This window comes from Orcinus orca, chromosome 2, assembly GCF_937001465.1.
Source record: "Orcinus orca chromosome 2, mOrcOrc1.1, whole genome shotgun sequence".
NCBI classification, from domain to species: domain Eukaryota; kingdom Metazoa; phylum Chordata; class Mammalia; order Artiodactyla; family Delphinidae; genus Orcinus; species Orcinus orca.
The window spans coordinates 179,193,984-179,677,542 of record NC_064560.1 but is presented as its reverse complement, the minus strand read 5'-3'; the positions used below and the strand labels follow the sequence as shown (position 1 = coordinate 179,677,542).

The 483,559-nt window shown below is 36.9% G+C and overlaps 2 protein-coding genes and 1 long non-coding RNA gene across 4 annotated transcripts; all 3 read left to right on the top strand.

Moving 5' to 3' along the window:
• The first annotated feature begins 20,261 nt into the window (after positions 1-20,261).
• Positions 20,262-473,425, top strand: CEP128 (centrosomal protein 128). Of its 2 annotated transcripts, XM_033416425.2 has the most exons (26): positions 20,262-20,546; positions 22,375-22,529; positions 40,544-40,705; positions 42,390-42,476; positions 71,625-71,751; positions 73,033-73,151; positions 76,117-76,208; positions 77,177-77,254; positions 79,963-80,035; positions 93,172-93,288; positions 125,323-125,409; positions 133,350-133,424; positions 135,013-135,145; positions 141,367-141,518; positions 167,311-167,661; positions 182,566-183,216; positions 187,167-187,331; positions 216,735-216,911; positions 221,666-221,725; positions 236,729-236,921; positions 394,701-394,750; positions 416,138-416,161; positions 447,121-447,198; positions 450,419-450,532; positions 462,872-462,980; positions 469,882-473,425. In XM_033416425.2, exons 3-26 carry the CDS (start codon positions 40,559-40,561, stop codon positions 470,007-470,009), a joined length of 3,387 nt encoding a protein of 1,128 aa, XP_033272316.1. In that variant the 5' UTR covers positions 20,262-20,546; positions 22,375-22,529; positions 40,544-40,558; the 3' UTR covers positions 470,010-473,425. The 2 variants fall into 2 exon arrangements, with proteins under 2 accessions (XP_033272316.1, XP_004262347.1); XM_004262299.3 differs by lacking the exon at positions 77,177-77,254 and having other exon boundaries at positions 469,882-473,424.
• LOC105747847 (coatomer subunit gamma-2-like) lies at positions 192,143-195,066 on the top strand. The gene has a single exon (XM_033409377.2). The coding sequence runs from the start codon at positions 192,241-192,243 to the stop codon at positions 194,917-194,919; it is 2,679 nt and encodes an 892-aa protein (XP_033265268.2). The 5' UTR covers positions 192,143-192,240; the 3' UTR covers positions 194,920-195,066.
• Positions 293,514-306,223, top strand: LOC125963441 (uncharacterized). The gene is made up of 4 exons (XR_007475429.1): positions 293,514-293,554; positions 299,473-299,538; positions 302,307-302,342; positions 304,592-306,223. It is a non-coding gene; the product is annotated as an uncharacterized LOC125963441 (long non-coding RNA).
• Positions 473,426-483,559: the final 10,134 nt, after the last annotated feature.

Here is a 483,559-nt window from a genome sequence, read left to right as displayed (position 1 = left end):
AGCCATATATCCCCCCAGAAGATGGGAAGAAGAAGAATACTTAAGGGGCACACTATTGTCTACTCATCATCCTTCACACAGTAGCCAAGAAGATAATTTAAAATAAATATCAGATTGTGCCAATTTCGCTCTCAAAAACTTTCAATTGCTTACTAATTCTTCTTGGGTAAAAGGAGCATATGGCATCATATAGCATCTTCTTACATGCTATATGGTTCCATTTATATGAACTTCTGGGACGGCGGGAGGAAGTTATGGTGAAGGAAATCAGAATAATGGTTAGGGGAGATTGACTGGAAAAGGACAGCAGAGAACTCATGGCAGTTATATTGAGAGAAATGTTCTACATCTTGATTAGACTGGACATAAGTGGTTGTATACATTTGCCAAAATCCATCAGACTGTGCACTTTAAATATGTGTATTTCAATTTTTTTAGTGGCTTTGTTCCTAATCCCCCCAAACTGGAAATCACCCAAATGTTCTTCCACTAAGTAATAGATAACAAAGAGTGATACATCCATACAATGGAATACTATTCCACAATAAAAAGAAGAAATAAAAAAAATTAAAGAAAATTAAGTATAAATTCTTTATAGTAACCAATGAAATCCTACTATGGGTGCCTGTAAACTTTTCCTGTGAAGAAATTTTCCTGTGAAGAACCTAGATGTTTTAGGCTTTGTGGGCCACATAGGATCTTTGTCACATCTTCTCCTCCTTCTTCTTTTTCATACAACCCTCTAAAAATGTAAAAGCCATTTTTAGCTTGTAGGCTGTACTGGAACAGGACTCGGGCAGGATTTGACCTAGAAGACAAGTTTGCTGATTCCTGTTTTTCAAGATCCGGCCCTTACCATCACTTTGCTGGACCTGGAAAGAGACAAGTTTATTATCACCTCTGGGCCTTTGCTATTGTTGAACTCTATGCCTGGAAAAATTTGTCCCCAGATCGTCACATCATTCAAGTTGTTGTTTAAATATCGTAAGTTTTTCTGGAAAAACCTTTCTCAAGTAACAATCCCCCCATCATATTACCTCACCAAAGCACTTATCTCTTGTTATTATTATTAATTAGTTTACTCATTTATTGCCTGTCTCTTGCTGCTCTCCCATCCCCATCAAAATATAAGCTCCATGAAAGCAGGAACCTTGCTTTTTTTTTTTTTGCCACTGTATCCCTAACACCAAGAACAGTGCCTAGCTCAGAGTTAGGAAATAATAAATGTTAAATGAATGAATAGGCAATGGCTATATTAGCTATCTGTTGCAGCATAATCAATAACCCCAAAATGTTAAATATTGGCTTAAAACAACATTTACTATCTCAGAGTTTCTGTGGTGCAATTTGGGAGAGGTCTAACTGGATGCTCTGGCTGAAGGTCTATCATGAGGTTGCAAACAAAATGACGGCTAGGGCTGCAGTTATCTGATAGCTTGGCTGCAATATCACGAAATTCACTTATTAGTTCTAGAAGCTGTTTCATAGATTCCGTCCAATTATCCACATAGATGAGTTGTATTGTCTGAGTATAGATCGTTTACTTCTCTTCCAATCTGAATGCTTCTCATTTCTTTTTCCTATTGGACTGCACAGGCTAGAAACTCCAGTACAATTTTGAGTAGAAAGATTAAGGGCAGTTATCATCTTGTTTCTAATCATATGGGGGAAATCATTCTTTCATCATGAAATATGATGTTAAGTATACAGTTTCCATAAATGCTTTTCATCAGATTGAGAAATTTTCCTTCTATTCTCCTTTTCTTAGAGTTTTTAATCAAGAATAGGTATTAGAGTTTTCCAAATGCTTTTTCTGCATCTGTTAAGATGAATCATCATTTTTCTTTTTTAGTCTGTTAATGTGGTGAATAAAAGTGATGGATTTTTGAATGTTAAACCCATTTTGCATCCCAGGGATAAACCCCACTTGATCATGACATATTAAGTTTTTAATTTATTTTATGATTAAATTTTCTAAAATTTGGTTATGGGTTTTGCATAGATGTTAACTGTCATTTTCTTTTTTGTAATGTTTTTGTTAAGTTTTTGTATAAGGCTAATTCTGCCATCATAGAATAAGTTAGAAAATATTCCCTCCTCTTCAAATTTGTGTAAGTTTGTGTAGAATCGATATTATTTCTTTCTTAGTTATGTGGTAGAATTCACCAGTGAAGCTATCCGGACATTTTTACTTGCTGGAAGGTTTTTAACTTCAAATTAAATTTCTAAAAATAGATGGTAGGGCTATTCAGTGTATCTAATTCTTCCTGAGACAGCTTTAACAGTTTGTGTTTTACTATGAATTTGTCCATTTTATTTAAATTTTTGAACTTATTGTCATAAATGTGTTCATAATATTCTCTTATCCTCTTCATATTTGTATAATCTGTTCTAATGTCAGCACTCTCATACCTGATACTGGTATTTGTGTCTTCACTCTTCCTTTCCTGATAAGTATGTCTAGAGGTTTATCAATTTTATAAATATTCTCAAAGAAGCAACTTTTTGTTTCATAGATTCTTTATTGTTTTTCTATGTTCTATTTCATTGATACCTGCTCAGATCTTTATTATCTCCTTTCTTTTGCATCTGTTGGGTTTAATTTGCCCTTCTTTTCTTAGTTTCTTATGGTGAAGGCTGAGGTCATTGATTTGAGACCTTTTTAAAAGATAATATTGTATAGTGCTATAGATTTTCCCTCTAAGTACTGCTTTAGAGACATCTCTTAGGTTTTGATATTTATTATCATTCAGCTGAAAATACTTTCTAATTTTCTTCTTTGATTTCTGGGTCATTTAGTAGTGTGTTATTTAGTTTCCAAATATTTGGGGATTTTTCACATATTGTTCTGTTATTGATTTCTAAATTTATTCCACTGTAGAGAGAGAACATAGTTTGTATGACTTGAGAACTTTTAAATTTAGTGAGACTCAGAATAAGGTCTATTTTGACAAATGTTCAGTGTGTTTTTGAAAAAAATGTGCATTCTGAATGTGTTCTACAAATGACAACAGATCAAGTTGTTGATAGTGTTGTTCAAGTCATCTATATTTTTGCTGATTTTTCTATCTACTTGTTATGTCAATTATTGAGACATGGGTCGTAAAATTTTTTTTACTATAATTGGGGATTTGTCTTTTTTTCCATTGTATTTCTATCAGTTTTTGATTCATATGTTTTGAAGTTCTACTATTAAATATACAACTATTTAGAACTCTTTTATTTTCTTGGTGAATTGATGCCTTTATCATTATTAAATGTACTTCTTTATCTCTTGTGATGTCCTTTTCTTTTTAATTGACGTTTTTATGTTATAGATAGAGACAATCCAACTTTCTTTTGATTAGTGTTACCATGCTAGTCTTTTTCTATACTTTTACTTCAACCTCTTTGCATCCTTATATTTGAAGTACCATTTCTTATAAATAGCAGATTGAAAGCAGGTTTTGCTTTCAATCTTTGCTTTTTATTTGGATTGTGTAGATCATTTACATTTGATGCCATTATTATTACTTTAAAAAAAATTTTTTTTTTTATTTTTTCTGGTATGCGGGCCTCTCACTGTTGTGGCCTCTCCCATTGTGGAGCATAGGCTCCGGACACGCAGGCCCAGCGGCCATGGCTCACGGGCCCAGCCGCTCCATGGCATGTGGGATCCTCCCGGACCGGGGCACGAACCCATGTCCCCAGCATCGGCAGGCGGACTCTCAACCACTGAGCCACCAGGGAAGCCCAAGATGCCATTATTGATATTAGGTTTCAGTCTGTAATCTTGCTCCTGGTTTTCTATTCATCCCATCTATTCTTTGATCCCTTTTCCTTTTCTTTTTTTAACCTGTTTGGATTAATTCAGGAGTTTTTATGATTCCATTTCATCTTCTTTGTTGACTCTTAGCTATAACTGTTTGGTTATTATAGTGCCTGCTTTAGGGTTTATAGTGATGTCTTTCAGTTATCAGAGTCTACCTGCAGCTGCTATTACACTGCTTTATGTATGGTTTAAGAACCCTATAACGGTGTTACTTCCATTTCTCCTTTCCCGGCCTTTATGCTTCTGTTGCCGTACATTTTACCTATGCATAAGCTATAAACTCTACAATACGTTCTTATTATCTTTGTTAAGATAACCAGTTATCTTTCAAAGAAATTTAAGTCATAAGAAAAGACTCATTTAGTTATCCTTTTTGGTCTTCGTTCCTGAATGTATGTAGAGCTGTATTTTCTCCCGTCACCTGGCTTTTGCTTGAAAGACTTTAACGTTTCTTGTAGTACAGATCTTCTGGTTATAAATTATGCCAGGTTTTGTGTGTCTGAAAAGTGCTAGTTTTGCCTTTATTTTTAAAGGGTATCATTGCTTAGTACAGAGTCATAGACTGACAGTTTTTTCTTTTCAGTACTTACAAAATATGGCTTCATTGTCTTGTTGCTTGCATCGTTTCCAAGGGCAAATCTTCTGTCATTTTTCTTTGTTCTTTTGCAGCATGTTTTTTTCTCCTACAGGACGCTTTTAAGACTTTTGTTATCACTGGTTAAGAGTCATTTTATCATGTGCCTTGATGTATTTTTCTTCATCTTTCTTATGCAGTATTTTGAGGGTCTTGGATTTGTGCATTTATGGTTTTCAAATTTTATAATTTGAAAAAATTTCAGGCTTTATTTCTTCATGTATGAATACTTTCTCTATCCCCTTATCTCTCTTTACTCCTTTGGAGATTCCAGTTATTACACTTACATTAGGCTGAATGAAGTTGTCCCACAAAGAGCTCATTGATGCTTTTTATATAAAAACTTTTCTTTTTTTCATTTAGACAGTTTCTTTTGCTATGTTTTCATATTCAGTATTCTTTTTTTCTTTTTCTGAAAGAGTTAATTTGCCACTAGTCTTACCAGTGTATTTTTCATCTCAGGTGAAGTTTTCATATCTAGAAGTTCTATTTGGGCTTTAATGTATTTTCCTTGTCTCTATGTAAATTTCTGAACATCTAAATCACAGTAACTATTTTGATATCTGAATTAGTTTCTCAGGGCTGCTGAAAAAAAAGAACCACAAACTTGGTGGCTTAAAACAGAAGAAATTAATTCACCCACAGTTCTGGAGGCTAGAAGTCCAAAATAAAGGTGTTGGCAGGGGTGTTCTCTCTCTGAAGGCTCTGGGGAAGGATCCTTCATTGCCTCTTCCAGCTTGTGATAGTTGCCAGCAATCCTTGACTTGCGTCACTTGGCTTGAATTACTCCAATTTCTCTTCTATCATCACAAGATGTTCTCTCTGTGTATCTCTGTGTCCATACTTCTCTTTTCCTATAAGGACACCAGACATTATATTAGGGTCCACCCTAATCCACTCTGACCTCAATTTAACTTGAATACCTGCAAAGACCCTATTTCCAAATAAGGTCACATTCACAGGTGCCAGGTGTTAGAACTTTAAGATATCTTTTTGGGGTGCATAATTCAACCCCCAACAATGTTTGATAATTCTAATATCTTTGTCAGCTCTGGGTAAGTTTAGATTGGTTGATTTTTCTTTTTTTTTTTCTTTTTTTTTAACATCTTTATTGGAGTATAATTACTTTACAATGGTGTGTTAGTTTCTGCTTTATAACAAAGTGAATCAGTTATACATATACACATGTTCCCATATCTCTTCCCTCTTGCGTCTCCCTCCCTCCCACCCTCCCTATCCCACCCCTCTAGGTGGTCACAAAGCAACAAGCTGATCTCCCTGTGCTATGCAGCAGCTTCCCACTACCTATCTATTTTACGTTTGGTAGTGTATATATGTCCATGCCACTCTCTCACTTTGTCACAGCTTACCCTTCCCCCTCCCCATATCCTCAACTCCATTATCTAGTAGGTCTGTGTCTTTATTCCAGTCTTACCCCTAGGTTCTTCATGACCTTTATGTTTTTTTCTTAGATTCCATATTGTGTGTTAGCATACGGTATTTGTTTTTCTCTTTCTGACTTACTTCACTCTATATGGCAGACTCTAGGTCCATCCACCTCACGACAAATATCTCAATTTCGTTTCTTTTTATGGCTGAGTAATATTCCATTGTATATATGTGCCACATCTTCTTTATCCATTCATCTGTTGATGGACACTTAGGTTGCTTCCATGTCCTGGCTATTGTAAATAGAGCTGCAATGAACATTTTGGTACATGACTCTTTTTGAATTATGGTTTTCTCAGGATACATGCCCAGTAGTGGGATTGCTAGGTCATATGGTAGTTCTAGTTGTAGTTTTTTAAGGAACTTCCATAATGTTCTCCATAGTGGCTGTATCAATTTACATTCACACCAACAGTGCAAGAGTGTTCCCCTTTCTCCACACCCTCTCCAGCATTCATTGTTTCTAGATTTTTTGATGATGGCCATTCTGACCGGTGTGAGATGATATCTCATTGTACTTTTGATTTGCATTTCTCTAATGATTAATGATGTTGAGCATTCTTTCATGTGTTTGTTGGCAATCTGTATATCTTCTTTGGAGAAATGTCTATTTAGGTTGTCTGCCCATTTTAGGATTGGGTTTTTTGTGTTTTTCATATTGAGGTGCATGAGCTGCTTGTAAATCTTGGAGACTAATCCTTTATCAGTTGCTTCATTTGCAAATATTTTCTCCGATACTGAGGGTTGTCTTTTGGTCTTGTTTATGGTTCCCTTTGCTGTGCAAGAGATTTTAACTTTCATTAGGTCCCATTTGTTTATTTTTGTTTTTACTTCCATTTCTCTAGGAGGTGGGTCAAAAAGGATCCTGCTGTGATTTATGTCATAGAGTGTTCTGCCTATGTTTTCCCCTACGAGTTTGATAGTGTCTAGCCTTACATTTAGGTCTTTAAGCCATTTTGAGTTTATTTTTGTGTATGGTGTTAGGGAGTGTTCTAATTTCATACTTTTACAGGTATCTGTCAAGTTTTCCCAGCATCACTTATTGAAGAGGCTGTCTTTTCTCCACTGTATATTCTTGCCTCCTTTATCAAAGATAAGGTGACCATATGTGCATGGGTTTATCTCTGGGCTTTCTATCCTGTTCCATTGATCTGTATTTCTGTTTTTGTGCCAGTACCATACTGTCTTGATGACTGTAGCTTTGTAGTATAGTCTGAAGTCAGGGAGCCTGATTCCTCCAGCTCTGTTTTTCTTTCTCAAGATTGCTTTGGCTATTCAGCATCTTTTGTGTTTCCATACAAATTGTGAATTATTTTGTCCTAGTTCTGTGAAAAATGCCAGTGGTAGTTTGATAGGGATTGCATTGAATCTGTAGATTGCTTTGGGTAGTAGAGTCATTTTCACAATGTTGATTCTTCCAATCCAAGAACATGGTATATCTCTCCATCTATTTGTATCATCTTTAATTTCTTTCATCAGTGTTTATAATTTTCTGCATACAGGTCTTTTGTCTCCTTAGGTAGGTTTATTCCTAGATATTTTATTATTTTTGTTGCAATGGTAAATGGGAGTGTTTTCTTAATTTCACTTTCAAATTTTTCATCATTAGTGTATAGGAATGCCAGAGATTTCTGTGCATTCATTTTGTATCCTGCTACTTTCCCAAATTCATTGATTAGCTCTAGTAGTTTTCTGGTAGCATCTTTAGGATTCTCTATGTATAGTATCATGTCATCTGCAAACAGTGACAGCTTTACTTCTTCTTTTCCAATTTGTATTCCTTTTATTTCTTTTTCTTCTCTGATTGCTTGGCTACAACTTCCAAAACTATGTTGAATAATAGTGGTGAGAGTGGGCAACCTTGTCTTGTTCCTGATCTTAGTGGAAATGGTTTTAGTTTTTCAGCACTGAGGACGATGTTGGCTGTGGGTTTGTCATATATGGCCATTATTATGGTGAGGAAAGTTCCCCCTATGCATACTTTCTGCAGGTTTGTTTTTTTTTTAACCATATATGGGTGTTGAATTTTGTCGAAAGCTTTCTCTGCATCTATTGAGATGATCATATGGTTTTTCTCCTTCAATTTGTTAATATGGTGTATCACGTTGATTGATTTGCATATATTGAAGAATCCTTGCATTTCTGGAGTAAACCCCACTTTATCATGGTGTATGATCCTTTTAATGTGCTGTTGGATTCTGTTTGCTAGTACTTTGTTGAGGATTTTTGCATCTATGTTCATCAGTGATATGGGCCTGTAGTTTTCTTTCTTTGTGACATCCTCGTCTGGTTTTGGTATCAGGGTGATGGTGGCCTCGTATAATGAGTTGGGGAGTGTTCCTCCCTCAGCTATATTTTTGAAGAATTTGAGAAGGATAGGTGTTAACTCTTCTCTAAATATTTGATAGAATTCTCCTGTGAAGCCATCTGGTTCTGGGCTTTTGTTTGTTGGAAGATTTTTAATCACAGTTTCAATTTCAGTGCTTGTGATTGGTCGGTTCATATTTTCTATTTCTTCCTGATTCAGTCTTGGCAGGTTGTGCATTTCTAAGAATTTGTCCATTTCTTCCAGGTTGTCCATTTTATTGGCATAGAGTTGCTTGTAGTAATCTCTCATGATCCTTTGTATTTCTGCAGTGTCAGTTGTTACTTCTCCTTTTTCATTTCTAATTCTATTGATTTGAGTCTTCTTCCTTTTTTTTTTGTTGAGTCTGGCTAATGGTTTATCAATTTTCTTTATCTTCTCAAAGAACCAGCTTTAGTTTTATTGATCTTTGCTATTGTTTCCTTCATTTCTTTTTCATTATTTCTGATCTGATATTTATAATTTATTTCCTTCTGCTAACTTTGGGTTTTTTTCTGTTCTTCTTTCTCAAATTGCTTTATGTTGTTTATTTGAGATGTTTCCTGTTTCTTAAGGTAAGATTGTATTGCTATAAACTCCCCTCTTAGGACTGCTTTTGCTGCATCCCATAGGTTTTGGGTCGTCGTGTCTCCATTGTCATGTGTTTCCAGGTATTTTTTGATTTCCTCTTTGATTTCTTCAGTGATCACTTCATTATTAAGTAGTGTATTGTTTAGCCTCCATGTGTTTGTATTTTTTACAGATCTTTGCCTGTAATTGATATCTAGTCTCAGAGCGTTGTGCTCGGAAAAGATACTTGATACGATTTCAATTTTCTTAAATTTACCAAGGCTTGATTTGTGCCCCAAGATATGATCTATCCTGGAGAATTTCCATGAGCACTTGAGAAGAAAGTATATTCTGTTGTTTTTGCATAGATTGTCCAATGAATATCAGTTAACTCCATTGTGTTTAATGTATCATTCAAAGCTTGTGTTTCTTTACCTTCATTTTGGATGATCTGTCCATTGGTGAAAGTGGGGTGTTAAAGTCCCCTACTATGATTGTGTTACTGTCGATTTCCCCTTTTATGGCTGTTAGTATTTGCCTTATGTATTGAGGTGCTCCTATGTTGGGTGCTAAATATTTACAATTGTTATATCTTCTTCTTGGATCAATCTCTTGATCATTATGTAGTGTCCTTCTTTGTCTCTTGTAATAGTCTTTATTTTAAGGACTATTTTGTCTGATATGAGAGTTGCTGCTCCAGCTTTCTTTTGATTTCCATTTGCATAGAATATCTTTTTCCATCCCCTCACTTTCAGTCTGTACGTGTCCCTATGTCTGAAGTGGGTCTCTTGTAGACAGCATATATATGGGTCTTGTTTTTTTATCCATTCAGCCAGTCTGTGTCTTTTGGTGGGAGCATTTAATCCATTTACATTTAAGGTAATTATCAATATGTATGTTCCTATTCCCATTTTCTTAATTGTTTTGGGTTTGTTATTGTAGGTCTTTTCCTTCTCTTGTGTTTCTTGCCTAGAGAAGTTCCTTTAGCATTTGTTGTAGAGCTGGTTTGGTGGTGCTGAACTCTCTCAGCTTTTGCTTGTCTGTAAAGGTTTTAATTTCTCCATCAAATCTGAATGAGATCCTTGCTGGGTAGAGTAACCTTGGTTGTAGGTTTTTCTCCTTCATGACTTTAAATATGTCCTGCCAGTCCCTTCTGGTTTGCAGAGTTTCTGCTGAAAGATCAGCTGTTAACCTTATGGGGATTCCCTTGTGTGTTATTTCTTGTTTTTCTCTTGCTGCTTTTAATATTTTTTCTTTGTATTTAATGTTTTTTTGTTTTTGTTTTTGTTTTGCAGTACGCAGCCCTCTCACTGTTGTGGCCTCTCCCATTGTGGAGCACAGGCTCTGGACATGTAAGCTCAGCAGCCATGGCTCATGGGCCCAGCCACTCCGTGGCATGTGGGATCTTCCCGGACCGGAGCATGAACCCGTGTCCCCTGCATTGGCAGGCGGACTCTCAACCACTGCGCCACCAGGGAAGCCCTGTATTTAATTTTTGATAGTTTGATTAAATTGTTTCTTGGCATGTTTGTCCTTGGATTTATCCTGTATGGGACTCTCTGTGCTTCCTGGACTTGTTAACTATTTCCTTTCCCATATTAGGGAAGTTTTCAACTATAATCACTTCAAATGCTTTCTCAGTCCCTTTCTTTTTCTCTTCTTCTTCTGGGACCCCTATAATTTGAATGTTGGTGCATTTAATGTTGTCCCAGAGGTCTCTGAGACTGTCCTCAGTTCTTTTCATTCTTTTTTCTTTATTCTGCTCTGCAGTAGCTATTTCCACTATTTTATCTTCCAGGTCAGTTATCCATTCTTCTCCCCCAGTTATTCTCCTACTGATCCCTTCTAGAGTATTTTTAATTTCATTTATTGTGTTGTTCATTGTTGCTTGTTTCCTCTTTTGTTCTTCTAGGTCCTTGTTAAATGTTTACTGCATTTTCTCTATTCTATTTCCAAGATTTTGGATCATCTTTACTATCATTATTCTGAATTCTTTTTCAGGTAGACTGCCTATTTCCTCTTCATTTGTTAGGTCTGGTGGGTTTTCACCTTGCTCTTTCATCTGCTGTGTGTTTCTCTGTTTTCTCATTTTGCTTATCTTACTGTGTTTGGGGTCTCCTTTTTGCAGGCTGCAGGTTCATAATTCTTGTTGTTTTTGGTGTCTGTCCCCAGTGGCTAAGGTTGGTTCAGTAGGTTGTGTAGGCTTCCTGGTGGAGGGGACTAGTGCCTGTGTTCTGGTGGATGAGGCTGGATCTTGCCTTTCTGGTGGGCATGTCCATGTCTGGTGGTGTGTTTTGGGGTGTCTGTGGCCTTATTATGATTTTAGGCAGCCTCTCTGCCAATGGGTGGGGCTGTGTTTCTGTCTTGCTAGTTGTATGGCATAGGGTGTCCAGCACTAGCTTGCTGGTCGTTGAGTGAAGCTGTGTCTTGGTGTTGAGATGGAGATCTCTGGGAGATTTTCGCCATTTGGTATTACGTGGAGATGGGAGGTCTCTTGTGGACCAGTGTCCTGAAGTTGTCTCTCGTACCTCAGAGGCGCATCACTGACTCCTGGCTGGAGCATCAAGAGCCTGTCCTCCACACAGCTTAGAATAAAAGGGAGAAAAAATAGAAAGAAAGAAAGAAAGAGGATAAAATAAAATAAAGTAAGATAAAATAAAATAATTAAAATAAAAAAATAATTATTAAGAAAAAATTTTTTTTAAAAAGTAAAAAACAAAACAACAACAAATCAGACGGACAGAACCCTAGGACAAATGGTGAAAGCAAATCTATACAGACAAAATCTCACACGGAAGCATACAAATACACACTCACAAAAAGAGGAAAAGGGGGAAAAGTAATGTATCTTGCTCTCAAAGTCCACCTCCTCAATTTGGGATGATTCTTTTTCTATTCATGGATTCCACAGGTGCAGGGTACATCAAGTTGATTATGGAGATTTAATCCGCTGCTCCTGAGGCTGCTGGGAGAGATTTCCCTTTCTCTTCTTTGTTTGCACAGCTCCCGGGGTTCAGCTCTGGATTTGGCTCTGCCTCTGTGTGTAGGTCGCCTGAGGGCGTCTGTTCTTCGTTCAGACAGGACGGGGTTAAAGGAGCCGCTGATTCGGGGGCTCTGGCTCACTCAGGCTGGGGGTGGGAGGGATACGGTTGCGGGGCGAGCTGCGGCGGCAGAGGCCAGCAGGACGTTGCACCAGCCTGAGGCGCGCCGTGCGTTCTCCCGGGGAAGTTGTCCCTGGATCCCAGGACCCTGACAGTGGTGGGCTGCACAGACTCCCGGGAGGGGAGGTGTGGATAGTGACCTGTGCTCACACACAGGCTTCTTGGTTGCGGCAGCAGCAGCCTTAGCATCCCATGCCTATTTCTCGGGTCTGCGCTGATAGCCGCGTCTCTCACCCGTCTCTGGAGCTCCTTTAAGCGGTGCTCTTAATCCCCTCTCCTTGAGCACCAGGAAACAAAGAGGCAAGAAAAAGTCTCTTGCCTCTTCAGCAGCTCCAAACTTTTCCCCAGACTCCCTCCCGGCTAGCCGTGGCGCACTAGCCCCCTTCAGGCTGTGTTCACGCAGCCAGCCCCCGTCCTCTCCCCGTGATCCGACCAGAGCCCAAGCCTCAGCTCCCAGCCCTGCCCGCTCCGGCGGGTGAGCCGACAAGCCTTGGGCTGGTGAGTGTTGCTTGGCACCGATCCTTTGTGCGGGAATCTTTCCGCTTTGCCCTCCACACCCCTGTGGCTGTGCTCTCCTCCGCGGCTCTGAAGCTTCCCCCCTCAGCCACCCGCAGTCTCCCCCCGCGAAGGGGCTTCTAGTGTGTGGAAACCTTTCCTCCTTCATAGCTCCCTCCCACTGATGCAGGTCCCATCCCTATTCTTTTGTCTCTGTTTATTCTTTTTTCTTTTGCCCTACCCAGGTACGTGGGGAGTTTCTTGCCTTTTGGGAGGTCTGAGGTCTTCTGCCAGCGTTCAGTGGGTGTTCTACAGGAGTAGTTCCACGTGTAGATGTATTTCTGATGTATCTGTGGGGAGGAAGGTGATCTCTGCATCTTACTCTTCCGCCATCTTCCTCAAGTCCGATTTTTCTTTTTTAAATGGGTTACAGTTTCATTCTTTTTCTCTTTTTTTTTTTATGGAAATGCATTTCTCTTATTTATTTATTTATTTTTTATTTTACTTTTGGCTGTGTTGGGTCTTCATTTCTGTGTGAGGGCTTTCTCCAGTTGTGGCAAGTGGGGGCCACTCTTCATCGCGGTGTGCAGGCCTCTCACTATTTTGGCCTCTCTTGTTGCGGAGCACAGGCTCCAGACGCATAGGCTCAGCAGCCATGGCTCACGGGCCTAGTTGCTCTGTGGCATGTGGGATCTTCCAAGACGATGGCTCGAACCCGTGTCCCCTGCATTAGCAGGCAGATTCTCAACCACTGCGCCGCCGGGGAAGCCCTTCATTCTTCCTTATATGCCTGATAACCTTATTTGGATGGCTGATGTAAACTTTAACCCCGTTGGTACTGAATTATTTGATTTCACATAAAGTTGAGATTTGTTGTCAGCTATGATTAAATTACTTGGAAACTTTGATATTTTGGGATCTTGCTTTCAAGGTTTGTTAGGTGGGACCAGAGTAGCATTTAATCTGTTGCTAATTATTCCCCAGCCTTGAGATAAGACTCTTCCGAGTACTCTACCTAATGCTCCATGAATTATGAGGAGTTTCAATCTGGCAGGCAGGAATAGTCACTATTCCTGGTCCTGTGAGTGACAGGCACTTTTCCCTCTACTCTTGTAAGGTGCTTCTGTCTCCAGCCTCAGTTTCTTCACATAAATATGATGACTCATACTCTGCTGAACACTTCATGGAGTTCTCTGGAGCTTTCTCTCTATGTGGTTCTCTCCACTCGTTTGTTCTGCAAACTCCAGCTACATTGGTCTTTCCCGACTTTCAGCTCTGTTTCTTCAATTCAGAGCATCTGCTGGGCTCTTCCTGAGTTCCTTCTCCTTGCACCATGCCCAGGAAATGTTCTCGAGGCAGTAAGTTGTGGCAATCATAAGACTTACCTTATTTGTTTCCTATCTCTCTGCCCTTCTTTGTCTGATGTCTACTGTCTTGAAAAGCATTGTTTCATATATTTTGCCTGTATTTTTGTTTGATTCAGGTGTAGGGTAAGTCTGGTCTCTCCTACTCCATATTTATTGGGAACAGAAATGGTACATTGAAATCTGTAACATTTTAATCAAGATTTAGACAGCATAAAATTGGCTTAGTGGTGCTCATAATGTAGGTGAAATTTCCTATGTCAACCAGTTTCAATTTAGTAAACTAGAACAAGCCCTCAGCGAATGGCTATGTTCTAATAGCCTGCTCAACAAATTCGTATGATAATAAAGCAATTTTCTTTCCTTAGCATAACTTTTAAACTGGGGCAAATAAACACACAGGATGAGAAGATGAATCCATTTAAATAAAGGGAAGTGTTTGCACTCAGATCCATTAAACACAAAAAAATCCTTTAAAATACAACAGATAAATGCAAATGGCTATAGAACATTATATTTTCCTTTATGTAGGACGACCATTAGCATGGTTCAAATATCAGAAAGTGGTACTTAGCAATGAATTACTCTATGTGTTTTGTCTTTTTTCAGAAGGTGCCTATTAGGGCTTCCCTGGTGGCACAGTGGTTGAGAGTCCACCTGCCGATGCACGGGACACAGGTTCGTGCCCCGGTCTGGGAAAATCCCACATGCCGCGGAGCGGCTGGGCCCATGAGCCATAGCTGCTGAGCCTGCGCATCCGGAGCCTGTGCTCCGCAGTGGGAGAGGCCACAACAGTGAGAGGCACGCGTACCGCAAAAAAAAAAAAAAAGGTGCCTATTAAAGTGGAACATAGGCTATATTATTTAGCTACAAAAATGTCTTACAATTTTGGTTTTGTACATTAATAGTTTTTCATTTTGATTTAAATGCATAAAAATTGCTGTTTTATATTTGTGATGTTCTTGGCAGTGACAAATACCTATAATTAGGAAGTGTATGGCTAGAAAGAATATTACAGGATCAACAGTGCTTCTACACAATGAATGGCTGAAGATGATTCTGGAGTAGTGGGCGATACCACTTTTGCAACATCTTATATTTTATTTCAACTCTTATTAGACTTGCAGTTATCTTGAAAATTGATGCATAAAGAGTCAATGACAGGGCTTCCCTGGTGGCACAGTGGTTAAGAATCCGCCTGCCAATGCAGGGTACACAGGTTTGAGCCCTGGTCTGGGAAGATTCCCACATGCACGGAGCAACTAAGCCCATGAGCCACAACTACTGAAGCCCGCATGCCTAGAGCCTGTGCTCCGCAGCAAGAGAAGCCACTGCAATGAGAAGCCCACGCACTGCAATGAAGAGTAGCCCCTGCTCACCGCAACTAGAGAAAGCCCGCACACAGTAACAAAGACCCAATGCAGCCAAAAATAAATAAATAAAAATAATAATATAGTAATAAAAAAGAGTCAATGACCATTTATGATCATCTCATGCTGGTGTAAAGAGAGTGGCTTTCACCACTGTCTTGGTTCAGAGAGAATTTTGAGTAGTTTCATTCAGTCCTAACAAATTAGGATGTTGAGGATTTCCTTTTTACTTTCCCAATAGCATCCCACTTTGGTGATCCATCTTCCTTCTTAGGGCTTATAATTGTCCTGTGGTATTATGAGGGAGCTTGACAATCTGTGATGGCTAGACAGAACCAAGCAAAGTCTAATGGTACAGATGGTCATTACTTGGACTGGAAAATCACTGGGCAAAATGCATGCTTTTTGAAGGGACATCCTCCCCTAATGACAATGGGCAGGACAACTAGGTTCAGGCTATGAATGGTACTTGCTTAAGTGGAGGCTGTGTGCTTTATGGACATGGGCTTTCCTCCAACACCATCAGGTCTGCCCCTCAACCCCCAACCTCCCATCCTAGGGCTCTCTTCTCTATTTCTTATGACAATTCCCGTCAGGAATAGCTTTTCTTTTGTGGGGACTTCTCTTGTTCATATTTGCTTCCAAATTCTTTGCTTATACCACAACTCCTTTCTGAAAGCAGGGCTGGCTTCATGGGTTTGTAATCTGTGTAATTGCACAGGGCCCTGCACTCAGAAAGACCTTGATCTTAGTTTAATGCTCTGCTGTTGCCATTTTGACATCCTTAATCAGTTTTGAACAGGGCCTCATGTTCTCATTTTGCACTGGGCCTCACAAATTATATAGCCAGATCCTCCTTATCTGAGGATCTTTAGGCTTAATGCTTAAGAGTTAGGAAGAAGCTACTCTTTTTCTTCTTTTTATTCTCTTTTGCCTCCTCTCCCTTTCTGCTTTCTGTGGTCACATCCCTTCTCTGAGCCATAAGCACAGCACAGCTTAGCTGGCTGAAATGGAGGTGGGTGGTTGAGGGACCCAAGGGGACAAGAAAATACTTGGGGAAAATTTGGTTAGTATTTCAAATATATTTTCTTGTCACATAGAAATAATCAGTTTTCTGCTGTTATTTCACAGTAGTATGAGTTTGCAAGATATGGGTAGAACAAACTTCTGTCCTTTCTACTTGAAATACCACTGCCTCTGTCTGCCACACAACAGCAGAGTTGGGCTGTGAGGTTCATGTCAATGCTTTCAGGCTAGCCTCATCCCACAACCTCTATATTGATTAGCCCATCTAGATGTTTAATATTTGGTGTGGTTCAAAAGGGTTTTTGATGAAGTTGCTCAGAAAAACTAGATGTGACATTAATACCTCAAATCTCACAGGCTGGACAGTTAGGCTTCACCAGTGTAATCTTAGTCAAGGCTCTTTGAATTTTAGTCAGTAGAACTTATCTTAAGCTTCAAAAGGGAAATCATCACAAGGCAACATGGTCTATTCTTCATTCTAAGTACCTAAAACAAAGCAATAAACAAGGTCCCAATGTTCATGGAACTAACATTTTAGGATATTGTAGTGTATATCAGTTAAACTGTATTGACTGCTTACTATGGGCTAGGCACTGGGCTAAATCCTTCACACACATTAATTAATTTTATCCTCAAAACAACCCTACACATTATATACTATTCTTAGCATCCACATTTTGCAGAGGAAGAATTGAAAGCACAGAGTGATTAAGTATGTGCTTGAGGTCACACAGTTGATAGGTATTATAGCTAAGATTTGAACCCGCGTGGTCTGGCTCCGAAATCTTTTCATTTAACCACCTCCAGCTGCCTCTAGTGTATCCTGGGTCACAAGTACAGGATATACAAGTGGGAATAACACTTTCAATAATACAAGTGGGATTGGAGCCAGGAACTTGGAAGTTGTCAGGAAGCAAGGCCCTCTTCTCTTAGGCTTATTTCCTCTGGGGCTGCACAGTTTACTCCTGCTGCTTTACCCATTTGTTTCTCTCTTTCTCTGTGGATTAGATTTTTGTTTCTTCTTGAACACAGTTGAAAATGGTCACCTCCCTACGACAACTTCAGCTTGTACCTATACATCAAGACTATTCACGTAATGAATTAAATGCTTGAGTCCCAGTTTTAAAGGATAAAGAGCATAATTGGCCCAAATTATTTCAAGTTATCTGTCCCTTGTCCAACCACCCACGGTCAGAGAGATAGGGGCTTTGTATAATATAAACAAAGCTTCAGGAGCCCAATGCTATGGGTAGGAGCATTCCCAGTAAAGGGGAAATGTGGGTGAGGTATGTAAAAAATATCCAGCACATCTAATTTTATCAAGGTATTGTATGGTGGGAGGATCACTGATGACACTAATCTTGAATAGGTACAATTTTGGGGAAATCATGTGTTATGCACTGAACTGTGCTCCCCCATCCCATATGTTGAAGCTCTAACCCTCAATGTTACAATATTTGAAGATAGGGCCTTTAAGGAGGTAATTAAGGTTTAATGAGGTCATAAGGGTGGGGCCCTAATCCAACGTGATGGTGTCTTTATAAGAAGAGAGACTCCAGGCAACTGCCCAAACAGGGAAAAGGCCACATGAGGACACACAGAGAGGAAAACCATCTCAGGCCAAGGAAAGAGGCCTCAGGAGGACCTGAACCTGCTGACGTCTTGATCTTGGATTTGCAGGTTCCAGAATTGTGAGAAATAAATTTCTATTGTTTAAGCCACCCATTCAGTGGTATTTTATTATGACAGTCCTAGCAAACCAAATACATCATGTAACCTCTCTGTGCCTCTATTAACATTGTTTGTGAAAAAAGGCTATGCACTGCGGGTGGTAATCCTTGTGGGTTTTTCCACCTCTAACTTCAGGTGATTCATCTTGACTATTGTTTTGGGGTTGGATAATGTGTGCCCACCATATCAGTTAAAAGCAATTAAGGTCATTTGGTAGTTACAGGCACATTTTGTGTAAAATCTTTTTTTTTAAACTGGCTTTATTATTTTATCTCTTTTGTTAAGAAGGAGAAAGAGTCTATGATCTGACTTCACTGTATTTTTTCTGGATATCATATCTGTGTATTGAGAGCACACCATATGACAGAAAGCTGCTGTAAATTTAATAATGTATTTTAAAATTTCTTCATCATAGTGAACTCAAATCTGATTCTCTATCCATCAGTCCCAGTTGTATACTCTGATTTTGCTTTTTTGTTGTTAATATCACTTTAAAAATGGGGTCCCCAGAATTTAATCCAATTTTCTAAATGTGGTTGAACCAAGGAAGAGAGGTTGTGGAAAAATCAGCTTTTATTAATTCATCCCAAGATTACATTAGCTTTTTTGGGTAGTCATTCTTCCTGCAGTTAATCAGATATCAATTCCTCAGGAAGTTTTTTTAAGTCTATCTATAGAAACCTATGTGGTACTGTCACCTGGGTTTGTAATAATTTGTTTAATAATCTATTTCCCTCACTTGACTCTAACATGAGGGCAGAGACTATGTTGTTTACCTCCTCATTTTTACTGCATCTTCAGTGTCTAATACAATGTCTGGATCATAGAAAGATTCAGCATACATTTGCTGAATTAAATGACTGATACATTTGTTTTCAAAAATCAAAATGTGAATAAATGGAGTAATTGTTATGCTTCCACATGCATATGGAGCAAGTTTAAGGCTGTTCTGAATCACCTTAATTTCAGTATCAGGTGGAGCACATTCTTGAACACAACTTTGAGCAAATAGCTTGAAGATAGATGCAAGTACATAGGTAGATCTTTAGAAGAATTATTTTATATTGAAGCTGAATATAAAATAAACTTTACCTCAGTGTTGTCCAGAGAAAATATTTGAATAATTCCAATATATATTATTTATGATTTTGTGTGCATGCATGCCCCGGTGGGAGTGGGGGAGAGAGAGAGAGACAGAAAGAGAAAGAGAAAAAGAGAGAGAGAGAGAGAGAGAGAGAGAGAGAGGGAGAAATATGAAGGAAGAGTGTGAAGTGAGGAAAGGCTGAGAAGAGAAATAACAATTTTAATAGGTTAAGATCCTGTAAACACAGGAGGGGCTTAGAATTTAGTGGAAGAGACCAACTGGGAAATGGATAATTATGGTACAGATTATTAGAATAAGGAAACTGCATAGTTTAAAAATGTGATCTGGCTCTTCTTGAGGTAGCCAGGAAAGCTGTCACAGATAAAGTGAAATTTGATTTTATCCTTGAGGAGGAAAGAATCAATGGTCTTTGTGGCAGAGCGGAAGGGAACAAAGCTCCAGCTGACTAATTTGACTTTTCTGTCTTCGTAGCTTTTCCAAAGTTCAATTTTTTATCGAGGTTTTTATCATCACCTTTTCATGACTGAAACCAGCTTCTCTGAGTGGAATATGTCTCTCTCATGTTCTAGAACGACTGAGGTAGCAGCAGCCATGAAGTGACAGTCTCATATACCTTGGGTTTGCCATTAATGAACTGTGTGGTTTTAGGCGAGTCATTTACTCTTTCCAGGCCTAAAAGGTTTAATTAGATAATCTTCCCTGTTCGCTTCCAGTTCCAAGAATTTGTGAGCCTTTAGAAAAAGACATTGGGATTGACATATATACACTAATATGTATAGAATAGATAACTGATAAGAACCAGCTGTATAAAAATAAATAAATAAAATTAAATTAAAAAAGAAAAAGAAATGAAAAAGACATTGGGTCCTCGTATTAAGGGGATTTTTACATTTCAGTGCTGGAAGTTACACTTCCCTGTTCCCCAAGGAGTAAAAGAAACATAGTTTGTGTTAGTATTGCAGCTACTTTGATTTTTTTGTTATTTTTTACAAAGTAAATATTTTAGACACTTCTGATTATGCTAGAGTCAGGGCTAAAGCAGCTCTCGGCTCATTATCTGGTGTTTGTCGCTTATAGGAGTTACTGGCCCTTTAAAAAATAAAGAACAGGGCAAGAGGGCGCGGCCGAGGGACTCAGGTGCCAGCTAATTCGGCTTCTTCCGGAAAAGTCACCCCAAGGCCAGTCGTATGGCATCCTGGGAAATGCAGTTTCTTTTGTGGCCGCACTCCCCTAGTAACTCCTTGCTTTTGAGCATGAGACGGACTACAACCCCCAGAGGACCAAGTGGTAGCAGCGGGGCACTGTACACTTGCCGCGGCTGGGCGGCTAGTTCAAGTTGCCATAGCTGCGAGTCTGGGGAGAGCAGAGTCGGTTGCGTCGCTGCGTCCAGTCAGTTACACCTTCTGGGTCACTGGTGGCCGCGGGAGCCGGGTGGGGCCTCGGCAATGATCCGGCATTAAGGACCTGGGGTCCTCTTCTGTCTCAGGTACGTGCGCCCCACCGTCCCCTCGCTCTTTCTTTACCACTTCCCTATCCTGTCATAGACGTTTTAGGTCCCGCTTCCCCTCGTCCCAGGGGTGGGGACGCCAAAGCCGCCCGGAGATCTGGGGTAAGGCCGTGGATGGGTGGTGTGTGTGCTAAAGTTGGGGGAGACGGCGTGCCTGGCACCCCGACGACCCCCTCCCTCGGCGTGGGTGTCCACAGTCAGGTCCTGGTCAAGTCATGCAGGGAGTTTGAACTTCGTTCTCTTTTTGAGAGCGGCTTGTCCTGCCACTAGGAGCTGTGAAGCTTGAGCTGTCAAGGAGTTTGGCCTCATTCTGGCGTGTACTTGCCTGGCCTGGGATATAGTTGGACGTTTTGTACATGTTTTAGAGTCACAAAAATTTGCTACCCTTGGGAACGCTGTATCAATGACTTGTCTTTCCTATGCCAACATGGGAGTTGCCCCAGTGTCAGCTGTTGAACAGCCCCGTATTTGAGTTATTTCGTAGAAACACCTGACATTGAATTCCAGCTGCATCCTTTGTCGGTTTGATGAAGCTCAGTCACCGCCGCGGACATCTTGTAAAACCGCTTTGTATCCTTGTGCCAAGTGTTACATAGAGTATCTATCTAACACAGGGCCTGGGCCATTGGGAGTGCTCAATATTAGTAATTTATTTTTATTAACTATACAGAATTGTGTTAATAGAAACATAGTGTGAGCCACACTGCAAGGTGAAATTTTCTAGTACTCACACACACTAAACAAGTAAAAAGGAGCTGGTGGAATTTCTTTAAGTAATTGGTTTGGTACAGTAGATCCAAAATGTTTTCATTTCCACCTGTAGTCAGTGTGAAACTTGAGATATTTTACATCCTAAAAAACTTTAAAAAAAGGTGCTAAGTATTGCATCTAGTTTACATTTATAGCACATTAGCCGCATATGGCTAGTGACTATTGTATTGGACAGCACAGATAGAAGATTAAAATTTTGGTAGTTTCATGTTGGCACAGAGAAATTTGGGGGTGTCTGTGACTCACAGAATGAAGGTAGTAGCTGCTTTGTTAAAAGAGTTAAGCATGCATCATACCTGTGTCCTCTCTGCCATTGCATGACCTCTGGGTCAACTTGAACTCTCTTGACTGTATGTTTTGATTAAGAAAATACCTTTTTTCTTGGAGTGGTTGATAGATGTATTCTCAGATATGTTTTTTCTGTGGACAACCAGCAGTTCTGTGGATAATTTTCAATGGATTCTTACTACTTTGAAAGGCGTCACAAAGAACTGAGAGTATTTCTGTACACAGCTCTTAAAACCAAAGGCATTTTACTTTTACTTATTTAATTGCAATACTAAGTGTAGGAAGAGCTGGGCAGTTTATAAAATATTTCCTTTAGGAGTGCTAGCATGTAGTTCATTTACTGGCTTGGAAATACAGTCAGGCCATTAAATTCAGAAGTAACATATTAATTTCGTTACCTGCCTTAGTTTACCCACTGAGAGACATGCTTAGGGATAGTATCTTTGGCTAGACTTGGGCTACAGTTCACACTGCGACATGCTCTAGCCTGCCCAAGGCATGACCAGGTATGGGCGGAAGTCACCAGTGAGGAGTATGCTGGCTGGGCACTTGGGTGTGAAGAATTCCTGTGACTTCAGTGGGTCTTTTGCATGATCCAAGGAACATTTTCTCTGTTCTCTGACTTGATGTGATATATTCTCTGCTGTGTACACAAACTGTACATAGGATGAGCTTATTTTTATCTTGAATTGTTTAAAAAAAATTAAGGTTGTGGGTGTGTTTTACTCCTTGTTTCATTTATCTGTAGGTGGTTTGGGGAAAGTGTAGGGGCAACCAAGATCATCCATTTGACTAGGCCTTTTGCCCTGAACCTCATGAAGAAATGATAGGAGGCATACTTACGTGCCTAAGAAGAGCACTGAGCTCAGAGGACAGCAACACAGAGTTTTGGGGGTGTGCTTTGTAAGTATGCTTCCTCCCTGAGTTTCTGAGATAACATATTTTTGCATATTTATAGTGGAAAAGAATATGGCAACAATAGGCTTGTAAGGAGCAAGAAACCCCTTTCTAACATGCAGTATCACAATTAAATAGGATGGTTGTACATGCAGTGTTACAAAAATTCAGGGGAACGAACTAGATACCTTAATAAAAGCAATAATAATGCACCTGCTTCTATTAGACAAGTATTTGAGAACCTATTTTGTCTCAGGCCCTGTATAGGTACCTTTTACATGTTGTATATAATACATTTATTATCCTTCTGTTTTTTTAGAAATGAGGCAATTGAGGCTCAGATAGGTTATTTGGTTTGCTTGGATTCTGCAGCCAAAAGAGTGGTCTTCATCCCCAGGTCTTCTGACTCTAAATCCCAGTCCTGCCCACTACACAGAGGCCACATTGTGGTCTCTGATTGCCCTCTAATAGGGTTTGATTTGCGGTTAGTATTTTTATATTGTGTACCATATAAGCCACGTTTCTTGTTATTCATCTCTTTAAATGTTCAAAGGCTTCTATTATCTTTCTTAGTTTTTTTTTCAAGATATCAATATAATGGTCTTTATGTTATTATTGAGGTAAGCGGTAACTGTATCTGTGATTTCTATAAGTGTATGTATGCAACATAAATTGTCATTGATAATCAAGAGGATAGTATTAACTCAGGTTTTGCATCATAGATTTAAAATTCGGGACACTTTAGCATTTTCACGTTTCATTTAGATAAAGGGCACTTAAACATGTAGGGAAGACCGATTGGGGTCTTGTAATAACACTTTGTATAAGATAAATGTGTAAAAGGTTCTTAGAATGAAAGAATATTAGAGCTGGAGGGGCCTGTTAGGATAATTTAGTCCAGAAATTTTCAACTGCAGTCTTAACACATTTGGGAGTAATATATAAATAACCTAGAGTAGATTCACTGTAATCCATGTAATAATGTCACTGGGTTGATTCTAATATGAAATGTTTCAATATATTCGTACTATTCTGTAGTGTTTTTCTTTCTTGTAATAATGTACATATAAAATTTTACCTTGTCTCTTTTAACTGCTACATAGTATCCCAAATGCCTAGATACATTTAATGTATCCCTTATCAGTGGATTTGTGGTTTTTTTTTTTTACTACTATAAATAATTCTGCCATGAAGCTCTTTTACCGACATCTACATCTAAGGGTATACATACATCTTATACATACATCTCCTTTTGTTTTTCTTAGGGATATAGTTATAGAAGTAGAATCTCTGGGTCAAAACATGTGCATATTACTTATTTTTACTTGCCAGATTGTTCTTTAGAAAAGCTATCCTAGTTAATATTCTTACAGCAAGGTGTGCCCTTGGTGGTGAGAACTTTTTTTCACAGGTACAAAACAGATAAAAAGGAATATCATTACTTTAATTTGCAATTCTTCAATTAGTGAAATAGAATATATTACATGTATTCTGTGAATTGCCTGTTTATCCTGTGGACCTTTTACTACTGGAATGTTCTTTTTTCTATTTTTTTAAAGAGATGATAAATTCTTTGGTTTTCATATAATCCAAATATTTTTCTGAGTTTTTACTTTAGTTCTTCAACCTTGTTTCTGGTGTCTTATTAATAATTATGAATGATCCTAAGAGGCTTATCAGGTCTTTATCAGATATTTAGCACCTCCCTGAAATTCATATAACCCTTGATATATATCTGTACAATAGTGGTACTTGGATTGTTTGGGAGATGGGAGTATTTGTGGTTACATGAATCCATTTAGCTGATGAACATTTAAAATCTACTTTATGAACAGTGTTTGCCATGAAACAGGTACTCATGAATGAATGAGCTCATAGATGAACGAATAGATGAATTAAGGCTAAGCCTGAACTAGGCTTTTAGTGAAGACAGACTTCTTGGAAGAAGTGAACTCTGATTATTTACAAAGAAAGAGGGACTTCCCTGGTGGCACAGTGGTTAAGAATCGGCCTGCCAATGCAGGGGACACAGGTTCGAGTCCTAGTCCGGGAAGATCCTGCATGCCGCAGAGCAACTAAGTCCGTGCGCCACAACTAGTGAGCCTGTGTTCTAGAGCCCGCGAGCCAAAACGACTGAGCCCGCGTGCCTAGAGCCCGTGCTCCACCACCGCAATGAGATGGCTGCGCACTGCAAGGAAGAGTAGCCCCCACTCGCCGCAACTAGAGAAAGCCCGCGTGCAGCAACAAAGACCCAATGCAGCTGAAAATAAATACATAAATTTATTTAAAAAAAGTTAAATTAAAAAAAGAAGAGATAATTTTATAGATTGTAGGAAGAAGGAAAAAGCTCGATGGCGGGAGAGTGAAGGCTTTAAAATGGCAAAAACGGGTTAGCTTATGAGTGGTAATTGGTACATTAAAACAGTACTGAGAATGGACACAGATAGTAAAGAGCCTAGGTAATTTGGAGTGTGTAGAGCTTTATAGTACCAATAAATAATAATTGAGGAATGTAGGTAGCTGCAAATAGCAATGAGAAAGTGATTTGCAATAATTCAAGCAGACCTAGGTTTGATTCAGTTATAAGTTTTAACACATTCAAATGAATTTGAAATGATTATCCTTGTTTACTCTAAAGACATATCAAGTATTCATATTTATACCGTTTTGCAGTTCAATCCATATTGTCTGAGGACTTAAGATAATTAATCTAGGCTATTTACTGCAAAAATTATTTCATCCAACAATTATTTAATTAGAATCACCAATTGCAAAGTCCTGTACTTTGAAATTTGTCTCTGGATTAATCAGACAGTGTAATAAGGAGAAGTTAATTGTAAATTCATTAAAAAATATTCCAGCTACACACCAGGCGCTATGGTTGGTGTTGAAATACAGCCATGAACAAAGTAAATGGAGTCTATGATGAGATTTAGAGACTAGAAGGGAGACAGACAAGTAAACAGCCAGTTAGCTATGTCTGGGCTGTGAGGAGTTGGTGTCCAAGGTGGGCTCTTGGCCCAGGGTTAAGGTGGGGGCAGTGAAGGAAGGCTTTCTAGAGGAAGTTTCCTCTGAACTGAGACTTGAAGGACAAGTAAGAGTTAGCCAAAGGAAAAGGAGTGAAAAGAATGTTCTAGGTGGTGAATCCAGCATAGGTATAATGGTGAGATGAGCATAACATATTTGAGAAATTGAAAAAGATTCTGTGGCAGGAATAATTACATACTATGGACATGTTTAATTATTTTCTTGCTATAAGTAGAGAACTATAAGTATGCAGACAGAGAAAAGATCACTTCTGGCTGGAGATGGAAGGCTTCGCTGAGATTGTATTATTTGACCTTTACCTGGAAAGATGGGTGGAATTTATATAGGTGGCAATGGTCGACAGCAGACGGCATTTCAGTCAGACCTAATGGCATTAGTGAGGGATGAAAGTGGTAGGAGAATAGCTGGTATAATAGCTAAATGTAGGCCTTATATTTTCTATGATTCTTTCGTTAAGAGAAGGGTGGCTTGATTAGGGTCTTGAATTCCTGATTCAAGAACCTAGACTCAATCACATGGGCAGTGGAGTGTCAGTGAAGGTTGGAATGGATAGAAAAAGACTCAGAGAAACCATTATAGTGGCTAGTAATGAGTTAAGAAAAGTCCTGAATTATGAATGGCGCTGGTGGTAATGAGAAGGGATACATACATGGTTAGGAATCTGGGCCTTGAAGAAAGGCTCACGACTCGGCTCTGCTATTGGAAGCTGTGTAACCTTGGGTACCTCACCTAGCTTCTTTAAGCCTCTTATCTACATATCATGATGACAATGGTACTTACTTTGTAGGCTTATTGTCATAGAGCAAGCTGTGATGTTAGAGCATTAGCTATTCAGCATTATTATTTCAACTTTTGTTTTTTGAAAGTTTTTAAAATTGAGGTTCTTAAGTGGAGTTTACATCCATGTACTTGCAGTAATTCAGTGTTTCAGTGTAACTGGTTTTATATGATATTGAGCTGTATTTTATTATAGTTGGATTCCTTTCTAATTCTATATCTTTAAAATTTTTATGTATACATTTAAAAATATTAAAGGAAACAGTTCATGGTACAAAATATGCCAATCACCTTTTAAAAAAAATTAGAAGTTTTTGTTATATCTTGGAAAGAATATATACATCATTCTTTTTACCCACTTTAAAAATTAAGAATAAAAAATACCAAACTCTTGAGTAATCATATTTCTAAGTACAGTAAAAAAGTGTTCCAGTTCATTATTATAGAAGAATTAAAGGGAGATCTAAAGATATAAAGTAAAAGAAGAGTGGGGGAAGAAAGAAATATGGGGTTTGAGAAAGAGTGGAGGAAAAATATTCATAATACTTTTTTTTTTAAGTTTAAGGCTTTAGGAGATGATTTCTGGAAAAAAAAAAGGGAATGCTTTTCGGCTTGAAAGAGGTTGTAAATATTCCTAATATGAGACAGGATTATTTAAAACTCATCTTAAAATAGCTGTAGAAAATTGGATGTATAGCAGATTTACATAGTATTAATACTTTATTATCTTATACTGTATTCATTATATAAACCTTTAGTTCTGAGTAAATGGGTACATATGGAATAGTTTGGCCTTAAATGCATTGGTTGTGTGTGTATAGTGGGGGGAATGGATCGTAAGAAATATGGTAGGGAAAGACAAAAGAACCCCCAGACATTTCAGTGATTGGACAATGTATTTGGAATTTACACAGTTCTTTTGCATCTAAGAATGCTGTGGAAAAGGCACTGGCTTAGAGACACAAGATCTAGGTTCCAGTTCTGTTACTGTAACTTTATCAAAGCAATCCTGGATAAGTATTTTACTTAAAACTTTGTTTTCCTTTAGCAACAAAAGTAAAGGGTTGTAATTATACCAACTTTATAGGATTCAGGTGGAGATCAAAAGAGAAAATGCTAATGAAAATTCTTTGTAAGCTATAAAGCAATATGCAAATTTAAGGTATAAATAGCAATAAGAAATATTTCCCTTTCTTAAAATTTTTAATGTTGTTTTGTTCACTAGGAAAGTCAAGAGGAGATTCTGTTTCTACTTGAAAAACTAATAGGAAGAAAACAAATAAGCTTTATAATACACTTAAGAAATAGTATGTTTCTTTTCTTTTTTTTTTTGCAGTATGCGGGCCTCTCACTGTTGTGGCCTCTCCCGTTGTGGAGCACAGGCTCCTGACGCGCAGGCTCAGTGGCCATGGCTCACGGGCCCAGCCGCTCAGCGGCATGTGGGATCTTCCCAGACCGGGGCACGAACCCGTGTCCCCTGCATCGGCAGGCGGACTCTCGACCACTGCACCACCAGGGAAGCCCGTATGTTTCTTCTGAAAACCTTAACGTTACAGGGAACAAATAAATAGCTCCAACTGATATTTATGATTACTTTCTCAAAAATTGGTGGCCTGTCACTTGTTATATCAATTGTTAATGCTTATTTTGTGCATCCTAGTATGAACCTGTCCTTTTTTGCTTCTACGGTTAGAAGAGGCTGAAACCAACCTGTTTTCTCAAGGAGAGCAGGCTCGAGAGGAAACGTCAGGAAATTAACCATCTTCTGAACCAAATCAAATGACTTACTAGTAACCTATATATATCAGTTGGCCTTTTCTGCATAATAAATAAAACCTTGCCGGTATACAACAGTACACTTTGTCTGCTTATCTTGGCTAGACTCATTTGTTTGAGCTCAGCTGTCTGGTCTGCTGATCAAAGCTGGAAGCCACTGGGGCAACCACGTTTCCCACACCTTCTGGTGGGATAGCGTGGGCATGTCCTCATGGTGATGGAAGAGTTGTGGGGGAGTAGGTTCCAGTGCGTAATCCCATTTCAAGCATCTGCTTGTGCCATGTCAGCGAAAATCCAATTGGCCAAAGTAGGTCAAATAGCTGAGCTCAGAGACAGGGGGTAACTCTACCTATGGTGGGAGGGCAGTGCATCTTGGGAGGGGTGAAGAATTGGAGCCAGATTATGCAAGGTACAACACTGTTCTGCATTTAATTTCTTCTATATACAATAGTGTGAAAACATTCTAAGTAGTTTGCTGAAAATCAAGTCCTTATGCTCAATGCTTGTATCTTGTTCTGGTTTTACAGTGTATAGGCATGGCTAATATCGAAGCTGTATTACTCAATATTTCCCTTCTGGTCTGTAGAGGAAAGCATTATCTTTCGAGCATTTAACCTTGATTATTCTTCACAGTTGAATTGCTCATTTTTAACTGGAGAATGAGGCTGATAAACTTCCTTTGTCTTGGTTCTTTATCCAAAATAGGGTTACAAACTCAACTGCTAATTGGGTAACACACTGCTGAAGCAGGCCCAGTGGGTACTGCAAAGGGCAAAGGGCAAGAGGAAGGTACATGACAAACTCCAGGGCAGCCACTATTTACGTCTGTGTTGCCATGGGAAAATTCATCCCCAGTGTTGCCAGATCTTTGGATTTTTCTAGAAAAACTGGAAATTAGATTTTTTATGTGAAGTCTCTTTGTTTTCAAATTAAGGTTTTAAGGTAACACAATGAGTGTTATTTAAAAATACATATTGGTTGGCTGGATTTGGTCTATAGTTCTCCACTTTTCATCCTCTGATTTAAACAGAATGGTGTTAGAAACTCGGGGATCCTAGCTCTGTCTTTGCCCAGGCTTATCTCTTGCCCAATCTGGAACAGTTTGGACAATTATTAGGGGTTGGCTGCACCCCTAGAGGGCTGCATTATTGTCTGCTGTTTCGGGAATAGTGTAGTTTTAATTTATTTTTTATCTGTCAGCAAATAGAGTACAATTCTAGGGCTTAACTACAAGTAAGAAATCCATCTTCTGTTTGTTAGCATCCATTTCTGCTTTTTTTTTTCTCTTGGGTTTTTGTTTATTGTTTTTTATCTTGACATGTTTTAATTTAATTTTTTAAACTGCCTCATTTATTTTAGAAGTATGTGTAGGTGTAAGAGTCTAAAATATCTGTGAGACAGGGAAAGAGTTGTTAAGTAACTTTATTTTCTTTTAAAACTGCACTAATTTTTAACAACTGGCAGATATATAATCAAGCAGCTACTAGTTTTATCTCCATGTCTGAGTAAACAGTCATTTTGTATGCCACATAGCCTTTTCCAGAAATGCCCCTGCCCCCTGCTTGATGGGTCCTGGTCCATGTGACTCTGCCCTCTTAACTCCAGCAAGGGGAGCAAAATGGAGCCCGGGGCCTGAGTCCTCCTGGCATCATCCATGGAGTAGAGGTATGTGTGTGTGGGAGAGATAGAGGGAGGGAGGGAGGGAGGAAGGAGGAGAGACGAAGAGAGGAAATGGATGGCAACAACAGGAATAAGTGGAACATACAATAAAAAATCAAATCTAGTGTATTTGGAATATTAGTATATGTATGTTAGTATACATATATACTTAATTCTGTAAATCAGAAGGTCTCAACTGGGAATGATTTTACTCACCCACCCCATTCCTGCCCCAGGGGCTATTTAGGAATATCCAGAGACAGTTTTAAAGCCATGCCCTGGTGGAAGGATGGGAGAGCTCTGCTTATTTGTCTCTTCTCTAGTTCCTCTGAGACAGATGGTTTTTAACTGAATCTCATTTCTTTGTCTCATCCATCTGTCAAACTTCTTCTCATCCTTCCAGATGGGTGGAAAGATCCTAACCTGACTCCCCTGGCATTTTGTCATGTTACTTAGTTCACCATATATAGAACTTTTACAAGTCTTTCTCTCCCATCATGGACTGTGACTTATTTACTTTCATCTTTCATTTTTGATGTAGTGACGATTCAGTAAATGACGAATGCATGAATCTTTTGTACCTCTTTGATTCTGTTCCTGTGGCTTATATTATCTCCTGGCTTAACTGAGAACTAGCTACTGGACTGGACAGTTTACTTGGATTTTTTTTTGTGAGGAGACTAGTAGTCCTCATTATGTTTAATTTTATTCCCCAACAAAAGATGATAAATTCAAATTGTAACATTACAATAAAACATTTAATTATTCAGGAGCAGGGCAAGACACATTATAATTAGCTCCCTCTTATGCGTCCTCGTATAGGTGGTAATAGATGCTGTTGAGTAGCCCAAGCAGTCTTAAGCTAAAGATTTGGCATGAGATCTCAACCACTCTGTCACCTTGGAAAATGTCCCCGCCACATGGAGCTGGCCTTGGGTTGTGGGCAGTTGATGACTTGACGTTTGGTGTTCTTGATTCACTCTCAGTCCAGCGGATCTCCTCTGAGTGCCAGGTGTGTTAGAGTTCTGGGCCTTGTGGTGTCAACAGTGAATACGTAGAGTAAATGCCTCCCCTCATAGAACTTACATGAGGACTGGAACAAAATCCTCACTTCTCTCAGCCTTGAAGCTCTCCATGTGCTGTCCCTAGCCTGCTTCTCAGACTTCATCCCATGCCACCTTACTCCTTGCTCTCTGTGCTCCTGCCTTTTGCTGTTTCTCAAACCTGCCAAACTCCTTCCTACTTCATGTGCTCTGCATTTGCTCTTCCGCCTGTCTAGAATTCGATTCCCCCCAGATGTCCGTGTGACTGGTTCCTTCTCATCATTAAGTTCTCTGATTATGAGACCCCTGTCCTGACCACTTTTCTCTAAAAAAGCTCTCCCAATCCCAGTTACTCTTAAATATTCTATTTTCAATTTTAGTTTTACTGGAGTATAGTTGATTTACAATGTTGTGTTAGTTTCCGGTGTACAGCAAAGTGAGCCAGTTATACGTATACATATATTCATTCTTTTTAAGATTCTCATATAGGTTATCACAGAATATTGAGTCAAGTTCCCTGTGCTATACAGTAGGTCCTTGTTGGTTATCTGTCTTATATATAGTTGTGTGTGTGTGTGTGTGTGTGTGTGTGTGTGTGTGTTCATCCCAAGCTCCTGACTTATCCCTCCCTGCCATGTTTCCCCTTTGGTAACCATAAGTTTGTTTTTGATATCTGTAAGTCTGTTTCTGTTTTGTAAATAAGGTCATTTGTATCTTTTTTAAAAAAATTTGATGCCACATATGAGTGATATCATATATTTGTCTTTCTCTGTCTGACTTACTTCACCTAGTATGATAATCTCTAGGTCCATCCACATTGCTGAAAATGGCATTATTTCATTCTTTTTTATGGCTGAGTAAAATTCCATTGTATATATGTACCACATCTTCTTTATCCATTCCTCTGGTGATGGACATTTCAGTTGCTTCCATGTCTTGGCTTTTGTAAATAGTGCTGCAGTGAACATTGGGATGCATGTATTCTTTTGGATTATGGTTTTCTTTGGATATGCCCAGAAATGGGATTGCTTGATCATAGGTAGTTCTATTTTTAGTTTTTTAAGGAACCTCCATACTGTTCTCCATAGCGGTTGTGCCAATTTACATTCCCACCAACAGTGCAAGAGGGTCCCCTTTTCTCCACATCGTCTCCAGCATTTGTTGTTTGTAGACTTTTTGATGATAGCCATCCTGACCTGTGTGAGGTGATACCTAATTGTCATTTTGATTTGCATTTCTCTGATAATTAGTGATGTTGAGCATCTTTTTTGTGTGCTTTTTGGCCCTCTGTATGTCTTCGTTGGAGAAATGTCTATTTAGATCTTCTGCCCATTTTTTAATTGGGTTGTTTGTTTTTTTGACATAGAGCTGCGTGAGCCGTTTGTATATTTTGGAGATTAACCCCTTGTTGGTCTCTTTGTTTGAAAATATTTTCTCCTATTCTGTGGGCTGTCTTTTCATTTTGTTTATGCTTTCTTTTGCTGTGTAGATGCTTTTAAGTTTAATTAGGCCCCATTTGTCTATTTTTGTTTTTATTTTCGTTACCCTAGGACAGCAGTCCCAACCTTTTTGGCACCAGGGACTGGTTTCATGGAAGACAATTTTTCTATGGACCAGGGCAGGGGGGATGGTTTCAGGATGATTCAAGCTCATTACATTAATTTGCACTTTATTTCTATTATTATTACATTGTAATATATAATGAAATAATTATACAACTCACCATAATGCAGAATCAGTGGGAGCCCTGAGCTTGTCTTCACTTGCCACTCACTGATAGGGTTTTGATATGAGTCTGCAAACAATTGATTTGTTATGGCCTCCATGCAGTCAAACCTCTCTGCTAACGATAATCTGTATTTGCAGCTGTTCCCCAGTGCTAGCATCACTGCCTCAGCTCCACCTCAGATCATCAGGCATTAGATTTTCATAAGGAGTGTGCAATCTAGATCCCACACATGCGCAGTTCACAGTAGGGTTCACGCTCCTATGAGAATCTAATGCTGCTGCTGATCTGACAGGAGGCGGAGCTCAGGCGGTAATGTGAGCGATGGGGAGTGGCCGTAAATACAGACGAAGCTTTGCTCACTCACCCAACGTTCACCTTCTGCTGTGTGGCCTGGTTCCTAACAGGCCATGGACTGTCTGGGGGTTGGGGACCCCTGCTCTAGGATGTCGATCAAAAAAGATATTGCTGCGATTTATGTCAAAGAGTGGTCTGCCTATGTTTTCCTCTAAGAGTTCTGTAGTGTCCAGCCTTACATTTAGGTCTTTGATCCATTTTGAGTTTATTTTTTTGTATGGTGTTAGAGAATGTTCTAATTTCATTCTTTTATGTGTAGCTGTCTAGTTTTCCCAGCACCACTTATTGAAGAGAATGTCTTTCCTCCATTGTATATTCTTGCCTCCTTGGTTGTAGATTAATTGACCATTGGTGTGTGAGTTTATTTCTGGACTTTCTGTCCTGTTCCATTGATTTGTATTTCTGTTTTTGTGCCGGTACCATACTGTTTTGATTACTGTAGCTTTATAGTATTGTCTGAAGCCAGGGAGTTGGATTCCTCCAGCTCCATTTTTCTTTCTCAGGATAGCTTTGGTTATTTGGGGTCTTTTGTGTCTCCATATAAATTAAAAAATTTTTTGTTCTAGTTCTGTGAAAAATGCCATTGGTAATTTGATAGGGATTGTATTGAATCTGTAGATTGCCTTGGGTAGTATAGTCATTTTGACAGTATTGATTCTTCCAATCTAAGTTTGATCTTATATGAATTTACCAAAAGGGTTTGAGGAGATTAAGTTACAGAGGAGGACTGACATAAAGAAGACAGATACAGGTGATAATTGTTTGTACATGGTAATTTCTGCTGGTTTGTTAACTTTTTCTCTTGAAGGATGAGGCAATCACACGTCCTACAGCCATTGAAACAGTGAGAAATGTATTAAAAATTTTGAACTTGGTTAGTGATTAGGCTTAAAATACACTCCCTAGCTCCCCTGACCTCCTTTAAATATCAGCATCATTACCTTGAATATGTTCTTTGAGGACAGCTGCCTTGGACAGGGACGTTTGAGGCACTTGGAGGCCGCAGAGGCAATCACCTCTTTAACATGCACTAGTCAGCCTTTGTGACACATCACCCCTGATGCTGGTTGCTTATCTTTTATGGAACAGCTTGCAAATCCTAATTGTTTTAAACTGGCTCTGAGGAAAAGAGGCTTGAGAATCAATAAATTACAGCTCTCATACATACAAATGTGCATCATTATAATGAAGACAATCTGATGGCTCTTTAGGTCAAATAAAAAAAGAGGTGGACTTGAAAGTTTGTAAAGACTCACTGCAAGTTCTCTTATTAAAGGGTTGAAATTACAGGGCTGAATTCAGTTTTCTTCTCTTGCAGTGTTCAGGTTTGCATATGGGCATTTGTTTTTGATGGATAGATCCTCAGTGGGAGAGAATTGATGAAGGGTTCATTACTTGCTCTGGTGGCCGTATGTCTTCGTTATAAGGTTCATTAAGGCAGAAACAACAATATTTTTGCCTTTAAATACTGATGTGTTGGGAGCAGCTAAATAAACTATTCTAAGAATTGTACCATCTGTTTTCAGACCCAGAGCTTTCTCTAAGTCTCTGGAGACTTTCACCCAAGGTCACCCATCTTAGTCCTCTCCAGAGTCTTGGAAGAAGCTCAGCATCTGAAAAGCAGACAATGTAAATAGTACTGCTTTCCCATCAATGGTAAATTTTGTTGTACCAGTAGGTGGTAGTAAGCTGCAGAGAGTATTTACTGCTTTTTCTCCAGTTAAAGGAAATGCCTTTCTCACATTTAACCAGGATTTAGGTGATTCAGTTTCTTTAAATTGTTCTTTAAGAGTTCTTTAATCATTCTTCAAATTTAGCAATTCTTTTCTTTTGTCAACAAACATCATGCTGAAATTTCTTGTGGTAATAAGAATGCATTTCTAATCCAACTGAACTTTTTTCTTTTAACTCTTTAAAAATAATGATGAAGATTTTTCTTGAGCATACTAGGTGTTTTTCTACTAGTCTTAATAATTCTTCTTTGGAATTCAAATTGTAGTAATGATTAAATATCATTCATGAACCACTTTAAATTTGTTTTCCAAAGCAGAATTTGATTGCATAAGCCATGCCAGTACACATTAATATATTTTCACATAGTCCTTCAATTTTTAAGTTCATTCCAGTATTTAGGATGTTTAAGAGAATCATTTTTTGAATCTAATGACTGTCGTTCAACAAAATTGCAAAGAAAGAATCATACATAATTAAAAAAAATCATTCTTTTAGCTCACAAACTCATGATAAATGGTTTCTTTGGCCAGCCAGTACTCTTCAGTATGAAACATTAGAGATTGGCATTGAAATCCTAATTCTTTAGCTCATTGATGAGAACTGGTGACATGACCCTACCTAGATTGATGTTAGGAGACTAGGAAGAATGGTCAGGTAAGTTGCCAGGAAGGAAAAGGAAACAGCTGCTAGGAAAAAGGGGGTTCTGAATGTATAGCTTTTATTTAAACACATTTTCCAGGTTGTCAACTTGTTATTAATCTGCTGTCTCTGAAGGGGATCTTTATATTGTTTTTCTTTCTTTTAACTATATATTTTTCTTTCTGATTATTCAATCATTGTAGAAAATTCAGGAAGGATAGGAATGTTTAAAAAATAGAAATCGACTGTAAACTCTACATGGTAAATACATATACTTTTATTTTCTTCCTCTTTTGTCATTGTCCTTTCCTGCTCCTCTAAATTGGTATATGGGTAATTTGCATTCACATACAGACATCATATAATGTTTATTACAAAATTGGGATTCATACTTTTATCCCTTGCATTGCTGTTTAATGTCTCCAGAAACAGGGTTTTAATGTCTGTGTACTGTTCTACTACCTGTATGTACTGTGTTTTAACCATTCTCTTATAATTTGAAATATAAGTTGTTTTTATTTTCCCTGTACTATCACTTCTCAGTAAATATCCTTATATATAAATTTCTGTATGTATTTCAGATGATTTTGTTAGGGGAAATTTTGGAAGTGTAGTTGGTAGGTTAAATGTACAAACTGCTGACATAACAGACAACTTATATCAACTTACACGTATCCAGTAGGAGAGGTTAGGAGTGTTCCTTCCCCTACAACCTGGCTAACATAGACATAATTATTTAAAGGAAAACAAGTTAATGGGCTAGAAAAGCATCTCACTGATAATTTATATTTCTTAGGTTTTAGATAGAACAGTTTTGCATGGCCATGCATATTTGTTTTTTTTATGTTACTGCTCAGTATGCTTTTATCAACATGGAATGAATCTAATACTTTGGGCACAATTTCACTGGGGGGAAGATTTTCAGAGGCCTGAAAATCTTATTTTCATTAATGCCACTGATATTAGGGTAAACAGTACTTTTTTAAAATTAATTTTTTACTTGTAGTATAAAATAGTACATTCTTAATGGTCAGTGAAGAGTGTATAATTGGCGCTTACTGTTTTGTGCTTCTCTTCTTAGTTATCTTAAGGAGCTCTTGGGAACTATCTTCATGGGCCAACTCTAGTGGCCAATCCTTTCTCATTTGTTTCTCTTTTCCTCCATCAACTCCATGTCTGGGGAGTGGAGGTGTTGGCTGACTGGCATCTTTTGGTAAGATTGGACCTCTGCCACCATATCTGCCTTCTGCTTTGTGACGTTTAGGGTCAGGTGCTCTCTCTGTTACCTATGAGAGACGTGTTTGACCTTTTGAATTGTCAGTAATAGTTTTAGAAAGTGCTAAGTTTTTATCAACAGTAAAATACTAATCTAATTTCTATTTTTTATTATAATCAGATTCTTTAATGTCTTTAAAGTCCTTCAACCCTTATGACACGTAATTGAAGTCCTTTCATATGCTATAAAAGTGAATGTTTCATAAGCTATTAAAAAAAACATGCAAAATTCTCAGATATATCTCACCTTAAAATCTTGATATTTCTACAGGAGTTCCATCAGATGCAGGAGTTTGAAAATCTTTTATTGCTCAAAGTAATTGAAATTAAAAGCTGAAGACTTTTGTGTGAAATAGTGAAATTCATTCTGGAAAGTGTGATTTTTTTCTTATTAAAAGTATGTAATCCTTAATAGGGGTGAGAGGTTTTTCTTTTTTAATGTGACAATTACAAATAATTTAGTTAATGCTGTTGTTAATTTTGTGTAATGCTGCTAAGATTTTCTGTTTTAAATTCATATATCCCATGTCTTTATTTGTTAATATTTATCAACTGATTATAATGTGTTTTCCATTAAGAAAGACTGCAAGGTACATATACCTGCGGTAAAAGTATAGAAGTGTGGTGTGGAAAGTTAAACACAAAATCATTCTGGTAGTTATCCCAGGGGAGGTGGGGCAGGAGTAGTACTGGGTGGAGGGTAGTGTGAGAGGGTACTAAGACTTTATTTATAGCGTTCTAAATATTTTATTAAAAATATTAGAAGCACACGTGTCAGAATGGGAAATAACAATATTAAGAATATATTCTTTAAAATAATAGGGAAATAAGGTGATAGAAATAGAATAAATAAGACAGAAATAGAAAAGAATAATAATAACATTCTAGGTAGTAGATACATGCATGCTTGTTATATTAGTCTCTACTATTTTATATTTTAAATATTTTCTCAAATTTTAAAAAATAACCATAAAATTTTCAGTTATCACTGTTTGTAGTCAAATTGAAACTCAGACTGTCTGCTCATTAGATGAGTCTGATACACCATTTATATCCATTGAAGTTGTGTGTAGATAACTGATTATTATTAAAAGTTTGGTACTCAAAAAAATCAGGTTGTCTCATAGATGGTTATCTTGTTTCCTGCTCTCACCAGTAGCCATTATAGTTAACATCTGGTTTCCAATGTTACCTTTTTATTCTGCGTGGTATCCTAACTCCAATTTAGTTTCCAGAATTTTGACTTATTAAAATGATATTCATTATACTTTTAGATACAAAACTTTGACAGATCCAGGCATAATTATTATTTTCCATTATACAAGAAGTAGAAGGAACAGGAAATAAAAACCCCTTTACTCTGAGGCCAATGATTTGATTTGTTTTTAAGGCTCTTTATTATATGCAGCATAGATATGTCACTTAGTTTTTTTCCTGGTGCCTAATACAGATTTCATATTGCTACTTGATTCCCAGCCTCCCTCATTTTGATATTTTTATGCTTAAATGAAATGAGAGGGGGTTGAAGAGGCTGTAGACAACGTGTGAACCATGGCCTGCTGCTGCCTGTAATGATTTTTACTAACTGTTAAGATTGTTCGTAAGTAGTGTTTAGGGGACAGCAGAGCAAAGTAGAATGAAAAGAATACTGAAGGTAGAGAAGCCTGGCTGAATCCTGGGTCTGCATCCTTGGTCTGCTACTTAAAATCATTATATGGTATTGGACTTGTTACTTAACAGCTCCCCCTCAGCATCCTCGATAGATTAGGGGTTAACTGCCCATTTTAATAAGTTATTATGAGAATTAAGTTGGATTGTGTGAGCATCTATATAGTACTTAGCGTTGTAGCAGGCTCTCAGAAAATGTTGATTTTTCCTGTTTTCACTAATGGAAAATGTTGGAAAGTACATTTACATAGAGCAAACGATTTTAGGTCATGTGGCATACATAGATTTATGGGTGTGCTCACATGAGTGCGCACAGGTGTGCAGACACACACACACACACACACACACACACACACACACACACACACACACCCGTGATTTCCTAAGTATAAAGGTGAACTTTACATTTAAGATTTCTTCTTAAGTTTATTCTTTCGGATTTAAACAGTTGTGATCCTCCAAAATCATAGCCAACAGTTGCTTCAGCCTGTTTCTTGTTCATGTTTTTTGACGTTAGAGAGCTACATCGTGGGCACTGTACCTTTGTACTTCTAGACAGGGGAAGGGGGCGAGAACCAGAGAAGAGAGGTGAGGAAGGAAGTTGAGAGACCTGGGCAGAGGAGAGGCTCGAGTGTGACAGGTGTTTGCTAGCCCTGTCTCAGCCAGTTTGAAGAAGTTGGATGTTCCGTTGACTCTTTTCCTGGTGCTACAAGGACAGACTGTATTTCACTTTGAAAAACCTAAACTCACAGCAAGCTTCCTTGCTTATCTTTTTATTTAGTTTTATTTTATTTAATATTTTAAAAACATGACTACTTTCATTAAATGCTCGAGAATCTATACATATTTAGCAAATTCCCTTTATCTTGGCTTTAGATGTATGGTCATGTACTTCCCAGATGCATTCAGAATAAAGATCTAAAAATTTCAGAATATTCTTGATTATTAAAGAGAGGTTTCATCATACTGTATTTCAAAGGCCAGAAAACTGGCCATATAGATTTTAGGAAGATTATAACAATTAATGTTAAAATAAAGATTATGTTAACCTTCTATTAAGCAGAAAATGAAATTATTGGAATACTCAAACTTTCACTTTTGATAATTGAATTTTCTCTGATGCTTCTTTGTTACAAATATATTTCATTTCTTCAATTTCTATAAAAGGTATTCTGAAACTTTTGAGATCGTCTTGCATGAAATAATTTTCTTTTGCATTAGATTGAAAATCGAGGTAAGGATGGGAGGAAAGCATATTTAGAGACTTTTCTACTGATGACATTATATTCAGGATGTTTGGCTTTCTGTTTTGGTGGAGATGTTGAAGATTCCATCTTCTCACACACTTGTTATTGTAGAGTTTGTACCTCTACTACTGCATTTGTTCAATTCTACTATATTTTAAATTAAGGTGTATGAGAGTGTTCACTGTACAGTGAATGGAATTCTTTTATTTTAGGTCATTCTCTGTGTGTTGTATTTTTGTTTAAAGATGCACATGTTCTCATAGCTTAGTAGAATGGACATCAGACTAGGGCTTCCCTGGCAGTGCAGTGGTTAAGAATCCACCTGCCTATGAAGGGGACGTGGGTTCGAGCCATGGTCGGGGAAGATCCTATATGCCGCGGAGCAACTAAGCCTGCACTCCACAACTACTGAGCCTGTGCTCTACAGCCCGTGAGCCACAACCACTGAGCCTGTGCACCACAGCTACTGAAGCCTGTGCACCTAGAGCCCATGCTCTGCAACAAGAGAAGCCACCGCAATGAGAAGCCTGCACACCGCAACAAAGAGTAGGTCCCGCTCGCTGCAACTAGAGAAAGCCTGTGTGCAGCAACAAAGACCCAATGCAGCCAAAAATATAAAATAAATAAATTAAAGAAAAAAGAATGGACATCAGACTAATATTGAGACCTGCAGGTTTTAGCCTTAGAGAATATCTGTGTTTTTTTTTCTTCTTCATTGTAGAGATACCAATCTATGTGTCTCATATACCTTACAGTGTTGTTGGTAGAGTTATGTGAGATACTGTATGTGAAAGAGCTTATAAAATTTAGGAGCATTGCACAAAACTAAGTGATTATTATTATTTGGAGTTGTAAATGTCTGAGGAATTGCTCATAAACCAGAAAAAACAAAGGAGGGAGAATTACATGTGGAAATGACTTGTGTTTTCAAGCTATGTGTTAGAAATTATGATGTGGCAAAGGGCTAATGTAATAAATACTTTAAAAGATCAAAAAGTAAATAGTTAAATTAATCTCTTATTTCTGTGCTCTTTACCATTTGATTGACCTTGACCTGGATTTATTTTTAAGGATTTTTGCACCTCAATGGCAGGATCCTCCAACGATTCAGACCACTTCCGCTCTCATGACCGATTGGGTCGATGGGCTGCCAGTTCAATACACAGGGAAACTCGAAATCGACCTACTGTGGATGTCACTGAGAAGGTCAACACTATAACAAGTACTTTACAGGTTAGTTTAGCAATGGTTGCATGTAATAGATTTTAACTAGGTTGAGCTAAGAAATGGTTTCAGTCGGTGTATTAGTTTTTTATGCCACAGTAACAAATTTGAACAAAACTAATGTCTAAAAAACCCAGAAATTTATTTTCTTACAGTTCTGTAGGTCAGAATCTGACCCTGGTTTCATTGGACTAAAAGCAGGATGTCAGTAGGGCTGTATTCCTTTTTGGAGGTCCTAGGGAAATATCTGTTCCTTTTCCAGCTTCTAGAGGCTGCCCACATTCCTTGTTTTGTAGCCCCTTCCTTCCTCTTCAAAGCCAGGAAGGGTGGGTTGAGTACTTCTTACATCATATCACTCTGACTACTCTTCTGCTTCCCTCTTCCACTTTTAAGGATGCTTGTGATTGAGTCCACCCAATAATCCAGGATAATCTCCTCATCTCAAGGTCCTTAACTTAATCATAGCTGCAAAATCGCTTTTGCCATATAAGGAAACGTATACATAGGTTCGAGGGATTAGGACTTGGACATCTTTGGGGGCATTATTCTGCCTAACACAGTCAGTAAAGATATATTTGAAATATATGATAGGTTGTGGAAATGTTTTGGGATAAGGCAGTATTTCCAAATAAAATACTGTGGGAGTGAAACCAATAGGAATTATTACCATAGTTTACCTTCTTGTGGACATTTGCCTTTAGAGAAGTTGTTCATATTTTGGGTAGGTAAATTATTCATGGATGAATGATACTGAGATGCCATTTTTATTTAGAGGCTAATTTTTGACAGTGTTTGGAAGTTTGAGTGGCAGCAGTTTACATTCCCTCCATAGGAAAGGGCTTTGGAAAAGAGGTGGAGGAAGGGCAAAAAGAAAACTCAGACTTTTTTTCCTACCCTTTAATCTCTTACTTCCATTTTGCCTGGATAAACATGGATTTTGGCTTTCAATTGCTTTGGGTTAGTATGCTTAGATAAGAAGAGGCTAATTTCTGGTGGAGAAACCATAATTTGATTTAAAACTCCGGAGCCTTTTTCTTTCTAAACTTATTTAAATTAACATAATATTGGATTCTTGCAGTACAAATTCTTGTACTTTCCCACTACTGAAACATATTAGTAAGTATATATTTTTGAAAGAAATGCCTCCATTTACCTCTCAGGTGAAACCTAGCATATTTAGGTGGAAACCATTTTTACTGTAATTACAAACAAATTTTATAGCTAAAAGTTAAAGGATACTTTGTTTTCTTTTCTCTTAATGGAGTCCTTGAGGTAAAGTAATAACTGAAATAACATTGATCCTAATGATTTGCTTGTCATGAACACAATCGACTAGATTTTTCTCAGGATTTCTCTTATATAAAGAGGGTCTGAATTAGTTGAGGTGCACAAATTGACGATGAGGATTCTTTTCCAATTTATGGTTTTGTTGCCAACTTATTATGGAACCTTGGATAAGGATTGAAATTTTGTGCTTCAGATTTCACACAAGTAAATTGCAGATGGATTTGAGTTTCTCTGTCAGTGCTGTTAATAAGATTTATTTGATATTTATGAAGTATATTACCCAACTTAATTATTATATAAATTGTACCTTTTGCAAATGGGTGACCTAGCTGTTTGATATGCCGCTAAGATTGATTGGGGAAAACATTGTTTGGAGCAATTAATAAAGTCCACTTTCTTTCTTTAGGACACTAGTCGGAACCTGCGGCAAGTTGACCAGATGCTTGGACAGTATCAAGAATATAGTAATGGACAGGCGGGGGCTATAGAACACGTAAGAATGTTTACATATGTTTGCATTTACTCTTACCCACCTTTTTGGAAATTTAGTTGTTGAGGAGTATGGATGTGAGATAAAGGACGTAACCACTGTGAATAGCTTTAGCTTTTCAACTGCTTTATTATTTTATAGTTTAAATTTAGCTTGTCAGATGGCTTGCCAGCTAGTCTATATAGATTAGATTCTCTTGAATTTGAAAGCTTTACTTTTTTTTTTTTGGCTGTGCCACATGGCTTGTGCGATTTTAGTTCCCTGACTAGGGATTGAACCCCGGGCCCTTGGCAGTGAGAGCATGGAGTCCTAACCACTGGACCACCAGGGAATTCCCTAAAATGAATTTTTTTTTTATTAATATTTTGCTAATTCTGTCTCTTATTTCCTTCTTTTGGAATTTGCTAACTCATCCTCTGTAAACTCTTAGAAAACCAAAGAAATTTATTCCTTCATGTTTCTAATTATGAGTATACACTCTAATAAGATTAGTATTACATGTGTGCTATAATGATAGTTTTATATATATCTGTGCTGTACTGAGTTGTCACATAAGCCCCAAGTTTAATTGATTATTTGTTATTTTCTTTTTACAAAGCAGAAGTATAGTCATCATTTGCTTTTAATCGTAAGCTAATTGCTTGAGCACAGGGAACATATTTTCTCTCATTAGGTTTTTTTACTACTTTCATTTAGAAAATAAACTTGGACTTTCTTGTATCTACCAAATTTTTATGATTTATGGTATATTTGCAGATGGGGCCATAGATTTTATATATTTGGGTAGCTCATGAAATGTTTTAGATTTAACTACCTTATTAATAATGGGAGTTAATTCTTTGCTCTTTAATTTATTAGTAAAAAAATAAAAACATTATTAACTAGTAGCAGAGAAAAACCTACTTTGTCAGGTTGAATATTAGACGAATTTCCCTTGAATTGAGCAATTGGGAAATAAAACTATGTATTAAGTGAAACTTCTGTACAGGTAAGCTTTTAAAACACAGAGTGTGTTCTCCTAGAATTGGTAGGCCTAGAATTGAATAATGCTGAGCTCTGGGGGAGTAGTTTTATACATGGGAAGTAGATAAGCTCAACAGGTATTTCTTTCCCATCTGAGTTGTAAGTACCTAGACTGGAAAGCCACTCATTTAAAATAGGACACAGGAAAATAAGATTCTTTCCTTTTACTTTAGGCTGTTCCTTGTCTGGTCTAGAGTCTTCCCCTTAGATTCCTCAAATTCTTGTTCTATTAAAGTAGTTGCCTCTCAATGATTTCTGCTCCCAGCATGCCAGAGGGGGATGTCACTCATTGCCTTATATTTACACTCCCTCGATAGAGCAATGATTTCCACCCTACCACCTGTAAGTAACCTGGGGGGGCACCTGCTGTAATCTATGGGAAGATGTGCAACTCAGAAAGAGTATTTCTCACAACAAGTGAATCTGATGGGCTGCTCAGTGAAAATTGCTTTCTTAGCATTAAAATACTTACTGTTACGAAATATAGCAGTAAAATGGGCATACCTAAAAATGAGTGTATGTAATGTGCCAACTATCATGTGATTTATCTGAATCTTTCTATTTGTATTCTTTAAGTCCTCTAAGTACATGATAGTATTATCCTCTATTTTAAAAATTTTAATTATTGTGTGTTCTGTTTAGGGAGGGACCCTGGAGAGTGATTTGTTTGTTTCTTTCTTTTGGAGACTGTGCTCCAGCTCATGCAAGTTCTCTTGATGTAGAACCTGCTATTTTTTTTCAACAGCCTGTAACAGGCTAATCCATTTTCAAATTATTGTTATTATAATTATTATTTTATTGAGGTATAGTTGATTTACAATGTGTTAGTTTCTGGTGTACAGCAAAGTGATTCAGTTATACACACATGCATATATATTTTAATATTCTTTTCCATTATGGTTTATTATAGGATATTGAATATAGTTCCCTGTGCTATAGAGTAGGACCTTGTTTATCTACTTTATATATAATAGCTTGTATCTGCTAATCTCAAATTCCTAATTTATCCCTCACCTACCCCCTTTCCCCTTTGGTAACCATAGTTTTCTATGTCTGTGAGTCTGTTTTGTAAATAAGTTCATTTGTATCATATTTTAGTTTCCACATATAAGTGATATCATATGATATTTGTCTTCCACTTTCTGACTTACTTCACTTAGTATTATAATCTCTAGGTTCATCCAATGTTGCTGCAAATGGCGTTATTTCATTTTTTATGGCTGAGTAGTATTCCATTGTATATATGTATATACCACATCTTCTTTATCCATTCATCTGTTGATGGACATTTAGGTTGCTTCCATGTCTTGGCTATTGTAAATACTGCTGCTGTGAACATTGGGGTGCATGCATCTTTTTGAATTAGAGTTTTTTCTGGATATGCCCAGGAGTGGGATTGCTGGATCTTATGGCAATTCTATTTTTAGTTTCTTAAGGAACATCCATACCTTTTTCCATAGTGCTGCACCAGTTTACTTTCCCACCAACAGTGTAGGAGTGTTCCTTTTTCTTCACACCCTCATTAGCATTTATTATTTGCAGACTTTTTAATGATGGCCATTCTGACTGGTGTGAGGTGATACTGCAGCTTTGATTTTCATCTCTCTAATAATTAGTGATGTTGAGCAACTTTTCATATGCCTATTGACCGTCTGTATGTCTTCTTTGGAGAAATGTCTATTTAGGTGTTCTGCCCATTTTTTGATTGGATAGTTTTTTTTGTTGTTGTTATTGAGTTGTATGAGCTGTTTGTTTATTTTGGAAATTAATCCTTCGTCGCATTGTTTGCAAATATTTTCTCCCATTCCGTAGGTTGTCTTTTCATTTTGTTTATGGTTTCCTTTGCTGTGGAAAAGCTTATAAATTTGATTAGGTCCCATTTGTTTCTTTTTGCTTTTATTTCTATTGCCATGGGAGACTGACCTAAGAAAACATTGCTACGATTTATGTTGGAGAATGTTTTGCCTACGTTCTCTTCTAGGAGTTTTATGGTGTCATGTCTTAAGTCTTTAAGCCATTTTGAGTTTATTTTTGTGTATGGTGTGAGGGAGTGTTCTAACTTCATTGATTTACATGCGACTTTCCAGCTTTCCCAACACCACTTGCTGAAGATACTGTCTTTTCTCCATCATGTATTCTTGCCTCCTTTGTTGTAGACTAATTGACCGTCGGTATGTGGGTTTATTTCTGAGCTCTCTATCCTGTTCCATTGATCTATATGTCTGTTTTTGTGCCAATACCATGCTGTTTGGATTACTGTAGCTTTTTGTAGTATTGTCTGAAGTTTGGGAGGGTTATGCCTCGACCTTTGTTCTTTTTCCTCAGGATACTTTGGCAATTCTGTGTCTTTTATGGTTCCATATAAATTTTAGGATTATTTGTTGTAGTTCTGTGAAAAATGTCATGGGTATTTTGATGGGGTTTGCATTAAATCTGTAGATTGCTTTGGGCTGTATTACCATTTTAACTATATTAATTCTTCCAATCTAAGAGCATGGGATATCTTTCCATTTCTTTGAGTCATCTTCAGTTTCTTTTATCAATGTTTTATAGTTCTCAGCATAAAAATCTTTCAAAACCTCTTTGGTCAGGTTTATTCCTAAGTACTTTTTCTTGTTTTTGGATGCAATTTTAAAAGGGATTGTTAGGGACTGTTTGTTTACATGCCTTTTCTGATATTTCATTGTGAGTGCAAAGAAATGCAACAGATTTCTGTATGCTAACCTTGTATCCTGCTACCTTGCTGAATTCGTTTATCAGTTCTAGTAGTTTTTGTGTTGAGTCTTTAGGGTTTTCTGTATATAGTATCATGTCATCTGCATATAATGACAATTTTACCTCTTCCCTTCCAATTTGGATACCTTTTATTTCTTTTTCTTGTCTGGCTGCTGTGGCTAGGACTTCCAATACTATGTTGAATAGGAGTGGTGAGAGGGCATCCTTGTCGTGTTCCAGATTTTAGTGGGAAGACTTTCAGCTCTTCACTGTTGAGTATTATGTTGGCTGTGGGTTTGTCATAAATAGCTTTCATTATTATGAGATATGTTCCCCCTATACCTACTTTGGTAAGAGTTTTTATCGTGAATGGATATTGAATTTTCGTTAATCCATTTTAATCAGTGTTCAACTGTTAAAAAAATTTCTCCATGTTAAATATCCATTGCCTAATTGAAATTAGCATTTCTCTTTTAAAATATAAGATATTTCCTAGGAAATGGGATCAGCCATTCTGCTCTAGGGAAGACAAGAACTTCTATTATTTTTATTTATTTATTTAAAAAAGTTTTGAATTTTATTTATTTTTTTATACAGCAGGTTCTTATTAGTCATCAATTTTATACACTCAGTGTATACATGTCAATCCCAATCGTCCAATTCATCACACCCCCACCCCCAAACCCCCACGGCTTTCCTCCCTTGGTGTCCATACGTTTGTCTCTACATCGGGGTCTCAATTTCTGCCCTGCAAACTGGTTCATCTGTACCATTTTTCTACGTTCCACATATATGCATTAATATACGATATTTGTTTTTCTCTTTCTGACTGACTTCACTCTGTATGACAGTCTCTAGATCCATACATGTCTCAACAAATGACCCAATTTCGTTCCTTTTTATGGCTGAGTAATATTCCATTGTATATATGTACCACAACTTCTTTATCCATTTGTCTGTCGATGGGCATTTAGGTTGCTTCCATGACCTGGCTATTGTAGGTAGTGCTTCTGTGAACACTGGGATACATGTGTCTTTTTGAATTGTGGTTTTCTCTGGGTATATGCCCAGTAGTGGGATTGCTGGATCATATGGTAATTCTATTTTAGTTTTTTAAGGAACCTCCATACTGTTCTCCATAGTGGCTGTATCAGTTTACATTCCCACCAACAGTGCAAGAGGGTTCCCTTTTCTCCACACCCTCTCCAGCATTTGTTGTTTGTAGATTTTCTGATGAAGCCCATTCTAACTGGTGTGAGGTGATACCTAATTGTCGTTTTGATTTGCATTTCTCTAATAATTAGTGATGTTGAGCAGCTTTTCATGTGCTTCTTGGCCATCTGTATGTCTTCTTTGGAGAACTGTCTATTTAGGTCTTCTGCCCATTTTTGGATTGGGTTGCTTGTTTTTTTTAATATTGAGCTGCACGAGCTGTTTATATATTTGGAGATTAATCCTTTGTTGATTCGTTTGCAAATACTTTCTCCCATTCTGAGGGTTGTCTTTTCGTCATGTTTATAGTTTCCTTTGCTGGGCAAAAGCTTTGAAGTTTCACTAGGTCCCATTTGTTTATTTTTGTTTTTATTTCCATTACTCTAGGAGGTGGATCAAAAAAGATCTTGCTGTGATTTATGTCAAAGAGTGCTCTTCCTCCGTTTTCCTCCAAGAGTTTTATAGTGTCCAGACTTACATTTAGGTCTCTAATCCATTTTGAGTTTATTTTTGTGTATGGTGTTAGGGAGTATTCTAATTTCATTCTTTTACATGTAGCTGTCCAGTTTTCCCAGCACCACTTGTTGAAGAGACTGTCTTTTCTCCATTGTATATCCTTGCCTCCTTTGTCATAGATTAGTTGACCATAGGTGCGTGGGTTTACCTCTGGGCTTTTTATCTTGTTCCATTGATCTATGTTTCTGTTTTTGTGCCAGTACCATATTGTCTTGATTACTGTAGCTTTGTAGTATAGTCTGAAGTCAGGGAGTCTGATTCCTTCAGCTCTGTTTTTTCCCTCAAGACTGCTTTGGCTATTCGGGGTCTTTTGTGTCTCCATACAAATTTTAAGATTTTTTGTTCTAGTTCCATAAAAAATGCCATTGGTAGTTTGATAGGGATTGCATTGAATCTGTAGATTGCTTTGGGTAGTATAGTCATTTTCACAATATTGATTCTTCCAATTCAAGAACATGGCATATCTCTCCATCTGTTGGTATCATCTTTAATTTCTTTCATCAGTGTCTTATAGTTTTCTGCATACAGGTCTTTTGTCTCCCTAGGAAGGTTTATTCCTAGGTATTTTATTCTTTTTGTTGCAGTGGTAAATGGGAGTGTTTTCTTAATTTCACTTTCAGATTTTTCATCATTAGTGTGTAGGAATGCAAGAGATTTCTGTGCATTAATTTTGTATCCTGCAACTTTACCAGATTCATTGATTAGCTGTAGTAGTTTTCTGGTGGCATCTTTAGGATTCTCTATGTATAGTATCATGTCATCTGTAAACAGTGACAGGTTTACTTCTTCTTTTCCAATTTGTATTCCTTTTATTTCTTTTTCTTCTCTGATTGCCATGGCTAGCACTTCCAAAACTATGTTGAATAATAGCGGTGAGAGTGGACATCCTTGTCGTGTTCCTGATCTTAGAGGGAATGCTTTCAGTTTTTCACCATTGAGAATGATGTTTGCTGTGGGTTTGTCGTATATGGCCTTTATTATGTTGAAGTAGGTTCCGTCTATGCCCACTTTCTGGAGAGTTTTTATCATAAATGGGTGTTGAATTTTGTCAAAAGCTTTTCCTGCATCTATTGAGATGATCATATGGTTTTTATTCTTCAGTTTGTTAATATGGTGTATCACATTGATTGATTTGCATATATTGAAGAATCCTTGCATCCCTGGGATAAATCCCACTTGCTCATGGTGTATGATCCTTTTAATATGTTGTTGGATTCTGTTTGCTAATATTTTTTTGAGGATTTTTGCATCTATATTCATGCGTGATATTGGTCTGTAATTTTCTTATTTTGTAGTATCTTTGTCTGGTTTTGGTATCAGGGTGATGGTGGCCTTGTGGAATGAGTTGGGGAGTTTTCCTCCCTCTGCTATATTTTGGAAGAGTTTGAGAAGGATAGGTGTTAGCTCTTCACTAAATGTTTGATAGAATTTGCCTGTGAAAGCCATCTGGTCCTGGGCTTTTGTTCATTGGAAGATTTTTAATCACAGTCTTAATTTCAGTGCTTCTGTTTGGTCTGTTTATATTTTCTGTTTCTTCTTGGTTCAGTCTCAGAAGGTTGTACTTTTCTAAGAATTTGTCCATTTCTTCTAGGTTGTCCATTTTATTGGCATAGAGTTGCTTGTAGTAATCGCTCATGATCCTTTGTGTTTCCGCAGTGTCAGTTGTTTCTTCTCCTTTTTCATTTCTAATTCTGTTGATTTGAGTCTTCTCCCTTTTTTTCTTGATGAGTCTGGCTAATGGCTTATCAATTTTGTTTACCTTCTGAAAGAACCAGCTTTTAGTTTTATTGATCTTTGCTATTGTTTCCTTCATTTCTTTTTCATTTATTTCTGATCTGATCTTTATGATTTCTTTCCTTTTGCTAACTTTGGGTTTTGTTTGTTCTTCTTTCTCTAGTTCTTTTAGGTGTAAGTTTAGATAGTTTATTTGAGATTTTTCTTGTTTCTTGAAGTAGGCTTGTATAGCTATAAACTTCCCTCTTAGAACTGCTTTTGCTGCATCCCATAGGTTTTGGATTGTCGTGTTTTCATTGTCATTTGTCTCTACGTATTTTTTGATTTCCTCTCTGATTTCTTCAGTGATCTCTTGGTTATTTAGTAACGTAGTGTTTAGCCTCCATGTGTTTGTGTTTTTTATGTTTTTTCCCGTGTAATTGATTTCTACTCTCATAGTGCTGTGGTCAGAAAAGATGCTTGATATGAGTTCAATTTTATTAAATTTATTGAAGCTTGATTTGTGACCCAAGATGTGATCTATCCTGGAGAATGTTCTGTGCGCACTTGAGAAGAAAGTGTAATCTGCTGTTTTTGAATGGAATGTCCTATAAATATCAGTTAAATCTATCTTGTCTGTTGTGTCATTTCAAGCTTCTGTTTCTTTATTTATTTTCCTTTTGGATGATCTGTCCATTGGTGTAAGTGAGGTGTTAAAGTCCCCCACTATTATTGTGTTACTGTCGATTTCCTCTTTTACAGCTGTTAGAAGTTGCCTTATATATTGAGGTGCTCCTATGTTGGGTGCATATATATTTATAATTGTTATATCTTCTTCTTGGATTGATCCCTTGATCATTATGTAGTGCCCTTCCTTGTCTCTTGTAACATTCTTTATCTTAAAGTCTATTTTATCTGATATGAGTATTCCTACTCCAGCTTTCTTTTGATTTCCATTTGCATGGAATATCTTTTTCCATCCCCTGTATGTGTCCCTAGATTTGAAGTGGGTCTCTTGTAGACAGCATATTTATGGGTCTTGTTTTTGTATCCATTCAGCAAGCCTGTGTCTTTTGGTTGGAGCATTTACTCCATTCATGTTTAAGGTAATCATCGATATGTAAGTTCTGTGACCATTTTCTTAATTGTTTTGGGTTTGTTTTTATAGGTCCTTTTCTTCTCTTGTGTTACCCACTTAGAGAAGTTCCTTTAACATTTGTTGTAGAGCTGGTTTGGTGGTGCTGAATTCTCTTAGCTTTTGCTTGCCTGTAAAGCTTTTGATTTCTCTATCGAATCTGAATGAGATCCTTGCTGGGTAGAGTAATCTTGGTTGTAGGTTCTTCCCTTTCATCACTTTAAGTATATCTTGCCACTCCCTTCTGGCTTGTAGAGTTTCTGCTGAGAAGTTAGCTGTTAACCTTATGGGAGTTCCCTTGTATGTTATTTGTTGTTTTTCCCTTGTTGCTTTCAATAATTTTTCTTTGTCTTTAATTTTTGCCAATTTGATTACTGTGTGTCTCGGCATGTTTCTCCTTGGGTTTATCCTGTATGGGACTCTCTGTGCTTCCTGGACTTGGGTGGCTATTTCCTTTCCCATGTTATGGAGGTTTTTGACTATAATCTCTGCAAATATTTTCTCTGGTCCTCTCTCTCTCTCCCCTCCTTCTGGGACCCCTATGATGCAAATGTTGTTGCGTTTAATGTTGTCCCAGAGGTCTCTTAGGCTGTCTTCATTTCTTTTCATTCTTTTTTCTTTATTCTGTTCTGCAGCAGTGAATTCCACCTTTCTATCTTCCAGGTCACTTATCTGTTCTTCTGCCTCAATTATTCTGCTATTGATTCCTTCTAGTATAGTTTTCATTTCAGTTATTGTGTTGTTCATCTCTGTTTGTTTGTTCTTTAATTTTTCTAGGTCTTTGTTAAACATTTTTTGCATCTTCTTGATCTTTGCCTCCATTCTTTTTCCGAAGTCCTGGATCATCTTCACTATCATTATTCTGAATTCTTTTTCTGTAAGGTTGCGTATCTCCACTTCATTTAGTTGTTTTTCTGGGGTTTTATCTTGTTCCTTCATCTGTTACGTAGCCCTCTTCGTTTTAATCTTGTCTATCTTTCTGTGAATGTGGTTTTTGTTCCACAGGCTGCAGGATTGTAGTTCTTCTTGCTTCTGCTGTCTGCTCTCTGCGGATGAGGGTATCTCAAGAACTTTTATTTTTAACTTAGATCTTATAAATGATACTAATGCTAAACCTCAGGAAATGGATACAAGTGATATACAGTTTACCTTTGAACAACATGGTATTTGGAGCTCTGGCCTTCCACACAGTTGAAAATTTGTGTATAACTTATAGTTGGCCCTTGGTATCTGAGGTTCCTGCCTCTCTGCAGTTCCTCTGTATCTGTGATTCTGTGTTCATGGATTCAACGAACCTTGGATCATGTAGTACTGTGGTATTTACTACTGAAAAAAATCCGCAGGTGAACAGTGCAGTTCAAACCCATGTTGTTCAAGGGTCAACTGTGTATGAACTTACATATTTATTTTATGGAGGTTCAGTTTTGTGAACATAATTCGCCAGTGAGTGAGGAGCTATGTAAATATTCAGTGCAATGCTTTCCTCCTGAGACGATCTGCCCTAACAAGAGAATTGTGAGAATTATTCCTGTTGGTTTTGTAAGGGTCAGGAGTCATGATGAGTCACTTTTTTGACTACCTTTTCTTGAAATGTACATAATTTCACTGTTGTTTTCTTGAATCTTTATTCCAACTCTAAATTTATTTATTTGCTTATAATATGTGAAGGCCTCTCTCTGTGAGGAGTTGAGCAGTGTTAGAGGGTCAGCAATGGGGTGTGTGGTGTTTCATAGAGAAGTAGCATCTACCTTTTCATATTCTCTTTGGGAATATCTTCATAAGCTTAGTTGACAGGTACCGTTTTGTTTTTTGTGTGATAACTCATTTAATTCTCTCAACAGTCCTATTAGGTAGATACTATTATTATCCTCATTTACAAGATAAAAATACTAAGGCACAGAATGGGTACTAGCTTGCCCACAGTCTCACAGTTAGTCAGTGACAGAGCCAAGGATAGGACATTATCCCAAAACCCAGCATCAGGATTCATTCACATCATTGAGTTGTGCTTGCTCACATTTTAATGATGATATGAATTTAATTTTTCTGAAAATTGGGATTTTGGATTCAAAGTTTGAAGGGTTATATAATTTACATTTATAAACTAGATTCTAGAGATTATCTTAACTGATTGAAAAACCAAAGCCCATTATCACACAAGTCATTAATGTTACAGCTGGTGCAATGTCCAGAATGAGAGTTAGATGGAATAAATACAGAAACAGAATGGGAAGAAATCCGATGCTGAGCTAGGATTGGCATTGAAGGCTTGCCAAATTTGGCTGTTCTAGCTGCCACTTAAGGCAGTGTGGTGGATTCTGCAGGTTGCCTACACCAGCACTGGTTTCCCCCTTCTTCCTAAGTAACAACCACTGATTTTTTTTTTTTTTTAACAAGCCTTTCTTGTAGCCAGCCCAACCAATCAGCCATATTAAGTTGGATAGTATGACTTAGGATCTTTGGTCTTAATGAACTTCATGACCTTAAGTAAGTGTCATCCTGCATTATTTCTCATGCTGTAAATTTCTTGGGAGGTCTGAGAACATTTGGTCCAAAGAGGACCTGTGGGGGTTGGTTTTATATGAAAGTTTACTGGGAATATTTGGAACATATACTCCTATGTTAAATAGTGCAACTGATTAGCTTAATGTTTAGAACATATCTAGAGCTGTGTGTTCCTATTCATGAGAGAACAGGTCTGTTTTTATGTTAATGCCATAAAAATGGAATGCCCTCAAGAAAGAATATTCAACATAAAAAGTTAATACCTTCTGCAGTGGAAATTTGGACTGCAGCTGATGAGGCTAAAGTAGTTAATATTTGGTATAAAAGAAAGATACAGTTCTTTTGATTCAAATCAGCAGATTCATTAAGTACATTTTTAAGGTAAAGAGTGGTTAAAATATAGTAAAATCAAATTAGAGCTTAGAGACTTGCATTAATAGGTAATTTTTCTTCTAATTAAGTACTCTGATTAAAATTTCCCTTTGGGAGTAATAGGACGTTACCATCTGGCGTATATGAACTTTGGAAGAATTTGAATGTTAAATAACGAAGTCCAGGTTTTTTCTTCTTTTCAATGGATTTCAGTTGTTAGATATACATAGTGACAGCCTAGAAGCTTAATGTTAATTGTTTGGAGCCAGGCACAAGCCACTTGTAATATCCCAGAGCTGAAGGTACCCATCCCTTTCTCTCTGGCTGAGTTCTGCTAATTGTCCTAAAGGTGAGAACTGTTCCATCTTTTAACAACTTCAGTGCTAAGTAGTGAGAATGTATGGGTAAGAAATTACAATGGAACAACTGAATTCTGTTAGGAACTTTTTTTGTAAGTATATTTCAGATCTTAGGAATTAGGTTCTTAGAGTCTTATGTTTAAAATTTTATTGCCAAGTTTCTCATGAAACTACTAGACAGGAGAATAATTTTTACAGAATTTTGCTTTGAGGCTAGTGGAAAAATGTAAACTTTGGAGTCAGACTTAAAATTGAATCCTGGAGAAGGCGGAAGATGGCGGAAGAGTAAGACGCGGAGATCACCTTCCTCCCCACAGATACACCAGAAATACATCTACACGTGGAACAACTCCTACAGAACACCTACGGAAGGCTGGCAGAAGACCTCAGACCTCCCAAAAGGCAAGAAACTCCCCACGTACCTGGGTAGGGCAAAAGAAAAAACAGAGACAAAAGAATAGGGACGGCACCTGCACCAGTGGGAGGGAGCTGTGAAGGAGGAAAAGTTTCCACACTCTAGGAAGCCCCTTCGCGGGCGGAGACTGCGGGAGGCGGAGGGGGGAGCTTCGAAGCCGCGGAGGAGTGCACAGCAACGGGTGCGGAGGGCAAAGCGGGGAGATTCCCGCACAGAGGATCGGTGCCGACCGGCACTCACCAGCCCGAGAGGCTTGTCTGCTCACCCGCCGGGGCGGGCGGGGCTGCGAGCTGAGGCCGGAGCGCAGGGAGAGGACTGGGGTTGGCGGCTTGAACATAGCCTGAAGGGGTTAGTGCACCACAGCTAGCCGGGAGGGAGTCCGGGGAAAAGCCTGCACCTGCAGAAGAGGCAGGAGAATTTTCCTTCCCTCTTTGTTTCCTGGGGCGTGAGGAGAGGGGTTTAAGAACGCTGCTTAAAGGAACTCCAGAGACGGGCGCGAGCCGCGGCTAAAAGCGCGAACCCCAGAGACGGGCGCGAGCCGCGGCTGAAAGCGCGGACCCCAGAGACGGGCGCGAGCCGCGGCTGAAAGCGCGGAATCCAGAGACGGGCGCGAGCCGCGGCTGAAAGCGCGGAATCCAGAGACGGGCGCGAGCCGCGGCTGAAAGCGCGGAATCCAGAGACGGGCGCGAGCCGCGGCTGAAAGCGCGGAATCCAGAGACGGGCGCGAGCCGCGGCTGAAAGCGCGGAATCCAGAGACGGGCGCGAGCCGCGGCTGAAAGCGTGGACCCCAGAGGCGGGCGGGAGACGTTAAGGCTGCTGCTGCCGCCACCGAGGGGCCTGTGTGCGAGCACAGGTCACTCTCCACACCCCTCTTCCGCGGAGCCTGTGCAGCCCGCCACTGCCGGGTTCCCGGGATCCAGGGACAACTTCCCCGGGAGAGCGCACAGCGCGCCTCAGGCTGGTGCAAAGTCACGCCGGCCTTTGCCACCGCAGGCCCGCCCCGCACTCTGTGCCCCTCCGTCCCCGCCGGCCTGAGTGCGCCAGAGCCCCCAATCAGCGGCTCTTTTAACCCCATCCTGTCTGAGCAAAAAACAGACGCCCTCCAGCGATCTACACGCAGTGGCAGGGCCAAATCCAAAGCTTAGCCCTGGGAGCTGTGAGAACAAAGAAGAGAAAGGGAAATCTCTCCCAGCAGCCTCAGAAGCAGCGGATTAAAGCTCCACAATCAACTTGATGTACCCTGCATCTGTGGAATACCTGAATAGACAACCAATCATCCCAAATTAAGGAAGTGGACTTTAGGAGCAAGATCTATGATTTTTTCCCCTTTCCTCTTTTTGTGAATGTGTATGTGTATGCTTCTATGTGAGAGCTTGTCTGTATAGTCTTGCTTCCACCATTTGTCCTAGGGTTCTATCCGTCCATGTTTTTTTTTAAATTTTTTTTTCTTAATAATTAATTTTAATAACCTTATTATACTTTACCTTCGTTCTTTCTTTCTTTCTTTCCGTCCTTCCTTCCCTCCTTTAGACAACGAATCATCCCAAATTGAGGAGGTGGTCTCTGACAGCAAGATTTAGGATTTTTCCCCATTTACCTCTTTTAGTGAGGGTGTATGTGTATGCTTCTGTGTAAGATTTTGTCTGTATAGCTTTGCTTCCAACATTTGTCCTAAGGTTCTATCCGTCCCTTTTTTTTTTTTTCTAAATAAGAATTTTTTAATTCAATAACTTTATTATACTTTATTTTATTTTTACTGTATCTTCTTTCTTTCTTTTTTCCTTCTTTCCCTCCTTCCTTCCTTCCTCCCTCCCTCCCTCCCTCCTTTCTTTCCTTCTTGCCTTCTTTCCTTCTTTGCTTCTTTCTTTCTTTCTTCCTTCCTTCCTACCCTCCTTTCCTTCTTTCTTTCCTCATACTTCTACTAATTCCCTCTACTTTTTCTCCCTTTTATCCTGAGCCTGTGGATGAAAAGCTTTTGGTGCTCCAGCCAGGAGGCAGGGCTCTGCCTCTGAGGTAGGACAGCCAACTTCAGGACACTGATCAACAAGAGACCTCCCAGCTCCACATAATATCAAACGGCGAAAATCTCCCAGAGACCTCCATCTTAACACCAGCACCCAGCTTCACTCAACGACCAGCAAGCCACAGTGCTGGAAAACCTATGCCAAACAACTAGCAAAACAGGAACACAACACCACCCATTAGCAGAGAGGCTGCCTAAAATCATAATAAGGCCACAGACACCCCCAAACACACCACCAGACGTGAACCTGCCCACTAGAGAGACAAGATCCAGCCTCATCCACCACAACACAGGCACTAGTCCCCTCCACCAGGAAGCCTACACAACCCACTGAACCAACCTTAGCCACTGGAGACAGACATCAAAAACAGGAGGAACTACAAACCTGCAGCCTGCAAAAAGGAGACCCCAAACACAGTAAGATAAGCAAAATGAGAAGACAGAAAAACACACAGCAGATAAAGGAGCAAGATAAAAATGCACCAGACCTAACAAATGAAGAGGAAATAGGCAGTCTACCTGAAAGAGAATTCAGAATAATGATAGTAAGGTTGATCCGAAATCTTGGAGATAGAATGGACAATAGATTGGACAAAATGCAAGAATCAGTTAACAAGGACCTAGAAGAACTAAAGATGAAACAAGCAACGATGAACAACACAATAAATGAAATTAAAAGTACTCTAGATGGGATCAATAGCAGAGTAACTGAGGCAGAAGAACGGATAAGTGACCTGGAAGATAAAATAGTGGAAATAACTACAGCAGAGCAGAATAAAGAAAAAAGAATGAAAAGAACTGAAGACAGTCTCAGAGACCTCTGGGACAACATTAAACGCACCAACATTCGAATTATAGGGGTTCCAGAAGAAGAAGAGAAAAAGAAAGGGACTGAGAAAATATTTGAAGAGATTATAGTTGAAAACTTCCCTAATATGGGAAAGGAAATAGTTAATCAAGTCCAGGAAGCACAGAGAGTCCCATACAGGATAAATACAAGGAGAAATACGCCAAGACACATATTAATCAAACTGTCAAAAATTAAATACAAAGAAAGCATATTAAAAGCAGCAAGGGAAAAACAACAAATAACACATAAGGGAATCCCCATAAGGTTAACAGCTGATCTCTCAGCAGAAACCCTACAAGCCAGAAGGGAGTGGCAGGACATACTGAAAGTGATGAAGGAGAAAAACCTGCAGCCAAGACTACTCTACCCAGCAAGGATCTCATTCAGATTTGATGGAGAAATTAAAACCTTTACAGACAAGCAAAAGCTGAGAGAGTTCAGCACCACCAAACCAGCTTTACAACAAATGCTAAAGGATCTTCTCTAGGCAAGAAACACAAAAGAAGGAAAAGACCTATAATAACGAACCCAAAACAATTTAGAAAATGGGAATAGGAACATACATATCGATAATTACCTTAAATGTAAATGGACTAAATGCTCCCACCAAAAGACACAGATTAGCTGAATGGATACAAAAACAAGACCCTTATATATGCTGTCTACAAGAGACCCACTTCAGACCTAGAGACACATACAGACTGAAAGTAAGGGGATGGAAAAAGATATTCCATGCAAATGGAAACCAAAAGAAAGCTGGAGTAGCAATTCTCATATCAGACAAAATAGACTTTAAAATAAGGACTATTAAAAGAGACAAAGAAGGACACTACATAATGATCAAGGGATCGATCCAAGAAGAAGATATAACAATTGTAAATATTTATGCACCCAACATAGGAGCACCTCAATACATAAGGCAAATACTAACAGCCATAAAAGGGGAAATCGACAGTAACACATTCATAGTAGGGGACTTAAACACCCCACTTTCACCCATGGACAGATCATCCAAAATGAAAATAAATAAGGAAACACAAGCTTTAAATGATACATTAAACAAGATGGACTTAATTGATATTTATAGGACACTCCATCCAAAAACAACAGAATACACATTTTTCTCAAGTGCTCATGGAACATTCTCCAGGATAGATCATATCTTAGGTCACAAATCAAGCCTTGGTAAATTTAAGAAAATTGAAATTGTATCAAGTATCTTTTCTGACCACAACGCCATGAGACTAGATATCAATTACAGGAAAAGATCTGTAAAAAATACAAACACATGGAGGCTAAACAATACACTACTTAATAATGAAGAGATCACTGAAGAAATCAAAGAGGAAATCAAAAAATACCTAGAAACAAATGACAATGGAGACACAACGACCCAAAACCTGTGGGATGCAGCAAAAGCAGTTCTAAGGGGGAAGTTTATAGCAATACAAGCCCACCTTAAGAAGCAGGAAACATCTCGAATAAACAACCTAACCTTGCACCTCAAGCAATTAGAGAAAGAAGAACAAAAAAACCCCAAAGCTAGCAGAAGGAAAGAAATCATAAAAATCAGATCAGAAATAAATGAAAAAGAAATGAAGGAAACAATAGCAAAGATCAATAAAACTAAAAGCTGGTTTTTTGAGAAGATAAACAAAATAGATAAACCACTAGCCAGACTCATCAAGAAAAAAAGGGAGAAGACTCAAATCAATAGAATTAGAAATGAAAAAGGAGAGGTAACAACTGACACTGCAGAGATAAAAGAGATCATGAGAGATTACTACAAGCAACTCTATGCCAATAAAATGGACAGTCTGGAAGAAATGGACAAATTCTTAGAAATGCACAACCTGCCAAGACTGAATCAGGAAGAAATAGAAAATATGAACAGACCAATCACAAGCACTGAAATTGAAACTGTGATTAAAAATCTTCCAACAAAGAAAAGCCCAGGACCAGATGGCTTCACAGGCGAATTCTATCAAACATTTAGAGAAGAGCTAACACCTATCCTTCTCAAACTCTTCCAAAATATAGCAGAGGGAGGACCACTCCCTAACTCCTTCTACGAGGCCACCATCACCTTGATACCAAAACCAGACAAGGATGTCACAAAGAAAGAAAACTACAGGCCAATATCACTGATGAACATAGATGCAAAAATCCTCAACAAAATACTAGCAAACAGAATCCAACAGCACATTAAAAGGATCATACACCATGATCAAGTGGGGTTTATTCCAGGAATGCAAGGATTCTTCAATATACGCAAATCTATCAATGTGATAAACCATATTAACAAATTGAAGGAGAAAAACCATATGATCATCTCAATAGATGCAGAGAAAGCTTTTGACAAAATTCAACACCCATTTATGATAAAATCCCTGCAGAAAGTAGGCATAGAGGGAACTTTCCTCAACATAATAAAGGCCATATATGACAAGCCCACAGCAAACATCATCCTCAATGGTGAAAAACTGAAAGCATTTCCACTAAGATCAGGAACAAGACAAGGTTGCCCACTCTCACCACTATTATTCAACATAGTTTTGGAAGTTTTAGCCACAGCAATCAGAGAAGAAAAGGAAATAAAAGGAATCCAAATTGGAAAAGAAGAAGTAAAGCTGTCACTGTTTGCAGATGACATGATCCTATACATAGAGAACCCTAAAGATGCTACCAGAAAACTACTAGAGCTAATCAATGAATTTGGTAAAGTGGCAGGATACAAAATTAATGCACAGAAATCTCTGGCATTCCTATATACTAATGATGAAAAATCTGAAAGTGAAATCAAGAAAACACTCCCATTTACCATTGCAACAAAAAGAATAAAATATCTAGGAATAAACCTACCTAAGGAGACAAAAGACCTGTATGCAGAAAATTATAAGAAACTGATGAAAGAAATTAAAGATGATATAAATAGATGGAGAGATATACCATGTTCTTGGATTGGAAGAATCAACATTGTGAAAATGACTCTACTACCCAAAGCAATCTATAGATTCAATGCAATCCCTATCAAACTACCACTGGCATTTTTCACAGAACTAGAACAAAAAATTTCACAATTTGTATGGAAACACAAAAGACCCCGAATAGCCAAAGCAATCTTGAGAACGAAAGAAGGAACTGGAGGAATCAGGCTCCCTGACTTCAGACTATACTACAAAGCTACAGTCATCAAGACGGTATGGTACTGGCACAAAAACAGAAAGATAGATCAATGGAACAGGATAGAAAGCCCAGAGATAAACCCATGCACATATGGACACCTTATCTTTGATAAAGGTGGCAGTAATGTACAATGGAGAAAGGACAGCCTCTTCAATAAGTGGTGCTGGGAAAACTGGACAGGTACATGTAAAAGTATGAGATTAGATCACTCCCTAACACCATACACAAAAATAAGCTCAAAATGGATTAAAGACCTAAATGTAAGGCCAGAAACTATCAAACTCTTAGAGGAAAACATAGGCAGAACACTCTATGACATAAATCAAAGCAAGATCCTTTCTGACCCACCTCCTAGAGTAATGGAAATAAAAACAAAAATAAACAAATGGGACCTAATGAAACTTCAAAGCTTTTGCACAGCAAAGGAAACCATAAACAAGACCAAAAGACAACCCTCAGAATGGGAGAAAATATTTGCAAATGAAGCAACCGACAAAGGATTAATCTCCAAAATTTACAAGCAGCTCATGCAGCTCAATAACAAGAAAACAAACAACCCAATCCAAAAATGGGCAGAAGACCTAAATAGACATTTCTCCAAAGAAGATATACAGACTGCCAACAAACACATGAAAGAATGCTCAACATCATTAATCATTAGAGAAATGCAAATCAAAACTACAATGAGATATCATCTCACACCAGTCAGAATGGCCATCATCAAAAAATCTAGAAACAATAAATGCTGGAGAGGGTGTGGAGAAAAGGGAACACTCTTGCACTGCTGGTGGGAATGTGAATTGGTTCAGCCACTATGGAGAACAGTATGGAGGTTCCTTAAAAAACTACAAATAGAACTACCATATGACCCAGCAATCCCACTACTGGGCATATACCCTGAGAAAACCAAAATTCTAAAAGAGTCATGTACCAAAATGTTCATTGCAGCTCTATTTACAATAGCCCAGAGATGGAAACAACCTAAGTGCCCGTCATCGGATGAATGGATAAAGAAGATGTGGCACATATATACAATGGAATATTACTCAGCCATAAAAAGAAACGAAATTGAGCTATTTGTGATGAGGTGGATAGACCTAGAGTCTGTCATACAGAGTGAAGTAAGTCAGAAAGAAAAAAACAAATACCGTATGCTAACACATATATATGGAATTTAAGAAAAAAATGTCATGAAGAACCTAGGGGTAAAGCAGGAATAAAGACGCAGACCTCTTAGAGAACGGACTTGAGGTTATGGGGAGGGGGAAGGGTGAGCTGTGACAGGGCGAGAGAGAGTCATGGGCATATACACACTAACAAAGGCAGTAAGGTAGATAGCTAGTGGGAAGCAGCCGCATGGCACAGGGATATTGGCTCGGTGCTTTGTGACAGCCTGGAGGGGTGGGATAGGGAGGGTGGGAGGGAGGGAGACGCAACAGGGAAGACATATGGGAACATATGTTTATGTATGACTGATTCACTTTGTTATAAAGCAGAAACTAACACACCATTGTAAAGCAATTATACCCCAATAAAGATGTTAAAAAAAAAAAAAAAAAAAAAAAATTGAATCCTGATTTTTTTCCACTAGAAACCATTTCAGTGATTTTGGGCAAGTTATTAAATCTTTCTGAACTTGAATTTAATCATCTGAAAAATGAACATAATTATATATGCCTTATTATAACTAACATTTATTGAAGTAGTCACGCTGTTTTAGACACTTGCTAAACATTTATGTTCTATTTACTTCTTTAATTCATCCAGTAATCCCTATCTTCAAGTATTTGCTATGTTCTTAATATAGATTAAGTACTTGGTACATTATAGGCACTGAGTATTCTTCCTTTCCTTTCCTTGAATTCACTGGGCCTAACTTCAGTTTCTTTTGTGTATTATTGTGACTATAAACAACATAATATGTTGTAACGTTCACAGTGATAGGTGTATCTGATTGTTTTGACTTCAAAGTATATGCCAAATTAGACAGCATACATAATGCTGCTTTTCCCCCCTTATGTTCATGATTATATTGTCTGTCCACCCAAAATACAATAATGTACTATTAAGAGCACATTCCATTTTCCATGCATGCTCATTTTTTTTTAAAAAAATTATTTATTTATTTGGCTGTACCGGGTCTTAGTTGAGGCATGCAGGATCTTTAGTTATGGCATGCTAACTCTTAGTTGCAGCATGTGGGATCTAGTTGCCTGACTAGGGATCGAACCCAGCCCCCCTGCATTGGGAGCTCAGAGTCTTAGCCACTGGGCCACCAGGGAAGCCCCCATGTATGCTCATTTAATAACATTCAGAATATTATATGGAAACACTTTAAAAAATTTTAAAAATCGTTAGAATATGTATGCTATGTGGGCTTTGAATATATGAGATCTCATTTAAAAATAAAATAGTCACATAAATAAATATGATGTATCATTTGAAAGGGAATTTCTAAATTTCAGAACTATTAGTATAGACTTATATTTCCATAAATCAGCCTATGGAGAGAGGTTAGGGATAGCAGTCAGAGCTAATGATCTTTCTGGTAAATAAAAAATAAGATAGCAGCAACCATTTAAAAAATACATTTCAGCAACAGATGGTGGGACCAGAAAAGTATGCAAACCATAAATTTGCACTCTAATTTTATAAAACTCCCCTCCTCCACCTCTTCTACCTCCTTTTTTGTCCTCCTCCTTCTCTTTGTTCTAGTTTTAATAGACTGTAAGGAACCAAAATAGAGCTGATAAAATTAACTCTACAACCAATCTATTTTGCAGTGTATTGCCAGATCAAGCTTGGCATTCTGTGGAGAAACAGGCAGTGAAGGGAAGTCAAGCAGAAAGCACTTAATCAATGTGCCTACGGTTGACGTTATTACCCAGGACAAACTTTTTAAAATGACCTCTTTTCTGCCTCTACTCTTGCCCTGGATTTTGCCAAGTTGACCCCTAAGATTTGTAAATCAAAGTACTTTAATTTTTTTTTTTGTTTCTAATGTCAACGTTATAGGTATATCTAAACTTACTACACAAACTGTCTCCATAGTCACCAGTGCTATATACATTGTGAATGTTTGCTAAATACTGAGTCTTTACTGTCAGGTGAAAACAAAACTAAATGGTTAGATGAAATATTCAGATGTTTCCAATTTCTGCTCAACTATGCAGCTAAGTGAATGCAGTTACCTATACTTTGCATGCATTTCTGTATAATCTGTGTTATGTTAGGGGATATGTTTTCTTAGTATGAAAATAAGGGATACTTTGGAGTAAGAAAGTATCTGGAGAAACTAAATAGGATCTCTAATGGTTTCCAGAATTTAAGCTGACTTTGAATTGCAGCATTTAGAATTTTTATCAAGGTTTTTTTTTTAAAGTTGTGTTTTTCATTTGTATGTAAGCTAATTATTTGAATATTTGGTAGCTACTACATTTATGTGTGAGTAATCACTGTTCCTACTTCATTTTTATTATGGTCTCTTTGTGGAAGTAATGGTAGATATCTTTTAAGAATTTCCTAGTGACTAGTTTTAGTGTGATATATTTTTCTCTTTCTCACAGTGAGCTTAGTCAAGGATGTGATTAGTTTTGTTGAGAATGTGAATACGTGAGATACACTGGTTATTAGTATCAGTAACTGTAAATTGACCAACGAAGTTTACCCATGTGGTTCTTTGCCTTTTTTCATCTCATCTTACTGAAGTCAAATTTTACTGAATATGATTTATTTCTTAGGCATTTTTGATAGTGTGTGTGAAGTTGGTGCCTAGTTTCTTAGTTGTTTACAGTTGCTTGTAACCTTACCTTCCCAGAAACTGGTCAAGAAGCTTGCTATTAATGAATTTTGGAAAGTCAATATTTTTTTACTTAAACAAACAAACTAGAGTTCTGGTCCCAGGCGAGGTGGAGTTTAGCATACTCTTCCACTGAATACAGCTATAAAACCTCTCCGAATGCTGAAAAGTAAAGACAGTTGGTCCTTGTTGCATGGTTTCGATGTGCATGAATTTCATTACCCCTATTTGGTCAAATAACACCAGTCCCCAAACAACACAATTCACATTTCAGCTAACACAACAGTATATTAACGATGAGTAACTGCAAAAAGGACAAACTTTACTGCTGGCTCTTCAGTCCACACATTATTGTATAAATAACAAATTGCTGCTTTTGAAGTCTTGCTGATGGGTTGCAGACAGTGAAAATTATAGTTGTGATACCTCCTTGCCTCCCAATGGTAAACCTGCATGCTATTTTACAAGAATAAATAATAATAATAATAATAATAAAGGAATTGGTCAAAAAGGTGAAAGTGTGGCAAGGAAATGAAAAGTGATAATGCTGGAATGAAATTTGAATTGTATTATGGAGGAGTTAGATGTGGGGTTAAAAAGAAATAGCTGATAGTGAGAATATTGATATTTTTGCTGTTTAAGAGCCTGTAGATATACAACTAGAAGAATTCAGTGTAGAACAAAAAATTTTGCAATTTGTATGGAAACACAAAAGACCCCGAATAGCCAAAGCAATCTTGAGAACGAAAGAAGGAACTGGAGGAATCAGGCTCCCAGACTTCAGACTATACTACAAAGCTACAGTTATCAAGACGGTATGGTACTGGCACAAAAACAGAAAGATAGATCAATGGAACAGGATAGAAAGCCCAGAGATAAACCCACGCACATATGGTCACCTTATCTTTGACAAAGGAGGCAGAAATGTACAGTGGAGAAAGGACAGCCTATTCAATAAGTGGTGCTGGGAAAACTGGACAGCTACATGTAAAAGTATGAGATTAGATCACTCCCTAACACCATACACAAAAATAAGCTCAAAATGGATTAAAGACCTAAATGTAAGGCCAGAAACTATCAAACTCTTAGAGGAAAACATAGGCAGAACACTCTATGACATAAATCACAGCAAGGTCCTTTTTGACCCACCTCCTAGAGAAATGGAAATAAAAACAAAAGTAAACAAATGGGACCTAATGAAACTTAAAAGCTTTTGCGCAGCAAAGGAAACCATAAAGAAGACCAAAAGACAACCCTCAGAATGGGAGAAAATATTTGCAAATGAAGCAACGGACAAAGGATTAATCTCCAAAATTTATAAGCAGCTCATGCAGCTTAATGACAAAAAAACAAACAACCCAATCCAAAAATGGGCAGAAGACCTAAATAGACATTTCTCCAAAGAAGATATACAGAGTGCCAACAAACACATGAAAGAATGCTCAACATCACTAAGCATTAGAGAAATGCAAATCAAAACTACAATGAGATATCATCTCACACCAGTCAGAATGGCCATCATCAAAAAATCTAGAAACAATAAATGCTGGAGAGGGTGTGGAGAAAAGGGAACCCTCTTACACTGTTGGTGGGAATGTAAATTGATACAGCCACTGTGGAGAACAGTATGGAGGTTCCTTAAAAAGCTACAAATAGAACTACCATATGACCCAGCAATCCCACTACTGGGCATATACCCTGAGAAAACCATAATTCAAAAAGAGTCATGTACCAAAATGTTCATTGCAGCTCTATTTACAATAGCCCAGAGATGGAAACAACCTAAGTGTCCAACATCAGATGAATGGATAAAGAAGATGTGGCACATATATACAATGGAATATTACTCAGCCATAAAAAGAGACGAAATTGAGCTATTTGTAATGAGGTGGATAGACCTAGAGTCTGTCATACAGAGTGAAGTAAGTCAGAAAGAGAGAGACAAATACCGTATGCTAACACATATATATGGAATTTAAAAAAAGAATGTCATGAAAAACCTAGGGGTGAAACAGGAATAAAGACACAGACTTACTAGAGAATGGACTTGAGGCTATGGGGAGGGGGAAGGGTAAACGGTGACAAAGCGATAAAGAGGCATGGACATATATACACTACCAAAAGTAAGGTAGTTAGCTAGTGGGAAGCAGCCGCATAGCACAGGGAGATCAGCTCGGTGCTTTGTGACCGCCTGGAGGGGTGGGATAGGGAGGGTGGGAGGGAGGGAGACGCAAGCGGGAAGAGATATGGGAATGTATGTGTATATATAACTGATTCATTTTGTTGTGAAGCTGAAACTAACATACCATTGTAAAGCAATTATACTCCAATAAAGATGTTAAAAAAAAAAAAAAAATTCAGTGAAGTCATTTTTAGGGAATGACATTCTTCTAAAGAGCTTCTCCAGATTAAAACATCCAATTTCTTCATTTACTTTTGCTCTTATATTCATTGTGTGTAGTCATCACAGTAAAAACTACCATTTACTCAACAAACTAATCTTCCCTAGGCATTGCTCTAATTATTTTACATACATTATCTTATTTCATCCTCAAAATAAAATATTAGGGTGTGAAGTATGTCAACAGGAACAGAAACAAAAGGAGTAGAACTGAGGAAAGTACTGCTAGGCTTTCCTCTGGTCCTTGTGAATCATGATGTTTTTAATTATCACACTTCTTATATGGAGGACCCATTGCTGCCTAGATGATCTCTTTTCATAGATTTGGTGTGCAGTATAGTCAGTTTTTCAGAGTTGTATGTATTTTTCGATTCTCTAAGCTTGACTTATATTTTGTCTCAAATCAGACTTTCAAATAGAGATGTAACAGGGTTTTCAGAGATCTCTATGAGGATTTTAAAATTTGCTATGTTAATGTTAATCTAAAAGCTTATACGTTTAAAATTTTTTTAATTTATTTACTAGTTTCCAAAATAATGAGTTATTTCCCTAACATTCTCTGCTGGTGACCAGTGACTATTTTTTTCTCCTTGAGTATCATTAACTCACAAATTTATTCATTTCAACTGCTTTATTCCATTGTAGTTAATATTTTTATCGATGCCCAAATTATTTCATCTTTGGCTATAGAGAGATTTCCCACTTGACTTCTGTGTTTAAAAGCATGTCTTAACAATTTGGATAAACTACCTTGCAAACAAGTATTGCCATTCAATTTCAGTGCCCAAGTTTTATTTTCATTCTTACTGGTACATTATAGTAATGCTTTGTTTGTTTTAGTCTAATGTCAAATGAACAGAGATAAAAGAATAGACGTAATATGTAAATGGTACATTTATATCAAGTTGAGGTGAAAATATGTCATAACATGTTCCATGATGCTGGTTTTGTGGTAGTTTATATAGGGGAAAGTGGGGGAAATGGAATCAGCACTTGGTATGTGGTGAGGTATTCATGATAAACTTTTAGAATCTGCACCATTGCAGTCAGTACCACAGTCTGTGTGGAACACTGATTTAGTTTCAGCAAAATAGCATTATCCATCATAGTATTATAAATTAATATTAAATTGAATTTTATTAGTGTTGTTTTGTTTTTATGTAATTTCGAGTTTGGTTTGCCTTTGCATCTAATTAGAAGTTATAATCCTAAAGAGTTTAAAACAAATTTTATCTTTTGGTTTTTGTATTTTAGGAGTTATCAAATTGGTTTTGTACATCATGAATAGATTTTGTGCCATGTCTGTTGTATTATTGCTACTTTAAGTGTAGGTTCTAATTTTATTACATGTTTAGTTTTGTATCTTAGGTGGAGGATCTGTTTTTGCCATGATGTTTGTAGGAGTGATTAAAAGAAATCTTCATCTCACTCATTTACCTTTTACAGTTCAGTTTTTTGGTCTTTATGTATTAGCCTGTTCATCTGTTCAATGGCTTATGATACATCTTTTGAGAGTTTTAAAATGAGGTTGCCAAACAGTTTGTCTAACTTTTTATCTTATTTCTGAAATGATCAATTTTCTAACATCTGTTATTCCTCCTAGATTTTGGGGGTAATGTATCATTTCTGTTGTTCTGCAATATTTTCCCATATGTTCCATGGTGAGTTTTTTGTTGTTGTTAGCAGTGATATTGTGTGTGTGCATGTGTGTATGAAAATTCCTCTTCTTAATCAGCTTTTAGTTACAGCTCAGGATTTGTTAGCAAATAAGCCCACATGAAAAGGATGCTGGCAAGTTCTGCTTCTGGCATTGGTAGATAAGATTATTTTGGATCAACTCTCCCATTCAGATCAACTGGAAAGGCAAAAAAATTGTAAAAAATAATATTATGAAACCATCAGAGAACTACCAAGGCAGTGAGGAATTTTATAGTCAAGATCTGGCAAAAATAGAAGTCCAGAAGGAAGAGTCCTACATTTGGGACTCTTTCTCTGTCAAGCAGTAGCTGATTTCAAAAGAGGTGGCTTAGAAGCAGATAAGATTAGAACTATCTGTAGACTCAAAGAGTCTAGAGAGACCAAAATTGGAGTTCAGGAACCCTCCAGCTTTTGATTGAGACCCCAAAGAGTGATAGCCTAGGAAAAATGGTGAATTGAAAATCAGAGCAGTGATAAATTGAAAATTGACCAGTGCTGATGGGGACAGAAGCCCAGCTTTGAATCATCTCAGTTCTAATGAATTAAGGTACATTGGGTTTCCTAGTGACCGTAGCCTGACTTCCTGATAGAAGCAAACCCAAGTCCCTTCTGAAGGAAGATGTCATCATCCAGAGCTTTAAATAGCTCCACAGTTTTCATATACAATGTCTATCACATGATAAAAAAAATACTCAGGCATAAGAAAATACAAGAGTTGACTGAAAACCAAGGGAAAAAACAGACAAGAGAAACAAGTAGGAGATTATAAAATAACTATGATTAACCTGTTCAAGAAATTAAAAGATTGAGGGCTTCCCTGGTGGCGCAGTGGTTGAGAGTCTGCCTGCCGATGCAGGGGATACGGGTTCGTGCCCCGGTCCGGGAAGATCCCACATGCCGTGGAGTGGCTGGGCCCGTGAGCCATGGCCGCTGAGCCTGCACGTCTGGAGCCTGTGCTCCGCAATGGGAGAGGCCACAACAGTGAGAGGCCCGCGTACAGCAAAAAAAAAAAAAAAGAAAATAAAAGATTGAGAATTTTGACAATTGAAAACTCTAAAAAAACCAAACAAAAAAGACAAAAAATGAAAATTACAGAAACTGAAAAATATAACTAAGATAAACAAACAAATAAATTAGAAAAAACCATCAACAGATGGATTAAGTAACAGCTTGTATACAGTTAAAGAGAGAATTAATAGATTGAGAGATAGATCAGCATAATATATCCAAAAAGAAGAATGGAGGCATGGATGAACAATACAGAAAAGAGCATAAATGACCCATGGGATTTGGTAGAAAAGATAAAACTTAAATCCAACTGGATTTCCAGGAGAGGAAAGAAAGAATGACGCAGAAAGAATGAAGAGATGTGGCTGAAAATTTACAACACATGAAAGAGATTAAGCTACAGATTCCATGATCTCTGTGGGTCAGAAATGGGATAACTACAAGTAAAGCTGTACATAGTCGTATCATTGTAAAACCATTGACACTCAAAGTCAAAGAGAAAATCTTAAAAAGAGCCAGAGCTGTAAGGGGCAAATTACCTTCAAAAAGAAGCAATGATTAGAAATGTCAGCTGACTTTACTTCCAAAAGGATAATCAACTTTACTTCAATTAAAAAAAAAAAAAACTATGAAAAAGGATACTGACATCAGGCTTAGCTTGAAAGATGCAAATAATAAACACAGGAAAAGTTAGTAGAGCTGGTTCTGTCACTAACTTATGTGATCTAAAGTCATTTTACCTTTCTAGTCCTTTTTTAATGTTACAGTTTGGATTTGAGCTTTTTAATTTTAACATTGTACAATTTTATTCTGACTCTTTGTCATAGATTACTGATATGCTATTTTGTGTTCACTGTGTAAGACCTCTTGACTACTTACATGTTAAACATAGTTTTTTATTTTACTTGTGTATAAATTACTCTCCAGGTAGACCTTAGTTCTCCCAGGCCTTATCTGTATGTTTCCTGGATTGATAGTCTAGGTCCTACAGCTGGTGAACACTCAGGCAGGATGGTATTGCACAAATGCCAGTTTAGAGAAGCAGGGAACAGAGGGTATGGAAATATTAGCTTTTTCTTTCTTTCTTTTTTTTTTCCAGAAATGAGAATGGTAATAGAGATAAATTGTTGAAATTCTAACTCTACTTCTTTTAATCCAGCCTATTTTAACCTTGGTTCTCCAGAACAGCTAAGTCCAAACAACCAAAGTGAAAAAGGATTTGCTCATTTGTGACTCATATTCCGTTTCAGCTGTGCTCTTCCTTCAGTTGAAGCTACTTTCTTTCTGCACAGTTCCCCAAGGAAACCAACTTATTTCCTCCATCAGTGGTGTTCTACCTTTTAATTCTGGCTGAATTTAGGAAGCCCTCTCTTTTCAATCAGTTGTTTTGTTTTGACATTCTCTTTAAAGAGTTACAGATGACTTGTTTTCTGGATCCATACATTATTTTTATTAATATTATTTTTTATTCATCCTTGGCTAAAATGTCTAGACCAGAAGTTTCTCAGCAATTCAGGGTATGTGAATTTTCCTAAGTTTTACTCTTTGTTCCTTTGGGTTTTTGTTGAATCCCCTTTTCAGGTCAATAGTTCTGTACAGCTCTGGATTATATTCTCAGTATTAAGCGTGATTTTATTTATTGTAGCCCTTTAGGTCTTAAAAGATGTTGTCTTATATTCCCTGCTGGCTAACTTCCTAATAACCTGAAGAGAGCATTTGGACAACTGTGATCCTAGTTTGTACTAACAGTCCAACATCTGACCACATGGTTTTCTGGGATTTGAAATCTTTGAATGAATGAAAGGTACTCTGCTACAGAATTGGGCAGTGCACTTTTTTTTCAAAGCAGAAGTCACTGTGACAGCTGTTCATTTTCCTGTTTATTATAGATCTGAGGTTTCTGAAGGAATGTTTAGAAGGAAGGCTTTCTCTTTTTCAGATGTGTTGGCCTTGTTATGTTTCTAAGCATGGGCACATCAATCTGATGGTAATAGAAAGATGGAATAGGTAGTGACAGATGCTATTTAAAACCAGATGTTAGAATTGGGTCTTAAAATATTTATGTTTACTATTTTTATATTTCTATTAATATAACTTAGTTCAAAATTTTCTCTGATATAAATTCTCTTTGGGAACCCAGATAGTTCATGAATAGCTTTAAAATCTCTAGGCTTATTTGTATCTGGAAGTTTTTTAAACTTCATTGTATCCTTTAATTTAGTTAAAAGAAAGCTTGGAGCATTCAATAGGCCAACTGCGGAGTCAACGGTTATTGAGAAACTCAGGAGGGAGAAGTATTTCTGTTACAAGTCTGAGTACAAGTGACCTCGATGGTGGCACTGTGACAGGTAAACTCTTCAGATGTTCTGAAAACCTCTTCTTTGTCTTAAAAATATTCCTGAAGTACATATTGGATACATGTAGTATTTAGACAAATATAACCCATACATAAAATCATACAAATAAGGTGTTAGAAGTATACTTTGAAGCATGTTCAATGGGACTTTGATATTCTGAGTCTGTTACTTTTTTCTTCTCAGGCTCTGTAGACCATGTAGAGCTTCACCTGACAGAACCTTATTTAATTGTCTGCCTCCAGTCAAAACACACACACAAATAGGATTTACTGTGTGGTGTACTTTCTGGATTAGAAATCTTGTCCTAGGTTCATAGTTTTTCAAAAGTCTCATTATGAAATATCCTGTGACACTTGTTAATAACAGGGGAATTTTATCCTTGGTGTGCAGCTCGATTTCAATGGCTACATAAAAGGTGATAACACTTAGTTTGCATATAATTATACTTTCCTACAGCACTGAGGTTCATGTTTGAATAGAAGAGACTTAGAAAAGTCTGCAGTGAAGAGAGGCGATTTAGACAGAGTGAACATTAGTAGCTTGTGTTGTTAATATCATTATTGGTCGTGATAATAATGATTAAAAATCACAATCAGCTATATTTCTTTATGTAGTTTAGTTTATACTGATTTTTTATTTATTTATTTACTTTTTTTGCGGTACGCGGGCCTCTCACTGTTGTGGCCTCCCCCGTTGCGGAGCACAGACTCCGTACGTGCAGGCTCAGTAGCCATGGCTCACGGGCCCAGCTGCTCCGTGGCATGTGGGATCCTCCCGGACCGGGGTGTGAACCCGTGTCCCCTGCATCGGCAGGCAGACTCTGAACCACTGCGCCACCAGGGAAGCCCTATACTGATTTTTAAACACCATTCAGATTTTAGATAATTTGTTATTTGAAAAATTCTGTTTTGTTAGTATTATTTTAGGGAGTCATAAAAGTTATTATTTTTTTTTAACAACTTACTATTTTTATGTAAGAGAAAATACTATATTGCTTCTTTGAAAAGTACAGCCAATTAGAATTTTTGATGTGTTCTAGTTCCAGGTTATTTCAATTGTTCATTTTATCTGCTTTAAGAGCAAGATAAGTGCCAATTTTGTGGAATTTTATGGCCACAGCAAGATATTTGTTTGTGATTGTCTGTGGGAAATAATCCAGGTTGAGGGCACATGTATATATCCATGTCTGCTGTGTATTTCCTGAGTAAAATTTTAGATTGTTTCTTCTCATGTGGTGTTTTTAATCCTTTCCCTTTTCTTTCTTCTGTAAAGACAGCCACCGTTTTCCACCTACCTCACCTCTGAAGGACTATGGGGATCAACAGGGTATTAAACGAAATAGGTCCAGAACTGGTGTCCGATTTGTTCGGGAGACTGATGACATGGGCCAGGTATTTTGTACCCATTCTGTAGTCTGGTTCCTTGCATTTCTATTTAAATCACTAACACTTGAATTTTATGGCTGTATTTTAACTAAGAGTTTGATCATCACTAATTTTGTAATGATTTTTTTTTTAAACCAAGTAAAGTATTTTATTTTCAATGTGTTGATCATCATCATACATTTATTTTGAATTTTGTTATGGAGGATTATATTTTGTAGAACATTTAAAAGTGAGTTTAGCTGGACATGTTTTGTTTCCTTGCTCAGATGGCTTGCTCTTTTCCAAGCTCTGCTAAGTCAGCTAGTTTCTATTTTTCTAAGTTTAGTTAGTATGAATAAGTTAGTCTTTGTGTGGTTAACCTATTGATTTTTCCATTAGTGTTTTTCTGATTTGCTGAATCACTGATGGAGCCACTTTGTATTAAGCAGGAATTCTAGGCTTTTTCTATGTATTCACTAAAGATTTTGAAGGTGTTAGTTCTATAGCTATATTTCTTTTTCTGCCTCTTTAAACTTCTATGCAAGAGCTGAAAAAAATTTTTTTTGTTATTGTGTTGGGTAGCTAAATTAATTAGATAAGGACTAGGAGATGTTGCTGACTTAGACATCTTTGTTTTGGTAGTTTTAAGATTGAGGACTCAGAGTTTGTTAGGATACTCATCTGTAGCTTTCCCTTATTATAACATAAGATAAAGAGATAACAGAACCAAGTGCATTAGAAGACGCCTTGTAGAAACTTTTCCTTGACAGTGTTATTTTTTGGTAGGTGCAACTTGCTAGTGTGGATTATGTGATAAAACCTAGAGCAGAGAACAATATCCTAATATTACTTACTCTTTCATTTTATTTATTTAGTGCCTTTGTCCTGGGACAGTGCTTGGGCTTGGAAACAGTGATGAGCAAAAACCTTGCCTTTTCACAGAGCTTACAGTTTAGAGGGGGAGCTAGATACTAATCAAAAAGTATGTAAATACACCCATAATTGTGAGCCGAGATGCTTGCTCTAACGGAAGGAAGCATAGGGCTATAGGAGTGTTTATAGAGGGACCTGCCGCAGTTAGGGAAGGCTTCCCAAAGAAAGGCTGATTGAGCTGAGATCCGAAAGTTGAGTAAGAGTCATTTGAGGTAGAACAAATACCTTGGCAGGAAGGAAGATAGCACCTATGAGTAATTTAAAGAAGGCCATGTGGCTAAAGAAGTGTGAAACCCTGAGACCATGCACAGCCACGTAAGAGGGTGACAGTTACTTCGAAAAGATCACTCTGGCTCTAGTGTAGAAAATAGAGTCAGTGTGGGTAAACCAATTAGAAGGATATTGCTGTGTTCTGGGTGTGAGCTGATGGCCACTTGGATTAGGATAAATGGAGTTGGAGAGAAAGTGGTAGATTTAAAAACTATTTGGTGGATAAAATGAAAGGTCTTGAAGATCAGATGACCATTTGGGGAGGGCGGGAATGAGTGAAAAGGTGGTGTCAAAGATGAGTCCTAGGACTCTGCTTTGCAAAACTGGAAAATCATCACAGCAAAACCTAAGTGAATGGTCTGTTGTTCATCTGCTGTATTACCTCCACTCCTTTCTTTTTAATTGTTCTTCCTTGTTTTAGTCCATTTCTTATGATGACCTTTAGCTCCATATGACTGTTTACTTTCTTAATGCCCCAGTGCAGCATTTGTGGTTTTGTTTACATATCTGTCTCCCATGACACTTGTTTCCCAGCACAGTTGCTGGCACTGGTTAGTTGCACAATGTGAATTTGTTGAAATGAATCAATTTTTTATTTCTGCAAGTCTGTATAACTTAGTTTTTTATTATAAATTATAGCCTACACATACATGTATAGCATACATATTTACCATTAAAAGTACAACAATATGAAAAATCCATGTAACTACCACCCAGACCAAGAAATAGAGGTTTATAATACACCCCAAACCTCTTTTACACTCCTCCTTTCCCCAAGGGCTATCAACTATTTTGACTTCTATGTTAATCATTCTCTTGATTTTTAAAAATATTTTTACTGCTTATATCTTGCTTAGTATTGCCTGTGTTAAACTTTATATAGATGGAATAATGCAGTGTAACTTTTTTTGTAACTTTCCTTTTCCATTTAATGTTTTGTTTTTGGAGTGTAGGTAGGTTTGATCATTTCATTTTCACTGCTGTGTGATACTCCGCTGGAGGAATATATTGCAGTTTATCTCCATTTCATTCTTAATGGACTTTGGTTTGTTTTTAGTGTTCTCATCATGAACAGTGCTGCTCCATACATTCTTTTTTTTTTCTTTTTTTTTTTTTTTTTTGCGGTACGCGGGCCTCTTACTGTTGTGGCCTCTCCCGTTGCGGAGCACAGGCTCCGGACGTGCAGGCTCAGCGGCCATGGCTCATGGGCCCAGCCGCTCTGCAGCATGTGGGATCTTCCCAGACCGGGGCACGAACCCGTGTCCCCTGCATCAGCAGGCGGACTCTCAACCACTGCGCCACCAGGGAAGCCCTGCTCCATACATTCTTGTTCATGGTTCCTCATGCATGTGGGCAAGGGTTTCTTGGCAGCATGGGTTGGCATGCTGAGGCATGTGGTCTAGTTCAATAAAGTTCCGTAACACAGCCATGCTCATTTGATTATGGCTACTTTTGTGCTATAATGGCAGAGTTGAGTAATTATGACACAGGCCATAGAACCTGAAAGCCTGAAATATATGCTGTTGTACTGTTTACAGAAAAAGTTTCCAGACCTCTTTTCAAGAGTATCTATAAAGAGTGAAATAGTGCACTATAGAGGATGTAATGGTCAATGTTATATATAGTTTTAAAAACTTTTCTTCGAGAGAAAAAATTTTATTAGGTCTTGATAACATTATAAAATATGGGTATTATTGCAAAGAGCAAGTTCTTATTCTTACCCTCAGTGAATCTTTATGGAAGAATTCAACAGAATCCTAAATGGATAACTTTGTTTTGCTTTTATTAGTTTCATGCTTTTCATCAGTCCCTCCGAGACCTCAGCAGTGAACAAGTTCGCCTTGGAGATGATTTCAACCGGGAACTTGCCAGAAGAAGCCGGTAAAAGCTGAATATGATTTTTGTTGAGGGGTGAATTATTAGAAGAATAAAATAGGTTCTATAATTGACATGTTTACATGAATTTCCAAAAAAAAGTGCTATGTTTTTATACTAGTATTTTAAAGTATATTCATAGAACAGTTCAAAACCCTTTGAATTTACAATGTATCATGACTCAGTGTTAGACAAATTAATTTCATATTTTTAAGAACATTTTATTTCATGCTGACATTATGGAGAGATATGTTGCAAGACCTTAGTAAAGAGGTAGATTTGCAAATACATTGGGGAGAGAGACCCATTGATCGACATTGGAGCAAATAGAAGCATAATGTGGAATTTGTCAGTGGACATGAGCCATTGTAGAATCTGACATTTTATCTTTCAGTTGAAATCTTCAAAAGCTAGTTGTTTATGTCTGCCCAGTTTTTGCAATTTTGTCAATTCTGGGTATTCCCTAAGAGGTATCACTTTATTTAAGATTTCTTCACTGTCTTCATTTTCATCATCAGTGGTGACAGGTGACTTTCATTTAGAGACCATATTTTTCAAGGAATAAACATTTATACCATCTCAAAAGTCATAATCTATATACAGCAATGATTAGAGAACAAAAAAGGTGAATTGAAATTCGTTCACTTGCTAGGTTCACTTGCTAACTCGTACTCGAGCTAATGAAATCATTCCACATGACAGTTTTGTGTTGCTATAGCAAAAAGAGTCAAAGCTGTAAATGTTAAATCTGAATATCAACTATAGTCTGCATAACTTATCTGCTTCTGTATGAGGAAGGCAGGAAATTTAGTAATAAGAATAAAAGACCTTGCTGTTACCATTATTACTACTACCACCAGTAAATATTATGGAACACTTATTTCATGTCAGGTAGAATTAGGTTTAATTCTCACGACAGTTCTAATGAAGTGGTAATTATTATTTTTCCCATTTTTTTTTTGTTGTGGAAACAGGGCACAGAGAGATGAAGTAACTCAGCTTGTTGGAGATCAAAGGAGGGATGTGGTGGAGTCAGAATTCAAATCTAGGCAGTAAGGCCCCAGAGTGTCTGCTCTTTACCACTTATAGTACACTGTGGTTCAAGATCATTTTCACATGTAGCTGATATGAATAAGGCATTTAAATTCCTGAATTTTAAACTATATTATTGAGCTGTGTTATTAATCTTTTAAATGGCAAGGGTTAGTTAATTTAATACTTAGGTATTTATTTCTGACAAGTTGATAAACTCAACAGAATGGCATTAATATTCTAATACAGTATGTTCTTGGAATGGCTTTATTATGTAGCTTTTCCACATTTGAAGGAAGGGTATAAATTAAGCATTAGGAACATGAGTTTCAGAAAGTAGTTGTCCTGTAGGAAGATACAGGGGAAGTTGCAGGGATGGTTTTGTTGACTAGTTTAAATGGTCATTTGGACATGCAGTGGTGGACTGGGAATCTTCTGATACATGGGCTGGTACCATCTGGTAATAGTTTGTGTGACCTAGGGGCATATGTAAGACAGAGAAATTTTATTAGAGCCAAAATAAGAGTCAGTTTTCTTCTGAATCTTGGTGGCTTAACTTTGTGAATGAGGAAGATTTAGGATCCAGTTCTGCTTTACTTAGACCACAATTCTTAATTCATGTTTATAAAAATTCTGGGTAGGAAGCTGTTAGGTTTAACTTCCTACATGATTCAGAAAGGTTGATACTCTCATTTACTTACTAATTTTTAATATTTTTCATGACATTTATTGCAAAAGGTACATAAATAATAAGAGTACACTTATTATTTATAATAATAAGTGTACTTATTATTGTAAGTAAACTTTTAGAAAGCAAACTTTTAGAAAGGATTATATAAAGTTAACTGAGAACTCACCTATTTTGGATGCCATATGAAAAATTGATTAGAGGAGGGTGAACTAGAAGACTGTTGCATTAGCATGAGAGATGATGGCTTGACCAGGATTATGGTAAGGGAGAGATGAACAGGGATGTTTCAAGTTTTTTTTTGAGAACAGAGAGCTAGGATTTGGCAATGGATTGGTTATGAGGGGTAAGAGAGAATAAACCAAGGATGACTCTCAGATTTCTGACTTGAGTAACTGAATAGATGGTAAATCCACTTCCTGAAATATGGAAGACTGGTGGGGGTAGGTGAGGCATAAAAATTAAGAGTTTGGCCTTGGATATGTTAGGTTTCAGATGCCAGTGAGACATCCAAGTGGGAATGTAAAATATGCAGCCAGATATTTACTCTGGAACTCAAAGGAGACATCTCCATTAGAGAGAGAAATTTAAGTGTGGTAAGCATATAGAAGTGGTATTTGGAGTTATGGAAATGGATGATATCTAGAGAGAAACTGTAGGGAGAACATCAAGGACAGAACTGAATGCCCAGGAGTTCCAATATTTAGAAGTCATATAAAAAGAGGAGCTGGCTTGAGAAGAAAGAGCTAGTGAGGTATGGGAAATCCAGCAGCACATGGAATCACAAAAGCCAAGAAAGAAGTACAAGTAAAGACTTTCTCAGAGATCTAAAGACTTAGAAAGTTGACCGTTTAAGGTAACTTCTTTCTGAGGAAATTACTAAGGGCATATGAGTAAAATAAAATGGCAACCAAGAAAAAGGAAGATATAGGTTATAAGAAATACTAAAACTAACCCGAGACTTCAGTGAAAGTAATTTCCAGCATGATAGCCATATAGCAGGCCCAGAAAGTAATCACTGAATTCGAGCAGGAAGTAAGTGTCCTTTGAGAAGGATGTAGTCAAGAAGAATGGAGTAGATTCTTAGTAGATGACTGAGTAATAAGTGGGAGAAAAACATCAATGATGTGATAATAAGGCCCGTGTAAGGCCAAAAGGTAACGGAAAACTCTAGAAAAAAAAAAAAGCACAGGAAAGTTAGTGATCCAACTAGGAATCTGACAAAAATATGAGCATGATAGAATGTAAGCAAAAAGCATTAATTCTCTATGATGGAGTAATTCATAATGGGTATAAATGTATTAAGTTACACAGGTAACCAATAGAAGAACTGAAAATAGTAATAAATTTATCTGAAATTGAAGAAGAGTGTGAGTTAAATATTTCAAAACAGAGTTGAAAATATCTCGAGTTGAAAATGATGGAGGTAGCCTGCAAAAGAATTGAGAACGTATTAGTTGAGCATGGTTGCCAGCGGGGGTTGGACCCAGATAAGTGTGAGAGAGAAATGGCTTTGCTTTTCTTTATACATTTTCCTGTATGATTTGATTATTTATCATGTGTGTTATTAATTTGATGGGAAAAAGGTAATGGGAGATAAATGAGTGAGGACAGAGTTTGTATAGCACACTCAGATGTAATTTGATTATGAATTCCTGGAGAGGATGTGAGATCAAGAGTTTTGTCCTCCTTACCTCTTTCATTCTTCTTAATTTAAAATGGGAGATATTTCAGTGTGTTTGTTTATTGAAGGTGATCTAGTATAGCATTTTTTCTCTAAGTGTAGTCCCCAGATTGTCAGTATCAGCATCACCTAGGAATTTGTAGGGATGTGCGTTCTTGGGCTCCATTGTGTATCTACTGATAGATACTGTGTTTGTAACAAATCCTCCAGGTGTTTCATAGGTTTGCTAACGTCTAAGAACCACTGCAGCAGAGTATTATGTAATAACATATTATGATGTTGTAAATTTCACGAATTATGTATATTTTCTCAAATAGCCAACTTAAAAAAATACTCTTTTTTTGTTATGTGCTTAGGTCCGATGCTGAAACAAAAAGGGCTTTGGAAGAACTGACTGAAAAACTTAATGAAACCCAAAAACAAGAAGTGGTGAGAACTCTTTATTTATAGAAAGTTTTATTTCATACACAGGTGGTAGAGTGATTGAGCTGGTTGTAGTCACAGTGAAGTTTACTAGATTTTAACTTTTTGGGTAGTATATGCCATTTTGTCTAAAAATATGTTCTTGCACCTTTTATAAAATATTCATGAATTTTAGGTATTTAAGTTTGAAATATTTATAGTGGTAGTATATTAGAGATAGAATTAATTTTTAGAGTTATGAATATTTAAAAGAGATTTAAAATTTTATTGACTCAGTGATATTGTGGTTTTTATTAAATGATATTTGAGAAATACAGAATTTTTTGGTAGTGACTCTGTAACACTCCCCATTAAGTATTTTCAGGTCATCTCACAGAAGTGTGTAATCAGCATTGCTGCAAAGAGCTCCTTGCTCTCTGTTTTTTGTTTGACGTGGTGTTGATTGAAAAAACCCCCTAATTCTCGAGTTTTATTATCTCAAACTCAGATTGTCGACACTCATTATTTATTTATTTATTTTTTGCGGTACGCGGGCCTCTCACTGTTGTGGCCTCTCCCGTTGCGGAGCAACAGGCTCCGGATGCTCAGGCTCAGCGGCCATGGCTCATGGGCGCAGCCGCTCCGCGGCATGTGGGATCTTCCCGGACCAGGGCACGAACCTGTGTCGCCTGCATCGGCAGGCGGACTCTCGACCACTGTGCCACCAGGGAAGCCCGACACTCATTATTAAGTGATTGCTTTTTATCAAATCACTATTCTTGATGGAATTAAAATAAAAATGAAGTACATACATTGTCCATTTCTTTGCACCATTAGGTTGTTTTTTTTCTTTTTTTAGGAGAAAAATATCATCAGAAATTGTCACTAAACTGTTGCAAACTTATCCACTTCAGGAGTAATTGTGTATTCATTCATTTACCACAAAAACGTTGTTTTTGTAAGGCAAGGGATAGTAGCAGAATTTTCTTAACTTGTTTTATTAAAATTGAGAGTTTCCTAGTAAAAGCAGATAATTTTTCTCCAGTTGTAATTTTTCTCCAGATGTTACTGTGTTTACAGTTTCTTACATGGATGTGCTGAATTTATTTTGGAGTTTGAATTTATTGGCCACATATGCTAAGATATGGATATGTTCTATTTTTAAAGAGATCAACTTATTTTCTCTTATTTTTAATTTAAAAAGTTTGGAGATACAATGTACTTATAGAAAAGTACATGTATTATTATATAGCCTGATGAATTATTACAAGGTGAGCACACCCATGAAACCACCACCCAGATCTAGAAATAGAACATTGCCAGTGCACAAGAAGCCTCCTTATTCCCCCTCCCAATCCCTAATTTCTCCTTTTCTGACCACTATTTTGACTTTTAAACCTATAGATTAATTTTGCCTGTTTTGAACTTTTTATATAAATGGAACCATGTAGGGCATTTTTTTTGCGTCTGACTTCTTTTGCTGATCACGATTGTGATATTTCTGGGTGATGTGTCATGTACTTGCAGTTTGTTCATTTTTTATTGCTCCTTAGTATTGCATCGTATGGATATACTGCAATATATTTTAACATTTTATGATAGGTGTTTGAATTATTTCAAATTGTGGGCTGTTACACATAATCTACTGCTACCAATCTTATTGTTTTAGTGCACGTGTTTGCATTTCTGTTGGTATGTAACATGGAGTGCAATTGTTAGGTGCCTTCCAATTTAGTAGATACTGATAAACAGGTGTCCAAAGTGGCTTCACTAATTTACACTCTTTAGCAGCATATGAGAAATTGTGTTGCTTTTCAAAGACTTGGTATTATTAGTCTTTCATTAGTAGCCATTATGTTCGGTGCTTACAGTATCTCAGCATGGTTTTATTGGCATTTTCATGATTACTAATGATGATGAGCATCTTTTCGTATGTTTGTCGGCTATTGGCTAGTTTCTTTTTTGAAATGCCAGTTTGCTTCTTTTGCCCACTTTTTTACTGGCTTGATTGTCTTTTTGTTATTGATTTGTGGGAGGTTTTTATATATTTAGTATACAAGCACTTTGTCAGTTATCCGTATTGCAAATATTGTCTCCTATTCTACAGCTGCTGCTTCTTATTTTTAAAACTCTCTTAATGGAACCTTTTGTTAAAATTTAATTTAGTTCATTTTCCATCTTTTCTTTTGTGGTTAGTGCTTTTTTGACCTATTTGAGAAATTGTTCCCTATCTTAAGATCATCAAAATATTCCCTTATATAATCTGCTAGAAGGATAGTGTTTTACCTTTCACATTAAGATCTAGTATGTACTTGGAATTGATATTTGTTTCTGGTGTGAAGTAGAGGTCATACATTTTATATGGATATCCAATTGATTCAGTTTCATTTACTACGCTTTCTCCACTACTTTACAGTTCTGTCTTGGTCATAAATCAGATGTTCATATGTGCGGGCATCTGTTACTGGACTCTTCGTTCAGTCATCTAGTTAATACATCTATCCCAGTGCTCATATCACACTGTCTTGATTACTGTTGCTTTCTGATAAGTTGTAATATGGTAGAGTAAGTCCTTTTACTTTGTTTTTCAAGCTTGTCTTGTTTGTTTTTTACTCTTTGCATTTCTGTTTACATTTTAGAATCAATATGAAATTGTTTAAAAGCCTGCTGCGATCTTGATTGGATTACATTGTTTCTGTAGGTCAACTTGGAGAGAATACAAATATTTACATATTGAGTTTTCCAATTATGAACATAGCAAATCCCTCCAATAATTTTTTATAGTTTTTTATCCAGATGTCTTATATTTAATACATTGCTTATAAGATTTATGCCTTGGAGTTGATATTTTTATGCTATTTTATAGAGTAACATTTAACATTTAAAAAATATAATTATCCTTGTTTTTCATTTGGAGGATCTACCCTATTACATTTAATGTAAATATTTAGTTTGTATAACTCTACCATCTTAACTATTTGCTTTCTATTGGTTCCACCTCTATTGTTTTTTAAATTTTTTCTTCCATCCTTTGGATTTATTAGTTTTCATTTTTCCATTTTTCATATTTATTATCTTGCTAATTGTACCTTATTTTTAAATTCTTTTTAATGTAGGGATTAAATGTAGGGATTAGAACATGCATCCTTGATTTATTAAATCTAGTATAAATTGGCACTTTTAGCTCTTCCTAGCAAGTACAAGGATCTAAGAAACTCTAACTCCATTAACCTCATTCTCCACTTTTCTTTTACTATCATGTATTTTAATTCTATGTTTAATCGAGCCACACAAGACATCACTATTATTATTTTATACAGTAATTGTTCATTTAGATTTACCCTTATATTTATTCTTCTTTGTTTTGCATTTCTTTGTATGTTCTTTATTCCTTTCTACATCCCTGAGATACCATGTATACCTTAGGAACATACTGTAAAATTTCCTTTAGAGTGAATCTGCATATACCTGATAGAGTTCCATTTAGAATTTTATTTAGAGTGGGTCTTTTGGTGACAGATCCTCTCTATGTTCATTTTTATAATTTTTTTTGAGGTACGCGGGCCTCTCACTGTTGTGGCCTCTCCCGTTGCGGAGCACAGGCTCCGGACGCACAGGCTCAGCGGCCATGGCTCATGGGCCCAGCCACTCCGCGGCATGTGGGATCTTCCCAGACTGGGGCACGAACCTGTGTCCCCTGCATCGGCAGGCAGACTCTCAACCACTGCGCCACCAGGGAAGCCCCATTTTTATAATTTTTAAAATTTGTTTCTCCATTCTTCATTTGGAATGTTTTCTTCTGACCTTTTGTTTAGTCCCTTTCTTCAGCTGAATCAAATCTATTAAAACCACCCACTGGTTTTTATTTTCAGTTATTACATATTTCGTTTCTAGAATTTTTATTTCTTTTCTTTTTACTTTGTAGTTCTAATCCTCAATCTGTGTATCTGTGTCTCATAACTCCATCATCTGGATCTTCTATAGGTCTGTTTCTATTATGTCTTATTTTCCTGGGATTTTGATCGCATTGTTTTTGCCTTCTGTTTACTTTTGATTGTCTAGTTATTTTTGATGACAGAAACTATTTCATTCTCTTCAAAGTAAACTTGCATAGATAGCTTGATAATTACTATGTATGAAAGGACATGTTTCCTTTTGGTTACAGATTAGATTAGGGGCCATAGCACTCATGAATTACCTTATCATTTATTGTTGAGATATTTCAGTGTTAAACTTTAGTGCCAGGTTTCAACTATTTCTGATTCATCCTTCCTGCTAGTGTATAGTCCTTCAGGATTCCAGCCCACAGGCTGGGTTGTGGGGATGGAGAAGTTTAACCTGGGAACCCCTTCCTGGGAAGGGCTCTCAACTTGTTTTTCCTCTTTAACCCTATGCATCTGTTGAAAATCTATTCAGCTTCTCAGTGTCTCTGCTGCCTTTTCTGAAATGGGCTGATATTTGAGAGAGAAAGGATAGGGTTTCTTTTTTCTCTTGCATCTTGGTCTCATATGTCTTTATCTCTTTAGCTTTCCAATGCCTTAAAACAGATATTTAAAGTATTATTTCTTGCTATTTAAGTTATTTTCAGTGGAAGGATTGGTCTGAATTATCTAGTCTGTCATTTTTAGAAGTGAAACTCCCTGAATCTTTTTATATCTATCAGATTCCATTACTATGTTTGTGATTCTTAATGCACTTGTATGAGGCTTCTGTTACTTGCTACATAGGTGTACAACTCGTGAGCATGCTTGTATCGAGAGCTTTGATCCAAACTCAGATATCTTCAATGTTCTGCTGAGATCCTTATAGATCTGACTAAGCCGTGGACATATCCAGTGGTCATGCTGGTTTTTGACATTGTTAGATAGATGGGATAGTTTGAGTTTGGGGAGTTTGAAATGCTAATTTGCATAATGCACATTACATTTTGTAAGTTTCACGTTTTGCCATTTTTACAAGAGAACCTGAGCTACTTCATTTATATTTCTTTCATATAGCAAGTAAAATTAGCAAGCACTGTCTATATAGTCTAGAGTGTTAATGTGGGTCTAAAATATAACCACTGAGTTCAGTCTTAGCAGCTGAATTCAAAGAAAGCCTGAGTTCTCTCATCATTACTGTGCATCAAGAATTATCCCATATCAGATAAAAGCTATGATTGCACAGCTCTTCCATAGATGTCATACCTCACTAGTGCTCAGTTCTTTGGTGTAATTCATTTATACAACTTGCTTGTTTACTCAACTGTCCAGTGGGCCCAGCTCATCAGGGCACATCTTTTTATGTTGTCAAAACCTGGAAAATCATACACACCTAACTGTGCACTTGGTTGAATTGTTCATCTGCTAGTTCCTCGCATCAAGTTGTGATGTTACACCTTGTTTTGTGCTTTCTGTAATTTGCTTTCAAAGTAGGGTTGTCTCATAACTGTACAGAGAGCATGTCAAACCTCACATTGGGTGTATGTAGTTCTGATTAAGAAACAATTGCCTAATGCAAAACTTAAAAATAATATTGTGGAATTTTAGAAGGTCTTCTGAAGGCTACATGGTGTTTACTTTCAATCTGTGCAAGGCTTAGTATAGATATTGTGACTCACTTATTCCAACTGAAGTCAACATTTACATTTTATAACTGTTTGACATATTGTGAATTCATGATAGCGTGTTGTCAGGGAAGATGCAGTTTTGTTGTTTGAGCATTAAACTTCTCAGAGGCTGCAGCTGTGTTCACCCCTCCAGGTTTAAGTTTAAAATAAAATTACCAAAGTGATGCACATTCACTGCGGCAAACTTTTAAATATTGTACAAATATATAAAGAAAAATGAATGACTGCTCCTATCTCCCACCAATTTCACTTTCTTTTGGTAACTCCTGTTAATCAGAATTATTGTGCATTATTCTGAGATTGCAGTTGTTTTTCATGCATTTTCTCAGTAACTAAAATACATCTTGAAAGTTTATAGAACACATTTTTCTTTGAGGGCCAAAAAGTATTCCTATCAAACACGTCAAGATTTAATTTGTTAATCCTTTGGGAATCATAATTTTGTTTGTTCTTTTTTCAAACTGCCCATTGGAAGGGAGATATTATTTATAGCATGATGCTATGGAAAATATTTTCTGTTAACAGTTGTGATAATAAACAATATTTTGTGCGCCTCATACCACAGGGGAAATTTTAGTCTATTAGTTGTCTAGGCTTTACCCGCTTGAGTGTGATATGAGTGCATATTAAGTTTGATTATTTATGGAAGAAAAAGACAATTTTTGTAGGAGGGTCACTATTTAAATTAAAAATGTAAACGTGGATCCAGCTACTTCTGGAAGAGTTGATCATAAATTGACTCTAAAAACTTTCTCAACACTGTGTTTAGTCAGATAGTTATTGCACAGATTACAACAGCAGGATAAGTAACAAATACTTACTGGAATGGATTTTTTTTTTTTTTTTTTTTTTGCGGTATGCGGGCGTCTCGCTGTTGTGGCCTCTCCCATTGCGGAGCACAGGCTCCGGACGCGCAGCCTCAGCGGCCGTGGCTCACGGGCCCAGCCGCTCCACGGCATGTGGGATCTTCCCAGACCGGGGCACGAACCCGTGTCCCCTGCATCGGCAGGCGGACTCTCAACCACTGCGCCACCAGGGAAGCCCTGGAATGTATTTTAAACCAGCAGATATTATTAAAGATCTGAGGAATCAACATATTGAAAAGCCAGAATACAATCCTATAAACAGAATGCTTTTGCTTTTGTTTCACCTCCTTTCATTAAATACTAACTTTAAAGGTATTCTAATTTTTATTCTGTTATTTTGCTATTTTAATTTATTTAATAAATATATTTATTTATTTTTGGCTGTGTTGGGTCTCCGTTGCTGCATGCAAGCTCTCTCCGGTTGCGGCGAGTGGGGACCACTCTTCCGCCACAGTGCATGGGCCTGTCGTTGCGGAGCACTGGCTCTAGGCATGCGGCTTCAGTAGTTGCAGCACGTGGGCTCAGTAGTTGTGGCTTGTGGGCTGCAGAGCTCAGGCCCAGGAGCTGCAGCATGTGGGCTCAGTATTTGTGGCTTGTGGGCTGCAGAGCTCAGGCCCGGGAGCTGTAGCGCATGGGCTTAGTTGCTCTGCGGCATGTAGTATCTTCCCGGGCCAGAGCTTGAACCCATGTCCCCTGCATTGGGAGACGGATTCTCAACCACTGCGCCACCAGGGAAGTCCCTATTTTGCTACTTTTATGAGTAAATTTAGAGATTCAGGACTTTTTGATATCTTAGTAGTAAATTTGATTGATTGGTACGTACTCTGATAAAAATGAATTTTTTAGTATTGGGTGATGTTGTTAATATTTTTCCCTTAGGTCTTACAAATAGAAAGTAAGTGTGAGGAGGCAATAATAAATGCAGTCCTTAAAATAATTTTTATTATTGGGAATTATCTTATCATTCAAAAGTTGCAAATATATGCTGTGTCCTTAGGTACAAAGTCCATGCCATTCTGTTTAGAACTGTTTTTACTTGCTCTTGCTTTGGTCTTCCCTGTCTCAGGAAAGGGCATCACAATCCATCCAGTGGTCACCTAGGATTCACTCCACATCTTTTTCTACATACCACACTTCCAATCCATTATCAAATCTTGTCCTTTTTATTTCTGAAATCTTGCTCAATTCCATCTGTATCTGCTTAATACTTCTGTTCAGTCACTTTTTTTGAGTTCACTGCAGTAGACTGCATTGAACTTGGTCTCTTACCTCCTACAATTGCCCATATCTGTGCTGACAGTTACCAAGTGATTTTTACTTTTTATTTTATTTTATTATTTTTCATTTTATTTTTTATGTTTTGGCTGCGCCACACAGACTTTGGGATTTTAGTTCCCTGACCAGGGATTGAACCTGGGCCCTCAGAAGTGAGAGCGCAGAGTCCTAACCACTGGCCTGCCAGGGAATTCCCCCAAGTGATTTTTAAAAATTGTCATCACAGTGAATTACTCCCATGCTTTTTAAAATCCTACCTGAGCTTTTTCTTTTTCAAATTCCTTAGCATAGCCTATACTGCCTGCATTATCTGGCTTTTTCTATGTTCCTTGAATTTGCCAAACTCATTCCTACCTTATGGTCTTTGCACTGGCTTCACTTTTATTTCCCCAATTTTTTGCATGGCTAGCTCCCTTTTGTCATTCAAGGCTCCTGTTGAATGTCACTACCCTGAGAGAGGCCTCTCCTGCTCTCCCTTTTTTGTTATTTAATTGTTAGCAGTTAGCCTAATAAACACACTGTTCTGTATATTGCCTTTTTCACTTAATGTATTTTTGAGATTTGAGATTGTTCCATATTAGCCTCTCATGAGCTTCCTAATTCCTTTTTTTTTTTTTAAATATTTAAAGCATTCTATTGAATGAATATCCCAAAATTTATTTAACCAGTCTTATATTGATGGACATTTCGGTGGTTTAAATCTTTTCTTTTATACACAGCACTGCAATTATTGATCTTGTACATGTACCATTTTTCACATGGGAAATTAAATTGGTAGAATAAATTTCTAGAAGTGGATTTACAAGGTTAAAGTCTATGAGCATTTGTAATTTGTTACATACTGCTCAATTTTATAATTAGTATTTTAAATGTCTTCTTTTTAATACTTTCATCTGAGAATTAGCATTTATCTTACTCTTTTCCAAAAAAGGATGAAAAGTGGCTTACCTTAAAATTATAATATGTGTGTTGAAGTTATGTTAGTTCTCATCGGCCCGTTGTATTGAGTTTCTTCTTTCCTTTAGTATCAGATCTGCATCTTCCTTCCCTTATTAGCCCTCTCCACACCCCTGGCAGTTTTATCTAGGAATGTGATTACTCAGGTAGAGATGACATGTCTCAGTTTTCCTGTGTGGCTAAGTCGTGACCATGTGACTAAGTGTCAGTAAAAGTGGTACATGCAAGTTCTGGGTTGTCTCCTTGTAACAAAGCCACTTGTCTGAGACTTTCTTTCTCCTTATGTGGGTTGAAATGGGGATGTAGCACTAACCCAGCTTAAACCAGGCAGGTGAGGATAACTACCTAGGGGTGGTGGAACAAGAGATGGAAGAAACCTGGACCTCTGAATGACCTTAGGGAGCAGAGTGGCCTGCCAACTTGTCCTGCTTTCTTCTGGGCTGTAAGATGAGAGAGCACGCATGTAATACTAATCTTATTTTAGCTGATGTATGTTTGATCTTTTTGAGAGAGCCTAGACTGTACCCTAACTGATACAGAATGTAATGTAGACATAGATGAGAAAGAATAGATAAAGAGAAAACTGGAGTTATAGAAATGTGTATTTTAGGTCTTTGGCTGTTGCTGACTTAGTTGGAGTTGGGTAAATCAGTGTATTAGCAGTAGGAAAAGGAAAGTACTTTGAGCATATTGATCTGTCTGGATGATTGGGTCGATAAAGATAATTTGGTGGCCTTACAGGCCACCAGATTATAATTCTACCACTGTTGAAATTCATAAAATACTTCCTGTGTTTATTCATTTTCAATCATGCTAGTTTGTGTATCTGTTTTATTTTTCCTCAGTACTGACTAGCTATAGTGCCTATTCATTTTATTATAGTTTTCTTCAGGCTTGACTGAAACAGAGCAGGATATGACTATTTTCCCATGTTCCAATGGTTGTATAAGGCAGTAGTTGTATTTGCTTAGCATTTTGCCTTCCACTAAGTGCTTCTCTTTGTCAGTTAAGATCAGTTTCAGCCGTAAATAACTGAAAACCCCAAATAATAGTGATTGGGAAAAAAAGACTAAGTTATTTCTCTCCTGTGGGAAAGTCTTAAGTAGAGAGTTCAGGGTTCCACATGGTGTGTACTGATCTACAGTATATAATAGTTTCAGGCTCTTCCTGTCATGCTCTTTTTGTTTTTCCTGCTGTTATGGTCTCAAATTTATGGTCGGAGATGGCAGCATCTGTGTATTAGGCAGCAAGACAGAGGAAGGAATGAGTATGAGAGCAAAAGGCGCCTATGCGCTATCCTTTATGGATAATTTCTTGAAGTTGTCACAACACTTATGCATGTATCCCATTTACCAAAATTTAAGTCACATGGCCAGCTAGCAGCTGAAGAGGCCAGAAAATGTATTGATTATATTTTGTAGCCACCTGTCTAGTTAAAATTCCTTTACCATGGAAGAAATGGGGAGCTGTAATAGTTTGAAATGGAGAACAAAATTCTATGAAATGGATAGACATTTTGTGGATGGAGTGGAGAATATATATATATTTTTCTTCATCAGACTCTTTATTTCTTGGGTGAGGATTTATTTGAAAACCAATTTAAAATTGCGTTAGTCATTTATGGCTGCATAACAAATCTCCCCAAACTCAGTGGCTTAAAACTTTTATTATTTCACAATTTCTGTGGGTTAGGAATGCAGACGTGGCTTAGCTGGGTTGTTTGGCTCTGGGTCTCTCACAGGCTGCAGTCATCTCAAGCCTTGACTAGAATGGATCTGCTTCCTCGCTCATTCAGTTCCTTGTAGGTTAATGGACTGAAGCATCAAGCATCATGACCTGTTGGTCAGAGGCCTCTTTTGTTTCTTTGACACATGGTTTCTCCAAAGAGCATCTCACAACATGGCAGCTTGCTTCATTAGAGCAAGCAAGTGAGAAGGCAAGAGAGAACATGCTAGCAGGATTGAAAGTTAGAATTTTTATAACCTAATCATGGAAGTAACATCTCATCACTGAGATGTTAATATTTAAAAATAAATATTAATTGTTATCCCATTATCAACAGGGAATTATTTTAATCAATTACAGAGAACTATGCCTTTGCTAAAAATGAGGATGTAGATTTGTTGTCATGGAAAGTTGTCTGTGATCTGTGGGAAAAAAAATATGGAAATATATATATATATATAAACTGAAAAAATCTATAAAATACTATGTATAACACCCAATATTTGTTTAAAAATTTAAATGAAATTGATATGTGTTTGACTGGTCATACACATATGCATAGAAAAATTTCTGGAAGTTTACAAGAAAGTACTTAGCATTATTTTTTTCGTGCTAGATGGTATTAGCAGATTTAAAAAATTTTTTATTCTATATTGGTTTGTTTATTTTTAATTGTTGTGAAATACATATAACCTAAAATTTACCATCTTATCCATTTTTAAGTGTTCAGTTTAGTAGTGTTATGTACCTTCATGTGGTTGTGCAACCAAATACAGAACTCTTTGAATCTTACAAAACTGAAACTACACCCATTAAACAACTACCTATTCCCCCTTCCCCCAGCCTCTGGCAACTACCATTCTATTTTCTGTTTCTATGGATATGACTATTCTACATACCTGATATAAGTGGAATGATACAGTATTTGTCTTTTTGTGATTGGCTTATCTCACTTAGCATAAGGCCTTCAAGATGCATTCATGTTGTAGCAAGTGTAAGGATGTCTTCCTTTTTAAGGCTCGATAATATTCCATTGTATGTATAAACCACATTTGGTTTATCCATTTATCTGTCAGTGGACACTTGAGTTGCTTCCGCATTTTGGCTATTGTGGATGATGCTGCTTTGAACATGGGTGTGCGCATATATCTCTTTGAGACCCTGATTTCAGTTCTTTTAGGCATATGCCTAGAAATGGAATTGCTGGATCATATGGTACCTTTGTTTTTATTTTTTAAGGAACTACCGCACTCTTCTCCATAGCGGCCGCCCACTTTTACAAACCACCACCAGTGCACCAGGGTTTCAGTTCCCCTGCAGCCTCCCCAGCACTTGTTTTCTGTTTTTTGTTAATAGCCATCCTAGTGTGCTTGAGGTGGTTCCCTGTTATTTATTTTTGATAAGTGTTGCTATTACTTTTTATATTGAGTGAACGATAAAGATATTTCCATTTTGTAAAAATGGAATGAAGTAACAACTTTTTATTTTTCAGTATTTATTTATAATGTTTTCTATAACAGCAGGTACTGCCTTTATTTCAGATGCAGTAATAAATTGTTGGGATATTAGGGTTGATTGTTAGGATAAATTAGAAGCTTGATGCTGAAGGCTATTTTGAAGTTTTAGTAATAAGGCACGGTGAATGTCATAGTAAACATCTTCATTGTTTTTCAGCACTCGAAGTTGGAAACCCAAGACTTACCAGTCTTAAATGTTAACTGCTAATTTTTTGATGGAATATTTTTGCTCAGCCTTTATTGACTAATTAAACTTATGTTTACCAGTGTCTTTTTAAAAAACAACCTGACTTGAGGTGTAATTTACCATAAAATTAATCTGCTTTAAGTGTAAAATTCAGTGATTTTTAGTGAAGTACTGGGTTGTGCAGCTATCACCATAATCCAGTTTAGAACATTCCTATTGCCCCAGTAAGATCCCTTGTGACCAGGACCTTTCTTGACTCTATAGAATTTATGGCAAAAGATTTCTTATAACAGGGCTGTATTTATTGCTTCTCTTCTATCTACTGTACCTCCTCTGTGAAATATACACAAATAGTCAAATAGTGTATATTTTATTTAGGGGACTGTATAGTGATGCTTCTGAAGTGTGTTTGCATTTGCACAGCTTTTAGCAAGGAAGATCTCGCATCAGAGAGAAAATTCTTTCATGTTTATTTTAGAGAGTCCCAATTAAACACTTTGCAGTTTGACTTTAGTTTTTGATCTTTTACAGCTGGTTTATTTTTAGCAGATCATAGTAGCAAAGATTGACAAGCCCTTTCAATTATTTGATACATATAAATATCAAAACCTTCCTAGGCAGGTCACGCTCATAGATAATTAAAATGAAAAAGAACTAAATAGATAGAACAGTTTATCATTAATAGAGTAATAAATGCAGTTGTAGGCAAAATTGGTATTTTTCTTCTAACTCACCAGAGGGCACTATTTTCTAGTTTATTACTTTTAACTCTGATCTTTTGACATATTATATTCTACTTTGGAAAATTTAAGTCCTTTATTGGGATCCAGATTTGGATCAATTGGAGACTAATGACTGTTTACTATTGCAACTTTCAATTTTTTTGTGACCTGTTTTATAATAGTGTCATTAAAAAAGGATTCTACAAATAAGCCAATCTTAAAATTGGCGTAAAATATCTCTTCAGTTTTAGTCTTTTTTTTGCCTAACAGTTCTGTAATCTCACTTTTCTCTTTATTCATGTTAAGGTTTCAGATCGGGTAGAGCGACGGCTTCAAGAAATACAAAGAGAGATGCGTACAGAAAGAGAGCTGGTGGAAAGACGGCAGGATCAACTGGGACTTATTTCTTTGCAGCTACAGGAGGTTTGTGAAAAATACCTTCTTGGAATGTAAATCTTGAGTTTTGGTGGTTATTTAGCTATTGTTAAAATCGTTATAATTCTTTAGTTGTTGCATGTGAAAGTATAGTTCAGTCTGTAGAAGTATAGCATATTGGTTATAGTTCATTGTGTGAAGACAAGCCTACCTGGTTCAAACCCAGAGTCTACGCCTTACTGGCTGTGTGACCTTGGGCAAGTTCCTTCACTTCTAGGCCCATTTCCTCTGTGGAAAATGGAAATAATAATAGTATTTACTTGATCACATTGGTGCAGGGGTAAATAAGTTAATGTGGGTAAAGCACTTAACGTAGTGTCTAGCATGTGCTGAATACATGTTAACTGGAAGTATAATTATTTGGATTAATTTTCTTTGGTGTGAACTAGACCAGGGGTAAACAAACTGGCCTATGGGCTGAATCTGTCCCATTGCCGATTTTTGTAAATAAAGTTTTATTGAAACGCAGCCACTCCCATTTATTTTCAGTTTGTCTGTGGGTGCTTTTGGGACACACCGTTGGCAGAGTTGAGATGTTGTGAAAAAGACCATATGGCCCACAAAGCTTAAAATTAGTATTGACTGGTCCTTTATAGAAAAAGTTTGCATATCCCTGGCCTAGACTATCATCAAACCAATTCAAAACGGAGGTTACTTACACTTTAGGTAACCTGTTTAATTTCGAAATTTTACACTTATGAAGAAGTTGAATAATTAGAACAAAGAATTTCTGTATATCCTTTACCTCGATTCCCCCAGTATTCATATTTTACCAGACTTGCTTTATTGTTTTATATATGTATCTCCATATATATGTATATCTAAAAATTTTTTTGAGCTAGTTGTTGACATGATGTAAATACTTTTAAATCTAAATAATACGGTGTGTACATTCTCTTCTGTAGTCACAGGAAATTAACATTGGGTCAATACTATGATTTAACCTATAGGTTTTTTAAAAATTTTTTATTTTACATCTTTATTGGAGTATAATTGCTTTACAATGTTGTGTTAGTTTCTGCTGTATAACAGGGTGAATCAACTATATGTATACATATATCTCCATATCCCCTCCCTCTTGAGTCTCCCCCCCCCACCCTCCCTATCCCACCCCTCTAGGTGGTCACAAAGCACAGAGCTGATCTCCCTGTGCTATATGGCTGATTCCCGTTAGCTATCTGTTTTACATTTGGTAGTGTATATATGTCAATGCAACTCTCTCACTTCATCCCATCTTACCCTTCCACCTCCCCATATCCTCAAGTCCATTCTGTACGTCTGTGTTTTTATTCCTGTCCTACTCCTAGGTTCATCAGAACCCTTCTTTTTCTTCTTTTTTTTAGTTTCCACATATATGTGTTAGCATATGGTATTTGTTTTTCTCTTTCTGACTTACTTCACTCTGTATGAGAGACTCTATGTCCATCCACCTCACTACAAATAACTCAATTTTGTTTCTTTTTATGGCTGAGTAATATTCCATTGTATATATGTGCCATATCTTTATTCATTCATCTGTTGATGGACATTTGGGTTGCTTCCATGTCCTGGCTATTGTAAATAGTGCTGCAGTAAACATTGTGGTACATGTCTCTTTTTGAATTATGGTTTTTTCAGGGTATATGCCCAGTAGTGGGATTGCTGGGTCACATGATAGTTCTATTTTAAGTTTTTTAAGGAACCTCCATACTACTCTCCATAGTGGCTGTATCAATTTACATTCCCACCAACAGTGCAAGAGGGTTTGCTTTCTTCCACACCCTCTCCAGGATTTACTGTTTGTAGATTTTTTGATGATGGCCATTCTTACTGTTGTGAGGTGATACCTCATTGTGGTTTTGGTGTGCATTTCTCTAATGATTAGTGATGTTGAACATCCTTTCATGTGTTTGTTGGCAATCTGTATATCTTCTTTGGAGAAATGTTAGTTTAGGTCTTCTGCCCATTTTTGGATTGGGTTGTTTGTTTTTTTGATCTTGAGCTGCATGAGCTGCTTGTAAATTTTGGAGAATAATCCTTTGTCAGTTGCTTTGTTTGCAAATGTTTCTCCCATTCTGAGGGTTGTCTTTTGGTCTTGTTTATGGTTTCCTTTGCTGTGCAGAAGCTTGTAAGTTTCACTAGGTCCCATTTGTTTATTTATTTATTTTTTTCCATTTGCCTAAGAGGTGGGTCAAAAAGGATCTTGCTGTGATTTATGTCATAGAGTGTTCTGCCTATGTTTTCCTCTACGAGTTTTATAATGTCTGGCCTTATATTTAGGTCTTTAATCCATTTTGAGCTTATTTTTGTGTGTGGTCTTAGGACGTGTTCTAATTTCATTCTTTTACATATAGCTGCCCAGTTTTCCCAGCACCACTTATTGAAGAGGCTGTCTTTTCTACATTGTATATTCTTGCCTCCTTTCAAAGATAAGGTGACCGTATGTGTGTTGGTTTATCTCTGGGCTTTCTATCCTGTTCCATTGATCTATCTTTCTGTTTTTGTGCCAGCACCATATTGTCTTGATTACTGTAGCTTTGTAGTATAGTCTGAAGTCTGGGAGCCTGATTCCTCCAGCTCCTTTTTTCTTTCTCAAGATTGCTTTGACTGTTTGGGGTCTTTTGTGTTTGCATACAAGTTGTGAAATTGTTTGTTCTAGTTCTGTGAAAAATGCCAGTGGTAGTTTGATAGGGATTGCATTGAATCTGTAGAGTGCTTTGGGTAGTATAGTCATTTTCACAATGTTGATTCTTCCAATCCAAGAACATGGTATATCTCTCCATCTGTTGTATCATCTTTAATTTCTTTCATCAGTGTCTTAAAGTTTTCTGCATACAGGTCTTTTGTCTCCTTAGGTAGGTTTATTCCTAGGTATTTTATTCTTCTTGTTGCAGTGGCAAATGGGAGTATTTCCTTAATTTCACTTTCAGATTTTTCATCATTAGTGTATAGGAATGCAAGAGATTTCTGTGCATTCATTTTGTATCCTGCTACTTTACCAGATTCATTGATTAGCTCTAGTAGTTTTCTGGTAGCATCTTTAGGATTCTCTATGTATAGTATCATGTCATCTGCAGTGACAGCTTTACTTCTTCTTTTCCCATTTGGATTCCTTTTATTTCTTTTTTCTTCTCTGACTGCTGTGGCTAAAACTTCTAAAACTATGCTGAATAATAGTGGTAAGCGTGAGCAACCATGTCTTGTTCCTGATATTAAAGGAAATGGTTTCAGTTTTTCACCATTGAGAACAATGTTGGCTGTGGGTTTGTTATATATGGCCTTTATTATGTTGAGGTAAGTTCCCTCTATGCCTACTTTCTGGAGCGTTTTTATCATAAATGGGTGTTGAATTTTGTCAAGCTTTTTCTGCATCTATTGAGATGATCATATGGTTTTTCTCCTTCGGTTTGTTAATATGGTTTATCACATTGATTGATTTGCCTATATTGAAGAATCCTTGCATTTTTGGATAAACCCTACTTGATCATGGTGTAGGATCCTTTTAACGTGCTGTTGTATTCTGTTAGCTAGTATTTTGTTGAGGATTTTTTCATCGATATTCATCAGTGATATTGGTCTGTAGTTTTCTTTTTTTGTGAGGTCTTTGTCTGATTTTGGTATCAGGGTGATGGTGGCCTCATAGAATGAGTTTGGGAGTGTTCCTCCCTCTGCTATATTCTGGAAGAGTTTGAGAAGGATGGGTGTTAGCTCTTCTCTAAATGTTTGATAGAATTCACCTGTGAAGCCATCTGGTCCTGGGCTTTTGTTTGTTGGAAGAGTTTTAATCACAGTTTCAATTTCAGTGCTTGATTGGTCTGTTTATATTTTCTCTTTCTTTGTGGTTCAGTCTCCGAAGCTTGTGCTTTTCTAAGAATTTGTCCATTTCTTCCAGGTTGTACATTTTATTGGCATAGAGTTGCTTGTAGTAATCTCTCATGATCCTTTGTATTTCTGCAGTGTCAGTTGTTTCTTCTCCTTTTTCATTTCTAATTCTGTTGATTTGAGTCCTCTCCCTTTTTTTCTTGATGAGTCTGGCTAATGGTTATCAATTTTGTTTATCTTCTCCAAAAACCAGCTTTTAGTTTTATTGATCTTTGCTATTGTTTCCTTCATTTCTTTTTCATTTATTTCTGATCTGATCTTTCTGATTTCTTTCCTGCTGCTAATTTTGGAGTTTTTTTGTTCTCTCTCTAATTGCTTTAGGTATAAGTTTAGGTTATTTGAGATTTTTCTTGTTTTTTGTTTGGTGGGTTTTTACCTTGCTCCTCCTTCTGCTATGTGTTTCTCTGTCTTCTCAGTTTGCTTAACTTAGTGTGTTTTGTGTCTCCTTTTCTCAGTCTACAGGTTCATAGTTCCCGTTGTTATTGGTGTCTGCCCCCAGTGGCTAAGGTTGGTTCAGGGGCTTGTGTAGGCTTCCTGGTGGAGGGGACTGGTGCCTGTGTTCTGTTGGGTTGGGCTCCATCTTGTCTTTCTGGTGGACGGGACCACATCCGGTGGTGTGTTTTGGGGTGTCTGTGAACTTGGTATGATTTTAGGCAGACTCTCTGCTAATGGGTGGGGTTGTGCTCCTATCTTGCTAGTTGTTTGGCATGGGGTGTCCAGCACTGGAGCTTGCTGGCTCTTGAGTAGAGCTGGGTCTTAGCATTGAGATGGAGATCTCTGGGAGAGCTCTTGCCGATTGATATTACATGGGGTCTGGAGGTCTCTCGTGGTCCAGTGTCCTTAACTTGGCTCTCCCACCTCAGAGGCTCAGGCCTGACAGCAGTTTGGAGCACCAAGACCCTGTCTACCACACGGCTCAGAAGAAGAGGGAGAAAAACAGAAAGAAAAAATAAAATAATTAAAAAAAATAAAATAATTAAAGTAAAATAATTATTAACATAAAAAATTAAGAAGTAAAGAAAGAAGAAGAGAGCAACGAAACCAATAAACAAATCCACCAATGATATCAAGTGCTAAAAACTATACTAAGACAAACATAAAAATCAGAAACAAGGCAGTCACAGACAGCAAACCCCAAGTCTACAGTTGCTCCCAAAGTCCACTGCCTCACTTTTGGGATGACTCGTTGTCTATTCATGTATTCCATAGATGCAGGGTACATCAAGTTGACTCTGGGGATTTAATCCACTGCTCCTGAGGCTTCACGGAGTAATTTCCCTTTCTCTTCTTTGTTTGCACAGCTCCTGGGGTTCAGCTTCGGTTTTGGCCTCACCTCTGTGTGTAGGTTGCCTAAGGGTGTCTGTTCCCTGCCCACACAGGAGGGGATTAAAGTAGCAGCTGATTAGGGGCCTCTGGCTCACTTAGGCCGGGAGGAGGGAGGGGTATGGAATGCGGGGTGAGCCTGTGGCGGCAGAGGCTGGCATGACGTTGCAGCAGCCTGGGGCATGCTGTGTGTTCTCCCAGGGAAGTTGTCCCTGGATCACGGAACCCTGGCAGTGGCAGGCTGCATACGCTCCAAGGAGGTGGGATGTGGTTAGTGACCTGTGCTCGCACACAGGGTTCGTGGTGGCTGCAGCAGCAGCGTTAGCGTTTCATGCCCATCTCTGGTGTCCGCACTGATAGCTGTGGCTCGTGCCTGTCTCCGAAGATTGTTTAGGCAGTGCTCTGAATCCCCTTTCCTCTCGCTCCCCGAAACGATGGTCTCTTGAGTCTTAGACAGTTCCAGACTTTTTCCTGGGCTCCCTCTCAGCTAGCTGTGGCACACTAGCCCCCTTCAGGCTGTGTTTATGCAGCCAACCCCAGTCCTCTCCTTGCCGTCTGACCTCTGAAGCCCGAGCCTCAGCTCCTAACCCCCACCCGCCCCGGCGGGTGAACAGACAAGCCTCGGGCTGGTGGGTGCTGGTTGGCACCGAACCTCTGTGCGGGAATCTCTCTGCTTTGCCCTTTGCTCCCCTGTTGCTGCGCTCTCCTCTGTGGCTCCAAAGCTTCCCCGCCCACCCCCTGTCTCTGCCAGTGAAGGGGCTTCCTCGTGTGTGGAAACCTTTCCTCCTTCACAGCTCCCTCCCACTGGTGCAGGTCCCATCCCTATTCTTTTGTCTCTGTTTTTCCTTTTGCCCTACCCAGGTATGTGGGGAGTTTCTTGCCTTTTGGGAAGTCTGAGGTCTTCTCCCAGTGTTCAGTAGGTGTTCTGTAGAAGTTGTTCCACATGTAGATGTACTTTTGATGTATTTTTGGGGAGGAAGGTGATCTCCATGTCTTACTCCTCCACCATCTTGAAGCACCCTCCAACCTATAGGTTTTATTCTAATTTTGCCACTTAAAGTTCTTTTCTGGTCCAAGATACAATACAGGATTACATATAGCATTTGACCATCATGTCTCTTTAGTCTCCTTTAATCTGGAACAGGTTTTCAGTTTTTCTTTGTCATTCATGACCTTGACAATTTTGCAGAGTACTAGCCAGTTATTTTGTAGAATGTCTTTTGTTTTAGGTTTGTTGATTTTTTTCCTCATGACTAGATTAGGTTATAGGCTTTTGGCAGGAAACCCAGAGAATTGTTGCGTTTTTCCCAGGATATCATATCAGGGGGCATGTAGTGTTGATTTGTCCCAATACTGGTAAAAACTGAACATTGGTTAAGGTGTTGCTTGCCAGGCTTCTCTACTGTGAAGTTACTATATTATGCCTTTTAAATTATTTGTCTTATGGGGAGGCTCTTTAAAACTTGAAAATTGCTTATTTCTCATCAAATTTTCACCTACAAATTTTAGCAGCTATTGATAATTCTTTTGTGAAACAGTTACTGCTATAGGTGATACTAAACAGTGATTTAAAAAATATTGTCATTCCTTTCACATTTATTAGTTGGATTCCTACTGTCAGGAAGGGCTTGTCTTTTTCTCCACTCATTCATTCATTCATTATTATTGGTATAGGTTTGTGAATTCTCATTATATTGTTTATGTTTTATAACTGTCCTAGAATACTTGTGATTCCTTTTAAATGTTTCTTAGATTTATAAAGTGTAAAAAATTAGAAACAGCAAGAAAACAAAAAGATTTAAAAACAAAATGAACGTTTTTTTCTTTTACAAAGTGGTTTTCTCTAAAAGTGATGTTCTACAGATGCACTTATGTGTGCTTGAAGATCATTAACCCTTTTAAATTGACAGATTAAAAATTTTTTTAAGTATTAGGAGACATGCCAGTTGAAAATTAGGAACAAAAATTGCAAACCTGAAATTATAATGTAAGCTGACAGAAAACAAAAGCAGATCTTTCTAAAATTCCATTTCACAAAAGGAAGCATACCCTTGTTAGTTGGTAATTACTTTGAAGAGGATACTTTGTTGAATAATTAGATACAGCATGTGGGTAGCCTTTTTTTTAAACCTTGATTTTTATACATTTGTTCTCAAAGCACATTGCATCTGGTGAGCATAAGAATAGTACTGAAATGACAATTGTTTTTTTTTGCGAGAGAGAATTAGAGAAGTTTTCCATGCTTATATTCTATTCTCTTTGCAGGATGCATAAAATTACAAAGAAAGAGGGAGAGGAAGATTGCTTCCCACCCCTATTCTTGAGAAACCAGAGCCTGAATATTTGCATTGTAATTGTCAATTTGACTAAAAGCTTGAGCAATGATTTGGAATTCCATCTCTGACAGTACAATAGAGGATCACTATTGATAAGAAATGTTTAATTTCATATTTTGTCACTTTAATATAAGTGGTGACCTGTATGCTTTTAATAGGTGGTTTTGGATTAAACAGTGCAATGGAAACTGGAAAGGATTAATTTAGCCTGATGCGTTTTCCTACTCACAAGTTAAGTGGTTTAGACTATTCTGGAAGGGTCACGTTTAAGGAGAGCAAATACTTTGCTTTCTTTTTGATATTAAAAAATACTTATGGCTATATCTATACTGTATGATAATAGTAATTTATATATTTTGTTTCTGGCTATGGTGAAAAATTGAATCTGTAGGTGAGTAAGTAGGCCTGGACTTTTAGCCACTATGTTCTCCTGCCTCCCTAAAATGTATAATTCAGTGTTAGTGAAAATTATGACATTCAAAAGTCATAATCTCTTAATTAGCAGTAATCATAAAAAATTCCAGAATGTTGGAGATTTCTAGGTATAATGTATTATAGGGTGTCAATCTGTGGTTTTGGCTAATAAAACTTGCTTCTTTTTAGTGATCTAATGAGGTTCTTAGGTCCTCGGAGCTTTATCTGTTCCCATTTAATGAAAATCACAGTACTAGTCATTGGAAATTGGCTGAGGGAAAGCCACTCTCCTTTTCTTGTTTAGAGTTTTTAAAGAATTGTTCACTCTTTTCTGTTCCTTTTTTTCTTCTCCTTCTTTTCTTTCTTCCTGGTCTAAGCAAAAGGGCTAAGCACATGCTCTGGAATCCACTTCCCTTGGTGAAGCTCAACTACTTATGTGCTACTGCTGGCACATGAATGTCAGATTTTCTTAACTTGGTGAGGGCCTTCCCTGGCCTTCAGAACTCATATATCACATTTTAAACAACAATTGTTTTCATTTCTCAGTAAAGGTCTCTTTAGAGAGATGAATGTTTTATTAGTTGTGCAATAATATTCTTTTCACATACCTTTTAAAAAATCTCTCTATATATTTTTAACTAAGGTGTAGTTGATTTACAATGTTCTGTTAGTTTCTGGTGTACAGCAAAGTGATTCAGTTATATATATATATATATATATATTTTTTTTTTTCAGATTATTTTCCATTATAGGTTATTGCAAGATATTGAATATAGTTCCCTGTGCTATACAGCAGGACTTTGTTGTTTATCTATTTTGTATATAGTACTGTGTATCTGTTAATTCGAAACTCCTAATTTATCCCTCCTCTGCCCCCTTTCCCCTTTGGTAACCATAAGTTTGTTTTCTATGTCTGTGAGTCTATTTCTGTTTTGTAAATTCATTTGTATCATTTTTCTTTTTTAGATTCCACATATAAGTGATATCAGGTGATATTTGTCTTTCTCAGACTTACTTCACTTAGTACGATAATCTTTAGTTCCATCCATTTTGCTGCAAATGGCATTATTTCATTCTTCTTTATGGTTGAGTAATATTCCATTGTATATATGTACCACATCTTCTTTATCCATTTCTCTATTGATGGACATTTAGGTTGCTTCCATGTCTTGTCTATTGTAAATAATGCTGCTTTGAACATTGGGGTGCATGTATCTTTTCAAATTAGAGTTTTTGTCTTTTCCAGATATATGGAAAGAGTGGCATTGCTGGACCATATGGTAATGCTACTTTTAGTTTTTTAAGGAACCTCCATACTGTTCTTCATAGTGGCGGTACCAATTTACATTCCCACCAACAATGTAGGAGTGTTCCCTTTTCTCCACATTCTATGCAGCATTTATTATTTGTAGACTTTTTGATGATGGCCATTCTGACTGGGATGAGGTGATACCTCATTGTAGTTTTTTTTTTTTTTTTTTGCGGTACGCGGGCCTCTCACTGTTGTGGCCTCTCCTGTTGCGGAGCACAGGCTCCGGACGCGCGGGCTCAGAGGCCATGGCTCACGGGCCCAGCTGCTCCGCGGCATGTGGGATCCTCCCAGACCAGGGCACGAACCTGTATCCCCTGCATCGGCAGGCAGACTCTCAACCACTGCGCCACCAGGGAGTCCCTCGTTGTAGTTTTGATTTGCATTTCTCTAATAATTAGTGTTGTTGAGCATCTTTTCATGTGTCTGTAGGTAATCTGTTTGTCTTCCTTGGAGAAATGTCTCTTTAGGGCTTCTGCCCAGTTTTTGATTGGGTTGTTTGTTTTTTGGATATTGAGCTGTATGAGCAGTTTGTATATTTTGGAAAATAATCCCCTTTCGGTCGCATCCTTTGCAAATATTTTCTCCCATTCCATAGGTCATATTTTTGTTTTGTTTATGGTTTCCTTTGTTGTGCAAAAGCTTTTAAGTTTAATTAGGTCCCATTAGTTTATTTTTGCTTTTATTTCCATTACTCTAGGAGGCAGATCCAAAAAAATATTGCTGTGATTTATGTGAGTGTACTGCCAAAGTTTTCCTCTAGGAATTTTAGAGTATCTGTTCCTATTGGGTTGACCAAACAGTTCCTTTGGTTTTTAAAGTAAAAATGAAAGACACATTTTTCATTTTCACCAAGAACTTTATTGAACAACGGATTCACCATTTTGTTCCACTACCTTCTGCCATTTTTTCATGCAGCTTCATAATTCCATCTTCCTAAAACATTTTATCTTTTTGAGCAAAGAACTGTTCCAGGTGTTTTTTACAGTCTTCCAGAAAATTGGCATTTTTTCCATTAAGAGAATTCTGTAAAGACCGAAATAAATGGCAGTCTGAAGGTGCAATGTCTGGTGAATATGGCAGATGAATCAGAACTTCCCAGCCAAGCTGTAACAGTTTTTGCCTGGTCATCAAAGAAACATGTTGTCTTGCGGTATCCTGATGGAAGATTATGCGTTTTCTGTTGACTAATTCCAGACGCTTTCGTCGAGTGCTGCTTTCAGTTGGTCTAATTGGGAGCAGTACTTTTTGGAATTAATCGTTTGGTTTTCCGGAAAAAGCTCATAATAGAGGACTCCCTTCCATTCCCACCATGTACACAACTTCACCTTCTTTGGATGAAGACCGGCCTTTGGTGTGGCTGGTGGTGGTTCATTTCACTTGCCCCACCATCTCTTCCGTTCCACATTGTTGTATAGTATCCACTTTTCATCGCCCATCACAATTTGTTTTAAAAACGGAACATTTTCGTTATGTTTAAGTAGAGAATCGCATGGGGAAATACGGTCAGGAAGGTTTTTTTTGCTTAGCTTATGTGGAACCCAAACATCAAAGCGATTAACATAACCAAGCTGGTGCAAATGATTTTCAACGCTTGATTTGGATATTTTGAATATGTGAGCTATCTCCCATGTGGTGTAACGTTGATTGTTCTCTATAAATGTCTCTATTTGATCGCTATCAACTTCAACTGGTCTACCCGACCCTGGAGCATTGACCAGTGAGAAATCTCCAGCACGAAACTTCGCAAACCTCTTTGGACATGTTCACTTAGTCACAGTGCCTTGTCCATACACTGTACAAATCTTTCTCTGTGTTTCGGTTGCATTTTTACCTTTCTTGAAATAATAAATCATAATAGGCCAAAAACATTGTTTTTTTTCTTCCATCTTCAATATTAAAATGGCTACACAAAAATTCACCAGTTTTGGTAAGTTTGTTTTAAAATGCACACTGATATGACAGCTGTCACAATACAGTCTAACAAAATTGTTTCGAATGAAGTTAAAGACAACTAAGTGCTACTGGAGCCATCTTACGGAAAAAAACAAATGCACTTTTTGGTCAACCCAATACATTTAGGTCTTTAATCCATTTTGAGTTTATTTTTGTGTATGGTGTTAGAGAATGTTCAAATTTCATTCTTTTACAGGTAGCTGTCCAATTTTCCCAGCACCACTCATATAGGTCTTTTAAATTTTGAATGGTTGTTCTCTGAACTTTTACTAATTGCATTCAAATATTAAGCCTGTAACCATCAGTCTTTCCTTGTTGAACCAGTGTGAAAACAATAAAGTGTTTGTTTAACATTAGGGTACATTTATCGTATTACAAATTCCTTTTGATCAGACACTTGATAGTAAGGTAACTTTGATTAGTTAAATTTAGCGGCATGAGGTAGGAACGGACATGAAAGAGGTATTTATTAGACTGTAAGCCCAAATCAGAACTCTTTTGCAGGTACAGAATTTACATAAATCTTAGATAACATTTCTAACTCTTGACTATGGCATCTTGGGAATTCCTGACTTGTTTTTCTTATTAGCTCTTTCTTATAAATTGAATGTTATTTGTTCAATTGAATTCCATAAAATGAAAAACATGAGATAAATGCTGGGTGTATATTTGTATATGTTTTTCAGAGCATTTTGTAGCATATTAAAACACTAGTTCCCTGATCTTCCCCCACCAAGAATATTCCATGCTTGCATATAACCTGAAGTGAATCAGGTTCCTTAAGGTTTAAAACTGTTTCATGGAGAATGGGGCAGGCAGGGCATGGAATCTTAATAGAAGATAGTGAAGTCTAAGTGAGGAATTCAGTGTAATGTGGGAGCTAGGCTCAGTGGTTTTCAGTCTGTGCTCTCATAGAAAACCAGATTATGTGAGTCTTGTCAATAAAATAAGGCCATATACAGAAAAATTAATTGATAGATTTATTTCCCCCAGTATTTTCCTTCATCTTTTGGCATCTATATCAATTGTGAAAAACCTAATGAACAAATAGCTATTCGTTCCTTCCCAGAAATGTCATTGTGGCTCCAGAGATGCTGACTGATATGGCTACTTCAACTAAGAAAAGCCTTGGGTACTGTTCATTAATGTATTTAGAGTGGACTCATTAAGGGAGAAGCTTCCACTGAAGCCAAGAATGTTTTCCTAATGTCCTCTTAATAGCTTTACCGTCTCCCTTGAGACTTCTGAGCCAGTTCAGAGGAGATCCTAGTCTGCTAAATGTTTTAACATGGCCTCCTTAACCCTTTCTCCCGCTCTTCCTTTAGAGACTCCCCTACTTGATTTGGAATTATGGAGGCCTTTCTGAGTCTGCTAGATTTTAGACTCCCTTCACTTACCTTTCCAAGGATGAATTGCAAAACATTTGTAGGTATGCCCCACATTTTCACATATTTACTTCATAGTATAAGCTTCCCTTTCCCGATTGATATTATTAGATACTTTTTTTTAAGTGCACATTAAATCACCCTCACATTGAACATACCAATAGCCTCCCTGGACGTTGAGAAAAAACAGTGGAATTTACAAGTAAAGGAGAGTTTAAAAGTAAAACACAAGTTCTGAGGAAAGCACAAGGAAAGCTCGGAGGAGGCGCCTCAGTTTTGCAGTTGTTGGGATATGAGCTGTAGAATTCAGTCCTTTGTCAGGCTTAGGTGACCAGGTGGAGTATAATAGGCAGAGAGTGACCCAGGCAGGGTGACACACAGGGCCCCAGACTAACAAGGGGCTGAAAGCACTGAATGTCACACCAGAAAAACCACATATGTACTACTCTGTAGGAGAACGTGCGTAGCAAGCAAGGGAAAATTCAAAAACTTATGCTCTAGTGTTCGTTCTTTAGGGGGTGAAACTGTGTGTGTAGAAGAAATTTGGGCCTTATTTTGAGTCACGATTTTTATTCTTTTAATGAACCTTAATCCCATTGACTATTTTTCTCCTTCTTCTGCAAAGATGGCTTTTTTTCTTTTCACTGTTCAGTTTCTGGTAATATATACTATGTGAGGTGAGGTTTTTAGTCTCAGATTATTACTGTTAATTACCATTTCTTGATGTATTGTTGTTTTTAATTGTACTTGTTTGGAGAATTTTTTATTTCTAGCATTTAACATAGTAGGCTCTTAATAAATATTTGTTGAATTCTTAAGTAGTGACCATACTGATGCATTGGTTTTTAAAATAAATTATCTATTTATTTATTTATATTTTTGGCTGCGTTGGGTCTTCGTTGCTGCGCACGGGCTTTCTCTAGTTGCAGCAAGCAGGGGCTACTCTTCGTCGCGGTGCATGGTCTTCTCATTGTGGTGGCTTTTCTTGCTGCGGAGCACGGGCTCTAGGTGTGTGGGCTTCAGTAGTTGTGGCGTGCGGGCTCAGTAGTTGTGGCTCACGGGCTCTAGAGCGCAGGCTCAGTAGTTGTGCCACACGGGCTTAGTTGCTCCGCAGCATGTGGGATCTTCCTGGACCAGGGCTCAAACCTGTGTCCCCTGCACTGGCAGGCGGATTGTTAACCACTATGCACCAGGGAAGACCCTGATGCATTGTTTTGATCCAATGTTTAACTAGTTTTGTTTCTCATATGGTTGTTTTCTTTTAACATTTTCATTTAGTATAAAAAGTATTTTTTACATTTAATTTAAATAAATGCATAACTAAATGTGTTCCTATCATAAATGCTTGTACAAACAGCCTCTTTTTTTAAATGCATCTTTATTTATTTATTTGCTTAGCTCATTTTTTCCCTGTTTCTTCCCCTCTGTTCTTTTCACCATCCATCACTACCCCTACTCCCTAAAATAAAAAGAACTAGTGTAAACAGCCTGGGATATCCCTTTATATTTTTCTTTGTGCTCTTAATTTTCCTGGACAGATACATATAAACTACTAATATATACACCTTTGTGTATATATATATATATATATATATATATATATATATATATATGTATATAGGGGCTTTTTTTGGTATGTTTTTATTTTAATAAAAACTGATGATATTGTATATACATTTCTGCATCTTGCTTTCTTCTCTCATCAATACTCTCTGGAAATTCCTCCAACTAGCTGATGTTGTTCCAACTTAATCTTTTATTACCATGGACAGATCTTTTATTATAATAGATGTTACCAGATTATTTTTCCAAATGGTTCTGACTCTCCACGTTTCTGTCAGCAAAATGGCTGAGAGTGGCCCTTTTCCCCACATTCGTACCGTTAATAGTGGTTATAATTCTTTTAATTTTTGCCAGGCTGATGAGGATTAAGTGTTAACTCATTTTTATGTTTATTTGCATTTCCTATTAGTGAATTTGAACATCTTTTTACAGATTTGCTGGCAGTTTTCATTTGTGCCTATACAGATGGCCTGTTTATAAATTTTGCTCATTTAAAAATACTGGATTATTTGAGTTTTCTTCCAGGAATTTAACTTTTTTAATGGCAGGAGGAAGGAGTCTTAAGTTATTTCTTATGTGACTGATGAGTTGCCTCAGCATCCTTTCTGAATAATTTCTTCTTTTCCCTCTGGTTTAAATGCCACTTCTGCTTTACAGTGTTGCATGATATCTGAGTTCTATGTGCTTTGATCTGTTTGTCTATCCCTGAACTGATAACATGTTGTCTCCATTATTAGAGCTTTCATTATAATTTGGTAAATGATAATGAAAGTCTCTTGTCATGTTCCATGAAAAATTCTGCGGGCATTTTGATTGTAATTGTATTAGATATGTAGATTAATTTGAAGAGAAGGTGTTTTCTAATGTTCTTCAATAATGTTTTGTAATTGTCTTATAACAATCTCGTACATCTTAGACTTATTCCTTGGTACCTTATGGTTTTTCTTTTTAATTGTTTGTGGGGGATATTTTCTTTTATTGCAACTCTGATTGGTTATTTGTAGTTTACAGGAGTGCAGTTGGTTTTGTATGTGGCTCTTTTATCCAGCATTTTTGCTTAATGATCTTATTAGCTCTTATAATTTGTTAGTAGCTTTACTGACATATTGTCTACTGTGTAGCTAATCATATCATTTGAAATTAACGGCAATTTAATTTCTTTCCTTATAATTCTTCTTTTGTTGTGGTTTTATTGCACTGGCTAGAAACTCAAATGCAATGTTGAATATAAGCAAAGATAGCAAGAATCCTTGTTTTACTCTGATATTTATAGAAATGCTTCTAAAGTGTTAACCTTATGGTTTGGTGTTTGCTCCTGGTTTTGAGTGCTATCCTTTATCAGATAGAGAATATTGCCTTCTATTTGTGGGTTGCCAAGAGAGGTTGATTTTTTAAAAAACGATGAATGGGTTGTGAAATTTATCAAATATTCTTGCTGCTGTCTTTCTCTTTAAATATTTAAATACATTTGACTCTATCAGTAGATTCTGAGCTCTCCTTGCATTCCTGAGAGCTTTATTTGGCCATAATGTATTATTTTTTTGTACATTGCTGAATTAATTTCCTTGTCTTTTCTTTAGTATGTTTATATTTATGTTTATGATTGAGATCAGTTGTATGTTCTTTGCATTACCTTTTTTGGTTTTGAAAGCAAGGTTACATTAATCTCATAAAATGAATTAGATAGATTCCTTCTTTTTCTCTTCCCTGGCTGTTTAAGAGAAGGATTGTTTATTTCTTGAATGTGTGTTAAAATTCACTCATGTAATCATTGGTACCTGTTGTCTTCTTGGTGGCTGAGAGTTTCAACTTCTTCAGTATTTTTTGGTTTATATCAATATAACCTTTTTATTTTTTAAGTCAGTTTGGTAATTATTCCTGATTTTTTTTTGTGTGTGTGTGGTATGCCGGCCTCTTACTGTTGTGGCCTCTTCTGTTGCGGAGCACAGGCTCCGGACGCGCAGGCTCAGCGGCCATGGCTCACGGGCCTAGCTGCTCCGCGGCACGTGGGATCTTCCCGGACCGGGATACGAAGCTGTGTCCCCTGCATCGGCAGGCGGACTCCTAACTACTGCGCCACGAGGGAAGCCCTCCTGATTTTATAAGTTATCCATTTTGTTGTGTTTTGATATTTAAAGAAGCATTCATAAGCCCTGCTATATTATTTTTTCAATCTTGTACTGAAGCTGTGTATCCTTTCTCTTTAATATTATTTATTTTTTTCTCTTTTTCTTTATTAGTCTTACTAGACATGATTATTTTATTAGTTTTCGTTTTGACTAGCTTTGTTTATTACTTCATCAACTTCTGCCTTTAATGCTATTGCTTTTTTTCTGATTTTTCATTTTTAGGATTGCTGTTTTATTTTTCAGACTTGCAAGTTAAATAATTGACTTGTCTGTTTTTTAAAATAAATGTTGTAAATTCATGAACAAATTACCCTGTGTTTTGAGATGCTATTATTTTATGATAGTTTATTTCTAAATTTCATAATTTCTATTATGGTTTCTTCCATAATTCAAGACTTAGGAGTGCCTTTTGGAATTTTCAAATATGTATGTATGCTTAATTTTTAACTTTTTACAATTTATCTTTAAATTCCTTTGAAATTTGTTGAAACTTCCCATTTGGCTTAGTACCATTGTTGGTTATTTGGTATTTTATGAGTAAAAAAATTAAACATTTTCTGGGTTTTTTTTTTTAATGTTTATGTGTGACGCTACAAATTTTTCTAAGAAATACATATTCCAGGCACAGTGATTTCCTCTTATTGTCTTATTCGACCATTTTTCTTCTGATTCTCAGTGTAACTTATCCTTTTTCATCCTTCAGGTTTAATTGCCACCTCTTCAGAGAAAACTTTCCTGCCCCCTTTTCTAAAATAGCCCCTTTCTGCCCCGTTGTTCCTTGTCATTGTCATGTTACTTTATTTTTTAATAGTACTTTACATCACCTATAGTTGTGATTTGTCTACTTATGTTATTGTGTGTCTTGTCATATAGCATAACTACTTAAGTTACTGTATTGAATAGTTCTTCCTCCACTGGCAGGAACTTCATCCATCATGCCTGTTTCTGGGGCTGCGGTATGGTGTTTATCACACCACAGACATTCTGTGAATAGTCACTGGAAAATGAAGGCTGCTTTCAAATGTAAATAACCACTTAGCTGCATATAATGTTCTTGGTAAAAAAAAAAAAAAGTTTTCTTTTGAAGGTTTGTATACATTTTTGTATTATTCTGTGGATCTTATTCTTGCAGAGCAGAAAGTGCAAATCAACAAATTTTAACTTCTTTGAAGTTTAATATGTAACAGTTTAAATGATTTAAACCAAATCCCACATTCTTCAAGAATTCAGACAATCACAATTAAGTTTTAAATATTTCAACTTTATAAAAACATTTTGTTATAGGTTACTGTTTTTTCAAATTATGTCAAAAATTTAGGACAGCTGGATTTCTGCTCTCTTTGTGTCTAGCAGATAAAGTTAGAAAAAGAATTAGAGCTGCACAGATACATGAAATCTAAAAGTAAGACCTCTTGAAATAATTATGGATTTCTGAAACCATGTTAATTCAGCTGTGTGGATGTAGATAAATGACACTTTATGGAATTTTCCCATTATGGGTCAATAGCTGGTGCTGATTGACTTGGGTTTGGGGACATTGCAAAAATGGACAGAAAAGACTTTTTAAGAGACTTTGCAGATACAGTTTTTTCTTTTGTAATTTTCAAGACGTGTGTAAGGAAAGTTCTTTTAAGGTTTTTCACATAATTTGCATTACATGTTTCAAATTTTGATGATAAAAATCATAGGATAAATACTTAGTATGAATGAATTAGTACATGTTTTTGACCACTAGTCGTCAGTATTGAACCATCAGTTGTGACCCTGCAGGCATTGTTTACTAAAGTTGCTAAACTTTGTTGAAAAATGATTATAATATATACACATACCTCATCTCCTAGGGCTCCCTGAAAATACACTTGGCCACAGATATTGCAACTTGAAAAATCTAATTATTTAACTATTGCTATTTGAAAACTTAAATTTGAAATGATGTTGCTTTCCACTGTTGAAAAATAAAATATGACGTATGGAGTATTACATATTAAGACATCTGTTATATTTAACACTAAAACTGTCATTTCTATGCCTTTTGGTCAGAGTTTCTTTGAGGCTTTCTATTCAGGGTTATAATTCCTTTCTTCCTCTCTCTCTCCCTCCTGCTGAGGAAAAATCTTTTTATGTGTAGTAAAACAAAGACTACAATTTGATATGAGAGTTTATTTCACTGGAGTCATATAGTCTTATGCCATTTTCCACATTTCATATTTCTAAGCTATACAGAAGTATACCAAAGATATGTTCTCTAAATTTTTATATTATATAGATCTAAAACACTTTTCCCTAGTTATCATTTTCTTCTCCTTAATAATCATTGCCTTTGCACCCTGTTGTCTACTCACCCCAGTTATATTTATTTTCCACTGATGTTCTAATGCTGTTTGTTCTTCGTCTGGCTAATCTTGTTTGTTTTTCTTTACTTGTTAGAAAAGCATTTTTTTTTAGCTCTGTCATGACTCATTGCATTTCTAGTGAATTTACATTTTTATTCAGTACCCTGGATCCTTTTTTCTTTCTTTCTTTCTTCCTTCCTTCCTCCCTCTCTCCCTCCCTCCCTTTCTTTCTTTCTTTTCTTCCTTCCTCCCTTCCTTCCTTCCTCTCTTCCTTCCTTCCTTTCTTCCTTCTTTTCTCTCATTTTTTATACTGCAGCTGTAGTTTTATTTATTTCTCAAGAAAAGAGAAACTGCTTAGGTTTTTCTAACATACCCTTGCCCATATTATGACCAGGTTAGAACAGTATTTGCAGCTGTAACCTTATTATGTAGTTTTTTGGTGGGCCTCATATGGCAGTGAGAAAAAGTTACGCCTTTTCATGTTTATTTTCTGAGGTTGAGAACCTGAAGTGCTGCTCACCAGTATCAGTCTTGGATGGGGATCAAGTCAGAGTGATTCTGTGATTCAGAGCCACAAAGCCTGGGCAGACTTGGTCTCTGGAGCTCCATTTCCTGATCCTTCCCCTCCTGACTTGTGAACTTGTATAGAAGTTGCTAAACCTTACCTCTTTGTGTGGTTCATCTTAATAAGTAGTTCATATGATTTATTTCTTTTTAAAAAGATGGCTACTTATCTTGATAGTAAAATAATTTTAGTTTTATATGAAAAATTTTTTGTGTTTCTTTTATGTCCTCGCCGTCTCTGTTTCTTCCGTTCTTCACATCCAGTTTATCATTAAATTCTGTCAGCTCTATCTTGAAAATATTTTAAATGATAACAACTCACTCCTTTTATCACTTCTACTCTCATTTATCATCCTGTGACTCTTGTCTCCTGCCTGGGCTAGTGGAGTAGCCTCCTTGCTTCCATTCTTACTTCCCTGCAGTCTTTTCCCCATAGAATCAGATAATGCCACTTCTTTCTTCAAAACCCTTCAGTGCTTTCTTTATCACATTCAGGATGAAATCTAAAATCTTCAGCCTAAAAGGCCCCTCTGAGGTGGTCCCTGCCTGCCATCTTACTCTGATTCTGTCATTCTTCCACTTGCCTACTCTAGGCCAACTACACTCGCCTGGCTTTTCCATGGACATGTCAGGCACCCTCCTGCTTCTGGACATTTGTACTTTCCATTCCCAGAGCCAGGGATTTTCAACTCTGAAAACAGTTGCATTGCTTATGCCCTCCTATCACTCAGAGCTCTACTTCAGAAAGGCCTTATTAGTTATTCTACATAATACACCCCTTCTTCACTCCTGAGCCCCTTACACTGCTGTATTTTTTTTCTTTATAACACTTCTCCTTACTTGTCATCTGTCAGCTATCTGTCCCCCTGAGCAGAATGCAGGCTTTATGAAGGAAGGCACTTAGTCTGTTTTGCTCATTGCTGTATCTCCAGCACCTAGAACAGTGCCTGGCATAGGTCTAGTAAGTGTTTCTTGAAGGAATGAATGTTATATGCTATGTTGTCAGAACTATTCATAGTGAAATATTCATTTGGCCAATACCCTCATGGACCTACCATATGCCAGGTGCTGTGCTGGGGACTAGGGATTTTAAAATACTTAAAATGATGTATTGCTCTTTAGGGCTCTCAGTTTAGTTGGGAAAATAGAAATGTTAACAGTCATTGTAATTCAATAAGTGTGTTATTTCAGCTTTGCATAGACTCTAGACTAGCCCGTACAGGAAATAGTTACCCCTTCTCTGCCCTTTGGAAAATTTGGGTGAAAGAGATTGTGCATTTTCAAATTATTTTAGGCAGTTCTTTTATGAATGTGATTCTACCCTGTGGCTTATTGCTACTTGATAAGCACTTTACCAATCTGTGGCTGAAATACTAATTTAAATTCTGACCCACTATACTTTTGATTCACAACATAGCTCTTTGTCTTATTTTATGCCATGCTAATTATTTTCTTCTCTCTTTTATGTTTGTTACCTGTGGATTATTTTTTTCTTTGCAAGGTTAGAGTAAATACTTTTTTTCTGTAAGGTTGTGAAAAGTCTGTTAATGTCAACATGCTGAAAGAAAGGAAGTAGATGGAAACAAATGACTGGATATTAGGGGATTTGTCTTTCACAGCTGGTTGAACACTATTTGGCACAGCTGGAAATGCGCAAGTCCCAGACATATCGTGTTCTTTAGTCTTCTTCCTTAGCCTTTTCCTTGATTCCCCCCCCTTGCCTCACATGCTCACCCACTTATTTAACATAAAGTCTATTTTATTAGGCTTTGATCATTTAGATGACAACAAAACACTTTATTCTTTGTGTGGAAAGTATTTTTTTCCCTGAACTTCTTACAGAAGTTGGAAGAGATCTTAGATGTTGTCTCTTTCAACCTTGTACTCATCCAGTACTTGAATTTCCATTCACAGTGCAAACTTCCTGCATGGTTTGTGGATATTAAGGACAAGTCTCCACAAGCCATGCTATCTTTTTCGTATTGGGAAATATTGAGAATAATAGCTAGCTGGATTAAAGAATGTTCCATTTTGATACTGGTTTTCAGGGGGTTACTGTTTAATATTGATAAAACAAAAGCTGAACATTTAGAAATGTATTCCACATCAGAGAAGAGGTAACATGTCAATTGTTAGCCTGCTGGTTAAGGCCTTTGGATTCCTTTGAAGGGTGCAGTTCTGTGAGAGGATGTGTGTATGTAAGTTGTCCTGAAATTCTTATAGTCTCATTTTTATATAATTAACACTCATGTCATGTCTTGTTAGGCTTTTTACTTTATAAAAAAAAATTACCTAAGGCTTTTAATCATTACATGCTTGTAATGTACTTTCTATCCTCTTTCACCTCCCCATTTCAACTTTCTCCAAAATTCTCCCATGTATACTAACTTACATTTTCTTATTATTCAAGTGTTTTCGAATAGTGTGCATTTTTCAGGGTGTCTTTCTGGGTTGATCACTTTGCTTATAGTTTCCTTGGTCCTACCCTCATTGAAGTTAGTCCTCATACAATTTTTTTTCTCTTTTTTTTTTTTCCTGCTTATTTGCTCTCGGTTCTCGAAGAGTTACTACTTATTCTATTAGGGCCATTATGGTCTCCGACTCATTTTTTGTTTCACCTGTTCTTTCAGCATATGCATAGGAGTTCTTATAAAGCATCTTGAATTCTCATTGGAAATAGTTGAGATTTACATTATAGATAAATACTCACATTGCTTCTGTGAGTTGCATTTAAATCTGACACATATTTTGTGTTCATACTACATATGATTAGATCTCAAAGTATTGTTTAATCACATTTCTTTTCCTATGTGTGCATATTTTTTCTTGCCAATATTGTCATTGTAAATTATAACAAATAAGGCTAGCATGAGTCTGTGTGAGTCCCTTTGTGTAGGGACTGTATGAAAATAGACATTTAATTTTGTTAATGCTATGATGATGATGAAAAATGTTTGTGCTCTTGTTGACTGAACAGCTGTCTGACAATAGACTGAGATTTTCTGAGTGCAGGACTTGTTTAATTTCTACTTTATGCTTTTCTTGAAGAGTGGAATGTTTCTATCTATGTTTTCAGCAAATTTATCCTAGACCATCTGTTTATAAAGCCCTATTTCCGTCATTATCAATTAATATTTATTGGGTAACTACTGAGTGCATAGTAATATTGTGCAAACAAAGATGACTTTGCTACAAATAGGCTTATTCATAGATTTGGTACTGTTTTATTTTGATTAGAAAAAAGCAAAAGAAACAACCCCCTCTCCCCCAAAATCCAAAGGCGTAAAATAATACCCTCTAACTCTGAACAATGAAAGATGTTGTATATTTACAGGACATTCTGCTCAAATACATATAAAACTTGAGAAATTCTAAATTAAATTTCCATAATTATCTATGATCTTCTGTTTGTCAACAATTCTAACTCCGTGGTCCTGCATTTAGAAAGTCAAATGAAGTATCATATTGCTCTGGGATTTCTAATAAAACTATGAGTCTCTTTTTTGAGAGGAAACTACTCAGATAAAAACAGACCCTCCACTAAGAGTGGTTGCTTTTTGATTTTGAAGGAAATCCTGGAAAGTGTACTTGTTGGGCTCACATTTAACTTTACTTGCAAGATTTTTATTAAGTAAAAGATTGCATAAAAATACAATCCATTCCAGTAAAAGCAATGGCATTTAGGAGAATAATACTCATTACCATTGTTGCTTTTGAATTAAAGAAGTCAAAGGACTTATATGTCTTTTCAGCATACCAACTTTGTAGGCAATAATTAAGGTTTTGTTTTGCAGATTGGCAAATTTAATAACGTTTGAAGAACGAAATCCTGACACTAGTCAATAGGGGTTTTACTTTTGCATTATTTTTATAGTCATGGTAATGGATTTTCGCTGATTCATCCATGGTCTCTGGCCTGCTTAGTCTTCCATGTGGCCTTTGGCTAAGGTTTAGGGTAAAGGCTATGGCCATGGAAGAGAGCAAAGGGAATTGGTTCTCGTGGTGATTGAACCCATGGCCTTGGCTGGCTTCATTGGCACAGGGTACCCTAACCAGTCACAGACTCCATAAATATGGACGTAGTGGAACCAGTGAATTTATTTATTTATCAGGGAAAATAGGTCAGTAATATGTGCTCATCTGTTCTACCACAATAATTACTATAAAGCTTTTTGGATTCCTGAAATAATGATCACCTTATCATAAGAAGAAGGAGAAAAAAAAAAAAAGAAAAAGACATCTAGGCCATTCTCAAAGAGAAGCTTTGAGTTTTATGTTTCAAAACCTCAGGTATCTTTAAAGAACATTATTTAGGATTACACTTACCATCAGAAGTAATACCAATGTACTTAACTACTGATAAATCTTACTTAACCACATGATACCTGATATTACTCTACTCTTTGCAAAACAAGGATGGTTGCAACTTGTGACTCTACTCACTATGTGCTTACCACTTCCATCTGGAAAATACACATAGTTCACCTGGCAGCAAGTCTTTAGAATCTCTCCCTTTGATATCCCCAAAATCTGTATGGTGTCATAATGGTGATGATCAATATTGGATTCTCTTCTGACTTCTGTCACGCAGTTCTACTTTCACTTATTAAAGTGTTTTAAAATCGTAGATGTTGGTATGGAATTTTTGTTCCTTGGTATTGCCTGAAAAATAAATTTCTTTGAATAATTTAAGTAACAATCATTTAGCTATTTCTGAGATATTGGTTCAGGGATTTAGAATATGAATGTATTGTTTTCTGCCTTGAAAAGAAACTTAATTTTTTGTTTTGTTTTGTTTTGGTTTTTGTTGGCACAGATGATCCCCAACTGGATGAACTTAAAGGCTAAAATTTTCCATGACTTTAGCTAGTTTTCATGTGGGAGGAATCTCTAACTTGATTTAGGAAAAAACAAAATTTAGAAATTCACAGAACTTGACAGAAATAAAATCTATGTTAATTTAAATGAGTAGTATTAGTTATGAGCAATAAAATCCTGCTGTATTATGTGTATATATTCCTTTTCAAAATGCGTATTTTTCTATTGATGTTTGGTTTTGGAGCTGTGATTTAGGTTTACAGAAGAGAATTTTGGAAATGGACACCAGATTTTTATATTAAAAAAAAATTCCAGTTAAGTCAGGTTCCAATTACAGTGTTTTATACATACTGAGTACTTAGTAATGTTTTTCCTTGATTTGAAATATAACATGTCCTTAAGGCTATTTAAGTTTTTAAAATACATAAACATAGACAACTTATAACTTCAGTTTATAGCTTATGTGGTCTAATTTGGATCAGAATATCACTATATTGTGAAGCTTAAAATATTTGCTGATTTTTATTTTGTACCTACATGAAGAATGATTGTAAACTAGATGACTGTGAAGTCATGAAAAGACATAGAGGAAGCTTAAAGGCATATTACTAAGTGAAAGGAGCTAATTTGAAAAGATCACATACTGTAGGATTTCGACTGCATGACATTCTGGAAAAAAAAAAATGGAGATAGTAAAAACATCATTGGTTACCAGGAGATGGGGTAGGAAGGGGAGAGGTGAATAGGTGGAGCACAGAGGATTTTTAGGACAGTGAAAATACTCTGTATGATCCTATAATGATGAATACATGTCATTACACATTTGACCAACCCATAGAATGTTCAACAGCAAGAGTGAACCCTGTGTAAACCATGGACTTTGGGTGATTATGATGCATCAATTTAGGTTCATCACTTGTAACAAAGGTGGAGGTTTTGTTGGAGGATGTTGATAGTGGGGGAGATTATGCATGTGTGTGGGCTGAGTGTATATGGGAACTGTCTGTACCTTCCTCTCAATTTTGCTGTGAACTTAAAACTGCTCTAAAAAAATAGTCTTTAAAAAAATAATATATATATATATGTATATACATATATATATTAAGAGCAACTATTTTATAATTCTCAGTAACATGACTGTTTCATTCTTTATTGTTACGGGAACAATATGACTTAAAAGTTTGTACCTTTAATATAATATTACAGACCTATTGTTCAATATGAGCACAGACTTGTTTTTCTATAGTCCTGTTGGTTTACCAGTGAATCATCTACATATTCTTGCCCTTGTGACCAAAGGCATGCAATTGTAGTGCTGCTGAGTGATTAGGATAAGACAGGATAGCTTATGTTCATAATTTTTTTTGTTTGTTTTGGAAATTTCAGTGGCCTGTGTGGGTGTTAACATGTGACCTTTATTTCATTCCAGTTCCATCATTCTTACCCAAGCTTGCTGGTCCATTTAAAGTAGACAAAGGGCCTTTAATTCCCTATTTGTTCTACATTTTTGAGTGTGTTATTTTTTAGAGCCTCTTGATAAACATGCCTGTTGTCAAAGTTGTGGCAGTTTTTATGGTCAGATGAGAGGTCTACAAACATTTTCTTTTTCTCCTTTCCCCTACTCTTTAAAAGGAAAGGCTGTATTTTTTTTATTATATTTGTGAGAATTCCAAATCATCTACCTCTAAAGAACTGCAGTAGTACAATACTCAATATGTTAGTCTTTTTAATGGAAATAGGCACACTTAAGGAAAAGAAGAAAAATTGTTGTTATTAGAAATTTAAATGTGCTCCAGGGACCCTCTATTAAGGTTCAGTGTTGTTGCTGTGATCTTAAATGTGTAAAAGACAATCTGAATCCGGGAGCAGGGCACATGATAGCTTTATAGCTGAACTGCTTTTAAGAAAAAAACAAGCTTTAAAGGGCAAAATAACATAGTAATAGAAATTCATTGGCATGTGATTTTTTTCCTCTTTTTATAGCTGCTTTTACTGGGTCAGTTTTAATATAATTCTAAATTGTTTGATCTAAGTCAAATGGAAAAGAAATCCAGTGCAGCCTTACACACTTAAAAAAGGTAGTAAATGAGTTAAAGTTTGTTATAAGATTTGAAGAAATGACTTGTAATTTTGATTTAGTTAATTTTAAAACTATTTCTCATTGACTGTTATCTGTGTTTCCGAAATTTAAAGTGCATTATATTTACTAGGTCTTAAGAGTTAGATTTTCTTTCTTTGTCTTTCATTTTAAACTAGATAATATAGAAAATGGGTTCAGTGTTCTGGGCTAGAATATTGCTTGTGTGTTGTTTACTGGTTTATGTTGTATAGGTAGGTTTAAAGTTAATAGGTGTGGGCTTCCCTGGTGGCACAGTGGTTGAGAGTCAGCCTGCCGAGGCAGGGGACACGGGTTTGTGCCCCGGTCCGGAAAGATCCCGCATGCCGCGGAGCAGCTGGGCCCATGAGCCGTGGCCGCTGAGCCTGCGCGTCCGGTGCCTGTGCTCCACAATGGCAGAGGCCACAGCAGTGAGAGGCCCGCGTACCGCAAAAAAAAAAAAAAAAGTTAATAGGTGTGTTATAGGTTGTTTAAAGTTTGACTTTTCTAAATGATAAGGTGGAAATATAGTAATTTGCTTTGGGTTGCTCCTCAGTACCTGACTTCTGTTCCTGTGCTGAAAACAATAGAATTTAAGTTCTCATTGCCTCAATTTTCCAAGACTTACATATCCTTAGAGTATTAGCTACAGTAGAGACATATATTATTTTGGAAAAGTGATATTATAAATAACTGGTCAGATGTACAAGGTGGAAAGTTCAGAGGAAAGGAAATTTTATCGCAAAATCTTAGATATCCAAGAGAATTAGAGGTTCTTTTATTCAACAGCTCATACGTGGAAATTCAAATTAAAAAAAAAATAGTTGACTTTCAGAAGAACTATGTTTTTATAGGGCATAATTCCATGTACTAGAAAACACAGTTTGATTAAAGTTCAGCTTGTTGATTTTTATTCCTTTCACATCAAGTAAAATTACTAATATTTATACTAATTATAAGAAATGAAGATTAAATATCTATTAGTATGAGAAAGAAAATAATTATTTCTCAACCGCCCTTTAAGGGGAATGGATCCTGGTAACAGGTCTTTTCTTTGTGTGGTGAGGAAAATGGGGTACTGGGCATGGTAATCAGTGTCGGCATTCAAAATTGAGAACTGGGGCTTCCCTGTGCCGTGGAGCGGCTGGGCCCGTGAGCCACGGCCGCTGAGCCTGCACATCCGGAGCCTGTGCTCCGTAATGGGAGAGGCCACAACAGCGAGAGGCCCGCGTACCGCCAAAAAAAAAAAAAAAAAAATTGAGAACTGGAATAGAGGCACACTGCTCGGCGTAAGTCGGGGAGGGAGATTTAGAAGCCTGTTGGGAAGGCCCAGAAGCTGCAAAGAAAATGAACAGTGAAGCTGAAGAAGATGTAGGGAAACAAGGGGGAAGGAGAATTCCTGGTTAGTGGAGTAGCCCAGGAGAGTTAGGATTATATAGAGACTTGATGAGTGTACTCCATCCACCGATACGGTCTTATGTAAATTCTGTATCACTCATTAATGTTTTTGGTGTAAGTAGGTTATCTGGAGGTGACTGCAAAGGGGTTCAGCGTTCTACTTAGTGGTGAGCACTGGGCTATGAGTTAACTTACTAGGAATCTGGGTTGCATTAGGCATAAGGTTTGATGGGGGAAAAGCTTGTAGGCCAAAAAAGTACTGATAATGTTATAGTTGGTCTGATTTTGAGCTAAAATTGGTGGGTAAAACTTTAAGGATACTTGCATAGCCTCAAATTATCTACCAAAATATTTGTTCATTACTTTAGTGATTTTAACATAGTTCTACATATTCTTTGATATTCTCCCTCTGGGAGGTAGAACTTAATTCTTCTCCCTTTGAGTGTGGGCTGGACTTAATGACTTGCTTCTAACAGAGTCTGGAAAGGAAAGAATACTAACTTTATGGCAGGAAGATTTGGCAGACACCACACTACCGTAATCAAGCTATCAAGGTTAACATCACTAGTCCTGAGTCATGTTGATATCACATACCCACCAGTGTGATGCATTGAGAACGGCTTACCTCTATGGTATTCTTTTCCCAAATTTCTGAGCTTTGTCTAATCATGAGAAGACATCAGAAAAACCCAAATTGAGGGACAGTCTACAAAATACCTGACTTGAAGATACCTGAAATATTTTCGAAAATGTTGAAATCATAAAAGCAAGGAAAGATTGAAAAACTTTCCCAGATTGGAGGAGACTAAAGAGACAAGCTGCTCTGAAGTATCTTGGAACAAAAAAGAACATTTGATAGTTGAGTAAAGTCTGTAGCTTTTGGTTTTGTAACAGTGTTAACATCTTAGTTTCAATAAACTTACCTTGGTTATGGAAGATGTTACTTTTAGGGGAAGCTAAGTGAAAAGTATATGGGAACTCTGAGCTGTCTTTACAACTGTTCTGTAAATCTGAATTATTTAAAAAATAAAAAAACTTAAACCTATTCAGAGTATTTTTTTCTAAGGAAAAGACTAAAATGATGACTTTGAAAACAGGAAAGGATTATTAACTCTTTGACTTAAACCCCCAAGTAAATATTTATTTTCCAACATCACTACACCGTAATAATTGTTTTTACAGAAAGAAAGGCAACTTGGTGCTTGAGAAAATATGGTGGTTAAGAAAGATGAGAGAAATCTGGAAAACTTTCATATATGTGATGAACAGAATTGGCCAATTGCAAAGTGAAGTTGTTATTTAGGAATTATAAAGGGATATTTATTCATCCATTCGATAACATATGTTTACCACCTAAAATGTGTCAAGTATTGTGTTAGAGTTAAAATATGATCATGACAGATGAGGTCCCTGGCCTTCTGAAGCTTACACCTTAGTGACACCAAATCTTTTATATTACTCTTTGGAAATGTAAACCTCTAGATAAACAACAATTATTTGTATGTCTATCTAAGTAAAAATAAGCATATAAATGAATTAAGCACATTTTAATAGACTTAATCAAAATAAAGTATGTAAACACTTGGGAAATGTTAATATGTCTTTCTTGTTTTTTTGATGTAAAATGTAATAGGATTTTTAAAATGTAAGTTTTGGAACTCATGAGAAAGGGACAGAAATGGATTAATTCCAGTTAGTAAAATGGAAAAATTTCTTCACTGGAGAATTTTTGGGGTTTAAATTCTTAGTAAGTTAAACTCCTAGAGTTGCAGCATGCAGTTAAGTCAAGTTTTAAAAGCTTAGCAGGTGATTCCTTCTGTTTCTCGTACCTCAGTAAGCAGAGGACACAGGTGGAAACAACTTGGAACATGAAGAGATGTACAGAATCACACTGGAAGGATCTTAGCAGCTACTGTTTGAAGGTTGCAGAGTCTTCCAAGGTAGATTTTGAATTTGGCTTTGGAAGTGAATGGCTCTTATATTTGGGACAAGCCCATCTTGTTTGAAGTTGCTTATGGCCTTAAGTGATGTCACCGGGTTTGGGTGAGCCTTCACTGCATACTCATTTGGAGTGGCTTCTGCCCAGGAGTTTGAATCCAGAATGGGAGGCTGACTATTTACAGTTTGATGAAACTTATCAACTGCATGAGGAAGTCTTCCTCATAATCTCCTCTCTGTGGAAAAACCCAGGCTGGTTTTTAGTTCAATGAAAAAATATTGACTGAATCCATGAACCTTGACAAAATAGTATTTTGTTTGTTTAAAAAACAGCAGCATGCTTTCTACAGTAACTTACTTCTAGACTAGCACTAGATTAAGTTTTAGAGAACCTGCAAATATATATTTGATATGAAAAATATACTTGGCAATAAAAGGTGTGTACATAACTGGAAAAAAAATATTGAAAAGATAACCAGTTAAGTTTAACTCATTAAAGAAAAACAGGTGATGGGGCTAGGTTGAATGATGATGTTGAGGAATAAGATAGTTCAAATATTGTAAAATGAATTGATGAAAAGTATAGCAACAATTCATATCTTTTTAAAACATATTTCTCCCTCCTTCCCTCTCCCTCTTCCTCTCCCTCTCTGTCACAGAAACACACACACACACATATTAGGTGGAGTTAGACCGAGGAAGCATGGAAAAAATGAAGATGCCAGCAGTAATTTTCAAGTTTCTAGGATAATTTCGTTCAGGAAAAATTTATAAACACATCCCACCAGCCAAAACTGAATAGATTATACATACTTAAGTAAATATTATTACAAATTCCACTTAGGCTACAGTAAAGAACAAATAATAAACATCAAAATCATTTGATAGCTACCTACCTGAAAAGCATTATGTTTTGTAATACTTTATCAATTGTTAACAATTTAGTAATCATAATAGTTGTCTTTTATTGTATATTTTAATGCTTTATAAGTATAAAATTATTTAGTCTTCATATCCACCGTATAAGCTTGATATTGTTTCAACGTGGAGAGGCAGTGCCATTCAATGGTTTAGAGGCACACAGCCTGAGTCTATGTCCTGACTCTGTCACGAGCTTGGTGAATGACCTTGGGCAAGTTATTCAACTCCTTGTAGCCCCAACTTCCCTCTTAATAAAATGGACTTAATGGGCTTCCCTGGTGGCGCAGTGGTTGAGAGTACACCTGCCGATGCAGGGGACACGGGTTCGTGCCCTGGTCTGGGAAGATCCCACATGCCGTGGAATGGCTAGGCCCGTGAGCCATGGCCACTGAGCCTGCGCGTCCGGAGCCTGTGCTCCGCAACGGGAGAGGCCACAACAGTGAGAGACCCGCGTACCGCAAAAAAAAAAAAAAAAAAAAAAAGGACTTAATAATAACTCATGGAACCATCATAAAGATTAAATGTATATATTCAATATATGTAATGTGTTTATTTAATATATGTAAGAAGAAGAAGAATGCCCGGACATAGTAAACACTATATTATTTATACTCAAATCAAAATTATTTTTATTTGATGGTGTCTCTCTGCGTTTTTACTCAATTGTTTTTTATTAGTGAGAGCAGGAGCCATGCAGAGGGAGCTGTAATCTCATGGGTAGGGGGGACATTGTTATTTTATATATGCATATATATGCACTTTGGAGATACATGCTGGATATGTGAGTTAATGAAATTGGAATATGATTGATTATACTAGCATCAAAACAGTTTTAACATGTTTTGCTGTTTGCCTAAAAATAGTTTTTCTATTGAGCATCATAGAACTTGTTGGAAAAGACTTCTGGAAATTTGGCTTTTCTCAACTTAGATGGCCTCTACACTTACACCTTTTTAAGTCTAAATGCTAAGTGTCGAATTTTTTTTTAAACAAATGGAATGTCTTTTAGATGTTATGAAAGATTGCTCTTAATATAAATTTTTTTCCTTAAGTTTAATTTTGTTTTAACATAGAAACAAACACTTATGTGGTTAACTTTTGAAATTTGTATTATCTTAAAGTTCCTTTTTTTCCAATTTATTAAAGAGAGAAAAATGTAGAAAAGAATGCTTTTCTTTGCTCTTTGTGAAAGTATGGTTGAAGAGCAAGTTATATGTTGTGATAAAATGTCATGTATGTGATAATGATGCAACAAGCATGTTTCTACCTTGATATTTTTTCAGAATTTGAAAAACTAGTGAACTGGTTTTAGGTATTATGTCAAAATTGTTGAGCTGATAATATAACTTTTAAATACTATTATTTCGGCAGGTAAAATTTGTTTGTTTCCAAGAAAACTGTTAGCTGTCTAAGCTCTCTAAATGTGTTACAAAATTCCTAAAGATGGGAAAAAGTGAAACTAAGTGGAACTTGATTAGGTAGATCGGGAAGTTGTTTATATTTGAGCCCCAATGAAGTGATCTTATGACTTCAGTGAATGAGCAGGTTGTAATTCCTGTGTATATTTTGTACAATTCATAATCATCTTCCTCAGCCTTTTCTTAATAGATCCTAGTAATATCTTTCAGTTTTATATGTATTTTGGAATAATACTGATTTTCCCATGTCTTTCTTTCTAGGCATTGAAGAAACAAGAAGCTAAAGCAGAGGAGAATGAGGGAGTAGTGAAAAATAAGCTAAGACAAAGTGAAACTGAAAAGAGTAAAGTAAGATTTTGAAAATTAACATTTTTTTTAAAGTTTTGAATTTCATTTAATTTATCTTTTTATACAGCAGGTTCGTATTGCTTATCTATTTAATACATATTGGTGTATATATGTCAATCCCAATCTCCCAATTCATCCCACCACAACCACCACCCCTGCCATTATCCCCTTGGTTTCCATACGTTTGTTCTCTACATCTGTGTCTCAATTTCTGCCCTGCAAACTGGTTCATCTGTACCATTTTTCTACGTTCCACATATATGCGTTAATATATGATATTTGTTTTTCTGACTTACTTCACTCTGTATGACAGTCTCTAGATCCACCCACGTCTCTACAAATGACCCAATTTTGTTCCTTTTTATGGATGAATAATATTCCATTGTATATATGTACCACATCTTCTTTATCCATTCGTCTGTCGATGGGCATTTAGGTTGCTTCCGTGACCTGGCAATCGTAAATAGTGCTGCAATGAACACTGTGGTGCATGTGTCTTTTTGAATTATGGTTTTCTCTGGGTATATGCCCAGTAGTGGAATTACTGGGTCATATGGTAATTCTATTTTTAGTTAATTTTAAGAAACCTCCATACTGTTCTCCATAGTGGCTGTATCAATTTACATTCCCACCAACAGTGCAAGAGGGTCCCCTTTTCTCCACACCCTCTCCAGCATTTGTTGTTTGTAGATTTTCTGATGATGCCCTTTCTAACTGGTGTGAGGTGATACCTCATTGTAGTTTTGATTTGCATTTCTCTAATAATTAGTGATGTTGAGCAGCTTTTCATGTGCTTCTTGGCTGTCTGTATGTCTTCTTTGGAGAACTGTCTATTTAGGTCTTCTGCCCATTTTTTGATTGGGTTGTTTGTTTTTTTAATATTGAGCTGCATGAGCTGTTTATATATTTTGGAGGTTAATCCTTTGTCCATTGCTTCATTTGCAAATATTTTCTCCCATTCTGAGGTTTGTCTTTTCACCTTGTTTGTAGTTTCCTTTGCTGTGCAAAAGCTTTTAAGTTTCATTAGGTCCCATTTGTTTATTTTTGTTTTTATTTCCATTACTCTAGGAAGTAGATCAAAAAAGATCTTGCTGTGATTTATGTCAGAGAGTGTTCTTCCTATGGTTTCCTCTAAGAGTTTTATAGTGTCCGGTCTTACATTTAGGTCTTTAATCCATTTTGAGTTTATTTTTGTGTATGGTGTTAGGGAATGTTCTAATTTCATTCTTTTACATGCAGCTGTCCAGTTTTCCCAGCACCACTTCTTGAAGAGACTGTCTTTTCTCCATTATGTATCCTTGCCTCCTTTGTCATAGATTAGTTGACCGTAGGTGTGTAGGTTTATCTCTGGGCTTTCTATCCTGTTCCACTGAACTATATTTCTGTTTTTCTGCCAGTACCATATTCTCTTGATTACTGTAGCTTGGTAGTATAGTGAAGTCAGGGAGTATGACTCCTCCAGCTCCATTTTTTTCCTTCAAGACTGCTTTGGCTATTCGGGATCTTTTGTGTCTCCAAACAAATTTTAAGATTTTTTGTTCTAGTTTTGTAAAAAATGCCACTGGTAAGTTGATAGGGATTGCATTGAAACTGTAGATTGCTTTGGGTAGTATAGTCATTTTCACAATATTGATTCTTCCAATCCAAGAACATGGTATATCTCTCCATCTGTTTGTGTCATCTTTGATTTATTTCATCAGTGTCTTATAGTTTTCTGAGTACAGGTCTTTTACCTCCTTTAGTAGGTTTATTCCTAGGTATTTTATTCTTTTTGTTGCAATGGTGAATGGGATTGTTTCCCTAATTTCTCTTTCTGATCTTTCCTTGTTAGTGTATAGGAATGCAAGAGATTTCTGTGCATTAATTTTGTATCCTGCAAGTTTACCAAATTCATTGGTTAGCTATAGTAGTTTTCTGGTGGCATCTTTAGTATTCTCTATGTATAGTATCATGTCATCTGCAAACAGTGACAGTTTTACTTCTTTTCCCATTTGGATTCCTTTTATTTCTTTTTCTTCTCTGGTTGCTGTGGTGGCCAGGACTTCCAAAACTATATTAAATAATAGTGGTGAGAGTGGACATCGTTATCTTTTTCCTGATCTTAGAGGAAGTGCTTTCAGTTTTTCACCATTGAAGATGATGTTTGCTATGGGTTTGTCATATATGGCATTTATTATGTTGAGGTAGGTTCCCTCTGTGCCCACCTTCTGGAGAGTTTTTATCATAAATGGGTGTTGAATTTTGTCAAAAGCTTTTTCTGAATCTATTGAGATGATCATATCATTTTTATTCTTCAATTTTTTAATATGGTGTATCACATTGATTGATTTGTGTATATTGAAGAATCCTTGCATCCCTGGGATAGATTCCACTTGATCATGGTGTATGATCTTTCAGTGTGTTTGTTAGTATTTTGTTGAGGATTTTTGCTTTGATGTTCATCAGTGATATTGGTCTGTAACTTTATTTTTTTGTAGTATCTTTGTCTGGTTTTGGTATTAGGGTGGTGGTGGCCTCATAGAATGAGTTTGGGAGCATTCCTTCCTCTGAAATTTTTTGGAAGAGTTTGAGAAGGATGGGTGTTAGCTCTTCTCTAAATGTTTCATGGAATTCACCTGTGAAATCATCTGGTCCTGCACTTTTGTTTGTTGGAAGATTTTTAATCACAGTTTCAATTTCATTACTTGTCATTGGTCTGTTCATATTTTCTATTTCTTCCTGGTTCAGTCTTGAAAGTTTATACCTTTCTAAGAATTTGTCCATTTCTTCCAGGTTGTCCATTTTTTGGCATAGAGTTGCTTGGAGTAGTCTCTTATGATGCTTTGTATTTCTGCAGTGTTTGTTGTAACTTCTCCTTGTTCATGTCTCATTTTACTGATTTGAGTCCTCTCCCTCTTTTTCTTGATGAGTCTGGCTAAAGGTTTATCAATATTGTTTATCTTCTAAAAAAACCAGGTTTTAGTTTTATTGATCTTTGCTATTGTTTTCTTTGTTTCTATTTCATTTATTTCTGCTGTGATCTTTATGATTTCTTTCCTTCTACTAACTTTGGGTTTTGTTTGTTCATCTTCCTCTAGTTCCTTTAGGTGTAAGGTTAGATTATTTATTTGAGATGTTTCTTGTGTCTTGAGGTAGGCTTGTATAGGTGTATACTTCCCTCTTAGAACTGCTTTTGCTGCATCCCATAGGTTTTGGATCGTCGTGTTTTCGTTGTAATTTGTCTCCGGTAGTTTTCGGTTTCCTCTTTGCTTTCTTCAGTGATCTCTTGGTTATTTAGTATCATACTGTTTAGCCTCCATGTGTGTGTGTTTTTTACTTTTTTCCCCCTGTAATTGATTTCTAATCTCATAGTGTTGTTCTAAAAGATGCTTGATATGATTTCAGTTTTCTTACATTTATTGAGGTTTGATTTGTGACCCAAGATGTGATCTGTTCTGGAGGATGTTCCATGTGCACTTGAGAAGAAAGTGTAATCTGCTGTTTTTGGATGGAATGTCCTATAATTATCAATTAAATTTATCAGGTCTACTGTGTCATTTAAAGCTTGTGTTTCCTTACGAATTTTCTGTCTGGGTGACCTGTCCATCGGTGTAAGTGAGGTGTTAAAGTCCTCCACTGTTATTGTGTTACTGTCGATTTCCTCTCTTAGAGCTGTTAGCAGTTGCCTTATGTATTGAGGTGCTCCTATGCTGGGTGCATATATATTTATAATTATTATATCTTCTACTTGGATTGATCCCTTGATCATTATGTAGTGTCCTTCCTTGTCTCTTGCTACATTCTTTATTTTAAAGTCTATTTTATCTGATATGGTTATTGCTACTCCAGCTTTCTTTTGATTTCCATTTGCATGGAATATCTTTTTCCGTCCCCTCACTTTCATTCTGTATGTGTCCCTAGGTCTGAAGTGGGTCTCCTGTAGACAGCATATATATGGGTCTTGTTTTTGTATCCTTTCAGTGAGCCTGTGTCTTTTGGTTGGAGCATTTAATCCATTCACGTTTAAGGTAATTATTGATATGTATGTTCCTATTACCATTTTCTTAATTGTTATGGGTTTCTTTTTGTAGGTCCTTTTCTTCTCTTGTTTTTCCCACTTAGAGAAGTTCCTTTAGTATGTGTTGTAGAGCTGGTTTGGTGGTGCTGAATTCTCTTAGCTTTTGCTTGTCTGTAAAGCTTTTGATTTCTCTGTTGAATCTGAATGAGATCCTTGCTGGGTAGAGTAATCTTGGTTGTAGGTTCTTCCCTTTCTTCACTGTAAATATATCATGCCACTCCCTTCTGGCTTGTAGAGTTTCTGCTGAGAAATCAGCTGTTAACTTTATGGGAGTTCCGTTGTATGTTGCCATTTTTCCCTTGTTGCTTTCAGTAATTTTTCTTTGTCTTTAATCTTTACCAATTTGATTACTATGTGTCTTGGCATGTTTCTTCTTGGATTTATCCTACCTGGGACTCTCTGTGCTCCCTGGACTTGGGTGGCTATTGCCTTTCCCATGTAAGGGAAGTGTTCGACCATAATCTCTTCAAATATTTTCTTGGGTCCTTTCTGTGTCTCTCCTCTCCTTCTGGGACCCCTATAATGTGAATGTTGTTGCATTTAATGTTGTCCCAGAGGTCTCTTAGGCTCTCTGCATTTCTTTTAATTCTTTTTCTTTATTCTGTTCCGTGGCAGTGAATTCTACCATTCTGTCTTCCAGGTCACTTATCCGTTCTTCTGCCTCAGTTATACTGCTATTGATTCCTTCTGTTGTAGTTTTCATTTCAGTTATTGTGCTGTTCATCCCTGTTTGATTGTTCTTTAATTCTTCTAGATCTTTGTTAAACATTTCTTGCATCTTCTTGATCTTTGCCTCCATTCTTTTTCTGAGGTCCTGGATCATCTTCACTATCATTATTCTGAATACTTTTTCTGGAAGGTTGCTTATCTCCACTTCATTTAGTTGTTTTTCTGGGGTTTTATCTTGTTCCTTCATCTGGTACAAAGTACTCTGCCTTTTCATCTTGTCTATCTTTCTGTAAATGTGGTTTTCCTTCCACAGGGTCAGAATTGTAGTTCTTCTTGCTTCTGCTGTCTCCCCTTTGAAAATTAACTTTTCAAGTGTAATGCTGTTTGGGGTCAGTGATATTCATTGAGTACCTTGGAAAGTGTCCCTGAGGTTTTTTGTTAGAGTGCAGTGAAGCCTTTACGTTTTGATGTGGAGTCACTTGGCTTGAGGGCTCTGCCACTCTCTGCTACTTGCTCTTGGAAACATACACAGGTAGTTCGCTACCTTGTCTCCTGGCCGCTCTCCTTTTCTAGAGGCGAATTAAACTTGACCATTCTTTGCTGGAGAACATTTAAAGAGGTTGACTTTACTGTAGGGTTGGGAAAGACCTGTTTTTTAAAGGTTGAATATTTTGTATCTATTCATTTTTGTTACAGAAGGTAGGAACAGTTACCAGCCTAGTTCCGAAAAATCCTCTATTCTCATTAAATATTAAGTATCTTTGATATGAATTCATGTCTGTGAGGCTATAGAGCGTAGCATTTTAGAGCTAGAAAGTAACTCAGAGGCCAAACAACTCTCTTCAGTTTGCAAATGAGTAGATTAAAGGCCAAGCCCAAGGTAATGAATGATAAAGTGAAATTTTGCTTCTGATATAATGTTCTTTACTCTGTATTGCCTTTTCTATTTACCCTTACCTTCTTTATTTTATTTCACCAACCTATGTAAGGTTGCATGATGCGTCCATGCTATCTTTACGGTGGTAAGCAAGGTACATCAGGTCATCACGTTTGCTCTTTGGGAGTTGTAGATGCTGATATTACCCAGGAAACATGACCAGTATGGACCCTGGTAGATTTTGAAACCATGTTGACTTCAGTGCGATTTCTTCCCTTTTTATTTATTTATAGAAACAAGAGAACAGGTCAGATAATATTTTGTGTGGATTCTCTGCTTCCACATGTACTTTATAGTTGATTTACAGTTGGCCCTTGAACAATGGGGGCTTAGGTGCCCTGACCCTCTGTGCAGTCAAAAATCCGAGTATAACATGTAGTCAGCTCTCCGTATTTGCAGTTTCTCTCTAGCCATGGTTTCACATATGTGAATTCAATCCTATAGTACTGTAGTATTTACGAGTGAAAAAAAATCCGTGTATAAGTGGACTTGTGCAGTTCAAACCCATGTTGTTCAAGGGTCAACTGTACTTTTAAAAATATGTGATAGTTACTTTATGAGCTGCTGCACACTTTTAAAAAACTTATATAACTGGATGAAAAAATTATTTTGAAATAATAATAAATTCATAGGTGTTGCAAAACAAAATGTACCATGGGCCAGTTATTCTTAGTGATAACATTTTCTATAATTGCCATCCAACATCAAAACCTGGAAATTGACACTGTTGCAATGCACAGAGCTTATGCAGATTTCACCAGCTTTATGTGTATACTCATTTGTGTGTTAAGTGTGTGTTTGTGTGTGTGTACTTCTATGCAGTTTTATCTCATGAGTCTCAATCTTATTGCCGCGATAGTCAAAATACAGAACTGTTCCATCACCACAGTGTTCCCTCATGCTACTCCTTAATAGTCACACCTTCCACATGTACAATTTCTGAAAGACTAATGTATAGATAGTAGTTTGTTCAAATGAAATGGTAATTTAGGATAACTGTTACAAATCTAAGCACTTAATAACATCTTAATATAAATTTGTGATTTCACAAAACAACCTTACCCTTACAAAGTGCAAACATGTCCAGCATATGTAAGCTGTGGATTTTTAACAAAAGTGTCCCATCTGTAAGGGAGGAAAAATAATTTTCCCTTTACCCTTCTAGGTTCTTTGGCTGGTATAATAATTAAATTGACATAAAACAGATTAACAGGAGAAAAACAAGTTTAATTTTGTATGTATGGGAGCCCCATAAAAATATGAGACTCAAAGACAGCCAGGCAGTTGAGGCTTATCTACCATCCTGAACGAAGGCAAGGAATAGGGGCTTGGGGCTTCAAAGGGGAGGAACACAGTTCACAGGAAGATGAGAAGAGTATATGTGTGGTAAACAAATGTTTGCCCTGCCGTGAAGAGGTCTTTCAGATATAGAAAGTTATCTTTGGTAACAGCTCTCTTTCTGGTACAGACCTCCTTTTTAAGTTTTTAAATGCAATTTAGGGGAAGGTAAAAAGCTTTTCCTGAATCTATTGGGTTTTGATTGCCATCAGCTCAGAATAATACTTGTGCCAAGAGGCATATTTTGGAGTGGCATATTCTTCCCCCCTTCACATCCTGTTATATTTTTCAGCTTGAGGTAAGCGAAGCACGTTGACTTTGTAGGGTATTTAGTCACCTAACTGGCACATTTTCTGTGGATGCTTATCTAATGGCAATATTATTAGGGAAATTTAAAATATCTTATTCTGATTAAAATTTTTAGAAATGTTAGGAATATTGGAAATATTAGGAATATAAGAATATTAAGAATATAAAAAATAACCAATTGGATGAAATACACTTTGAGTCATTGGGTCCCTGAAATTTTTATTCTAATTTTGTTCGTGTGATACTACATGTAGTAATTTAAAGAAAAAACTGCTTCAGAATTTACATTAAAATGATTTAGAACTGAAGGGATCTCAGATTATCTAATATAAAATCCTTAATTTAGAGGTGACAGGAGGCCTAAGGAAAAGAGATTTAAATGGGGGTCATAATTGAGATAGAACTGACTAGAGCCAAGACCTCCTGCAGTCTGGTCTGGTTCACTTTTTGTTATTTAATTACCATTATTTTAATGGGAGCATTGATATGTGTTTATAGCAAGATATTTTTCCTTTTATGTTAGCTGTAAAAATCTGAAAACTTTTTCACTTTTCTCCTCTTAAACTGAGCCTGTAATAGTTATTTTCTGCCCCATTGGACATTTTTCCTTATTCTTTGTTGAAACTCTAGCTTGAACAGGAATTGGAGCTATCTCGAAGGTTATTGAATCAGTCAGAAGGCAGCAGAGAAGCACTTTTGCATCAGGTAAGTCTATGCAAGCTATGATAATCTGTTTTAAATTAAATCAGGATTGAGTCTCTTTCCCTATTAAATGTCTTTGTGAAAGGGAAAAAAACCTTAGATCTAGAAGTATTTTTCCTTAAGGAATGTATATTAACACACATAAGCAAAAGATGAAATCCTTTCAGGAAGATTCAGAGAAAGCCAATGTAAAACACCAGCCCAGGTTCCCACTGTGACAGCATATCTTGCTGATTGCTTTTCCAGTTTAGGAATCATCTCTCTTAGCATAACCAGTGTAAAAGTGAGACTGGATGTGTAAGATAAAATTTTCCCAGGAGCTTAATTTTATTCAAGGAGACGTAGAGAGTGAAGGCGGAAGTAAAATACATAAAACAAACCTTGCATGTTCAAGTTACTTTGAATGCATCACTGTCTTATATTCGCATTTTCAAGCTGCTACCTGCCCTGCTTCCTTTTAACCAGAGATAAGGCTTAATTTTAAAGCATAACATTTTGCAGCCCATTAGCCAATAATAGGAGTTTGGTGCTTCTGATATCTAAAGTTCAGTAACTTGAAATAGCCATTTTATACACATTGGGTAAAGGCATGTGGGTTTCTAACTACCTTTCTGCCTGTGTTTAATATAAATTGCAATTGTAACTTCCTCTGTTTTGAGGTGTGGCTTACATAACTCACTACATAATATGCTAGGCAGGCAAAGTTGTCAGACATCTTAGACGTTCAGAAGGAGTATTACGTTTTGACAGTTAATCCTGAAGCATCTGAAACACCGTAGCTCCTGTTTTACAAAATGTTTAAAAATGTGTAATGGCTTTGTTTTGCAGCCAGTGGTCCAATGGAATTAATGTTGGCAGAGTTTAGAGTTTCGTTTTTGGAAGTTTATATTTGTATTCATTTCCTTCTGATTTTTTTTTTTGAACTCTGCCTTGTAATTTCTAATCTTATCTTTTGAAATAAGAGATTTATGTGTTAAAGTTGTCATTGTGACTTTACCTGAGTCTCTGCCACTGCTGACTTGTTTAAAGGTCATTGTGGACATGCTTGCTAGTCTCCAGATATACAAAGAAGAATAAAATGGTACCTTACCTCAAGGAGTTTATAGTTTATTCAACAGCTTTTATTGCTTATTTATTTTGAGCAGTACTTTGATATCACAGTGTGCTAAATTGTGATCATTTCATTTGACTTTACCAACCAATAGACTATGTTCACATGAAAGAGAATAAGTGAAAAATATAAAAATGTATAGTACTTAATTGGAGGTAGTTTGGGTTAATAACAGTAGAGTGGACTGAGGTGAAAATAGGGATTTTAAAAAAGTGTGGTCAAATTCTTTGTCACAGTAGACACAGAGAAGGGGAAAGAACATTCATTGTTTGTGGAAGGAATGGGAGGAATAAAGAAATGGAGCAAGAGACTGTTCCACTGTGCTTGGCATAACAAGGAGATTAACTTGGCTTCAACTTGTGCTTACAGTAGCCCATTGGAAGTAAATTTTTTTTCCCTAGAAAAATAATTTGTAAGTTCAGTTATTCTTTTCCTGCTTTTAAAACTGATAAAATTTCATTTTTGACTATGTGTATTTAGGTAGAAGAACTCCGTACACAACTCATGAAAGCAGAAGGTGATCAAAAAGGCTTAGTACATCAAGTATCTCAGATTTCCAAGCAACAGTCAAACTATCAGGACGAACAAGAAGTTGACTGGAGGTTTAGAAGAGGTATCATTCTGATTTGTAAATGTCTGGGGCTTTTTTGATCTTTCTTAAATATTTCCCATTTTCAGAATCGCTTTCCTTATGTTATATATTCTTTTCATCCTGTTTCTTGATCTACTACAAGGTTTTCCAAGTTAATCATAATTTAGCATCCAGTTTTTTTAAAACAGACTTAATTTTTTAATTTTATGTTTATAGCACTATTGAGCAGAAGGTACAGAGATTTCCCATGTACCCCTGCTCCCACATGTCACAGCTTCCCCCACCATCAACACCCCTCTCCACAGTGGTACACTTGTTATAACTGATGAACCCTACATTGACACATCATTGTCATCCGAAGTCTGTATTTTACATTAGGGTTCACTCTTGTTGTGTGCTCTACAGGATTGGACAAACATAATGACATGTATCCACCATTATAGTATCATAGAGTAGTTTCACTGTCTTAAAAATCCTCTGTTTTTCACTATTCATCCCTCTCTCCCCTAACTTCTGGCAAGTACTGATCTTTTTATTGTTTCCATAGTTTTGCCTTTCCCAGAACCTAGTATGGTTGGAATCATACAGTGTGTAGCCTTTTCAGATTGGCTTCTTTTACTTAGTAATATGCCTCTAAGTTTCCTCCATGTCTTTTCATGGCTTGGTAGCTCTTTTAAAAAAAATTTTTTGTAAAGCACTGCATAATATTTCATTGTTGGATGTACCACTGTTTATTTATCCGTTCACATACAGAAGTCCATCTTGGTTGCTTCCAAGTTTTGGCGATTATGAATACAACTGCTGTAAACTAAATGTCTGCGTCCAGATTTTTGTGTGGATGTAAGTTTTCATCTCTTTTGGATAAATACCAAAGAGTGTGATTGCTCGACTAGATGGCAAGAGTACGTTTAGTTTTGTAAGAATCTTCCAAACTGTCTTCCAGAATGGCTATATCATTTTTCCCTCTACCAGCAGTGAATGAGATTTCCCGTTGTTCTGTATCCTTGTCAACATTTGAAGTTGTCAGTGTTCTGGATTTTGGCCATTCAGATAGGTTTGTAGTGGCATATCATTGTTGTTTTAATTTGCATTTCCCTGATAACATGTGGTGTGGAGCACTATTCATATGCTTATTTGCCATATGTGTATTTTTTTTGGTGAGATATTCATTAAAGTCTTTGGCCCATTTCTTAGTATGGTTTTCTTATTGTTTTATTCTTATTTGTTTCTTGTTTGTTTTCTTATTGTTAATTTTAAGAGTCCTTTGTATATTTTGGATAGCAGTTCTTTATCAGATATGTCTTTGCAAATAATTTCTCATAGTCTGTGGCTTGTCTTTTCATTCTCTTGACAATGTCTTTCACAGAGCTGAAATTTTTAATGAAGTCCAGCTTGTCATTTCTTTCTGTGACTTTGATGTTGCATCTAAAAAGCCATCACCAAACCCCAAATCATTCTCTTATCTTCTAAGAGTTTTATAATTTTGCATTTTACATTAAATCTGTGATCTATTTTGAATTAATTTTTGTGAAAGGTTTAAGATCTGTGTCTAGATTCATTTTTTTGCATGCAGGCCTTCAGTTCTAGCACCATTTGTTGAAAAACTATCTTTTCTCCATTGTATTGCCTTTGCTCCTTTGGCAAAGATCAGTTGACTGTCTTTATGTGGGCCTACTTCTGGACTCTCTATTCTGTCCCATGTATCTACCTGACCATTTTTTTTCTTTTTTGCCAGTACCACACTGTTTTGTTGGATAGTGTCAGTCCTCTAATTCTTTTCTTCTCCTTCAATACTGCACTGGCTATTCTGGATTCTTTGCCATTCCATGTAACTTTAGAATCAGGTTGTCAAAATGCAAAAAATAACTTGCTGGGATTTTGATTGCGCTTGCATTGCTTCTATTGATGAAGTTGGGAAGAACTGACATTTTGACAATATTGAATCTTTCTGTCCATGAACATGGAATATCTCTCCATTTATTTTGTTAATCTTTGATTTCTTTCATCAGAGTTTGGTAGTTTTCATCATATATATTTTGTTAGATTTATACCTAAGTATTTAATTTTTTGTGGATGCTAATGTAAATGGTATTGTCTTTAATTTCAAATTTCACTTGTTTTTTGCTGATATTAGCATCCAATTTTAATGTCTTCTCTTCTTGATTTTTAAACCCATTTCTGTTGTCAGACCTGCTTATCTCATGAGTCTTTCTTTTAGAAAGAGACAGCAAGGCAGTAGTGGAATTTTTTTCAGATTCGTACACACACACACACATTTTTTTCCCCAATATATGCATACAATTAAGATTCTATCTTTTTGTTACTTGGAGATTGGTGGCAAAATTTACTCACATTGTAGAAGTGGTTATGAACAATATGACTGGCTTTTTCTTATGTTGATTAGGAAGACTTTGTGTTTGAAAACTCTTAGAATGCTTTTTCAGTGGAGGTATTGATTTAGGCTGTGGAATTTAATTACTCTGGATGTATTTCTTTTTGAAAGTTTGTGTTTAACAGAAATGGTGATACTGAAATTTTATAATGGTTTCTGGTAGACTATTTCAGACTATTTAAATATTAATGCTTCTTACTCAGATGCCTAAATTACTGTAGAAACTCTTGTAAGCATCTGATGTTACAAATTCCCCAGATTCCCTACACATAACTCAATATGTTGCCTAAGTTAGAATTTCCACATTGCCAGAAAATCTTCACTGGATGGCAAATTTTGACATACCTATCCTAATATATTTGCATGCCATTAAGTTCGCTTAAGTTTCATTTGATGTTGTAATTTAATCATATTTTAACATCAAATACTTTAAAATTTATTTTTAACAGTAAAATATAAGGTATTAGATTATTCATCAAAATTTCATAAAGATGCACATAAGAACTCTCATTTTGTTTGGAAAAAGATCCTGTGGTACATTTGTTATATGTTTTGTTGTCTCATAAAATCTAGTTATTTTTGGTGTCTTTGAGGACTAGAAGAATCTTTTTTTTAACTACTTCCCAGGTTAAAAAAAAAAACCTTAAAGTTCTCTTGTCATTGTGACAGTGGACTTCTTCACCTTCTTTTAACAATTCTAGAGTTTTCATCTTTATAGAATACTTGTATTATTTTAAAAAATTCTACATAAGAAATTACACTCATCACGCTCTGCTTGCTGTTTGTTCCTCTACCCACTGTGAAATGACTTCCACTTCTACTTCTAAAATTGACTTTGCTTAGTTTACTAGTGGTCTTCTCTGTCAAATTCAAAGGAATCTTTCCATTACTTGCCTTACTTGACTCCTGTTTGTTTCCTCTTAGAACTCTTCCACTGACTTCATTGTTCCTACTCTTTCCTGGTTCTTCTGTCTTAATTGCTTTCAGTCTTTGTATTTGAATCTTTTCCTTTTGTTTACAGTTTGCCTTTTAAATGCCTCTGTTGTCTAGAATCCTATTTATGGTTTTTCTCACTTAGTACCTCTCCCTAGGGGTTGTTATTTAATCTTATGCCTTAGCTATCACCTACAAACAATGATCCCTAAATCTGGCTCATCTCACTCTCCTAACCTTCAGCCCTCCAGATGGAGTTGTTCATTGGGCATCAATATATGCCTTTCCAGAATGCTCAGTCAGCCGATTTACAACTGAATTCATCCTTTCCTCAAAACCTGTTTTTATTTCCTATCTTAATTGATCGTATCATTCTTTATCCAGATAAGCCTAAAATACAAAGAATATCCAAACTTATTCCTTCTCACCTCCATCTAATTAGTCTCTACGTCCTGTCTATTTGTAGATCCTGATATCTCTTGAAGTTGCTTCTTTCTTATTCCCCCTAGCCCATTTTAGGCATGCTTCATCTCATCTCTGTTACCCTCTTAACTTGTCTTACTCTGTTGAATAGCTTGTCTGTGATCTGTCTTCTGTACTGCTACTAAAGAGACCCTTCTAAGACACAAACCTTTCATGTTATTCTCTTGATTAAAACCTCTCATTATAATTTATTGAGTTCTTACAGGGCATTATGCTACTCATTTTACACTGTCTCCTTTAGTTCTTACAACTATTCTATGAGGGGGGAATATTCTTACTTCCATTTTAATGACTTAAAAAAAAGACTAAAGAACAAAGAAATTGAGTGCCTTGCTTAAAGTTACATTTGTTGGAAGTAGCAGACCAAATCTTTTTTCTACCCAGACTTGAACTCTTAACTGCTATCCTGTACTGACCCATCATTGTTTGTAGCAAGAGTTCTTTAAAATGGAGCATATAACCCACTGGGTGTGGGAGGAGAGTGTTTGTAACACTATATTTTATACTTTATGTTTTAAGTATTTTAATTTTGATAAATGTTTCATTATATATGTATATATGTGTGTATATCTATATATTTATATATATCCACACATGTTTTATATCTATATTATGAAACATATCAAAGTATTATGTCATCACACCAAATACATATGTGTTTTATAAATATACATATATGTATGTGTTTATACACATATTCATATGTATTATCTCCATAATTTGTATAATATATTCATACTAATGTTAATTTGTATATGTATGTATACACTAATGTTATATATATCATGAAACATGTCTATGTCTATGTAGTTAGGTACTATAGAGAGATATATGCACACACATATGCATATATAAATTTATAAAATAAAAAATGTATTTATAAGATGAATGAATGTATATATTTGTCAAATGAATAAATACATTTACACATAAAAATATGCATATTTTCACGTTGAAGACCTAGCAGGGGTGGGCAGAGTATGGCCCATGGGCCAAATCCAGACCGCCCCCTGTTTTTGTAAAGAAACTTCATTGGACTAAAGCTCCTCCCATTCATTTATGCATTGTCCAGGTCACTTTTGCAATTTAATAACAGAGATAAGTAGTTGTGACAGAGACCATATAGCTAAAATATTTACTATCTGACCCTTTACAGAAAATGTTTGTTAACTCCTGGTCTGTAGGCTAATTTCTAAGCTCCCTGGCAATGCATAACTCCCTGCTGACTCTCCTGTTTCCCTCCCTCATACGTATTAGCTGTGTAGAACTCCTGTGTGTGCAGTTACCTGAATATGAAATCCAATATTGTTCCTCTATGCTTTATGCTGTTTCCTTTCCCTGAAATATCACCCCAACTTCATCTCCTTTGCTTGGTGAAATTTTGTATCTATTTTTTAGAACTACCATAGTAACCAGTTTTTCCTACCTCAGTTTCTCATTAAGATAGAATTAATCATTCTATCCTTTGGACTATTTTTGTATAATAACCATTTATTATACAGAAATTATACAGATATAGAGAACTGTTTGTCTAGTATCTATAAGTGCTCTTATCACACTATTAAAATACCTATGTATCTTTCATCCAAAATGTACAATTTTGACATTTTAATATTTCTGAAGTTAGCATGTGTCTTACACATGATCTATAAATTGGATTTGCTAGTGTCTCCTTCCTTCTTTCCTATTCTGGAAAGGAAGCTACTAGAAAAAGAGTAGTTTTAAATTGATAATATATGTTCCAATTTTTGACATCTTAAATTCATGGAAGTACTTTATTTTTATGTTTTCTTTCTATTCTTGGAGTGCAAGCTCATTGAGAAAAGGATTTTTGTGTTATTTATCTTTGAAAAAGATGGTGTTAACAGTGCCCTGTTCATCATATACCAAGTATTTCATGTTGGACTAAAAATAAATACTAAGTCAATTTATATTGTTCAGTGATACAATTGTAGGTAGTAGTCTCCAGAATTAATAGATTAGAGGTCATAACACAATCAGAATTTAGCAGCATCATTTGTTTACGTTGCAAGAAAAGTGGTTTTGTTGTGTGAACTTCAGTAACTTCAGTTAGGTGGAGAAGCTTAGTTGAAAATTCTTTCAGTATTTTTGTTTTAGAGTTTGGGGGTAATACAGGAATGTAAGTCAAATTAAAGAAAAAATGCATAGAATTTTCTTGAAATAAATTGTACTAGAAATTAGATAACACTTTAGTATCAAAATGTGATAATATTGGATGACACAGCAATGTGTATATTTTAGAAAACTGTGTGAGACTTGAAACACTAGAATGACAAATTCTGAGAAGTCTGTTGGGTGACAGTGACAATTAATAAGTGGATTGTATTAGGTAGAATATTAAAACATACCATTCGAAAGTACATTATCCTGTGAGTAACGATCAACCATCAAGCTTTACATTTTCTCTTTTAAGGGGTTGAGCGGGAAAAAGAGGATCTGGAGAAGCAGATGTCAGATTGGAGAGTGCAGCTGAACTTCAGTGCAATGGCATCTGAGTTAGAGGAAGTGAAGCGGTGCTTGGAGCGAAAAGACAAGGAGAGAGTACATTTGGCCGCACAAGTAGAGGTGACTTTGCTGTTTTTAAGCTGTATTCAAAGGACTTCAGTTCTGTTTCATAGAATTGCTTAATGAAATTTTAATATAAAGATTGTGATGTTTTATGAACTCTAGTTTGGATATAGATAAGGTAACGTTATATAGATGACCACTTTAATTACATACAAAAATTTCTATGAATTCATTTCTCTTCATTGGGACCTCAAAGTCAGGATACCTATCAAACTTGAAAATATTCTTGTTCCAGTAGCAATTGAGCCCATCCCTCAGACAGAGGGTCCTTTTTTCTTTGAAGGAACAGTTATTTGGGGGGTGAAACTGGCAGAAGGCACAGCAAAAAGTTATTACTGATATTTTTTCTTTGGAAACATAAAGGGTTTCAAATCTCCAGCTGTTTTCCATGAGGTAGAGTTGTGATGCCTCCATCAATTTAGAGTTGTGTAGTAGTCATGAATGATGTGGTAACCATGAGTGAAGTGTAACTAGGCAGCTACCGTTTCCAGGTTGCCTTTTATCTAGTACAGATAGCATAAGTATTAGAAAATATTAAAAACCAAAGGAGAGAACTTCATAAAAAGAAAATGGCTTAATTCCTATTTTAATTATGCAAATTAGATCAAGCATGGAGGACACGTTTGGAAATAGATATGTATCAGTCTTACTCTGTTCTTATTAGGGAAGTTGTGTTCTAATTGTAATAAGTTGCCACATTTGAAGAATTTCCTAAATAATAATGAAAGGTAGAAAATTGGTGTTAAAAGCATATAACTTTATATAATCCCAAGGAAATATTTAATGTTACTGCAGTCTGAGTTTCTCTTTCATCTTGTCTGTGCATCAATAGAAAATGTATTTTAATTAATTAATCAATTAATTAGTTAGCTTTAAGCTGATAGTTAAGTTTAAACACAGTCTAAAATCTCTACATTTTTTTATTCCCCCCCACCATGTTTTATGTTTTTGACGTTAAATTTTACATCTTTTTGTGTATCCTTAACTGTTTATTGTAGTTACAGTTGATTTTCTGACTTGTCTTTTAACCTTCCACTAGCTTTTTAAGTGGTTGATTCACTGCCTTTACTATATATTTTCCTTCACCAGTAAGGTTTTTTCCTTTCATATATTTTCCTACCTTTATAGGGCCTTTCCTTTTTCACCTAAAGAAGTTCCTTTAACATTTCTTGGAAGGCTGGTTTAGTGGTGTTAACCTCTTCTTAGTTTTTGCTTGTCTGGGAAACTCTTTCTCTCTCCTTCAATTCTGAGTAACTTTGCCACATGAGTATCCTTGGTTGTAGGTGTTTTTCCTCTCATCACTTTAAATAAAATATATCATGCCACTCCCTTCTGGCCTGCAATGTTTCTGCTGAGAAATCAGGTGATAGCTTTATGGGGCTTCCCTTGTATGTGACTTGATTTTTTTTTTTTTGCTGCCTTTAAAATTCTCTCTTTAACTTTTACTGTTTTAATTATGGTGTGTCTTGGTGTGGATCTCTTTGGGTTCATCTTGTTTGGGATTTTCTTTGCTTCCTAGACCTGGATGTCTGTTTCTTCCGGCAGGTTACATTTTCAGCCGTTATTTCATCAAATACATTTTCTACCCCTTTCTTTCTCCTCTCCTTCTGGCACCTCTATAATGTGAATGATACTATGCTTGATGTTATCTTAGAGGTCTCTTAAGCTCTCCTCATTTGTAAACATTCTCTTTTCTTTTTGCTGTTCTGACTTAGTGATTTCAGCTATTCTGTTTTCCAGGTTGCTTACGTATTCTTCTGCATCACCTCATCTGCAGTTGATCGCCTCTGGTGTATTTTTCATTTCAGTTATTGTATTCTTCACCTCAGATTCCTTCTTTTTTATATTTTCTAATTCTTTTTCGAAGTTCTAATTGTGTTCTTCCGTTCTTCTCCCAAGTTCAGTGAGCATTTTTATGATCATTGCTTTAAACTCTGTATCAGGTAAATTACTTAGCTTGATTTCATTAAAGTTTTGTGGTTTTTTTTCCTGGGGTTTTATTTTGTTCTTTTGTTTGGAACAGAGTCCTCAGTCTTCTCATTTTGCTTGACTTTCTGTGTTTGTCTCCATGAATTAAGAGAAACAGTTACCTCTCCATGTCTTGAAGATGTGTCCTTGTGGAGGAGTGTCTTTATATGGACTATGTATGTCCAGTGGCTTTTATGGAAGGGCTGGAGCCGAAGTGATCCTGGGCTTCTCCTGGGGTGTACTGGGGGCTGCTCCCTGGTGGTAGGGGTGCTGGAACTGGAGCCGTGTGGGCTGGGGCTTCGCCCAAGGCCCATAGAGGGCCACCACCTTGGCAAGGGAGCTGGAGCCAGAGGGGCTAGAGTTGGAGCCCAGCATGAACCAAGCTTCTCCAGGGGTGTGCCAGGGATTGCCGCCTTGGTGGGGGACTGGAGAGGGAGGATTATGTGGGCTGGGGGGGTCTGATTAGGCAGTCTTGGCAGGACAGCTAGGGTGTCAGGCACTTGTCACTCTGCTGCCTCTGTTCTGGGGCTTGGAGTAAGTTCGTGTTGCCAGTCTTTAAGAGCAAAGTCTCAGTTTTCTACAGCCCTCCAGCTCTCCTGGCTGTAAGCCCTGCTGGTTTTCAAAACCAGTTACGGGGGCTTGTCTTCCAGGTGCCAGTCTGCAGGGCTGGGGTACCCGAAGTTGGGACTGAACCCCTTGCTCCTTAAGGAGGACCTCTGAGTTTGTGACGTCTCCTTTCTCTTTTGGGTCACCTGCTGGGGGCTGACCTTCTGGGTTCTGACTAAATTACTTCTCTTCCCCTTGTACCTATCTTGGTGTGGTTTTCTTTCTTTATATCCTTAATTGTGGAAGAGCTACCCTGCTAGTCTTCAGGTCATTCTCAGAGATAGTTGTTCTATAAGTAGTTGTAGTTTTCGTGTGTCCTTGGGAGGAGGTGAGCTGAAGGTCTTACTCCACCATCTTGATCTTGCCTTCCTCTCTACATGTTTAATAAATTCTTACTAGAAATATTCTCAGAGCAGTTGTAATTGTAGGACTTTTAAAGGTTTTTTATGAGAATTATTTAGCCTTTTATTCTGCTGACAAATGTGGTAAAATATATGATTATTTTGTCAAAGTTAAATATTAAAAAAAAAAAACTATGCTAATGATGCCAGAGGTAGAAAAATCTCTTTACTCAGTTGTTTAAAACCACATGTTGGTCTGTCCTCCCTCCCTCCTTCCTCTTCTCCCTTCCTTCCCATTGTTTCTTTTTATTTACCATTTATGGAATAAATTGAAAAAACCTCAAGCATGTAGACATTTAAAAATTATTTATAATGGAATAATGCTCTCATTGAAAGAGGCTGGCTTTCCCTAAAGTCCTAAATTAATAGTTCTTTTACATTTTCACATGTGTTACCAGAAGAGTTGGAATTCTCTTGGGTTAGTTGGGATAGGTGGTATAGATTTGGATATGAAACACAATGGGAGAGAAAGATTGAACATTTACTCACATATGAAATAGTTAATGACCATCTATTACATGCCAGGCACTGTTCTAGTTACTGGTGACATAGCAATGAACAAAACCCCCTCAGATTTCCCTGTTCTATGAAGATGATATTCTAAAATTGACATAGAATGTTCTTTGAGTTTGTTGCAAGTATAATTGAAATTCCTTTTGGGGGATGAAATATTTTTTTCCTAATTTCCATTGAAAAGGATATCACAAAAAGACATTGTTCATCCTGGAAGAAATTATCATTTATCAGTTTTCCCTGATTTTTCTTATTTTTATCAGTAAAATAATTAATTAAATTTATATCAGTTGTTTTAGATTTAGTGACACTTCTGATTATGGCTTGTTTATTTTTTATACTTGTGGAGGCCCTTTAAATATCTTTATTCCTAAGTTATTCTCAAAGTGACATCTAGTATAGACTTTGTGAGAGATATATATAGGTCATGGATCACTCAATTTAATCTCTAACAGTGGAAAATTTATTGAAATTTAATTGAAAAACATTTAGCCTCTGCTTTACTTTTGGTGGTACGGAGTATTGCCTTATACATTCCATAAAAAATGGAAATTAATCTCCTTTAGTTGCTTTTTTAGAAATCAAATATAAGTAAGAAAAGACGCATAAATGAGATTATTGATCAGGCCCAAGAACATTTGAATAGTAACCTTTCTTGTGGTTTGTTTGATCATTAATGTCTTTCTCTTTAACCTTGACCTAACACCTCTCCTGCAGAACCTTATACAGTCTTGTAGACTCATTTGTTCTTTATCTTCCGTCCTCATTTCCATCTTTTGTTGTTCTAGTTGTTCAGTGTTTCCTTAGTGTCCTCTTTTTGTGGAAATTCTAAAGCTTTTCCTCCCTGAAGCCTTCTTGGATTGTATCCATTGCAAGTGATAATCCTTCTTTCTGAACCATCCTTTTGCCTATGTCACTGAGGATCTTATGGCACCCATCTCACACTGTCTTAAAGTAATCTGGGTATGTTTCTTTAAAATTTCAAAGCAGGTTGAAATAAGGGAGAAATGGGGCTGCAGAAGAAAGCGGTCCTGTCACCAAGACAAATCTGACCTTGATGTTCCTACCTTGGTAAAGATACCATTTTTCAATGTCTTGTCCTCTGGACAAGACATCTGGAAACTTGAGTTTTCTGTGTCCTAGAATTAATGTGACCCAGGATTAATAGTGACACTTGCAAGAGAACAGTATATAAAAGAGTGCCAGTTCATTGATGTACCCTGTGGGAATCCTACGTGGATATTTATACACTCTTCTCTTGTGCAGGGCACCAGTCTCCCAATTTTCTGTACCTACATTTTAGAAAGCTGAATTAGTAACCAAAAAGTTGTTGGTGAACACAGAATCAGAGAGTAATGATGTCTAAAGGACTGTTTGTTCATGGCTATGGTAAGGCTCCCCCACCCTCTACCTCTCTTTAATAGCATTCTTGTACCCAGAGATCCTGTTTACTTTAGCAGATTCTGTCTTTATTCCTGGAGTATGTTGAACTGATTTCTTCTGTCTTTCTAACAATCTCCTGTGCTTCCACTCTGATGCTTAACCTTCTGTTTACATTTTCTTTTGATATGTTGCTGTGCACAGATTTTGCTCTGGGCCATTTACCAGTATGCATTGATGTTATAATTCAAACTTGTGGCATTCTGGGAGCCACTTATGAATTAAAGACTTAGACCCTTTTCAAATCAGGAGTATGAGTATGGGGTAAGAACCAGGTCTTATCTCAATATCCTTTTACGCAACCCCTGCAAACAATGTCTCACCCATTTTAGGCACTCAGTTAATATTTGTTGACTGAAATAATATATTGTAGAAAAATTTTACGGTTAATTTTCAAAGCTAACACTTGTTGTCCAGTCATTCCTTAAAAGCACATTAATTTCTGGAAGAGTTGTCAGTATTCAAAGGGGGACCTTTGCTCTTTCTCACTAATTGCATTAGTTTTTGTTGATCCAGAATATATATTTTAAGCAGTTGTTCTACACTGGGGAAAAAACAATGAAAATAGCTTGTGAAAAACCCAAATGAAAGCTACATTTGAGTTTGCATAATTTACTTTTCAAATTCTATCTAAGACCTTAAATCTGTACGTGCATAAAAAATACTAAGTGCGGTTTTTCTCTCTTCTAAACTTGAGTTGAACCTCATTAACCTTGATAGGCTATTTGTATTCATAAGAATTCCAAGCATCCTTGATCAATGATTCCTCCTGATTTAATCTCAGCCTCCATGTTCCATCAACTTACTCTTCTTGGGGAAAAAAAAAAATTTGACTTTTAAATTCAATGAAGAACTTCAAAGAAAAAGCAAGGTGCTGTACATAATATAGAGTAAGTTTTGAAAGTGATAATTGAGTGACAACTGACATGATTATTCATTAACAGAAACTTGGGACTGTAATGCCAGCATTTCCTTTTAAGAAGAGGGAAGATTGTGGAAAATAAATGATAATCAATAATAACATTTTTATGATTAGTACAGTAGAAACAGAAGGAAGATTGTTCCTTTCATGCATGCTTTTAGGATAAACTGTTTTGATTTTTGCATTTTTTTATATAAAGCTGGCCACTTTCCTATGCAGTAATGCCCACTTCAATACTACTTTTAAACCCTTCTTAGAGACCTGCGGTCTTAGACATCTTAATAACCTTGTCTGTAATTTCCTATTGTACTTCTTTTTTTAAAATCTTAATAATTTCTTCCTTATCCAAGGGCATGTTATAAAATAAGGTATTACCTGAGCAATAAGTAATATTTAATATACAGGTTAGATTATAAAGAAAAATATTGGTAGCAAAACTTTATAGAGAAAGGCTCAAATTGTGGAACCTAGTAGAGATCAAGTCTGCCACTATTATTAACCAAATTAACTCTCACATTAGGACAATTGCTAAGACCGTAGATGCACTGTACTCCAAGTTCTTAAAAAAGATGATTATTGGCACAGATGCTGTACAAGTAAAAACTCTAAAACTAAGCAAACCTTTATACTTCCTGAAAGATTTAGCTTAATTCCAAGGTTTTTCATCTATATGGAAAAAATAGGAATTTTAGGAGTTGTGAAGAAAGGCCGTTTTTCTATTTTCTGTAACTGAGTTGCAACGAATATTTCCATAAAGCCAGAAAGTAGAAGTGGAATGAGCATTTTAATTTTGCTTTTAAACTATCACTAATATTTATTATAACTTATCATTTGAATGTGGTGAATAAAGAAATAATTTAGGAATAAAAATGTCCATTTTCAAGTTCTTTGTTTTCTGAAATCATGATGATTTCTGCATCGTTTTTTACATATAAATTGAATATGTAGGCCTTTGTGATTCTTTGTGTGTATATGATGTGTGTGTGCTTGTTCGTGTGTGTGCATGCATGCTTGAGGTGGTGGTGAGAGAGGGAGAAACTTACATTCCTCACAAAATAATGACGTATCAAAAACATATTAGCTATAGGTTTAATATTTAAAGCAATTATAAAGATAAAATATAGCCTTGGGGATAATGATTGAAGGACTTGCTTTAGAAAAATGGGTGATATGAAACAAATGAGGTAATGTTCTTGCCTCAGTAATTGATGGTTATTCATTTCTTGACTACCACAAATGCCATTAAAAGGGGGATAAGAAGACTTTATAATAATCCAGTTTTAACTGTTCTTGCATTATACCTGTAGTCCTAATCGTTACCTTATCATTAGAGTGATTTTAATTTGATAGCATATCATTTTAAGTGGAAAACTAAGTTGTTTTTTAGGTGTTTGTTTTCAGGCAACTTTCTACAAGTGGAAATGAGATTGTACTGAGCCTTAAACCACAAAAAAGTCAGCACGTTCATTATACTCTTGGAAATGTTCAAATAGTATGAATTATCTTTGTAAGAAAATTAAATTATTCATATGCACTGAGAAAATATTCTTTTAGTTTTTAATAAGTATCCATGGCTAACATAAAGGTTAATGTTAGCAAGTTTTTTCAAATCTATTAAATGCATTTAGTCTCTAGTACTTCACTGGGTGAAGTATGTGTTTATATTATGCAATCTTTTATTTTGGGGGAACCTGTAATGACAAAATGTTAGACTGTTTGCTCTTCCTTAAAGAAGATTATAAATTAGGCAAACTTTTGGCAATTCTGATTAAAGAACAGTACCTCCTACTAAGAAAAACTAGAAAAGCTGGGGAAGACATATATTTTAAAAAATCTGTTTGAAGTTATCAGAGAGTTATCTGGGGACAAGGACAAGAGGGATCAAGTATTCTGTTAAGGAGTGGAGTGCAAAGTGATGGACCTGACACTAAGCATCATTTTCCCTTGTAATGGGTTCTGAATCGCAAATTGAGCAGAGTTTACAACAGAGCTTAGGCCCATTGAAGAGGAAGAGCCCGGTGAACATCTTGCAGTTTCAGTTGGGATACCCAAAGGGCTAAACTTCAGGAGTCTGGGTGAACTGAAAATACACTAACAGTCACAAAGACTGTAACATAGCTTTGAATCTGCTTTGATTTTATCTGTCCTTATCCTTACTGCCCATTTACACAAAAGTACAGTTGACTCTTGAACAACATGAGTTTGAATTGCATGGGTCCACTTATATGCAGATATTTCTAAATAGTAAATATTTCAGTACTACATGATCTGTTGTTGGTTGAATCCATGGACGTGGAGGAACCATGGATACCGAGGGCCAACTATAAATTATACTTGAATTAAACCCCTGTGTTGTTCAAGGGTCAACTGTAAATCTTTTGGGGAAGAAGGTATGATCATCCTGAGCCCTGATATTGTTTCTATAATTTATCATACAATGTCTATCTAGCCTTTAATCAAAACGTAGCAGGCAGATCAGGAAACAAAACCACACTACTTTTTAGCAAGAGAAAAAAAAGCAAGAGATAGAAACCAGCAGATAGACTATTCAGATATAGGTGTTAACAGAAATCAACTTTAAACGATGGTTATTAATATGTTAAGAAATTAGGTTATAAGATATTTAATCCTAGCAGAGAATAGGACATTATGAAAAGAATCACTAGAAATCTGAGAATTGAAATATATAATAACTAAATTAAGAGCTGGATAGGTAGGTAGAGTTTAACGGAAGATTAGATACATTTTTTTTTCTTAATTCTGTAAAGAATTTTATTTTTTTTCTTAATTCTCTAAAGAATTTTATGAGGCCTCCATCCATATATATGCTTAGGATGTATAATATAGTATGTGGTTTGGTTTCTGGTTTTGTGTTCCGTTTTTTTCTATTTTCTAATTGGCAATGAGAAAAAAAACTTATGCAGTCATTTCATTCAATAAATTTTGATTAAGGACCTGTTGGGTCTGGTGCTAGGATCTGGGTGTACACAAATGAAATCAACATTGCCCTCAATAAAGGCACAATCACTGAACTTGCATTTAGCACTGAAGTGTCAATTCGCTAGAAAAACCAGGCCTCTTCAGTGTGGGTGGGCAGAATCACTGTGAGGCTTAAAATGGAGAACCAGGGGTATGGGCTTGGGGCCTTGAACCTTTGGAAGTGGGCATGGGGCTCCTCCATCTCTACTGCACCAAGATGGCTCCTACCCTCCAAGGACAGAACAATATATAATATTGTTTATATATTATTATCTTATATTATATATATTATATATATATAAAGGCAAAGAGTCATCAGAAGACAAAACAGCAGAAATATCTTCAAATAGAAATTGGTATTTGGTGATTGAAAATCTGAAACAATGGTTTCATAGTTTTACAGGTTTAGTGATTTCATTATTATGTCACACTCTTCATTTATATTTGTAGCCTTGGGTATGTGCACAGCCTCCATGACCACCAGGGAAGATTATTGTTTTAGCTGGACTCTCTTTGATTGTCTATTTCCCTGCTCCTCCCATTCAGCTCTGGCTAGGCTGACTTTGTTGTTATCTCACTTAGCTTTTATCCTCTCCACTAACTGCTAGATCATTTTTTTTTTTTTTTGACAGTGCCCTTTGGTATAAATTGCTCCACAATCTGATTCAGTTAAGGTTGGGCCTCTTTGCAAGGCTAGGGTGTTGCCAGTCTTTGGGGCATTCTCTGATCCCAAGAGAGCTCTCCTTAGCTATCCTTTACTTGATTCTCTCTATTAAACTTCTATCTGATCTGTTGTTTCACTTGTTCCTACTAGTGATATGGAAACCACCAGCCTCTTAACTGCTCACACCCAAGATCGCCATTGTTTTTGACATCATCCTTAGAAATGAATTTTCATATGCTCTGTTACAAATAACAGCAGAGCTGTTGAGCTTTCTGTTCATATGACCTCTCTCCTTCTCAGCAGAACCTCTGCATCCCTGCATTGGAGCTGAATTCAGGGACTATAATTTGTTTCCCTCTGGAGTGATACTCCAGCTCTTCAGGTGTGGTGTTGGGTAGGAATGGTAGTCTCTGATCTTCACAGTTTTCCCCTTCTGTTATGGATCCTTCACTGTATTGAGTGAACTTGGGCAGGGGCAATCTAGATGTACTATGCCTTTTGCCCTACAAGTGGGGGTTGGTTGGGGGAAAGGAGACTTGTCCTTTGGCTGTGCCTTCTTGGGATAGAGCTTCTGCAATTCTGATCTGGGGGCCTGCCCCTCTATGGGTGAATTTGTAGACCTAGACTGGGAGCTGGGCATAGGGGAAGCCCTGTCTTCTTGGGCTATACTTGCCTGGAGTGTTGCTTCATTCACACTGAGCTAAGGAAGCGTACATTGGAATAGATTGTGGCTGAGATGCCACAGCCTCTCATTATTCTTACCAAGATTTAATAGATTTTCTTAAATAAATGTTTCTTTATTTGCTCTACGCCCTTAGGACAATTTCCAGATGTTTTAAATGGTTTTGATTTTTTAAAATAATTTTTACCAGTTAACTGTTTTGCTAGGAATAGGGTCTGCTAACCTCCTTACATTGCCATTTGGGAAGTCTTCCTCCTTGGGAGAAATAGTGTACCAATTAGGAAAAAAATATCCACTCTGAGTCACAGAGAGACAAATGATGGAAAATATGGAAACATTTATAACAGATAGGTGGGACATAATGAAAAGTTCTGAAGTTCTAATGTATATATAATTGGAATCTTAAAAGCAGAAGAGACAGGCAGAAGCAATATTTGAAGAGAAAAGACATCAGTTCCCATAATTAAGAAGTCCTAAGAATCCCAAGCAGGACAGATACAATAAAAATCACAACTAGACATGTCATAGTAAAATTAGTAAAACCAAAGAGAAAGAGAAAACCTCAAATGCAGCTAGAGGGGAAAGAAGATGTATTATCATAAATGATCAAAATGGAAACTAGAAGAATAGGAAGATGTCTTCAAAGTACTGAAGTGAAATAATTGCCAATCTAGATCCATACCCAGTGAAAATATTCTTCAGAACTGAAGGTGAAGTAAAGATATTTCTAGACAGCAAGAACTGATGAATTCATTTTTAGCAGAACTGATACGGTCAAGGTAATTTTTTGAAGAGGAAAGAAGAAAAATGTAGCAGGGAATGAAGACCAATACGTGGGGTAAAAATTTGGGAAAAGTCTAAATGAATATTGACTTAAAACCAGTTGTAATAACACCTTATTTAAATTATTTAGAAAATTAAAATTACATCAATAATACTGCTTAATTTGGGAATTGTACATTAAGTTGAAGTGTTTTTAAAGTCCTTGGTTCTAAGATGAAGAAAGTTGTAAAATTACTAATCTAAATGTTAATAAGTCGAGGTTGCATATAGAAATCTCTAGGGTAACCCCTAAAAGAAGAGTAATGGATAAATAACTAATACGGGGGAAGAAAATGAAAGCATTCACAGCGTCCGGTAAACAAAGATTTCTTACTAGGACACCAAAAGCATGAATCATAAATGAAAAAATATATAAATTTGATTTTGACAGAGTTAAAGATTTCTGCTTTATGCTTGGTACCATTAGGAAAATGAAAAAAACAAGCTACATTGGGAGGAAGTATTTACAGTACATATATCCAAGTTAGGACTTGTGTCATCTTTATATATCATTTGTGTATATTTGGTTTATTCCAGTAGCGCCTGGTTGATTTAAATAAAGTTTGTAGAGTAACCAGCATAAGAGAAAAAAACCATTATTACCTCAACAGATAAAGCACTTATGAAAATTTAACATCCATTAGTTAGGGAAACTCTTAGTTAAAAGGAAGAGAGGGAAACTTCTTGATACTGCAGAGTACCTACTGAAAACCTATAGCAAACACCATGCTTAACAGTGAATTATTGGTTGTAAATGAGGCAAGCACTTCCCTCTTATTCAGCAACATACTGGGACTCCTGGTCCAGGCAATAACGAAAGGAAAGAGAAAGGTATCTCTTTGAAAAGGAATTAATTATGCTGTCTTTATTTCCAATTGATAGTTTAAAAATCCAACAGGCTATATAGATAAATTACTAACATTAAGAAGTGATATATTTCAGTTAAGACACAAAATCAAATGTCAAAATAAAATGAACTTTGACCAGAGCTTTAAAGCTAAACCAAAAACAAACAAAAGAACCCAGTGAATCATTTTCAGTCACATTGCTCCCACAAAACATATTGTCCTAAGTATTTATTTTTATTGAGAACAAAAATTTTTTTTCACTCTTAAGTAAAATTTATGCAATTTGTTTTAAACTTAGAAAAGAGAATGTACATGATCAACATTAGAAACAAAGGCTCTACCTGTAGATGTAAAGGATAAGAAAAATTAGAAAAAACATCGAGTGGTTGCTCTAGGTTAGCAGGGTCCAGTAGCCCTCCAGCAGTGATAGAGATGTTTTGTATCTGCACTGTCCACACAGGTTAGCCAGATGTACGTATTGAGCACTTGAACTGAGGTCAGTGTGACTGAATTTTTAATTTTACTGAACTTTAAATATCAGTGGAATTAACAGGTGGCAATGTGATTCGATGGTATGAAATTGGCTTAGGAGCCATATCTTGAATTCTCATTGGTATAGAAAACACACTGATTTTACTTTGATTGTCTGAATGTGGTCTGGCTGTGTGGGGGGAGGATCATATTCTTTGACTTTATTGAGGGGCTGATTATAGAAGCATTTCTCAAAGCCATCCCCTTCTATGTCTACCATAGTTAAAAAAGGGATTATTTTTATTTTTCCTTTTTTGTGGTAAAGTACACATAACGTAAAACTTAACTTCTTAACCATTTTTCAGTGAACCGCTCAGTGGTACAAAATACTTTCAGATTGCTGTGCAGCTATCACATCATCCATCCCCATCCCCACTGAAACTCTACACATATTAAAACAGTAACCCCCCATTCTCCCCTCCCCCCAGCATCTGGCAATTACCACTATACTTTCTGTCTATGATTTTGACTACTCTAAATATCAATACCTCATGTAAGTGGAGTCATATGGTATTTGTCTTTTTGTCATTGGCTATTTCACTTACCATAATATCCTCATATCCTCAAGGTTCATCCATGTTGTAGCATATTGCAGAATTTCCTCCCTTTTTAAGGTTGAGTAATATTCATTGTGTGTGTGTATATATATATATATATATATATATGTGTGTGTGTGTGTATATATATATATATATAGCTTATCCATGCATCAGTTGATGAATAGTTGGGTTGCTTCCACATTTTAGTTATTGTAATAACGCTGCTTTGAACATGGGTATCTAAACATCTCTTCAAGACCTGCTTCCAGTTCTTTGCGGTACATACCCAGAAGAGGAATTGCTGGATCATATGGTAATTCTGTGTTTAATCTTTTGAGGAAACACCATACTGTTTACTAGAGCCACTGTACCATTTTATTTTCCCATCAACAGTGCACAGACGTCCAATTTCTCCACCACTTGTTTTCTGTTTTCTGATTTGTTTGTTTTTTTTAAAGTAGTAGCCACCTGAATGGGTGTGAGGTGGTATCTCAAGGGATCATTAGTTTTGTTCAAAATACTTTACTTTACAAAAAGAAAATAGGCCTCTTTTATCTCATTTAGCTTTCCTTAGCTTCTCTTTTCTCCTCCTGTCTAAAATAGAAAAATTGATTTCTCCCAATTGCACAAGGTTATTGTATCATATAAGACAATGTGTCTGATCTGTTTCAAATAAATCGTAATGCTCTATAATGATGTAGAGCAATAGTATTGTGCTATGTTACACTTAGTTTCTCCTCTTCATGATATGTCATATAATTAGGAATAATATTTCTTTAGTTGAACTACATAATTTATCTTCATCCTCTAAGCTGCCACATCAACACTGGAAAGTCACAGGTGAACATCTTTCTCCGATACCTGCTTTGGGCTGTTGCATTTCATAGCAAGTGTGTAACCACAGGTTGTTCCACCTCCAACAAGGGTTGTCCCAAATACCAATCTGCTTAAAGCAGTTGCTTAGAACAGTTTTATCCTATCTGTATTCAAATTTTCTTTTCCCAGAGTGCCTACTTTAAACATCAGAGTTGCAGAGTTAAATTTATCAGTCTACAGAGTATGAGAAAAATTAAGAAAACGCAAATGTACTTTGAGATATGTGTGCCAGGGTCAGAATTCCCCTAGTGTGTTGCTGGGGCCTTAGATGATAATTATATGTCCCCCTGTGTTTTAAGTTAAACGCTCTGAAGAAATGTGTATTTAAAATGTTCCGTGTAGTGAACATCACTGCTAATGAAGCAGAAGTTAATATTTTATTTCTTCACAAAGAGATGAATGTATTTAATTAATTGAACATTACTTTGTGTACTTTGCTTAAGCTTAGTATCATGTTTCATTAAAAAGTACAAGGAAACTGTAATTGTATGAAGCAGATATGTTCTCATAGGACTTGTGGAGAAATAATTATTTTTAATCACTGAGAAAGACTGAGGAACCTATTATTTGGAAGTAATATCCTTTGTGTGTCTCTGCTTCATTGGGGGAAAAGAAAATGATAATAGTATATGTGGTCAAAATTAGTATGATAGAAAAGGCAGAAGGTTAATGTTTTTAAAGGAAGAATATTTGTGACATGGTTACCATAATGGCCCCTGATGTTTTATGTGGCTGATCCCTCACTCATTAAGGGTTTGAAGCAGTTTTTAAAGATTATTAATACGTGTTTTGCTTGAGTTAAAAATAATTGACTCATAGATTTTAACCAATCATGACTTAAAAAAAAAAGTTTTAAATAGTATGATCCCAATGAGTGGTGGCCTATTTTAACTGCATGTAGGTATATTTCAGTGCTACCACACTTGTTTTGATTGATTTGAGTTCTTTTATTAAAAGAGACTTGCCTTAGTTCTTTCTACTGTGGAAAATTGATTAGTTGTCCTCTCAGTATCTGTTCATAAAACACCTGAATTATGCTGAAATGAATGAGTTCATCAAGACATGTAAGAATATGTCAAGTTAATTTCCCAGTAGAGGTGATTGGGGCATGGCTTAATTGAGAATCTGAGAATTTCTGGTGAAATCCTATTAAATCTGTTAGTTCTTTTATTTACTCAGTAAAGGCAAAACTTTATAATATCAGTTAGGGTTTAGTATGGGAAATAGAACTGCTTTAGGTATTTTATACAATAGTTGTTTATAATGTTGGCAGATGTGGCCCTGCCTAGGCTTCCAAGAAAGGATGGATAGCACAAAGGGAGAGATTCACTACAGAACAGAATAAATTTTATCTTTTATGACCTTGCTGGCAAGAAGTAAAAAGCCAAATTAGCAAGTATATGGTCCCTGCCTCTCTTCCACATTCTAAATCTCTAAATTTCTCTGCATTGCATCTGATTTGCCCCTGGAACCTAGCTCTAGGGAGTGCTGAGCATTTGGTTTTGTAGCCTCCATGGAATAGGAGAGTATATTAGGAGGTGGGGCTAGAGGCTGACTACTATTGGGTCATACACAACAGTGCAGTAATCAGGTTTTTCTTTCTGTTGAGAAACATGACCTTGCCTTATCTTTTTCATAGCTTTTGAGCCTAACCTGGTGGTACTTAGCAAACACAGGTTGAATTCATGTTAGACCTAATATCACATTTACAAACACATATCCATGCATTAGTAATGTTATATTCAACCTGTAGTTTCTTTACAGTTTTTTTTTTTTTAAAGCTTCCTGTCCATTTTAGTTGAAACTAAATCATCTATGAATACAATTAACTGGTCACATGAAAACAAAAATGTTCCAACATGCTGGAAAAGAGTTTAATTTCAATAAAAACAAAAAATATAAAATTTTAATATTTTTTCCTGTTACTTGAGTTAATCATCTTCCTCACTGGGCTCTTTGCATCTCGTTTTGGATATAATGTTACTGTTTTCTTCAGTCAACATTTTCATCTTGTCCCTGCTTTAAGGAAGTCATATTTTGGGCTGGAATTAGTGAACAGATACATTGTTCACATAGTGTTAAAGATGATTAACTGAATTCTATTTCAAATGGTATTCTACTTGAGGCTTGTTATTTATTAGCTTTAATGTCACTGTTTTTTTTCCCTTGTAATGAACTGAGCTTTATGCTTTAAACATCATTTTTGTTTCAGTGTATCACTTTGGTACATTCAAACAGTTACTACTTTCATTCTATTGGGTTTCTAGGAACTGTATTGTAAAACAGATTATTCTATTGTGGTTTGTGTGTTTTTAAATGGTAAATATTATAATTAAGAGTTGTGTTTCCAACCAAGTGTTTTTAAACCAAAATATTTTATGCTTAAAATGAAGTTGTCATTGATGCCAAGATGTAAAAATTCTTAATCTCTATAATAATTAAAATTTTAAAATATTCTTTATTTTTGGTAAAATGAGTATAATACAAACACCACATAATTTTACAGTGCGTGCGTTTAGCACACTAAAAAGTGTGTATGTATAGGTACAACTATTGTATTTTTCATTAGCAAATAGAGTCTTTACACATGATTGTATTTCCATTTGGCTTGCCCCTATTTTGGTATTTTTTCCAAACATTACAGAATCAAATTATTTGAATTCTTACAGAAGGCTTTATTTGTGAATATTTGGGAAAGGTGTCTTATTGATCAGATTTTCTTGTTAACCTTTTTCCTCTTCCCCATACTCCTTTCAATCCCGTTTCCCCTACCAACACCAATGTTAAGGGCATGTCCATCTTGAAAGAAGGCATCAGAGGGAAACAGGGCAGGAGTGCTAGGCATGCTCTTGCCTTAGTGCTGTTGGTTGTTTGAGTTCTGGGATTGGCTGGCATGAGCATTCATTGTCTCTCTATCTCTGTTTCTGTCTCTCTCTTCCCCATCCTTCCCTTTCTTTCTCACTCTCTGTTTATTACTTTCAGCAGCAACTTTGAATTATCTTCTTTTTGTTCCCTTTGTCACTCCCTAATGTTGTTTGGGGCTCTTTTCTTTGGACAAATAATTATTGTTAGAAAACATTACATAATCAGATAAAGACATTGAAGAATAAAACATAAGTATATATTTGGTAGCATAAATGGGGAAGAGGCAAAATTTGAAATAGAGAAGAAAGAATTGCTCATATTTATCACATTTATTCAAAATAACTTACATGTCTGTTTCCCCAACTAGGCTGTATGGTTCTCCAGAGGAGTAGAACATAGAACCATACTGTCTTATTCAGCTTTGTGTCTTGGCAGCTTGGTTGTTGCTGAATGCAGTAAGTGTTTATTGGACTGAAGGGAAATATATCTGTATTTTCTTTAGGAAGACTGACAAGTGTCAGTAGTGTTTTTTTTTTTTCTTGTCTCTTAAATGCCACTGTTCCTTCTTGTCTGTTGTAAACCAGCTCCATCGAATTTGATTGCTGAAATTGAACTTAGATGAGAGAAGAATTGGTTCTCAAAGTCCTTTCCTGCTTTAAAAGGATGATCTTCAATGATTTTTAATGTTGCTATAATATTTTACTATCCTAATGTTAGGATAATGTCCTTTGGTGATTAATCTTTCTCAAGCACATGTCTGATCATGTTACACCCTTGCTTAAAAACTGTTGAAAGCTTAAACTGGATTTTGGCATCCCCGCAACCTGATTTCTCAACTCATCTTCCAGTCTTCTTTAGCCCTCTTGAGCTATTGCTCTTCATGGGCAGCCTCAGATGGCTCGCCCACTCTGCGGCTCTTGCGCATGCTATCATTGGTCATGGATGCTCATCTCCTTTCCATCAGTGACCCGGTCTTTTCTCTTCTTTACACTTTAGTTTGTCCATTGTGTCCTTACTTTGTCTCCTTCTTTATGAGGTCTTGCTGATCAGAATAGTTTCTCTTAAATTTACAAACTTAAATCCTGTTTCTAGGAGTTACCCTTGATATTGCTTCCCTCCTGCTTGGTCATATTTGCGCCAATCAGTATTTCTCTTACAGTACTTTTCTGGTTTTTTTTAACCCAAGTCACCCTTATCCTGTGGTTTTTCTCTCTGTTTCAGAAAAAGTTCTAGAAACTTCTATGCATCAGAGATTGTATAATTCCTATTCAGGATTTCCTTCTGTCTCAGGAAGGAGCATGGCAACTTATTTAATTATGAAGAAGGTTGGCTAGTATCCAAGTCAGTAATATACTGATGTGGGATCAATATTGGTTTGAATATTAGGGACCTGTGGCTGAAAACTATCTCCCTTATCTTGGATTGATCACTTTATCTTCTGCTGCCTTCCATTTCCTTATCTCTAAAATGTAGGCATTGGATTGCTTCTTTAATTCTAACATTGTTTCTAGTTAGTTATAATGAGCTATCATTGTTGAGTTCCTGAAATGTGCCAGTCACTCTTCTAGCTGTTTTATCTAAGTGATCTCATGTAGGTCATCATTCTTCTGTGGTGTAAATGTTACTGAGCCCATTTTATAAATTCACTTGTTACTTTGGTTCACAGATAGTAAGCAGTTCTTCTAAGGTCATAGACTGGCAGAGCAGGGATTTGAACTCAAGTCATGCTCTTTCTGTGGTATGCCACCGTCTCCCTATAGGTGTTACTTTTGAGTCTTTTTTTTTTTTTTTTGCAGTACGCGGGCCTCTCACTGTTGTGGCCTCTCCCGTTGCGGATCACAGGCTCCAGACGCGCAGGCTCAGTAGCCATGGCTCACGGGCCCAGCCGCTCCGCGGCATGTGGGATCTTCCCGGACCGGGGCACGAACCCATGTCCCCTGCATCGGCAGGCGGACTCTCAACCACTGCGCCACCAGGGAAGCCCACTTTTGAGTCTTTTAAGTCTAGCTGTTTTCTCATTACCATTACAAGTTTCCACATGAAGTACATAATACTGTATATGGAAATGTTTATTTAAAATAAATGCCATTCACTGTACCCTGGCTTATTTGGGGTAGGTTTTCACTTTTATTTTATTTTATTTTTTTAATACCTTTATTGGAGTATAATTGCCTTACAATGGTGTGTTAGTTTCTGCTTTATAACAAAGTGAATCAGCTATACATATATCCCCATATCTCTTCCTTCTTGTGTCTCCCTCCCTCCCACCCTCCCTATCCCACTCCTCTAGGTGGTCACAAAGCCCCGAGCTAATCTCCCTGTGCTATGCAGCAGCTTCCCACTAGCTAGCTGTTTTACATTTGGTAGTGTATATATGTCCATGCCACTCTCTCACTTTGTCCCAGCTTACCCTTCCCCCTCCCCGTATCCTCAAGTCTGTTCTCTAGTAGGTCTGCGTCTTTATTCCCATCCTGCCCCTAGGTTCTTCATGACCTTTTTTTTTTTTGGATTCCATATATATGTGTTAGTGTATGGTATTTGTTTTTCTCTTTCTGACTTCACTCTGTATTACAGACTCTAGGTCCATCCACCTCACTACAGATAACTCAATTTTGTTTCTTTTTATGGCTGAGTAATATTCCATTGTATATATGTGCCACATCTTCTTTCAGGTTTTTACTTTTAAATGTTCACTAAGGTGCCTAATCTTTTGTGTGTGTTGACTGTCAATTAAGAGTAGAGGAGAAATTGTATTTTGTTGTATTTTAGTTTCATCGTTGAACAAATAATCATTGTTGCCACTTACACCATAGTCTACTTTTTCTCCCTTAATTAATTCCTCATGGAAAATGTTTTAAATGTAGGCTTAGCAATTCTTCTTCATGAATATGAGAAATGGGAAGAAGGTGGGTGGAAAGATTTTTGTATGCTAGACAGAGCTGATTTCTTTATTCTGTATACTTGCTCCATTATTCTCCTACCTCATCCAATTTTTCCACTTTTGTAATTTCAACTTGATAAATATCCCTTGTAATCAAAATATGTAAAATTACGATCTTAGATGTGTGATCCGTTAATGCTAGAATTTATGGTGGGTCCTATCTACATTATTTTTTTAATAGAATATCTTTTTTTTTTCTATTTGTGTTTTAATGCCTTATTCATATGAGTAGGTCGTCTATAATTTTCTTAGAATTTGAGTACAACCACTGCAGCTATTAAAGAGGGAGCCAATGGCAGCCAAAGCCAACCAATTTTAAAGGGAGAGGGTTCTTTTCTATCAACTTCTAAATGCATTATTTATTTAGTTTATAAAACTATTATTTATAGTTAATTGTTTTTTAATTAAGAACTTATTTAGGGCGTTATTATCTTTTTTCCTTTCTGTTCTTTGGCCATTTTACTACTGGGAAGAGAAGAGTTAACTTAATAGGCCTGAGACAGATTTCCTCAGCCTCCTGAGGAAATTTCCTTAGCCTACCTGCTTGCAAGGTAGGCCCTTGTCTGGCATCTAGGAACTTGAGTGATAATCATTTCTCTACACTGATATGAAACCTTTCCTAAATGATAAGGGTAGCTCACTGTGACTGGACCTTTTGTACAAACAAAATGTGGTTTATGCTGAACACCTGCTTTCCTTCTGGGAGTCTGGAAATTTGGTACATACTAGGCAGACAGTACCTAAGTGACTAGCCCCTAATTAAAACTATGGGCACTGAGTGTCTGATGAGCTTCCCTGGTAGACAACACTTCACACGTGTTGTCAGAATTCACTGCTGGAAGAATTGAGCATGTCTTGTGTGTTTCCGCTGGGAAGGAGAAGACTCTTGGAAGCTTGCAGCTGGTTTCCACTGGTCTTCACTGTATGTCCTTTACCCTTTGCTGATTTTGCCTTGTATTTTTTCACTCTGATAAATCTTACCGTAAGTACAACTATATGCTTCAATATGCTTCTAGTTCTGTGAACCCATCTAGCTATCACCAAACCTGAGACCCTCAACACAACTACCCATTAATATATTTTCTCACCTGAAGAAGGAAAGAGAAAAGAAATCCATTCAAATGTATGGAGTTTTAGTAAGTTGGAGCTTTTATAAATCTTTTGGTAATGTACTGTGAAGGGAATCAGAACATGCCACCTGAAAATATGCCACTTTGGCATATTGAGTATTTTCAGCCAAGGGCACTTGAGAACCAGTAGATGCAGGAAGGGCTCTCTGACCTCCTGTTTCTACCTAAAAGCAGGTCAGTATTTCCCATGAGGAAGGTGCTCTCTCTGTACCAGGAAGAGAAGAACACTGTCATCATTGAAGACTGGGAGTTGATGCCAAAATGGATCTGTACAAACAAACCTAAAATAACCCTTATCTTTCATTCCCCCATATATTTCCTAGTCACTTTCCCACTATTAAATCCCTTTTCCTTTGTCTTGTCATCTCTCCATAAATTCTTTGTTAAAAAGGTATATAAGCGCTCAGTCCCAACCACTTCTTTGCATCTTCTTTTTTCTGTGAAGTCTCCTATGTATACATAAAAGTATTAAATAAAATTCATGTTCTTTTCTCCTGTTAATCTGTCTTATGTTAGTTTAATTCTCAGGCCCAGACACAGAAACTAAAAAGGTTCCCTTTAGGATCCTAAAGTTTTTTCCTCCCCTCCAACTGGAAGGAATTCTTGGTAAAAAGTGTGTTTCTGGATTGTTCTTATCTTTGATGGTTACTTACATAGTGAGAAATAAATAATGGGCTTAATTCAGTAATATGAAATTTAACCAGCTTTAGTAGCTGAGATAATTTCACACAATTTAAATATAAAAAGTTCTTCAGGGTAGAAGGTGCTTCCAGGAATGTATGACAGTAAAATCATCATAATGGAATAAATAAGAAAATTGCCTTCCATTTAACGTTTCATGTAGTACATAGGAGGATACTAATATTTACTATACGTGCCTACCTTGAAAGCATTTATCCATGCATTAATGATGTGTTTGTATGCTTCATGTGCTCTCTCTGTGTATATGTGTGTGATGTGTGTGTATGTATGTATGAGTGTGTGTGTTTATTGGAGGAATTGTTATGAGGGTTCTATAGCATAATCTTTTGATTTATGGGGGAGAAATGTTTATTACAATGAGATTATTCTGATTGGTTTTTTGAGGAAGATGGATTAAAGAGACTGTCAAAAGAGTGACTGAATAGGATCTTCCTATTATGTTGTTAAGCTCTGGGCTTGCATATATTAATCCTGTGCCTATTCTTGTGCTCTGTAATTACAGAAGGATAAATAATGCTGAACTTATTTTATTTCTGGATTCAAAAGAAATGCTGGAGAAATTCGAAGAATTTTGTGTACTCTTGGATCCATTAGAAATTTGAGACTGTCTAGCTGTAACCTCATTTATGTTTGTCAGCTTTTAAACATTTATCTCTTGTTGATTTTCTCTTTTCCTACAGCAGTTATTTCCAACTTTCTCACTGTATTTAAATACACAAATCCACCTCCATTTTTATCCTTCCTCAGCAGAGAGCCTTTACTGCTATTTTAAAAAGACTATTTTTTGTTAGGAGTTGGGCATCCAATAAATTCACTTTTTTGACGTGCTGAAATTAAGATGCCCGTGGGATTACCAAGTGTAGAAAGTCATTATGTAATTAGATATTTAAAGGTTTGGAGTTGAGAAGATCAGTCTGGCTCTGAATTAGGAATCACTTATATCTCTGTTTACCTATATACTTACCACCAAAGGCATTGTCTAGATGGAATGATGATTAATACTAGAACCCTATACAGTTATCTCTATTTAAAAGCCAAATATTTGAAGAGACCCAGGGAAGGAGACTATGAAAAAACAGGAAGAAAAAGGAGAACTAGTGAAGAGTATATTATGAAAGTCAGGGAAGAAGAGAGATTAGGAATGAGCAGAAGTAATTGGCAGTGCCACATTCAACGAGGATATTAGGAAAGATTTGTAGAGTCCATTGTATTTGGCTGTAGGTTATCTTTGGGGATCTTGATGAGAGTTATTTTAATTGTGTATCGGGACCGGTACCAGTGAATCGAGAGGTGAATTGGAAATAAGATTGTGGGGCATCAAGTGTGGATTGCTCCTTGCAGGAGTTTAACAGGAAGGGAAGAGTACAGGGTACTGGTTAGAAGATCATGTCAGATTGATAAAGGTTTTTTTTGTTTGTTTAGTTTTAAAAAAATTACTGTGTTTTTTAAGATGGGAGAAGTAGAGAAGAATGATCTAGTAGGGAAAGAGAGGTTCAGTACATGAAGGAGAGGACTTAACTGGTATAGTGAATCCCTTGATGGTTGTGGAAGGAAATAGCAAAGGTAGGCTAGTTTTTCTAAAAGATCCCTTTTCCTCAGAGCCTAGAGAGGAGGAGAGACTAACCATTGGTAAGATTCAGGATGGTACATATAGGAAATTTGGGGGGTGTCCTGCCTAATAGCCTCAATTTTATTTCTCACAGGGGAGCTATGTTATATCCTACAGTGAGTAAAAAGCTGTTAGGTTCAGAGATAGTACAGTGGACTGGGTGGAGGCCTGCAGAAGAATTTCTGGGCACTGAGGATGGCTTTCAGTGTCCCATCACATCGCCTGATACTCATGTGTGATTTTCCTTGGAGGACTGAGTAACCCGATATAGGAAATAGGAGATTTTTGTAGTTCCTCCAGAGTTGGTGGTTTTGCTGTTCAAGTTCAGTAGATGAGCAGTTTTTAAAGGGAGTTTGAGATGTGAGCAAGGGAGTGGCTAAAGTGAAATTAAGAAAATTAGGTTAAAGAGCCTGGAATTTAAAATCAGCAAAAGGAATATCAAGGGAATGGTCGTCCTCTTGACAATGAGGAACAGATGTATCAGAAGAAAAGGAGAAGAAAAGGGAACTGGGAAGATTGGTATATAAAGCCAGAGGCCTGAGGGGGAGATAATGGGGAGGGGTGGGGTTGGACATACCTTTTGCTTCAAAGGTGACAGTTCTGAAAAAAACCCTAGGATAAGACTATGGGAGTGGGTGACCTAAGAGGCATGGAGTTAGGGTCCTTTGGGAATCTGAAAGCTTAGTAAAGAGTTGAAAACATGGGCTCTGGAGTCAGAGTATCTGGGTCTGAATCCTGTGCTCTCACTTGTTAGGTATGTGAACTTGGGCAAGTTCCAAGTGTTCGTTACCTTTCAGTAAAACCAAGATAGTAAGAGTGCCTTACTTTAGTTTTGTGGTGGCATTGAATGAGGTAATTCATATAAAGCATTTGCACTATCCCTTGCACAACTTAACTGCTTAATAAACTTTAGTAGTAGTAGTAGTTGTTGTTGTTGTTATTATTGCCAGCTCCTTCTCATTTAGATCTCAGCTCATATGTCACCTCCTAAGAGAGACCCTCCCCAGCCACGCTGTAGATATAGACCCCTTCAAGTAGCTGTCCGTCATCACCTTGTACTATCCACTCTTGTAATTTAGCTGATAGTCTGAATATCTCCACAGTTAGATTATTATCTTCTTTGGTGTTGTAGCCAGATCTTATTAACCTTTCTGCAAATTATCTGCCTAACACATAGCAAGTGAAACCAGTCTCCCAAGTCTTTGTTGTGGGGAAAAAAATGGTGTCTCTCTGTTGATCTGGAAACCACTTGACTACTGCTTGTTAATAAAGCTGATTTCTGGCATAGTGGTAAGACTTTTAGATAAGGGCAAAGGGGTAAACCACCATCACTAGGGTTTTCTGATCTCATTTTAGAATTTTCCACACAAACAAGTGCACAGTTCTCAATTTACTATTTTGTTTGGGTGGATAAAGGAGTGACTCATCTCTTCCAGGCTGCACTGAATTTAGCAAACTGAGCAAATGCAAACCTCTTGTTTTCGAGGCATTATTTTTATGTTATTGCCATAATGTCACACCATGACTTTAATCATGAGAGAAATTTAACTTTATTTGAGCCACAGTTCAGGGATGATGAATCTGGAACTGAACATTCTGCTGTTAGAGTCATAGGAGGTTTTTAAATGTTTCCAGTCTCTGTAGGTGCTTCAGGACAGTGTAGATGATATTTATTGTTTGTCCAGCTTGCAGCGTCATCTTAGCCTTCTGAACCTAGTCTTACTTGGACACATGACATTTTCATGTCACCGTTGTAACCACAGGTATTTGGAAACTAAGGCTCAGGAGGGACAGCTTATGGGATACATTGGAAGCACTTGTATTTGAACTTGTCACTCCCTTCCAGAGTTTTACAAGAGTGGCTTAATGTTACTGATGATATTCATTCTTTATTTGTATAGAATGTTATATAATGTCCTCTCACTTTTGAAGTTAACAATCCATCTTTTCCCATTCTTCTCAGATTAAAAATATGTATGAATCATGATGATTAAGTGTAAGTTCCAAATGTATTATTGACCGCTTTTGGTTTGAGGAAGCTAGCTTTTAAGAGTTTAGGTTCTTAAAGAAAAAAAAAGAAAAAAAAAAGTTAGGTTCTTTTCTTGATTAGGTATGTATTCCACATAAATTTAAGTTTATTTAAAAATCTATCCTGCAGTGATTTATATAAGCTCGAGGTAAGTTCTTCAACTTACAACATTATGTTGATTTAGCTGGAAATAACCTATCTATAAATACTTTATTGAGAGTCTTTTAAATGGACTTTCACATACAGTGTTATCTATTACTGATGTTTCTATCATCAATGCTCATTTTTTGTTACAGAGTTTTATTTTATTATAACAAAATTTTAGGTGCTGCCAAAAAGTGAAGCATTACGTATGATTGCATATAATTGCTCTGATATCTGACAAATTTTAAAACATTGACGTTTCTTCAGTTGTACAAAACACTAGGTTCTTACTAAAGTAATGCACATTGTTTTTCTCATCAGCAAGACCTTCTATTTTAGTGACAGTCAATTGGAAAAAAAAATATTTTTCCTTTTTGGATAATGAAGTAGTCTAAAAAAGAAAATATTTTTATAAAAAATTATTCTCAACTAATGTGATCATAAAATACATGGAAAAAGATCATATTTTCTAGATTGATTGCTAATTTAGTGATGTTAGTGATTCTTGTTTGATGATATGTTATGCATCTAATTTTGACAAGAACGTGTTCCTGATATCTCACATGCTTTCTTCCTAGAATTTGACATGTGAATTGGAGAACAGGGAGAAACAGCAACTAGAGATGTTGGATGAACTGAAGGAGATCCAGAATCACTTTGAGACATGTGATGCCAGACATAAGTGCGCTGACCTCCAGATCTCAAAGCTGACTCAGCATGCTGAGGATGCAACCAAGCAGGCCGAGCAGTACCTCCTTGAGTTCCAGCAGTCGGAGGCCCTGAGACAGGTGGCAGAGGAGAAGAGAGAAGAGCTGAAGCTGAAAGCTCAGGAGTCCATTAGGCAGTGGAAGCTTAAGCATAAGAAGTTAGAGCGAGCGCTGGAGAAACAATCTGAAACTCTTGATCAACTGACAGACAAGAATAATCAGGTATAAAAGCCAAATTCCTGAGGACTGGTTTTTGCTGTGACCAACCATTCATTCATATGTCCTTTGAACAAACACTTGAATGCTATGCTGTGCATACAACCTATCAAGATGTTCTTGATAGAAGAGTCTTTATGTCTAGACTATTTCAAGGTAAAAGGTAACTTAGTTTTTAAAACCTTTTTAAAGCCTTTGTAATCTTTTAACATTCTGTGGCTTTTCAGAGTTTACGCTTAAAATAGATCCACTCTCCTCCTCTAGTATAGCTTTTAGTTCCCTAATTTGAAATTATTCTCTAATATCCAAATGGAAGAGAATCACAAAATCTTCCTTAATATCACATGCCTTTTCCCCCAATGCATTTATTTTAAAATCTCATTTATTTGTATATTTCAACTTAAGTATTGGTTAGAAAGAAGCGTTTAAAATGCAGCCGTTACTACTGGAGCATTTTCTGGCAGCCTCTATAAGTTAAGTGAGTGACATTGATAATCTTGCTGACGGTATTATCAGATCTCAAACCTCTTTAAGACTTTTGTGCCTCTTTGATAGCAACAAAAAGCATTTCATTGATCTGTGTATGCATTTCACATCATCTTTTCTCTTGTATAATCAGTTACTTTAAATGGATTTTATGCTCCTATGTTGATTCTCAACTGTATCTTTGCATTGAATTAAACCCAGATGTTTCTAAGGTAATAAGCAGGAAAGTCATGATTGATTTTTATCCATGTTTAGTCTTGGTTTATCACTTCTGCTTTGTCATTTGTCACTTGTCAAGAAATCTGAATGTTCCAGAAGAATAGTCATTTGGATAAGTCGACTTTCTTTCAAAAGAAAGCAAAATGTAGGGCAATTATATTTATAAAATCAATTGTCAGCACTTAAGAGTGACAGATGCTTATTTCATGACAGATGAGCTGTCATGGAAAAGATGCTTTCGTTTTTATGTATGAATTTCTTGGACATATAAAAGATGGAGGAAGTGATCCCTTTGCACTCATTGTGGAGTGCTTTTCACTTTAACCCATCTGACACTTACTGGATGACTAGTTGCCCCAAGGTAAAGCAGCTCTAAGCCTTTCAGGCTTGAATCTGAATTGATTTGATCCCAGGAAATTGCTCTACCTTGATTATTCTGTTGTCAGCCTGGTTTGGCAGCTGGTTCAATGAGCCTGGGTATAAGGGAGGTAGCTAGAGAGAAGAGTGGTTGGGGGGATTGATTGATTGAGAACCATCTGGGGATTTTACTTAATTAGAGGAAATTTAGAAGGGTCCATGCCATCAGACAGTATCCTAATCCATGGTACTGAGAGTTATCTAGATTGAGCTTTTCAGAATATTAAAAATTGTTAAACAGTCATTTCCCAGAATACTCTTGATATAATTATTTTTATCACTTAGCATTGCTAATGATAAGCAAAGAAGTAGCATTAAAGTGATTGCCACAGTTAGGGTAGTATTACAATTATCACAGCAGGCATTGTAATTTCCACTTTAAAAGCCTTAAAAATTAATGCAGCATGTCGCAGTTAGAGCAACAGTTAATCAAGAAAGAAAGGGTAACAGATATTTCACTGCAAATTCAAGTGTCCAGTAAGTCTGTGATGTGGAAATACATTGTAAATAACTTCGGAAAAAGTATATTTTTAATATCTTACTGAATAATGCCTCTAAAGAGTATTTAATTTTTAATAAAATCGCAGAGCCACTTTAGGGCAGTAGTAATACAGCCTACTCCTTTTTTGTTTTTTAGGACTAATTATTTTCCAAAAATGACTCCAGGGTATATTTGGAAGTGTATGTTAAAATAAAAATGATACTGGTTTACAAATAAAACACATTATAGTTTAAAGAATGAGTTAATTGTTTAATAAGTAGCCTTGTTGAGCCATTTTATATGCTCAGATAATGCAATTTTTGGATTTTCAAAATAGTTCTGTGCCTACTTCTGTTTTTCTTTTCCAGCTTAATTTATTTTCTGCTTTAAAATGTGCCACTTAAAAATTCATTAGAAGGCCAAAGGCTTTTATTCTCTTAAAAATTGCTCTTATTTATTTTTTTCTGCTCTTTACATTTTGGAATATTGGTAAGATTATAAGATATATATCATATCACAAAACTACGTCATTACTGAAGACTACATGTAATATCAAACAAATAGCATATCATTGCAGAAAAAACCCAGAAAGGTAAGGTTGTATACTTTCCTTAAGAGAAAACCAAATACCGTATGCTAACCCATATATATGGAATCTAAAAAAAAAAGCGTTCTGAAGAACCTAGGGGCAGAACAGGAATAAAGACACAGATGTGGAGAGTGGACTTGAGGACACGGAGAGGGGTAGGGGTGGGCTGGGACGAGGTGAGAGAGTGGCATGGACATATATACACTACCAAATATAGAATGGATGACTGGTGGGAAGCAGCTGCATAGCACAGGGGGATCAGCTCGGTGCTTTGTGACCACCTAGAGGGGTGGGATAGGGAGGGTGGGAGGGAGATGCAAGAGGGAGGAGATATAGGGATACGTGTATATGTATGGCTGATTCACTATGTTACACAGCAGAAGCTAACACACTGTTGTAGAGCAATTATACTCCAATAAAGATGTTGGGGGAAAAAAAAAGACAATGACATGGATGTTTATATCAGGGAATCATGATATTCTTTAGAGATATGTAGATGAACGTATATTGGAAGGTCTAAAATTCTATTGATATAAATAATCTAATCATAAATTGTGATACTTTTGCCTTTTTCTTTTACATCTTTATTAGAGTATAATTGCTTTACAATGGTGTGTTAGTTTCTGCTTTATAACAAAGTGAATCAGTTATACATACACATATGTTCCCATATCTCTTCCCTCTTGCATCTCCCTCCCTCCTACCCTCCCTATCCCAACCTTCCAGGCGGTCACAGAGCACCGAGCTGATCTCCCTGTGCTATGCGGCTGCTTCCCACTAGCTATCTACCTTACGTTTGTTAGTGTATATATGTCCATGCCTCTCTCTCGCTTTGTCACAGCTCACCCTTCCCCCTCCCCATATCCTCAAGTCCATTCTCCAGTAGGTCTGTGTCTTTTATTCCTGTCTTACCCTTAGGTTCTTCATGACACTTTTCTTTTTCTTAAATTCCATATATATATTAGCATATGGTATTTGTCTTTCTGTTTCTGACTTACTTCACTCTATATGACAGACTCTAAGTCTATCCACCTCATTACAAATAGCTCAATTTTGTTTCTCTTTATGGCTGAGTAATACTCCATTGTATATATGTGCCACATCTTCTTCATCCATTCATCTGATGATGGACACTTAGGTTGTTTCCATCTCTGGGCTATTGTAAATAGAGCTGCAGTGAACATTTTGGTACATAACTCTTTTTGAATTTTGGTTTTCTCAGGGTATATGCCCAGTAATGGGATTGCTGGGTCATATGGTAGTTCTATTTGTAGTTTTTTAAGGAACCTCCATACTGTTCTCCATAGTGGCTGTACCAATTCACATTCCCACCAGCAGAGCAAGAGTGTTCCCATTTCTCCACACCCTCTCCAGCATTTATTGTTTCTAGATTTTTTGATGATGGCCATTCTGACTGGTGTGAGATGATATCTCATTGTAGTTTTGATTTGCATTTCTCTAATGATTAATGATGTTGAGCATTCTTTCATGTGTTTGTTGGCAGTCTGTATATCTTCTTTGGAGAAATGTCTGTTTAGGTCTTCTGCACATTTTTGGATTGGGTTGTTTGTTTTTTTGTTATTGAGCTGCATGAGCTGCTTATAAATTCTGGAGATTAATCCTTTGTCAGTTGCTTCATTTGCAAATATTTTCTCCCATTCTGAGGGTTGTCTTTTGGTGTTGTTTACAGTTTCCTTTGCTGTGCAAAAGCTTTGAAGTTTAATTAGGTCCCATTTGTTTATTTTTGTTTTTATTTCCATTACTCTAGGAGGTGGGTCAAAAACGATCTAGCTGTGATTTATGTCATACAGTGTTCTGCCTATGTTTTCCTCTAAGAGTTTGATAGTTTCTGGCCTTACATTTAGGACTTTAATCCATTTTGATCTTATTTTTGGGTATGGTGTTAGGGAGTGATCTAACCTCATACTTTTACATGTACCTGTCCAGTTTTCCCAGCACCAGTTATTGAAGAGGCTGTCCTTTCTCCACTGTACATTCCTGCCTCCTTTATCAAAGACAAGGTGACCATATGTGCGTGGGATTATCTCTGGGCTTTCTATCCTGTTCCTTTTATCTACCTTTCTGTTTTTCTGCCAGTACCACACTGCCTTGATTACTGTAGCTTTGTAGTATAGTATGAAATTAGGGAGCCTGATTCCTCCAGCTCCGTTTTTCTTTCTCAAGATTGCTTTGGCTATTCGGGGTCTTTTGTGTTTCCATACAAATTGTGAAATTTTTTGTTCTAGTTCTGTGAAAAATGCCAGTGGTAGTTTGATAGGGATTGCATTGAATCTGTCGATTGCTTTGGGTAGTACAGTCATTTTCACAATGTTGATTCTTCCAATGCAAGAACATGGGATATCTCTCCATCTATTTGTATCATCTTTAATTTCTTTCATCAGTGTCTTATAGTTTTCTGCATACAGGTCTTTTGTCTCCCTAGGTAGGTTTATTCCTAGATATTTTATTCTTTTTGTTGCAATGGTAAATGGGAGTATTTTCTTTATTGCACTTTCAGATTTTTCATCATTAGTGTATAGGAATGCCAGAGATTTCTGTGCATTCATTTTGTATCCTGCTACTTTCCCAAATTCATTGATTAGCTCTAGTAGTTTTCTGGTAGCATCTTTAGGATTCTCTAGGTATAGTATCATGTCATCTGTAAACAGTGACAGCTTAACTTCTTTTCCGATTTGGATTCCTTTTATTTCCATTTCTTCTCTGATTGCTGTGGCTAACACTTCCAAAAGCGTGTTGAATAAGAGTGGTGAGAGTGGGCAACCTTGTCTTGTTCCTGATCTTAGTGGAAATGCTTTCAGTTTTTCACCGTTGAGGACGATGTTGGCTGTGGGTTTGTCATTATATGGCCTTTATTATGTTGAGGAAAGTTCCCTCTATGGCTACTTTCTGCAGGGTTTTTATCATAAATGGATGTTGAATTTTGTCGAAAGCTTTCTCTGCATCTATTGAGATGATCATATGGTTTTTCTCCTTCAGTTTGTTAATATGGTTTTTCACATTGTTTGATTTGCGTATATTGAAGAATCCTTGCATTCCTGGAATAAACCCCACTTGATCATGGTGTATGATCCGTTTAATGTGCTGTTGGATTCTGTTTGCTAGTGTTTTGTTGAGGATTTTTGCATCTATGTTCATCAGTGATTTTGGCCTTTAGTTTTCCTTCTTTGTGACATCCTTGTCTGGTTTTGGTATCAGGGTGATGGTGGCCTCGTAGAATGAGTTGGGGAGTGTTCCTCCCTCTGCTATATTTTGGAAGAGTTTGAGAAGGATAGGTGTTAGCTCTTCTCTAAATGTTTGATAGAATTTGCCTGTGAAGCCATCTGGTCCTGGGCTTTTGTTTGTTGGAATATTTTTAATCACAGTTTCAATTTCAGTGCTTGTGATTGGTCTGTTCATATTTTCTATTTCTTCCTGATTCAGTCTTGGCAGGTTGTGCATTTCTAAGAATTTGTCCATTTCTTCCAGGTTGTCCATTTTATTGGCATAGAGTTGCTTGTAGTAATCTCTCATGATCTTTTGTATGTCTGCAGTGTCAGTTGTTACTTCTCCTTTTTCATTTCTAATTCTATTGATTTGAGTCTTCTCCCTTTATTTCTTGATGAGTCTGGCTAATGGTTTATCAATTTTGTTTATCTTCTCAAAGAACCAGCTTTTAGTTTTATTGATCTTTACTATCCTTTCCTTCATTTCTTTTTCATTTATTTCTGATCTGATCTTCATGATTTCTTTCCTTCTGCTAACTTTGGGGTTTTTTGGTTCTTCTTTCTCTGCCTTAGGTGCAAGTTTAGGTTGTTTATTCGAGATGTTTCCTGTTTCTTAAGGTAGGATTGTATTGCTATAATCTTCCCTCTTAGAACTGCTTTTGCTGCATCCCTTAGGTTTTGGGTCGTCGTGTCTCCATTGTCAATTGCTTCTAGGTATTTTTTGATTTCCTGTTTGATTTCTTCAGTGATCTCTTCGTTATTAAGTAGTGTATTGTTTAGCCTCCATGTTTTTGTATTTTTTACAGATCTTTTCCTGTAATTGATACTTAGTCTCATAGTGTTGTGGTTGGAAAAGATACTTGATACAATTTCAATTTTCTTAAATTTACCAAGGCTTGATTTGTGACCCAGGATATGATCTATCCTCGAGAATGTTCTATGAGCGCTACAGAAAAATGTGTATTCTGTTGTTTTTGGATCGAATGTCCTATAAATATCAATTAAGTCCATCTTGTTTAATGTATCATTTAAAGCTTGTGTTTCCTTATTTATTTTCATTTTGGATGATCTGTCCATTGGTGAAAGTGGGGTGTTAAAGTCCCCTACTATGAATGTGTTACTGTCGATGTCCCCTTTTATGGCTGTTAGTATTTGCCTTATGTATTGAGGTGCTCCTATGTTGGGTGCATAAATATTTACAATTGTTATATCTTCTTCTTGGATCGATCCCTTGATCATTATGTAGTGTCCTTCTTTGTGTCTTCTAATAGTCTTTATTTTAAAGTCTATTTTGTCTGATATGAGTATTGCTACTCCAGCTTTCTTTTGGTTTCCATTCGCATGGAATATCTTTTTCCATCCCCTTACTTTCAGTCTGTATGTGTCTCTAGGTCTGAAGTGGGTCTTTTGTAGACAGCATATATATGGGTCTAGTTTTTGTATCCATTCAGCCAATCTTTGTCTTTTGGTGGGAGCATTTAGTCCATTTACATTTAAGGTAATTATTGATATGTATGTTCCTATTCCCATTTTCTTAATGGTTTTGGGTTCGTTATGGTAGGTCCTTTCCTTCTCTTGTGTTTCTTGCCTAGAGAAGTTCCTTTAGCATTTTTTGTAAAGCTGGTTTGGTGGTGCTGAACTCTCTCAGCTTTTGCTTGTCTGTAAAGGTTTTGATTTCTCCATCAAATCTGAATGAAATCCTTGCTGGGTAGAGTAATCTTGGTTGTAGGTTTTTCTCCTTCATCACTTTAAATATGTCCTGCCAGTTCCTTCTGGCTTGCAGAGTTTCTGCTGAAAGATCAGCTGTTAACCTTATTGGGATTCCCTTTTGTGTTATTTTTCCCTTGCTGCTTTTAATATGTTTTCTTTGTATTTAATTTTTGACAGTTTGATTAATACGTGTCTTGGCGTATTTCTACTTGGATTTATCCTATATGGGACTCTCTGTGCTTCCTGGACTTGATCAACTATTTCCTTTCCCATATTAGGGAAGTTTTCAACTATAATCTCTTCAAATATTTTCTCAGTCCCTTTCTTTTTCTCTTCTTCTTCTGGAACCCCTATAATTCGAATGTTTGTGCGTTTAATGTTGTCAGAGAGGTCTCTGAGACTGTCCTCAGTTCTTTTCATTCTTTTTTCTTTATTCTGCTCTGCAGTAGTTATTTCCACTATTTTATCTTCCAGATCACTTGTCCGTTCTTCTGCCTCAGTTATTCTGCTGTTGATCCCTTCTAGAGTATTTTTAATTTCATTTATTGTGTTGTTCATCATTGTTTGTTTCCTCTTTAGTTCTTCTAGGTCCTTGTTAAATGTTTCTTGCATTTTTTCTATTTCCAAGATTTTGGATCATCTTTACTATCATTCTGAATTCTTTTTCAGGTTGACTGCCTAGTTCCTCATCATTGTTAGGTCTGGTGGGTTTTTATCTTGCTCCTTCATGTGCTGTGTGTTATTCTGTCTTCTCATTTTGCTTATCTTACTGTGTTTGGGGTCTCCTTGTTGCAGGCTGCAGGTTCATAGTTCCCGTTGTTTTTGGTGTCTGTCCCCAGTGTCTAAGGTTGCTTCAGTAGTTTGTGTAGGCTTCCTGGTGGAGGGGACTAGTGCCTGTGTTCTGGTGGATGAGGCTGGATTTTGTCTTTCTGGGGGGCAGGTCCACGTCTGGTGGTGTGTTTCGGGGTGTCTGTGGACTTGTTATGATTTTAGTCAGCCTCTCTGCTAATGGGTGGGGTTGTGCTCCTGTGTTGCTTGTTGTTTGGCATAGGGTGTCCAGCACTGTATCTTGCTGGTTGTTGAGTGAAGCTTGGTGCTGGTGTTGAGATGGAGATCTCTGGGAGATTTTCGCCATTTGATATTATGTGGAGCTGGGAGGTCTCTTGTGGACCAGTGTCCTGAAGTTGTCTCTCCCACCTTAGAGGCACAGTATTGACTCCTGGCTGCAGCACCAAGAGCCTTTCATTCACATGGCTCAGAATAAAAGGGAGAAAATGTAGAAAGAAAGAATTAGTAGAAGTAGGAAGAAAGGAAGAAAGAAAGAAGGAAAGAAAGAAAGAAAGGAAGAAAGGAAGGATTGAGGGAAGGAGTGTGGAAGTAAGGAAGGAAAGAAAGAAAGAAGATAAAGTAAAATAAAATAAAGTAAGATAAAATATAATAAAGTTATAAAAATAAAAAATAATTATTAAAAAAAAAAAAGGACGGATAGAACCCTAGGACAAATAGTGGAAGCAAAGCTATACAGACAAAATCTCACACGGAAGCATACACATACACACAAAAAGAGGAAAAGGGGAAAAAATCATAAATCTTGCTCTCAAAGTCCACCTCCTCAATTTAGGATGATTCGTTGTCTATTCATGTATTCCACAGATACAGGATACATCAAGTTGATTGTGGAGCTTTAAGGCGCTGCTCCTGTGGCTGCTGGGAGAGATTTCCCTTTCTCTTCTTTGTTCTCACAGCTCCCAGGGGCTTAGTTTTGGACTTGGCCCCGCCTCTGCGTGTAGGTCGCCAGAGGGCGTGTGTTGTTCTCTCAGACAGGATGGGGTTAAAGGAGCCGCTGATTCGGGGGCTCTGGCTAACTCAGGCCGGGGAGTGCGGGGCGGTCCTGTGGTGGCAGAAGCCGGCGAGACGTTGCACCAGCCTGATGCGTGCCGTGCGGTCTCCCGGGGAAGTTGTTCCTGGATCCCGCGACCCTGGCAGTGGCGGGCTGCACAGGCTGCCTGGAAGCGAGGTGTGGATTGTGACCTGTGCTCGCACACAGGCTTCTTGGTGGCAGCAGCAGCCTTAGCGTCTCACGCCCGTGTCTGGGGTCCGCGCTTTTAGCCGTGGCTCGCACCCGTCTCTGGAGCTCCTTTTAGCAGCGCTCTTAATCCCCTCTCCTCGTGCACCAGGAAACAAAGAGCGAAGAAAAAGTCTCTTGCTTTTTAGGCAGGTCCAGACTTTTCCCCGGACTCCCTCCTGGCTAGCCGTGGTGCACTAACCCCCTGCAGGCTGTGTTCACGCCGCTAACCCCAGTCCTCTCCCTGCGCTCTGACCGAAGCCCGAGCCTCAGCTCCCAGCCTCGCCCACCCCGGCGGGTGAGCAGACTACCCTCTCGGGCTGGTGAGTGTGGGTCAGCACCGATCCTCTGTGCGGGAATCTCTCCGCTTTACCCTCCTCACCCCTGTTGCTGTGGTCAGAAGCTTTCCCCCTCCTCCTCCCGCAGTCTCCGCCCACGAAGGGGCTTCCTAGTGTGTGGAAACCTTTCCTCCTTCACAGCTCCCTCCCACTGGTGCGGGTCCTGTCACTATCCTTTTGTCTCTGTTTATTCTTTTTTCTTTTGCCCTACGCAGGTACGTGGGGGAGTTTCTTGCCTTTTGGGAGGTCTGAGGTCTTCTGCCAGCGTTCAGTAGGTGTTCTGTAGGAGCTGTTCCACGTGTAGATGTATTTCTGGTGTATCTGTGGGGAGGAAGGTGATCTCCGCGTCTTACTCTTCTGCCATCTTCCCCTCATTGCCTTTTTCTTTTAAAGTGCTTTTTGAAGTCATTGGTTTTTATATGTGCTTTGAAAATGATAAAGGAAAAAATCTGAACTTGGATTTTGATCATAATGTATACTTTTCTGAATGTTTCCAAATTCATGTTCTTTTTTATAACATGGGTAATGGGAATGATCCCTAGGTTTGGTTTGGTTTTGTCTTGTTTTTCTTGTTGAATTGGCAGAATAATTGGCTTGCCCATGTATTGAGCTTTTTGCTTGATAGTATTTGACTTCAAGAATCTTAAATTGCCGTCTTTTCCTTCTGTGTATTGCCTTCATGCTGAGGGAAATAAAAGAGCTATATGTAATATATACTGTCTTTTAATATTTGAATTTCTTAATGGTTGAAAAGTAAGAAGGATCAGTGCTAAAGTGCATACTTTTTTAATGTGTAATTGTTATACGCAATTTAAGAAAGGCTAGAGCACTGATATGTTAGTATAATCCAGTAGTCTTTCTGCATGTTTCCTCACATGCAGAAAAATAACCTTTTTTTCTTTAAAAATTTTTCCTGTCTACCTTTTAGTTAATTCAGAAAACTATATATACTGGGCAGTCAGGCCTTTGAGGAATTGGTTCCTGTTCCTATAATCTCCATGGTTTTAGGCCGTATCATTCTTTTGGCTTCACACCAGCCATTTTCAATCCTCGTCTTTTAATCTTCCCTTACAGCTCTTCTTCTATGGAAGCAGTGTTTGGTTAGAACATTCCCTTCCCATTGTTCCTGACTGCTACTCATTTCTCCATTTCGCCTCCACATTTCCCAAGGATTTTCACACCTGGCTTCCCCTCAGCCTGTCTCATTACATGTAATTCTTGCCAGTATCTTCGGTGATTTCCAAGTTCAAGTCAGCAACCCATTGAACTGTGTATCCTTATACTTCACTAATTTCCTCTTTTATAGTGACCTTCAAATCACTCAGCAGCTAATTTCAATGGCTAAGATTTGTCATCATCTGTAATTTCTCTGTGTTCAGATCTTTTGTTCTAACATTTCAGCCTCTGTCCACATTTCTTTTATTCCCTTTTCCTCTTTTAACTGTTACCATCTGCTTTGGATCTCTCCACATTCCTTTGGTTGACCAGCTGTTTCCTGGAATCGGTTTTTTCCTGTCAGACTGGACTTCGTGAAAAGCTACTCTGACGACATGTTCACCAGCATCTTCAATTACTTGCTTCCACCTCACACATTTTACTGATGTTCAATCTGGAATCAACCCAACTCTCTAGTTTTTCTGTTCCTGCTCTTGAGTGGTACTAGCAAAACTTACGTAGGATATCAATTGGCTCCTATAGTGGTCTTGGTTACCTCCCTGACTGCACCGCAATTCATTCCATTCCATTAAAAAATTAATGTAGGCCAGTTACTATGCATATAGCCCTCGTCTGATCAAGAACTATTCTTCTTCTGAAGAATGAACTATGAAGTCTGTTGGGGAGCTTCTGGTAAACATTTACTCATTCCTAAAAAAGATAACACTAGGAGGGAGATGTTCCTCTTCTCTGAACATTGTTATATTTGGCTGTGATGCCAGAAATGGCTGAAGCTATCTTGCTATGGTCCTGAGGATGAAGCCTCCCTCCAAGGGAGGGCACGACTGAGAGCAGTGCAGAGAGGCGGATCTAGAGCTTTGACATGCGGTGGAGCAGTTCTGCCTGGAATGATAATAAATTACCTTGTAGTTTAAGCCAGCTTGAACTGGAGTTCTCCCTTGCTCTCAGCAGAAGAAATTCAAGCTTATGTGAAACATCAGTTCTAGGAGTAAGGAGCTATAAGTTAAAGAACCTAAAATGTAGGATTGATTAAGTGGAGAAGTGGGGTCAGGACAGGGAGGATCGTACTTTTCTAAAGGAATAATTGGAAAACCTTGCCGTGCTGTTGATTGAACCATCAGAAGTCATATCTTGGGACCTTGATGCTGTGCTTCAGGGGGTGGTATTAAGTGACCAGTAGAAAAACTTCAGGATGTTGGTGTCTGTTGTGTACTTATTGCAGCCTTCAGAAAAGTCCTGGAAGGCAAAGACAAGTATAGGTTGAAACTGATCTGTCTAAAAGCAGAGAGCAAGATTTGGGGGCACTGGGAGACTGAAAATCTGCAATCTATAATCCGCATTTACTGAATCTGATAATTTGGAGTTGGAAAAGCCAAATTGTTTATCCATGCTGAAGTTAGTCCAAGCAAGAGAGAGAGGTAGGAAACTTAGCAGAAATTTAAATGAGGTAAAAAAAACAAGCCTGATTTTTCAGGCCCCTTTCAAGTTCTCCTATTTAAGTGCTTCTGGCCAGACAAAGGAGACCCAAGTCCATTGTTTTGAATTCCCTCAAGATAAAGGCTAGTCAACTGAGGGCCCCTGGGAATGTCCAGGATACTGAGGTGGCGGTTAAGACACTGACATTTTCAGACTCGAAGTCAATGTCTAGACAAAATGTTGGGCTATGGCTGCTAGCCAAGCATTAACCAAAAGAAAATAGACAGAACGTACTTAGCTTTTAGTATCTATATTGCCAAAGAAATTCTAAACTTGACCAACATAGTCGGATACTGTCCACCCAAAGGCTGTCACGTTGGTCATGAATTGATGTAATATTTGGAACACTGAAGCTGAGGGCGAAACATGGAGAGTTGTAGAGTATCAGAGCCTGAGCTTTGAAGGACTCTTCTTGAGACACCCCATCTCTGGTCTTCCCATCATGTGAGAAAAATAAATATCCTTGCTGTCTAAACCACCTTACGGTATTTTGAAATCAAAGACATTTTATGTGTTAGGACCATCTTGGAAGTATGATTTTTATCTTCAGGGCTACATGGAAGTCTCTTAACTCAGGGCCAGGGGCCTATGTTATCTGTTCCAAACATTAGTCACTATATTTATGCACCCTCCCCTCATTCTAAGGTCCCTCCCACATTACCCTTACAGCCAAGACTGGATTCTGTCAGTTTTTGTCTTCTTTTGTGTGATATGTAGAATGACCTCCCAAAGATGTGTCAGCCTAACTCCTGGAACCTGTGAATAAGATGAAAAATCACTCCCATGATTATGATATGTTACTTGGCAAGTTGATTTTAAGATAAGGAGATTATCTGGATGGACCTCATCTAATCACAGGAGTCCTTCAAAGCAGATAAATTATTCTGGCTGTTGGGAGAAAGGGAAGTCAGAGGGATTCAAAACATGATAAGGGTTCAGTGTGGTGTTACTGGCTGCAGAGACAGAGGAGTCCATGAGCCAAGGAGTGTGGGTGGCCTTCAGAAGCTCAGAAAAACCCCTGGCCCAAAGCTAGCAAGGAAACATGTCCTAGGTCCACAGAACTAAATTTTTCCAACACCATGAATGAACTTGCAAGTGGATTCTCCCCCCAAAGCCTCCAGCTAAAAGCCCAGGTTAGCTGACACCTTGCTTTTAGCATTAGGAGACCGGAGGCAGAATACCTTGTCAGGATTTACGACCTCTGGAAAACAATGAGATAATAAATGGGTGTTGTTTTAAGCCACGAAATTTGTTGGAATTTGTTACACTGCAATAGAAAAATAATACATCCACCCTTAGGCTTATCTATATTTCTAGCCATTTTTCCTGCGTTAAAATCTTTCTTCTAGAGTAAACTCTGTCATCTGTGTTCCAGACTCTTTTCAATCGAGGGACATTGCGTTATCAGTTATCCCCTCTCTTCACAGCTTTGATCACTATCTTGCATAAGTACCTCCCTGAGATCCTGGTTTCTCCTTGAACTTAAATCCCACCCCCACTTTTTGTTTCTCCCTTCCCACTAGTCTTCATCACAACCCTTTGATGTAGCTTTTATTACTATCTTTATAAAGATAAATAATTTCTTTAAGGCCATAGAACTGCTTATGACTGGACTGAGAATCAAATTCAGTTCTCCTGGTCAGAGCTCAACTGCTTAATCCCCTCCTTTTGTTATTTCTCATGATAGCTTCATGCTGATTCTCCCTGTTAAAATGAGAGGGATTTGAGGAAACTATTTTTTTTTTTGGAGTGATTGACTCATTACATTTTATCATGAATTGTTTCACACTGCAGTGTAAAATGTCAAGTATAAAAATGCCTTGAAACTGTTTGCATCTTAACTCATTATTTCTAATTCTAAAATGAATCTTAATTTTTTTTTTTTTCCGGGTTCAAGCCATGGTAGGCATCAGTAACCAGGTACAGAAATGGTCTTGGTGCCAGTGTTGGGGCGGGGGTGGGGGGGCAGTTTCAGCCTCCTCAGCTGCTGGCTTTTTCGTTTGCATTGATGGATGGTGAGGATTAGCAGGTTAGTTCTTGGCTGCCGTCCCTCAGTGTCAGCCCTAACCCCCTAAAAAAGCTGGCAGAGGGCGATGGCCTTCTGGTCCTTTGACTTTTCTTGTGAGTCCTTTCCCAGCCTCTCCTAATCTTAAACTCATTTCTACCTTCATGGGACTTGAAGACTCCCTGTTAACATACTGGTGTGTTTCTTGTCACTGTGGACATTATTTGATTAATAATGACTGATTGTACCAAAACCTTTCGTAGATTATATTTGTTCGCTTCCCTGTATTATCTTCCGAATCTGTTTTGTATCTGTTTTGAGGTTTCTCCTTTTAAAAAGTGTGCCATTGAAATGCAAATCATGTTACTTTAAGTAACACTGTATTATTTCAACCTCTGGTAAATTATAATTGGAGCCTTTTTTTCCCCCATTCTTTTGATCAATTTTATCTTACATTTAAATAATTATTTATGATCATGGATTGATATGTTTTGGTGATGAAAATCTGAAACATATATCTCAGTGTGGTACTACTTCAGAGCAATTGTACTTTTCTTCCTTTTTCTAGCCTAAAAAGTATTTTTCATTAAAAATCCAGAAAGAAGTACAAAATATTATTTTATGAATTTTTCTTCTCCTTGTGGCTTAAACCTTATTTTTGTTTTCTGGCAGTGTATATGGTGAATTTTACAGTAATTTTTGCTTTCTGTTCCTAACCCAATAGATTCTAAAAGAAAAGGATGAATTGAAAAGCCAGCTTTATGCAGCATTACAACAAATAGAGAATCTTCGAAAGGAATTGAATGATGTGCTAACCAGGCGCGCCCTTCAAGAGGAGGAGCTTCACTGTAAGGAGCAGAAACTAAGTGATGTTAAGTCTCATCAAGCTGACCTTGAACTAGAAGTCAGGGATTCCCTGGATACCATCCATAGGCTAGAAAGTGAATTGAAAACGCAGAGTAAGATTCAAAGCCAGATGAAAGCTGAGAAAGCGCACCTGGAGGAAGAAATTGCAGCGCTGAAGGAGAGCCAGGCCAAGGACCAAGCTCAGCTTCTTGAGATGCAAGAGGCCATCAAGGACTTGAGTGCCATCCGGGCAGATCTCGCCAATAAATTGGCGGAGGAACAGAGAGCCAGGAAAGAGATACTTAAGAACCTCTCTGACCTCAAGACACAGGCAAAATCCAAAGACGAAGAAACAGCTACAATCGTTACACAGTTAAAGCTGGAAAGAGATGTTCACCAGAGGGAGCTGGAAGATCTCACATTCTCATTGCAGAGTATGAAAACGAAACATGAACAGAATATCCAGGAGCTGATGAAGCACTTCAAGAAAGAAAAGAGTGAGGCCGAGAATCATATTAGGACACTGAAGGTACCCGCACTGAATTATCCTGATGATACTGGAGGAAATTTTCTGGTGGCTCATGAAGTTAATAAGGCGTAAACTTTTAGAGATCATTCTGTATTCCCAAGCACTGAAGGGAAGATAGAACTAACAATAAAGAGGCTTATTCATGCCTGTTCAGCCAGGTTGAAATGAGTTATAGCAGCCATCTGGAAGCACCTAGTTCAGAGCACTGAAGCCCTTTAAAAAGAACGTTTAGCTATTTTGGGAGTTCAGGAAAGGCAGAGGCGGCAGTAAGTCGTGGACCTGAAACGAGCCCTCATTCAACATTTATGATCTCCTAAAATATAAAAGGCAAAGACTTGTCAAGGCCATAGAAGCTATAACCATTGTCATTGGTATGGTAACTAAAGTGGATCAGCTTATGGGTTTTGTAAACCCAAGGCTTTTGAGATTTACCCCTTCTTTTCCAAATCAAAGTTGCCTGGGTAAATGCATAATTGAGATCTTACATTTGGGGAAATATTGTAAGATCTAATGGTATTAGCATTTATCACCATGCAGGGGAATCATTTCATAACATGATTGTCAGGAGTGTGATAAATCTATCCCTCCTTCCTGCTTTAGTTTTTCTCCATAGCACTCATCATCATATGATATAGATTCCATATTTTTAATTTTTTAATCTCCGTTTATTAGTATGAAAACACCATGAGGACTGGATTGTCTTTTCCCTCAATCTGTAGGAGGAAAAAGGCTGCCTAATCTTTCAAGGCCCAATTAATTTTTCACTTCTTTTATGGATTCACTGAAGATGGCATATATCTCAACTGAGGTTGGGATAAATCTTTCTATTCTCTGTGTTTCCGTAGCTCTTTTTTGGAACTGCTAGTACAGCACATTTAGGCTGCCTTATATTATGGTGTGTTTGTTGTGTGTTCCTACATCTCCAGAGGGGCAGGTAGCAGGTCTTAGCCATTTTTGTATCCTCTTATGGCGTCTAGCATGATGTTTGAGACATACAGAACATGTTCTGTGGATGTTGGGTTAAAATGTTTGAAAAGCTAGAAATCAAAGGATTTGCTGCTGACTTGCTTTGTGATCTGTCTGGTTTGGCTCTTTCCCTGTAATGTGGTAAAATTGCTTTCCTCATCCAAAGGAAGTGCTTTGTATTTGTGTATAGTGAGGTGACAATAAAGCTTTAAGAAATTACCTGTATATAAAGAAGACACTGTTTAGAACTATTCTGTAGATTCTCCAAAAACTTTAGATTTTTTTTTTTAATTCGGAAGCCTGAGATGCGGAGGGATATTATAGTTACTCTATAATGTGGTACAAAAGAAGCATACGAGCTTAACAGGAGAACCAGAGATCGTGAGAGCCCAGTACTCTTCTCTTAAACCGAATAAGTTACCCATAGGAACAGCCCCACCTCATGCTATTTTATGAATATAATTCTGTACTTTTGACTCATTTATATTAATTAACAGGAGTTGATAGCAATGGTTGTCATCAAAGATTTAACATACTGAGTTATGTATAAGAGGGCTTTAGATAAATAGCTCTGTAAATGTTACATTTCTTTGTCTTTCGGCTTCACCTTAATCTGTTACTTTTTCTGAGTCTAATAAGTGTGGTACATTACCCATATTTTTTTCTCTGCAGAAGTTATATTTTTCGCCATCTAGATCTACCCTTCTCATGCCTGTTATTTTTTTTGTTTTTTTTTTTGTTTTTTTTTGCGGTACCCGGGCCTCTCACTGCTGTGGCCTCTCCCGTTGCGGAGCACAGGCTCCGGACGCGCAGGCTCAGCGGCCATGGCTCATGGGCCCAGCCGCTCCAGGAGCCTCCCGGACCGGGGCACGAACCTGCGTCCCCTGCATTGGCAGGCGGACTCTCAACCACTGCGCTACCAGGGATGCCCTCATGCCTGTTTTTAAATTTAAATGTAAACTATTTTTATGAAATACTCTAGCTGGTATTAATATTTGAAGGATATTGGGTTATCACCTTATTATGATTTCAACAAAAATAATTTTGTAGGAGCCCTTATTGGAATCAGAAGACCAAGAGTGGAGTTCTGTATTTTTGCCATTTGCTGGCCATATGATCTTGGTCAAGTTACTTAACGTTTTTGTACTTCATCAGTAGAATGGAAACAGTAATGTCTTTCTCTATCACAGGGTTTTTTTGAGTGTTATATCACTTTGTAAACCCTAAAATGAAATGTAAATGTAATAATGAAACTACAACAAGAAGTAAGTTCTTAGTCAAACTTAGGCATTACTGTGCTTGTAACTGTTTTAAAAATAGGTTCTCCGGGGGCAAAGAGGGGAACCCTGATTTGTAGCATTTGCCAAGTTCAGCAGTATAAAACCACCCATTTGGCTGGTTTCAAGCTATCAAACAACATCACTGGAGGCAGAGTTGGGAAGAGATGAGCACAGTTGGTTCCTGAGTGTCTCTATGAGCTGGCCCAGACACCACTGGCCTTGGGGGAAAACTGTCTATACCTACACTTTTTATAAGACACAAAAAATGCTAAGTATTCTACTGAAACTTAAAATAATAATCGAACAATTTTCCTGATGAGAGACTTTATTTTGTAAGTTTATTTTTGGGTAGTGAATACAGGATTCCTCATTAAAAACATCAGTTCTTTTGTTAACTCAAAGTGGCATCAAGTCTTAGCTGAAATTTGTGGGGTGAATAAGGTATAGATTCTTGTCTGAAACTCACAAAACTTCTTCCTTTTGGGAAATTGCTTCCAGCGATTATGTTCCTATGTACTTGATTATATACATATAATAAACTTATACAAAGGAAAGAAACAAATATATTTTAGGCATTGAAACATGTAATTTAAACAGATTCTATGTGGGTGCTTACAGGCTGTCAGTAACTGGTAGGTGTAACTAGTTAACATTGCAAGTTGCACCCAGCTGGTTTTTAAAACCGTATGATATACGTACCTTTTAAAGGCAGTGAGGCAGAGCAGCTGAAAACATGGACAGTAGAGAGAATTCCTGCATTCAAATCCTGGCTCTGCTTTACTCACTACATACCCTTGGGCAAATGATTAGTGTTGTTCTGCTTCAATTTCAAAACAGGAGACAATAACAGTGTCTCCCTAGTCAGGTTGTGGTGAGGATGGAATGAGGGACAACTATACGAAAAGGTCTTAGAGCAGTGCCTGACATATAGTCAGTATTTACATTGTTGTTATTTTAAGTCTTTAACTTCACATGCCTGGCAAATCCTTATTGAATCCCATCCACAGATTATTCCTGTTGTTTTTTTTTTAAAGCTGATTCTGGTTATATTCCAAATAATAAACGAAAACGAGGTACTTTATTTCACTATTGGTACTGAAAATAATCACTGGTAAACTCTTTCATATTAAGTTATTTATAGTTTTTTGGCTACTCTGATCCATAATCTTTTTAGCCCCACAAGAGTGGTATTAATAATTACATTGTACAAAAAATACGCAAGCCTTTCACAAAAACGAGAGTGTAGCTTGAATAGGGATATTGTTAAGCTCCTTTTATAGATGAAGAGACTAATCAGGCAGTAATGTCCCATAGTATATCCTTATGGGGACATTTCTCTAATAACCCTTCCCCTCTCAGCAGTTAGTGTCCCTTCTTTGGGTTGCACGTACCTCTGCTTGCACCTTTATTAAGCACTTCTTGTTCATCGTTGTCAGAATTGACTGTTGTATCTGTCTCTTTTACGGTTCATGCCTGTTATCTTCAGCACCTAGTAGAGTACCTGTCACTTAATTGGTTGCTCAGTGAATGCTAAGGAGAGATTGACCACATGCAAAGAATGTTTCCTTTGCATGTATGTTTATGTGTGAACGCTTAGAGGTAGCAAAATCTCGAAGTGTTTGCCCACTGATATAATGTGGAATTTGTTTTGTGTACAGCTTGGCTGTGGCCAGTGGACTTTCTCTTTTCTCCTTTTTCTCTCAGGCAGAAAGCTTAGAAGATAAGAATATGGCTGAAGTCCAGCGTTCTCAGCTAGAGAAGTTGAAATCACAGTATGACAGGCTGACAGAGGAATTAACTCAGAATGAAAATGAGAACAAAAAACTGAAGCTAAAATACCAGTGTTTGAAGGACCAACTAGAAGAAAAGGTAAAAATGTGAATGAACTCTAATTTAAAAGACTTTTTTGAATTTCTTCTAGTGTTTCTCCTAGAACATAGTTTATGTACTACTGAATGCTAATTGTTAGGCTTTAGTAGCAATTTGTATTGGTGCCAGAAGACGTCATAGAAGTTTATTAGAATGCTGTGATTTTTATTCTTTCAACCAACTAGTTACCTTCTAATACTTTTGATTTTAAATTTCTTCTGGATCTTAAAATAGGTATTTAGCAAAGAAAGGAATTATGGTTTATTGAAGACCTACTTTATGGCAAGTATTTATGCCAGTTGATTTACATATGTGTACTCATTGAATTCTCACGACTGTTTGGGTTAGATTTTATTGATCCCTGTTAACCTATGAGGAAACTGAGGTTCAAAATACAATATATAATAGATGAGGTGGTCACTGTGCACTAGGCACTTTTAATGCTCATAGTCATGTTATGAAATCAATACTATTTTGCTCATTTTTGCAGTTAAAGAGACTGAAACTTAAGAAGGTTGGAAACCTTGGAATGTTCCCAGCAGGCTCACTGCTTTCCTATCAGTAGATGTGTAAAATTTGGGGGGTGTCTGCTATATACCAGACATTGGGTAGAATACTAGGGACTTCTAGAGTCACTACTTTTGTGGCCAAAAGTCAACTAAGAATAGAAGACAGAATACTTAAATTTGCATTCTATGTCTTTACCAACTTCCTAAAAGGATTTGCATTGGAGTGTGATAGAAGTCAAATAGAAAAAAAAAGACTATTAACATATGGATAATAGGATAAGGCAGGATAGACTGGGCCAGATGACTCCTGTTCTTGATAAGGGTTACTAACTAACATCTTTGTTGAAGGAAATATCACTGGGTGGGGTGTCATCAACCTCTAGAAGAAACATTCTTCATGCTTTGCTCATCTTTTCCTCTTTTTGTTGTTTCACTGTATTTTGTATATATTTTTTACCTTTCTAGTAATTGTTAAAATCAAGGAAATAAAATTTAAGTTAGTTTGGAGTTTATGATTAAATGTGCTTAAGTTGCTAAATTTAGGCCTACAATCTTGACAATTGTAATTTAGTTCTTATGTCATGCTTTGTTTTGACTAAGTCTAATGTTCACACATAATTAATGTATCTGTTGCCAGGGTGTAGTTGCTTTGAAGATAATACTAAATTTTCCAACTTTTCCATAATTAAAAGTTAGCCAGAAGATTGTATTAACATGTTTTGTGTTTAATGATTTGCATTTAAGAAAGAGTGGGGGAAATTTTATGTTGAAAGTTTACCTTGTTCTGCTTAAAATAAATGCTTCTCCGCTATCTGTGACGTTCCAGGTATGTATGCATTGTCATACATTCATATAAGTGGAACATTCACCTTAGAACAGAGTTTTAAAATTTAAGGATTGTACAGTAGTCCCCCCTTATTAGTGGTTTCCCTTTCCATTGTTTCAGTTACCTGCCATGGTAACTGAAATTACCAAATTTGGACCAGTTGCAGTCCAGAAAGATTAAATGGAAAATTCTAGAAATAATTCATAAGTTTTAAACTGTACTTTGTTCTGAGTAGCATAATGAAATCTTGAGCTGTCCCACTTTCTAACACCCATGATCCCCACCTATCTCAGTCCTCTGCTCCTAACATCCAACCATCCACATCATCATGGCTTGATGATCCAGGATCACCCAAAGCAGGTGATCCTCCTTCTGAGGTATCAGAAGGTCAGCAGTAGTTTAATGCTATGTCACAATGCCTACCTCATTCATTTCATCTCATCACATTTTATGTAGGCATTGTATCGTCTCTTATCATCACAAGAGGGGTGAATACAGTACAGTAAGATATTTTGAGAGAGAGAGACCACATTCACATAACTTTTATTACAGTATATTGTTACAGTTGTTCTATTTCATTATTAGTTATTGTTGGTAATCTCTTACTGTGCCTGATTTCTAAACTAAATTATCATAGGTATGTATGTATAATATGTATAGGGTTTGGTACTATCTTCAGTTTTAGGCATCCCCTGGGGGTCGTGGAACATATCCCTCGCAGATAATGGGGGACTACTGTATTCCTCTGCTATGTACTGACCATCTAGTATGTGGCAGGCATTGTGCTGGATGCTGGGGATGGGATATATCGATAGATAAGACACAGATCTGCAATTGAAAGCTTCTAGTGGGATCATTAAAAGCAAAATCGCCTTTCAGTTGTTAAAACTATATAGTCAATGATAATGGGTCCTAATGCAGAGAAAAGATGTCTATGACATCTAAAATGGTAAATAATCTTAAGGATACATAGACACACACACATATATAAATATACACAGCGTATATGCTTGCTTTTCTTTAATATTTTTTGTGTACATGATTGCTATGTAGTTTTGATTGATTTAGCGGTTTGTGTTGGCCTGTTTTTTTAGTATAGTTAGCTACAAATCGAAGTTTCACTGGGTTCAGTCATCTACAGATAGAGCCATTCTCTTCAGAAAGTAGTATAGAATTAGTGGCTATAGACAGAACTTTGAGTATAAATCATTTTCTAGCTGTGTGGCATTAGGCAAGTTGCTTAAAACTCAAAGCTTTGGGGCTTCCCTGGTGGCGCAGTGGTTGAGAGTCTGCCTGCCGATGCAGGGGACGCGGGTTTGTGCCCCGGTCCGGGAAGATCCCACATGCCGCAGAGCGGCTGGGCCCGTGAGCCATGGCCGCTGAGCCTGCGCGTCCGGAGCCTGTGCTCCGCAACAGGAGAGGCCACAACAGTGAGAGGCCCGCGTACCGCAAAAAAAAAAAAAAAAAAAAACTCAAAGCCTTGAGAGACAAGACAGCAGAAGCAAGAAGAACTACAGTCCTGTAGCCTGTGGAACAAAAACCACATTCACAGAAAGATAGACAAGATGAAAAGGCACAGAGCTATGTACCAGATGAGGAACAAGATAAAACCCCAGAAAAACAACTAAATGAAGTGGAGATAGGCAACATTCCAGAAAAAGAATTCAGAATAATGATAGTGAAGATGATCCAGGACCTCAGAGAAAGAATGGAGGCAAAGATCGAGAAGATGCAAGAAATGTTTAACAAAGATCTAGAAGAATTAAAGAGCAAACAAACAGAGATGAACAACACAATAACTGAAATGAAAACTACAATAGAAGGAATCACTAGCAGAATAAGAACTAGCAGAAGAACAGTCAAGTGACCTGGAAGACAGAATGGTGGAATTCACTGCTGTGGACCAGAATAAAGGAAAAAGCATGAAAAGAAATGAAGACAGCCTAAGAGACCTCTGGGACAACATTAAAAACAACAATATTCACATTATAGGGGTCCCAGAAGGAGAAGAGAGAGAGACAGGACCCGAGAAAATATTTGAAGAGATTATAGTCAAAAATTTCCCTAACATGGGAAAGGAAATAGCCACCCAGGGCCAGGAAGTGTAGAGTCCTATACAGGAAATACCCAAGGAGAAACACACCGAGACTCATAGTAATCAAATTGGCAAAATTAAAGACAAGAATTATTGAAAGCAGCAAGGGAAAAATGACAAATAACATACAAGGGAACTCCCATAAGGTTAACAGCTGATTTTTCAGCAGAAACTCTAGAAGCCAGAAGAGAGCGGCATGATATACTTAAAGTGATGAAAGGGAAGAACCTACAAGCAAGATTACCCGGCAAGGATCTCATTCAGATTCGATGGAGAAATCAAAAGCTTTAAAGACAAGCAAAAGCTAAGAGAATTCAGCACCACCAAACCAGCTCTACAACAAATGCTAAAGGAACTTCTCTAAGTGGGAAACACAAGAGAAGAAAAGGACCTACAAAAACAAGCCCAAAACAATTTTAAAAATGGTAATAGGAACATACATATTGATAATTACCTTAAATGTGAATGGATTAAATGCTCCAACCAAAAGACACAGTCTTGCTGAATGGATACAAAAGCAAGACCCATATATATGCTGTCTACAAGAGACCCACTTCAGACCTAGGGACACATTCAGACTGAAAGTGAGAGGATAGAGAAAGATACTCCATGCAAAGGGAAATCAAAAGAAAGCTGGAGCAGCAATACTCATATCAGATAAAATAGACTTTAAAATAAAGAATGTTACAAGAGACAGGGAAGGACACTACATAATGATCAAGGGATCAACCCAAGAAGAAGATATAACAATTATAAATATATATGCACCCAACATAGGAGCACCTCAATACATAAGGCAACTGCTAACAGCTCTGAAAGACGAAGTCGACAGTAACACAATAATAATGGGGGACTTTAACACCTTACTTATGCAAATGGACAGATCATCCAAACAGAAAATTAATAAGAAAACACAGGCTTTAAATGACACAATAGACCAGATAGATTTAATTGACATTTATAGGACATTCCATCCAAAAACCACAGATTACACTTTCTTCTCAAGTGCGCATGGAACATCCTCCAGGATAGATCACATCCTGGGTCACAAGTCAAACCTCAATAAATTTAAGAAAATTGAAATCATATCAAGCATCTTTTCTGACCACAATGCTATGAGATTAGAAATCAATTACAGGGAAAAAAACGTAAAAAGCACAAACACATGGAGGCTAAACAGTACATTACTAAATAACAAAGAGTTCACTGAAGAAATCTAAGAGGAAATCAGAAAATACCTATAGACAAATGACAATGAAAACACGATGATCCGGTCCCCTGGGGCTGAGAGCGGTCGGCGACGGCCGGGGAGGGCGGGCCTTCTCTCCGAGTGACGGGACCGCGGCCCAACCGGCGCCAGAGCACGGGGCCGACCTTCCTGCAGCTTCTTCCGCTTGCTGGCTGCGGCGCCTGGGACGGTGGCGGTGGGCTTGGGCGCTGGGAAGTCGTCCAAGATGATTAAAAAATTCGACAAGAAGGATGAGGAGTCTGTCTCCCCGGGGACCTCTGCTTTGTCCACTTCCGTGCGGGCAAGCCTGCTCCGTGGTACCTAGCTCGTTTAATACTCAAGCATCCAAAAGTAGTGGCTCCAATCCTTTTCGGCATCTGGAGAAGAGTGCTGTCTTACAGGAGGCTCGTATATTCAATGAAACGCCCATCAATCCAAGAAGATGTTTGCATATTCTTACAAAGATTCTTTACTTATTGAACCAGGGTGAACACTTTGGAACTACGGAAGCCACAGAAGCCTTCTTTGCAATGACTCGATTGTTTCAATCTAATGATCAAACATTGAGAAGAATGTGCTACCTTACTATCAAAGAAATGGCTACCATCTCTGAGGATGTCATAATTGTGACAAGCAGTCTGACTAAGGACATGACTGGAAAGGAAGATGTGTACCGAGGCCCAGCCATCAGGGCTCTCTGCAGAATCACTGATGGAACAATGTTGCAGGCCATTGAAAGATACATGAAACAGGCCATTGTGGATAAGGTCTCCAGTGTATCCAGTTCAGCATTGGTATCTTCCTTACACATGATGAAGATAAGCTATGATGTGGTTAAGCGCTGGGTCAATGAAGCCCAAGAAGCTGCTTCAAGTGATAATATTATGGTCCAGTACCATGCGTTGGGAGTTTTGTATCACCTTAAAAAGAGTGATCGCCTTGCTGTTTCTAAGATGTTGAATAAATTTACTAAATCTGGTCTCAAATCACAGTTTGCCTACTGCATGTTGATCCGAATTGCCAGTCGCTTACTAAAAGAAAATGAAGAGGGCCATGAAAGTCCAGTCTTCGATTTCATTGAGAGCTGCTTGCGAAATAAACATGAAATGGTTATTTATGAAGCTGCTTCAGCTATCATCCATCTTCCTAACTGTACTGCAAGGGAGTTGGCACCTGCTGTTTCAGTTCTTCAGCTTTTCTGTAGTTCTCCTAAGCCAGCTTTGAGATATGCAGCTGTGAGGACCTTGAACAAGGTGGCAATGAAGCACCCCTCTGCTGTTACTGCCTGCAATCTGGACTTAGAAAACTTGATCACAGACTCAAACAGAAGCATTGCTACACTGGCAATTACTACACTCCTCAAAACAGGAAGTGAGAGCAGTGTGGACAGGCTCATGAAGCAGATATCATCCTTTGTGTCTGAAATCTCAGATGAGTTCAAGGTGGTGGTTGTACAGGCAATTAGTGCTCTCTGTCAGAAATACCCTCGAAAGCACAGCGTCATGATGACTTTCCTCTCCAACATGCTCCGAGATGACGGAGGCTTTGAATATAAGCGAGCCATTGTGGACTGCATAATCAGCATTGTGGAAGAGAACCCTGACAGTAAAGAGGCAGGTCTAGCCCACCTTTGTGAATTCATCGAGGACTGTGAACACACTGTTCTGGCTACTAAGATTCTACATTTGTTGGGCAAAGAGGGCCCCAGAACGCCTGTCCCCTCCAAGTATATCCGCTTTATTTTTAATAGGGTGGTACTGGAGAATGAGGCTGTCAGAGCTGCTGCTGTGAGTGCTTTGGCTAAATTTGGGGCTCAGAATGAGAATCTTCTCCCAAGTATCCTAGTACTCTTACAAAGGTGTATGATGGATACTGATGATGAGGTACGGGATAGAGCTACCTTCTATCTGAATGTGCTGCAGCAGAGGCAGATGGCGCTGAATGCTACATATATCTTCAATGGTCTGACAGTCTCTGTACCAGGGATGGAGAAAGCCTTACACCAGTACACACTGGAGCCTTCAGAAAAGCCCTTTGATATAAAATCTATTCCTCTTGCTATGGCTGCTGTCTTTGAACAGAAAGCAGAAATCACACTGATGGCTACTAAGCCCGAGAAGTTGGCTCCTTCCAGGCAAGACATTTTCCAAGAACAACTGGCTGTCATTCCTGAGTTTATGAATCTAGGACCCTTGTTCAAGTCTTCTGAGCCTGTTCAACTTACAGAAGCAGAGACAGAATATTTTGTTCGTTGTATCAAGCACATGTTTACCAATCATATTGTGTTCCAGTTTGACTGTACCAATACTCTCAATGACCAGCTACTGGAGAAAGTGACAGTGCAGGTGGAACCATCAGATTCCTATGAAGTGCTGTGTTGTATCCCAGTCCCCAGCCTACCTTATAATCAACCAGGAATATGCTACACTCTTGTTCGTTTACCTGATGATGACTCTACAGCAGCTGCAGGTACCTTCAGCTGCACCATGAAATTCACTGTCCGGGACTGCGACCCTGACACGGGGGTTCCAGCTGAGGAGGGGTATGATGATGAGTACGTGCTAGAAGATCTTGAAGTGACTGTGTCTGACCACATTCAGAAGGTAATGAAGCCTAACTTTGCTGCTGCCTGGGAAGAGGTAGGCGACACCTTTGAGAAAGAGGAGACCTTCGCCCTCAGTTCTACCAAAACTCTTGAAGAAGCTGTCAACAACATCATCACATTTCTGGGCATGCAGCCATGTGAGAGGTCAGACAAAGTACCTGAGAACAAGAATTCCCATTCCCTCTATCTGGCAGGTGTATACAGAGGTGGCTATGATTTATTGGTGAGGTCCAGGCTGGCCTTAGCAGATGGGGTAACCATGCAGGTGACTGTCAGAAGCAAAGAGGGAACACCTGTAGATGTTATCTTGGCTTCTGTTGGATAAGTTTTTACTGGGTGAGATGAAGTTGATGTACCCTTCACTGTCAGTGGGCTTTCAGGCTATTGGCATGAATTTCCCAGAATCATACTTTCAAAAATGAATGACTTCAGAAAAGCAAATTAAATGTTTGGCCCTGAGCCAGCAGATCAAGCAGAAAAAAAAAAAAAAAAAAAAAACACGATGATCCAAAACCTACGGGATGCAGCAAAAGCAGTTCTAACAGGGAAGTTTATAGCTATACAAGCCTACCTCAAGAAACAATAAAAATCTCAGGTAAACAATCTAATGTTACACCTAAAGGAACTAGAGAATGAAGAACAAACGAAACCCAAAGTTAGCAGAAGGAAAGAAATCATAAAGATGATAGCAGAAATAAATGAATGAGAAACAAGGCAAACAATAGCAAAGATCAATTAAACTAAATGCTGGTTCTTTGAGAAGATAAAGAAAGTTGATAAACCATTAGCAAGACTCATCAAGAAAAAGAGGGAGAGGACTCAAATCAATAAAATTAGAAATGAAAAAGGAGAAGTTACAACAGACAGTGCAGAAATACAAAGCATACTAAGAGACTACTACCAGCAACTCTATGCCAATAAAATGGACAACCTGGAAGAAATGGACAAATTCTTAGAAAGGTATAACCTTCCCAGACTGAACCAGGAAGAAATAGAAACTCACAGGTGAATTCTATCAAACATTTAGAGAAGAGCTAACACCTATCCTTCTCAAACTCTTCCAAAAAATTTCAGAGGAAGGAACACCCCCAAACTCATTCTATGAGGCCACCATCAGCCTGATACCAGCACCAGACAAAGATACTACAAAAAAAGAAAATTACAGACCAATATCACTGATGAATATACATGCAAAAATCCTCAACAAAATACTAGCAAACAGAAGCCAGCAATACATGAAAAGGATCATACACCATGATCAAGTGGGATTTATCCCAGGGATGCAAGGATTCTCCAGTATATGCAAATCAAACAATGTGATACACCACATTAACAAATAGAAGAATAAAAACCATATGATCATCTCAATAGATTCAGAAAAAGCTTTTGAGAAAATTCAACACCCATTTATGATAAAAACCCTGCAGAAAGTAGGCATAGAGGGAACCTACCTCAACATAATAAAGGCCATATATGACAAACCCACAGCAAACATCATGCTCAGTGGTGAAAAACTAAAAGCATTTCCACTAAGATCAGGAACAAGACAAGGAAGTCCACTCTCGCCACTGTTATTCGACATAGTTTTGGAAGTCCTGACCATGGCAATCAGAGAAGAAAAAGAAATACAAATTGGAAAAGAAGAAGTAAAACTGTCACTGTTTGCAAATGACATGATACTATACATAGAGAATCCTAGAGATGCCACCAGAAAACTACTAGAGCTAATCAATGAACTTGATTAAGTTGCAGGATACAAAATCACTGCACAGAAATCTCTTGGATTCCTATACACTAATGATGAAAAATCTGAAGAGAAATTAAGGAAACACTCCCATTTACCACTGCAACAAAAAGAGTAAAATATCTAGGAATAAACCTACCTAGGGAGACGAAAGACCTGTATACAGAAAACTATAAGACACTGTTGAAAGAAATTAAAGATGATACCAACAGATGGAGAGATACTGCATGTTCTTGGATTGGAAGAATCAGCATTGTGAAAATGACTCTACTACCCAAAGCAATCTACAGATTCAATGCAATCCCTATCAAATTACCAATGGCATTTTTTACATAACTAGAGCAAAAAATCTTAAAATCTGTATGGAGACACAGAAGACCCCGAATAGCCAAAGCAATCTTGAGGGAAAAAAGCAGAGCTGGAGGAATCAGACTCCCTGACTTCACACTATACTACAAAGCTACAGTAATGAAGACAATATAGTACTGGCACAAAAACAGAAATATAGCTCAGTGGAACAGGATAGAAAGCCCAGAGATAAACCCATGCACCTATGGTCAACTAATCTATGACAAAGGAGGCAAGCATATACAATGGAGAAAAGAGTCTCTTCAATAAATGGTGCTGGGAAAACTGGACAGGTACATGTAAAAGAATGAAATTAGAACACTCCCTAACACCATACACAAAAATAAACTCAAAATGGATTCGAGACCTAAATGTAAGACCAGACACTATAAAACTCTTAGAGGATAACATAGGAAGAACACTCTTTGACATAAATCACAGCAAGATCTTTTTTGATCCACCTCCTAGAGTAATGGAAATAAAAACAAAAGTAAACAAATGGGACCTAATGAAACTTAAAAGCTTTTGCAAAGCAAAGGATACTACAAATAAGACGAAAAGACAACCGTCAGAATGGGAAAAACTATTTGCAAACGAATCAAGGGACAAAGGATTAATATCCAAAATATGTAAACAGCTCATGCAGCTCAATATTAAAAAAACAAACAACCCAATCAAAAAATGGGCAGAAGACCTAAATAGACATTTCTCCAAAGAAGACATACAGATGGCCAAGAAGCACATGTAAAGCTGCTCAATATCACTATTACGGAAATGCAAATCAAAATTACAATGACGTATCACCTCACTCCAGTTAGAATGGGCGCATCATAAAATCTACAAACAACAAATGCTGGAGAGGGTGTGGAGAAAAGGGAACCGTTTTGCACTGTTGGAATGTAAATTGGTACAGCCACTATGGAGAACAGTATGGAGGTTCCTTAAAAAACTAAAAATAGAATTACCGTATGACCCAGCAATTCCACTACTCAGCATATACCCTGAGAAAACCATAATTCCAAAAGACACATGTACCCCAATGTTCATTGCAACACTATTTACAATAGCCAGGTCATGGAAGCAACCTAAATGCCCATCGACAGGTGAATGGATAAAGAAGATGTGGTACATATATGCAATGGAATATTACTCAGCCATAAAAAGGAATGAAATTGGGTCATTTGTAGATATGTGGATCAATCTAAAGACCCTAGAAAAATGGTACAGATGAACCGGTTTGCAGGGCAGAAATAGAGACACGGTTGTAGACAACAAACGTATGGACACCAAGGGGGGAAAGCGGCAGTAGGGTGGTGGTGGTGCTGTGATGAATTGGGAGATTGGGATTGACATGTATACACTAATATGTATAAAATCGATATCTAATAAGAACCTGCTGTATAAAAAAATAAATAAAATTCAAAAAGCAAAACAAAACTCAAAGCCTCAGTTATATCATCCTTAAAACAGGTGTAATAATAAACTCTATTATTGAATTAAATGTGAAAATATATATAAAGTGCTTGGCTGAATTTCTGATACCTGATAAGGTATCGATTAGCAGCTGCCATTATTCTGTTATTGTTTTGTTACCAAATAGATGCCAATTAATGGTTCAGCCCAGCAATAAATCAGCAAGCATTGATTAACTACCCAATAATGTGTCAGGTATTAAGGGCCAGGGAACTGGGAGTAAGATTTACTGTGGAACTATGCTGATTGGAAGTTTGCAGCCCGACTGTGTTGAATCACTTGAGATGACGGTCCACAAAGAGGCAACGATGTGGGAAGAGCTGCCATTTCCATCAGCAAGTGATATTGCAGGCATGTTTGTTAAGCAAACCAAACAGGTGGGCAGGTTTGTAATTATGTTTGCTATTTGAAGACAGGAACCAAGTCTTGGTTGTTTTTTTAATCTCCAAGACGAGGCCGAGAGCCTGACACATGGTAGGTAATTTATTTTGCGATACGCGGGCCTCTCACTGTTGTGGCCTCTCCCGTTGTGGAGTACAGGCTCTGGACGGGCAGGCTTAGAGGCCATGGCTCACTGGCCTAGCTGCTCCGCGGCATGTGGGATCTTTCCGGACCGGGGCACGAACCCGTGTCCCCTGCATCGGCAGATGGACTCTGAACCACTGCACCACCAGGGAAGCCCATGGTAGGTAATTTATAAGTAAATTGTGGTTGAAGAGATAGGTGTGTATACACGCAAGTACGTACACATATGTTTACATGGAGATAAAAAATATCAATAACCTATGGATACGGATGTACATTCATTCTCCCTCTCTCTCCCCCCTCCCCCTCCCTCCCCCCCTTTGTCTCTCCCCCATTTCCCTTCCCTCTATGAGTGTGTATGTTTTTTTGTTTTTTATTTTTTAACATCTTTATTGGAGTATAATTGCTTTACAATGTTGTGTTAGTTTCTGCTTTACAACAAAATGAATCAGTTATATATATACATATGTTCCCATATCTCTTCCCTCCTGCGTCTCCCTCCCTCCCACCGTCCCTCTCCCACCCCTCCAGGTGGTCACAAAGCACCAAGCTGATCTCCCGGTGCAATGCGGCTGATTCCCACTAGCTATGTACCTTACGTTTGGTAGTGTATATATGTCCATGCCTCTCTCTCGCTTTGTCACAGTTTACCCTTCCCCCTCCCCATATCCTCAAGTCCATTCTCTAGTAGGTCTGTGTCTGTATTCCTGTTTTACCCCTAGGTTCTTCATGACATTTTTTTTTCTTAAATTCCATATATATGTGTTATCATATGGTATTTGTCTTTCTCTTTCTGACTTACTTCACTCTGTATGACAGACTCTAGGTCTATCCACCTCATTACAAATAGCTCAATTTCGTTTCTTTTTATGGCTGAGTAATATTCCATTGTATATATGTGCCACATCTTCTTTATCCATTCATCCGATGATGGACACTTGGGTTGTTTCCATCTCCAGGCTATTGTAAATAGAGCTGCAGTGAACATTTTGGTACATGACTCTTTTTGAATTATGGTTTTCTCAGGGTATATGCCCAGCAGTGGGATTGCTGGGTCATATGGTAGTTCTATTTGTAGTTTTTTAAGGGACCTCCATACTATTCTCCACAGTGGCTATATCAATTTACATTCCCACCAGCAGTGCAAGAGGGTTCCCTTTTCTCCACACCCTCTCCAGCATTTATTGTTTCTAGATTTTTTTTTTTTTTTTTGGTGGTACGTGGGACTCTCACTGCTGTGGCCTCTCCCGTTTTGGAGCACAGGCTCCGGATGCGCAGGCTCAGCGGCCATGGCTCACGGGCCCAGCTGCTCCGCGGCATGTGGGATCTTCCTGGACCGGGGCACAAACCTGTGTCCCCTGCATCGGCAGGCGGACTCTCAACCACTGCGCCACCAGGCAAGCCCTATTTCTAGATTTTTTGATGGTGGCCATTCTGACAGGTGTGAGATGATATCTCATTGTAGTTTTGATTTGCATTTCTCTAATGATTAGTGATGTTGAGCATTCTTTCATGTGTTTGTTGGCAGTCTGTATATCTTCTTTGGAGAAATGTCTATTTAGGTCTTCTGCCCATTTTTGGATTGGGTTACTTGTTTTCTTGTTATTAAGCTGCATGAGCTGCTTATAAATTTTAGAGATTAATCCTTTGTCAGTTGCTTCATTTGCAAATATTTTCTCCCATTCTGAGGGTTGTCTTTTGGTCTTGTTTATGGTTTCCTTTGCTGTGCAAAAGCTTTGAAGTTTCATTAGGTCCCATTTGTTTACTTTTGTTTTTATTTCCATTTCTTTAGGAGGTGGGTCAAAAAGGATCTTGCTGTGATTTATGTCATAGAGTGTCCTGCCTATGTTTCCCTCTAAGAGTTTGATAATTTCTGAGCTTACATTTAGGTCTTTAATCCATTTTGATCTTATTTTTGGGTATGGTGTTAGGGAGTGATATAATCTCATACTTTTACATGTACCTGTCTAGTTTTCCCAGAACCACTTATTGAAGAGGCTGTCCTTTCTCCACTGGACATTCCTGCCTCCTTTATCAAAGATAAGGTGACCATATGTGGGTGTGTTTATCTCTGGGCTTTCTATCCTGTTCCTTTTATCTACCTTTCTGTTTTTGTGCCAGTACCATACTGTCTTGATTACTGTAGCTTTGTAGTATAGTCTGAAGTCAGGGAGCCTGATTCCTGCAGGTCCGTTTTTCGTTATCAAGATTGCTTTTGCTATTCGGGGTCTTTTGTGTTTGCATACAAATTGTGAAATTTTTTGTTCTAGTTCTGTGAAAAATGCCAGTGGTAGTTTGATAGGGATTGCATTGAATCTATAGATTGCTTTGGGTAGTAGAGTCATTTTCACAAGTTGATTCTTCCAATGCAAGAACATGGTATATCTCTTCATCTGTTTGTATCATCTTTAATTTCTTTCATCAGTGTCTTATAATTTTCTGCATATAGGTGTTTTGTTACCTTAGGTAGGTTTATTCCTAGATATTTTATTCTTTTTGTTGCAATGGTAAATGGGAGTGTTTTCTTGATTTCACTGTCAGATTTTTCATCATTAGTATATAGGAATGCCAGAGATTTCTGTGCATTCATTTTGTATCCTGCTACTTTCCCAAATTCATTGATTAGCTCTAGTAGTTTTCTGGTAGCATCTTTAGGATTCTCTATGTATAGTATCATGTCATCTGCAAATAGTGACAGCTTTACTTCTTTTTTTCCGATTTGGATTCCTTTTATTTCCTTTTCCTCTCTGACTGCTGTGGCTAAAACTTCCAAAACTATGTTGAGTAAGAGTGGTGAGAGTGGGCAAACTTGTCTTGTTCCTGATCTTAGTGGATATGCTTTCAGTTTTTCACCATTGAGGATGATGTTGGCTGTGGATTTGTCATATATGGCTTTTATTATGTTGAGGAAAGTTCCCTCTATGCCTACTTTCTGCAGGGTTTTTATCATAAATGGATGTTGAATTTTGTCGAAAGCTTTCTCTGCATCTATTGAGATGATCGTATGGGTTTTCTCCTTCAATTTGTTAATATGGTGTATCATGTTGATTGACTTGCGTATATTGAAGAATCCTTGCATTCCTGGAATAAACCCCACTTGATCATGGTGTATGATCCGTTTAATGTGCTGTTGGATTCTGTTTGCTAGTATTTTGTTGAGGATTTTTGCATCTGTGTTCATCAGTGATATTGGCCTGTAGATTTCTTTCTTTGTGACATCCTCGTCTGGTTTTGGTATCAGGGTGATGGTGGCCTCGTAGAATGAGTTTGGGAGTGTTCCTCCCTCTGCTATATTTTGGAAGAGTTTGAGAAGGATAGGTGTTAGCTCTTCTCTAAATGTTTGATAGAATTTGCCTGTGAAGCCATCTGGTCCTGGGCTTTTGTTTGTTGGAATATTTTTAATCACAGTTTCAATTTCAGTGCTTGTGATTGCTCTGTTCATATTTTCTATTTCTTCCTGATTCAGTCTTGGCAGGTTTTGCATTTCTAAGAATTTGTCCATTTCTTCCAGGTTGTCCATTTTATTGGCATAGAGTTGCTTGTAATAATCTCTCATGATCTTTTGTATGTCTGCAGTGTCAGTTGTTACTTCTCCTTTTTCATTTCTAATTCTATTGATTTGAGTCTTCTCCCTTTTTTCCTTGATGAGTCTGGCTAACGGTTTATCAATTTTGTTTATCTTCTCAAAGAACCAGGTTTTAGTTTTATTGATCTCTGCTATCGTTTCCTTCACTTCTTTTTCATTTATTTCTGATCTGATTTTTATGATTAATTCCTTCTGCTAACTTTGGGGTTTTTTTGTTCTTATTTCTCTAATTGCTTTAGGTGCAAAGTTAGGTTGTTTATTCGAGATGTTTCCTGTTTCTTAAGGTAGGATAGTATTGCTATAAACTTCTCTCTTAGAACTGCTTTTGCTGCATCCTATAGATTTTGGGTCGTCGTGTCTCCATTGTCATTTATTTCTAGGTATTTTTTTTATTTCCTCTTTGATTTCTTCAGTAATCACTTCATTATTAAGTAGTGTATTGTTTAGCGTCCATGTGTTTGTATTTTTTACAGATCTTTTACTGTAGTTGATATCTATTCTCATAGCATTGTGGTCAGAAAAGAGACTTGATACAATTTCAATTTTCTTAAATTTACCAAGGCTTGATTTGTGACCCAAGATGTAATCTATCCTGGAGAATGTTCCATGAGCACTAGAGAAAAATGTGTATTCTGTTGTTTTTGGATGGAATGTCCTATAAATATCAATTAAGTCCATCGTGTTTAATGTATCATTTAAAGTTTAAGTTTCCTTATTTATTTTCATTTTGGATGATCTGTCCATTGGTGAAAGTGGGGTGTTAAAGTCCCCTACTGTGAATGTGTTACTATCGATTTCCCGTTTTATGGCTGTTAGTATTTGCCTTATGTATTGAGGTGCTCCTATGTTGGGTGCATAAATATTTACAATTGTTATATCTTCTTCTTGGATTGATCCCTTGATCATTATGTAGTGTCCTTCTTTGTCTCTTCTAATAGTCTTTATTTTAATGTCTATTTTGTCTGATATGAGAATTGCTACTCCAGCTTTCTTTTGGTTTCCATTTGCATGAAATATCTTTTTCCATCCCCTCACTTTCAGTCTCTATGTGTCTCTAGATCTGAAGTGGGTCTCTGGTAGACAGCAAAGATATGGGTCTTATTTTTGTATCCATTCAGCCAATCTGTGTCCTTTGGTGGGAGCATTTATTCCATTTACATTTAAGGTCATTATCAATATGTATGTTCCTATTACCATTTTCTTAATTGTTTTGGGTTCGTTATGGTAGGTCTTTCCCTTCTCTTGTATTTCTTGCCTAGAGAAGTTCCTTTAGCAGTTGTTGTAGAGCTGATTTCGTGGTGCTGAACTCTCTTAGCTTTTGCTTGTCTGTAAAGGTTTTAATTTCTCTGTCAAATCTGAATGAGATCCTTGCTGGGTAGAGTAATCTTTGTTGCAGATTTTTCTCCTTCATCACTTTAAATATGTCCTGCCAGTCCCTTCTGGCTTGCAGAGTTTCTGCTGAAAGATCAGCTGTTAACCTTCTGGGGATTCCCTTGTGTGTTGTTGTTTTTCCCTTGCTGCTTTTAATATGTTTTCTTTGTATTTAATTTTTGACAGTTTGATTAATATGCGTCTTGGCGTATTTCTCCTTGGATTTATCCTGTATGGGACTCTCTGTGCTTCCTGGACTTGGTTAACTATTTCCTTTCCCATAATAGGGAAGTTTTCAACTATAATCTCTTCAAATAGTTTCTCAGTCCCTTTCTTTTTCTCTTCTTCTTCTGGAACCCCTACATTTCAAATGTTGGTGCGTTTAATGTTGTCCCAGAGGTCTCTGAGACTGTCCTCAGTTCTTTTCATTCTTTTTTCTTTATTCTGCTCTGCAGTAGTTATTTCCACTATTTTATCTTCCAGATCACTTATCCATTCTTCTGCTTCAGTTATTCTGCTATTGATCCCATCTAGAGTATTTCTAATTTCATTTATTGTGTTGTTCATCATTGTTTGTTTCATCTTTAGTTCGTCTAGGTCCTTGTTAAATATTTCTTGCATTTTGTCTGTTCTATTTCCAAGATTTTGGATCATCTTTACTATCATTATTCTGAATTCCTTTCCAGGTAGACTGTGTATTTCCTCTTCATTTTTTAGTTCTGGTGGGTTTTTTATCTTGCTCCTTCATCTGCTGTGTGTTTTTCTGTCTTCTCATTTTGCTTATCTTACTGTGTTTGGTGTCTCCTTTTTCAGGCTGCAGGTTCGTAGTTCCCGTTGTTTTTGTTGTCTGTCCCCAGTGGCTAAGGGTGGTACAGTGGGTTGTGGAGGGGACTAGTGCCTGTGTTCTGGTGGAGGAGGCTGGATCTTTTCTTTCTGGTGGGCAGCTCCACGTCTGGTCGTGTGTTTTGGGGTGTCTGTGGACTTATGATTTTAGGCAGCCTCTCTGCTAATGGGTGGGGTTGTGTTCCTGTCTTGCTATTTGTTTGGCATAGGGTGTCCAGCACCGTAGCTTGCTGGTTGTTGAGCGAAGCTAGGTCTTGGTGTTGAGATGGAGATCTCTGGGAGATTTTCACAGTTTGATATTATGTGCAGCTGGTAGGTCTCTTTTAGACCAGTGTACTGAAGTTGGGTCTCCCACCTCAGAGGCACAGCACTAATCCTGGCTGCAGCACCAAGAGCCTTTCATCCACACGGCTCAGGAGAAAAGGGAGAAAAAGTAGAAAGAAAGAATTAGTAGAAGAAAGAAAGAAAGAAAGAAAGAAAAAGGAAGCAAGGAAGGAAGGAAGAAAGAAAGAAAGAAGGGAGGGAGAGAGGAAGGAAGGAAGGAGGAAAGGAAGGAAAAAAGAAAGAAAGAAGATAAAGTAAAATAAAATAGTAAGATAAAATATAATAAAGTTATTAAAATAAAAAATAATTATTAAGAGAAAAAATAAAAAAGAAAAAAAACGGACGGATAGAACCCTGGGACAAATGGTGGAAGCAGAGCTATACAGACAAAATCTCGCACAGAAGCATACACATACACACTCACAAAAAGAGGAAAAGGGGAAAAAATCATAAATCTTGCTCTCAAAGTCCACCTCCTTAATTTGGGATGATTCGTTGTCTATTCAGGTATTCCACAGATGCAGGGTACATCAAGTTGATTGTGGAGCTTTAATCTGCTGCTTCTGAGGCTGCTGAGAGAGATTTCCCTTTCTCTTCTTTGTTCGCACAGCTCCCAGGGGCTCAGCTTTGGATTTGGCCCCGCCTCTGTGTGTAGGTCACTGGAGGGCGTCTGTTCTTCACTCAGACAGGACGGAGTTAAAGGAGCTGCTGATTCGGGGGCTCTGGCTCACTCAGGCTTGGGGGAGGGAAGGGCATGGAGTGCGGGGTTTGCCTGAGGCAGCAGAGGCCGGCATGACATTGCACCAGCCTGAGGCGTGCCGTGGGTTCTCCCGGGGGAGTTGTCCCTGCATCACGGGACCCTGGCAGTGGCGGGCTGCACAGGCTCCCCGGAAGGGGGTTGTGGATAGTGACCTGTGCTCGCACATCGGCTTCTTGGTGGCGGCAGCCCGTCTCTGGGGTCCCGCTTTTAGCCGCGGCTCGCGCCCGTCTCTGGAGCTCCTTTAAGCAGCGCTCTTAATCCCCTCTTCTCGGGCACCAGGAGACAAAGAGGGAAGAAAAAGTCTCTTGCCTCTTAGGCAGGTCCAGCCTTTTCCCCAGACTCCCTCCTGGCCAGCCATAGTGCACTAATCACCTGCACTAATCACCCCAGCCCTCTCCCTGAGATCCGACCGAAGCCTGAGCCTCATATATCAGCCCCGCCCACCCGGGCAGGGGAGCAGACAAACCTCTCGGGCTGGTGAGTGCAGGTCGGCACCGATCCGATCCTCTGTGCGGGAATCTCTACGCTTTGCCCCCCGCACCCCTGTTGCTGTGCTCTCCTTCGCGGCCCTGAAGCTTTCCCCCTCCGCCACCCAGAGTCTCCGCCCACGAAGGGGCTTCCTAGTGTGTGGAAACTTTTCCTCCTTCACAGCTCCCTCCCACTGGTGCAGGTCCCGTCCCTATCCTTTTGTCTCTGTTTATTCTTTTTTCTTTTTCCCTGCCCAGGTACGTGGGGGGTTTCTTGCCTTTTGGGAGGTGTGAGGTCTTCTGCCAGCGTTCAGTAGGTGTTCTGTAGGAGTTATTCCACGTGTAGATGTATTTCTGGTGTATCTGTGGGGAGGAAGGTGATCTCCGCGTCTTACTCTTCCACCATCTTCCCAGAAGTCTGAGTGTGTATATTTGGCCGGATTGGGGGAAATAAAAACAAGAAAACAGGACAAAAATATGTTTTCAATGAAAAAAACCCCATGACTTATATCCCAAAGATTCCTACTATTTAAGCAATAGAGTGAACTTGATAAATAGGGCCTAATGGATTAAAGGATTTTCTAATCAAAAGGGTTTCTGTAAGAACCATTTCTGATCAGTGCATAGGTTATGTAGGCTCTCTGAGATGCTTAGCTAACTCAGTGAATACTTGTTTTTTTCCATAGTTATACTTGTTATTTTAGAAGACTTTCTTTCTCTTTTTTTTGCCTTTATTTTCTATTATTAGTTCTTTTGGGAAATGTGAAAGCTGCAGTGAAACAATTAGGAGACAAATTTTGAGACATCTAAGGCAGTTGCAGTTCACGGGAACCTAAGTGTTGAATTGATTAGGATTTGTAGAAATGTACTTTTGTTCCTTCTCATGAAATCCTTTATTGAAATCATTTGTGAAGTGACACCTAGCAACATATTTAAAGCTATGGCTATGTTGGCTGAAAACACTTAGGAAATAATTTTCTTATACAAAATGTGGATCTTTAAGAAATGGTAATTATAATTCACATTTGCAAGTGTAATTATGATGCCCATTTTTTACAGATGGTGGAAACTGAGGGCGAGGGTGTAGTATAGTGACTTGCCGAACATTGCATAGCTTATGGTGGAAAACAGGATATGAGCATAAATTCCTTGTATTTTTCCCTTTATTTACTGCCAGTAAAATGACTCACATTTGTGTCTTTTCAATGAAATTTTAGTGTTGAATTTAAATTTAGGGTTATTATATTCAACACATTACCATATCCTCTCTTATGTTTTTTAGCCTGACACAAATTTTGGAATAGAAGTCATCAATGATTTTGTTAGAAAAGTCTAATTAAAACCTGATATTTCCACATAAAAGATATCTGTGACTGGAAAAAATGAATCAGTGTTGTTGAAATTTGTGTTTTGTTTCTAATTTGACCATCTGTTTAGGATTGCTGTTTCTTTCTCATGATGTGGAAAAATATATATGATTGTCAGATGTCTCTTCTATAAAGTATTCACTACTTTGCAAAAACCACAGTTTCACATATTTTACTAAGATAGTAGCAGGCAGAATTCTCTCATTTCCATTTTTTTTCCAAGTACGAGAAAGAAATTGAAGCAAATGAGCTGTTGACTTCTAGCATTTACTTAATGGTTACACTTTACGCCATTTTTAGGCAGACTGTGCTCTTTCTTTGGTGCTTCGTCTATTTTAAATAGTGTGAGTAGAGTAAAGCTATAGCAAACTTAAACCAGATACGTTAAATAAACACTAAGATACTATGAGTAAGTTCCTGTCAGATTTCTCTCATTTAAAAACAACAACAATAAAAATAATAATAAAATTGTCAAATTGAAGGTAACATTATAAATTTTGCATTTGCCATTTATAAAGTGCTTTTAATTGAATTCCTGATAGTCATTAAAGCCACAGTAGTCCTTACTTTCACAGAGAATTGACAGAAACACCAGTGTTTACCATGTATGAATCACTCTGCCAGGTGTTAAGAAACAAGTTTAGAATGCAAAGATGGAGTGATTGTGCAGTGCCGGGGGAGCCCAGTTATACATACAGCTGCAGCGGAGGGAGGGTCAAGATATAAAGATGTATAGAAGGACATTTGGTCTACTTTCCAGACTGGAACACAGGCGTGGAGAAGCCATTTCCAAACTCTCCTCCACTGGCAGTGACCTCTTCACCAACTATTTACACTCACAGAGGTTGATTTTAAGTGAATTTAAGGAGTGAAGTCCAAGTTTGTGTCTTTATGACCCCTGATTTGGACTTGATTTCAAGGCATTTAATCTTTAGCTGAGTGGTTGATAACTATAAGGGCTTGAGAAGAAAGAAGTCCTTTTGGGCACTTGCCTTTAAAATCCTCTATTACTAGTTTGATTTCATTTCCTTGTGAAACTGTGAGTGATACCCATCCTGTGGGTGTAGGAGTTAGGCTAAATAATAGTACCTACAGTTGCTTGTGGTGTGTAAAGCCAAGGGGAAGAGGCCACATGAAAGATCTCTATTGCATCTGTGTCAGTGCTCTGCTGGATGTTGAGCAGACCTAGCTTGCATTGGTAGACCCTAAAAGGGAACATAAGATGAATGTCCTGGTTCGTTTACATTGTGTTTCTTTTATCACCATTTAAAGCACCAATTGACTCAGTCCATTTTATCATTTAATCTTGAACAAGCAATGTTCTTTCAGTTAATGCAAAACCAATAACTAGACGGTGCTTATTGTTTACACGAGTTATGTTATTTGGAGATCTGTTTTTAAACTTTTTTTCCCATATTATTTCATAAGAATAAATACATGCTTAAGCATCCTTTAAAGAAAAAAATAGAGGACAGGAAGAAATTCTGATGGTTTCCAAAGACACAGTAAGCTTATAAACATTTCTCTGGAAATGAATGATGCACTTTTTTTCTTTTGAAAATTAAACAATGTTCGTTCCAAATGCATAATTTGAAACTCTAGTTGTTTGTTTCCTTGTCTGTATTTTGTTTCAGAAATAGAAATGCATCAAAAGTGGCTGATTTTAAATAATGAATGTTATTTCTGTTTCCAGGCATTGACTTAAGAGGAATACATCATAATTACAAAATGGTCCTAAAAGTTAATGAATGCATAAAATACCCTTTAGAGGCATTTTTGTTTCCAACTGTGAATATTAATTTCTAGGAATGTATCCAATACATATCCTAACACCTTTTTGATTGTGCTGCCAGTGATCTTTGTATTGCTCAATATTCTCCTAGAAAAAGATACTAAAAAGCCTGAGGCAAGAATAATTTCCTTAAATGGGGTTAGAAGTTTAAATTTGAATTTCCATTTTTTGACTTCTGTTTTATGGATAACTTTCCTAAGCCTGCCTAAGACCAGGTTATAGATTGGAAAGTCTTCCACACTCAAGTTTTAACATGCATCAAATCATCTATCCTGTTTTCTAATTATGCCATTACTTTTTTCATTTAACTCTACTGTTTTACTAATGCTCTTAGTTCTTACTCTTATATACTATTAATCATAATTTCTTCCCTCCTTTGAAGGAAATAGTATAAAGTATATACTTAGAGAGGAGAAGGAAGTGTATATCTAACTCAAAAAATAGTAGCATTTTGATTTTAATCTTCTAGTAGGAATTACAATGTTCTTTTGCTTTCTAAATACATGTAAAGAACTCTCTTATTCTCTCACACATAGACCTCTACGTAACTCATCAGCAAATCTTATTACCTCTATCCTCAAAATTTATTCTGATTTACTTACCACTGACAGAGCCTTTACTTTTCTGACATAAGCTTACTTTGATGGTTATAATAACCTGCTACTTACAAGATGCTTGCCCTCAATGATTTGACTAATTAATGTATTACAAAAACAAACTTACTGAAACACAAGAAGTTATTGAGTTTAGAGATTCTGTTTTTTTTTTTTTTTCTTCTTCATTGTTGTGTAGTTAGGGACTATGCCTGGCACATAGAGAATACACTAAAAAAAAAAGAAACACTAATGGAATGAATGGAACATTAAAGGATATTTATGTTTCAGAAAGATTTATCGATTGACTGCTATGTGAGACACTATTAGATGCTGTGATTTTTTTCTCTTTTTTTAAATTTACTTTTTATTGAGCTAACATTGGTTTACAACATTATATAAATTTCATGTGTACAACTCTCTACTTTTATATACACTGCAGTGTGCTCACCACCAAAAAGTTAGTTTCCATCTGTTGCCATACAGTTGATTACCCTTTACCCATTTTACCCTCCCCACCAGTCTTCTCCCTCTGGTAACTATTACTTTGCTCCCTGTATCTATATGTTTGTTTTTGCTTGCTCACTTATTTTGTTTGTTTTTTATATTCCACATGTGAGTGAAATCATACGGTATTTGTCTTTTTCTGACTTGTTTCACTTAGCATAATACCTTCAAGTTCCATCTACGTTATTGCAAATGGCAAGATTTCATCTTTTTTTGTCTATGAGAAGTATTTCATTTTGTGTCTGTGCGCACACACACACACACCACATCTTCTTTATCATTTATCTGTTTATGGGCATGTAGGTTGTTTCCACATCATGGCTATTGTACATAATGCTACAACGAACATAAGGGTGCATGTATCTTTTCTAATTAGTGTTTTTGTTTTCTTCGGATGAATACCTAGAAGTGGGATAGTTGGATCATATGGTAGTTCTATTCTTAATTTTTTGAGGAACCTCTATACTGTTTTCCATAGTGGCTACACCAGTTTACATTTCCACCATCATTGCACGAGGGGTGCTGAGGTATTTAAATGAAGAGGAATAAGATCTTTGCCCTAGAGGAACTCACAGTCTGTTGAGGTGACAGACATAAAAGACACACAGAGTAGTAAGTGCTACAGCAGAAGCTCATACAAAGTGCCACAGGAACATAGAGAAGGAACACCTAGTATTCCTAAGAACTGAGGTTACCTGCCATTGCTATAATAATCACGTGAGTGATGAAGTAGGTGCATGTTATTGGACTTTCATAACAAGTAAAAAAATTCAGTTTATGACCTTCCCTTGTCCTCTTTATTCCAGAGTAGTGTTGGGTTCACAGAAGGCAAAGGATATACGGAGGTTGAATTCATGGGGACTCTTTCAAATTGATCTTAACTATTGATTTTAGAATTGTTGCTTTATTGTGGTTTTACAATATTTTTGTAAATATTGTGGTTTTAATTTTTTGATACCCATCTAAGTGTTTAATATATAGCCATAATTTTAAGAAATCCATACTCGTGTACGATCTTCTGTTTTTAAGAAATGTTTGAAAAAATAGTTACATCTGACAGCAATTAATGCATTATTTATTTATTTGTTGGCTGTTTTGTCAGACAGCTTGAACTGCAGTATAGTAATTTTCCAGATTAAACTCTTTTCACATTTCCTATAATATCCATAGTAGATCCTTCTCTTTTAGTCATGCTGCAGTTTCTGCCTTGGTTGGCATTTCATGTTGTATCTTAGCTTCCTTGCAGCTGAGTCAGCTCTGTTGGCAGAAGTAATGTGAGCCTTCTTTAGAGAGTCAGATAAATGGCTTCCAGACAGATCCAATTTTTGTTCAGGATAGTTTCATAATTTGCCTTGTAATGCTAGTATCCTGGATTTAAGGCTTAGGCATGATAGTTATCTTGAGTTATAGAAATATTCTTCCTCAAAACTTTTTAGGTGATGTGTGCAGGACTATAGTTTCAATAAGCCATGCTTCCAGTAACTTTGAATTACATTGCATTAGTTTTAACTTCAGCCCTTAACTTTGATTTCTCTCTTACTGTTTACTCTCTCTCTGTCTCTCCCACCCCCTGCTCATGTATTATAGATGGCCTTGGGGCTGAAATATTGCACACTTATTCAAGTTAGTTTTCAGTAAAGGAAAAACATTAGCTTTGTAAATTAATGATTTATTTAGTGGTGTGAGTGTGCTTTATTTGCTATAATGTTTCTCTTAAGGTGTGTGAAGAACTGTTTTCATTTTATGTAATAACCGTATTGGAAATAAAGTGGGTTTTCTGGAATACTTAAGACACTGAAGGAATCTCATAAGCTTTGGCCAAGGAGATAACATTTTGAACATGCTCTAGTTTTACTGAAGTTGTTCTATTTTCATTAAGATTGTGTCTCCTTGTAATCTTTATAGCCTTTGGGAGAGTGAATGTTCTAATTAGAGGAGCACTTCTTATCCTTTGAATTAAAGTTTCATTGATTAAGCTGTGTGTGTGTGTGTGTGTGTGTGTGTGTGTGTGCGTGCGTGTGTGTGTGTGTATGATGACATTGTAAGTAGTATGATTTTTGTTTCCTTTAGACACAAACGTCAACAATGTAAGCCTTTCCTGTCTTGAAGTGGAAGCTTCATGAAACCTCTGCTGTCTTGACTGTGGAACCGTACCTTGTTTAGTGTGGTATTAGGTATACTTTTGAACTGAAATCTAGAGCAGATTTTATGTGTACACAGGTACATCTCCAGTGTAGAGGATGCAGTAGCCCCTAAAGGTTTAGGATACTGTGCATGCTTGATGGGTTTTTTCCCCCTTTTTTGTGGTCTATTCTGAATTTGCCAGTATGTCATATATTTTCATTTGCAGTGATAAGGCTTATTCAGAAATAGTTTTGAGTTATTCTTTCTACTTTATGACTACGTTAGCCCCCATATAAGCTACTGTTTTGCCCAAAGACTTACTTTCAGCTTCAGGTTCAGAGGATTCACTGGTAAAATAACCACTCCACACTTTAATAAGCAAGAAATAAGGAAATTTATTATATTAGTAAGTTACAGTATGAGGACAACCAATATATGTATATAGAGAGGTACATGTACATGCGTCACCAAATTGGGGAAGCCCCTACATCCAGACCCGAGCAGCGCTTGGGAAATCCCTGGAACAGTGATCTGGAGTCCCAGCTGGAAGGTCCCGAGCAGTGCGTCCACCCCACGGCTGAGACTTCAGAGTACTGCTCAAAGGAGTCCTGCTCGTAACGCCAAGCCGCAGCTGATGATCACCAGCTTACGCGCAAATATGCAGCTCTGGCCATTATCAGAAATGCTTTGCTCTCTCTTCGTAAGTCTCGGAATGTCCGCTGAACTGGCCAGATTCCCAAGGCCCAGGAAGCTTCGTGACTTACTCCTTTCCTTATCTGTTGGTTTTCAGGCTTGCTAGCGCCATTTCTGCTGACCTACGTGGTCCAGCAGTTTGGCACGTAGCTCCCTTCAGGGTCTTTGTTTGGTCAAAGGCCTATTGTTGCCTCTGAAGCCTGAACAAGACTATTACCTTCCCTAACACCTACTGACAACTTTTTTGAGTTTTTCACATTGGCTTTCTAAACTTCAGTTTTAAGAACTCAACCTTTATAGCATTTCAGTAGAGAGCACTAGTAAGGGAGTTGGGACTCAGTTTACGGGTTATTGGCTCTTTGACTTCAGTCAAGTTGCTTTGTCTGAACTTTGGTTTCCTCATTTCATAAAATTAAGGGTTGGGTTTGTTTTCTAAGGTTCTTTCTCCAACTCAGTCATGGTCTAGGACTGATATCCCTTTTCTTGGATCATATAGACCGTCATAGTCAGCTTAGGCTATCCCCACCCCCCTACCCGCTGCAAAGAAACTCCTTATATTCCCAAGACCCAGGCATCTGTGTCCATTTACGCTGAAACATTGAAGTTGGACTATCTGTGTCTTCCATGTTTCTAAATAGTCTCTGAAATACCGCATCTTACTTCTGGTTCTCTTGAAATATGGTAGCTTTTTGTTAATGTTGCCGTAGAATTACTGCTCCCTCTGATTTCACTAGAAGACCAGGGAATAGCCATAATAGTGCCTAAATATTATCATCTGCTTTTATTAATCTATATGCCTCCAATGAGATGGTTGATTGAATTAATGTCAGCCAGTTTAACTTCCTCCCATAGAGTTAGCTGTGCTTGCTCCATTGGTAGAGCTATTTCTGAAACGTGAAAGTGGGAGAAACAGCTAATTCTTTGGGTGCCATAATTAGTGTTTAAATTGATATTCTCAAGCCAGAAATTTCAAGGAGAAATTTGTTGGCTCTGTGAGAGTAAAAGCCATATCTATCTCATTTACTCTATCCCTAGCATCCAGAAGAGTGTACTGCCATAGTAGGCCTTCCGTAAAAATTTGTAGAATGAGTGAAGAAATCAAATTACAGTTGCTTAGGTACAGAATGGAAGAGCTTATTTAACTCTTAGATTTAGGGTCTTGAAGGACATGCAGAAAGGATGGAGGACCAGTATGATGCAGTGTCTGAAACCGAGTTAAATAAAAGAACCTGGACCTTTGCCTGAAACATCAGAAGATTCAGTAGGGGTGGAGGATTCATTTATTTACTTTAATTTTTGAGTATAGCACTTAGACTAATGGAAGGATTTTGCAGCTTTGTCAATTACTCTTTTCCTTGAAACTTGAGTTGGTCGTGTAGGTAGGGGTTGGATGACGATCTGTCAGAAATGTCAAAGAAGGGGATCCTGAAAGAACAGATAGTTGAACCCACTGCTCTCTAAGGTTTATGTGAGTTTATAGCTCTGTGAGTTTCACTTCAAAGGGAGATTGGACATGATATGCTGTCTCACAGAGGATAGTGAAGTGGATAATGAAATTTTCAGTCTTTGTTAAAGTGATTTCAGCATTCTTAAGAACATCAAAATGTAGAAATAGTTTTGTCTTCTTTTTAATGAGGGAAGTAACAGAGAGCACAGAAAAGTGACAGTGGAAAAAGAAAGATGGCTGTGAGCGAAGAGAGAAAAGAAAGATCAGTTAGAACATCCTCGTGAATTGTGTGGATTTCGAATATGAACAGTTGTCCCCTAAGTATTTCAGCAACCCCTGATAGAGTGTTTTCTTTATTAATATTACATCAGCGAGAATACTGCAGGCCTATGTTTGTTTGGAGGCCTATGTTTGTATAGAGGAAACATAGCACACTTCAGTGGCCTTTGAGTATATAGATCTGCATGGTAGTTGATGAAATGATCTTTACAGTATTGAATTTGTCTGCAAAAAATGTTTAAATCACGTATTTAGCAAAGTGGAGGAGTTTAAAGATGACTATAAACATGTTTCGTGGTCTCCTGAAATTATCAGTTTATTAAGGCAGACAGGTGCAAGACCAAATAATTATCGTATAGCTTAGTACATTTTTAAAAAAACTACATGATACATAATATACTGTGGAAACATTCTGCATTGGGAGATCAGGAGAGAAAGGAGACTGGGTCTTGAAGGATAAACTTTGAAGGATAAGATGTATAGGTGGGTAGGTACGTAACAACAATACCTACATTCTGATCCATATGGCAGTTATGGTTCTCACTGTAAGCTAATGTAGTTAATTGAGTGGTATTCTAGTGTGTACATTTGTCTCTTTGAGCTTAATGCACTCTACTGCTGAAACATGACTCAACTTGGAGTACCAAAAAGAAAAGAAAATCCAGCTCCTAGGTTTACAAAGCTGAGCTCCAGATTGGGATGATGTACTCATGAAGGTAAATGCTGTCTCATGACTGCCAGTTCCATTTTGAAATAGTGCAATTTCAGAGTGAGTTGTTCAGATGAGATGTGGGCGGAGGAGACATATGTAGACCTACTTGAGAGCTGAAAGTAGTTAAAGTATGAGAGAGTGGAAAGGAGGGAGATGAGGCTGGAGAGAACAGCTGAAGACAGGTTGTGAAAGGACTCTGTTCTTTTGCACAGAGGGTGTTTCTTTCATTTTTTAAAGTAAGTTGAATTGCAAGGAAATATCATGTATGATTATTCTGCTCGAATGCCATTCCACTTTTCATGATTACTTTTCATTGAAAAATTCTTTGTTATTTTAAATTCAAGCTGGTTTGTTGGCCGTATCATCTTCCTGCTTGTGTTGTATTTACTAGGGTAGGTAAAGATGATTAGGCTACTATGTAATGACTGAAGGCATAACTAGCCAGCCATCATGACTTTTTGGTCCACTGTTTATACTTAGAATTCTAGTGATTCTGTTATTTTCCTCCAAGCCTTGTGTAATACCACTTGAATTTCTCTAATAAATTTTGAATTAAATTGTGTAATCATAATGATTGATAATTGTTTTGTCTAGGGGGGGCCCTAAGTCCTTGTAATCTCTTAAAGCAGCGGTCCCCAACCTTTTTTGGCACCAGGGACCGTTTTCGTGCAAGATGTGGGGCAGGGGGAATGGTTCTGGCGGTAATGTGAGCAAAGGGGAGCGGCACTTGAAGCTTTGCTCACTCTCCTGCTGCTCACCTCCTGCTGTGCGGCCCGGTTTCTAACAGGCCGCGGACTGGTAACCGCCTGGGGGTTGGGGACCCCTGTCTTAAAGGGTTCTTTAGAAACCGCTTTTCATTAAGTATATTTGCTTACTTGAAAAGTACCTCCATCTTCTATCAAATTTTCATGACTCAAAGCATTTATGCAGTGTAACTGCATTTGAAACCATAGACATTTTAAAAAACTGTTTTAATGAGGTAAAGGTAGTAGTAACACTTTTTTCTTCTCCTGAAATGAAGAAGCACTGTCTTATTTGACATTTTGCCTTTTCTAGTGTTTTACTAATATTTATTGAAAGCTGTTTTCTAATACGCTTCTTTGAGTTGGTTGTACAGATACTACATGTGTTTCTTGTCTCCACTTAATAATTAACTTCTGTTTTTATTTCTTATCAATGCCTTAGGAAAAACATATAAACAATGAAGAAGAGCACTCAAGGAGGATGGAAGAGGCCAGATTGCAGCTCAAGGATCAACTTCTTTGTCTGGAGACTGAACAGGAATCCATTCTTGGTGTGATAGGAAAGGAAATTGATGCAGCTTGTAAAACCTTCTCCAGGGACTCAATGGAGAAATTGAAAGTAATTATGAGTTCTCATTGTGCCTTTCAGTTAGTTTCCTAATATATAATTATAAGAAGATTTTAATGCATGGTTACATGGTAGTCACATTTTTATTCCAGAGAGTTTTATGAAACAAAATAATATCTTGCATTTTTTAGAATGAGCTATTTTATCTATTGTACATTCATGGTAAGAGATAGTATGCTGTTATTCCACTGAACTGCCTGTATCTCACTCTGTAAAAGAAAATGTCTTACAAGGGAAGCAGCAGTTCTGAATAAAACAAAATCCTTCGAGTGAAGAAGCCTGGATTTTGAATTTTTTATTATCACTGGTTATTTTTGTTGTTGTTAGTATATTACTGGCTAACATCTTTTGAGTACTAATTATATTACGGATACCGTGTAAGTAAGTACTGGTGTATGCATTCTCTCCCTTAATTGCTGAAACCACTCTATCCTTTAGGTACTCAGATTAAATCCATTTTAGAAAAGAGAAAACAAGGCTTGGAAGGGTTAAGTAACTTGCCCCTGGCCACGTATCTAGTCAAAAGCTAGAACTAGGACTTCAAACCTCGGGTGTCCAACTGTGGAGCTTAAACAAGTAACCACTGTGCTATTTGCCTTCCCTATTTAAAAAAATTACATTTACTTTCGTTTTCCTATCTTTAAAATGGCTTATTGCTACTCAATATGTAGTCCTAGTGAAATGATAAATAAAAACATGTTAATCATGGATGTTCTTAATTCCTTGAAGGTAAGCACCTCTTTTGACTCTAGGTTCTAGTACTGCTGTGTTACATACAAAGAGCATTGCAGTGCTTTAATATGGTATAACCAGAATACATTATAATTTAGCCCATCATTTACCCCGTATTTATTTCATCTGATGATATGACAGCACTCGAATTATGATATTATGCATAAAGGTTTTTTTAAACCTCTTCAGATGTTTCTTCTTATTATTTTGTCTTTCATCTTTTTTCTCATATAAAATATTCTTCCCTTGGACTTTCCTGGTGGCACAGTGGTTAAGAATCCGCCTGCCAGTGCAGGGAATGTGGGTTTGAGCCCTGGTTCGGGAAGATCCCACATGCCGCGGAGCAGCTAAGCCCGTGTGCCACAACTACTGAGCCTGTGCTCTAGAGCCTGCGAGACACAACTACTGAAGCCTGCGCTCCTAGAGCACGTGCTCTGCAATAAGAGAAGCCACCACAGTGAGAAGCCCATGCACCGCAACGAAGAGTAGCCCTGGCTCGCCGCAACTAGATAAAGCCCGCTCACAGCAATGAAGATCTAATGCAGCCAAAAATAAATAAATTAATTAATTAATAAAAAAAATACTCTTCCCTAAACTACTTTCCCCTCTTTCTTCCTGCTGTTCCTCTCTTCCTGCCCATCTTTTTTTTTTTTTTTCCTTAAGTAATGTTTTAAAGAAAATCAAGTGATAATTCTACACTTGTGCCTTAGGATTCAACTTTAAAAGAAATATTTCAGCTGGTAGAATTTGGTGGAGTTGATGGAATTTCTACAATATATATTTTTATATACATTTTTTAAAAAGCTCAGACGTCAATTTGAGAGGACTCTGAGCCAAGTATGAGAAGTAATTGGCTTTAGGGGAAAACCAACTTTCAGTCCTGTTATAATGCTGGTTTATTCTTTTCCCTGTCGAATGATGCTTTATTTAGGACTTGTCTTGTTTACATATATTTAAAGCCTTGAAATCCTAATTTTATCACAAAGATGCACAGATTAACAATGCAGTATTTATTCTGTATTTAAGAATTTGTGTCAGGATGGCTTGTTTTCAGTCAAGTAGTGATGTAAAAATGGAAACATTTGGATTGTGTTATAAGATATATAAACCTTGTTATGGCCAATTACAGGCTAAAACATAGTGTGCAGATAGCAGATGGCTTAAATATTTTATTTCTTTATGAGGTTCAAATTATCCTTCCAATATTCTGAAAAGTACCCTATTCTTTAATAGGCTTTCAAGAATGCAGTGACTGTGGTAATAGGTCTTTACACCTCTTCCCCTAGAGAAAGACTAATTCAATCTTAGTGATGGGTGGAAAGTAAATCTAAAAGAATGGAAATTCTATTAAGATTTTTTTTTAAGAATTCTTTTTTTTTCCATTGTGGATCTCTTTCCATTAATAACTTCTGTTGTTTCATTCCTATAAAATTGAAAAAAAAAAAAAAAGAGGAATACTCAAGAACATAACACTTGCTCTCACCTCACAGAAACCACCAAGGTGTTTGTTAAAATAAAATTGATTCTTTGCTTTATAGTTCAGAAATATAGGGGAGATCGGTGGTCCTTGTAAAATGTTTTCAAAATGGAATAATTCCAATTATTCCTGGTCATTTGTTCATTTTTGAAATATTGCTCATGAAATTTTCAGCCATTTTATATAGAAAGTGACTCTCTATGGAATGGATTGCATAATAGATATGCAGCAAATGAGTCTGAGAAAAGTCTTTGGGAATATTGGCATTATTTCTAATTATATTTTCTTTTTTCAGTGCCATATTTATTACTTATTCCACATTAGTAAGTGCATGCAGTGATTGAAAACCTATGGTTAGACACTTAATAAACCACCACTATTATGAAGCAATTAGAAAAGTGTCTGAATTAAAGATACAACATTTTCATTGACCAATCTTTGATAATTCCAGAGCTTTTCCCCTAACACTTGGTTTTAGCATTTATTTGTGGAGCATGAAGAGGATAGGCTTTGGACCAAGACAGATGTGGGTTCAGATTGTTAATATATGACCTTGGATGAGTTATGTAATCTCTATTCTCTCTAAGAATTCATGTCCCATTTATAAGTTGGGTTATTATAAAGATAAAGTAAAAATAGATATAGAAGGTGCACATCATAGTGTGAAGTATCTTGCACTTAGTAGATACTCAACTAATGATAGCTGTCCTTATTATGTAGAGCTTTTTTTGTAGTATACTCATATTACCATGTATATGGCTTCTGTTTCTCTAATCTTTTTATGACAAATGCCTGTTACAGTGCTCTTGTCATAATAGACTTTGAAGTGCATTTATTTATTTATTTATTTATTTATTTATTTATTTATTTATTTTTGCGGTACGTGGGTCTCTCACTGTTGTGGCCTCTCCCGTTGTGGAGCACAGGCTCTGGACGCGCAGGCTCAGCGGCCATGGCTCACGGGCCCAGCCGCTTGGCGGCATGTGGGATCTTCCCGGACCGGGGCACGAACCCGTATCTCCTGCATCGGCAGGCAGACTCTCAACCACTGTGCCACCAGGGAAGCCCTGAAGTGTATTTATTGATGCTTATATCTTGATATGCAGTTAGTAGTGATAATGGTGTTCTGTATGCCTGACTCTGTGCTAACACCCATTTTATTTAATTTATACCTTGGCCTGAGGAGGTAGTTTACTCACTTTACAGATGGTAACCTACAGCTTAGAGGAATTAAGTCACACCACTTATAAGTGATCAAGTGACTGTTCTTAAATACTAAACTATATATAAATTTGTAAAGCAAGTCACAAAATATGAACATTGTACTTATCTCAAATTATTTTGGACTTTAATCTTGAGCACTATACCTTAGATCACTGAAGACTTGAGACTATGACATAGATCAATGAAAAAGAATAATAAAAACATCATAATCAATGACAAATTGATGTTTACAAATATTCAACATGGTACAGAGGTAGAAGAGGAAGAAAACACTATGGACTAGAGTGATTAAGGGAAATCTCACTGAAAAGGCAAGCAAGACACAAGAGTTGAGTGAGATTTAGATAATGAGAAACATGGATGAGGGAAAGGTTGGATATAAGAATGTCACACTCTTGTATATGGCATGTGGTCAGCACTCATTATGCATTCATCATATGTCTAAATGAATTACCTAATGATATTCCTTAGGGGAATGATGTGCACACACATTAAGAAGTATAGAAGTATTTGAGAATAGGAATAGACATCTCTTGCAAAGGGATAGGATATTTTTAAGCAGAACATTTCTAGGAAAAAGTGATGCAAAAATATCATAGGTAGCACAGAGTTCAAAGAAGGTAGGCATTGAGAAAAACTTGTGTTTAAAATTAGGAAGTCATTGACAACCTTTGAGTGTAGTTTTATCAGTAATAAGGCAGAAACAGAGGACAAGGGATTTTATAAATGAGTTGGTGTGAAGGTAGAATTTTGTTACCATCATGAATTACAAAGCGATGTTGGTATGAAGTCATATTGATTAGGTTCTGTCAGTTCTGCACAACCATTAATGAGACAAAATGGCCCGCATAGTATAAAATTAAAGAAGGAAAAATGAGACAAAGAATTAGGTTTCTATGTAATTACATCTAACTCACTGTGAAATACATTACCTGGAACAAAACTGAGGAAAAGAAACAAACACAAATGAAATAAATTGGTTTAAATGAGGCTGCTTGCCATGCAGAACTCCATGGAATCAGACTCAGTGATTCAAGCAGTAATAGCACTTGAAAGGTGATTCATGTCTCTCTATGTGAGCTAAATATTTACTGTCAATACATACATACATGGATACATGTATACATGCTTACATAAATAGGCATGTTAAATAAATAATGGTTTGGAATTGGTTCCATACTTGGTATGAACTTTCTTCTTTTTAAACCCTTAACTTTAGACACTAAACTTTTGGGTGTAATGGTGAAGAATTTTCATTTATGTAAGTTCACCTCAGAGAAAAATCTAATAGACGATTTCCTCTTTTTTGTAGGTTTTTTCATCTGGTCCTGATATTAATTATGACCCACATCGCTGGTTAGCAGAAAGCAAGGTAATTAATCTTTGAATCCTAAAGTTTTCATAATGTTTATGACCTTCAAGTCATACTATTTGGGCTAGTCATATATTTTGACATATAACTGAGCATATGAAAGCATAATACTTCATTGCTGGGAAAGATATCATTGTAATGCATTCCAGAAACTTCCATGTTCTTTTAGTTTAACATTTAAAAATTAGCTTAAATATATAGGCATGGAATGAGAGAATAAATGACAGTAAGTAAAACTGTTGAAATAACAGAATTAGACTGTCGGAGAGACAAATTCCTCTGCCTTTTCCTTGGGATAGGCCTTGTCTCTGGAGGTGCACAAAGGTCAGGGCAGCTGTAACCAACCTTCATTTACACATATATACTTACACTCTGATTCTGGAGGGTTAGCTCAAAGCCTGCCAAATCTCTTTGTGACTCAAGCAAATCATTCATCTCTCTGGGTGTCTTGTTTTCTCATTTACAAAATGGGAGGGGTAAACTTTGTGTTCTGAAGATAACTTCACTGCTTCATGATTCTTTGGCATTATGATTTAAATTTAGTGGAAGGTAACCAAAAATAAATAAATTGAACAATTTGCTCATTTTAGCAAAAAAGATTCTTCTACACTGTGAGATAGTTATCAGCTATCTTCATAGATCAAATCAACTTAGAAATTCACTAATTTAAATATATAGAGAGTTATGACCATATAAGATGTTGATACCTGTTTATTCAATTATCAATACTTAAGCACTTGCATTCCTTTTTAGAATAGTTTTTTTCAGCTTTAAATTACTAAAATCTTCCATCCCATTTAAATTCTATAAGAAAACCAACTGTACTATAAACCTCACCAATTGTGGTCCAACTTAGGATTTTATTGCAAGAAAGAAACTTTACGTTTGTACAATATCCTTATTTAAAAATATGAGCAAAATGAGGTTTCTGAGAAGGTATGTGACTTTCTCAGTGCCATATAAAGAGTGGGAAAATGTATTACATGCCATGTCAGATTCACAATTAACATTCTTATTATTATGTGCATTACCATTTAAACTCTTTGTTCATTCAGCCAAGATTTGTTGATTGAGTACTGTTTTGTATACAGACATTGGGGATATTAAGTGTTAGCAAGCTGTGAAAGTTAATAGGGAAAATGTAGATGTAAACAAATTTTAGAAATCCATGAAGTGTTTTATATTGTTATAGAAATATGTAAACATTGACAAAGGAACACAGAAGAAGGAAGAACTATGGTGTTCATGTTGGGAGGATGGGAGGGTATGACACTGCCAGCATGTCAGAGAAGGCTTCTGCAAAAATACAATGTTTAAACTTAGTCATACACACAATATGTAGAAGTACTCTAATTGGCTAAGTATAACAGTGGCAAGAAGATGAATATTTGAGTCAACACAGATAAGGCCCTGAGATTTGTGAGTAAGGTACAGGTGGGAGGTGGTGCAAAAACAGAGTTCATTTTGAAAACCAGGTATTCATTAGAGAAGCCTCTTTAAAAAAAAATTCTTAATAAGAAACTAACAGTATTATGATTGAACATTGAAATTTACTCAGTCTTATAAAATTTTCTCTCCTACTTTAAATACAGTGATCCCGTGTATACCTAACCATTTTTGATAGAACCAAATGCAAACTTGTATTTATGCTACCTGTATAGTAAATTTAGAATAGACATGTTTTGCTGTCTCAGAATTTTTTAGATAGAAACTTCTTGTGCATTAATAAAGAATTTCTCTTTTTTTCCCAACTCCACAATTTTGACAACAGAGTAATGTACTTGGAATTTTCTTTCAAGTTAAAATCTTTATCATTTCTGAACAGAAAGCTTTCACTGCTGTTGTTCAATTAAATTATGAGAGCCAGAGATGACTCTTAATCATAGCTCTTTAATTTGGGAGCGAGTGAGCCGTTTTCCCTTATCATTTAATGGGATTGAACTTCTGATCAGACAAGTTTTAATACTGCATGAGGCAACTGTTCCTCTACAGTGTAAAAGGGTCATGATAAGCAATACTACGCTGACCAACTGACTAAGGAGGAATTGACTCTATTTACTAGAAAGATGGCTTAGGTTATTGATGGGCTACAATACTGTAATTCCTGTGAACTATGACTGGACAGCTCTATAAGTATTGAAGATAAGATCTGACATCAAAGGACAAAAACTATATGGAAAGTAGAATTGCTATTCAGCTAGTCCATGCTGACATCTTGCTCTATTAGAAGGACCTCTGATTGCATTTGGTAATTGTTTTCATAAATCTGCCAAATGAATTTCTTCTTTTAGTGTTAATTGTAGAAGAACTAAGGGACTGGGTGGGAATTGTGTCACTGTTGCTTGGTTGGCATTGGTGACATAACATAAACATGAAACCCAACTAAGAGTTGGACCAGGTTCATAGATAAAATGACCAATAAAGGGTAAGAAGAATACACTGCAGGGAGGAAGAGGGTTGAGGTGGTCGTTAAGTTATGCAAGGAGTTCCCATAGATAAAGGATTTGTGTTTATCATAAATCCTGACAAGGCATGCAGAGGCCAAATTTTATTCAGTTTAGCAGAGAATTTTCTAAGTAGCTACTATGCCCCAATTTTATATTACATGCTGTGGATATAACGAATGAATTAAAGAAATGATCCTTCCTCTTGAGGAACATGTTTTCTCTAGAAAAGTCGACAGTTATGTAGATAATTTCAACATTATATGTAAGAGCTGTAACAGAGGTATGTAAAAGCTGCCTTGGAGGCTGATGTCGCAGATAAATCTTGAAGCCAGCCAGGTAAAGAGGAAGGAACATACATACAGAGTAAACAATTGTAGGAATGGCCTGGAAGAGAAACAGCATGATAAATGCAAAAGAAACCCCAAGTGATTTGGCAGTACTACATACAGTATGGAAATGCGAGTCAGGGAATGTCAGGGATGAGGCTCCAGAAGGAGGGAGAGATTAGATCCATCAAGAAGAGCATTGTATGCCATTTTCAAAGGTTGGGTCAGCTCTGCATTTAGTGGGGAATCATGAAGGAGTTTTGAACAGGAGAGTGAAATGTTCGTATTCATAGTTTAGAAGCATCACTCTGATAGTGATGTGAAAGGTAGATTAGAGGTGGGAAGCCCAAAGGCAGGAACACCAGTTAAGAGGTCTTTGAGTGAGACCCAGGACTCTGGTTGAGGTAGGGTGAAAGTTTGAATTTAGGAAATTGTAGAGATTCAGAGGAAGGGACAGACTGAAGAAACATTTTGGTGACAATATGCAAGTGATGTTTAATGTTATGTCAGAGGCTGATGGAGAAGGAGGTGTCCAGGATTTTCCATTTAAACTAGAAGACTACAGTCAAAGGTTAGTATTGGAATAGACAGACATGCAGGGTCCTAGGTAGGCAAGCTAGCAGAAGTATTGGAAGAGTTTCCACCACAGGGATTGATATCCAGAAAGTTCCATCTGGACAGGAATGCCTAAAGAGAAGCAGGGACAAAGGCATAGAGCAGAGTTTAGCTTCAAATCATGGAGAGAAATGAGAAGTAGCTAAGACACTTGCAGTGAGAAAGTAGGCACAAATCATCAAATCTAGAGCCATCAGGCACTCACTTTCAGGATGGAACCACAATACTAGCAAGCGTCACTCTTGATCCCAGATCTTAACTTATCATTTTATGATAGTGAATAAAAAAGCTGATGTCAACTGCTCTTCAGCACAATTGCAGGAGGCTCAGTACTCTTTTGTTTAGAGAGCACATTTAATTCTGGGAGTCTGGTATTAATTATTCTCTTAAGATGCACAGAGGTGTATCTTAGGAGAATTTATATGCTTCTTTGGCTCTGAAGATCTTTTCCTTCTTGGCCTTTATCCCACTGTATTGAAACTCCCATTTACTCGTCTCCTCTTTCTTTAATCTGTAAGCGTTATGAGGGGAGACCTGTGTCTATCCTGTTCCTATTGCATCTTTAGTGCTTACCACAGGCTTGGCTAAATGCTCAATAAATATTTTTTTTAGAGAGTAATTAGCCTTGCTGCATTTTCCTACTCAGGTTACTTCCTCAGCTTAAATATCACCAATGAATAAATAACAAGCAGATTAGATTTCAGTAAATATGTCAGTTCTCAAATATTGGTTTTCTTTGATCAGTACTGTAAATTTTAAGATTATATAAATAAGAAATATACTTCCAAGTTATTTGAGGATTTTCCTATATTATCCTATTTGGTATCATCCCAAAGAGTCCCACTTTTTATAGTATCAATATAACGTGTTTCACGCGTTGACAAGCATTTGCTTTTCCCTACTGTTTTTGCATTATAACTGAAGCAGCATTAGAGATTGTAAAGTTTGACTTTCTCATTTTGTAGATGAGAAACGGGTCCTGGGAGTTTTGAGTTTTATCTAAGGACATAAAACTAGTTTCTGAGAAGGGTTTGGGAACCTGGATCTCTGAACTCTGTGCCATTGTTTTTTTCTACTGATTGTGTGACCTACACTTGAATATAAACCTTACATTTATATATTGTCTTTTTAGTGATGTGGATTTTTTAAAAACAGTTATTGTGTGAGAAGTATTAGACCTACTGTATTTAATTCTTGTTGAAGGATGCAAATGACCATCTAGTATTTTATCGTTCCAGTGTAGACATCAAAATGTGATACAAATACTCAGGTATCTTCATTCACGTGGTGGAAATATCCTTAGGTAGTATACAGGGAACACACTCAGCTTAATTGGAGGAAGCATTTTGTATTTTTTAATATGTACTATGATTATGGGTATATTTCTTCCAGATTATTTTGAAACCAAGCAGAAAAGTGGAGAAAGTATAATTGAAAGTTATATTCTGAGGTTGATTTAGATCTGAACTTTGCAGCTCTGGTTTAATTCTTGTTTTGGTGATCTAGCACATTTTAAAGAATCGCCATCCTCTTTATCTCTGGTTCTTACGTAAGCATTTTCTCTCAAAATTGTTTTTAGAGTTTTGGTGAAGGAAGCATAGGAGTTAAAAGCAGCAAAATTATGGTTCCTGATATTATTGCTAACTCTGTCAACTATAATCTTTTATTTGAATTTTCTGTTTTCCTTGGCTTTTAGCTTTGAGTCACTCCTTAGTGACTTTCGGTATATTATTCCAGTGAATCTCATTAGAGGATTCTTACAGATTAAAAAGATCATTTTGATTGTTTTACTAGATACTTCAAAATATTCCCACCTAGTTGCAAGCTGTCAACTAAGAAGGTAAAAAACTACCTTATTTAGAAATTCTTTCCCTATTTTGGCTTACTTAGCGATACTTGTTGATGTAGTTAAATGAGCCTATTATGTAATCTGTAAGATGCTCTTGTGAGTGGTTAATAGAATGGTGTTTGCACTGTGATTAATAGCCTTGTCAGCTAATTATTGTTTGGAATTGGTAAAGTTATTCCTATACTGTGTTCCAAGCTGTTTCTCCAAGATACTTAATGAATGATAGATAACGGGTGTTTCTCTAACAGACTCTGATTCTCTTAATTGATTATTGGTTGATTAAATTTCCATAAGTTAATTTGTTTCGTAGGATTAATAATATATTCTGATACTTATTCAATTCATATCAAGCATCTAACTATAACCTATTTTTAATTTTGTATGGCAGTGGAATAAAGGCTCAATAGGAATTAACTGGAGCCATAGGTCATACTGTATTAGTTTGCTAGGGCTGCCATAACAAAACTGGGTAGCTTAAACAACAGGTATTTATTTTCTCACAGCTCTGGAGCCTAGAAGTCAAAGATCACGTTGCCAGGGTTGGTTTCTGGTGAGACTTCTCCTTGCCTTGTAGACGGCCACCTCTCATGTGGGGGCTAGCGGTATGGTTGGAGAAGTTGAAGGTTAGGAGTCAGAGAGTGTCTCTTCTTCTTATAAGGACACTAGCCCTATAGGATTAGGGCCCTACCCTTATGGCCTCATTTAACGTTAATTACTTCCCTAAAGGCCCTGTGTCCAAATTCAGTCACACTGAGAGTTAGGGCTTTAACATATGATTTTGAGAGGGTTGTAATTCAGTCCATAACACAGATCAAACCTGATTAATGCTTTGTTGCAAATAATTTTTTGTTATTGTTTTGTTTTTATCAGAACCAGTAGGATTATTGTTATGACAAAACAGAATTGTTTTTTTATTATCATCTCTTAGCAACGGTAGTGAAAACGGGCCAAAGACTGGGATGGAATAAGGAAAGCATTATGAAAAAGAAATGTGAAGGTATTTTCTAAATTTGCCATTAAATCATTGGGAAAGAACAGATTAAACCAGATGATTGAAGCTGGTGATCCCCAGGGACTCATTTTGTTTGGACCACATGAGTTTAAAAAAATTGATTTGGTAATGAACATTTTAAAAAATTCAATTAAGTGTATTATTGCAACATGAAATTGTTTTCCTTTTGATATATCACAGGATCTGATAACACTAGGGTTTCATTCCGTTGTGGTAGAAAACAGAGTTAAGAAGAAGAACCATGGACATGACACCACATTAGATGTGGTGCCCTTCTTGCCCTTCTTTTTTGTGGTTGCATTTTTATATTCAAAATTGATAATGTTCAGGTCCTAAATGTGTTACTTTTGACTGTTCATTAAGCTTTCTTAGTATAGTTAACTATCGTTTGACATAATCACCATCATTTTCTGTTGACTCCCAATATGGAAGAAAAGTATTACTTGATGTTATCTTTAGGCTTGCACATTATTTTTTTTGAAGTCGATTGAAGAGAACTGGATTTATCTCTTGTATCCATGCGTGGTTCAAAATGGTAAATAGTAACATAGTAGCCTGAATTGAACTTTTCAAGAAAAACAAAAGAGAACATATTTTCTATGTACTTTTACAGATGTTTCCTATCTGGCACCTTTAGCATGTACATTTGATGTCTCTGATGTAAACCAATGAAATTAACTCCTATAATATTATCTAATAGGGACTTGGTCCTAGAACATGTTGGTCTTCCTGTAAATAAGAGGTTGAATAATCTGACTCCTTTTACTCTTTCCTCACAAGGATTTTTATGGTCAGCTGTGAACCTCATACCTTTTATCAATCCATATTTGATTTTTTTTAAGTGCATTCCTTCTGGTTAATCTGTTTCAGATTTCATCTTGCATGTATGTATTTCTTCTGTATGTCAAGGTTATTTCATTTACTTGTCTCCAACATATTAATACATCAATTTATATTCTAATACCTAGCCATCTGTGATAATATTAATTATCTGATTTTAGACTAATCCTGAGGGGATTAGCATCTGAAAGCTGCTGTTTAGGACCATGCCTACATGGCATAGAGTTATCAGGGCTTTTGTATGTACATCCTTTCAGCCCTTCCTCTTTGTGATTGTATTTTTTTATAATTCAAATTGATAGTGTTCAGGTCCTAAATGTGTTACTTTTGAATATTAATTAAACTTTCTTAATATATTAAAATAAAAGAACTTTGGATTTTTTCTGTTTTCAAGATACCATTCTCTTTTTCTATTTTATTACTTAGATGCAAGGTGCTATGTCTTTCCAAAAAAAATTAACAGCATCTAATTGTTCATTTAATTACATGTGTCAGGGCCTCATGATGTGCAAAACTAGCTGTAATGTGCGTGTGGGTGTGTGTGTGCATGCACGTATGTTGGTTGTTTTGGAAACTCCCTAGGAGATTTTAATCGAAGAATATTATTATAAAATTCTTGAAAAATGTGTTGAGGGTTTATTATATTAAATTCTTTAACATACAAGAATAAAGATGTGTGTATGTTTGAGGTGCCAAATAAACAGCAAAAAGACTTTGTTGAAAATATATCTTTTCCAGAAACTATACATCTAACCTTTCCCTTATTTCCGTGCATCATACCAATAATAATATGATAGTCACCGGAGCTTTTCATTTTATTTATTTTTCTTGAGGAGCTGGCAAAGATTGATGAGGTTAATAGAAGGTGTGGTCTACAGATTCAGATTGTAGTTTTAATATAGAAGCAGTGATAGCATAGGCTTTTCCTTATTTTTCCTAGTTAATATCAATTAATAAATTAATGACTTAAGTAGTAATGTTTTAGAATCATTTTCCAACTGACCCGTATCAAACTTACTGAATAATTGTCTAGAATAATTTTTATTATTTAGTGCATTGAATACATTCTCATTTTGGAGATTGTAACTAACTGTACACACACACATATAGCCATACAATCTTAGTTAAAGAATTTTTTTAAAAAATGTAAATTGTAACAGCAATAACCTAAAATGTGAGGGGGAAGAGAAGTAAAAGTGTAAAGTTTATGCATTCTATTGAAGTTAAGTTGTTATCAGTTTAAAATAGGGTGATACACATTTAAGATATTTTATGTACGCCTCATGGTAACCACAAGGGGAAATCCTATAATAATTACATAAAACAACATGATAAAGAAGTCAAAGCCTACTGATAGCAGAAGACAACAAAACACACACAAAAAAGACAGCAGGATAAGAATCAAAAAGAACAAGGAACCTACAAAACATCCAGGAAACAATTAACAAAGTGACAATAGTAAGCCCTTACCTATCAATAATTACTGTAAATGTAAATGGATTAAATTCTCTAATTAAAAGACATAGAATAGCCAAATGTATAGGAAAAAACAAGATCCAGAAATATGCTGCCTATTAAAGACTTACTTTAGCCTTAAAGGTACACATAGATTGAAAGTGAAGTGATGGAAAAAGACATTTCAGGCAAATGGTAACCCAACCCCCCCCCCCAAAAAAAAGAGAAAACGAAAAAAGCAAGGGTAGCTCTAGTTATATCAGACAAAATAGACTGTAAACAAAAAATGATAAAAAGAGACAAAGAAGGTCATTATAATGGAATCAATACAAGAAGAGAGAACAATTGTAGATATGTGCCCAATGTTGGAGCACCTAAATATTTAAAGGAAAAACTAACATAGCTAAATGGAGAAATAAACAGTAACAAATATAGCAATATTGAGAATAAAATTTCGATATTTACACTCATCTTTTGTAGGTATAAAGGCATAATCACCATAAACAGTTTGGTGTTCATGCTTTCAGTCCTATTTTGATCTAGTGGGCTGAGCTGCAGTTATTTTTGACAAAAATGTATATTTTTAGATATACCTGTCCCTTCCTTTTGAGTGTTTGACATTGAGGATATCCACCTTGTTGTAGTATTTTCTTCCTTTGGGGTTCTATCACCCCAGACTCTTGTATTTTCCTCCCGACTTTCTATCTACATCTCCATTTTATTTTGAAATTCTCTTGTGTTTATCTCTTCTAAACCCTCTTCTATTTTCTCTGTAGATATTCTTTATGAGCTATTTTATCTCTTCCTATGCCGTTAACTTCCTTTAGGCTGTTGATTCTTTAGTTTGTATCTCTTGGCCATATCTCTTGAGCTTTAAGAGCTATATATATATAATTAGATATCCAATTAGTCATCTATGCTTCTGTATCTTTTGTTCCTAACAACTTCTATATGTTTCATCCTAATGTTAACTTCTTAACCCCTAAATCATTGCTTCTTCTAGGTTTCCTGTTTCAGTTTAAGCTAAAAATTGGCCATCAATACTGATTCCTTTCTCTTCCTTACCCCCCTCACATTTAAGTCCAAATACGTACATTTTGGCTCAACCCTTACCATTTTCACTTGTTTGGAATATTGTAACAGCCTCCTGACTTCCAGCCTCCGATACTTGCTCCACTCTACATAGAGAGTATGCTTTCTAAAGAGCAGTCCAGTTCACATCCTTGTCTCTCATATTGTGGTTAGATGGGGATGATGGTATATCCCTCACCCTCACCGTGTTTTCTTCCTAAATGCATTAGTGGAATGTTATAGTAGAAAGTGCTCCTTTAATCTGGCAGAATTGACCATGTTTTCTGTGCTATGGAAGTTTTTTTCTCTTTTTCTATTTGCAATAGTATTTCAAGGTGGATATTGGGAAATGAAGCAGACTTAATTAAATTTCTGTAGTCATAATTGGAAGTTCACATCCTAATTTAAGTTGAGGACTTCCTGTATTTATCTAGTGACATATAGACAAGACAGAGGCCTAAAAATTGTATAGCAAGTACTAAAGCCAGGTCAGCGAGATCTCGTCTCTGCAGGGAGGTTTAATTTTAGCTTTGTTGATCTATCCCCTTTTACTTTCCCCTTCCTTCCTTCCTTCCTCCCTCCCTCCCTTCCTCCCTCCCTCCCTTCCTTCCTCCCTTCCTCCCTCCCTCCCTCCCTCTCTTTCTTTTGTTACATAACAGCTAAGTTGAGATATAATTCATGTACCATACATTTGACCTATTTAGAGTTACCATTCAGTAGTTTTTAGTATATTCACAGAGATGTGCAGCCATCACTACATGAATTTTAGGACATTTTTATCACCCCAAAAAGACAATCTGGACTATTAGCCATCACATCCTTATCTGCCCATCCCACCCTCCCTGTAGCACTAGTCAACAGGTAATCTGCTTTTATCTCTATAGATTTGTCTGTTCTGGACATTTCCTATGAGTGGAATCATAAAATATGCAATCCTTTATGATTGACTTCTTTCATTTAGCAGAATATTATCAAGGTTCATCTGTGTTGTAGTATGTATCGTTACTTTACTTCTTCTTGCTAAATAACTGTCCATTGTATGGACATACCACATTCATTTACCAGTTGATGTTCATTTCTATTATTTTTATTTCTTGCCTGTCATGAATACTGCTGCTATGAACATTTGAGTACAAGTTTTTTGTGTGAATGTGTGTTTTCATTTCTCATAGGTACATACCTAGGAGAGAATTGCTGAGTTATATGGTAATTATGTTTAAGCTTTTGAAGAAAGTCCAGATTGTTTTTCCAAGCTGACTACACCATTGTACATTCCTATTGTCAGTATATGAGAATTTTAATTTCTCTGTATATACACTAACAGTTGTTATCATCTGGGTTTTTTTTGATTATAGCTATCCTGCTGGATGTGAAATGGAATTCTATTGTGGTTTTGATTTGCATTTCCCGGATGGCTAGTGATGTTGAGCATCTTTTCATGTGGTTATTGGCCATTCATATATCTTCTTTGGAGAAATGTCTATTTTGATCTTTTGCTCAATTTGTTATCTTTTAATTTATTATTAGAGTTCTTTACATATCCTAGATACAAGTCCTTTCTCAGATATGTGATCTATAAGTATTCTCTCCTGTTTAGTGAGTTGTCTTTTCACTTTGTTACTTGTGACCATTGAAGCATAATATTTTACATTTTGATTAAGTTCAGCTTATCAGCTTTTTTCTTTGGTTGCTTGTGCTTTTGGTGTAATGTCTAAGAAATGATTGCCAAACCAGAGTCACAAAGACTTTTCCGTGTTTTCTTCTAGGAGTCTTATATTTTTATTTATTTATTTTTAAATTTTTATTTAGTTATTTATTTTATTTTATTTTGTAGCCATATTTTTAGCAATTACATTTAGGTCTTTGATCCATTTTGAGTTAATTTTTTTATGTGGTATGAGGTATGGGTTCAACTCTGTTCTTTTAGATGTGGTCTTTGATCCATTTTGAGTTAATTTTTTTATGTGGTATGAGGTATGGGTTCAACTCTATTCTTTTACATGTGGTCTTTGATCCATTTTGAGTTAATTTTTTTATGTGGTATGAGGTATGGGTTCAACTCTATTCTTTTACATGTGACTATTCAGTTGTCCCAGCACCACTGGTTGAATAGACTATTCTTTCCTCATCAGATTGTTTTGGCACTCTTGTTGAAAGTCAGTTGACTGTATATGTATAGTTTTATTTTTGGACTCTCAATTCTATTTCATTGATCTATATGTCTATCCTATGCCAGTACCACACTGTTTTGATTACAGTAGCTCTGTAGTAAGCTTTGAAATGGGTAAGAGTGAGTCCTCCAACTTTGTTCTTATTTTTCAACACTTTATTTGGCTATTCTGGGTCCCTTGAATGTCCATATGAAATTTAGGATCAACTTGTCAATTTCTCCAAAAAGCCAGCTGGGATTTTGATTGGAATTGCATTGAATCTGTAGGATGTTTGGGGAGTATTTTTGTCTAAACTATATTAAGTCTTCTGATCTTTGTACATGGGATATGGTCCCATTTATTTAGGTATTTAAAAGTTTTTTTCAACAGTGTTTTGTAGAGTTATTTTTCTTTCAGATATTTTCAGAGTGTGTTTTGAAGTTCTTTTTAAAGGTGTATTATTAAGTATATTATCCTTTTGATGCTATTGTACATACAGTTGACTTTTAACTTTATTTTTGGATTGATCATTCAAGTATATAGAGATACAATTGATTTATGTATATTGACCTCATATACTACAACATTGCTGAACTATTTTATTCTAATATGTTTTTAGTGAAATCATTAGGATTTTCTTATACAGGGGCATGTTATCTGCAAAAAAGATGCAAATATGTTTACTTCTTTTTTTTTTAATGTGGATATATTTTGTTACATTTTCTTGCAAAATTGCCCTGCCATGACCTCCTAATACAGTGTTGAATAGAAGTGGTGAGAGCAGATATTCTTTTCTTGTTTCTGATCTTAGGGAGAAAGCATTGTCTTTTTCCATTAAGTATGATAGTAGTTGTGGGGTTTTTATAAATGTCTTTTATCAGGTTGAGAAGGTTCCCTTCTATTCCTAGCTTGTTGAATGTCTCCATCGTGAATGGGTGTTGAATTTCATCATATGATTTCTCTGCACCTTTTGATATGATCATGTGGCTTTATGTCCCTAATTCTTACTAATGTGGCATATTACATTAATTAATTTTCAGATATTAGTGCAGCCTTGCATTCTTGGGATAAATCCCACTTGATTATGCTGTAAAAACCTTTTTATATGTTTCTGGATTCTGGTTGCTAGTATTTTGTTGAAGATTTTTAAAAATATCTATTCATAAGTTATATTCATAACTGAAGCCTTATAAACAATCTGGGGAAATTACAGTTGAGACTTCAGTGTTCTTAGCTTGCTTTGTCTGCAGTAGAGTGACCACCCTATTAGTGGAGAGTTGGTGGAGGTGGGAGTTCCCAGTATTTCTGTTGCAGTTACCAAGAATTTAGCTTGTGCAAATCAGAACTGTGAAGATGAAAACTCCTAGTGGTCTGCCCTTCCTGTGAAATACCTACTATTATGATGTTTCTGCTCACAACATATTTGACTCCAGAAGTTTGAGTTTTCCACATCAAGTAATTTTTCAATTTTTTGCATTCACCAACTGGGTGCCCTACAACCTAATTACAGCTCTGACACTAACTACCCAGAGTTAGTGCAGATCCTGCTGTTTAAGGTCTCAGTCCCACAAGACTCCCCCTCCCCCACCTTCAGATGCCAGTCACAGGTATTGAGTCCCTAGGTTGCCTACACTTCTATCTGAGCTGGCTTCAAATTGGGGTTCCCATAGTTCATTAATTTGCTGTAATGGCTCACAGATTTCAGGGAAATATTTGACTTACTATTATTACTTTATTATAAAGGATGCATATGAACAGCCATATGAAGAGGTATATAGGGCAAGGTCCCAAAGGGTCCTTAGTACTGAACTTCTGTCTCTGGAATTTTGGGTGCATCACTCTTTTGGCATGTGGATGTATTCACCAACCTGGAAGCTCATCGTATCTCATTGTTCAGGAGTCTTTATAGAGTTTAATCTTCAGTCCTCCCCTGCCTGTCCCCCACCCCGCTTCTTAGAGGTTGATGAGTAGGATTGTAAGTTTCAACTCTCTAATGATCAGCCCCTTACGGAGGCTATCTGGGGGCCCCACCCTAAGCCACCTCATTAACATAAGCTCTGGTCTGATCAAAAGTGCTTTGTTATTAATAAATCATGCCTTTATAAGCATGATTTCCATTTTTCTTCACCCAACATATTATACATTTGTTACCTTACAATATAAGTGTATAATTTATGCATAATTTGACTAATGACAGTATTTTGTTCTATGTCACCATCTGTTAGACCTTCTGACCAAAGGAACTGCCTTGTTTTTCATTTCTGGGGATGTTTGAAAGCTGATGTATGTGGGGAGACCCCGGTCTAAGGGCCATATCCCAGTTCTGCTTCATCATAGGCTAATTCTATCACAGCTACTTTTAATATACTGGGGCATGTCCTAAGAACCTTCTAGACTTCTAGAGGCCTAGAACATTCTTGCTTATGGATTCATGCTATTCAGGGAAATTGTCCCTTTGCTTAATCTCATTTTCCCTTCTAGTTCATGACTTCCCCTATTTTGCTTCTTTGAGGTGAAGACTGTTTAGATTATTTAAAATCAACTAGAAATTGGATGATAGTCTCACTTGGGAAGGTCCTAAGACCCGACTGAAATTCTGTTCTATTGAAGGTGGAAGAAAGATTTCTTTTCTCATCCCTGTTTTAAATATCTAAGTATTAGAGTTGGTGAGGTTAGAGTCCATGGAAAAGAGAGTTGCTTTGATTGAATTTCCTAGTTTTAAATGTGGACAAATGCAGACTTTATCTGCCTCATGCCATACAGAATCTCTCTCTCTACCTGATTAGCTGGACCCTTGGGGATATGCATTTTTAGAAACAAAACTAGGAATTTTATCTTATTTTTTAATCTCTAAAATTCCCTTCATAACCAGTTTCTAGGTCTATTATGGGGTGTTTTGGATCTTCAAATGCTTGTACCAGACTGCTTTATATATCAAATTAGGGGGTTAATTGTATTACACCTGGAAGTTTAGGAGGCCAAACTTTTCTGTAGTACTGCCTTTCCAAAGATGATAGAGTATACCAAATATTTTATAAAAATCCAAGGAAATCATTTCTGCACCAACTTTTAACTGATATAAACCATTATGCAAATTAAAACATTATGGGTCTTTTAAAATTTTGCTTAAATTTGTTAGTTATTGTCTAAATTCAGATTATCATGACTTTCTCATGTTTTGGAATGCTACTGTTTTCTAGATTTTTTAAAAAATTAGATATAACTGTCATATTTTTAGACTAAACTTCAATGGCTCTGTGAGGAACTGAGAGAGAGAGAAAACAGAGAGAAAAGTCTACGGCACCAGCTGATGTTGTGCAGACAACAACTCGGGAACATGACTGAAAACAAGGAGGCTGAGCTTCAGTGTCTCTTTGAACAGATAGAAAGACAGGAGCAGCTTCTGGAAGAAATACATCGGGAGAAGAGAGGTGTGTTAACTGCTCTTACTCTTTTATTTTTCTTTGTTTATATTTGTGGAATCTTATGTTTGGGGAAAAAATTCTGTTTCTCTTGGCTCTGGTTTGAACTACAGAATTTCCAAATTCGTCTCCTTTCCTTGTCTCTTGTCTCCTTATCTTCATTTCTGGGTCTAGAAGAGAAAACTGTTTCTCCTTGAGAATTTCTCCTTCAGCTACTGTATCCCTCCTGTGTACATAGATAGCATTTGTGTCTGTTGTCCATTTGCAAGTGCTAATTTGCTAAGACATGCTTGTTCTTCCCTGGTAAAATGCCAAAATTTATATTTTACTTCAGTAAAATACCCATTAATTCATTCAACAGATATTTACTTTGTGTCTCTTTTGTCTTTGGTACTATTATAGGTGCTAAGGATATTATCAGTAAATGAGAAAAAAAATCCTACTCTTCCTTTTTTTTTTTGGCTGCGTTGGGTGGCCTTCGTTGCTGCGTGTGGGCTTTCTCCAGTTGCGGCAAGCGGGGGCTACTCTTCGTTGTGGTGCGTGGGCTTCTCATTGCGGGGGCTTCTATTATTGCGGAGCATGGGCTCTAGGCGTGCAGGCTTCAGTTGTAGCACGTGGGCCCTAGACCACGTGGGCTTCAGTAGTTGTGGTGCACGCACTTCAGTAGTTGTGGTGTGTGGACTCAGTAGCTGTGGCTCGCAGGCTCTAGAGCACAGGCTCAGTAGTTGTGACTCACGGGGTTAGTTGCTCCATGGCATGTGGGATATTCCTGGACCAGGGGTTGAACCTGTGTCCCCTGCATTGGCAGGCAGATTCTTAACCACTGCACCACCAGGAAAGTCCCAAAAATCCTACTCTCATTTACCTTACATTATATTGAGTGGGGTGACAAAATAAATGTGATAAGTAAGTAAATTATGTAATATATGAGGTTATAAGCACGTTGTTGAAAGCAGTAGAGTAAGGGAAGGAGAGTTTGGGAGAGCACGGCACAGGGTTTAATATGTAGGCAATACTTAACTTTAAAAGTTAGACAAGAGTCATGGAAAATTACCTTTCTGTTTGGTTCTACTAGGGATGGATATAATGGGAAGAAGAAAAATAGCATCAGGTATAGGAATCCTATGTGTATCTTATGTTGTGTTGGCCTTAGGCTTTTTTTTAATATATAAATTTATTTATTTATGTATTTATTTTGGCTGTGTTGGGTCTTCATTGCTGCACGCAGGCTTTCTCTAGTTGTGGTGAGCAGGGGCTACTCATTGTTGTGGTGCATGGGCTTCTCATTGTGGTGGCTTCTTTTGTTGTGGCCACAGGCTTTAGGGCGTGCAGGCTTCAGTAGTTGCAGCATGTGGGCTCAGTAGTTGTGGCTTGTGGGCTCTAGAGCACAGGTTCAGTAGCTGTGGCTCACAGATTTTGTTGCTCCGCAGCATGTGGGATCTTCCCGGATCAGGGATTGAACTTGTGTCCCCTGCGTTGGCAGGTGGATTCTTAACCACTGTGCCACCAGGGAGGTCCAAGGCTTTTTCTCTTGCTGAACTTTATTAAGAACCAGAAAGAGGAGTCATATAGTGTCCCACTAAGAAAAACTAAACATTAACATATGATAATTCTTTTTAAAATAATTTTTTGTTTTTTATTTTAGTGATCAGGATTATTATCTCTATACATACCATTTAAAAATTGTTTATTACTGCTTGCAGTGATTCTCAAATTTTGGTATCAGAATCACTTTACATTCTTAAAATTTTTCAGAACTCAAAGATCTTTTATTAATGTACATTGTGTATATCAATATCTATCATATTAAAAATTAAAACTGGGTATTTGAAAATATTTATACCTTTAAAATAATAATTATAAATCCATTCATACTAACATAAAAATCAATGAAATTTAACTGTTTTTCAATACAAAAAAATTAAAGAGTGACTTTGTTTTTTGAACGTTTGGAAATCTCTTTAATTGCTGTCTTAAAAGAAGATGGCTGCATTTTCAGTTTTGCTTCTTCATCTAATCTGTTGTTATATTACCTGTCATGTAATGCCTGAAGAAACTGCATTTTACATTCATGAGAAATTGAATGTGGAAAAGACAAGTAACATTTTAGTATTATAATTAAGGGGTCTTGGATGGTGCCCAAACACCCTTTGAGAATTGCTGGTCTAGTGCAATTGAAAGATGTAAATTGTGCCAATAGTAAAAGTTAGGGATGCCCTTTAATTTTTTTTTTAAAGACAGTACAGTAGAATCTGTTATGGAACTTATAGATAAAACACTATATGATCTCTATACATGTTATATGTCATAGCCTATCCACTAATTAACACTAGATTACAACCCCATTTTTCTTTTAGTAAATATTTATCAGTATTGGCACTGTGTAAGTCATTTCTTTGCATAAGGAATATGCAGTAGTCTATTATAAAATCATAAAACTGTCATTGGGGAGAAATGCAAAAGAACCGCATATCTGTGCATTTAGATAATTATATCAAATGCCCAGCTTTTTCATAAAAGCTTCAGAAGGTGAGGTATAAAGTTTGTAATCTCTCAAAGTGATTGCCTTTATTTCTACTTTTTTAATTTAATAAAAATTTATTGCTCGTCTTGTTATCTATAGAGCACTTGAATTCCTTTATACATCTTAGAATCAGCTCGTCAATCTTAGAAAAGAACCTACTGGTGTTTTGATAGGGTTATGTTAAATGTATAGATTAATTTGAGAATGGATATCTTAATATTGATGATATTTTCCAATCTATGAACATGGTGTATCTATCCATTAATTTAGGTTGTCTTTAACTTTTCTCATGATGTTTTGTAATTTTCAGCAAACAGGTCTTGCACATCCTTTTTAGATTTATTCCTATTTTTTAAGTTTATGATGTTATATAAAATAACTTTAAAATTTGAATTTCCAACATTCTTTTCTAGTAGGTATAAATACAATTGATTTTTTTGTATATTAAACTTGTATTTTGTAACCTTAAGCTCATTTATTAGTTGTAGTAGCTTTTAGTAGTTGTTGTTGTTTATTCCTTGCACTTAGAGTTTTCCTTGTACATGATCATGTCCTCTGCAAATAAGGACAGTTTTGCTTTCTTCTTTCTTTTCTTTTTCCCTTGTCTTAATCAACTGGTTGGAACCTTCAGTACATATTAAACTAACCTTGTTTTCCTGGGATAAATTCCAATTTGTCAAAACGTATTTCTCCTTTTACATATGGCTGGATTTGACTTAGTGATAGTTTGTTAAGAATTTTTGCATCTATGTGGGTGAGGTATTGGTTTATAACTTCTTTTCTTGTAATGTCTTTATCAGATTTGAATGTTAGTATAACAGTGACTCTTAACATGAGTTGTGTTTCCCTTTTATTTTTGGGAAACATTTGTGTAAAGTTTGTATTATTTCTTTGTAAATGTAGCATAAAATTCATCAATGAAATCTTCTGTGCCTGTAGTTTTTGTTTTGGGAAGGTTTTTAATTTTAAACCTGAATTCTTTAATAGATGTATGGTTTTTCAGAATTTCTACTTCTTCTTGAGTCAGTTTTGTTACTGTGTGCCTTTTAAGATATTTTTCCATTTTATTGCAGTTGTCAAATTTATTGGCTTAAAGCTTTTTGTAATATCCCCTTTTTAATTCTTTTAGTTTCTGTAAGATCTGTGCTGATGTCTCTTATTATATTCCTGATATTGGTAATTTGTTTTTTCTTTTTTTCTTTATTAAGTCTTGCTGAGGGTTTTATTACTATTTTTAAGGAAACAGGCTTCAAATTTAAATTTTTTTCTGTTGTTTGTCTTTTTACTGTTTTATTGATCTCTGTTGTTATTTTTATTTCCTTTCTTTTACTTCCTTTTTGTAGCATTTGTTATTCTCCTGGATTCCCAAGTTGAAAATTTATTTTAATACTTCTCTTTCCTAATATAGTCATTTAAAGTTATAAATTTCCATCTTAGCAATACTTCAAATGCATTCCACAAATTCTGGTATTTTGTCTTTTTATTATCACTTAGTCTGAATTAGAAAATATTTCCCTTGTGATTTCTTCTCTGACCTATGGGTTTTTTTTGAAGTGTACTACTTAATTTCCAGTTATGTAGTTTTCTAGATATTTTATCATCAGTTTCTAAATTTAGTACCCTTGCAGTCATAAAACATACTCTTGATTCAATGATTTTGATCCTTTTCTGAGACTTGTTTTATGGCCCCAAATGTGGTCTATCTTAGTAAATTTTCCATGTGCACTTGAAAATGTTATGTTCTGAATTTATTGTGAAATGTTCTGTAAAAATCACTTATGCTAAATTGTTTCACACTGTTCTATGTCCCTGGTGATTCCTATATCCCTACTGATATTGTTAATTTCTTTTTTTGAAATTGTTTATTTCTATCAGTAACTGATAGAGGATTTTTAAAATATCCAGCTATTACTTTGTGTGTGTGATTTTTTTTTTCTCCAAATATTTTGAAACTCAGTTATTAGATCCCATCTTAGTATTGATTGTGGAAATGCATCTGGTTAGGAGCCTGTTGTAAGTCTCAGTAAAAGCAAAAGAGGGACTGACAGAGGACATTAGTAGTGGCAACAAATGCAAAAGATTTTGTGGAGGAATTAGTGCAGGATTGACTAGTGTAGGTGAATGAGAGAGAAGACTCACAGGATACTCTAAGGTCTTAGTGGTTTTGCCATTGGGAGAAATAGCAAAGTTGGGAAGGAGGAGCTGATTTGGTGGGAGAACAAGAGGGATCCTGTTTTTATCTATTCCTTAAAATCATAAAAAAAGGTCTCAGGAAGACCCAAACTTCCGTGACAGAGAGATGATATGGTAATTTCTTGCCTTATGGGTATAAGATGTATTATGTGTAAGATGTTTTAGGTGCTACCTGGTGATTCAGAAATAATGAGAACTTAATATGGGTAATGAAGACCAAGCAAAGGCTGTTGTAGTTGCCTACTTACAAATGTATCTATTAGGAAGTAGGATGAAATAAATATGTTATTAGAAATATAAGCACCATGTTCCTGGTGAAAAGGGGAGTACTGATTACTTCTGTTAAGGCCCATATGGGGAGGTTTTTTGTAGGACATGTCTTTTGACTTACATGTTGAAAAATGCAGCAGGATTTCTATAAGAAAGAGGAGGAGGAAAACTTCTCTCCAGGGGTTATCAGCATAGTGATCTCTTCTTGCATATTTCATCATTTGTTTACAATGGTATACATAGAAGAGGTGGAGGACAGCCAAACTGATGATTAAATTTAGATATTTCTGAAGTATCAAAGTTAATTGTTGTAGAAATTTATATTTGATTCCCTTCACTATCTTACGAAATTGTCTGTTAGGTAGAACAATGTTAACCTATTTATAAGTGAAACATGACAGAGAAACTTCCTATTCATTGGAATAACCATTCTCTGCACTAATATTCTTAGTTTGATTTAGTGTCATATTAACTGATATGTGCCAGGTTAACCTAGGCCCATGTACAAGGAGTTTCTATCAGTGAGTGCTGCCAGATTTGTAGATCTGAGTTGTTTTATGTTTCCTGGGCTATTTTAGGCCTGTAGGTTGGAGCTGGAGTGTTCCAGAAGGAGAGGAAACCTATTGAGAAGTTAATGTCTTAGACCTCTTAGAAGTTTAGTAGTTATTGACTTAGAATTTCTTTTTCTTTTTTTTTTTTAATTGGAAAATAGTTGTTTTACAGTGTTGTGTTAGTTTCTACTGTACAGCGAAGTGGAGTTCCCTGTGCTATACAGCGGGTTCTCATTATTTATCTTTGACTTAGAAATTCTTCATTGTTATGAAACAATATTTGACGATCATGCAACTTATGTAAATGTTAGTCATTGTCTAGTCTAATAACAAGGAAAACCAATTTTTTCTATTGCCTATTGGAGTATAATTAAAAATTCTAAATTAAAGGATAATCTCTAAGTGTCATGTAATTTATTTGGATTCTGGTTATTTTAGCACTTTATTTTACATTTCACCGGTTTGTTCGGAAGTTTAGTGATCTTGATCATTAGAGATAATGAAAGATTATTTTAATTGATTGAGGAAATTATTTGAACTCATTAAACTATTTTGTTTAATGTGAAATTATGTCTTCCCTCATGTATTTTCAGGCTTTCTTCATAATTATTTTCAAAAACCAATTGAAAAACAGTGGGTTTTTTAAAAATTATGTCCACTATTTGAGTCAAATCAGAATTTCATTTTAATCTTAATCTGTGTTTTTGCTTATATATGTTTCATTACAATAATTTTACTTCTCATGTGTTCAGTGTTATGATTTAAATCTAGCCAGGCCAGAGGTCAACAGGGATTGAAATTAAACTCAATTGGCTAAATGTTCCTAGGACCAGCATTGAATAAATTAATGATATGCCTGGAGCTCCTGATAACCAGATCTATGCAGGTGTCAACTTTGAATTATATAATCAACATTCACATTGTTAGTGAATAAATTGACAATAGAAAGTGATGGCTAATTATTCTTTAGTTAGGTATAAATATCTCCACCCACCTGCCCATGTGGGTAATGAGCCTGATGCTTGTACTACTTCTATTGGCTAAACTTAATTTTGGAGACAAACATTTTCAATATTTTAAGTAATATAGTCCGTTAGCAACAGTGAAGTATTGATTGAATGGAGAGTTCAGATATTTAAAGTTTACATTTTCCTTTCCTAAATTATTGGATGTATTTCTGTATTCTGGAAAATCCAGAAATGTTAAATATACTATGCAAATGAATTCTTAGATTTTCTTCTTTGATCCTTTTATAGATTATTTGTATTATTTTCTGCTGTTTCATACGACAGCAAAGCTGGTCTACTTAAATTTGAATCATGAGCATATTCAGGGAGAAAAATAAGATAAAGTTGCATGTGCTAAAATGATTTGATGTGAGTTTTTAGATTAGTAATTAGCTTTTATTAAATTCAAAGCATATCTTTGCTGTGTTTGAGCTCTTTTAAGCTAACGCTTCTTTTCTATTTTTGTTTTGTATATATTCGTTATTGATTGTAGTAGGCAGAATAATACCAGCTCACCTCCCCCAAAGATGTCTACATCCTAATCCCCAGAACCTTTTAATATGTTACATTATATTCCAAAAGAGATTTTGTAGCTATATTCAAATAAGGGTTTAGAGGAGATGAAATTGTCCTGGATTATCTATTTAGGCCTACTGTAATCATAAGCATTCTTAGAAGTGAAAGAGGAAGCAGAAAAGGGAGTCAGATGATTCGATGTGAGAAAGACTCAATTTACCATTCATTGATGGCCTTGAAGATAGAGGAAGTTGACCAAAGCCAAGGAATGTGGCTGGTCTCTAAGAAGCTAGAAAAGTTAAGGAAATTGATTCTTCTCTGGAACCTCTAGAAAGGAATGCAACCTTGCTGACACCACGATTTTAGCCCAGTGAGACCTGTACAGGACTTCTAATGTACAGAATTGTAACATCATAAATTTGCATTGTTCTAATGCAGAAAGTCTGTGGTAATTTGTTACAGTGTACATGCAAACTAATACACCAATAAAATCATGAAGTTAGAAATTTGTAGTAGTTTCTCTGTCTCTTGGTTCTCAGTTCTGTTTATGTCAAGTAATTCTCCAGCCTGCTTGAACCTCTTTGGGTACATGTGCCCATCTTTGGACATTTGTCAGAAAGTTAAGAATATATGTATATTACTTTCAGTCTACTAAAACTAACTTTGAAATGCACTGAGACAGTTCTCAAAATGTGTGAAATGTGGTACTTTCAAAATGAATATAATTTCATTATATTCACCCGTATAACGTTTATTGCTGTGTGCCTGATACTGTTTAAGTGCTTTAAGCAATTCATTATTTCAGTTATTCCCAAATAGGTACCATCATCCAGCTTTCAAAAAAAATAAAACAATCCGGGTTATTTTTCTTGGAAGAAATACTACAAAGTAACTAGATACACATTATGACTTTTTTTTTGCGATACACGGGCCTCTCACTGCTGTGGCCTCTCCCGTTGTGGAGCACACGGGCCCAGCCGCTCCGCGGCATGTGGGATCCCCCCGGACCGGGGCACGAACCCGTGTCGTCTGCATCGGCAGGCGGACTCTCAACCACTGCGCCATCAGGGAAGCCCCACATTATGACTTTTATGGTCCCTTAGGCATTTTTGCCTTCATGGGTCCCTTCAAAGAAAATTAGATTTTTGACTACATGGGTATGAAGATGAATATAATCCAGGCTAGATTTATTATTATATATTCATTATTATATTTGTTTTTCTTCTGGCTTTATAATCAGTTAAGATGAAAACATTTTCATTGGCTGTAGACGCTGTGCCTACTGTGCTTAGTGGAAAAGTATAGGCTGGATGTAAGAGTATAGGCTATGCTCTGAGGTCCTCTGGGGGCTCTAGCTGTGCAGTAGGTGGTGAGGGAGACACTGATAATGGGTTTCCTTAGGAAGTTACATATGGGGAACCTGAGTCTGAGTAGGCATGAGCTAGGCAAGGGATGACGGCAAAGTTGTCCTAGCAGAGGGAACCACGTGTGTGAAGGGCTGAAGTGGGAAGGAGCTTGGCTGGAACATAATGAGATAAGGAAATTAAAGTGCAGACACAAAGATTGTGGTTGACCTAATGTTATATACCTACTAGATTAAAAAAAATTATTTGTCCCTACAGTGAACTCAATTTTCAGATGACTGGTACACATTTGGTAGATATTAAGCTTCAATTTGTGGTTGCATTCTTGACTAAGTATTTGAAATTTGATTATTCTTTATTGTTGATGGAGCTGGGATCCATAATGCTTTAGATAACAGATGTGGTGGCTGAGAATAAACATGTGTGCCATGAAATTTAAAATGGAAATATTTTAAAATAGTGGATGGCAACATATTGTATATAAAGCTTATATTGCTTTATAGCTATGAAATTTTAATTTGAAACTCCAAGGAAAATTTTCTTAATTTATTAATTTGAAAGCTTTCCTGAGAGCATTTAAAACCTACCCTTACACTTATGATTTGAAAGAAAGATTGCTTTCTTCTACTTCCTTGTCTCCTACAACTAGTGACTTTACCAAGATTTTTTTGGTGGTTTCTCACCTATATACTTCTCCCTCTGCATTTAGACTACTGTCTTATTTAGCTCCTTATTCCTTCATATCTTCTAAGGTTGCTGAAGCTTCTTATTTGCAAGGTCCTCCTGACTTCTAGTTGCTGTCTTCTACTTGATTGGTCTTTACCTCTGAGCCTGCCAGAGCCCCCAAGACAGATGACTTTCCCAAGCAGGCACACTCCTATGGGTGTGTTCAAGTTCACACCATTCCCTGGGCCCCAGATATCCTCCATCTATTTCTCTGCTATTGAATAAAGCATTTGGTAAACTGACATCTTTTAGGAATAACCTTGAATATGCTTAGATTACTACAAAAACGGGAAATCATTTTAAAACTGTGATTTTGTAATTTTTATAATGAATTACTTGGCAACACACCCCATAATTGATCTCCATCCAGTAGTGCTTCATTGGAGAAAACACACCATGTGCACACACACCACTGCTGTTCTAATCAGTTCTGCCAGATGCATCTTCATTAAACACAGCTTAGAGCCCATGACTGCTCGGCTCAGATACCTTCTGTGGCTTTCTCCCTGCTAAATAATTAATGTTCAAACTCTTACAGGTGCCCCATCATTTTTTCCCTCTCTTTCCTTGTTATCACCCTTGCTAGGAACATTTTTCCTTTTACTACCCTATTTCTGTTAAAACTTTTGGATATTGCATGACATTTGCCATTTACTGCCCTTTCCTCTGATTATCTGCATATATGTCTCTTTATATTTTTAATCTCTTGTTTTTAGACCCTTGTTTTCCCATTGCATCCGGCATCATGTTTTATATTGAAACAGGAAATAAACATACTTACTGAATGTTTGGGTAAGTGGGCAGGTGGACGGATGGATGGATAGATCAATAGATAAATGGATAGCACAGATTTAGCATCCTTCTTCTTTATCCCATTTATTATGGTGTCTTCATCAGAAGCTATATCCCCTTATCATATCTACTCTTAGACACTTAGGTCTGTTCTACCAATCAAAAAGAAAACAAACATCAGTGTTGATTTATTCTTATTTCTGCTTCTTCAAGACACGGGAATAAACATGAAGTAATAGACAACTTGGAATTATCCACCAAACTACTCTGATGATGTCCTGTATTAACTAAGCTGTTTTCAATGTATCTTTTGAAACTAGGATAATTGGCAATAAGAGAAGCTTTCCGCTATTTATCTTTCCAGAGTCAAGTCCTTCAAGTTCTCCCTAATTTGGAAAGACTTTGATACACACATTCTCTTTCCTAGTTTAGATGAATAGTTCATCACATCAACCATGAGAGATTACAGACTTGCTTTATTTCCTATTGAAACTATTCACTTTGTTCTCTAGTATTTAAAATTCATTTCTTAATCATGTCACACTTTGAAAAGATTCCTCACCACAGTCCCCTACAGGTGATGTTTGATCTCTATGTTCAACTGTTCAGCCTCATTGTCTTTGAGATAGCCTTAGGCGAATGAAGGAAGCTAGCATTTCTTGAGGGCTTGCTAATATTCAGGATTTTATATGTTGTTTATATGTTTTATATGTCTTATTTCATATTTAAAACAACCATGAGAGGTTATTAATCGCATTTTACGTCGGGCAGCTGAGTCTGGGAAGCAGTGGGGGTAGATTGTTTCTCACAAGATGGGACAGTGAATTACAGATGGGAGAGGACTTTGTGAAACTCAGGGTTGTGTTCCTACTATCATATCACATGTCAATATGAATCAGCACTCCACAATCAACTTCAGTGGGCCTTGCAAACTGGAAACAACCTGTTCTTCCTCACTTTTGGGGGATCTAGTTCCTGAAGTTGTAAAGATATCAAGTTTTTATTAAGAATGTTAGAAAGAAAATCGCTCTGTCGAAATATCTTTTTTGGCTACCATAACAACTAAACCACTAAAAATGCTTTTCTAGAAAAAAATGGTCAGTTTTGCTGTTTGGACATTAACTCCCTAGTTGTGATAGCTCTAATATTCCCAGAATTTTCTTTCACGTCATTTTAGCATGTGGTAGTCTATAATTTCTTGGCTAGGAATAGCAAGCCTCAGGCCCGTTTAATGAAGTTAATTCTATTATGGAGTAGATCCTTTCTCTCCCATAAATAGGGAACTAAGTTCAAACCATCTACTTTTTTGGTCATGAGAAGTTTGGCTCTCTTCAAAGGTTTCAGAGTTCACTGGGTTCAGGACAGGTGTGTATCCAATTTATAATTCACAGTTTCTTCCTTCTTTCCTCCCTTAACATGGTCGTATCTCCCCCCTAGAACCTCAGCCGAGTCTGGCAGTGTCATCAACAGTTGCCCTCAGGTTAACGTCCCTCTACCTTCTTCGGTTCTGACTGTAGTGACTCAACACACCTTAACACAGAGTACTTTCATCTTGAGAAGAGGGATGTAAACTGCAGCTGAAGGATTTAGCTAAGATGTAAAGATATTTTGAAACTCTGAGGTTACTAGAAACTAAAATGTCTATGGCAGTTGGAAGGAGCTTTTTCTTCAAAGATCTTCAGAAGGGGAGACATCTATGTAGTATGATTTAGCAGCAGTGAAATGCTAATGATTATGAACAAGTAGAGGAGTTAGTTTTCTTATTCTTTCTTTAACTGAAATTGTGAACTCTCATTTAAACAAGGAACTGACCTTGCTTTCCAGGCACTTTGTGGCGATGGCTGTTTAATGTGAACATTTCACAGAGATATATTTCTAGGTAACATGATCTCTTGTTCTTCCATATCAGTGAGGCCTCCGATGGGTTTAGCTTAATATTTGTATCTTTGTTCATGGTGAGGTTAAAATGATTTTTAGGGCAGCACAGGCAAGAGAAAATGGCGGCTGTGTGTAATACATCTTCAGAGATACTCTCTAAACACACAAATTCTCATAATATTTCACTAAATATGCTTATCATAATGGTGTTCATTAAGGGAGGAGAGGAAAGGCAAATGCAATTTCAATGAAATAACAAGTTTTCAAGCAAACATTCTTCATGTACAAGTTCTTCTCAAAAAATAAACTGTTAAAAGAGGAAAATATAGCTAATTGATGTGTGTTTACATTCCACTTGGAAATCAGTGTAAAAACACAGGCCTACTCTATTCACACTGTTCTGCAATATTGATATCTGCCTATATGTTTATACTAATTTTCTACTTAAATCTAAAAATTATCACTTTTTTTTGCTCTTCTCTCAATCCAGGCAGAGAAATAATCTGTCAGTTATTAAAAGATAATAAAAAAAGCTTTGATTTAAATACATTAGGAATACGAATTAAGAATTTGAGGGAATTCCCTTTAGGTCCAGTGGTTAGGACTCTGCGCTTCCACTGCAGGGGGCACAGGTTCGATCCCTAGTCGGGGAACTAAAATCCTGCATGCTGTGCGGTGTGCCAAAAAAAAAAAGAGAGAGAATTTGAAATATCTTTCTGCTCTTTGGATTTGAATTCGATACTATACAGTTGCCATAGAAATGTGTACCTGTACATCTTTTCCTCTTCTTTTGAAATCTGTGGAGCAAATATTTAAAATATACTTTCTGGCAGACAGGTGCTTTAGGGTTTGCTTTCTCTGACATCTGGAATGAGCTGGGATGAATGTCTGTACTTCCTCCTGAGGCTTCTGCTTGCAAACATTTTTTATTGATTGATTATTTTTTAAAGGTTACTGTGAATTGATCTTCATTCCACGTTAAACTAAAGTACCTTACTGTTTAACTTCTTTACAATCACCCCTCCCCAGGTCAAATTGTAACCTTGTTTTTGTGTAAGTCTTGGTGTAAGGCTGGCGTTAGACAAGACATAAGTGTTGTTTGGCCTCCAATGTACGTCTCCATGTAAACCACTCTGAACTTTTTTACAATGATTTTGTATTGGTCTTTCAATTTCCACGCTTCCATAACCATGACCAGGTGACTAAGCATCTCATTACTTTTCCACAGCTCTAGCTCCATCTAAATTTCTAGTTTATTTTTCATTTGAAATTTTTTTTACAGTCTTTCTTTAGTTCAGTTTTTCTCCATGAGCACCTTGAAATGTCTCCCTCCTTTTACATTTCTGGTTCTCAAATATTTTATTCACCTTTCAGCATCTCAGTCCTAAAGTCCATTTTGTAAGAAATTGGTTTGTAGGAATTAACTATGTTCACATTCAGCCCCTTCTCCTTGAAATATCCATCTATTCTTTTTTTTAATTTAATTTTTTATTAAAGTTTTTTTTGAAAGAAATATCCATTTATTCTTTGTTTTTAAACATCTTTATTAGAGTATAATTGCTTTACAATGTTGTGTTTAGCTTCTGCTGTGTAACAACATGAATCAGCTATACATATACATATATCCCCATATCCCCTCCCTCTTGCATCTCCCTCCCACCCTCCCTGTCCCAGCCCTTTAAGTGGGCACATAGCACCAAGCTGATCTCCCTGTGCCATGTGGATGCTTTCCACTAGCTATCTATTTTACTTTGATAGTGTATATATGTCAGTTCCACTCGCTCACTTCGTCCTAGCTTACCCTTCCCTCTCCCCATGTCCTCAAGTCCATCTCTACGTCTGCGTCTTTATTCCTGTCCTGCCCCTAGGTTCTTCAGAACCATTTTTTTTTTTTTTAGATTCCATATATGTGTGTTAGCATACGATATGTGTTTTTCTCTTTCTGACTTAACTTCACTCTGTATGACAGACTGTAGGTCCATCCACCTCACTACAAATAACTTAATTTCGTTTCTTTTCATGGCTGAGTAATATTCCATTGTGTATATGTGCCACATCTTCTTGATCCATTCATCTGTTGTTGGACATTTAGGTTGTTTCCATGTCCTGGCTATTGTAAATAGTGCTGCAATGAATATTGTTGTACACGACTCTTCTTGAATTATGGTGTTCTAAGGGTATATGCCCAGTAGTGGGATTGCTGGGTCGTGTGGTAGTTCTATTTTCCGTTTTATAAGGAACCTCCATACTGTTTGCCATAGTGGCTGTGTCAATTTACATTCTCACCAGCAGTGCAAGAGGGTTCCCTTTTCTCCACACCCTGTCCAGCATTTATTTATTTTTAACATCTTTATTGGGGTATAATTGCTTTAGAATGGTGTGTTAGTTTCTGCTCTATAAAAAAGTGAATCAGTTATACATATACATATGTTCCCATATCTCTTCTCTCTTGCGTCTCCCTCCCTCCCACCCTCCCTATCCCACCCCTTCAGGCAGTCACAAAGCACCGAGCTGATCTCCCTGTGCTATGCAGCTGCTTCCCACTAGCTATCTACCTTACGTTTGTTAGTGTATGTATGTCCATGCCTCTCTCTCGCTTTGTCACAGCTCACCCTTCCCCCCGCCATATCCTCAAGTCTGTTCTCCAGTAGGTCTGTGTCTTTATTCCTGTCTTACCCCTAGGTTCTTCATGACATTTTTTTTTCTTAAATTCCATATATATGTGTTAGCATATGGTATTTGTCTTTCTGTTTCTGACTTACTTCACTCTGTATGACAGACTGTAGGTCTATCCACCTCATTACAAATAGCTCAATTTCGTTTCTTTTTATGGCTGAGTAATACTCCATCGTATATATGTGCCACATCTTCTTTATCCATTCATCCGATGATGGGCACTTAGGTTGTTTCCATCTCCGGGCTATTGTAAATAGAGCTGCAGTGAACATTTTGGTACATGACTCTTTTTGAATTTTGGTTTTCTCATGGTATATGCCCAGTAGTGGGATTGCTGGGTCATATGGTAGTTCTATTTGTAGTTTTTTAAGGAACCTCCATACTGTTCTCCATAGTGGCTGAACCAATTCACATTCCCACCAGCAGTGCAAGAGTGTTCCCTTTTCTCCACACCCTCTCCAGCATTTATTGTTTCTACATTTTTTGATGTTGGCCATTCTGACTGGTGTGAGATGATATCTCATTGTAGTTTTGATTTGCATTTCTCTAATGATTAATGATGTTGAGCGATCTTTCATGTGTTTGTTGGCAGTCTGTATATCTTCTTTGGAGAAATGTCTGTTTAGGTCTTCTGCCCATTTTTGGATTGGGTTGTTTTTTTTTTTTTTTATTGAGCTGCATGAGCTGCTTGTAAATTTTGGAAATTAATCCTTTGTCAGTTGCTTCATTTGCAAATATTTTCTCCCATACTGAGGGTTGTCTTTCGGTCTTGTTTATGGTTTCCTTTGCTGTGCAAAAGCTTTGAAGTTTCATTAGGTCCCATTTGTTTATTTTTGTTTTTATTTCCATTTCTCTAGGAGGTGGGTCAAAAACGATCTAGCTGTGATTTATGTCATAGAGTGTTCTGCCTATGTTTTCCTCTAAGAGTTTGATAGTTTCTGGTCTTACATTTAGGACTTTAATCCATTTTGAGCTTATTTTTGTGTATGGTGTTAGGGAGTGATCTAATCTCATACTTTTACATGTACCTGTCCAGTTTTCCCAGCACCAGTTATTGAAGAGGCTGTCCTTTCTCCACTGTGCATTCCTGCCTCCTTTATCAAAGACAAGGTGACCATATGTGCGTGGGATTATCTCTGGTCTTTCTATCCTGTTCCATTGATCTATGTTTCTCTTTTTGTGCCAGTAACATACTATCTTGATTACTGTAGCTTTGTAGTATAGTCTGAAATCAGGGAGCCTGATTCCTCCAGCTCCATTTTTCGTTCTCAAGATTGCCTTGGTTATTCAGGGGCTTTTGTGTTTCCATACGAATTGTGAAATTTTTTGTTGTAGTTCTGTGAAAACTGCCATTGGTAGTTTGATAGGGATTGCATTGAATCTATAGATTGCTTTGGGTAGTATAGTCATTTTCACAATGTTGATTCTTCCAATCCAAGAACATGGTATATGTCTCCATCTGTTTGTATCATCTTTAATTTTTTCATCAGTGTCTTATAGTTTTCTACATACAGGTCTTTTGTCTGCTTAGGTAGGTTTATTCCTAGCTATTTTATTCTTTTTGTTGCAGTGGTAAATGGAAGTGTTTCCTTAATTTCTTTTTCAGATTTCATCAGTAGTGTATCGGAATGCAAGAGGTTTCTGTGCATTAATTTTGTATCCTGCTACTCTACCAAATTCATTGATTAGCTCTAGTAGTTTTCTGATAGCACCTTTAGGATTCTCTATGTATAGTATCATGTCATCTGCAAACAGTGACAGTTTTACTTCTTCTTTTCCGATTTGGATTCCTTTTATTTCCTTCTGTTCTCTGATTGCTGTGCCTAAAACTTCCAAAACTATGTTGAATAATAGTGGTGAGAGTGGGCAACCTTGTCTTGTTCCTGATCTTAGTGGAAATGGTTTCAGTCTTTCACCATTGAGAATGAAGCTGGCTGTGGGTTTGTCATATATGGCCTTTATTATTTTGAGGTAAATTCCTCTCTGTCTTTCTGGAGGATTCTTATCATAAATGGGTGTTGAATTTTGTTGAAAGCTTTTTCTGCATCTATTGAGATGATCATATGGTTTTTCTCCTTCAATTTGTTAATATGGTGTATCACATTGGTTGACTTGCATATATTGAAGAATTCTTGCATTCCTGGGGCAAACCCCACTTGATCATGGTGTATGATCCTTTTAATGTGCTGTTGGATTCTGTTTGCTAGTATTTTGTTGAGAATATTTGCATTTATGTTCATCAGTGATATTGGCCTGTCGTTTTCTTTCTTTGTGACATCTTTGTCTGGTTTTGGTATCAGAGCGATGGTGGCCTTTTAGAATGAGTGTGGGAGTGTTCCTCCCTCTGCTATATTTTGGAGGAGTTTGAGAAGGATAGGTGTTAGTTGTTCTCTAAATGTTTGATAGAATTTGCCTGTGAAGCCATCTGGTCCTGAGCTTTTGTTTGTTGGAAGATTTTTAATCACAGTCTCAATTTCAGTGCTTGTGATTGGTCTGTTTTTATTTTCTATTTCTTCCTGGTTCACTCTCAGAAGGGTGTGCTTTTCTAAGAACTTGTCCATTTCTTCCAAGTTGTCCATTTTATTGGCATATAGCTGCTTGTAGTAATCTCTCTTGATCCTTTGTATTTCTGTAGTGTCAGTTGTTACTTCTTTTTCATTTCTAATTCTGTTGATTTGAGTCTTCTCCCTTTTTTTCTTGATGAGTCTGGCTAATGGTTTATCAATTTTGTTTATCTTCTCAAAGAACCAGCTTTTAGTTTTATTGGTCTTTGCCATCATTTCCTTCATTTCTTTTTCATTTATTTGTGACCTGATCTTTCTGATGCCTTTCGTTCTGCTAACTTTGGAGATTTTTTTTCTTCTTTCTCTAATTGCTTCTGGTGTAATATTAGGTTGTTTTATTTTAGATGTTTCTTGTTTCTTGAGGTATGATTGTATTGCTATAAACTTCCCTCTTAGAACTGCTTTTGCCACACCCTGTAGCTGTGGGTTGTCATGTTTTCATTGTCATTTTTTTCTAGGTATTTTTTGATTTCCATTTTGATTTCTTCAGTGATCTCTTGGTTATTTAATAGTGTATTGTTTAGCCTCCATGTCTTTGTATTTTATGCAGTTTTTTTCCTGTAATTGGTATCTAGTCTCACAGTATTGTGGTCAGAAAAGATACTTGATACGATTTCATTTTTCTTTAATTTCCGAAGGCTTGATTTGTGACCCAAGATGTGATCTATTTTGGAGAACAATGTGCACTTGAGAAGAAGGTGTGTCATTCCACTTCTGGGCAGAATGACCTAGAAATATCAATAAAGTCCATCTAATCTATTGTGTCATTTAAAGTTTGTGTTTCCTTTTTTATTTTCTGTCTGGATGATCTTTCTGTTCATGTAAGTGTGGTGTTATAAAGGCCCCACTAGAATTGTGTTACTGTCAATTTCTCATTTTATGGCTGTTAGCATTTGCCTTATGTATTGAGGTGCTCTTGTGTTGGGTGCATAAATACTTATAATTGTTGTTTTCTTCTTGGATTGATCCCTTGATCATTATTTAGTGTCCTTCCTTGTCTCTTGTAACAGCCTTTATTTTAAAGTCTATTTTATCTGATATGAGTATTGCTACTCCAGCGTTCTTGTGATTTCCATTTGCATGGCATACCTTTTTCCATCCCCTCACTTTCTGTCTGTATGTGTCCCTAGGTCTGAAGTAGGTGTCTTGTAGACAGCATATATATGGGTCTTGTTTTTGTATCCATTCAGCCAGTGTATGTCTTTTCCTTGAAGCATTTAATGCATTTATATTCAAGGTGATTATTGATATGTATGTTCCTATTACCATTTTCTCAATTGATTTGGGATTGTTTTTGTGGGTCTTTTGCTTCCCTTGTGTTTCCTGCTTAGAGAAGTTCCTTTAGCATTTGTTGTAAAGCTGGTTTGGTGGTACTGAATTCTCTTAGCTTTTGCTTGTCTGTAAAACTTTTGATTTCTCCATCAAGTCTGAATGAGATCCTTGCTGGGTAGAGTAATCTTGGTTGTAGGCTATTCCCCTTCATCACTTTAAATATGTCCTGCCACTCCTCTGTGGCTTGCAGAGTTTCTGCCGACAGATCAGCTGTTAACGTTATGGGGATTCCCTTGTATGTTGTTTTTCCCTTGCTGCTTTTAATATTTTTCTTTTAATTTATTTTTTGATAGTTTGATTAATATGTGTCTTGGCACGTTTCTCCTTGGATTTACCCTGTATGAACTCTCTGCGCTTCATGGACTTGATTGACTATTTCCTTTCCCATATTAGGGAAGTTTCCAACTATAATCTCTTCAAATATTTTCTCAGCCCTTTTATTTTTCTCTTCTTCTGGGACCCCTATAATTCGAATGTTGGTGCATTTAATGTTGTCCCAGAAGTCTCTGAGACTGACCTCAATTCTTTTCATTCTTTTTTCTTTATTCTGCTCTGCGGTAGTTATTTCTACTATCTTATCTTCCAGGTCACTTATCCATTCTTCTGCCTTAGTTATTCTGCTATTGATTCCTTCTAGAAAATTTTTAATTTCATTAATTGTGTTGTTCATCGTTGTTTGTTTGCTCTTTAGTTCTTCTAGGTCCTTGTTCAACGTTTCTTGTATTTGCTCCATTCTATCTCCAAGATTTTGGATCATCTTTACTGTCATTACTCTGAATTCTTTTTCAGGTAGACTGCCTATTTCCTTTTCATTTGTTTGGTCTGGTGGGTTTTTACCTTGCTCCTTCATCTGCTGTGTGTTTCTCTTTCTTCTCATTTTGCTTAACTTACTGTTTTTGGGGTCTCCTTTTCTCAGGCTGCAGGGTTGTAGTTCCCTTTGTTTTTGGTGTCTGCCCCCAAGTGAGTAAGGTTGGTTCAGGGGCTTGTGTAGGCTTCCTGGTGGAGGGGAGTGGTGCCTGTGTTCTGGTGGATGAGGCTGGATCTTGTCTTTCTGGTGGACAGGACCATGTCTGGTGGTGTGTTTTGGCATATCTATGAACTTATTATGATTTTAGTCAGCCTCTCTGCTTATGGGTGGGGTTGTGTTCCTATCTTGCTAGTTGTTTGGCATGGAGTGTCCAGCAGTAGAGCTTGCTGGTCATTGAGTGGAGCTGGGTCTTAGCGTTGAGATGGAGATCTCTGGGAGAGCTCTCACTGATTGATATTACATGTGTCCAGGAGGTCTCTGGTGGCCAGTGTCCTGATCTCGGCTCTCCCTCCTCAGAGTCTCAGGTCTGACACCCAGCCGGAGTACCAACACCCTGTCAGTTACACGGCTCAGAAGAAGTGGGAGGAAAAAAAAGAAAAAAAGAAAATACTACTAATAATAAAATTAAATTAAATTAAATAGTTATTAAAATAAAAAAATGAAATTATTAAAATAAAAAAATTAAAAAGTGATTTAAAAAAAGAAGAGAGTAACCAAACCAATAAATAAATCCACCAATGATAACAAATGCTAAAAACTAAACTAAGATAGGCATAAAAATCGGAAACTAGTTAGTCGCATACTGCAAACCCCAAGTCTACGGTTGCTTCCAAAGTCCACCACCTCAATTTTGGGATGATTCTTTGTCTATTCAGGTATTCCACGGATGCAGGGTACATCAAGTTGATTGTGGAGATTTAATCCGCTGCTCCTGAGGCTGCTGGGAGAAATTTCTCTTTATCTTCTTTTTTCGCACAGCTCCTGGGGTTCAGCTTTGGATTTGGCCCCTCCTGTGTATGTAGGTCACCGTGTGGTGTCAGTTCTTCGCCAGGACAGGAGGGGGTTAAAGGAGTGGCTAATTAGGGACCTCTGGCTCACTCAGGCTGGGAGGAAGGAGGGGTATGGAACACGGGGCAGGCCTGCGGCAGCAGAGGCCAGCATGGTGCTGCAACAGCCTGAGGTGTGCCGTGTATTCTCCCGGGGAAGTTGTGCCTGGATCACGGGACCCTGGCAGTGGCGGGCTGCACAGGCTCCCAGGAGTGGAGGTGTGGATAGTGACCTGTGCTTGCACGCAGGATTCTTGGTGGCTGCAGCAGCAGCCTTAGCGTTTCATGCCCGTCTCTGGTGTCCGTGCTGATAGCTGTGGCTCGCACCCGTCTCTGAAGCTCATTTAGGCAGTGCTCTAAACCCCCTCTCTTCGTGCACCCCGAAACAATGGTCTCTTGCCTCTCTGGCAGATCCACACTTTTTCCCGGACTCCCTCCCAGCTAGCTGTGGCACACTAGCCCCCTTCAGGCTGTGTTCACGCAGCCAACCCCAGTCCTCTCCTTGGGGTCTGACTTCCGAAGCCCGAGCCTCAGCTCCCAGCCCCACCCCATCCCAGTGGGTGAGCAGAGAAGCCTCTCGGGCTGCTGAGTGCTGGTCGGCACCGATCCTCTGTGAGGGAATCTCTCCACTTTGCCCTCTGCACCCCTGTTGCTGCGCTCTCCTCCGTGGCTCCAAAGGTTCCCCCACCCACCCACCCCCCGTCTCTGCCAGTGAAGGGCCTTCCTAGTGTGTGGAAACTTTTCCTCCTTCAAGCTCCCTCCCCGAGGGGCAGGTCCTGTCCCTATTCTTTTGTCTCTGTTTTTTCTTTTTTCTTTTCCCCTACCCAGGTACGTGGGGAGTTTCTTGCCTTTGGGGAGGTCTGAGGTCTTCTGCCAGCGTTCAGTAGGTGTTCTGTAGGAGTTGTTCCACATGTAGATGTATTTCTGATGTATTTGTGGGGAGGAAGGTGATCTCTGCGTCTTACTCCTCCTCCATCTTGAAGGTCCTCCCCTCCATTTATTCTTATTACCACCTGGACAGAAGTGTTACATGAGATTCATTGCTGCGCATATTTGGCTGTATAGTTTACTTTGTATCTCCTTCAGTTCAATTTGTGCTAATGAAACTACTTTCCTTGCTTAGGCAAGCCATAGGAAAACCAAAAGTGACTTATTTTCAGTGACTACCTATCAGTGTCTTTGGAGTGTGTGTTGTTTCATTGGATTCCATATGTGAAAGAGACAGTGTCTTTTAAATTTAAAATTCTAGTTCAGTTAAGGATTCACAGAAGAGTTTACATGTAAGACTATGAAAAGGATTATATAGTTGTGGATGTACGCTTCACAAAAGGGAAAAGCTATTGATGGAGTGGCTCTGGTTGGTTCTAGAATTCTTCTTTTCACATAGGTTTGGTGCTTCAGAAGAAGGAGCCAATGAGGGGATCGTTTCTTCTGTCTTCTATAACTATGAATTGCTGTAAATTGCACTGAGGCAATATAAATTGCCCTGAGGCAATATAAATTGTGTAGATCATGGTAAAACTCATAAAGAGAAGTTTTTCTTCGTCATTTTGTTATTAGGAATTTTCCCTATTAGTCAGATGTTATTAACACTTGTTGCTTTGGTTAAATCAGATATGTCATAGCTAGCATGGTAATAGGAGATAGGAGATATTGGTTGGTTTCTAAGATACAAGGAAATGAAGGAAGTGCCTAGCTTTGGGGTATTTGGAGATTGGGAAAGAAAAGGGGAGACATGCTAATGTACTACAAAAAAGATCTTATAGGGGTTTTTATTTGTTTTTCTGCATGGTACCTTATATTGCTTCTTTTTTCTTATTCTAGGTGAAGGAACAGAATAATTGAATGGTTAGAGCATTTATTGGGGAAGAGTTATTTGGGGGGACAGTAGTTATTTTTTTAAGATCTCATGTGCCTGATTTGTAATTTCTAAAGATTTGCAAATATAGATGAAAAATACCAATGTGTTATTATTCCATGTAAGTTAATTAATTGCAATTGACACCTTTTAAGTTCTCCAGGGGTTTTTTTTTTTGAATTTTTAAATTTAATTTTATTTATTTTTTTTATACAGCAGGTTCTTATTAGTCACCCATTGTATACATATTAGTGTATACATGTCAATCCAACCTCCCAATTCATCACACACACACCCACCACTTTCCCCCATTGGTATCCATATGTTTGTTCTCTACATCTGTTTCTCTACTTCTGCCCTGCTAACTGGTTCATCTGTGCCATTTTTCTAGGTTCCACATATATGCGTTAATATACGATATTTGTTTTTCTGACTGACTTCACTCTGTATGACAGTCTCTAGATCCATCCACGTCTCTAAAAATGACCGAATTTCATTCCTTTTTATGGCTAATATTCCATTGTATATATGTACCACATCTTCTTTATCCATTGGTCTGTCGATGGGCATTTAGGTTGCTTCCATGACCTGGCTATTGTAAATAGTGCTGCAATGAACATTGGGGTGCATGTGTCTTTTTGAATTATGGTTTTCTCTGGGTATATGCCCAGTAGTGGGATTGCTGGGTCATCTGGTAATTCTGTTTTTCGTTTTTTAAGGAACCTCCATAGTGGCTGTATCAATTTACATTCCCACCCACAGTGCGAGAGGGTTCCCTTTTCTCCACACCCTCTCCAGCATTTGTTCTTTGTAGAGTTTCTGATGATAGCCATTCTGACTGGTGTGAGGTGATACCTCATTTTACTTTTGATTTGCATTTCTCTAATAATTAGTGATGTTCAGCAGCTTTTCATTTGCTTCTTGGCCATCTTTATGTCTTCTTTGGAGAAATATCTATTTAGGTCTTCTGCCCATTTTGGGACTGGGTTGTTTGTTTTTTTAATATTGAGCTGCACGAGCTGTTTATATATTTTGGAGGTTAATCGTTTGTCCGTTGATTCGTTTGCAGCTATTTTCTCCCATTTTAAGGGTTGTCTTTCTTTCTTGTTTGTAGTTTCCTTTGCTGTGCAAAAGCTTTTAAGTTTCATTAGGTCCCATTGTTTATTTTTGTTTTTATTTCCATTACTCTAGGAGGTGGATCAAAAAATATCTTGCTGTGATTTATGTCAGAGTGTTCTTCCTCTGTTTTCCTCCAAGAGTTTTATAGTGTCCAGTCTTACATTTAGGTCTCTAATCCATTTTGAGTTTATTTTTGTGTATGGTGTTAGGGAGTATTCTAATTTCATTCTTTTACATGTAGCTGTCCAGTTTTCCCAGCACCACTTATTGAAGAGACTGTCTTTTCTCCTTTGTATATCTTTGCCTCCTTTGTCATAGATTAGTTGACCATATGTGTGTGGGTTTATTTCTGGGCTTTCTATCCTGTTCCATTGATCTATATTTCTGTTTTTCTGCCAGTGCCATATTGTCTTGGTTACTGTAGCTTTGTAGTATAGTCTGAAATCAGGGAGTCTGACTCCTCCAGCTCCATTTTTTTTCCCTCAAGACTGCTTTGGTCATACAAATTTTAAGATTTTTTGTTCTAGTTCTGTAACAAATGCCATTGGCAATTTGATAGGGATTGCATTGAATCTGTAGATTGCTTTGGGTAGTATAGTCATTTTCACAAAATTTATTCTTCCAATCCAAGAACATGGTATATCTCTCCATCTGTTTGTATCATCTTTAATTTCTTTCATCAGTGTCTTACAGTTTTCTACATACAAGTCTTTTGTCTGCTTAGGTAGGTTTATTCCTAGTTATTTTATTCTTTTAGTTGCAATGGTAAATAAATGGGAGTGATTCCTTAATTTCTCTTTCAGATTTTTCATCTTTAGTATATAGGAATGCAACAGATTTCTGTGCATGAATTTTGTATCCTGCTACTTTACCAAATTCATTGATTAGCTCTAGTAGTTTTCTGGTTGTGTCTTTAGGATTCTTTATGTATAGTATGATGTCATCTGCAAACAGTGACAGCTTTACTGCTTTTCCAATTTGTATTCCTTTTATTTCTTTTTCTTCTCTGATTGCTGTGCCTGAAACTTCCAAGACTATGTTGAATAATAGTGGTGAGAGTGAGCAACCTTGTCTTCTTCCTGATCTTAGTGGAAATGGTTTCAGTGTTTCACCTTTGAGAACGATGTTGGCTGTGGGTTTGTCATATGTGGGCTTTATTATGTTGAGGGAAGTTCCCTCTATGCCTATTTTCTGGAGGGTTTTTTAATCATAAATGGGTGTTGAATTTTGTTGAAAGCTTTTTCTGCATCTATTGAGATGATATGGTTTTTTCCATTTGTTAATATGGTGTGTCACATTGATTGCTTTGCATATATTGAAGAATCCTTGCATCCCTGGGATAAATCCCATTTGATCATGGTGTATGATCCTTCTAATGTGTTTTTGCATTCTGTTTACTAGTATTTTGTTGAGGATTTTTGCATCGATGTTCATCAGTGATATTGGCCTGTAGTTTTCTTTCTTTGTGACATCTTTGTCTGGTTTTGGTATCAGGGTGACAGTGCCGTCATAGAATGTGTTTGCGAGTGTTCCCTCCTCTGTAATTTTTTGGAAGAGTTTGAGTAGGATGGGTGTTAGCTCTTCTCTAAATATTTGATAGAATTCACCTGTGAAGTCATCTGGTCCTGGACTTCTGTTTGTTGGAAGATTTTTAATTACAGTTTCAATTTCATTATTTGTGATTGGTCTGTTCATATTTTCTTTTTCTTCCTGGTTCAGTCTGGGAAGGTTATACCTTTCTATGACTTTGTCCATTTCTTCCATGTTGTCTATTTTATTGGCATAGAGTTACTTGGAGTAGTCTCTTACGATGCTTTGTATTTCCATTGTGTCCATTGTAACTTCTCCTTTTTCATTTCTAATTTTATTGATTTGAGTGCTCTCCCTCTTTTTCTTGATGAGTCTGGCTAATGGTTTATCAATTTTGTTTATCTTTTCAAAGAACCAGCTTTTAGTGTTATTGATCTTTGCTACTGTTTTCTTTGTTTCTATTTCATTTATTTCTGCTCTGATCGTTATGATTTCTTTCCTTCTACTAACTTTGGGTTTTGTTTGTTCTTCTTTCTCTAGTTCCTTTAGGTATAAGGTTAGATTGTTTATTTGAGATGTTTCTTGTTTCTTGAGGTAGGCTTGTATTGCTATAAACTTCCCTCTTAGAACTGCTTTTGCTGCATCCCATAGGTTTTGGATCGTTGTCTTTTCATTGTAATTTGTCTCTAGGTATTTTTTGATTTCTTCAGTGATCTCTTGGTTATTTAGTGATGTATTGTTTATCCTCCATGTGTTTGTGTTTTTATGTTTTTTTCCCTGTAATTGGTTTCTAATCTCATAGTGTTGTGGTTGGAAAAGATGCTTGATATGATTTCAATTTTCTTAAATTTACTGAGGCTTGTTATGTGACCCAAGATGTGATCTATCCTGGAGAATGTTCTGTGTGCACTTGACAAGAAAGTGTAATCTGCTGTTTTTGGATGGAATGTCCTATAAATATCAATTAAATCTATCTGGTCTATTGTGTCATTTAAACCTGTGTTTCCTTATTAATTTTATGTTTAGATGATCTGTCCATTGGTGTAAGTGAGGTGTTAAAGTCCCCAACTATTATTGTGTTACCATGAATTTCCTCTTTTATAGTTGTTAGCAGTTGCCTTATGTACTGAGGTGCTCCTATTGTTGGGTGCATATATATTTATAATTGTTATATCATCTTCTTGGTTTGATCCCTTAATAAGATCTTCAGGTTTTTTTTTTAATGCTGCATATTTTCTCCAAGAGGTTTTTCTTTTAGACTTTAATTTTGATTGTGAATTACAGTATCCCCTGATCTATGTGAACTTTCTCTTGTGCTAAATTCTAGCATATTTTAATTCTTGGATTTATAGAACTTTTCTTGCTTGTATATTCAATTTTCATCAATTGTGGTTAATACCTATGGGTGATGATTGAAAAAAGAAGGAACTTTTGTTCTAGTATGGATAATAGAAATAATGTAGTAAATTTTTGGTATAAGAGGCCCTGGGAAAATAAGAATAAGATAGAATATACCTGAACTTAAGAATTGAATTCCAGTGGTTGATAGAGAAAAAAAATCAAAGAAATAAACAAAAAACCTTGGTCATATAATGGGGGCAGGTGGAGGTAGAACTTGACAACAGGCACCTTGGTTTTCCTTGTTATTTATAGGAGCATATACTAGCTACGAAACAAATAGTTGTTGAGGAAAGTAATAAGTAAATGGACAGAGGAGCAGACACGTAGGGTAGTAGTCCAGAGTAAATAATCAGAAAGTATTAATTGCATGGGCAAGTATCCTGAAAAAAAATTAAGCCTCTTTTTATATTTTTTGTAACAGCAAAGTAAAACAGATTTATGAGCATTTTAGCATCTGATAGTATATAGATACCAGTAGTACGTCTTCACTGTTATCAGCCCCCCAAAGCGTTAAAATATCATTTGATATCTTTTTTTAAAGTTATGTGTCTTTGTTGATTTTGTGAACATAAAATTATTTAAAAGTTTTTTTAGGTTAATTCTGGACCTTCAACTTTTCTTTTTCGTGGAGTCTTGAATTTCACGAATATAAATTGGTCTTCTTTGGTTTTGTTGGTTTGTTTTGGGAACCTGTCATCGGTGGTTAGAGTTGATGATGAAAGTATTAATTTACTTAAAATTATCCAAATTGGATGTTTTTATAATGGTTGTATGTTTATGAATTATTAATTATTATTAGTTAAATAATAACTCTTTGAGGGCCAAGATAATTTTATTCGATGTCTTAAGTGTCTTTTATCACGTAACACACAACAAATGTTGGAAGGGTAAATGGATGGATGGATGGATGGTGATTATTCAACTTCACAAAGGTAACAGTAGACTACAGGTCCAGTAGTACCAAATAAAACAAAAGTGTTAGTAAGTAACAACTCACTTGATTTGTGAGCACATGGTTTTTGGGACTTAGAGTTTATGAGATGATATAATTGAATATCTGATATCAGCAACACACAGAACCAATCAAGTACCCAGTTTCCGTAACGCTTGCTTGGCTTGTTATCATATTCAGTTATTAAGTGACGGTAACTGTTTCTGTTTTAATTGTTCTGTTTTTACAAGCTGACTTCAGCACCTTTGGGTTCTGTGTCATGATGGTTGATTGTGTTCCATTCTCTGCTAAGTTACTGTTTGGTAAAACTTCCCAGAACACTAAGATTTCAGCAATAGTTTCCAGTTAGCTCTTCATCTCTTCTCAAGTGACCTGGCAATCTTGCCCTTCTCTGTGAAGTGGGCTTTGTATGGTCTCCCATTGCCTCAGCCAATTAAGACCTTAAAATTGGGCTTTGAGGAACCCTGCTCATGCTTCCAGGAACATAATAGTGCCACTTTTCATTGAAGGAGATGAGAAGTGTTTAAGTTTGGCCAATGAACAAAGCAAGGATAAAAACAAGTGCTAAAATCACAATTAGCCCTGAATATTTTAATGCAAAAGGGGTATCAGTTTTTGGACACTATTCCACCATTATGCTAGATTTCCCTCCATAATTTATGGTTCAAAGTTTTTCGCTTCTTATAGAGATAATTAAATTATGTAGTAATGCATTTTGAAAAGGGTACTACACCCTTATTTTTGAGGCAAATAGCTTTGCTACCCTAGATGTAAGCATGGATTGAAATATTCCTGTTGCCTCAAGCCTGAATAAGATTCTAGAATGTCAGTGCTTCAAAGGATCTTTCTTTATTTGTGTGGGAGAGATGAGCGGGTTTGACATTGAGGCATGACATTTTTATAGATTTCATACATACTTATAAGTTATTATTATCAAATAATGAATACCTTAATTTCTATCTATGGTAGTTTGACTTGTTTCTCTTTTAATGAATCCAACATTTTGTATTGAGTAGTACCTATCTTTTGCTCACCATACTATTCTAGATTAGCAATATCCTTTCTAGTGGTTAAAAGGAATAAAGAGTGACCTCTCTGGCAAATGACGGAGAAGGTTCTTCCCTCCCCCTCTCTCTGCTTATTTCTCAATTGGGAGTCAGGTCAGAATGGCAAGGATGGTATTCCTGCTCAGTGAGAAAAATATTATTTGTAAATTGGAAAAGTTTTTTAAAGAAGTTATTTGCTTATATATGGAAATTCTGTTTTATAGTTACTAAATGCTTCAAGTAACCTATTTTTTTCTTAAACTGAGAATGGCAAAATATGTTACTATTGACGCACCATATATATAAGTGTATGTGCCTGAGAAAACCATAATTCAAAAAGAGTCATGTACCACAATGTTCATTGCAGCTCTATTTACAATAGCCAGGACATGGAAGCAACCTAATTGTCCATCGACAGATGAATGGATAAAGATGTGGCACATATATACAATGGAATATTACTCAGCCATAAAAAGAAACAAAATTGAGTTATTTGTAGTGAGGTGGATAGACCTAGAGTCTGTCATACAGAGTGAAGTAAGTCAGAAAGAGGAAAACAAATACCGTATGCTAACACATATATATGGAATCTGAAAAAAAAAAAAAAAAAGGTCATGAAGAACCTAGGGGCAGGACAGGAATAAAGACACAGACCTACTAGAGAATGGACATGAGGACACGGGGAGGGGGAAGGGGAAGCTGTGACAAAGCGAGAGAGTGGCATGGACATATATACAGTACTAAATGTAAAACCGATAGCTAGTGGGAAGCAGCTGCATAGCCCAGGGAGATCAGCTCAGTGCTTTGTGACCACTTAGAGGGGGGGGATAGGGAGGGTGGGAGGGAGGGAGACGCAAGAGGGAAGAGATATGGAGATATATGTATATGTATAGCTGATTCACTTTGTTATAAAGCAGAAACTAACTCACCATTGTAAAGCAGTTATACTCCAATAAAGATGTTAAAAAGAAACAAGTGTATGTGATACATTTATGTATGTGTATGTATATTTATACACCGAAGAATAGAGATGCTTTTGTGCAATCTTAGGACTGCACTCTTAGAATGGAGTCTCTGAGTATATTGCTCTGGAATCGCCACAATGTTCAGGAGCCAGCGTAGTTCAGGGGCACTATGAATATTTTGAATTGGACAGTTCTTTGTGGTACAGGATGCTCCCACCCACTGAAGGACATTTGGTTATCCCAGCCTCCAAACACTAAATACCAGCAGCACTATCCCTGAAACAAGAAAAAGGCCTCTACATCTTTCTTTTAGAGCTCTAGATGCCTTTCACAAAGCACCGGAAAGTGTTTTGCACTTACTTGTTTTCTTGTTTATATCCTTTCAGAAAGCTATGAATCACACTAGAGCATAGACCTTGTCTTAAATATATTGATATTCCATGATTTATCACAGCGTGTGACCCATAAGCATTTAATTTAATGCATGTTTATTCATCAGATGAAATGTAATACTAACTTTGACCTTTACCTAATTATTTGAATAGCATTTTCCTCAGACAATTATTAAGCAATATTGTGAAATAATTTATCCAGAGATATCATAAACTTTTTTTTAAATTATTTATTTTATTTATTTACTTTTGGCTGAGTTGGGTCTTCGCTGCTGCATGCAGGCTCTCTCTAGTTGTGGTGAGCAGGGGGCCACACCCTGCCGCGGTGCGTGGGCCCCTCACCGTAGTGGCCTCTCCTGCTGCAGAGCACAGGCTCCAGGCACGTAAACCTCAGCAGTCGCGGCACACGGGCTCAGCAGTTGTGGCTCGCGGGCTCCAGAGCACAGACTGAGCAGCAGTGACGCACAGGCCCAGTCGCTCTGCAGCATGCGGGATCCCCCCGGACTAGGGCTTGAACCTGCGTCCCCTGCATTGGCAGGTGGATTCCCAACTGCCAGCAGGGAAGTCCCTCATAAACTTATTTATTCATCCACTTATTTATTTATTCATCTTCGTGTCTTTATATCCTGGCTTATAAAACAGATTTACACCGAGTTGATTTAAATAAAAATATGCAACATTACAGAGTAATGCTGCCCCAAAGAAATGAGACACAAATATGAGCTACATATGTTACTTAAAAGCCATATTAAGAAAGGTAAAAATACAATGTGAAGTTAGCTTTCATAATATATTTTATATAGCCCGCTATATTCTAAATATGATCATTTCAACACATAATCAACATAAATTGAGTGAGCTTACATTCTTTTTTTATGGAGCTTTCGAAACCTGCCATATATTTTACCCATACAGCACATCTCAGCCCCAGCCAGCCACATTTCAGATGCTCAGTAGCCGCATGTGGTTCATGGCAATGTATGTGACAGCACAGCCTTAGAAGACCTTCTATATTGACTGTTGTTTCATCTCATCGTTCCTTTGATGAGAGATTCGTCTGTAGTAGTAGGATTCCTAGGATTATTGAGAACTCTTTAGGAAGTCCAAGGTGAAGAATGTAAACAGAAGCTCATATATTCTTATCTTCTCTTTATGAAAAATTTTTATATGTGAAAAATGGTGTAAGGCATCTTACAGTAAGACTATACCAGAATACCAAAATATGTGAAGGAAAATTAAAGATGTATAGAAATAATTTACATAGGTTAGCGTACTTGAGTTTTCTAATCTTCTATACATCTGTTTCAAAACAGATGGTAGTGAATAACACAATTATTTATGTAGCTGGGCAGTAGACAAAGATAACTTTAGCAGATCAGAAGGAAGGACATTTCAAGGAGGTTTATTTGCCTTCTTTACCTAGATTTTTCTGTGTGTTGAATAGATTTCAGTAAAGAATTTGAATAGTTATTAAATAGAGAGTTCATTCTTTGGAGCATGCAGGGCATATTGTCTTTGGTTTAGAGTGTAGAGCTTAGTAAATATTTTGCTCAGGTCAAGGTTATTTTCCATCCAGACTACAGAGTCTAAATTGCTTAGGCTCTGTTTCAACTGCCTAGACCAAGTTGTTTGGCTCCAGCTTTTTATTTTTCAAAAGTTAGCACCTTCTAATGAATTTGGAAGGGTTTTTATTAGTTACACAGGAAGTAAATGAAAAGGGACCTAATGTTTTCCGAGTATCTACCACATGCCAAGTTCTGTGTTAGACACATTACATAATTTCTCAGAGATAGTCTTTCATTTGAGATAGGTATTTTTATTCCTGATTTATTACCAAGGAAATTGAAACTCATGGAGGTTAAGTGACAGGCCTTTGGATCAGTGGATAATGTAAAGGGATTCCTTTGTAAAATGCGGCTTGACTGGGAGTGCAGGAATTACTGCCTCCTTACTCTGTCACATTCAACTGTGACCCATACCTGTCATTCACCACTCAGCAGCCTGGAGTAGTTATTTTGTAACATAAATTATACCATCTTATTACCCTACCTCAACCCTTCAATAACTCATGTACTTAGGGGGAAAAAAGCCAAGTTCTTTACCATGATTGGCAATATCCCTCCCAGTTTGGCTTCTATCTACTCTCCAGCTTTGTCCATTTCCCCTCTCAACATGAGCATTAAGTTCTAGACACATTTTATACTGGCTTTATTTTATTTTATTGTTTTGCCTTTTGGTACCTGGATTGCCATAATTGCATCCTAAACCGTTTTTCCCAACTTCATTTTCTTACTTTTCTGTTTCTTCTGCTAATGTTGCCAAATTGTAATAAATACCAATTGGTTTGACTTTCTAGCTCCATATCCCTCTCTTTGTTCTAAAGTATCTGATTTCCTGACTCACATAGACAGCTATGTAGCCAGGCCTGAGCTGGCCTGGTAGCTCGCTCCCCCTCACCACAGGGATTGTTTCAAGAGATCCAGTCTAGTCCATTCTGAATCCTTCCTTGATTGAAAATGTCAAGCTCAAAGTAGGAGAGCCTCCTTTTATGCTTTGGACATGGTATCCAAAGGTTACAAAGCTCTCTGTCAGAGATCATGTTCCATGTCAAGAGGAGAAAACTGTGATAGAGAAATAAGTCAACACTCAGAAAAAAACTAAAGACTTGAGACAAGGGATAGGCTTGCTGGTGTCAAGCCCTTTTACCCATGTATCCTCATTCGCGCCTGTGCCTTTCTTGATAAGATGCTGCCTTTCATTTCTTCCCTTTTGGCTTAAAATAGTGAACCATGGCTCTACCTCCCTTACAAGCAGAGTCTTGACAGATCAACATTCCCAATCTCATCCCTAAATACACACAGCAAGGGATTATCAGAATCCATTTTGTTTTCTTGGGTTAAATTAAAAAATATTTCTCAACATCACTACAAGATCATGTTGAACTAATTTTATTTAGTTTGGATATGATGATTCCACTTTACTGCTGTGTATTTTCTGTTTAGAATTTTTTCAGTATTCCTTCAATTTCTGAAAACCTAGAGAGGTAAGATATCTATGTGTGATATATACATATATATAAAATACAAAATGGTTATATACTTGTAGACTGTATCATTTTATTGCTAAAATTATTGTGTTTTTGTGCCTTATAAATTTTGGATCCATTGAAACTAGTTGTTTAATTTTTTTTTTGAGTCAGCCTTATTTTTACTAAAATTTAGAAGTAAATACTATGAAACTTTGTTGAAAAGATGAAAGTGATATAAATACCTATTAATGTGAAATTATCCCTATACTAGAATTAATGAATTGGCATTGATAATTTGTACAGACTTTTATTTATACTAGTCAAGTCATTGCTCTTGAATTGTGTGACTTGTTCATATTCTAGTTTAACTCACATGTTCAATTACGTGGGAAAATAACAGACTCACCATTCTGGCTTTGTTGTGTTACATGGAAATGAGGATTAGGAGATACAGGCTCTGCAGAGATGCATGTGCAATGGCATACTAAATTAGATCAATGATCCATTTGACTCAATATTCTGATTCTGATAATGGCCCCCATGTAGATGTTTTATTGGAAGCACAGTCCTTATGTTTCATTTGGTCATTTTGAAATTGAAGAGTATACTCTAAATATCTCTAATTTTTAAAAAATAATTAACCTGTATGGCTTAAAAAAATCTTTCTCAGTTGCTTTTATATTTTCAAGATACATAATCCTTCTTAGGGATGGTGCCCTACCACACATGCTACCATTCTCATCGTCTGATGCTCATGGCAGACATTACTAAAGTTGGTTTCCTCTGGGTCAGGCACAACTTCAGTATCCCTCCTAAAACATTGCTCTAGGTAGCCATTGCCAACTAATTTGAATTGACCCATGTAGTGAAATTTAGTTGTTAATATGTGTAGGAAATAAGTTCTAAATGTTACAGCTTTCTATCTAAACTGAAGATAATGGTTCTTCCTTCTTGCTTCAAGCATTCTATTTTCATTTGCTTTTTAAAATATTTAACTTCCAATTCTGCTAGTCACTCTGCAAGGCACAAATATCATTCAAAGTGAATGAGAGCAGAGTTCTTGCCCTTAAGAGGTTACAAATTTTGTGAACTATCATGACATGCTGGATTTGGCTATTATTTCTATCTCAAATAACCTTTTCTTTGCTTAAGGTATTTTGCTTTGCTCCTACAACTCAATGATGAAATGACAAATAACTCAATTAAAAAATGGGCCAAGGTCTGAATAGGCAGTTCTCCAAAGAAGATATAAAATGACTAATGAACACATGAAAAGATGCTCAACATCATTAACCATCAGGGACATGCAGATCAAAACCACGACGTGATACCATTTCACACCCACCAGGATAGCTGTAATCAAAAAGACAGATAATGGCTGTTGGAAAAGGTGTAGAGATATCGGAACCCTCATACACTGCTGATGAGAATGTAAAATGGTGCAGCCAATTTGAAAAGTCTGGCAGTTATCTAAAACATTAAACATAGAGTTACTGTAATACTCAGCTTTTCTATTCCAAGGTATATACCCAAAAGAAATGAAAACATATGTCCACGTAAAAACTTGTACATGAATATTCATAGCAGCCAAATGTTCATAATAGCCAAAAAAGAGTAGAAGGAGCCCAAGTGTCCATCAACTGGCGATTGGGTAAATAAAATGTGGTTTAGCTATACAATGGAATGTTATTTAACAATAAGAAGAAATCATCACTAATAAATTTTACAATATGGATGAACCTTGAAAACATTAAGCTAGGTGAAAGGAGTCAATCACAAAGAACTACATATTGTATGAACCCATTTATATCATATGTCCCTGATAGGCAACACAACATTGTAAATCAAGTATACCTCAATTTAAAAAAAATAAATTGAAAAAAATGTCCCCAGTAGGCAAATCTATAGAAACAGAAAACAGATTAGTGGTTGCCTAGGGTCAAGGTGGTGGAGGGAATGGGCGAATTCGGATGTGTCAACTAGGGTACACAGGGCTTCTTTCTGGGATAATGAAAATGTTCTAAAATTGTGGTGATGGTTGTACAGTTTTGTGAGCACACGTAAAGCCATTGAATTGTACATGTTAAATGGTGATTCATATAGTGTATCAATTAATCTGTTAAAAACTAGGAGTGTTATTTAATTTCTATTCTTTCCTTCACTATGCATATCTAATTCTTTAAACAGTTTATCAGCTCTACCTATAAACTATATTCCAAAATTGCCTCTTTGTATAGTCTTGGTTCAAAATCAACTTTTGCCTGGATATCATTGCAGTGACCTCCTAGGTGGTTTATACCTGTCTACACTCTTGCATTCATGGAATTATTTGTTTCATCTACAAATATTTGCAGGCCAGGCAGAGTGAATATTTTTAAACTGATGATGATATGGGTAATATTAATGCTAATGAAATAGCAGTGAAGTCATTTTACAATTACTGTGCCACGTAATACTCTAAGTATGAAAATATTCACTCATTTAATCCTTACCACAACTCTATGCTGTAGTTGCTGTTACTGGTCCCCATTTTATAGTTGAGGAAACTCAGGTACAGAGAGGTCAAGCAATTTGCCCGAGGCCATACAGCAAGTAAATGGCTGTTATATAAAGTAGATGAAGGCATTCCTTGGCTTAACATTCACTCAGTTTTTTTGCCCCTTTTTATTTTACTAATTTCTAGTTTGAGAGTCTCATTCTTTTCTTGGGCCATTTGTACTTGTTCCTTTCTCTCTTTTTTTTTTAAAGCTCTTACCCCAGACTTTTCCTTTTGCCTATCACCTCCACGGGAAAGCTATCTTCAATAATTCCAACTTGCTTTCACATTTTCATATATTTTCTTCATTGCTTCTATCAGTGTTTGAAATTATCTTATTTTTAATCATATAAGCTTTGCCCCTGCCTAGTAGAATAATGCCCGACAAACAGTAAGCGTTCAAAAATTATTTGTTTATTGACTTGTGGGAGGTTAGGATTTTGTTTTCCAAAATGTGGCTGAGGCAAATTTTCAAAGGATGAAGCGCATGTGGGAAGACTATTTGATGCCCTAATGACTTGAAATAATATTTTTCTGCTATTATTATAATTACTTTTTAAAAATAAAATAATCCTATGTAATTGATACCTTTCCAAGTGTCATTTTGACCGTCAGTTGGTTTAAGTTGGGAGCTGGCCTTTTGATAATACAGTATTTGAGTGACTGGACAATACTGCTATTTTTAAGATGTTCCATGTTTTTTAAGGTATTAATGTGCTGCGTCTAGGATATGGTCTGATTTTCTCAGGTGGAAGTGTGAGTAGAAAGTGTGAAGGCGTGAGGAAACACTTTTCAGCTCTTGGTTTTATGGGGGCTTTGAAGTGATGTAGCTACAGTCAGCATGGAGCAAATATGAGAGAGCTTGGGTAATTTTCTAGGTCGCTTCCTGTCTGATATTAGTTGATTCTAAGTTAGCATTGAGAAACCCTGCTGTATCATGCCTTCTATTTAGTTGGGCCCACACACATTAGCTCATGTGTGCTAATGCATACGCACAGAAACACACCTTGTTTATATTTCTAATGAGAGAAATAGCCTTATGTGTGTGTGTGCATATATTATTACTCCTTGAATGAGTGATGCAACCATGGACACTCATGTGGAAAGTTAAAGATTCCAATTGTGTACACACATCCTAAAGAAAACATGGGCTTCTTGAGAATTATATTGTACAATTAGATGTCTGAGATTTACATTTTGATATTTTGCTGGCCTCTGCTATATTGAAAAATAATACAATATTCAGTATATTCTTACAAGTAGCTTTATTTTTTCAGAATATTAAAATTGGATCCCATGTGCATAAATAATATTCATAGAATTGAATTTGCTAACTTTTCACTACTCAGCAGAGTGAGACAGATAAACACTAGGTGCTAAAAAATAGAATAGGAAACTGCAGCATTGAATGGCTAGGCTCCAGTTGCTTTTACATAGTTTCTAATAACCAAGATTTTCCATGCAGCTGACTCTTGATTCTTTGTGCAGATCGGGTGGTTGTGGGATGATGAATGCAATCGACATAAAATTAGAAACAGAATCGCTATTATTATTTGCAAGCTTCTCTTTTTTCCAGTACCTGTAAGTGATGCTACACAGAAGTTATTCTTATTTAAAAACTTTTTATGTTTTAAATACATACACAAAAAGAAACCTACTATGTGCAAGGCTGGGGAGATTCAAAGAATAATAAAACCCTGACCCTTCCCTAGAGGAGGTTATAGCCCCATAGTCTAGATATTCACTTCAATTTGCCTTTGGATATATTGCTGTAGATATTAAGAAGGTGCTGTATACACACATGATGAAAACACTGTCTCTGCCTGGATGAGTTGGAGGAACGGAAAGCTATTTCAATTGGACTCTGAAGGTTAAATAGGAGTTTGACAGCTGAAGAAGTAGACAACTGAAGCAAGCTATACAAGAGTCATAGACTTCTGAAAAGGCCATGCTTGCCCAGGAAATAGGAAGGAATTCAGGAAGCCAAGAATAGAAAATGGTTTCCTTAGATGAGGGGCAGGAGTAAATTTCAGCAGAGGAGAAGCGGGAGAGGAAGAAGGAAATAAAATGAGCGTGGAAATGTGGTTTGGGGGCTTCCCTGGTGGCACAGTGGTTGAGAGTCCGCCTGCCGATGCAGGGGACACGGGTTCGTGTTCCGGTCCGGGAGGATCCCACATGCCGCGGAGCGGCTGGGCCTGTGAGCCGTGGCCGCTGAGCCTGCGCGTCTGGAGCCTGTGCTCCGCAACGGGAGAGGCCACAGCAGTGAGAGGCCCGCACCGCAAAAAATAAAATAAAAAAAAAAAATTATATATGTATGCATATATATATATATATATATATATATATATATATATATGTGGTTTGGTATCAGATTATCAAGAGTTTTTTATATTAACTACCAGATGTTTTCTGGGAATGAGTGTGATGATTCTTCTTACTTATTTGTAGAATGATGCTAGGAGCAATAGAAAAAATGCTCTTCCTCTGTAATGGCTTCTGTATAAAGTGCTTTTCTTGATAGCTATTCTATTAGTAGTAGTAATAATACTGTAGCTACTACTACAGTATTACTACTGCCAATAAGAAGCTACAGTATTGTTCAATTTTAGTATACCTGTGTCTACATTGATTGCCCTGTGATATGATTAAATTTTGTATTCTTTCCAGATAGGGCATTATCTGGCAAAAGATGGAGTTCGTTTAACCTTGAATTTTACAGTTTAGAGTTTGTAGGTTATATGGCATTTGGAAGTAGACTGCTGGTCCAACCTGAGCTGGATCTAATGGGGAAATACAAGGCTCAGGGAAAGTGCACCCTTGCTACTGATTTGGTTATTTGTCATTTCAGGATATTCATGATGGAACAGCTGATGTGTTTCTGATTGAGATAGGTTGATTGGCAGAACTTTAAGAAGGCTTCTAGTTGAACAGCTGTGGTAGTCCTTGAGATCTTGTGATCTCGAGCTGCCTTTTGAGGATACATCTGAATGCTTGCCTTGGGTTTTCTACTTCAGAACGCCTTCTATGGGATGAGACGTATATGGGGCCATGGATACATGGCTACCCACTCATAAAGCCAGTATCTCCTTTTTCTAGACCATACTCTGCGTAGTAGACCCCAGAATTCTCTGATCAAACTGCCAGAGTCTACTTGGAGGAAAAGTTCAGGCCCTTTCCCTAGATCGGTCTTCGCAAGGACAGTGTGAATACCTCTAGGCTCAAGAGGCAGCTTAAGAGTAGCTGTCTGAGGGGGCAGCAGAGGTCAGATGTGTGCAGTGATTTCTGCACTCGTCTGCCTGAGGCCCCTTAGGGTGTTAAATGGAATCTGGGGTGGGACGGGAAGGGCCCAGGCTCTAGAGCCTCCTTTTACATCCATGAAAATGTTAAGAAAAGCCTGCCTGGATCTGATAGGGTCAGCTGGAAGTGCAGAAGCTGAAATGATCAAGAGGCTTGTCATTTTGAGCTCTTTAGAGAATGTGTACACTACTTTTCATTGGAGTTACCTGCCTCAAACCCCTTATTGTGTTGGAGGCAGATTTTAAGTCTAGTTTGATTGTATTTTCAAACTTTTCTACCCTCTTATATTCAATTTCCCCCCCCCAAAGTTTCAAATTAAAAAGTTTCTTTCTAAAGAGGATTATTGAATTATCCTATTTTGCACTAATTCCTTAAGATGGCCATGTGTAATCATTGGAATTAGACTAGAAGGAACAAATTACTTTCATGTACTTGCATTTGTAGTAGAATAAGATAATAAAAAATGCATTGGCATGCAAAGAGTTAAATAAGGTAATACCATTAGGCCTGTAGAATTATTCTCACTCCATTTTAAAAAACAAATGCACTACTACTGCAATTTCATGTATATTTTATGCTATAGCTTCTTGCTTATGTTTGAAGGGAAATTGTTTTATGTCTTATTTGATGCTATATTAGTATCATATTAGTGTGGTAAAACTATGTATACACACATAGTTTATATATATATATATATATATATATATATATATACACACACACTGTATGTAGTCTCATATGTCAATTTTCAGACCACATTTTAAAGGGAATGTTCTTTTTCCTTCATTAGAAAGAAAAAGAACAAGTAATAAAGGACTGATTTAGAGTAGTTACAGGGAAGGTGTCCTAAGTGGATTCATTGGTTTTATATTGCCTCAGTTCAACATTTACCTCAGTCTATATAAACAATGAAAATCATTTTTGGAGATCAGAAAAACAAACAAACAAAATTAGATAACTTCTCCTGTAAGCCAAAAGAGCTCTTTTGTTTTGGGGTGCTATGCTTTGTTTTCTAAAGGGGATGGATGTTTATTATATTTGGTGAGTTATCAAGATTTACTTTAATGCTCTGGAGTATGCAAGTTAATGATTTTAGCCTGTAATTTTTTTTATCACTTTAAAGGAAACTATTGGACAATTTGAATATCCGATGGTTTATTTCACAGTCATGTTATGGTCTTGCAATTGTTTTATGTAAATGTTTTGTTGGAGTTTGCACATTGTCAGTTCTAGTTATTCTAAATCACTTTTGATTTTTTAAAAATTCTGCTCAAGAAAATATCCAATTAAAGTCCATGGAATGTGCCTGCGGTAAAATATCTGACTAGTTATGGGGTGTTTGAGCTGGGTGGTATGTAGATCCAACAACAGGGGGTTAATTAGATGATTTTTGTTTTCAGAGAACTTTATAAGTGGCTTGCTTTATTTTGTATTCAGTTGTATACTCCTTAATGAGAGTATGTCAATAGAAATATCTATTCCTTTAATATTTATAATGTTCTAGAATAACTTGAATGAAAGTCTGGGAAATTAGGTTTTATGATATGGACAAGTTATTTTTACTTTTTTACAACAATATATTTTTCACACTTATTATTTCAATAGGTGGTACAGACTATATATATATATATAATGCACACACACATATATATGAATCCAGTAAACTCTGAAATAGATGGGAATAGATATATCTTGTTTCTTAGTGTTTAATCAGTATTTCTTAACTTTTCTTCTATACTCAATATGTTATATTGATTTCATACTATAATTGTGGGATCTCCCATGAGAAAAAGTCAATAAGATCTGTTGCCTAGTAACAGATTATCAAACAAGGCAGATGAGAAGAACACAAAAACTGTTTCAGTGTGTGTTTAAAATCCTTTGGTAATGGAGATTATGTTTGCACCAATTTACGACATGATTTCATCATTCTGAGATTGTACATATCTACACTTAACAAATAGCTGTGTTTTGCAAATAGCTATAGGTATAGAATATCTGTTTCTGCCTCCCCAAAGGTCAAGGTTCAAAAATAATTATTAGTCCAGAATTAATTGTTGTACTGGCTATTTTTTTTTAAACAAGAGAACTCTTGTTTTATCCATTCTCTTATTCTTAGTTACTCTCCTAGTTTTTAGATATGCCACATTGCTCTGTAGTTTGAAATAGAAAGATGACAGTCTAATTGTGGCATTTGTGAATTGTTTATAGAGGCAAATGTGAAATACATATTGATCCCATTACAGCTTTCTTACAGCTCCACATTATGCTTTACTTCTTAATGTCCTGTGTACAATTAGAGGATCCTACATTGATCAGATATTATCCTTAAGCAAGGCAGATGTTTCATTTGATATTTCACTTGTAAACTATCAAAGTTGTTGGTAATAAGAAATTGAAGCATTCAGAAAAAAATCCAGTTGATAGAATGAAAGTGAAGACTCTATTCATTTATCAAAAAAGAAAATAAAATACCTAGGTGTAACTAACCTTAACAAGACATGTGAAAACCCATATGAGGAAAACTGTAAAACACACCTGAAAGACATGGAAGTATACTGGAAGAAGTAAGAGGCATACCATTTTCTCAGATAGGAAGACTCAAATATCATAATGATATCATTTATTTCTAAATTAATTTATGACTTTAATGCAAACCCATATGCATATAATCTAATTTTTTCCTTTTTTTAAACTTGAGCTTGGAAAGCTAATTATAAAATTCATTTGGAAGAAGGAAAAATCATGAATATCCAGCAAAATCTGAAAAAGAAGAGCAAGGGAAAAAGGTAGTTCTAAACCTATCTAAAACAATAATTGACAGACCAATGGAACAGAATAGAAAATCCAGAAATAAACCCAAATGCTTGAAGAAATTTAGTCTACAGTAAGGTTGGAATTTTAAATCAGTGCAGATGTATAGACTTTTTAATAAGTGTACTGGGATAACTGGATATCTATATGGAAAAATATAAAATCAGATCCATTCCTGATGCCATCCACTGAATATTTTTTAAATGGATCAGATTTCAGTGTAAAAAATGAAATTATACAAATACTAGAAGAAGCATGGGCAGTGCCTCTATAGTCTGGCAGTAGGCAAAAGTTACCTACTAGCTAAAATTCAAGGGCAATGGGGATAAAACATTGATATATTTGATTGCATAGAAGGTTTTTTTTGTTTTAGTTTTTTGTTTTTTATGGCTGAAAAGCCTCCACTATAAGCAAAATAAAGAGACAAATTACAGATTGGGGAAAATATTTGCAAGTCTTACCATATACAGGAGTTTATATCCCTATTATATAAACAGTGAGGCTGGGAACTGTGAGGAAACAGGCTCTTTTATACATTGCTTGTGGGAATGAAAAATGGTACCCTTTTGAAGGTGCCTTTGAATCTAGTTAATTTTCATAAGCACTTACTTTTGACTCCTCGATCCTACTTCTAGGAATCTGTGTCACAGATACAGTGGCAACGATACAAACGCCCACTGCATAATGCTGTTTTTTGCATCACTTTTTAATAGCGAAAGAGGAAATAACCCAGTGTCTATCAGTATGGGACTGGTTGAAAAAAGAATGTGTAGTAATGTGCAGCAATGAAGAGAAATGCCTCTTCAGTGTCTGGTATCCGGGCCGGGAGAATTCAGAGGCTAGGATTGCCTACAAGAGAATCTTTGCGTCGCTCCATTTCTTCACAGCATGGCAGCCTCAGGGCTCCTAGCACCAGTGTCCCCGGGGGAATAGTGCAGAAGCTGCATTGCCTCTTCTAACCTAGCCCCAGAAGTCACACAGCATCACTTTCCTGCACCCTGTAGGTTACGAGCTACTCAAGCCTATTCATATCCAAGGAGGGGGACATAGCCCTCCTCCCACCTCCCATGTTTCACCTTTCCATGGGGGAAGTGTTGAAGATTTTCAGGTGTTTTCAGAACCACCATGTCCTTTATTCTTTGTGAAGTAGTCTCGCTCCCTCTCTCACACACATATGCACAAAATTGAATCTGAGTCTGATCAAGGTTCTAGATCTTATTTCCAATGTATGGTAAATATATAGGAATCATTTCAATCAGCAGAAGTCAGACTGTGGAAAACTTTACAAGACAGAAGATCTGTTTTCTCAACCAAAAAAATTAGGAGAATAAAAAGAGCTGGAAGGAGAATCTATAGGTTAAAAGAGATTTCAGAGGCCTATCAGTCAACACAGTGCATGAAATCGCATTGCATGATCCCAAAAAACATGAAAAAAAAGGACAGGGAAATAAGAACACTGCGTAATAGCATTCGTGATATTGCTATTAAAGAATTTTTCTTTTAGGTGTGACTGAGGTGCTGTAGTTATGGTTTTTTTTTTTTTTAATCTACATAGTCAATCTTTTTAAATTTATTTATTTATTTATTTTTGGCTGTGTTGGGTCTTCGTTTCTGTGCGAGGGCTTTCTCTAGTTGCGGCGAGCGGGGGCCACTCTTCATCACGGTGCACCGGCCTCTCTCTTGTTGCGGAGCACAGGCTCCAGATGCTCAGGCTCAGCAGTTGTGGCACACGGGCCTAGCTGCTCCGTGGCATGTGGGATCTTCCCAGACCAGGGCTCGAACCCGTGTCCCCTGCATTGGCAGGTGGATTCTTAACCACTGCTCCACCAGGGAAGCCCCTGTAGTTATGTTTTAAACAATAAGAATCATTTTATTTTAGCCAAAAGAATGTTCAAAATAAATATTTACTGATGACGTGATATAGTCTGGTGTTTGCTGCAGAATAATTGGAATGGGGTGATGCAGATGGCTTTGGTGTATGTGAAAAAGATTGTTCAGGTATTGATAAAAGTTGTAACTGGGTAATGTGTATGTCAGTTCATTATACTGATCTAGCTCTTTGCTTTTGAATAGGTTTGAAAGTTTCCATAATAAAAAGGTTTAAAAAGGAAGGAAGAAATGAGGCAAGGAAGGAAAGAAAGAAAGGGTTGGAAAGATTGAGAAAAGGGAAGATGGAATTAATGTAGCCGAAATTTTGGCATAATTCAATATTGTTGCTGTCTTAATTTTATAGAAAATTATAGTTAACATACCTTTCCATTTTTCAAGCATTAAAATGTGGGCCTAAGATTCTTCTATAGTTGTTTAGCTTATGAGGAATAGTCCTGAAAATCTCTATAATAATAAGTTGTTTGCATTTGTTGAAGTACAGATGTGGTGGGAAAATATATGTACTTGCACTAGAGCCTCAGAATTCTAATGTATATATAATCATCACACAATAATGTATCTGTATATAAAATATGAAAACATATGCATCTATCTGACATCTCATTTGTTTGACACCCATAAATAATTATTTTCAAGTAACGAAATCCTAAATTTTATTTAGTATATGGTACCTCTTTTCTTCCTCTTAGAAAATTTAATTTGAACATTCTTTTGGCTAAAATGTTAGCTTACTGGCCGGAATGTTTGCTTGATGGTTTTCTTCATTCTCCAAATGAATACCGGCTGCTTAAATCCCAGTTTAATCTTAGTAAAATCTAATGATTTACAGCTACATATTGAAATTATATCCCAGAGATACTGTCATTCTATATTTGATTCTGTGGTAAGGAACAAATAAAGGTGTTATTTTTAGTGTGTTTTCCCCCATTACATAAGCATCTGTCTTGCTAATCTAAAATAGTTTCTTAATTCTGGTAGTTTAAAGTTTTATCAATAATTATTTTGGGGTTGAATCTAAATTAAGATGTTATTGCCCAGACAATTTTCTTTGGTTTTCTTTTATTGTGAAAGAAAATAGGGAAGGAGGGTGGTATCTGTGGCTGTAAAAGGGCAGGATGAGGGATCTTTGTGCAGGAACTTTCTGTATCATGACTGTGTTGGTGTTCACATGAATCTGCCCATGTGATGAAGTGATAAAATTGCATAGAATTAAACACACACACACGAGTGCAGGTAAAAACTGATGAAATCCAGGTAAAGTCTGTGGATTGTATCCATGTCAACTTCCTGGTTGTGGTATTGAATGGCAGCTATGCAAACTGGTACCGTCGGAGGAAAAGGGGCGAAGGTTATAAGTCATCTCTATTATTTTTTATAGCTGCATGTGAGTCTCTTATTATCTCACAATAAAAAGGTGAAAAATAGATTACATTGATTCTAATATTTTGAATTGGAAATGATTGATATAAGAAAATCAGATATCAAACCTAGTTAAAAGAGTGAACACATTTCTAATTTCTTATTTTTTAGCTTTTGAAGTTTTAAAAATTTAAATTAGAATAGGACCTTAATAAGTTCTTAAAAACTAATACTGTTCAGTAAAAGGATCTTTAAATGTGCCATGACAAATGTGAAAGTCAGTGACTAAAGGCATGTTAACACACTGGGATGCTATAGAGAATGAAGTCTCAATGTTAGATGCTAAAGAACTTATGTGCCCAACTTAATTTGGACTAGGAGATAATCATAGTTTTTTTTTGTTTGTTTGTTTGTTTTTTGTGGTACGCATGCCTCTAACTGTTGTGGCCTCTCCCGTTGCGGAGCACAGGCTCCGGACGCGCAGGCTCAGCGGCCATGGCTCACGGGCCCAGCCGCTCAGCGACATGTGGGATCTTCCCGGACCAGGACACAAACCCGTGTCCCCTGCATTGGCAGGCGGACTCTCAACCACTGCGCCACCAGAGAAGCCCGATAATCATAGTTTTGAGAACTGGAAGGGTCCCTTTATACCTTACGTGTTTATAACTGTCTCTGCTACAAATGGAGGAATGGACCCAGAAAGATTAAGTGATGTTTCTAAGGTTTTACTGTTTTAACAAAGCAGTGATTGATTTTGCCTACCTTTAATCTCTGCCCTTCTTTTTCCTGCATCATCTGTCAATCTGTATATTTTCACTCTCTATTTAAGAACTTTTCCTTTAGTTCTCTTCTGTCCAGAGTTACCATAAGAATGGTAAAAACAAATAATCTTTTTATAGTGTACATTTTTGGGTGGTGACATTTATATGATTAAATAACCCTGCTATATATGGATCTTCTGTGTAGTGTTTTGCTTTATGTATTTGTATTACTGTACCTCTCAGAAGTTTTTTTTCCTTGATTTTAAAGGAATAGCTCTTATTATATAGTGTAGTTCACAAAATAAGCAGGTAGTTGCCACAAGGTATCCAAGGGACCTTTGGAAGTGCAAGGGCTCTGAACTCCCACTGCCTAGGTTTGATTCCTGATTCTACCACATTTTTGACCTTGAGAAACTTTCCCAGCCTCTCTATCCCTTAGTTGTCTCATTTGTTAGGTGGAGTTAATAATATTGTTTACCTGGAATGGTGGTTGTATCAAATGCCCTGATATAGGTAAATTGATTGGAATGTATTCAGTAAATGTTAATTGCTATTTTTATATGTGACTCTTTGTTTTGGTTTTACTCTCATTAGACATTGCTTGGTCCAAAGGCTGTACTAGGGAATGGGCAAGAGTGATAATAAAAATATGGTCAGGAGTAGATACACAAGGAATCAATAAATCATCTCTGAGCACCTGTAATGTCAAGGGCAAATGGATATATAGGGAAATGTGATTTCCTTAATTCAGTATATAACTAACCTGATTTTCCTCTTGAATCTTGAACCTTTGGTTAATCATCCATTCAACAAATAGTTGTCAAGTGCCTACTGTAATGCTGGGCTCTATTCTTGGAAATAGAGATACAGCAGTGAATGAAATACACAGAAATTCTTGCAGCTGTGTTGGTTATATTCTCTTGGCAGGAGACAGACAATAAACAAAAACAAGTAAATTATAGAGTATTTTAGAAGATAATAATTGCCATGGGGAAAAAACAAAGAAGGCACGAGGAATGCCAGTAAAGGCAAAGTGTAGTTTTAAATAAGATCATCAGAGTTGGCTTCATTGAGAAAGTGCCATTGGAACAAGGAATACAAGAGAAAAATTCACATGCATATCTGGGAGAAGAGCATCGCAAGTAGAGAGAAGCACTAGTGCAAAGGCCCTGAGGCAGCTCTGTGTCCTGCATATTTGAGGAATGGCCAGGAAGCCAGTGTGGCTGGAGCAGAGTGAGCACAGGGGAGCATGGTTGTGGAGTTTGAGAAAAAGGAGTCAAAGATGATGACAGCTTTTAGCTTAAACAGCTGAAACAATGGACTCTTCATGTCCGAGGCGGGGAGGCCGGTGGTGGAGCAGCAAAGAAAACTAGTGGGAAAGAGAGAACTAAATTCAGATCGGGTTTAAAATTTAAAATAGTCCCTTTTAGTCTGTCTTGGGCCAAGAAAGCTTAGTCTCTCAGACAGCCTCCTCTGCATCCTGGCAGAGGTCAGCTTATGCATCTTTGAGGCAGAAGAAATTTAACTCCCCTGCCTCCCCTGTCACTGAGTGAAGTTCTTCATCCGTCTGGTCGTTGCTTCCCTGGCGGTGCTTTTTTCACTGCTGGAGTCTGAGGCTGGTGTCACTTGTTGTCTGCTGCATTTCATCTCGGGCAGCGTTCCCTGTAGCGCTGGCTGACTTGGTTTCACCTCTACTCCTGCTGCTGCCTTCAGTTCCTCTCAGACCTGGATATGTGTCCGGTTTGATTCCACAGAACTGTCTGCCATGCAGCCTCCCTACATTATGGCAGCCTCTCAGGTAGGTGCTCCAGCCAGGCTCTTAGCTGCTTCTGCTTCCCTTTCAGACCTCATGGGAACCAAAGGCTGATTAAACCTTGCCTCCTTCTCCTCCCCGACAATGCTCTCCCTCCAAGGTGGTGTGGCTTTGCCATCTGGGGCAGTCTATGGGGCAGTTACTTTTCAGAGTCCTGAACAAGGCCTGTCTGGCTCCATAAATCCTATTTTGTGTGAAAGAAGCTGAATATTACATTGTTCTTTTTCTTTGAATGCCTTAGGTCACAAAATCCTAAAGTAATCCTAATTCAAAACAAAAGCCTGGGTTACTAATTGTTGCCTGTACTCAGTCAGATAGATGCTTCGGAATGACTAGGGCAAAGCCCACATTTTCAGAAAGACAAAAGGAAAAAATAATAATTTGAAAATCTACAGCTACAATATATATGGTCTCTGACATATCTTTTTTTTTTTTTTAAACAAATACAAGTACACAGTCCTGTGAATAGCTTTCTTTGGTCATGTTTGATGTCATAACGATATACCTGATAATGTTGAAGTATGTCTGGTTTTCAACTTTTGCCTTGACAACTCTTTGTTCAATGAATCTTCTTGTAATACTCCCTAAATTCTTATTTAATAAAATAAAACAAAGCACATTCAAAGTCTGATTTAACATATTTTCACATTTTGAGGTAAGCAAATAGAGCAGATGTTCTAGTGTTCCTCTATATTTCTATTTTAAAATGTTAGCCTGTTTTCTATTCAGCATTTTCCAAGTGAGCCTGCATTATTAAAAACAAAATACAAGTGCAGACAAAAAAAATGGCTGTGCCTTCTTATTTTAAGAATAAAATCCATTAAATAAGGTTTTTCAAATTTGATTTTAATAGTAATAAGTTTAGAGAGGGAAAAATAGATCATTTAGGTACTATTTCATTAGAAATCCCTAATCTCAGATATTTCAAGATGTGTTTAAGATATTCATTTGAATGACTGTTAGATACATTTTGGGAGATATAATTATGGCGTGAAAATAGAAAATCCATTAACTACTCCTAGTACCTCTAAATTCTTTTTATTGTGTAAGAAGAACAAGCATTATACTCCTAGTTCATCGATAAGATATGTTTTAGAATAAAGCTAAAATAAGAGAGGGAAACCTTGTATCTCTGAAAGGTCTCATTGATTTCCAGAGTTCCTTACTTTCAATGTTTAGAAAACTTTTCTATTTCTTCAATTTCAGTTGTTGGCATTTGGTAATTTGCTATGACCCAAATTCAAATAAACTGCTGATATCAAGGAGTCATGTCTCAGGTTTCATCCAGATAATGTGCACAGTCTGGTGATGGGGTTCCACTTGAAAACCACCTTCCATCTTTGCTCTGAATCATGATCTCCTACCTCAGTTATCCTCACTGTCTTCTATATCTTTATACGCATGTCCTTACTGCTTCCTTTCCTGCAGTATATTAATGTGCTCAAGTCTGTCCTGTTCAAACAAATAACCAACCCTCTCTGAACCTCATACAGTTCTAGGTACAGTTTTATTTTATTCCTATTCAAAGACCTCTGAAGAACCATCTTGCGCATTGTTTTTTTTTCTTTTTCTCAGCTCCTCCCGCCCCCTTTTTTCTTCAGCCTACTGAAATCTGATTTCTCATCTTACTGCTTTTGTGAAACCACTCTCACTAAGATCAGGGGTGGTATCCTAATTGTAAAATCCTCAGGCCACTTTTCAGTGCACTTGTTATTTCATCTCTCTTTAGCCCTTGACGTTGATAGCTGTTCTCATCTCAGCAAACTCTCTCTCGTTTTTTAATTAAAATAAAGTTATTTATTTATTTTTGGCTGTGTTGGGTCTTCATTGCTGTGTGCAGGCTTTCTCTAGTTGCGGCGAGCGGGGGCTACTCTTAGTTGCAGTGCATGGGCTTCTCATTGCGGTGGCTTCTCTTGTTGCAGAGCATGGGCTCTAGGCGCGTGGGCCTCAGTAGTGTGGCTCATGGGCTCTAGAGCGCAGGCTCAGTAGTTGTGGCGCATGGGCTTGGTTGCTCCGCGGCATGTGGGATCTTCTCAGACCAAGGCTTGAGCCCTGCATTGTCCCCTGCATTGGCAGGTGGAGTCTTAACCACTGTGCCTCCAGGGAAGTCCCTCAGCAAACTCTCTTGACACCACTTTTCTCTGCTTACTAAGTGCATTCCTAAACATTTCCCAAGCTCCTCTATCAGCTCCTTTTACTCTACCCATTCCTTAAATTTTGGTGTTTCCTAAATATTGATTATAGATCCTCTTATATTTTCATACCTTATGTGCTCCTTGGGAGATTGAATCCACTTGCATGGTTTAAATTTCCAAATGCTCATGACCTCTAGCCGCAACCTCTTCCTCAGGATTCAGATTCTTTTCACTTACTGTCTCTCAAATATATCAGATTTGGGTCTCTTACTGTCTCTCAAATATATGTTTGCTTGAATGTCCTACAAGTAGCTCAAATGCATTGTGTCTGAGTATTAGCTTACTATATTCTTTCACATACTACTTTTCTTCCTTTATTCCTCATTTACCCACTCAGCCAGTCTAGAAACCTCCAGGTCTTTCCAGTTTCCTCTTAATCCATTCTCCCCTTCCCCTCCCCACACCCCGCCACCCATGCCCTAGCCCCATCCCAGTAACCAAGCTATTATTAAGTGGTCCTCATTTACCTTCTTCATAGCTTGAAAATTCATACTCCTCAACCCCTCCACCACTGCTTTCTCCTCCCCCCAACCCCATTACTACTGAACTGTTGTTCAGACTTTCCACATACTACGTGTGGCACATTCCCTGTATCTAAGTCTTTCCACCATCCAGTCTGTTATTCTGTAATACCAGTCTGCTTGATCCACAAAGAATCCTGAAGATGTTTACTCCTGCTTAAACATCTTTCCATAGTATTCTGTTGTATAAGGGACACATTATATGGACCCTTTGAAAGTCTCTTTTTTGGGGGGGGGAGTGGTCATGGTGAGTGGCAGCCAGCCAGCCACTGCCTAGTGGTGGTCACAGCAGAGAGCTGGGACAGTGTCTGTAAACCTGACAGTGGCACCAGGGGTGGTCTTTTCCTTCCTGGTCCAGTGTTCTGTGCTCCCGCAGAGCTGTGACCCCAGAACCCAAGCGTCTCCAGCTCTGGCTACCTCGGAGTCTCTTAATACTCTTACTCTCCCAGACACTGCCTTCCAGCAACACCAACTTTATTTGAACACATCCTGCCATTTTATATCATGACCCTTTGGAAATGCTTTTTCTCTCTTTCAAATTCCGTCTTCAACTACTGGTGAACTAATTATTTCTCAAAGCTCAACGTATATGTCACCCAGTTTCTGCAACAGTGCCTGGCCTTTGCCCAGCTTCTGTCAGGACCAGTGAAAAAATTTCTGACCCCATGTTTCCCAAACCCTATTTTCTCCTTTATGAGGTAATGTATTTGCATGCTTTCCGATGCTTTTCTCCTGTCTTGCATTTCATGTTTTCCACAGTTAGGCAAACTCTTTCTCATTGGCCCAGATGCAACCCCTGCAACAAATGTTTTCTCTTTCTACTCCAAGTTTTGCTCTCAGCAACATCTCTACTCCCTTTCCTTTTTTAACTTTCCTATTCATAAACTGTTAATAATATGATTAGCTTAATAGTTTAAGCAACAGGTAATCCATAGTTATGGTTAATGTACAGAAACTATGCAAGTGAAATCTCCTGCCTTGAGGAAAAAAAATAAAACTTTGAACTGAAGAGTCTAAAGCACTTGTGGAAGAAAACAGATATCCCGCTATATCCCTCTTCATCCTCAGATGTCCCTTTTGAAACATTAGCATCTAATGTAAATTGAAAATGATTTCATAGTTAATTGCAGTATTTTTCTTTTAAATTATTGCTGTTTTTCAGATGTATATTTATTTTGGCAATGCAAACAACAATATTTCAACCAAATTATTAGTTGAGTAGGCATTATGATCTAGGGACAACAGAATTTTAAAGTGGGAAATTATGGTCTAAGTTTCACACAACTGACTTATAGATACAGTTAAACATATTAGTAAGTCTGGCTGCCTTTTTGTAATATTTTTGAATTTTAGATTTCATAACTTAATATTGGACGCTTTCTTGTTCTCTCTGGTTTTTTATTTTAAAGAAAGTATGGCCTCTCATTCTTGTTTTGTAGAGCACCTATAAAATATTTGATGACCTTTTTTTTTTCTCTAAGAGAAATAATGATACCAGTTTATTTTTAATGACCAAAAATTAATTCCATATAGAAAAAATACTGGATTTCAGTTGAGCTTTGGAAGAGTAGTTTATGTCTCATTAAAGGATAAAGTCCATTTTTTTGGAAATAAACTCCAACTGTCAATACTATTGCTTCTGAAATAGAACATAGCTATTTACAACCTGTATTTTCTGAGAACTACTGCATAAATGACACGTAGGTGTGGTTTTCTTTCCAACTGACTCGATTAAATTGTTGTCCTAAAGTGCAATATTAGCAATGGAATGGAAATTTGTATCTTTGTTATAGGGGACTTGAAAACAAATTGAACTTGTAAATAAGCCTTAGATTTCATCTAAAATATGAATATTTCATTGAACTATTGCTCTACAGACTTTAGGAAATCTGGTGTACGCTGCTGCTGCTTGTTTCAAAGCCACGGAGACCTCCAGAGTATCTCAGACCTTTGCAATTCAAAGTATGGTCCATGAACGAGCAGCATTTGCATTACCTGAGAGATTATTAGAAATAGAATCTCATGCTCCAGCCTAGATCTCCTGAATTAGAGTCTGCATTTTGACAAGATCTCTTAAGTGATTCAAAGGCACGTTGGAGTGTGAGAAGCACTGCCTTAGACCAGTGGGGATATTATCTATGTTCCCAAATTAGAGAAATATAGGAAGCCTCCTTGTAAAAATGGTTCTGGGCAATTCCACAGCACATGAGCAAACTCTCCTTATCTGAGGAAAACCGAGGTAGAGGCGAGTTGATGTGTGGAGGGAGGTGGTCCACGCAGAATCATGTTGTTTTAAATCCGGAAGGATCCGCAAAGATAATCTAACCCAACTCTATCTTTTCATAACCAGAAGTCTAAGCCCCCCCCCAAAATAAAATATTTATTGAATAAAATTTATTGTTGCCTGAGATCATAGTCTGCTTCGTATAGTCTAGAATAATTAATACCACTTAATGACTAACTAGATGTATAGAAGGACATTCCGTGCTTGGGCTTTTTAATTTTACCTGTGAAGTTTTCTCCAGTCTCCAGGATTCAGTGTCACCAGGTCATGTGGACGTTCTCCTAAGTCTGTTATGATAGCCAGTTTTCATGTGAATTGCACCTGTTTATACTTTTAACATTCAGAGTACATATCCTTTCTTTGGTATCATCATGGTAGCCACATGACTAATTGAACTCAGTAGGTTGATTTTACTTTTCATGCAGAGTTTATCTGAGATTTGCCAATTTAGAGATGACTAATGGAAGTTGATTTCTGGATGTAATTCAGAACCGTGACCTTTTTACTCTTCCAAAATTTCTTAGCCAACCAAATTTCTTCACATACCACTTTACTCACGTCACCAACTGTTATAGGTATTGTGTCATTCCTTTCCATTTCATAATATGCTGACTGATACCTCCTTGTGGCTGAATCTTGTGTCCTGGCCTTTCCTGACAACTAACCTTAATTTCTCTGTTTCAACAAACCGTCAAATCCCCAAATCCAATTTCCACCTTCTGTTCAAAACCCTTCTAAGTAGGCGATTAGTTATACAGTTTGTCTTTTGGGGGCCTTTTGCATCCACCCGGACCATGACCAAGATGGGATGGTCCTATTTACTTTGTATGCATTGCATATTTTATTTGCCTTTCATCCTGTCAAATTTCTGACTTTACCTAATTCAATAGTTTAAAATTTTTATTACATACTTCTGGGTGTGGGATATTTTTAAATTATTATATCTTAACAATAAATTCAAGATATTAAAAACCTCATTTAGGTTTAATTACCATATCCTAATTTTTAATCTTCCTGGAATTTAGATTGAATCGTTTACACCTACAGAACTGCAGTTTCACTTGGTTCAACTCTAGAGGTGTGCAGTTAGTTCATTAGCCCTTTATTTATGAAGACTTAATGAGTAGTTTACTTTTTCTTCCTTTGGGTAATATTTTTTCAGTTGGAATTTTTTTAAGTCTGGGAAGGTCTGCCTTGTTTGTGGGAGAATAAACCAGTTTGCTCTTCTTTCTCCCTGCCAGGCAGTCAGCCCCAGTCAACTGTTGATTAGTTGCTGAGGCCTGTGGGTAAGGTGACCATGTCCTAGGTCTGTCTCTCTGTCACTTGGCTGTGGTTAATCCTCCCCTGAGAGTCTGACCCCAGATAATGGGGAGAAGATTGTGGTTTAACTGTGATTTGGGATTACCTATGATATTCTCTTCTTCCCAGGTATCCGCATGACTGCTATTATTTCTTTAAACAGAGAATTGACTCCTCTGATTAATATCATTTGTCTTTTTCAGCTTGTAGTAAGTTTTAAAGTAAATTTCACCCCATTCAAAGAAGAAGAAAGATAGGGACTTTCCTGGCGGTCCAGTGGTTAAGACTTCACCTTCCAGTGCAGGGGGTGTGGGTTTGATCCCTGGTCAGGGAGCTAAGATCCCACATGCCTCTTGGTCAAAAAACCAAAACATAAAATGGAAGCAATATTGTAACAAAAAGATCTTTAAAAAAAAAAAAAAAAAGAAGAAAAATAAAGACACCTATTGGGAAGGCCAGGAATCTAAGAAAAATTTGTATCTATATTTATTGGTATGTGGATTTTAGTACAAAATTTCTGTGTTAATGTTTTACAATGAGATAATGCTACATGTACTTATAGGTCACAATACATGTTTTAATTGAACATAGAAAGGTTTGTGGAGTTATTTAATACTGTACTGTTAGAGTAGATTTATGTTGTGATGGAGAATAGGAAAAACATTACAATATTGTCCTTTTTGCACAACTATTATTAAGAGTATGTTGTGTTTTAAAATTCTGTGGCAACTATTTAAATTAAATTTTTATTTCTAACATCGGTTACTTATTTTTAATGAATGAAAAAAATGCAAGAAAATAATCAGTATTTCAGTATACTATATAATGAAATTATTTTGAGTTCCAAAATAGATTTATTATAAAGAGACATAAGTTCAGTCAAGGGATGTGGGAAAGCCATAAAGCAGTAGTTATTTAAGTAAGGTATTAAATAGGATATTGATAGTTGAATTTGTTGTTAATAAATTCTTACATTAAAGTGAGGCTTTATACACTGGTTTGAAATTGCACACACATGAAAAGAAATATATTTTCTTGTCACTCAGGTGTATGTCATGATGTAGGGTTTCATTTTTTTTTTTTTAACACTTGTCTTAAAATGTCTTAGAGTGTGTTTGCAGTGATTTTATCTACACCTGGGCCAACCAATGTGAGAAATTTAATTTCCAGAAGACTGAAGCTACTTATCATCAAACTCTCTTCTGAGTAATGTAACTGAGAATATAAGTCTGCCAAACTATGTTTTCTGTCAATCATAAACATAAAGCAGTATAAAATAATGAACCTAATTTAAACATTAAGCCCTTTACTTCAAAAGCTTGGAACAACTTACCAAAAAGACCACTTTACTAATTCAAGTGGAAGGGGTTAGAATAGGATGGATGGTTGATATTTTCAAGATTGCCATGCCTTGTATTCAGTATCATAGACCTACTCTCTTGCTTTGGTACATTTCTCCCTCTCTTCTTGTCCTTTTCCACAAGTTGTTATATGATTTTTTTAAAAAGAGTATATAGTTCAGGAAGTCACTAAAATTTGACTCTGTGATTATATATAAATTAACTGATGGATGCACAAGTTAAGAATGCTTTTACTTTAAAATATTTTTTATATATTATCCATTTTAGAAAAGAATTTCCTTGGCCTCTAATATAATAAGCCTGTTGTATTATGCACAAATTATATATATGTGTATATGTACATAAATGTATGTTTCTCAAACCCTAATTCTTTGTATTCTAAGAGTCTAACATACATTTTATGCTTTTTAATGCTTGTATTCTAAGAGTCTAACATATATTCAGTAAATTTTTGAGCAATTTTTAATTTACATACAGTTGTATCTCCTGTATAAATTTGGGAATAATACTTAAATATATAGCAGTTTGAGTAGCATAGAATTCTTGCCACTGTTCTTGCCCTCTTTAAGTCCAAGTCTATTCTCTCTTTATGATGGTCCCTCTAAATTCATTTGTTCGTTTCATTTCAGTGTTGCCTCCAAATTGTAGATTGATGTAGCTTGACCTCCTCCTACTTAGATTGTGAGCAACTTGGATAAGAAGTGTTTTGTATCTTCTTTGTACTTCTAGTGCTTGGTGTATTGTGAGGTACCATAACAGTTTCTTTTTTTTTTAACAATATATTTCATTTTTATTGATATTTATTTATTTAGTGCCTTATAAAGCTTGATTAGATGATTCAGTTGGTTACTGAGAATTACATAGTGTTGGTTACTTATTGTTTTCTTTTTTCCCATTAGTTATCTATTTTATACTTATTAGTGTATATATGTCAATCCCAATCTCCCAGTTCATCCCATCCCCCCTTCCCGTGTTGGTGTCTATACATTTGTTCTCTACATCTGTGTGAAACCATAAACAAGACAAAAAGACAACCCTCAGAATGGGATAAAATATTTGCAACTGAATCAATGGACAAAGGATTAATCTCCAAAATATACAAACAACTCATGCAGCTCAATATCAAAAAAACAAACAACCTAATCAAAACATGGGCGGAAGACCTAAATAGACGTTTCTCCAAAGAAGACATACAGATGGCCAAAAGGCACATGAAAAGATGCTCACCATCACTAATTATTAGAGGGATGCAAATCAAAACTACAATGAAGTATCACCTCACACCAGTCAGAATGGCCATCATCAAAAAAATCTGCAAACAATAAATGCTAGAAAGGGTGTGGAGAAAAGAGAACCTTCTTGCACTGTTGGTGGGAATGTAAATTGATACAGCCCCTATAGAGAACTGTATGGAGGTTCCTTAAAAAACTAAAAATAGAACTACCATATGTCCCAGCAATCCCACTACTGGGCATATACCCAGAGAAAACCATAACTCAAAAAGACACATGAACCCCAGTGTTCATTGCGGCACTATTTACAATAACCAGGTCATTGGTTACAATAACCAGGAAGCAACCTAAATGCCCGTCAACAGACAAATGGATAAAGAAGATGTGATATATATATATACAATGGAATATTACTCAGCCACAAAAAGGAATGAAATGGGGTCATTTGTAGAGACGTGGATGGACCTAGAGACTGTCATACAGAGTGAAGTAAGTCAGAAAAACAAATATCGTATATTAACGCATGTATGTGGAATCTAGAAAAATGGTACAGATGAACCTGTTTGCAAGGCAGAAATACAGACCATTACAGTTTCTTGATGAATATTTTGGGATAATTATGTTTGCTGATAAAAATTCTACCTTATGATTCCTTCATCTTTAACTCTTGGTCTTTTTTTTTTTTTTTCCCACCCATTTGAAGTCTGCCCTCAAAAGGATTTGATATAATACAGACTTGATGGTAAGAAACTGTATAGATTAAGTTATTATAATTATAATAAAATATATTAAAATTATCTGATATAGTCATTCCAAAACTTTATGAAGCAAGGATATCCTCACTTGTTTTCCTACAGAAATAGAGATAGAATAATAATTCCATTATTGTTTCTAAACCACCGTTAGGAAATATTTCCAACATTTTAATACTCTTCTATTTGCTGTCATCAACTAATAGGAAGTTGAATGGGAGATTGGGGATGGATTCCCGTGAGCTTCCTGTGTGATGCCTTAATCTGATCAGGGAACAATCAGGGAAACAAAATGAAACAAACATGAAAGTTTGTTCAGTACAGAAACATTAGGTTTCTGGGTTTGAGAACTATTATTACAAAGAGCTTCTTGCTAAAGTTGATGCTATTTGTTAAGTCGTAGTAGCGAGTGTTGATTTCATTTATTTTTGTTAATGGATATAGAATAAATAGGCTAGTGAATAACTGAATTTATGCATTCTTTGTACTTGTTGGCAAGGCTATTTTTACAATGAGAACAACGTAGCAGAGAGCAGAGAATTAAGGTCAGTATGGAGTCTGGACCAGTCCAGGTGAAATCATTAAGCATAAGGATTGGAAAAAATTAGAGACCTCAAGAAGTTACTGATCATCTAGAAACATTTTTTGTTTTAAATAAAGTTAATATAATATTTAATACTTGTTCTAATCATTGTAGAGTTTGGAGAAGCATGCATTTTGGTAGAGGGTAAATATTTAAGGATGAGGTTAAATTGAAATACTGGCAAGTCTGTATTTTATAAAAGCTCTGACAGACAACTAGACATAGATAATAAGACAGAGACTTGATCTGTCTGTCTTATCTGTCTATTAAAAGTCAAGCCAGAATAAAGTAAAGCAACTATTAGAAAGAAAGAAAGGAGGCAAATAATTGGTTTAAGGTTTTTCATACAGCGATTTATAAAAAATCTTATTAATTCCAAGTCTATATATATTATATCTGTCACCTGAAAAAATATCTGTTATGTATTTAGTTTTTTTAAAGAATGTGGTGTGTCATCAGGCATTCCATGGTCAGATGTTCATTTTCAAGCATGAGTTAGAGTTTCATTTCTGGGGAGAGTTCACTCTTACTTTTTAGCTTCTAACTGGTTAACCTCATACTTATTTAGAGTCTTTCTTTTTTTTTTTTTTTTTTTTGGACTGTAGTTAGAACATTTTGGCTTAAGCATTGTAAAAGCGTTTTTGATATTTTTGATAGACGATGTTTTACATGAAAGTAGCATTTGAGTTATCTCCTTTCACAGCAGGATTACATATTATCCTCAATGATTGCATCCAAGAAAAAAGTGGTGGAGAGTCTGAATCTACTGTATACATGCTGTTCTATTTTCGTTTTAATTGAAATGGGGCTCTCAGGTCAACTGTGGGAATCCATGCTAACTGATGGGCAGTTCTTCATGACTGCAGCTGCTGTGTAATTTTCCCTTAAGCATATATATCTCTTAAAGAGTAACTGTCCATGTTGAAAATAGAGGGTGGATAGTAGTTGACAAACAGCCTTAAGCCAAGAAAATCAGAAAAATATAGGTTAGCTCATCCTAGCTTTCTGTATTAGGGACTCTACTATATAATTCCAAAATGTATGAAAGATGTCTCTTAAAAACATTTGAGCAGCCAAACATTTTCCTTGCTAAAGCTCCTAAATTATTTGTTGTGTTAATGCCAGTCTAATACCCCAATTACAGTGAAGGTTTTGTGGTTTTAATATATTGTGAGATAAATAATACTGCTCTGTTTTTCTTTTGATATATAGCTATATCTTTATCTTTCCATTAGGCTCAGCCACACTTAAGCAAGTTGTGCATTTCCTGTAATGTAGATTGTTACCTGAGGAAGAATACTTTTTCCTTTAAGTATGCAAAGGGTTCTGTTTCTTGTGTAACTGAAGCGACTTCCTTAAATTGTTATTTTAGTTTTTTTGAGCTAAATAACATTACTTTCTTTCACTCTTTGTTGTCTACTTTTGGTTAAACTTACTTTCTTTTGATTAAAACCACCTGGGTGGGAGAATTGCTTTCTAGCTCTTTTTAAGGTTAATATGTCTATAAATAAGGAACAGATTATCAACAGAGAAGCAGCAGAAAAATACACATGAACACACACGTGCTCCAAGTTGAAGAAAGGTTGAAGTACACTCTTTATAGGTAATTTAATATTAAAACTACTTCATATATAAAAGTCTTATCTTAGGGCTTCCCTGGTGGCGCAGTGGGCTTCCCTGGTGGCGCAGTGGTTGAGAGTCCGCCTGCCGATGCAGGGGATACGGGTTCGTGCCCCGGGTCTGGGAGGATCCCACGTGCTGCGGAGCGCCTGGGCCCGTGAGCCATGGCCGCTGAGCCTGGGCGTCCGGAGCCTGTGCTCCGCAATGGGGGAGGCCACAGCAGTGAGAGGCCCACGTACCGCAAAAAAAAAAAAAAAAAAAAAAAAAGTCTTATCTTAGATATAGTGCTTTTCCAGTTTGGCTCCCAGAGGTCTCGAATATGAGGTCACTATCATTTTAATACAAAAGACAAAGAAGGAGTATAAGAAAGGAGTATTTTAGACTCATTTCACTCACAAATGTAAATGTAAATACCTAATATCGTATGAAAAAGATAATATGTAATGGTTAAGTTAGCTTTGTCCCAGACTCCAAAGACAGTTTAATATTAGAAAATCTATAAATTCCACTTACCACATTAAAGGATTAAATGAGAAAAACCACATGATCATTATCAGTAGTTGTAGGAAAAAAAGTATTTGATTAAGTTTGACGCAGATTCATATTAAAAAATTTTCTTAGTAAATTAGAGGACTTTTTAAACCTGATATAAAATATCTACCAAAATATTCCTTAAAAACAACATTTAAAATAGGAAGATACTTAAAAAACAGGTGTAAGGAACAATAGTCATTATCACCACTTCCATTCAACCTTTTATTAGTATGAGCTGCTAGCCAGTGCCATAAAGTAAGGTAAAGAATTATGCAGTAAGGATAGGAAAGTAGGAAATAAAGCTGTCATGATTTGTAGATAATCTGACTGTTAAAAGAAAAAGAATCTACAGAAAAATTATTACTAATGATAGAAGAAATTAACAAGTGTCTGGATATAAAATTCAATATGTAGAATCAATTACATTTCTATTTACTAACAGTGAGCAATTAGAAAACATAGTTTTAAAGATTCTGTTTACAAAAGCAGCACAATGATAATGCACTTTGGAATATATCTATGAAAAGATGTGTAAGATGTTCACATGCATATTATAAAACTACTGAAATACTTTGAATGATAAATGATGAAATATATCATGTTTATGAATAGGAAAACTTTATATCATAAATATCTTCAATCCTTTCCAAATTGACCTATAGATTTGGTGATATTAATTCTAATTAAAATACCAAAGTGCTTTTTATATAACTTGATAAGTTGATACTAAAATGTTTAAGGATATGTAAGTGAACAAATGTAGCTTAGAGAAATTCTGAAGCAAACAAGTATGGGATCTAATCCTAATACATGCCAAAGCTTAATGTGAAGCTATAGTAGTCAAGACTTGTGTGGTATGAGTTCAAGGATAGACAATTCAGTAGCAATCTCAGCAACAGAGGAAAAGAAGAATATATATATGCATGAAACTTTGAAATATGACAGTTTACATGAAACTTTAGGGGGAAATGAAGGAGTATTCAGTAAATGTGATAGGGAAAAATGGTTGCTCCATATAATAAAAATTTTTAAAGTATCCCTTATTCATTGACAGTTTTGGCAGTCTTAAATACTTCTTTTCATCAAAGGATACTTAAAAAAAAAAAATAGGGCTTCCCTGGTGGCGCAGTGGTTGAGAGTCCGCCTGCCGATGCAGGGGACACAGGTTCGTGCCCCGGTCTGGGAAGATCCCACATGCCGCGGAGCGGCTGGGACAGTGAGCCATGGCCGCTGAGCTTGCGCGTCCGGAGCCTGTGCTCCGCAACGGGAGAGGCCACACAGTGAGAGGCCCGCGTACAGCCAAAAAAAAAAAAAAAAGAAAAGAAATAAACTACAGATTAAAAGATATTCTAAAATTTTACCTACTAAGGATTAATATCAAGAATAAATGAACTAAAAATCAATAAGAAAAAGAAAATCAAAATGGGCAAAAAACATGAATAAATATTTAATAGAAGAAAGACATAGGTTCAATAAACAGGAAGAAATAATGAGGTAACTGCAGGTTACTAATTCAATAAAATCCCATTTTCTCTCATTTAGCATACATTTAAATCTAACAATATCAAAGGTTGGAAAGGATATGGGTCACCAGTATCTTATGAGTTGTCGGTGTAATATAAGTTAGTATAACCTCTCAATAAAAATTTGTATTCCCTTATAAAGTTGAACAGTCACATGCTGTGCGTTCTAGTAATATTACTCCAGAGTATTTACTCAAGAGAACCTCTTACATATATATAACAAGTGGTATGTCTAAGAGTATGTTTAAGATCCTGTAAGGGAGCAGGAAAGTGTAAAAAGGAGTGGGAGTGATTATGAGACTATAACAGAATGGCGGTAATTAATGGTTTCATTAAGCTAGAATGCGATTTCCATTTGAACCTTACAACAGCTCTGTACTTTAAACAAGATGTAAGTATTATGCTACACATAATAGTATCTTTATGGATTAATTGAGAATTTGTATATTATTTTCATGCAGTAGAACAAGGTGTCTGGGTCTCTTTATAGGGGAAAATATGAAATAAGCTTCTCTAGTGGTTAAGCCAATGTGACTGTTTTACCGTACTGTCTTCTCTATAATAAAGGAAGCTCAGTGCCAGAATATATGGTTGAAATAAAATAAAGCAAGTTGGTATGAACTGTACCTCTTTTATTCTGTCTCATTCACACATGTACTGTTATACATATATATTCAGTATATCACACATACATTTTTGAGACATATTTTTTTCTTCATTTGAAACTGTAGAATTTTCCAAGACTCAATAAAGACATTTTCTTATAAAGAGAAGAAAATTAAGCTCTTGAACATTTTCTTTTCCCTGTTCCAAAATACATTTTGCATTTGACTGAATATTTTCAGAACCTCCCAATCCATTTTATAGAAATAATGCGATATGTCACAGACTTTGAGTGCTGCAGGATCACTTCTTGGTGAGCAGAAGTAGAAAATATTTATAAAGATATAATATCTAAAATATCTGTAATAATGATGATAATGATGATGGTGAATAATTACAGGAATAATTATTACCATAATAACATTATTCATGACTGCTGGCTATTCAGTAAGCATAGTATTAATTGCTTTTAGTAATCCTTTTAAATGTCTTTTGATTTAGGGACTTCCCTGCTGGTCCAGTGGTTAAGACTCTGTGCTTCCACTGTACACTGTAGGGGGCATGGGTTCCATCCCTGTGTCTGGGAACTAAGCCATGTGGCATGGCCAAAAAAAAAAAAGGTCCTTTGATTTAGATACTGTTATCCTTTTAAGTTCAGATATCACACAATTGATATGGGTCAAAGCTAGGGCTGGAATCCAGGTTTTCTGATTAAAATCTTTCAGCCCTTTATCAGTTCTCTATACCAAAAACGTATACATTTTTAAAAGTGGCATAAAAAATAGAACGAATATTTAAGAAACTTTCTAAAAAAATCTTTTGTCTAGGAAAAGAAAGGTAAATGGACTTCTTTTTCATAATCCTATTTATATAATTGTTTTATTTTCTCTGCTGAGTTGCTTCAAAATTTGCCAGTCAGAAGCATTGTCTATTTCCTATAAAGGACAAGTGATTCAAAATCCTTTATTATTTTTGCTGTGAAGATAGCATTTTCTTGGATTTATTAATTAATTTGGGGGAGTTTATGGAAGCTTATCTTTTCTAGAGTTCTGATGCTTAAAAAAAAAGAAAAGAAAAAAAGGCATACATATCTTCTTCAGGAAAACCAAAGGTAGGCCAGAATTATATGTTGTAAGCAGTTTTACATTTCTGTATGTATTATTCCTTTGCTTTAATGCATTTAAAAAATGCTTATCAGTTCATTAATGAAACAATAGTTTTAGTGAGACAAGAAATGCTGATATATTTCTTTTAATGAATATCCTGGCTTTCTTTGTGCAAACAACCACCACAAAGTGTTCCTTTATGATTTCAGAATGGAGGTGTTTTAAAATGATTTATAATTATGTAAATCTTTTACTAGAATGGTAATTTTAAAATTTTGCTAAGACTATAAATTTCCTTTTTATTGTTAATTGCGGGCCTAACATAGATTTCAGGGGAAAAAAATACCCTGAATATGAGACGTGCTATTATATAGATCATACTATACATAAACGTTTGCCTGTCTTTTCTAAGATTTCTAACAATTACACTTTCTTTTTTTAAACCTTGAATATCTTAGAGACAAAAGTTTAGAAGCTTGAGCTTTAGAACAAATTATTCTGAGAGGATAAAGACAGGAATTAAATTGCCACTGATAGCTTTCACTTACTTTTACCAACTTCAGTGGAATAATTATGCAGAAAAGTGTTATCTTTTGATTTTGCTTAGTTTTCATGTGATATAATATTCTTCCCAATGCTATAGTATTTTCTGAATTAGAAAATAACATTATTGAATTAGAAAGCATAAGCTGTTCTTATGAAATGAAACTGATTTCGAGGTCAAAGAAATTTTAGAAAAAAATGGGAAAATAAACCATATTACAGATGGGCATTTGATGGGCACAAATACATATCTGTAAATGACAATGGAAAACAAGAGGCAAAGGAAAGTATTAAAAACATTGGAGCTTGGTTCAAAATTATGGCTCCGCACATCCCCAACCCCCTATGCTTTGTAGCTAAATACTTTACCTTAAAAAACTTAGCTATATTGGATTTGTTTGTTTGATTGCTGGTTATCTTTGTAGTTCCTTTTTATAGAAACTAATTTCAAGAAGTATTTTAGTATACTGACTCTAGTATTAGCAATTCTGTGACATTATTTGTTTTAAAAAGATTTTTCTGTTCATGTTTAGTACACTTTTGTTGCTTAATAAGTATCTCAAAATTTAATACTGTCAAGTTAATTTCACAGAACAAGAGACGACTACTATGCTTCTTGTGAGGATATTTTAAACAATAGTTTTTCCTAGTGTAAATTTCTTTTTTATAATAAATTGTATAGATTTGTTGGTTTTACAGCCAGTAACTAGCTTATATATATATTCTATTGATATTGCCAGAAAAATAGGCCTAGAAATCTGTAATTTATAATTGGCGGGCCACTGGGCCTCAAGGTCAGTTTATATGTCATCTCTTTGGTGTAAATCTCTGTTTTTGCTTTTACGAAATTGGAATTGTGAAAGTTGCTTTTAAACATCAAGAACCTGTCAGTTTTGATATGTGAGGATAATTTTTTTTTTTTTTTTTTTTTTTTTTGCGGTACGCGGGCCTCTCACTGCTGTGGCCTCTCCCGTTGCGGAGCACAGGCTCCGGACGCGCAGGCTCAGTGGCCATGGCTCACGGGCCCAGCCGCTCCGCGGCATGGAGGATCTTCCCGGACCGGGGCACGAACCCGTGTCCCCTGCATTGGCAGGCGGACTCTCAACCACTGCACCACCAGGGAAGCCCAGGATAATTTTGAAGATGTAAAATTCTCCCTAACCTGTCCCCTCTGCACTTTCCCCAAAACGCAAGAAGGAGAAAACTGATTACTATATATAGACAATACAATAAGGATATCAGTGATTTGTGAACAGTAAACCATAAAGCAACATCCCCTATAATCAATCAGTCCTTCTCCGTGGTTCATTAAAGTAAAGCATCCAATTTGCCCAGCTTGCAAAAAGAGTGGTGAATTTCAATTCTAACTGTTCACATGTCTAAACTCGTTTTAGTTTGTTATCAGTCAATTCCCTGTTTAGTTCTCTTTATTTCCCATAACTTGTCTTTGTTACAGAAAGGGGATTTTATCTTATTTATAAGGTGTAGAAAAGGACTATGCTTCCTGTTTTCACTGTAGAGGCAGTGATTGTCTTGTGTTGTGGCTTAGCATGACACAAGGTTTGAGAATGACTGCATTGATCTTAGGTTTAGTTTGGATACTCTTCTCCGGAAGTCTGCCTTATGATATTTTTATTAATGATGAGCCATATGTAACTAACTGATGGAGAAGTCTGTCAAAGAATGTGGCATTTGTGACTGTCTGATACCCGCAGTACTTTACCTGTAATCCAAGGCTGTTTAATCACGGAGCAGTGGTTTGTAGTTCTCATGTGTTATTTTAATTCAAAAATAATCAGCTTATAAATCTGTTTACCTTTATCTCCCTAGTGGAAATATTTAGCATTCTAACTTTCAGTGTGTTATATTTAATAACTTACCATCTGATAACATGCTGGGTGTCATCGTCTATGACAAACTCCTCTTCTCCTTCTGGATCTCTGTTTGATCTGATTATCTACAACATCCTAAGGAGCCACCAAATGCTTATAGTCGTTCCTCTGACAACCTCTTGGTTTAAGTAAGGATTCTTTGATTTAGTAAAATTTAAAAGTAAGAAGGTAAAAGCAACTGAATGTGATATGGCTCAAGATAACTTATGCCTCGAGATAATCATTGAATCAAATTTATATGAAAAGGCAAGTATAGAATCTTTCTCACATAAAAACCTTTGTAAATAAAAAACCTTTGTAAATAATACTTTTAAGAGTTATATTATTTTTTTAAATAGTGATGGATCTTTATCAAAATGAACTGAAAGTTGGAGGTGAGTTAGGTACCAGCAACTGATAAATGAAGTGTGACGGCTTTAGGTTTTAAAAATATTGATCTGTTATAATATCGCTGAATATCTGGAATTTTAGTTCTGTCTCACATTTGCAGGTTAGAAACGCTGAAACATTTAGTCCTGTGCCCTTTTATTAACCTCTCAGTGAAATTGGATAATCATGTTGCGATAGCTGTGTTCTTCCAAATTTTCTAACTCTTTTTTAACATACTTTTTATTAGTAGAAATCCAAGTACCAGGAAGCAGTCAAACCAGTAAGAACCTTGGGAGAGAGAGTAAACCAGAGTTATGTTTCTATATTTAAAAGCAGCATCAAGATGATTTCTTTTTCCTCAAAAAACTAAGCCTCCAACAATACAATACGAGTATTGTAGCACAGAATACCAGAATATAGTTTACAATTTTTCTGGAGTGAGATCTATAAATATAATAGCATTGGCCACATTAATTAGATATACATTTATTTTCAGTTGATTATTTCCAAATTCTTGTCTTTAAAAATTTCCTGATCTCCTCAGACTTCTAACAGATGTCTAGAAAGTGTATGTTCATCTAGTCTTAAGCTTCCAATTGCCACTTTGAAGATAATGTTGTTTTCCCTTAAAACTGTTTACAACTCAGGGTACTTAGAAATATTAGTAATTTGTTGTGATAATTTCTTTTCATTATATTTAAGATACAATGAGCAGCCAGATTTTTTTTTCTGGATTTGTTTTTTTTTTATATTGGAGCTAGTAAAGCTTTAATTTTTTAGATTTTTATTATAGTAAAGTTGGAACAAAATCAGTAATTGAATTCAATTGATCATCTCAGTCTTCACAAAATACATCCTAAATAAGCACCAGCCTTTAAATAATCAACAAATGTTATTCCACCAAAGATATTGGTCAAGCCAGGGTTGCAGTTCTTTAGCGAAGGAGACGGTGGTTTTTTTTGTAAATTTATTTATTTATTTATGTTTGGCTGCGTTGGGTCTTCATTGCTGCACGTAGGCTTTCTCTAGTTGCGGCGAGCGGGGGCTACTCTTTGTTGCGGTGCACGAGCTTCTCATTGCATTGGCTTCTCTAGTTGCAGAGCACAGCCTGTAGGTGCTCGGGCTTCAGTAGTTGTGGCATGTGGGCTCAGTAGTTGTGGCTCGTGGGCTCTAAAGCGCAGGCTCAGTAATTGTGGCGCTCGGGCTTAGTTGCTCCGCGGCATGTGAGATCTCCCCAGACCAGGGCTCGAACCCATGTCCCCTGCACTGGCAGGTGGATTCGTAACCACTGTGCCACCAGGGAAGTCCCAGAGAGGTTTAAAATAAAGTTATAGTCACATCCTGTATTTTCTTCATATATAAATTATACTTGAACCTCTCAGAACATTTTTCTCGTACTTTACTCAAGTACTATAAATTTTGCTAATAATTTAAAATGTGTTTGCAGTAAATCAAATGTCTTGCCCTTTCAGAACATTTTTAAAGGTCTGCCAAAATAAAATGACAATGTATTAGAGAACTCACAAGTGTTACAGTGACAGAAAAGCTTAACACACACTGTCTCAATTAATAAGGAACTTCCTTTGCCCATGTGTATTAGTTTGCAAGGGCTACCATAACAAAGTACCGCAGACTGGGTAACTTAAACAATAGCAATTTATTTTATCACAGTTCTGGAGGCAAGAAATCCAAGATTAAGGTGCCGACAGGGTTGGTTGGTTACATTCTGAGATGTTTCCCATACTTGTGGAGGCCATATGCTCCCTCTTCTCTCTCCTTCTGTCTTCATGCTTTTCCCTCTCTGTGTATACTAATCCCTTCTTTTCCCTCTCTGTGTATACTAATCTCTTCTTTTACAGACACCAGTCATATTGCATTAGGACCCACCCTAGTGACCTCTTTTTACCTTAACCACCTCTTTTATTTATTTATTTTGGTCAAGCCACGTGGCTTGTGGGATTTTAGTTCCTCAACTAGGGGTCAGCCTGGGCCCTTGGCAGTACTAACCCCTTGACCACCAGGGAATTACCTACCTTAACCACCTCTTTAAAGGACCTATCTCCAAATTCACTTACGTTCTGAGGTACTGGGGGTTAACTTCATCATAATGAATTTGGGGGGGAACACAGTTCAGCTCATACCAGAAGGTATGAGACTTTCACAGATACTTAGGCCTCCTATCTTTCAATGTTAAATTTTTCTGCTTTATTTTTTTTCTTTAATCAGACTTGACAAATAATTTTTCATTTTTTAGTCTTAAAAAAAGAAAAACAGCTTTGGGTTTTACTGATTTACTCTACTGTGACGTTTAAAGAAGTTAGTTGATGCCTCTATAACTAATTACTATGCCTTCCCAAATCCACTGTTCTTTCTGAGAAGAGAGAACCTAGAGGTAACCACTATTTGAACTTGGTGTTTATCATTCCTAAACATATTATGTCCTTTTATTACTACATATTGTCTATCAACAAAATATATATACTATTGATTATAGATTTTTAAGCTTTATACAGATGACTTTTCCACATAATAATCAAATTTTTAATTTTTACTCTGTTGACCATATACTGTAGGGTTTTTTTTAATTAATTAATTTATTTTTGGCTGCATTGGGTCTCTTGCTGTGTGCGGGCTTTCTCTAGTTGCGGCAAGCGGGGGCTACTCTTCGTTGCGGTGTGCAGGCTTCTCATTGTGGTAGCTTCTCTTTTTGCGGAGCACAGGCTCTAGGTGTGCAGGCTTCAGTAGTTGTGGCAGGCGGGCTCAGTAGTTATGGCTCGCGGGCTCTAGAGCACAGCCTCAGTAGTTGTGGTGCACGGGCTTAGTTGCTCCGCGGCATGTGGGATCTTCCCGGACCAGGGCTCGATCCCATGTCCCCTGCACTGGCGGGTGGATTCTTAACCACTGTGCCACCAGGGAAGTCCTATACTGTAGTTTTACTTCATTTTAACTGCAGTTATACCATCATTCATTTTTAGAGTTATTTCAGTAACCTTTGATTACTCACTTACTGCCTTCAATGATTATGCATTTATTGAGGCTTTCTATTTCTTTTTTAAGCCAATTATCATAAAGTTGGTTATAGTACTCTCTTAATAGTTTAAGAAACTCAACTACATTTCTAACTGGCATGTACTTTTTTTCTAACAATTTTTTTTATTTTTCTTTTTTACCATTATCAATTTCTGATCAGTTGATTAGCATTTTTCCCTTTCTGAGAGAAATTTTGGTATTCTTGTCCCTTTATCTTTTTTCATTATCTGTATCATTAATTTCTGCCCTTATATTTATTATTTCACTCCTTTTACTCTCTCAATATTTATTCTGTTTTTTCTTTTTCTAGTTTCTTAAGGAGAATATTTAAACTAACTTATTTCCAGTATTTTAAATTAATGCATTAAAGTAATACATTTATTTATGTTTAGTTGTATTCCCTGAGTTTTGATATGTGGTGCTTTCATTGCTGTTCATTTATAAATATTTTATAATTTCCATTATGAATTACATAGGAGTACAACTTGATTTTTCAGTCCCTCAAATTTTTGTTTTTGTTTCACTACATTTCCAATGCCAATTTTAAATTTAATTGCAGTATTATCAGATAACTGGTGTTTTTAATATTTGTCCCTTGAAATTTATTGAAACTTCCTTTATATCCCAATGCCTGTCATACTTTTGTATTTCATGTATATTTAAAATATATATATGCGTATATCATTTCTGTTTGTAGTGTAAGAATTTTGTATATATCTAATGATTTAGCTTATTAGTTTTGTTGTTAGACTCTTTTCTGGTTTTTTCTTAATTCATTTATGATAGAGTATGTTAAAATCTCAAATAAAATCTTGGATAGGCATGCGGAAGCTTTTAACAGTCACAATTTTCCTGTTTTCCGCAGTGGCTGCACCAATTTGCATTCCCACCAACAATGCACAAGTGTTCCGTTTTCCCCACATCCTTGCCAACACTGTTGTTTCTAGTCTTTTTGATAATAGCCAGTCTAACAGGTATGAGTTGTTATCTCATTGTGGTTTTGATCTGCACTTCCATGATGATTACTGATGTTTAGCATCTTTTCATGTACCTATTGCCTCTCTGTATGTCTTTTTTTTAAAAAATTTTTATCTTTTATTGGGGTATAGTTGATTAACAGTGTTGTATTACAGGTGTACAGCAAAGTGATTCAGTTATATATATACATAGATCTATTCTTATTCAATTTCTTTTCCCATTTATGTTATTACAGAATATTGAGCTGAGTTCCCTGTGCTATACAGTAGGTCCTTGTTGGTTATCTATTTTAAATATAACAGTGTGTACAGATGAATGGATAAAGAAGAAGTGGTACATATATACAATGGAATATTACTCAGCCATTAAAAAGAATGAAATAATGCCATTTGCAGCAACATGGATGGACCTGGAGATTATCATACTAAGTGAAGTAAGACAGAGAAAGACAAATATCATGTGATATTGCTTATATGCAGAATCTGAAAAAAATGATACAAATGAACTTATTTACAAAACAGAAACAGACTCATTGACTTAGAGAATGAGCTTATGGTTACGAGGGGGAAGAGTGAGGGGAGGGATAGATTGGGAGTTTGGGATTGACATGTACACGCTGTTTGTCTTCTTTGGAAAAATGTCTGTTTAGATTTTCTGCCCATTTTTAAATTAGATTGTTTTTCTGATAGTTATATGAGTTCTTTATATATTTTGGATATTAGCCTCATATGAGATATATAATTTGCAAGTATTTTCTCCCATTCAGTAGGTTGCCTTTGCATTTTGTTGATGATTTCCTTTACTGTGCAGAAGCTTTTTAGTTTGATATCATTCCACTTGTTTATTGTTGCTTTTGCTTTTAGTGTCATATTCAAAGAAATCATCACTAAGACCTATGTCAAGGAGCTTTCTGTCTGTGTTTTCTTGTAGGAGTTTTATGGCTTCAGGTATTATATTTACATCTTAATACATTTTGAGTTACTTTCTGTGTATTATGTAAGATAATGGACAAGTGTTTTTTGGTTGTTTGTTTTGTTTTGTTTTGCATGTGGCGGTCCAGTTTTCCCCAAACCATTTATTGAAGAGACTATCCTTCCCCCATTGTATATTCTTGACTCCTTTGTCATAAATTATTTGGCCATATGTGTGGTTTTATTTATGGGGTCTCTATTCTGTTCCATTGATCTTTGTGTCTATTTTTATGCCAATGCCTGCTGTTTTAATTACTGTAGTTTTGTAATACAGTTTGAAATTAGGGAGCATAATTTCATAAACAAGATGAAAAGACAACCCTCAGAATGGGAGAAAATATTTGCAAATGAAGCAACTGACAAAGGATTAATCTCCAAAATTCACAAGCAGCCCATGCAGCTCAATATCAAAAAAACAAACAACCCAATCCAAAAATGGGCAGAAGACCTAAATAGACATTTCCCCAAAGAAGATATACAGATAGCCAACAAACACATGAAAGGATGCTCAACATCACTAATCATTAGAGAAATGCAAATCAAAACTACAATGAGGTATCACCTCACACCAGTCAGAATGGCCATCATCAAAAAATCTACAAACAGGGGCTTCCCTCGTGGCACAGTGGTTGAGAGTCCGCCTGCCGATGCAGGGGACGCAGGTTCATGCCCCGGTCTGGGAGGATCCCACGTGCCGCGGAGCGGCTGGGCCCGTGAGCCATGGCCGCTGAGCCTGCGCGTCCGGAGCCTGTGCTCCGCAATGGGAGAGGTCGCAACAGTGAGAGGCCCGCGTACTGCAAAAAAAAAAAAAAAAAAAAAAAAAAAAAAAATCTACAAACAATAAATGCTGGAGAGGCTGTGGAGGAAAGGGAACCCTCTTGCACTGTTGGTGGGAATGTAAATTGATACAGCCACTACGGAGAACAGTATGGAGGTTCCTTAAAAAACTAAAAATAGAATTGCCATATGACCCAGCAATCCCACTACTGGGCATATACCCAGAGAAAACCAAAACTCAAAAAGACACATGCACCCCAATGTTCATTACAAGACTATTTACAATAGCCAGGTCATGGAAGCAACCTAAATGCCTATCGACAGATGAATGGATAAAGAAGATGTGGTACATATATACAATGGAATATTACTCAGCCATAAAAAGAAACGAAATTGGATATTTGTAGAGACGTGGGTGCATCTATAAACTGTCATACAGAGTGAAGTAATTCAGAAAGAGAAAAACAAATATCATATATTAACGCATATATGTGGAACCTAGAAAAATGGTACAGATGAACTGGTTTGCAGGGCAGGAATTGAGACACAGATGTAGAGAACAAACATATGGACACCAAGGGGGGAAAGCAGCGGGCTGTGTGTGTGTGATGAATTGGGAGATTGGGATTGACATGTATACACTCGTGTATAAAATTGATGACTAATAAGAACCTGCTGTATAAAAAAATAAATAAAATTCAAAACTTAAAAAAAAAGCACACCATTTTATGGTGAACTTAGTGGGAGAAGAAGCTGATATATGATCTTGACACATGAAAGTAAAAGCTTACTAGTTATAATAACTAATAAGAACCTGCTGAATAAAAAAATAAACTTAAAAAAAAATGCTTCCAGCTTTTTTGTTTTTCTTTCTTGAGATCGATAGTGATTTATAAAAAGGATTACTTAGGGGTTTATCCTGGGGACACATATCACTCCCCTCTGCTGCTCGTTATAAACAGACTTGATTGAATTAGTTCAATGGCATTGTAAAGTTATCTACCCTGGTGGTCATCCTCTCCTGATTTTTTAAATAATTGTTTTACTCTAAAGTTGGGAAAGCCATGGAATTGCTCATACCTCAAAGGTGATTTTCTTCTGTCCTCTTTTAGATAATATTTGGTCTTATGTATTTTTTCTTTACTTCATTTCGTAACTGTCATTTTATGATCTGGGATCTGGAGTAGAGAGTGGTCCATTTTCTCGGCCATCTTGATTCAATTCTCTCAGCTTTTTTTTCTTTAAGAAAAGTATCTTTTTCTATCTATCTAATGTAAGGCATCTGTATCTGTTAAGTGTTTTGTTTTGTTTTTTTCCTTTGAGGAGGAGGAGAGTTTAGAGAACAGAGTAATCATTTAAACAGTGATTCTGGTCATTTGGAAGATCAGAATTGCTTATATCCTATCATGTTTTCTTCATGCTTATCCTGTGAATTATCTCCATTTTCTTTTTTTTTTTAACATCTCTATTGGAGTATAATTTCTTTACAATGGTATGTTAGTTTCTGCTTTATAACAAAGTAAATCAGCTATACATATACATATATCCCCATATCTCTTCCGTCTTGCATCTCCTTCCCTCCCACCCTCCCTATCCCACTCCTCTAGGTGGTCACAAAGCACCAAGCTGATTTCCCTGTGCTATGCGGCTGCTTCCCACTAGCTATCGGTTTTACATTTGGTAGTGTATGTAAGTCCATGCCACTCTCTCACTTTGTCTCAGCTTATCCTTCCCCCTCCCTGTGTTCTCAAGTCCATTCTCTAGTAGGTCTACGTCTTTATTCCCATCCTGCCCCTTGGTTCTTTATAACCATTTTTTTTTGTTTGTTTTTAGATTCCATATATATGTGTTAGCATACGGTATTCATTTTCCTCTTTCTGACTTACTTCACTCTGTATGACAGACTCTAGGTCCATCCACCTCACTACAAATAACTCAATTTTGTTTCTTTTTTTGGCCGAGTAATATTCCATTGTATATATGTGCCACATCTTCTTTATCCATTCATCTATGGATGGACACTTAGGTTGCTTCCATGTCCTGGCTATTGTAAATAGAGCTACAGTGAACATTGTGGTACATGACTCTTTTTGAATTATGGTTTGTTTTCTCAGGGTATATGTCCACTAGTGAGATTGCTGGGTCATATGGCAATTCTATTTTTAGTTTTTTAAGGAACCTCCATACTGTTCTCCATAGTGGCTGTATCAATTTACATTCCCACCAACAGTGCAAGAGGGTTCCCTTTTCTCCACAGCCTCTCCAGCATTTATTGTTCGTAGATTTTTTTTTTTTTTTTTGTGGTACACAGGCCTCTCACTATTGTGGCCTCTCTCATTGCAGAGCACAGGCTCCAGACACGCAGGCTCAGTGGCCGTGGCTTATGGGCCCAGCCACTCCACGGCATGTGGGATCTTCCTGGACCGGGGCATGAACCCGCGTCCCCTGCATCAGCAGGCGGACTCTCAACCACTGTGCCACCAGGGAAGCCCTGTTTGTAGATTTTTTGATGATGGCCATTCTGACTGGTGTGAGGTGATACCTCATTGTAGTTTTGATTTGCATTTCTCTAACGATTAGTGATGTTGAGCATCCTTTTGTGTGTTTGTTGTCAATCTGTATATCTTCTTTGGGGAAATGTCTATTTAGGTCTTCTGCCCATTTTTGGATTAGGTTGTTTGTTTTTTGGATATTGAGCTGCATGAGCTGCTTGTAAATTTTGGAGATTAATCCTTTGTCAGTTGCTTCATTTGCAAATATTTTCTCCCATTCTGAGGGTTGTCTTTTCGTCTTGTTTATGGTTTATTTTGCTGTGCAAAAGCTTCTAAGTTTATTCGGGCCCATTTCTTTATTTTTGTTTTTATTTTCATTACTCCAGGAGATGGGTACAAAAAGATCTTGCTGTGGTTTATGTCAGAGTGTTATTTCTATGTTTTCCTCTAAGAGTTGTAAAGTGTCTGGTCTTACGTTTAGGTCTTTAATCCATATTGAGTTTATTTTTGTGTATGGTGTTAGGGAGTGTTCTAATTTCATTCTTTTACATGTAGCTGTCCACTCTTCCCAGCACCACTTAATGAAGAGGCTGTCTTTTCTCCATTGTATATTCTTGCCTCCTTTATCAAAGATAAGGTGACCATATGTGCGTGGGTTTATCTCTGGGCTTTCTATCCTGTTCCATTGATCTATCTTTCTGTTTTTGTGCCAGTACCATACTGTCTTGATGACTGTAGCTTTGTAGTATAGTCTGAAGTCAGGGAGCCTGATTCCTCCAGCTTCGTTTTTCTTTCTCAAGATTGCTTTGGCTATTCAGGGTCTTTTGTGTTTCCATACAAATTGTGAAATTTTTTGTCCTAGTTCTGTGAAAAATGCCATTGGTAGTTTGATAGAGATTGCATTGAATCTGTAGATTGCTTTGGGTTGTATAGTCATTTTCACAGTGTTGATTCTTCCGATCCAAGAACATGGTATATCTCTCCATCTGTTTGTATCATCTTTAATTTCTTTCATCAGTGTCTTATAGTTTTCTGCATACAGGTCTTTTGTCTGCTTAGGTAGGTTTATTCCTTGTTATTTTATTCTTTTTGTTGCAGTCCTAAATGGGAGTGTTTCCTCATTTTCTCTTTAAGATTTTTCATCATTAGTGTATAGGAATTCAAGAGATTTCTGTGCATTAATTTTGTATCCTTCTATTTTACCAAATTTATTGATTAGCTCTAGTAGTTTTCTGGTAGCATCTTTAGGATTCTCTTTGTATAGTATCATGTTATCTGCAAACAGTGACAGCATTACTTCTTCTTTTCTGATTTTTGATAATCCATTTTGATTCTTACAATGACTGAGGTCACAGTTAATAATAATTTGTTAAAGATAGGTGGTTTTTAAAAGAATTTTTCATCAGTAATTAATTAGAAAATGTAGTAAAATAACCATCTCTAGAGACTGCAATATTATTTATGTTTTAGGTATAAATTTAATTTTAGACTTTAAAATCTAATGTTTGAAAGTGTGCTTAATATTTTATATTCTAAACAGAAATAATTACCACTGTAAAACATGTAAGTCAGCCACCTTTCATGAGATAAACTATTTAGACTACCTTTCCTAAATATTTTAGTACCCACAAATGATGTATATTTCCATTAATTAATTATTGAATGTTTCAACAAATGTTATTCTCTGTTGCTGGGGTCGTGTGAAATGTTGTTACTGCTGTTTCTCATGTGTTCAGCTCAGATCAAGTTAATCATATCTAAAACTCTTGTAGTATTACCAAGTCTGGAAAAAGCATTTGTCTAAACAGCCGGAAAGCTTCTCTCTCTGTTGATGGAAGTTTGATAGAAGCTGAGTGATGTTGTTTCAACCCAGTGTATTCTGTATAATTAAGCAATTGATGTCCTTTAGTCCATTAAGCAATTTCAGCCACCCTCCCCAACACTACTTTGAATTCATATTTTATTTATTTATTTATTTATGTGAATTCATATTTTATTAGTTATTCTGATCACTTTTTAAATCTCATTAGTTGGAGTTGAGAGGCAGCATTAGTGAAAATTTTGAATTATAAAAGAAAAAACATTCTGGAAAAATGTACTTATATTGCTTAATACATATAGTTATTTGAAGTAAAACTGCCCAGGAAATACCTTCTTTAATGAAAAGAAGAATTATAATTTCACAGTATCTTTTTAAAGGATAATGTTGGCCTGTATTTACAGTCTGTTTACATGTATGTACTTAACAAGCACATCTGAAATTCTTGCAAACAATTTGGTCTTTCAATTGTATAAATATTCCCCTTGAAAACAATTTGCACTTTTTTTCTTGTTATTCTTAAGAGAGAGACTTCAGTTTAGCCCCTATCATAAGCAGAAACATATCTCCAATTAAAATAGATTCATAACCTTGGACCATTAGGCAGAAAGAACAATTTCCGACTTCCTCTGTGGTTGTCCAGGGCCTCTTGCACCTTTGAAGTATATTGATGGTGGTGGTAAGATGTAGGGATGATCCTAGCAATAACAAACATTAGCACAACAAACTAGTATGCTCTAGTTTTAACCAGATGGAAGGAAATAAAGCCATAGCACTATTGGCAGTGGAGCAGAGGAGGAGGAAAGACTGGATGCTATTGCTTTGTCTGGTGGGGGAACAGTTTTTATTTAATACCCTTTTTATAATACTTACTAGTTCTATTTCTTTAACTCCATATTTCTGTTTCATTGGGTGACCAAGTCTGAGTTCAGGCAAATGAAGTTTCACTCAGCAATTAAGCCTCCATCGAACCTTGGTGGTTAGCACTATCCTGGTTTTCATAGGAGTCCTGGTCATTTTCACATCAAAATATTTTAGAGATGTGAATCTCCCTCCATAACTTCATATTTCAAATGAATACCATCATTCTAAGATCTATTGTGCAAAATTCATAACTTGGTACATAATTTCTCCACTACCCAATACTGAATTTGTCATCAGCTTGACCCAGGTAATTCATTTTTACCTGAGTCCATTTTTTTCTTCAGTTTCTGAAGAAACTGAATAATGATGGCACTAAGTTTTCCATATTCCCAAAATGGAACCAGTATTATAAAAAGAGTATTAAATAATAAGTGCTCCCCTACCAGACAAACCAACAGCATCAGTCTTTCCTCTTCTGCTCCATGTTCAACGGTGCTTTTGAAAACATTTTTTCACAAGAAGTGTCCAAGAGGTGATGAGACAGGTCGTGGCAAGATAAAGAATGATCATCTACAATAACAACCATGTTGTATCAGCCAGGTGCCGTGTGGCAGTGTGACACTATCCTGAGAGACATCCCTGGGCTCACATTTCCTAGTGGGCGGCTGCCCAAAGAAATGAACCCCCTCAAATTAAGACCCTAACACAAAGGGATTCCAGAGACTACTGGGAAAGCAAGTGGCTTAGAAAAGTCCTGCTACTCTTATCAGTATAGGGTTGGGGGGTGCATTTATATGAATCTTGATGCATGTACTTTCTGTAGAAAGAGATGAGGAAGTCAGTGGATAAGAAAATGGATTTTATTTTTTCCAACCAAAGAAGTACTAAAGATTTGGGGTAGAACTTTTTTTCGGGTAAAATGGTTAATTTAGATAAAACATCTCCATATGTTTCAGGGTATACGTTTAAGGAAAATGTGCTAGAGACACAGAATAGCCAAATGGCTAAAAAGTCAGGCTCTCCTTTACTACTTCTCATGTGACTTTGGCAGTGTTATATAACATTTCTGACCCTTGGTTTCCTCTCATGCATAAATCGTGAGTAAAAATAATACTATATACCTCATAAGATTGTTGTGAAGATTAACTGTATTTAGCATAGTACCTAAAAATAACAAACATTTAGTAAATGTTGTTGTTGAAGCATTCTCGTCAACATGACAGTGATCTGTTAATGCTTTTAAATTGCTATTTAGCATGTGTCTGTACCTAAGTCTGATGTAGGCTAAATTTATGTTTGTTATGGACTCTTCTAGATTTATCTCCGCAATCACAAAATCTGATAGAAGAAGTAATTTTATGTTCTGTATAATTGGCAAGTATGTCTAATGTAGAAAACGGTACATAACTTACTCAAGACTAACAGTTATTATGAGTGTCAGTTACCGCATTTGTATCTCTGAACTAATTGGTACGATACAATAAGCAAATGATGTTTTAACATATGATGAGTTGACATGTTAATTCAGGTGATATGTACACATTGAAGATTTTTAATTTTACAATGACAAAATATAGACAAAGTATTTGAAATGCTGTGAGCCCCATCCTGTTATTTAAACCTCTTTCTTCATATCTCAAAGCCATATTCTATTCTGTCTTTGAGGTATTTAGAGTATATGGGTAAAGAAGAGGGGAAAATAAAGTACTGAGACATTGAAGATGTTACGGTTTTGATAATTCATGGTATCTTTAGTGTACATAGAAGACCTACCCATCCATTTGTAAGTATTTGTCATGTACCTCAAATTTGTGATCTCTGATAAACATAGCCTTTAGCATACACTGTATGGCTCTGGGAACATTGCAGTCAAAAGGGCCTGGATTCCGGGAAAGTTTAGCTTTGTACTTCAGTAAAAGGCCTCTCAAACCACCTGATAAGGGACATGGGTAGTCAAAATCCATCATCATAATTAAAGAGTTATAAGTACTCCTGATTTGTCAAGTAATTGCACATCTGACTTGGAAAATGGGTGTCATTATTATTTAGAATAGTTTTACATGAATTTTTAAAAACCAGGTGCTGCTAATGAAATACATACCTGATTCACTAATTTCCATTGTAACAGACTGGTATTGACCTGTTCTATTAGTTAAAATATAAATATTATCATCATGTTTCAGTGGTAGTACCATAATTATTTAGATCAGCAAGTGTTTTTCATTATATTTAGTAGAATTTCAAATGTTTCAAGTGGCAGAGCTCTCAACTGAGTAAACTGGGGAATTATAGACATGACTCAGGCTTGTTACATGAAGGAAAGCCATAAATGATGGCAGTACGGCTGGGATTTTCTACTTGCATACCAGTGCATGCATATCCTCCTTCATTTAACAAATATTTATGGTGCACTTGGTATGTGTCGAGCCCCATGCCCTCAGGAAGCATACAGTCCAGTGGAAAAGACAGGCCCTTAAGCAGGTAATAATAATTAATTGCAAAGTAATGTTAAGATAAATTATTTTGATGCAGAGAGGGGCATTTTGGAACCTATATATTTTTTTTGACTCCTTTCCTGTGGTGGGACAAAATTATTACCAAATCTTGCCACTTTTCTCTCTAGAGCATCTTTTCCAATGAAACTGTGACCTATTTGTACTTTATGACTTTTGTCTTAATTAGCAAAGCTTATTTTCATTTAAAAGATCTGCCATTTCCTTGAAGGGAACAAAGGTCTTCAATAGCTTTGTCCTGTGAAGTCATTTTAACACTTGTCACAGTACTCTGTCTTTCTAAAAATGGCTCTAAATTCATTTCCTCAAGTATTCACAGGCCATATTTACACTTTATGTTCAGGTGGGTCAGTTAACACGGAAACAAGCTTTGTTGTACAGTCTGGTTACTCCCTGACCTCTGTCAGCAGTCTCATTATGTAGCTTTAAGCATTACTTTGGGAACTGGATCTTCATCTATGGTGGCAGAAAATCTTTATAGTTAATATCATTTTGCCCATGGTGTTCCAATATAAAAATAGCTCTTGATATACTGCATGAGCCGGGTTTTGTCAGTTGCTTGATCAACCATACCTGTTCTACTCACAAGGGTACCAGATCTGTTATACCTGTTCTCAGCTTTTAGGGAGGAATCTTCATCATTCTTATTTTAAGATGTTATAGACATTCTGTATCTATAGAGATGTTTAAAAAATTGCATTACTAGTTGCTCTGAGCCTGCAAATCTCTACATGATTATCCTACTTTCGAAGTATTGTCGTTGGAATATAGTAATAGATAATTTAAAAATAAGTAAATATGCCAGCTGCTGGGTCCCAGTGACACACTGTGACACACTCCTCTCTTAAAAGGAGGAAGCTGGCAGCTCTTCTAGAAATCAGATCATGTCACTGGGCCAAGAATTGGCTTTGATAAATTCTTTATTCATTGGGGACTGTGGATGAACAGCTGCCTTTTGAATGTAGCCAAAGGAAATTTGCTGACAAGCATAAATATGAATAGGGCAATAAAGCTTTCAAACAACAACAACAAAAGAATGTTACGCAAAACCTAAGAAGACTCAAAACCAATTTCCTCTATCTCTTTCTATATCCCTTACCATAATTCTTCTATAGTTGCCATGCCCATAAGCAACGTCAGATCAAAAATGAAAAATTACCTATTTAAACTTGTACTAAGTGAATTAAAAACCAATTAACTTTTAATTTTTTTCTCCATGTTCTTAGAAGATCTAAGTTATCAATGTGAAGCACCCTACTTTGGTGATAGCTTTTAAAAACTTCAAGTATACACAGTAACAGGAGACAGGATGTTCAGTGGCACTTTCAGCTGAAACGTGTTTATTCAAGAGTTCTTGCCTCCAAAAAGGATTTTTAAAGGTACATTTTATTGTCTTGCTTAACATCAGTACATGTCACCTGTTGGTTTTTTTTTTTTTTTTTTGGTTACAAAAGATTTCTTGTTCTTGTTCCAAGCTGACCTCTGCCTGTCTTAGTAAAAAGAGTTTCTTTCAAACTTCCCTTTTCCCCTCCCTTTCTTCCATCAAGCTTTTTACATGTTTGTTCTCTAGTATGAATGGGAATTACATGTATAAATTACACATGAAGTGCAACTACTTCTTTGTGTCATTTCTCTGAAAGAATCTTAATCTCCATTTAATGGCCACCAAATATAAGACCAAAATAGACTTCTGCCTTTTGAGAAAAATGAGATGCCACCATTAAAAAACAAAAAACGTTCAATTTATTCTTAGAAAATGAATGGATTTCCCACTAGTCAAACCTGGCTGGGTGGCTTAGTGCTATTTACACCACATTAGGGTTAGGCCAGGACAGCTCAAAACAGGAAAGGTCTGTATGAGTGAATTCAGGTGGATTCAGGGCCAGTAAAAAATGGGAACATGGATATTAGGGGATGACCAGAGGAGGGGAGTTTAGTAACATGCTGTAAATATCAATTCTGGTCTCTTTCTTCATGACCAAAAGTTAAATTTGGATCTGGTGTTCTTTTGATTTTGTTTTAAGTATGCTTCTTCACAATTTTCTCATTAGATTTAAGTGGAATAGAACTTAATTTTCTCCAGAGGCATCTTAGAACTTGTTACATTTAGTGTCTGACTAATTCCATGATTAAGAAGGCTAAGAACTTTCTAGCTGGAAAAAAGAAAAAGGAGTCCCCTCTTTCCAGTCCTATTTGTTTTCACGCAGTGCTCTAGGATGCCACCCTTGGCTGCATGCCCTTGCTTTCAACAAGGTTGAGTAAATGCAACCTGTAACTCAAACTATAGGAAGAAGATGGTTGAAAGCAGGGGAGCTGTTGTCCTGACTGTGTTTTCTTTTATAAACTTGGATTTTTCAAGAAATACTTGAGAATCCTTCACATTTATATTGACCTCAGCTCCCCTCCCCCCACCCTGGACTCCCTTATTCATTAAATCTCAATGGAGAACTTTATTATAGAAAACTAACTTTGGATTTTGCCAAAGATGTAAAATTTCTCCTTAGGTTTTTGAAGGCTCTGGTTTTCATCTGAGTGTGACTAAATTCATGGTATTTGGAGAGGAGAAACAGCAATGTGCAGCACAGAAGAAGGATGAGTAAAACAGATTAGGGTCAGTGAAGGCTTGCCTGAGTAGGTCTTATCAGTAGTATACTTTCAGTTGCAGCGAAAGGAAGATAGACTCAATCTGGCTTAAAAGCAAAAGGATTTCCATTGACTCATGTCACCCAAAAGGCCAGCAAAGGTCTGTTGTCAGGAATCTGCTTTTGTCTCTTTTCCATTTTCTTTTGTGTTTCTCAGGCACATTTCTGCCAAGTGGTGGCAATGATAACCACCAGTATCCCCCATCTGTCTTTCTACCAGCTGTACAGTCCCAATGGTAAGGCGCCTCTCTCCTAAAAGTCATAACAAAAGTTCCCTGGAGACTCCTCCTTAACTCAGTCAGCTGTAGTTCTGGGAGCCAGTCACTGTGGCCAAGAGGATGTTGTTTTATGAATGGCCAGGTCTGGGTCATGTACTTACCCCTGAGCCCCTTGGCAAGATGCCAGGCAGACAAAGAGGAGGAGCAGGGAGGAACAGAGTAGAATTAAGAAGGACATATTATAGCGAACGGCATGTGGTGAGTGACTCGACTAGAAGTAGATACAGTAGCCACATTATGACCAGTCTTTCATGTTAGCTAAGGATTTTGCACATCATTGTAAATCTCTAATTGAAGGGTGTACAGGGATATGACATTACTAGATTTATATTTTAGTAAGATCACTCTGGCAATATGAAGAGAATAGGTAGGTAGGTAGATAGATGGATAGATAGATAGATAAGGGTAGGGTTATACATATAGGGGTAGTGATATGGAAGTTATGATATTTTATTCCTCAGTTCCAAAATATAATCTTATGTACCTCCAAACCCCCTACCTTTATTTGGCAATCAGGCCTAGATATGAAATATGAAATAATAAGAGCATAACAGAGGTAGAAACAATACAAATAGGTTAAGGGATCGGATGCGAGTGTATATGAACAAAGAATCAACAGGAATTACTAACTCATTTAAGAGGGAGAAAGAGGAAAGCGACATTTATTTAGACCGTGACTATGAAAACTGTGGTGACATTTAGAGGAAAAAATAATTTTGGTGTCAGGTAGATGATTACTTATAGAAATTGCGTCCTCAAGACAATTAGAACATAAGCTGAAATGGCAAAACTGTGGTTTAGAAGAGCAGTTGCAGTTTATAGAGGGTGATTTAGATCATGCGTATGGAGATTCAGTTCACAGAATGGATGAAAGAAAAACAAAGACTTACAAAGAAAAAAAAAGGTCAAGAATAAGACCTTGAAAAATACCAACATGTAGCAGTGGGGAGAAATAGGAAGAAGAGACCAAAAAGACATGAAAATATTGATCTGAGAAGTAGGTAAACCTCGAGTAAAAAAATGTAAAGAAAATGTTTTAAGAAAGAAAGGGTCATATAAAATACCTCACTAAAGTTAAAGATGAAGATTGAGGAAAAGGAAAGGACATTACATTTAGCAATTAGGTCACCACTGATATTTGAGAGACCATTTCAAGCCAAAGTACATGAGTTAAATAGGTGTTAAGAAAGTGGAAACGTCACGTACTGTCTATTCTTTCAGGAAGTTTTCTGGTGAGAAGAAGTCTCTAAAGCTCTGTCATTGGACTTCTTTCAAGGGACCTAATCTACTCCCATAATTTCAACCATGACAATTTTCACATCCTTCAGTCTAGCCCAGAGTCTCTCCAAATCCAACCTATTACCTATCACCAAATTAATTTTCTTAGAATTCTTTTAGATCACATCACCTCTTTCTCAGGTATCCTCAGTGGCTTCCCATGAATAAATGTACAAAGCCAGGTGGTAAAGCCTGGATTCAAGTCATCTAACCAGAGCAAATCTAACTTTGAAATGTTAATTTCTCACCAGTCCCCTGGGTGAACATTATGGTCTTCTACATGCTCCCAGTATTCCAGCCAAATTAAAATTCATGCCATTTCCTGATTATGTCCTGTGCTCTCCAGTCCAACTAGTTGAGAATATATCCAGTGCTCTCTTTTTAGAAACTTTCATCCATTTATTTTTTCATTCTTTCAAAACTCATTCAGAGATAAGTAAGACACAGTTGCTGACAAGGTGAGACATTGTATTAGTATTTTTGTTCTTCCTTCCCTACTAGATCTTGCTTTGTGGTCTGGCTTTACAATAAGTTCTGATATGGCATCTTCCATGTTATCTGTTTAACAAGGAAGGATATAGTATCCTCCCCAGAAATATCAATTTATTTCTCTTTCCTTTATTCACAAAAAAGGTGTTCCCTGTACTTCCTTACCTTTATTCATGTGTTTGTACTCATGTTTATGGCAATATACGTATATACGAATAAGTATATAAGTATAACGGAACATATTGCTACTCCCTGACCCCTTCATTAGATTCGGTTTCTAAAATAATTCTTACTATTCCATTATCCCACTCCAGACGTGATTTTTGAGTCTAACTTCTCTTATAAGACTTACTTCAAAATAAGCTATGTCTTGCAGAAAGCTTTCCCTAATTTCCCTCCCAAGTCTTTTCTTCTTTCTCTAAACTCCCACTGTAATTTATCTGCATCTTTTTGGATACCAATCATATTCTATTAATATAATTTTATATATTTGGTGCTTCTTTTCCTAAAATAGAACTTTGTTGGGGGTAAAGCCATTTCTTTTTCTCTGAATAAGAGACGAGACTGAGTATCTGTTGAATAAGTAAGTCTCATTGATAAAACTTAGGACATAGTTTTATCTCCATCTGTTCACCTCTGAAGTTCACAGTGACCATCACCAGTGCTCTCCATAATGATATGTAGATGTCCATGACTATTTATATAGTCCTTTACCTTTCCATAGGTTACTTTCTCCTATAAACTATTTCACTCACGCTGAACAGTGATTCACATAGTATCTTATTTGAAACTTTTTTTCCACTTACCCACGTTTCAGGTCAAAATCCTCTTTGGCATTCTGATAAAAATCCCACCAAATTTTTCTTCCTAGTAATGATGAGATAAATTTCTTTCCCTGCCAGAAGCCCATTTTGGCTTCATGTCCTTAGTTTAGAAAACTAACTTCATTTTGTCCTATATCAGCTATATAGCTATTTTTTCACTTCCCATATCCCCCTCTCTATTTAAATGTCCTGACCTTCAACTAAAAGAAGAAATGAAAACTCTATCTGCCAAGGCCTTCAGCTTCCTATCTTGGGCTTTGGAGTCACTATACATATATTCCATTTTTTTTCTCACTATTTTATTCATGGCCAAGTGAATCAGAAATAATAAATACCAGCCAGTGGATTTGATAAGCCTTGTCAGGTCACATATCTCACATTTGCTACAGGGAAACAGTATACTTTCTAATTTGTCATGTCAGGCCTATATAGAAGAAAATCACCAATCACAAATACCCAACTCTTCTTCCTGAGGTCAAGTGCTGAATTCCTCAAACCTTCTATTGCCTATGAATGTCCCTTATTGCTCTGTAAAACAATGTCTTTTCCAATTTTTTTGACCATGACCTTCCATAAGAAATGACCTGCTATTGCCTAAGAATGTCTCTTATTGCTCTATAAAATAATGTCTTTTCCAATTTTTTTGACCATGACCTTCCATAAGAAATGCACTTTTTGTCACTACCTGGTACACGTGTGTAGTGGACACACACAGATACATTGTACATGTGTTTATGACTGAAACAAAAGTTCTGTGAAGCAATACTTTCCTTATGCCAGGATGTAATTTTTTTTTTTTTAATACTCTTCCATGCTTCTGTGTCATTACAAAGAAACTTACCGAACACAGTAAATTGATATAATGATCCACTTAGGGGTCACATCTCACAATTTAAAAAATGTCAGATGAGATTTGGAAGATTGCTTTTAAATTGAAAGAACTAGATTCTTCCTCCATTCCAGTGGTTCCCAAAAGTTAATATGCATAAATATTTGGAGGGACTTTGTAAAAATATAGATTTTTGAGCCCCATTCCTCAAAGATTCTGATTTTGGAATTGCAAGATGAGGCCCTAAAATCAGCTGTTTAACCCACGTACACCCCATCCAAGCGGCCTGGAGACCAGATCTCAGGAAGCTGTGCATCATTTTTTCCTGAGGTTGCAGAGGCTCAGAGGTCCTGCTTCTTCCCCTTCATCTTTTTGTTTCATTCATCTGCCCTCCATTCTTTCCACCAGGCTCGCACTTTCTCCACTGCAGCAGCATCTTTATTTCTTTTGAGTTTTATTTTTTAGGTACTTAATTCTTTCATGCTCTCTAAATGTCACATCCTTTGTCATAAACCAGAAACTAGAGACATGCTCTTCAGGCTTTTTTTCTTTCTTTTTACCTCCACCAGCAGATTAGTATCAAGTAGGACAAGTAAGATTATGGGTGGCCTCGGAAGACAGATGTAGCACCTGCCCCGTCTTTGTGTACTACCTGTTAGTTGCAGGGGTGGGGGTGGGGCGGAGGGGAAATTGGAGAGTGCAGTTTGAACCACCGTCCTTAGTATTTGCCTTTGGAGCCCATCCACCTCCCTCACCCACCCCATTTCTGTCTCCCTACCTCTGTACATTTTCAGGAAACCAATGCAGGATCTTACCTGCTTGCCAGGCCCCTTCTTCCACAAGTTCATGTGAACGTTATGGTTAAGTTTTCCTACTTCTCATTTGTTGCTGCTAATGTGCTTCATGTCAGTATTTCACACTTTCTTAAATCGTCTAGATTCGTCTAGGCTCCATTGGTCCAAACGCACTTTCAAACCCTGTCGTAGAAATTCTTAGCCGTGTTGGAAACCCACTTGATACTATCTGTACTTTACTGTGAGCCAGCTTATATTTTACTGTATCATTGTTTCCTGCTTGCTGAAATTAGATCTTAACCTTTCTCCTTGCAAAACTCCTAAGGTCCCAGAGGCAAGTAGTATGTTGTTCGTTTTCCTTTGATCCATTAATGTTTAATACAATTTCATATTTAAACTAATATTTAATACCTGAGTGAAAGAATGAGTAAATAGATGAACGTCTACAACTCTGTTTTTTTTTAAAAAAAAATAGATAGATAGATACTCTTTTATAGACGTGCTTTATTAATTGGTATTTTCCTTAGCATTCTTTTATTTTTATGTACCCATCTTATGATCTCTTTTAGGAAAAGTTTGAAATAGATGTTAGTTTAATAATGTAAGTAAAGAATAGCAAGGAAAGATTAGTAATATTAGTTTAGTTTGGTGCATATATTGTTGTTGATAACTGAAATTCATAGTTCAGGCTTTAATTCATAATTGCGTATTAGCTGCCGCCTCTAATGAAGACTATTCCAACACCCCACCAAAACATCTATCAAGCTATTTACCAAGACAGAAACTATCAGTAATACTAAAAACCAAGACTAACAGATAACCTAATACTGAAATCTAGAATTAAACTCCATAGACACATGGCAGGTAAAACTGAATTGAGGAAAATTGAATCAGGCTTTACTTCCTTAATTAAAGACCCTCTGAAGAGAGGTGGGGAGACACTTTGCTTAACCACCACCTTTTCTCATGACTCAGAGACCCAGTTTCTGCAGTAACCATGAACCAGCTAACTCTCACTCTCACTGATTTTTTAGGTAGCCGTATTTCTGTGTCCATTGAGAAGCAGTAACTTCGAGAAATTCATCAGGACATGCGGGGTGGACGGGCACATGCATATTTTGACCTATATTCTCTATAGTAAAGCTGGAAACATACTGGAGCCAATTAAATTTGGCAAATAGGGAAATATAATTTTCCATATACCCTGCTAGTTTAGAGGGTCTGAGAACCAAGCAGTGAGATTAAGAGCAATATCCACCTTGGCAAAACTACATGATGTTAATGAATGCCTGCAAAATATTGTGAATTAGATCCAAAGCAGTGAACATAAACTGGTTTTTTAACAGAAAGGTGCTCAACCTCAGCACCATAGATATTTTGGACTGTATAACTCTTTGTTTGGGGAGCCTGTGCTATGCATTACAGGCTGCTTAGCCACATTCCTGACCTTTACTCTAGCTGCCAGTAGCACCCACTCTCCCCAGTCTCAACAATCAAAAAAAGTGTTTCAGACATTGCCCAATGTCCCTTGGGAGCAAAATTGCCCCCAGTTGAGGACCACTGCAACAGTAGGTCTCGAAGGGGGCGTGATTGAGTCTTGACAGCTGTTGCCCTATTTAAGGATCAGTAAAGGAGAAGAAATCCATATAGAGTCTATTTTTAAAATACTGTAGTTCAAGGGAAAGAAAATATTACCCAAAAACTCAGAGAAAAAGCACAACTTTAAGAATGATGTAGTTCAATCTCCAGGAAAAAAAATAATTCTTAGATTATTCGATGTACTCAACAGAATGCAAGGCCTCCAAATGAAGGGGGTTGGAAAATGGGATAAGTCGTGCAGAGAAAACAAAACAGCAAAATGTAGTGAAAAGATAGAAGGAGATAGATAAAATCTCCTTGTGTGGAAATTTTTGGCAGATTTTGTTTTAAACTGATGGTACATAGTGTTGGTAAGAGGTAGTGATGTAAGTGTTCTTAAACATTTCATACAGCCTTTCAAGAGTGAATTTTCATTCATATATATATATATTAAGACTTATAAATGAAAGTACTCTTTGACCTACTTCTAAGAAATTGCTCTTAGAAAAGTGAAAAAACCTGTGAAAAATTTATATACATGTATGTTCATCTCAGTGCTATGATAATAAACAAGTGAAATCAACATAATTGGCCAAAGTAGAGAATGCTGAATAAATTCTGATATCTAAAATGTGCCTGAACACAGTAGGAGCTCAGTAATATTTGTTGATTACATTCATGAATATATTTAGTGGAATACTACACATCTGTTTTGAATGATGTGTGTATATATACGCATATATCATATATATGATATATATAATATATATGTAGAGATGTATGTTTCCAAAGTGTATTTGTGTTTTACATTTAAGATGTATTCCTTAAAGATCAATTATTCACTAAAGATCAATTCGTTAAAGAATTCATTAAAGATCAGTTCTATTACTGATGTAGGTGAACTGTGTGTTTTGACCAATCTGAATGTCACCTGAACCCTTAATAGCCACTGTGCTTTTCTCACTCCATGCCTTTGTTTATATATATATATTTATTTATTTATTTATTTATTTATGCGGTACGCGGGCCTCTCACTGTTGTGGCCTCTCCCGTTGCGGAGCACAGGCTCCGGACGCGCAGGCTCAGTGGCCATGGCTCGTGGGCCCAGCCGCTCCACAACATGTGGGATCTTCCCGGACCGGGGCACGAACCCGTGTCCCCTGCATCAGCAGGCAGACTCTCAACCACTGCGCCACCAGGGAAGCCCCTTTGTTTATATTTTTATGTTTGCTTGGAATGTATTGTCCTCCAAGTCCTCCCACTAATTTTTGCTTTTTAAAAAGTAGACTTTATTTTTTAGAGCAGTTTTAGGTTCATAGCTGAAGTGAGTGAAAAGTACGTAGAGTTCCCCTATACCCCCTGCTTCCACACACCCACAGCCTCCCCCGTTATCAGCATCCCCCACCAGAGTGGTGCACTTGTTATATTTGATGAACCTGCATTGACACATCATAGTCACCCAAGATCCATAGTTTACATTAGGGGTCACTCTTGGTGCTATGCATTCTATGGGTTTTGAAAATTTTACAATGAAATGTATCTACCATTATAGTGTCATAAAGAGTATTTTCACTGCCCTAAAAATTCTCTGTACTCTCCCAGTTCATCCTCTCTCTCTTGAACCCTTGGCAATCACTGATTATCTTAACTGTCGTCATAGTCTTGCCTTTTCCAGAACGTCATAGAGTTGGAATCATACAGTATGCAGCCTTTTGAGATTGGCTTCTTTCACTTTGTAATAGACATTTAAGGTTCCTCCATGTCTTTTCATGGCTTGATCGTTACTTTTTAGCACTGAATAATATTCCATTGTCTGGGTGTAGCACAGTTTATTTATCCATCCACCTACTGACAGGCATCTTGGTTACTTTCAAAATTTGGCAATTATGAATAAAGCTGCTATTAACATCCCTGTGCAGCTTTTTATGTGGACATAGGTTTGCAGTTTATTTGGGTTAATACTAAAGAGCACAATTGCTGGATTTTACCAACTTATTTAGACTTACTGTGTGCTGCTAATTTCTTGCTTAATTTTTCCTATTAGAATATTAACTCTTTGATGACAGCAGCCATTTTTTTGCAAGCTACAGTACTTTAATGCATTTCTATAAAATATAAACTAACGTTTATTGAATAAAAGAATTGGGGTTATATTTTCATATATGAAAATCATTTTCAAAAGGAAAACCATTTAGAAATATACCCATAGTATATCTCAACTACTTCATTTTTGTTGAGAAGTGGGTAAAATAGTGTATGTTTATATATGGTTCATAGAGTGATGGCTTGTTAGAGTGAAAAGTAACCTCATTAGCTTTCTAACTTAACTGATGAGGAATCTAGGATGCAGAGTGTTTTGATAATTCAGCCCATGTCGCGTAGGTAGAATTATATGTCTCATTTATCACCCTTTGTAGTCTTTCCTCAAAACTGTACTATTGCTCTCTCATTTTTACTGAATGAAATAGGATATGTTTTGTTCCATGAAAATGGATTATTTTTCTAGAAAATGCAAATTGGTAATTTAAGAATGTATTATTGAAAATGTTCTATTTCATTAAAATAACAGTGTGAACTATATATGTTACTGTGCCTCTTTTTATATCTTTATTATCTAATTAATTAATTCATGAGACATTAACTAAAGTCCAGTTGTCATGACTCACATCCTTTCATCTTCTAGTGAACTTAATTTTGCAGAAATAAAGAGTGGTTAAATGATTACCTTGAAAGAAGGGTTTTATATTAATACTATTTTGTGTTGTTTCCTTGAGTTGAATATTAACAAAAAAGGCTAATATTAGTAGTAGTCATTACTAATTGCTCCTTTGATATTTGAGCTTTGATTTCTCATTTTTTTTGTGTGAGTGAGATCTCTGAGAAGGACAGTATCTTCTTTTTGAAACAACCGAAACAATTGGTGGTTAAAAAAAGTACTGCAGATAAAACAAAGTGGACTGCATTTCTCTCGACAGTGTAACACCCCCAGTTTACTAGCTCTTGTCCTTACTTGCTTTTGCAGGCCTCACCCTCACAGTAAAGTCTTTTCTCCTCTTGCTGCAAGTATTTTGAGGAGTCTAAGTGTTTGTCTAATTGGTAACACATGCTCTATTGATTTCCCAGAGTTACCGTAACAAAGTACCACAAACTGGGTAGCTCAAAATGACAGAAATCTATTCTCTCATAGTCCTGGAGGCTAGAAGTCAGAAATCAAGGTATTTTCTGGGCCATGCTCCCTCTGAAGGCTCTAGGGAATAATCCTTTCTTGCCTCTTCCAGCTTCTGGTGGCGACTGGAAATCTTTGGCATTACTTGACTTATAGCTTATAGCAGCACTCGTCAGTTTCCACCTCTGTCCTCTCATAGCCTTCTTCCCTGTGTGTCTGTGTTTCTGCATCCAAATCTCCTTCTCCTTTCTCTTATAAAGACATTAGTCATTGGATTTAGGACCCGGGATGATTTCTTCTTGAGATCCTTAATTAACCTGATGTCCAAATAAGGTCACATTCTGGGGTTTCAAGTGGACATGCATTTGGGCAGATCACCATTCAACTTACTACACTTGGTATGAGCCAAGCACTCCACCCACTTGGCTGGGATTGTGTTTATTTCTGCCATATGCTACTGCTCCTACCAGGCTTTGCTGCCTCTGTCGGATACCAGCGCCCCTTTGGCTGCACGTTGCTGTGCATTTCATATATCACCATCACTGGTAAACCTCATTGCCTAAGCTCGGGTGTGCGCCACACTGCTGAGGCCTCCCGACTATCCCTGCTGATTGCCGTGGTGCCTGCCGACCTCCATTACTGATGGGCCTGACTGCCGTGTGCTGGCCAGTGGCGCCGCTGCTGATGCCTGGGAAACTTGTGGAACCTAACAGCATTCTTACACAGTTAACGTAGGTTCGAAAGCAATAAATCCTAATTATACACCCCGTGTTGTATTAAGAATGACTGTTTCCATTAATGCTAAAGCTTTATTACTGTACCAAGTTTGACTCCCTCTTTTCTTAGGATGAGGTCTTTCCAGGAGACTCTTCCATCTTTCATGTGAAGTGGTTCCTGGCAGGCCCTTCTCTACTTACTGCTCATATATCTCTGGGCCGACTTGAATCCCAGCAGTTTGCAGGTTAAGTTCAAGGTAGGGCCATCTCCCTATTTCTTTGTATCTTCCCCATCCCACACATGCAGTACTAAATTGAATTATATTGCTAAGTTGTTCTGACATGGCTATTTTAATTATTTACAAGAGAGCTCTCTTCCACTGTTGAGATAAATACTCTTAAGTAGGGAAAAATATCCTTTTTGAACCTTTTAACAGTCATTCACATTAAACCCAGAAAGCACTCTTCAACAGCTATCAATGTTTTAAAACTTGATTTTAATCTATTTTAATTCAACAAGTGTTGATATTTATTCTGTGCACACTTTATACCAGGTAGTGTATCAGACTCTAGGAAAAAGGTGCAAGGATGGGCTCATAACCCAAAGCTAGAGAAACAGTGAAGTAATGACAGCACCTCAGTAGTTTGTGACTGAAGCTTAAGGTACTAGGAAAATCGACACTTGATAGAACTGTAAAGGTATATGGAGGCCAAGTGGAAAAGGCACTTGGACCCCATGCTAAGAATAAAAAACATTAGCTTTTGTAAAACAAGGAGCCATGGTATTTTTTATGTTTAGAGCAATAGTATAAAGGTTCAGTTAGAAGCATGGATGTGAGTGTACAGTTGCAATAGAGAATGATGAGGATTTAATCTAAAATGAGTGTAGAGTTATAGAGAAGGGGGCAAATGCTGGAGCTACACAGATGGTAGACAGTTCAGAGTCTATTGCTAATTGGTTATGGATGCTGGGAGAGAGAGAGATGTCCAGAATGAGTCTCAGGTTTCTGCCTTGCTGTCTGGGTGGGCAAGGTACCTTCAACTGAGATAGAGACTACAGGGAAATAGAATGAAACTTAGAAATTTGTGTTTACCAATTTAATTTAATTCTCATAATAACAGCCCTTCACAGTAGCTAGGAATCAATTCTCAAAGAACGTAAGTAAGTTAATATAAATAAGTTTAAGTAGGCAGTGACAAAACTGGGTGTTTTCTCCCGGTATTTCACACATGCTCTTAGAGTTTAGGAGGACAGTGGTGGGTAACAAGTTCAGACTTAGATGCTGGCTTTGAGGCGCCCTTAAGTATCAGGTCGACTAATAGACTATTGGAATTTGGAACTTAAGCTCAGAAAAAGGGATAGGTCTTTTGAGAGGGCCAGTTTGGGAGCTGTTTACGTATGGGCACTTGTCAAAGCCACATTTCATATTTGTGATTGTCCAGAGGCCAAGTCAAGAGTGAGAAAAGAGGAAGGCTCTAGATGGAACCCTGGAGGGCATCAACATTTAAAGGAATGGTAAAAGAAGGAGGAGATCCAGGAAAGCATACAGAGAAGCGAGGATTCAGGAGATAAAGGGAGAGAATGTTGTGGGGAAAAAAATTTGAGGAAATTGTCCACAGTGTTCAGTGCAACATATAGGTCAAGTTAGGTAAGTCATCTAAAATGTCCGTCGGACTCAACATCGGCAGAGAATTGGTAGTGGCTTTAAAAAGAGGTGAGAGCCCCTTTATAGTAACTTGAGGAATTAGTAGATGAGATAGTAAAAAAATAATATGAATATACTGTCCTTCCATATGTCATTGTAGTAGTCTTTACCCTTTACTAATAGGTCCTGAAATTTGTTTTTTTAGCAATAATCATGGTGGATTAAAAAGAAGTTTATCCTCCATCTCTAGTTTGATCCCACCTATCATGAATGACATACTTTGTAATCGAGAAAAGAAAGATGAGGGTATCTCCTATACACCTGAATTAGACTTATTTGCACTATGATCTCACCAGTTGAACTGACTAATCACAGATCTATCACTTTTGAAATGAAAATGTGTTACTGTAAATACCCTTTCGGAGTTCCATATTCCAAAGGACAGTGGTTAGAAGCAATGCTTTTGTTATTGAGGTTTTTATAAATTTCATGCAGTGAATGCTTTTGTTGGTCTCGGTCCATGGAAAAGTCAATTTCTATAAGAAAGAATTTGATTATGTGTTATTTGCCTTTGTAGTCAGAGAGATTGAGTTAAACTTTGTTGTTTATTCCTTGGTTCTGGCAGCATGTGATAATTACTGTCAGCTCCTCTCACCAGCTCCAGTCTAAGAACACAACTCTCCATCAGAACAAGCCATGGCTCCAAGTAAGGTTATGAATCTACGCAAAGGAGCGGGAAGTTTGCATTTTACCTTCTTAACTCCTCTTTTTCACCCCACAAGGGTGAAAGATGGTAATCAGTTGTTTCTAAGACATACAAAGAGTATTATTTCCAGTAATATGTTAATTTTAGACCAATTGTATTAGCATAAAAAGATTTGGGTGGTCCACAGATTTTCATTATAAGCGATCTAACAAATGTCAACCATAAATATATTTAAGAAGGGCACAGAATCCGTCATTGTCTTTCAGTTATAACGGAGACAGTGAGTTTACCTCAGGCACACATTTGCTGGGGAGAGTTCCAGTTCTCCGGGAAACTTGTATTTTACTCTTCTCCCACAGTCTTCATTTGAATCATATGTAACTACCCTTCTTTCTCTCAGTGAACACACTGGTGTTTTTTGCTTCAGCAGTTCTCTTAGTAACTTATCCCATATGTTTGGTAGCCTTTGCATAAAACTGTTTTGTCTGAACTCAGCTTCTGAACCATATCTTGTATCTATCTGCCAGAATGAGTACTATGTGACTTAATTTTGTACACTTAACTTCATAATCAGAAACGTTTTGGTTATTTGAAGGTAAGATAAGTTTAACTCTCATTTGCAGAAGTAGATAAACAAGTATGATTTTAATATAGGTTAGTTCTTTGGTTCAATACCACCTTTTAACATAGCACACTCCATTGACAAATGGTCAACTTGTGATTGCTGGACATTGTACATAGATTCTAACCAACCGTCCATGCAATACAGAGTTGGGGGCCTGCATTCCATGTTTTTTTCTTCTCATGTCACCTTTCAGAGCTTCCTATAATGGAATGAAAAGAAGAGAAAAGGACTGTATTTTTTTTTTTTAATCTCTAGGTGGTTTTGTAATGGGTTATTGACTTTAGAAGAAACTGAATAAAGGGACTCCTGGAGTTGAAATACTGGGCCTTGGTTGAATTCAGAGATAGATTTTCAAATACCAGGAGCTATCATTTCAGTCACCTATGTTCAGACTACTTAGCCTCATAAAGCTAATAAAAGTATTAATATTTGGCATTTCCTTACATGCAGCCATTCATTCAGTAAATATTTATTGAGTTCCTACTATGTGCTAAGCACTGTCCCTACCCTTTTGGGGCTCACTGTCTTATTGTGGAAGGGGAAGAGACATCATAAACAAGAATTATATCAGGTGGTATGAAAAGTGTTATAGAGAAAAATAAAGTAGGGTAAGGAGGTAGAAAGATATGGAAGAGATGTTAGTTTTAGATTGGATGGTCAGGTCTTGATCTTGAGGAGACAGCAGTGAGCAGTGGCTTAAAGTGAGATCTTAGTTCCCTGCCCCGAAACTGGAGCTGCACAGCCTGGGTGAAAACCAGAAATCCTAGCTGCTGGTCCACCGGGGCCTAGAGGCTGGAGGCAAAGTTTCCCTGGCTCTTGCTCCCACTGAAAAATGAATTTCTCAAGGAGGCTAAAATTGTAAAAACAGGTACAAAGTTTATTATTAGAAAAACAGCACAACAAGTGGGAGAGCACACAGAGAAACAGTTTGTTTAGTTAAGACAGAAGCAAGGCAGAGATGCACACCTGGAGAGAAAGGGTGTGGGCGTCCCCCCTAATGAGGAGAAGTGCCCCAGAGAGGTGATTCACATCACTTATATAGGGCAGTTCTTCCGGATCTTCGTTTACCTTTGGCCAATTATTTCATTTCTTTTCCCACACCTGACCTGTTCTAGGACTCTCTCCAGCACACGTACGCATCTTTGGACAAAATGGATTCCAGCGCAGAGGCCTATGGGAAGGTTGACACCACCTATTTTGGGGTGGTGCCTCCTCGGTTTTTTTTCTTTTTTTTTGCGGTACGTGGGCCTCTCACTGTTGTGGCCTCTCCCGTTGCGGAGCACAGGCTCCGGACGCACAGGCTCATTGGCCATGGCTCATGGGCCCAGCCGCTCCGCGGCATGTGGGATCTTCCCGGGCCGGGTCACGAACCCGTGTACCCTGCATCGGCAGGCGGACTCTCAACCACTGCGCCACCAGGGAAGCCCCCTCCTCCGTTTTTGACAAGGAGCCTTTCTGCGCATGTGTAGTCTGGGAGGTCTCCTTGACCTCAAGAATGAGAAATATGTGGTTTCCTTATCTTTTATCCAAGCAGGACTCACCTCCTCCTCGCTCCTGCCATTATCTTTATCGTGGAGTGTCTGTCCACAGGGGACAGATTCCAGCTGCTCAGCCTGGGGCCCATCCATCTCCTCCCTCAGTCTGGCCTCCCTGATAAGAAGATGACAGAGGAGCAAACATCTGAGGAGAAGAGAGACATGAAGCCCTGTGGGCACCTGGGAGGAAAGCACTCCAGGCCCTTTGTGTCCCTAAATAAAGCTTTGTGCACAATCTGAGGGACACCAGAAAAAATTAAACACTGAACTGCTTCTATGGGATAATTAGAAAAATATACCAATGGGTATACATAAGCCCCAGATTATAAAATTCTATAGGAATTATTGTCTCTATACACAGATGAGGTAGATTTACATGGCTGGAAGTATTCAGAGAATACTTCATGGAAGAAAGAACACTTGAAGGAATGTATGATTTGGCTCTTCATTGTTGTTTATTTACTGAATATTGTTGACACATGAGAAGGAAGAAAGGCTTTTCAGAAAGGATATGATCAGAAGTCCAGAGGAGAGTATATTAGTCCCTGTGGATGCTGTAACAAATTACTATAAAGCTGTTGGCTTAAAGTAACAGAAATTTATTCTTTCTTAGTTTTGGAGGCCAGAAATCTGAAATCAGTTTTACTGATTCAAAATCAAGATGTCAGCAGGGCCTCATTCCCTCTGGGAGCTCTGATAGAGAATCTGTTCCTTGCTTCTTCCAGCTTCTGATGGCTGCTGGCATGTTTTGATTTGTGGCTGCATCCCTCTAATTTCTATCTATATTGTTACATTGTCTCCTCTTCTTCTGTGCATCTCATCTCCTTTCTTTTATAAGGACATTGGTGATGATATTTAGGGCCCACCTGGATAATCCAGGATAATTTCCTCATCTCAAGATGTTTCACTCAGTTACGTCTGGGTAATCCAGTATAATCTCCTCATTGCAAAATCCTTGACTTAATCACATCTGCAAAAAATGTTTCCATATAAGGTAACATTCACAAGTTCCAGGGAATAGGTCTTGATATCTTTCAGCAGCCGGCCACCATTCAGCCCACAATAAGGAAGATAAGAATATTACACAGTACAGAGACTGACCTGATAAAAATGTGTCTACTCAGAATATTTTCTTCAGTTGTTTAGCATATATTTATTGATTGTCTTCATGCATTTAGAAAATATTTTCTGAATGTCTGCAGTGGACACTGTGTAGGACACAGTGGGAGGCACAAAAGCAAACACAGCTCTTGACCTTATAGAGTTTATAAATGAGGTGAAGGTGAGGGGAGGGTAGGGATAGAAAACAGAGAGCCTATAATGTAAGGATTGGATACTGTCGAGTCATGTATTCCTTGTCCAGATCCTCAACCTCCACGAGATTATTGTGACCTAAGAGTGAAGAACCTGAAGCCCAGAGAGGTTAACTAAGTCGTCTAAATCCACTTACCTCAGCAAAGAAGTAGCAAAAGGAGGGATTGCGGTGTGCTCCACTTATGTCCATCTCTCTACGTGACCTTGATCCATGAACAGGTACTGAGACGTGGTGAACTCCTAAACTGAGGGGTTATGTGCTTGGTAGATTAGCAGACTCTGTGCAGGGTTGGTATAGCAGATGTATCAGAGAAGGGAAATACTGGAGCAAAAGTCCACTAGAGGGCTGTAATCGAAGATTCGATACGGTACATATATGCTGGATGCATTCATTCAACAAATATTTATTTAACCTACTTTCTGTCAAGCTCTGGGGTGAAAGCTTGGGACAGGATGGTGAACAAATTGGAGATACTATCTCTACTGTGGTAAACTGAGTTTACCATCAGTTAGAGGCATGGTATTATTAATCCAAGGATTACACAGACAGGTGTAACAAGTCCTCGCAGGCCCTGTGGCAGCGGAGAGCATGGCGCCTCTGAGGAAGGAGAGGGCCTAGACCAGAAGTGTTAGGTGGCATGTTAGTTTCCTATTAATGCTATCCTAAATTACCACAAACTTACTTGCTTAAACAATACAAATTTCTTTCTGTAAATTTCAGTTCTGGAGGTTAGAAGCCAAAGTGAGCTAAAATCAAGGTATCGACAGGGCTGCATTCTTTGTTTGTTTGTTTTTTTCATACATCTTTATTGGAGTATAATTGCTTCACAGTGCTGTGTTAGTTTCTGTTGTACAACAAAATGAATCAGCCATATGTATACATATGTCCCCATATCCCCTCCCTCTTGAGCCTCCCTGCCACCCTCCCTATCCCTCCCCTCTAGGTCATAGCAAAGCACCAAGCTGATCCCTCTGTGCTATGTGGCTGCTTCCCACTAGCTATCTGTTTTACATTTGGTGGTGTACATATGTCCGTGCCACTCTCATGTTGCCCCAGCTTCCCCTCCCCACCGCCCCCATGTCCTCAAGTCCATTCTTTATGTCGGCATCTTTATTCCTGCCCTTTCACTAGGTTCATCAGTAGCATTTTTGTCAGATTCCATATATATGTGTTAGCCTACGGTACTTTTTTTTCTCTTTCTGACTTACTTCACTCTGTATGACAGACTCTAGGTCCATCCACCTCACTACAGATAACTCAATTTCATTTCTTTTTATGGCTGAGTAATATTCCATTGTATATATGTGCCACATCTTCTTTATCCATTCATCTATTGATGGACACTTAGGTTGCTTCCATGTCCTGGCTATTGTAAATAGAGCTGCAATGAACATTGTGGTACATGACTCTTCTTGAATTATGGTTTTCTCAGGGTATATGCCCAGTAGTGGGATTGCTGGGTCATATGGTAGTTCTATTTTTAGTTTTTTAAGGAACCTCCATGCTGTTCTCCATAGTGGTTGTGTCAATTTACATTCCCACCAACAGTGCACACGGAATATTCTCCAGGATAGATTACATCTTGGGTCACAAAATCAAGCCTCGGAAAGCTTAAGAAAATTGAAATCATTATCAAGCATCTTTTCTGACCACTATGCTATGAGATTGGAAATCAATTCAGAAAAAATACTGTAAAAACCACAAATACATGGAGGCTAAACAGTGTACTACTAAATAACCAAGAGATCACTGAAGAAATCAAAGAAGAAATTTTAAAAATACATAGAAACAAATGACAACAAAAACACAATGACCCAAAACCTATGGGACACAGCAAAAGCAATTCTAAGAGGGAAGTTTATAGCCATTCAATCTCACCTCAAGAAACAAGGGCTGCATTCTTTTCTGGAGGCTCTAGGGGAGAATCTGTTTTCCTGCTTTTTCAGTTTCTAGAGTCTGCCCACATTCCTTGGCTTGTGGCCCTACAGGTAGACTGAATCTTCATTATATCACATCACTCTGACAACCTTGCTGTTGTCCTCTTACCTCCTTCTCTCACTCTTCTGCTTCCCTCTTCTACTTTTAAGGACCTGATGATAACATTGGGTCATGAGTCACCCAGGCTAATGTTCTTATTTTAACATCAGCTAATTAACAATATTAATTCCATCTGCAACCTTAATTCCATCTTGCCATGTAACCACACATAGTCCTAGGTTCCTGGGATTAGGATGTGAGCATCTTTGGGAGACCATTATTCTGCTTACCACAGGTAGGATAGACCATGTCAATCATTTTTGTTTTATTCTAACAGCACTGATAGTCCATTGTTAGATTTTAATCAGGCTGGGGTTATATGGTCAGATTTGTGTTTTGAAAGGATAATCCCGACTAAATGTGGAGAAGAGCTGGGAGCAAAAATGGAAGTGGGGAGGCCACTTGAGAGACTATTCTAGTACCAGAGAAAATATATTATCAGCTTGGCATAGTGGTCACGGAAACGTTGAGATGCAGCTAAATTTGAGAGAGAGCTTAAATCAGAAGGACCCTGTGATAGATTAGAATGAGAGGTACATTTTTGGCATGCAGACCCAAAGGACTATGTGTACTGCTACTCACTGGCAGAGAGAACACTAGAAGAAGAACAGGTTTGGGGGGAGGAATAATGTTGTATTTCTGCAAATATTAAAGAGGACATTTGTGGTACTTCCTGTCATGGACATACATACCCAGAGACGACTCCTTGACCCAAGGGGCTCTATAGGTAGCCCTTGACCTTTATAAATTCACCATGGTCTAGGGACTGATCCTTTGACTTATGGATTCAGATTTTTTTCACACCAAGAATGGTTGCCTCTCATAAGGAGCAGATTTATTTTAACTAGGAATATATAATCATCCATTTAAATATTTATTGAGGACCTAACCTGAACCAGACAGTGAGCTTGACAAAGGAGTACAGTGGTGAATGAGGTAGATGTGATCCCCAACTTCTTAAAACCTATAGTTCAGCCAGTTGATGGGAGCACATAGTGGGATGTTCTGCTTGTCCTGGGTGTGGGAGCAGGTGTGTAAGAGGCAGAGGCTTACTGATTGTTAAGCTTGGAAGTTTCACTGGAGGAACTGGAAGAGGTTCAGTTTGTCACCAGCATTCATGAGAGGGAGAGGGAGAAAGAGTGGTGACAGAAGAGGCTGGAGAAGCAGGCAGGAGCTAGCAGCAGAGCTAGGAGAACTTCTGAGCCGTGCAAGGAGTATTAGCTTGAACATACATCCCCTGTGATGTCTTTTATGCTTTAAGCAAGGAGGGATGTGAGTAGATTTGTATCTTAATATTGCTATGAGACTACAATGAAACTTTCACAGTGAAAAATATACTATTAATAAAGCAGACCTCTCATGCCAATATTATTATCCCTCTGGAGGAAAGTCATAAAGGAAACCATTTGCTTCCTTCCTGTCTTTCTTTTTTAGATTAGCAAACTTTAAAATATTTTAAAATATATAATAACATATGAGATGAGAATGAGAGCAATAGAACTTTCATTCACTTTTAGGACATATTTATAACCCCAGTTTATAAATATAAGAATGAAAAATAACTCAGTGTTGTTTTATAAAGTTGAATGTGTGTTTGCCGCATGACTGAGCAATTCCACTCCTGGGTATACACCCAAGAGAAACTCTTGTGCACCTAAACCAGGAGATTACACACATAAATATTCGCTGTTTGTAATGGCAAAACAAATTGAAAAAAACCCGACATACCCACCCATAGAAGAATTTAAAAACTGGTATAGCCATACAATAGGTTACTTTAAAAAGTTTAAATGAATGCATTATACATATCAACTCACCAACATAGTAGTTTCAGAAGTATGAAGTTGAGTGAAAATAGCAGGTCACAGAAAACACATTCAGTATAATTATATTTATAAAATGTTAAAAGGAAAAGGAAGCAATGTTATTTAGGGTTATGTACATATGTAGAAAACTTTAAAGAACAATCCCGAATAATAGTGGTCATTGTATCTATTCTTGCTATTTTTCTGACATTTCTGTATAATTATTATGTAGTGTTCCTGCTGTTGTGTTTCAAATGTGTAACTTATACATTTTAGAAGAAGCCAACTTTTATTCAGAAGCTTGGTAAAGAGTCAATACTGGCGAGCCGAACAACATGTTGGCGAAGAATATGGATTTTGGAGTCAGACAAACCTTGGTTCAAATTTTGCCTCTCTCTTTTACTAATCGTGAAATTTTTCTAGGTGCTTAGGATATGTCACTGAGCAAAACAGGCAAAAATTCCTGTCCTTATGCAGGTTACATTCTAGCTGTTAGAAATAAATTTTTATGATAATTCTCCTTAAAATGGTGAGCTCCCTGCAATATAGGCTCTGTATTTTATTCCTCTTTGTATAACTGGCACCTAAATTTGGCACATAGTAGGTATGTTTATGGAATTGAATTGCCTGAGTAAATGAACATTGTACTTTGTACTTCTATGGAACAAGAGGAATACAAATTGCTTCAGGTTTTGTTAATCACAGTTAATACAACTCAAATCAAAGATCAGCTTTCTTGGAGCTTCACTCATTGATCTTAGCAGCTACTGAATCATATATAGAAACTGATATTGTAGTGTTGTCTTTGAATATGAATAATAGAAATGAGTAAAATTTTTTTTAGCCTTCAGTTTTTGAATTTTATTTTTTCTCTTTCTAGACCATTCATTTTAATTTCAGTAGTAAGTGTACTGCATTTTTTCACTTCTCTGAAAACTTTGCATTCTCTTTCTTCCATCATCCTAAAAGTTATTCCTATACATTACAAAATTGTTATTGACTCCTTTAATAGTTTCAAAGTTAGATGACAGTGTAGTTTTTATATCGTGTTCAGTGTGTGTGTGTATGTGCGCCTGCATGCATGTGTGTTATAGAAGCAAAGCAAATGTATACAGTTGACCCTTAAACAATAGTGTTTAAACTGTGCCGGTCCACTTATACCTGGATTTTTTTCACTAGTAAATACTACCGTACTACATGATCTGTGCTTGATTGAATCCTCAGATGTGGAAGAACCAAGGGTACGGAGGGTTGACTATAAATTATATACAGATTGACCTCCACGTTTTTAAGGGGTCAACTGTATATTTATTCCTTAGGGTTCATCAGCTTCTTAAAGGAGGTGATATCTAATCTATTGCCAAACATTAGGTCCTTTAGAAAATGTGGTTATTATAAGTAACAAGAGAATGATAATCTTTGTATGTAATTCTGTATGTTTCTGATTATTCGTTTAAGTGGAATTATTGGATCAAAAAAGTATGAATGTTTTTAAGTGTGTTGGTATAAAGGTAAAAATTATTCTTCAGAAAGTTGACATTGCAGATTTTCTTTTGCTTTTGCCTATGAGTAAAAAATAGAAGCCTAAATAAGACATGTTATGGAGAATTGACATTGTAAGATGATGTCTCGTAATCTTAATGTTACCTTCTGTCCACATTATATTAGTTTGTGCCCTGATAGTACTTTTGTGATTCTAAATTATTGCAGAGTTATTTGTCTTTTTCCATCTAGATTGATTAACTTATTTTCATTATATTGATTAGTCCTTACAAAATAAAAAGTTGCTTAGATTCTGCCATGAGATCAAACAATGAAAATTTAATATAAATACTTGTTTATTGGCTTAGAGAGCTGGAGTTTTTTTTGTTGTTGTCCGTATAATTCAGAAAGAATGTGTGTATTATTGTAGCAAGTCAACTGCTATGGTAACTTGTGGTTTTTGCCATGACTCAATTTCTTACAAAGGCAGATTTGGGGATGTTTCTTAAGAGTTTCTTTTTCATATGCTAAAGAATCTTTCATAATGTTAACCCTTAAATTGACTACCTACAAAGTACTATCCTAATGAATTCACATCTAAGTGTAAACTCTAAACCCTATAGAAAATTTTAATATTAAATATTATGTCACATTGCCATACTGCTTAATCTCAATAACAAGTATTTAGTTTTAGTTGCTTATAGAATTCTATGATTTCTGAAAAATAACAGGTTAGATAATTTACAATAAATTGCTTTGAGCTGATAGAATGTATTTTTATTCATAATCTAATGCCACGTAAGAGAAGAATCCAACATAGTTTGTAGAAGTATGTGAATATTTAAGAGTAATAGTTGATTATTAGTTTTTAGACCACCAATGAAACTGGAGTATGTCTATACAGACCACTCCTAAAGAAACATTAAACAAAGCAGAAGGGACTGTTCTATACCTAATAGCACAGATTGTTTTTTCTTTTAAGGGTATGTAATAGCAATTTGGAAATATCATCTAGATTGGGTTTCAAAGGTAAAAGAAAAATTAAAATAGTCTAAATTTTTATGCTAGCTGACGTGGCTTTACAAATTTACAAGTTTCTTGAATTCATTATGGAGTTCTTTAATTGGGTCAATGAATAGCAAACTACATGGTTAAAACATGTTCAATTCACTCTTAAATAGATTTGTCTACCTAAAACCAACTCAAAATGTTTTGTTACCAGGATACCTAGTTCTCATGTTGTTAGAACTATAGTATCTCAGGAATGTGTGACTCAAAGTTGCAGACACTCAGATTGAGAGAGTCACTTACAGAAAATAAAAGAAAAAACAAAACCCAAAAGCCTCACACCAATTAAAATCAACAATAAAAATCACAAAGAAAAACTTCTGCACAAACCCTAGGCCTGCCTAGACTATACCTCATGTTGATGTACGTTACTAAGGCTTTTGCTTGTGTGAAACAATTTTACTAGGTCATTTATTAATGACCTATTTCTAGAATATTATTTAGTTCCCCAAGACAGGGTGTTCTTACCTTTTAAAAAAAAAAGTTTCTTCTTTTTACACCATACATACCTTTTATTAAACTTAATAAACAGCAGAATTATTGTTGCTCATTTCCTCTGGCATCCCTACGGCCACAAACCTGACTCAAATTATTGTCCTGATTTTTAATTTATTTTACTTTTTTATTTTTACATTTTTATTGAAATATAGTTGATTTTAAAAGAAAGTTTCTTATTGGTGTGTTAAGGATTAATTACCTTTGTCTTTTGCATTTGAGAACCCTTTCTCAGAGGAAACTTTGTCACTCCACTCATGAAATGTAAAAAATATAAAAATAAATATATAAGGGCTTCCCTGGTGGCCCAGTGGTTGAGAGTCCGCCTGCTGATGCGAGGGACGCGGGTTCGTGCCCCGGTTCGGGAGAATCCCACATGCGGCGGAGCGGCTGGGCCCGTGAGCCATGGCCGCTGAGCCTGCGCGTCCGGAGCCTGTGCTCCGCAACGGGAGAGGCCACAATGGTGAGAGGCCCGCGTACCGCAAAAAAAAAAAAAAAAAAAAAAAAAAGATAAATATATAAAAGTCCTTCTGTTTCTCCAAAAAGGGAAAGGAAATGCAATTTGCCAAGTTTCTGCTCTGCTGGACACACTGTGCATTTAATCTTCACCACAATCCTGCAAGATACATACTCTTCTGTGTATTTTACACACAAAGAAACCAGCCACAGAGGACACAGATGGTCAAAGACCACACAACTTGCATTGCTGAACCTAGGATTAGAACTCAGGCTTCACTGAGAAGTCAAAGCACAATTCTTTCGATTGTTGCAAACTAGTAAAATCTCAAAGTTATTTGAGGAAAAATAATTGTAGGAGCTATTGTTTTAGTCAGGAACATTGGTTGAAGTGACATTAAGCCTGGTTAAGGAAAAAAAAAATGGCTTAAGCAAAAAGGAAAAAAAAAAAGAAAGGCAAAGGAAGAGTTGGGGTTATTTATTGACTTAGGCTACATTTGTAGTTTTAGCCCCTATCTTGAGCACAAGAGAATTCATTTGTGGCATCCAAAAATCTTACTCCATTGACCTGTCAGCACTTTAAAATTTAAAGTTTCCCTTTGTGTTAACTTCACTCTCCGTCTGGCTTTCTCTAAGTAGCAGCAGCCTGGCCCCAGTAGCTATAGGCTTCTTACATCTTTCGCAAGGAAAGCCTTGCTTCCCAGTACTTCCAGTAAAAGATGCTGATGCTCCGTCTGATGCCCCTTGACATTGATTCACCTGATCATGTATGCTACCCTTAAACTATTCCCAGTTGTGTACTCTCATTGACCAGGTTTCAGTCACTTGTCCAAAGCTAAAACCAGACAGTGGGGTTAGCCCTGCTAGAGCTTTATAGGATGAGTGTGGGGAGGGGTGTTTGCCAAAGCAAAATCTGGGCACCCTCTTTAGGGAAAAGGAGAAAATGGAGGCTGGACAGGCAAAGAGAATACACATCCATTGTAGCTGTATTTTATGTCGGGAATTTAGCCTATTAATTAAAGCCATGTCATGTTTTGAAACTGGTTTAAATACGTTGAAATAAATTCACTTCTCTTTAGCTTCATTGCATATAGGCATTTTTGCAGTGTGCTTTTCCTAACTTGATAACTTGATGCTGTGTCTAAAGACATGCAATCAAACTGAAGGAAATGTACATTCTTTTGATAAGATAAGAGGGTACCAATAAACATATCTATAGTGCTCCCAAATGAGGGAAAGGAAAATCTTTCTTGCCAACATTCACTATTTAGGATAACAGATGCATTAATCTGTGCTTCTAAATAAAACCTCAGGCACATGTCCATAATCATCTACTTACTAATCAAGTGGCAAGTTCCCTTTGGAGGTTAGTTTGATCTGTCAAACCACCATATGGGTATCTAACAGTATGAAGTTCTCTGAATTTTCTGCCCTTGCAGTCTAAGCTTTTTCACAAGTGTGCTTACTCCTGGGAACTAAACTGCCTTCAGTAGGGTTGTGCTGAGGAGATTTTGAACATGATTTAAACACACACACAGCCTGAGCAAGATAAATGTTTTAGGTTACTTGAAAAACTCTTAAGGGAAATCAAATGCAATCTCTGATATGGGACTTTCATTTTAGAGCCTAGTGGGGTATTGCTCTAGTTCTATTATGTCTAACACCAAAAAAATCTGAGTGAGCACTCTTTCTACTTTATTTTAAAGCTTTTTTTTCTTGAATTTTTGAACTTTATTTTTTATACAGCAGGTTCTTATTAGTAATCCATTTTGTACACATCAGTGTATACATGTCAGTCCCAGTCTCCCAGTTCATCCCACCAACAACAACCCCCCACCGCTTTCCCACCTTGGTGTCCATACGTTTGTTCTCTACATCTGCGTCTCAATTTCTGCCCTACAAACCAGTTCATCTACACCGTTTTTCTAGGTTCTACATATATGTGTTAATATATGATATTTGTTTTTCTCTTTCTAACTTACTTCACTCTGTATGACAGTCTCTAGATCCATCCACGTCTCTACAAATGATCCAGTTTCATTTCTTTTTATGGCTGAGTAATATTCCATTGTATATGTGTACCACATCTTCTTTATCCATTTGTCTGTCGATGGGCATTTAGGTTGCTTCCATGACCTGGCTATTGTAAATAGTCCTGCAATGAACATTGGGTTGCATGTGTCTTTTTGAGTTTTGGTTTTCTCTGGGTATATGCCCAGTAGTGGGATTGCTGGGTCATATGGCAATTCTATTTTTAGTTTTTTAAGGAACCTCCATACTGTTCTCCATGGTGGCTGTATCAATTTACATTCCCACCAACAGTGCAAGAGGGTTCCCTTTTCTCCACAGCCTCTCCAGCATTTGTTGTTTGTAGATTTTCTGATGATGCCCATTCTGACTGGTGTGAGGTGATACTTCATTGTAGTTTTGATTTGCATTTCTCTAATAATGTTATAGTAATAGTGATGTAATAGTGATGTAATGTAATAGTGATGTTGACCAGCTTTTCATGTGCTTCTTGGCCATCTGTATGTCTTCCTTGGAGAAATGTCTATTTAGGTCTTCTGCCCATTTTTTGATTGGGTTGTTTGTTTTTTTTAATATTGAGCTGCATGAGCTGTTTATATATTTTGGAGATTAATCCTTTGTCCATTGCTTCATTTGCAAATATTTTCTCCCATTCTGAGGTTGGTCTTTTCGGCTTGTTTGTAGTTTCCTTTGCTGTGCTAAAGCTTTTAAGGTTCATTAGGTCCCATTTGTTTATTTTTGTTTTTATTTCCATTTCTCTAGGAGGTGGGTCAAAAAGGATCTTGCTGTGATTTATGTCATAGAATGTTCTGCCTGTGTTTTCCTCTAAGAGTTTTATAGTGTCTGCTCTTACATTTAGGTCTTTAATCCATTTTGAGTTTATTTTTGGGTATGGTGTTAGGGAGTGTTCTAATTTCATTCTTTTTACATGTAGCTGTCCAGTTTTCCCAGCACCACTTATTGAAGAGGCTGTCTTTTCTCCATTGTATATCCTTGCCTCCCCTGTCATAGATTAGTTGACCATAGGTGTGTGGGTTTATCTCTGGGCTTTCTATCCTGTTCCATTGCTCTATATTTCTGTTTTTGTGCCAGTACCATATTGTCTTGATTACTGTAGCTTTGTAGTATAGTCTAAAGTCAAGGAGTTTGATTCCTCCAGCTCCATTTTTTTCCCTCAAGAGTGCTTTGGCTATTTGGGGCCTTTTGTGTCTCCATACATTTTAAGATTTTTTGTTCTAGTTCTGTAAAAAATGCCATTGGTAATTTGATAGGGATTGCATTGAATCTGTAGATTGCTTTGGGTAGTATAGTCATTTTAACAATATTGATTCTTCCAGTCCAAGAACATGGTATATCTATCTGTTTGTCATCTTTGATTTCTTTCATCAGTGTCTCATAGTTATCTGATAACAGGTCTTTTACCTCCTTAGGTAGGTTTATTCCTAGGTATTTTATTCTTTTTGTTGCAATGGAGAATGGGATTGTTTCCTTAATTTCTCTTTCTGATCTTTTGAGTCAGAAATTTATGTGATTAATTGAGATTTCTGTGCATTAATTTTGTATCCTGCAACTTTAACAAATTCAGTGATTAGCTCTAGTAGTTTTCTGGTGGCATCTTTTTTTTTTTTTTTTTTTCTGGTACGTGGTCCTCTCACTGTTGTGGCCTCTCCCATTGCGGAACACAGGCTCTGGACGCGCAGGCTTAGCAGCCATGGCTCACGGGCCTAGCTGCTCTGCAGCATGTGGGAACTTCCCGGACCGGGGCACAAACCCGTGTCCCCTGCATTGGCAGGCGTACTCTCAACCACTGCACCTCTTGTGGCATCTTTAGGATTCTCTATGTATAGTATAGTGTTGTCTGTAAACAGTGACAGTTTTACTTCTTCGTTTCCAATTTGTATTCCTTTTATTTCTTTTTCTTCTCTGACTGCCATGGCTAGGACTTCCAAAACTATGTTGAATAATAGTGGCAAGAGTGGACATCCTTGTCTTGTCCCTGATCTTAGTGGAAAGGCTTTCAGTTTTTCACCATTGAGAATGATGTTTGCTGTGGGTGTGTCATATATGGCCTTTATTATGTTGAGGTAGGTTCCCTCTGTACCCACTTTCTGGAGAGTTTTTATCATAAATGGGTGTTGAATTTTGTCAGAAGCTTTCTCTGCATCTATTGAGATGATCATATGGTTTTTATTCTTCAATTTGTTAATATAGTTTATCACATTGATTGATTTGCGTATATGGAAGAATCCTTGCAACCCTGGGATAAATCCCACTTGATCATGTTATATGATCCTTCTAATGTGTTGTTCGATTCTGTTTGCTAGTATTTTGTTGAAGATTTTTGCATCTATATTCATCAGTGATATTGGTCTGTAATTTGTTTTTTTTGTAGTATCTTTGTCTGGTTTTGGTATCAGGGTGACGGTGACCTCACAGAATGTGTTTGTGAGTGTTCCTCTGCAATTTTTTGGAAGAGGTTGAGAGGGTGTTAGCTCTTCTCTAAATACTTGGTAGAATTCACCTGTGAAGCCATCTGGTCCTGGACTTTTGTTTGTTGGAAGATTTTTAGTCACAGTTTCAATTTCATTACTTGTGATTGCTCTGTTCATCTTTTCTATTTCTTCCTGGTTCACTCTGGGAAGGTTATACCTTTCTAAGAATTTGTCCATTTCTTCCAGGTTGTCCATTTTATTGTCATAGAGTTGCTTGTAGTAGTTTTTTATGATGCTTTGTATCTCTGTTGTGTCTGTTCTGACTTCTCCTTTTTCATTTCTGATTTTATTGATTTGAGTCCTCTCCCTCTTTTTCTTAATGAGTCTGGCTAAAGGTTTATCAATTTTGTTTATCTTCTCAAAGAACCAGCTTTTAGTTTAATTGATCTTTGCTATTGTTTTCTTTGTTTCTAATTCATTTATTTCTGATCTGATCTTTATGACTTCTTTCCTTCTACTAACTTTGGGTTTTGTTTGTTCTTCTTTCTCTAGTTCCTTTAGGTGTAAGGTTAGATTGTTTATTTTAGATTTTTCTTGTTTCTTGAGGTAGGCTTGTATAGCTATAAACTTCCCTCTTAGAACTGCTTTTGCTGCATCCCATAGGTTTTGGATCGTTGTCTTTTCATTGTAATTTGTCTGTAGGTATTTTTTGATTTCCTCTTTGATTTCTTCAGTGATCCCTTGGTTATTTAGCAACGTATTGTTTATCCTCCATGTGTTTGTGTTTTTAACATTTTTTTCCCTGTAATTATTTTCTAATCTCATAGCATTGTGTTTGGAAAAGATGCTTGTTATGATTTCAACTTTCTTAAATTTACTGAGGCTTGATTTGTGACCCAAGACGTGATCTATCCTGGAGAATGTTCTGTGTGCACTTCAGAAGAAAGTGTGATCTGCTGTTTTTGGATGGAATGTCCTATAAATATGAAGTAAATCTATCTGGTCTATTGTGTCATTTAAAGCTTGTTTTTCCTTATTAATTTTCTGTCTGGATGATCTGTCCGTTGGTGTAAGTGAGGTGTTGAAGCCCCCACTATTATTGTGTTACTGTCACTTTCCTCTTTTATAGCTGTTAGCAGTTGCCTTATGTATTGAGGTGCTCCTATGTTGGGTGCATATATATTTATAATATATCTTCTTCTTGGATTGATCCCTTGATCATTATGTAGTGTCCTTCCGTGTCTTTGTAACATTCTTTATTTTAAAGTCTATTTTATCTGATATGAGTATTGCTACTCCAGCTTTCTTTTGATTTCCATTTGCATGGAATATCTTTTTCCATCCCCTCACTTTCAGTCTGTTTGTGTCCCTCAGTCTGAAGTGGGTCTCTTGTAGACAGCATATATACAGGTCTTGTTTTTGTATCCATTCAGCCAGTCTATGTCTTTTGGTTGGAGCATTTAATCCACTTACATTTAAGGTAATTATCTCTACATATGTTCTTACTACCATTTTCTTAATTGTTATGGGTTTGTTTTTGTAGGTCGTTTTTTTCTCTTGTGCTTCCCACTTAGAGAAGTTCCGTTAGCATTTGTTGTAGAGCTGGTTTGGTGGTGCTGAATTCTCTTAGCTTTTGCTTGCCTGTAAAGATTTTAATTTCTACGTTGAATCTGAATGAGATCCTTGCTAGGTAGAGTTCTTGGTTGTAGATTCTTCCCTATCTTCACTTTAAATATGTCCTGCCACTCTCTTCTGGCTTGTAGAGTTTCTGGTGAGAAATCTGCTGTTAACCTTATGGGAGTTCCCTTGTATGATTTTTGTCGTTCTTCCCTTGTTGCTTTCAATAATTTTTCTTTGTCTTTAATTTTTGTCTATTTGATTACTATGTGTCTCAGCGTGTTTCTCCTTGGGTTTATCCTGCCTGAGACTCTCTGCACTTCCTGGACTTGGGTGGCTATTTCCTTTCCCATGTTAGGGAAGTTTTCGACTATAATCTCTTCAAATATTTTCTCGGGTCCTTTCTCTTTCTCTTGTCCATCTGGGACCGTTACAGTGCGGATGTGTTGCGTTTAATGTTGTCCCAGAGGTCTCTTAGGCTGCCTTCATTTCTTTTCATTCTTTTTTCTTTATTCTGTTCCATGGCAGTGAATTCTACCATTCTGTTTTCCAGGTCACTTATCCATTCTTCTGCCTCAGTTATTCTGCTATTGATTCCTTCTAGTGTATTTTTCATTTCAGTTATTGTATTGTTCATCTCTCCTTGTTTGTTCTTTAATTCTTCTAGGTGTTTGTTCTTTAATACTTCTAGGTCTTTGTTAAACATTTCTTGCATCTTCTCGATATTTCCCTCCACTTTTTTTCGAGGGCCTTGATCATCTTCACTATTATTATTCTGAATTCTTTTTCTGGAAGGTTGCCTATCTCCACTTCTTTTAGTTGTTTTTCTGGGGTTTTATCTTGTTCCTTCATCTGGTACATAGTCCTCTGCCTTTTCATTTTGTCTATCTTTCTGTGAATGTGGTTTTCCTTCCACATGCTGCAGAATTGTAGTTCTTGCTTCTGCTGTTTGCCCTCTGGTGGATGAGGCTATCTAAGAGGCTTGTGCAAGCTTCCTGATGGGAGGGACTGGTGGTGGGTAGAGCTGGGTGTTGCTCTTGTGGGCAGAGCTCAGTAAAACTTTAATCCACTTGTCCGCTGATGGGTGGGGCTGGGTTCCCTCCTTATTGGTTGTTTGGCCTGAGACGACCCAGCACTGGAGCCTATCCAGCTCTCTTGTGGGGCTAATGGCAGACTCTGGGAGGGCTCACGCCAAGGAGTACCTCCCAGAACTTCTGCTGGCAGTGTCCTTGTCCCCACAGTGAGCCACAGCCACCCCCCCGCCTCTGCAGGAGACCCTCCAATACCAGCAGGTAGGTCCGGTTCAGTCTCCCTTGCGGTCACTGCTCCTTCCCCTGGGTCTCCATGCGCACACTACTTTATTTGTGCCCTCCAGGAGTGGAGTCTCTGTTTCCCCCAGTCCTGTCAAAGTCCTGCAGTCAAATCCCGCTAGCCTTCAAAGTCTGATTCTCTAGGAATTCCTCCTCCCATTGCCGGACCCCCAGGTTGGGAAGCCTGATGTGGGGCTCAGAACTTTCACTCCAGTGGGTGGACTTCTGTGGTATAAGTGTTCTCCCATTTGTGAGTCACTGACCCAACAATTATGGGATTTTATTTTATTGTGATTGCACCCCTGTTACATCTCACTGTGGCTTCTCCTTTGTCTTTGGATGTGGGGTATCTTTTTTGGTGAGTTCCAGTGTCTTCCTATCGATTGTTCAGCAGTTAGTTGTGATTCCAGTGCTCTCGCAAGAGGGAGTGAGAGCACGTCCTTCTACTCCGCCATCTTGAACCAATCTCTGCTTATTAAACCTTTTTTGAAATGGACTTCAAATTATTTTTCTAAGTGTTTTCTTTTCTCTAATTTTCTTCTTTTTTTTCCAAAGCTTCTCTTGAAAGAGATAATTTCTGAATATTTCTATTAACTAAAATTGAAATAAATATATAATTTATTGCATTTGTTATCAGCACATCCTCAACAAATGATATTCATTTAATGCACTATTTATTCACAGATCTACCCATCAAATGTTAATTGAACATCTACAGTGTCCTACCAGCAGCATTAGTAATGAAGTGCTACACACAGATAAATGTTTCAGTACTTGACACTTACTTAAGCTTGAATATTTGTTTTAATTGCATCTGAGAGTCTTTTGATAAGATCCTTACACCTTCTTGTTTTTCCCTTACATTCTTAAGCAGAATATACTGAACATATATTTAAGGACTTGGGTCCATTGTTGCCAACCTTGATGATTATACTGTAACACAATAATTGTCCTCAGCATCAACTGAGAATAAATATAGCACTACTTGCTCTTGTACCATGCTCTAACATTTCCTTTGTCTCTTTGCTTTCTAATTCTGAAATGCTGCTTCATCCAGTGATCCCAATGTGTTCTGTTACTAGTTCCCCGGAATCTCTATATGCCTGAGTATGGTTGACTTCTTTAAATATACTTTGGCCTAAAAAATTACTTGGCTGGGATTTTATGGAGTATAAAAGTCATTACACTCTGAAGAAAACCTTGAGGATTCTATCTGTGAACAAAATGTATGATTTTTTGGATGCATGGATTTTAGGGCAGCTGTTTTATCTACTTATATTGTTCTCTTGTCCCTCAATTTCATATGCATACGTGTGATGGGAGGAAGGTAAAGTGGGATGTCTTTGGAGAGATGATATAGCTTTCTTTTCATGACTGCACTCTAACTGTTGAGACCACGAGGTATTTAGAGAAGGCACATGGTATTCTCATAATTTCTAAAATTTTCTTTTTCAGATGAGTATTTTCAGTATAAATATTGGAGACATAACTTACATGAAAGTTCTCAGTAGTTATTCTACAAATGCATTCGTAGGATTTGCTTTAGGGAGAAAAAAGTTGGCTAGGTTTAGACCCTTACTAACTGTCATTTTGGTTTGTATATATCTCTAATTGTGGAAAACATAAACATAAAATTCAAAATCAAATTGTTCATATCTTGATTTCTCAGGTGCCAGATATTAAACTCAATAAAAATTAAGGTGAAAAGGTACAGGACCAATTAGTACCTACTGGTGGAAGCAGGAATAAATAGTTTCTGTATTACTTTGTTAATGGCTATAACAAACTACCACAAGGTCATTACCTAAAACAACACAAATTTATTCTCTTACAGTTCTAGAGGTCACAAGTCTGAAATCAGTTTCATTGGCTTAAAGTTAAGGTGTCCACAGGGCCGGTTCCTTCTGGAAGATCTGAGAGGAGAATCCATTTTCCTGCCTTTTGCAGCTTCTAGTGGTTGTCTGTATTCCTTGGCTTGTGGTCCCTTCTTCCATCTTTAAAGTACATCACTCCAGTCTCTGCTTGCATCATCACATTGGCTCTTCCTCTCCTGTAGACAAATCTCCCTCTGCCTGCTTCTTAATAATGATAATTGTGGTTACATTTGAGGCCCATCTAGACAATCCAGGGTAGCATCTTCATCTCAAGATCCTTATAATCTACAAAGTCCTTTTTACCATGTAAAGTAATATATTCACAGGTTCTAGGAAATAGGACCTAGATATCTTTAGGTGCCATTATTCAGCCCACTACAGTTCCTATTTAGTATTTTGTGGCTTTGAAGAGTAATATGGGTACCCTTGATTTTTATAGGAATGAGAGAGAATCTGGTACCTTAAAAATCGCTTCTAGAAGGATATTATTTTTTAATATGTGTTTCTTTAATACTAAATGGAATATCAAGCTTTTAGATATTTTCTTTTCTTAAAAAATTATTTTGCTTTTGGATATTGAAGATTCAAAGGAATAGTAATTGAACCTATTAGGTAATCAGTTCCAATCTGCTAGGTTACTGGGTTTTGAACCCACTGACTCCTTGAAAATCTGATGAAAGCTCCAGAGTCCACAGAAAAATGCACATGTAAACCAATATTTACAACTTCAAAATCAAGAATTCAAGGAGCCCCTAAAGACTAGCCATTGATTCTAAGCATAGATGTATAGGTCACAGATTCAGAATTTCTGCCTTAGATGTAGCCTTAGGTTTCTATTATAAAGCTCAGCTCAAATCGGTGTATCTATGTTTTCAAGATATGTATTGCTTTCAGCCTGCAGGTACGTGAATCAAAGGTTACTAGTCTCTTGTGAAACTACTCAAAAAGAAAAATACATATGTAATTGTGTCTACCCTTTAAATGAGCCAGTGGTTTTAACTACTTTGCTCATGCTTTCAGTTGTTGTACACATTTATTATGCTGTACAATTTAATCCTTTATATTCCACATGTAATTTTGAAGAATAAGATCAGATGGCTTATGAAGTCACTAAACTCTGTTTCTGGGATCAGTAAACTATGATCTGCAGGCCAGTTCTGGCTCTCTGCCTGTTTCTGTGTGGCCCATGAGTAGGAATAGTTGTTGCATTTTTAAAGGTCAAAAAAATCAAAAGAAGGGAATTCCCTGGCGGTCCAGTGGTTAGGACTGCGGAGGGGGGCTAGGGTTCAATCCCTAGTCAGGGAACTAAGATCCTGCAAGCCACGTGGCACGGCCAAAAAAAAAAAAAAAAAAAAAAAAATCGAAAGTAGAAAACTCTTTTGTCGCTTTCAAAAAATTTGAAATTCAAATTTCAATGTTGATAAATAAAGTTTTACTGCGTAATACAGTTATGCTCATCTGTGTATGTATTGTCTAAGGCTGCTTTCCCACTACAATAGCAGAGTAAAGTATTTGAAAAAGAGACCATACAGCCAGCAAATCTAAAATAGTTGTTATCTGCTCATTTATAGAAGAAGCTTGTTGACCTCTGCTCTAGTTGAGCATCAAATTCACCAAATGTTTATTGAGTATCTCCTGTGTGTTAAAGAGTCATGTGACATTCCAGTTTCCTATTCTTCTGCTTCGTGACATTGGCAAATATATTTTGTTGTAAAAAATATAAATGTAAGTTATGACATTTTATATTTCTGACCAGAGCTGATGAAACCTGAAACAGACAGTGCTTTAAACCTTAATATATGAGATTAGCAAGGGACAGGACAGGTTCATGTCAATGAAAAAGAAGTATTTTGAAGATGCCATCTTTGTCTACAGGTAAAAACAAAAGACAAAAACAAAAAACCCAAAACAAGACCAAAAAACACTCCAATATAGATACCTATTTTTAGCTGCATAAATAATACCATAAACAGCTCCCTAAACTCTATCACCACATCTGTGTGCACATGTTTTTCCTTTACACCATTGTACCTGTCAACTTTAATTTTAAAAGCTAGCCAGGGAATTACATTTTTCTGACTTCTGCCCTTCTGCTGCTGCCTTATAAGAAATAAACAGCCGGAGAGGGGAAAGGTCAAGCATGCACATACCTGCTCATGAAAGAAGTGGAAGTCAAAAGGTCTAATTTCAGCCTTCATTCTCCTGGGGGTATAATAACAGTCACTAACAGGAATTGTTTTGGAATTAATAAACAACATACTGTAAATATGAGTCATTAAAGAAAAAGGAAGCATGAGTTTTATATAATGCTGAGTGGAAAAAAAAACCAAAAAACACCCTTACAAGTAGGAGAGGGATTGAGTTATCAATGAAAAATGCTGAGATTGGAGATCCACTGAAGCAAAAAAATATATCACAGCAGATTTGGAGCTTGACATTTGAGAAATAAGAAAACTAATACATTTCAAAGACTAATCTAGAATGCAGATTGTTTTTTTGTTTGTTTGTTTTTTGTTTTTTTTGCAGTACATGGGCCTCTCACTGTTGTGGCCTCTCCCGTTGCGGAGCAGAGGCTCCGGACGCGCAGGCTCAGTGGCCATGGCTCACGGGCCCAGCCGCTCCATGGCATATGGGATCTTCCCGGACCGGGGCACGAACCCGTGTCCCCTGCATCGGCAGGCGGACTCTCAACCACTACGCCACCAGGGAAGCCCGCAGACTGTTTTTAGCCTTTCTGACTTTATTATGTGTTTGTTTTAAGCTGGTTAGTATAGTACTATTGTCCTTCAAACAGTTTTACAAATTTTTGTTTGATTTGTATAATTTGCTTTAAATCATGTCTAATATCATCTCTTTCATTCATCTCCACTTCTGATCACTGATGGAAACACGACTTTTTGGTATATATATTTTTCATTATAAGCTCTTCTATAATCAAAGACTCATAGACAAACCAAATAGGTAGAGATTCAAGAGAAGAGAGAATATATATTAGAGATTTTTAAACCTGGTTTTCATTGGGCCTGCCACCCAATTAATTTAGCCCACTGTGACTTCTTTTGGGAAATAAATATGAGCTCTATCCAGCTAACTAAGCCTTTCTTATTATGTTGCCTTAGGTAAACTTCTTTGCTTTCTTCACCTAAAAAAAATATCCATCCTGAAATATTTCAAACACATAGTAGACAGAAATCAAAATGGTGGAAGTTCATGTACCCACAACCTGGATTTAGCAGATGATAACACTTTGCCATATTTGCATGAAAATATTGCTGTCTATTGTCAGGATCCTAAGCATATTCCTTTCCCTTCTTTCAGTCTGTAGTTGTGACCACTATCCTGAACTCAGTTACATATCATTCTTGTGTGTATATTTATACTTTTACTGTTTATGTACATATCCTTAACTTGTTTCAGTTTTCTTTACATTTTTCATGTCTACATATTTGGAAGTATTGCCTCCTATTTCTATTATTTTAGTACACTCCTTTGAAACTATAACATGACTCCTTGACATAAATATACAGTCACTTAGTATCTGGATCCTCAAACATTAAAAGGACCTTAGAATCCTTTTAATCTCTTCACTCACCCCATTTTACATATTAGAATTATCTAGTTTTAGTTCCATCTTGTTTGTAAGCCTTCTTAAATTAGTTATTGTTGTTAATCATGATGCTTCTTTAGATTTACCCATATATTTACCATTTTCATTGCTCATGATTGTCCCTGTGACCCAGTCTTTTCTTCTGGGCTCACTTTCCTTTTTACTGAAAAGTACCATTTACTAGTTTTTTCAATGAGTGGTAAATTCTCTGTCTTGGAAATTTCTTTTATCTTGCTTTAATTATTATTATTATTTTTAACATCTTTATTGGAGTATTATTGATTTACAATGTTGTGTTAGTTTCTGCTTTATAACAGAGTGAATCAGCTATACATATACACGTATCCCCATATCTCCTCCTTCTTGCATCTCCCTCCCACCCTCCCTATCCCAGCCCTCTAGGTGGTCAGAAAGCACCGAGCTGATCTCCCTGTGCTATGCAGCTGCTTCCCACTAGCTACCTATTTACATCTGGTAGTGTATATATGTCCATGCTATTCCCTCACTTTGTCCTCAAGTCCATTCTCTACATGTGTGTCTTTTATTCCGGTCCTGCCCCTAGGTTCTTCATATCCTTTTTTTTTTTTTTTTTTAGATTCCATATATATATATGTTAGCATACGGTATGTGTTTTTCTTTTTCTGACTTACTTCACTCTGTATGACAGACTCACTACACATAACTCAATTTCATTTCTTTTTATGGCTGAATAATATTCCATTTTATATATGTGTCACATCTTCTTTATCCATTCGTCTGTCGATGGACACTTAGGTTGCTTTCGTGTCCTGGCTATTGTAAATTGAGCTGCAGTGAACATTGTGGTACATGACACTTTTTGAATTATGGTTTTCTCAGGGTTTATGCCCAGTAGTGAGATTACTGGGTCGTATGGTAGTTCTATTTTCAGTTTTTTAAGGAATCTCCATACTGTTCTCCATAGTGGCTATATCAATTTACATTCTCACTAACATGGCAAGAGGGTTCGCTTTTCTCCACAGCCTCTCCAGCATTTATTGTTTGTAGATTTTTTGATGATGGCCATTCTGACTGGTGTGAGGTGATACCTCATTGTAGTTTTGATTTCCATTTCTCTAATGATTAGTGATGTTGAGCATCCTTTCATGTGTTTGTTAGCTATCTGTATATCTTCTTTAGAGAAATAACTATTTAGATTTTCTGCCCATTTTTGGATTGCATTTTTTGTTTTTTTGGTATTGAGCTGCATGAGCTGCTTGTAAATTTTGGGGATTAATCCTTTGTCAGTTGTTTCATTTGCAAATATTTTCGCCCATTCTCAGGGTTGTCTTTTCATCTTGTTTATCTTGTTTCATCTCCTTTGCTATGCAAAAGCTTTTAAGTTTCATTAGGTCCCATTTGTTTACTTTTGGTTTTACTTCTGTTACTCTAGGAGGTGGGTTAAAAAGAATCTTACTGTAATTTATGTCGTAGAGTGTTCTGCCTATGTTTTCCTCTAAGAGTTTTATAGTGTCTGGCCTTACATTTAGGTCTTTAATCCATTTTGAGTTTATTTTTGTGTATGGTGTTAGGGAGTGTTATAATTTCATTCTTTTTACATGTAGCTGTCCAGTTTTCCCAGCACCACTTATTGAAGAAGCTGTCTTGTGTCCATTGTATATTCTTGCCTCCTTTTTCATAGATTAATTGACCATAGGTGTGTGGGTTTACCTCTGGGCTTTCTGTCCTGTTCTATTGATCTATATTTCTATTTTCTTGCCTGTACCATACTGTCTTGATTACTGTAGCATTGTAGTATAGTCTGAAGTCAGGGAGCCTGATTCCTCCAGCTCCGTTTTTCTTTCTCAAGATTGCTTTGGCTATTCGGCATCTTTTGTGTTTCCATACAAATTGTGAAATTTTTTGTCCTAGTTCTGTGAAAAATGCCATTGGTAGTTTGATAGAGATTGCACTGAATCTGTAGATTGCTTTGGGTAGTATAGTCGTTTTCACAATGTTGATTCCTCCAATCCAAGAACATGGTATATGTCTCCATCTGTTTGTATCATCTTTAATTTCTTTCATCAGTGTCTTATAGTTTTCTGCATACAGGTCTTTTTTCCCCTTAGGTAGGTTTATTCCTAGGTATTTTATTCTTTTGGTTGAAGTGGTAAATGGGAGTGTTTCCTTATTTTTCTTTCAGATTTTTCATCATTAGTGTATAGGAATGCAAGAGATTTCTGTGTATTAATTTTGTATCCTGCTACTTTACCAAATTCATTGGTTAGCTCTAGTAGTTTTCTGGTGGCATCTTTAGGATTCACTATGTATAGTATTATGTCATGTGACAGTGACAGCGTTACTTCTTCTTTTCTGATTTGGATTCCTTTTATTTCTTTTTCTTCTCTGATTGCTGTGGCTAAAACTTCCAAAACTATGTTGAATAATGGTGGTGGGAGTGGGCAGCCTTGTCTTGTTCCTGACCTTAGTGGAAGTGGTTTCAGTCTTTCACCATTGAGAATGATGTTGGCTGTGGGTTTGTCATATATGACATTTATTATGTAGAGGTAAGTTCCCTCTGTGCCTACTTTCTAGAGGGTTATTATCATAAATCGGTGTTGAATTTTGTTGAAAGTTTTTCTGCATATATTGAGATGATCATATGGTTTTTCTCCTTCAATTTGTTAACATGATGTATCACACTGATTGATTTGTGTATATCGAAGAATCCTTGCATCCCTGAGATAAATCCCACTTGATCATGGTGTATGATCCTTTTAATGTGTTGTTGGATTCTGTTTGCTGGTATTTTGTTGAGGATTTTTTCATCGATATTCATCAGTGATATTGGCCTGTAGTTTTCTTTCTTTGTGACATCTTTGTCTGGTTTTGGTATCAGGGTGATGGTGGAGTGAGTGAGTGATTGTAGAGTGAGTTTAGGAGTGTTCCTCCCTCTGTTATATTTTGGAAGAGTTTGAGAAGCATAGGTGTTAGCTCTTCTCTAAATGTTTGAAAAAATTCACGTGTGAAGGCATCTGGTTCTGGGCTTTTGTTTGTTGGAAGATTTTTTTTTTTTTTTTTTGCGGTACGTGGGCCTCTCACTATTGTGGCCTCTCCTGTTGTGGAGCACAGTCTCCAGATGTGCAGGACCAGCAGCCATGGCTCACGGGCCCGGCCGCTCCGCGGCACGTGGGATCTTCCCGGACCGGGGCACGAACGTGCGTCCCCTGCATCGGCCAGTGGACTGTCAACCACTGCACTGCCAGGGAAGCCCTATTGGAAGATTTTTAATCGCAGTCTCAATTTCAGTGCTTGTTTTCTATTTCTTCCTGGTTCAGTCTTGGAAAGTTGTGCTTTTCTAAGAATTTGTCCATTTCTTCCAGGTTCTCCATTTTATTGGCGTAGAGCTGCTTTGTAGTAATCTCTCATGATCCTTTGTATTTCTGCAGTGTCAGTTGTTACTTCTTCTTTTTCATTTCTAATTCTATTGATCTGAGTGTTCTCCCTTTTTTTTCTTGATGCGTTTGCCTAATGGTTCATCAATTTTGTTTACCTTCTCAAAGAACCAGCTTTTAGTTTTATTGATCTTTGCTATCATTTCTTTTTCATTGATTTCAGATCTGATCTTTATGATTTCTTTCCTTCTGCTAACTTTGGGGGGTTTTTGTTCTTCTTTGTCTAATTGCTTTAGTTGTAAGATTAGGTTGTTTATTTGAAATGTTTCTTGTTTCCAGAGGTAGGATTGTATTGCTATAAACTTCCCTCTTAAAACTGCTTTTGCTGCATCCCATAGGTTTTGGGTCGTCATGTTTTCATTGTTTCTAGGTATTTTTTGATTTCCTTTTTGATTTCTTCAGTGATCTTTTGGTCATTAAGTAGTGTATTGTTTAGCCTCCATGTGTTTGTATTTCTTACAGATTTTTTCCTGTAATTGATATCTAGTCTCATAGCCTTGTGGCCAGAAAAGATACTTGATATGATTTCAATTTTCTTAGATTTACCAAGGCTTGATTTTGACCCAGGATATGATCTATCCTGGAGAATGTTCTGTGCGCACTTGAGAAGAAAGTGTATTTGTTGTTTTTAGATGGAATGTGCTATAAGTATCAGTTAAGTCCATCTTGTTTAATGTGTCATTTAAAGTTTGTGTTTCCTTTTTTATTTTCATTTTGGATGATCTGTCCATTGGTGAAAGTGGGGCTTTAAAGTCCCCTACTATGACTGTGTTACTGTCAATTTCCCCTTTTATGGCTGTTAGCATTTGCCTTATGTATTGAGGTCCTCTTATGTTGGCTGCGTAAATATTTACAACTGTTATTTCTTCTTGGATTGATCCCTTCATCCTTATGTAGTGTCTTTCTTTGTCTCTTGTAGTAATGTTTATTTTAAAGTCTATTTTGTCTGGTATGAGCACTGCTACTCCAGCTTTCTTTTGATTTCCATTGGCATGGAATATCTTTTTCTGTCCCCTGACTTTCAGTCTGTATATGTTCCTATGTCTGAAGTGGGTCTTTGTAGACAGCGTATATATGGGTCTTGTTTTTATATTTACTCAGCCAGTCTGTGTCTTTTGGTTGGAGCATTTAATCCATTTACATTTAAGGTAATTATCGATATGTATGTTCCTGTTACCGTATTCTCAATTGTTTTGTGTTTGTTATTGTAGGTCTTTCCCTTCTCTTGTTTTTCCTGCCTAGAGATGTTCCTTTAGTGTTTGTTGTAGAGCTGGTTTGGTGGTGCTGAATTCTCTTAACTTTTGCTTGTCTGTAAAGGTTTTAATTTCTCTGTCAAATCTGAATGAGATCCTTGCTGGGTTGAGTAATCTTTCTTTCCTTTCGTCACTTTAAATATGTCCTGCCACTCCCTTCTGGCTTGCAGAGTTTGTGCTGAAAGATCAGCTGTTAATCTTTTTTTTTTTTTTTTTTTTTTTTTTTTTTTTTTTTTGCGGTATGCGGGCCTCTCACTGTTGTGGCCTCTCCCGTTGCGGAGCACAGGCTCCGGACGCGCAGGCTCAGCGGCCATGGCTCACGAGCCCAGCCGCTCCGCGGCATGTGGGATCTTCCCGGACCGGGGCACGAACCCGTATCCCCTGCATCGGCAGGCGGACTCTCAACCGCTGCGCCACCAGGGAAGCCCTCAGCTGTTAATCTTATGCGGATTCCCTTGTATGTTATTTGTTGTTTTTCCCTTGCTTCTCTTAATATTTTTTTCTTTGTATTTAATTTTTGCTAGTTTGATTAATATGTGTCTTGGCGTCTTTCTCCTTGGATTTATCCTGTAGGGGACTCGCTGCGGTTCATGGACTTGATTAACTATTTCGTTTCCCATATTAGGGAAGTTTTCAGCTATAATCTCTTCAAATATTTTCTCAGTCCCTTTCTTTTTCTCTTCTTATTCTTGGACCCCTATAGTTCGAATTCTGTTGCATGTAATGTTGTCCCAGAGGTCTCTGAGACTGTCCTCAATTCTTTTCATTCTTTTTTCTTTATTCTGCTCTGCAGTAGTTATTTCCACTATTTTATCTTCCAGGTCACTTATCCATTCTTCTGCTTCAGTTTTTCTGCTCTTGATTCCTTCTAGAGAATTTTAAATTTCATTTATTGTGTTGTTCATCATTGTTTTTTTTTTTCTCTTTAGTTCTTCTAGGTGTTTGTTAAACGTTTCTTGTATTTCCTCCATTCTATTTCCAAGATTTTAGATCATCTTTACTATCATTTCTCTGAATGCTTTTTCACGTAGACAATGTATTTCCTTTTCATTTGTTAGGTCTGGTGGGTTTTTATCTTTCTCCTTCATCTGTTGTGTGTTTCTCTGTCTTCTCATTTTGTTTAACTTGCTGTGTTTGGGGTCTCCTTTTCGCAGACTGCAGGTTTGTAGTTCCCATTCTTTTTGGTGTCTGTCCCCAGTGTCTAAAATTGGTTCAGTGGGTTGTGTAGGCTTCCTGGTGGAGGGGACTAGTTGCTGTATTCTGGAGCATGAGGTTGGATCTTGTCTTTCTGGTGCCCAGGACCACGTCCGGTGGTGTGTTTTGTGGTGTCTGTGACCTTATTATGATCTTAGGCAGCCTTTCTGCTAATGGGTGGGGTCGTGTTCCTGTCTTGCTAGTTGTTTGGCATGTCGTGTCTAGCACTGGAGCTTGCTGGTCATTGAGTGAGCTGGGTCTTAGCGTTGAGATGGAGATCTTTGGGATAGCTTTCACTGTTTGATATTACATGGAGCCAGGAGGTCTCTGGTGGACCAATGTGCTGAACTCGGCTCTCCCACCTCAGAGACACAGGCCTAACACCTGGCCGGAGTACCAAGACCCTGTCAACCACATGGCTCAGAAGAAAAGGAAGGAAGGAAGGGAGGGAGAAGGAAGGAAAATAAAATTATTAAAGTAAAAATTTTTTAAAAATTAGATAAAAATTAAAAAAAGAAAGGAGAGAGCAACCAAACCAAAAAACAAATCTACCTATGATAACACATGCTAAAAACTATACTAAAAAAAAAACCAGACAGAACCCTAGGAGAAATGGTAAAAGCAAAGCTATACAGACAAAATCACAGAAAGAAGCATACACATACACACTCACAAAAAGAGAAAAAGGAAAAAAATGTATGTATCATTGCTCCCAAAGTCCACCGCCTCAATTTTGGGATGATTCGTTGTCTATTCAGGTTTTCCACAGATGCAGGGTACATCAAATTGATTGCGGAGATTTAATCCACTGCTCCTGATGCTGCTGAGAGAGATTTCCCTTTCTCTTCTTTGTTCGCACAGCTCCTGGGGTTCAGCTTTGGATTTGGCCCTGCTTCTGCATGTAGATCACCTGAGGGCATCTGTTCTTCGCTCAGACAGGACGGGGTTAAAGGAGCAGCTGATAAGGGGGCTCTGGCTCAGGCCCGGGGGAGGGAAGGGTACGGAATGCATGGCGAGCCTGTGGCAGCAGAGGCCGGTGTGACGTTGCAACAAACTCAGGCCCATCGTGTGTTCTCCCAGGGAAGTTGTCCCTGGATCACGGCACCCTGGCCGCAGTGGGCTGCAGTTGCGGGCTGCACAGGCTCCCGGGAGGGGAGGTGTGGATAGTGACCTGTGCTTACACACAAGCTTCTTGGTGGCTGCAGTAGCAGCCTTAGCGTTTCATGTCCGTCTCTGGTGTCCGTGCTGATAGCCGCAGCTCGCGCCCGTCTCTGGAGCGCATTTAGGCAGTGCTCTGAATCCCCTCTCCTCGTGCACCCCAAAACAATGGTTTATTGCCACTCAGGAGGTCCAAACTTTTTCCTGGACTCCCTCCCTGCCAGCTGTGGCGCACTAGCCCCCTTCAGGCTGTGTTCACGCTGCCAACCCCAGTCCTCTCCCTGGAGTCTGACCTCCGAAGCCCAGGCCTCAGTTCCCAGCCCCCACCCGCCCCAGCAGGTGAGCAGACAAGCCTCTCGGGCTGGTGAGTGCTGGCTGGCAATGATCCTCTGTGTGGGAATCTCTCCACTTTGCCCTGTGCACCCCTGTTGCTGCACTCTTCTCCGTGGCTCCAAAGCTTCCCCTCTGCTACCCCCCGTCTCTGCCAGTGAAGGGGCTTCCTAGTGTGTGGAAACTTTTCCTCCTTCACAGCTCCCTCCCAGTGGTGCAGGTCCCGTCCGTATTCTTTTTTCTCTGTTTTTTCTTTTTTCGTTTGCCCTACCCAGGTACGTGGGGAGTTTCTTGCCTTTTGGGAAGTCTGAGGTCTTCTGCTAGCGTTCAGTAGGTGTTCTGTAGGAATTGTTGCACATGTAGATGTATTTCTGATGTATTTGTGGGGAGGAAGGCGATCTCCACGTCTCACTCCTCCGCCATCTTGAAGGTCTCCCCCTATTTTTCCTTAATTATTAAGTGATTGTATACCTGAGTAGAGAATTCTAGGCTGACAGTTATGTTCTCTCAACACTTAAAAGATATCTTACTGTCTTCCAATTTCTGTTTTGCCATTGTTATCTATCTTCTGTCAGCCAAATTGTAATTTCTTTGCGAAGAGTTGTCTTATCTTTTTCATCCCACTAAGATACTTTTTGCCAATGTATTCTGCAGTGTTACCATTTTATGTATTTAGTATAAGCTTAATTTTATTTATTTTGCTTTGTTCTCTCTATGATTCTTTAATCCTGGAATTCCAGTTCTAGAAGATTCTTAACTATTCTAAAATTACTTCTCTCTATTTTTGTGCAACTCATAAAACTCCCATTAGCCACATGTCAGAATTTCTCATCCTACTCTTAGTATACTTTTACTGCTCCCTGGTACCTTTTATCTTTTTATCCCCTGTGCTGTATTCTGTGTAATTTCTTTAGGTAGTTCTTCCAATTACCAGTTCTTTCTTCACCAATGTCTAAAACCTATCTATGGAAATTTTAATTGCATGGCTATTATTTTTCATTTCTAGAAGTTACTTTTTTATGTTTTCTATTCCTTCATGTGTCTTTAAATAATTGAAAACTTATTTTATAGGTTTTCAACTGTTCTATTATCTTAAGTTTTGGGGGTGCCAATCTTCCTGTTTTTTTATTTGTGTACACTTTTGTTCATGGTAAACATTTCCTTGTGTGTTTTGTAATTATTGGTCGTGAGTTATTTAAATAGGAATTTTACGTAATCTGGCTTGTGAAAGTTTCTCTACAGAGCAGTCTTATGTTTACTTCTTTCATATGCCTCAGAAGAATCCCCAACCCAGCACCAATTTTTTAATGTTAATTTCTTAGGTGTAGCACTCATATACCATGTAGGCAGTGTATATTTTTACTCCAAACCAGTATACAGCATAGGAGCACTGGTCGGAGATAAGCTTTCTTATTATTTTTCTGGGTCAGGAAAGATCATTTTTTGGATCTTTTTCACTGATGATGCAGCTCTTAGAGCAGTGCTTATTCAAAATGTGTTCTGTGGAGCAGAAGCATCAGCATTACCTAGGAGCTTGGAGAGAGATGCAAATTCCCGGACCTGCTGAGTCAGAATTTCTGGAAATGGATGGAGGTTTTAATAAGCTCTCCAGGTGAGTCTTCTGGATGCTAAAATTTGGCAAGTATGGCCTTAAAGAGGATTTCAGCTTCCTGCAGGAATCTGAGTTCCAACTTCCTGTCTCATTCAGGATGGGTCCAAGACTTACCTTCCTGTCACTTAATAGGTGTTAAAATTCAGAACTCTAGCTGTTAGGGCCTCCCCTGAAATCCTATCCCCACTTCAGGGTTGCTACAGCAACAACTTATTTTTACCTCCCAGGTTTTCATTTAACTCTTTGTGCATCTGGGGACTTCCTTTTGTTTTCTTGTGTATTTGTCTTATTCAGAATTTCAAGATGTGTGCAGTAAGAAGACTTCTAGCTTAGCTAGAGCCATCTTATTGCCAAAGGCCTTAGCTAAATTGTCCATGTTGTATATTGATATTATTTTGGATGGTAAATACACATTGTGATTTATTTTAAATTTGGATATTGAGAATGGATATTTGGCCTTCAGTTTTCTCTATTTTATACTAGATTCTTTGTATCATCTACTGTATTTACATGATGACCACATTTAAATTTTACCGAAAAAATGATATGGGAATAAAAATTGAAGCAAAGGTATTCACAGAGTGCCTTTTAGAGAGTAAAAGTAAATGGGTGTATTGAACTTATATTTCTTGCATACTACAGAATGGAATGAAGGACACTTATTATGTCTTAGGATATGAGCTGAGTGCTTTACTATGCATCTGATTAAATCCTTAGAAACAGTCCGTTCTCATTTTGTGTGTTAGAAAGCCAAAACAGAGAGGGTAGGTATCTTGCCCAAATCACGTGGCTATTTTGTGAAGTGGAATTTGAACCCATGCCACTCAACTACGCAGCTGATGCTTTAACCAATACACCACAATTTCATTTTAGGAAAGGAAAACAGCATTTGGACAAACATGTTTTGTGTGTCATACTAGCTGCTTTCTCCTATTTCCCCTCTAACGCTTACAGTAATCCTATGAGTAGTTATTACTAGTCACCCCACCCTTTTATGTTTCTTAAGAGTTAATTTTTACATAGATTAAATATTTTGCCCTAGTGAATCAGAGTTGAATTTGAACCCAGGTCTATTTGCTGCCCAAGCATCTTTCGTATGGTAACTAGGCCGACTTACTTAGTTCTAAATCTTTTCCTCTGTGGTTATACTCTGATTTATTGATTGCAAAATTGCCAGCCCAACTATTGGAAGTTTTTTGTATCGGGGGCTGAGTAATTTTTACTGGGGCCCTGTGATTAACAGAATCATTGGACCGTGTTCTAAGAAATATGTAGTCTTTGTTCTATACAGACTAGACTGTGGGGCCATTACTTATGTCACCTCTTCTCCCTGGGTTTCAGTTTTCTCTTTTTTGTTTTTAAACTTCATCATCTCTAAATGTCCTTGTAGCTCTGACATTCTAATTCAATACCAGTAGTTATAATAATTTAGGTTTTAAAACTACAGATTGTTAGTTCTTGATGATTCAATCTAATTTTTCCACTCTTTCCTCAGTGAGACTCCATATAGTTCTTTGTGATGTATAGTGATGTGAATTTGAACCATTTATAAATGATTGGGAGAACTAAAGTAAACTTGGACATCTTACAAGACCCTTCTGCTATTTGCTTCCTAAGAATCCCATTAGCTTCCATCATCATGATTAGAAATATGACCACTTGATTTTTTAAATACTTTTATCACAGAAAGAAATCATTTGAATTTGGGTGATTTAACATAACAGAGAAAAGTGCAGGTTCTCAGTCCATTCTGAATTAGATATCCAGTTTTGCTAATTCCTAGTCGTGAAGGTTAGTTTCTCTCTCAACTTGTCTCCTTCTCTGTAAAATGGGGAAAGTGATAGTCTCTACATAATTGGGTAGGGATTAAATGAGAAAATGCATGAACACCTTTAGTACAGTATATGGACCACAGTAAGCACTCGTAAATTTTAGCTATTATTATGGTCATTGTCACTATGATTCCTATTAAGCATCTTTCCTTTGTATTATAGCTCTCATTGAATGAACTATCAGACAAGTAAAAATGCAATACTGAAACTGAATGCAAATTTTTAAGTTTTGTTAAATAATTATTTGAGTCTGGCAGGGACATTGTTCATATCAGCAAGAGTGAAATTGAACAGACCACCGGAAACCTTTAGCCCTTTCTAGGTGAAGTACATCTGTAGTTAGTCCCATTGTTTAGAATCTGTTGCTATTGCTTATATAGCCTTTCCGTATTTAAGCTTCTGCTGTTTAGCCTCCCAGGCTATAGACTGTTGTGACATAAATTGAGACAATTTATCTCTCAGTCCTGTACACCAGTGTGGGCCTGTCTGCTGCTGTCCCTTCCATACATTTGACTCATGGAGTTGTGCTCTCCACGTCCCTCTGACATTTCTCCTGCCTACCCTGCTTAGTCTTCCACGTCCACTCATCATGATGCAGATGGATAGCTGTCCTGTTTCATCATTCCTTTTGACATGTCCAGTGCTAAGAAGCTAAGTTGCTTAGCTGTTGGTAGAATGCCCATCTTTTGTTTTTACTTTTTAGAGATCTCATATGGCTATTCCCTCCTGGAACTGGCTAGCTCAGATCATGTGCTGACAAAAGTAATATTTGATGGACCTTGATCTTTCCCTGGGTATTGATGCCAAGCTCCCTGTATTTTTGGTTTCATGGCAAAGTTGTTACTTAACATCGTATTTGTTGAATTGTGAACTTTAGTTTTATACTGTTGCTAGTTTACATGACTGTAGTGTTTCCCTATTGTAAATGATATTTAATCTTTGTATCTAAAAATCTAATTTTTGAATCATAGCACTGGGCTGATTTCTTGGAATGATTAATATACTCCAAACCTGATTAATGTCATTTGTTACTATTTATCATATATTTATTAAGTGTTTATTATATACTAATCACTGAGGATGCAAATTGAAAGATCATATTTTAATATGATCTTTCTGGGAGTAGTTATACACCTGGTGAGAATTCATTGAACTGTGCATTTGATAACCTTTGCTATCTACATTTTATACTTAGTAAAAAAATGAAAGTTGTGACCTCAAGGAATTTATAGTCTAGTAGGAAAGGAGATGTGTGAATTAGTGATTTTTAAGCAGTGATGAATGCTATTATTACATGAGAAGATTTCTGTGGAAGCACCAAAAAAATGTTATCCTATTCTAGGTTCTTTTGAGAAAATTCTTAGAGGAGATGACACTATACCTGAGTTTTAAAGGTTAAGTAGAAGTTATCCAAGCAAAGAAAGTCATTCAGAAGAAAGGAGCAGCGTTATGAAACAAGATCTCATGAAACAGCCTGCCTGGGTTCTGTATGGGTTAGAGGTGGGTCATGGGATCTGAAGTTAGGCTAGTTGTTTCCTGGAATCAGATCTTCAGAGACCCTGGATGTTAACCTGACGAGTTTAAGAACAGACCTCATTAATTAGTAATATTTAAGGTTTAGCCGTGGGAAGGTGACTGCTCAAAAGATACTCAAAAGAAAGAGTGACAAAAGGATAGGAGAGATCTCTGGAGAGCATTGTCATGTGAGCCAAGGAAAGGGTGAGTCTCCAGCACAGGAATGTCGTCAGAGGTGTTAAATGCTTCAAAGATCTCAAATAAGATAGGGATAGAAAAATGTCCATTGGCTGCAGCAGTATGGAGGTTATGTAATGATAATATAATTTTGTAAACAAAATAAACTATTATTCCTAAGTCATTTTGTCATTTGGAAGTCATTGCCCTCTTTTTTTCATCCTTTCTTTTTTTTAACCACCTCAATTTTTTCCTTCCCATTTTATTTATATTTTATGTATCTTGCTCATTAATTCTATATCTATCATTCCCTTTTCTGTGACCATTCCCTGCCTATTATTTAAAAAACTTGTCTTGTCAAATATAGGAGATGATTTTATTATAGAAAATTATATATAAAATATTTTCTCTAATCACCTTTCCTTTATTAAATGAGAATAGCTTTTTATGTAAACAATTAAGTGGTTTCCTTTGTACTTTCCTTATTATGATGATGAAGAGGTGTATTTGGATTTGCACATATCTGAACTTTCCCATCATAAAGAACTCTATTTCCTGAAAGGCCTTTTTACTACAGTTTTCTGCCCAGTGTTCCACTCTAGTGCTCTTCCTGGGTAGCTTCCTATCTTAATTCAAAATGACTTTCCATCAAAATAAATTGAAGCCAGTTAAAATTTATATTTAGAAATATATATATATATGGAGATGGAGGGGTTGGGGAGAGACGAGGAGAGAGACATTTCTGGTAAAGTGTTGTTTAGATAATGATTTTGGAAAATACTTTTAAAAAATGCATTCTGTTATTTCGGAATAGTTTTGAGGCAGACTGAAGTTACTGTCTATAGTATGTGCTACATATAACTGTGAGATCACAACCATCGTTACCTAGCAGGTACTTTTATTTTTAAGCTTTTCAGAACAATGTTTCTGGTTTCTCTGATCTTTAAGGATCAAAATGTAATCAGATCTATTGGAGCTTTCCTGGATTCAGTTGAATTCCATCTTGTCAACAGTAAATCTGGATGTATTGTTATTTTAATTTTCACTAATATTATTAAGGTATCTAAATTTTACTAGGTCCATTTTTCCTCTTCAGATTGGTTTTCATTACTAGTTTGATACCAGTTTGCTTTCAGTTTCCAAGATACAGTATCATGGACTTTCAAAGAATATGATTATCCTTTTATATTATCTTTATATTTTTGGTTTGTTTTACTGATTTATTTTATTTAGGTGTAGTTGATTTACAATATTATATTAGTTTCAGGTGTCCAGCATAGTGATTTACTAATTTTATAGGTTTTACTCCTTTAAAAGTTATTACAAAATAATGGCTATAATTCCCTCTGCTGTACAATATATCTTTCTTGCTTACATTTTATACATAGCTGTTTGTGTCTCTTAATTCCATACCCTTATCTTGCCCCTTCCCCTTTCCCTCTCCCCATTGGTAACCACTAGTTTATGTTCTATATCTGTGAGTGTGTTTCTGTTTTGCTATATATATTTGTTAATTTTATTCTTTCAATTTACTTATAAGTGATATTATTCAGTATGCTTTTCCCTGACTTATTTCAGTAAGCATAATATTCTCTAGGTCCATCCACATTGCTGCAAATGACAGAATTTCATTCTTTTTATGACTAATATTCCATTGTGTGTGTTTATTCATATATATACATATATACATACATATATATACATATATACATACATACACACATACACACACACACACACACACACACACCCCATATCTTCCTTATCCACTTATCTGTCGATGGGCACTTGCATTGCTTCCATATCTTGGCTTTGTAAATGAGAACTCAGAGACGAGGCTCAGTGGTCTCATGTGTGAAAAGAGCACCAAGATCCTTGGGCAGGACTTGAAGAGAAAACACTAGAGGAGCTGAAGGAAGACAGAGGAAGAGCACCCAGGTCCTGTGGTGATCAGGTGGTGGTTGATTGAAAGATCAGGGAAAGGAGTAAAGCACCTGAGCCCAGCTGGACCCTTACGTAGGGTGATCTTTGGGATCTTTCTTATTCATATTGTGTCCTTTGATATTTTTTAAATTGCAGTTCTGGTTAATTTTCAAATTAAAGCATATGGCACTTTTTTTTTTAACATCTTTATTGGAGTATAATGGCTTTACAATGGTGTGTTAGTTTCTGCTGTATAACAAAGTGAATCAGTTATACATATACATATGTTCCCATATGTCTTCCCTCTTGCGTCTCCCTCCCTCCCACCCTCCCTATCCCACCCCTCCAGGCTGTCACAAAGCACCGAGCCAATATCCCTGTGCCATGCGGCTGCTTCCCACTAGCTATCTACCTTACGTTTGTTAGTGTGTACATGTCCATGACTCTCTCGCCCTGTCACAGCTCACCCTTCCCCCTCCCCATAACCTCTAGTCCGTTCTCTAATAGGTCTGCGTCTTTATTCCTGGCATATGGCACTTTTTAAAGTGAATACAAATCATAATATTCTCATCTAGTAAGATTTAATGTGGTAATTAGTCACCAAGGATGCTATACATAACAAGAGAAGTACATTGATCAAATTAATATGATCATTCTGTTTGTCCATAATATTCCTAACCTTAGAATTGAAAATTCTTCCTTTTTATTCTTTCATTATATATGTATGCATAACTCTCTATTTTCTTCTTTTACCCTTTCACTCATTTTGAGACATCAGAGGTGATTTTAACACAATTTCATCAGAGACAAAAGAACTCTGAAATCTATCAAAACAGTTCTGGACAAAAATGCTTACCATTGTTTCAGAATATTAAAAGGCAGACTACATTTTTGTGGCTTGTACAGCATAAAACAGCAAGATCATAGCCATTATTATGCTAACAGGTACCTTTATATCTAAGTTATTAAGAAAAATATTTACTGATTTCTCTTATATAAAATATTTAATATTGTTATATCATTTAACTTTGAGGAATACTTGAAATTAAGCAGTAATTTTATCAAGGTGTTTTTACTTTAAAAGAGCCATAATGTAAGATGCTGTGACATTTGTGTGAAACTGAATTATCTATATCTCTCATTGAGGTATTTTCATTAGAATTCACTGCTGATTTACTTAGTCATTATTTATAAGATACATTCCTTCTCATTCCAAACTAAAGTTTACTTTAGATAAAAATTTTTCATGATTTTTGGTTACTTGATGGTAGTATCCAGCTCACTTTTTTTCTCTCAATAATTCATGGCAGTGTTAGGTTCTTAATATTTTCTCTTTAGTCTTTTAATGTTTAACCAAGGTAGATTGAATAATTTAATAACAAAAGTGAAAACTCCATATCATATAGTTCATGAAACATTGTAGATTCTCAATAAATACTTTATGTTTACCATTGGTTCCAAGGTTTAAAACTAAAATGATACATTAAAGGATTTATTGAAAAATCTTATTCCCAGTCCTACTCCTTTTCCACACATTTGTTCACTCCTATTTTCTTATGTATCCTGCCAGGAATAACCTAGCATATACAAGCAAATAAAAATACATATTCTTTTTCTATTGATTTTTACCCAGATGGTGGTACACTACACACTATAAAACATTATGCTATTTTCTTAACATTTTTTTGGAGATATTTCCATGTTAATGTATAAGGTACTTCCCCATTTTTTAGCAACTCTGTAGAAATTGTGTGAAAATGCTGTAATTTATTCAACAAGTTTCCCTACTGATATGAATTTAAGATATTCTCAGCTTTTGCTGTAACACTGCAGTGAATAGCAATATACATTTGTCATTTGCACAAGTATAGCTGTGGAATAAATTTCCAGAAGTAGAGTTGGTAAAGCAAAAGTTATGTAGATTGATCATTTTGGTAAAGCTTGCATAATTTCCTTCCATAAGGTTATACTGATTTACACTCCCACTAGGAATGAATGAAAATACGAGTTTGCTCATACTGTTTTACTTGAATGTTAAAGTAAAGGTTTTATCCCTAATTTATGTAAAAATACATAGGATTCAGGATTGATGAGAGTACCCCATGAATTACAGTTTCTAATATTCATAACATAATGGCACATTTAGCAGTCTGTGTCATTTACTGCATGATACGTTGTTAGATTCTTATACCTCTTCTGAGTTAACAAAACCATAAAGCAATGTTAAATCAATGGTAATAACAAATAACTATGCAAACAGGTTATAAGAGCAGTAGTATTTCCAGAGATATGTTAATATACCTACAGAGCTTAGTTCACAATAAGATTTCATTTCAAATACATAGAGAAAAGATTGGTAATTCTGTAAATGGTTTTGAGCCAGCTAGACATTTATCTTGAAAAAATGATAAAGTGTGATCTATATTCCTTTCAGCAAAATTAATCCAGATGGATCAAAGATTTACACATGAAACAAACAGCAGGTACTTAACTTGCTACCATTTGTTAAAGAGGACTGTGCATGTGCACACACATATCACATACACACATACAGATACACTGAGCTAGAAATAAAATTTAGAAATTGACTCTTGAAGGTAACTAAAGGATGGGGAGTCAATATTTGAGTGCTGGGGAATGAAGCTTACTTTGAAAACAAATTTTTAAGACTTTATTTTTTAAAGCAGTTTTAAGTTCTTAGCAAAATTGATAGCAAGAGATTTCCCATATACCCCCCACCCCCCCACATGAATAGCCTGCCCCACTATCAGTCTGCCCCACCAGAGTGGTGCATTTGTTACGTTTGCTGAACCTACATTGACAAATCATAATCACCCAAATTCCATAGTTTACATTAGGGTTCACTCTTGGTATTGTACATTCTATGAGTTTTCAAAAATATATAACAACATGTATCCATCATTATAATACCATACCCAGTATTTTCACTGCTCTAAAAACCCTCTGTGCTCTGCCTTTTCATCTCTCCCCAGCCCCAACCTCCTGGCACTACTTATCTTTGTACTGTGTCCATGGTTTTGCCTTTTCCAGAATGTCATATAATTGGGATCATACAGTATGCAGTCTTTTCATATTAGCTTCTTTAACTTTTTATTATACATTTAAGTTTCCTCAATGTCTTTTAATGGCTTCGTAGCTCATTTCTTTTTAGTGCTGAATAATACTCAATTGTCTGCATGTCTCATAGTTTATTTATCCATTCTACTGAAGGCCATCTTTATTGCTTCCACGTTTTGGTAATAATGAATAAAGCTGCTATAAACATGCCTATGCAGGTTTTGTGTGAACAGAAGTTTCAGCTCTTTTAGGTAAATACCAAGGACTGCAGTTCCTGGATCTTGTAGTAAGAGTGTGTTTAGTTTTGTCAGAGCTCACCAAACTGTCATCCAAAGTGGCTGTACCATTTTACATTCCCACCAGCAATGTATGAGCATTCCTTTTGCTCCACATCCTTGCTAGCATATGTTGATTTCAGTGTTCCAGATTTGGGCCATTCCAATAGGTATATACTCGTATATTATTGTTGTTTTAATTTGTATTTCCCTGACGACCTGTTATGTGGAGCATCTGTTCATATCCTTCTTTGCTATCTGTATATCTACTTCGGTGAGGTATCTGTTAAGGTCTTTGGCCCATTTTATAATCATGTTGTTTGTCTTCTTATTGTTGAGTTTTAAGTGTTCTTAGTATATTTTGGATAACCATCCTTTGTCAGATATGTCTTTTGCAAACATTCTCTCCCAGTCTTTGGCTTGTCTTCTAATTCTCTTGATATTGTCTGTCATAGAGAAGTTTTTAATTTTAATGAAGTCCAGCTCATCATTTTTTTCTTTCTTGGATTGTCTTTGGTGATGTTTCTAAAAAGACATCACCATACCCGAGGTCATCTAGGTTTTCTCCTATGTTATTTTCTAGAACTTCCATAGTTTTGTATTTTACACTTCGGTCCATGATGCATTTTGAGTTAATTTTTGTGAATAATGTAAGGTCTGGGTCTAGATTCTTTTTTTTGCATGTGGGTGTCCAGTTGTTCCAGCACCATTTGTTGAAAAGACTGTCTTTGCTCCATTGTATTGCCTTTGCTCCTTTGTCAAAAATCAGTTTACTATGTTTATGTGGGTCTGTTTCTGGGCTCTCTATTCTGGTCCATTGATCTATTCTTGTACCAGTGCCACACTGTTTTGATTGCTGTAGCTTTACAGTAAGTCTTGAAGTTAGGTAGTATCAGTCTCCTCCAACTTTTTTCTTCCCCATCAATATTGTATAGAGTATTCTGGGCCTTTTGCCTCTCCATGTAAACTTTTGGGTCAATGTATCAATATCCATAACTTTCTGGGATTTTGATTGAGATTGCATTGAATCAGTAGGTCAAATTGAGAAGAACTGACATCTTGACAATATTTAGTCTTCATATCCATGAACATGGTATATAACTCCATTTATTTCATTCTTTGATTTTGTTCAACAGAGTTTTGTAGTTTTCCTCAAATAGACCTTGCAAATATTTTGTTAGATTTATACCTAAGCATTTCATTTTGGGGGTGCTAATGTAATGGGATTGTGTTTTTAATTTCAAATACCACTTGTTCTGTGCAAGTATATAGGAAAACAATTACTTTTGTATATTAACCTCATATCCTACAACCTTGCTATATTTGCTTATTAGTTGCAGTATTTTTTTGGTCAATTATTTCAGATTTTCTACATAGCTGATTATTTCCTCTGTGCACAAAGGCAGTTTTATTACTTCCTTTCTGATCTATATACCTTTCATTTTAGCTTCTTGCCTCATGGCATTAGCAAGGGTGTCTAGTAGTGTGTGGAAAAGAAATGGTAAGAGGGAACATCCTTGCCTTCCCTGTACCTGATCTTAGTGGGAAAATGTCAAGTTTCTCACCATTAAGTATGAAATTTGCTGTAGGTTTTTTGTAGAATTTTTTTATCAAGTTGAGATAGTTCCCCTTTATTCCTAACTTACTCAGAGATTTTTATCATGAATATGTGCTGGATTTTGTCAAGCCCTTTTTGTACATATATTGATATGATCATGTGATTTTTCTTTTTTAACATATTGATATGGCTTACGTTAATTGATTTTCTAATGTTGAACCATCCTTGCATATCCAGGATGAATCCCACTTGGTTGTGATGTATAATTATTTTTATGCATTGTCAGATTCAATTTGTTATTATTTTGTTGAGAATTTTTGCATCTTTTTTTTGAGAAATATTGATCTTTAGTTTTCTTATAATGTCTTGGCCTTGTTTTGCTACTAGGGTAATTCTGGTTTCATAAAATGAGTTGGGAAGTACTCCATCTGCTTCTATCCTCTGGAAGAGATTGTAGAGAATTGATATAATTTCTTCCATAAATATTTGGTAGAATTCACCAATGGACTCATCTGAGCCTGGTGCTTTCTGTTTTGGAAGGTTATTAATTATTGATTCACTTTCTTTAATAGATTTAGGCCTATTTAGATTGTCTGTTTCTTTTTTGTGTGAGTTTAGGCAGATTGCATTGTTCAAGGAATTGGTCTGTTTCATCTAGGTTATCAAATTTGAGAGCATAGAGTTGTGCATAGTATTCCTTTATTATCCTTTTGATTTCCATGGGTACTGTAGTGATGTGCCCTCCTTCATTTCTGATATTCTAGTCATTTGTGTCATCTCTCTTTTTGTGATAGTTAACCTGGCTAGAGGCTTATTGCTTTTATTGGTCTTTACTAAGAACTAGCTTTTAGTTTTGTTGGTAGAAAATCTGTTGTTTTCTTGTTTTTGGTTTCATTGATTTCTGTTTTAATTTTTATTGTTTCTTCTGTTTACTTTGGATTTAATTTCCTCTCTTTCTAAATTCCTAAGGTAGAAACTTAGATTATTGATTTTTGATTGTTCTTTGTTTCTAATATATGCATTCAGTGTTACAGATTTCCCTTTTAGCAATAATTTCATGGCATCTGACAAATTTTGGTAAGTTGTGTTTTCATTTCCATTTAGTTCAAAATAATTCTTACTTTCTCTTCATATTTCTTCTTCAACCCATGAGTTATTTAGAAGTGTGTTGATTAATCTCCATATATTTGGGGATTTTTAGTTATTTATATTATTGATTTCTAATTTAATTCCATTGTGGTCTGAGAACAGACATTGTATGTCCTTTTCAATTTGTCAGGGTGTGTTTTATGGCTCAGAATGTAGTCTATCTTGGTGAATGTTCCATGTGATCTTGAGAAGAGTTATATCTTCTGCTGTTGCTGGATGAAGTCTCTAGGTGTTGATTATATTCAGTTGATTGATGGGTGGTGTTGAGTTCAACTACATCCTTACTGATTTCTGCCTACTGATTCTGTTCATTTTTGATAGAGATTGTTGAAGTATCCAATTATGATAGTGGATACATCCATTTCTCCTTGTGATTCTATCAGTTTTTGCCTCACAAGTTTGATGCTCTGTTGATAGATTCATACACATTAGGAGTTGTTATATCTTCCTGGAGAATTGACCCCTTCATTATTATGTCATGCCCTTTTATCCCTAATAACTTCCTTTGCTCAAAGTCTGATCTGTCTGAAATTAATATAGCTATTCCTGCTTTCTTTTAATTTGTGTTAGCATGGTTTACTTTCCTCCATCCAGTTACTTATAATCCATATGTGTCTTTATATTTAAAGTGGATTTCTTGTTGACAACATATAGTTGGGTCATAGTGTTTTTTAATTCACTGACAGTTTCTGCATGCATTTAGAACATTGACGTTCAAAGAGATTATTTATGTAGTTGGATTAACATCAAGCATATTTGTTACTGCTTTCTATTTGTTATACTTTGTTTCTGTTTTCCCTTCCACCATTTTTGTGCCTTTTGTGGTTTTATTTGAGGATTTTATATGATTCTATCTTCTCTCTTTCTTAGCATATGTTTTACTTTTTATTTTTTAATTTTTATTTTTTTTACTTTTTTTAGTGGTTGCCCTAGAGTTTGCAATATACATTTACAACTAATACAAGTCTACTTTCAAATGACACTGTACCACTTCAGGAGTAGTAAATACTTCATAATAACAATAATTTTAATTCCTCCCTCCTGTATCATATTGATATATCATTACTGTCATTCATTTCACTTACATATGAGAATATATAAGCATATATATATTTATTTATATATATATATAAAGATATATGCATAAGCCATATATAAACAAATACATTGTTGCTATTATTATTTTAAACAAACTGTTATTTGTTAGAACATTTGAGAATAAGAAAAATGAAAGCTTTTATTTTACCTTCACTTATTCCTTCTTCGGTGCTCTTCTCTTTATGTAGATTGGTGAAGTTTACTTTTCATTGTAAACTTTTTTTCCAACTGTTTGAAATGTTTTTACCCATGTACATATATAATCTTAAAAAATCAATAACTTTGTCCTCTTTTGGTCCAAAAAATATGAGTTCAGGTGTTTCCTTCTTATTGCATTCTTTCCAAAGGGACTGATTTCTCCAAAAGATGGAGTGTTGTGCTATTTTTGCCTGTTATTTACATTGAGGTTAACTCTGTTGGTTAGAGTGTACTGGTAATGACACCAATGACATGGGTTTTATTTCCATGTGGTTCAGTTAACTTTGGTTTTCCACTGCCAGAGACTGTTCCCATAATTACATCTAAAATGTGTTATTGGCCCAGTGAAGACCTCATGAAGCAAAGTGCGAATCTATCACCATGTGGGAAAATGGACACCCAAAAGCTCACCCAGCAGACAGTGGAGGGGACTATCATAATGGAATCTTTAAATTGACATCTTAAACAAAACTCATGCTATTTGTGCTGTCCAAGATATATGATTTAATGTTTTGGTTTTAAAGGGTTCAAAGTCAGTTACAGGGAAGGAATTTCCATTTATAGGCAAATCCTGAAATATTAACCAAGGTAACTTTTGGGGAAAAAAAAATGAGTCATGCTTAGCCCTTCCCAATTACATAATATTTACTTATCCAAATGCTTTACCAAGTTTAAAATATCTCAGCCTTATGTTTGAAATTACATATAACAAATATTTGATTATGTAGTTTTTTTTGAAAATGAAGGCTTTCATGTAGAAATTTGTGATCTTACAGTCTTTGCAGTATTATAATATGTCACCAGTATTCTCAAGTCATAATTCAGAAATCTCTCAAATCTCAAAACCCGGAATAATTTAGTTTTTAATATAAATTTATCATATACACTCATTTAGTCAATATTCATTACTTGTTTATTGGGTTCCAGGTACTGTATTGAATAAGTGCAAAGAGACCCTTTGCAGTTCCTGAAGTCTTCAGGAAATGGGGAAGGAGGAACAGATAAATAAGGAGACCATTATTATTTTTAAAAATAGTGTAGAAATGCCATATTAAAGCAAAGCACAGGGTAGTGATTGTGAGAGCAATTACTAAGGGTATCTAACCCCAAATGGGAAAGCTTTGCTGGATTCTGAATGACAACTAGGAGTTAGTCAGGGTAAATGGAATAGATAGTGTACTCCAGGCAGAAGAAATAGAGTAGGATTTAGAGGTTGAAGGGAGAATCCTACATTTTAGAACTGCAAATACTTTTAGTATGACCAGAATTTAGAATACGAAAATGAGTGGTGAAAGATAAAACTGGAAAATTAAACAAAGAACAGTCCATAAAGGGAATGTGGATTATATTCTAAAACCACTGGGAAGTGATTAAGATATTTTAAGCAACATTAGGTTGGTGTTAGAGGAAAATGAAGATGTGAAATGAGATGTAATCTGTGCTATATAATAAAGTTCAATTTTATGTTAGTAGGAAAGCTAGAATTAGATTCAGTTATTCAACAAGTTATTTACTGAGTACCTACTATGTGCCTGGCAGTGCTCTAGGTGCTTGAGATACTTGAGTGACCTGAACAAACAAAATCACTGTTTTCGTGGTGCTTCCTTCTCGTGGAGGGGAAAAGGCAACAGTTAAACAAATATACAAATCATGTTCCACGTGTCAAAAAGTACTGAGAAGAAAATAAAAGCAGCATAAGTTAGACAGAATGGATGTGTGTACCCTTTTATATCTTTTTAGTTCAGGGAAGTCCTTTCTGGTATGGTGATATTTGAGTAGGGACTTAAATGCAATCAAGGAGTGAATGGGAAGTTTGTTCTAGGCAGAAGACTCATTGTTCTTGGTGAAGACCCTGCGGCAGTGATTAATGGCATATTCCCAGAAGAGCAGGGAAGCAAGTAGGACTAGAGCTGAGACTGCAAAGAAGAGAGTTTCAATAGATAAGAGCAGCAAGAGAACCGATGGAGGTGGTGACAGGATGGTCGCATATGTGCAGACAGAATTGAAAACTGAAATCTACTTTAGGAAAAGCAGGGAAAAGCTACTGGAATAATAGTCCTCCCCATGTATCTTTTCTTTTGTTCCTCACTCTATCTCCTTCCTCCTCGTTCTCTAATTTTGTGTTACTTTGTTTGCCCTGGTCATACTTATTGTGCAGCTTCCATCTTTTCTTAGTATATGCTTATTTTCTTTAGGGTGCACATTTATTTTGAAAGTGAGCTGTATGTTTGTCTTTAGATACATAGCCTTTGATGTTCATAAATGTTGTATATATAAAATGTGCACGTATTTTGTATATAGTATATATATCAATATCAAATCAAGGCAGGAGTATAGAGAGTACTGTTTTAGATCTTCTCTTAGACCAGGGAAGTTCTCTCTGACAAGGTGACATTTGAACAGAGGTCATATATATGTAATAACATGGTGTTCAAGAGCCAGGCTATCCTGTTCTCTGCACATATTTATAAATGAAAGTACTGGGGGAAAAGAGGACATTTTTTGAGAGTAGAACCCTTGAGGTTTGTTATAAACTGGTAGATCTGCCTAACCCCTAGGGATTAGACTACAAATGCAGTACATTCTGTTTCCCAAACAAAGATAGCAGTCTCTATTTTAGGGAATCTGAACAATGAACATTTTCCTTTCCTCTCCCTGTTTCATAAGCCTAAACTCCCTCCAGCCTGTCAGTTATGATTATGTACTGTTCCCAGCTAATGAAAATAAGAGAAGCTGCTGATGGAAAGAGGAATTTTAAAGACTCTTCCAGAAGTATTGTGGCAACATGAAATTGATTCAGTCAGGTTGCTGGTGGAATTCACAGAGCCTGGCTTTTTGACTATATCTGTAAGTCACCACCACCATCCAATTTCGGATCCACAGTTTTTGCATTTTATGGACCTCTTTTTCAGTCAAGATGCTGCAGATCCAAAAGCAAAAGAGGCAAAATGCCTCTATTACTGTTTAATGATCAACCCTAGTGGGAAAGGAAAAGCTGATTAAAATCTATGAAAATGAAATGATAACACAGTACAGTGTGGCCAGTGTTAATACGACGATTTGTTAATGGGCTAGACAGTTGTAATCAGTATTAAAAATTACTTGAGACTCTTTTTATGTTTAGCAAAAGTCACTAATTAAAGGAAGCAATGACCTGTGAGATTATCCATGAAAACCATTTGCCATCTGAACATAACAACTAAGAAAACACTCATTTAAGATTTTTCTTTTCATGCCATAACCTTACATTGACAACTGTATTGGTTTAACTTTCATTTTTCTATTGCTAGTTACTTCGGTATTTGTTGAATCCCTTTGTTTAAATGGGACACACATTTTTCATTCTCATGAATGGGAAGGGACTAAAACCACTAAAATCCTAATTCTCCCTATTCATGAACTAGGTTTGGTATACCTGACTGACCTTTAGAAGATCTGTATGATGCCTGGTTTGGGAGAAAGCTGTCCTTTGAGGACTTCCACAGTCTTTTTTTTTTTTTTTTTTTTTTTTTGCTGTGTCACTGACAAGAAAATAAACTGATATGACAACTGAAAATATTTGTGTTATATAGTTCATTTGTGTAAAAATCCATTTTGTGAAGTTTTTCTTCTTCCAGGTAAAACAGTTGGTTTAATTTATTTGTTAGAATTTAAAAGAACTCTGAATAAGAAGATAGAGAAGAATTATTGTAATTGTGAGGATTTGAAGAACCAAAAGGGAAGATTTGTAATTATCTAAAAGTGTGTTTACCCTGGGTGTAAAAGAAAACAAATATATATTAGAGGTGAATGAGAATGAATTTGTCATGTGTCCTTATTATCTATAAATGGTCCTAACAATAAGAATAATTACTTAAACTAAGTGAAGAATCTCTTTGGGTTTTTAAAACGTTTTGGGGGGATGATTGTCATCCATGTTGATTCTGAATAATTGTTACTCATCCAGATTGAGGCACTCAACTAAGAGACAACAGCTAACATTTAGAGACCATGCAGCAATCTACTAAAGTACATTGCTTAAACTTTCAGTGCTAGAGAGCTCTTTGCAATAATCTAGTCCACCCCCATTATTTTATTGACATGATCACTGTGGCCAAGAAAGATTAAGTGACCATTCTTACAAATCTAATTAGCTAACTAATAGCAGAGGAAGAGCTAGAACCCAGGTCTCCTGACTCTCTCATTCTAATATTTTTTCATCATACTGAGTAAACCATACCTCCTTTGGATGGGCTTGGTCAAAACTTAGCCATGATCCTCAACGTTACTGATTGGCCTGTATTATCAGGGTTTTGCTATTGTCCTAATTTTCAAGTTATCCTGATTTCAGGTCTGACTTGATTCTTCTGACTTTTGCCAGAGGATACCTACTTTTGGAATAGGAAGCCCCAATTGTTTCAGGAGAATTAGAAGAGATAAAATGTAGAGGAATAACATAAAGTGTAATGAAGTAAATTGTAGTTATAACTTCAGAATAATTATTTTGCAGTTACTATAATAGAATAAATAATAAAAGTAGAAACAAAGTACTTTGGGATACAGAAGCTAAAGCAATATCTCCAGGAATATGAGTGGGTATGGGATAGTTGGTGAAAATCAACAGAGGATATTTGTTTTAGCTGGGATTTGAAGAATGGTTAGATATTTTCTAGTTAGTGAAGTCCAGGAAGGGCATTACAGTTAATGCAAGGAGATATTGCAGTGATGAGAGAAGACAATGGTCTTGGAAGTAAATTTGTAGACATATCCTTTATAAAGGACATATTAATGAGTTTGGACTTTATGTGTCTCAGCACGGGAAATACTAGATGTCTACATTTCATTATTCCCCCCACCCCATATCCATGGAGGACATCAAAACTGAATTTAAGAAACTTCTTTCTACTGAGCTTAGGCATATTGTTAGAATACTTGACCATACATGCTACAAGAAGCCATGACCAATCACTTTCAGCAGCACAAATAGAATCCAATACTATTAACAGTTCAGTACACTTTTGAATGGAGGGTGACATGGCATCTCTGTTTTAGATTCATAATTTGGAACAGTGTAGGGGAAGATTGAGTAAGAGGAGATTGGGGCTAGGGAACACAGGTAGGATGCTGTTGTAGTAATTCAGGTGAGAATTTCAAGATATGTTTTTGAAATGGAATGTATAGAACTTGAAGATATCATAGCTTTTCTGAAAATTTTTGTACTAATTTCCCCCCATCCATCCATTTTGGATTTAGTAAAACCTCAATTGCATGTTTCACAACATTTCACTATATTGATTCCCACTATATTGATTCCCACAAATTCCACTATGTTGGCTCCCACAAATTCAAATCAGTAAGAAAAGATTTAATTTCTAGTTTATAAGATATAGTGAAAGGGAGGCAGTAATGTTGTTGAGTCTCAGTCTTCAGAACAGAATACAATATTCAAGAGAATATTGATGTTTTTTATCCCATCAATGTGGAGTTATATCCAGTTATTTTCTTTCTTGCAAAAGAGGGGCTCTCTAATCATCAACACAATTTATATTCATAATTAATAGTAACAATAATTATAATTTGTACAGGTGTGATGAAAGAATTATGACGATGATAATTACTATTACAGTTGAGCCTTGAGCAATGTGGGTGTTAGGGGTGCCAGCCTTCCACACAGTCAAAAATCTGCGTATAACTTTACATTCCACCCTCCATATCTGCAGTTCCGCATCCATGGATTTAACCAACCATGGATTGTGTAGTACTGTAGTATTGATACAAGTTTCTTGAAAAAAAATCTGTGTGTAAGTGGACCTGCACAGTTCAAACCTGTGTAGTTCAAAGGTCAAGTGTAATTGAAAAGTTATGTATATTTCTTCTATAATCATTATAACAGTCCTAGAATGTTGGCATTTTTGCCCCCATTTTAGACTGGAGGAAAGAAGAGTAGATGGATAAGATTATATATCCGAGTGACTGACACCAAAGCTTATACCCTATATTCCTCAGCATGTCCAACGTTTTTTTTCTTTCTTTTAGTAATAGTAGAGAGTTCAACCATACAGTTTGCTCTAGAAATATGGGTAATTGTAGTTGCCTAGAAAAGAGAAGATGGCTGTCTGGACTAGGGCAGTTGCAGTGAGGATGGATAGATGGTAAAGGGCATGTTGAGGTATTGACCTCAAAACATAATTAGTTAATTAACTTTTAATATCCATTTTCTGTCATTTTATCTAAAGCCCTTCTGAATTTTTTAATTAAATTTTTTTTCCAAGGATAATTTTCTATTCACATGAAGTTGTGAGAATACTAAGAGATCCTATAATACATAAAGATCCCCTTACTCATTTTCCCCCAATAGAAATATCTTACAAAGCTATTGTATAGTATAACAACCAAAATAGTGACATTGATACAGTCAGTATACAGAACATTTCCATCAACACCAAGATCCTTCATGTTGCCTTTTATAGCTACACCCACTTCTTTTCTATCCCCACTTCATCCTTAACTTCTGGCCACCACTGATCTGTTCTCCATTTCTATAATCAGGTTCTCTATCTGTTCCATTGATCTATGTGTATATACTTCTATCAAGACCACACAGTCTTGATTACTGTAGCTCTGTAACAAGTCTAGAACTTGAATAAACTGATTTCATCCAGTTCGCTCATTTGTTTAAGCTGCTGTAGTTCCTTTACCTTTCCATACAGATTTTAGAATAACCTTGTCTTTAGCTACCAAAAAAATATTGCTGGGACTTTTATAGAAATTCTATTGAATTTTATATCAGTTTGGAGAGAATTGATATCTTTACAATGTGAGTCTTCCAGTCCATGAACATGGTATTTCTCATCATTGTTTTGCATATAAGTCCTTTATATGTTCTGTTAAATTTACACTTAAGTATTTCGCTTGGGAGGGGAGTCTTTTAAATTGGTATTTTAATTTTTAATTTTGGTTTCTGCCTGTTCATTCAAAGTATATTGAAATATAATCAATTTTTGTATTTTTATCTTGTATCCTGTGACTTTGCTGAGCTCACTTATTGATTTCAAGAGCTAGTTTTTGTCTGTTTGGGTTTTTGTTGTTGTTAGAGTCTTTGGGATTTTCTATGAAGACAATCATATTATCTGCCAATAGGGACACTTATTTCTTTGTTTCCAATCTATATACTTTTCATTCCCTATATACATTCATTTCCAATATCATGATGAATAAGAATTGTGAGAACATTGTTGCCATATTTCTGATCTTACAGGGGAAACATTTCATCTTTTATCATTAAATATGTTAGTTGTAGGTTTTTATAGATGCACTCTATCAAGTTGAGGAAGTTCTATATTTTTTCTGAAGTTTTTTTTAATCATGACTATATGATGAATTTTGTCAGATAATTTTTATGCATCAATTGATACAATTATATGATTTTTTTTCTTCTTTAGCTTGTTAAAATGATGGATTACATTGATTGATTTTTGAATATTGAACCAACCTTGCATCCCTAGAATAAACCCAACTTGGTCATGATATATAATTCTTTTTATATGTTGTTAAATTTTATTTTCTAATATTTTGTTAGGGTTATTTGCATCTGTATTTAGGAAGGAGCTGCAGTTTTCTATTTCTTTTTTTAATTGTATATTTTTTGTAGCAAGGTGATACTAGTTTGATAAAATGAATTAAAAAGTATTCCTTTTTTTCTATTTTCTGGGAGAGATTGTGTAAAATTGGTGCTAATTCTTTTTTAAACATTTGGTTGAATTCACCAGTGAAACCTTCTGGCCTGGAGATTTCTTTTCTGGGAATTTTTGTATTACAAATGTAATTTACTTAATACTTACAAGGTTATTCAAATTAGTTATTTCATGTTGCGTAAGTTATGGTACCTTATATGTTTTAAGGAAGTGGTCCATTTCATCTGAGTTGTCAAATTTATATGTGAAGAGTTGCTCATAGTCTTCCCTTAATATCCTTTTTATATCTGCAAGATCTGTAGTGAAATCCCCTGTTTCATTACTGATGTCACATGCTCTTTCTCTCATCAATCTTGCTAAAGGTTTGTCAGTTCTATTGAACTATGTAAGGAGCACCTCTTTGTTTCATTGATTTTTCTCTCTTGTTTTCCTATTCTCAATTTCATTGATTTCTATTGTTATCTTAATATTTTTTTCCTTTCACTGCTTGGGATTTATTTTGTAATTTTTTAGGTTCTTGAGGTGGGAGCATACAGTATTTATTCAAGACTTTTCTTCTTTTCTAATGTATGCATTATTTCTAAGATTTTCTCCTCTGCACTGCTTTGACTGTGTTCCATAATCTTTGACATGTTGTGTTTTCATTTTATTCAATTTATAATATTTTTATCTCCCTTGAGACATTCTCTTTGACCCATGCTTTATTTAGAAGTGTTTAGTTTCCACGTGTTTTCCCTGTTATATTTATGCTTATATATATCCTTGGCATATGCTTATATATATCTTTGATGATCTTCTGTCTGATTGTAATACCAATTGTTGAGAGAAGGGTGTTGAGGTCTCCAATTCTAATTTTGAATTTTTTCTATTGTTCCTTTCAGTTATATCAGTTGGTAGATTAACCCTTTTTATCATTATATAATGTTCTTTTCTGTTTCTGATCGTTTTCTTTGCTCTGGAATCTACTTTATCTTATATTAATATAATCAGTCCTGCTTTTTTTCATTAATATTTACATGGTGTGTCTTCTTCCATTTTTTACTTTCATGCTGCCTGTATCATTATATTTGAAGTGACTTTCTTACAGACAGCATATAGTTGGGTCCATGGGCAATGTCATGGATCAATAGCCGAGTCGTCATTAATCCAGTCTGCCAACTTCTATCTTTTAAATGGTACATTTAGACCATTTTTATGTAATATAATTATTGATGTTATGACTTAATGTTTGCCATTTTTGTTTGTTTTCTGTGTTTTTTATTTCTCTGCCTTTTTTCTGTCTTCCTATGGGTTATTTGAGCATTTTTTAGAATTCCATTTTGATTTTTCAATTCTGTTTTTGAATGCATCTCTTTGTATAGCTTTTTCAGTGGTTGTTCTAAACACTACACTGCATATACATGGCTGTCAAAGTCTACTGGTATTGTCATTTTATCAGTTTGAATTGTAGATGACTTTCTTCCTTCATGTTCTTTTGTCCTTCCTATTTATAATTTAATTGTCTTACATATTCCTCTATATGCATTTAGAATCATATCATGTTACATATTTTGTTTCAACTATCGAACATAATTTTAAAAGCTAAATAGGAGAAGGAAAATCTATTGGATTTATCCACATATTTGATTACTGTGCTCTTTCTTCCTGATCTTTTAAGATTCTTTTATCATTTCTTCTCTTTTTAGAGACTTTTCTTTAGTTGTTTTTTTAGTGTAGGTCTGCTGACAACTAATTATCTTAATTTTTCTTCCTGAGAATGTCTTGAGTCCACCTTCATTCTAGAAGGATATTTTCACTGCATACAGGACTCTGAGTTGTCATTTCTTTTTTTCAGCATTTAAAAATGTAATGACCTCCATGGATTATAATGAGAAATTAGCTAGCATTCTGTTTCCCCCCTATAACTATGGTATCATTTATCTCTCATTGCTGTCAAGATTTGTTCTTTATGTTTGGTTTTCAGAACTTGGTCTGTATTTAGAATAGATTTAGGGTAGACCCAGGAGTCTGAAAGGCCTAGGAAGCTAGATCTAATTTACTAGTAGGTGCATCAAGAAACCAGCACAGGGCTTCCCTGGTGGCGCAGTGGTTGAGAGTCCGCCTGCCGATGCAGGGGACTCGGGTTCGTGCCCCGGTCCGGGAAGATCCCACATGCCATGGAGCTGCTGGGCCCGTGAGCCTGTGCTCCGCAACAGGAGAGGCCACATCAGTGAGAGGCCCGCATACCACAAAAATAAAAAATAAATAAATAAATAAATAAATAATAATAATAATAAAAGAAACCAGCACAAACGTTTATAGTTTCTGTAAACAGGAGATGAACAAGTCAAATACCCAGAATTTCTATAGGCCCCAAAATACATACCCACTTGCACCTTATGAGTTTAGAACCTGAACAAAGTCCAAGATAAAGGAATTTAAATAAAAGCCAAAGTTTCCATTAGGTGATTATAATTTAGAGATATTGTATGTAGGAAGGAACATGATTTTGTTCCTGGGTTTGAGCATATGAAACTTATTCTTGAAGTGGTGTTTATAATAGATCATAAACGTCTCTTGCTCATTTTGCTAATTGTCACATGCAGTCCTTTTGACCAAGATAGCCCTTAGACTGATTTAAGACAGGTTACTTGTTTCTTAATGAATATGTTCTTTTTCTGCTCTTGTTGCTAGTAGAAATGTTAAAAATCTTAATAGTTGATTGAATCGGAACTTTCAATCTATATCTTGTTGTTTCTTCATGCCAGAGCCAAGAATTAGGCAGAATGGGGTAGATTACTTTGTTGTTTTCTGTAGTGTAGCAGTTTTGTGGAGAAGATGTTTTAAATCTCTGTAAAGTTGTCAAGATGGAAAGTTTCACCAGAAATGAACTGACATCAAATAAAACATGAGTACCTGTATTTGGATGTTTTACCACATACCTAAGACAGACAGTGGATTCTAAACCTTTCATTTATTAGACCATTTGGGCTCCATCTGTAGACCAGCATGTTGTTTCAGCGTCTGAGACAAACCACAGAGGATAGCCATACTTTTTGAATGTTATTCTTCATTTCAACCTGTGTGTTTTCTGTGGTCAGACCTTATGAGAAAGCTCTTAACTCATTGTGGTATATCCAGATATGAACCAGTGGGTGGCAGTAGATATGGCAGAGTTCTAAATAATGTAGCTACCAATTATGGATGGAATCTAAAAGCAGGATGCTTGAGGGCTTTTTTTGCTTATTTGTTTTAAAATGCAGGTGATTATTTTTCACACATTTTTCTGATTTTAGTAGGCATACTGAAGGGTAATTTTTTTAAAAAACCATATATATATATATAAACTCTGACTAAGTACCAGACACTATTTTAAGTGTTTTACTTATGTTAATTTTAAACCAACACATTTTATTGTTTTTTGAGGTATTTCGTCTACTATAGAGTCATATTGTTATTCATTTATCCTATTTACATTTACTAGTACAATAAAATAGGAAAAACATTGACTGGCAAATGTTATATTAAGCTGAGAAACTATTCAACTGTTACCCATTCATTTAAACAGATTTTTTTGTTGTTGTTTTATGTTGTGAGATATTCTGTATGTTGAACACATCTTGCCAAAAACAACTGCTTTTTCAAGTGTCTAGGTATTTGCTTTCCATCAAAGCCACATCTTTTGATGTTATCTCCTAGAGGTGAGGAATTTTATTGTGCACAGCTGTTAACAGTAGGTCTTCTCATAGATTGCTGATGTTACACAAGTGCTTTAGCAAAATTTACTTTTAGTTTGGGGAGGCATTGGAAAATGTATAGGCATTCACGGTAGGGCTTGAAATACTATGTCGTTTCAGTAGAAACCTTGAAAGGCAAAGGAAGGTAGTCACTGTTTTATGAAACAAAGTATCGGACCCTGGTCCAGTTCAGAAGCCCTAGGCTCAGGTTCACATACTTCTATCTACTAGTTATGTGATGTCGCCAGAGGCTTTTAATCTCTCGGAACTCAGTCCTCATCTACAAGATGTGAGAAGGTGGGATTAGATCAGTGGTTTTCAGTCAGCACAGTGTGGAGTTTAATTGCCCCACCACGGCACCACAGGGGTTGACCCCAGGATAGGAGGGAAGTCCAGTGGTCTGGCCTCCAGGCCCTTCACTTCTGCTTCCACCAAAGCAGCTTTCTTAATTGTTTATTCATAATATACACTTGAAAGTGTGTGTGATTTCACTTGTAAGGCAGAATTCTACTTCTTTTTTTTAAAAAAACCGAAAACCTTGGCATTAGGTTATTTCAGCGGTCCCTTCTGTCCCTAAAATGTCAGTAATCCTAAATAACTAGAGAGCCAGGAAAGGAAAAGAGAAATCAACCATTGTCTTCAGCATGTAGATAAAATCTGGAGTATCTAGTATGTAACTGTGGGATGCTAGGTCCATCGTTTATGACCTTTTAAGGGTTGTAGTGCGCTCTTTAATTTGGTTAATTTGTTAATTTCATTATATTGCGACCACCACCCACAAAGAGGAATGGCACAAATTTACTTTTTAAAAAGTATTGCATTCTTTTGGAATTTACATTATCTCTTGTTTTCACTGAATGTCAGGACACATAGAGTAGCATTGAAAAGGTGCACTGAATTACTAAGTGAAGATACAGGAGCCAGAGACTAAATGCTTTTCCCTAAACCTCAGTCACTAATTCACCATATTCTTCTGTCAGTGCTACTGTGTCCGGTGCTGTTGTTATAAATGTTGCGGAGTCTGAAACCCTTGTTTCTATAACTTTCTCTTCATTACCAGCTGGGCTGAGTTATAATAAGGATGAGATATTTTATAGTAAAAGAGAAGAAAAGAAACACTACTCCTTTCTAAACATGATTGCCAACCTTTCTGTGAAGGGTCAAGTTGCTAGATGAGTGTATTGGTTATGCCCACCTGAACATGATTCTCCTTTTAAAAGCAAATAAACAAACAACCTATCTGTTTCCTTGGCTACTAGGAACCAGAATCAACATAAAAAGTGTCAAACCTCCTTAAATAGCCAGACCACTAGTTGCGAAGGAAGTGGTGGAGACAGTCTTAGCCAAAAACATGATCATGATGTATTACCCTGCATGTGCCAGAGAAATGCAACGTGGAACAAAACAAAACAAAACAACAGGATTCTCCAGTTCTCATCCATGATGTCCTGCTTTTTTAAGTGGGACTTTTTCCCTCCTCTAATAACCATATGTCATAATGAGTTAGTATCAGCTCTTTTAAACTGGCTAGAGCCTGTCCAAGGAAAATACACAGAATGGTTGCCCTTTTCACCAAAAATATCTTTCATTTACTAATGTTGATGGAAGCACATTTAGCCACAGCAATTTGCATGGCAGTTGAATTCTGTTTGTATAGAACAGCAAACCAGAGAATAATAAAGCAAAACATGAACATGCCAGTGCTGAGCAAGGGAGCAGAGCAGCCCTTCAGCTTTTGCCATGCCGATCGTTTGTTCTGATGCTGGAAGAACAAACAGCAAGTTTACTCATTATATCCAGGTGCACTCATCACACTCAGGTGTCACAGCATTATGTAACGTCAACTGTCCAGAGGTCTCACCTGTGGACAGGTTCTCTCATCCTGTGTCTGTCTGCAGTAGAGTAGTCACTCCTCAGTGATGCCAGGTAGCCATATTTCATCAGCACAGGTTGATGACCTTGTTAATCACCCCAAATGCATGTAACTGAACAATGCACTTAACAAGTGAGCCATTGCATAGAGAAGTGATGTAGGCAGAGAAAGGTATTTGGGGGGATCCAAGTTAAGTAGCAAAGGTAGATAAGCAGTGGTTAGGGAGGCTATGGCTATAAAGACATCAAAGCCCTGGTTGTTGACATCAGTGAACTCCTAAGGTAAGTGAGAGGAATACAAACGTGTGCATTTAAAAAATAACCATATGAAGAAAGGTACAATAAGTACTGAGTGGTACCAAAGAGAGCATGATATGATAGATGGGGTAGGAAAACAGGAGAGCAAAGCTCTAGTTGCGTCTCTAGCACTAACTAGGTAATTGCAGGCAAACCATTTGCCTTCTTTGAGCTTCATGTCTTCATCTATTTATTGCAGAATGAAATGTTTCACTGTGGAATAGAAAGTTCTTGCTAACTCTAAGTTCTCCAAGTTTCTGCATAGAGATAAGGTTCAATACAGCCACATCCCCAGAGACTTTTAGAAATGACAGCAATCCAACTACCGCTACTAAAGAAAAAAAATAGTGTTAGAAGTTCAGGAGTTACATGGACTTCAGATAAGGGTGTATCTGTCCTGAACCAGCTCTCTGTTTCTTGGCTCTGCTTTCTTCTTTACCAGCTTCATTGTTGTACAAGTTCCTTTGACATAGTAGAAAATAGAGCCTTGAAAGCTCCAGGCTCATATAAGCTTGCAGCTTCAGAAGGAGATATTCTTTCCTGGTATCCATGTCACTGCTGGCCTTGCTTAGCTTATATGTGCAGGGAGGTAGGGTGCTCTAATTGGCCATTCTGGGTCGTGACCTACTTTTGTGGCCAAAGAAGTTAACCCCTTGACTGAAAGTTCACAGGAATCACATGGAAAAGAAGAACATGAAGTTCTCAAAGGGGAGGGATGTGACATGGAGACCAAAACAAAAACAAGTGTCTACTTATACTCTTGATATAAGCTGGGATGAGAGTCAGTGGGGGTGAACAGAAGGGGATTTTGTATTTTAAATATCAATTATAGGAATTCCTTGGCAGTTTTTGTTCAGCCATTCAAAATCAAGCATCGCTATTGGTATCAGCTTTTTGGAAGAGCAGCATTACCTTTATGTATTTGAAGAAAACTGAGAACATGATTTTTAAATTGCAGTAATTCTGTGAAGTTCTGAGGGTAGACTGAACTCCTTTACATATATATTTTATCAAATGTGTGAGTTGAGTTTGGCTGTATAAGAGATCCAGTACCCATTATTTATCCAGTTAAGTTTTAGCTAAGGGGTTTGGTGTTTGCCATACCAGGTTGACTCTGGAGGAACTAGATCAGTTTTCTTTAATGGTTGATAGACCCCACTCTCCACCATTCCAGCTCCACTGTATCATTAAGCAATGCAATTCATTACAAGGGGGCTCAGCTCCGAGAACCTCCTAATATCCAAAGTGGAACAAAATGGCCACACCCACACAGAGACACAGTAGTGATCTTGTATCTCACAAGTACTTATTTTTTAATTTAAATTTTTAAAATTGGAGTTTAATTGACATAGAATATTGTATTATTTTCAGGTGTACAACTTAGTGATTTGACATTTATATACATTACAAATTGATCACCACTATAAGTCTAGTAAACATCTGTCATCAGGCAAAGCTATTGTAATTTTATTGACAGTATTCCCTATACAGTACATTACATCCCTGTGACTTGCATGTTTTATAACTGGAATTTTGTGCCTCTTAATCCCCTTTACCTATTTCACCCAACCCCATCCCCCTACCCCCAGGGACCACCAGTTTGTTCTCTGTATTGATGAGTCTGTTTCTGTTTTGTTTTGGGGGTTTTTTGGTATGTTTTTGTTTTGTTTTGTTTTTTAGATTCCACATAGAAGTGAAATAATACAGTATTTGTCTTCCTCTCTCTGACTCATTTCACTTAACATAATACCCTCTAGGTCCATCTGTGTTGTTACAAATGGCAAGATTTCGTTCTTTATGGCTGAGTAATATTTCATTGTATATATGTGCCACATCTTCTTTATTCATTCATGGACACTTTCTTACACCATATACAAAAATAAACTCAAAATGGATTAAAGACCTTATAAGACCTGAAACCATAAGACTCCTAGAAGAAAACATAGGCAGTAAGCTCTTTGACATCAGTCTTAGCGATATTTTTTGGATCTGTCTCCTCAGGCAAGGGCAACAAAGGCAAAAATAAACAAAATGGGACTACATCCAACTGAAAAGCTTTTGCACAGCAAAGGAAACCATCAACAAAACAAAAAGGCAACCCCCTGTGTGGGAGAAGATATTTGCAAATGATATGTCCAATAAGGAGTTAATATCCAAATTATATAAAGAACTCACACAACTCAATTTCAAAAAAACAAACAGTCTGATTTAAAAAATGGGCAGTGGAGCTGAATAGACATTTTTCCAAGGGAGACATACAGATGGCCAACGTACACATAAAAAGATGCTCAACATCACTAATCATCAGGGAATGCAAATCAAACCATAATGAGATACCACCTCACACTTGTTAGAATGGATATTATCAAGAAGACAACAAAAACAAATGTTGGCGAGGATGTGGAGAAAAGGGAACGCTTGTGCACTGTTGGTGGGAATGTAAGTTGGTGCAGCCATTATGGAAAATGGTTTGGAGGTTCCTCAAAAAATTAAAACTAGAACTACCACATGATCCAGCAATTCCCCTTCTGGGTATTTATCTGAAGAAAATGAAAACACTAAATTCAAAAAGATATATGCACCCCCGTGTTTACTGAAGCATTATTTACGATAGCCAAGATATTGAAGTAATTTATGTCTCACAAATATTGAAAAGAGTTGTACTGAAGATAGAATTACTAAAACTGGCTGTTGTTTTGGCCTGTCTGATATCCATACCTCCTCCTTTTGTTAATAGTACCCTGATGTTTGGAAACAGTCCTTTCTGTTCTTCATCCAATCCTTTTGGGATTATCAGTGAAAGTGCTTCATACTTTCCCCTGGCCAAGCAGTAGGCAAAAGATCTAAGCTAGTCTCGTTAGCTCTTCTCTTTATGGAATTTCATTTTGAGTGGAGTAATGCACAGATTAGTGTTACCCAGTATAAAATGCCCATTAGTTCATGTTACCTTCATCCCTACACCCCCAGACCAGTTGTTACTCTCTCCAGAGTCTGAATCCACTTTTCTGTTATCTATTGTTACTAGATGTATTGTATTGATAAGTTACTCTTACATCCTTCTAATAAATTCTGAATGCTTGCTATTCAGTTAGCAGCTGGTTGCTATCAGTTAGCAAGTGCTGTGTACCAAAGCATCCCCCAATTCCATTTATTCCATAGGTCATGATTCTCTGAGTTGAAGTCGGTACTGGGCTCAGCTGGGCAGTTTGACTGGTCTCAGTTGGGCTCCCATCTGAGTCATCCATGCTTCTGGGCATTTGCAGGCTACCAGTTGGGGCAACCTGCAGGGTTTCAGGGGTGGAAAGAATACTGGACCATATGTCTCTTGTCATCTGGCAGGCTGGCCTGGGCTTGTTCAAATGGTGGTGAAAGAGTTCCAAGTGGAAAAGTGAAAATGCATGAGGCCTTTTGGAACCCTTATTGCAGATTAGCACAGAATTGCTTCTGCTGTATCCTATTTTCTATTTACCAAATCAAGTCAGGAGGCAAGCCTAGATGCAAGATACATGTGACCTCTTGATGGAAGTAGTTACAATGTCGCAATGCAATTGAGTAAGGATGCAGAAAGAGGAATGATTGAGGGCACTTAATTTACCACACCCCAAGTTGCTTTCTGTACCATATAGCTAAAAATCCTGATGTGCCAACAAAAAACACTTTAAAAATACACCCTAATACATTGGCATGCTCCTGTAACTTTCTTGATATAACTCTGAGTATGGGTGTTTGGGGAGCCAACATCAGCCGGCTACAGATAGCAAAAACGAACTTTCATCCTTAATCCCAGTACCCTGTGTCTTGAGGGGACTGCTTGCCACTCCTCTGTATTTCTCTCAGCTGTGCAATCTCAAAGGGCCATCACCATCAATTATATCATCTACCAGGTCTCCTGAAGTTTCAGGATATTGCCTGTCCAGTTATGACATATACCAGCATGACTTGGTTACCCAGTATATTACTGCTTCCCGCTCCATCTAGTAGCACTTGCTAAAAACATTTGCATTTGCCTTTCTGGGGTACATATTGAATTTCTGTACGTTATATTTTCCTTTTATGCAGCACAGCCTCTTGGTAAGCTATATCAATCACAGAGTAAGGCAAATGCTAATGTTAATGTGCGCTGCTGTAGGTATTTCTTGCCAGTTTTCATCCAAGTTCTAACTCAGCCCAGCCCTCTTTAGGTTTGTGAGATCTAATAAGATCATAGCGCAAGGTGGTATAGCTGCAGGCAGAAAATTCTGCTTGCCAAATTCATTTTCCTTTATAGCAAGTTCATAAATTAGTCTAGGGCACAGAGATACCATGGTTATACGCATGCATTTAGACAGAACGCTCTTCCAGCCACTAATTTCTCTGAGATGGTGCCAGACAGTTGGTCAGATGTAGCATCAATGCTTCCCACCCCCTCAGTGTGAAATGATAATTAATATGAGTTTACAGTTAAGGTGGTGTTCTACTTCCATTAATCACACCCATTATTCCAGGGTGTTTTAATTTGGTTAAAAAATTGACTCTGGAGGTGGAACTTGGCTTGGGAGCTTATTTTAAGAGCGAATGGTTTGTTTCTATTTTTTTCTTTCAAACGAAAAAAGGTTTTTTTTGTTTTCTTTTTTAAAGAAAATTTTGTGTTGCTTTTGAGTTACATAAGCATTAGGCCAGATTTCTAAAACATTGGTATGATTTTGGATTTGTAATTGAGTTGGTCTCATTTTCTGGTATCGCCACCAGACCTAGGACCTCCCAGGGCTTCTTAGCTAGCTTAGGTTTGGCAGAATCCAGATCTCTACCGCATCTCACCAGTTGGGATCAGAGGGCATTTCTTTCATGTTGCTTCTTATACTTAAATATATCAAATTCTCTTTCCGGACAACGGTTTATACAAGCTACTGACTGAATCGAGTTTGAAAGTAAGAGGCAATGCATTTTGACATTGTATTTTGATGGATATTTTACTTTCTTATTATAGATCTGCTGGAGGAGACTCACAGAAAAGATGAAGAAATGGAATCTCTGCAGGTAAAGTAAATTCTCCAATAGGGCAGGTATCTTTGGTTTAAACATTTGTTTTTACTCTGTTAGCCTTCATTATTGTCACATTCAGACCACTAAGGCAAATGGAGTAAAAAAATAAATAAATAAAAAGATCTTTGAAACCCAAGTTGGAATTTGCTTCATTTTGGAAGTGTTTGAGAACATTTATAATCTCTGAAAGCAGGAAGCCAACTCAGTCTCTGTGCTACTCTTGAAAGGAACCTTTATTCCCTGGTATAGCTTAGTAGGAACTGCAGCATTAGGAAATGAAAGCAACATCTTTACAAAGTCCTTTCCCCAAAAGCAGGGCTAATGAATGAGGATGAATTCATGGAATCTACATTTTCAAGTGAAGATCAAAAGTATTCTGACTCCATGAATACCATCTACTAATGACCAACCAACAATATTAACACATATATTGAGCTTATCCTTGTATGCCTCTCCGTTCACTATGGATGTATACACATTTCTTGGACTGGAAAATTGTGTTTGAAAGATTGCACTAGAGTTTTAATTGACATTTCCATGGTATGAGTAATTGATGTTAACTTGACATCTGACAGAAGTTCTCTCTTCCTTTTACATTGGGCTAGCTTACAAACGGGTAACTCGAGTGTCTATCTTTATTAGGGGAAACAAAATCAGTTATACTCACATGACAGAACCAATTCACTTAACGTCACAATGGGGATTAAGAACAGTAAATACTTTGGACATTTAAAGTTCTTCCTGGGCCTGGAGCTGCAAGGCAAGACTGGAGAGTGATATAATGAGCTGGCTTGAGTGCTTTAGAGGTAGAGATGTTTGCTTCTGGTGAACAAAAGATGGGGTAAGCAAAGCTCAAAGAGCAAGAGAAATGTTCTTTAATTGGGGGTTCTTCTATTTGATGTTGTATCTGGTGAGAGAAAATTGTATAATTGAACTGAAGAATGATTAAGAGGAGTGTGTTCTGCATACCCAATAAAAGTAGCAAGTGTTAGCCACAATTTGTACAGGTTGGATTCTTTTAACATCTTGTGCTGTATTCAGGTATAAAAAGAAAGTTCAGGGCTTCCCTGGTGGCGTAGTGGTTAAGAGTCCGCCTGCCGATGCAGGGGACACGGGTTTGTGCCCGGTCCGGGAAGATCCCACATGCCACGGAGCGGCTGGGCCCATGAGCCATGGCCGCTGGGCCTGCGCATCTGGAGCCTGTGCTCCGCAATGGGAGAGGCCACAACAGTGAGAGGCCCTGAAAAAAAAAAGAAAAAAAAGAAAAAAAAGAAAGTTCAGTCTGGGGTTAGGAAAAAAATCTCAAGTGTATACTTGCCCTGTCTATCTCTGAGAAATTAATGTCAGCAATGCTTATTGTTATAAAGAGCAAAGGTATATATGTGTACTAATTGTATATAGTGAGAAGGTGATTAAGGCTTTATTATGCATTTTGGTTATGCATTAAGTTTACCATTGGCCCCAGAATACCACAATGAGAATAAGCATATTTATTGAGTACTTAGTACATATCTGGCCTTTTGAAATGGCATCATAAACCTTTTTTTAGTTTATTTCTCTCACAGTATGAATGTTAGAACCAGAAATCCTGTTAAATATAATAGCCTATGTTGTTTCTCGAGTATTTATTAAGTACTGGCAGCATTTTCTACCGAAATGTCCATTGAGTGCACTAGAATGCACCAGCCAACTAACTATGGATGTTTAAACCTAGAGTGTCCAACCTGATGTCCAAGAGCAGAAGAGTTCAACGTTTGCCCTTTGTAGTGGCAATTAGTGCCCAATACTAACACTGTTAAGAGCAAAGAAGGAGCTTACTACCTCTCAGAGTGTACAAGCGTGCAGGGACACATCACACAAAGCCTTGTATTTTAAAGACTACAGGAAAATCCATCGAAAAGGGCCTCCATTCCTGAGTTTCCATATTCAACTATAAATATTACAGGTGATATTTTTGAGAAGATTATTAAAGTATATAGGTAGAAGTCTTACAATCACAAAATAGAACTTTGGGGAGAAAAAGAAAAAGTAGTTTTTAAAAAATTATAGCACTGGGCTTCCCTGGTGGCTCAGTGGTTGAGAGTCCGTCTGCTGATGCAGGGGACGTGGGTTCGTGCCCCGGTCCGGGAAGGTCCCACATGCCGCGGAGGCCCGTAAGCCATGCCGCTGAGCCTGCGCGTCCGGAGCCTGTGCTCCGCAACAGGAGAGGCCACAGCAGTGAGAGGCCCGCGTACCGCAAAAACAAAAAACAAAACAAAACAAAAATTATAGCACTAAGTACTGGATATTGACCACTTTGAGTTTTAAATCTTGGCTCTGCTTATGATTCACTAGGTAACCTTGAGTAATTTTGCTGTGCCTATTTTCTTATCTGTAATATAAAATCGTAAAACTGTCTTCCAGAAGTGTTTAGTGTGCATTAGATTATCCCAGAAGGGAGAGCTAAATATTTCATTACAATTTACAGTGTTAGCAAATCCCCATGTATCCAAATTGAAGTCAATTTTATTTACTCATTATCATCATATAATTACGTATAACAGCCATTCTACATTTAATGTTATCCTCCTTAAGGGTAGGAGGTGTTTATTTATCTCTAAACACTTCCCAGTTCCTTTAAATAAAAGGTGCTCCATTTACTCATTGAACAAATATTTATTGAGTACCAGTTCTGTGCAAGGCACTGTACTGGGCAAGTTGCTTATGCTAGATAGTTTGTTGCCCTTTATACCAGAATTAATGAAAAAGAATTTTAAATAGATGTTTATAATAAAATATTAAAAAATGATATTAGAGAGGATGTATACATCATTGTGGGAACATATAACAGGACCTATCTTTGGTAGAGATACAGGTAGGTTGGGTGCAAGTACAGGGGGTTGAAGGTGGGTAGGTTGAGCAGGGCTGGAGTGGCAACCCAAGTTGGCTTCCCAAAGGAAGCCAGTATTTAAATGATAATCAGGAGTTAGCATTGGTGGGTTTGGAGTAAAGGTAAGTTTTAGGCAGTGCGAAGGATATGGGAATGCATGAGGTAAAAGCATCAATTTCATGTTTAAGGAACTGAAAGAATTTCAGTGTGGTGGAGTATAGTGTCTGAGAGAGGAGAGGCAAGACAAGAGTTTATAAGGTTAACAGAGGTCTAAAGGATCTCATAAAGGAGTTGGAATTTTACCTTTAGTATATGGGAAGCCAGTAAAGGGTTTGAAACAAGAGAACAATGTGATCAAATTCTCACTTTTAACAAATAACTGGCTATAAAGTCCAAAACCATTGGGGGCAGGCAAGATTGAAACCAGGGAGACCAATTAAGCAAGTGTTCGTGAGAATGTTGCCAAGAGATGACAGTGACTTGGATTGGGTGGTAGCAGAGTGTGTGAAGAGGAATGGGTGGTTTCTTAGTATAATTTAGGATATAAACATTTAGGGAACTTTTAGATTGTTAGGGAGTATAAAGAAAGGAGTTAAGAATGACTCTTCGGTTTCTTGATTGGGCAACTTCATGGATGGCTGTGCTAGGTCATGAGATAAGAGGAAGTTGATTAGTTCAATTTTATGGTATTCTGAGTTTGGGCACCTTGAAACATCCAGGTGGCAATGTCCTATATTGAACTGGACATGCAGAATTTGGTGTCATCAGATCTGGTCTCTGTATCACATAGAGATGATACTAGAAGTCATAGGAGTAGGACTTCCCTGGTGGTCCAGTGGCAAAGAATCCGCCTTACGATGCAGGGGACAGGGGTTCGATCCCTGATCAGGGAACTATAGATCCCACATGCCACAGGGCAACTAAGCCCACGTGTCACAACAACTGAGCTCATGTGCCTCAACAAGAGAGCCCACATGCCGCAAACTACAGAGCCCACACGCCCTGGAGCCCGCACACCACAACTAGAGAGAAGCCCATGCACCACGATGAAGAGCCCGCATGCCTCAACGAAGATCCCGAGTGCCGCAACTAAGACCCGACACAGTCAAAAATAAATAATAAATAAATTTTAAAAAATAAATAAAAGTCATAGGAGCAATGAGAACTCCCAGGGAAGTATGTAGAATAAAGAAATGAAAACTTAACCCTGTGGAACACCAACACTTAAATAACAGGCTAAGGATGAAAATCCTGCAAAGGAGTCTAAGATCTAAAGAAAATAAATTCTAGAGAGCATAGTTTCATGAAGCTTAACAAATAATATTTCAAAGGGCAAATAATCAGTAAAGCTGAATAAATATTTGTTTAATCCTTGAATCCACTTAGCTAAGGGGTTTAGCTTTTAAAATAAAAATTTATTTTAAAATAAAAAATTGTAATTTCCTATCATATTTATGAAAAAAATCATTCACTTTTGTAAGTATCCACTAGGTAGCATAATGCCTTTCCATAGTAGGTACTCATTAAATTTCTGTTGACTAAACAAACAAATGAATGAACAAACAAATGAACCACCCTGCTGGTCTCTTATTTACACAGAACCTATTCCTGGTTCTCTTTAAGGTCTACCCATTAAAAAACAACCACCATCCCTGTCCTAGAGTTCATTTTTGTTTAAAAAACTGGGGGGCGACTTCCAAGTTCTGTCATTCCTGTACACATACATACACACACACAAACACACACATACAGTTACTTTCACTCTCCCTCCTTCTCTGTATCCTGTTCTGCTCTCCCTCCCTCCATGAATGTAATATTGAAACAAAAGGTCAGTAAGTGAGTAATTTGTCACAGTGGTAGGAATCGGTGGGAACAGAAAAGGATAAAATGGCGAGGGTGGGGACAGCAGCAGAGAGGAGAGTGTTTTCAATCTTCAGAGGAATCACAAACAATGGAGACAAACATATTGGGTGATTTTTACAATACAGCTGGTAATTACCAAAATTCTTCACTGGAGCTTAACGTTGTCTGGCTTTGTGTGTGTGTGTGTGTGACATTCATTTGCAGTTACATTGTGCTGCTCTTCTTAAAAACAAAGTATTGTCTTTGACTATAAATGTGTGGCACAGTATCACAGTCCTATTTGCATATGGGTTTGAGGTACGTTGAAACAAGCAAATCCCTTCTTTAATCTGCTGCAGATCAGCTGAAACATTTTAAATAGACACAAAAGATAATCCATTCTTCCTCACTTTAGTTGAAAAGTATTCAGTGACTGACACCTTACGTGTGATGGCTGCTAGTGGTAAGGTTGCTGTTGTTTTTATTTTTTAAATTTCCAGCCTACCTGGCTCACCTTTCACCAGTTTCTTGCTTTCCTCCCCCGTTTCACTTTGTGAACCCCAGAATGCAAAACACACCAAAAGAGTATCATGCTTCGTTATGAAAAGCTTCAAAGTGCTACCTATGACAGTCACTTAACAGAGTGTCTGGAATATACATGTGCCCCTCGTCTTCTTCTGACTTACGTAATCTGGCTTTTGGTTTTATTTTAAATGAGATAAAAATAGATGATTATGAACACGATTTTTTCTATTCATTGTCCTCTTTTACTAGGCCATCTTTAGGTTATTTCGAGGCAGTATTCATATATATAAATTGGGGACAATAATTTGCTGACTTCATAAGACTGTTGAGAGGATTAACTATGGTTAGAAATGTATAAACCTTGGTATCTGGCAGGTCCTCCATAAATATGAATTCCACACGCGGACTATTTATTTGCACCTACTGTGTACCAGGCATGCTGCATGCTGGGCATTGAAACAGTAAACATCCTTGCCTTCATGAGACCTGCCCTCGTGGAGCCACTCCCTCACCGTCTCCTTGCCTCCCCTTTCCCCTCCCTCTTCCTCTCCTCTCTTCCTCTCTCTTCCACTAGGCAACCATGATTGTGCTAAAGGAAATGTTACATCTTTGGATAGCTACTAAATATAATGAAAAAGTGAAAAAAGTCACAATATGGCAGTAATGAAATTGACTATGTGGGCTACATATGAATATCAGTCTCATTATTTTAAGAGGAAAAAGGGAACATTTTAATTGTAGTATCTATAATCTAAAAGTGTTTCTGGACACTTTCTTCAGTATCAGTACTTTCATTTAAAATGAGCTGAATCCTTCATTTAATTTTTTTAAATTGGGTTTATGTTCTTTAAAAAAGTAATTTTTTTGGAGACATTTCAGAAGCTATGCCCTTGAAGGACATTAAGTGGCTCTATCGACTTGTTGTTTTTCAGATGACCTGTAATTATGTTTAATTTCTGTCCTAGACAGCTTTTAAAAAATATATTCTGAGATCTTCTATTTGAAAGATTTTAGTTTTTTAGAAATGTTTTGGGAGTTGAGGGGCAGGTGTTTGATTTTTGTTTTTGTCATTTAAATAATGCTTAGGCACAAACATCTGAAATGAGCTGGAAGGAGAAGATAATCTTTTCCTCAGTCATTACTTCATTACAGCTACTTATAGAGTAGGCTATGGCAGTGTGGTGTTTTGAAGAAAAAAATAGAACTCGAATTTCTTAGTTCTTTTGGAACAAGTCTAATAAATATTAATATAGTTGTATTACATTATGGAAAAGAATTCCAGTGTAGAGTTGGCAGTCACATCGTTGGAGATAAACTAGGCAAGAAAACCCACCAAAGACAGAAAACTGACATGGGCAAATAAATTGCCCTGGCAGAGGCTGACAGTATAGAACATTAACTGCTCAGTAATCCCAGTAGATGCAGTCCTCCCCTAGTAAGCAACCATGGGTTAAAGTGGGCTAGTGACAGACCAACTGGGTAGTCTCTGTGGCTTTGCTGTCAGTCATTTCTGCCTGACTGTAGAATGTCCAAGCCTGAATTTTCAAACTAGGTTGTGGTTTGGGGAATTTAGAGATTGTGGATAGAAAGCAGGGATGGGGTAGCTAAGAGTCCCTGAGTTACTTTAGAAGGGAAAGTGAGGGTGTTGTGGGATGCTGCGTCCTAACACTAGATCTCCAGAAGAGTTGAAGGATTAGTAAAAGAGATTCTTAAATTTCCCCAGAAATTCTCATTAGCTTGGGAGATACTAAAGTATGTTTTTAGAAGTCCCAATTTGAATAAATTGGTGAACTGGGATTGACTCTTTAAGGCTTTATTAAACTGGAAGGTAAATGCAATATCCTGCTTATCATAACCTCGGATAATTCTTGAGAGTTATAATGGAACTTCTATAATTCCAGAAACAAAAATGTAATGCATATGTACTTATTCTTCCCAAGATGCAGTCTTCAAAATGTAGGCAAATCTCTTTGTATCTTTTCCTTTGTCTGATGTATGATTTAAAAATAATGGTCCTAAGCAATGACTTAAAACATGGGCGATTATAGGGGATGGAGGCTTGGGCAACACTTTGCCCCTTTCAGGGCTATGTGACTTAATGGCTCATTAAAATCTCTATTTTCTCAAAAGGTGAAGAGGCTTACCAAGCCTTAAATTTGGTATCAGTTCTCAGCAGAGATAAAACATTAGCAGTCTATATTAGGGTCAAGCAGGGTCTCAGCCAATTAGATTTGCACACTTCAATTTACTATGTCAAGAGGCCTCAGGAGAGCAGAGAACCAAGATCAGTAAAATAGATTCCACTTGAAGTTTTAGTGATCATTAAATTTTATCACCCTCTTTCACGTGAAATTTGCAACTTAATTTTATTTTCAAATTTATGACAATAAAAATGGAAAATAGAATACCCTGAGAGTGAAGTATTCTTGTGTCTGAGTGTATGGAAGTTGATTGACCAGATTGTTTTCTTTTGAGAATAAAAAATATAAAACTGTGGCTGGTTTTGTTTATCCAAAGGGATGCAAAGCAGAAGTCCTAAAGATTCAGCAGTCTCCTTGAATCAAGCTTCTTAAAAAGCTTCTAAAAAACAGACGCCATTTGGAAACATTTTAAAAATGCAAAGACAAAGTGTAGTCTTTGAACTCAAAAGCCCAGATTTTACCCTGTGACAGAAGGTTTACTAAAAACTCAGTAGTGAAAATGAACTAAGTATGTGTTGCAGATTTTGTAAATTGCTGCCACAAGGGGGGAATTTATTTTATCTGTCTCCATACACCATCCCTTTCGCAGTTGACACCATAAAAAGCAACACTTCCAGAAAACATCCCCTGGTACCTTCATCAGAGTCCAAGCTCTGGTTTCCTTGGGCACTGGGCCTGATGTAAAGAACAACTTTCATTTTCTTGGGAAAAATGAAAACCATCTAAGCATGTTATGACGTTTTGCAAGTGTTGAACTTGTCTGGGAGTTCTTGCCATGTTTCCAGAGTCAACCGTCGCCTTACGATTTGGGGCAATTTCATCTGGGTTGCAGTTTGAGTGATCATTTCAATACCATGCTCCATAACGTGTATGTGCTTGTTCTTCTCCTGTCACATCCCTAAATGGGCCTCAAACTTTGGACAACTAACCATGTGTCTAGTCCCTTCGGGCTGCTATAACAAAAATACCAGAGACTGAGCGGTTTAAACTAGAAACGTTTGTTTCTCACAGTTCTTTTTTTATAAATTTATTTATTTTACTTATTTTGGGCTGCGTTGGGTCTTCGTTGCTGCGCTTGGGTTTTCTCTAGTTGAGGTGAGTTGGGGCTACTCCTCGTTGCGGTGTGCGGGCTTCTCATTGCAGTGGCTTCTCTTGTTGTGGAGCACGGGCTCTAGGTGCGTGGGCTTCGGTAGTTGCGGCACATGGGCTCAGTAGTTGTGGCTCACGGGCTCTAGAGTGCAGGCTCACAGGCTTTGTTGTGGCACACAGTCGTAGTTGTGGCACACAGGCTTTGTTGCTCTGTGGCATGTGGGAATCTTCCCGGACCAAGGCTTGAGCCCATGTCCGCTGCATTGGCAGGCGGATTCTTAACCACTGCGCCACCAGGGAAGTCCCGTTTCTCACAGTTCTGAAGGCTGGGCAGTCTAAGATCAAGGCAGATTCACTACGTGTATTCAGTATTTATGTTGGCAGATTCAGATTCAGTATCCGGCGTGCTTCCTGGTTCACAGCAGACAGAGAGCGCTCTGGAGTCTCTTTTATAAGGGCATGATCCTTTCATGAGGACTCCACCTCTGACCTAATCCCTTCCCAAAGGCCCCACCTCCTAAAATCATCACATTGGAGATTAGGATTTCAATCTATGAATTTTGGGGAGACACAAACATTTAGGGCATAACATTGTGTTCTCTATATTGTCTTCCATCTCCTGATAACAGTGACAGTTGTGAAAAGCAATATTTTAAGTAATGACTGTGATGTGCAACAGATTTGGAAATAAATGCTCAGCAGTAATATATATCTGGGTGAAACAATTTCTGCTGACTCATAAAACAAATCTCTGAGGTTCAAAGTATTAATAGGAGATCATTGAAAGAAACTGTAGTTCTCGCTTCAAGGACTATCTCCAATTCCCATCCCTGGCTGATCTTCCAGAATATAAAGAAACAGAGGATTTCCCCAGTCTGGGATCTTGGAAACTCACTAATGTTATGTTTCAATCTATTAACAAATACTTATTTAGCATTTGTTAATTCCTGTCAAGATTGTGCTAAATCAACCCCAAAGGGTGATGATCTGTACATTAGAGCAGAAAAAAAATCACCCTCTGTCTTGTTAATGAATGATATCAATAGCTACCAGACAATTCTTTTGTGTCATACACTGCTAAAACTTCTAAATGTATGTCATTTATTCCTTGCAACAATTCTATAAGATAGATACTTTTATTCTCATCTTACAGATAAAAAAGCTAAGGCGCATAGCTTGCTCAGCCAGTTAGTGGCCAGGCTGGTACTTGCGTTAGAATTCGCTTGTCTTCTGTGCTCCTGTGCTTAAATGCCTTGTGAGCTTATGGAGAACAGAATTTCTGCACTTTTTTTTGTTTGTTTGTTTAGGTTCCTGGCATTTCTTTAAATGTTCCTTTAAATTTCTTCTGTTTTTTTCTATGAGAATGATTTGTTAGTAAAGATATTAAGCATTTAGTGTGGTAAAATACTAACTGACCTCCTACTTCCTCAAGAAAAAGACTATAAGAAGCTAAACAATTTTGAGAGAGCGCATTAAATAAGTCAGGCGATACTGGGGTCTTAATAGTAGTGAAACTTCTTCCTGCCTTTCTATAACTTTAAAACTACTTATAAACCCTTAGGCTCTAAGCTCACATGTATATGGTGACTGGACAGTGTTATATGTATATTTAGCTATTGGCATGTGAGAAAGATTTTAATTCCTGGTGCAAGATTATGAACAATCCAGTAATCTTGAACACTTCCAGGAAGGAGAAGGGATCATTTTTCTTTTTCAGTTCTGCACCTTTTCTTTTTGCTTATTCATCATGTTTTAAATAAACAGACTGAAGAAAGTTGTTATTAAAGCCCTCCTTGGGCTTCTTCAATTTCAGTTTTAAGCCAGGTTCAAAATATTCTGGCAAAAATTAAAGGCAACATTGAAAACGTTTGCATAAATTTTAAATTGTGCAAAAGGTGATAAAACTAAACTGAGCTGAAAGAATGACTAATAAGCATCTCCTCTTATATCTTTGTCTTTTTATCATACTCAGTGATTACTTTGGTTTTAAAAAATTATTTCTGAAGTGCATTCCTTTTCCAGAGTATCTGCTTTACACTTACTATTCTAAGTTTAATTTGTTAGAAGTTTAGTGTTTACTTTTAAAAGTGTGAAGACTTATTAGCATGCTAATAAATAACATTTAATGTCTGTTAACAATGTTTCTATATTTGCCCATAAAATGAAATAGAAAAATACTACCTGCAAGGGACTCCATGCCTTTACTACATTCTGGTGGTAATTGAAATCCCTGGTTCTCATTTCATTGTTAGAAAGAACTAATAAATTTGTCACGAATGGAACAGGGGTGGAGGAAAGAGGCCATTTATGAGCTCAGTGATGAAACTAATCTCCTGCAGCTCAGATCTAAAAGAACTGGGAGGCCAGCACAATAGAGGTGCCATTTAACTGCATAACATCTCCGCTAATTAAGTGTAGATCTTTGCTCTCCTTTATCCTTTCTTCTGCTCTTTCCCCAGTGGTATTGACTGTGTGTGTTTCAGCTGGCCTAATGTCAGACCCAGAAGTCAGAGGGAGTTGCAACTTACTTAAGAAAGGCATATGCCAAAAATATAATCTTTTTTTATTATATACCGAAATAAATATAAAAATGTGTGCAAATAATGGTTTTTATTTGAACATTAAATTTTGTTGTGATATAGTATGTGTTTTGTTACACTGTCACATGACATCTGTTAAAAATAAGTTTTGGAATGCTCTTCTGGCATGTGTAATTTTGAGAAAAGCCTGCAGAACAGTTATCCAGTATATCCTCTAACCTCTACCACACACATAAAAATAGCCCTGGTGGTAATATTGGCATTTATTGGCTATTTGCTCATAAAACTGCTCTGTCAGCATATGGTATTTCCACTACTCCATTTTGTCAACATATTAAATAAACAAACACACACATTTTTTTTAACGTGACCTTTTATTTGTCTTTCAGAGTTAATGTAGACTCCTTTGAATCAGGTGGACCTGGATTACAGTCTAACTGCCAACATTTAATCACAATGTACAATTCAATACATATATCTTTGAAGTCTGTTTCTCTGACTTAAATGAATGAAGTTAGTCATTTTCACCATTGAGAGTTTTTGTGAACATTAAATGAGAACATATGTGAGAAGCACCCAATACAATTTTTGCAAATAATAAGCTTTTAATAAATGGTGTTGATTTTTATGATACTGGTGATTTAAAGGAATGTTTTCATTAACAACCACAACACACATACCACTGTCCCTTTTGTTCCTTAAACTAAGCAAATTCTTTCCTGTCCCAGGACCTTTGCCTTTGCCACTCCCTCTCTCTATAATGCTTTTCCCTTAACTCTTTCGGTGACAGCTCTTTTTCATCCTTTAGTTTTCAGCTCAAATGTCACCTCTTTGTGAGAACTTAACCTGATCAACCTGTCTAAAGCAAACCTCTGCCCTTACCCCCCATCATAGCTCCTGGGTGTCTTCTTTATTTATGTCCTTGTCTTCTCCTTTAGAATGTAAGCTCCATGAAGGCAGAGAGACCTTATCTTTCTTGTTAATAACTGTGTACCCAGTGTCTATCATAGTGTCTGTGTCAGTAAACGTGGATGAATTAATTAAATGAATAAATGAGTGGGAGGGAGGAGAAAGAAAGGAAGGAAGCAATGATGTAGGGAAAGAAATTGGAAGGAAAGAAAAAATAATGGATAAAAGGAATAAAGGACAAAAGGAAGAAACGTATATAGCCTGAGGAATGGTTTATATTCTGGGCATATGTATTTATGCACATACAACTTTTAAATTTTGCTTTAAAGTTTAAAAGTTGAGTAAAAATTTTCTGGTTCTTATTTTAGTTTCTTATCCCTGGTCAGCATGTCTCACCTTATCCTCTGCTTCCAGTTACATACAGGGTTTCCTACAGGGTGACCTCTGTGAGGCCGGAAGTAATTCTTATAGGACACCAATATCTTAGAAAAGGGGGTTACCAAACTTCCTGTAAAGGACCAGTATCTAAATATTTTCACTTTTACAGGCCATATGCTCTCACCCAACAACTCATCTCTGACGTCATAGAATGAAAACAACCATAGACAATATGTAAAGAAATGAGTGGGCTATGTTCCAATAATACTTTAATTATGGAAAGTGAAATTTAAATTTCATGTAATTTTCACGTCATGATTATTCTTACTTTGACTTTTTTTTTCAACCACATAAAAATGTAAAAACCATTCTTAGCTGGCAGACCTATAAAAACAGGCAGCATGTTGGAGTGACCTACTGTCGTACTTTGCTGACCCTGCCTTGGAATGAACTACAGTTTAATGGTTATCTGTCTCAAGAATGTTTGTCTTTTGAAAGATGAACTGGAGTGGGAAGAGTCAAAGAGTAAATTTTTGACCTCTTCCTCAAAGAATAAATTTCTGTTGGTAGAATTTTAAATAATTTTGCAAATAGAAGGAAACTATAATTTTGGGTAATCAGTCAGACCTTCCTGAACTCCTAAAATCACACTCCATTAGTGGGCCATTATCCACAGGTAAGGTTGTGAGTGTTAAAAGTAGCTTTCATTACTGGCTAAAACTGCCCAGGTGCGTCTGTTAACAAGCTCACATCTTATTTATTCCTTCCTTCATAGACTTTGGAATTTAGGATCAGTTACTTCCTGGGATGATTTTGAAAGCCAGACAGTTGGGGATATTTTGAAATGAATCACTATTCTTTATTTATAATCCTGAAGAGTAAAGTATTTTAAATTTCAAATAATGATTTCCCTAAAATTTGTGACCTTAGTTGGGTAAACAGTTATTTGGAGGAACATTTTAAAGGTCCTTTAAAAATCATTAGAAATTATTATGGTCCTATTGGTGTTATTTTTATAGCTATTACTATTTATAGTGCTTTAAGTAGACAATAGAGCTTTCCAACTCTTTTTCTTTACTCACATCTCTCTTAAACAGCCAAAGCTACTATTTAAAATGCCACCTTTGGAAGATGCTAGTCAGACTGCAATGAGAAATCAGAATGAAGCTCAATTTGAAGAAAAATCAGTTAAGTACTTCATAGGTAAAATATTTAGAATATTTGGAGCTGAATAGTCAAAATACATCTGCTTTATTTCAGGACATACAGGGTAAGTCAGCCTTCAGGTATGCTTCCCAGAAGTTCAACTGAAAACTAAGTTGTTGGGTTTTTTCTCTCAGTTTTTGTAGATACTAAGAATAGTGCACCATTGATTATCAGAGTACATATAATCTAAGGCTAGTTTTAAATCCTTTAATCACCTTTCCCTTTCTACCTGTACTTGTGTATTACAAAATGGAGGTTAGTATAGTTCTAAGCTGAGTCAAACTGAGTCAGGAAGCAAGAAAAGCCTGAGTTATGTCAGCCGAATACATTATTTTAAAACTATCTATGCCTTGATTATTCATTCTGAGCTGCAGCCTCTCTCTTTGTATAGAATGGTGAGAGATAACTGTACGCAGTAGCCCGCAGAAGGAATATGGGGATGAGGGTGAAAAGGAGAGTATCTAATATAATATTCCTTATGTTTTAATTCCTGAAAAGAATTGAGTAAATGACTTTCCATGTAAATTAGGAGGTGGATTATTGGAATTACAATTTAATTCCCAAGGTGGACTGTTTGCTTTTGCCATTTAATGACTCAGCCATGTGACATGCACAGTAGTCAACAATCAAGTGTTGCAATTCAAATATTCAAGAGCAAGGAGCTTGGGACAAAGGGTTCTGTGATTATATGGGTTTCCTTGTGAACATGCTTCACTTGGAAACCCAAGAGATGTGCACACTTGAGGGAAACAAAGGAGATGTTAGCCTCAGGGAGTCTCATTAGATCAGCTATGTTTGGTGGCAGTCAGATACACACCCTGAAAAAAAAAAAAAGCACACCCAGTTGTTTTCCACAAGTTATGCATGACACAGACCTACTCATAAATTATGCCATAATCACCACTGCACTATGATTTGCATAAGAGTTCAGAGCATATTCAGCTGATGTATGACAGGCCTCACAACTGGAGACACGTACTTTATTTCATAAGGTGTAAATCCTTGAAAAAAAATGTGGTGTGTTGGTTTCTGGATTGTTAGCTTTTTCCCCTGCTACTCAACTCCTGTTCCTGCATCTCTTTTGGGGACAATCTTTGAAATTACATTGGTTACCATTTGCATTACCCCTAACCACGATCATAGCCTTTATATTATCTGCAAATAACTTTTAGGTGTTCTCCAGTCTAGATGTCATTCACTGAACTTTTGTTACCTGTTACTAGCAGTTTCACTGTGGAACTGAGCAGTACCAACAGAAAGATAATTCTGGCTTTTGCCCTTCATTTGGGTTGCAGTCTTATCCTGTAGGCGCACACCTATGCACCGTATTACATTGTGCATTAAAGAAGAAACTTACAGTGATTCTTCATTTTAAAGGGGGGCAGGGGGAAGAAATCTCATTGCCTTGCTTTGTATTCTAAAATATAAAGGGTAAATCTGAGATTTTTTTTTTTTTTTTGGTGTTAGTTTTGTACTGTTGACTAGAAATGCTTACAGGGATTTTAAGCAAAACCCTTACCTAGCCTTTCTGGCTGCATTTTCCAGTGTGAAATCTGTTGAAACAAAGCAACAGAGCCCCATTTCCATGCTTTCTCTTCATTTTCCTCCTTCACCCCACTTGTATTCCCTGCTCCGCAAACCCATGTACACATCCCACTTCAGTGTAAGTGCAACCTCAGCCTTTCCTGAATAGTACTGAATGCAAGTGCAGTAGTCAACAACGGCCTCATAACAATACCGCAAACCAAACCGCTAGCTACAGAAGCAAAACTGGCTGCCGCAGGTCCCTATCTGGCAACGGTAGTGGATGAGAGAACAGGTCAGAAATGTGGAGCACACACTTCGGCTTTGTTCTTAAATTTTGTCTTTGTTTCTGCTTCTGATTTTCCAGTCCCCAAGTGAAAGGTAGATAACAAGGATCATTACTAGGCTAGGAAATAATACGTACCTTTAAACTGGCTTTTCTTGATAAGTCAAATGTTGGGTTTTCTTATTGACGACTTTTTAGGTAAAATCCTGATGCCTTGTTGTGGTTTTCTTTTCAGCATTTCTGTTTTGTTATTTTGAACCCTGAGGTAGATTATTTGAAAAAGGCACATAAGCAGCTAGTGAAATGAGTTAACAAAGATTGACCGGAAATATCTAATGATGGCTAAATTGAACACCAGATGATGGGAAACCACTGCATGCTGCCCTAATGTCATTCAGTCTAAAGTTTTTTAAAATATAGAGTAACTTTGACTTTTAATAGATAACATGCAATTTTATGTACAGATCTTTGACTTCTGTGTGTATTCAAAGCCAACTTATGCTATATTTTAAAACTTTGGTGTTGCAACATTGAGGTTGTTTACGATTTTCATCTATTTTGTTTTAATTTTTTAGAATGACTATGAAACACTGATCTTTTTTTGAGGTGGTTAATAAAAGCCTTTTCCTTTTCTTTCACTTTAATATCTTGAAGTGTGGAAAATAATACATTTGAAATTATTTCTAACTCTTTGAATTATTTAAAAAAATGATTGACAATTTGTTAAATGTGATGGGTTGTCATGTGGAAAAATGCATTTCATTTTATAACCTTCATGTACGAAACAGCAGGTAAAGTGTGAGTGTTGATTAAACCAAGATAACATTGACAGGAAAAATGCCCTGCAGTGGTCTCTCTGGGTGAAGCTCAGTGGAGTTTTCTTCCAGAAAACAGGCTTTGTGCATTTAGAACAGTGACGAGAGGGAGTCCTCACTGTGGGTTTTCTTTTTGTAAATTATGTGTTCATCATGGCCCTTCAGTACAGAGAAATTTCCAGAATTAGTCTATGCTTGTAATGTTTCTTAGACTCGGAAGCAATAGAGACTTTCATTATATTTTTACGCCAGTATTGTGCTTTTTTTGTACGCTAATGGATGTATTTAAAGCACTTTTGGAAAATGCTGCATTATTGTGATAAAGTCACTAGACCTGTACAGCTCTACTTATCAGGGGGAGAGAACTCTGAGTATTCAGACCTGTGAGTCTCTATTTCATCTCTTAGATGGGATGGATGAATCAATGTGGCTAGTTGATTGGCTCAGCTGAGTCAAATAAACGGTTAATGACCAAGGATTCAGATACCAACTCTCCACGTAGCCTTCATTTCCTAACAGCCTACAAATATGTTCCCATCTCCAGTGATACTAATGAATTTGCTTTGGTTTATTCATAAACTCTAATGTACGCCCCACTGTGACCAGGTAGCAAAGGAATATATACAGCTCAAGACAGGTTACTAACCTAATGATAAAAAGTTAAAATACATCTTTTTTTTATAGTGCATGTGCTATTGTCCTTCCCAAAAATATAACTCACCTTACTCCATCTGTCAAGCCCAGAATAAATTAAAATGTGATTTCTAGCATTATTGTTTTCATTTAGAAATGGTATGTAGTTTTCACACTGATAATAACAGCTAGTACTCTTCATTGTAACTCAAGGACTATGCAGTGACTATATATGTATAATCCTTAAGAGTAAACATTAAAATAGTTGTTGCCATTTTAGGTTTTTCTTAGACTTTCCCCATCTTAAATAGCACTAAAAAATAGTGGGAAAGGGACTCTCCAATCACAAAAAAAACTGGTAACGATAAAACATATTTTTTCCCTAAGAGCTTTTTTCTTCAAAACATTTGAAGGAAATTTCTCCTCCAATTTTTAACCTTCCACTCCCCATTGTTTCTTTCCTTGTTATCCAGAAATATTTCATACAGGAGAAATAAATAGATTTGGTCTAATAAAATAGTTTATTTGGCATAATAAAATAATTTATTTAAAATAAATTATTTGGTCTACTAAAATAATTCTTACATCTTATTTCAAGTGTTTTTATTTGGAGTAAAAGCACTTGGAGGCCCATGAGTGGGTTTCAGAGAGTCTGCAATTCCCCTAAAAATATATACAAAATTCTGTGTGTTGTGTATAGTGTACATTTTCCTGGGGAAAGGATTCTCAAAGTCCATGACTACAAAAATAAGAACCACTGATTTATTAAAACCACCTGAAATGTCATGATTTTACTGACAGTATCTTCATTACTTCATTACTTCTGTCTTCCCCCTCTACTCCTCTCACCTACTCTCCCCCCTTTCAATATCCTAGCAATTCTTTTCTTTTGGGGATCTAACCTTAGGAGTGTGTATGTGGTAGGAGAGGAGGGAGAGTGCTGAACCTGCAGGCCAAGCTTGAAGATAAAATCTGTTGAAATGAAAATTGAAGATTAAACAGCAACAACAAAACACTACAGTTGCAGTTATAGTAAGAGTGGGAGAGGATAGGGAGAATATATTTTGGTATAATTATATATTCATTCCAAGACATATACTGGCATGTGTTTTCATAGACTGTATCAGTGCCACAATATTGGCTTAAGTTATTGGATATTTTAATGATAAGAACATGAGCAGAAGTATGCAAATATTTTGTTTGAGAATAGAGATTTGCAGTAGCCTAATTCTTTTATATACAGAATTATAATAACTAATCTTTTCTGCCAAAAAAGAGTCAATTTCAACCATTTAAATTTCGCAATACATTTCTTAAATTGATACAGCCACTACGGAGAACAGTATGGAGGTTCCTTAAAAAACTAAAAATAGAACTACCATACGACCCAGCAATCCCACTACTGGGCATTTAACCTGAGAAAACCATAATTCAAAAAGAGTCACATACCACAGTGTTCATTGCCTCACTATTTACAATAGCCAGGACGTGGAAGCAACCTAAGTGTCCATCGACAGATGAATGGATAAAGATGTGGCACATATATACAATAGAATATTACTCAGCCATAAAAAGAGTTATTTGTAGTGAAGTGGATGGACCTAGAGTCTGTCATACAGAGTGAAGTAACTCCGAAAGAGGAAAACAAATACCGTATGCTAACACATATATATGGAATCTAAAAAAACAAAAAAAAGAAGGTTCTGAAGAATGTAGGGGCAGGACAGGAATAAAGACGCAGACATAGAGAATGGACTAGAGGACATGGGGAGGGGGAAGGGTAAGCTGGGACGAAGTGAGAGAGTGGCATGGACATATGTACACTACCAAACGTAAAATAGATAGCTAGTGGGAAGCAGCCGCATAGCACAGGGAGATCAGCTGGGTGCTTTGTGACCACCTAGAGGGTGGGATAGGGAGGGTGGGAGGGAGATGCAAGAGGGAGGGATATGGGGATATATGTATACAGATAGCTGATTCACTTTGTTATAAAGCAGAAACTAACACACCATTGTAAAGCAATTATACTCCAATAAAGATGTTAAAAAAAAGCAAGTTAATAAGTTCATAAAGATTAGGAGTAGTTTGTTTTTATTTATGGCCTACAATTAAGGCCAACAAAACTGCAATTTAGACAGAGCTCACTAATTGGCAACAATGACTGGTATCCTATTAGCTGTTGTTGATTGGCAAACTGAATTATTTAAATTCAGACTAATGAATTGAATTTCTTGTTTCCCTAATTTTCTCATTTTCTTAACATATATATTTTTCATTGAACGCTATCTCAGTACCATTTTGGAATGGAGTAGATTATAGACAGACATAAGTAAATTGTATTGAAATAGATTATTGATCTTTATATTTTAACGAAATTGAGATTTTTTGACCATTTGCGTTTTAGCCTTATAGACTAGGGATATGTTTCAGTCAGCTGGGACTGCTATAACAAATTATTGTAGCCTGGGTGGCTTAAACAGCAAACATTTATTTCTCACGGTTCTGGAGGCTGGCAAGTCCAAGGTCGAGGTGCTGGCAGATTCGGTTCTTGGTAAGGGACCTCTTCCTGGCTTGTAGATGGCCATCTTCTCCTTATTCCCTTACCTGGCAGAGAGCAGAAAGAGAGGCAAGCATTCTTGTGTCTCTTCTTATAAGGGCATTAATCCCATGAAGGCTCGATCCTCATGACCTGGTTACCTCCCAAAGGCCACATCTCCAAATGCCATCACATTAGGGATTGGGGTTTTAATGCATGAATTCTGAGTACACAAACATGTAATCCATGACAGTGCGTATTTTAAAATCCTGTAACAAATATTTAAGTAAAATGAAGACAGTAATACATAAATTATATCAGTTTATCTTTACCAAACAGTGAGCTATGAATTAAAATGGAATTTAATTCAGTTGTACTATTTTGGCATCATATGATATCACGGATTTCAAACCAGCTGTATGTGTGCTTTTAAAATATGCTAATTCTAAATAATATGAGCCCCATAGGTACATGGTGTGGGGAAAACTTAAGGCCCAAATAGTGGCTGTAAATATTTTCAGCCTTCCAAGATGGTTCATATAAATGCGATACTTCCCAAAGACTGTCTAATGAGGTTCTGTTCAGTCTGCAAGTGATGATAACACTTTGCTGAATGATTTTGTCCCAGATGCACTGTGAATAAGATGCCTGGTAAGAACAGATCAAAGCCCCGTTGAGGCATTATGTGCATTTATTACGAGCTACTCAAATGTGACAGTACACAAGTCACCAATAAAATAGCAGTTATTTTATGAAAATTATGGGGGTAAGGGTGAGGTTCTCTCAAGTATGCCAACAAAATGTAATTAAACAGATTATATTGCTAAAAGCAATCTGCTTTGGGCTGATTTTGCATAATATATTCATTTAGCTTGTGCCCACATAGCCAAATATTTAAAGAGGCAGAAATGTTCAACCCAGTTTCGCAGTCTGAGGGTTGAAGGCTGGGTTGCAGAAGTCCTCAAAGGCAAGGCCTCTGTGTGTTAGGTGAAGCTGGGAGAATGCAGGGGAGAGCCAAGTTTATGCTCCTAAGTGTCATGGGTCTCTGTCAGTCTCTGTACGGTCACAGAGATCTGAGCTGAATGGCCCTCTGCACCATCTTCCTTCCTTTCCCTCTTAGCGCAAACAATTTAATTTTTAAAAATCCAGATTTTATGTATCTCCTCCAACTACTTAAAATGAAAGAATAGAAAGAAAAGTGGCCTTGACCCTCGTAAAAAGGATGGCTTTGCACTTCCTTGAATTTTCAGTCTCCTCTCTCTCAAGTCAGCTTTTTTTTTTTTTTTTTTTTTTTTGGTAAAAACTTTTAGTATGTAGCTGTTAGCTCTGGGAAGAGTTGAGAACACAACTGTTGGATTGAGAATGAAACCATTCTTAATCATTTAGCTTTTAAAGCGATATTATCACTGACTCTTTTTAAAACCAGTATTTCTATGAAACCTTCTAAGATATTGTAGGTAATGAAGACCTATCTGGGTTCAGGATTGGCTGCATGTGACATATCTTTCTCATTTACTTTTCCTGCCTTGTTTCAATTAACAATGTACTTATTAACTTTAATTGGTGAAGTCATTCTTATGTCTGAACTTTACTTCCTGTGAGAGCATACTTTGTGCTGTATACCTAATTGAGAGCTGGTATATGTGCTAAATTCCTTTTTTAAATCACTACTATTGTCTAGTGGTTCATATATTCAGATCTAATAGTTATATTTCACTAAATAGATAAATAATTTTACCAATGCAAAAGTGATAAAATCTATTCCACTTAGTAACTATGTTTGAATTTATGGTATTTACTATTAAATTAAACCTTGTAGTCCTCCTAACACTAGTTGAGATGAGAAAAGTGATTCTTTTATGACTATTTTTCTATTGGAGAGATTATCCTGAGTAGGAGTTTTCAGTTTTTACATTTTTTAAATGTTATTGTTCATAGAGGATAAATAGAAAATCTAAAAATTAAGTAAACTTGAAATGATTTTTTATAGTTTTGTTTTAATAATTATGTATTATGCTTTATTTGCAGGACCGTGTACATGCGTTAGAAACGGTAAGTTGGGGCATTTTCTTTGTCCTTCTATCAGGATTACTGCTGTGTCCTGATGTGGATTTCAGAGCACTCCCCAAAGGAAGCAGTTCTGGAAAGCATTTCTAAAACTATATCTAAGATTCAAAGGGGAAAGTAAGCTAAACTATACCAGAAAGATATGTAGATACAAACTTTTTAAAAAAAAAAGAATTAAGAAAAAAATTGTGTGCGTTTAAGTGGTCACTGCTCTCTCAAGACAGGTGATGCACTAATTTATGGAAAACATAATTAGCTTACATGTAATTATGCTTATTTGTTTCTGTATTTCCCAATCACTAAAAGGACTAGTTGATAAGAAACTGAGATTAGGTTGCTATTTATACTTTGAAGGGCAGTCAACATTTTTTTTTTTTTACAATATCCAAATAATGATAAAAGCTGGTTAGCCTTTTTTTCAATAATCTTACTTGCAGGAATCTGATGTTAGGAAATCATTTTTTTAAGTGCCAATATATAAAGATTACGTGCTTGCAATATTTATTGGAAAATGATATACATTTTTATAGAAAAAAAGGGGAGATGACTTATTGTTCGGCAATAAAGTAATGGTTAGATAAAGTGTGAAATTTCCACCCAGCATGACGCAAAGATTTTGGAAAAGGTTTATTATATAATGTTAAATGGAAACAAATTCAAGATATAAAATTACGTGTACTTTAATGATAACATATGATGATAGGTGTATAAAAAAAGAATAGAAGCAGGCAAATCTTATAACAGCGACTTGTTAGACAAGAATTAGGGCTGTGATATCATTCCTTTCTCTGTTCCTCAAGTTTTAAAAAACATGGTTAGATTACTTTATAAATAAACATTTTTATAATAAAAACCACATGAATTGAAAGAATGGTAAAATAAATTATGGTACCACCTAACGATGAAATATTATTCAGCCATTAAAAGTCATATTTTCAAAAAGAAAATATTGCCATGCTATTATATACAGGGGGAGATATTTAAAGCTATATGGAGAGTACGATGCAAATATTGAATATGCATATTTTGTGTTTAAAACTTTTGAAAACACACAAAATATTGAGTGACTTGGGTCTAGTGGTGATTTTTTTTAATGTTTTTAATGAGCAGGTGAAAAATAAGAAACTTTTAGACAATAAGGCTAATTAAGAATAAAATATTTATATTTTGAGTGTGAGGAAAGGAAAGATGCTAATTGAGAGTATTTTAGTCCTGTGTAAGCAAGTGATTTTGATCAACAGTGTGCAGACCCTAGCTGGGAAATAATCTATTCCTTAGATTTAACCAGGCCATTGGGAAAGTACACTGACTTTCTTGGTTTCAGCATGATGACATCATAAGTGAATAAAATGTTTAGTGTTCCTCCACATATATTTTACTTATCCTTAGAAAGTGTCTTGCCAACAGTATTTGGCTTGTAAATTAAATGCTCTTTTTAAAAGTATGAACCAAAACAGAAATGTTGAGTTTGAGGACCTGGGTTCAGTACACAAAATGCCAGTTCAACATTTAGTAAATCGCTTGTTTCTTGATTCCTTCGTCTGTAAAAGTGAATATAATTAAACATATTTTATCACACTGTTGTGAGAATTAAGAAAGAAAATATATGTGAAAATATTTAGGACCAGACAAGTGTTAGGTTATCGTTATCATTACGTGATTGCTTATTATTTCTTATTTAATCATTTTGATTATACTAGTATGTCATGTGAAGCTGAAAATTATCAATAACAACAAGAAGCCTATAACTTTTATTAGTATTTGTTGGTCTTTTTTATTTACATAATCTCTTTACTAACATAGTACTATGGTATAAAATCTTAAATGCCTTATTCTAAGGGTTCCTCTAAGAATAAAGGTAAAAAATAAAAAATCATCACGAGAAAAATAAAACTGGTTAAATGAACTAGGTTTTTTACAGTGGCAGTTTTCTCAAGATGGTTTTAATTTGAAATAATTATCATAAGTAAAGCCTCGGTAATAATGAATGAAAAATGAAAATGCTCAGTAATAATGTTAATGCTCAAATGTTATGAAATCCTTTGACTTCATATGGCATTATAAAGAGTGGATTTAATATACTTGGTAGACTGTTCAGCTGGTAAAGTATTTTATAGTTCATAAAATCAAATATGCTGGAAGCAGTCTCAAGACCATTTATTAGTCTCTCACAACTTAGCACTTAAACCATAGAAAAATGTTGGTGGTCTCTCATTTGGTTTAGGTGGTATTAGGGTATGTAAGGCTTTGAATGTAGGATACGTGTCCTGGTGATACAGATCTGCAAAATTTGAAATTTCATTATTCCATTAGGAGTATTTACAATAGATTAATTTTAAAGGTTTAGTAGTTGTAATACCTGAAAATAAGAAGGTCTTTTTTGTCATAACGAGCAACTTGATTTGGCTTGTCACCAATTATCTATATGCTCAGGTCGCAGTTGTGTCTCTTTCCCTTTTCTTTCTCAATACTTCCCTCTCCTTCTTCACTAGCAGGTAAGCTTCTTGGAATAGAAATTACATTTTATTTACAAATGCACCCCCAGGGCCTGCAAAACATTTCTAACATATAGTTGACAATCAATAAACATTTGTAAAATCAAAGAATGAATGTTGAACTGAATGTATATAATACTCACATAGACTATTCTTAGGAATATAGGTATACACAGTACTGATAGTTGAGGGAAAAAAGTACCCAGAAGCATATCAATTTATTCTTTTTTCCCTAGCCTTTCTGATCAGTGTTACACTTTATTTGGTGTTTCACAGAAGCTCCCATGATCTTCATTAAAGTTTAGTGTGAATTCTCCTAGGAAGGAACCACCTTCAGCCAAAACATAGTAGGTTGATTCCCCAAATAAAGCTAAGTGATTACCTGAAAAAAATCTTGGTTGGAAGGATCCTTTTTAGGATCCTTTTTAGATTCCACATATAAGTGATAACAGAGTATATGTCTGTGGAATCTAAAAAGTAAAATAAAGGTATAAAACAAAACAGAAGAGAAACAGACTCACAGATACAGAGAAGAAACTAGTGGTTACCAGCTTGCAAGCATCCTTCCTACACATACCGGGGACTCAGAGTGGATATTTATTGGGCACTAAGGTACTAGGTAGACAGTGAAGAGGAGAAAAGGAAAAGGAATTGTGATCAGTTCTCTCAAGGAGCTTGCACTTTAATTGAGGAGAGAAGTTGCTTACATATAAATGAATTAATGATGTAAGATAAATATGCACTGTCTACAACATGTAATGAAACAGTGCATTTTGTAGAAGGCATTACAAAGAAACAATAATTGTAAAATAAATTAACCTCATTTCAGTCTAGGTTCCTCATGGAAAAGCATGGCTTTTGTAGTTTGAGGACATGATGGAGGAGATTAGTTTCCTCTCTGAAATGGGAAGAATCAGTAGTGTCAGGTAGAAAGAGCCAGAGAAGACATTCTGTATTGGGGATGTAATAAAAGTTTAAAGGCAATAATGAAGAAAGAGTTAGCTAGGGCTTCCCTGGTGGCGCAGTGGTTGAGAGTCCACCTGCCGATGCAGGGGACACGGGTTCGTGCCCCGGTCCAGGAAGATCCCACATGCCGCAGAGCGGCTGGGCCCGTGAGCCATGGCCGCTGAGCCTGCGCGTCCGGAGCCTGTGCTCTGCAACTGGAGAGGCCACAACAGTGAGAGGCCCGCGTACTGCAAAAAAAAAAAAAAAAAAGAAAGAAAAAAGAGTTAGCTAAAAGGATATTTAAAAAAAAAAAATTTAAGGCAAAATCATGAAATCATGACTCTCATACAAATATAAAATGAACTCATGACAAATGAGTTTAACTCATTAATTAATCAGAGAATGAGCAAGATGTTACAACTCACTTAAAGGAACATTCAAAGAGCAATAGAGTACTGAAGTGAATTTAAAATAGAGGCAAAACTGGCTTCTTCCATAGTGGAGGAAGGAAATCAACTGAACCTCCCCAGACAAAATTTATTTCATGTCTATGTACAAGAATCATTTGCATAGCGATCAGTCATCTATAACTCACAGAGTTATAAATAGCTCAAAGACAGTGACTGATACAGAGATCCTGTAGAATCAAAAAAACCCAGAAGGGTCCGCGAGGCAAAAACTAGTTTTTCACTGAAAATACCCAGTAAGTTTTTGTTCCATTTCAAAGGCTTTCACATCTTTTTTTTAATAGCCTCATTGTCTGTAAAACTGTGAGAGAGTAATAGACACTTCGGGGTTTTGAAATACAAACCAAGGAGTTTAGATTTTATCTTTTATATCAGGGATACAAGTGGGTTTCTTCCTGAGTGCCAGTTCCTACTGGTCAGTACTGGCTATTGCAACATTCTTTTGGGAAGGATTCTGGGCTGCTCTTTTGGAGAGCACTGCTGTGATTGCTTTGCATTCTCTGTTGTGTCCATTACGAGGTTGGGAGGTGAAAGGCGGTAGCATGGCTATTTAGCCAATAAGTAGTCATTAATGGTTTTCAGTCAGGGGTTGTGGCGTGGTGAATGTGGTGTGCAGGAGTACAGCTGGAGTGGTGGTGTGCAACCACCACTACACTGGAGTGGAGTGGTGAGAGCCTGCAAGCAGGAAGAGGGAAAGCGCATGCGGAGGTAATACAACTTTAGGACTGTGCTAGGAAAATTAGGAATTGGGACAGTTTGGTGCCAGAAAGGCAGGGTTAGAGTGATTACCCTTGTTTATAGAAAGGCACTAGTGAACTTAGAAAGTGGGAGGTCAAGGGAGAAGAGGAGATATAGGCAGTACAATAAGAAGTCAGGGTCATTTTAGGAAATGAAAGGGAAGGGAAGGCTGTTCAGCTTGGAGATACAAATTCTGTTTGTCATATCGCACCTCAGACCTGTCTTTATTTTCATTTCCATAAATGCCATGATAATTTAGATTCTCAATACCTTTGTATTAGTTAGAGTTAGCATGACCTCAGTTAAGAGAAATCCAAAAAGAATTATGGGTTAAGTCAGATAGAAATTAGTTTCACTCTCGTTTAACAATCCAAATATATGGTGTCCATGGCAGGTATGGTGTCAGAAACCCAGGCTTCTTTTGTTATTTTGCTCTACCATCTTCAATATACTGCTTCTGCCTCCTGATCTAAGATGCCTGTTCCACTCCAGCCCTTAGATTATTATTGTAAATAGACAAAAGAAAGAAAGGGAGAGCATGTATGTAACTTGCCTTTAGTGAAAACTAGAATTTGCACATATCATTTCTGTTCATTTCCGTGGACCGGAATTTCGTGACATGATTATAACTAGCTTTAAGATTCAAAAAGAACGAAATAAGCTATAGACTTTTGGAAATTTCAAAGTAAACTTCTAAACAACTCACAGGTCAATAAATAAAAGAAAGGACATGCCCAACTCATTAGGAATTGGCATAACCTTTGAGACAAAACCAGACGGAATGTATAAATAAGGGAAATTAAGGAACTTCTCACATATTAACATGGATACAAAAATATTATACACAAATATTAGCAAAATAAATCCTGGAAGGTATAAAAAGGAAAATTACTCATGAACACTGACAAATTACCAATTCATCAATTAATTGAGTTTATTCCAGGAATTGAGTTGGTTTAAAATTAAAAACTCAGTCAGTGTAATTCACCATAGTGACAGATTGAGGAGAAATAAATTTAATAAGGTCATCCCAATAGATGAATAAGAAGATTTATTCCTATGATATCATTATCATCCTCATAAACCTTTTAGAAAACTAAGAATAGAAGAGAACTTCCTTAATCTGATAAAGGTCATGTGAAAAAAAATCTCTGGCAAACCTCACCTTAGCATTTTGAAAGTCCCTCTTTAAGACCAGGAATAAGCAAAGGATGCCCCATTCTACAGTTTCTGTTAGACACTGTGTTGGTGGTATTAACCAGAGCAGTAAAACTATCATTATTTGAAAGTAATATTATTGTTTGTATAAAAAGCTCTAGGAATTCATAGTTAAATTATGAAAAATAGTTTAACAAGTTTGATAGAAACCAATATTTGAAAGTCCCTTTTCCTTCTAACTCCAGCAACAATCGCTGAGAAAATGTCATTAAAGTTACTGTATCAATACAAAAGTAACAAAGAATACAAAGTATACAGGAAAATATCTGACAAAAACATTCAAGCCTTTGGGCTTCCCTGGTGGCGCAGTGGTTGAGAGTCCGCCTGCCGATGCAGGGGACACGGGTTCGTGCCCCGGTCCGGGAGGATCCCACATGCCACGGAGCAGCTGGGCCCGTGAGCCATGGCCGCTGAGCCTGCGCGTCCGAAGCCTGTGCTCCTCAACGGGAGAGGCCACAACAGTGAGAGGCCCGTGTACCGCAAAAAAAAACAAAATTCAAGCCTTTATAGAGAAGACACTCTGGAATAGTCAAGATACTTCTGAAGAAGAAGAAGTGGGGAGAGTTTTCCTAACATACATATAACCTTATTAAAGCTATTGAAATTAAGATAGTGTAGTCTTGACACAGGAATATATAAATAGGTTCATGTAATCAAATAGAGAATCCAGAAACAAATATGTGTACATAGAAACTTGATGTCTGACATACCTGGCATCACATATCAGAGGAGTAAGGATGGACTTTTTAATAGATGGTATGAAAAAAATGAAATTGAATCCCTATCTCAGATGCAAAAGTGGGTGAAAGCCTAAATGTGAATGATGAAACCGTAAGGCTTTAAAACGAAGTATAGTTTAGTATCATCATGACCTTGGGACTTTGGAGGATTTCTAGGGGTGAGGGGAGGGGCACTGAAAACATAGGTCATAAAGGAAATGACTGATTTGACCACATCAAAATTAAGAACTTCCATAAATCAAAAGACAACATAAAAAGAATGAAAAGAAAAGCCACACTTGGAACACATTTGTAGCAGAAGATATAACTGACTAGCAGTTTGTATCCAAATCAGTTTGTATCCAAATCTTATTGCCAACAAAGCAATTAGAAAAAGATAAACAATGCAGATTAAAAAAAAAGAAAAAAGCAAAAGGATAAAAGGCATAAGCAGGCATTTCAGTTGAAGAAGAAACATGTAAGAATATATTCAGCTTCATTCATAATCAGGGAAATGATGACTAAAACCACAAAAATTGTCATTTTCTTTATGTATATGTTTTATGTACTCATTTGTATCTATGACACATTTTACCAAAAAGCAAAGGAAATTGAAACATGTTAGCAGCACTTTTTTTTTTTTTTAATTTTACAATGAAATGATTAATGCTGTCCCTGACAGTAAGGTTCAAAGAGAACTGGTGAGGTACAGCACAGTCTTCCCGTAGAGTACCTCCAAGAGTATACAAAGATCTTCCAAGGGGCAGTCAAGACACAAGTAGGTTTAGGAGAATCCATTTTTATATCCTCAGCTACTACCTGCACGTTCTCTTAAAATAGTTCGGCTTGAAGAGGCCCTCTTACTTTTCATAATCAGCCCCCTCCCACTTTGCAGAAGAAAGGCTTCCTTCTCACCCATCCAGGGTCCCATGATGGCAAATTCCCCCAGGCACATCAGGGTGCCAAACAAGGGGCAGTTTATGATTTGGGTGCCTTCATGTCCTCCTTTAATCAGGTCACTAAGGTAAGGCGTCTTGTCCTTCTTAGTCATCCATATATTTTTGATAAGAACAAAGGGTTGTATTAGATATTTGGGGTGTTGAGAATGGGTTGTTCTGAAATCGACATGTATTGTTGATGGATGTTGAGGAGGAGTAAAGACAGTTTTATTTAATGACCTCACCTCTTCCACCACCTACTATAATCAGAGAATGTATAGCTCCAGAAAACAAAGCTAAGATGTGTTGGAAAGAAATCATTGAAAGCCGCAGTGTCTTATTTCATCCGGGTGACAAACTCTGGTCCGGCTCCATGCCTTATCTATTTATCTGTCTTAGAATTATGATTCAAAAGTGAGACGGTTGTCACGAGCACACATCAACACATTACATAGAATTGAAAAATGAAGTCAGACTTTTTTCTGCCAGAAAGTACTGCTGATTTGGCTGATTGGTTTGACAATGAGGACTGGCTTTGCCAGTCTGCAGCTCTAAGTTTTGGATGCAGATATATTTAATGCTGAGATAAAATAAATATATTAAAATTTCATACTGATAGAATGGTATTGCAATTGAGATTTTTATTTTTTGCATGTGTTAAGTTCAATGAAATATCTCTAAGTGAAAATAGAACAGTTGTAGTCATTTAAGTCTTGGTGAGTAAAGCCTTTTGGGTTTACCTTCCAGAAATGGAAAGTGAATGACTTTAATAACTACATTACAATCCTTTGGCAAGTCAAGTGGTTTCTAATTCTTTGCTTTCAACGAAATTGAAAGAGGACCTAATCGAGCTGGTAGATCATTTAAATTAATTTTTGATGACAGATCACTGTGTAATCTTTGCTATAAAACTAGGAAGGCATTCAAGAAATTGAGTGACATTGTTATAACAAAACTAATTTTATTCTCACGTACTTTTTTATGTGAACAAGACTTCTCAGTGAGTAAATCTATAGAAACAAAAACTAGAAATAGAAATGGAGCGCTGTCTTATTGAAACAAAATTAGCATTTACCCATGGATACATGAGCTAATTGAGTACAGGAGAAGAGGAAGCTATATCCATCCCAGTAAGAGAGATACATTTGGAAGCCTTGAGGTTTTTTGACATTTCACATTTAATTTTTTCTCAAAAATTTTAATATACCTAATATTAATTATATGATAATTCAATCCATAATAATGTTTAACACTTAGAGCATTATGGTCACAGAGAGTTTTCAAAATCAGTTCTTCTCTCTGTATATATATATACATTTTTGTTACAGAAAAGGATAAAGTATGATAGGATAACCAATAAATAGGCCTGCAAGCATAAGTATATTATATATTAGGATAAAAGTCGGTGAGGGAAAACAGATTTGAAATAAATTCAAAGGGAAAAGGAATCATATAAAATCTGTCTTTTAAAGAGGATAGTATTTAGTTATTTTGGAAGTGGATAAATGGTGGTAACAAATTAATGAGATTTAAAGTTCACTGGATAAGTTTATATGAGTAATATAAAAGTTTTATTTGAAAATGACAATATTTACTACATTCCAGAATTTTCATCCTTTGCAACTACCTAAACTTATGATGAAAACATTCTGACAACTTAAAAATGTGTGTATGGAAGGGGGGAGAGTAAGGGAGATATACAGTTTAAAAATTATTTAGGGAGGATGTAATTAAAATTTTGAAAAGTGTTGACTGAGAGCAAATGTGTAACTGTGTAGTTGCAATTTGTCAGTGTTTAATCAACTTCTCAAACCAAAGTTACTTAAAACAATCTAAGCTTCCTGTATTTTTAGGATATACTTGCAGAGATAACATAATTTACAGGATAAATCCTAACCTGCAGCTATATGGAGAAAAACATGCACAAATTTGCCTATCTGAGAAAAATTACAAGACACAGGAAAACTGTTAGAAATATGATTTCTATTTTTAAAAAACTGCTAGAGGCTTAAGCACATCTCTAAAGGATTCATTCAGCTAATATTAGTGGTACCAGACTTGAAGTATGCATACCAGTTGATCTTCAAGATCTTGGTATCCACGAGTACAAGAGTATGCCAGTATGTCTCTGGAAATTACTAAGTGATGTTGCGTATTCTGATTTCACCTGTCTACTGTTAGACACTGATTGTTGGGGATTTACTTTCAATTTCCTTCCCTTCCCACTATGGATCTAACACTAATTGTGCTTCACCCTACTACGTGTGCAAGCCAGTCTACAGGCACATAAGTTGTTGAAGAAGGACCATTATTCTTTGTTAGGACACCAGAATCTGCTCTGGGGCAGTTAGGAGTATATGGACCCAATAGTGTTAATGTATTTAACTAAAGTGTCCTGGTTTAGCTGAGGAAATAACTGACTTGAGTATGTAAATGTGGCCAAATAACAGTTAATTATCTGCAGTGCCTCTTCTAAGTATTTGTAAGAATCTTGAAGCTGGGTAAAACTTGCCTTTATCTCTTTATAAAGCCAGAACTTGCTGTTTCAAAACCAAAGATCAAGCCAGGTTCATTTTTGGTCTTGCCAAGGCTATAAGCCTCTCATTGAAGTTGCCTGAAAGGTTCAGTCAAATTGGCTTTACACCAAATAAAACGCAGTGTGCTCTGTACGGTTTTGACCCAGAATCAGGTGAATCTCAGCAGTTTTGGCTGAGCTGCATTGTAAAATTTTGGATTTGTTCGAACTTGACACTTCCTGGGAACCCATTCAAACTGAAACCGGAAAAAGGTTTTGCACAAACCCTGTCCTAGCCCGTTCTGCCAAGTTTCCCACTGCTCTAATGTTAGTCTACCTTCTGTATATTCGCATCGAGGGCAAACGGAAATATCCTCATGAATCTCTCATGAGGGATCTTGGTTGAAACAATCTAGACATTCTCCTTTCGCCACCTTGTCCCAAAATACAGAGTCTGTATTCTGTGTTAGTCAGTATTAAAATGTGTATATTTTCCAATAATGGGGTCATCTTCAAAGGGTTAAATTGCAAAAACATGACTGTGCTTATGTTAAAATGAAGAAAATGGTGCTGAAACCAGTGGGCTGTTTATACAGAGTTGCAACCTTGTGGCAGAAGGTGATGACCAATTTAAAAATGTAAGACTTCCTTCAGCCTGCAAAGATCGTTTCTCACAGCGCTGTCAGATTTTTCATAAATGCGGTGACATAGGGAAAGTATCATTGAGAAATTACATAATGAATGCAGCTTCACCAGCAGATGAATTTAGTATTATTGAACTCCTCAGTGTTTGGAGGTCAGTCTGACAGCTTCATAGTTGGTGCTGATAAGCAGTCAGACTGCCTAACTGCTTTGCTCGATGATGTGTTTTATAGTCCTGTTCCAAACACTATCAATAACAGTGCATTCTATGGGTAAGAAGCGCTTGTTTTGTATTGTGAAGATAATATGAGTGTATATATTACAAAACACTTTCTGAAGTATCTTTCTGAAAAATATAATACATATAAGAAATGCTTTCTGTTCTCTTTAAGAGCGCATATCTGGATGAAATCTCAGAGTAATAATGTATTACATCTTTTTAAGATCCTAATCTAACTATAAAATGAAATATTGGTATTACACCCTTAACATATAGTTGGTGGGAGTAGTGTCTGTTACACACATTTTGAAGTAGCCTTTACATAAAAAGCTAATTTGGGAATTTTTCATTTTGTGCACCTAATTTTAACCAATTGCATACAGGTTTCAGCTGAAAATTATTATATGCCTAGTTTTAAATGATGGAAAGTGATATAGTACAACAGTATCTGATTTAGAGTCAGAAATGGTGGGTTCTGGTCGTATCCTCCCCGATAACCAGGCACATGACTCTGGGCACGTTGTTTAACCTCTCTACATTTAAGTTTTTAAATTTTTTTTTTAATTGTGCTGGACTGGATCATATTTTAAAAGTCTTTTACTTAGTAGACTCTAGTCTAGGAGGAATTAAAAAAAATTATCTTCATTAAAAAATTTCCACCCTATGAATAGTTGCTTTCAAACAATTTACCCTGATTTAATCACGTAATTGTGTACAACAGATACTTGTTGAATCCCTGCCATATCTCGACAGTGTCCTCGGGCATATAGCAGATTGGGTCCCTGCTGCCGTGGATCTCACATTCTAGGTAATGTTACAAATGGAAGGACTCTTAGAGACCCTTGTCAAAACCCCTCACCCTATAAATAAGAAGTATGGAGGACAGAGGAATTTATGAATAGCCAAATATGGCAAATCAGGGGCTAGAATTCATTTGTCCTGATTAGTGGCTCCGTGTTCTTTCCATTCCACATACTCCACTTGTGAATGTTGAGAGTAATGAAGACATGAGTAAGGAATGCTTCATAAGTAAGTACCTAGTGAATGATACTAAGTGAAGAGGAAGACAATTAACAACGAGATCCCGTATTTACCTTGAGCAGGGCAAGAAGTAGAGTCAAAAACAGGACACTGAATTCTTGAATCATATTTAGAATTGTCAAAATATGCCCTCGACCTCTTGGTACATGGAGTTTAATAAAGCAGCTTTGATCTGGTTTTCTTCCTTGTGAATGTCGAAGAGTGTTGGCGTGCCCCTTGGCTGCATTACTAGTTGTGTCCTGAGCTTTTGCTCAGTGATATCAAATGCCTCAGTCGATCTTTTTTTAATTTTATACTCTAATTCCACTTACACAACTGTTTATAAAGTTTGTTTAGGGCTTTTAACAAACTTTAATCTCAGATGAAAGGCTGGAGAGAGTATACTGTCACTATTAGCACTATTAATATAAATATCCAAAGTGGTCTTGTGTTAATTATTTAACATTAGTGAACGATTTTATCCTATCATTGCCCCCAAATACATTATACTTGAACATCAAACAGTGAAAGACCATCAAAGTAGCCCTTCCCTCATTATTGTCTTTAGGCTCTGTTCTTATTTTGCATAGTTCGTGCTCTGTAAATGATTTTCTGGAGCTTCTTCAATGTTTTTCTCTACTAGGATCTCACTCTACCTATATCCATGGCAAAGGCCAATAGAACACATCCTGACTTGTTTGTTTCATTGTCATCAGACATTAACCAGATAGTCTAAAGCATATTAAATATAGACTCACTGACTTAAAACACCTAGATTCTGTGAAGTACTCCCTTTATATCTTGTCAGAGAACTTACTGTTTTCAGCTTTTATCCCTATCATTTCTAACTCAGAACTTGTTTTGCTTTGTAATACCCCAGAACTCCACATTAGACATTAGTTTTTCCTTGAAGAAGAGTGTATTTGTTCCCAGACATGAAGGAGTTGACTGAGAGGGTAAGGCAAAAGCCAGGTGATCTCCACATTTCTTAGAGAACGATTAGAATTTGGTGCCCTGAGAGTTCGAAGACCTGGTTGTGAATCCTGGCTCTTTCACATGGACAACTCACTTAACCCCTCTGATCCTAATTTCTATTATCTATGAAATGGGCCTATTACTTATCCTATTTGTGTCACAGATTTGCTGAGAAGATCAAATGAGGTAATGGATGGAAAGTCCGTTTCTAATTTAAAACAAATATTCCTCCCTTATGTGTGCACTACCTTTCCCAGTCACAGGAGCAGTACATGGACTAGAAAGATTTGGCTGACTAATCGGGACATTTGCATTCTGGTCCTAGTTTTGTCACACTGGTTATGTGTCTTGGCACTCTATGTTATATACATTTTACCTCCAAAATTCAATTTAATTATTTCAAATTTAGGGTCTGAGAAATTTAGATTTATAGTTCTTATTTAATAATCCTAATAATTTTAGTTCAACACATTCCTGCCTCCAGATTCAGTTGACCTGGGATAGGACCCAGTAGTTTCTAAAGTTCCTCAGATGATTCTAACTTGCAGTCATGTGTGGGAATCACTGATTTAAGCCATCTTCTTTGTGCCCTTTAAGAATGTGCCTTTACAGTCCATCCCCTAGAGCCTGGTGTTACTCTGCCTTCATGTCTGTTGGATGTAGTCCTATTAATTTCCACTGAGTTAATTTCATGCCTTTTCTACTGATACCATCATGTATTCTGTGCCTACAACATATAATTTCCAATCTACCAAAACAACATTCATAAGATTCTTTCTCAAACATTATTTTTTAAAAAATTTCCAGGAATCTCGTGTGCTTACTTGTAGCTTCTTACTAAAATTTAACCTTGTTGGGCCTAACTTCAAGGGCAAATTTACCCAGTCATGAGCTCACCAAATGATTAATTCTCTGATTTTAATAAACCTTAATGAATTGTCCAGTTTACAAACTAGTATTTTTGGAAACCATATAAAGAGTTTAAAAAACAAATACCTTGTTTTGTAAATCAGTATATTGAGCAAATTGGCTATTAAATCAGTTTTCTTTTGACTACCTGCCTCTCTCATCTCTCTTCTTGTTTCTCCTCTTTTCTACTTTTGTGTTAGTTCCCCCCTCTGTGACATCACACTCATTTCTCCACTCATTTCTTTCATTCATTTCTCTATTCAACAAATGACCACCAACTAACCCATGTAAAGGACTGAGTATAAAGCATGGTTTATCTTGCAAAGCAGCATAGGACAAGTATTTCATGAACTACCAGACTTCGTATCAGACTCCACAGAAGTAGTTTACAAAGGCTCCCAGGAAGGAGAAATTAGGTACTAAAGGATGAACAGGATCTGAGAGGTGATGATAAAAGGCAAAGAGTTTTTCAAGGGTGGTTTAATCTTTATTATACCATCAGGGTCATTTGGACCCAATCTTAGTCTATTAATTTCTTTTGGTAAGGATTGATTTTTTTAAATTTTTTTTTCTTTTTTTTTTTAGTTCTTACAAAGAGCAAAGAGAAATTTTCCTCACTTTTAAGATAGAAAAAATTCATTCTGTCTTGCAAACACCATGAGTCTATTGAAGCCTATTATAAATCCAAGATGTATAATGAATCTTGGTGATCTTATTTTCTTGAAACATTTTCCTATTTCATCATCCTAGAAATTATTTTATTGGTGCTTGTCAGTTGTTCCCAAATATGCTAGAAGAGACCAAAATCATATGAAGATGGAGGGATAAGGGGATCACACAGAAGGATGTTGCAATAAGTGACCTAAATCATCACTGTTACATAACATTTCAATTTTCTTATTGTGTTGTCCAAAGTATATCAGGAACTGAAGAGTCTGAGAATTTTATCCTTCTCACCAGTTACCTAGTTAGCCTGCCGTACTTTTACGGATGCTGGAAGAAGACATGAGACAAAGGACTTTATTAGTCACAGCACAGCTGACCCCATGAGCTGCATGTTTGTATCACTTCCCTTTGCCTTCCAAGTCCCTCGGGGGCAATACGGAGATGGGTCCGGGTGGGTGTTGCACATGCAGTGAATTTGTGTTATAGCTGAGGAACCCTGAGCTTATGTAACCCCAGTCTTATAAAGGGAGCTACAAGAAATTCTACCGAACCTTTGCCTAAGAGGAAGACAGTGTATTTCCAAGTCTGTTTGCTATAGAAACATTCTTGGAAAGCTATTCTGGGATAAAAGCCATCATAAGACATGTAGCAATGCCACGGAGAAGTACCTTGCATCAAAATATTGTATTATCTTTCAAGAAGAAGTTTTATAGTCTTTTTCTTTATTATTATTACTTTTATTGGATGCAGGTTGATAGTTCAGAATTTCTCATTTTCTCCCATAATGACAAAGAGAAGGAAACTGACAGAGGAAGACATTTCATACTTATTAGATGAATCAGAAGATGAATATAAAGAGACAGACAGTGGCATTCCAGATACTAATGATGATGGTGAAATTGATTGTATAAGCAAAAGTCAGATTATGAGTCTTCAAATGATAATATCATAGATGAATTTTTTGCAAATCAATGAATGAACAATCTATTTCTGAGGACAAAGAGGAAATAGGGTGCTCTCTTCCAGTTACTTAATCAACAAGAAGGACTTCATTATGCAACATTTGGCAACAAGAACCTGGAGCAGTGCATTTGCTGAAAGAATGTGTGACAGTACTCTTTCATCTTTAGTTATGTTTGTGCACCATAATTTACTTCATATGGTTCGTAAATGGGCAAACGCTGAAAGCAGGTTGAATAAAAATGTGATTGAAAGGAAAAGATAATATAGAAATGAAAATTTTTGTTGGATTGACCATTCTAATTTACACTTATAAATCTAAAAAATGAAAAAAAATCTGCAATTATGTAGTAAAGAAGACTGCATTATCAATTTTTTAAAAATTAGAAGCAGGGCTTTCCTGGTGGCATAGTGGTTAAGAATCCGCCTGCCAATGCAGGGGACATAGGTTCAGGCCCTGGTCCGGGAAGATCCCACATGTGGCGGAGCAACTAAGCCCATGCGCCACAACTACTGAGCCTGCACTCTAGAGCCCGTCAGCCACAACTGCTGAGCCCATATATGCGCCTAGAGCCCGTGCTCCACAGCAAGAGAAGCCACCACAACGAGAAGCCTGTGCACCGCAAAGAAGAGTAGCCCCCGCTCACCACAGCTAGAGAAAGCCTGTGCGCAACAATGAAGACCCAACGCAGCCACAAATAAATAAATTTATATTAAAAAAAATTAGAAGCTGTCACATTTTTAGAGGTATTGTGTTTTGAAGAAGCAAGTGCAAGAGAACAAGCCAGAAGTAAAGATAAAATAGAACTCATTAGAAATATATTTGAAATTTCTAATCACTATTTACAAGATGGGTGTTTTCCAGAATCATGGATGACAGTTATTCAGTAGTCCGTTGCGTTCATACCTTCTAAATCAAGAGAATATATAACGTGCTTAACTTCTTACTAAAATTTCTAATGACATTATTATTTTTTACTATCTCTTTATATTCTTTAAGTTATTTATCAAGTAGCTAAAATATTTTTTTAAAACTTCACCCGTTGGGGACTTCCCTGGTGGCACAGTGGTTAAGAATTGGCCTGCCAATTCCGGGGGCACGGGTTCGACCCCTGGTTCAGGAAGATCCCACGTGCTACAGAGCAGCTAAGCCTGTGCACCACAACTACTGAGCCTGCACTCTAGAGCCCACGAGCCGCAACTACTGAGCCCACGCACCACAACTACTGAAGCCCATGTGCTCTAGGGCCCACGTGCCGCAATTACTGAGCCCGCGTGCTGCAAGTACTGTGCCTAGAACGCGTGCTCCACAACAAGAGAAGGCTCCACAACAAGAGAAGCCACCGCTATGAGAGGCCCGTGCACCGCAGCGAAGAGTAGACCCCACTCGCCGCAACTAGAGAAAGCCCGTGCACAGCAATGAAGACCCAACACAGCCAAAAAATAAATTAAATTACATTTTTTTAAAAATCTTAAAAAAAAAAAAGAAACTTCACCGTTGGACCAGAATAGTAAATGGTGATGACTAATTATTACTGATACACCAAAGATTAAGCAAAAGTATGTTGTTGTGTTCTGAGATCTAGGAACAAACTGCCATTCTGTATTCCCATCTCCTTGTTTCTTTGTTTTCTGTTTGCTTGTTTGTTTTTGTTATGAATGAATCTCCTGTAGTTCCCACAGTGTTCAAATTGCAACTGACTTCAAGCGATATTACCTATTACCATAAATTTGATAGACCCAGTTTTCACTATCAATAGGCATCTTGTTTGCATCTCCAGAAAGTTCCTTTAAAGCACTGGATTCCCTCTAAGTTTAAGAGGAAGAGACCATATATATATTTAAAGTTTGAGCTCTGCATGGCTGTGATATGTACCTATGTCTGTACCTTCTTAGAAATAATATAGAGCAAAGCTCTTACCTTTGGCCTCCAACTAAAGTTGGGTGGGAGGGCAGGAAGGACAGGGAAAGCAATATTATATAATACTTCATATTTGCTCTTCCTAACTGGTATTCCTCGTGGGTGTCATGTCCTAGAATATCTCAAGAAAATTTAGGGAGCAGGCGTCCTCCCTGCTCCCTAAAGTGGAGTACCTGTCTCATGTAATTGATGTTACTGTTGCAACTTCATTATATAGAGTATATCCCAGAACTCCTGACACACCCACATTCACTTGACAGGATATGGAATTATCCCCAAATCAAATATAAATTATCTAATCTTTCACATTAGCAAATTTTAAAAATATTGTTGCATATATGTAGTTACTGGATGACTGAGAAGCAATTATAGCACCAAATTCAATAAATATTTATTGAGTAGCTATTATGTATTAACACCATAGATTTAAAGAATAGTAAGTAAGGCTTAATCCCTATACTTAAAATTTTCCAATTTAATGGGAAAAGGCAGTTAACAAAAAATTATAAATATTTCTATTGCCCTAATAACTTATTTTCATTCAGGAACCAAAAGAATATGCTTGAACTAAATCTAATCAGCTTTAGCAAAATGAAGTCTGATGTAGTGATGTTATAGTTTGATTTGTACATAGTAGGTACTTAGTAAATGCTGTTGGATAAAGGGAAGGCCAGATGTCCTATCCAGTTTCTGTATAATAAATGCTGTGAAATCCTGACTAATTTCCAGAGTATTGCATGTTTTCTAAGTTTTTACAACATACTTTAAATGTCCAAAGTCATGTGGTTTTGGCTACTTCAGGGGGTTTGTTGGTTGCTTTTTTGTTTAGTTTCTTTTTTTTTTTTTAATGTGTCTAGTAAGGGCTACAGAACTCGTTCATTTTAGTTGAGTATGTTAAAAAAGAAGTGGGGGAAGGGAGACTACGTTCAAAATTTCAAATTGTTTTGGCAAAACCAACTCCTTTTCATACTAACCACCAGGCCACAAAGCTTCATTGTTGTCCAGTTGAATGAATACATGGCTTTCATTTGGAAAAAAGAAAAAAACCTTTCTAGCAATTGAAGTTTCAGGAAGACGATTGTTTGTGGCAAATGTCAGATGAATTTGCTCATCAAATAATATTGTCAGTTGTGTAATGCCCAGTGGCTTTCATGGTCCATCTTTCTCAGCCAGGACTTGCAAATTCAGAAACTAGATGAATTTATTTAAAAATATATACTTTTGCTTACATATACTTCATCTATCCTCTCTTCCCCTTCTGTTCAGCCATTCAGGACGTACCTTAACAGAGCCTCTCAAACATACTTAGAATTCACCTTTAACATTACTTGTTTAGGTGGGCTGTCTTCCAAAATGTATTGCTATAACTTCAAATTACTGGTACTTTGAACTAAGTATGGCCTTAAGAGATAGTTCAGTTGAATTTTCAATAGTTTTGAAGGATTCTAGATAGTCTCTGCTTCTGTCTGCTTTGGCAGCAGTCGGCCAGGGAAATGCTTTGTACAGGATCCAAAGGAGTGTTTCTAAGTGTTCAAAAAAGGATTAATTATGAAAGCAAACTTTAAAAGTATAGTCAGAGTTGGTCTCAGTTATTTTTGAATTAAGTCTCAAAGCCACAATGATAAAAATAAAATACCTTGCCTGATTTCTATTTAGATCTGATCTGCCTGTCACCAGAAACTCATCCATATAGGCGGATTAACTGTTCACATGCTCTCTCAGCATCCAAGTGCTGTGTGCCGAGTAATGGAAAATGATTAATTTGTTTTGTCGTTCCTTTTTAGAACACAGGACAACTCTTTAAAAGAAAATAACCCTTTACTTTGAGAACAGAGAAGGTTAATTATGTTCACCTCACCAAGGAGCTTTTAAGTAAATTAGCCTGGACCCTACCTCAGCCAGAACAATTATCATTCCTTATCAGTGTTCCATATCAGGACCCTCTGTTCCATGTTAAATATGGAAGAGGCAAATGTGATTGCCTGCTTTCGCATAGCTTGAGGGCTTGGGGCAAGGGCCTTGCAGTATTCAGGGAAATGATTAGCATTTCTCAGTATCTGCCCTGTGACCAGTGTCTTCGTGGCCTCAAGTGGCTAAGCCCCTGTCAGCTCATCCACAGAGACAGTTTGCTGTTCACATCCCACATTTCCTTATTAGGACATTATTAGGCCCACAAAAGATTTTATTCTCATCTTCCTCTCTTTTACTCTGTCTGGACCATTCAACTCAACTTTACTGTCCCTCGTTTTCTTCCATTTGTTTATTTAATTTTGAGTGTTTAAAAACATTCACTGTCCCTCAAGTCAGGTTTTAAATTGTACTTTTAGAAAATAATTTGTGCTACATATATGTTTCTACAACATTTATAAGTTCTAAATGAGTATTTATTGATCTTTGCGTTGAGAAGGTTTTTTGTTTTCTTTTCCCCCATAAAACTAAAATCTATTGTGTGTAATAGCAAGTACTCAGACCTGGATATAAAGGAAGAATATAGTCCTGCCTTTAAGAAATTTGCTGTCTACTGAAAGGGACAAATAGACAGGAAGCGATTAGGCAGGTGATAGGAGGCATGTGTGTGCATGGGAAGCTCTGAGGATGGGTACCCAACACACACTTTAGGAGAGATGTTCACGGAATAATCACTAGTATTATCGTTGTAACAATAGCTAGTGTTTATTGAGTGCTTACTAGTGCCCTTCCCCATTCTGAGTACTTTACATATGTTAATATATTTGATCCTTAAAATAGTTCTACGCTATGGGTGTTATTATCATTCCTGTTTATAGGTGAAGAAACTGAGTCCCAGTGCAGAAGGATCAGGAACTTCCGTAGGCACACGTGGCCAGTAGGAGACTAAATCAGGGTTTCAACTCGGACCACTCAAGAGGCCATGCTTTTAACTGCCATGTTAGAGGAGGTATAACCAAGCCAAGTCTTGCAGAAGGACAATCAGTGGGCTAATTAAAGCAGCGTGTAGAGGATATTCCAGACAGATGGGCCTTTACGTTGTCGACTGAAAAAACAAAACAAACAAAAAAGCACAACCTAAAAGTCGAGAATTATGTTTTCTTTGGTAATCTTACTGAGGACTATATAATTGGGATATAGGCTCTCAGACAGCTCTGAGGAACTGTTTCAAAGAGGTAAGGAAGGAGCCAAGATATATAGGAGTTTTTGCTGGGAAAAAAAAAAAGAAAAAGTCAAACATCGAAAGATTGCTGCTAATCACAAAAAACAGCCATCTCAAGTTAATGATTTTAGTGTTTTTTCTATGTATGGGAAGATGAATGAGTCCAGGTTCATTGAAATTATTGCTTAGATATGCATCTTAACTATCTAGGGCCAGTATCCTGTTTATCTCCATCCTGAATTCCCCTCAGGGCACATCATTGGAGGTGGCTGCATTGGCTGATGGATTGCTGGCAAGGCTACATTTGTTGTTTACCAGAATGGCAGCAACATTTGTTTGGTCCACAGTGTGCAAAGTCATGATGGCACAGAAACTTTGACAGAAGCAAAAATATGGAATAACATTTATGGTAATAGAACCAGAAGCTAATTAGCAGCCTCTAGATGAGGGCAAAACTGTAAAATCTTTTTTCTGTTTTAATTTTTTTTAATTAGGACAGTTATAAAATGGAAAAAGAAAAAAGAAAAGCAAGTTCTTTGCCTGCTTTTGGAAGTATCTGTTCTAAAAATACAAAATGACAAATATTTGGAGTTAGTAATTTGATAGGGCAAATACCCAAGATGACAGAAATATCTTTCTTCCTGTTTTCCTTATGCAGTCATTGACTTTGCTTTCTGCCACAGAAGAATGAAGGTTTTTCCACCCCTCAGGTGTTCTTGGGTAAATAGTAATCCCTAAATGGTTTTCTCCTTATTTTACTTTCTCTTTATAGAAAGCCATTTTTCTTACTCTTTCCAACCTTTCAAGCTCCCAACCTACTATGGGAAGAAGTTAAAGCTACAGCAGACTAAATCTAGAGCCAGAAGGGCTCTTAGAGATTTTTAGATCCTTCTTTCCCATTTTTCTGATTTGGAAACTGAGATCCATGGGTTAAATGATTTTCCCAAGTTCATATAACTGGTAATGGCAAACCTGAGATATAACTTTTTATCTCCTGATTGCTACTCAGTGATCTTTTCCACTGTACCTTGCTGCCTCAAATATATCTTGATGTCCTTAAACAGAAGGCTACCACAAATAAAAATATTATCTGAGTAATGTAAATAATCTATCATTATTAGAGAAACTATTTTGTGGACATTTAAGACATTTTCAGAAGTTTATGGTCAGAATGACTATTCTTGAGATGTAAGAGTATTTGGGGTAAATCAAGAGCTTTAGATGTGACACCATTGCCCTTCTGGGGTTTCAGTACATTCTCCCAATAAATTTCTCAGGGAACTCCACCCAGATGGTACCCCTGATGTGGGTCTCAGAGTTTCCACTGCTCAGCAGGTCCCCAACCTGGGAGTGAGACGCCTTGCCCCCTTCTCACAATACTACCAAACTCCACCAATTCTTCCCTTGCTTGGGGCTCAGGGGCCAGCAGTCTGCAAACAGCATCAGAAGTTCCTTTTAGAGCATGTCACTCCTCTGCTGAAAACCCTCAGAAGACCTTCTGTCTCATTCAGAATTAAATACACTTACTTCACTGTGGCCTAAAGGCTCTGTAAGATCTTACCATAGGCATCTTCAGCCTCATCTTGGGCCCTCCCTCAGCTCACCTGTAGAACAGTGTCTGCTATAGAGTCAGTGTTTAGTAAATGCTTGCAGATTGAATAAATGGATAAATCCCTCCCCTTCATTGAGTAAATTGCATTCGTTCACTCAAGAAGCAGTTATTGAATACCTTTCCTGTGGAAGCACTGGGTGGACTGTGGGTACAGTGGGGAACAAAGACAGACATTCCCCACCCGGAGGATGCTTACTGCCCAGTGTCAACACAAGCATTAATTAAATAACCGCACAAATAAATGGAACACTAGTACTCTAATACTTGTTGCAAAGGAAAGGCTCATGATTTAACTGAGAGCTTATTTGACAGAAATCAGTGAAGGCATGGGTGCCTTCCCTGAGGAAGTGATGAAAGATAATAAAAATTAACCAGTTCACTTAAGATTTATACATTTCATTACAAATTAATGTAAATTTTACATTAAACATATTCAAGTGGAATTAATGGTATGCATGCTGAAGTCTTTAGGGTAAAGTGTACTAATGTACACAGTTTACTTTGTAATGCATCCAAAAAATAAGTTGGGTTAATGGATAGACGTGGGGATGGATAGATGAATATGTGATAAAGCAAATATAACAAAATGTTAATAGTAGAACTTAGGTGGTGGGTATTTGTGTGATCTCCGTAAATTTCTTTCAGATTTCCTGTATGCTTGAAAATGCTCATAATGTTGGGGGGAAAAGTTTTAACCAGATAAGGAGACTGCAGGGAACATTCTCCACCGAGGGCACAGTATGTACAAAATTAATTTGCGTGCCATTACAATTCTATTATTTTTATGTTTTGGATGATGTCTTTAGAACAGTAATGTATTTCTAAATATTGGATATAGTTTTAATTAATTTTGCCTTGTTTCTGCTTTGTACTCTGTTGACTAATTTTTATTAGTAATTTTAGATTGTCAAATTTAGATTGTCACTGACCTCCTTTTCTCCATTTGAGAATCCTTGAGCTGACATTATTTCACAGAATCAGGGTTTTTTTAATACTATTTAGAAAGTACTTGACAGTTTTCAATGTACTTTCACATTCACTCTTACTTGATTATCACAGTTACTCTATGAGTATGGGATAATAAAGACCATCATTATTTATCCCCATTTTGAAAATAAAAGACTTAAGCTTAGAAGGGCAGGGGAAACCACAAAATACAATTAATGTTGCTGGAACTGTGCATCTCCACAAATGAGATAGGCTGACTTCTGGTTCAGCATCCCTTCCACCTCACCACTGTCCTCCATCAGCCAGCTTGAAACACGTGACTGGGACCAGTAAATCCCACAAACATAGTTTCTTTATCTGCCACCTTAAGCAGAAATTGCTAAACTCTGTCTCTTTCAGCAAACACTTGCTTATACTGTTTGCCCATTATTAACATGCAATCACATTTTGGGGGCAAAAGTTCTTAAATTTCTTCCCTTTGTTGGGGGCATTTAGTTTTCAATTTTAAGAATTGAAGTGATTTCACAGAAATTAAAGTGTGGATCTCAAGACCCTCCTCCTTATAGACTGGTTGTAAGGGCCCAGTTCGTTATCTAGCATACAGAGAACACTAAGCTAGTCCTCACTATTCTTTGTGTGTTATTTTTCCTTTATATCAGGAAAAATATTTAAAGAGGGGATCTCAAGGGGAAGAGATATGTTTCTTTATTCCTTCTGTATTCCTCTCTCCTTCAACTCATTCTTGGTGTTCTCTTATTGAAAAAAATCCCCAAATTAAGCTAATAATAAGATCATGGGTTGACAGTAACTCATCATTTGGTTACGTCTAGAAACAAGAAAGCAATAACCTGGAATGACAGATTCTGTAGGTTTTATATAGTTCTTCACTGAAAAAAATTACTGTGAACGAGAGTTGGAAAATACCTAGAAAGTCTTCTTTATTCAAATTTTCTAGTGAAGATATTCTACCTATTCTCAAATTTCATAAATTTGTGCTTTTTAAAGGAGATCTTCTACCATGTTTGATTAGAATGGTATTATATGAAGACAAATAGAATTTGTTGTTGACAAAAGTTCTGGATTTTAGATCAAATAGAGTCACTGATGCCATATTGCCACATTAACTGGTAGTTTTTTTTGTTTGTCTCTTTAACAAGCCTTATGTACCCTCTTACCCTGAGACACATGTAAACACTTCTAAGTGGGTGTCTGATTTTTAAAACTCTCTTAAAGTGAAGCCATACCCGGCCTCTGTACCCTGACACCAAATTAAATCTTGGAGACAAGAGTTTTGGGTGAAGTAGAAAAGAACAGCTTTACTGCTTTGCCAGGCAAAGGGGCCACAGCGGGCTTGTGCCTCAAAAACTGTGTGTCTCAACATGGAGGCGATAGTGAGAAGTTTCACGGTAATGGTTCAGAGAGGGTGTGATCAGCTCGCAGACACTCTTCTGATTGGTTGGTGGTGAGGTAGGTGGGAGTTAGCATCATCAACCTTCTGGTTCCAACCCGTCTGGGGTCTGCCTGCTTGAGAGCAGCATACCATTAATTTCTCCCACCTTGTGGGGCTTTCAGTATCTGCAGAACAGCTCAGATATCGTTATGTATGTATATCCCTTAATGGGGAACAAGAACCCTGCCCCGAGGCTGCATTTTTGTTTCCTTGACTGTTCCTCCCTTGTCTCCAATGTGGATCCCCTCCCTTCCCTAATTAGCAACTGTTTGAACCTTCTCACTGGAACTCAGGGAAGGTCATGGAGGCTGAATGAAGCCTATTTCCTGTTATCGAGACATGGAGGACACAGAAAGGCTTTTGTGCCCAGGAGCCCCACAGGGTCCTGCTCGGTATCAAAAGTACACAATCTAGAAATAGAGGACTCCTCTGATATTCCAAGAAATCCACATGACTTTGAGCTCTGAGGCTCTTTGAAGGATGTGTGTCTACGAAATGACTTTGCCAGCCCAGCCTCTGCTACTTTTTCACTTGGTTCCAGCTGTCATACAGTTTGGATGAAAAGAGGACCCTGTGAAGCCAATATAGCTGTGCTGGATCTAGTCACCTCAAGTGAAAAGGCAGACAGTCTCTCTTTTTCATGATCTCACTCTTCCTCTCCTTCAAACTTGTTTACTCAGGTCCTTTTACCATCTTTCAGCCATTTGTCAAAAAAGTTTTTAAGTGAATCTCTTTCCAAATGAAATGGAATTGCATTTTTGAACCCAAATAAACTGCTTCATAACCTCATGTATTTAATATCTATATAGTGCCAAAAATGCACACACATTTTTAAAATAAAAATATAGACACCATATCCTTTATGTATCATCCAGAACCTCAAAACATATGATTTCAATAGCACTATAAGAAAATGGTGGTTGTTATATGTTAATAAGAAAATAACATGTACATTTTTACAAAGAAAAGTATATTCTGTTTCGTAAGCTTTCTCTACAGGAGACAGGAATCTAAGAATTGCAGTGAAGCCCCTTCTAATTCCTAATAGCTGCTACTTATATTGTCATACTATATTATTCAATTTCCCTCAAGTCTGAAGCAAAGGAACACCTAAAGAAAAATATACTGTGGACCAGTACAAACTGTTCAACCCCACAGCAGTTTGGTGTGTGTTGAAGATTTTGGAATAGTAAAATTGCCAGCTGATTCATTGCCCCTTCCAACAGGTATCTAAACACGCCCGTATGCACAGAAGCCGGAAGTCCTAACAGACAGGACTTCTGAATTTCACTGTTGTTTCCGCCACTGGATCTTGCCCTTAGTCTAGAGAAAATAAATGAAATAGCAAACTTTTGCTTCTAGGTTTTTAATACAGAGGTCAAGATTCAGCGGGTTGATTAGAACACGGTAACTCTGCCTTTGTCTTTATGTGGCCAACATTTGTTGAAGCACTTCTTGTGGACAGATAGTGTGCTATCCTAGTGCTAAATGTTACAAAAAAAGAAAAGGGGGTATTAGTATCATAAAACTCAATCTGATACCTAACGTCCTCTCATCAACAGAAAGACTGTCCTGACCCCTTGTGTGTGTATATATATTGGATGCATGGTCTTGAGCACAGACCCTTCAGCACTGGCAAGATGAAATTCTTCCTGGGTTCATCTTAAGACTTCTTTTTCCAGAAACAAGCTCATCAAGGACATATCTTCAAAATTCTAGCTGCTAAGAGTTGATAGCTAACAAGGGATTAGGAATTTACCTAAAGCATGCACTATTACAGCTACTGGTTGCTGTCCTTTTCAATTGGTGATTTGCCATGAAAATATTTATATAATAACACTGACATTTCTGCATTCAGACTGCTTGGATTTGCATACCAGTTTTGCCACCACATGACTGTGAGGAAGTTATTTACACTTTGGTCCTCAGTTGTCTCATCTGTAAAATGGGGATAACCTTAGTACCTACATTATACAGTGGAATGAGGATTAAGAATTGTATTCAAAATTGAATTACTTTTTTTTTTTTTTTTTTTTTTTTTTGCGGTACGTGGGCCTCTCACTGTTGTGGCCTCTCCCGTTGCGGAGCACAGGCTCCGGACGCGCAGGCTCAGCGGCCATGGCTCACGGGCCTAGCTGCTCCGCGGCATGTGGGATCTTCCTGGACCGGGGCACGAACCCGCGTCCCCTGCATCGGCAGGCGGACTCTCAACCACTGCGCCACCAGGGAAGCCCCTGAATTACATTTTTATAGTCAGTCTTTCATTATCCTACTAAACAGGATTAGGAGTAATTGATCATTTGCTTCCTAGGCCAGTGGAAGTCCAGCTCCTTAAGCCTCTGAGATAAAGCAAGTACTATAATCAGCGTATTGTATCAGTTTTTTATGAAATGGAGTCTTAATTGTGAATTTCTCTGTTTTCAAATTAGATATGAAATTTATTATCTTGTAACATTTTCAAAAGAGAAACACTCTTTAAACCCCTATGTGAATGTCCAATTTAGTTCTTCTAGAAAATTGATTTAAGAAAATTAAAGACAGGTTAAGCACCTGTCATTTCCTGGTGCCATTATTCATAAACTTGAGAAATTGTTCCCTTAATTCTACCAGTGGAGACTTATATGTGCCCTTTAATGCATTCGACCATGTAAGGCAGAAGTAATTAATCAACTTAAAAAATAAAAAGGTTCCCTGACTCTGCATGAGATATTTTGCCCTAGGAAATAGCATGCTGTAGGTCCTCGTTGGCACCTTTAAAATCCAAGCAAGTTCCCTATTTAGACTTCCCATCTGCTATTAGTTCTTGTCTCTCTAGCACAGTTAGCTTTTGGGGAAAAGTGAACTTGAAATGCCATGTAATGTGACAAGACTCTAAGCACAGGATGCCAGCCAATCTCACATTAAAAAACAAAAGACGGAAAAAAAAAAAAAGACGGAGTTTGAACGTGCATATGCATACTTTTTAAGTCTATATGACAACGTGGTAGGTTTAAGCACACTAACATGCATATAGAGGGAGAGAAGGCCAGAAAATAAACGTACTCTCCGAATACCGCTTAATCATGAAATTATGAGACCTGAGGTGACTGCAGGCCTGGACTCATTATCTTCATTACTTTATGTCTTATTGTTGCAGATGCCTTAGAAATCTCAGCATCTGTACATGTAATTTCCTTAAAATAAATGCAATTAACTTTTTTCTTTGTATAATTCTTACATCTTTTACATATGCATATTCTCCCTCAGTAAATTTAAAGTTCCTGCAGAAGAGAAAGTGTGCCACCTACGTCTTATGGATCTTTCTGTGGTATCTAGATATACATTTGGTGTTACTTAACTGACTAGAATATAAGGATGAAGAGAAGGACATGTGTACCAGAAAGTATTTCTGATATTGAGCAAGGTATTGAGAAACAATCCATAAATGGAATATAAAATAATCACATCTACAATAGATGAAGAGAAAGTATAAAGATGTTAATGGAGACGCGGGGGGTTAGGGGAGGGAAGTAGAAAAATAACTGGTTAAGAAAGAAGAAGCCAAGCAAATTTTTAAGGTTGAAGGTTTACTCAGAAAAAAGTAGCCGTTTGAATATGTACCCCCAAAACATAATCAAATAGAATAAACCAGTATGTGTAAACATGCTAGGAAAAAACCTTTTTAATGCATCACCTGATTGATTGAAAATTTTAAGCAAAAATATTTGCATAACCTGCTAGCTTTACAGTAGGGAAAGAGATCATTTGCTTATTTTAAGATCAAAATAAGTATAACATATTTAACCCAGGTTCAGAGTGTCACTTTTGAATGAAAAAAATTATGGGATGAAAAAAAAGGAAATAAAGTTTTAAAACTACAAGTTGTACCGAAACCATTGTTTATGAAGAAGATTTTATCCAATGCATAAAATTTTGCTTTAAAATCACCATGGCATTGATTTGGATTTTACTATTCAAGGGCCAATATAATTCTTGAGGAAAGCTATAATTTTACTATTTAAATGAATATAGCATATATGGTGACTAAAACTACTAGTTCTCCTAAATCTACACATTAGGGCCTATGTTAAGAAACATGTCATTTTTTTAATTGAAGTATAGTTGATTTACAATGTTGTGTTAATTTCTGATGTATAGCAGTGACTCAGTTATACATATATATACACATTTTTTTTATATTCTTTTCCATTATGGTATATCTCAGGATATTGAATATAGTTCCCTGGGCTATACAGTAGGACCTTGTTGTTTATCCATTCTGTGTGTAAATAGTTTGCAACCAGTGACCCCAACTTCCCAGTCCATCCCTCCCCACCCCCCGACCCCATCCCCTCAACCCCCGGCAACCACAGGCCTGTTCTCTATGTCTGTGAGTCTGTCTCTAAGAAACATGTTATTTTGATTAATCTTTCCTATTCATGAAATAATTAAATAAAGCTATTTAAAATGCATGGCAGTTTGAGTTGAGCACATGCCACAAAAAAGACTAACAATGTAAGTGTTAATCGGAAGGAACAAAATACTAAGTCTTTTAAATGGAACTCGAAAAGGAAGCTTCAGTGGAACTTGAAAAGTTATGAATGTGAAGAAACAGCATGTACAACTTCCAGTTTCAAAATGGCCAAAGTAAGGATGTTTCTACTACTCTCTCAAAAATCACATTAGAAGAATACAAATATGAAGAGATAGAAACGGTGGTTTACATGTTGACAACTAGAAGACATCTATAATGCCAAGTCAAAGAACATCAAAAGAAAAAGAGTAAAATGCCTCATGACAGAGGTGAAACCCAAATGCCTGTCAAGGGGATAGCTATGGAAAGCAAATTTTATTCACCCTGTAGAATTTCTGAAAGGCTTTTGAGCTAGTGGTACCCTTTTATTGCAGAAGGAGAGAGTGGAAATGAGTACATTGAAAGTGTCTTCAAGGAAGAGTTAGACCCTCCACTGTCTGTCTCCATCCCTGCTCCTCCAGAAACCCTGCAGGAGATGTAAGGCTATGCTCTGGAGAAGCTCTGGATGGGAGGTGAAGACAGAGCATCAGGGTGAGATAGGGATAGGAAGAGTAAATGAAAGTGAGTATACCAGATGATGAGAACACCAGTTCCTAACCCAGGCTAGTTCCAAAAAAATTGAACTCCCCTGAGAAAAAACCCTGACGCACATATAATTTGGAGCCTCCTCCCACCAAAAAAAAAAAAAAGAAAGAAAGAAAAGAAAGAAAAAGAAAAAAAGCCATTTGACCACCTGATTAGCCTATCATTAAATTACATAATTCTCAGGTATTGTTTGCAATAAATTCTATGCTATGCATTGGTAGCTAACAAACCATGTAATCTTATGGCTTAGCACCATAAAAGTAGATTTTTCACTCACATTAAGTCCAATATGGTGGGCGGCTCTCCTCTATCCTGTAGCTCTGCCGTCTGGAATATGTGGCCTCCAGGGTCCTTATGGCAGGGTCTGAGGTGGAAAAGGGAACACACAGACTCTTAACTGTCTCAGTCCAGAAGTGACACATGTCACTTTCATTCATAATCTATTGTGCAAAACCGTTCATGTGGGAGATGTAGGGGAGTACATGGAATAGTGGGTGGTCACTAACTTCCTGATAGCTTTGTGCAAACTTATGTCCAGGTTCCTGCAGGACACTTTCTTCCCATGCACAGCCCTAGGGTTTATTTTTTATTTCATTGAATAATTACAATTCATTTTAAATGTAAAAGCTACTATCTGTGTGCCTACCCTGTGACAGGACAAAGAATACAGAGGTGTATATGGTACAGTCTCTGGTCTCAAGGTTATTCTACCATTTAACCTCTTAGTTCAACATTTGCTTTGAAATAATTTTCAGAGCATTCCCTCTTAGTGGTTATATCAGTATGTGTAAATCAGTGACTAGCTAATCAAAGACTATAGAAGTTATTGATTTGTAATCAACAGGACCTTGTGTCCCTGTCGCACATATTTAATTTCAGATTATTTCTTCCAAGTCTTTTGAGAACTACTCTTTTCCTTTTTAACTAAAATAATTGTTGAGAGCTCTTTTCTTCTTTATAATGGCAACATGTGAGGATCTCTAATATGCTCCGTAGATAAATAACTGCAAATTCATCTATTTCTCAGTATTACCTTATGATTTATTTCTGATGTTCACTGAAGCAGGTTTTTAAATTAATATGAAATTCTCTATAGAAAGTTTGATAGTATATCAGTTGCAAGCAGTTATCTAGGAGGAGCTTTATATTCAAATCAGCCTTGCAAATGCATCTCATATTCTTCTTGAAAAAATTTTTTCTCCTGTAGATACATTTATCTTAGACATACTATTTGTTATTTGACTCTCTAAATCTACAGCTTGAACTGCTTATACCAGTGGTACAACTGATTTTTAGTACTTGGATTCTGAAAATATTAATCAATTTTTCATAATGTTTGCTTGCCTTGTGTTTTCTAGAGTACCCGAGTGGCCTTAGACCATCTGGAGTCTGTGCCTGAGAAACTGAGCCTACTAGAAGATTTCAAAGGCTTCAGAGTGAGAAAGAGTTTGGCTTTTCTCTTTCAGTATTTTTATCTGAGTGAAAGCACTTGACATCTTCCTGATGTGCAAAGAAAATTGTAGGGAGGGAGGAAAGACGATAAAACATTGGGGACTCTTAACACTCAGTCTTACCAGAGCTTATTGACATTTCTGAAGCCAGCATTGAAAATAATGGAACTTACATATTAGCACAATATAGGAAAATAGAGGCTTTTACCCTATTACCAGAAGCTCATTTGGCCCCCTAAAGCTTCAACTATAATTTAGAAAAACCTAAGAATTAAAAGGAATTACACATTCCTTTTAATTCTTTTAAAGGAATTAAATGACTTTTTTGATAAACAATTTTAATTTATGAATTATCTTTTTTTAAATTATAAATTTCCAGAGTACTGTTTGTCTTAGAGATACAGTAGTGCACAGGTTATCCCTGTACTACAATATATGAATTCAGATCCACATAGAATTTTAGATTTTATATCCGATGTTATTTATTGATAGAACTCTAACCACAAAGGACTTTATTATCAAGCCAGTTAATTACATGTCGGAATTTACCTACTGTAAATATAACCCTGCCACCCAGTCCTGCCAGACAAGGTCCAGGCCAGACAGCACATGTCCCCATAGGGGTGCATATGTAATGGACAGTTTTAGTGATTTGTAATTTCTTGACCCTGTATGAACAAACAGAGATGAGAGTTTCTCTTTGAAAACCATTTAACTGTTTATTTCACGTTAGCTTTAAAATATAACTTATATATAGATTCTGCTTAACTCTAACATATTATTTGAGGATATAGTAAGAAATATAACCAGATCATGCCATGTTGATTTATTAGAGGTACTGATATGATGTAACTTTCAAGGTCTACACTATCTTAAAATTTCATTAAGTGTATTTTGCTAGTTCAGTAACTAAACATTTTTGAGTGGGATCTAGGGTTGAGCTGACACATCTAGAAATCTAGAATATCACTTATAGAATAAAGCCAAGTGTTTCTAGTATATTTTACTAAAGTTTTAATTCTTTCTCATGATTTAATTGCATATTTGCAGTCTAAATCTTTATCAAAGAATTATGAAACCAGTGTTCAAGAATTTCTTTTCACCCTTATATGACCCGATATGGAAAGCAGACAATATGTTACACCCATGTCCTTTCCACTTTTTTCTTCTTTAGCTAATAGAAGTTATCTAAGTGAATGAAGGGCCGGCACCAGAAGGTATTAGAAACAAGTGGCATTTGCCATTGAAAAACTAATGCCTGTCTTATACCAGCATAAAAAAAATAAAGCTTAACCTCCAGTGACAGCTCATTTTTCCCCCAGTGGTCTACATTAAACAGAATGTTCATAAGGGTAATTTAAAAGTTGTGTTCTCTACTATTGCCAAAAAATTTATTATTTTTTTTCATCTTATAGGCTAGTGATTATCTACAAATATAGCTTATATGTGCACACACTCACATAGAAAGGTGCCTATATAGTGAAATTTTTAGGGACAGTGTTTTTCAAATTTCAGAATTGTACTTTCCAGTATTAGTCATTAAAATTGAAACCTTTACCTTTAAAAGGGAAAGGAGTTCGTTAGCAAGTATTATACACTGCTATGTGGCAGGCAGTAGCTAAGTACTTTACATTACATTTCTTCAAATCCTCAGAGACACCCTATAGATTGGCATTATTTTCCCCCATTTTACAGCTCAGGGAACTGAGGTTTGGGGTATGTAAATTAGAGAAATCTACGATCTACTTCTCTGTGTTTACAGCAAAGCCCATCTGCTTTGCCCTACTGCCTGTAGCTTGAAACCCATTCTATATGTACTCTAAAGCCATCTGTATGATTAAAAAGAGGTCATGTAATCAATTTAATGAAAACAACTAAACATAGCCTTAAATAAAAATACATGAAGCCTTTAGGTTATTAGACATAGATTATATTTTTCAAAACCCAAAACTTTCTAAAATTCAGTACGCTGTTAACAAGAGTTCAAAAACCTAAGTTCTGGTCTATGCTCATGCACCAGACAAAATCACTTAATATCTCAGGGAATATTTCCTCATCCATAAAATATGAGAGACTTGAACAATATTATCTCTGTCGTTCCTCCTCACACCGGCATCACTAGCATATATGTGAAAATGCATTTCACATATTTTTTTGGCAATACTGTAGTCTGACTCTTAAGTATGAATACAAACCTCAACTTATTTAGATGGTTTTGACTTTATTCTTATTTAAAGGTGTCATAGTCTCTCTCTCTCATTTTTTCCCCCTTATTTTGAAAGAAGTGATTCAACTTGACAATCCTACATTTAAACATTACATATTTGATATGGAGGAGAGGGAATAGCTTGGGTTCCAAGCCCAGTTTGCCGCAAATTGCCTAGCCTTGGACAAGTCATTCTTAACTTACCTGGGCTGTAACTTTTTTTTTTTTTTTTTTAATAAAAATGAGAATCTTGGAATTCTAATACCCCTTCCAGTTCGAACATTCAAAAAGTTCTTTGGGGCTATTTGGGGAACTAAATCCCATAGATGATTTTTCTTACAAATGAAAATCAGTTGCCCTAATTCTACTCTAATTTCTCCCTAATTCATAATAGAAATGTCTAAAAAACTGGCTGTGGTGACTTATTTGCTGTGTTCTATCCTCTCTCCCCAGAATGAAGGAAAAATAGAAAGGAAGGAAGGCAGGCCCTGGAAATTTTTTGTCTTAATTTATTACCTGAATTTTTTTATGCTTTTGAGGGCCGATGAGCTATCCTTAGGTTTAAAAATCTACGTGATGTAATAGTTAAAAGTCAGAATGTTGAACAAAGAGTATATTTTGATGCCAGGTACTATTCCAAGGGATCGTATATAACATCCAAAAGTGGCATGGTATCATTAAGTTCCGTCTTTGGACAACTCACTGTTAATTAAACCTTTTTCCCTTCCTTCAACTAAAGGAAGGAAGTCATTTCAGATTGGCATGGGGACTAGCAGTGAAAAGAAATGCAAATAACCAATGTGGGACCCTGTTTTTATTTTTATGATAGCATCCAAAGTGATCGTTTTCTTCTTTATCCTTGGGAACCTATGATTCCTCTATATATCTCTCTAAACGGCTATAATGATTAATCATCTACATATCAAAACTTTCTTATTTTAATTTCAAGCACTGGTTTTTCTTTCATCTACCAGTTTAGACCCTTTGTTGTTTTTGCAGGGTTCACGCAGTTTATCTGACAGAATTGACGGGAGATATTCTAAGTACGGAGTTCACAGAGAGTCTCTTCAGCAGCGCCTGGATGACACCAAGTACAGAATCCCAAGCTTCAAAGTAATGCCCTTTATATACACTTTCAGTCTTTGGGCATTATTCATGTTCATGGCTACAGCTTTCTAAGTAGCTGCCGCAGGTTTTGTGTAAGGGTGCTAATTATAAAAGAAATTTCTTGATGTAGGAGATAGATTTTCAATTCTGTAGAAGTAGAAAATAAAAATCCAAAGACTGTGTTTATAACTTTTTACCTGAGAACTCATCTTTAAGTTTATGCCATTGTTGCTTAATATGTTGTTTGTCTATGGGAATTGATGCTGCTTAAGAAATCCTGAGCCAGGAAACCTCTGGTCTCTTGATTGGTCAGAGGCTTAGTGTGGATGGTGGCCCCTCTCAATATGTAAGTTCAACTACTCTCGGTGCTGAGGTCCCCAGTAGGTGAAGTAACATATAGTATTTCATAGCGTTGGCATTTATAGTCATTCCTTTCATAAGAATAAGAACTCCATATTACTACTGCAGCCTATGGTTCACTAGTGTGGAATCAACATAGGAGAGTGGGAAGATCTGACCATATTGACAAAAAGCCTACCATTCCCTAGAGTCTGTCCAAGACCCATGTGGGGTATGGGTGACTTTAAACTCATTTGACCCTGAACAGTTATTAGCCTAGAGCAGGGCTTCTTAACCCTGGCATTAGTGACATTTGTGCCGGGTAATTCTCTGTTGTAGAGGCTGTCCTATGCATTGCAGGATGTTTAGCAGCATCCCTAAGAATCTACTTACTAAATACCGGTAGCATTCCCCATCCCAAGTTGTGGCATCTAAATGTGTCTCCAGATATTGCCAAACATCCCCTAGAGCAGCGGTCCCCAAACTTTTTGGGACCAGGGACCAGTTTCGTGGAAGACAATTTTTCCACGGACAGGGCAGGGGTGGGGGGGAGTGAGGGATGGTTCAGGCAGTAATGCGAGCGATGGGGAGCAATGGGGAGCGGCAGATGAAGCTTCACTTGCTTGATAGCTGCTCACCTCCTGCTGTGCAGCCCGGTTCCCAACAGGCCATGGACGGGTACCAGTCCACAGCCCAGGGGTTGGGGATCCCTGCCCTAGAGGGCAAAATTGCCCCCCATCGAGAACACTGACCTAGAGAGAATCCATCTATATTCTAATGTACACTCCAAGTCGATTTAGAAAATAAAAAAACACTAAAGGTTCTTTTGGCTTTTTTATATTCTTACAAACTTCAATATATATGAATATTCATTACACTGTATATATTCACTTATTTCAGCCAAATATAATTATTTTTAAGATGCTTCTTGCCTCCTCTGAATGTAATTGGATAGAATGCTCAGTGGATATAAAGACAGTATTCATTTACATAAGTCCTCCCTAGCATGCTTAAAATGAGCACTTCACTTCTCCATCTCAAACAAAAATTTAACACAGTTATGCCATGTTATTTATACCCTTATTGTAAAGAGGGCGTCCTGGGGCTTTGTGCTTTTTTACCTTTGCTTTTTATTTTGGTATTATTTACTATAGTAGTGACCTTGTTGTCTCATATGGTGAATTTTAAATTGTCTTCCAACGTTCTCATCAGGTCCCATATACTCAAGCATTTCTCCACCACTGAGAGGAGTGCCACTAACTTTAAACAGAAGTGAAAGGCTTAGGTAACAAGAGCTAATAATAATGACTCATTATTGAGCATATATTAGAACAAACTACATAAAATTGCTCTTTTTGTATGTGTCTCATGCTTTATGTGCATTACCTCATTTAATCCTCACAGCAACCCTGTCAGTTGGCACCATTATTTTTCCATTTTTACCATTGAAGAAAACGAAGTTATAGGGCAGTTAAGTGGTTGAATCAGGGTTCAAACCTAAATTTGCCTGGCTTCAAGAATCTATATCCTTGAGCAGCAGGCTATTATAGTATAAATTTGTACCTGATATTCCTTAATTTTTTTAGAAGTCACCAAATGTAGGGACTATATCTTTAATAAATAAAAGTCAGTTGTCTCCAAAAGTACATAAACACATTATATGCCTCTTAATTCAATAGAGGTCTGGATGCAAATGAAGCATTAAAAACATTATTTCCCAATACAGTTAGATCCGGTATTAGGTAAGTCAGTGCTGTCTAGTGGCACCCAAATTGCTATAAATCAATGCAATTTCCATAACAGCATATGGCAAAGCTATGAATGTTTAACACGTTCAGCCAGTAATCTCACTGGAGTTCTCTTTAAAATTACATTTGCAGCTGAAGAGGAAATCAAGCCTGGTTTGTGAGGCCAACACTTATCCAAATGAGAAATAAGGTTGAAAATTTTGCAAATAGACAGTACAAATATAAGAGCCACAAAGCACATTTTGTGATGACATTGTCCCACATTAATACTAAACATTTTTAAATGTTAATCCATTTTACTGATGAATATGTAGGTTACTGTCATGTGTAGCAGAAGTCTGGCCTGAAATAATGTAGTGATCTAATGCAAAACTCATGAGAATATCACATCTTTTGTAGTCATTGTTGAGAAAAATGTGAGAATGCATTTTTGTGAATTGTAGATACCAATGATCATTTGCTTATATGCTTTTTATGAAAATAAGTTATTTATCAAGAATGAGAGGGGAGGCATGGATAATCAGAAAAGCTACCTCTGATTAACTATGGACATCTTGAAGAAAATAATAAGAGGCATTGAGACTCTTTCTATCAAGGGATAAGGCGTCCCATTTACTACATCAGTTTCATAAGATGTTATTTCAGCAGCTCTTGACTTCTGTCATATTTTGCTAGGACAGAGTTCAAAGAAAAGGCTCTTGAGTTCATTGGTTCTACTATAAACTCTGGTTCCAGGAAATCAGTTAGTGCAGGATTCAGTTTAATGCAACAGACATAGACTATACAGATACTATATTGCAAAAGCACTGCACTACCTGTTGGAGGTGGGAGTGGCAGGATGTACAAACATGCAGAAGGCATGGTCTTCAAGTAGGGAATAGTAATCTAGTCATCTTAATCCTTATAGATAATTCTTGCACAGTTGTTTGAGAGCACAGTTTGGCAAACTACCACCCATGGGCCAAATCTTGCTTGCTGACTGCTTTTGTAAGTAAAGTTTTATTGGAATACAGCCACATTTATTTATTCACGTGTTGTCTGTGACTGCTTTCATACTCAGTGGCAGAGTTGAGCAGTTGCAACAGAAACTGTATGGCCCACAAAACCTAATATATTTATTATCAAGCCCTCTACGGGAAAAATTTGCCAATTCCTGGTCTAGAGAAAGGAGAAATTACCAATCTACTCTTACTTCCTTTACACATTATGTAAAATATTCTCTTTTCTTTATTTACGAAAACATACTACCCAAGCTCTTTATAAAGTCATAATACTATCCATTCATGCAACAAATATTTATTGAGTTTCAGCTATGTGCCAGGAACTTTCTAGGCCCCTGGGACTCACGTCCGTGAACAAAACAAAGATCCCTGCCTTTTAGAGCTTCTGTTCTAATTGTGAGATGTTCAAGTTTGTTCTCGTTGTTGTTAAATACAACATTCAGCAAACCTTTACTGAGTGTACATTGTGTATAAAGCGCTGTGCTGGAAGCTGGAGAGGATGATGGCATAGTAAGAAGAGCCATTGTCAGTCCTTAGGAACTCAGAGTCTTCACACAGACAACTGTAGTACAAAGGAGAAAGGGGTACATGCTGTAAGGATGACCCAAAAAAACTGCAGTGGGAGTTCAGAGAAGAAAGATGCTCTCAAGTCTTGAAAAGAGGCTTGTGATGACAAGGTACAGGGAAAAGGATCACTATTAGCATTACAGTTGTAGACCCCTGACTGTATTACTGTTAGCAGACAAATAACTGTTGGACTAGCAGAACTATATTGGCAGCTGGCTGCTCTCATGTCGTTGCTGATGTCAGAAGGCAGTGAGACATCCAATATGGCCACACTGCTGGTGGAGGGGAAGTGTAGCAGAAAGTGTACAAGTCAGGTTCTCTTTCAATCCAGAAAGAGAACCAACTCCCATGGCAATCACTCCCATGGCAATCACCAGGACCAAATGATCAGATTTCTAGAAACCTATTGAGAGTTTTAGCAGGACCAATGTCCACAACTGCTGAGAGCATAATGTAATATTGTACTAAGCTTACCAAGTTAACTGGTCAAAGCCTGATCTAAAAGTTTAAATTTAGAATTCAATTCAAAGCTGAATCTGACCCAGATTGTCTCTGTGTAGACAACAGAAACATTTCACAGCTTCTCGTTCATGAGGCCTAACTGGGTTTCTGTAGGACATACAGACTTCCTTGCTGTCCCAGCTGTTTCAAATAGAACAGAATGTTCAAAAGTCAGCCAATAACACAGCATTGCTAATCTGAATTCACGAAAGAGCATGGTTTTGTCCAAGATATTCCCATTTGCTACCTGCCCTTTTTGCTCTCTACCCATGCTAAATATATGGTTTTAATTAGCAGTGGATTTTTTAGTAAAATCACAAAAGGCATATTTTGTTCCCATCCTTCCTCCTCCTGGAAAAAAAAATCATGATTTTCAATTTCCAGTAGAAGAGCTCATATGCAATTTCTTTTTAAAGAAGCAGATTTTTACAGGATAAGATGAGGTAGGTGAGGAAGTGTTGATAATGGCTTTCAGCACAGGTTTTGAAGCCAGAGTTTGCCAAAGCCCTTTGTCATATTTGTTCAATGTAAGCATGTGTATGCTATAAGAATGTGCTTTGCTCCTGGAAGCTATTTCTCCCTCCTTGAATCTCTCCGTGGTTTGTTTATGCTTTGCTCATAGCAATTAATGGCTGTTAGCACTTTCTTTCTAAGGTCAGCTATTTCTGTACATATCTTAAATCTTCTACAATTGTAGCTTCTGAAGCACGCAATGCATAACTCCTCATGCAATTCAAGACTGTAGGTGATTTTTATTTAATGACTACTAAAATATATCACCAGTGTATTATTCAGATAATTTTACAAATATTGCTTGGGAACAGTAGTAGCAATCATGGGGGAATTTGAGGGAGCTTTAACCCCACAATACCCCAGTTATCTCATTTATAACCACCTCTCTCCATGCTTTGTTAAGAAATCCCATGTAATCTCCTACGTAAATATAACTCCATGCTTCCCCCAACCCCAAGCAATTTTGCCATCCTTTAAGCCTCTCCTATATACAGATTTAGGGGCCAAGGCTAATCTTTAAGTTAACATAAAAGAAATAGTAAGATAACTATAGGTAAATACTGAAATCTGGGAAATGCTATTCTACTGGATTGTATGATTTTTGAGGGTAGACACTGTCTGCCTTATCTTCAGCTCCAGAATACACAATTCATGCTAAATTGGTGATTAAACTTTCTTTTTTCTAACTTTAGCCTTTTATGGAATTCTAACAAAAGTTTAATTGCTATTTTTCCAGTAATGCTTAGATGACACATCTGAAACCTCGTAGGCAATCAAATCATGCTGAACTCTGAAGCAATTTTTATGCTTTTGAAGTGATCCAGCCATAATATTTAACTAATTGATTACATCTTGCTCTTTAAAAGTTAAACAAAAGGTTGCCAAATGAGTTGGTATTTTTCTTTGGTATAAAACCTGAAAATAGCAATGGATCAAAAGTGCTTATTTAGGAATCAACATGGGTACTTAGATGAGCACATAACTCTACCAAACCCAGTTCCCCTAACAAGCCACATGCTTTCTTCACCTTCCTCAATAATTTACTCAACAAGAACATTAAGAAAGGAAAGATTATGAAGGAGTTTAACTATAAAGATACCATTGTTAATCATGTCAAATTCAAAATTCTAGATATGAATACTAGATACATAAGGAATACCAATTAAATGTCTTATTAGTTTTTAAATAAACATGTTATAACGTATTCATCCAAACAATCACTGTTTCCTTTGAAATAGTCACTTTAAGAGAGGAAGCACTGATTCCAGTGAGGCACCATCATTATAAAATATCTCTGCATCTCTGCTTTTGTTTCTTAAGTCAGTGACATCTTTTTGCGTATCCTTGTTTATGGCAAATTTCTACCCACTACGAATATATTCAGTTTCTGAAAATGGATTAAAGTCATGTAGAGCCAAGTCCAAAATGAGTAAAAAAACAAAACAAAACAAAAACTGAGTATGATCTTTTTCATTAGTGAGTCACTAGTAATATTAAATTTTATACCATAAAATAATCAATTGCATAAAGGTAAATTTATCAAATTGCCTGATCTAACACAGTATTTTCATGAGTCTGTTCATGAGCGTGGCTTCATGTTTATAGCATTATGGTATAAATTTGGAAAAGATAGTTTGCATCGTTAGATGTACTGGTTGTTCAGTGGTTCTGCTCGGGTAGATTAGAATTAGAAAACGTTAGTGCTGAGAAATCTTAGGAGATGATCTGGTCCAGCGCCCTCATTTCCTTATATGAAGAAACAGAGAATGTGAGAGTGACAGTCTCCTTCTTCCCAACTTCCACATAGCAAACTTTCATTTCTGTACTTTGGTCAAGAATAATTATATATGATCATTATTGACTTTCTTAATGCAAATGGCACTGTGCTAAATTGTGGAATATTGGGATGGGTAGGTAGAAAGAGGTGATCAAAGCCCCACCCTCATGGAGGTAAAATGCTATATAATAGCAGCCGTGCAGATTGAGTGATGGAGGGCAGACTTTAAGTAAACTGTCTGTCCAGATTGAAGTTTCAAATAGGAATAAGGTTTACTGAGGAAGTGGTTAAGCTTTTTCGAGCACTGATGGAGAATTGGGAATTAAGAGTGGGGAACAGTGCATTGTTAAGCTAGAGACAAATTCAGGAAAACATCTCTGCCACAGATTCAGAAACACATAAGTGCTTTTTCCTTTTCTCTGGGGGAAGAGTTGGATAAACTAAAATTTACAAAAAATTAAATGCATCATTTGTCTTATAAACTTTGAACTTAGAGTATTTCTGAGAGAAAAATACTTGGTGGGCATCATTAAATATTAATCATTAGAGATCAGTTTAGCAAAAAGATTTAGTTGGGTTGGAACAACTTTTAAGAAACCAATTACAATGTGGGTTATGAAAGAGAAGTGGAAGAAACCCAGGGAAAATATTAGAAAATGCAAGTTCCTTCACCCAGTGGAATTTTTGCAGGGAATTCTGGTTAAATAGCTTGTTGAGACTTAAGACAGAAATAAAAATAGGTCCCTGTGCTAAGGATATAAGAGTTGGCAAAAAGCAAAAGCTAGGATTATTAAAATTGCAAAGAATCTTCCTTTTTAACCAGTACTTCCTTTTTAATATTTAAGTATTTAACTGAAAAACAGGTAGGAATTAGAAAGAAACAGTCATCTTATGGTCACCCTGTAAACTTTACTTAGATAGAAATTCCACAAGTTAATCAATGTATAATTGGAGAATATGAAGATATTGTTTTCATATTCTGATATGTTGATTGTTCAAAGGGATCATGAAATATTTTTCTTTTAGTATGTTCTTTCAGGGTTCATTTCATTAGTTATCTTTCAAAGTAGCACTGGGGATTCTGACAGTCTTTTGAAGACTTAGAAAATTTGGGAACTTAAAGACATACAGCTGACCGTTGAACAGCTCAGTAGTTAGGGGCACCGACCCTCCATGCAGTGGAAAATCAGACTTGTAGTCAGCCCTTCACATCCACAGTTCCGCATCCACATTTCCACATCCTTGGGTTCAACCAATAGCAGATCATGTAGAACTATAGTATTTACTATTGAAAAAAAATCTGTGTTTAACTAGACACACACAGTTCAAACCTGTGTTGTTTAAGGGTCAACTGTTCATTGAGTCCCAGGTGTATTCCAATAGCTACTTTAGAATGAGTTGACATGGGCCAACTAGAGGCAGAGCTGTGGATCTGGCTATTATAGTTCAGATGTGCCATACTAAAGGCCTGGGTGGAGCTGGAAGATACACAGATAGAAAGGAGAATTTCGCTTTCAATCAATGCTAGAAATCTCCACTTAATCGTGGTTCCTATATAAAATATGAAAGAGAAAAGCGTAATCTATGGTTTCCCGCTAAGAGATGCTTAGTTGATTATGGGCCAGTAAGAGAAAGGAAAAAATAAGGAAAAGCAAACACTCACATTTTGCCCATTGACACCTGGGCTGAGAAAGACAGTGAGAAAGGATAGGAGTGGAGGTGTAAGTCTGGGCGTCTTGCTGAATGAAGCAGATGGCGCAATGACAGCCTCAAAATGTGCCTCCCAGAGGAAGGATGAAGTATGCAGGATAGTCAAATCCTATTCGCTCTTCCCAAGGTATGGTTTTAAATTTCTAAAACAAAATCAACTGGCATCAAACCATAGATTATATCTTTTCTGTTACCAGAAAAAGAACCACTTATATTTTTAATTATACAACCAGCTTCTTGGCATATGACAGTTAAAAATATGGCATATTTAGGAAATACAAAAAAAATTAACAAGAAAATAAATAATCCAACAAATATTTTTAAAAACCTATTTGTGTAATTTAAGGGTATATGTTTCCCAGCTCTTACTTATAAATATCTTTTTATATTGAAATCACCATTTGTTGATAATTTTATTTCCTCCTTTTTTCATGTAACATTGTATATATGTGGGAATTTTCTCTATCATCATCATTATTATCATTATGGTTCTACCATACTTTACTTTCCTGATCTCCTATTGTTGGAAATTTAAGGTTAATTTCAGCTTTTTTCTATTATAAGTAGTCACTTGATGAACATCTTGGTATAAAAATCTTTGTCCGTATTTTTAATTTATCAACCTAATATAGATGCCTAGAAGTATACTGGATGACACATTTTTTTTTTTTTTTTTTTTTTTTTTTGCGGTACGCCGGCCTCTCACTGTTGTGGCCTCTCCTGTTGCGGAGCACAGGCTCCGGACGTACAGGCCCAGTGGCCATGGCTCATGGGCCCAGCCGCTCCGCGGCATGCGGGATCCTCCCAGACTGGGACACGAACATGTGTCCCCTGCATCGGCAGGCGGACTCTCAACCACTGAGCCACCAGGGAAGCCCATGGATGACACATTTTAAGGCTGTTTATTTTTACCCATTTTATCTTAGTTGTCTAATACATTGGCAGAGTTGTTCAAAATATTTCCTAATTACCTTCTTAATGTCTATAGATGTTCTAGTAATATTCCTCTTTCATTCTTAATATTGGCAATTTATATCTTCCCTCTTTTTTCTTAATTAATCTCAGTAGAGGTTTTTAAATTTTATTGATCTTAAAAAGAATAACAGGATGGGTTTCATTTTTTCACTACTTTTCTGCTTTCTATTTAATTGATCTTTGCTCTTTATTATTTCCTTCCTTTTACTTAATGTAGGTTTAATTTGCTCTTTGTTTTCTAGTTTCTTAAGGTAGAAACTTGGATTATCAATTTGAGACGTTTCTTCTTTTGTAATATACACGTTTAATGTTATACATTTTCCTCCAAACTGTTTTAACTGATTCTCACAAATTTTGATAAATTATGCTTTTCTTTTCATATAGTTAAAATATTTTCTCATTTTTCTTTTGATCTCTACCTTGACCCACCCATGAGCTATTTAGAAGTATGTTCTTTAATTTCTAAATTTGGGGGAATTTTTCAGATATCCTTCTGTTGATGATTTCTTCTTTCACCCCATGTGGTTAGATGGATCCTTTGTATAATTTCAGTCATCTTAAACTTATTGAGATTTGTTTTATCACCCAGCATGTAGTCTGTTTTGGAGAATATTGGATGTGTGCTTGAAAAATACTTGTAATCAGCTGTTTTGGGGTAGAGTATTCTATAAATGTCAATTAGGTCTAGCTGGCCAGTAGTGTTGTTCAAGTCTTCTTTATGTTTACTGGTTTTCTGCCTACTGTTTTATCAGTTACTGAGAGAGGAATGTTGAAATATCCAACTATAATTATGGTTTTGTCTATTTTTTCCTTATAGTTCTATCAGTTCTGCTTCATATATTTTTGGCACTGTGTTAATATGTACATACAATTTAGGACTGTTATCCCTTTCCCTTAAAATTGTTGACTTATTCAACCACTCACATTTCTTTTTTTTCATATATAGAAAATGAGGAAGTTTAATACAGTCAAACTTTGAACAACACAGGTTTGAACTGCATACGTCCACTTACATGCAGATTTTTTTTTCAGTAGTAAATACTACAGTACTACACAATCCACAGTTGGTTGACTCCACAGTTGCAGAACCATGGATACAGAGGGCCAACTATAAGCTATACGTGGATTTTTGACTGCACAGAGGGTCGGTGCTCCTAACCCCTGTGTTGTTCAAGCGTCAACTGCATATCCTTTGCTTTCCAGGAATCCTACAATGAATGACTTCCAGTTTCTTATGAAATTCTCATAATTAGTGAAAACTATAAATCACTTGGTTAAAAACCACAGGGCCTTCATCCTAAATGAACCTAAACTCCCTTTTGGTACATGAAAACTGATGCTCTTAAGTCATTTTAGGATTATGTCCATGCTTTTAGCTCAGAATAAATGTGTCTTTTACAGACGTGTGTGTGAGTCTGCATGTGTGTGTGCACATACACACACACACACACACAGACTTGTTCTTTTTCGGCCTTTCTTTTGCGTTTGCCTACATATATATGTGACAAAGAAATAAAATATAAACTTGGTACTTAGTGCAGAGAACGACAACTAATTCATCAGATAGTCATGCTACATGAGGCCTTACTGTTTTGAAGAATCTGTTTAGGCCACCTAACCAGCAGTTGTTTCATCTAGAACCTTTGCCACCATTCTTGATCCCTTCCTCTCCCTTGACCCTGCAGTCATCCTCAATCACAGTCTTTTAACTTGTATTCCCACTTCTACATTTGTGCTGTTTCAGTCTGTTTTCCACAAAGAGGCCATAGTAATCTTTGAGAAATACAAAGCAAAGCATGTCATTCCTCTCCTCAAAACCCTTGATTGCCTTCCGATTGTACTTAAGTAAGAAGAAACCCACATCCAAATCCCACCTCTGGATCTCATTGTAACCACTTCCCCAGGCTCAGTGTGCCTAAGCCATGGGCTTTCCTTCAGTTCTTCAAACACACCAAACTCTTTCTTACCTTCTTAGCACCTTCACACGAGCCTAGAGCACCACTCCCTGACCACCCTTCTGCTCCCCCTTACCTCCCACTTTTCCGTCCTCCACCTATGAGTTTTCATCTGGCTAACCCATTGATTCATACTCAGCATTCAAATTATTGCCTTAAATATCACCTACCAGAGGAAACTTCTCTGGACCCCAAATCTAAATGTAGTTCTGCCTATTATTTCCCATTCTTCTTCTTATAGCTCTTATCATAGTTTTAAACTATATTGTGTTTTGTATAGTTTGTTTAATGCCTTTCTCTCCTGCAATCCTGAAGATTTCATGATCATATACACCAGTGTTTTATTTGCCCTTTGACCAGCATATAGTAGGTGCCAAATAAACGATTGTTGAATGAATGAATGAGTGCAAGAAAGAAAAAATGAAGTGAAGTAAATAATTAGAAAACATTTAAGAGAAAAAAAATTGCAATTTTTTATCAAGTAAATGTATCTTAAAGCACCTGTTTTTTAACCTATTTAATTAGTAAAATTTTTCAAAGATATAATTCCCTAATTCCGTTTTTCAGCTAAGATTTGGGGAAAAGGACACATTCATACAGTCCATGAGAAGAGGGACCTTTTCTGTATTCATTTGGGTTTATGTATTAAATATTTGTTGAATGAGTATTTGTATAATCATTATGGAAAGCAGTCTAGGTAAATGTATTTAAAAACATCAAATTGTTTTTACTGACCCCGTATTTCCACCCAAGAATTTGTCATAAGGAATAGACCTAAATATGGGAAAGGTTATATATTTAAAGGTATTTCTCATAGTGTTATTTATAGGAGTAAAACATTGGAAACCACCTAAATGCCCAGAAGAGTAATACCTGAGTAAAGCATGATATATTCACTAGACAGTATATGAGTAACATAAAGCTAAAGGTTAATGACTTTTAAAATGTTTATATTATTAAATGTAAATAAATAACAGAGTTTTACAACAATATTTACAAATCTTATCCACAGGAAAAAAAAGACTGGAAAGAAATATGTTATGCTGTTATGGCTACAGATGATTTCCTTCTCTCTCGTTTTTTCATATTTTCTTTAACATCCACACATTTTATTTTTTACAAGGATTATAATTATATTAAACTGTGGTGTAACATAGCTGGCATCTTGAGGTTCAATTTTATTTTCAGTACATTTAAGTGAATCCCAAGCCTTACATTTTTCAATGATTTGAACTAAAATGCTGTGCTCTCTTTTTTAGGATGACAGAAACTGTGCTGAAGGTTCCCATGCTCATGGGTTAGATCAGTCATCCTCTTGGCAGGATCACAGTTGCTTCCTGTCTAGTCCTCAATTTTCACACTTGCACTGTAAGTAATGATGTCCTGTACCAGCTTTTAAATTGGATTTAAGAAAATGCATCTCATGGAAAGATTAAAGCATAAGGCCAGTATATGATAGTAATATTCATGTTGTAAGTTTGAAAAAATGTTCATTATGAATCATACAAATAATACCCAAGTACATTTATAATATTACCTAACTTACTAAAAATATATGGAATCGCTTCTTTTTAGACCTTACACTTCTCATAAAAACTGAAAATGAATTACCCAAGGTAAAAATCTTAATTAAACAACTTTTTTTTGGCCTGGAGATTGCTAGTAACTATGGATGAGTGGGTAAGGAAGTTAGATGGTATTGTAATAAAATTCAAGTCATCAAAAAGTAGAAAATCTCTGCATAGAACTGTTCAAAAATATCTAATTTTGTGCAAAGAATAAGGATATGAAAACTATTATCGTCCAATTTCATTCTGTGAATAATACAGTGTAAATATTGATAAAATGTCACACACATTGACAAAGTGTGAGTCTGTTGACCCAGGATACCATCTCCAACCACTTGTGCTTCACCTTGGATGTAATGTCCTTAAAGAAGCCTTCAGGACTCAGTTTTAAGTATGGTTTCTGTTATGTGTGCCCACAAAGCATTACAATTTTCCTTTAAAACCTTTCTCATACTAATTATGGAATTATTTGCTATTTGAGTGACATTTTGTTTACTGACTCTTCTCTTCACCGAAGAGTGAACTCCATGATGTTAGGAGTGATGTCTGTTTTATGCACCACTGTTTCCTCAGCATCCTATATAGAACTTGGCACATAGTAAAGGCTCAATTAATATTAGATGAATGAGTGTATGAGTTTTTTATTTCAAGTCCACTTTTATCCAATCCATTTGGGACTCAAATGTTAATAGATTCTTAGTTAGATAACCATTTAGCTCTTCAGTTTTCCATGGACATAGAGTTTGTACATTCAATTTGACAATGCTGTCATTTAAAAAAACTAGGCTGCTATAAAATAAAATATCAAAATTAGCCACAAGGAAGTAGGTCAAATCCAAAAATGATAACTCTCATTTTTGCTGATTTATATTCATAGAGTCATCAAATAAATATTTACTGGTTTCTGATAAATGGTTTGGCTTCCATTATATCATAATTATTTTATTGCAAAAGCTAAGCATTTTCCCTTTCCTGTCCTAACCATTTTACCAAGTGATTCTATATATTTTCATAAACCCTCTGCTATTCTAATCCGGCAGTCACCCTTCAAATTGGATCATATCTCAGGTTTGGTTACTGTACCTCAGAATGTGATATACACATAGGACAAAATTTTTATTTTTCATATTAAGCAATGGAAAAATTTCCTCAGGTCTGTTTGATGTATGTAAGCATGGAAGAGGAGGAGGGTGGGGACAGAGCACCATCAAACATCATATCCCATCCATTAAGACATTTAAGAGCCTGGAAATAAACAGCGCCATGATATGAGCACAGAGGTCATTGTTCTACTGGTATTTAATTTTGCCATTATGACTTTCATAAGGCTCCCTAGAAAGGTACCTAGAAGAAAGTGGTTAGAAGACATTAAGGGGAAAACATGAAATTTTTTAGAATTTTATTTAATACTGTGACAGGCAATAAAAGAAACTGTATTCAGCTTTTCATTCAGTAACATTTCATGACTAGCCCTGGTCATTTCTCTAAGATATAGTACTTATACGCTGCCATAGGTTTCTATATAAATACACTGGCTCAAAAAAAATAAAGTTAAATAAGAATAGGAAAAAATATCATTGAGAACATAATTTGGATAAGAAAATACTTATTATAGTCTATATTGTACAATCTGACTGAAAATTTAGCTTAGAAAGTAAACCTCTTTATTAATTTATTGATAAATTATTTATTTATTTACACATAGTTTTACTGTTCTTTTTGACAAATTTGTTTTATGATTTTCCTCCCATACCTACCTCCATGTTTTTAAGGTTACTTTAAAAAGTTTAATCATAGGTACTATTGTTAATCATTTTCAGTGATTTAATAAACTTATTTCTAGAAATAATGTTTATTCTTATTTGCTTTTCTGATGAACCTTGAATTTTTTATATCTTTTTCATGATGTAGTATTTTTGGAAGCGAATTAGAATCATCCTGAATACTTCTCCATTTTTGTAGCACGAACAATTTCAGCTTAGTTATAGAAACTGTCCTGTAATTTTTCTTGAAACTTCAAAATTAAAAAGGAGATCTGTCAAGATCAACAAAGAGATAAATGGAGCCTACAGTAATTCGATAATACAGGGGATGGAAGATATCTTAAAAATATCATTAATGCCCTCAGAGAAACGAGAAGATAGTACATTTAGTAAAAATATGAGCAAGATGCTATAAAAAAGGAACACAGGATAAGAGGTCTCAGAAATTTAAAATATGAACTAGAAAGGTGGAAAACAAAGTTGAGAAACCTACAAAGTAGAAGATAAGGAAAAAGAAAGAATGGGACAATAGGAGAGAAAAGATAAGATATTCAGAAAATCAATACAAGGAGGACAGTACCTGATTAGTGAGAGTCCTGGGATGAGAGAGAGAGAGAGAACAAAGGCCAGAAGCGGGGCGGATGCTGAGGGCTCACCCAACAAACAGCTGTTGCACATCTTTTGTGGGAGCACATCCAAGAAAGGGAGGTAAAATTCAGTTTTTGTATCTCTGAGAATGGGTTTCTTCCACTCACACTTGACTGAGACTTTGGCTGGCTATAAAATTCTAGGTTAAAAAGGACTTTTCTTCTGAAGTCATTGCACAATCATCTTCCAAAATCCAATGTTGCTGTTGAAAAACCTTACGTCTTTTTGTTTTGACTCCCATTCCTTTGACGTGATCCTTTTCACCACCACTGCCCCACCCTCACCCCTGGCCCAGAAACTTTTAGGATTGTCCCTTTAACCCCAGTGAGTTTTGTGATGATATGCCTCCCTGTGGGTCTTGGTTTATTGAGTTTTCTAACTATTTGCTGGGGCAGGGTTGGGGGGGGAGCTTTTCAACTGGACACTCATATTCTTTAGTTCTGTCATAGTGAAGGAAGAAAGAAAAGATTCCCTCAGGAGAATCTTTAGGAAATAAACAAACTGATAGATTATTTGATTCATTTGAGTGCTTAGAAAAACTACTAAGAGACATATGATTATTATAGGTATAACTGAGCTATTAGAAACAATTGAGAATGGTTATAAAGAGTAAATAAAAACAAACAAAAATTAATTTATTAATGAATTTTAATAAATAATCAATTAATAACTCCAGGAAAAAATGAGCAAGAAAAGAAACACTGTCATAGTAGACCTATTAGGTTTGTGTGAGCCATATTTACATAGTCATAATAATGTAAATACTATTGACATAACTACAAGTCCAGATGTAACTATATAGGGAGGATGGGATGAGGGAAAGTGGATGGGTGTGGATAAGTCTAAAAATGATAAATCAGAAAATAGCAATATCAGCTTTTTCTTTCAAAAATTGAAGCAAGTACAGAAAATAAAGCTAAAAGGGTTGATTGTGGGCTTCCCTGGTGGCTCAGTGGTTGAGAGTCCACCTGCCGATGCAGGGGACACGGGTTTGTGCCCCGGTCCGGGAAGATCCCACATGCCGTGGAGCGGCTGGGCCCGTGAGCCATGGCCACTGAGCCTGCGCATCCGGAGCCTGTGCTCCGCAACGGGAGAGGCCACAACAGTGAGAGGCCCGCATACCGAAAAAAAAATAAATAAATAAAAAAAATAAAGGGTTGATTGCGGTTGAGTCTGGGGAGAAGGAGTGTGGGGCTGGGAGGGATGGGGCAACAGACTGCTGTGTTTCTATGTAGCCCTTCGGTGCTATTTGATATGTGTATGTATGTACGCTTTGGCTAAAAAGAAATCTTACAAAAATAAAACGCTACTGAGAAAACCCCAGCTTTTATGTCTGACTAGCGAGTACTGGATTTTCTTAACCTCTGAATGAAGCATGAAAGCTGGGGGCTGGAGTTTAGAGCAGTTGAGACCTGTGTGGAGACCCGGGGAGTAACTGAGGTGCTGAGGCAGACATGAGTTATGAGCCCACAGAACAGGCTCCTTCTTACTCAGGTTGGGATTGGTACTGGATGAGGCCCTTTTGTCTGTGCTGTTGACGCTAAGGCACTCATTCTGCTGACTTAGGTGCCCTGTCAAAACTGTGACCAAACGAAAGCGTAGAATCACTGACCATGGAAAAAACAAAGGAAATGGGAAAATACTGCATAATCTGTGGTCTCTGAAATGATCCAGCATTAATGAAAGTTTGTTTTAAGTAGTAATTTATGTCAGCTTTGTGTAGTTCAGGTCAATTCAAGAAAAGGTAGATTCCTCCTGCCAGGAAGAAGGGAAGAAATATATAAATTGTAAGTTTATATTACCATTGGAAATAGGAACACAGAAATCCATTATTTAGAGCCGTGATTACTACCAAATTTATCCTGGCTGGCTGGAAGCTATGGCCATGATTCAGGACACTCTTTTAGGAGGCTTGGATTCCATTACCTGCAGCCTGTAGACAGTGGGGGCTTAGTAAGAGAGACTCATAATGCCAGCTTTTGAAACTGTCATTTTTACTTTTTATAAGTAGTGACTGACCACTGGTCTCCATGTATAGCTCCTTTTAGGCTAAAGGAACACAACTCAGGACAGGGCCCTCACTCCTGGGGCCCGGACCAGACTGGGTTTGAATGAAGTCTGGAGTAAACTGATGACTCCTCGAAATCTCGAGTTCTTTGAGATTCAAATGCTAAATGTTTGTGGAGTTGAGATCTATAAACTCAATTTTTAAAATAAATGCAGATTGCAATTTTTCCATAATTCTAACATTGTGGTAAATAATGTTCATTTAAATAAATAAATAATCCCAAAAAGAAAGGACAGTGATTTTTCATGGGGGGGGGAATGTTATCTGCAGACTACTTCAGGAGCTGGAAGTGAATCTTACATATTAGTTTAACTTGATATTCTTAGAAAAGCAAATCAATGAAAGTTACTAACAAGTACTTTTTTTCACTTCCTTACTTCAGAATATGTCGCTATAAAAAGAAAAGTTAGTATTCTTCATTTGTTTTCTGACGTTCCTGTAGTGGAGGTTTAAGTCCCTCAGATGGGACTTGATCACAGCGAGAACAGCAATACTCTTCACGTCTGTGTTGCACTGCAGGATCCCCCTGGCTAACTGAATGGACGCTTCATGTGTAGTCTGTCCTCAAATTTGTAAACTAAAGTGCCAAAGATTTATAGCAATAAAAATGTTGGGGGACTGCTGATGTAAAATATTATTTCTTGTCCTTTATAGGATTTATTTATTTCATGAAAGCACCATCTTTCTACCTCTCCATCTTATAGGTTCATTGTATGTGATAGTGCTTTTTTATTTATTTTTTGGTGATTATCTTTTCACTGACCAGTTAGGTGCCAGATATTTTTAAATAATTGAGTTCTGATTATTGCGATTTGACAAGGTATGTACTCTATAAATGCTTTCTAGAAAGCAGCTAGAAAATCCCCAGTTGACTATCGTTTTGAAATCCCTTAAAATATATTCACGCGTTCAAACAACATTTACTAAGAGACTATGCACGAGGCTCTGTGTTTGGCTCTGGGGGAATACAGTAGTGACTAAGACAGAAAAGGTCACCTCATCTCATTGAAGAAACAGGTAGTAAGCAATAAACAAGCAAAATGGTGACTGGTGCTATAAAGGTGAAATCATAGAAGATACCAGGACTAGAACTATATATTAGTGATCAGAAGGTTACAATTGACCTGAAACTTGAATGGCAAGGAGAACCAGCTGAGTTAAAATTGGGTGGGAAAAGTTTTCCTGATAGAGGGAGCAGTAAGTGCAAAGGCCCCAGAGAAGAAAGGGGTATGGTCTTCTAGAGAGATGGAACACTGAAGGAGTGAGAGAGGGAGGGAGGGAGGGAGAGAAGGAGGGAGAGTGAGAATGAGTGAGGGAGAGAGTGATTGGGAGAGAGAGTGGTGGGAGCTGAGGTCCTGGTGGAGCCTTTTCAGCCACCATCAGGTGTTTGGATTTTATTCTAATTTCGCTGGGAGGCTGGGGGGGGGGCGGGGGGAGGGAAGGGTTAATGCAGTAGAGTGACATAATCGGATTTACCTTTTAGAAAGATCATTCTGGTGTGTGGAGAAGGAGGCAAGATGAAAACAGAAAGAGAGGAAATGGTGGCTTGGGCTGGGCTGATGGTAACGGAGGTGGTGTGAGGCAGAAGGAATCAGGTGAAATGGGCGGTAGAATCCTCAGAACTTACTCTTAAATTGGATGGGTCGAGCAGGCCGGCCAAAGGAAAGAAGGAACCAGGGTTTGAGAAACTGGGTGGATGAGTGTATCATTTTCTAAGATGAAGAGAGCAAGCGATGGGCAGACACCAGAGATTATAAATCAGGTGGGAGTGTTTGACATAGACATATGGATATAGGCATCTGGAGCTCAGAAGAGAGGGAAGAGGTTGTAGAAAAACAGTAAACCTACATTCCAGATCTAGTCTGTTTCCTTCTGTGTAAAAAAGAGGATTCTATGAAAAGGAGGCCCTTAAGATTTCGCCCTCTAAAATTCTGCTTTAGCAGAATTAATGCTATTAATTAGCATATTAATGCTTTAATATCATTATATACTGAACAAACACACATCTTCCACCCTCACTCTTCAAATCTAAAACAAAATTAAATCCCATGAATATGTGTTTTTAAAAACAAAGTAAACTATTTTATTCCTACATCGAAGATTTGTTAGTCCATGTAAAGTTTACAGAAAACTAGATCAAATGCAGCGATTACTTACAATTTTGTCAGCCCAGGGATTCTATTCATCTAGGTTTATTTTTCTCTTTTCTCCTACCTTGGCAGCATTTATCCAAAGAACAGTTGCTCCAGATTCACCTTCAATCAAGGAGGATGCCACAAGTTTACTGATGGATGGAACAAGTCCACAGTCCAAAAAGGAGGAATACGAAAGCAAAAACAGCAAAATGTAATTAGTTGCTTTACATGAGTGTTTTATAAATAATAGCATATGTATCCTTGCCACAGTTTGGCCCGGATTATCTAGCAGACGTATCTGTAGCTTCTGCTCTTCAGCATTGCCAACCATTGACTGAAATAACAGTGCAGTTGGTCTTTGTGGATGATATAAGTTAAACCAATCCAAATGATATCAGCTCATGAATGACATGCAACTAACTTATTGGCAACTTATACCAGCAGAGAAAGAATAATATTTTTCACCTTGCATTTTCCTTTTTCAGGTGTCGTCAGTCACATATTTCTGACCAAAATTTGGATTTATAATTGAGGTGTTTCAAAAATGACTGGCTAAAAAGGAGGAAAATGAGTACCCCTTGAGGCAGAAGTTGCCAGCACTTTAAATTCAGGGAGTGTTTATATACAATTGATTTTATTTTGATGCTTTCTCCCTCATAAATTATCATGTGTTATAACATGTCATGGAGATATGCATATATAATATTAGGCAGTCCACTTTACAAATGCTCAGGATTGTTACATCCATCATCTCAGCAGTCTGCTACTACGTGCAGTATCTTAAAATTTTTTTCCAATCATCCATTTTTTATAGCAATAAAGAATTTACAAATTATATTTGAATTGTAGAGCTCTAAAGAATTCATTCGTAGCACAATTTATTTATTTGTCTCTTTGTGGCCAAATATCCCACTGTGACCACTCCAGTCATATCCTGGACCATCTTTCGTTTACTCTGACCAAAATCACAGCACCAAACTCCTGTGTCCATGACATCTACTTGCCAGGAGTTCTAGTATAATTTGGTACTACCTATCTGCTTTCAGCATCTTAGCCTTTCTCGACATCAAAGTGTTTTTAAGAACCTATCCCCTTTACATGCTGATCTACCAGTGGAGAAGGATTTCTATTAAATGCTAAATAAGAGTAAACATCCAGGAACTAAATCCCGCTGAGTCATAATGGAAAGATTCTGAACAGAGACAAGGACAATAAAGAGATATCTTTGGAATGTGCATTACATTTTGTGTTTGTTAACATCTACTCGCTTTTTAGATTTCTCATATTTCATGAAGATGCTTCTTTTTCTACTCAAGATACGTTTTCCTAACTTACCACATTTGAATGTGCAGAAGAAATGGCATTCTCCATGAACTCGAACTCAATGGTCACTACGGAAGACAGAGATATTTTATTTCAAAGTTTACCAGTACAATCTACATAACCTCTGATAGTACAGCCTTGCATTTTATCATTTATTCATTCCAAAAACCTTTTACTGAGTTATTACTATAGGCCAGTCATGGTGTTAAGAAGGAAAAAAGAGACATAAGTACAGGTGTGTATGTCCCAAAGTTTGTTTGGCACTAGGAATTACGTGAGAAAGGAGTGATGTGTTCAGGCTGGCTGGAGAAATTCTGGAGTAGACACCACCAAGCAGGTTTGATTTGTTTGTATCTAACCTTAAGACTTGGAGCCATTGATGTGCTAATGAGCACCAGAGGTTTTAGTGGGGGTGGTATCACTCTATGATAATATCTGGGGTATTGAAAAATTATGTCAGTATTTTTTCCTTGATGTTTTGACCAGTACCGTAATATTGATATTTTATCTCCTTGGATCTAAATGACTAACTGGGAAGGAAATAAGGGAGAAAATTAACAGGTTTTATTTAAATCCTACAGATAATGGTTAGATAGCTTTTCACTTAATGTGTTGGGAAGAACTGCATGTGGTCCATTCTTTTTAATAGAAACTGATCTAAAGCATTATTAGCACATCTGTGGTCATTAAAAAAAAAAAATTACATCAGGCCAGTTAGGCCTGAAAAGTGAAGGTAATTCAGATTGTGTACTTGGCAAATCCTTGAAAACATGTTAGCTGATGATTTTATAACAGAGAGGGATCTTATGAAAGACTGTTTTTAATCTAAAAAAAAATAAAGCATGATATCATATTATTGAAGGCCGCATACTATGGTTGGACGAATAAAGGTGTCTGACTTTAAGTATGGAACACACAAGAACTTCAAAGGCAAAGTTAGCTTTTTGTGAGCAACAATTTTGTCAAAATTCCTTGGCCCTCTGTTTATATGGAATTAAATCCAAGGACCTGCCTCCTCTGAGGATTTTTCCTATCTCTTGCAGTCACCATAAGCTTGAGTTGGAAATTAAAAGGAATGCTAAAGAAACACTAATAGCTTGATTTGTACATTTCAAAGCCAGCAACTGTTTTTCCTTTACTCACCCCTTTGGCAAGATAATGTGTGATATCAGCCCCATTGAGTGGTTGGTCAGCCATATTGCTTGTAGCACTAGGACATTGGAAGGGATAAACCTTATTCTTGAAATGATCGTGGTCCAAGACTTAATTTGAAGATTGACCTTTTTGGTTTAATAATTTTGATTCTTCTGGCCACCTTTCTCCCTAAACATACTAAACTTCCACTGAAGTTACTGAAGGCCACAGAGGGGAGAAACACAGCTGGGAGGAATCTGGCTTGATGTTTTTCCCATTGGCTAAGGTCATTATTATTTCCTTGACTAATGTCTGATTTGAAGGCCGGAAACCAGTTGGTTATATAACATCTTATGCCGTTTCCCAGAATCACGAATTTTCCTTCTTGTTATAGTTTACATAGTTTTACTAATAAAGAGATAAAATCTATAGCTTAACATAATAGTGCACATAAGGCATTTGGATTTAAAGGTTATATGGATAAAAAAAGCCTACCTACTTAGCTAAGAAAACAATTAAGCCTATTTTTCTTCGTTCTCCTCCTTTCAACTGTGGTAAATGCATGAGGCTCAAGTCAGAGTTATGTAAAGCATACTTAGAATCACAGTGTTTATTACATTTTCTCTAATCTGTATTGAATCTTACAGTTAAAAAATAACTGTTTTATGTGGGACTAAATTCTTACATATAATTAGGTGGTATATTTACTTAGCAAACCCTATTTTAGGAAAGGGTAACTATCTCAAATTGTTTTACTCAGTATTTGTACCGTAAGCCCAGCTACACATCATATGGTGGCCAACGATGTGAATTATCATTGAGGAAGTTATTCCTTTTCCAAGATTCTTATACCCCTCTTCAAACAAACTGTCCCAGTATTTTCTCTCAATTTAAAACAAAACAGAAAATTTGTGATTTTCATGGCCTTCAAATGAGGAAGCTGTCCTCATGAAAGCGTCTGGTTTTCTTGGATCAAAACTAAACCATGGGGCATCCTTGGTGGCGCAGTGGTTGAGAGTCCGCCTGCTGATGCAGGTGACACGAGTTCGTGCACCGGTCCGGGAAGATCCCACATGCCGCGGAGCGGCTGGGCCCGTGAGCCATGGCCGGTGAGCCTGCACGTCCGGAGCCTGTGCTCCGCAATGGGAGCGGCCACAACAGTGAGAGGTGCGCGTACCGCAAAAAAAAAAAAAAAAAAACCTAAACCATGAACCTTAAGCTGGAATGTAAATTTGGGAAAGTTTGTATGTATAGGCATTTCATGCTCTGAAGTATGATATAAAAATAGTTACATCTTTCAACTTTTAAGTTCTCAGATGTTTAGCAGTAAAAACGTATCAGCTTATCCCTATTTGAAAAAAGAAATTTAAACCATGAAAGATTCCGTCTAGTTTCATTTCCGTACAAAACACGACACATCTAGGTTAAGGCTAGGAGAAATGCTTACATCTAGAAGCAGAATTTTAGATTCCAAGCCCCCAAACAAACTTCAGAGAAGTCTCCCTTGCTTTTGATTAATAACAAAGTAAACGAATCTGCTCTGCTCTGGTAAAACCAGCTGAACCTTTAAGTTTTAACCTCATCTGTCCCCATCTTAGCCTCTCCTGCTCTATCCTATGCCCACATTCTACCCAAATCCAAACCCAACCCAAGTCACTCTGAGTGTTTTACCAAGTCAGCCCTTACTGTTGACCTCTGGTGTCCGATACCTCAAAGCCTACAATGAAGCGGCTGGCTGACTGGGGTTTGTAGCACCTTCATGTCTTTCAGAGCCAGCCAATTAAGAAAGGGATTTGAATGTCACATGTCCTTGACTACTCTCGTGGTTGAAAGCCCAGGAATACTTCTGTGGCTAGGTGTCTTTTCTTCCATAACACAGCTTGACTCTGACGTGGTCCAAAGCCATGAGACAGCTGTGGATGTGAACGTCCCACGTTGCTCTCTGCAGGAGTATATTGGATTTCTAAACATAGCAGCATGTTAGATCCCTTTCAGGAGAATAGTTAAAGCAACATATAATCTGATGACCTCCACCTTTCAAAATGTAAAACCTTATGCTTTTGAGCATATAGGTGGGAATCTGGGGGAAAAAATGCTGCTGTAGTCAAAATACAGCCATACATTTATCACCTGTAATTCTAACAATAACTTGCTATGTTTTAAGGCATTGACATTGCATACTTGCCATTCCCTGGAATGAATGCTCTGTTTTTCTCAAACTGGCAGATGCTGGACGTTCATGCCCAGACTGTCTTCTATCCCCTCTCCATAGATCCTCACGACTTGACACCCTCTCATTTTTTATTCTTTGGTAAAGCATTTTGACCGGCATTATTTACATAAAAACAAAAATTACTATTTATCCTTAAATACAGGAACTCTGTGTCATCTTAGCTGTATACTCGACTGGAAATAAAAGATCAGAATACTAGCTTGAAGCAGTATTTTTTTAAACAAAAGTAGTGGATATTAAACTACCAACAGTTCAGATGTTATCATTTAAGAGAAAATATCTTATTCTGAGGGAAAGTAGGATAATATTATATGTTCATTTGTCACTAATTGACAGTCTCCTTTAAATCCTGACTTAATGTTTTCTTAAAATCATACCTTTATTTTTTAAGTGTTACGAATCCTCCAGAGCCGGTCCCCAGCAAGGGTCCTTCTGCCCAGTGTTGATCAAGCCAATAGAACAAGACCAAGTTTGGTTCAGAAGCAAAGACAAGCTTTACTCTTTAATCAGAGAATGGAGAGGCGAGAGCTCTAGAGCACGCGATCTGCCGATTGGCCGTGGGCCGGCCCGCTTTATAGGGACCTTGGCAGAGGGGAGGGAGGTGGAGTTGTTGCAAGGCAGGTGCAGCTGCGCCGCTCAGCCCCCAGATCACAGTGCCGGGCGCAGAGCCTCTGCGCACGGCCCGCATCCGCCATCTTGAATCGCAGGGTCGTGAGCAGCCCTTTTCCACACAGTCCGCCGAGCTGAGGTGTCGGGGCAGGCGTTTCTCACGGGGAGCTCTGGTCTGAAACGCCGGATTGGAGGCTTCTGCGAGCGGCACCTTGTGGGCCAGTGGAACTAGACTAAGCACCACGCGGAAAAAAGGTTAGACTTTATTACCCGGATTCTATTTTTATTTCCTGGGGATTGTTTATGGGCTTTTCCTGTGACAACAGGACACGTCTAATGTTTTAAGTATCAGGTTTTCCATCAAATTAGTTTCCTTTTGTTTTTCTTTACAAATGTTTCAATTTCGAGTCAGGTGGATTTCTGAATCATTTGAAGCCACGGAGAGTTCAACTGGCTTTTAAAAGAAAAAAACTTGGCCAGTAGTGTGAAAATTTGTACTTCATTATAGTGCACCTCTCTATTCTTTTTTTTTTTACTAAAAAAATCAGTTTTATTCACAGTGTCCCATAAAAAGTTATCAAACTTTAAAGAAAGGCTAAATCCACGTTATATTCTTTGACACATGAGGCAGCCTCTCTTTGTTCTTGACATGCTATATTTCAATTGGAAATATTTTTCCCTCCCACTGTCTCGCATTTCTTTCCCCGGGATCCGTAGTCATTTCCTCAAGGACCTTTGGAAGGAGCTGTATGTCCTTGACTTGGGCAAGCCTGTGGACTGGAGTCATGCTCGCTTGTCCTGTGCATGCCTTGCAAGACATCAGGATAATGGCACCATAAAGAGCTAGTGAGATTAACACATGAAACGCTTACTTTTTTTCTAATGATGTGGGCTGGTCTGTTAACCAGGTACGAAAGGCTTCTCTCGGTAAAACAAGGTTGTTTCTCTTCATCCTTGTGTGATGATGCACAGCTATATTTTAAAGCAGTATTTAAATGTATTTCATATATCATAGCCTATTTCTATCACTTTTTTTTTACCTTAAAGCCAAAAGAGCAATTCCCAAACTGTGTGTCATGTTGCACATAGGATTTAAAATCTAAATGTCTAGTATATCCCCTTTACAAGACATTGTTTTCCTTTTCAGCTCTTGAAGCCAGCTATTATCAGATCATACTGCGTAACTCTCATTCAGTGGTATCCCTAGGGTAGTGGTAATGCTAGTTTAGATTTTGTTTGCCCGTTATTGCTGAGCCCTTGGTGGAATAAGGGAATGAAGAATGGCAGGCGTTCCGTAAAAGGATATGAACACGGAAGCTGTGTTGTCATCAACAACATACATTTTAAACTGTTTACTTGAAAGAAAAAACCGCGGGAGCGCTCCATTCTTTATCTGACGCAGGGTCCTGGAAAGCAGCATTGTGAGAAGTCCCGTTGAACTTGATGTGCGCTATGAAGTCCTATTTCTGATGAAAGTTACACTATTGCTTAATGTTCTTTATGGACTGCTTGCTGGCAGTTTGGATCAGGTGCAAAGTGGCCTTATTTCAGATATTTTTCGGTCTCAGTGCCCTGTGCTTGTCTGTCATTTTGTTTTGTTTTGTTTTGTTTTTATTCTTTTAAACATCTTTATTGGAGTATAATTGCTTTACAATGGTATGTTAGTTTCAGCTTCACAACAAAATGAATCAGTTATATATATACATATGTTCCCATATCTCTTCCCGCTTGCGTCACCCTCCCTCCCACCCTCCCTATCCCACCCCTCCAGGCGGTCACAAAGCACCGAGCTGATCTCCCCGTGCTATGCGGCTGCTTCCCACTAGCTATCTACCTTACGTTTGGTAGTGTAGACATGTCCATGCCTCTTTATTGCTTTGTCACCGTTTACCCTTCCCCCTCCCCATAGCCTCAAATCCATTCTCTAGTAAGTCTGTGTCTTTATTCCTGTTTCACCCCTAGGTTTTTCATGACATTTTTTTTTCTTAAATTCCATATATATGTGTTAGCATACGGTATTTGTCTTTCTCTTTCTGACTTACTTCACTCTGTATGACAGACTCTAGGTCTATCCACCTCATTACAAATAGCTCAATTTCGTCTCTTTTTATGGCTGAGTAATATTCCATTGTATATATGTGCCACATCTTCTTTATCCATTCATCCGATGATGGACACTTAGGTTGTTTCCATCTCCGGGCTATTGTAAATAGAGCTGCAATGAACATTTTGGTACATGACTCTTTTTGAATTATGGTTTTCTCAGGGTATATGCCCAGTAGTGGGATTGCTGGGTCATATGGTAGTTCTATTTGTAGCTTTTTAAGGAACTCTTAGAGGAAAACATAGGCAGAACACTCTATGACATAAATCACAGCAAGGTCCTTTTTGACCCACCTCCTAGAGAAATGGAAATAAAAACAAAAGTAAACAAATGGGACCTAATGAAACTTAAAATCTTTTGCGCAGCAAAGGAAACCATAAAGAAGACCAAAAGACAACCCTCAGAATGGGAGAAAATATTTGCAAATGAAGCAACTGACAAAGGATTAATCTCCAAAATTTATAAGCAGCTCATGCAGCTTAAGAACAAACAACCCAATCCAAAAATGGGCAGAAGACCTAAATAGACATTTCTCCAAAGAAGATATACAGAGTGCCAACAAACACATGAAAGAATGCTCAACATCACTAATCATTAGAGAAATGCAAATCAAAACTACAATGAGATATCATCTCACACCAGTCAGAATGGCCATCATCAAAAAATCTAGAAACAATAAATGCTGGAGAGGGTGTGGAGAAAAGGGAACCCTCTTACACTGTTGGTGGGAATGTAAATTGATACAGCCACTGTGGAGAACAGTATGGAGGTTCCTGTCTGTCATTTTGGATTTTCATTTTATTTATGCTGTCAGTAAGCCCACCATGAGTGAAGATATAGGTGTGATTTATGGCTTAGCATCACCCTGAACCTTGAGCTGCCAGTTACCACAAGTCAAGCAGCCATGGCAGCAAAGCCACCATCTAACATGGTGGCTTTGGGGAGGTCAGATAGTTAAAAGAAGTTTGGAGAAGCCTAGAGGCTCTTGCCTCTTTTTCTTCTTTTCCCTCTGAGCTGAATAAAAGAGAAGCATCAGTTCTAATGAGGAACTTCCTGCCCAGAGTCACTGGCAGAGCAGCCTCCTCCTAACAGCTGCAAGCTTGAGAGACCTCATGCTGCTGGCCAAGGTTCATTCTGTGCTTTGACTGAGACCACAGCCAGTAAAGCCAGTGTGTACCGTGGAAAGAGTTTCCTACTTTTTCCATTGGAGAAGGCTTTTGTGAGGTTAGTTTGACTGTTCCAAATTAACGGTAGTGGTCATTGCTCATTTTTTAATTTTAACTGCATGTAAACCTTCTGATTAGATTCCATTGAGGGCAAATCATAGTTTTCTGTGAGGAAGATACATATCCTTTTATTCGGTATTCCTTAAAGCACTGGTTTTCAAAGTGTGGTCCCCAGACCTGCAGTACCAGCACCCCAACAGCTCCTGAGAGCTTGTTAGAACTACAGGTTCTCCGACCATCTCCAGACCTAGGGATTCAGAAACCCTGGGGATGGGGCCAGCAATCTGTGCTCTAACAAGTCTTCTAGGTGATTCTGGTGAATGCTGGAGTTCAAGAGCCATGCCTTAAAGGTTCATTTGATTATAGCCTTCTCTGAGTTTTAGTCTCTATCCCAAAACCAAAAAAAAAAAAAGATTCTTTTCCAGGTGTTGTGCAAGGGTTATTTGGTTTCTAATAATATATATTCTCCCAGGTATCCAAACTATGACTCCAGGCCTGAGGGTCACCCAGGTTAAGGACATAAAGCAGCTTCCAAAGATGCGTGATATACTATTAGAGGTCACTTCTCCACCTGCTTCTCCTAGCAGGCTTCTATTAACCAGAACCCTTCCACCATTCACCAAGATTGTTATGAAGGCATCCAGTTAAATCAGGACCTACAGGTGTAGCTCTTCTCTCTGGTTTGAAGTGCAAGCTAGTATCTGATTATCAAAAGGGTGTGAACTTTGTCAGGGCTGAATTTTTATCCTGTTTCCTTCCCTCCAAGGAACTTGGGAGCAATCCGATTTGGGGCATTAGTTCTGCATGATCATTTCACGTGGGATTTCAGTTTTTCCCGTCTGTGCCAGTGGCTCACAGGCATCCACTGTGTTTCAGAGTAACATTTCCAGCCTCTGACACTGTCACCTTAAGAAAGATTTTGATTTAGTGACTGTTGAACATTTAAGTCTCTTCCAACTTTTCCTCACTGTCTACAACTGAGATCAGGGATTTATTATGTCATTCCATCTCGTTGTCCTCTGATAATTAATGGCCATATATAATTTGTCTTGGCCTTTTACCTTACATCTTGTACCCTCCATTATGTATCACTGATAATTTGAACTGTTTGAAATTAAGTTGCTTCCTCTTCCCCTTATTTACTTAGGAATGGACTAAGTCAAAAGCTATTCAGAATTTTCCAATTCTAATGTATCTTAACTAAATCTTTTCAGGAACTTCTTTCAGTTTCTGAACACTTGATTTAAGTATTACACTATGCCATACATCAAAGAAAGTGTATTTTTTGGAAGAGTGCTTGTTTCTGGAGCAACTACACTGTGACAGGCCCCTTCAGAGTCTTTGCTAAGGAGACCCCCACCTCCAGCTAGCCAACTGCAGCAAGAAAAGTACTGAAATGTACAGGTCTTGCATAAATAACAAAACCAAGTAAGTTGAGCAAATAGCATAACCCCTCAACTGTGTTTAAAGTGTCTTCAGTTATTTTATGGTTTGAAATTTGTACCAAGTGGTTATATAGATAATTTTTTATAAAAACAGACTGAATATACAGATGCATTTTATTACACCTGCTGCTATATGCCTTGGAAAATCTTCCCACTGTTGAATGGGGACCTGTGCCAACCACATACTTAGGTTCATAAGTTACTCAGGACTAGTGACCTTCCACCCAAGAAAGCATCATTTCCATTAATTCAATCGTCTATCCATTTCTACATCGTTATTAATTAGTGTGAATCTATTATGTCTTGTTTAATTGGCAAAAAAAAGGTCTTCTGTACGTATTACCAATCTTAACCTTGTAATTGTAAAGAATTTAAGTATAATTTCTTCGCTTAGTGCACTGATAAAGTTGATTAGCTGGACATGTATGTTTAAATATGATCATACTTCTTAATTCCTGCTTACCAATTAGAATAGTTATACACAGTTTGAAATTGATACAACTAGACTTGCATACTAAACTAGACTTGCATGTGCTAACCTTTCATGCCCCTTTTGCTGATTATTGCTCTTAGAAAAGAGAATGAAACTGAACTTTTGAAAAGTAAGCAAAAAGTTATATATATTCAGATAGTGTCAAATAATACAGGAGAACAGTACGTAAAAACCCTTACATTACCCTTAATAATCTTTTGAGTGTAAACACTAAAGGTGAAGGATCAGTTTGGACACAGCCATACAACCCCAAAGTGATCCTTCTAATTCTAATATTTTGCTTCTGGGCAACATTTACTTTCCAGAAACAAGGATATTGTGTATATGTGAAAATTTATTATTTGTTGGGCACTACATGAAGCTTTCATTCAAATTGTTAGAATTGTTACTGAAGACAGGCTGAGCTTCTCATAGACAGATCTCATGTGAGAACAATCCATTTCTGGAGCCACAGAGATCCAGATGTCCAACTGAACAGCTGCCATCCTCTGCAGTAACCTCGAGATCACTGCTTTTGAGTTGTGACCATGTGTTATGCATTTCTTATCCTGACGCCCATGATTGAGGTCAGATGTTCTCTACCCTTAATTTTGCCCTTTGGGACTCTATATTTCTCAGTGGGATGTACGGTCACAGACACTGGTACCACAGAGCAGCTAAAGAAAAAACTTTCCCATGTGATGTTCATGCAAGTAGATGTTCAGGCTAAATTTTCATTATCCTTAAATATTTAGTGTTTATTGCTCCTCTCAGAGAGTGATTATAAGTGAACTGGAAACAAAGTAGGCATCTAAAGAAGAAAAACTTAAAATCATCTGGTGTCTTGTAACTCGGGTGTTATATATTGAAAGCATGGATGTGTAAGGAATCTTCTTTGTCCTTCCACATGTGCAGACAACACATTTGAAACCTACAAACTTTCCTAATATGATATATGCTCATCGAAGTGACAAACACCAGACTAAGATCCATATTTATTTTGGTACTGGTCTCAACACCATAACTTTATACAAATGTTTGATCAATTTTACAAAAGTAATACTGTTACCAACAGAATTACTTACCTTTTGCTGGTAGCATCATGGGAGCTAATTCCCAAGTTACCCATAACTTGTGTGAAGAGACATTTATTAATATTTGAAATCCAGGTAGGACTTGGGAAGGTCAGACCAAAGTAAATCATCACCAGTTTAATATTTGTAGTGCATTTTTATAATTATGAGCCAAAGGTCTGGCATATAGAAAAATGTGTGTAATAGGAACCAAGAGTTAGGTTTTTATTATAGTTTTGATATCATCATAGATTGGACAGAGATTCTTAACTCTTTCAATCATTGTATTGAGAATCAGAATCTTTGAAATCTATGTAGAAAATTGCTGAATGCAATCAATGGTACCTAGAAAGCATCTTTAATTGATGATTTATGTATATATGCTCTAAATATAATTACTATATTTCTAAATTACAAGATGCTTCACTAGACAGTAAGCTCTTTAAATAAAGGCATAGTGTTTTATCTAGCACAGTGCATGGCATATTTTCAGTCTTCCGAATACATTTGATAACTGAACTAACCACACCTACGCTGTCAACCATCTTTCCCTACTACAGTGAGCAAATGGTGTTTATTAACTGATCTTGATAGCCAGATTTGCAGAGTCTTTCATCACTTAACAAACCAGTTGCCTGATTGTATTCATGAGAATTCAAATCATAGTGTTCTTGGAATTTCCACTTAACGGTTTAAATTATGCCTTCAGTGCCATGATGGCAGGAAAATCACACCAATCAGATAACACCCTTACGTCACCAATATTAATAACTAATTTACTGAGCATGAAATGTGCTGAATTTTCCATAATGGATATCCGTTAAGTATCTGTGTTATCATTGCATGCACCATCTCTTGTGTTTCTATAAGTGTATAACTGAGGCCTGAGTGTGTGTTGCCATGATATTTGTGGATTTTTGTAGAGATTCCTATCATCATCACATAGTTTGCCAGAACTTTTCCACTGGACGGATAATGTAGAACAAAATCCTTGAGATTGTAACGTCAGTCCTTTAAATCCCAAGTTAATTTTGCTGTACGGTACTTTAGGGAAAGTGGAGAGACCCATGTGATGAAATAAGATCAATTGCTCCATGATTGTTGACTTTTCAGTATCATCTGCAGGAAGATGCTTCACCCTTTTCACAATAAGGCAGGTAAATCTTTGCTAGGCCTTATAGAGACCTGCCCATATCCAGCGAATCTGTGGCTAATTGTGGTTTCGTTGCTTATTCAGCCCACCAGCATTCCTTTATTTCAGGATGTTTGGCTTGAGAAACTCAGTTAGTTCATATGACAACTGCTTGTCAGTTAACAGTTTATTTGCTGACCTGGCTAAGTGTCTGCCATAAAAATCACTTAGAATTGTGTACTTCCATCCTTCTTTGTCTTTACCTTTAGTACTTCCTTTCTCTCCACATTGCTATTGCAATCCAAAACCCTTTCTACCAAAGTAATGTTTTGCATATTTTGAAGTTTAGGTCAAAAGTTTGATCTTCCCAAGATCTGGCATTTTTAGCTTTCTTCTTATGTTTGTAATAATGCACTATTGCTGAAGCAATGGATAATGTGCTTTTCATCTGTCTTTTATAACCTGCATTAACAAAGCTTGGCCCTATGATAGAACTGTGTACTATGACATAATTAGATAGTGCAGTTTTTTTCAGTATGGCTACCATCACATAGCCTGATGGTTGTCAGCCTAAGAGACAGTACATGCACATGTAAAACGTTGGACTTTACATTACTGAAGATATAACTAAGAAAGTGCATATCATGCTGCATGGTTTGGGGCAACACAAGCATTGGAATAGTCAAGAGCTGTGTCCTTCCTTCACCTCTGTAGGAGGATATAAATAGTAGCTCTCATAACCTCAATGACTTTTGTCCTGAAGTCATTTAATATACTGAACATAGGATAAGGTACCGCCCATTAATCAGTGACTACCAAAAGCCCAGCACTGTAATGAGTGCTGTGAAATATGCAAGCGAAGTAGAACTCCTGCTGTCACAGCCCTTTGATGTTCAGTAAACATTTGGTGAATGAATGCAGTACAGCAACAGCAACAAAAAGTTAAAGATCTTTTTAATTCCTCTCTGTATAAAGAGCAATACTTTCCGTTAAAGGGCTCTTCTACCCAGACAA

Bases quoted from the DNA above. Each gene is read 5' to 3' on its own strand.
- CEP128 (XM_033416425.2), top strand. From the start codon at position 40,559: ATGGCAGGATCCTCCAACGATTCAGACCACTTCCGCTCTCATGACCGA. The intron at 40,706-42,389 runs GTTAGTTTAGCA...TTCTTTCTTTAG, and splicing joins CTATAACAAGTACTTTACAG to GACACTAGTCGGAACCTGCG. The intron at 93,289-125,322 runs GTTTGTGAAAAA...CTTTCTTTCTAG, and splicing joins TTTCTTTGCAGCTACAGGAG to GCATTGAAGAAACAAGAAGC.
- LOC105747847 (XM_033409377.2), top strand. From the start codon at position 192,241: ATGAGGAGTCTGTCTCCCCGGGGACCTCTGCTTTGTCCACTTCCGTGC.